This window comes from Conger conger, chromosome 2 (genome assembly GCF_963514075.1).
Source record: "Conger conger chromosome 2, fConCon1.1, whole genome shotgun sequence".
In the NCBI taxonomy this organism is placed as follows: domain Eukaryota; kingdom Metazoa; phylum Chordata; class Actinopteri; order Anguilliformes; family Congridae; genus Conger; species Conger conger.
The window spans coordinates 57,655,755-58,232,470 of NC_083761.1; the positions used below are offsets into that span (position 1 = coordinate 57,655,755).

General features: G+C 41.0%; 17 protein-coding genes across 27 annotated transcripts; 6 read left to right on the forward strand and 11 right to left on the reverse strand.

Annotated features, from left to right (window-relative positions):
- The first annotated feature begins 2,085 nt into the window (after positions 1 to 2,085).
- On the forward strand, positions 2,086 to 6,182 carry LOC133114977 (actin, cytoplasmic 1-like). Its single transcript, XM_061224685.1, has 6 exons — positions 2,086 to 2,242; positions 3,711 to 3,840; positions 3,948 to 4,187; positions 4,551 to 4,989; positions 5,171 to 5,352; positions 5,440 to 6,182. Exons 2-6 carry the CDS (start codon positions 3,718 to 3,720, stop codon positions 5,581 to 5,583), a joined length of 1,128 nt encoding a protein of 375 aa, XP_061080669.1. The 5' UTR covers positions 2,086 to 2,242; positions 3,711 to 3,717; the 3' UTR covers positions 5,584 to 6,182.
- A 1,761-nt stretch (positions 6,183 to 7,943) lies between these two features.
- Positions 7,944 to 28,741, forward strand: fbxl18 (F-box and leucine-rich repeat protein 18). The gene is made up of 5 exons (XM_061231478.1): positions 7,944 to 8,128; positions 9,327 to 9,524; positions 10,222 to 11,729; positions 13,702 to 13,920; positions 26,565 to 28,741. The coding sequence occupies exons 1-5, from the start codon at positions 8,072 to 8,074 to the stop codon at positions 26,719 to 26,721; spliced, it is 2,139 nt and encodes a 712-aa protein (XP_061087462.1). The 5' UTR covers positions 7,944 to 8,071; the 3' UTR covers positions 26,722 to 28,741.
- Positions 28,742 to 42,206: 13,465 nt separating this feature from the next.
- On the reverse strand, positions 42,207 to 115,037 carry tnrc18 (trinucleotide repeat containing 18). The gene is made up of 30 exons (XM_061231023.1): positions 114,711 to 115,037; positions 112,824 to 113,153; positions 92,061 to 92,222; positions 82,375 to 82,503; positions 79,396 to 81,270; positions 77,231 to 77,333; positions 74,683 to 74,888; positions 73,684 to 73,830; positions 73,390 to 73,577; positions 72,435 to 72,846; positions 70,834 to 71,844; positions 70,101 to 70,252; positions 69,105 to 69,241; positions 68,438 to 68,560; positions 68,168 to 68,345; positions 67,610 to 67,988; positions 66,670 to 66,942; positions 62,386 to 62,604; positions 60,486 to 60,910; positions 59,829 to 59,975; positions 59,007 to 59,148; positions 58,233 to 58,350; positions 53,001 to 53,076; positions 52,542 to 52,650; positions 51,082 to 51,198; positions 50,235 to 50,384; positions 47,915 to 49,206; positions 47,466 to 47,702; positions 47,146 to 47,220; positions 42,207 to 47,060 (listed from the first exon to the last, which is right to left on the reverse strand). Exons 2-30 carry the CDS (start codon positions 113,032 to 113,034, stop codon positions 46,854 to 46,856), a joined length of 9,000 nt encoding a protein of 2,999 aa, XP_061087007.1. The 5' UTR covers positions 113,035 to 113,153; positions 114,711 to 115,037; the 3' UTR covers positions 42,207 to 46,853.
- On the reverse strand, positions 91,663 to 211,073 carry bud31 (BUD31 homolog). Of its 2 annotated transcripts, XM_061231030.1 has the most exons (5): positions 210,881 to 211,073; positions 210,587 to 210,709; positions 210,315 to 210,481; positions 209,775 to 209,843; positions 91,663 to 91,677 (listed from the first exon to the last, which is right to left on the reverse strand). In XM_061231030.1, the coding sequence occupies exons 1-4, from the start codon at positions 210,972 to 210,974 to the stop codon at positions 209,793 to 209,795; spliced, it is 435 nt and encodes a 144-aa protein (XP_061087014.1). In that variant the 5' UTR covers positions 210,975 to 211,073; the 3' UTR covers positions 91,663 to 91,677; positions 209,775 to 209,792. The 2 variants fall into 2 exon arrangements, with proteins under 2 accessions (XP_061087014.1, XP_061087013.1); XM_061231029.1 differs by lacking the exon at positions 91,663 to 91,677 and having other exon boundaries at positions 209,444 to 209,843.
- LOC133121665 (equilibrative nucleoside transporter 4-like) lies at positions 169,218 to 185,644 on the reverse strand. Of its 3 annotated transcripts, none has more exons than XM_061231026.1 (11): positions 185,529 to 185,644; positions 180,016 to 180,253; positions 179,407 to 179,538; positions 178,809 to 178,922; positions 177,656 to 177,784; positions 177,335 to 177,409; positions 176,014 to 176,276; positions 172,844 to 172,970; positions 171,185 to 171,372; positions 170,610 to 170,850; positions 169,218 to 170,026 (listed from the first exon to the last, which is right to left on the reverse strand). In XM_061231026.1, exons 2-11 carry the CDS (start codon positions 180,176 to 180,178, stop codon positions 169,896 to 169,898), a joined length of 1,563 nt encoding a protein of 520 aa, XP_061087010.1. In that variant the 5' UTR covers positions 180,179 to 180,253; positions 185,529 to 185,644; the 3' UTR covers positions 169,218 to 169,895. The 3 variants fall into 3 exon arrangements, with proteins under 3 accessions (XP_061087010.1, XP_061087011.1, XP_061087009.1); XM_061231027.1 differs by having other exon boundaries at positions 176,023 to 176,276; positions 185,433 to 185,632; XM_061231025.1 differs by having other exon boundaries at positions 185,433 to 185,632.
- On the forward strand, positions 197,125 to 199,532 carry atp5mf (ATP synthase membrane subunit f). The gene is made up of 4 exons (XM_061231031.1): positions 197,125 to 197,198; positions 198,312 to 198,419; positions 198,527 to 198,643; positions 198,764 to 199,532. The coding sequence occupies exons 1-4, from the start codon at positions 197,183 to 197,185 to the stop codon at positions 198,790 to 198,792; spliced, it is 270 nt and encodes an 89-aa protein (XP_061087015.1). The 5' UTR covers positions 197,125 to 197,182; the 3' UTR covers positions 198,793 to 199,532.
- Positions 199,291 to 204,880, reverse strand: cpsf4 (cleavage and polyadenylation specific factor 4). The gene is made up of 8 exons (XM_061231028.1): positions 204,621 to 204,880; positions 204,427 to 204,477; positions 203,991 to 204,143; positions 203,789 to 203,884; positions 203,565 to 203,658; positions 203,299 to 203,371; positions 201,398 to 201,583; positions 199,291 to 200,648 (listed from the first exon to the last, which is right to left on the reverse strand). The coding sequence occupies exons 1-8, from the start codon at positions 204,721 to 204,723 to the stop codon at positions 200,580 to 200,582; spliced, it is 825 nt and encodes a 274-aa protein (XP_061087012.1). The 5' UTR covers positions 204,724 to 204,880; the 3' UTR covers positions 199,291 to 200,579.
- Positions 205,136 to 209,069, forward strand: ptcd1 (pentatricopeptide repeat domain 1). The gene is made up of 8 exons (XM_061231024.1): positions 205,136 to 205,942; positions 206,021 to 206,161; positions 206,630 to 206,848; positions 206,940 to 207,041; positions 207,304 to 208,044; positions 208,175 to 208,291; positions 208,398 to 208,580; positions 208,733 to 209,069. The coding sequence occupies exons 1-8, from the start codon at positions 205,463 to 205,465 to the stop codon at positions 208,886 to 208,888; spliced, it is 2,139 nt and encodes a 712-aa protein (XP_061087008.1). The 5' UTR covers positions 205,136 to 205,462; the 3' UTR covers positions 208,889 to 209,069.
- A 3,187-nt stretch (positions 211,074 to 214,260) lies between the features above and the next one.
- On the forward strand, positions 214,261 to 224,782 carry zgc:112980 (uncharacterized protein LOC503706 homolog). Of its 3 annotated transcripts, none has more exons than XM_061231219.1 (20): positions 214,261 to 214,309; positions 215,682 to 215,817; positions 216,073 to 216,196; positions 217,282 to 217,375; positions 217,580 to 217,730; positions 217,826 to 218,003; positions 218,084 to 218,209; positions 218,369 to 218,428; positions 219,535 to 219,657; positions 219,768 to 219,923; positions 220,169 to 220,222; positions 220,335 to 220,552; positions 220,653 to 220,732; positions 220,911 to 221,018; positions 221,132 to 221,203; positions 221,297 to 221,401; positions 222,033 to 222,154; positions 222,567 to 222,695; positions 222,928 to 222,976; positions 223,130 to 224,782. In XM_061231219.1, the coding sequence occupies exons 2-20, from the start codon at positions 215,706 to 215,708 to the stop codon at positions 223,229 to 223,231; spliced, it is 2,163 nt and encodes a 720-aa protein (XP_061087203.1). In that variant the 5' UTR covers positions 214,261 to 214,309; positions 215,682 to 215,705; the 3' UTR covers positions 223,232 to 224,782. The 3 variants fall into 3 exon arrangements, with proteins under 3 accessions (XP_061087203.1, XP_061087202.1, XP_061087204.1); XM_061231218.1 differs by lacking the exon at positions 214,261 to 214,309 and adding an exon at positions 214,562 to 214,959; XM_061231220.1 differs by lacking the exon at positions 214,261 to 214,309 and adding an exon at positions 215,076 to 215,167.
- Positions 223,937 to 231,870, reverse strand: LOC133121767 (guanine nucleotide exchange protein smcr8a-like). Its single transcript, XM_061231217.1, has 2 exons — positions 228,849 to 231,870; positions 223,937 to 227,076 (listed from the first exon to the last, which is right to left on the reverse strand). Exons 1-2 carry the CDS (start codon positions 231,179 to 231,181, stop codon positions 226,620 to 226,622), a joined length of 2,790 nt encoding a protein of 929 aa, XP_061087201.1. The 5' UTR covers positions 231,182 to 231,870; the 3' UTR covers positions 223,937 to 226,619.
- Positions 231,871 to 233,816: 1,946 nt separating this feature from the next.
- Positions 233,817 to 242,611, reverse strand: mief2 (mitochondrial elongation factor 2). Of its 5 annotated transcripts, none has more exons than XM_061232071.1 (4): positions 242,421 to 242,611; positions 236,149 to 236,309; positions 235,820 to 235,985; positions 233,817 to 235,522 (listed from the first exon to the last, which is right to left on the reverse strand). In XM_061232071.1, the coding sequence occupies exons 2-4, from the start codon at positions 236,281 to 236,283 to the stop codon at positions 234,459 to 234,461; spliced, it is 1,365 nt and encodes a 454-aa protein (XP_061088055.1). In that variant the 5' UTR covers positions 236,284 to 236,309; positions 242,421 to 242,611; the 3' UTR covers positions 233,817 to 234,458. The 5 variants fall into 5 exon arrangements, with proteins under 5 accessions (XP_061088055.1, XP_061088056.1, XP_061088057.1 ...); XM_061232072.1 differs by lacking the exon at positions 242,421 to 242,611 and adding an exon at positions 242,040 to 242,349; XM_061232073.1 differs by lacking the exon at positions 242,421 to 242,611 and adding an exon at positions 239,703 to 239,789.
- A 5,907-nt stretch (positions 242,612 to 248,518) lies between these two features.
- llgl1 (LLGL scribble cell polarity complex component 1) lies at positions 248,519 to 308,063 on the reverse strand. Of its 2 annotated transcripts, XM_061232626.1 has the most exons (23): positions 307,876 to 308,063; positions 306,428 to 306,525; positions 287,578 to 287,659; positions 284,823 to 284,953; positions 284,553 to 284,699; positions 278,641 to 278,803; positions 277,683 to 277,818; positions 276,608 to 276,662; positions 275,951 to 276,105; positions 275,602 to 275,819; positions 274,484 to 274,551; positions 274,001 to 274,154; positions 271,360 to 271,464; positions 270,753 to 271,045; positions 267,869 to 268,022; positions 265,763 to 265,916; positions 263,355 to 263,638; positions 262,206 to 262,470; positions 261,405 to 261,519; positions 259,701 to 259,783; positions 254,658 to 254,781; positions 252,708 to 252,790; positions 248,519 to 250,778 (listed from the first exon to the last, which is right to left on the reverse strand). In XM_061232626.1, exons 1-22 carry the CDS (start codon positions 307,954 to 307,956, stop codon positions 252,712 to 252,714), a joined length of 3,144 nt encoding a protein of 1,047 aa, XP_061088610.1. In that variant the 5' UTR covers positions 307,957 to 308,063; the 3' UTR covers positions 248,519 to 250,778; positions 252,708 to 252,711. The 2 variants fall into 2 exon arrangements, with proteins under 2 accessions (XP_061088610.1, XP_061088611.1); XM_061232627.1 differs by lacking the exons at positions 248,519 to 250,778; positions 252,708 to 252,790; positions 254,658 to 254,781; ... (4 more) ...; positions 265,763 to 265,916; positions 267,869 to 268,022 and having other exon boundaries at positions 270,878 to 271,073.
- A 1,663-nt stretch (positions 308,064 to 309,726) lies between these two features.
- Positions 309,727 to 317,057, reverse strand: alkbh5 (alkB homolog 5, RNA demethylase). Its single transcript, XM_061233052.1, has 4 exons — positions 315,527 to 317,057; positions 314,945 to 315,025; positions 313,561 to 313,695; positions 309,727 to 312,724 (listed from the first exon to the last, which is right to left on the reverse strand). The coding sequence occupies exons 1-4, from the start codon at positions 316,216 to 316,218 to the stop codon at positions 312,541 to 312,543; spliced, it is 1,092 nt and encodes a 363-aa protein (XP_061089036.1). The 5' UTR covers positions 316,219 to 317,057; the 3' UTR covers positions 309,727 to 312,540.
- A 1,195-nt stretch (positions 317,058 to 318,252) lies between these two features.
- myo15ab (myosin XVAb) lies at positions 318,253 to 351,338 on the reverse strand. Its single transcript, XM_061230473.1, has 64 exons — positions 351,256 to 351,338; positions 350,949 to 351,012; positions 349,754 to 349,863; positions 349,378 to 349,452; positions 348,810 to 348,900; positions 348,104 to 348,207; positions 345,250 to 345,313; positions 344,196 to 344,309; positions 343,354 to 343,515; positions 342,837 to 342,950; positions 341,035 to 341,093; positions 340,759 to 340,882; positions 340,526 to 340,621; positions 340,276 to 340,407; positions 340,064 to 340,189; positions 339,797 to 339,874; positions 339,555 to 339,709; positions 339,035 to 339,080; positions 338,796 to 338,920; positions 338,086 to 338,203; positions 337,318 to 337,493; positions 337,133 to 337,217; positions 336,963 to 337,016; positions 336,785 to 336,866; positions 336,176 to 336,306; positions 335,964 to 336,059; positions 335,631 to 335,866; positions 335,345 to 335,523; positions 334,548 to 334,620; positions 333,301 to 333,492; positions 332,718 to 332,833; positions 332,535 to 332,629; positions 331,577 to 331,700; positions 330,772 to 330,864; positions 330,518 to 330,582; positions 330,021 to 330,224; positions 328,940 to 329,009; positions 328,629 to 328,782; positions 327,602 to 327,695; positions 327,172 to 327,286; positions 326,607 to 326,722; positions 326,378 to 326,437; positions 326,206 to 326,281; positions 326,005 to 326,120; positions 325,628 to 325,746; positions 325,274 to 325,415; positions 325,081 to 325,192; positions 324,856 to 324,930; positions 324,185 to 324,390; positions 323,806 to 323,957; positions 323,659 to 323,731; positions 323,434 to 323,506; positions 323,117 to 323,190; positions 322,847 to 322,929; positions 322,598 to 322,728; positions 322,181 to 322,275; positions 322,018 to 322,095; positions 321,798 to 321,894; positions 321,408 to 321,568; positions 320,983 to 321,116; positions 320,554 to 320,687; positions 320,159 to 320,292; positions 319,663 to 319,803; positions 318,253 to 318,867 (listed from the first exon to the last, which is right to left on the reverse strand). The coding sequence occupies exons 1-64, from the start codon at positions 351,336 to 351,338 to the stop codon at positions 318,766 to 318,768; spliced, it is 7,158 nt and encodes a 2,385-aa protein (XP_061086457.1). The 3' UTR covers positions 318,253 to 318,765.
- Positions 351,339 to 377,126: 25,788 nt separating this feature from the next.
- On the forward strand, positions 377,127 to 394,860 carry LOC133111588 (synaptogyrin-3-like). Its single transcript, XM_061222058.1, has 4 exons — positions 377,127 to 377,498; positions 387,826 to 388,060; positions 389,277 to 389,422; positions 391,731 to 394,860. The coding sequence occupies exons 1-4, from the start codon at positions 377,397 to 377,399 to the stop codon at positions 391,926 to 391,928; spliced, it is 681 nt and encodes a 226-aa protein (XP_061078042.1). The 5' UTR covers positions 377,127 to 377,396; the 3' UTR covers positions 391,929 to 394,860.
- Positions 394,861 to 397,588: 2,728 nt separating this feature from the next.
- Positions 397,589 to 406,627, reverse strand: znf598 (zinc finger protein 598). Its single transcript, XM_061232359.1, has 12 exons — positions 406,291 to 406,627; positions 404,068 to 404,180; positions 403,844 to 403,973; positions 403,392 to 403,603; positions 402,999 to 403,216; positions 402,733 to 402,847; positions 402,386 to 402,594; positions 402,165 to 402,270; positions 400,977 to 401,773; positions 400,663 to 400,816; positions 399,723 to 399,867; positions 397,589 to 399,513 (listed from the first exon to the last, which is right to left on the reverse strand). Exons 1-12 carry the CDS (start codon positions 406,462 to 406,464, stop codon positions 399,157 to 399,159), a joined length of 2,730 nt encoding a protein of 909 aa, XP_061088343.1. The 5' UTR covers positions 406,465 to 406,627; the 3' UTR covers positions 397,589 to 399,156.
- A 7,855-nt stretch (positions 406,628 to 414,482) lies between these two features.
- Positions 414,483 to 466,934, reverse strand: LOC133113563 (voltage-dependent T-type calcium channel subunit alpha-1H-like). The gene is made up of 33 exons (XM_061222967.1): positions 466,827 to 466,934; positions 465,758 to 465,891; positions 463,259 to 463,356; positions 457,141 to 457,300; positions 454,299 to 454,614; positions 450,322 to 450,414; positions 449,119 to 449,917; positions 447,095 to 447,477; positions 438,131 to 438,282; positions 437,379 to 437,564; positions 436,780 to 436,897; positions 434,602 to 434,757; positions 433,859 to 433,946; positions 433,207 to 433,415; positions 432,642 to 432,986; positions 431,870 to 431,970; positions 431,628 to 431,751; positions 431,295 to 431,363; positions 429,703 to 429,887; positions 429,069 to 429,195; positions 427,783 to 427,908; positions 427,555 to 427,644; positions 426,308 to 426,521; positions 424,005 to 424,156; positions 423,043 to 423,152; positions 422,139 to 422,272; positions 421,680 to 421,750; positions 421,153 to 421,231; positions 418,592 to 418,713; positions 418,208 to 418,507; positions 416,360 to 416,528; positions 416,043 to 416,215; positions 414,483 to 415,856 (listed from the first exon to the last, which is right to left on the reverse strand). Exons 1-33 carry the CDS (start codon positions 466,917 to 466,919, stop codon positions 414,639 to 414,641), a joined length of 6,894 nt encoding a protein of 2,297 aa, XP_061078951.1. The 5' UTR covers positions 466,920 to 466,934; the 3' UTR covers positions 414,483 to 414,638.
- Positions 466,935 to 576,716: the final 109,782 nt, after the last annotated feature.

A 576,716-nucleotide genomic window follows, 5' to 3' on the forward strand; every position in this document is an offset into this window, starting at 1 on the left:
CAGTAAGTTTCATTCACATAATTACTTAGACAATGCAGTGAAAAAGTATTTGCTTTTTGATTTACGCTATAATTGCACTGAATGGATTCAGATCTTTTGACAAAATGTCATTAGAGATATTAGGAGTCAAAAGATTTTGAACAATATAGGTCCCATTATGTCTGTCGTAAAGCAAATACAGCATTTCACAGTAAGAACAGCCTACCAAAAGTCAAACACGGTGGTGGCAGTGTGATGGCGTGGGGAAGCTTTGCTGCCTCGGGACATGGACAACTTGCCATTATTGAATGAACCATGAATTCTGCTCTGTACCAAAAAATTATTAAGGAGAATGTCTGGTCATCTGTCGATGAGCTGAAGCGGAAGCATAATTGGGTTTCGTAGCGTAGAAAACACAAAAGCAAGTCCACATCTGATTGACTGGTTATAATCAAAATAAAAGTTTTGGAGTGGTCTAGTACTGACTTGAATCAAATAGGGCTGCTGTGGTAGGACCTGAAAAGAGCAGTTTTGGTTTGAAAACCTACCTACCATCTTTATTAAAGCAGTGGGGTTTTTTTGTTTTGTTTACTCAATTTCCCTTTCACTAATATTACACTAATATTACTGAAACCATCAATTGTGGCACATATCTAATAGTAGAGGAAATCAGGAAGGGGGCAAATACTTTTTCATGGCACTGCACCTGTTAATGCCATCAGAAAACTACAATCAGCCTGCGATTCGAAATTGCCATGACAACACACAGTGCTCATTTTGGTAACAGTCTGAACTTAATAACACTGTGGTGCACTGTCCTGCTCAAATGTCTTTCTCAAATTGAGTAATACAGTCCGCTATGCACACTTCAGTCGCTAGCTGGCTAGCTGCTTAGGTCTGCCAGTGTTACTGCATTCGACAACGTCGTAGCCTAACGTTAGCGGAAATATTCAATAGACTGTCTGTCCCTGAATTAGCTAGCTACCGTTATGCTATTTATGGGAGAAAAGACTTCTGAAATAGGGCATAATCGCCTTATTGCCCTGGATTCTCCTGTACGCATGGTCACCAAGCTCCGTCTTGGGGATGGGTGTACAACAACTCTGATCCTGAAGGGTTGGTCTGCATGCTGGTTTTCCATCCAATTCACGTTAGCTGCCTTGGTTTGTTTTCTGACAGCTCCATAAACTAGGCTGGTTCACTTAATACTCAAGTACAGTAAAATGTTTATAATGCACTGGAGACAACGTATACGTATAACTTACAGTTAATACACTTATACAAATCAAGATATAATTGAGCCAATTAATTCAGAGCAGAAGCTGGCACAAAATCCTGAAACGCATCGGATTCGGCCCCTGTTGTGCATAACTGGCCTATGGAATAATAGTCGTAGCTAGGCTTCCACGGTTTCTAAATGAGTCGCTAACTAGGGATGGAGGTCTTGTTTACGTTAAGATGCACATATCCGACATATTTTGCACATATTGACATTTGTAACCGAGTTGCATGCATTAGGCTTTACCTAGCTATGCTGGACGTCAATAATAATACATTTCGTTTCCCAGGCACATCCTTGACGCAATTACTCAAGTTTTCCTGAATAACCCAAATTGCATTGGAAAGCGTGACATCAACTAAATTAAATGACAATACAGTTGTGTTGCTAGCAAGCTAGTTAGCCTTCAACTATAATCTTTTACGACACGTGAGCAATATCCTGTTTTTTCATCTAGACCCTAGCAAGCGATCTTTTTATCCGTAACATTAAGTATTGAGCCATCCATTCGGCTAAATTACACAAAGTAAGTTAAAGTTAACAAGTTACTAGTTAGATAGCAATAGCCAAGTTTCTGGCTGACTGGATAGTATGTCAGATGTTGTTTAAACCCTAAGCGCTACTGCGAGGTGGAGAAAACTTCCAAAGTTTAACCAAAAATAATAAAGTTCTGTTGCCCACGGTGCACAATATAAATCCGTGCACCCCAATTTAATTGTATTTTCCCTTTTTCATTCTCTCTCTTGTTGCCACAAACCCTGAGTGCAGCAACGTGTACGCGACACACAGAGTGTGTGACGGCAGACCAATCAGATTGAGCAGATCCCAAAGTTTACCTTTTATGGCTACAGCCGGGCATCTGACAGAGGATAAAACAGCGCACCCAGATCCAATCGTCTCACTCTGAGCTCCTCCAAGCAGAGCAAGTGCAGGATATCGTGTGTGTAATTTTCTCTTAAGCCGCTAACCCCCCCCACACTCAAGGTAAGCATAAAAATGATTTTTATTGATCGCTGTTAATAACAAATTGGCCATTGAGACGTATTATTATTTTTCTGGGTTTGTCTTGTTTTTATTAATCATTTATTAAAACTGAGCATTCTGTGGTAACTTGATGTCATGACTGAGTTTTCATATCAAAGTAGCTAGTTTGCTAACCGTTAACCGAATCTAACGATATATGGCTACGTTGAAACTTTGGTGGCTAATGTTAGCGAATTGGCTATTAGCTAGCTAGTGTCAAATGTCTGTTGGGGAGATGAATCCGCATATAACGGTAATCACTCGTTGGCTAGACATTGCTTTCTAGCTAGCGTCGGTAATCTTCCTTGGTAAGCATGTATGACAACTGAGCGACGTTTGGTTATTCGCTAAAACCGTGCAGTTGGCAGTGAAACGGATGTTTGCTGGCTAACGTTATGCAGGATGGAACGTTAACCTTTGTATTCTAGACTAGCCAGCTCACAAGTTTGCTAACGGTACATTTAATGGCGGGATTCCATCTTTGCTGGTGGCGGGGCGTGACCTAGCTAGTTATGAACGACTCGCGAGTGGCTTTGATTTGTCTGGGACTGGCTCTTAATTGACTGTCCTATTAAACTTCTAGGCGTGGTTTGATTGACGATTACTGATGTTGGTGGTAAGCTAGCAACTCCGTTCCCCCTCAGTCACTTGTAAAGGTTAAAGAATTGGGACTGGGCGCGGCTGCTGATTAGACCATTTCATCTTTGCTGTCTCGATGACGTAACTTGGCTAGCTATGCGCTGCAGTTTCAGTTAACGTTCTGTTAAACCCCAACGTTGACATCCGCAAACTAACGCTAGTATCTGAATGGGGCGGTTTCTCTGCTTGCAAGCAAAGTTGAATATTGTCATCTAACGTTAGCAGACTGGCCAGATTTTCAGCACCCCACCCCCTGATTGCTGTGAGATTTGCTTGTTCTGACAGTCTATGGGAATGCCTGGTTCAACTTCCCATAACTGTTAACGTTACTAATGTTGTGTTTGCAAAATCAATGGAGCAGACTTGGTCCTTGGTCTTGCGTTCAGCATCTTTAAGTGGTGTAACTTTGAACGTGAAGGAATTTTCAACATTAATTAATTTGGGGAGTGTCGTATTAGTCTTCTCAATTTTGTAATTTTTTTTATTTTGATTTTTTATACTAACCGTAGCATTTATTGTCTGGCAGAAGGCCACGCCACCCGGCAGCCGCAAAGCCATTCAAACCATTGCCTTTTATGGTAATGGAATGAAGCGGGTCTTCCTTTGTCTGAAATCTCTCGTTTTGAGCTCGGCGCTAGAGCTCCACCTAGTGGCTGCAAATCTGACTTGGTTTTTAAACAGGAAATGGATTGTTCACGTGGTAACGTAGGTGTGCAGTAGGGAGGCTGGGTTGCAGACGTTTTAACAAATCTCTCTTTCTCCCCCCCCCCCCCCCCCCTCGCCACTGCAGTTCAGCCATGGAAGAGGAAATCGCTGCACTGGTTGTTGATAACGGTTCTGGTATGTGCAAAGCTGGATTTGCAGGAGATGATGCTCCCCGTGCTGTATTCCCATCCATTGTGGGTCGCCCGAGACATCAGGTAAAGATGCAATTAATTTGCTTTAGTTTACATTTAAAGCGGTGTTGGCAAGTTGTGCTTTTGTCTGGATTGAAGACCACCATTTGAAAGGCTACCTCTCTTGCCAGGGTGTGATGGTCGGTATGGGTCAGAAAGACAGCTACGTTGGTGATGAAGCTCAGAGCAAGAGGGGTATCCTGACCCTGAAGTACCCAATTGAGCACGGCATTGTTACCAACTGGGACGACATGGAGAAGATCTGGCATCATACCTTCTACAACGAGCTGCGTGTTGCCCCAGAGGAGCACCCCGTCCTGCTCACAGAGGCCCCCCTGAACCCCAAAGCTAACAGGGAAAAGATGACGCAGGTCAGTTCAGTGACGCTGTAAAACTGGGATACTGCGTCTGCCCCCTCATCCCCTTCAACGGTCACCTCCTAGGCTGTCACTATTTTCTGTTAATTTCTTTATTTTCTTTCAAATCTTTCAGGATTCTCTCCAGACCTGATTTTCTTCCCCCTTTACTGGAAGCTACAGGTGTTCTGCCTTGCAATCTGTTTGCGGTTTCTTTCTGCACTGTGTTGGACTAACGAATGTTTTGGCATTGCACAATCTGAATTGTTAATGTAACCAGTAAGTGCACTCCATTGCATGACCAGTGTGAGGCTTTTCCCTGATGTACACTTGTCTTATAATTCTTCCTTTTTTTTTTTTTCTTTTTTTTTTTTGCAGATCATGTTTGAGACCTTCAACACCCCAGCCATGTATGTTGCCATTCAGGCTGTGCTGTCACTGTATGCCTCTGGTCGTACCACTGGTATTGTGATGGACTCTGGCGATGGTGTGACCCACACTGTGCCCATCTATGAAGGCTACGCCCTGCCCCACGCCATCCTCCGTCTGGACTTGGCTGGGCGTGACCTGACAGACTACCTCATGAAGATCCTGACCGAGAGGGGCTACAGCTTCACCACCACGGCCGAGAGGGAAATCGTGCGTGACATCAAGGAGAAGCTGTGCTACGTGGCCCTGGACTTCGAGCAGGAAATGGGCACTGCTGCTTCCTCCTCCTCTCTGGAGAAGAGCTACGAGCTGCCTGACGGGCAGGTCATCACCATCGGCAACGAGAGGTTCAGATGCCCCGAGGCCCTGTTCCAGCCCTCTTTCCTAGGTGAGTGCCTTTTCAAACTCTTTCATGCATTCATCTTCACTTTGTGACTTGCTGTCTTCAAAAGCACCCATGAGCCATTGCTTCCGAGTGTAATTGGTAGTTCTGCACAATACAGGAATTGTGGAAGAATGGGAGTTTCTATTGGTTTGCTGTCAAATTGACCTACCTACTTGTTCATTAGGAATGGAATCCTGTGGTATCCACGAGACCACCTTCAACTCCATCATGAAGTGTGACGTCGACATCCGTAAGGACCTGTACGCCAACACCGTGCTGTCCGGTGGCACCACCATGTACCCTGGCATTGCCGACAGAATGCAGAAAGAGATCACATCCCTGGCCCCTAGCACAATGAAAATCAAGGTGGGTAATGTGGCGGTCTTAAACTGTGCATGCATAACGTAACATGCGTCGTGGTATTGTGTGTTAAATTTCTTTCGCTGATTTCAGATTATCGCCCCACCCGAGCGCAAATACTCGGTCTGGATCGGAGGCTCCATCCTGGCCTCCCTGTCCACCTTCCAGCAGATGTGGATCAGCAAGCAGGAGTACGACGAGTCCGGCCCGTCCATCGTGCACCGCAAATGCTTCTAAACAGACTGTTACCACTCCACACGCCGACTTACTGCGCAGAGAACACCAGAAACGACAAATTGGCATGGCTTTTGTTATTTTTGGCGCTTGACTCAGGATTTAAAAACTGGAACATGAAGGTGACGGCAATGTTTTTGGCAAATAAGCATCCCCGACGGTCTACAATGCACCTGGACTTAAAATGTACTTTTCTTTCTTTTTTTTTTTTTTCTTTTTTTTCTTTTTTCTAGTCATTCCAAATGTTTAATGTTAAATGCATTGTTCACAACTTATTTGCCTCTATGAAGGCTGCCCAGTACGTGGGAGCACATACTTAAAAAAAAAAAAAAAAAAAACCTTGTAGTATTGCTTGTGTAAGTTATGTAACCGAAAACAATGTCTGGTTTTTGTACTTTCAGCCTTAAATTCTTGGTCTGGTTCTTTTTCTTTTTGTTATGCAAAAGCTTTACCTTTATACAAACCCAAAAGGTTTACATTCCCCCCCCCCCCCAGGCATACAAAAAGCCGTATGGAAAGTGGCAGTGCCAGACGTATGGTGGGGCCTACCTGTACACTGACTAATACAAATCAATAAAGTGCACATGTTTAAAATGTTCTAATCCTGTTTCCGATGCTCCTCATTTTTATTTAACTCCTCTAGAAGGCTCCAAAAGGGCTGCTGGAAAGCAAGTTGTTTCTCTGCCAGAGTGTACTTTGTACTTGATACACTGCCATATTACATGACCTCAGTAAACTTGTAAATGCATGGGCAGTAGTGGCATCTGGAATATGATTCCATGGGAATTGGTTTGAGGGGAATATGCCTAGAAGTGGAAGGTCTAGAGTTGAAGTAATGAAACATCCCTTGGCAGGGACAAAATGAATTTCAAAGGGCATTCCATTGTCTATATGAAAGTTCTGCGACCTAATTCAATTTCTCCAGCCACATTTTATTAACTGGTTATTAGGAAATCAATGGATTTAAGATTGCTTTGTTTTAAGATGAGTCCTGTTGCTAGTATTTAAGTTAACCTTTTGACAAGTTTTATATGCAGTGGTGTACATTTAGGAAATTAAACTCTCACACTTAAGTGTAACAATTGACAGTGAAAATGGTAATGTATCACAGGGGGGATTAAATTGAGCTGCAGCATGGAAGGTAATGTATTAATATGTGGACAGAATGCAGGACCTAACTGCAGCTACCTGTGGTCCTGAGGTTAATATATTCATTTTCTAATGCCACAAGCCATTCATTTGATTTAAACATAGGCATAGTGCATTTGCTCACCTCATTATAGCTGAAGATTTTTGAGGCTCCTGTTATTTCCATTGAAGATTCCCACCCAGGCTAAAACTGCTCTCTCTGAATACCATTTTTACTACTACTATAAATCCTACACTTGGAGCAATAAAAACAGGTTACTTGGGTCTAGAATGGATGTATTTGTTTCTCCCTCTCTTTATATGTGCAGGATGTAAATGGATGTAAAGTGTCAGGTGCCTCCTTTTGCTAGTCATCTTTTAATCTCATTGAATATAATGTAAGTGTAAGGATACTGGAAACTTAAAACCACATTTTCAGAGGTTGTATTAAATCATTAATCATTTCTTTGTCCCAAATATAAGACATGGAAGTGGGTATTAAGTTTAAAGTGTGAAAGTTGGCGGTAAGGCATTAAAGAATATTAGAAGCAGAATGAATAAGCTTAATATTCTAAAGAAATCTGTATGATGAGAACAGGAGTAGTTGGAACCCAAAGTTTTAAAGGTTAAACTGGAAGAACTAGATATGAAATTTGCAAAAAGGAGTCTTCGTACAATCCAGGGCAAATTGGATAGAGTAGGGCGAAAGGAATAAATAATATAAAAATAAAAATATGGTGAAAGAAATACCTAGTTAATGATAAAATGGAATATTTTAGAAAAAACTTCATTCGACAGTGATGTATAGAAATTGGGGAATTGGTGCCATCTTTGAAACAAGGTTTAGTTTCCTTGATTCCCAAACCTGATAAAGATGCATCTTTAATTGACCATTAGCATCCTAGGAACTTTGAATTTTGATTACAAACTGATTGCATTTCTGTATGTCAGTAGATTTAAAAGGGGATTTGATACAATTCATTTGGGGGGATTTGACAAGGATCCCAGACTGGCTTTGTTAAATCCATATTTATGTTCTGAATCTTATTTATTTATTCACAGCTTTTTTATTATTGTATTCTGTAGTCAGAATGTGTTGTATTTCTCCGTCAATATAGAAGTGTTATGTCTACTTTGTATGTAGACTTAGGCTACATATTCATTTAAAAAAACAAAAACGGACAAATTGCAATGCCCAGAGAACATGTCTGCGGCTGCCTGCGGGTTCCTCTCTGATGTGCACGCTGTAGCCCGGAAGTGCGTTCACAATTTTGTTCCGGTGCATTACAGCGTCTGACGGAATGGAGCACAAACACAAATCCATTATGTTCGAAAACGGCCCAGTAGCACAAACGAAACAGATATGTACATTTGCAGAAAGAGAGCATCAGAAGTAAAAATGGATAATCAAAACACGGAGGTAAGGTCGATAGAAAAGCCATAGAAAACCGCTGCCAAGGATCGATAATGTTGCCTAGGTGCGACAGAAAATGTTGTCCCTTCCCCATTAATTTTATTGTAGCTTTAATAGTCATGCAAATAAAATTACAGCGTGCTAACTGCTTACATTACAGCTAATATCAATATCAATAGCCGTAAATGTTTGAACCATTTCCTATATTGAAGTGTTACCGTTAGCTAACTTAATTTTAACAACATATGCTGTATAGGTACTCATCCAAGTTGGATCACTAGCAATACTTTAGCTTCGCTCTCTGTTTTAAGTTAAGTGTTGAGCGACAACATGTTAGTTAACACAGGCATAATAAACTTTCGGTCGATTCATTTGCGCTAGGTAATGCTTGGTAATTTACCTTGCTGACTATCTTAGCTAGTGTTATGTCCGTTATTTAGCGACTTGGCCAGCATCTGCATAGTTAGCTAAGGCTAAAAGATATCAAACAAGATCAAGTAGCTAGCTACTATAAAATGCAAACTGACCTGATAAACTCACCACTATCTTCAATCGGAACAAATGATTCGGAATTAAGACATATTCGGATAGATTAAAATTCAAGATTCTTCATTTTTCATTTTTATTCACACAAATCACACTTCTTCACACACTATTCTTACATGAGAAGTAGATAATATGGCTATTGTGACGACCTACTTTGCTAGCTTTATATGATTTCCAAGTGAGTGGAAAAAATAAAAGCTATGTTGCGTGCGGACGTCTTGAGTGTGGTATACTCAAGAGGGTAAAGACTTTTCACAGTGTATGAGGACTGGGCATAGAGTTACTACTACTACTTTTTTCAGAAAGCTGTTTAATCAAACAGCAGCTTCAAAGGGTCTGAATCATATGTATTTATTTATAGCAATTGAATTATTGTATTACAAAGAAGTCTTAATATTGTTGCAGATATGATGCAAGATTGAACTCTCATCCTAAAATTCTATTACCAAGATCTGTCAATTAGAGAAGTTTGAATAGTCAGTCTTGCCTTCAGACTTTTTTAAATCGACCAGTAATGTTATATGACGTTAATTTCAACATTAAAATAGTTTTCATAATGTGACATCGTCATCGTTTTCTTAGCAGTGTTATTCTCTTGTAGCTGTAGTTATAGACTGCAGTATTCATGCAATTTCTCCCCTGTGTTTTCCCTAATTAGGAAAGGTTCAGTCTGGACTGTATGGAACAAAGTGGAGTCAGTATTTCAGGGTTCTCAGATGAGATCTTACTGAATATCCTGACGCATGTTCCCAGTCATGACCTGGTACTCAGTGTGGGGCGAGTCTGCAGAAAACTGAAGACTTTAAGCCTGGATAAGAGCCTCACCAACCATGTCAGACTCTCTAAAGAATATCTAGTAAGAAAATTTTTTTTTTTTTTTGATGCCCCGTTACTACACTTTTTTTTTTTAGTTTAGTCTCATCCTTAAAGGATGAGGTTACATTTCTAATTTATTTTTTTTCGGGGCCAATCAAAATCATACACTAAAGCTGAATTAATGATTACAGGCTACATAAATGAAATTGTCCGTTTAAGTCAGTGGTTTTCAAACTCAGTCCTGGGGACCCATGTATATGCTTTTTTTTTGTTGTTCAAACCACAACTGCATTCTAGTAGTAATTAACTGTTGTTAATTTGTCTTAATTACACTTTTCCTGCTTTGAGGGATTATTTACCCACTTTAGCCAGAACTTGTCAGAAATAGCAATGCCTGCCATGAAGAATAAAAGTCCCATATTCACATTGTGTTAGATTGTGAAGGATTACACAAAGATAATTAATAATGTTTTCTAAACCACTCCAAATAACTTTGCAAATGATAAAGAGCCAAACCTGCATTCTTACACAATGACAGTACAGCCTCAGAAAAGGAAAAGTGAAATTAAAGAAATGTAACTGCTTATTAACACTGGGCTTGCATTTGTAGTTGGAACAAAAACCAGTATACACAGGGGTTCTCAGGGCCGAGTTTGAAATTCACTGCTTCAAGTCAGTATACACTATGAGAATGTTCAATACATTATTCTTTATGACTGTTTGGTGATCTTTCTCAGGCAAGTGATGATGCAGTTAAGCAAGTGACGAAAGAGCTGGCGAGTGAAATTCAGACCCTCAGCATGAGTGGCTGCTACTGGCTTTCCGGCAGTACCATTGACCAGCTGATCAGGTGCAAGGGCCTGGTCAAGCTGGACCTCACAGGCTGTCGACTGACGTCAGTGCGCCTGTCCAAGATACTGTCCTCCCTCCGAGCCCTGCGCTCCCTGGCCATCGACATTAACACTGGTTTTGACTCCAACCAGCTAAGTACTGAGAGCAAGGCTACCCTGAGCCAGGTCAGTGAGCTCAAGCAAACCCTTTATACCCCATCATATGGGGTGGTACCCTGTTGCACCAACCTGGAGAGGCTGCTGTTGTATTTTGAAATCTACGATGTTACCAGGGAAGGGGCCAGCGTTTGCTGTCAGCTGATGGTGGGACAGAGCAGTATCCTGCATTATCAGAGCCTACAGGTGTTTTACGCCAGGCTGGCCCCTGGCGACGTCAATCAGACACTCATGAACCTGTACCTGGCCGTCTTTAGTGTACGGGTTCCAGAGCACCTGCGTGTTTTCGTCATATCGGTCCCCGGGAATAGCAGCTGGCCGGCAGCGAAAAACTTCCTGGAGGCTATGGCAACGACCGGGGTTCTGGAGGCCCTGCAGCTGCCCAAGACATGGGTGGACAAGTCGGCCCTCCAGCACGTTCTCAGACACAGCGTGCCGTCCCACCTCAACTTCAGCCGCTGCCCGAGCTTTGGTAACCAGGTGGTCCACAGCGTGCTGGACCGTGTGAAGGACCCCCGGCACTTGGTCAACCTGAATCTGAGGGGCAGCTTTCAGGAGGACATAGACTGCCACATGGTGGAGGCGTTAGTGAGGGCCTGTCCTAACCTCAAACGCTTGAACCTCTCCGCAGCACACTACCACGGCACCCCGGGCTCCGACGAGCACCTCTGCACCGTCCTGGCCCAGCTGAAGAGGCTGCGGTCGCTGGCGCTGCCCGTGTGCGCCGCTTCGGACGGGATAAAAAACGCAGAGCGCTCGGCGGGGGACGTTCCGGCACTTTCCAGCCCGCTCATGCTGGGCCTGAAGAAGAGCGCCCGTGTGGGCCTGCAGACCTACAAGGCGGAGTCCGAGCCGAGGGACAGCGAGTGCAGCCGCAGCTTGAGGGCGCTGCTCCAGGGAAACCCCTTCCTGGAGGAGCTGGAGCTGACGGGGTCCAACTTCTCCTCCGCCATGCCCCGCAACGAGCCGGCCAACCGCAAGGAGCAGGCGGCCTGCAGTTGGGCCGGCCAGATCGGGGACTCGGAGGTGGCGGAGCTCGGGGGCCTGGCCTTCCTGCGCAGGCTGACCTTGGCGCAGCTGCCTGGGGTCCTCAAGGGAACGGGACTGCTGCAGGTGGCCATGAAGTGCAGAGACCTGCAGGTGCTCTCTCTAGCTAACCTGGGGACACTGAAGAATATGACCTACATGCCGGCCCTTATTGAAGCACTGCCTCACTGTAAGCAGCTTAAAGACCTCAGGTAAGCAGTGACTGCTTCATCATACCGTTCTCTTCCTGAATGTATGTGTCATAAAATGTGGCCCTTAATATTGCCTATTTGAAAAGGCAAGCCTAATTGACGTCCAGCGGAGTGCACTGTGCATATGTTGAATAAATTAAATGACCTGTATCCGATTTTATTTTTTGGTAGTAATCAAATAGTCAGACATGTCAGTCCAATCATTGTGTTGTAAATACTAGCAGTCCCACACTAACCACACTATTAATTCATAATTGAAATACATTATAGCTGTCACTAGAGCAACAGACAGATGCTTCTGTGGGACCCAGAAATGAATGGAAGCCAATAGAATACAATTCCGAAATCAACTTAAAAGCCATTTTCCAGTAAATATTTAGCAGGGAACATAATTTCATTGTCAGCTAATGTAGAATAAGTGATAATGTAATACTTGACAGGCCTTTTTTCAGGATTTCTCAGAGAAAACATGCTAGCGCTGTGGCTAGCCAATGCTGAATGTCTGCTTAAGGCCATGAATAATGTATGAATATATTTCAACAGAGCTTCTACAACAGCTTACTCATCAGAATCAAACAATTCATTTTTGGTCTTAAAAACCCAATGGCTATCTTATCATTGATATTATGTCTGTGCTACCAGCATTACTGATTATTTGATTCTTGCAAACTGAATAACCGTCAGAAAATACAAGCTTCAATCTTTATTGACCAAGCCACACTTTATAAAAAACTATTGAAAGTATTTTAAGGTTAGCCTGTATCTCCTACCTAGGGTAAGTATTAGAAAATAAGTCCTTTCATCTCATTGCTTGTTAGACTCTACATGTGCATGTTTTGGGAAGAGCTCCATTGAATCCCATTTATTGTGTACTTTTCCCTACCTGCCCTTTAGCAGTGAAACTACAAGGCCGTGAAGTGATTGTTTTTTTCTTATTAAATATTCTTTGTATCTCTCTGGCTGTGTGCATATGTGGTCTCATTTGTAGCTATAAGTCATTTTATAAGTTAATTACTACAGTATCTGTGAGTGAGTAAGCTGAGATTATTATTTTCCTAGGTTGGCTAGGAAAGGTGCAGCATAGGAAACAGCATAATAATGACTTGAAATTAACTAAAACATGGGAAGAATTAAGAGTCAAAAGCAAGCCAGGGATGGTGTGTATTATTGTATGCAATAAATGAATGTTCGCTTTTCATCATGCTCCTTCATAACTGGCTAACTTGATGAACCCAACACATAGATATAGGGTGAGATGTATATTTACATTTTTTAATTGGAAAGTGACGCTTGTTTCCATTTACTGCTCTCCACATATGTTATTTTCTGTAGTAAAGTGATTTATATGACTACAGACAGATGAAAATGAGAAAATCGTTTGAGTATCATCGGTCAACTTTGGGGAAAAATATAATCTGTATATGTCACATTGTCCATGTGTTCTGGTCCGGAAACCCTGCATGCATATGCCATATAGGATATCTATGGTATTTAATGTAAAATGGCTTGCAGCTGTCACATGCAATTCATATGGTTCTCCACCAGAGGGCATAATGTTTCTACTGTTAAACTGATAAGCACAAAGATGTACTGAGTCAAGAAGTAATATGGAAGTTCATACATAATTCATAGGAAGGTTTACTCACAACATAGATTTCTAAACAAACCAATTCAATAGCCACAATGGAGGCCTAATAGTAATAAAATAAATACTGTTGGTGTTTTGCATATTCAGGAAAGGTTTACAATTCTCTTTTTGTTGTTCTTTGTGGACTTAGTAATAATATTTTGAAATGCATGGTACTCTTCCAATTGCATACTCCTATTTTAATTCAAGAAATCAAGACATCTCAGTAAATGAAAGTCTGTATTTCTTGTTTCAGTTTTCGACCCATCGTTGCCATTTGTGATCTTCATTAAGGATAAAATAGTTTATTTTACTAATTTGTTCTGTCTCTACCTTACCCCCCAGACTGGAACAGCCATATTTCAACGCCAACTCGCGGTTCTTCCAAGCTCTGAGTCAGTGTCGCGCCCTGCGCCGGTTCTGTATCGTATCTCGCAACGGAACCTTCCAGTCAGATGCAGTGATGTCATTCATGGAGAGCTGTCTTGATGTCATCATGTGCCACATGTTCATGGCCGGGAGCCTGGTGGTGTGCAGGGCCCTTCAGAAAGCCCTGCAGGACAGGTGAGCCTCTTCTTTACATTACATTAATGGCACACATACATCTATTATCCAGAGCGACGTACAACAAAGTGTAAAGTGCACACCCATAACCAGGGATAAGTGTGCTGAAAGATCCTATAGGGAAGTATGATTTGAACTGCTGACAGTACGACAAAGATAAGGACTAGGGCATATTTAAATATTTTTTTTAAAAAATCTCTGCTAATCATTGCTCTGATACTGTATGTGTGACATGCGCAATTTAAAATAACTGCAAACTATAGAATGTCCTACAAAAAGGAACTGTCTGTACTGGAATGAGTAAGAATTATTTTAACAAAATTAACTGCTGTAGCGATAATGGCCTGGGTTGTAGACATGTCAGACATGACCATAAACTCCAGCTATTAAACTAGGTTATATGTATGTAAATGAGCAAGAGTTTGATTGAACTGAATTTATCAGAAACCGTAAGCACCCATCAGATTTTTATGTCTTTTTTTGCTCATTATTGAACCGCTTTAAAGACAAATGAAGGCCCTGATGAAAATATTAAAAATAGTAGGTACAGTATAAGCAAAGAGAAATAGTAAGCTTATGTGCTACAGATTTGCCCCCATGTCATTTTTTCAGCGTCCGTTGGTTCAAAAAGGTGGGTCTTGGCAACTGTTTCTTTGTGGAACTGGGTTCAGTATCTGCGATTTCGTGTAAAGGGGCAATCGGCTGATTAAATGGCAATGGACAGGTCAGCGTGTCCTGCCCACAACGGTTCAACCCCTGCTCATGAGTCACGAGGCACCCCAGCGTATAAAACATTATTGGTCCACCAGGATAGCGCATGTTCAAAGATGTACGGCTTGGTTATTCATGTTGTTGTACGGCTGTAATGCAGCGGTGTTGAAGCGCGGCTTCAAAAGCACGCGCGGCCGCTGTTGCCTGTTTATGGCTATCACTTTACTCTAGAGACGCAGCCAATGACCCAATTTGTAGCGGGAAGCGAGTGACTCACGGCCGGTTCCCAATACTTCATCCACATTCTTAGATATAACGGTGCCCTCCGCTCGAGGGGGAGGGACTGTAATGCCGTTAGACGGGGGACCGCGAAAGCCTCCGTTATTACACCGACTGCGTTACCAAGGACAAGCAGAGCTCCCGCGTGGTTTGAAGGCTGTGCTCTGATTTATCAACTTTCATCACAGAAGAGCAAACATCAGTCAGCCTGTCGTCGTATTTTTTGCTGGTTTATTTCGAGACTGCATTGGATATTTGTTCCAGAAGGCAGTGTTTATCCTTTGTGCAGATGCCTATTGATCAATGCAGACAGAATAGAACGGCCCTCGTATTGGATAAAGACGCTTTTTTGATTTTTAAACCATCCATCCATCCATCCATCCATTATCTGAACCCGCTTATCCTGATCAGGGTTGCAGGGGGGCTGGAGCCTATCCCAGCAGGGATAGGCAGGAATACACCCTGGACAGGTCGCCAGTCTATCTCAGGGCACACACACCATTCACTCACACACTCATACCTACGGGCAATTTAGACTCTCCAATCAGCCTAACGTGCATGTCTTTGGACTGTGGGAGGAAACCGGAGTACCCGGAGGAAACCCACGCAGACACGGGGAGAACATGCAAACTCCGCACAGAGAGGCCCCGGCCGACGGGGATTCAAACCCAGGACCTCCTTGCTGTGAGGCGGCAGTGCTACCCACTGCACCATCCGTGCCGCCTGATTTTTAAACCCAGGATTTAAATTCAGTGCTAGGGCACCTCATTTATTTTGTCAGCCTTATATAGAGTTGACGTTGTACGGCAGAAGTCAGGACCGTTAATGTTGAACAGCCAAGTAAATCGTGAGCGTTATATGCTATTTTTCCCTTCGTTTGTTCCAAAGCAAGCTTTCATTTAAATTCACAGTTCATGCTTAGCCTCTGCATCAGAGTACGTTTGATAGTGTGTTCAATAGTTTGTCGGCCAAACAGCCTGCCTCGCATATGGGTTATGTTTTTGAACACGTAAGCCTAGCTCTCAGGAGATTCATGGTGCAAGTGGATGAAATATTAGCCATCCACCGTTGTTACCCTCAGTAGAGGCTACAAAATGACCATCAGGTCGTCTTGCATATGTCTACCATTTGTCAGTGGCAAGGCAAAGCCACTCAAAAGCTACAGAGACGCTTTTTACAAATGTGAAACCGTGACCATCTATAATGTTTCCTCCCTGTGTAGGAATGTATTGTTTGCATTTTTCTTGTAAGGACATCATTTGTTTTGACCATGTGACAGGAAAGAGGCCAATCCAACTGTGCTTTTGTTGTCCATCATAAAAAGCATTTTTAGGATATAAACACAGAGAATACACTGCAGCTGAATAGTCAATCAGTCAGTGGAACTTTATTCTGTCAGTTTTATTCATTCTAACATGTTCTAACACATAACTAGTTGTTGTTTCAAATAAAATATATGGCTGTTCTGTCAGCATATTTAAGTGTTAAATTCATTGTTTTAAATCAATTTCCTTGAATGTCATATCTCCTTGGATGGCTGCAGCCAGCTTTGAATGGCTGCCTTTTACAATTAAATATTTTGTTATTGGTGTTGTTGGTTATTGGCTGGCAGGACCTGCTAAACTAAACTACTGAGTAAATGATAGCATGGAATTTAAACACTTGGAACTAGTTTGGAATCACCTTGTCTTTTTCTGCCTTAATATTTTCTGTTCTGTGTTTGTGTCAAAGCACAGACCAAAGCACAGACTCAGAGCTTTTATTAAAAGGCTTTTTGTAAATATATTTTGGTTTAACCATGTAGCAATTACAACACTTTTAAAATATATTTCAATGTTTGAGACTCTTTTTCTGATTTAAATATTAAAGCATAAAAAGCAGAAAAAGACAGGGTGATTCCAAACTAGTAGTGTATCATGGATATTTGAAGTGTTTAAATTCCATGCTATCATTTACTCAGTAGTTTAGTTTAGCAGGTCCTGCCCATTGCATTCTGATGGGAAAAGAACACGCATGGAATGGTGTAGTAATAATAATTCAGAAGCTGTTGTCTTGCGTTGAGATGAGCGAGCTCTGACTCCGGGTAAGATGGCTTAATGATGTTAAGTCATTTCGGTGCTATTGACGCTAAACATACAGTGAGCTCTGAGATGGAGGATCAAGGCAGTGGTACCTTACCTTTCCCTGTAGTTAGACATAAAAAGCAGCAGATGGCACTAGTGTTCATTGTTTGATTCATTCTGTCTTTATGGCTACTACCGACAGGGACTGCATGGAAGTTGGAACTGTCAGCGCTACCTCCGACAGTCATCTCCTTAGTTCTGGATCACACCCAACTTCTTGTCCATAGCCAAAACTATAAAAGAATTCAACTTTCGCCACAACTGTAGAAAACAACATATGCAGTCGACTCACCCAATCACCCGGAAATCAAAATGCCCCCCTGTAGCTCTATTGAGCTTCTTGCTTTCCACGTTCTGTGGAAAGCTTTGTGAAGGGAGCATCTCTTGGGCTCCTGATGCTGCAGGAGAGATTGGTGCCCCAGTTGCATATGATTTAGTGTGTACCTCAGTACGGGCTGACAGTGCCTGATGAAATATGATCAAGTTACAGCTGGGCCTCCCTGACTGTTTCTCTTTATCAGCTTCAGGCGTTGTGTTCAGTCAGAAGAAAGCTTTAAAGTCGAGTTAATTACACCTTCCCTCAAAGGGACGGCATTGCACAGATAACACTCTCCTGTCCTTTAGAGTTATTGTTGTTGTTATTGCTATTGCCGTTGCTGTTGTTTTAATTTCTGACAACAATCGCTATCGATTTGTAATTCTTGACTACTCAAACGCCTGCGCTGCAGTGTGATAGCGCATCACCTGTGTCGCCTTTATTGCTACGGCGGAAAAACCACGAGACGAATATGACGGGTAATTTATCGCGAAATTAGTCGAGAAAGGGTGTTTCCTGGTATCGCTGAAATGATGAGTGTGTCGTCATTTAATTTCCTGGAACATGAGTGAGCCTGCCTGAAAAACAAAGGAGATTTAAATGTCTTGTTCGTTAAAGTGTCCAATACATAATGTATTTTTATTCATTAAAATGCATGAAGTGTGCCGCAACCTTTCAGCCCCCCCCCCCGTACCCGGGGGAATTCTCCTTAAGCAAACGTTTGGGCTGTCTGACTGGCGAGCTGCGTACAAAGCCTCCCATGCAGAAAATACAGACACTCATTAACACGCCATTATACCGCAGAAATATATTGCAGCCAAAATAAAAGCGCAATGTTTGCTCCCGTCTAATATTAGAAGGGCCTCTTTTTTTAGGAGTTCACTTCAAAAGCTTCTGTGCTTTAGGATTGCGATTTCAATTCGTCGAGGTCATCGTCACACAAGGCTGTCAGACCTGCGGTACGTTTTGGTGCCCGTATTGCCATTTTGATCGTTTTGATTCAGATGGCTTTTGGTTCTTGAAAGCGATGGCCAGGGGTTTCACGCCAGTCACTTCCTCCTTCCTTTTTTCTGAAACGTCCTCATAAGCTTCCATGGAAGCCATAGCACCATACGCAGCAAAACGCTTATGTAAAGAACTCCAGGAGGGTAATCCCCTTAAAAAAGGAGAGGGATTGTTTGGGGGTGAGGGGGTAGTTGGATGGATGTTTTCTTTTTAAATCAAAAGGACAAATGGATTTTATTCTCCAAGCCGAGGCCGCTGTGACATTAAGTCCGTTGTATCAAAGGAATTCTTCTGGGCCCTGCTGAAATGAGCTCTGGAGGTCTCTGCGCAATTTTGAATGGTCTCCTATCAATTTGACAAGGGAAGCAAAGTGTCCTCTCTCTCTGTGTCTGGCTTGGTTCAGCAGCCACGGCTCCAGCTTAACCCTTTCAGGACCGACATCTCCAGATGCTGGGGTCTAACTGCGCGCCTTGCATCTAGAGCAGTTCCCTGGCCAAGTTTGCATGAAACTTAACCACTTTTGCAAATCACCTCGTGGTGGACGGAGGGAAGGCATCCATCTTATTTGGACAGTCTGACCCCCAGCAGGATCTAAGCTCTGCAACCACGTGCGGCCCAGGGATATTTCTGCTTCTTTCTGGAAAGATTCCCTTCACATTTCAATTATGAGTGTAATACCTGTATTATACCTGGTTTGAGAATAAATCCTTTCACGTGGGAGCAACATTTCAGGCATTCGGTGGAGGATGACAAATGACTTAATGCCCCAGCAATTAAAGAGAATTCACCGTCTTTGTGAGCCGGCCCTTTTTAATTACGTGAGGAAGGCTTAGCCAGTGAAATGGAATACTGTATTCAGTCACCGTAAGACCTGCCTATTGGTGTGAATTATTCTCTCCATTCCAGGGTTTACAAAGGCTGATTATTGGCCAATCCAATGAGAGAAATCATTTTCTCACCCATCTCATGGTTTAATTTGAGCAGCGTGGGCATCGGAGGGGTGCGGTGAACAAGGCTGAAAGGTTTTGCGTGATATCATTGATGGTTTCACAATTCCTCTCTGACCTGACCTGTGTTTTTATAGGCAACTCACACGCGCTTTATTAACCATTGCAGGTCTGGCCTGGCTTCAGCTGGTTCCTGGAGAGATTTCTAGGCTAGTCAGTAGTGCGTTACATTGATACAGCTTGCTGTAAAAAGGTTCTGCAGAGATAACAAATCCCTCTCTTTTTGGCCCACACATCCACAATATACCCTCAGTATAGTCGGAGAGAGCTTCCCTTTGGCTGAGCCGGACAGAAGGAGCAGGTTCTGACATGCAAGATGGAGTCGATAGGCTGGCTTGCTGCGCCTCATTTGTACACGAGCGGTGATGCCAATTCCGTCTTCTTCTCCCTCAGAACTCATTAAGCCCCTTTGTGTGTGCGTGTGTCTGCGCGTACGTACGTGCGTTTGTGACCGTGTGTGCCTGTCTATACATGTATTAGTGTGTTTTTAGGAGAGGTTCGAAGCTCATTAGTTCTGGGAAAGGCTCTGCACAGACAGCCATTTCCGTTCGCAACTCCTACTTCTCCCTCCCTGCTGTGTTCTGCAGGCCTGGAGACACTCCCACACAGTGTGTTAATATGGTGCTGTGCTGCTGACTCCTTTTTATTCTTTTTCTCTCTGCATCAATCAATGCTGCCTGTTTTGATTGATGTTGAACAATCAAAGTTACATTAAGTTGCCAGTACTTTAACTTAATAATGTGCAAACACTTTTTAAACCAGGAAAAACACTGTTGGTGTAATTTAAGTATAATGACGGCTGTTGTCAAACATACACTCACTGAGCACTTTGTTAGGAACACTATACTAATACTGAGTAGGGCCTTCCTTGGCTCTCAAAACAACCTCAATTCTTCATGGCATGGCTTCCACAAGATGTTGAAAACATTCCTTTGAGATTCTGTTTCATGTTGCCATGATTGCATCATGCTTTTCTGCAGATTTGTCAGCTGCACATTCATGCTGTGAATCTCCTGTTCTACCACATCCCAAAGGTGTTCTATTGGATTCAGATCCGGTGACTGGGAAGGCCACTGAAGAACATTGAACCAGTTTGGGACAACTTTTGCTTTGTGACATGGTGCATTATCATGCTGGAAGTAGCCATTAGAAGATGGGTATATTGTGGTCATGAAATGATGCACATGGTCAGCAACAATCCTGAAATAGGCTGTGGCATTCAAGCAATGATTTTTTGGTATTAACGGGCCCAAAGTGTGCCAAGAAAACATTCCCCACACCATTACACCACCGCCACCAGCCTGGACCATGCTGTTGGCGCCAAATTCTGACCCTACCATCTGTATGCCTCAGCAGAAATCGAGATTCATCAGACCAGGCTACGTTCTTACAGTCTTCAACTGCTGACGTGGTCTTCTGCTGTTGTAGCCCATCCGCCTCAAGGTTCGATGTGTTGTGAATTCTGAGATGCTTTCTGCTCTCCACAATTGTACAGAGTGGTTATCTGAGTTACAATCAGCTTGAACCTGTCTGGCCATTCTCCGTTGACCCCTCTGATCAACAAGGCGCTTCTGTCTGTAGAACTGCCACTCACTGGATTTGTTTTGAGTTTTTTACCATTCTGAGTAAACTCTAGAGACTGAGGTCAGCAGTTACAGAAATACTCAAACCAGCCCGTCTGGCACCAACACTGATATCACATTTTTTACCCATTGTGATGGTTGATGTGAACATTGACTAAAGCTCATGATTCTATGCATTGCACTGCTGCCACAGGATTGGCTGATTAAATAATTGCATTAATAAGTAGGTGTACAGGAACAATGACTCAGTGACTGTATATTCCATCATTTTATTGCTGAGAGGGAATTTTTGTAGACCAGTCAAATATACAGTGAGCTCTAGAATTATTGGCACCCTTGACAAATAATTCAGCACAAAAAATACTGTAATCTTAAAAATAATAAAATGAACTTATGTATGCCTTATTTCCCAACATTTTCCAACATTTCCAATATAAAGTAGTGTGCTTTCAATGGAATTAACCAAAGATTTAAGTTTTTCTAATAAATACATTTCCCCAAAAAACTGGTTTCACGATTATTGGCACCCCTGGTTTAATTCTTTGTACAAACACCCCTGGCAAAGATGACGTGTTGTGCATTCCCATTACCAGACTTGTGACGGTCAATTATCTCTTCTGAATTGACAGTTATTTGGCTTTTCCCATGGTGATGTATGACGAAGGGATATTGCATGCTTGTTATCTCATTTTTATACTAGTGAAACAGTAAGCAATGGAATGACACAATATAGTTCCTTTAGGCTGAGATTAACTAAATGAAGTAAAATTTTATTGAAAGTTTCTCCTAGATTTGTTTTTATTTTTTATTTACAATAATTGTTAGAGGTGCCGATAAATTTGACAACTACGGTTTTCAGAAAGAAATGAGATTACTTAAGAAAAAACATTGACACTTGAGAGTAAATGCATTCAAATGAAAGGTGTATATATAGTTTTTCTAATGTTTGAACATAACATATAGATTATTATCTGTATTATATGCAGCCTTTTTTCTTCATTTTTATTAACATTGCCAATAATTCTGGAGCCCACTGTACATAATTTATCTGTTTGTATTGTATTCAGTATATTGTCAGTGTAATGTTATTTTACTGGAAACGCAAAAGCATATATACAGAATACATTATGCCGCTACAGTGTGTCGATGTCTCAAGGTCATCCCGTGGTACACGTATAGACGCTCCTACATTGTCAGATACAGCGCTCTCCTTATGAAAGTCCTCCTTTTATTTGATCCTAGTAACAATTACATTTTTGAAAGTAGAACATTTTATGTGGCTTAGTGTTTGTCTGAAAGATTTTGATAAACGATAATCTGCAATGCTAATAAATAGTGTGCCCTCCTCAACTGTTCCTGCCGGCCTCTGCAGCAGTCTCTGTGTTGGCGCTCTTGGCTCTGTGGAGTCGCCTGTGTTCAGGGGGAGTCGCAGGCAGTGCACGGCAGACTGGCCTGTAGAGAAACTGCGCCGTGCTGCAGTGCTGTGTGCCCCGTGAAACGGGTAGCGGACCAGAGCCTTCGTCCGTCTGCAGAGGAGGAGACTGCAGCAAACACCTACTCGCAATTTCAGCACACACTCGATGAAGGCGAGAGCCTCAGTCGCGCTTTTTAAGAGCTCCTTCAGTCTGCACGGATTTGGGGTCGAACTGCGCCTCTGTGTAGAACTGGAATATAGTTTTCAGTCTGTCACCTTACTGCTGGCTCCTTACTGCTCACTCTTGGTCATATGTATCGATATTGGAAAACACCAGCGCTATACCCTACACCTTGGGCAGGATCTCTCCTGCTGCTTGTAATTGCCACCAAGGCATTTTTATGTTCGAATGCATAATTGCAGTGTGTGAACATGTAGCGGAGAGACCTTATCGCCCATCGCCTGTTTGTGCTACAGCACTGTTCATTTTCACAAAAGTTTATTGCTATCTCAATGAACACACACAACTTGTAAAAATCTAATTTAAAATAAAATAAAAAGTAATGCATAAAATGCAGTTTCAGAAGTTTGAATGGTGCTTGTGCAAGTCTTGACGCATCATGGGTTTGAATTTGCAGCAAGACTCTTCTCACTTTCTTCATTGCCGTAGTTAAATGGAGAGCACGGGCAAATGTCTTTCCCGCTTTACCGTTAGGTGGATACTAGCAACAATACCAATACCTGAGCTTAATTGGGCAGACCAAACTGCCGTCGCCGTCATTTGTCGCGCAGGCCGAAACGCTAACCGCCCGCGCCCCTGCATCACATCTCAGCGGCCCAATGACCCATCCGTTTCCATTTCCTCCACATGTTGTGTTTAACTGCTGGGGAACGGCGCTCTCAGCCTGCCCTGTAATGCACACACAAATGAACTGAATCACCGCCGCGCCGTGTTTGCACTGTCTGTCAGGGGAACGATTTTCCGTGCCCGGGCTCCGTAGACACACACCGCCGCCCCCTTCCCTTTCCTCTGTAGTCAAATATTTATTTATTTCCCAGCGAATGCCTTTGTGCTGGTGCGGCGGGGGTCATCGCCTGTGGAGGTGGAGCAGTGGGAAATGAAGTGTGAGGTACACACCGCGGTCTCCGCGGAGACCGTTCTGACGTTGGGCGAGCGTTGCCATTCGCCCGGGCGTTTTAGGCGCGCTTCTGAGGCCCGGAAAGATCACTCTAAATCACAACTAATCATCCATTACTACAACAGCTAATTAGAGGCTGCGAAAATAAAATTGCAGGCGGGTGAATGGCCGGCTTCGTAGCTGCGTGTGGAGATGAGATTTACAGGCAGGCTCGTAAACGAAGAGCGCGCACCACGCGAGGACTGTTATTTTCCGGAGTGGGGGGCTGGCGCGGGGGGGCATGGCCCTCTGATTTAAGACACACATTTGCATACCTTTAATTCCTCTTTTTCCAGTGGAGGGAAAAGTACTGATTTGGACTCTATCGCTCGCTGCTCGACAGCTGTAGAGAGGACGACAAGACGGAAGCCATCAAGCAAGTAATCCCCTTTTTGTTGGAGCAGCGAGCGTCACAGCTAACTAACTCATCAACAGCAGAGCGAAGGGCTGGGCGTAGCCAGGCAGAACACTGCAGCTCACGGCAGTGAGCTGCAGCCCCCCCCCCCCCCCCCAGTGCCACGCGTAGCGCTCCCAGCTGGGGACACGGAGAGAGGGAACACGTTCGGCGCGAAACGGGGACAGGGAACGCGAGCGGGAGCGCTTGGCCTTTGCGTGGTGTAAGCTCCAGGGCTTTTTTTCCCTTTTCCTCTACACACAGCTGATGCATGGCCCCTGCCTTCCCAGAGCAGTGCACCGCACTGGGACTGCACGCCTCTGTTTTTTAAAAATGTGTTGTTTTAGAGCCAATGGTGCTGTTTGTCAGTGGAGTCCGTTTGTCCTTTACTTGTTTTTGTCTTTTTCTTTTAGTTTCTGAATGGGGAATTGAGTGCAGTGGTGGTTCAGGGAAGGGCAAGGGGTACAGTGCAGCCTCCAGGAGAACTGAAAGAATAAATAATATTCACAAACTGGAGCAACTCCTTCAGGCAAAGCCCCTGTGTTTGTGCAGATGCGCAAGCCCTGCACTGTCAGGTCAGCATTCTCAGTGTTGGCTGCCACATCTTCCCCCGTTCTCCCGTTCTCGCTGGAAGACTCGGTCACCATTGAAGGTTTTTGGACATTTTGGGATTGACGATATGCCTGGTGGCGAAGTCTTTTGTTATTCATTTTACTTTCATTAAAGCGAGCCGGCAGACAGGCGGTTGGTAGCTATCTAATGAGAGGCAGGGGGAGCGCAGACCAATCTGCAGCTCCGCCGCTTCAAACACACCATTTGTTTTTCCTGCGATAGACAGCGAATCAATCCCGAGACTGCTGGGAAATGGAAGCGGAGAGGCCCTGTGGATAATGAGCTGAGGAGGGCCGCATTCCCCTCCCGCTCGCTCGGCTTCTGTCCTGTGAAGCTCCGCCATTGATCCGCCCGGGCCTCTGCATTATCACTGCAATTACTGACATTATCAAAGTTATGATGAATGGAAACTCCTCTTTAATGCGTATTATCCGCTCTCTATCAAAAATGAGCAGTTAGGTCTCTCAGTCGCCAACTTATGAGAAACCCATTACCGCTATAGCGCGAAGAAGAACGACCTAGAGGTAGACGGCTGCGAATTCGTCTTTGTTTGCGCACGTCAAATATTTAATACGTGCGAGCGTACGTGGGGAAAGGCCCACCTACTGGTGCTTCTGGCTGAGCACCTATAAACGGGTGAGGAGTCGTTTATCTAGAACGTTCCGGAATGAAGGGCGAATAATTTGGCATTAGTGTTGCCAGAAGCAGACCTGTCGCCTCCTGCCTGCAGTCTCCTCTCGGTTCTTGGTGACGCCTGCGTCGACCGTAGCGTCTGGCGCACAAAAGGGCGAGTCTCACGGCTGCTGACAGGTCCTTCAGCAGCGCCGGGGGGATTAATAAGCGTCGGCTCAGCGGTAGTCCCGCGGTGGACAGTGGGGCCCCCCCCCACAGCCCCGTCTGTGGGCTATTTTCAGTTTAGCGCACCTGGCCAGGTGTGTGCAGGGGCCTGGGCAGGCTCTGTACCCTGTCATCCCCGTCACCCGGGATCAAAGACTCGGCTAGCCGCCGGCGCGGGGAGGGCCGCATTAGCGCTAGCGCGTTCGGCGCATGGAATTAGTCATGAGCGGGGCCCCTTGTTCTTGATTAGAGGAGCTGGGTGTCTCAGAAGCTCGTGTCTGCTCTTTCATTTGCAAATGTATTCATTCACTCAGTCAAGCTGAAAGTTTTGCATTAGCCGCTTGCTGAAATTGACAAGCTTTTCATCCCTCCCTCCTCCCCCCAGTAGTATTTTCTCTGCAGGGAACCGGAATATCAATCTTAAAGAACAAAACACACGACAGCTTTATAATCAGGGGCTTTAGAATGGAAGCAAAGTGTGTCTTAAATTGTTTGCTTTTTTTAATAGTGCTAAAATGATCAGAAGCTCTGGTCTACTGTAATGCTGTGTTCAGACATTTTGTGCTGTATAGACTGACAAAGCTTTGCATCGTATAGAGGCATCGTATAAAATCCGCTTCAAGGCGTTAGTGTTGCCATTCCAGACTGCCCCACTGTACATCCAGACTTTAATTGCACCCCAGCAAGACTACTCCGGTCTGCCAGCTCTGGTCGCCTTGTGGTCCCATCATTATGAGCACCAGGTGGTCGAGCTGCGCGTTCACGTCTGTTCTCTGTTCTTGTTCCTCAGTGGTGGAATGACTTGCCTACCACTGTCAGAACAGCAGAACCACTACCCATATTTCGACACAGACTGAAAACACACCTTTTCAGACTGTACAATAGTCCTCCTGCTTTACCCCCCCCAATATCCCTCTTGTATACTGCTCCACATGCGTGTTTATTTATGGATTTGATGCTTTTCACTTGTTGAGAAATGTATACACCTGTAAATCACTTTGGATTAAATGCAACTGCTCAATGACTAAAATGTACAGTAAATCTGTACAGACGGGAATGTAAGGCACCTGAACATTTCAATCCGTGACTCATTTTGAACCTGTACATTTAGCGTCTCCAGGCTCACTGTGATCATTAGCGGCGGTGGCAGGCAGCCTGTAACCCCCTCCGCCTCTCTCTGCGCAGGTTTGCGTCCCAGCGGCCGGCCCTGAACGTGGTGATCTACCCGCTCCTGCACGAAGACCTGGCCCTGGTCATCAGAGACATGCCCCTGCTGCACCTGGAGGAGATCACCCTCTTCAAGAGCCGGGTGGCAGAAGACCCGCCGGGTCTGTGGTGGTAACGGACGCCCGGGGCCTTCAGAACCGCAGCCCGACCGCCCCCGTCGTTCCGCGCGCGTGACGTACGGCTGGGGCGTTCGGGGGAGGCCGGGGCGCGCCCAGCCAGGTGGAAAACCCCTGCCGCTTACGGTGTGTGGGGGAGGAGTGGGGGACCTGGGCCTATTGGAGGGTCAGTGCTTATCTGCGGTATACGCTCTTCAGCAAGGGCACTTCTGCTGAATTGCCCCATAAATAACCCGTCTGTGTAAGTGAGTTGTAGAATATGTTTAAGATGTGGTAATATAAACGCTGCGAGATATGTCCGTCTCCCTCCTGTCTCCTCGAACCCCCCCCCCTCCCCCCCTCAGAGGACCATCTTTCCCAGGCGTTCCGCTGCCTTTTCGACGCGTCTCCGCTGTTGTCGCTTCGTTTACTGTACCGCGGAGCCTGAATGGCGCTTAAATGACCCACTTCCAGGAGTGTTTCCCCTCAGTGTATATCGTCCGGTGGAAATGGAGAGCTCCTGCTGGTGCTGAATTTGCCGCGCTCTCGGGGTCTCTGCAGAGGTGAGCTATTACCGTCTGATTACTTTTCAACCTCCGGCTCCACCGCCTCGCAGACTCCGGGAGCACCGGGGGCAGGGGAACGGGAGGATCTGTTATTAGCCCCGCCGCCTGTCACCTCTCAGTAGCCGGCCGCTGCCGACGCGCCTGATTGCTAATTCCGTATTGAGCGACAGTAATTTGTTAACAGCGACCTAATTGTGAAGGAGTGGCGGGCGGGTTAGCTAAAAAGCAATACACCTGGCGATAGTTCCATTTTCTCCCTTTCCCCCCCTCTCTCAGCCGGGGCACTTTTGCAATCACGGGGCGGAGAGGTTGCCTTCAAAGCGCTCCTTCTCGAGAACATAATGGCCCGCCGATGGAGCCTCTGAAATCACCCGTCTCCGTGTTTCCGGGAGTGGCTTCCAGCTCCCGGGCCCTGGCTGCGCGGCGGTGGGCCTGGTGAGGAGCCGTGCCGGGGCCCTTTGGAGTCCGCTGCGGTGCGTTTCCCTACTTTGTTCGGCGATGAAAACACGCCCGCGCCGTAGCCTGGCAAACGGGCCCTGAGAAATGAGCGGCGCGCGAGATTTATCAGACGGCGCGCTGCGGAGATCGGACAGGAGAAGGGCGTTTGGACACGGCCGACAGTGTTGTTCACAGTTGAGGCAGGGGGAGAGCAGATGCTGTTTTTATGACGGTGCTTCGCCGCGCTTTATTACTCTCCGCGTTTGGCCAAATAGGAAAGTTGGCGGCCGTAGATTGTTTTTGGTCTTCGCGCTCTGTGCTAAAAGGCATGCTGTTAAAGTAAACCTATCTGTCTCTTGGAGAGCTCGGCTTGTGGGAGTAGGAAGGAAAACTGCAATGAAATCCAGCCTAATCCCACAAGGCTGCATCTACCACGCAGCAAAGTGCATTAAGTGCTCCGGTGATGAAATCAGGGTCTTCAACCTTGCATCACAGAAATGTACTTTGTTTTTACTGAGAACATCGCTAGTTTGAGTGCCAGGGTTGTGTAGACAAAGCTACCGTTAATAGTTCTCCATTACTGACCGTTTCTGACCACTTCATCCCAAAGGAAATTGGGATGGGAAAGGGATTGGGAAATCTTGCCTTCCAGTGTATACTGTTCCATGGTAAATTATATTTCATACTGTATGTGTGCCTGTTGAATTTGGCAATGCTCAATGGTAAGAAAGGGGAATGACTTTGAGAACAATAAAAAGAATATTGTGTTTTTGTGGCTTACAGCTGTACCTGCAGCACTTTGTTTTCATAAAATACCAATTCAGTGGTTGGAAGCTTGATGTATATTGAATGTTTGCATTTGTATTGTTTTTTGTCTTTTGAGGGGGCTTTGAGAAAGAAACACTTTTTATGTGGTTTCCAGTGATAATATTCTGGTTTTATTTTCATCTACGCATTTCACTACAAAGAATAAATAAAAAGAAAGGAACTCTCTTATGGTTACATTTTAAGGAAATTGGATTCCCCTTCAAATGCATACATTGAATTCCTATGTCTGTTTTATTTTTTATAATGCTATATCCCTTTGAAAAATGTTTTGGAATAATCTTTCCTAAATGGAACACATGAGCAGCGGAGCTGGGAACTTTAATTTATGTGACTTCTTTGTTTTTTGTTCCAGAAATGAGATTATTGATATTACATACATCATATTTATAGAACTTTATAACTTTAAGGCAGCACTCAATATAGCCTGTAAGGCTTTCACTGTTTAATGAAAACACTAAGGCTACCAGATCTAATGTTCCATTTAACACGTGCCACGTCTGAGCTGTAGGTAACAATGCACATCCTGAATTCTGCTCATAACAGTAAAAAATATAATAGGATGACATTTGAATCTCATGTATAGTGTCATCCTTGGATGCCAAGTTGACCTCTCAAATGGGGTATCATGATGTGGGATGCAGATCTTACTGTTCATATCTTAATATCTTACATTCAAAGGTGGTGTTTGAAATGTGTGACGAGGCCAGAATAATGTATGTGTGTCTGGAGGAGAGGGACAGCTGGAACAATGGGGTGAAATAAAACTCACATCTGCACTCACACTGACATGTACACAGCTGTCATACACTCAAACACTGTACTCTCCTCAGTCACCTGGTAAACGCTGGTAGTCAACTGCGCATGTAAAAACAGTCTATTTGGAGGAAGAAGAAAAGCTTTGCTTTGGAAAATGAGGACATTTTCGTCTACACGATGCTGAAGCAAAACCCCTCCTCTGCTGCCACAATGCAAACAAACAACATGAAGCCCACTGACTGATATGCAGTTCCAGTGGAGCTATGGGTGCCTGGACCCTCTCTTATATGGGCAGGGGGTCCATCAGGGTACTGCTGGGGGAGGCCCTGTTTGAGGTGGTGGGGAGGGGTATGGAGCAGTGAAGATGTGGTGAGACACTAGTGAATTCCTTACATAAACTTTTCTGGTTGAGAGCAATTTCAAGTTCTGTCTGCCTTGAACATTTACTATAATAACATTTGACTGGAGAAAAACATAAAAGTAGTTTTGTTCTGGTACTGGCTTCCAAAGCCCTCTAAACCCCTGAAAAGGCATTGTTTGGCAAACTCAAGATAACATGTTAACAAAAAGGGTACAAATCAAAGGCAATGTTGTGCTTTGTCTCTATGGTAACCAGTATTTATGCTTTCAGAATAAGTGCCTAAGAGTGAAGCCCGTTTCTGAATTGAATGCAAACGCATTCAGTCGCCGAGAACACAAAATGGAGCTTGACTACCTGCAGTTATGTTGGAGTGAAATGTCGATACCGTGCGTCTTTAGAGAGGCAGAGATATGTCAGATTCTCCAGAGGAGGGCATACCAATATACCCTTTTTGCATTTTTTTTTATTGTTTCATATGTAGCATTTCATTGTCATTTATTTCCCGTTGTCCGTGCAACCCCAGCCCCCAGTGTGACATGACATTTGTTCGCCTATGCTGTCTGCAAGCTCGGTTCAATTTCGGTATGGCTGGGTGAATTTGACTATTCAATTATAGAATTCCATCACTACTCATGGACTGACTCACAGTAGTTTGCACTGCATGATTTTGGTATGCGCGTACAATGAGAATCACAGGTGTCCAGTCTGTCCGCTGTTGCGAGCCAACATGCACGACGGTCGGAAAAAAGAGTTATTTTCCACAGTCAAGCTTGAACTAGTCTGGTGGCTTATTTCAGGTTTTGTTTGTGTTCATTCCATTATGTTTTTGTCACGTTTACCTGTGTTCGCTCGGTTCAGTTTAGTTATACTTACAAAGCGGGAGATCTGTCAAGTTGCCAATTTATATCAACATCAGTTCTAAAACAGGACTTTAATCATTAAAAACAGAATAATAATCATCATCATCAACAACATCATTTGTAAAGCACCTTCCATACAGCAACGCAGCTCAAAGTGCTTGACAGAGTATACCAAATGATACGATACAATTCACAACACTGTGGCGGGACTGATGACGCCGCCACTTGGTAGGGTTGTGCTATTGGATGAAGTGCTGCAAATTTGAGGGAAAATATGTAGTAAACTAGGAGTCCAGCTAGGAGTCCAGCAGCAAGGGTGGATTTTATTTACTAGAACGGGCCGCTGAACCACACAAAGAATAAAATAAAAAAAACTAACAAAACATGACACAAAATGTGCACTGAATACTGCACAATGTCTGTATCTAGTTCCAGCCTCACAGCTGACCGTCGTCCAGGCAAGAGCAAAAGCAAACTGATATGTGTCAACGGCATACCTGGTTAGAGTGCAATAAACAGTTTCCATCTGAATAGCATACCAAACATTCAGAATACACAAAAGGCAAATAAATCAGCATAGCCCGAAATTAACACATTAAAATCATATCAGTGCACACGCATTCCCCACACCCCTCCACAATAATAGTTTCCAGAATCACATTCTAAATAGAAAGGCGCACGCTTCTGCCCCAGCCTCCGACCAGAATGCAAAACCTGGAAATTTCCCATGCCACAAGTAATGTAAAGAAACAACGCTAATATTGTACACAACAGGCCTACACGTATAAAAATGTGAACCGCATTGTTAACCTCATAAGATGTTAGAAATGAAAATCATGTATAATAATTGCATTGTTGCTTATGGACAATGCAATTAAACCAGGGGAAATAGAATGGGCAAAATGAAACGCCACATGCTGGTGCTTATAACGCTACGTTTCTTCTTCATACGAGGAGACAGGGGAGTGAAAAAGCAGAGACGCTCTTTTTCACACATTCTGTAACAAGAATAAAAAGACGGTAAAGCAATAATATATTAATTTTGTCATAAAAAGCGGGTGAACCTGTTAAAGTTGACACGTAGAAAATACATTGCAACTCGGTAAAATAAGACTACGCAATAATTATAATTAAGCGGAGTAGTAAAAGTGCAAAATATCCAACTAAAACAGAGGTCAATTAGTTATTACTAATTGAAAGCAACAGTGAAAAGGGAGGTTTTAACTTTTTTGAGGACAAAGTCTAGGCAGCCGTCTCACACTGGGCCGATGCTACTGTTCCGTACAATGTCATCTGACACATGTGGTGGCAGGACATGCTGTGCTGAGCTTTTCGTTGAACTGATTCAGCCTGCTTTGGCTCCAGCTCTGCAATGGAACGGTGGTATACTGGTGTGTGTCTGTACAGAGCAGGACTGAATTACGGTGTGCTCCACCGTGTTTCTAATAACGTCTTTCTCTAAATGACTGAAAGATATTTTTTATTTATTTATTTATTTATTATGACAGAATATATAATCAGCTGTCTTTCTTCCTCTTTTCCTAAATTTGGTTCTCAGTGTAGTGTCTTTTTCAAGCAATGTATACACTTCCCTCATTGGGGGTAGCTAGGGGCTGAGTATGGTGGTAAGTGAATTTACTGGAGGGATTAATTGCTTTAAAATGAGCCCTGACTGTTTAGGCCTGGCTCTCTCTTGACCCCCTGCTGCTATGCCCAAACACATTTTTTTGTCTTTTAATCTATATTAATGTAGTACCTCGCGCCTACATGTCCGTCTGGCTGGGTTTTACTGTGTGGGTGCTCAGGAAGACCAGTGAAACATGTATCTGTGGCTTGCTGCCTTTAAAACGTGATTTGGGAGCTATGGGCAAAATCAAATTCTCCGACATGAAAGTCAAGTACAAAAAGCATTAAAAGAAGAACCAAACAGATACATTACAGCAACAAGAAATCATAGCATTCTAGTATATTTTTAGGTAGGAATGCAGTTTCCTTTCAAATTCCTGTTTCATTTTTCAAGATACTCCCATTAAAACAAGGACAATATTTGTAATGTACAGATTAGGCTATTTTATGTGTAACAAAAAACTGCTTCTGCAGTAATATTCTGTACCATGGTGCTCTGTGCAAAGCATTGAAATTGAAAGGATTCCCTTTTCTTTGAAGATGGTTTGCTGTTTGAAGTTCTGCTCACACATAAATGCTGAACCGAATGTCAGTGGATATTAGGAAAAACACTTTCACAAGGCTGCTGCCACGATGAATGCTCTGCACTTAGGCGCTGAGCCGATGATTTTGTTTGTCTCATTATGCTACAATGCCATGCTGAAAACCCAACAGTACAACAAGGGCAGCTTTAATTTGCATTATCAAGAGTGGTTTTAGGCTCAAGCAGGGAGCAGAAACAGTAAGCAGCTCCTCAGACATTTTATAATTGTGCTGTCTTGCTACTATATATTCACATTGGTACAAAAGCACAAAATGGGCCCTAGAGTAATTTGATAAATCAGTGAAAATTGTGTTTAAATACTGTCATGCTAAACAAGGAAGATGTGCAAACTATTAAAGTGAAGAAATGCTAATTCTATTATCATAGCGGAGACAAAAGAGGAACAATGCAAGGACAAAATAACTAATTGCCAACAGGGCAATGAGTAGTATCAAAACAAAATCGGAAACTGTGTTTGTATTCAATGTGTTTGTAAACTGTGAGATGTTCTGATGCAGTACATAATTTCTCTGTAAACTCTAAAGAGACTGTTCCCAGGAGATTAGCCGTTTCTCTCAACCCACCCTGTCTGGCACCAACAATCATTCCACGGTCAAATTCACTTGAATCACAATTCTTCCTCACGTTGATGTTTGGTCTGAACAACAATCAAACCTCTTTACCATGCCTGCATGCTTTTATGCATCAAGTTGCATGATTGGCTGATTTGATAGTTGTATTAACATGCTGGTGTACACATCTACCTAATAAAGTGGTCGCTGGGTGTACAATAAAGAACCATGTTGAAGATAATGGAAAAATTGAGGTTATTTATACAGTTCTAATAATTAGCCTAAAAAAGGTTGGTGCACTCCCAGCTGGCTAGAATCCCTTCAAGCACTTGCCATCAGGGGTAGGGCGTATTTAAGTCTGCCATGGGTCTTCAGCTTACTGCTGCATTAGCTCCTGCCAACACTGTGCCAGGTGCCAGCAATCTGTGAGTCAGGGAGAAATGCACCTATTCTCCATCAGAGAGAGCTGTCCCGTGTGATATACGGCCTGTAGCATGTGCTTCCTGCATGTGTGCAGGTGCTACTGGGATGACTTGAGAGGAGTGATTAGTGATCCCTAGAAGGAGGAGGAATATGTGCAAAGAAAAGCCAATGAGGCTCTGCCCACAGGAATTGACTGCACCACATTACCTTTCATTCTGTCACAGAGTGCAACACCATAAACCACATATGCAACTTTAATGTAAATGATCTCCCAGAACATGGTCTCCCACCCCAAAACGAAGCATACTGTACATTTTGTTACAGGACTGATTATGCATCTGCATAGTTTGATGGGGTATTATGAACATTACCCAGCCATCTTTATGAAACCCTACATACAAGAGTATGTGTTTTATCTGTAAGGACCATCGGCTCCCCCTATGAGTCTGGTTCTTCCCAAGAGTTCTTCTTATCTGTTTTTCTTTGCCACCACATTGCCATAGGTTTACTCTTGAGGGGGTTTTAGGTCAGAGTCTACTGTAAAGCAATGTTTGTAAAAAATTGCTATATAAATACATTTGATTTGGTATCTCACAATCCACCAGCCATATTTCAATTTGTACAGTTTTTAAATTGCAATCCAGTTGTGTGAAATGGCAATGTGATTTAAAGCCTAATTTATTCACACATTGCTAAAGACAATGCTGCCTTGTCACATGTACTGTATTGAAAGGAAAATGAAATATAAAGATATGTTATAATGCAAAAGAAAATCTTATTTAAAGGCTTCAGTTTTGTTGCTAGAGATGGCAAGGTTTATGAGTCATTAGTTCTAATAGTGACAGCTGGTACTAAACTGTCAAAAGAAAACAATTTTCTTGAGTATCCATTTCATCGTATGTGAGATAGGCTACTGGTTTTAATTTAGAATAGTACTGTGTAACATTTGCGGACCAATTTGGACACATTTAAGCAGCAGTCTTATAGCAGCACGGGCATAATGGGATATCTTTTCTAAGAGAAGCGCTTTAGAGCTGAGTGGAATAGTGCTGCTGGGTGAATTAAGTTGTGTACACATTCATATGGCAAAACAAACTCGTTTTCCTACTTTTACAGAGAGGTCATTGATTTATGGTTCAGGGGTAATTTATGCATGGCCCTCACTGCAAACACAATTCCTGCGGTGAGCTTAATCTCAGAGAAAACAAAAATGTTCCCCTGTTAATAGCAACCTCATTCATACAGTATGAAAGCTTTGGGTACATATTCAGAAGTTAATTCCTCAGAAAGACATGCGAGTTACTGTGGCTGTTTGGATGCATATTCCGCCATCATTTGGACACAAACAAATGTATAATTCCAGACTGATATGGCGTCTGGTTATCAATAACTTCTATGAATCTATAACTATCTCCATTAGCTTTGATGAGTTGTGTATTAATATTATAAACATTGCATTTTAATTAAAACAATGATAAATCTTAAATGGAAATAGACAAATGCACATTCATAAATTGTTTTTATGTGCATACGAATATAAATCTTTCAATAGTTCCATATTTTGCACACTGAATTTGAATACATGAGTTTTGGTATAATTTTCACAAATTCATCATTCATAACTGACCATGATGCACTCAAGCAACTTTGCTGCTATATAAACACTACATTCTGCCCACTTGTCAAAGGGGTGATAAGCCATACAGTAGTTGGTGAGAGGATTTAATCTATTCATCGTCAAACCTGATGAAGATCAAGAGAAACGTACAAAAGGCCACCAATATGCCTTGCTCGTTAAGGAGACAGCACCTTCATGCCATTTGCATTTTGGAGGCTAAATTAGGTCCTTGCCCTGTCATTCACTCTCTGGAATGTTCTCAGGCTAGTAAAGCATTACAGCCACAGTCCCTCAGGGATTGGCTAATCTGGGATGATCTGGGAGAAAGTGTAGCATGAAAATCTCAAAACAAGTGAACAGCTCAACAAATGGGTCTGAAGGTTACATTTTAATATTCTGTGTGGCCAACATTGGAAGAAATATAGGCTGCAGAAATGCAGTGAAAGCTTTTCTCAAGGTTCCAGATGCCATCTCTAACGCAGCTGGAACAAGCCAAGCCCTGTGCTATGCGTCTTTTCATCCTGCCCAGGTTTACCAGAGCTGTCTGAAAAGAGCAGGACAAATTCATGTCTGTCCATTTTACATTATATAATTACTTTCTAAATATGTATAAACTTTGAATGCATGCAGCCGGACAGAGATAGTCATTGATAGATTATGGTGTGTTGTTGATGATGAGGTCCTTGAGGTGAAATCCACTGTAAGAACTTTAGCTATATAAGGCAGTGGTGTATCTATTCATTCCTCTTTGCTCACTGCAAGCAATTATGGCCAAGTGTCAAGAGGAGGCATATTATAAGGAGATGAGCAGGCAACTAAATTCTCCATGGTCTCATCAACACTTCATGCGGTCTGCTTGCATAGGTGTGGTTACCCATCACACAGGAGGTAAGAATTGTATATACGGTTACCCCCGGCAAACATGCACACACGTGTATGAAAGGAAAATGAATTCTCAAGAAAGGGGAGCACCATGGCATTACTTATCATTCAAGCAATGCAAGCAAAACACAACTCTATCATACATTATCATTCACTGCTCAACTGAACAGATTCCATCTCCACTGCCATTTCACTGTTCATGGCCCATTGATTAATTTGCCATCACAAGTGTATTATAACATGGGGAAAATGAACGAAACTAAATACAAATTGAATTTTGTATCAAGTTAATTTGCAGCACCAAAAACTATTATGTTCCTTTGTATGTGGTTTGCGAGCAATTTATTTTGTGTCACATCAGCAATAAGCTACAATACAAATAATCCAACACCAGCCCTGAGGAATATATAAGGTAGAAAACAAAAACAAAGGAAAAGTGCATTTTAACCTCACTACAAGATTAATTTACTGTTGTAGTAATGGACCCAGGATTCAGTCACGACTGCATCAGCCTGGTTTAATTGAAACTGGGTTTGTCAGGTTCAAGAAGAGTATAACTGAATATGATGTACTTTTGTACCTCATCAGTAGCCTTCAGCATGGACCATTCATCACCCACATTGAAAACCTTTTATATATTATTATAGTCGTTATAGGTATGACAGTATAGAAAAGGGGGAGTAATGATGGCATGTCTGTACTGAAGCTTGTGACTGAACTTACGATGAGGCCTAAACAGCCCTTTGTGAGGAGATGCAGCTGTAGTGTGCCCTCTGCAGTGCATTTTCCCTAAGTTATAGATATCACAAACCATGTGACCTTGACTTGCTATGTTGGAGGACAAGCTGCCCATTTTTCCACCAGGGAGAAGAAAAGTAAAGGTTGTCAACAAAAAGAAGAGCAAGGTGGATTTACAGTTAAAGTAGGCTGCCAGTTATGCAGGAGCGAATTGTTTCTCCTGAATATTTTTTCCATTGAGTTCAACAAGAAAAACAATTCTAATGAATAATACTCTTATTGATATAGTCAAAAACCGGAGAATGAAATTGAAAAAACGTGAGCCATCTAGCTAGTAATAGCTGTAGCTAAAGTAGCGCGATAAATGCTGCTCCTGTCACAGTCATAAGCTAGACAAATCATGCAACATGACAAACTACTTAGACATTGTACCTCTAGCTATCTATCTAAACAGTTGTTAGTAACCTAACAGTATTCCTCTCAGGTTTATGTTAGTAAGGAGGGGGAAATGGAGCTTGAATGTAGACCATAGTGTGTGCCCGTGAACTTTTACTTCAGAGCAGTGGTGATAAAAATAGCTAGTGAGTTGTTCAGCTTCATCGTTATACTTTCTGAATTTCTAGCCAACAGTCCTAAAGCCTACATCTACAATCACACGGACACATCATGGCATTTTGCAACTCGGTTATCAAGTCGAGGTTTCATTTACGGATTTGATATTCCAGTAGCAAACTAGCTACGATGCCAAGTGGAAGTTTTCATCGTTGATTATCCACTCGTCTTCGGAATGACTTTACGTCCAAAAGAGTTATGATATAACCAGTTAGATAGGATATATGAGTAGTCATTAGGGTTGCCACATTTGATTTGTGAAAACCCGGGACATTTGACGCGTTGATATGCATTGATATGCACGTTGTATATCGTTTATTTTTATTTTTTTGCTGCTGGTTGCTTGTCTGATTTTGCTCTCCCGTCCTCCTCGTCCGTCTCTCCCTCATTTTATAAAACCGACAAAATAAAAAATCACAAGTATTAGACGATTACCTCTAGGCTAGTAGCTAGCTGAACTTTCCTACGGTGGGGTCGTTGAAGTGAATGCACGGGCCAGACTGACAGCCCGTGCAGCAGTTACTAGATAATAAGGTAAACTTTCGTATTTCTGCTACCAATTAAAAAGAAGTATAAGCATATGCCAATCGTCGCTGTTTTACTCATTTTTACCTGTTTACAGACACGGGATTGGATGTCTAAACGTAAAGAGGAAAAAACTGAATAGCAGTAGAAGAATCCGGTTTCATTTGGAACTCTTGACATTTAGAAGTACAAAAAACCGGGACAATTCGTGTCCCGGGAATAATCATTTTCCGGGGCAGTCGCTCAAAAAAGAGAACAATCCCGGAAAACCAGAACGTGTGGCAACCCTAGTAGTCATGGTTCCACAACATTTATTACAGTTGTGTCAAAAAGTGTTTGCCCCCTTCCTGATTTCTTATTTTTTTGCATGTTTGTCACACTTAAATGTTTCAGATCATCAAACAAATTTAAATATTAGTCAAAGACAACACAAGTAAACACAAAATGCAGTTTTTAAATGAAGGTTTTTATTATTAAGGGAGGAAAAAAATCCAAACCTACATGGCCCTGTGTGAGAAAGTGATTGCCCCCCCCTGTTAAAACAAAACTTAACTGTGGTTTATCAAACCTGAGTTCAATTTCTCTAGCCACACCCAGGCCTGATTACTGCCACACCTGTTCTCAATCAAGAAATCACTTAAATAGGACCTGCCTGATAAAGTGAAGTAGGCCAAATGATCCTCAAAAGCTAGACATCATGCCGAGAGCTAAAGAAATTCAGGAACAAATGAGAAAGAAAGTAATTGAGATCTATCAGTCTGGAAAAGGTTATAAAGCCATTTCTAAAGCTTTGGGACTCCAGCGAACCACAGTGAGAGCCATTATCCACAAATGGCGAAAACATGGAACAGTGGTGAACCTTCCCAAGAGTGGCCGGCCGACCAAAATTACCCCAAGAGCGCAGCGACGACTCATCCAAGAGGTAACAAAAGACCCCACAACAACATCCAAAGAACTGCAGGCCTCACTTGCCTCAGTTATGGTCAGTGTTCATGACTCCACCATAAGAAAGAGACTGGGCAAAAATGGCCTGCATGGCAGAGTTCCAAGATGAAAACCACTGCTGAGCAAAAAGAACATTAAGGCTTGTCTCAATTTTGCCAGAAAACATCTTGATGATCCCCAAGACTTTTGGGAAAATACTCTGTGGTCTGATGAGACAAAAGTTGAACTTTTTGGAAGGTGTGTGTCCCATTACATCTGGCGTAAAAGTAACACCGCATTTCAGAAAAAGAACATCATACCAACAGTAAAATATGGTGGTGGTAGTGTGATGGTCTGGGGCTGTTTTGCTGCTTCAGGACCTGGAAAACTTGCTGTGATAAATGGAACCAGGAATTCTGCTGTCTACCATAAAATCCTGAAGGAGAATGTCCGGCCATCTGTTCGTGACCTCAACCTGAAACGAACTTGGGTTCTGCAGCAGGACAATGATCCGAAACACACCAGCAAGCCCACCTCTGAATGCCTGAAGAAAAACAAAATGAAGACTTTGGAGTGGCCTAGACAAAGTCCTGACCTGAATCGTATTGAGATGCTGTGGTATGACCTTAAAAAGGCTGTTCATGCTCGAAAACCCTCCAATGTGGCTGAATTACAACAATTCTGCAAAGATGAGTGGGCCAAAATTCCTCCACAGCGCTGTAAGAGACTCATTGAAAGTTATCGCAAACGCTTGATTGCAGTTGTTGCTGCTAAGGGTGGCCCAACCAGTTATTAGGTTTAGGGGGCAATCACTTTTTCCACACAGGGCCATGTAGGTTTGGATTTTTTCCTCCCTTAATAAAAACCTTCATTTAAAAACTGCATTTTGTGTTTACTTGTGTTGTCTTTGACTAATATTTAAATTTGTTTGATCTGAAACATTTAAGTGTGACAAACATGCAAAAAAAAAAAATATTTATCAGGAAGGGGGCAAACACTTTCACACCACTGTAGGTGATTTTGTTGTAAAGTACCTTATTGCTCGCTAGTTTGGACTTTCAACTTGGTCCTTGGGATGTTTCAGCTTACTAGTTAGCTTAAATCTGAGGAGAATAGAAAGCATTAAATGTAAGCTTACCAGTGATCCAAACAAACCATTTTTCCCGTAAGGTAGCTACAGGTAATATATTTAAGTTACATGCTTCGATGGAATCCCTTGCATTATTTTTGGACCAAGTCACAGTAGCCTTAAGTGATATCTGCTATGAATCCCAATGTTTTTAGAGAATTTAGCAGAAGAAGAAACAATGACGAGAAGTCAGAAGAACGATCTGAGAACAAAATAAGCCTATATATTACTTTTTCTTGAAAGGTCATGAAGGCTGATTTAGGCATACATGTAACGGCCAGGGATTAAAATTAAAAAATTATTCCTATCTATAATCTAGCAACTTCCACTTTACGTTTAAAATTTCACCTTGTGTGTGTTTTTATAGGCCTGTGACTGGCTTGCTAAATCATTGCTAGGCTCCAAGGGTCTGGTGTGCTCCTCCCATTGAACTGTGTGTATATTACTGCTACACCCATCACAACTTGCTAGCTAATAGGGTGTGGCATGTAACATGTAAACTGTAATATGCACTACTGTAAATCCCTTCAGCAAATAGCGTCTACCAAATCACCATATTATAAATTGGATCTCTTGTTTGGTAAAAATGGGAAGAAATTCGGCCAAGAATTGGAAAGACAAGTGGCTGTCTAGAGCTCAAGTGTTGCTTTGATTGCCTGTGATAGCCTTTGCCATCATCCACTTTTATTTAAAAAAAGAACAATAATGATAAGCTTATTTGGTTTCCAGTACTGGTGAAAAGAGCGTTTCACAAGCCGCTTGCTCTTGAGGTGGAAATGGCGTTGAGCGGGAGAGCAGGCGTCCAGGCCGGGGTTCCTGCATTTTAATTGGCTGTAATCATCCCAGCCTCAGGCCTCAGGGAGTAAGGAGGAGTCGTGTGTGGAGCAGGAGGAGAGAAATAAGGTAGCACATTTTAACATGCATGCTAAGGTTAGAAAGAAAATGAAATGTTTTACATATTTTCATAAAACTACAAATGTTGATAGGTGTGGTGAATACAGAGAATAGGTAGGGCTTCAGAACTTCCCTGTGTCTTTCTCTTCATCCCCTTTACCTGGGACACACCGATTGCTTGTTCTCATTATGTATTCTTATGTTTGTAGGATACTAAGGAGGAGTCAGCCAGGGACCTGGCAGAGAAGACCCTGCAGGTGAAGGAAGAGGAGAGTTTGAGGGAAACGGTCGAAAGCATCCTGCAGAGGATGGAGAGGGTGGAGAGCAGGATGGACAGGATGGAGGAATGGCTGCAAGAACACGCCTCCATCCTGCAAGAAGTCAGGAACATGGTGGCCATGATTTATGGAGGGGCGGAGGGGGACTCAACAGGGTCTCAGTGTGTGATCCAGGTAAAGGGCAAAAGGTACAGGGAAAGACGGGGCTGAATAGAATGGAGAGGAGGCAGAAACTGATCAGAAGATGGAGAAAGTAGAGAAAGGGATGGGGATGAAGAGGATGGGGCAATGAAGGAGAATGAGAAAGTAGCAATGGAGTTTAAGGGGGTAGAGAAAGGGACAGAGGGAAAGGGAAACGTGAGGAATGAATTGGAGCCTTTGGAAATACAAGCACTGGTATAGATTTTCAGTGCTGCAAGACAAAATTCTAAATTAAATCATCAATCATTTTTGAACATACACTATAAAACAAATACAAAGTTTACTTGATTGTAGGGAAATGATTGCCTTGAAATGTAAATGGAATTCTAGAACACAATACATGACGATGTTGTACACAAAGATGTTATACACTCTATTAATAAGCTATGATCCTTTCTAAAATTATCTAGCTATGTTAAATTGAAGCCCAAGTTTGATTGCTAGCTACATAGCTACAATCTCCTATAGCTAGCTTGTGTTTTACTTGTGAACATTAAGTTGTATGGTCAAGCCATACTTAAATGAAAAGTAGTATGGTGAAGGCTGTACTGGCCATACTGAGCATAATGCTCTTTGCGAAACGTATTGGAAAGTATTATTATAAATACGGATCTTGACTATTGTATCATAAATGTAACGCAATACCCTTTTTTGAACATAAAGCAAAAGCTTAAAAAAAAAAACACTTCAGTGAGGATTTTCTTTCAGTTTATTGATGGATAAACTATAAAATCTTGAGTTACTAAAATGCTTTAAAAGGAACACATTGTAAAACTGTAGTATCCATTAAAAAAAGTTCCACTTACATGAATTTTACACATGAGCCACACAGCCCTGTAATTTTTTTCTTTCATTTTTTTCCAATTTTTTTTCAATTTTCTTTTTTTTACATGATTAACAGTTTATACAAAGATATTCATAGCACATATCACCCTCCCCCGAAATAAGATCATTTACAAAACACTGATGCTCTTAAAATTCCAAAATATGCTTCTTTTGTAATAATTTGTAACAGCTCGTAACACAGGACCTTATCGATGGTGAAGGAACGATGGAGCAAAGACCAGCGAGGGACCAGCCTCCAGTCTGCACTCATTTACACATTCTTCTTTCTCCTCTATCTCCATGCATTGCATCCCCACTAGCAGCTACCTCAGAGGACTCCATCAGCAGTATTGCACAATAATCAGAGTGGGACTGTTACATTACAGTTAGGGGGGGAAATGGGTACCAAAATTAAAATGAATATAAGACCGCGTACTAACTTAAAATACACTTCCAAAAATCCAAATACATCCAGTCATACAGACAGTATGCACAAAATACACATTTCAAGCTTTCTGTGATACTGTATGGTAGTATGGACATGATAAGTAGTGAATAAACCTCCACAGTACATCACAAATAAAATATTTGGAGTCACAAAGTTATACTGGTAGAATGTAAGCCACAGACTGTCATACATATCTGCATTTCAAGTATTTTTCTAAGACTCACATATGGACAACTAAAATATTTTTTGTGAGTTTATCAACCTGAAGATGCTTGTTTGGCCAATATGGTGACCCTGGTCTCTTCTGGTCTTTTCCACCCTCGTGAAGATAATTATGTGGCCTACAGTACAATCATTTCAGCTCTCGTGGTCATTTAAAATGAGTGGCTAGTCGGGTCCTCCACAAAAAACTGTATTAAACGTACAGCAAGACTCTACACGGTGAGCGGCTGCAGTGAGATTCTGAGGCGAGCATTAAGGGAGAGAAGCTTTGGATACATCCACATTCAGTCGTGCGTCTTATTGTACAACCAAGCTCAAGGAGACAAGGTGATGGAGAAACAGGAAAATTAGCTACAGTAACTAGGTATTAAAACACATTCCTTAAACACAAGAAACGTGGAGCTCAGTCTGCAGTCATACCGTTAATCTGTAGCATAATTGTATGCCTAATTAAACCACACCCAATATACTAGGGAGTTACATTTATCAAGTTGTGAATAAATATAATTTTAGGGGCACTTACATATCAATTAAAATATAAGGCTTTGAACTTGGACAATGTTACAAGAAAAATATGTTGGAAAATATGCCGACTGATATATTTAGAGTTGGACACTAACACTTAAATAATATTTATATAAAATTGTATTTTATCCATATTTTAGAGACACATCAGCTCAAATGAAAAAGAATGTGCCTGAATGCACATATTCCTATAGGATGGCCTCATGAATCAAAAGACAAAGGCAAGGTGAATCATAAGGGGCCAAAAACATGTCTAAACCGTAACTGTTTTAAAAAATAAACATTTAAATAAAGCAATGTAAACAGCATTAGGATTAATACCATAACTGTCAGTCTGATGAGTTTCAAATAGGAGAGAGGCAAATTTATAAATAGCATTAATCAAAATGTGAAATGGTCCTTCTAGAGAAAATGTACTAAATACAAATGTCTGGCATTTTAGAAATTCATCTAAAAAAAAAAAATCTGAGTTTATGACATATTTAACTTGATGCAAATGACATTTACTAATGCTGATGCAAGTATTGTCCTAATTTGTCATGTCACTTTAATAATCTCACATATTAAGTTTGCAAAATTGACCTGCCAGTTCAAATTCTTGATTACTGGGATGGCAATTATAATTATTTTTGTCAGAGTTCACATTTTATATTTCTATGCCTACATTTCTTTTCACTAACTAAATAGCCTCGATAAAAGTCATTCAAAATTGTTTATAAAAAATAAATCTATTGACTATTATTACAATGGTATAATGAAATAAACATACATGCATTAGGTAATATCAGGCACATATAAAGCAAAGCACATTAATTAAAACTCTATACATCATGGTGGCAAAGAAAAACAAACCAAAAAATAGTTTGGAGTTAAGGGCATTTGATTGGTCTTGATTGGAAGTGCAGCAACAAAAGAAACTGGCTCCCAGCAGTAGTATAGAAATGACAAGAGGCTCTGGGGATGAATGGTGCTTTCTTTGGATTACAATACATTAGGTAAAGGGCCATATTTACAATGAGCTACATCAAAGTGGACTTTCACAGAAAGACACAAGATCAGTCTTTCAAATTAGAGAATACTTTCTAAGCATGAAATAAAGGCTTTAACATAGGCATATGTTATAATTACCATAAGTAATATGGAAAATCTAGGAAATCCCTATAAGTGCTATACAATATGCGCAGGTAGAAAGGCAGCTAAACATTACATTGTAATATGATGGGACACTTCAGTCCCTCTCAATTTCATGCATCAAAGTTTCCGACCTTTCATTCTGGTAATTTATTTTGTTCTTGGGCTGTTTTTTATGAAAGTGCTTTTTTCCCCACAAGAGAATAAAATGTTTGGCTGCATGTCTCTGGTTGTCTAATGGGGAAGGAAACAATCTGTGTATGACCGAAGCAGAACAAGGTGCCGCAGAGTTAAAAGTCACAAAAGTGTCTCACCCCTGCAGTGGCGTGAACCATACATGGTAGTGAATACAGGAAAGATGGCACTTTAAATGTGAATACCATCCTACTCATACCTGCTTTGACAAAGTAAAAGGTAAAATACCTGCAAATCACATCCTTGCTCTAGATTGTCTTAACAGTTTTAAGAATTGTCTTCTACTCAAGGCCTTGGGCAGTGGATAAGTGCTTTCTGTTGTACATTCTTGTCTCTCAAAGTAGCTGCTAAATACTGTTAAGTAATAGAACACATTTCCCCTGTATTCTGTCCTGTAATACAATTATTTATACATATTGTGTGCTGTCGAGTTAAGATCCAGCAACAAGATTAAGCAACATCCTCATCTTTAGGTTTCCTGATTTTTTTTCTTCAGATATTATTCACAGTTTTATAAAGCTTTTCTTTTTAAAAAGTTTTTGTAACAATATAGTACATGAAATTAAAACAATACAATGTATATCTTTATATGTAGTATATACAAAATATTAGGATCCCTTCAACTCCAGTTCAACCTGACTCACAAAAGGTCATGTTCCTCTTATGTCTTAAGGAATATAAATCATAATGAATATGCTGGCAAGTTTATTTCCTTCCTTTTTCTGGGGTTTGCACAGTTGAAAGCATGTGCTAACCTTTCCAAGGAAACAAACTGAAGAAACCAAGCAGACCAATCTCTTGCAGAGTTCAAAAACATTTGGCCTGCTCCAGTGTTCATGTGTGATAGAAGTGGTTCCTTTCAAAGTGCTTGAATTGAGTCTCTGGCTGTCCTCAAATCTCAAGATTAGTGTCATTGATAGGCATTGCTGATGCTATTGTCTGGTCAGTGGCAGAGGATCAGTGAATTATGACAGGGGCACATCTGTCGTTTTTGTCAAAAGACTTCTTTCTTTAAAACACCATGAATTTATTTGCAGAAGGTAAAATGATGACAATGATGATGTTAAAGATGATGATTTCTCAGTTTAACATGCATTGTCATGTCTGGTAAATCGTTCCATAGGTTGGATGCTAGGCTCCAAAAAGCCAGAGGATCATTATGAGGTAACCTCTGGCCTCCAAGATGTGCAAATCCTCCTAAGAGGCGTCATCTCTGATTTAGGTTTAGGTTGCTGGTGGTGGTGTCTAGGGTGGGCGCTGCGCTACATCTCTCAGACAAAACAGGGCCTCAGCTGTATAGATGTGCTTTGCCTCACAGATGTTTGTGACACTTTTCCCCCACTGCTTCAACTTTCACACGCCACTGCCACAATCCCAGCATGCCCAGGGAATGAAGGAATGAGGATGGCATCTCTCCTCCCACGCTTCCTTAGAGCTGGATACTAATGATCAAAGTCTTATTCACTCCATGAACTGGTTAAAATGTCCTCCTTGACAAGTCCACTGATTTACCTTTCCAAAGGCTGCAATTTGTCATCAACATGTCGTCATCATGCCTCCAAGGACACACAGTTCTATATATATTCATATATAGACACACATGCACACATACATACATACTGTGAGCTGCTTTTGACTTCACTTTCACTCAGTCAAATAATTTCTAAATATCTGGGTGATGTGGGGACTAACAGTTCTAGAGACACCTTAAAATGTCATCCAGTCCAAAGCAGCCAAGGATTCACTTTCTGTGAAGGAGCCTTATGCAGCACTTCCACTCCACATCCATAATGATATTCCCTTTCACTGCATTGGCCAACAAGCCTTAGCAAGGCTTCAAAGTCAGTTGTGTCCTTGAGCAGAAATCGCATTGTTACTTGACAAGGCTCATCTCTTCCCTGCAGCCAACACTACACTCCTACTCCTGACGATAGACAGTCTATCAGCTGTGGTGAAGATTGGAGCTGGGGCATTCAGGGTGACGGGGCATATTCAGCAGATGATGGGAACTCCGTCTGTGTTGAAGATCATCCCAGTGGTTGGCTCATAGGTCCCAGCAAGGTAGTACAGATCCTCGCTGTCCTGGTACTTCTTGGTTTTAATCATTTGTTCATACTGTTCCAGACTGACCACCAGACACTTGTGAGAGACTGTCTGTACGTCGTTTTCGTCAATGTGAGAGGACTGGTATAGGGCACGCTGCAAGGAGCAAAAAATAAAGTTTAGACAAAAGTTTCATACACGCTTATCTATATCACAACGTGGTGGCTGACAGACTTCTCACCTCCATAAAATCCTTCCTCTGATTTGAGAGCTGTAGAGCGGCTGGGAGCCCCCTTGCAGATTTCTGGTCCCAGACCTGTCCAATGCAAATCAGCAGAAGATTCATTTTAATGTTAAGACATGGTGAAAGTAATGGAACAATATAGTAGTAACAGCTCATAGTGATACACAGAAAGCATATATGATCGCTAATACCTCTCCTACTGCTACATGTTTAACATATTGGGTGTGATAAATGGCCTTATCTCATCAAATATTGTCATGTTAATATCATTAAAATCCAAATTTAGTCAATGACAGTTAATAAGAGACATGGCAAACCTTTCCATCATGAAGCTTCTTCCCTGGGTTGGTTTCCTCAGGGTGGTAGAACCACTTCACCCTGACCACCATGTTGTTTCCCCAGGACTCCCACATGCTCTGGATGCGGCCAATGTATGGCAGGTTGGGTCGGCCGGCAGAGAGGAACACAGCACAGTCTCCAATGCGGATCATCTCCTTCCCACGCATAATGGCTTTGTAGAAAAGCTTCTTAGCCTTTCCTTTCATTCCCCGCCTCTGCAATATGAAAGCCAGGCTCTCCAATAAATATCTTTAAATGTGCAGCCTGGCACTGTTCATTTCACGTGTTGGAAGCCAATGGAAAATACTTCACTATCAATCGGTGCAATAATTTTCAATATGATCATTTAGTTTGACTAAAGATTATATAGTATATATAGTACATAGTAGTCAGGTTAATTCATGTTAAATAACTGAAAAGTGTTCACCTGTGTGGGTTTTCCAAACCATTTCCAAAGCTGCCTTGCTGGGAGAAAGGCAGCGATCTTGGGCCTGTTCTCCACCGAGGGTAGCCTCTGCCGCTTAGCCAGCTCCTTGGTGGTGGGCAGGTGGATGCCCTCTCGTTTCTTCGGCCGGTTCTTGCCCTGCTGCTGTTTCTGTTGTTTCTGCTGTTGCTGTGGAAGCTTCTGGCTCTTGGCTGGGGACAGCGGGGGGTCCTGGGCCGCTGACTGGCTGGACTGCGGCTCCTCTGCCTGGGGCGGAGTCTGGGGGGCTGTGGGAGACGACTGGGCAGCAATAGAGGCCTCCTCGTCCGAACTGCAGGATGAGTCTTCGTCTGTTGTGGTGGAGGAAGAAGAGGAGGATGACGAGGAAGAGCTGGAGCCAGAGGATGAGGAAGATGAGGATGATGAAGAGCTGCTGGTAGAGGAGCTGGAGGAGTTGGAAGAGACTGGACTGGAGGTCCTGGAGCTGGTGGATGGATCTCCCTCTTGTTTCTCCTTCTCCTGCACCTGCTCTTCTTCCTCTCCATCGGACTCTGAGGTGCAGCTACTGCTGGTGCAGTTGGACTCCTCTTCCTCATTCGCCTTAGGCTCCTTAACCTTCACTATCCCATCCCCACTGCTGCCCAGTATTCCGATGCTGTAGGTGGACACTGCACCAGCCTTAGAACTTTCCTCCTTCTTCTCTGAAGCTTTGGCCTTGGGTGCCTTCGGTTTAGGTTCAGCTGGTAGTACAGGGGCATACGCCATGCCCAGCACTGGCTTGCTTTCCCGTTTGGAAAGGCTCTGGTCCTCCATCATCATCAGGGCTTTTGTTTTCTTGGTCTTAGGGGACATCACACCCTCATGGTCCAGCTTGATGAGCATCTCAGACTCAGGTTGCTTCCTCTGCATCTTTGTGATGGACCCCTTTGCCTCCTGGTGCTCCTCGCTCTTCCTTCCCTTCTTGACCAACTTGACTTTTCCTTGGCTACTACTGTCACTAGGCAGAAATGAGCCCAGGGGAAATGACAGGTCCTTGTAGAGATCCACTGACAGGACTTTTCCATAAAGGGCAGATGTGTAGGGTGCCTGTAGCTGGGAGCTCACTTTGGCTGGAGCCTTGGCAGCTTTCTTCTGCAGTTCATTAGACACTGGGACAGAAGAGCTGGCTGTGCTAGCCTGCTGGCATTTTCTGCCGGGCCTGGTTCCTGGTCCCCTGGAGGACAGAGGCCTGTCTGTGGTCTCGGGAAAGACAGACACTTCCACCTGCTTGTGATCTTCTGGGACAGATTCAGGCACTGTGAGGGGGCAAGAGGCCATTAGTACTCAATGCGGACTGCCATTAACTCCTGCTGTGCTAAATTACCTTTCCTATTCTGCTAAAATGGCCTCTATTCCCATACCTAATTTCTTTAAAATGAAATATGTTAGCTAGTAAAGCTGCTTTACTTATAAACTACAGTATTTATTCCCCTGGACCCAGTCCACAGCTCAGTAACATAACATAAGGTAATAGCGAGAATGGGCCATTCAGCCCAGAAATGCTCTCCTTTTCCTACCCCAACGTGTACCAACTGCTTAGTTTGCCTAAAAGCTAAATAGAATCTAGCATCGTATCAAGCTGGGTCTTCAAAACCCCCAGTGTTTCTGCCTCCACTACATGTCCTGGCAAGCTATTCCACACATTGACCACTCCCTGTGTGAAAAAACACTTCCTGATATCTGTATGGAATTTTTGCCAAAATCCATTTGTGCCCTCTCGTTCTGCTAACCGAACTTACCCTGAAGAATGGCCTATAATTCACTTAATCCCTTTAATGAATTTAAAAGCCTCAATCAAATCAAGCCCCAAGTCTCCTTTTACTAAGTTTAAAGAGATTAACATCTTAAGTCTATTCATATAGCTCTTAACTTTTATACATGGAATCAATCTGGTTGCCCTTCTCTGAACCTTTTCCAGCATCCTCTATATCTTTCTTATAGTGTGGTCCCTAGAACTGCACACAGTACTCCAAATGTGGTCTAACTAGAGTATTGTATTAGTTGAGTATAACTTCCTTAGACTTATACTCAATACTCCTTGCTATGTATCCTAGCATCCTGTAGGCCTTTTTTTACTGCTACTGTACATTGACTAGAACCTGAAAGGCTTTGGTCAACTATTACCCCCAAGTCTCTTTCAACTTGAACACTTTCCAGTTTTGTACCCCCCATAAAGTAATCCTGCCTCATATTTTTATTTCCTATGTGTACAAACTTTACAAATTTCATTTGCTAGTAACTGGAGTCTGGAATCTTATATTATATTACCACAGGATTGTCTTACCTGGTTTAGGCTTGGGTTTTCTTCCCCTTTTTTGAACGGGTTGTTTTGGGGTCTGGGTGCACACCTCCTTGTTATTAGCAACATCCTTACTGGGTCTCCTACCACGTTTCTTTGTGCTGGGTACAAGAAGAGCTGGAGAGGGTTCAGCACCTGCACAAATGCACCCATCCCGGGAGTTCAAGATCCCTTCAGACAATATGCAGAATGCATGTACACTTTTAAAAAATAATCACTGTTTGCTTTTGCATTTACAGTGGTCTTTACTAAATTAATGTATTGTTTATTCAGAAGATTCTAAGATTAAGTTGACTAATCTTAATTTCTAGACATACAGACAGCATTAAAAATAAATGAATACTTTTCTTATCAAATATTATGCAAGGGGACTACAAAGTACGCAGCAAATGTTTTTCTTTGAGAACTGAAACAGATTTTCCCACCAGAACAATTAAGCATTAACATGTGCAATGCATGACTATGTTCACAGCAGGTCTATTGATGCTAATGTTTTCTCTAATCAGTCATTAGTTGAAAAAACGCCACTATACGGGGGAGAATGTTTAATCGTATGCATTAGACATGTGACAAGCTGATAAATTATAGTAAATGCCATCAAAGGTACTTCACTGCCAGATTTAGAAAAACATATTTTGTTTGCAGTATTCATCATCAAGCTTCAAAAGCCAAACCAAACAGACCAGTAGTTGAACTAAATCCAAACCAAACACTTGTGTGTATGCTGCGTTTACATTGCTTAAACATTATTTGAATATTTCAGTGAAGTTAAATGAATTTTGCATGTTTTTCTCTCAAATATTTGCCTGAGCCAACGTTATGAAATACCTACACTGGATCTTGTAGTCGGGAGGGAGCAGTCGAATGTGTGACAGGGGAATTCTGCCCGTGTCTCCATCGTCAAACTCCACTGCTATTAAGTCATCGTCCATGTCTACATCAGGATTTCCTGTAATCACAGGGAGGGGGAAGCTTTTGAAAGGTGGAAATTACACTTTATTACACTTTCCTTGAATGGCTCATTGGCCATTTTAACCTCTCCTGCCATGTGTGGTTTCTAACAACATTCCCGTGAAACCGCAACTTGAACGCCCATGATTAAATGTAGCGTGATGCATAATCACTGTGTCAACAAACACCCCAGATGAAATGAGCCAGTGTGCCTGTGGGGTCTTTGGGGTGACGAAAAGCTGTGATCTTGAAAAGTGAACAGGAAAGAAAAAAGAACACAAATGTGAATGTATGTGGTTTGAGTACCCAACCTCCCCAAGATCATACAAGTATATGTGGAGGCATGGGACCAAGGAAATCTCCACAAAGGCTGGCCTGTGTTACAGCCACCTCAGAGGAAAAATGACCCCACCTTATTCAAATATGAAGAGCCTTTCTGCCTCCCGGCTCTCCCTTTCTCAAGGTATGCGTGTATGTGTAAATGTGTGCAATCAAGCCTTTAGTGCAGGCTCTGTATTCCTGCTCCCGGTACACTGCAATGAATGGATTCTCTCTGTGTGCTACAATCTCTGCCTCCCTCCCTCTCCCACAGGTACGGAACACACACAGCCACAAAGTGAAATACAGCAGCCACTGTATTATGAGAGGAGCTAAATGAGCCTTATTTTTCTCAGCATCCTGACATATTACCATCCACGGCCCCCAGTCTAAGAGGTTTTTTGACCGTTTTCCAAATAACTATCTCCTTACGTGGAATAACGGGGAGAGGCCCACACTGAGCTAGCCACCTCATCCCTCACCCCCATGTCACCACACCCCAGACTCACTGGGCTTCTAATCAGCCCATTAATGTAACTCTCTCCCCAAAACTGGTTGAGAGACTTGGTGGTAGTGAAAGGCTTGCATTTGGCTACTGTGTATAGTGCAATGACCCATTCTGCATGCATAATCTCACTTACTAACTGGACATGTGGCAATACAAACATACAGTGTTTAAAACACAGTTTAAAACTGGATGGGACCTTTCTTTTATTTTCATAATACCCTCTAACACTGCTCCCAAATTTGAGTATTAAAATATAATTTTATTTTATTCATATGAACAATCAGGTTTATACCAAAAGAAGAAGATATGCTGGAGACATTGTACACTGTATTGTGATACAGCAAGGGTTGTGGCAGTCCTTGAAGCACTGAACTGCAGGCCTGAGGTTTAGGCATCTGAATAACATAACATCCTTGAGGAAATCCATAAATAATATAATGAAACGTAATGTGCTGAACTGATGAAGGCACAGTGCTGCATGTGACATGGTAACTGGGAGAGAGGGAGGTCTTTACCTCTGACCACAGTCCCTGGATACAGGCACCGGTACTGCTGGCTCCAGTAGGCTGCGATCCTGGTGCCTTCTGGGAGGTACCTGACCGAAGGAGGCTTCACGTCGATAATCTGGGGGGAGGAAACAGCATTGCCAGCATGAAATAACCACAGGTGCACAGGCTAAGGGACTTAAATATGTAGAAGTAAATCACTTGTAAAGGACGCAGAACAATGAACGTACACTGCCCAAGAAAAGCTTTGACAAAAGACTAAAGATTAGTGGAGGTTGGCTTTATCTTTATAAAACATGCACAGTGAGCTCAGCGGGAGCTCACTGCATGTTGGCTTAGAGGAAAACAACTTCATAAATCTGTCCCAGAGTGCCCAGTGTAGCCTTGGTAGATTCTGGCAGCGGAAAGACCCTCCCCTCCCCTTCTCCCTGCCCTCGCTGGTTCACCTCGACAGAACGGGGTACTCACAGCTTCCTGCAGCAGCTGCTCCAGGCAGTAGATGTGAGGCCTGTTTCCTCGCTCCCCCTCCACCAGCACTCTGTATCTGCAAGGCACGACCCACACTCGTCAGAGCGCACCACCCCACGCTACAGGGCAGGGGGTGCATCTCCACGCGGAGCAGCTCCCCTTCCGCACACAAGTTCACATCCCTGTTCAAGTGCAGGCTTCAACTCCCGGCTGCGAGTCGAGAAGCAGTGGCAGGAAAAGGTCATAATTGAACTTTTTTTTTTTTTTCGTAGGAGGTACACTTTCATTTTATTAGATTTTATCGATGGAAATGGTGAACCTGGGAGAATTTAAATAAGCTAAGAGCTCAAGCAGATTTTTATGTTAAGTCAGGACTCCTCGGAGGAACAAACATTTCTTTGAGCAGAGTCTTTGAAACTGTAAACCCACAAGCATCTGACTTCTGCTGGTAGCCTTGCTCATGGGTCCTTGGAGAACTGGGACTTACAAGGGTAAGACAAGGGAGCTTTAGGGTGATTCACAAAAAAACTGGGTTGCCTGATAAAGATCTCTCTGCATACATTTTTTTTGTTTTCCAATAGAATGTAGGAATAAACAGAAAATGAAAACTCCCTATACATCATCTCGTGGCAAAACATATTTCAGTGGGTGTCAGAGATTCCATAAATTAAATCTAGAGAGCTCTGGTAACACAACAATGAATATTTTTCACGGTAAAACAGCTTTCTCTTGAGACTTAAATGAAGTTGGAATCATCAGGGTTAGAGGTCACAGACCCCAAGAGAATTCTCGGTTAACGGTTTTTAAATTCACCATTACAGGCTTGATGCAGAAAAAATTTTGCATCACCTGCTCTCTGTATAATTCATATGTTCTGTATATGTTCATCCCACTTGGATAATGCGTATGTTGTGACTTTCGTTTATTGTCGTCTTAATTTATAGGCTACCGAGTGGATACCAATCACCAAGTAAATCTTGATTCCTTTTCAAAAGCTTTAACATTTTAGGATTCTTATATGCTTAGCTAAAATGGTCTTCGGATTTGGCATTGTAACCTAACAAAGCCCCATCCAGTGTTTTACCAAAATTCAGCATCATAGATAAATAATTTGAAATTAACTATGGGTGCTGGAAGCAAGTGAAACAGAGAAATGGCTACATACACTCACTCATACGGATATGTTGAGGTGCACAATTAACAGAAGGCAAAACTTTATATATATGATTTCAAAATTGCAATTACAAGCTGAAAAAAGCATGAATGGCAGTGTACACATTTCTTAAATTAAAATGGAGTAGAGTTCTTCCTATGTGCTTTCTTACAGAGCAGAGTTCTTCCAATGTGCTATCTTACAGAGTAGAGTTCTTCCTATGTGCTATCTTACAGAGCAGAGTTCTTCCTATGTGCTATCTTACTGAGCAGTGTTCTTCCTATGTGCTATCTTACTGAGCACAGTTCTTCCTATGTGCTACCTTACAGAGTAGAGTTCTTCCTATGTGCTATCTTACTGAGCGGAGTTCTTTCTATGTGCTATCTTACAGAGCAGAGTTCTTCCTATGTGCTATCTTACAGAGTAGAGTTCTTCCTATGTGCTATCTTACAGAGTAGAGGTCTTCCTATGTGCTATCTTACCGAGCAGGCCATTGCAGGCCAGGCATCTGTATGCTGCAAACTGAATTTTTTGGGTGAAATTTTCCTAAAACAACAAACATTGCCAAAGACTATTTAAATTTGTTGCCACGTATGGGGGAAAAAAAACTGATAGTATTGCTTTGAGAAATCAATTTCAGTACAGTTTCAGAACTCTTTTCTGGAATAGTTGGACTGTTGACTGTGTTTCGGCCTTCGTAGCATGTTTCAGAAGAGATATGGGTATGAGTACCAACTGGTGAGGACTTGTCACAGAGCCCATATGCCACTCACAGCAGAGCTGCTGCTCTGCGTTGCTCTATCCCCTCCCTAAAACCCCTGCAGCAGTCTGCCGACTCTCCAGCCAACTGGTACGGGGGCTGGAGGAGTCTGTGGGGGATGGAGTGCTGCATATGTCTGCAGGCTCTCCATCAATTCAGAGTCCTCAGCCACCGTCGGACCAGACTACCTGCCGCTCTGTCGATCTCTAGGGCCGTGGCCTCTGAGTGAGGAGAGGCGAGGTCAGCCTGCTCTGCGGCTAATCAGGGGCAGGAGAATACCCAGCCGAGTTACCGTGGTGTTACCGCAGGCCTCCCTGCTCCAAACGCACCGGCACGGTGTAACACACTTTCCTGGAGACGCCGATGCACCCCACTCGATCCAAATCAGGTCCCCGGAGTTTTTACCGCTAGACATTTGATAAAGCCGTCTACCCGTTCATTCCTCAGAGAGAGACTGATGAGGCCCGGGAGGTTCATTTTAAGCTGCCTTTTAAAGTAGATATTTTATTTCTTGAGAGAAAAACAAGCTATTGCATCAGTGTGCTGGATGCCTGGCTTATCCACAATGTGTCAGTGTGTGGGCTACCCTTTTATCTCTGTGGCATTCAGCTCGGCACTCGCATGGCAACTTCATTTGCTGAATTTTATCATGCTTTAAATGAGACGGAGAACAGCTCTATAAACACAGGCTCTGGGATTACTTTGTGCAAGGCGCAGTTTAAATGGAACATACTGTTCCCCTTACATGCGTTGCTTTGACTGATTATGTCCACAGCCCAAGACATGGCCAATGTCTTAACCATCAGTCAATTTGGAACCACAGGGGGGACAGGAGGAATTTTGTTAAGCAGCTCACAGACAAACATTTCCACAGTAGTTTGCAACTATACGCACATATAACTTGCTGAAATTGGAAGCCGTCAAGGTCAGTTTGTTGTTGATTACAACAATCCACTGACCTTGCCGCAAATTGAGAAAACAATGCAGAAGGTGTGAAGAATACTCAGGAGGAGTTACTTCTGGGGGCACGCTTAGTCAAATTTAGCTCAAGGGCAACAGCAAAGAATGAAAGGGGAAAAATATTTTAAAAGAAATTCTCCACAGACTAGCATATCTTTAGACATTTAAATGGCAGCAGGGAAGACTTCAGATGAAATGGAATCAGAGAGCTACAGAAAGGCACAACTGAGATGATTATGAATGCACACAGGTCTTCCATACTGTGGGGAAGTAGGCCACTGTGACCTTCAGTCACGTCATACAAGATACTATAGCACAGAATTATGCATAATAGCAGCAAAAGGAGGTCCTTCAGACAATCAGAAAGGCACTGTACCAGCAACCCAACAGGGATTAGCCAGCACCTTACATTTCACAAAACTCAGTACCTAGCAGATTTAAAAAGACTTAAAAATTACAAACTGTGTCAAAATATCTGCAAGTGTAGTATACATGCGCCAGCTATTTTAATGTGATACCAAAATGTATGTTCGAACTGGAACACAGCTACAATGTATAAAATATATACATTTAAAGGGCAGATTCACTAATCATTTCAGGAAATGCTATGTATGGAAAAAAATGATAGGAGCTCAATGAAGGGGAGAAAGTCCTTAACTCCCCATTAACCATAAATAATGGTGCAGCACAGTTTGCACACCCTTCATGTAGCGCCACAAGGGCTTACTCATGAACCTGAAATGCAGCATTCATGGAGAGACTCAAAAAAGATAAGGATGTGCTCTAGCCCCCTGGAGTTTAAATTCACGTTTGATATTTTTAATGCTGGCTCATTACGAACTCCAAAAGGGAACAACACTTTGTAGACATTTACTTTTTGATGCTTGCAGGCTTCTTTCCCAGAGGGTGGATAATTCATGCATCCACAGCGGAAAGCATTCACTAATGTAGACCAGCACACGCATATGCAGCAGTATCATAATATTCAGAGGACATGAGGGTGCCACTAGTAGGGACTAGGGTGCCACTGGTAAGGACTAGGGTGCTGCTAGTCAGAGGATCAGAATGCGCTGCAGAAAAATAGGTGATCCAATCTTTTCTCCTTTCATTAGAGATCAGACTAGCATTCGTCTAGCCGCAGCAGGGCACTTTAATCTTTTCACAACTGGTCACTGTCACAGTAAACCTTCCACCCTAAAAGGGTTAGGAGCTGAGAATCAAGTAGCCTCACACATTGGGGATATTTATGCTGTAATAAAGAGAAGTAGTGTTGTTCAAGACAGCAAAAAATTAAGAACGGAGCATGTGGTTCGTTCATGTGTCCAAATAACCAGAATTAATAAAATAAACTATGTATATTCTGTATGTATGTACACTATATTTATGTATACTGCATCTATATATATATATATGTATATATAATTCATAAAATTACAATATATATACAATTTATATAAAAAAAATTTCATGAGCATTCATGAGCATTGAGCTCTAAAAATGATCCACTTATTTTTTCAGTTTGAACAGTGGACTATGAAATTTATGTCAATAATGTGTAAAAGAAAAATAGCACAGGTTCCATTTACTGTCAACAGTTCAATAGAATATATTGACCATACAGCAGTGTATTTTCTGCCTTCAAACAGATCTCAGATTTCTATCAGAAAAATGAGTACCAGCACAGATTCAGTAGCTCGAGGATGTTAAAGCCATCCCAAACTCACTTGGACACGTTTTAAGACTGTTCACATGTTTCCGTTTAATAGGCGCTTCAGCTGAAGCCAAGGCAGGCTCTCCAAATGTTCATTATAACAACAGCTTCTCCAACACAAGCCAAGGGGAGAGCAGAAAAGCAGGCAGAAAGCCACCGGAGATGCGTTTTAAACAGAGCTGCCTGGAGGACAGTGCAAACGGTTCATAAGGAGGACGTGGTGTTTCAGAGAGGGCAGCAGATGTGTCCGAGAGGACGGCAGAGAAGATGTACTCAGCAGACACATTCCATAGCTTTTTTCAAGAAAACCGATGAAACCTCTTGGAAAATAGGTGCATGCAGACCTGATGAACAAAAATTAATAGCAAAAAATAGACTACCCATTTCCCCATGATATGGGAACAAGCTAATTTTCTGGTCATAACAACAATCATTGAAAGAAAACAGATTGCATTTCCCCATCAGAATAGTAAATTAACAAAGAGTCCCTTTAGCCTTCCATGGAAACGCATCAGAGAGCAGACATTTTTTCAGCCCATAACACCTGAACTGAGTGCCATTTCAGCGTTGCCTTCACCGCGTGAAGCAGCCATGGAATAATGGACACGCTATCAGACAGACATTTGAAGCGGTTTGGAGGACCCTTACATGTCTGGGGAGTGGACGGTGTTGACGTGGCCAGCGTACAGCAGTTTGTCATCCATGGGAATGAGGACCCGCAGGCCATCCTTCAGCTCATCCTTGTCGATCACACAGTTCCGTGGGGCTGCGGCAGGAAAACACGTCCATAAAAACCAGCAAAAGGCACAGGAAGTCTTCCCCAAGCCTGTTAGGCTGACTGCACCATTAAATTACAGGCTACTACAGGAATGTACATTTCAATTTTAGCATTTCACATCCCGGAGAGGAGAATCATTGACAAAGTTGCTTCAGAACAAGGCGTTTTCTCAGGTAATTTTCTTCATCACATTTGTGGGGCATTTTCACACATGGTTGTTATGCATACAAAGTAGTACCAATTCTTAACAACCATTCTTGCAATTGCATATCTACCCCTGTATTAACATAAACTCAACATGAACAATGGAGTTAATCTGGCTATAGCACTGTACAAAATTGCCTCAAAATTGCGTTTTGTGTTGTTCAACAATGACTTGTTTTAGAATGCTGCCTGAGACAATGGTGGCTGATTAGGTGTACGGTATGCATGACGGGCCACCTCAGCCGAAAGGCAGCTAATGAACGCTCAGGTTTTTATGGTCCTGTTTACATTAGCACCTCATAGCTTGGGAACGATACGGTAAGGAATTTGCAGAGTACAGATGAAAGAAAGGCTAATCTGTCCGAGCTGTAAGCAGTCCTTTTGTTGAGAGCGGCGCGAGAGTGAAGGATAAGGATGGCGCTGAGTGGGTCTGAGCTCACCGGGCGTGCAGGGCCGGTCAGGCGGGGTACTCAGTGGGATGCTCTCGTCCTCAGAGAAGCTGCTGTCCTGGCTGGGCTCAAAGTCCTCATCAGCAGCCATGCTCTCCATGAGCTTACTGACCGCCCCTCCCTTCCCGCGAACCTGCGGGGTAACACACCAAAACGAGGAATTAATTCAGGCAAACATGTCCAGACATGTAGTGAAATCTTCCCCACATCCCCATTTTAGCAATGAATTACAAAGCTTAAAACTGCATTTACTCTGCTTCCTCCAGTTCTCCATAAAAACCTGTGACCGTACAGCAAATGTAATATGACATTTTCAGATAGGAATCACTGTATGTTTACAAAAGCGTAATTGATAGTGGACAGCATGGATGCAGAAATCACATTTTCTTTTTAATCAAGCCTATTCCAAAGTGCTGTCTGCGGACTAATTAGCATTCTCCGGCAGCTCCCGTCTCCAGTTAAAGAGCTGCTGGTATTCAGCACCAGGGCCACTCTCAGGAAGGAGACTCCTGATGGACAGGTCATTTAAATGCATTGCTTTTCCCAATGGGGGATGGGAAGGGCTTCTGGACTACCAGGTGAAACCAGCGTGAACTCCCAGCTACACTCTCACAAAATCCCCCTCAATCTGACAAGTGTGCTGTGAATATCTCCAGACTGCTTGCTAGTTTCCGAAATGGCTATTCCAGCGAGAAATGCTGAAAAGTGGCCATCAGCTCACGATGTGAGAGAAACAGAGAGAGAGACATACATAGAGAAAGAGAGAGCGAGAGAAAGAGAAAGAGAGTTTGTGTTTTAAGCGTGTATGCATACCTCTTTTTTCACTTCTCTAGGTTTGGCCTTGGCCTTGATCCTGCGTGCTGGGCCGAGTGGGGAACAGGACAGAGCCACGCAGCTCTCTGAGGGGCTGGAGAGCAGGGGGGAAGGCAGACTCAGGGGGCTCTCTTTACTCTTCTTCTTCTGAAAGACACCAGCAGAGCAAATGCCAACGAGTCAACAGACACGCTACCAAAGAGCAGTTGGTAGATAAAGCTGGGCCCTCCAAGGAGTGGAATCTTGCATATTACCAGGCACAGTTCAAACTGAAAATAAACAAGACTGTTGTTTTCATTTGATTCAATTTCGCGTCGACAACAGCCAGGTGTAACAGGATGCTCTCTGTTGCAGCTTGACACAGCGAGCGGATCTCTAATTCTGTCACACAGGCTGGAGAACGAATACACACAGATCACCGGTAACTGCAGGCAGGGCCGTGCTAGCCATCCATTAGCGTCTCACGACATGGCACACTCAGCAGGAGGCTTGCTTGTACTACAAATGTTCCTGGACACCTGCTGTGAGATACCCGCTCCTAAGCTGACGCTGAGCACTGGGATGGAGGAGGTGTTGGGGAGCGGGAAGATCTGTGAACCGAGGTGAACACCACGCAGCAAACAGGGCTTTGTTATCGCAAATAAGACACAAACGCACCTTGCCGATGTCTTTCACCTCCTTGGCTTTGGCGACCTCCTTCTTGGGGGCGTGCAGCGGGGCCTTGGGGCAGCGGATGGGTTTGGGCGCGAGGTCGGGGGGGCTCTTGGGCGGAGGGGAGGCGGGCGTGGCGGCGGTGGCGGCGTCGTGGAGGAAGATGCGCTCGCTCCTCCTGCGTGTCCAGCGCTCCTCGTCGCTGGGCTCCAGCCCCACGTCGAAGCTGAACTCCCGGGGCGACCGCGCCTTCCTGGGCCTCCGCCCGCGCTCGCTCGTCTTGGGCCGGCCGGGGCTGGAGTCCTCCCGGAGGACGCTCACCGGGGGCAGCAGGGGGAGCTCCGGAGCGGACCGCTTCCCATGGAGCAACGACGGGAACTTCTTCCTGAACTTGACGTCGCTCTCCGAGTCCGTGAACTCAAACTCTGCACCTGAGAGAGAAAGGCACAAGGACGGGACAGATAGTCAGGTGTGCCAGAGAAGAGGCGGTTATATACAGCTGTACCACCCAACAACTGACAGAATACATCATTGAGGGTGGCCGGCAGCTGGCAGCTGGCCGAAAATGAAAAGGAGAGGAAAGCCCCTGCAGTAATGAGTGATCCTCACAAGCATGCAGGCACACACACAAACATTTGAGAAATCCCCCTCTCTCCCAACAGAATCAGGTTTCACTGGCTGTTCACTAACTGAAGTTCCAACGGGCACCAAAGAGGAGCAGATAAATCGCATATTACATCACCGAGGGCCACAACTGCACGTACAAACAGAAACATAATTTACTGAATTTCACCGAGTATAAAATAACACTATGAATAGGACCGGAATGGATTAATTCATTGTTGCAGCCATAATGCTCTCCAAGCTGTGTCTGTTCCTCATTTTTGTTGTAGTTTCTTGCCTACATCTCACTATTCCTCATGCTGACCCCAAAAGGAAGTTAGTCAGCTTACTTTGTGACAATGACAAGTACATCCCAAAACGGATTAGCCATCCACCACTGAAAGCATGTACAGGACAGAAAACAGAACAGGCACAGCAACAGTCTGCGTTGCTTGGAATTTCTCAGACTAATCAGTCTTCTGGAGTAAATCTGTTTTACACACTCTTCACTGAGGGCCCATCTGTGGAAAGGTTGCGTCTTAGTGGCCCCAACATTCTGTTCCCAGACCAAGGACATATCCACCCACTCTCTCCCTCCATCTCTCTCCTCCTCTCTTCAGCCTGTCAACTCTTCAGTTCCCCCCCCCCTTCCTCAGCCAGATGTGTGCTACAGCTCGGGCTATCCCCCTGCCTCACGTATTCCAACAACAACAGCTACCCTGCCTGTATGGAATAAGACCTCACTACCAAAACCAGATGCGAGGGGGAACAAGCTCCGTGTGTGCACTTATAAACACCGTCTGGGGTATTAATTAGGCAGGCTGCATTTCACGTCTCTCAGGTTTGATCCACCGTTTGTCAGGATCAGATGTGGCTTGCAGAACCTTGTCAAAGAGGCGCGTTTCAACAGACGTACCGAGCAGAAAATTAAATGGGAGTCTCCAGGAAGCAGGGAATTGACACTTGTCTGTTTTTATTTATTTATTTATTTACTTATTTGCACAGCAGAAGCAGAGCTATCATTTTATGTGCAGCACACTTGTTTAGACTGCTGTACAGACTCATTCCACTCTGGTTGCACACTGGGAGGGCACAGATGCGAGCTGTATATTCATACGAGACAGCATGACAAGTAACGCCATCGCCTATGTTTGATTATTCATTCGATGTGTGGCGATGGACGGAAATGGCCTATTCCAGTCGGAATACAGATTCAAACGGAAACGGTCACACAGTGTAGGTAACGTTTATAAAACAGAGTGACATGAGCATCTCATACAGAAGGCAAGGAGCATGGCCCTACCCAGAAAGCTTTGCCTTTCATCCTTTTTCTTGGCTTTCTGTTGGCTGATGGAGAGAGGAGGGGAGACCATAGGACTGGGCATTGCACTGGCTGCAAACCGTGCCAGGAGACCCAATCCACTCTCTTCCAGGCAGGGCCCATCGCTGGCATACAGCTCACAGTCATACTCCTCCTCATAGTCATCATCATCATCATCATCGTCGTCGTCCGTTGAGAAATCTATAGAAGGGGAACGAGAAAGGTGTTAATTGAAGGCACCCAGACAGGAGCCCATAGAAAAGGAGAAATTGAGTCATTCCAAGCAAACAAAGGTAGCAATTTCTATAACCCGCGGCACTCAATCAGGCCAAATCCTAATGTAAATGCTGGACCTTTCAGCAAATTTCATTGGTTGCAATATATGCATGGCTTGTCATTCACAGTAATCACAAACTGGTACATTTAAATGGATAAATGTTTACGACAAAGTCGGTTTGAATTACTTTCGGTAGCAGGTTATAACTGAGGTTGGTTGATGTTAATACAATTTGCTGGGAGGCTTTGCAACATTTATTTTAAGTGTAACCTTTAGGAAAAAACATGCAAGTCTGCAGTCATGCATAACAAATGTACACCAAAATACTGTCACCTACACTAAACCCAGACATGCATTTTCTATCATACTACCATTTACATTTTTTAATGGAACTATATGCACGTGTCAAAGTGGTACTCGGAAAACTTTAATATAGCAGGGATAAAAATGTTCCTGAATTTATAGAGGAGGCTGCTCGCCATTACAGAAGACGGTGAAAGAACGGGAACTACTCTTGATTTAATGTGGGAACGGGGACAAGTGAGGTGGGAAGCATCTCGTAGATACCACAGAATTACGGAGAATTAAAGGCGGATTGTAAGCGACATGTTATTTTACAACCCTCCTGAAAGCGCGGGGCCAGGGACGCAAGGCCGCGGATACAGCCCGCCTAACGAACGGCTGGCAGCGGTCCCTCGCCGATACAGCTGAGCGAGCACAATAATGGAAAAAAAAAAAACATCTGCTGCAAGCAGAAATCCTGACTAAAGAAGACATAAATTATTAACAGTTAATTCTGAGAGGAGCTTGTCAAAAAAGGAGAGGGGGGGGGGGGGGGGGTATATTGGCAAGCACCTTCCAGGACTGACTGCAAAAAAATAAATACAAAAAACAAAACAAATAAAAACAGTAGGTACCCACTCTCCCTCAACCCCTCATTTACCTTCATCAGAAGATGAGGGACGTGTTAACAGACAAAGACAGGTACATCTTTAAGAAAATGACACAGGAGAAGATACCACGGCCCAGTGCAGTTAAAAATGCGGAAGCGGGGAGTGTGCTGGTTAATGTGTGAGCAGAGTGCAAGGCTGATTAGTGGACAAGGACATTCTGTGCACATACAGTTGAGTTGAGACGGCACAGGCTCAACCATAGAGCGTGTTAATCTGCAACATTCAACAAAAGCAACCAAAAGAGATGCAGAGGGAACACGAACAAGGTCAGAAGCAGCAAAGCAGGCCGCAAGAGCAGATCTGCACAGCCCTTAAGGGTCTCGGGCGCTCCGTCCCAGAAGCACACAAGGTCCGGATGGGCTTTTGAAGGATTTAGCCTCTTCAGCCATGGTTCAATCTTTAATCTAATCCTGCTCCTTATTTCAGACTCTCTTACTCTCCCCCTCTAACATGATTTAGAATCCTAATGTTGTAGCAAAGATTAGACTTTCTACTAGACCACAGGACAAGACATCATGCATTTCTAAAATCAACCTTGAAAACAGCAGACACTGCTTATTTTACATAAATTTCCAACACAACAAGCAGTTTATTTGAACCAATTGATTCACACCGTGGCATTTTGACAGGCAATTCACTACTAAATATAAAGAACTCAATGCAAAAAAAAATCCCATTTTAGTACACCTACAATTTGCGTTTTATAAAGCTTTTCACATAAATGGCCTGTCTGCAGACATTAGCGTAGGCAGAAGTAAAAATGTTTTTTTCTAAATATAAGCTTGTTTCATGGGCATAACGGGATCAAATGTATGAGGCAACCTAGTACTTTCAGACCATGAAGGATATATTACTCAACATAATGCTTGCAGCATCACATTTGCCCCTGACGTTGCACTGAAATGTGGCAGACTTTCAACATTTATTCAAACCGAATGCAACTTTCATTTCCTTACAGTGTTTTCACATCCCCTCTAAGAACCAAACAACATTCTCTCACTGGAATTTGGACAGACCAGCTGTTGAATCAGAATAACCTGGCTACAACAGAAAGAAAGGAAATAGGAGAGGCTATACTGGTTTAAAAACAATGTAAACTGTTATAAAATAATGAAGTGAATGTGCTTAAAATATATTGAAAACTGTAATAAAATACAGATTGAAGCATATTATGGGCTGATGCGTCAATAGATTTAAAGAAGTAACCATGGCTTTGGGCACAAATATTAGCAAAATTAATGAAATATGAAACATTCAAGGTCTCTGTGTGTCGCTAATCGCTTTGTTTTGTAGGTTCTACGAGGACAATTGACATTAGTAGAAACGTTAAGAAATGGTACATGAAGAAGGGGGGTAGTCCTACCTACAGAACAATGTTCATGGCTCAGGTGACATGGAAAGTGACCTTGTGCTGCGCAGCTGTCTGCCCTACTCCCAGCCAATCACTTTGCTTCTTTTTTTGCAGCAGGATGAGCGAATGCATAGACCGTACAGACATTCAAAAGCGTCATGGGTAGGAGGAGGGGGTCAGAGGTGGAAGGGGAGCCAAGCAGCTGCAGGGAGAAAGCGAGCAATCTAGAAAAGCAGGTTATTCATCGTTTAGTAAATAGGGGAAGCCATCAGGTGCCCTATTGTCCAAATATCCCTTAAGGATAACCAAGCACTGGCATGTTCAATATTTAAAAAATGATAAATAAAAATGATAAATAAAAAGTACAAGTAAAACTTCATCTGGAGAAAGAGTTTCATGGCAAAGATCACATTTATGTCGAACCAGCCATGGCTATGAAACTCGTTTGTGTCAGTAGCAGAAAAATCTCCCTGCCATTGTAAGAGCACTCTTGGTTGCACCTGGCTCTAAATCCATCTGCATTATTTATCATGCTCATTTCATGGACCTGACTTCTTGCTGGGACCTCACTTCTTGCAATGACATGATAATATCCTCTTAAAATTGGCTGACATTACAAGGTCTGCAGAGCTGAATTATTCTCCTTTCAAAAGGTTCCAATGTTAATGTTCAGTTTTTTTAAAATCCATTATGTTCAATTTAGTTATGCTCCAATTAGAGGACCTCTATACACTGAAATGGTTTACCTTACAATTATCATTGCACATTCATACCTCACTGGGCCTTGATATGAACTGTGTATTTCTAGCCAGAATGCATTTGAAAATGTGTTTTTATTTTTACTTAGAACAGCAGTAGGCGTCTTTAAAGGTCTCATACACTTTCTTCATATGATTATATAAAATCTGTAATATTAGCATAGAGCACAACCTATTGCCAAAATGGTTTCAGGAAGAAAAGAAAAAAAAAAAAAACTTCCTGCAATATCCTGATGACTAACTACCTTACCTGACACTCATCATTGCCATGAACTTCCAGTGAAAAGATGCCTTAACACCCCTAGTATGTATTCAGAATGAACAGGAAAGTGCCAGCTTTTTAATTGAACATAAACATTTTTGGTTTGCCCAATATAAAAAAAATCAATTACAGGTGTTATCCTTCATTTCAAAGCTTAATAGGAGTGACCAGAAAAAGGGATATTTGAATAACAGAGCAGTGGACTGCATCTGGGAATGAAGTGAAGCAACCTTAAAACATAACAGGAGACACAGCAAGAGAGACAAAGCACACTGTTGTTTTTAGTGAAAAATGAAATCAACACGTTTAATAAAGCTTGGGTACCAAACTGCAATACAAATAACAAGCGTTCCAAACACCCACATGTTTTCTCATTTACAATTCCACTGACGCCTCTCAAAGGCAAAAAAAATATATAAAAGGTAACAAAGTAAAAAGGGACTCTGAAAAGAGCCAATAATATAGTACACAATCAGACAAATGGAGAGCGGTGGCAGGCTACGCTGCCGGAATCAAAGATGGCCGCTTCAGAGTGAGTGCAGCCATCAGTGATGGTGACCATCATCTTTATTTTGGGAGGGTGTCTGGGGGATGAAGGGGGGGAGCAACCATCCTTCATGAATCTTTAATTAACTCTGTACATAATGAGGTTTTGGTCTAGTAACCTTGATGGAATGAGTCCTCAGAGGAGTCACTGAAGGACGAGCGGGCCTCTGCCTCCTGCAGCAGTAAGGCAAAGTGCTTGTGTTTGGTCTTGACGAGTGCCTGTTTGGAGACCAGCGTTCCGGACGCCGCGCCCCTCTTCGGCGACGGGCGGCCCTTCTTCGACGCCGCGCTGCACAGGCTGGGCCCCCGCACCCGCAACCCCGCCCTGCCCAGCATCGAGCGTGGGGGCCAGCCGTCTTTCATCAACGCGTCCTCCTCCTCCGAGTCCGTATCTGTTTTCAGACGAGGGGGCCAGGCCCATATGTTAGAGCTACACAGCATTTCACAGTATCCCCTCTGGAACAATACGACAATGTGACTCAGGGGAGAGGGAGCCCGCCCTACACAACAGCCCTCCCCACCTTCGTCCCCCTTCATTTCATCTGGTGATGAATTACAACAACGGACAATGTAAATTAATTTGTCTATAGCATGCTGCTGCAAAACAGAAAGCAGTCTGTACTACGTGAAAACAACAAACCTATACGATTAAAACACCCAGCAATATACAGGGCTCTCCACAAAATGTCTGGCTATGCAGGATCAGCAGGAATATGCAACGCCTCACAGCACAAACATTGGATTTGCCACATTAACCGTTCGGCCTTTTCAATTAAGGTTTCACTCATTCAGCAAACACACTTGCGTTAATACCTTGCATTTCAGAACTCATTTTAATCTTGGTCTGTAACTGAAGCCTGACTGATTGAAGCAAGGATATTTGAATATGTAAAGCAATTTTCATCCTCCCTTCATAATTTATTATTATTAAAATTTGATGCTAATGAATCATAAAAATGTGACCGTATTCTTGATCAACTAAAAAAGCTAAAAGCTTAAAAGAAAAACCTGACCCCTTTAAACTTCAATCCAGCAGGAGTGGGTAAAGATCATACTTACTGTAGGAGTAGCTGCTCAATTCAGACCGTGCAGGGGAGTATGATGGCTTCAGCTGACCTTTCACCTTTAGACAGGGCTCCATGTTCTTTGTTTTAGCTGCCATTTTGTTTTTACCTCCTGTGGAAGGCTTCTGGAAGAGGCTGAGGCCTTTGGTGTGGCTCTTTGTGCCTTCCTTGCCTTTCATCCCCACTTCGTGGAGCATGAGCAGCTTGCTGCAGCTCCCGGAGCTGGCTTTGGATTTCCCTGAGGGTTCATCTGCAAACTTAAAAGGGGGCTTGTGGAGTTTACCCAGTTTGGTGAGAGACAAGGCCTTGTCCAGCTTGCTCGCCAACTGCTCTTGTTCACTCACTTTTTTCCTTTTGGGGTTTTTCATCTGCATCTGTCAGAAAATAGGTGAAGTGGAACAATTACACAGAGATCTTTCAAATCATGAAATCCCAGAAAATGTGTTTGCAATGCAGATAGCAGTTTGTGCCATGGAATATTATATATTTACACCATTAAAGATCTCCCCTATAATAGCTAAGATGGTGAAATGCATTGGAAAAGCGCACTCACTTGTGGAAGATAACTTGAGGATGCCTCATTCTCATTCCAGCCCTTGCTTTTTCTCTTTACTTTCACAAGTCCATCCCTGTCCATCTCATCATCGTCGTCAGGATTGGGTCCCCGAAAACGCTTCCTCGCCCCTTCACCAGTCTCAGAGTCTTCGGACAGGAGCCCACTCCTGCCAAACCTAAGAGAACAGGTAGTCATTTAGGCGTTTCCCGTTTCCCCACAGCACATTGTATTGGTTTGTGCAACAACCAGCTTTAATAGCACACTCACTTTCCACACTTAGGGTCCAGTTTTCCAACAGGTGGTGAAAAAATGCAAACGCTGTGTTTCCTCTTCCTGGGCCTTCCTGGACCTCTGCGAGATAAACTCCTATTCTTCTCCTCCAGCTTCTCCCTGCATAACACACCAGACCAGGGCCTTTTAACATCAGCAGATAGAGACCATTAAAGCTTGCCTGAGGAAACTCTGTGTATGTCAGCAGGGCTGTGTCTAGTTCAATCGGGTTTTTCATGCTCAAGTTTGTATTCTCAGTAGAAAACCCTTTCTTCCCTTTATATGCTATGAATGAATATCCCTGTGTGAGGTCTGAGTTGAAATCCACTGGTAAAGATGAGGGTATAATGTGCATACATCAGTAGTTACCAGCAAGGACAAACTATGCTTGAAAACAAAACCGTGGTGAATATGAAAAGCCACATACTAAGGACTGTGATACAACACGCATACAAAACCATGAATCTTATGAGGTGGCACTGTGTGTGACATACAGGCGAGGTATGTTAGATCAGTGGTGCAGCTCAGATCAGGGGCAGTGGGACCAGGCAGGTATGTTAGATCAGTGGTGCAGCTCAGATCAGGGGCAGGGGGACCAGGCAGGTATGTTAGATCAGTGGTGCAGCTCAGATCAGGGGCAGGGGGACCAGGCAGGTCGACTCACTCAGACTCCCGCCTTCTCTGGAGTTTCCCCAGCTCCCTCTGCTTGTCCTTGTACCTCCTCTGCAACTCAGCCAGCCTCATGCGGTAGTCCACCTCCATGGTGTTCATCCTGTCCATGGACGACTTCATGGAGAACAGCTGCAGACATGATAGTGGGAGAGAAGCTGTGACCGGGGCAGACCAAAACGGCGACAAATCGCACCCTAAACGTGTGTACGTCCACAACACCTTTCTCTGCTCTTTCTGGTCAGCTCAAGGAACCCTAAAAACATGACTACCTTTATCTCCTGAGAACAAAATGTAAAAAAAGATGACATTTATCTGCAGTCTGAAATATATAAACATTGTGGTTTTACTTCCACCCTCTTCATTTGTAAAAGTTCTAAGGATATTCCTTAAGAAGCTATGGGTCTCAGAGACACACTGAAATTTCTAATCAGAACATCAAACACACTGTTAAGCCAGCCTAGGAATGAGGATTCAGTATACCCACAATAATGCAAACACTGTTGTCAGGAGAAATACAGCAACCTCTAACCTGCCACTTTTGGTTAACCAATAGAAATGTGTTACGTATCACCTGGTAAACATTAATTAACATATCCATGGGCATTTTATCTCTCTAATTAGAAGTCAGAGGAGTAACATTTCAGTTCTAGTGCACTGTGGCTAACCCTCTGGAGGATATTTTTTTATTGAGCCAATTAAATGGAGAAAACAATGGCATTACAGTAACAAAATACACAACACATTCTGCGAGGGGAGGGGCTGCGTGTGGGTGGGAGGGGGGGTACTGAAGGGGAGGGGGTGTTTTGACACCAGCTAAAAGTGCTTTTACATTCTTTCGGTAGGAACAGTGTCTGCAAAACCACCAGAGGCAATAGCCTGTTCCAGCAGCTCCAGCCCATTTATATGTGAAAAGGCCAAATGAATAAATATGAATGAAGGGACTGCCCAGTAAGTGGCATATGCTGGAGCACATCTTCACTCTGCTTACCGAGTCGTCCTTCTTCTGCATCCAGCTGTACTTCTTGTTGGGGTCGAGTTCTCGTGGGAGACGGATGGTGACGGCTGGTGCGCTGTCTATCGCCTCCAACAGCACCTGCCTGCCAGCCAGCAGCAGGCTCTCCAGCCCGCAGTGTGCTGCCCCTGCACAAACACAAGCACACCACTCACCAGTCTGCAACAGCATGGAAGAACCAACAATCCTTGTGTATACCTTCCACCATGCACTGCGTTGTACAGCAAAAATAATCAAATCAATTACTAAAATTCACATTGTTAAAGGTACAATAGGCATGATTTTTGTGTTAAAACATTGTTACAAGACCATTGTAAATCCCTTCCCTGACATGTTGACTCCCCCTCTGCCTGTGTTTATAGTCCTTACATTTGGGTTTCAAAATATACAGTTCCCGGCCTGACACTCTTTACCAAAACATTGTATGACTGTACAATAATTGGTTGAAAATTGGTTCTAATTGCCACAGCAAACGGCGTTTCAAAGTCAGCATGTTTCAGAGAAGGGGGGGGATAAACAGTGTTATGGTTTGAAGGTGTTTGTTGCTGCTATTCCTCTCTTGACCGTTAGCAGTCCAAAATTACCTGCAGTACCTTTAACTGTAAATTGGACCATGTAAAAATAAACTGGACTACTCCTGTGAACCTTGAAGTTACTGTAAAATGTTTAGGACTGCTGGTGTGCCAGCGACCTTCTCGGAGAAACATACACTGCATCTCATCGTGGCGCCTCTGCAGTTCCAGCTCAGCGATTTCACTCAGCAGGGCGATCCCCTCGAGGGCAGCCGTCTCCAGGGGGAAGAAGCTGGTGGAGCAGTGCGGGGCCGTACCAAGGGCTCCTGGTGGGAGGGCCAGCAGCGAGCAGGCCTGGGGCAGCTCGCTGGCCGTCACCAGAGCCATCATGCCGGCCATGGGGTCCTCAGGCTGGATGTCTATTGGGCCCAGGGGAGGCAGGCTGCCCAGAGCGAGGGGAGCGAAGGGCTGAGTCTCGCAGAGCGGCTCGGTCACGTCTGAGCGCTCCACCACCAGCTCCGACGCCTCGCGCTCCGGATCAGCTTCACTGGGTGGAGACGGGGTCTCTTCTGGCTGCAGCATGCTGAGAACTTGAACTTGGGGTTCGCTGTAGTGTGTGGGGGTGTCAACGACCCCGTCTGAGGTGCAGGGCGTGCCTTCCCCAGCCTCCTCCTCCGGCAACATCTCCGAGACCGATTCAGACACTCGCTGCGAAGCTTGGCAGGTTTGGACGGACAGTTCTTCTAGTTTCACCTTCCCTCCATCTTCCTTTCCCTGCTCCTCCTCCTCCTCCTCTGCCTGTGCGTCTGTGTGCAGAATCTCACCGGTGGAGTGGTTCTCTGGTTCAGCTATCACATGGTGGCCCTGGCTAATGATTGGTGGCAGAGCCATGGCAGGGTGCAGAGGCCCCAGGCTGGGCTGGCTGAGGACCTGCTTGCTGTCCTTCAGGCCCGGTTCCTCCTTGAGCACAGCTCTGTCCTCCACCAGCCGCTCGGCCCCGGGGGTCTGGGGAAGCTGGGCCACGGCGGGGGAGAGCAGGCGCACCGCTTTGACGTCCGCCGGGTCCGAGAGCTCCGAGGCCTCAGCGGGCAGCGGCACGGCGGGCGCCAGGCCGTCGGCATCAGCCGCCGCCGCCGGCTGGAGGAGGTACGGGTAGTGACTGCCGAACGGAGCTGTTATCGATTGGTAGGGGTAGCCAGGAGGAATGTCTGCCAAAAAAAAGGAGGAGAGAGAACATTTGAGAGGCTTGGAGCATTTACGCATGAAGCAGAGGGGTTTGAATGGGCTAAATCTCCCTGTGACAGAGTGACAAAACGATTAATCACGGGCTTACACTTCAGAAACAGGGCTCTATGAAAGTTTCATGAGCCAAACAGCTCCGGAGCAGAGCTGCAAAGTACTCCCACGTATGCACACACAAGCACATTACCGCAAGCATGAAATCATGTTTATATTAAACATCCAACATATCAAAATGTGCTTTTCTTCCCCTCTCAGATCTTCCCTCTGAATTAATCAGAAATGTCAGAAGATCCATGCAAAACGCAGCACATATTGCTCTGGTGGGGCAGCTGGCGCTAAATGAAAGGCCTTTCTGCAGGATTATTCAAAAACTATTCATTAAGACTCTTCTTCTGTGGTAAATCTGGACATTACACATGCTGTTTATCCCTCAATAAATGCCCTGTAGGAATTCTTCCATTCCCACTCTGAATGCGTCACCATTTACTCTGGAAATAGAGCAAAGGAATTAAACGTGACCAAAACGAGGGAACGGTATGTAAACCAGGATATAAACCTCGGAAGGGTGCGGGAGCCTGGTTTTGTATATCCAGCTTCTTCTCCATGTCTTCCACAGACTCCTCTTTGGGAGGCATGGGTGGGGGCGGTGGGGGCAAGGCGGACGCGGGGCTGGGGGCATGTGGAGGAGGGGTGGAGGAGTGGGAGTAGGACGGCCGGGCCATCAGAGACTCCGCCTTCTGCTGGCTCTCCAACTTGAGGGTGGTGCCCGGCGAGGGTTGAGGTGTGATAGGCAGTGGTGTCAGGGCCTTGGCGTAGGAAGTGGAGGGCGTAGGGGACCGGGAGGGCGGTTTTTGGGAATGCAAGGCTGCAGCAGGGGTGGCCAGGAGACTGTGCTTGGCACCTTCACTGCTTCTCTTGGCAGGTTTGTCTTCCAGCTCTGCTCTCTGTTCATTCACCTTTAACCGCTCCTGTGGGCGAATGGCAGGACACATCATCAGGACTCATACCTTTGTGAGCACTCAACATGAAAATGGAGCTTTAAATATACAAAAGGAGCCTGGTGAAGCTCAACATGGTGGTCTGCCTAGATTTTAATAACACTCGCATAAACCTGAGATACTAAAACTTTAGCACCTTTCGAGAGCAACACAGATGGTGAACATCTATCTTTAGGTTTCTATTATTAAGTAACTTCTCAAAACCTCAATGTCATTTTTAACCGTGACTGTGTGTGCCTACAATAATACACATCAAACACGAAACATATGTTAACATACGTTGTTTACATTAATGGCAGCATTAAATTGATAAGAGTCCTAGGAAGCTGAATCTTTCGATGTTCCCCATCTGTGAATGGTTTCCTATGGGCAGCTGCCAGCAAGAAGGAGCAAGACGGGCACAAGCTTTTCATCAATCAAGCTGCGAGTGCCAGCCACGTCAAGTCATCAGCTCCTGTCCACGAAAACATCTCCCCGGAAGCATACGGAATAACGCAGAGCTCCGAGACTCACCACCAGCTGGGCGCTCCTCTGCAGCTCCATGACCTGGGCAGCCTGCTGCTGGATCATATAGAGCTCCTGTTGGCGCAGCAGCTGCTGGTGAGAGAGGATCTGCAGCTGGTGGGCATGCTGCAGGGAGCTGCCTGCCGGAGGGTACATCGCCGGCCACATCGGGGGCCCGCGGTCCATCAGGTCGGCCGCTGCGTGCAGGGGAGACCCAAAGACATCAGCATCGCATCCATAATGGACCTACACGGCCACAATGTGGCCTTCATGGAAGGAATGTAAATTAAAAGGACTAGCTACCAAAATGCGGGAGGTGCTCTGTAGGAATGACCAGCAGCTGTCCTGACTGGGGGTCCCGGGCGAAGTGGTAAGGTGTTGGGATGGAGCCGGGGATGGGAGGGGGGTACCCTGGGGGCAGGCCTTGATGGAGGGAGGAGTGACTGAGCCCTGTTGAAAAAGCAGACGTACATCCACATTAAGAGCATCTCCAGCCACGCCGCCGTCAACATAATCATCCATGTCCCCTGCCATTTCAGTGGCTTCTTGCTCACAGTGGACCAACCCAAAAGCCCTGCCACCGCTGCATAACATTGTGCCTATTTACCCTTGCTCTGGAGTTACAACATAATACGAGTCAGGAATGTGCGCCTTCTTTTCATCTGGAGCACAAGTATTTCTGTGCTGTTTTGTTTTCTGTCTAGACAGAAATTAGAACATGCAGGAATTATGCGACTGTTTGGTTTGCTGTTATTTTTGCCTGGGGAATATGCACATGCTGTGGAACGACAAATCGTGAATGTTTCCTAATATGTCTCTTCTGCCTTCCCAGACAGACGAGCACTGGAAAGCAGCAGGCCAAGAGAAAACCTTGACTGAAAGAATCAATCAGGTGAATCTGGCTATTAATGCAGCCCGTCACCACAAGAACTCTTATTCCATCGTCTGCATTGCAGTAGGAGCAGCCATGCAGGAAATAAATCTGATCATTTATAGACAAACATCCCTAAAATATTGCCTTCGACTAATTCTGTTTAATTGGTAGCCGTAAACCTTCCTGCACCAAAAAGATTGCACTTTCTCTGTGATGCCCAGATTCAATATCCTAATGGCTACAACAGACTGAGATGGTTATGCTTTCATGCAAAGAGAACTGGCAACTGAGGGATCACTGAAGTACCAAAGCATTCCATGACCAAACATGGCCACCATGGGGCAGAAAAACATATCCTCAACATGTCTTCGTCTTGGTGATGACGAGCCTGCGGTAAAACGGTAGCACAGAGGTGCTCTGAGGCTCACCGTAGGGGGAACCGGGGAGCCACATGGACGGGTTGCCTGCGCGGGGCATCCAGTGGTGCGGGGGCAGCTGGGGTGGGTGGTCAGTGGGCCATCGCCCAGAGGCCGTGAGGACGGGCCCACCGGTCACCATCAGATTAGGGTTCAGACCACTGGAGGGCCCCATGGGCGGGTGCATCTGAGTCAGGTCCGCCAACTCCTTATTCTCCCTGCAAGTACCATTTATAACAGGATTCAGGGGCTTGCTATAGTCACAGCAGACAAAGGCACTCAGAAAATACAGTGTGAATAGGTCTCCCAGGACCGAATTAATGAACCAAATTAATGTAAACAATGCTGACAACCAAAGCATAATCAACATTGTTATCGTAGCTTATGTGCAAATGGCTTTCAACAGAAATTCACTATACAAACTGAAAATGACAATAGTAAACAAAAAGGAAAACAACATTTATTTCAGCAAAAATGTAAGCATGAAATCAAGGTAATCTGCGTGAATGGGGTGTGCTGAAGAATGCTGCATTGAATAGGAAAGTGACTTTTGAATAAAAACCAGTTGGCCTCTGCTGTCTGGAAAAATATAAAGTAGGGAACATGGCAAAAGTCTCTCACCAATGAACTGCCTGTTGATGAATGTAACTACACGAGGGAGTTGAGTAAAACTACACCTTGTAGGCTTCCAAATCATTTGAATTGTGCACTGGAAGCAGACTTCTGAATATTATTATTACTGAATATTGAAATTTTGCAACATGCCTTCATACTAGTGTCCTAAATATACACTCAAGCAATATGTGGTTCCTTCCTCCAGTACCCTGAGAAAAGAGCGCTATGAGTTCACCTATCTTCGGTGTGTAACCTGGCTCCTCTGAGCAGCACAGCAGCGAGACTGGAGTGAATGGGTTGCCTATTCACACACACGTGCACGTACGCACACACGCACAAAAGAATGCAGTGCATTGACAAAGTATCATCCTAATTAACTGGGAACCAACAATACGTGTTTGCTTCTTTCTGAATTTTCCCTAGCAGTATACTCGGCAAGCAACGTTAAAGGCAGGTCCCTGCTGAGAGAGAACCAGTCCTTTTATTAGATGCCAATTTCCACAGTAGGGGAGTTTGGGGTTTTCTGCCACTTTCAATGAGTGCAATGCTTTGGAAAAGGGCTTCATGAGAACTTGGGAAATACTTATAAATCCATCTGCACATAAGAGACGTATACATAAAGACAAATAATGAAATGTGCTACATGGTTAGGACGGCATTTACAACCAAGATTCCCTCAAAGGTGTTTCCAACTTCCATAATGGGATCCAATTCATTAACCAGTTTTCCCATTGCAATTCTAGTCACTTCTTCCCTCCCTCATTTGAGATGCAAGGCCTGTTTCTTTCTGGCAAGCCTTGATATTCCCTTCCAAGCATCTCACAATAGCCAGCCATTTCTGAGGCACGTCTCACCACAGGCATTTTGGGATTTGTTTATACTCTGTGAAGGTCCGCCTACACTGAAGCAAGCCTGCGTTACTTATGGGAACTGAGAGATCTTCTAACGAGTAACCTTCAAAGGACAAACATTCCTACCCTTTATCAGCCCTTATCTCCAGTCTCCACACAACGGAAGGAAAAATAAATCTCTCAATGGAGTCATAGTCCTACACCTCTCGGGGAAAATTGGGAATAGAATTTTTGTTCTGGATTCATTGTTCTTCCAGCTCGTGTGAGCTGGAACACAGATTCAAGGGCCAAAGGCCACAAAATCAAACCCTCCAGGCGTCACTGTTTACATACACAAAGGCAGTCCTTTAATCCTCAAAATATGAAAAGGCAGAAACACGGGAGCAACTGCGCAACATAACACCAAAATAACTTTTACTAGCCCTCCGAGTCAGTCCAGGCATCTCTTCTTCCCTTATAGAAGATTCTACAGATCAAAGGGAACCGATTACTAACATACATTATATCACAGAAACAAGAAGGTACGGCAGGCAAGAATAATTCACTATATCTTATCCTTTGTTCTTTCATTTTTGCCTTGTAGGTCTGTGCTTTTACTTGTGTCTGGTAAACAATATTGATGCATACCATTCCATCATCAAGGCCAATGTGATTTCCAACCCACAGTACGGAGAAAAACAAGATACATTTGCACAGATTATTCAATCTACGGTTTATTCAGCAAAAATGAAGGCTGAAATGTCACAGAAATAAACAGCAGTTGTGTCCTTGATCAGCTGTACAAAAAATATATCATTAGTACGGCAGGCCCTTGGGGTGGTCATATTTAGCACCAACAAGGCCTTGGAGCAGTCACATTCCCCAGAGCCTTCATCACGAGACACTTGCATGATGTTAGTGTGTGGAAAGAGAAAGAACCATGTGCGTTCAGGGCAAGAAAAGAACCGTCTAACTGGTCTCGCACATATTGGGCTGGTGAGTGTTGCCGCCGTCGGCTGGCCAGCGCGCGAGCACATCATTATGCGAGAGACTCATCTGGCTGTGGACAGAACGGCAGTAGCTAACAGCAGGTAGCGCCTCCCTGCTCCCCTTACCGCAGAAGCTTCTCCTGCTCGCGCTCCAGACGGCCCGGCAGCAGACGGTCCTCCCGGTGGTGGCTGCGGTCGTCCCTGCGGTCCTCCTCCGAGCGGCCCGGGCCTGGAGAGGAAGACAGGGATGAGCGGGCGGTGAAGGCAGACATTCACTGGCGGCCATCTTAGCGTGGGGAAAACATGGTTTAGTTTCAATATTACAGCATCGTATCATCAGTCCACAACCACTGAATGGAATGACTGACACAGCTCTCTCTCTCTCATTCCATCACCATTCTATTTGGCTACATTATGGAGGAAAAGACTGCACTAATGAAGCATGCATTATCCCAACAAGAGTGCCTCTCTGGAATATGATCCATTAGTCCATTCCACAAAAAGGCATGGAAAATCTGGATTTTTGGCAACTCAGCCCCATCTTGCCGTTATAGTCTATGGCAACAGAACTCGATGATTGACACCATCTCTGAATATAACCTCTGTATACCCATAGTCACAACCGCCCAGATGAACGTTGTGGGTTTATTTACAGACTACTTTTATTGGTGGTCATACTGATAAACAGGCATGCGCTCTACTCCTCATTCAAGCCTTTATGTATGCACGTTGGTTAGTCACTCTGGATAGAAGCCTCTGCCAAATGCCTAAATGAAATGTTAATGCCAATGTAAACTGTCACTCCATCATTTTTGTAATTACATGTTAAAACAATATTGCCAAACACTCAAGAGTGTCTGTAAAAACAACATAAAAATCAGGTGTGAAATAGCCTGTTCCCATGTCCACAACTGTTCTGCTTATCTGTTATTGGGCTGTGAGCCGAGTCAAGGTGCAGATTACTGCAGTGCAATGGGACTACCAGCAGGCATGCACACTGTTAACCCACAATGCCCTGGCATCCCACATGATTGTAATCGTTCAACTTGCCTCAGAGAAAGTTTAGTTATTGGGTTTTGAAAATCAAGGCAGTGTCACCATTGACATTAATAATGGCATTCTCTGAGGAGATGATTCAATTCTTTGTAAGTCATGACCCTGGATTCCTTTGCAATAGTCGGTTCCTCATTTGTTCAGCGGTGGAAAGGGAACATAAAAGTAGGAACAAGGTTGACATGCTCTAAAGCATATTGCACTTATTCACTATGTGCGAGCCTCACCTTCAAAACCCCAAAACTGACTGTAGTACAGGTAATATGGGGATTGTTGTTGTTGTTTTTTACAAGTATATTAACCATTTCAACTTTGGCAAACATGGCAATTTGTGTTTTCTTGGTGAAGAGATTTAGTTTCTTTTTACTCGAGTAGGAGCCAGCGGAACATACAGATCTCAATCATCAATGCTAAGAGGGAAGGTTTCAGTCCTGTTTCCTAGGTTACCAAAACCCACTGCTAAATACCAGCCTTTTACTCCACAAACACTACAGATTAGTCATCTAAAGCTTGCTTTCTATTTTTTAAATACTCTGTAAATGTAAACATTCCCTTCTCTGTGCAGGCGGGCTAATGTTATTACTACAATCCCCTGGCACACAGGAGGAAATAAATGAATACTTTTCTCACTCTCATCCTAGGCTGATTCTATTGCTTAGCAACAAACCCAAAGGCCTATTAGAATTCTGTCCTTGTTTTGCAGCTTTTAGTTCTGCTCAGTAAATTACATTTAATGCAGGCAGGCAGTGTCTTAGTCGGTGAAAGGCTTAACAAACTGTTCCTCTACACTGGCAGGGACAACGGTGGACCAGGGAGGCCTTAGCAACAGCTAACTTTCACAGACAAAGGTTTGGGACCGTGTGTAGCACATGAAGTCTGGGCTGATGAATGACTGCACAGCTGCTTGAAGGGAAGAAAAGGAATGCGTTTCCATTTTCCACTCTCATGGCGTTGCCAATCAACCTTTTTTTGGCAAAGCAAAAGGCATGCCTAGTGGGAAACTAGAGCAGTCACATGATTTGGATCTAAAAAAAAGAAAACGGCACTTTGCAAAGTATTGTAATGCCCTCAAAGGACTTATGTGGTTTGACAATACAATATGAGAACAGCAAGCCCCAGTAGTGTCTCACAACCTTCCATAAAGTAGCTTCAAACTTTCAGAGATGACAATAAATGCCATTCCAAACGTATTTAAAATAACCCAGGGGCCAGTGTGGAGAATAATGGAGTCAGCTCACCTTTGATGCTTCCCAGGGGGAGGGGTCTGTCCCTGTCGCTGAGGCTGGAGCTGGGCTTACTGCCGCTGTCCCTCTGACGCGCCACGGCGACGGCGATCCCAACCGGCGGATGTCGGACCTCCACCTCCCCTTGGGGGCCGATGCTCTCCCGGCCGAAAGACTTGGTGCTCTCTGGGCGCTCAGGGTCCCTCTTCAGTTGTTTCCCAGGCTGCTGGGGTGGAAGGTGCTGCACTTTGGGCGCCCCGGGCTGACCGCCGTCGAGCTTCATGTTACCCAGGCCGCCGAAGGGGCTCCGGACACCCGAGCTGTGCTTGGAGGACGACTCCTTGGTGAAGTTTCCGCTGTACTTTATGAGGCTCTGCATGGCGGAGACCTCCCCGTGGGCCCCCGAGTGAAGACCCTCGCTGCCGCCCCTGGAGGGTCCCCCACCTGCCGGCCTGTGGAGACCGGAGGAGTCCAGAAACAGGCCCTTCCCGTCCTCCTCGGCCCTGCCTCCGGGGCCGCGCTGAGCCACCAGAGCTGCCATGTGGCTGGTGGCATAGTTACCCATTTGGAAAGGCTTCCATTTGGGCTCAGCGGGAGGGGCAGAGCACTTCAGCGGGTGCTGCTCCATGTGGATCCTGGCAGGGTCCACCCCGTTGTACATTCTGCAGGCGTCCCTCGCAGAAGCTCTCTGAATCCGGTCTTGTTCCTGGCCGCGGGATTCAGCCTCCAGCCCCATTTTTATCATTTCTTTGGACGTGTTGCTGCTTAAGAGAAAGTCTCTGGAGTCAGGGCTGTGGCCCGATTTGCTGACGTACATTTCGGGGGGCGGAGCTCGCTTCATGGCCAAAGAGTTTGACCTGATAACGGAGCCCTCTTCCCTGAACAGGTCTGCTCTCTTCAGGTCCCCGTGGGACGGAGACTCGTGCACGTGAGGCGGCCACGCATGGTCCAACAGAGTCCTCTCGCTCCCAACCTGCAGCCCGCCTGACCGGTGACCGTCTTTTTCCCTGTTTTTGTCATCTCGAGCCTGCGAAGCGATCTGTATCGGCCCATTTCTCTCGTCATAAACTTCAACAGAAGGCACAAATGTGGGCGCGATCACTTTGTGTTCCTTCCCAGGCTCCTTCGCCGCGGAGTAGACGGGGTACAAGCTGGATGGCAAGTGGTGAGAAGGATTGTACGCGCCGGAGGAGACCAGTCTGGGGGGGAGCTGCGAGGAGCAACTGTGTGGGGAGGTGCAGCTACAGGAGACATGTAAAGTGCCGACTGACGTCACAACAGAGTCACATTTTTTCAACTTGTCCGTGTGTATGTGGGTCCCTGGCCGAATGTTTTCATCGTGGTGACCAAAGTCTCTGGCATACCTCTCCTGCTCCGTGCCCTCGTACCTCAGTGAGGGCCCGCCGCCGCCGCCACTGATGCAGTTGCTGAGTGAGGAGGTCTGCAGAGGGTTCTTGGACTTTGGTTCTGCGCCCGCCGGGCTGGGCGAATGCTCGCGGTGGAATGGCGCCGTGTGCTCCCTGCTCTTGAAGAGCCGGTCTGAGCCGGCCTGCTTCCGCTCGCCCTCCACCTTCACCTCGTGCGTGAGGTCCACCACACTGTGGGGCCGGGGTTCCTCTTTAGGCCGGTCTCTGTCCCCGTATCGGTCCCTGTCTCGGTCTCTCTCTCTGTCCCTGTCCCTGTCCCTGCGAGAGACGGGGTGGGCATGTTCACTCTTGTACGGTTTGTCCCTGCTGGTTTCCCTGGAGGAATCCTTGGGTGCCCTGGAATGGGGTGGGGTCTCCTTTTCCCTGGAGAGGACGCTGGGCACGTGGGCAGTGGGGGTCCTGGGGAGGTGGGTCTGGGAGTGCAAGGCCGACTGAGCAGCAGGGCCCGGGAGGTAAAAACCTTCTGCAAAACACAGCCCGAGTGAGGAACATGAAGAACAAAGTGGGTTACTGCTGCGAGGCTCTGTGGAGAAGACACGTGCAGAGGAATACTGCACGCATCTCACATTCATCTCTTTAGCCTCATTCCCAAGCATCTACTCTCAAAGGGCCCTGCTCACTGCATTAGTACACTATACAGGTCCATCTGATAACGGCCAATACCCATGAGCTTCAAGCACAGTACATGGTTGCCTTTTTCATTTGGATGAACTAAAGTATCTTTAGTAATAACTTTCAGCAAAAATTCTTTGTACTTTGCAAAAAAATACTCTTACTTTGGCCCTAGGCATAGTTATTGAAAAATCATTCTGTGAAAATGTAGTTTGCAGTCCCAATAAAACCAAATAAACTCACCAAGCATGTAATATTACATGAGACAGACTGACGCAGACAGACAGCACGCGCACGCGCACGCACACACACACACACACACACACACCACCTTTCTCTCTCCTGTCTGGTCTTAAGGTATAAGCCTAATAAAAAAAGCCAAGTAATTAAACTGAGAGGCTGGACAGGAAAATCAATACAATGATGATAATCAAAAAGATAGCTGCGGACATCCATCTGTTCTGTTGTCTGATTAAAGCATATATTTGAGCAGCATCACATGCTCCAGTTATTTTCATTGAGTACTTTTCCTCAGTCCCTCTCCCCCTGACTGGCTAAGCTGTGTCCACACACCATATGCACTCTTCACTCAGAACCAGAGGATCAACCGTGCGTCACTCCCAATGGGCCGCTACCACAGGCAGTCAGTCTCACCAGTGTAGTAATTAAAAGGTCATTTGTCAAGGCAGAAATACACACAAATATTGGGACAGCTGGAAACATAAATGTTCTGACTTCTGAAAAATGCAGTCTAGTGTAACCCGGCGTGGTGAATTTCACATCTCCTGGCAAGTCGATGCATAGACCGACAGTAACGGTTCCTTGACCCACTTAGCGGGCGCTTCATAGCCTGTTCCCGACGGCTGGTGTGGAGGCGCTTTATGGTTTGGGATGGCCGTGTAAATGAAAAGCGGGGACGGTGGGGCATGCGGCAGCGTGAGAAGTGGGTGCTAACCTTTGTGGGAATCGAAGAGCGCGTGCTGGCTCAGCTGGGCCAGGAGGGGGCTTCCGCTGCTGGGGTGCTCCATGTGGGCCAGTGGAATGTAGGGGCTGGGGTACAGGCTGCTGGGCAGGTGGGGGTAACCTGGAGAACCAAGGAGAACCCATGTCAGACTCATTAAAAAACAGCTATCCAGCTACCCAACTGGACATGACATGAACAAACAACATGCAACCTGAAATCTGAAGTCTGCAGAAAAGAGTTCCGTGCTTATAGTGAGAAAAGCTATTACAGATGCTTACTATTCTGAAGCCCTGGCCTAATGCCGTATAAACATTCAAGGAGCGTACTTTTTGAAAAGATGATGTCTCTTTCATTTAACAACTTTGAGCAGAAGCAAATTCAGCTAAAGGAAACGGGGCTAAAAGGGTTTTTAATTTATTCATTTCCTCATTTCTGATGCATGATCTAATCAGGTTTACAATTTGCATTCATGCTGTTGGGAGTAGGTTTGACACTGTGTTTTTGCCATTTCTTTTTCTTTTCAATGGATATACAATATTAATTTACGGTTCGCTTTTTCGGGTTTGTAGATTTTGTAACAATTTCAGTTCTACACCATTCAAAATAAAAACATTCATAATGACAGACATCGGAGATGAAAATTCTCACTAAAACCTGCCAGTGACCAAGGCCAATCTGCTGGCAGAACTTTTGTTGTGAAAGTGAGTGACTAGGGTAGGAATACAACACAAAGAAAAGTCCATTGCTCTTCTGAATGAAGCTAAATGCATAAATTACTTAGACATGTTAAAAAAATAATAATAATACTTCATGTTTCAGGCTTTTGAAATAAAGAGAAGCTGCTTCATTTAAAGTTTTGAAAAAGAGGAACAGACATTATTTTTGTATTGTTAAGGCAGATGTAATGAAGACGGTATGATTTATACGAGGAGGAGAGACTGCCGCTTTGCAGAATAACTCCGAGCTAATGGTGAAGGCCATTGTGAGTCACAGACAGGGGATGAGGTGACCTGATGCAATTTAAGAGCAACCTGACAAAAGGGCAGCGCCATCCATCAGCCACACAGACACAAGGATCAAGTTTGAGCCTCCCATTACAGCAATGTGAAGACCGACACACGGAATATGTGCTCTCAAAGCCACCATACTCCGAAAGTGTAATAACACATCACATGTGTGTAAATCAGACAGGCGCAACAGATTAGAGAAGGTCACCGAGCTGTCATGACGGCTACTAAAACAACCGCATTAAAAGATGAGAGCGAGTGACCAACAGACACTGCAGAACAGGGGCACTGCGATCTCAATGTTATCAGGTATCTTAGTCTGGGAAATATGAACAAACGCAGGCTTTAACAAGGAAAGGTCAAGTGCTCATCACATCTGATTCCCTGTAAACATACCAGTCAGAGAAATTTCATGGCTTTCGAGTTAGAAAAACAAAAAGTCCAAACAAAAAACAGGATCTGACATTATCTGTCAAACGAGTGAACTACCAGCTAACACACAAAATCAAAAATGCCCGTTTTGTTAAATACATTAATATTTTCACAAATGTATTTTGCGCATGCACACTAACCCTCAGTATTGCCATGCTGAAGTCGCACTGCTTGAAGCTATTATGAGCATATCACGTAACGGTCGCCGTAATCATGAGCTGTAATTTAGCCATTTTATAGTCATGATGCAGACCGCTGGTACAGGGCGGAGATGCAATTCAGTCACAACACATCATAGCGCAACTTCATTACATAAATCACGTCATTTCCATTTGTTGCAATTGGCATTGTTGATTTGTAGTATTGAGCGCACTGCTGTTGTGGTAAACACGACTGAGCACATAAGCGTGTGACATAGTACGATATATAGTGCATGGCTCCTGTCCTCCTTAGCATTTTACTATAATGCTTCAATCACATTTATCAACTCAAAAACGGCTTTATATGTGTGGGTCTCCCTAGCAGCAACAAATTCTTTCAAAGTGCACAAGAATACAAAAAATATCCAAGCATAAATCTTAAGGACATGTCTACCACGAACACAAAACATGACAATTTCAATTGATATGGCAGAAAGAGAGGGTAAGGCCTGGTGGGGCCTTGGCAATTCAAAAGAGGGAAGGCCAATATTGCTTCCCACAAATGAAACTGTCTGCGCAGGGTCATGAGATAAGAGACAGCTCTACAAAGTGTTAGCAGGAAGGTCCTAGGCAGGCGAAAGGCTAGAGGTCAGAGCATCTTAATGAGTGTCACCGAAGGTCAGCGGGATAATTTACCAAAACAAAGAAGAAGAAAAGAAAACTATGACCACAAAGTGAGCACACATTCAGATGATTTGTAATGCATTGCCGCAGTCAGAAGCATTACAAAAAAAACAGTCCTTTTCTGTTCCGAGAATGTCCAGGACAAATTATTCAAAGAGGGCTATGCATATACCCCATCTAAAACCATGAAAAAAGGCATGGTGCTTTAAAAGGAACCAAATGGATAAGTGCTTTAACACTTTGAGTCCCAGGACAGCCATTTACACAGCCCTGCAAAATGGTCTTTATAGCACACATTGGCTACTATAACTTATGCAGCCTGGTCCAATATTTGTTTCCATCTCCCAATTTTGTTCTCATTAAGTTATACAATAAAATACAAGGGGCAATTTCTGCTTATTGGTTTTATGAAACAAAATGGATTCAGGAGACAGAATCTCCTCTGAAAACATCACCTCAATAACAATTATTTTAGAAAACAAAAAACACTTCATAGCCTGTGGAGGTCTTTGCTTGGTCTGCGGACGGACACAGATGTAGCATTAGAATTTCTGGACAGCTTGCCTTCAATTGCTCTCCAAAGAAATCCTTATGTTGTGCGGTATGGACACATGAAACGTGGCACTATTGACTGCACTATGACATTTGATTCCATGGAAGTCTCCATAACGGTTAGCAATCCCTCAGGACTCATCTCTCAGGAACAAGAGAAGGGCCCACAATATTCACCACACCCAGAGGTATTTATTTGGTCAGGAAGTCATTCAGCAGCTTCAACTATAAAGTTTTTTTCAGGGGACTGGAAGGAACAGATGCGGAGGTGTAAAAGTCTGAGGCCACACATAGATGTCAAATGCTTGGAGGACACATTTAATCAAAAAAATAAAAATAATACAAATAAAATTTCCTTCTGAGCTAGAATTATAAAAGAGCTCAATAACAGTATCAGACCTTGGCACTCAGCCGCGACACTGCATTTTCAGATTCTCAATAGGTATTAGGTAGTATCCCAAAAATATTATAACCACTTTAGACAGGAAAATATCATAGCAATGAATTTAAACCATGTACCGTTTATATAATTAATGGAACATTTACAAGCTGGAGGAACAGCATATTAATAAGAACTTTAATAACTTTTATGCCTACATAAGACAATAGACACCTCTTTACAACCTTACAAAAGTTAGCAGGTAAATGTGAAAAACAGCTAGTCAACTGCAATCAATCACTACTTGTATTCCAATAGTTACTTTTCTTCTGCAAAACACATATTCAAAAACTGTCTACCAAACTACAATTCAGTTACACCCTTGCACATACACAGCAATGATAACCCCTCTAAAGACAATCTGAAACCGCACAATAAATGCTGACAAAATACCTTGTTTCAATTTGCATGAAGGTACTGATCTGGCTGAGAATACCTATTATTTTGCTAGTCCCCTTAATAAGCGTTTATGTTAGCTTAATTAAGTTTGCCGTTATTTCATGCACACCTTGTTTCCAATTACTTCCAATGAAAGGCACTGCAGAACACCAAAATATGTTTGGCTGTGGATACTGGTTATTAGTTGTTGGTCTGACAGGATGTATGTAGGTATGTATATATTGACAGCAGCATAACAGTTTCTTCACATTGTCCCGGAGATCCATCGTCTACAATGTACTTGAAACACAGAAAGCCAAACAAATACATATGGAGATGATAGCAAACATAAATATTACTTTACTGAAAATATTCTGACAAATCTCAATTTATAAACTTGACTGACAAACACACAAAAACATTGCATCAAATTTTGATAGCACGCACAAATGACATCCGACACAGATTATCAGCACAACCATTTCGTCTTTGCTGGCAGTTGGGTCTTTTACGTTACTTTTAAGTGAACGCTGTTGCAACATTAAACAGAAGCTTACATAATTCAAACTACATGTACAAATGTGTATTTCACACTGCACTGTAGTCATGGATCCGTGGAGATGGAAACCTGTCTTCACAGGGAGCTCGGAGAGGAATATTTGTATGCAGGCAGAAGCTGCTTCCTAAATGAGAAGAACATCTCATCACAGCTAATCTCAGTTTCTCTTATGCAATAAAGTAAATGTCAACTTCAGCCATTTCTGGAGGATAATTACTTTTAGCTGCCCATTGACCTCTCCAGCCCTTTGAGATAGCCTCTATGAGCAGAAATGTTGAGGCCCATTCACCACACCTGATAAAGACCATCGCAAGACTATGATGGGGTGGAAAAAGAAGAGGGGGAAAAAAAAGAAAGAATATAATCCACCAAACAGATTAAGGGTTTAAGCCAGTGTGACTGTGAATTGTGCAGATATACAGGGCCTGCCTCTCAGTGCATACAAGAATGATTTAACCTACCAATTCTCCAGGGAGCCATTACCGAGGACAGGATAAGGTTACAGTAAAGTGATGCAGATAGTATAGAAATTTGTGCTTTGAAAAGGGTAATTTCACAGTTAACTTTTCAGAGTGGAACTATCGGAATGGGGCAATTAACATTCAAAGAGCAGGACGTTTGGAATATATTTTACGTAACATCACTGACTGCACTGGAAACGACAGGGAGCCGTGACTAATGTATGGAACCTCCCCTGTGACCCCCTCCACCAACGTGACTTCACCGTCTCCTTTTCCGAGCTCGGGGGCTTCAGAACTTTGACACGGGCAGAGGGGAATTCTTTGCCGTCTTTGTTGGGAAAGGTCACACGTGGGGGGGGGGGGGCTGGGGAGAACCCTGGCGAGGGGGGGGCAGGGCAGGGGGCTTGACATGTCACAGATCATTAGCTCTTGCCCTCACCGTGCCTTGTCAAATAATCATGGGAGGGAAGATGGCGCAACCCCCCAGAGATTGGCAGAGACCCATCTCATCTCACTTCCTTCACCATTCCAGTCTAAACACAGGACCCGGGGAGGCAGCGCCCAGCTGGCAGACCGCAGAAAAGGAACGCCTCGCATCAATCAACTCCCCTCGACTGGAGAAATACAGGATTCATTAAAGGCTCGCACTTCTATTTTTACCGTCATTTCTACAGTTACACCGAGGCGAATGAAGGCCGTCCTGTATTTTTACCCCTCCCCGCTTTTAACAACGCCCCCCGGCTGCATGCCTTGCGACCTATCAACAAAGCCTTTAAAACGTTGGGCTGAACTTTCCCCCCTGATTGGAAACACATGTGTAACAAGAGCAGTTGGCAGAGAAGCGTGCAGAAGTGTGGACGGTAACGTGCAAATCCACATCAATCACACGCCCAGGGGTGTGCAGGCAGCGGGAACATACGCCACTCACTGCCAAACTGCCAGGGCCAAAGGTGAGTGTCACAGGCCATTAATAGATCTGAATAAAGGACTTCCAACCCACCAATAGCTGCTTTTCACTCTATTCAGCGACTCTATACAAGTAACGATATAGGAAATGTGAACTCTCGTGGCAGAGTGGGGAGTCCTTTATATTCAAACAGAAATCTTTCTTGACTGATAGGCCCGGAAGAAAAGAAAAACTGACGAGGGCTTGTAGAGGAAAAAAACTCTTCATTAACAAGCACACAGAACATCGTTATTTCAAACCCAACTATTCCTGGAGGGTTACAGTTCCACAAAATCAAGAAAAACAGTGTTCTGACATTCACTCAAATCATTTGCAACTCATTGGAATGTAGGATTAACTCTAAAACAAAGGAATACTTGAATAACATCAGCACCCTATATTTTTCCCAACAACAAGACATCGGATGTTGATGTAGCTCTTTAAACTATGGATTCAATAGGTTTACACTCCTGTTAAAAATAGCAAGACCGCACACTGCGTTTTTCCCATTATATACATTTACTATCACCTTTTTTTATCAGAATCAGGTGCGTCCTTGAGAACAAACATACGTGTTCAAATATTATCACAGGCAACAGAGATTGAGTACAGCTCAATGGCAGGGATTCATTACGGCTCCGTACTGGTACAGCTGAAAAACAGCTTTGAAAACTATGACAGAGAAATCTGTCAGGAATTCACCTCCAATCACTCACTTGCACTGCAACAAAGGCCCTGTGTACACCAGCCCCCACCCCCCTCGAGCCAATATGATGAATAATACATTCATGTTGAGTTTGGCGCAAGAATATCATTTGGTTTTACACTCAAGCAATTTTGAGGTCTCTAATTGATACCGTACTGAACAAATTGCCTATATTCCTGTTTTTTTTTCTTCCTCTTTCTTTCCCCCTAAAAGACAGAGAATTTGGAGGCATGAAAGAGGCTGTTTGCAGCTAGAGCCGCACCCTGAGAGAGCTGCGGCCCTTGCAGTTGTCATCGCTGCCCCCACATCCCCCCCGGATCATCCGTCAGTGGGAGCGCAAGCCTCTTTACAAGTTGACGCCAAGAGACGTGCCGCTCTATAATTACAGCATTGCTGAGTTATACGGCAGGGAGGCAGCCAGCCATACGTAGGCCCCAGGAGCTATTAGCCCAATTGCTGTCGCTGACCACTGACTTTCACAACAGCCAAATGTGAAGGTTGGCCATAAAACCAATATGGATGTGCTACCATATTACTTAGCCATGAAAGCGTAGACTGCCAAGGCTGTGCCTCCTCCAGTGGGTTTCGCCTTCACGCAGGCAAGCGTGACTGGCCGATATGTTTTCCGGGAGAAACTATCAGATGCCCTTTTCCCACAAACTTTGAAGGAGATTAAACATGTGTTGCCCCTCTGTTCTGTGGCCCCAGTAATACAGCTGGCTATTGTTTACATAGGAAAACGTCTGAACTACAGAAGCCTGCTACTTTGTGATATGTACGCAAAGGTAGCACTGTTTTTTATTAATGCTATATTTATTGTACTGCATTTACCTCTGCATCAGCCCTATGCATCAACTTAAACAGAAAGTCAATATTATCTAATTACACAATCAAGATGAGCAAGTAATATACATTATTCAGCTGTATACATATGCTTGTGCAATACAGTAGTGGAATGCACACCACAGCAGTCATAAGCCACATTACAGCCGTACACTCTTCATTATTCCACCATAAAAATTCTAACCTCTCCATGTAATTGTTTAGGAATTAAGTACCATGGTAAAACAGCGGTTAAGCACCATGTTCTACTTACTAGACCTCTTTTTTTACCACCTAAAGGTTGGGATTCATAAAATGTCTAGTGACAAATATGTACTCCAAACTCATATGAATGGGGGAGGGGGAGAAAAAAGAAAAAGAAAAAAAACCGGAGAAACCAAAATAACATGCTTTTTTTTTAAAGATTTTTTTTATTCGATTTTTTTAGAATTAGTAACTTGCTACCAATTGTTGTTAGACAAGACAGCAAAAATGGCTAATTCCCTTCCAAATGCATCTTTACAGTGAAAACATTATTAAAAAAAAAAAAAAAAAAACGAACAACTGTGCCATCTACCCAAACACGTTGTCAACTGTTGACTGAGAAAATACAATAACCCACTACTTAAAATACACCAAGCCCTTTTCCCCATGAAAGTATAGAGATTAAACAAGTTTTCCAGCTCCAAAATCTATTCATAATATACAGTGATGTGAAAAAGTGTTTGCCCCCTTCCTGATTTCTTAATCAAAACCTACATGGCCCTGTGTGAAAAAGTGATTGTCCCCCCCCCCCCCCCCCCCCTGTTAAAACAACTTAACTGTGGTTTATCAAACCTGAGTTCAATTTCTCTAGCCACACCCAGGCCTGATTACTGCCACACCTGTTCTCAATCAAGAAATCACTTAAATAGGACCTGCCTGACAAAGTGAAGTAGACCAAATGATCCTCAAAAGCTAGACATCATGCCGAGATCTAAAGAAATTCAGGAACAAATGAGAAAGAAAGTAATTGAGCTCTATCAGTCTGGAAAAGGTTATAAAGCCATTTCTAAAGCTTTGGGACTCCAGCGAACCACAGTGAGAGCCATTATCCACAAATGTCGAAAACATGGAACAGTGGTGAACCTTCCCAGGAGTGGCCGACCGACCAAAATTACCCCAAGAGCGAGGGACGACTCATCCAAGAGGTCACAAAAGACCCCACAACAACATCCAAAGAACTGCAGGCCTCACTTGCCTCAGTTAAGGTCAGTGTTCATGACTCCACCATAAGAAAGAGACTGGGCAAAAATGGCCTGCATGGCAGAGTTCCAAGATGAAAACACTGCTGAGCAAAAAGAACATTAAGGCTTGTCTCAATTTTGCCAGAAAACATCTTGATGATCCCCAAGACTTTTGGGAAAATACTCTGTGGTCTGACGAGACAAAAGTTGAACTTTTTGGAAGGTGTGTGTCCCATTACATCTGGCGTAAAAGTAACACCGCATTTCAGAAAAAGAACATCATACCAACAGTAAAATATGGTGGTGGTAGTGTGATGGTCTGGGGCTGTTTTGCTGCTTCAGGACCTGGAAGACTTGCTGTGATAAATGGAACCATGAATTCTGCTGTCTACCAAAAAATCCTGAAGGAGAATGTCCGGCCATCTGTTCGTGACCTCACGCTGAAACGAACTTGGGTTCTGCAGCAGGACAATGATCCGAAACACACCAGCAAGTCCACCTCTGAATGGCGGAAGAAAAACAAAATGAAGACTTTGGAGTGCCCTAGTCAAAGTCCTGACCTGAATCCTATTGAGGTGCTGTGGCATGACCTAAAAAAGGCGGTTCATGCTCGAAAACCCTCCAATGTGGCTGAATTACAACAATTCTGCAAAGATGAGTGGGCCAAAATTCCTCCACAGCGCTGTAAGAGACTCATTGCAAGTTATCGCAAATGCTTGATTGCAGTTGTTGCTGCTAAGGGTGGCCCAACCAGTTATTAGGTTTAGGGGGCAATCACTTTTTTACACAGGGCCATGTAGGTTTGGATTTGTTTTCTCCCTTAATAATAAAAACCTTCATTTAAAAACTGCATTTTGTGTTTACTTGTGTTGTCTTTGACTAATATTTAAATTGGTTTGATCTGAAACATTTAAGTGTGACAAACATGCAAAAAAAAAAAAAAAAAAAAAAAAATCAGGAAGGGGGCAAACACTTTTTCACACCACTGTATATATTTTTTAAAACTGAATACATTTTCCCCCCGGATCCTTAATCTAATTCCTATTTATTCAAATCTTTGTCGGGAAACACCAATCCCCTTTTAATGACAAAAAGCTGGTATTAATTTCACCGCTCAAATCCAAACCAGGCTCACGCCTCACAAGCCACCACATCCTTCCTTTGTCTTGGCCGAATATTCTGCAAACAATAAACCTGACCGTTAAAATTCAACGTGTTCGAGCCAGCTTGCATCTGGGAGTGCTCGACTTTGTTTTGGACGGACATCTCGCCGGAGCTCGAAGCGCGGGGAGTGTGGAAGGAGATAAGGAGGTGCAGGACATTACCCTCGTGCGGATGGGATGCCCACAGCTGCGCCATCTGCAGGTTGGAGGGGGTGGGGGCTCTGAAGGAGGGGTCGGAGGTCAGGGGGGCTGGGCTGCTGTGAGGGGTGGCGGAGCTCACATAGCCGCTGAGAAACGGACTGGAGGCCCCTGGGAAGGCATCGCCTGCAGAAGACAGGAAGGGAAACCAATGACATTTACACAACCCTCGCACAAACAGGAGGGCTAACACTCACGCGTAAAGTGGACGTTTCTTTTCGAGAAAAAAAAACGATTACAATAAAATGCTTACTAGACGCACCAAAACTATTTGTTTTATGACTTCACCCACAACATCTGACCAGTTCAATGACACCCCCCCCTATTTTCTTCCAAGTAGAACATTTACTGAAAGGGCAAAAAGGCAGCGCATTCACATAGTCAGCACTGGTGCTTGTAAACAAATGTCATGAATCATTATTTCTCAGCCTAAACATTGTTAACCATTGTTAAAACAGCCACCAGATGTGCAGAGTTCAAGAGCAGAAATGTCTATAAACAACAGTCCTTGCACATACCAGCCTTGACATCCACAGGGAGAAAGAACGGAAGGCATGGCATGGAATTCCTCTCTATGGTTTCCAGATTGCCCTTGTAAAAGCAGCAGCAGTGCTATGCTACAGACATGGCCCACCATTGGGACATACTAGAATGACATTGGACTGGGAGGCAACTCTTTGGATGAACATTTCCTGGTTCCCCAGGCACATAGCCATGCACACATATTTCACCCGCAGAACAACCTGTGCATGAACTCTGCGAGGGACAACTAAATACTTTAAACAAAAAAACAAACATTATTTACTGTACTTTACTGGCATTGAGCAAACCCTCTTATCCACAGCAATTTACAATGCAAACACGAGTGTCACAATCCATCAGGCAGGCTGACCCCTTTGACCATTCCCAACATCCTGTGTACATGAGTACTTTCCCAGATAAATGCATTTCTCCCCATACAATCTGGCCTGCTGTCATGCCTCTAACTCCTGCAAATGGGGGAAAGCAGTCCTAATTATTTAGCTTTTCGCACTTCTCAGCCATATTTCCTGAGTGTTTGCAGCCGCTGTCTTAATCAATAGAGCCGTCTTTGCATATGCAAACACGGAATTAGCACAACAACAGGAGGAGCAACAACAAGGCATCTACAGAGCACTGGGCCTTTGTGTAGGAGGTTAACATATAGTTAAACCTAGCGGGGTGTGCCCATGTGAGGAACAACGGAGGGAGAGTCATTAAGGCTGAAGTTATGGATGGTGAACATTTAAGAATACTGGTCGCATCTAAGCATTGACACAAGAGCAGCTTCTGTCAGGGGCTAAAAGTGTAGCATAAGGCCAACATGTAAAAAAAAAAAAAAAAAAGTAACATTATGTAATATACTGAAAACAACTGCCTGGGGCCAGAAAGAGAAGATGCATACATCACAGTGAGATGCGAGGTGCACAATCACTGCATTGTTCACAGCACTGTATTTCGTCACCATTTTCTGTAGATTATAGGAACTGGCCCCCATACACACACTCACTTGCTGGAGCAGATGACCTAAGGCATTACACAAAGGGGGCTGGAACTCTCAGGCCTCATGTTTATGTGAGGCTAGAAATAACACCTTCAATGCAGGTACAAACGCCAATGTTTACACAAACAGGCCGACTCTGCTTAGGGCTGCCATTCCAGGACAGCCCTGTCCCACCTGCCCAGGGCACACCTCATTGGCATTTAGCAGATGCTCTTACGCACAGTGAATTACACAAGTTTTCCCAAACACACCACTCTCAAGCCCCTCTTCTCTGTGGAAAAACAAGAGCATGCATCGGTCCTAAGACCATGCTACATTGAGAAGCCGAGCCTTTCTTGTGTCACTGGGACGTGACCGTTTAATAATAGGCCCTTTAGGCCCGGTTAATGTAATAGTGTAGGTTGAATTGAACCAAGCAGTTGTTAAGCATACGTAAGCCAATGGGAATGTGAGGACATTTGGGGAAGAAATAATGAGTATTGGGTGGGGGTGGGGGGTATCCATTCACACTTCCACAATGACATGTTACACGTTCACTGCACCATATCCTTAGCCGAAAAAAGCACAAAGCCCTGAAAGATGAGAAAGAGGAATTGGCAGCTCTGACTGTGAAAACCCATTCTTACGCAATCAAACAGAAAAGTTATTTTAGCAGAATGGCAAGGCCCAATACTTGCTAAGAGAGAGAACAATGTGTTGAAATTAGCAGTATTTAAATGTGTCAATGTCTAACAGTCATTTTTATAAGCCATAGGTAGATATATATCTTCTTGAAAAATTATTGGTTTTCAAACATGTAGTTTCCCTGGCTTCATGAAAATTGTCCATGTACTTACTACGCTACTTTAACCAACTTCAGCATATTTCTTTACTAAAGTAAGTCAACTGACCTGATGCTCAGGTAACATCAGTGTTCCATAGTGATATTTTACACCTAAACCCTCAATCAGAAGTCTTCCGACTCAACCACAAAGAAGACACTGACATACAGCACGTCTGATGGCCCATTTCTATGTGACAAATGGTGGTGAGCAGTGTGCGCTAAGAAAAGCAGCAGATGGGTCATCTCATAGAAAACAAATAAGTTTCAACAGAAATGTGGCACAATTTATGAATAGAAACATCCTTGAATCCCCTGAACTGAAACTCTCAATAAATGTTCTCCTTAAAGGTACAATAGGTAAGATTTTTGTGTTAAAACATTGTTACACGACCATGGTGAATCCTTTCCTAACATTGACAAAGGCACACTGGCATGATGACTCAACCTCTGCCTGTGTTTATAGTCCTTAAATTCGGGTTTCAAAATATACAGTTCATGGCCCGACACTCTGTACCAAAAAATTGTATAACTGTACAATAATTCAAGCTCATTGGTTGAAAATTGGTTCTAATTGCCACAGCCAATGGCTTTTCAACATCAGCGCGTTTACAGAGAAGGGGAAGGGATCAACAGTGTTGTGGTTTGAATGTGTTTGTTGCTGCTATTCCTCTCTTGACCGTTAGCAGTCCAAAATTACCTATTGTACCCACAAATATCCAAATATCGCATTAGCAAATGGCCATGTAACTAGCTAACCGTTATAAATGCAAAGCCATAGAAAATTAGCAACTCTTAAGGAAATATGAATGTTTTCTGGCTTGCTAATTTAGCACGCACAGATTTCTCTGAAGCCAACATGTAAACTGTGGAGTTCAGCAGGTCAGGTACAGTTCGGTGCTGAACGTGCTCTTTCTCGAGGTTCCTTCCCACTCTGGTCACAGGTCACAATCACAGACAAACTGGATGGCAAGAAAGTAAAGAATTTCCTAATTGTTAACACCGCTCAGCTCAATGGCAATCCAGAGGCCCAGAATTGAGCTTTCCGAACACCCCCGTAATTAAACACAGACCACTACAGAACACACTTCAGCAAGAGCAGTTGTAAATTGGGGGGGGGGGGGGGGGCTGCAAATTAGAATTCAAGGCCTTCAACAAACCAAAGAAAAATGAGGCCATTAAAACACTCAAGGACCCTGTCTGCACCTATCCCACAAAAGCTCCCCTTCTGCACACCTAAATATAAAGATCCTCTTACATTTTCCTCTGAAAAAGACTGTATGTAATCTTTATTTAAGCACACATAACACAGTCCAGTTTCACTCAAAGCCATTAGCTATGCACATTTTGTGAGAATAAAAAGACTCTGGATAATACATAACAAGAGCCATTTACACATGCTCAGAAAGGGGTAGAATAAGGACCAAAAAAAACTGTTATGTGGAAAGTAGGCCTAAAATAAAAAGTGCACTGTGGCTTCAATTAAATTTGGCTACTAGACAAGGCTAGCTTGAGATGTTTTTCAAAGATGAGCTGCGTAAACTGGAAAATATGAAAAAGGGAAATAATTAAATCTGTAATTACATAATTAGACCAAATGCCTATGAAAACACATATGCTAAGAGAGAAATAAATAAGTCAATTTACAGGTTGCGGTAGACATCATCTATAGATTATGAATGCCACATGGTTAATGAGATTTCCATTGCATGAAGGACATCACAGGTATCAACAATTTAGAACTCCCCCAAGTTCCTCTTTAAAAACAAAAGACAATATTAAATGAGGCAGACATTTGCTGCAGCCCGGTAGGTGTCTGTTCATGTGAGATGTCCATTTTGGAGTTTTTATTTGCTTACTTAGGTAGTTGTCTTAACTGCACTACTGTGCTGTTGTGGCTGTTTATGTTTTTATCACCTCAAGATTACAACTTGCTGAAGGAGGACTCCTTCCATGTCCACATGACAATGGCAGGAAAGGACTGTGGGTAGGATGCTTGTTTGTGTAAGTAAGGTTGTGCAAAAAAAGAGAAAAAATCAACACCAGATGTTCCTGGAGTATAACCAGCACGGATGACCAGCAAATCTGCTTTTTGAAATAGGACACCGTTTCAGAGAATGAGGAAATTGCAGTAGTAACTATAGCTTAGTATTTATCAAAACATTTCCCTTGAGCATCCATTATGTTAGATTAGAACTGTGTGTCAATTCATTTAAAGGAAAAAAAAAAATCTCACAAGGTGTTAAGTTTATATTTAAAAGTAGTAATACTACAAAAAGGCCATTTGACATAGGAGGACAACACCTTTACTACAATGGGAGGTGTATACAATGGCCAAGCTGCTTGTTCTGACAAGTTGACGAGGATGTGCCTAAGAAGGCAGAATTCCTGCAAACTGCCAGCAGCACAGGGCTCAAAGCACGGAGGCACGAAGCTCACAAATCCTGTTTGTCCTTCAGTCATTTCCACAGGTGGAAGTAGCACAGTAATTGCAGAGTAAAGTACTGCATGTGGGTGTGACCTCTGCTTCAGAGATGTGCATCTACACACATCATTTACTTTTCAGCTCTGGGCCTTCTGCACTCTCACCCCGCCAAACATCTCCCCACGGCTGAAAACCAAATTCGACCAAAACCACCCTCACTGTGCAGTGGGACTGAGGAAGTTGGGACCAAAAGTAACAAAAAAATAAAATAAATAAAAGTTCTATGTAGATATTTCTGAGACATGCTGTAAAGATTTGAAAAGCTAAGGTTGATTCATCATCTTCAGTATATGACCACAAAGTGGCCAGGCCACCCTCTGTATTAGAATTATATTCAAATTTTGCTCTCAGGAGAAATGCACACATGCCTTGTCCACAAAAAAAAATGTGCCAGAAGGGGTGAAAGCGCAGGCAGAAAGGAGAAATGTGTTCACACATCTCTTCCTCACTCACTTTTCATCAACTCAGCCTTTTCTTAGCAAGGGCTTCATTGTTTTATTCTTGGATTTCATATTTTTAGCTCCACCCGACAGCTAGTTTGTTGCATAGGAAACAAAGGTGAGTGGGAGAAAGCGTGGGGGGAGTAAAAGGAGGGAAGAGAGAATGAGAGAGAGAGAGAGAGAGAGAGAGGGAGCGCTCACTTAAAAGGTCAAACACATCTGCGGACATCAGCATAAACCCCTCCTGCGAAGGCACAATGCCTCGGTGTACATTAAACAAGTAACATTTGTTACATGCCTTCGCCTTTCCAAATCCCGGCTGATGTATTTATGTTGGGCTGCTGTTTTACGGGCCGCCAAGCTCGGTTTAAATAATGCGACTGACCCACAGAGTGCAGAGGGGGCAGCACTGCAATTTTCTGAACTGGATTGCAATTACGTGACCAAGCCTAATGATGTGCGGCACAGGGCTCCGGAGAGAGCGCCCCCCACACACACACACACACACACACACACACACACACACACACACAGCACAAGGGGAAAGGAGGGGGAAGAGGGGGAGCGGAGCTGACTAGATTTATATGGCACAACAGTTTCATTATTAATGAATTCATTTCTATCGTGTAGACAAACATTTCTAGCACGAGCGGCAGGGCACGGAGCAAGGCCTACGCTGCCACTGCCACAGACACTCATGAAGCGCGTTTATGCTCGAGCTCAACTGCTCTTGTCACCACTATCACAGGCCAGCAGCAACGCACTCCACATCTGGGCCGTTTCTGTAGCCTCAGAGTCGGCAGGCTGAAGACGCTCTTCACCGCCGGATAATAAATAGCTTTACATGCAGCACCACACTGGTGCTGAAGGACACTTTAACATTAACGTTTTAATACCAAACAAATTTCCATCCACATGTCCGGATCAGGTGACTCACGGTTAAACACGGCCTACACCGTGTTTACTTAAAATGAAGTTTCATGGAAGCTTAGCAAAAACATGAATTATTCATGAGCACTTATGTCAAACCCAGAAGTTCAATCCAGACACCGAATGAAACTGCATAGGCGTAAACAACATTTCCTTCATTGGTTTCGGCAACGTGAGAACAGAATCAATGAATTCACATGACCACCAGTCACCAGGCAATATTGGGCCAATAGTATGATTCTTACAGGTTTACCTTCTTTCTTTCCAACGGCCATTTAAATATGCATTTCATCCAACATGCAATCATTTTTTTTCCTACTCATGTATTTTTCATGTGACTGATTGTGGCTAAATTTTGCTCCAGCATATAGTTAAGGAATTTCCATATGCATAAGCAGCATTATGAATATGGATTGTGAACCTGCAGTAATTTACATTTCAAGGCCAGGGCAATTGAGAAATGTTTTGTCTCCTGTCATATGGTTCTCCTTTTCTAAAGGGGAAACAATATGAAGCTGCTGGCCTCAAAACAGGACCTGCCCCTTTGATAAGGTGCAAGCGGAAGACGAGCGAAACAATAATGTCACGATGTGCTTTTCTTTCACAGGTCTGCCAAAGTGTGAGCACTGGCAGGAGCTCATAACGCCGAGCGGCTGAAATGTGCACACAATGAGCACATTCACTCTAATCCCAGTCTTTACGCATTCTGGAGCGGCTGGGGAAACCGTCCCCGCTTTTCCAATCTTAGGCAACATTGAGCAACTGCAAGGCTCTGCACAGCTCAGTGTAAGTTTCTAACAATACCGGCTAGCAGAGCGGATTCACCATTGTTTACTGTGGAGGACTGTAGTTGGTACCGTTTCGCACACAGACACGTTCCCGGTCAGGCACACCGATTTGTCCAGTAACATTTCAGGTAGTTGTGTGTCATGTCCTTGGCCAAGTCTTCCATTATTTATATACAGACGTTTACATCAGAGAGGGCAGTGAGAGACTCAAAGTGGCAGATGTTTACTAAATCTACTCCCTGGTTTCAACAGTCCCCTCCACAAAAAAAGGAAAAACAGACAAGGCTATATATTCATTGGTGGACAACCACATTTCTTCAGAGATGAAAAGTCCCTGAGAAGTGGCAAAGCGAAGAACACACGGCATTTTATAAGACGTGAAACAGAACTAGGCACATTTTCCAAAACTGTTCTTTACCGCCTAGTTCCAGATTTTGCACCCAGAACTGGCCCTTTAACACTACAGAGAACCTCACAATGCATGATTAGAAATTGATTAATCCTCACAGGGATTTCTCTCCATGATGTGCTTCTTCAAATTAATTTAATTGCAGCCCTCACAGCATAATTTTACATAAAACCATTATTTTCATAGGATGAGGTCAGTATGGAAGAAACACTGCAAAGGGTAAGCGGTAATTAGTAAAGACATCAGTAAATGGCTGTATGCTCAAGCAGACACAAACGCAAACCAACTAACTTGGAAAAAAAAAACATGGCATGATCATTATCTCCATCGGAACATGCAAATTACCACTAAAATTTGGGGAAATTAAGATGTTTCCCCTCCATCACTGAAATGGTTCCTGGTACAAAGTGTCTAGTGCAATGGAAAATGTAAAACAATGACAAACAAGAAAAATGGATTGAATAAAAAAACATGAGCTTTGTTTTTGGTTATTTAAACTCAAATGTGAATCACACTGCAATATTTCATCCAGTTTTTGAAGAAATTAAATGGAAACTAAAGCAAGCATGGAACCAAGGCTCCAACATTTGTTTCCATTGCAAATGTTATTTTCAGGTGTTTTAGAAGGCAGAATTTATCCAAACCTCCAATCTGTATGTACAAAACAAATAAAACTCATTCTCCCCCCATATCTCCCCATCTCTTACCCCACGCAATGAAAGCAGCCACATTTGGTTCCTCACTTGGCTTGGAGAGCCCTGAGTGTTTGTTGACAGGATTGTCTCACACCTTCCCTGTGCTGGCTGAAGAGGAACAATGGTGTGTGTGTGTATGTGTGTGTTGGGGGAGGGAGGGTGCAAGTTGCAGGACACAAATGACCTGTATCCAGATGAAGAGATTAACTGTTACTGTAATCCAATTCCTCTAATAAACAAACGGGGGCTGTTCTGTGAGAACATACAACCCAGGGATGTGTTTGGATGAGCAGGACAAACATTATAAATCTGCCTACTCTATGTATGCTGGGAAAATCCAACTAAACACTCCCACTAGGATTAATGTTCAGACATTTACAGTAGAAAATATAATTTAAAGTAATTTCCATATATTAAAATATAATTGCAAAGTAAATAATTATTTCCCCCTAAAAATAACCCAAGATTCCCTTCAAACCTAAAAATATACATTTGCACACTATGTGGTTTACAGGTGTGACTTCTCTTACACTGACATATACTAAAATCATGAAATGGATTCCCATGACGAAAAAACTAAATACACCCAGTCATTTCTAACCCCACTCCACCAGGGTTATGGGAGAGTGCCCAAATTCTCTGGAGCCCACCAACATTTTACAGAAAAATGATTACCATAGCCAGTACAAAAATTAAGACAAAATCAAATAGCATTATGAAAACGCAGACCCAATTTCTCTGGTTATAGAGAAACTGCCAGGTGAAATTAAGCAGCCGCTTGGTTCAGGTTCTTAGAGCCATGGAGCTATACAACGGAGAAACTTGATCTCATCTGCTTTCAAATCACTTATCACCAAATTACAATTTAATAAGCCTCTCCTACTGCCACTTCTACAGCAGATGTTAAATGGAGGATTTTTCCAATGTTGGTGCTTTTTCAATCTCCTCACAATTTCCAATGCATTGAGCATGATTCTGTCATATGACACAAACATAAAAAAATCACATATAACTGACAGAATAAAAACAACAATTGAAACTCATTCACCAGACAGAACGCTCCATTTCAGTGATGGGCATCTTTAACACTGAAAGAGCAAGGACATATAAATCTTTTGTTTTAGTTGTGACTGTTTAATATCCCAGAGTGTAGTTACAAAAAAAACCAATTACTCAAATCTTAACCAAAGTAACAAGTATTATCGAACTGCAGATTTTATTCCCCCTCTCCGTTATTGCTGTTTGTGAGGGCTAAAAAGGACCACTGCAGTAAACATAACTACGTAATTAAAAGTACATTAAATCAGACTGCTCTTCCACTGACATTGTGTTTGGACATATAATACATTTGCATGCATGGTGAGTGACTGGCTCACCATTTCATCCATCACAAAAAAAAGAACAAAAAACCAGCAAGCAGTCCAGAGGATGGTAAGAATGTGATTTGTGTGACGCTTTATGTATATTCAGGAGAGAAGTCAAAGACAATTTGGGTATGTATACAGCCCGCCCTCCTGCTAGCTTTGGATGCTCCATCAAAGCGGGGCCTGTGCTGTGTACCAGCGCTTCGTGGCTCACAGATACAATGGGGGCTCTCCGAGACATCTGCCTCTTTGCATCCCTCTTTTATCCGCGTCTTCGCACCCAGTCAGGGCGGATCACGGTGACAGACAGCTCTCACGCTCTGCAGCCTGTCCGGCCAGCAGGGCGGGCCCGGGGCGCGCCGCAGCGAGGGCCAGATCCGGGTTCAAAGGACCAGCATGCACTGGCATCTACTGCAGTGTTTTCACACCTTCCACTTTAGATTACAGCCCCAGCAACTGTTGGGCCCTTAATTCAAAGATTAAGATTCAAAGATTTCTAATCACCTCTTCACCTTGAGACGCGTAATACCGTGCTGTTTGCGCTGTAGAACTGTTAGCTGTAATAGCAGTGGGGAAAATTAAGATCTTTAAAAACAGTCGCAAAACGGGCACGCATGGACGGCGGACACGGTTAGCAATCCCTCAAGCCTTTTTGTGCGCATTTCACGCCTTTCTTCATTTCCCACAGTACATTCAATCCAGGCAAACTGTCGTTCTTCCGAGCGCCATCAAAGGCAGGCATAATAAAGGCAAATAAGAAAGGGAAAACCTCAAACATCAGCAATCCACCTTATCAAGCCCGCGTCCCTTTTATCAACACTGCTCTTCCACTACCAGCGCCCGGGGCTCATTAGTATTCACTGTAACGGCGGCCAGAGGAATATCTGCAGCTCATAATCTATGCTAATATGCACAGAGGAGCAGGCAAGTCCTGCTTCGAGGAGCCTTGGCGAGAATGGCGTGTGACTGAAGCGGCTGAGAGCAGCACTGTCCAGGTGTCACAGACTGGGTGTTTGGAGTCATTGGGAATTCAGAGCGCTTTGACGTTGGTCGCTCACTGCACAGGCTAGAGGCCCTTACTGTCCTGGGGTCTTTGTGGAGACCTGGGGAGGGGGGGGGGGGGGGGTGTATTGCATTGTGACTAGCAGGCAGGGCTCTCCTCCACTGTCCACATATCAGTGAGCCCTTTCAGAGGGAGAGGAGACTTCCTTTTCAGCACTGGCTGTCACCGCTAGCTTCGCCCTGTGCCGTGACCCAACCACCGCTGACACGCAACAAGCTGTCCCTTTGAACAGGGGCCGAGAAACAGCAGACAAATAGCCGCTACATAGCAAAAACCGTGAAAGCAAAAATCTTCTCAAAAAAGCAAGTTACAAGCAGTAAAATCAGAACAGTGATTTAGAGTAATAGTGAAATGGATTCAGTCGCGGTTAATGCATAAATAACCCATTCGGACCACACACAAAAAAAAGAGAGCTGGAGAATCGATAGTAGTCTCTTCATGAAACAGCAGAGAGAGGGCTCTCTGCAGACACGCCTCTCCTGCAGGCCAAACACCCGGGTCATTGCATTAAAAACAGCTAATACACCACCGACCGGGGCCAGGTCCACAGACCTTTGCTGCTCCCGATAAAGCCTGATCAATTGGACCCACCCACTGGGACTCTGCTTCAAACAGATAACCCAAGCCTGGATTAACATTTCCCAATATCACTTCATTTCCCCACTTGATTCAGAATGTGATTTAAAGTGAATGGCTTCTTTCCCACCTGTATTCAGCAGAGCACCAAATTCGGTTTTCTCCATCCCTAGCTACTCCTCCAGGAATGTAGCTAAAAGAGGCTAACTAAACCAATGATCTTGATAAACACACAATGCAATTAAGGAGGCATTCATTTTCACAAACAATAGAGACAAGCTGCACAACACAAGCAGGGACTGTGCAAACCTACTCAACCATGGGAAATGACCGTAGACTGAAAGAGCATTAACATTAGCATTAGCATTAAGTTCAGGCTAGCTGCGTTACTTTAATAATTTTCTCAGGGCAGAAAGCCATATGATCCCGCAGCAGATTAATGGACTTCATCAAAAATTGACAGTGTAAGCCACTATGCCCACAATGTGGAGAATGCCAAATGCTGAGAAACCTCACTTTTCTTTTTATGCCAACACCCCTGCATCTAGTAATGAAACACTGCTGATGGCCAATTCATTTTCAAAAGGTTTCTAAACTACTTCCAAACTGTGCATCCTTATCTTCTTAAGGTCCTCCCTGCCTACCAGCTCTAGCTCTCAAACACCTTCGACAAGGAAAACGGATGAAGATGAGCAAAGGGAAGAAAATGGAGTTCATGTCACAATCCTAAAATTCACTCCGCAATTGGGGGAGTCAAAGTGCAAACTAGAATTGTGAACTGGTATATACCGTTGGGAAGGAACAGGCAGCCTTCATAAACAATTTCATTATTACTCTTAAATTACAAGCTTAAAAGAAAAACTACTGAACAAAAAAAAAGACATTAATAACAACAGCATGTTTGTCTAGCTGCTCTGATTAACATCCTCATTTTGTATTTCACATACGTTTTTTTTTATCAGAAAACTGTGAGAAGAGAGATGAGAAGACACACACGCACACGCACACGCACACGCACACGCACACGCACACGCACACGCACACGCACACGCACACGCACACGCACACACACACACACACACACACACACACACAACCCCAAGTCTGGAGCCTGCAATTATTATGCTCTGTTGAACATTGGTAAAGGTTTGCAGGCCTTAAATGAAGTTAATAATCACTCATCAAAAATATTACTGTGGGTGGAAATTACCATTTTGGATTAACCTATAAATGTTTTATTCCAGCACCAGTTCCAGCACTTTGGGTTAAATTAGCAGTAACATCTGAAGTGGAAAACATCCACCACATTCTTTTAACACAAGAACATGGTGAAATGTAGTGGAAACTGCTGCTCTCATAGCTGAAGACATACATATTCATGTCTATAGTGTTTTAACAAAGACCACAACAAAATCAATATTAGCCCTGCCTGTACTGAACACCCTTATAACAAACAATATTATTTAACATACTGATGAAATATGGACGTCATTCTTTTCCATTCAAATAAGATCAAAGGGAGGTTCAGAACAACATGCAAATACATTTTAATAAAACAGAATCAAAATCAGACGTTTACAAGATTGCAATGATTTGCAAGAGTAAATGATTCAACAGCAGATACCATACAGAATTAAAATAAAAATTATTTAACAAATAGTGATAATTATTAGTGATCATTATAATGTTGCCACCTATGGGTAGGCTATATATACTTATCCCCTGGAATTAAATACCCTGTAAAACACAGGTACACTGGGCAGCAGAAGCACTTACCCCAGTACTGTTTAGTTCAAAAAATGTCATGCATCTATGAAATTTTGTGTGTTCCTCTTAAAGCATCACAATTGAAAAACACCTCAGCTCTTCTGTTATTAATACCTCCCTATTAATAGTCCCGTTTCAGCATGCTCCTCTTCCTCATCCAGAATACATTGCCATCTGTGATCATGGCTTAAGTCCTCAAACTACTGATCGAGCAAAAAAGGTTCTGTGGACAGCAGAGGATTTCTGATTTTCTCTTTACCCCAAACCCGATACATGAAAGGAATACTTTTCAAAGCGGCAACATTATTTAACTTGTAGAAATCTTGTTTTTCAAACATTTCTGCAGTCAATATCACAAAGGCTTTCAGAGTATAAAATGGGGCATATGGTCTCTCTCAGACCTCTGCACCTATTACCCTGAAAGAGAGAGGGAAGGGTTGAGCACAGGGCTTCTTGTTGTGATACTTGGTTTGTACGGAGATGAATGCACATAATCATTTTAAATGGTAACCGTTGGTTTAGCTTGGAGGTCAATCAGTGAAGGCCCTTTCGTCTATGACCGCTGTCAAACCAGACGTATGTTCACTACTCATTTCCATCAAAAAGGTTAAGCAGTTGACAAATATCCTGTACCCTCCCCCAATATTTCTCACTTACACACACACACACACACACACACATACGTACGCTTGCGTACGTGCACGCCGTACGCTTGGGAAAAACATATTAATCTGCTCAATATTTAAATAAGGCCCTCATCCATTATTGATGAGAGTGTGTCACTGCTGGTCAGAATATGGAAAGAAATTAGTGGGGCTTAAAGCAATATCAAAAAGGGGATTTAGGCAGAGAAACTCCCAGACCCTAATAAACCCATTGTCAGTTTACAATCTCTCTGCCTGTCATCGATTTATTTCTTTTTGAAAGAAGGAATAACCCCTTGCGACAGGGAGGCCTGCTTTCTTTACTCAACACTCCCAGTTTGCCTTTAAACAAGCCATGGTAATGTATTTTATTTCCGTGTAGTTATGAGATCACAGTTTAACGAATGCTGCACCTGGAAAATATGATACAAAGATCTGCCTGACTACAAACAAGAAGGCACTGAAGCAATTATTAATGTGCCTTCCACATACAGTGAATTTATTCACGGTTTATATATATATATATATATATATATATATATATATATATATATAAATAAATTACATTGCTGTGTACTTAATATCTTCTACACCATGGACGCTGTCGTTTTGTAGCACGGCTTTTCTACCCTTAGGATAGGTATCTCTTCAGTTGCCATACAGATTTACCAGTAGGCCTGTCTAATAATACAATGGCCTGTCAATTGTAGTGCATGAGCATAATGCAACAATCGCGGCTGTCAAAAGTGATATGTCGCAAGTGAACTTGGTTTGGATAATGTGGAAAAAGCAGAAGGGGCGAGAGCACTTTGTAGTCCAAGAGAAACATCTAGGCCTATGATCCATTTAGCATCTTTATGGGCCTATTTTTATGTGTACATTTACAATTCTCAAATAGTTTTCATGTATAACTTCAACTTCAAAAAGTAAAAACCTACCACACATGAAAGACAAATCCTGTTGCCAAGAAAAATCAAGACAAAACTGCAAACTGAACCCAAAATACAAATAAAAAATAGAAAACAGAGGGACCATGTTGCTCCAAAGTGCTTTTTCTTCTCTGCTCCTGGTATTAAAAGGAGGAACACTCATTGTTGGTGCCCGAATACAATTTTGCACTCAATAAAAAGGCAGGCAAACGCGGAATGCCAGAAGGCCAAATAGTGACAAACAGCTGCAGTGTGTTTCATCTCTGGCCGTGAAAAACCTGGCCCATGTGCTTTCCTCACACGCATTACAGTCCTCACAACATGTGCCAGGGTTCAAGTCCAGCATGGGTCAGTTATCATAGTTCAGTCCACCTGAACACGAACAGGCTCTGTCCGATCCTACAACGATATCATTCACAAAGCCCTGAATTTAAAACCACTGATCAATGTCAAACAGTGTTTCTGGCATTGAATTCTCTTAATAAACTAAACTAAACACCCCATTACTAATGCACAGAGAATTTTCCTTTGCGGTCACAAGACTTTCAAGACATTTCAGTCAATAAGCAAGCATACACGCACACGTAAAATGAAATCATGATTTATTTTATTAAACATTTGTTTATGAACTAATATGTGAAATGTGTAGTCTGCTCCATATATTCATAAACAAAGTGGATAAAAGCAGGGGGAAAGCTTGTAAATACTCAAATAAAAATGCTAATATTGATTGCTCTAAGAGTGTGCCATAAATGAAAAACTTTTTGGAGGATCATTATTTGGCCAGTGAATTTAAAGCAAAGACACAATGAAGACTAAGAAATCAACAGTTAGAGCCAGATTTCACTGTCTGAGAATAGAGAACATGTCATCAATCAACAATATCAAGACCACTACACAACCATAGTCTATAAGGGACGGTGATCATTACTAAAAAAATAAATAATAAACACCTACCTGCCAGAGGTTGGCTAGAAAGTCATCGAGCAACCAGGCTAAAACCACGGCTCTGGATTAACCTGCCTTTTCGCTTCACTCGACTTCGAGTGCAAGAGTAATGCAACAGTGAGAAACTAACAACTGCAGACTGCACCCACTTTCCTTCCCAACACAACAAGTAAAACCCACTGAGGCCCCAATTGTCATTTGTTTATTTTCTTTAACCAAATATATATTTTGTCAATGCCAGCTTTGGAGATGGAAGAGATAAAACCAAAAAAGACAATGGTAGGTTTACAATGACAACTGTGAAATGACAATCTGAATTTTACACCAATGTCAAAATGTCTTGCGTTTCAGTGTGCATATATTTCAATGAATGCTCTAGACAGAATGTTGCTGATGTTGATGGGAACGGATGAGTATCATCTTCATTCTAAAAAACAGGAGCAGATGTACTACTGCAGATGAAGTGATGTGCTCAAGAAGTTCTGAGCACTTCTGAGGATATAGGAGCACTTAAGTAGAAACACAGACCTATGGCATTTGAAAATACCTTGTTTTAGTCAGCATAGGTCTCCTTCAATTAGTCTCCTCAGACAGCAGCTTTCTGGATACAACAACCTGACACTGCTCTAACTGAGAAATCACCTCTTCAGCGTTGTTCCACATGTTGCAGTGAGATTCAAGTGCAGTACAGCAGTCATGAAAATGCAGAAAGTTAGCAGGCAGGGCATTTGTTCAAACAAACAGAAGTGAATGGATTGCTTGCCTCTCATATCTTCCGCAGTTAAACAAATGTGTCCTTTGCCAAAGGCTCACAATTACCTTGACAGCAGAAACTGAACACAAAATCATAGTCCCAAGCCACAGCCTTGGAACACAAACCATTTAGAATTGAGAAATGTTCTTTTAGTCTATCGAGCCTCAGGCTATAATGCACGTATATCAAATAAAAAAGAAAAATTACATATTTATTAATTCTGTAATAATCTACTGAGATGAAATCACTGTACTTTCATGCAGAACCCCCTTTCTGGCTGTGGCTGGAATATATTCTGTACTTCTGAGACTTGAATTAGGGGTTGTATTCTGATTTCACAGTACAGGGCAGTACAGGGCTGGTTGGGCATCCCAATTCAGAAACTCAAAGCAAAATAATGATTTGCACATTTAAATTGCGAGGTTGTTAGAATGTGCACTCCCAGGTAGGAGTCTTTACACGGAGCAAAATAAAATGCTATTTCCTAAGGACGATGAAGCTTATATAATTTTATCAGTGAATAATGTTGAATACAGAACCATGTTTATAGTGGCTTCACCTGAAGCACAGCCATTAATGACTGCAAGCTGAGGCACAAAATAAATGCAAATACAGAATGCACTCATCCAAATTATGTAAATATGCATTAGACCTTCCCTGCTTAACAAGAGAAAATCTTACGATAAATCATGTTCACTCCGATAACAATTACTGGCAACAGACCTACTTGAGGGCTGCAACTGCACTGCACAATGGCAATATTAGCATTTTAAACATCTTAAGACTTTCAGAAACAATTTTCTTAATTTTGCATGTCAAACTTTAACCATCTAAGAAGCACATGATTCATGGGTGTAAAAAAACAGAGATGTTGTCTGTATTACCACAAATATCATGCAGGTGGCTAATGTGGAAAGTAAAAAATGATGCTTCAGAGCAAACTGATTATGAAACACAGCTTAGAGCTCAGAAGTACATATATATTTTTACAACACTTCAAAATAAGAACATTCCAAGATGACAGCCATGAGGCAATCCAACTTTTCTTCCTTTTAAATTCACTTTGTGGGAAAAGGTCATTTGGATTTTTTTTTTAAAGTGAAACAAGCCTTCAACGTTACGCAAGCTCTTTTCATCATCGTTTTCAGTTTTCCTGCGGGACTGAAACCATTCTCTACATCAATTGACGAGCAAGCTTTTCTGTAAGGAGACAAACGCTCGGACCATTAAAGGGCACTCGTTTGTCCCAAGCCTCCTCTCTCCATTCTACTCTGCCAAATTGACCACAAGCTGCAAAGGACAGAACACAGTTTCCTCATTCTCTGCCTTCCTTTGCGGACCCTGGAGGGCGCGTTGAGTGGTTCCTCCTCTCAGCGCGCTCTGCGGCGTTTCTCACGCAGGTGGCCACAAAAAGAATGTCTCTGAAAGGTAAACAGCCACCACCCTCCCTCCATCAACTGGAGGAACAAGCAGACCACTGGAACAAGGTATTGCAACTAATTCAAGACATCACAAACAGGGAAACTAATGAGTGCCGCATGTCTGCCATTGTGCCAATGTACCCAATTCCGTATTCTTATGACAGGCTGGACAAGAGCCCTGGCCCCTCGGATCTGTTCTGCCAGTTAATATACAGCCAAATCTCAATTCCTGAGTGGTCCACAACCAATTGTACTGTGGCTGATGGAACTTACGACACATAGGTTCTATGTTAACATACAAACGATTTGCAGACAATTTCAAGATATTACTGTTCTTAGAGCAAGGAATGACACATAGTTCATCAAATTGGATTTGTAATAATCTGCTAATGAATGTCATTCATTAATTAATACACTTGGTTTTTAAGTTCATTTGGGTGCCCTAGGCCAATGGCAATTAAAATGAATTACTTCAGACATTGAGAGACTAGTTTGATATGCATTCAAAACAGTACATTTCAAGCATATACAATACCATGCTAAACAGCTATTTTATTGCAGACAAGGAAGACCATGACAAAATGGAAAGCCTATATGCCTATATGACAATATAATATGTTCCATATTGCCAACCATACTGAGCAGATCTGTGCCTTTCTGACTGAAAGCTAGTCTTGAAGAACATCAATTGAAAAATGTCTCCTGCACGAGGCACAAACCCCCTTCAGTTTATGAAAAACTTTCTTCAAAAATATATGAATAGCACACAGCAGACATGGCATGGTTCAGCGGGACCTCTAACTAAGCAGAATCTCTGTTGGATACTGCTCCTCCTGGGCTATAAATAGAGCTTTCTGGAATCACACAAGCCGGCAGAGGCATCTAAAATTCACAACGTACCGAGATCACACCGAACACACATATAAGGTACAGTACTTTTCTATACTGCAACACCTTTGCTGAGCTATGAAGACACTTCTATAACTGTAGCAGCCTCACTCTCTCACAAATTTAGCATTGTGAAAGCGAGACAGCAAAGTGATTTTCATAAGCTTGCGCAGACTTTTAGACTTTAGAAGTACATTTTTTAAGTTTACTCAAAGAGAAAAAAAAAATCTTGGGTCACTGGGAAGCTTATGGATTTGGCTTTATGACAACATGACTTTGTATGTGTTCAGTGACACAAATGGACTTTGCAATACACAGACGTGGTCTACCAAAGATAACAGTTGCTATAGGACTGGGAAAAGATGTTTTAAGGAGTGGCAAATTTAAGCGATCCACAAAGAAAAGATTTACAAACACATAACAATTCTGCTGGTCTGTAATATGCGACAAGTAATCCTGAATAATAAAAATCTAGCAATTACTCAAATTCAAAAGAAAAAATTTACAAGCACTGCACAAACCTATTCTTTGGGAAAGAACTTGATCACAGCAAGTTTTCCAAACTGTGGTGGATTCACTCCAATGTTTCAAAGCATAAAAATTATTTCACAGTGCTAACAAAACAACATCCAATTAATTCAATGCCAATTAATTGTATTTGAACCACAAGGGCTGATTAAGCAAGCCTTATTTTATTTAGAATAAGCCACTGACACTATTTGCTGATACTTTATGCATTCTAAAATGATCTAGCCTACATGCATGTGTGTAAAGCAAAAATGACCAATTAAACATTTTTTTGTGTAAAGATAAAGTGATACTAATTCATATAGGAGACCTCCACATCAAATATACCAGTCAGAAAGATGGATACAGTGCCAGCAGTGCATACGCACAAGTTCACATTACTAGGACCCTGGACAAACAATGCCACTGAATAAATTTGCAATCCAACCCTACTACATCAGACTGTGCAAGCTGTACAACACTTGCACCATACAAAGATAGTTTGAGCATTAATACTTCATACTGCGTTCAAAACTGGTGAGGAAAAAATGTGAAGGCACAAGATAAACAATTTTGCAGGGTAAATTCCTGCAGTAGTTGATGTCGGTAGGGTCCCTCTTCACACAATGTATAATAAAAAAGTAATTTCAAACATCCCAAAGCATAACGAGTAATTCCGTTTTTACAGGTCAATGCTGAGCTATATTCATTCATTGGGGGGGGGGGGGGGGGGGTATTTTGTTTTAAATATAGCTCTGTTTGCCGAGGGCATTTTCTTGATGCCGATGAAGTTGAACTTTATTTTTACCCAACCAAGTCTTTCCTGGATATATTATATTTGCACTCACTTTAGACTGCTTAAACCAAGGTCCATCAGAAGTCACATTTCATTTTTTTATTACATTTTTTAAAATGACCGTTCCCATACCAAATTTATAAGTCGTTTTTCTCCGTTCTACAGCAAACGGGTTGTTTACACTCAGTTTGACAGATCCCCGAAAATCAGGTAGGTGAACACAATTGAATCCACAGAAGAATGAACAGAATAACTCGGTCTAATATAGTGACTGTACAGACAGTTCACCAAACCTCAGTTTTTTTTTTCCTGATTCGAAAGCCTGTTCCGAAATTTTAAAAAAGCACATTACCAGGTTGGATAACTGATTAGTATTCCACTTGAGTTGAAGACTCAACGTTGTGGCACACATTTTAATTAGCTTGGTAGTATGAACTGAATGACTATAAATCGTATTGGTGCTACTGACTCTATTCTGAATTTAAAATAAGACGCAAGACTAAATTCAGAATTCTCTCCACACACATGTACCTATGATGACATTAACATGTTTTTGAGTGTCTTTTAAATGAACAGTTATTTATACAGACCTATACACACACGTGCGTGTGCGTCGCGCTTTATACAGCGGTTTGTGTCACATTCTGTTGTAGAAAATGGGTCCTGGGTAAACTATTCTTAGAGTTTGTTGTGGTTGGGTCCTCGATACAATACACGCCCAGGTAAATTCACTAAAACTCAAATGTTCACGCTCCATGCAGCATACAAGCCAACAAAATAAGCATAGGAAATAATAACGAGAAATCTGGTAGCTAGCCCAGTTATTTAACGTAGCCACTACAACCATAGTAATGTAATAGCTTATATGGGACTTTTCAAATCGTTGTAAGCAGGCATTACGACAGTAACTCTGATGCACATTGAAAACATTTCTAAATAACAACAATACAATTGTAAAAAAAAAATTTAATGAACACTCACCGTGATGAGAGTGGAGATTAATGGCCGGTGACAAATATTTTCCAGTATGGAGCGGTGGCGGGTGCCCCGTACCCAAATGGCCTGGGGATGGAGGTATTCTCCCGGCAGCAGCGGCTGCTCCGAGTCGGTGTGACTCCATAGCCAGCCCCGACAGCAAAGGCGAGGGTACATGAACGGATCTGGGGGGACCGAAATCTCGGCCATCCATCATCCAAAACGGATAAAACTGGTATAAGAAACTGTCCAACCAGAAATTCCAAGATAGCCAGGCTGTTATACAGTCCTTATTTTTCCGTGAAAATCTTCATCCTTATCAGGCATTCTGCTGACCTATAAATGGAAAAGAAAAACTTTTTTGAGGGCTCAATTTTTACCACGATTACATAACTATTTTTTCAGTTTATAAATGCCAATGTGTAGCCTATTAATAGCCCCAACCATGTATTCTCCAACTGGTACACTGGTAAAATTATCTTTGACGTTGCTTTTGCCCAAATCGGCCTTTAATAGTAGGCTAGTATGTGTATGTTCACGTCTTGCACTCGGGTAAAAACATTGCAAAGGTTTTGTGAGATATAGCCTACATCCGTAACAGCGGACTATATGCGTTTAAATCTGTTGTTTGTTTTGTTTTAAATGGTTATTAAATGAGAATACGGAATACCAAATAGTTATCAGTTTCAGTACATTTCGAGTTTAATCTCGTCTGTTAGCTTTTACGCACAACGTGCACATTCGCTCGTCGGTCGATTCTGAGATGAGTTTATACAAAAACACTTGCTTTGAGTCCATTTACAAATATCTCGAAAATATTGACATGAAAATTAAATCTAGATCTGGTAATTATACCTATATTACCATTCAACTATAACCTATCTTTGACCCAAATAGTCTATCATTAAAAATTGTAAATTCATAGTCCGTATTAATTACTTAAGGATCATGTTACACATAACTAACGTACTGTTTACAAACTGTTTTCGAGCCGAAAACATCTCGAAAGAAAGCAATCCAGTCCTTTACTGATGTCTTAGGAACGTTAGTGAAATTCCGTGCGGGTGAGAAGGAAAACACGAAAGGAATACTGATTGTACCTAGCAAGAGATGCAGTGTACGACGCACCGCTTCTTAAATAATGTACTTTATGTAACATGTAGGCTATTCAACTCACTTTAATCCTGTTTAGCAGACTCAGTATTCGGACTCTAATTGTGGAAGTGCCATAAGAAATATACTACACCCGGATAAAAGATTATTCTTTCGGTAAGGTTTGCCTACTTGCAATATAAATGCAGCCACGTTTCAGAAATGTTTGTTCATGGGCTACAGGCTGAACATCTTTATATCATAGATAAAAGTCGTTCGATAAAAATGTTTTTTAAAAGAGTAGGCCTAAAGGCCTCGTTAACTGTTTCAATATGATTAGTACACACTTCAGGCTTTCAGTGTTTTTCGTTAGAGTACAGGACATGTTTGAATGTGGTCTGTTATGCTTCATCGTTCCGCATAGCTTTGAGATTTTCCACAAATTCCTATACAATTATACCCTATTAAAACGGCATCGATAACTACACAATCACAAAAAACTGGGTACTAAATTATTTACACATAAATATTTCTAAATTGTAGCTCATTATAAAGAGGCTGTAGCCTAATCACACAAGACTACAAGAGATTGATTTTACTTCGTTATTCTTATAGCAGATTTTAGTAGGCTACAGCATATCGAGAAAGAAAGACGGGCCAGTTTAATCTCAATAACGACAGTAGCCCACAGCAAGGGGACAAAAATAAGCGTTGCTAAGATTATAAAGACTATCGTTTCTTAAAAGCGTCATCTGGCACGACTGGATTCAAACTTTTCTTACAGCACTTAGAGAAACTTACAATGCTTTGTACAATCTTCGGATGGTAAGAATGCTGGATTTGGGGTTTAGGAAACCCGCTTCTGAAATTCCGTTTTACACAGCATGACTTCTGCCTGAGAAACTTTCTGAACTAGGCTTAGAAATATAGATTGCTGCTCAATTGTTCATATGTAATCCTTTACAAATGAACTCCCCTACTAAAAACAGAGTCCTTACTGGCGATGGAGTCCCACTTAAAAAAAATCCATTAATCCAGAAGTTTGCAGAAACATTTCAAATACTCCATAATATACAGACCATCCGTAGATGCACTGTAAACTAACCTTGGGGGGGGAAGTCCCTAGTAAGTCCTTCTCTGTAGATCTCAGAAAACTAGCAATGAAACAAGCATTGTTTTACAAACCCCGCCCCCTTCAACTCATCCAGCAGAATTTTACAGCAATGTCTGCAATTGGTTGATTCAAATGTCGATCACTTCAGTGTAAACACTTTGGCTCTTCGCCAGTCCTATAAAACCAATTATGAACCTAGGAGGTTGTGCGGTTTCTAGGCCCCCTTCCTTCAAGACTGAGCGATCAAAACAAGCAGTGTGAATTTTTAGGAGAGCCGTTTCAAGGCAGCTCTTCTACTCCGCCTTCAGTAGCCTAATCAAAATAGTGGAATCGGACCTGGTATGCTCGTGGACGAGGTTCAATTCATTCTCAATATTTTTAAAAAAAATACTGCTTACTTCAGATTATATCCACTAGCAGCAATGGGATTTTTAGTTATATATTAAGCGATTTCCGTCCGTCTTGTTTTGGTTTCCAGAGCAGGTTATGAAGCCAATTCGAACAGCATGCGGCACAAAAAGTCAACCGTTGAATCCACAAATTCTATAACCTAAACCTTTTTGCAAAGACTAGCGATGTACCTGTGCATATGGGTGTATGGAAGTATAGACTTATAGGCGTAAATCGTAAACCTACCTTGGTTTATAAACAAGAAGAAATTATAGCGTCATTTCTTTTCAAAGTCACTTCGGCTACGTTAAAACGAATAGTGATGGCTTATTTGTGGAAGCATTGATCTACTCAGAATAGGCATATCCTGTGTTTAAAGTGATGGGCCTGTAGGCTATACTGTATGCGCCCTAACAGATTATTAGGCTATATGGTAGAAATATACGTGAAAGCCATTTATAAAAATATGTTTCCTGAAAACGTGGATATGTAGTTAGATCTAAATTATATGAATAACCATTTCGCTTTGCTATTGTCCCACCAATAATTAGGCTACAACATTAATTTATATTGCTGTCCGAGTTACACTAACCAGGATAGCAATCCAACAGTAGATTCGAGTAAAACACACGCTAAAACATGAAACTAACACATTGAAATTAAATTTCACTTTAGGTGAAATAGTTGTTCGCAGAGTTGTTTTGAGATGTAGCCTGCTGAAGATATGGTGTCAATTAGCAAAATAAACGTATTTTAAAGGACTGGGTCGTATATACTTTTCTATAGCCTATAGCCTTATTTCGAGTTATATTTAACGCATCTAGTCCATTCATTTTATAAACGCGCGGCATTTTTAGGGTGAGTAGCTATAGATGTATTTTCCGTCGAGCATGGGTTAAATGGAATTAACATTTTTATGTCCCGCCAAAGCAGAAATGTTTCTCCCTAAACTTAACAAAAATACATAACTATATGCTTGCGTGCGCGTGTGGATGTGGATATAGGAGCGTTCGCGTCATAGCATTACATTTTGGATGTTGCACAAAACAGTTAATAAAAGAGTCTATGGGCGGTTTCAAAATACCCCCTTTGCCAAGCCCTGACGTTGCGGTTTCAAGGCTCCCCCATTTTGGAAAGTAGAGGGGGGAAAACACTAAAATAGTAATGAGTCAAGGGGAAAAGCAATGCCTGAACGTTATAGCAAAGGGAGATCTCATTTAAATATCACCCCGACACCATTTCAACCCCAATGAAAGGAAAGCAACTTTTGGAGGACTCAACACTGGATTGCTCCCAAATTGGCCAAAGGATCAGCAGGAAGAAAGGGGGAAATTAGAGAATGGGGGAGGGTTGTTATGGCGAGGAAAATTAATGCAACAACGAAGCTTATTGTTGCCCGGACAGAATGCTGAGAGATTTTGAATTATCAATGGAGTCGCAGTGAATGACAACCTCTCTCGAAGTGTAGCCTATTTTCTTCTGTAGTCTGTTTTCCCAACGTTTGACCGCGTTCATTTTCGTTTTATTGTAAATACAATCGGCTGTGATTCGACGTTTTCCATTTCCTATAGCCACCTGAACTAAATGAGATGTCAGAGTGGGATTGAGATTTTTTTTGCATTTCCGAAAACATAACTACTGCGTGCAATTGTCATCTAAAGCGGTATTATTTCTGGATGACACGAGAACCCGAATATTAAGATGGGTATGTATTGAATGCAGTACCGATTTCGCTACTAATAAATGACCAAACATCAAACAAGGCCTACATTTTCTTTGTTGAAATTTACTGGAGATATTGACCAAAACATGTAGGCTAGGCTATTTAGATAGATGGCCTACTCAAGACGAACAGCCAATAGGCTATAGTTACTAAACGTTACACAGATTAGGCTACTAGTTTAGGCTACTCTTTGTCTACGACGAGTAGCTAGAAGTGTTTCTCCTGTACAATTGTAGACTAGCGGCATAAACCCGTTGGAATTATTTGCCCGTTTGGATGAATCACTTTTTGACGATTATCCATGGCTAATTTTTTTCTTGGAGCGCAATTCTAGAGTTTATCCATTCTTATAGCTAACTATGCTATATACATTGACATTTCAAAATTCTATTATATTTGGAAATTATTTCAAAACCGCTCAAATGTAGGCTGCTGTACCAGTTTGAGACCACTGTAGTTTCTCAAAAACTGATTTGTAACGGATTTAATTCGGAAGTCGATCGGTAGCCTATAGCTATACGGTTAAAAGGATCGTTATGTGTGAAATTAAACAAAATTGACCTGGGGCCATTTTGAAGTGTGGTGAGAAAAGGACAAGTCGGAGCATTAATATTTATACACTTGTTTAGCCTGTCTCAATTTAACCTATCTACGTTACATTGTTAGCAGATTACTTTGAAACTATATCCAAGATTATGGCTACTACCCTATTGCTTCCTTATAGGAAAGCCTATTTCGCAAATAAACGCGGACACATCATAGGCTACACCAAGTCATTAGGTTAAAAAATGTTCCAAAAGTAGGCCTAACTAGCTTACACGTCCGATAGCGCTCAGCTCATGCAAAGGAAGAAAGCCATACATGGTTTGATGTCTAAATGTAGCTCAATATTATGTTTTAATAGAGGTAATTACGTTAATTATATATAATTAAAATTCCTTATTTCCCTGGAATCATGCTCTATTCAACGGCACATGTGATATGCGAAAATCTTGTGATAGGTCATAAACTTGTCACCATTTCACTAGGCTATGTATCTTATTTCGGTCTTTCAACCGGACGATAGGCGTGTGACTGAATAGTTCTAACTGATCATAAACTTAGAAAAATTAACTTTACACATAGGTCAATAGGTGGTAATCCAAAAAGCGTAGCGCCTCTCATGTCTAATAAAGAAGTTGGATATATTTCTTATGAACTTGATCAACACAAAGGAACATAAGTCACCCCAAAAACGCATTACTGTTATGTTTCTGTTTCCAGGCATACCACTAAAATGCATTGAAATGTTTTTGAGCCGAAAGGTCTTCTGTTAATGTCTACCAGCAGACCCAATCATCACCCTCACAACTATCATAATTGCATAATTACATGTCTATAAAATACAGGATTGGGCTTATAATTTGGATAGTCAATTTATGAAAATCTGCCCAATTGAGTGGTCCTCTCGTATTGTTTTACAAATAATTTTACAAAAAAAATATAGCTCTTCAGCAAAGTATCATTTCAGTTTCCTACCATAGCGATCCATTTCACCTGAAAACGTGTAACTTGTTTCGCAAGATTTAAATAACCTAACAACATTTTCCAGAGTTCAGTGTACATTAAAATGCTCCTTTCATCGTCTTTAAATTCCTAAACGTTCAGTGAATACATTTTTAAACTAGCCTACATGTAGACCTACACGTTCTTACAATCCATTGCATTTAGTTTGCTTAACGCAGATAGCTACTTTAACGTGTGTGTAGTGTGTAGTAGTACGTACAGTCCGTGACTATTTTGAAATGTCTCTTCAGATGGTGGAAACCACCGACTTGCAAATATACAAATTAACTTGAAGCTCACTCTCGCTACAAGTATCGAGTCAGTCTCCCCGAAACAACATATAGGTTATCCTAAGCCTCCAAGTTGTATATAAAAATTACTGCAACTGAAAAACCACTGCATTACAATCATGAATTTCCAGCATGATTATTATCTCAGGATGAGGCATGTCTGTTCTAATATGTATACAATAAAATTATATCTGCTATTGTTCAAGACTGTTTAAATAAACAAAAATCAGTATAAGTGAAGTTCTGTTATATGGAGGAAATAGCTTTAATGTAGTGTTTGGTTTAAAGGAATAGATTAGTCTAATGAAGCGAATAATAGGCTATAGGTTCGGTATTCGGGCTATTGTATTTCGAAAGAAACAATGACGTGAGTTATGACCACGCAGTGAACTTCAAACAAAGTCTGTCATGTCCACATGAGTGTGTTGATGGTGTGGAATACATTTACTAATTCAAGTTGATATATTTACCTCGTGCATGATCGATCTGTTAAATTAGCGTGCAGACCATAAGACTTCATCTTCAAAAATGAACGCTTGATTTTAAGATCTCCAGGAAAAAGTTTTTGTACATTCTCATGTGATCATCCCGCGATGATTATGCTTCAGTTTGTTTTTCTGTTTTTTATTTATTTAGAAAAGTAGCTTCCAAAAAATAGGTGAAAACAGCCTGAGTGATAAAATGCCTGACGTTTTACATAGAATCTGAATAAATAACCTTTATATAAATCTCATATCCATTTTCTTAACAGACACACATGTCCAAAAATCTCTCTCATAGTTTAAATATTAAAATGTCAATTCCATTTGGTCCAAGCCCACTTATTGTGAGAATGTTCTAATATTTTGTGAATATAGGCTGTACCATATAATTTACTAATTTACTGTGAAATCATCGTTTCTTAATGGTATATTTGTCATCGTCGTGAGGTTGCTTGCACTTGTTTAGGGAGTTCCTGAAATAATACTAGTTTATCCCCATACTCCACGCAAATAATCTATCAGTTGTCATCACACGTCTTTAAAGGTCTCATCATCATTTTCTATCTTTTTGTTTGCAATAGTGCTCTCTGATCAAAGCCTGGAATAGTAATGTGTTTGTTAGGACCGGTAACCTGTTGTTACACGATTTCGTTGTCGGGTAGGGTTGCAAATATCAAAATACTACCCTACGAACTGTGTGTTGCTTGTTTCAATCATAAAAACACTACAAACACGGGAGACTGCCGGCAGAATGCCCAGTATTAAGATTGTCTTTTCTAAAAAAAAATATTGGTTCTTCTAATTTGGTGCCATGGGCCACGCATTACATTTCAAATGCTCTATCATTTGAATCTTTTGTGTTACCCAGCCTTATCGATTCTGGGCGATCTATGTAGCAGCACTGAAAACAAGCTACTTCCAGATTGGATTGTTCACCTTCTCACGTTTAAACTGATGCGAACAGTGGATGCCTATCCGGAATACAAAACCCAAATGAACACATCGTAAAGATGCCTGTAGATTTGTCATTTATTTCAAATAGCTATAACTCAAAATGTAAGGCTCTATTTTAATAGAGAAACATGGGAAACTAAGAAAATACACACATCTCGATCAGACAGAAACAGGCAAATGAACATCCACATTGTTTGCTCTTCAGTGCAATTAATGTATTGCCACCAAACATAAGCGACGCCACACTGAACAGAAACAAGACAATATCCCCATATCTAAACTTGCTTTCTGTTGAAATCACGTGACTTCCCCGGGTCAGTGGTTAGTTTAATTAACAATCACCTGTCGCAAATTTACATATTTTACAACACCGGGGATATAAGACAGTTGCAAAGATATTTAACGTTCATTAATGCAGGCCGACAGCAGGAATAACCTTTCTTTTTATTAAAGTCGTCCTTAGCTGCTTCAATAACATCACTAAGCATTTGATGTAGATAAATAAAGTAGTAAATACACTTCCTATAAATGTCTCATTTACATGTATGTGATAGGGCGTCCTTTAACTGCTGTAGTGTTGCTGAAAGCCAACAGTATTATTATTATTATTATTATTATTATTATTATCTGTCTTGTTGAATTTCTGACCATACATACGATGATGTATTCCTGTGTTTACTGTGTATTTAACCAATGGTAATTTATCGAATGGGCGATGTCCAGAACTCAATGATTGTCCACTCAATTATGCAAATACGACTGATAACCAAAATAAGCTAAAATAATTCCACCAGAAGAGTAAGACAAACGTAAGAGCCCCTTACTTTTACCCCTAAATTTTCAGGACTTTCATACAACCCCAATTTAATAAACTTCTCATGGGAAGCTGACACCAAGGCCTGACATCACCACAGTTGAAAACCCATCTCCTCTGGCCATGAAGTGCCTTGTCAATTAACAGACAGCTTGTTGCAGGAGAAGGAACGGAGAGCAGCGCACCCTTCCCCTTGGGGGCAGAGGGGGAGAATCAAGTTTCCATTGATAGATCCAGACATGCGGTGTAAAATTCAGGCTGGAGGGGGGGAAAAAGATTTTGGATAGGAGAAAGCAACCGCCATCACTCAAGTCACAGCTATTTCTTTTCTAAATTACTGTATCACTGATAAATCAGTGCGGTATTCAGTACCATTGATGTCCACTGCTCGACATGTTGTGGCTGTGATGTTTTATGCTGTGTGTAGTTCACATCTTTCATTTATTTCCTTGTGCTGTGTGCATGTCTGCAGTCACTTTGGTGTAACTTGTGGAAAGTACCAACAGGGTTTTTGTCAATATCTATTTTCAAGACACATTTACTCAAATCTGAGCCACATTCAAGCCTGGTGTCACACTACATTCCAGCTTGGGAGTCACAGCTGCTGCAGATGAAGCTCAGTATAATGTTTCACTAGGGATAATCCAGATTTTTGGGAAATTTGGGAACATTTCTTACCCATAGTTAGATAATATGGATACCAATTTAATCCCTCTAGTACAAAAATATTAGACAATATTTATTGCATGCTAACTGATCTACTTCTATGAATGGCTGCAGACAAAAGCAGTTAGCTGATGGAAATACAAATGTAATTTAGGGGTTGCCAGGTATCAATGTCAATGACTGAATGTCAATGCTCCCACTGCCACTTCCACTGCAGCCATACAGTACTGAATACCTGGCAACCAGAGGTGGCAAGTCCAGGGGTCAGAAAAGTGAGTCCTGCCACATGTTTCTTCCACCGATAAACTCACTTAGCTGATTTCACAAATGATTTCTACCTCCTAATTATCAAAACCAGGTGATTGGAACAAAATACTGGAGTGGATTTTACATTTCCACCTTTTCTGGCAAAACATTTCAAGTGTCACTGCACAACTAATAATTACTATCCAGTGGATGGATGCATGGTTATTTGTCAATTACAGTAATGCATTTACCTGCCAACTAGATATTGCTTTTCTGTTTTTATTTCTAAGGGTCAATGACGTTTTGTCTATTTTAATGTCTGAAACACATTTATACATATAAAAAAACATATAAAAAAGGACATGGAAACGCAATACTATCCTGCATGAGTTAAATTCTAAGAAAACATATTGAGAGTATTAGAAATGTAAGGAACTATTCACTTCAAATTGGCAAAATGTCATACGGTATAACTGTCCACACCAACATGCTGAATGAAAAAATGCTATAAAAATTACATCTCTCCCTTTGGTATAATTATATGGGTCTTTCTATCAACATACTGTAATACAAAAATGATCCTACTCTGGATTTTTAGGCTTCAAAGCTCTTTGTCCTAACATGTGAATTTCAACCAATGTCATCCTGGCTAACAGACAGTCTGGGGAATAGTCATAAAGCATTTTATTTTGTAAGTCATTAAACTGGAAATTACATTGTACAGAAGCTTCAGAAGGACCGCCAAACTGTGGTAAAAGGTTAGTAAGTTAAATTGTTTATTTACCCTTTTTACTCAGTGCTTCACTATGTCATAAAATCCTGAGTCATACTGGATAACAAATAAAATAATGTATGTTCTTTTCATGCAGAGATCAGTTTATTTGATGTGAAATTACATATTTAATAGTTGCTGGTCAAGGTCATACATTTCTATAGGTAGCCCAAATAATTGACTGATTAAAGTTCAAACTCATTTGTCATACGGGGTAACTTTTATTTTGTGTTACCTCAAAGTATCATTTGTTATCTGGAATTACTTTTTTATATAATGTATATTGTCAATGCGTTTTAAAACATAATTAACATATAAGTTTACATGTTTTTAAAGAAAATTGTATCTGAATTTATGTACATAATAAGACGAGAATGCAACACATTCATAGCTTTTTTGTAAATATAATTATGTTATTATTTACCATTTGGAATTAATACATGTTTCATATTTTAAGTAAATTCTGTTATAGATGCCCCTTTCCTGAAAAGGTGGAGCAACCAAATTCAGGGCCGCAGGAATGCTGACCCGTCAGCATCAGAGTTTCTTCCAAAAACATGCAAGAAATTAATAAGGAGCAGCTAAGTAAAAAGTGCATTAATTTAAAAGAAAATAGGAGCTATGATACAATGCATTTTATCACACTGTAAATTATACTATATAGGCATATTTTGTCAGAGTAATTGGTAGGCCGTTATTTATAATGACATAGTTGCATTAGCTATCCAATGGAAAAGCTAACAAGTGCAGTTGAAGAGAAAACCTTGTATCATACCAGAGGTCTTTTATTGTGAAACTAATCAGTAGGTCATTGTTTATAAAGCCTGTCTTGCTGTGTAAACATTCCAGTCAAGCTGAGTAACACAGATTGCTTGTAGTAAAAATGCATCATTTAAATTGATTGAGTGTGATGTCATGTACTAGAAAGCGTTTTCAGATATTTTCCAGATTTGATCACTCCTCAGCAGAAGTTTTGTGTGAGAACACATTGACCCAACATTAATCTACAGCAAGTGTAATTTTTATAAAATAAATAGTAGTAAACGTTTTATTTCCTGAGCACTATATACTTGTTGAGGTCTCACCTTTAATATTTACTAGTTATTAGGTGGTAATAAAAGTTAAAAAATCTATGTTATCCTGTATGACATTTGTGACCTGTCATTGTATCATTCTAAATTAAAATATAATTGTAATGCAGGTAAAAAAACCTTTTTTAAACCTTATTTGTCATACCCATAAACATACGATGCAATAACTCTGGTGTCACACTATATTCCATCTTGGGAGTCACAGCTGCTGCAGATGAAACTCAGTATAATGTTTCACAAGGGATAATCCAGGTTTTTGGGAAATTTGGGAACATTTGTTACCCATAGTTAGGTATTATGGATACCGATTTCACCCCTGTGTGTCTAGTACAGAAATATTTGTGATTATGGGGTTGGTAGGTATGAATGTTAATGACTGTAAACGTGTGCTCTCACTGCCACTCCCGCTGCAGCCAATAGTACTGAATGCCAGATGCAAGCCACCATGTTATAATGGACCTCTCTGGGCCACAGTTTACATTCGAAAAACAGCAGCACCTCTTTCCTAATGTAATGCCGCAGTTACTCATGAACATCAGCAGAGCTGAAAAATGAACATTTTAATCCAGAACTATTCTATTGCTGGGATTCACCAACTGCATGCGCAGGAAGAAGTTTTAGCTGAAGCACACCAGTTTTCTGGGTCAAAGTGTAAGTTGTTTTGGCCAGGCCATCACTGTCTTAGCCAGGTGTTTGCTGCGCTTGGCTTGCATATCGAAACATCAAAGCTTATATTATCCAGCTGTGAAGTTTAGTTGGCAAAATTGTGCCAAGACAATACAGGAACTCCTGTAGGTCCTGCTCCAAGTTGTCATTCTAAAAGATTTGGATCCCAATGAGCTCACCTTGGAAAGGATGTTCTGTTGTTCAGGATTTTCTTTGTGAATTTGAGTTTACAGCATGGAATTCTAATGTGATTCAGATAAGGACAGTATTAGATTATTTGTGGTCTTCTGGCCCTTTCTCTACCCAGTCAAATGAAAGATGACATACAGAAATGCAGTCTGTAATTTTTCATTTGCCTCAGAGTTATGGATTCAGAAAGAATACCACTGTTTATATTTGTAATCTAAATGTCACACTTGGAAAGTCCTACTGGATGAACAATCTCTAACATTTCCTTGTTTTTTTTTCTGCACCAATACATTTGCATTAATGATGCAAGCACACTGAATGGATTCACAATCCACAATGAACACAGGGTGCCCCTCAGCTTACATTACAGTATGAGAGGAGAAAACACATCAGAGTAAATGTCTTATTAACCACCTTTGAAAAAATACAATTTTCATGTTGACATGGTAAAATGCCCCCCCCCCCCCCCCCCCCCCCCCCGCCTGTCAGAGAAAAGCCATGAACCTACAGAATAAACTGGTGAATGAGTTATATCTAGCCCAAACCTTTTTCAAAACATTAATACTGAACTTTGTGACCTCTATCTAGTAGCCATCTTTTATTTAGGCAGTTTTATAACCAGAGAGCATACATGTTGGGGATTGTGTGTGAATGGAAGAACAACTCAGATATGAAAGCCCTGTTAGTAATTCTGTTTTAGAGATCCATGTAGGTTTGTTTTTTGTTTAGATGGATGAGTAAGTGTTTTGTCTGGTGAAGCAAATGCATACATTCAGTAAAGGTGCTTTATGATGCCACATGCAATATTTGTACCCTGTAAATACGTATTGGTTCTGTAGAGACTTATTCTGACATATCATTGGAAAGCATATTGACCACATAATCACGATACACACTCAAAATCTCCCATTTTCATTTTTTTTTCTGAAACACAAAACCATCATCTTCATCCTCATGATTGCTGCAAACAACCCAAGACAGCAGTATAAATATAGGCTGTCTATTCCATTGCTTTTTGCAGTTTTTCAATGTGCCAATATCCTTACAGCCTACATAATTCTGAGATTCAATAAAAACAATTTACAACAAGGTTTGAAGTAAGTGTGATATAAAACGGCATATACAGATACTGTGTTTGGTCATATAGAGATGTATACATCTCTACATGTGGAAATAACTGCTCACTGTTTGCACCGTTTGTGCTGCAATTGTCTTGACAGGAACAGGACTGGAACTGAAGTATAACTTTGGCTTGGTAATTAGCGCTGATTTGAAACCTAGGACAGGTGCATGATATGTGATTGACACTAGACTGGTGAAAAACATCTATTTCTGCTGGTTTCTCACACTTATTACTAAAAGAAGAGATTAAATATTAATGCAACCACTGATGTAACCAGTTAGCAACCATATAAATGCTTGACAAGTACAAACTGAGAAGCATCAGGAGAAGTCCAGGCCTAAATACCAGCATGATATTGTCGGTCCGATAGGATGAAACATCTGGTCACTTCCGTCCATCCTGGCTACTCCATAATAATCCACTACACACTTGTATTAACTGTAAACAACTCAGGATATGAGCCTTTATATGGTATCTCTTGAGTATCAGAGTTTAAAACATTTTCTATGTCCTAATCCATCATTTCAATTCCAGTTCAAAATAAACATTTGCTCTACTTTGGGCATATACTGCAGATATAATCTATTAGACTATTTTATAATGTCTTCAGACCAACAGAAACATAATTTATGGAAGACTATTCATTTTATTAATGGAGTAGGCATCCAGGCGATTGCCTAAAGCAGTCATTTCCGCTGATTATATGTAATAATCGAGTTGGAATGCACAATTATGTGTCATTTCAATTTAAATTAATGGTTTTCATTTTAGTCTTCATTTTATTACAAAACATGAAATCTACATGACATGAAAAATTAGTCCTCTAATTTCAGTTCCTGAATGTGCTCAATAGCTTTTAATGTTCAGAGGGAATCCACTCACACAAACATGTGCGCATGCACATTCATATGTGCACACACCCACACAGAGTCACAATAGCAAGATAACACAATAGTATATGACTCAATCATACTGAATCCTACATATGGAGAAATTATAAATTATGATTTTAACTTTTTAATGCCTTACCTCCCCCTTCTTGTCCCTGAATTCCCAATCATATCAGCCACTGTCATGTTACAGCTATCACAGCTGATACGGGAGAGCACAGGTGAGCATGCACTGTCCTCCAATGTACATCAAGTCAGCTGCTGCTTATTGCACACTGTTGATCACTGGCTAGGCTGGCATAGACATACAGTAGTAGAAGACACTTCATGTGCAGCTTTGAAAGCAGACCACAGGCGCCCCATTGACCAGTGATGATAGCTACAGAGTGATGAGATGATGCTCCAGGCTGATTGAACCCTCCATAACCCTGGCAATGGAGCCGCTAATTATGCGTGGTCCGGTAATACTACCTTCCACAGTCAGCACCGGCATGATGTAGATGCGGTCCGTACATTTGAACTGCGACTTAACAGGATGAGCCATTCAGCAGCGCTTTAATTCAATTTGAGCTTTCAGTTGCATGACATAACATATGTGAAAATAAAAAAAGCACATTTCAAGTTTAAAGTCAAAAATTAAATGCAGAATCAGACATAATGAATAAATAATTAAACAAAGCACATTAATAGAATGCATCTTTTAGTTTATGAGAATGGATATAGTTCCTTAATGCCTCATTACATTTTCTTTTAAAATGCTTGCCTCAATTTTATCATCGCTTGAAGCAAAATGATGGTTTGCAACTAAGTGGAAAAAAATTAAAATGAGAACAATGAAATATATTAAGCAGGATTTCTTTCTGATATGCTGGATCGTGCTCCAAATCACTGTACACTTAATTTATGCCATAACTATTTGGAATGCCATTATTAGAATGGGAACATGGGCAGAATTCAAAATACCAAATACTATTCAGGAAAATCTTTACTAAAAAGACTTTCTTGCCTTTTCCACTGTCAGCCAGTTAATGTCTGATTTTAAAGCACTCTTTGCTTAAGAAGAAATAACAAAGGAAGGATTCAAACATCCTCATTACAGACACTAGTGCATTTCTTTCGCTCTTTTTTTTGGCATGGCATTTTATGTTTGCCTCCATGTCAGCTGTTTCTCTGCATAACAGATGCTCTTAATCCAGAATATCTTACTCTACTGACATTTTAACTATTGTTGAATTAAACAGCTGGATTCTACTGAAGCGGTTCAAGTAAAATATCCTGTTTGTGTAACTGTTGGTCTTCAAGGTCAGTTATTTAACTACAACACCATATGCTACTCAAACAATGTCACCAGTCCTACACAGCTGTACCATAAAATCCACATTACACAGATACTACACCAAACAGCCACACTTACACCGGTACTATACAACACTACCACTTAAGCTACAACTCATACTATGCCACATTGTCACTACTACACCACAATGCCATTAATTCTGTATCACACAGCAGTAGTCCACCACACCACCATTGATATCAATATCAATTCTGTAGGTTTGTTGATTTGTTTTGTCACACAGTCAAAAGATACATTCACTAATGAATGGATTCTGATCATGTTGTAGATTCAAATATAGCCATTTTACAAGCTAAAGTTTTTCATGTTGAAGCAAAGACTGGTTTATGGTCTGAATACCACAAATGGCATTTAGCAAAGTGCAATGGTATGACAAACTAACCATTAGTCTTGTCATGATCAAACTGAATTCTCCTGCCGAACAAATGTGGTATAATGTATTAAATGGAAAATAAAGCATACTACAAATACAACAAACTACAAATACAAATGACGACATGAATTGCTGGGCAGGTTATGGCAATGTTATACTGCAGCAATTGTGACAGCTTTAACTGTCAGAACAGATGCCTAAAAGCCTCTAAGTGCAATCATTATATGACAAATATTTATAGATGGCATCAGATTGGCAGCCTTTTTTTCGACATTGCCTTAATTATGAATTCCTGCTTCTGAAATCTGGTACTCAAGCACTATATGATTGAAATATGACTGGCCTATGAGGGTGTGGCTGCCTGACCTGTCCTCTAAGCTTGCAAGAAGCAGAAACAGAAATTATTCTCCATGAAAACACCAGACTTAGAAAGTAGCAGGCAGATATCTAGATTTGGTGTCAGGCTAGCAGGTCTCAGCACAACATCTCCTTTCATCACAAATGTTCAACTGCAATTCCTCCTTAATCACGCATATGTCATATGGTAACATTCTGATTCCTGCAGTGTTATGGAGCTTGAACAGGACACCAGTCTATGCCACGTACTACTATGTGTGATAAGTGCTGCATTGTATATGTAGTATATGTGTGTAGCATTAGTGTATCGTTGTCTTCCTTACTGGCTCGTCTATAAACATCACCAGTCTCCATTCTATGCTTGTTGTTCATCACTTTGATGCATTAAAACTGACTCAGTGATAACTATACATTAATTCTAATATGTATTACATTTGTAGTTGAAGACTATGAAGACAAAAGAGCAGGGTTTAAACTGGAAAAAGGGTTTAAACTGAAGAAGCATCAACTATTTCATTTGAGAAATGTCTCATGTACAATATTTAGCCTTATTAGCCTTATTAACAAATGAGTGAAAAAAAAACACTGATCTAATTATTTTATCACAAGCATGCAGATTATTTTTCTGGTGACACTTATTTTCAGATTGGTGAGGTCTAAATCACGGACTGGGAGCAGTACAGCATGTTTCTGAAGTGAGTCTGGCCCTTCTTCTTACACAGCCTGCAGGGTAAAACCAGTATAGATCAACCCCCGCAACTTGTGTCTCTTATCCTCTGATTACCTCTTTGAATAGTGTCCCACTGAAGGGACATCTGGCATTGGTACAGATTTATGGGTCACAGTTGTCTGTCTATGTTGAAATACATAGAATGACCACTTTACCATTCCCAACAGTTGCCTGTTGTCCATCTATTAAGCCCAGATGATGTTACATTCCATTGCAATGATTTACAGAGGTAGAATATGGTAATATGTAAGCTGTGATTATTTCAAGAGGTCCTTCATCAAGAGAAGAGATACTCATAATACAATTGTGATTCTAGAAAAATAATAAAATGGTGACCCTGAATGAGCTTGCAAGGGAATGAGTGCAATCAAAATGGCACAATGGTTAGAGAAGATTGTATTAAGTAATAAGTGATTTATTTATAATGATACTACACCAAGCCCATTCCTTCACACTCGAACAGGACAAAACATATTTATTTATAGGTGGAAAATGATGTTGCTCTTAAGTGAAATTGTCACCACAGGAAAAAATAAAATAAAAACAGGAATAAAGTTTATAAACAACAAATAAATCAATTGACTATAAAGCACAGTTCAAAGAATGCAGGATCTTAGAAGCTCACACAGCAAACAAGCACTACAGCCATGCATAGCAGCAATAAACCTTCCTGCGAGGCACAATCCTGAGAGCACCAATGTATTTATAGACAACTGACAGCTTGTTTCTCTACGTGATGTAAAGCACATTTAGAGTTTCCCAATGGCCAAACACTGTCACACTGTACCTCCCTTTGCCTCTGGAGGTGGCTACACAAAAAACTATCAACTGGGTGCTAGCTGTTTTGTAAATTTCTAAATGTGTGCAAAATGAACACTAGTTATTGCCAAAGTCACTGTTGTTATGTTGTAATTTATCTGGATGAATTTCCTCTGAGGAGATACCAGTGCCATGAGAGGTTTCAAAATATGTTTTTTTGATGACCAGCATCCCTTTTTTCCTCTGCAATTGTATTGCACCACTGGGAGTCTTATACATCTGCAATACAGTGACAATGGCTTTGAAGACAAGTGGAGATGTGTTTTTCAGTTCAATCTTTTACGATGGTGTGATGATTGCCTAACAATTTAGACATAATTAGTTAACCCTATAGAACTGTGTTCCACAGGAAGCCAACAGTGATATTAAACGTGTTTATTTTATGAGTTAAATGACCTAAATTATGCTTGCCAAAAAGATTTTATGCAGAGAAAAAATAAAAAATAAAAAAGGAAACACATTGGTGCCTCAGCCATTCATCACATATGTTTCCATATTTTTAATAGAAAGCAGAACACTGACCATCTGCTACCAAAGCATGAGTCTCCTCCTTTAATTTGTTCCCCCCGTCACTAAAACATAAAAATATGTATGCATAGATGCAATAACGGCACAATATGTATAATACAGCTGAAATATGTTCTTATCAATCCAGTTACATGTGACCTGTGACCATATAAGTAATTTAAAGGTATACATGTATACATTTATGTTATGTACATATTAATGTTTGTGTTGGCTGATTGTTGTAATAAAAACCAAGATGGTGGTCAGCTGGGTTTTCCTCTGAGCTAACAGTTTCTTGGCAACCCCTGGAAGCCAGTGCTGGACAGGATTGACCACCGACACAGCTCTGGCCGAGCTGGGAGCTTAAAATGGAAATGGAAGAAAATGGGCAAAAAACTCGAATACATGCATACAGTGTGCTCCAGAATTATTGGCACCCTTAATGAAAATGAAGAAAAAAGATTTTAAAGTATTTTAAATAAAATCAAGGGAGTGAAATTGGCAATACAATTTTACTTTCATTTAGTTAATCTCAGTCTAGAGAAAATATATTGTGTCAGGAATAGAATGTAAGTGCATATTATACCCACAGACAGCAAGGAACATAGTGAGGGAGGCCATAGGTAGCGAAGGGTTGCAGTTTAACGAACGGTTGTGACTTGGGGTCACCAAGTCTAAAACAAAACATTAAATGGCTCCTCTAAACCAACAAACTCTTTGGAAGGGTGGCACAAAGGCAACCCTTATTGAGCACAATTGCCAAAACTGGAATTATGACTGGCCTCACAGTAAGGAGGTACTGGGTTCGAATCCCCGTCGGCCGGGGCCTCTCTGTGCGGAGTTTGCATGTTCTCCCCGTGTTTGCGTGGGTTTCCTCCGGGTACTCCGGTTTCCTCCCACAGTCCAAAGACATGCAGGTTAGGCTGATTGGAGAGTCTAAATTGCCCATAGGTATGAGTGTGTGAGTGTGTGAGTGAATGGTGTGTGTGCCCTGCGATGGACTGGCGACCTGTCCAGGGTGTATTCCTGCCTTTCGCCCAATGTATGCTGGGATAGGCTCCAGCCCCCCTGCGACCCTGTTCAGGATAAGCGGGTTAAGATAATGGATGGATGGATGGATGGAATTATGACTGGAAGAGAATGCTATGGTCAGATGAGACCAAAACAAACGTTTTGGCCATACACACCATCGACATGTTTGGTGGCAAAATGGAATGCATACCTACAGTCAAATATCACGGTAGGTAATATAATAATAATGAGGTATTCAGCTTAATCCTTGACTTGTGACTTACAGTGACTTACAGTTGTTTAGACTAAGCAGGAGAGAATCCCCCTGAAAGAATGTGGGATTCAAACGCGATAAGATCAGCTGTGCAGGAAACACCCAAATAAAGGGGATCAGTTGCAGACAATGTTTTGCTATTCCATAAACAATTTCATATACAGTATTTTCATTGTCTTATGTAGCCTATGTAAACCTTTCATAGCAATCCTAACGGCAATTACATTTCTGTTTCACATTATAAGAGTGGTATTATTTCACCCCGAGTTGGTATCCTTTCACAACTGGTATGGCCCTCACGCTTTAGATATATCTACGTTTGAAGGAAAAATGCCAAAGTTCTTTGACTCAAATTATGATAATGTTTTCCTGAATGTTATCTGCTTTGACTGGGCAGGCTTGAGCTTTTAGAAAGATTGAAACATCTTGCATCATGTAATCCGCTTCTGTGCTCCTGTTTGGACTGATATGTGTCTTATGTTGTGTCATACTTCTTTTTGTTGAAAATACTAAGCTTTTTTTGGGTTCACTAATAGTTTTTTCAAGCTACTGTCAATGCCAAAGTCTTTCTCATCTCTGTGTAGGTATTTTATTCCACTCTTTGCAGAAATATTTCATTTTGTCTAAAGACCCAAAACCATTCATTGTGACCAATATGCAGTAACAGAATCTAATTTCTGAGGTTCTGCTGAAGAGCTATTGCCTGAACTATTTCATTTTCATATCTTGAGAATCCACATATTTTAGTCCATTATCGTAAATAACATTACAACAATGTATTCCATTTATCACATTTTGCCTCTGGAAGTTTGAAATGTTCGCTTTTTACATTAAACATGGAGCTAGGTGTTGTTCCTCACCAGATCTCATACTTTTACTCTACAGTTTGGGTTATGAATGATTCTGGAAAGCCATCTGCTCTAAAAAAAGCTCTCAGGTTCACCATGTGAAATGGTTTATGGGTAAATAGTGACACAACAGCAAAAAACAGCCATACATTTCAGCACCAGTCGATACCGCTATTCTGCAGATCTTCATATGAGAGAAAAATCAGGGGAACTTTACGTTATTAATCTATTTTTTAAATAGTGTATAAAGACAAGAAATATGTGCTTCAACCAAGCACACAGGAAGTGGAATATAGTGTAATGAAAAATGTCATACCCCCACAGTTTTTATTTCTCAAAACATACTTCAGCTTTTCATTGTGGTAGCAATAGAAAATACTGGGGTGACATCAGATAGCTTTTTACAATGTTTTTGTTGTTTATATTGTTTTTATTGTTTATCGGTAATTGACAAAAAAAAGGAGCAAATAACATACCTATGTAGGTCAACACAAAAACAAAATACCAAGAAAAATAAGCACATGTAATGATTGATAAATAAATAAAAAGATAAAAATGAGATCACCTCACCCACGAAAGGGGAAATTATAAGGACATCTTGATAAGGATAAGAATATTCAGATAGCGGTCTTACTGGTGTGGTAGAGGTAGTAGAAGTGGTACTGAATACTGAATACATTTTTATGAATATGACATTAATAACAGGCCTTTGTGTAGTAAAAATAGATAATGGGGGGAGGGGGTGTAAAAGAGTTTGCATGAAACCCTTCTAATCTCCTGATGGCCATGACTGTACAGGTACTTCTTAAGAACTACTTGACTAACAACAGGGAAATAAAATTTGAAGTAGAAGAAACATTTATATATAATGTATTACAAGTATGAATTATACTGTTGTATACTTTAGGAATCGCCGTTGTTCTACAAGAAGGAAATACAAAATAATCTTTAAACTCAAAAGATTACACACCAGTTACAACTGTTAGTCTTAGAAGCACTATTGCTGAAGACAATAGGGAAATGAACGTTGTTTGATATAAAGATCCTATAAATGGTCAGAACAAAATCAAACCACTGGCACATGAAGCCAAATACAGTCAATCACTGAAAAGGAATTGTATAATTTGAAAAAAAAAAAAATTGATCCTGATTAGGGATAGCTTCATTATTGGTTAATTTAAGCAACGCTTTACAGCTACAACACAAAATAGCCTATTGTACAAAATGAGGTGATATTAATGAAAGTAACAATTGAAATCAATAAAAGATTTAAATTCTTGAAATTTGTGCATGCTATGTGTGTCATAACAAGCATTTCAAACAAACTCCATTCCTGATACATTCATATTGAACCATTATATATTATATTTTTTTATACACTTTATTAGGTATTTATTAGACCTATTTTTTAGACCTCTACTGCTGTAGCCTATCCACTTAGAGTTACGATGCGTTGTGTGTTATATAGTGGTTTGACTGTATATAGTTAAGCAAACCCTAAAATATAAGTTAATTACCACAGGCTGCTCCACAAAGGGAGGGGATCTCTTGTCCACCATCCTGACTGATTCAAGGTGCAATATTAATGGAAACATAGAGGTCTCTGCAAAACCAAAGCCTGGTTCTAAAACAGCAGACACGGTTGCGTTACAGACTGAGAATATTGCTCGCTAAGCCCAGACAGCGCACTAAACACACTTCATCTTTCTCCTGATGATGAAGACGGAGCTCTGTTTGTCGGTTTCGCTTTTGAGTGCCTCTCGGGAGCCGAGGACAGCGCAGTGAGTGCTGCAGCAGAGGCAGGGTTTCTGCAATAAAGGTATTAATCCAGGAGACGCCGTCCGAGCTGTCACATCACAAGTCTTGACCTGAGAGTGACCTGAGCTATAAGACATCGAATTGCTGTCTTAGATGTTCTGGAATTGCCTTACGGATGGCACAGGCACCTATAAGACCCATCTTGAAGGTAAAATGCCTCCTTCAGTAATATCAGATGACTTCTACATTTGGACAATGTTTTGGAAAAGGATCATGTTGTATTATGTTTCATAGTAGGTAAGGTAATGATAACATAATAATTAAATCATATCTTGAAATCAAGGCTTTCAAGAACATAACGACTTTATATAAGTTTTGAAAATTACTGTATGTCAGATATTAGTATGGGTAAATTGTCAACTTTTCTAGAGGGAAGTTAACAGTCAACAGTTGCCAGAATGTTTGTTTAGTCATGCCAGAAGATACCAATTCACATCACCCCATGATCACAGTTGTCTACAAGATCTACTGAGACATTCCAGCAAAGATGTTTTGGCTGAAGAGAGTTTTCCTGTTCCAAAGATGTGGAGAGTGGATCCAAATCCGGGTAAAAATGGCTTTACAGACAACAATGAAATGGCTGTTGTGCTTCCAAATAGAATGAAGAGGATGAGGCATCGCATCTGTAACTGATTAAATTTCAGATCATTCTCAAAAATGTGTCACACTGTGACAAATGCATTATACATACTGGCTGTGTATAAAATCCTACATATGGGAAAATCTGTACAAAGATAAATAATGAAAATGGCAAACACAGGTGGAGCAGTTCACTGTCTCACATCATGGCCATTTAATAAATTCTCTTTAAGGGACTATCTAACCAGCATCGTAGGTACCCAGGCAAAAATGACAATGCATCTACTGTCACCGAGCACTTTATTAGGAACATTTTTACTTTAGTACACCTACTTATTCATGTGATTATTTAATCGGCCAATTGTGTGGCAGCAGTGCAATGCATACAATCATGTAGATATGGGTCAGGAGCATCAGTTAATGTTCATATCAACCATCAGAATGGGGAAAAAATGTGATCTAAGTGACTTTGACTGTGGAATGATTGTTGGTGGCAGACTGGGTGGTTTGAGTATCTCAGAATCTGCTGATCTCCTGGGATTTTCATGCACTCTAGTCTCTAGAGTTTGTAAAGACTGGTGCAAAAAACAAAAACAAAATCCAGTGAGCAGCGGTTCTGCAGACAGAAACTCCATGTTAATGAGAGACGTCAGAGGAGAAGGGCCACACTGGTCAAAGCTGACAGAAAGGTGACAGTAACACAAATAACCATACATTACAACTGTGGTATGCAGAAGAGCATGTCTGAACACCCAACACATCATAACTAAAAGTGGATTGGCTACAGTAGAGTCGTAGTGCAGTAGAAGTCTAAAAAATAAGTCTAATAAATACCTGATAAAGTGCTCACTGAGTGTATAATATATAATGCCGAATCAGTAATATTAATGGTTGTAGCCATCCATTCAATGCAGATAATATTCCACACTAACATTTTAAATGAATGTATATTGCTTTGACTTACAGTTCCGGGAAGTTATCTTCACTGGTAAAAGGCAGTTTTTTGGTAATAAAACAATACAATTATACATTAAAGCTTTATTTATAGTCTCTTGAAGTTTTACCACAGTAATGGCGTCTTGGCATTGATTAATGACACTGTTTGTAGATGTTGGGCTTTCCAAACATTTGGATAAAGATTTATCTGAAGGAAACAGGGCTGCCTGACGGGTAAGAGAAGCTCCAGATGGCTTCACATGAAACAAAGGAAAGGGGTGCCAAGGATTATGAAGGAGAGACGTGTTCTTGTGGTAAAGGATGTGAGGTGAACAGGAACTTTGAGTTAAGGCTGTGAAACCACAGGAAGAAATGTGCTGGGTCTAAACCCTCAGTCACAGCCGCGCACAGAGCTGCGGTAATTGGCTGCTCAACAGATTCCCATGGAAAGCCTGTCATAGTTGGAATTCTTTTATACGGGGGTCTTGTGCTATTAGGCATAAAGAAGCTTGGAGCAAAAGCGGGCTGCCTGCTGTGATAGTTCATCATCCCTGGCTATTAAAGGAATATACGAGGCTCAGGGCTAGCTTGTAGAGTGTGAAACACTAGGCCACACTGATTGACTGGCATTTGCAGCTAATGACTATCAGGGCCTATGAGGAAGGGCTTCAAGTCCACACATACCTCTTTTCCTCTGACATGACTGCTGAGAATTATGCCCCATTGGAGCCAATGACAAGGCTTCATTGGGTTTTGATAGCAATATTTTGGTAGCAAAAGTTAGCACACTTTTGAATAAAAGGATTCATGTTGTAGATACATAGACAGGAGATTGGAATACACACTCAGTGACTTTATTATGCATTTATTAGACTTATTTTTTTGACTTACTGATCTATCTACTTTGATGTGCTTTGAGGCATTGTGTGTTCAGAGATGCTCTTCTTATACCACTGTTGTAATGTGTGGTTATTTGCATTGTCACCTTCCTGTCAGCTTTGTCTCTCTCATTAACAAGGCGTTTTTGCCTGCAGAACTGCTGCTCACTTGATATTTTTTGTTTTTCCATGATTCCCTGCAAACTCTAGAGACTGTTGTGCATGAATATCACAGGAGATCAGCACATGTTGAGATACTCAAACCATTCTGTCTGGCACCAACAGTCAGAGTCACTAAGATTATCTTTCTTCCCCATTCTGATATTTGGTCAGAAAAACAGCTTAACCTCTTGACCACATCTGAACTCTTTCATGCATTTAGTTGCTGCCATATGATTGGTTGACTAAATATTTGCATTTGCAAGCTGGCGTACAGGTCTACCTAATAAATTGCTCACTGAGTGTATAATATACTGTAGCTCAAGATTTCCACCCAGCTAACAAATAAAACAAGAATAAAAACAATGAACTCAATTCATATTTTTAGAATGAATTCTGTAGTGCATAGATTCCAATGGTCAAAGGTTACAGCTATTGACACAGTAACCACTGCTGTCCCATATCAGTAATTCTAAATTAAAAATATACATATGTACTATCAAGTCATTTTACTATTGTCTTTCGATAGCTACAATGCAAGCTGCAATAAGCTGAATATTGGCCTAAGCCCCCTGTGACATCTTTCCCTTCCTTTTAACTTTGGCACTGACTGATGGAATGCAATTTGCAAACCTGCCCTCGGCCAGTTTGCACTCAGACAGACACCAGATAGGTTATGAAGGCAGAATTTCACAGTTGTTTCTCATCTGGCTCAACAGAAATGCTTAATGGGGAATTGTGAAGCTTGGGAAATGATCTGCAAGTCTTTATCCTGTGACTTTATCTTCCATGGAAAAAGCTGTACCGGTACCTGGCTAATTGGCTTAAACTGTGGTGACACTCTTTGGAATTACCATATCTATTCCCAAAATGTGGTTGACCCCTAGTAGACTATGTTACATCATAATAAGAAATAATAACCTGTAGACAAAATTAATAAGACAAAATTATCACTATGTACATTTCCTAGGTTCATATTCACTCCCTGTTTCGAGAGTGTGCGTATGTTTGCACACACCCATGCCAATATCTATGTATAGTAGGGACTGTATGTGCCTTTCCAGTTAAGGGATCAACCCCCTTTGCATTGACAGATATGTGGTAAATAGAATTTATAATAGGAAGATTTCTTGGATTGTTTTAGTTATGTTCAAAATAAATAACAGTCTATTTCTAACTGATATAATTGCTCCCTGTAATCTTGCAAGGTGTTCAGCTTTTGACTTATTTTTAAAAAGCGACAAATAATTTTAACACAAAATTAATGGAAGGCAATGCTGACTGTAGCCACAAACAACCTCAACAGAAATGCTTTCCTATAATATTTCTTCTCCTTGACACTAATTAATTTCAAAATAGAAATTAATGAAATTATTTGTCCTCTCCTCGCAGTATGTTGTTTATCCAGCGTGAGACATAACTGGGTTACGGCCTGGTTATTTGACACTGTGACTGAAGACAGCACTCAGAGGTTACTTGAAAGTACATGCACAATGCCCCTTTTGAATTCTTAAATCAAATATCCCTACTCAATGCAACTGTTTTTTGCTGGCTCGACAGTAAAACAATATTATAAAAAGGCCTTCTCAGCAAAAATACCCCTGAAATGCTAGTGTAATGTATATATTTCCAATACTAATAATGCTTTATTTGAATTGATCTCTCTAAGGCCTTGCTCTTCCATTTATTTAAATACAATGAGTTAGCGGATATTCGGTATAAGCCAAATGCATTTAGGAGAGCCGTAGATATCCCTGGGTAGCTGGCGCAACAGGGCCTGCTGAGGAAGCAGACCATATTTCAGTGGTGACTCAAAGGCCAAAGAAAACACACAAGAAAGGCTTCTGTTTATTTATGCTTTTGACCTGCATCTGTTAGCACAGCAAAAAGCCATTATAAACAAAAAATCTTTCCCATTCTCTGAGAGTGAAGGATCATGCTCGATCCAACAATGTCCCTCCAAATGTAATAGAAACATTTTGTTTTAAAAGCCTCTCTACTTTTCCTGTTATTTCAATTACACGAATGCTCTAAACCAATCCCTGGGGCCAGATATAATCTGCTTTACAACTCCTTCTGCGGTTTATGGAGATACAACAGTATTTTTTTTCCAAGTAAAGAAAAAAAAACTTTAGTACATCTGAAGCTGAATTACATTTTTAAGAGCCCCTTTGAAGCGAGGCTCTATTCTTTTCTCGCTTTTCAAAATGGAGGACAAATCATCTTTGCTTCTAAACGCTTACCACCTTTTATCTGAGGCACTTAAGTGAAGTAGCAGAGGTGGGATACAAAATTTATTGAACTTTTTGCTCCCCCCATCAGTGAAGGGCTGAAATCCCAGAGGAATCTGACACAGTGCCCTCCCCGCCTTCAGTCTTATGGAGCCTGACAGCTCGGCACTTGACGGGCGGGCGAGCGGGCCGCCATGCAGCACAGAGGCCCTCCCAGGAGGACGCGACCCGCAGAGGGTTTAATCTCGGTATGGAGGCCCGTTTTCATGACAGACTTTAATTCTCTTTCGGCGCAATTCATCATGTATTGTCTGTCAAGACCCTTAATCAAATGAACTGTGGGATATTCACATCCTGCCAAATGAATCCAGCCCACTTTACACCCCTCAAATTCACTCGCTGTGTATCCACTTGGTTTTGTTTTTGTTTAATTTTCCTTGTGTTGTGGGATATGTTTTTCTGGCTTTATATGTCTCTGGTGGGAGCTATCATAAATGATGCTCTCCTGCAGTCTGCAATGGTTGGATGGAAATAAGACATAAAACAAAAACATACTTTTTAGTGTGATTACCCATCACTACTACAGCCAAGACCTCAATCCGTGGACATATTTCTTTAATAGAAAATATTATATGATATTTGAATAAAATGATGTCATGCTTCTCAACTCTTGGATGAATTATTGTATTCTGTATACCCATGACTATAATTTCAGGCATCACGCCATCTTGTGTATTGAAGTCCAGTGCCATTCTCACACCAGACAGAAGTGCTTATATAAAAATGGAGAGAACAGTTTGTGTAAACATGATTTTGAATGTGAACTACAATTTCTCCTTTGCAAGGATGGTATGGAAAAATTACATTCATTCTGGTTTTCATGCAAGATTGATAGTAAAAAGTCTGCTCAAGACAATATTTCTTAGTTGCACATCAAAGCAAGGTAAAAAATGGCTATCGAGTAAACTCGGCAAGTACCATAATGTAGCTAGCTAACATTAGCTTGCTAGATGAGTTACCTAGCATTAAGTCACGCTAGGTAGATATCCAAGTTGATATGAACAGTACCAGATACAGTAGTTCTTCTCTCTTTGGTAGTACCCACAAGCTGGTTAATTTAGCTCATAACAACTAGGTATTGTAGACTAATTCAGACTGGCTAGCTTACTAACTTAACCAGCTAGTGCTGCTAGCTAAAATGTCAAGTGCTTAAATTAGCAACCAACTGGTGGGATTAGCACCCAACCCACCAAATTCGCTACCAACCCATTAAAACTGGTGAGCATCAGTGATGCTGAAATCCGAAAAGTTGGGTACGTTATGCAAATGTAGATCCAATACAACAAGTGCTTAATCTGTAATTGTTTCATGTAACAATTAATCTCATGAAATCATTTAGTATTCATATGCAAATGATCCTGTTTTGTTGAGTTATGTTAGTTATATTTATGAGCATAAATATATACTTCAAACAATGCAGGTTAAGTACCTTGCTCAAGGGGACCATGACAATAACCCAGCTGGGAATTGAACCAATAACCCTTGAGCTTTTAACCTGCCAGCAGGTGCAACTGTTGCAGCCTTGTGATGAGCCGGAATTGCTTCAGTAAAATATCTGGCTCTAAAAGCTTTGTATGTTTCTCTGGATAGGAGTGTCTGGTAAATGGCAATAAATAAATAAAGGTTGAAAGAAATGTTTGTCCCCTGGGATGAATCATCTTGTTTTCAATGTGTAAATATATGTGTAAATACATTTGTTATTATTTTGCTACACGTAAAAATATATATTTTTAAATCTTTATTTAAAAGATCAATTGATGCATATTATCCATTAAGGTCTTAAGCCCATCTACGTGACCTATTTTCACGTGTAACCAATTTCTGATATCTGCAAAACACTGGAAAGTCCCTTCATTATAATTGTACCTAGATTTTGTCAAATATAAAAAACATATATTCTAATGAATATTTATACATTATCAAATAATCAAATATCCTGCCTAAATTTGTCTATTCTGTCAACAAAAACAGAATGTTTCTTGAACAAACTTGTATTATTATTATTATTATTATTATTATTATTATTATTATTATTATTATTATTATTAAATTGTTATGGCCTTTCCACAATTGGTTGGCAAAGCAAGTGTTAAGTTTCTTGCAATTTAAGATGAGATTTTTAGTATTTAATGGAGGCAAAATGTACACACAAATTTTATTTTTGAGTGGATTGCATTCACACTGGAATTTAGAGAAATGGTCCTTAAGAACATATACATGGAAGTGCTATATTTATTTAATGTGCACTAATACTACAGTTTAATTGTCTTATTTCCACTGTGTATTGGCACATATAAATAGGTATTCAAGAGTACCTATCAATGACAGTACATGCACAGTATCATGCATACCAAGGTTTGTTTAGATTAGCACACCAGTGATAAGATATTTATGAAATAATTGAAAAAAGAGAATTTTGAATGTTGTAACCTACATACAGTAATGGTTTTTGCATATTTGAAAAAAATACATTTCTACAGAAATATAAAATAATCTTCATGGTCTGTCCAATATAAAGTCAGGAATTATATAATTATATAATTATACTTCTTAGCCCCATAATGGTTGCCTTGACCATCGTTGGCACAGCTCTGGCCCTTGACAAATGCTAATAACAGACTTCAAAGGCAAGCAAAAGCCTAGAATCAAGACTTGATACTGAAAGCGTTATACCTGCACAAAGGAAGCATTTATTTCTCTGTGTTGCATGTCCAACTAAAAAAAAACTCACTCACGCAAAACATTTTCCCATTTGCAAAATTCAAAGCTACATTCATGGTATGGCCACATTTCTATCCACAATGTAATAGGATTTCTGTTGAATGTTTCTCCTAGATGCACACATGCATACATGGACCCACAACAGAGATCATGTCATCATAGTGCAGGGTCAGCCACAGTGCATCGCCGCTGGAGCAGGTGTAGGGTTCAGTGCTTTGCTCAAGGGCACTTAGGCAGTGTTGGTGGGTGCTGTAAATAACACCAGCCATCCTGCCGATGCTAGCCCACAATAGGGGAATGCCCTTCTGATCATGCCATTCACACCAGGAATGGAATAACCAACCTTCCAGTTATGAGTGAACCGCTCTACCTGCAAGCTACCCACCACCTCATTGCACAACAGAGGCTGGATGAAATATTTACTGTATTATTTACTGAAATATTTACAAATATTTACTGTGATTCTGGAGACAACTCTGTGGTTGGCTGAGGATCAGTGGAATACTGTATCTTCCACTTAAGTACACAGCCCTTCAGTTCCAACAGTATTTAATGTATCAGACTCAATGAAATATAAATATTTTGTTTACAGGTTTTGGTTAGTGGTGAAGCAAGAGATTGTTTTGCATCAATGCATATTACATATCATTTGCAAATACTGTATCTTTATTTGCCAGGGCAGGAGCAATAAAAATTAAATAACTGATAGTGTTCATATCCTTTAAAATTGATATTTGTATTATACATGAAGTTAAACAGCCAAGTGGATCATCAATACACTAGAAATATACCTTTTCCAGAAGGTCTTCAGATCACTCAGGTTTAGCTTGTAAATTGTGCTGCTTACTGTACTCGTGGTACAGAAAACTGTGTAAAATGAAAGTAAATAGACAGGCAGTCTGCTTTTTTCAAAGATCAAAAATCATATCATTCATCAGAAAATAACATGCTTAATGGCTACTTTTCTGAAGAAAGAAATCGTCCAGCCACTCTGTGTACAGACACAGAGCTTTCATGAAGAAGGGAGGAGGACATTTTGAATGAATACAGGTGACAGTTCAGTACCCTGACCATAAACTGGGACAGCTATGATATGACATTACCATGCATTTTAAAGTAGCTCATATCTTTTCCCACGTCTGAAAGTCCCGTGTTCTTTAACCAGTGCAAACCAGTGTAAAAATGCTTTCATCCCCAAGAGCCTTTCAGTGCACAGCTCTTTGTCAGGAGAATTAAATTCTGTGCTCGTAGACAGCCTACCTGGCTTTATTTAACAATCGATTCAGACTCAATAAATGTTTGGGTTTCCCATATTTTTACTCTCGGCCAGAGGGCATTGCATGTATTTGTCTGTCCGTATTAAAGGGTGGCAGTAAAAATGTTTTACCACAAGAGGCTGAGGTCGAATTAAAGGGTCAACAATCTACAATCTCGATTGCACTTATCTGTTGTTCTTATTATTCGTGTAATTATAGTTAGAATTCTCCTCGCGTGATTTACCTCTAGGCTACATCACAACTCCCAGTAGAGCCAATGTGAGAATGTACAAGTGATCTTTATGGCATTATTTAATAATAATTAATGACTCCAAAACGTATTGTTTTCCATTTTAAAACATATTTAAATTAGACTTTTATTTCTAAATACTGCTTATGCTAAAATACTTTTTATGCTATAGTTCATTATGTATTTAATGCCGGATAAGGTCTTTTTCTCTTCTCCAGTCAATTTCTTACGTTCCTATGTTTCCTATGTAATGTTTTACCACAGTGAGTACAGATTGTTGTTTTGTAATACATGCCTTGATTTGAAAATCATGTGGCTAAAGTTTCCATTTTCCTTAAATCTGACCTTTGGCTTTTGACTGTCACTGTTCCCATATATACCATACTACAATTAGAGGGCTCAAACAATGTTCATCTTAGTATAGGATTATGCTATTTGATCTTCTCATAAACAACATTGTCCATTCATCATAATCCAAGTCTTAGCTGTCACGGCATATTGCCAGTGTTGGTTTGGGAAACACAGTGAAAGAATGACATTGAGCATTCAGAAGTGACCTTATTCTACAGGGGGCAAGTCACCATGGAAACTGACCACAAGGAAGATCTCTTTGAAGTCCACATTGTAATATGTGTGATAACAACGTCTGAACCTGATGTTACCAACAATTACACCATTGAAATTGTTCTTTGTAAACACATCTGAACTGGGTTTTCCACACAAAATGCTAAATCATACAGGTTTTTAAAACAATGTGGAAACGTGAGCAAGTTAACTGTCCTTAGATTTACTGTAAGGGCTATTGCAGTAGAACAGACCTACTTCATGCACAGTTATTTTCTATTGATACATATTTCATGTAAATTCCTGTGAACTCTTATTTAAACATGCATATGCACTTCACCAGATTGTACAGAGGTGAAAACAATCACACTCATGAGTAAACATATACAGTGGGCACACACACATACATACAGTACAGTACTCAAGTTCTGCCTACCAACACCAGCAGCAGTTGGTGAGTTGCAGACAGCATACAGCAGGAGAGGGCACTTTATTTGACAACTATCTTGCAATTGTTTATGGTGGTGTTGCATGATTAACAACAAGCCTGCCCATTTTAAACAATCAACCATCAACTGACTCCTTTTCATCTGATTGCATTTGAGCATTATCTCTGTGCACTTCACATGAAATCATTTAATTTACAACGTAAAACTAAGTTAAAGTTAAACTGATTTTGTTATTTTATACTCAAAACCCAGTCGCTTTGTCATAATTACAATAATTGTTTGTGAAGTGTGTAATGGTGACGTAATGTTACAATGTAGTTCAGTAAAATGGAATCAGTAGAATCCTTGGATAAAATCGTAAACTTGTTAATTATGAAAAACAATCTAAACAGGCAGAGGAAAATCATGCATATGATATTACAGATCAGTTATCTGCCTCCTCATTCACTGCTCACAGGCTACATCACAAACACACGTAGATGCACACACACACACACACACACACATTAACACATACACATGCAGTCCATAATGTTTGGGAGGTTTTTTTTCTTGATTTGGCTTTTTGTAATCTTTTATTTAAGCTTTCTACTTTGGTCACAGCGGCACGGATGGTGCAGTGCCGCCTCACAGCAAGGAGGTCCTGGGTTTGAATCCCCGTCGGCCGGGGCCTCTCTGTGCGGAGTTTGCATGCTCTCCCCGTGTCTGCGTGGGTTTCCTCCGGGTACTCCAGTTTCCTCCCACAGTCCAAAGACATGCATGTTAGGCTGATTGGAGAGTCTAAATTTCCCATAGATATGAGTGTGTGAGTGAATGGTGTGTGCGATGGACTGGCGACCTGTCCAGGGTGTATTCCTGCCTTTCGCCCAATGTATGCTGGGATAGGCTCCAGTCCCCCTGCGACCCTGTTCAGGATAAGCGGGTTAGGATAATGAATGAATGAATACTTTGGTCACAACGTGTAGAAATCAAAACACTTTATATACATATGTAGCCTCCCATTTCAAGGGTCCATAATGTTTGGTACATATTAATGTTACTGTATGTAAATAAAAGTAATTTTTAGTGCTTTTGGATGTTCCTTTTGACTCAACATTTTGCTCTTGCCATCACTCTGATACAAGTGAATCTAGGTGTCACCCATAGGCACTGTATGTTATAGGTTTGGGGAGGCTAAGCCTTCCCTAATGTCTTTATTTAATGAATTAATAAATTCATTAAATAAATCATAATCGGCAAAGTACTCACTGACAAACATGCAGACACACACACACACACACACACACACACACACACACACTTCTGCATTACTGGGCTGTGCCTGAATAAGCTTAAATCATTCTTCAGACTCAGGAACATAATAACATCGCTAATGTCAGCAGTCTCTGTGTGACAAGACAGCGCTTTTGAAAAATAATAGTAGCTACTGTCATTAGGATGGCAGAGACACAAACGCCTCAACTGCCCATTAATCCAAAAGGCAGCATATTCTTGTGTACATTATGGGTATAACATATTTCATTATGTGATGTCTGAAGTACATCATTCTTCAGTCCCTCAATGACATCTGCTGTCTCTTTAGAAACTGAGTTGGCCTGGCAGTAATGATATGCTATGACTGCTGAGAGATGCTGGGTTTCTACAGTGGGACTCTAATTCTCACATCTAATATTTTATTTATACCATGCTCCAGAGCTCTGTATTTTTTGATAGTGCTTCCTCCAGCTTTTAGAACTCTGTTTGAGCTCTGTTTGAGCTAGCTACTTTAGGCATTTTAAATGCATAACACACCCATATTTACCCCCTCCCCCCACACACACAAGCAGGCACACTGAGACTCTCTCTCTCTCTCTCTCTCTCTCTCTCTCTCTCGCTCTCAACTGCTCCTACTAGAGTGAGTTATCATTCCTTATAACAGATTCTCAATTGCAGTCTCATTGCCTTCATGCCTATCTGTGCTGTAACCATTTAATGCAGGACTGGAGAATCGTCAAAGCACTCCTGTAAACACACTAGAATGGTGCTAAGATAGAGATGTAGATTTGTGAAGAAGGCATTGTAAAATATTTTTGAGCCGTTGGTCAAATGGTATGATATATTCTAGATATCTAGCTATTAGTTAACTTTATACAGTCAGCTCCAGAATTAGTGGCTCAATAAAAATGAAGAAAAAAAGGCTGCATATAACAAACAACACAGGTAATACTCTATATGTTACGTTCAAACGTATCGTACTTCCAGCAGGATCCCGTGTCATGTGAGAAAGCTTGCCTCAAGTGGTGGATCAGGAGATTTGAAGCATTAATGTGCAGCCAACAAATCTGCAGCACTGTGTGATGCTATTACATCAACATGGAGCAGAATGTCTCAGGAATGTTTCTACCACCTGGTCAAATTCATAATAAAGTACCTAGTAAAGTATTTTTGGGAGCAGACTTTTTTGGAAGTAAAGCATACTTTTTAGGAAGACCCACCGAGAGGAAGAGGTGCAGGTATCACTGTCCTACGCGTATTTATTGGCAACAGTGGATTTGCCTATTTTATAAATGCCATTTTAAATTTCAATGAGCTTGATTGTGAGATTCATGGTGAGTTGCAGGTCTCTTCTTCTGAACAGGGTCATCTCTGCTATGTGACCTCATGAAAAGAACAGCTGATTAAGATTCAGCTGAATGTGTGACATTTGTATATAAGCACTGTGAAGCAGAAAGAGTATTTCAGAAGGTAAATGCCACAAGGCTCTGAGCTCAGAATGTCTTATTATGGGAAAAGTAAATGATCCACTCTGTGTAATCCTTAAGAAGGGTTTTCAGACTTTTCAAGACCCATGTATTTTAATGCATACATAATAGACTGATGAAAGCCAGGTTTGTAATAGGTCACATCCAACACTGTGCCAGTGTTTCAGTTTTCAGTGTTTTTTTTATGTTTTAGTTACTGTTAAATAACCTTTAAAGTGGGCTAATAGAGTTAATGTAAAACATATGGCTGAAAGTAAGTTTAAAGGGGGTTTTGCGAGTCAGAATACACTTCGCTGTTACATTGTGGTGTGTTTGGAATCCTGGCTTCATTATGAAACGGGAAGCTGGTGAAGTTTGCCTGAGGGTGCATCAGACTGAAAATTGTACCATCCAGAGTTATTTTGTCAAAAGCGTGAACACTTGAAAACACGCCATCAGCACGCTGAGGATTTACCTTGAGTGAGACACTCCGGAAAGTCCTCGCAGAGATTAGAGCGGAAAAACCCGAGAGACGGCACAGACAGGCCACAGGAGCTCAGCTGCAACTGCTCCCTTCAGCACAAATGCAGCCAAACATGCTGTTAGGGCTGAGCCGCCAAAACCAATGAGTTTTCCTGGCCTGATAGAGACCACTGCGGGCTCGCTTCGGGAGAGTTTCATAATGCCCGTGCACGTCTTTGAGCAGAGTCAGCTCCTCCTTCTCCTTCATGTCTTGACTTAGGTCTGTCTGGCTTTTAGATCAAATTGACACAGTAGCCTTTCCAAAGAAAACTGTGAGCGAATATAAATGGGCAGTGTTTTTAAGGGTGATGCCTGCACAAGGATCCCATTGTTCTCAGGATAAGGAATGACCAATGAATGACTGTCATGTGAAGATGACATCACTGAGCGTCCAAGGCTGGTCCAGTCTAAGCAGGGCTGTTTAGTCTCACTGAGAACAGAGCAGCAGGCTATGAGCAGTGCAGTGTCAAAGACTAAAAACAGCCCTTTGCCAAAACACTTTTCAGAGATCATCAAGCTTAAAACAACAGAAAATATCTGGCTTTTTTGCAATGTGTCATGGCAGCCAGTAAATTATCCATCTCCAAGAGAAAATGTTCGATCCCCCAGGTCTGTGTGCACACATGTGCTGTGTCCTGGTGGAAATGGAACTCACCAGTTGTAAATATACAGTACTTTGGATTACATACAGGTTTACAATGCCTTTGTTGGCTGAGCCAAAGCTTCTGCCTCATGGAGAATATAGAGGAAAAGACATCAACAGTACTTTTCTTGGAATCAGTTTTGCCACTCATGCAAGAGAGATCTTGGCTGGGTGGGGGGGGGGGGGGGGGGGGCTGTATACACACTGGTGGACCATCAAACTAAATTGAACAAGTGTAAATGTTATAATTAAATCTGATTGTGTTTATTAATAAAATAAGTTCATAAATAGACAATTTTATAGGAAAATTGGTGCATGGCCAGGTGATTCCTGCCATTCCAGCCCCTTGAGGGCTAGCAATGATCTGACTGCTAGACTCTGCACTTTAATTTCATATTGGATTCTCACAACGCATAAGCCAATCGTATTTTGATGTGTAGTGATTAGAAAATTCCCAGGTCATCCACGCAATCCAGGGCTAGCGTGACCACTGGGGGGTTGTTAGCGTGTTGTTGAAGGCCCTGTCTCTGACTCCACGGTCTGCTACTGCATATAGCATTCATATCCTACAATGCACCATGGCCATTAAGAAGTTTATCAAGATATGAGTAAACAGCATATCTTCTTTAATGCTGTTTACCCATATTACTGCATATAATTTATTTGCAGGCACACTTGCATCACATAAACATTCAGGGCAGTCTGGTATTATTTGAAAAAGGGAGGGTATCCTCCATGCTACTAGGTCCATTTAGCTCTCATTGTTAGATTGAACCAACTTAGTTAATTGGCCCTTGTGCGGCATATTATGCCCTGGGCGATCAGTCATTACATACAGGAGAGCAGGCTTTGTTGTGTGGGTAGAAGGCTAGCTAAGCTCACAGCTCTAAAATAGCCTCTGTGGGTCTGCTATGGATCCATGCTTCTTTGTAATACTGTAATACAGAAAGTATCTGTGCTGCCCTCCCCCACACACAACAAAACCTTACTGTAGGCCAGTGACACCAATAATCACAGAGTCTCTCACAGGGCAATTGATTGCATCGTTTCCCTCACAAGCACATAACTATAATGAGCAGGAAAAACTTTATTACTGATTGCTATCAAGCCCAGTTTTCTGATACTTGTAAGCGGAGCTCCCTTCCTGAACACACTGTGCGAGTGTGTCCTCAGGCTTCAGGTTGATAACAGAACTGGCTTCATGTGTTGGATTGCCTGGGGTTTCAGATATGTTTAGTTTTATATTTCAAAAAATCACAAAATATGTTTTTGTAACTGTCTGGGCAACTGGTCAGATGGCGTAGCGATACCGTGTGTCAGGGTTCAGAACAACAAACCCAATTGCGACACCACAGAAGTTAAAGCTAAAGTCGAAAAACGCTAAGGCAGTCCAAACAGGCAGATAAACAGAATATCAAAAACACAAACCGGTAAACCAAAGTCCAGAGACAAATAAACAGTAATAGAGAAAATCTGAAAGGGGTCAAATACTTCTTCATGGCACTGTAATTTAAACTATATATTGTGTCTACTTAATTGTTATTTTCATGAAGTATGAATGTAAGTGTAGTTATATAAATATCTTTATTTGATGCTGGATTTCTCCTGTCTGTGAAGGTAACACACAGGGGCCCCATAACTTGTGCAGTACTGCTTCTTCACAGTACAATCACAGTTCATATTGGATTATAATTAATCTGCCCAGTAGAGGACCATTTATTGATAGGAGGACAAGTTGTCCAGCTGAACCAGAAGTCTGTTAGACAAGTGCTTCCTATATTCGCTTTGTTGATTACCAGAGCGCACAGAGCATTTGGTTTCATCAGCATTTAAGTCTGAACTTGATTCTCAGTGCACCATTTGATTTATCATTTACATCAGCCCATAGTTTATCCTGTGACTCCAAAACTGTGGAGTTAGCCATTGGTTGGCTGGAGTCATCACATTTACAAACAAGACTGATTTGTTGTAGTTGTTGGTTTTTTCAGACAATTATTTATGTAGAGGACGGAATCACATCTTATCTCCCTATACTTTTAGCATGTCAGCACAGAATGTCAGCACTTTCTGAAGATGCCTTCTGCTACATATTTTAGTAATCAATGCACAATTTAAAAATGCTGTACATTATTTATACAGAATGTGACACTATTTTGGAAATACATTACCATATGAATGCACAGTCCAGTAAATTAAAAATGAACGTCTTTATGCATACACAATTAGTGATACAAACAATAGCTGATTTTAGCACATATGCAAATAATGCTATAAATATATGTTTTATTTGTATATTACTGTCACCAGCAGTAGAATTTATTTTCTTGTCAATAATTTATGTACCATAATATGCACATACCATAGCCTATAATGGTGTGACTGCAAATCTTTTAGCCTCTGAATCTTCAATACCATGGCCATATATATATATATATATATATATAGACATACACAGGGTTTCTAATTCTTTCATCATGCTATATTGAATAAGCCACCATTTCGATTACTTTAAAAAAATAATTTGGATGTCTTCCCAAGTTCAAACTACATAGTCCATCTGAAACAAGTATACAGTGTGGTGTTCTCATACAGTTTCAGAGAGAACACACTCCAGCCATTCTTCTGCTGTAGCATGGACACCATTGCTGTACATGAAAATCAAGGGGAGGCATTACATGCAAAAGACACAAGGTTGCTCTCATGCAGTGCAGCGAATGAATGCCACTGTATCTATTATATTCTGTCAAATGAAAGGGAGAAATCTCTAACATGAGCATGGTGCTGTTCCCTGGGAATGTCTCTTCACACGTGCATCCATCTGTTGGGCTACACCCTGCCGCCGCCCTAGGCGTGCACAAGGCATGGTCCGAGAGTGACCTCGCAGGGTCAGATCACCATGTCACACACACGCACGTGACAGGGATTCCCAGCCCCAAGACCCCCTGCAGCACAGCTCCTCAATCAAACACGTAGAGATCCTGTACATGACTAACTCATAAATATAGTGTGGGAAAACATTCACCTCCATCACCCCAATCCGGTGGCCTCTGTCTTCCTCTATTTATGTAATGTGAGGTGACATCATCCTACCTGAGTGAGATTTGCAGTTACATAACCAAGATGCAAATTAACCTGCATTAAACCACAATTGTTTAATGCAGCACTGACCCACCCCCCCTGAAATCCTCACATTCGTAACCCCAACCTCCCCCCCACAACCGCAAACCACCACAACCCCCATAGCCAGTGAACATCTTAATTCCACTCAGGTTTCTACCCCACGACCCTGAATGGTTTTGGTTCATTAAACTCAGATGTTTCTTTCTGCACCACTAACTCTGACAAGCCAGTAAAAAAATCAAGAGAAAGGGAAGAAAAAAATCCAAAGGGGCCAAAGTTTATTTAATCATTAAGGCCCCAACTCAGGAATTAAAATGCCATGTCTTGCGTTCATATTTGCTTTCTGGAGTCCTGTTACAGAGGTCATAGAATTCCTTAAGATGTACCAATGGTTGTTGATCAAAACAAGCTATTGTTCATCCGTGACATACTCTACCTCTGCGCAGGCACCCTCCTTCTAAAAGAGAATGCAGAAACATCAATAAAAATGTCTATAGAAATAAATATGGATGCTGTGTGGGAAGGCATGGGGCATGGTTGTAGACTGCGGTATACAATGTGATGTGCTTCACCTCCAAGCCATTATCTCAAAGACACCTCTGCAGTGAAGGTCATATGACCTTTTGTGGATTAAATAATGTGACTTTGCTTTGAATAAATTTGGTATTCTTTCTTTGTCACATGGAGGGCAATGGCTTTCCCAAAAGATGGAGTGCTACCCAGAGGTACAGCCATGACCCACAAAGCTGCAGATTTATCTCATGCGTATTGTTTAGTTGTAAAAAAAGAGAAAGAAATCCTGTGACAGTAGGAGGCAACGGGTTTTCTCAAAAATAATACGCTGACATTTAACCCTTATGCAGAAAGTGTCCTTTGGTTCGACTGATATATGGAATGGAATGGAAACATAGGGCATTTTGGCACTGAAGGAATATTAAAGCTCGTAGAAACTGTGGATTCTTGAGGCCCAGTAACCCAATGACATGGCATTTTGAAAATGCGTTGCAAAGCAGGTGCTTTGGTGTGCAGTTGCTGTTGGCAAAACATTAAACTTAAGGATAGCATTTGAGTTAGAGCTCGTCCTCTGCATCAATCCTATTTTTGTAGTGACAGTTTTACCAAAGGTGCTTGGTCTTCAATTGAGAAATCCCTAAGAGCTGGCATGCCAGCCTCCTATAGCAAGAAACACTAGATGTCTCTGAGTGACCATGCAATGTAGGCAACATATCACTGTACAGCTTAGAATGTGAGGTCATCACTAGATGACGGCATTGATTCAGGTATGCCATCTGCCATTTTGTTTTTAACATTCTTTTAACCATTATTGGATATAAACTCATAGCGGCCTCTGGCTCAATGCTGTTGCTGGATCACAGATAACCTTGTCTTCTGTTTGCGCCCCATTCTTCCTCTTTTGTTATGCTGCAAACAGATGCATAAATAAAAATGAATGGATATAGCTTTGGTTCTCTCCTTCTCCTTGTCATTGCATATAAATTCCTGCCATTAACAGAAAAAGGGGAGATTTCCCATCACCCTTTCACATGCACAGGCCATTAGGCACCAACGAGTCCACAGTAAGAATAGTATCGCACTGTGGTTTGATCAATGTGATTTTGTTACCAAATGATGTCTTCAAATGCCATGCATAACCCTGTGGTGGGATTTTGAAGGACTTCCTTTTTTGTTGCCGGGGCACATTAATCACCCCACACCCAATGGTTCTTCACCGCATTCAACTGTCATACATTATTCAGACATTCCAGTCCTCGTTTAGTTACAAGTCCCTGCCTAAATAAAGGCCTGATAATTAACATTCTCCCCAGCATGATTTTACAAAGACCTCACAGCTTTTTAGCTGGGCTCCGCTTTTAATGCAAGCAGCACAGTATCTAATTGCGGCTCCCGTATCCTCAGGGATTAGCTGTCGTGCATAATAAAACTGTACCTAAATACTGCTTGTCAACTCTGAATGTTGCCTGTAGTCCTTTTTTCTCACCAAGAAATCAAGTAACTAAATAGGTACTGCCATGTGCTGTTGGAAGTCTTCATTACCCTCGTGTTGTTACACAATTTTATTTTCCAGCCCAGGGCAAACCCAAAGCCGTATGCTTTCACTTTCAACTTTCACCACATTTCTATCTATTCACTGTATCTCTGCATCCTTAATGGGGTTGTATTAGCTTGCTTTCTCCCATGACGTAAGCCCAACGTACCCAGGAGGTAAGCTTGAGCTTGTGCTTATTTTCTACCTCATATTTTTGTACTGTACATTCTTCTTCTCTGTCTTCTTCTTCTAGTATTATTGTTATTATTATTAATTAATTTTTTGTAGTAGTAGCAGTAATACTGTTGGTATTATTTATAGATGGTAAGTAAAGGCTGGGATCCAACAGACTGAGGCCACTCTACAGGGCTGATGAAGGGAAGAAACAAACAAATGTCGGGCCGTTACTATAAGCAGCCGTGAAGAGGACACTAGGGCAGTCTTGCTGCATTTTTATAATTCTGCACCGGTAGAGATATTCACATGAAACCATAATAACTTACCATAAGTCTGACTCTTGGATGAGACTATAGGCCTCTTGGTTCTCATAACAGTGACATCTGTGTGTGATTTGCGGTACAGAAGTTTTCTCCGTGTGCTCCTATTCTTTCAGAGCTGCAGGACATTGCAACCTGGAATTTGGGCTTCTCTTCTATCCTCTGGGTTCCATAAACAGACGGCTGCAATGAAAAATAAATTTACAGACATTAGGAGGATTTTTGTGAAAACCCTCTTAAACATTCTTCATATATATTATTCTTCCCGTAGATAGCATCTTGGTTTTTAAAACGGCAGCCTGTTATTTACAGCACTTTCTGCAGCAAGCCCAAACGAAGATGATTGTACATGGCGGAAGTGTGTCTCGTCCTGTCTGATGTTGTGAGTAGTGGATGTATTTCATAATGACTATTTAATGACTGTTATTCTGAATATTGTCAAACTGTTTGACCTGTTTGTGTAATATTTTTGTCTTCTTCCCAGCAGTCCTGAGGAGATTTTTTATGGTGACAGTAAATGTACCGTGGTTTTTGGAACTAAGCCTCCCTGACACTTTACAGGATTGTGTGCTTGGTGGATTTGTGGCTTGTAGATGTGTAATGTAAAGTGGAGCGTTATGAGTATGACAAAGACAAACAGTGCTGGGAAAATGGCTGCGGAAATTTCAAAGGAAACGCTCTCTGCTCTGGGGAACTAACCCACAGGAATTCTGGGTACACCAGGCATAAGCTAATTCACCAGGGATGGGAACTATCTACACAGCCGCAAATTGAAGAGACTCGAAGGACAAACATGACAAGCTGACATTGGCTCAGGGTTTTATAATTAGATGTTGTTTAAAATGATTTATAAGTTGGTCGTAAAACACACAAACCCATGAACACGTGCCAGACTGAGTGATATTTTTATAAGAGATATCTTTGTACTGCTGGTATTTGCACAGGTGTTACTGTATAGAAATAGACTTGTTTTCTGTGATAGTACATATATGCACAAACCTTCGTCCAGTTGATCTGCAAGGCTGGTTAAAGGAACATCCTCAATGTCATTTGAAGTGTTGAAAGGACTGAACTATTGTTGTGAATTTTTGGTGGATATACTGGTTGTCATTCAGATTCAGTATTACAATGCTATTACTGCACTTATAGAAGGGATACAAGGGAATTAAATTTAGTTAGCTTAATTACAATTCATTGAGATTTGTGCTCAGTCGTAAGATAGTCAAACACAGGGGTCGTCAGGAGTCCCAAAATGTTAGGGAAGAGATTACAGACTGGTGTTTCCAATAAGGACAACTGCTTCCACAAATAGTCAGAATAATTTTTCTTCTGTAGTATTCCCTTGATCCACAGATAAAACGAAATGGAATTTCATACATACTTACAAACATACATATCATCTGATAATGTACACAATATAGGTAATATACTGTATTACTAAGCGCAAGAATGTTATTGAATATTTTAGAATCCTGTTTTCACATGACTCAGAACTGGCCACTTTAAGCAATTGCTGGAGGATGGAATATAAATGTGTGCATTGGATAGAGGTCTTATTGACAGGAGGGTTGCAGGTAATGGGGAAAACTGAACAGGTTTATAGGTTAATAAAACCCACATTAGCTCCATGGCGAAGCCTGACCCGAGAGGAATTACAGCACCACTTTGATTCATAAAAGTCTTCCACTGAAAGCTGACTTACTAGAAGTGACGTCAGCAGGTTTATGGTTCCAATAAAGCAGACCCATCTCCCTTCCTGCACAGTACCCTTGCAGTCCCGGGAGCCATCTGCACTGAAGTTCTCAGACAGCACAGCTGTAAACGTGGAGGCCTCTGAGTGAGGATGGCAGGGAGCAGAGAAGCTGGTTCCAGAAGTGCCGGAGGGTTCCGATGCAGAAAGACTACCGCACTCACACGGCATCTTCACTGTGTCCTAATGGAAGTCCTGCCGTTTCAATGCATCATTAAATTCCTTTATAATCCAACATTCAGCGGGGGCATTTTAGTGTATGTGTTCATATGAGAGCTTTCAGAGACGACACATTATACCTGTTATAAGATAACATAACATAATGGCGAACAGGCCATTAAGCCCAGCAATGCAAGTGTTTTCCTACAACTAAAGTGTATCTACTGCATAGTTTGCCTAAAAGTTAAATTATATCTAGCACTGCATCAAGCCTGGTCTTGAAAACCTCCAGTGTTTCTGCCTCCACTACATGATATTTAACACAGTGACCACTCTCTGTGTGAAAAAGGGTCATTCCATTAAAAATCTACAGGGGTGTGGGAGTAGACCACTCCAAGTGACGCTGATGCAGGAAGCCATCAAAATATGTGAATTAAGCTTCTCTTTGAAATGATCAAAACATGTCAAGACATAGCATTTCTGTTTTTGTCTAAGTTGTTAGCATATCCGTTCCTTGTTACCCTCTGTGACCACCGTAGTCTGTTTCCTGCTCCATTCACCTTCATGTATTTGTTTCAGCTGTGTCCCATTTCGTGTCCTTGATGCAGCCCTATGTTTACATACAAAAACTAATGTCTACACCCTCATTCTCAATCCTGCCCACCAACACCCCCAAGATGATTTTGGAATTTGCAGACTATGGTGTGATAGCAATGAGCTAAGAAAACTGTGGTCTAATATGATTTGTAAAACATCTTCTTTAGTAATCACTTTCCACACAGGCCATTTTGATTGCTTTTCAACTGACGTTTGTATTTAGCTAGATGTTGTTCGTGATGATACTAGCCACTGCTAACACTAGTGGATTTAAGTCTGCCTCTATCTTGCCTCTATCCTATCCGGAGATGTAATAAGTTCACAAACTCACAAAAATAGAAGCAGTAGTACCTTGCAGTGGGACCCAGCTATCATGGCTAGCCAGCTGATGTACGAAACTGAATTTAGTTAGCTAATAACGGCAGCTACCTTCTGTAATGTTACAGAACATTAGCCAACCACTTGATTAATGGTTAGCCACCAAGGCTAATCTCTCACAAACCCAGCTCACCACTGTAGTAGCCAATCCATACACATCTCCTCTTGCCCTCCTTACATTGGATCATAGCACATATGAGTTCAGTGTATTGGACACGTGCTTTTCAGATACAGCACAGAAATAAAAAGGCCCACGCCCAGAAGCGACCTGAGGAGTTACAAAATACAAATAGACAAGCAAGGTATTGGACTAAGTGAACACAGACACAAGTTGTCAGTATATCATTGTAATGACTGAGTATGTTTGTTTTATAATATTTTCAAGGTGAAAATCCTGCATAGCATGCCTTTAAATCTAAGTTTTTCGCCACAAATGTGTTGTTTCATATCTAAAATAAATATATTCACTGATCTGTGAAATCAAATGCTTAGTGATGGCATGATTTTGTAAACTATATCTCTTTAAAGATAGAAACTGGATATCAGCAACCGGCAGTGTCCTGCTACATGTACTAAGCAGAAATATTTAATAGATCTGCAAATTGGCTACAGAAAGCTACAGATAAAAGCTACAGAACATTAGATTGACCTATCAAGCAATTTATAATGAATTGGGAGCACTGTGGAATCCCATGCTGAAAAATACAGTTTGAGATGTTTTTCACAATGCACACTGCAGAGAGGATTTGAACTGTATGCATTGCATTTGGTGCAATGTGATTGCTGAAGAGCCATATAAAGTGGGTGGTTTAACTATTTATCACATCTTAAATTTGCTGGAGCAGTAGTAATTAAAACAAAATCTGAGAAAGGAGGAAGGAGGCTAATTTATTTTACTCATCAAATTACATTTGGGTGACTGCCACACTAGTTATCTCTGTCTGAAAGATTATTTCCCTCAAAACAAGTTTGCTTCTAAAAGAAGAGAATTTGCAATTTCATTGTTCAGAATACTGAAATAATAATAATGACAACATACAGCACATGCTGTATTATTTATGGTCACCGTATACATCATTCTCTGGCCGTGCAAAAAAATAAGTCTGGCTAATACTGCATGTATTCAGTGGATTTACTGTCTGCGAAAGCAGTTTGCACAAAGAGAGTGCTGATGCATTAAACATAATAAAAAGACTTTCAACCACTGGGCATTACTCTCTGTCATTGTCAATCTTCTCTTCTATACTTCCCCTCCATCTAAAAAAAGACATTGACAGCACTCTAGAACATTACCCGCAGTCCAAGTGAGCAGGAATCCAATCTGCTATCTAAAGAAATTCGACACTTTGGTTAAAAACAGGGGTTACATTAATCTCTACCTCAGTCTCCTTCTGTGAAACTATAATCCAAATCCTTAACCTGCCTTCAGCAAAAGCATAAACCTAATTATTCACCAAAGCCCATATCCTTAAGGAATACATGCTCTAAAATTGCATATTTAAAAAAGGAGGAAAGAGATAAAATCATTCAACAACTAGGTTTGCAGTTTAAATTCTTATCTTTTTTTTTATTCTTGACAACCAGCGTTATTTATATTCATTGCAAAACAACCCCCCCAAAAAAAAAACAACAACAACAAACAAACAAACAAAAAAACATCCAGCTAACTTCCTTTCAAGTCTCTACATAGTTTTTCTTTGTTTGCAGATTTGTATCTTCTTTTAACTGAAAAGTGACAGTTATGAGGATGTGCGTGTATTCTTCTGTTTAGTTCTGTCTTCCCGTCAAGCCAGTATCTCCTACATTTAAATTGGTTGTCACTGTGAATGAAAGTCCACCAAAGGAATATGTTTGTAAAAGCACCTCTAATCTAGCACCTTAAAACATAGCGCAGATGATGTGAACATTATTGTTTTTTCATCTCAATCACTTATCATAGCCTCCAGAAGAGAGCGAGAGAGAGAGAGAGAGAGAGAGAGAGAATAGTTTCTCCCTAAATCTCTTTCCAGCAGCAGTTCACTCTGACAGCTGTCAGTTTGAGACCAGAGAAGCTGTCACACTGCCAGTCCAGCTCTTCTGTCTGGAGAACAGAGGCTGGCTTCATATAGGCGATGAGTAGCCGTACCAGGGGCCACTGTGCCAGCTTTCACGAAAACCATCAATTGGAGGAAAAAACAGAAATGTTCTCTTTCCCGGTGGGCGGCACATGGAAATTGAACGTGCAGCGCTGAACAAAAGCAGCCGTGCGTTCCCCGTGAATGTTGTAGACGACATATAGGAGTACCAGAAACCCTCTCTCGCATTGTGCGCCGCTTGGGAGTCGCGAGGTTACTCACGTGAATAAGCCTCGGGCCCTGACCTCAACTGAAATGTGTCATCCTATACTTGATCTTTGCCTCGCCCTAGAGCCGACGTGTATGTGATCACACTTGCAGTTCGGATGAATGTGGCCAAGGCGTTCAGGCATGCGTCGCATCTGAAGTGAGGACACATTTCTGCACTTGACTTTTTTTTTTTTTTGCGAGCTCCACTCTCCCCTCTCCCCGCCCCGCACCCACGGACACATTAACGTGCTCTCACCCCGTCTCATTACATCTGCTTAGCACTGACTGGACTCTCTCTGTTCTCTTCATGCCTGTCCGATCGACTATTCATTCCTATTAAAATATCTACCCTATTAAGAGTACTGATGTGGCACCACAATCACATAATAACGGACTCCCCACCACGCCTCACACAAAGCGATCATTAACTTTTCCGTCATTATTTCCACCAAAACAGTCTCCCTCTCTCTATGCGCACTTCTCCCTTTTTCTCCGCCCACCTCACTTATCACAGTTCACTGGTCAGTTTACCAAATAGCAGCATGACAAGGTCTGTGAAGGTTGCTGCATGATATTAAATCGACTACCTAAAAAGTTCTAATACATTTCAATGCGAATCTATTCATTCACACATTCAGAAAAATACAAATGGATATCTTTTAGTCTGCTCTTTACCCCATCGGTTGTCCTACTGTTGTTTGATTCAATTGAAAGTGCAATGACTGGGGTTTCAATTGCCTCCTAATACAAACTGAGAGCCCCACCTGCTGGCCATAACACGCATCCTTCTTACAGACGATTTGAGTAAATACGCGTGTATTCAGTTGTGCAGGTTGAAATTGGCAACAGCTTGACATGACTCGTATAATCTCAAAATTCTTCGCAGGGTATAAGCCACTAATGCAGTTTTGTCATGTCCTTCTTCACTGTCATAGCTGCACTCGTGAATACCCGAGGCTTGCGATATATGTCATCTGCACTCATTCTATATCATCGCCCGTGATCTTAATCCCCAGTCAGGTATGACGATAATTCATCCTTATCCCTAACAGCCGTCAGGTTCCCCCGTAGCTGAGACCGGGGAGGAGTAACACAGGCTTCCTGCTTGCAGCTCCCCTCCTCCACTCTGCTTGTTAGAGGGTGGTCTGCATCCTGGTGCAGTTTTTGGGGGATTAGGTCTCAGCTGGCCTCTGAAGCCAAGCTCAAATAAAAGAGAATGACTAATATCAAAGACAAGGAGCAACATAACTCCGTGATCTTATTCGGGTTGAGACACGAGTGGTTGTGGCTGAACCATGAAACCTTCAGAATGGCTAAAAATAGGGTTTAAAACAGATGGAGAATTTTAAATCTTTCAGTACTCTGAGGTCATGGTATTTGCACTCTGGGAACTGGGGCATCACATGAAACATTTAACACAGGCTAGATAACAGAGGACTACGGTAGCGCTAACTACAATAATAGAGGGAATATTTTCATATTGACCCATGCGTTAAATAGTTCTATTCCAACTGTATGAGCTGAGATGGATGAGAACTGTATGGCAGAGAAAATAGAGAATCTGATAAGGTTTCACATATTATATTTGGCCTCTCTATAACAATTGTGACATTTTTGGACACTGCTGAGGTTATGGAAATGTTTACATATATTGTTTTGAAGACATCATAACAATACAGATATCAAGGATTCTGAACCTGTAATTTAAACTCCACATTGTTCTATTTGGTCTAAGATAAAATAATGTGTAATATTGTTTGGGAAAAGTTAACAAGTAAATTTACAGCAGGTATTTTACAGCAGTTCAATTGCAATACTTAAAGACAATTCACCTTTATGAAAACCAGGGGGTAAGAACACACATTCCAAATGAAATGCAGCAGCAAGAATAATTGAATGACATAGCATGCCCTGTGGCAGTCCCTGTCAGTATGCCATAGATTTATGAATGTACAGTGTATGAAGTGGTTGCAAAGATGTAATGAAGCACTTACAGTACTAGTTACATTCTTCTGGAGGACCCTTGAGGATCAAATACACTCAGTAAATCAAACATTTTTGGTTTTTGATGGGATGAATCAAAGACTGAAGGGATGTTCGTGAATAACATGCAATCACCATCATGTAACATGCTCAGAGTGCAATCAGAAACAAGGCCAGTGCTATCCTACTGAAGAAGGGCTACATGGAGCAATGATATCGCAGTAAAACAGTGAACTTTGAGAATTCTTTCAGAAAAATTTACGACATTACCTAATAAATAACACCCCTACAGTAATGCTTTACAGTAGACCCAGATGCAGGAGTTCAAAAAGGTATTTACTTGAAGGGCAATGCAAGAGAAGAATCCACAGAAGAGGTAATCAGGTCAAGACACATAGGTAAACAATTTAGGTAAAGGTTCAGAACAAACAATACTTCACAAAGAGACAATGTCCCCAGAGTCTTTTAAGTAGTCCCAAGTTAATTGAATAATAGTCCGCAGGTGTCAATACTCAGGAGAGCCTGGGCGTGGCCATGAGGGCTGGTCGCACTGGATGCCCTGATTGGACGTTACACCTACTCCTTATGCAGGCGGCTCTTCGTGCCCTTTACTTGAAAACCTGGGCACCTTTTAACCACCAGGGCACTTAAGAAAGGAAGCAGCTCTTGACATAATCCCTTGCAAATGTAGACAGTACCTGACCAATTCAAATCAACTGGTAGGATATATAGCAGAATGCAAAATTGGTCAAGGACGGTCTGACAAAAAGGTATTCTCAGACAGTGAAAGATATGAACACACAGAAAACCTTTCTTCATGCCAAAACATGTGTAGGATGCTCTGTAAAGGTTTTTGAAATAGTTTTTTTTTTTCTGTGTGGTTTTGTATCATTGCCAGTATTTTCTTTTCTTATTCCACGTGGATGAGGAAAGATTGATACTGAGTGAAAAATACAAGACCATTATAAGAGGGAACAGACCTCTGTAAGCGGGAACAAAAGTAAGCTCTCTTCTCCCATGCTTTGTATAACTGATAAATATCTAATATTGCAGAACATGCTCGAAAGCCTTCCATGTATTGAAACATTTCACATCTTCGTCTCAATAAAAACAGTAATAACATGTCCTTGCACATTTATGGGCGCACATAAACATGGATGGCACTGCGGTCCACCTCGTTGCCTGTGTGTGAAACAGCCCGGGCCCCAGCTCCGACCTCAGGTCTGTCCTTGACACCGCCGTACGGCGTGAGATACAGTATGCAGCCCAGGAGTGGATGTGCCCAGGAGGGAAAACTCGGGAGAAAGCCCTGTCACCGCTTCTGAGCGCGCTGGAAGATTCATATTCAGACGCGGCCTCCCCAGAGAGGGCTCTAGTGCGCTACACCACTTGGGGAGTGGATTTACAACACCTCGGAGTTTTGCCATCGGGCTCTTGGCCGCTATGAAATAAATAAGTAAATAAGTGGTGAGATGGTGCCTTGCATTTCAGAGCGAGCAAGCGACCGACCAGTGCTGCTTCTGCAGAGGAGCTGAAGGGTGATGGACAGCCAGCTGAGGATGCCTCCTCTACGGTGACAGGCTTCTCAGCCCAGGAAGCCCGCAGTTAAGTCCCAGGCTTCTCCCATCAGGCCCTGTAAACATGCCCATTAGTCTCCCACCGCTCCCTCTCCCAGACAAAAGGCTGTTCCCAAATACACAGACAAACCCACCTTCTTAACACCAGGAATTACTCACAATACTGACCAGCTGTTTGAAGTGCGACAACCAGGTATAAAGTAGTTATCAGAGGACGGGAAATAGAGATTTCTGGGATAATTTTAGCAGGCGGAGAGCGAGCGGTGGTGATTAATTGGGAGATAGCTTGTTACATTGCCGCTAGTTCTAGCTTCGCTGGCCTGATTCATCAGCTGCAGAGTGCCAGCACCATACTGCCTCTAAACTAGTACAGGATGAAAAATGATCAGCAACAACGAAGCAAGACACAAGGGACTGTCCCGCAGCAGCGCCGGCACATAGGAACACAACAATCCTGCTCTACTTTACTTTTTATACTCCTCACTGGCTGTTTTGCACAATACTAATTAGCCTGCCTTTGCACTTTTTGCAGGTTTGGAAATAATAGCTCCCAAGCCCATCTCCGCAAGCATGTTAATCTGAGCTTCACAGACAGCCACTTAATCATCCCACATCGCATCAAAATATCAATCTAAATAGACCCGAGGATGCTGAAACACCTTTTCCAGTTACACAGCTGGAAAGCGCTGGGAAGCGGAGCAATATTCAGGCTACATACATTTGAGATATTTCCAGCCATATCTTCGCTTTTCAATCCAAGGATTAATTTACAACATTAATAGGCACTTTATATGAAAGATGGAAATGTCCACGAGTTACTACTTTTTTGACAGAACAATGCAACAGCACTGGCAAATGTGAATAGTGCAATACAGCAGAGGAAAGATATTTTCTATTTCTGTGTGCAAATTGGTTTTTGTAAATGCATGATTTACAACCGTCTTGTCTCATCAATAAAAACCTACTTCATTACCAATGAGGACAAATCATATTTGACAATATATTTTACATCGGAATTATTACAGAAACACTCCGCAGGTAAAAGCATGTGCAATTCTCAAAGCCATTAAAGCAATTCAATTTTGAGAAATGTTTATTTTTTTTCCTTTTGCCAATGCTGAACTAAACATGAAGCTGACAAATAATGGCCACGACAGGTTTAAATTAATCAATGAAAAGAACATTCTGCAAAGTGACTGAGAGAGGAGCAGGCATCAAGGAAACTGATCCAGTGAATCCATTCCAAACACAGGTAAACAATGGTAGAACAGAGAGAGCTTTTACAGTGGTGAAGCTGGAGGTCAGCTCAATACAAAAACAACAGAACACATTGTTAAAGGTACATTGGTCCAGAAGACTGTAGGATTACATGTTATTAATGTCCAAATAAGGCAGCATATTCTTCAATGTGACAGAATCTATCAAATACACTGTATATCAAGCTGTGAAAATGCGTGAATAAAATATAATACATTTCGCTCAACATCCCTGTCAACTCATCTGTGGGCATGCATTTTTTTGGATTTTCTCTTAAATCCAAATACAAGAGAGGTTGTAGTGCTGCAGGTACTAGTGCATTATTAAAATTCTCACTCTTATTAATGCATATTCAGAACCGACAGCATGCTTACAGCCCACTGAATGCACATTGCTTCTCACAGATATGCCCTTTCAGGATGTCTATGAAGCCGCACCACACTGAAGCCATCTTTGATTTCTTTTTATGTAATCCCCAGTCCGTGGTAATTCACAGCTCTGTGGGACCACATTTGAACGGAACACTGTTATCAAACAATAACACACAGATATACTTTCAAGAGAATAATTCATTCGGATGGGAGCCTACGGTGAATTCCATGTTTTAAGTATAAATCATCCATGAGATTAATTAGGGGACAACCCAGGGAGGATTCCCCCAGGCATTGGCAGTCATGTTTGAGAAATGGTTTTTTTAGGGAAAATAAAATATTAATACCAGCTCTTTACATGTACTTGCTGCGATTTGCTTTAGTTTCTTTTCTTTCATTTCTCACATATTTTACTCTCGTTGTCCATTCCAGTTGAGTGCCTCCTGAGGTCTAAACTGAATAATATTTTGTGACTGCTGCATGATTGGCATTTAGACCTAGATGTTCAGGTGATCTACTTTCACTGAGAATGTAGATGTAGTCTTAAACATCTAGGAGATCATGAGTTACATTGTTATCATTTCTGTCAGCAGCTCCTGTTAGATTGGATTGCTACAGTATTATTGAAAAAACTGTATTTAATTTCAATATAGCTAATTTTATATTTCCATTGGTGAAAACAAAATTGAATTCAACCTGTTACATAAAACAAGGAGGTAGCAATCATATTATGATATTAAATGTGAGGCCCAGTTTGATTTTTCCCCCAAAAAAGATTTACCATAGCTTTAACTCTGTAAGATATGTTTATAATGAGCTCAAAGAATGTTTACTGAGTGTGGCATTCTCAGTTCCAAGCATTGGCCAAATAATATCAACCATGTACCCTATCTTAAAAACAGTTATTAAAATAATTTTACTTTGGTGACTGTTCGAGTGATTTCACACAAAGAGGCAGTAGTAAACAGTAGTAAAATTAGAAACTTTAACTCTTGTAACATGATGATATTCCTTGTTGTGCATAGAAAAGCAATACTATTTTTGTAATGGTCGGATAGTGTGTGTGTGTGGGTGTGTGTACGCATGTGTGTGTATGCAATGCTCTGCTCAAAGTTGGATCTCTTGCTATTTTATCAGTATGAAAAATATCTGATAGGTCAGGACTGCTTTTTCCAAAACATAAGTTTATCCTTTTTTCTTAATCAGGGTACATTTCAGTTGAGGAGAGTATGTGACCAATATTTCTTAATGCTTTCCTGTTGAAATAAGGTGTAATTGCTAGATTTATCTTTACTAATGCAATGTATTAGCATATAAATTCATTTATTCATGAGATGGCACAATGAATTTGGTCATTACTCCTTATTAATGTACAGTTCAATATTTTGTATTGACTGTGCAGGGCTATAATGCAACGAATGAGTTATATGATCAGATACATGGTGGAGAGGCTGTTCTTGGCTTTATTCAGCCAGACACATTTCTCAGTAAAATAATCAATCTGCCTTTGAGCTCACCTCAAAATTACGTCATTCCTGCTGGCTGGCTTTCAAGTGGAGCTGCAGCAAATATAAAGTGTTTATGAACATTTTTGTGCCATTCTGACACCGTTTAAACCTTCAAAATATACTTGGTATATTAACAAAAACTAATGGGAATCTCTGAAACTACTTATTACCCCTTAATAAGGCAATGCATTCTTTTTACAGAGAAACAGAGGAGAGATGCCTACATACAAAACCATCGGAAGCTGATGAGCAAGTCATATTTCTCACCCACAGAGATTCTAAACAAAGTATGGCCACATGATCATACTACGGTAATCTAAGAAATACTGAATTATTTTGCAGATTTTCAGTACTTTCAGTAGCCTTATGGACTACCTGAAATCACACTTTTGAAACATGTAGTGAATTCCAATCTTCCAAACCAAAATGGTACTTGGTTGAAACATGTACACACATTTAGCTTGAGTGTCAACTTGAAGTTGATATGCAGATGATTTGAAAGAATATTCAGACATCACATCATCACAGATATAATCCATACAGTAATTGGAACAGATATGAAATTAAATCTAAAAAGTTAAAACGTTAAATCAATATTATAATGCAAAAAACAAATATGGTACTGTTACAAGCTACAGTAAACCAGAACAGCATTCCAGATGGTAAACTAAAGAAGACTTGTAACTGCACTTCTCCTGGGATGTCAGAGGTTACTCTAGCAATCCTTCCATTGAATCAACTTGACTATGAGAGGAAATGCAATGAGTATTGAAGTCTGTTTATTATGTATTTCAATAGCTGCCACATTTCAAGTAAAGACAATTCAATTTCCCTTCCACAGAAAGATGCAAATGACCTTGGGGAAATGCACTTCAATCAACACTTGTATGCATGCAAGCACAAACGCGTGCACTCACACACCGAATTAGATTTAACACTTCTGTGGAGCCCTCTTATTTGTTTGAGGTCTCCAAGGAATGCTTTGGGCTACATTATTTGTTTTCCTTTTAAAATAGTGTCATTTTCACCCTGGAATGATTGCATGTTTGCAACAGTATACATTACCTCATAAAGTGACAATACATACTGTATCTTGATACCAGCATTAATGAACATTTCACTTGATATGATGTTTTATGATTTGTTGTGTTTCAATGTGCTAGTATATATTTGCACTAAACTCTTATACAATAGCACCACCTACTGTATAAAAGCATAAATCCGGGCTCATTTTCTTATACAAAATTGTAGCCAGCTTCTTACTTTGTATGTACACAGTGCGTAACATAATGTAAATTCTAAGTTAAATTCTAAGTTTTTCATGCAGTGACCATATGGGAGTCTTCCAGGGATATGTTGGAGCAGTCAGCAGGAACAACTGGAACAGACCCAGATTGTGTCTCCATGTTTCCACAGACACTCGTAAACTAAACGGAGGGTAAAAAGGCTTAGTCCCCCACATCAACAGTGCTGGTCAATCAGGAGGAAGGTAATGCAATTGGTACACAAACATTTCAATGACCTCAGCAATTTTGCAATAGATGGATAATCAATATCCTTCCTTGATAGCTGAATAATCTGTGTCACCCACAGCATTCAAAAGCAAATTTAGGGAGTGAGGATTTTGAGAAGTATTAGTGTCCCCTGAGTGTTGCTCAATACCTTCTGAAGAAAACAAGAATAGCTCAGTACTTCTGTGTTTCAAACGGTATGGACATGCATGTATCTATTAGTGAGTTTCTCTTGTTTCATGTACCATGTTATCTATGTTATTAGACTATAAACCTTTTCCATCAGATATTTGCAGCAGCCAAGTAATTTACATGTACACGGAAGATCCCTGGAGGTCTTTTTCATATCTGATTTGCATAATGGAATATACAGCCTTGTGTTCTCATTGACACAGGTTTTTTCAAATTTCAAGTAATAAAAGATTAATAAAATATTCTTGAACTCTGTCTCAGCGGATCAGAGAGCAGCCCTGCTAATCTAGGCCAATCTTTGAACAAACAGCCTTGCACTGTCACAGCAGGCTTTTCCAATTAACCCTGTACTGCAAACAGTAACTTCTATGCGTCTATGCTTAGACAGACAATGAGAGGTTTTCATACGTGGTAATATAAGTAATGAGTCAAAGCCATATTAAAGTATGAGACCAGACTGATAAAACTGGATCTATATACATGCACACACACAGACGCACACACAGAAACATATGCGCCCACACACACACGCACACACACAGGCACACACCCCCATAATGACAGATATGCCCTTGTGCTGTAGACATAAGTGTGTGTGAGTGTGAGTCAATATCTGCATACATTTTTGCACTGCTTGTGTGACTGTATGCTATACTGAATACTGAACCTTCAGTAATAAATATGTACCAGAATGCAATTATCTTAAGAGAGAACTACAGTATGAGCTCTTCTGGAACAGAAATGCCAAAGTTTGCCCCTAGAGGGCCAACATGCAGCATTCCCTCAATGCTCCATAATCACCCATTTGGACATATATGTGTCTTATTTTATTAGCCAATCATGTGGCAGCAACTAAATGCATACTGTAAAAGTATACAGACATGGTCAAGACGTTCAACTGTTGTTCAGACCAAATGTCAGAATGGGGAATAAATTTGATCAGAGTGACTTTAACTATGAACTGATTGTTGGTGCCAGACACATTCATTCATAATGACATAATGAGTCATACAGCATAAGAATAGAAAAGATTATTATTTTTTTTATTCACAGACAGCAACATTCAGTTTGTATTAGGGAGGGGACTTGAGGAGAATTTTCATTCTGAAGCACCCTGGCAATTAACTTGAGTCCCCTCAGTACGACAAGATTAAAGTCCCTTCAGAAAAACTGTTGATTGACTGGGTGCATTTCCGGAAAATGCACCTAGCCAATCATAATATTTGACATTTTGGTGTGTTTCTCAATATTCAGATATGAGAAAATAACATAATAGCATGGGTGAAAGGAAAATCGTCCACCTCTGTGCAAAAGAACCCCTTAAAAACAGAGATATGAATAAATAACAAGGCAACGTGGAATGAGGGTGTAAGTGAGTTTGACACAGGATGCCACACATAGCAGAGGGAGACTGAGCTTCTGAAAGGCAGCATGAGATGGAGGATGGGGTCATAAGACAGGCAGCACAATGCTGGAGGCATAACTGCCCACTTCTTTTTATAAATGTCTACATCCTAACATTTGGATGTTAACCAAGATGAAGAGAGAGAGCTTCAGTGAGTTCCAAATAAGGTCAAGCTTTGCTGGCTATCAAAGTCATTACCTTATAGCTGCTGAAACGCGGCCACCATAAAATATGAATAAAGTATTTCAGTGGTGTGGTACTACAGGGTGCTGGCTGGTCGGCCGCCTTGTTGACTACCCTGAGGTAGAGTTGTGCAGTGCTTCTGCGTGGGGGTTGGATCCGTTGGCGATGATGCCGTAGGCAAAGTAGGCGACTGCAGATCCCAACATCAGACCTGTCATGTAGGACACAGTCATTGTGTTGCCTGTGGGAAGAGAGAGAATAGCCCGGGTGGCATTATGACATACATGTTCTCTCTGAAAGCAGTATTTCTCTCTCCTATTTGGAGAAAAAACCTACACGGCATACTGCATACACCTTTCACAATACAGTCAACTGAAATACTGTTACTGGATTGACAGCAATGAAATAGCTGTACAATCTGAACCATTTGCATGTTCGTTGCTGATGCAATGAAGAAAATAATACAGAGAGCACTGTGCAGTCAAAATTCTTGGTTCTGAACGGAAATGAAAAAAAGGAAACTATAAAGGGAATATTTTAACATTCATGAGATACTCTAGGGCAGGGGTATCGAACTCCAGTCCTGGAGAGCCGCAGTGTCTGCTGGTTTTTGGTGTGTTTCAGCACGAGAGATACATTTCTAAGTCTTTTATTGGCTAAAGAGTCCACACACCTTGTTCTCAAGGCCTTAATTGGCTGCTGATTGAAAGGAAACCACAAACACCTGTAGACACTGCGGCCCTCCAGGACTGGAGTTTGACACCCCTGCTCTTGGTAGAAGGAAAGGGAGCACAGGCGCACTGATGGACCCTGGGATCTCCCACCTGCCAGCTCCCTCTGCTCCGGCACAACCTTCCCCGCTGCCAGGATCATGGGCACGCTGCCGAAGTAGCCGTTACTGATGCCCAGGAGGAGGGAGAAGACGCAGGGCCAGGCGGGGTGGCTGAGCGCGGGGCTGCCCACGGGGTACACGCACATGACGAAGAGCGGGATGAACACTACGCGCACGCAGGAGAGCAGCAGGAGCCGGCTGCCCTTCCAGTCGTACGGCAGGGCCGCCAGGATCTGTGACAGGAGGGAGGCGCAGTCACTGTAGGATCTGGTCTCCTGCACTCCTGAGAACACCTCCCCATATTCAATCAAACACACCCTGGTGTAAAATCCAGCTATGACCAGCTTGAAATTACCAGCTATCATCGGTTTCAAAACATAGCTCGAGCTGGTCAAACCCTGCTGAGTTATGGAGATGGTCTGAGCTGGTCAACCAGCTACCAGCTGTTTTAACACCCAGCTTGAGCTGTTTTCTGCAGCAGGGCAGTTGTCACAATGAAAATGGGCTATCTGGAGGGCCCCACTGCTGATGCAGATGACCAGTGGAGGCCTCTGCACGTTGACTCACTTTGCCAACAAAGTCGGCCATGTTGAAGATGGCCATGATGAGGATTGGCAGCCAGTCCCCCAGCGCGGCATTGTGGATCTCTGACTCCAGTCCCGGAAACAGGCAGAGGGTGATGAAGTAGGTGACAGCGATGGACAGCATGTAGGTCCAGATCACACGTGACACCACATACCGATGCAGGATCATGTCTTAAAGAGAGCCAAGAATACGAGTCATTGTCCGAACGTTTGTCTGTGTGTTAGTGCTGCTTTTGTTTTACAATTACAGCCCTTTGTTCACGAGGACATCCACTGCATTCTATTATTACTTTATCAAGCAAAAACTACAATATAACAGATCAGAATTCAATTAGATATACACTCCCTGAGCACTTTATTAGGAACTACTTATTCATGCAATTATCTAATCAGTCAATCACGTGGCAGCAGTGCAATTCATAATGTTTAATTTTATTTTATGCATTTCACAGAAAATTATGTTTTTTGAGGTAGTAAGTGACTTTGTGGAAGAATAATGCATATTTAATCAATATTTAACTGCTCTAGCAGTTAGTTTCACTACATGACATTATAGTTAAATATGTCATTACTTGCAATGATTCTCTTACAATATGTTGAATTAGAATAAATCAAAACACATCAAAACACATCAAAAGCTGAAGAACCAATTATTAGTTATGTTATAAATCATGGGCTATTAGATGAGAAATTATGGTTTATTTAGTCAGAGAATTAAGCAAATAAAGGGCATTAAAATAATAAATTGTACAGACATTAGAGGGTGAGGGAAAGAGAAATGCTGTGTTTCAGAAATGTTAATCATCCACCGTAAAGCTGTCATTTTTAAAGGTCCACAAATAGCTATGAAAAATCGGCAGAAACTATAAGATTGAAATATAGCTGATAATAAAAATACCATTCCATAAAATACTCTCACAGATACTTTTATCAGCAGTCAAGTGACGAGCGCAAGGAAGAATTGCATTGTATAGAACACAAACACAGAAATCAAAGATACAATTCAGTTGGAAATCAAATGAGAGGTACGGTCAAGGAGTTCAGCAGAAGTTCAGAGTTTTTAGAGAGGAATATAAATAAGGGATCAAATACTCTGAGTGGGTCTATTACAGCAAACAGAGAGTGGACATAAATGGACAAGGGATGAAATATCATGATAAAAGGCCTCCATTTTGCTCAGATGAAGTATTATAGCAGTATTCTTGTACAGCAGAAGTTAAAGGACAGGCAAAAGGAAGCACAGAGGTAATGAAAGAGAAATCTTCAGCAAACAAACAAACAATCACTCTGTGGTTTCAGCGTTCATTTGAAGGTTTTTACACCCGTATTGGGTGAACCATGTAGGAATTGCAGCCCTTTTTATACATTGTTTGTTGTTTGCTGGCGTATAGAGCAAAAACAACAAAAAATCTGTCACTGTCCAAATACTTACTGATTGCACTGTATACAGTATATTATTATAAAATTAAAGTGTTCACCCACCCAACTAATTCTTAATTAAGTTAGGAAAGCTGAGCAAAGGGAGATACAAAGATGTAAAATTAAAGGGGGACATTAATTTGTGAAGACTACTAGTGTATATGAAACCCCCATATTTTTTTAAAGAGTCACTCCCCTCTTCTATAACACCTGTTTAACTTGCCTTTTATGCTGGGCCAGCTCTTCTTTATTTTCGGCTTAGGGACATCAAATCTCATGTAAGTGCCACCGCCAGCTATTTCAATTTCATTCCCAAATTCAGAAGGAGAAGCACCCGCTGCGCCATTGTCCTAGGGAAAGAACAGATGTGGCCCTCCTGAAACCATTACTGGAAAAGAGGAATTTGTACTTTGCTTTGTCAATACAAACAGCTCACTGTTAATGACACAATTACATACTGTAAATATGTATCTTTTTTTCTTCATTCTGTCATACTTCCAAACAAATATCCCAAGTCTAAGTGGGTTAGTGTGACAGCATGTTTAAGACTCAGCTGTTTTGACAGGTTACTTCACTGAAGATTTTGGAGTGACATCACAGAATGGGATGGATGAAGAAGACATTTCAGTTCAATTTCAAATTGTCATGCACAGACACTAATGCATTTGCCGTATTCTGTAGAAGGCTGCTCATTAATTGAATCGTCTTACAATTGCTTTAAATACTCTCACTTCAATGGGGAGGGATTAGAGAGAGCGGTTTGTGAGTCATATCAAAAGGCATCAGGGACAGAGAAGAAAGCAGTAAATCAGTCAGGACAAATTACAAGGTTGCAGCACTCTTGGACCTGTTCGCTGAAATACAGCACTGAAGGAAAAAATAACCCTGATGTCATATGATATGATATACTGTTTGAGCATACATGTGGGACAATATAAGCAAATCCCCTGGGTTTTCACATTTTATTTTGCTTTCGGATAATGCAAGGCATATTACGATTATCTAAAGATACAGTAGTACTGTAACAGACTCCAGTACTACTGTAGAATGGTTAAAGTTACTTTTTTGGGTACCAGGTTTCAGTGGCAGAATTTAACTGTAAAGTTAACAGTTATTAGTGCGTGAAACATCTTTGTCCTTGAAACTGCATCATTTCACATGCTTGAAACAAGTGTATTTGTTTGTACTTGGGTGGGTAATTGAAGAGTGAAAACTCAACCAAACCTTGAAATTTATGCTGAGAGTTTTCCTTTATCACATATATCCTCAAATGGTTTACTTCATTGCCACTTAAAACAGACACTACTCTCATGGAAGACTTTATTTTCCCCTCTGCTGAGTTGTGAAGGCTAACTGCTGGAGCACTTCTGTAGGAGAATTCTTTGGGGAGCAGCTCGATAAGACATGCATGTTTATGTGTGAATAAACATGTAATGAGCTTGAATGTCATATTGGACTGAAGATGTTGACATCAGCAGTTTATTTGAGAAATCTGTGCCTTGGACACCAGTGTTCACTGTTCTGTCTGTAAGACTGGATAAATAAACATTATCTCACCCATAGTTTCATTTATTATTTAAGGGGTACTACATAGGGTTGCTAAATTAGCTGCTAAATCATGTTTATTTATTTATGTTCGCATAAGGCATTGTTACTGTACAGTACATGGCCCAGTCAAGTGCTCCAACTGTACAGAATATGCAGAAAAAAGTCACAAGCATTATCACTTCTTTCCCATACTGTACCAGACATATAGTTTTGTTATATCATAAAGTGCCCTGAATACAGTATGCTTAGGTCTCCCTAGCACAGCACAAACTTTTGGAAGATTTTTGGAATTACAAAATCAATTAAGAATGATTAAACACTTGCAGAGATAATTACAGAATTGTATTTTCAGGACTCAGCACTGCCCATGCTACTAGTTCCTCAAACATATCCTCCCCATGCTGGGTTCTGTGCCCAGGGTTTGTGTAAAATTAGGCTTCACGATTAATTTCATTGCAGGTTAACCACTTGGTCATGGTTGGTATTTGGTCATATGGTTGGTCACAAACATGGCACTGAACTAATTGCTCATTTTTTCAAGCACTGTTGGGGCCAGTTTCACAGATACAGATTAAGCCTAGTCCAAGACTAATGAATTAAATTCAAATTTGATGTCCATGAAACTGACCCTTGGTGTCCCAAACTATACTGCACTATGAATATTTATTATTTGCTTATACATTATTTGCTTTTGTACATTTTATTTATTTTATTAACAGGTTTAGAGGCTGATCAAATAGGTGCAATATGTCATCTTAGCTTTCAATTTCAGCTTAATGGAGATTGCTGTAAACTTAGTCCTGGACTAAACTGAGCTTTGTATGGACATTCTCCATTATAAAGTAGCTGGTAAAATTGCTTGGTAAAATTATCAGCTTACCATAAATCTAAATCACAAGTGGACATGTACTGGATAATAAATGATACACACAGACATTTTTCTTGCTGATGCTAGTTTTTGGCCATAAATTATACATTATTATATAAATGTCAAAATCTGTGTTGATGTTACAAACCTGCCCAACTGTGAAATATTCACTACCCGAGTATTTGCTTGCAAAGGCAATGTTAAGTAATGGCATTTTGAGAAAATGTATCATGTTTTGAGCCGAGAGCACGGCAATGCTGACTGCTCCACCATGACTGTAAATAACCTGCGTTTGCTGAGCCAGCGCTGCATCAATACAGCCAAATGCTGTGCTGTGAGAGTGAGAATGAAAACAGATGAACAGGGGTGCAAGTGATGGAGGAGAAGAACAGAGTCAGCCAACAGCTGGCAGATAACCTTTAAGCTAACTCTGGGCCATTCAGTCATTACTGTGCTTCAGGAAGAAAACATTTGGCTGGAGATCCAAAGCAGGTGCACTCTCCAGTGTGCCTAATTAAATGAGAAATGGCCCTCTCTCTGCCCGGATCCACCTGAACACAGCCTGTGTCTCAGGGCAAGGAGGGCTGCTCTACTGCTGTGGGTTTATGAGCAGTGAGTGAACATCCTTTTCTCTTCTCCTTTTCTCTTCACTGTCATTTCCTCTCTTTTCTCTCCACCCTTCTCTCTACACCTACAGACAGGACACTCTGCTACACCAAACTGGGAATCTGCCCATTATTACTCTTTATCATATGGTATGGACACATTTAAATGCATTTTCACGTCTTAAAACTGTCATTTAAATTGGTGCAGTAGCATTAATCAAATGTAAAACTGACAAATAATTTCTTACAATAATGATACCACAACCTATTTCATTAGTGATTCCTTGGTCATAGTTCCTAATAGATCCTGACACAGCCTATTCTATCATGGCTTCTGACATGGCTTCTACTCTACAGAGAGACAAAACTTACGAGTCTTACTTCCTCTGTAATGGCGTCATGGTGGACCCTGTATCCAGTGCCCGGGTTGTCATGGCCCTTGACAGAGAGGCCGTGGTGGGAGTGTTTGGTGTAGTACTGCACGAAGCGCGTCCGGCGAACCAGCAGGTGAAGCATGAAGCACATGAGCTCCATGCTGATGGAGAAGAAGAAGAAGATGATGGTGTTCTTCTTCTCGTTTTTAATCAGCAGCTTGGTGAAAATGCGGCTCAGGGAAATGATCACGCCCGCTGTGCCTGTATGGACACAGAAGAAGAAGAAGAGAAAATTTGAAAAGAAATAAACATGCAATAATTTGTAAAGCTCGTTGTGCAATTCAAAAATAAAATTGCATCACTGTCTGTGTCTGACACTATTATGCAGACTTAAGTGAACTGTTCTAATAAAGTCAGTGTCCATCTGTAATTTTTCAGTTTTGATGATCTGTGGTCACTGGTGATCACAAAAGCTCATTTTCATATTCCAAAAAGCCTTTGAAACACAAAGATATTTTCCAGGACCAAGTGCTTTTTTCTCAAGATAACCCAGGGGTATCATATTTGGAGAAAGAAACCTTCCTAGAGCTAACTCTAGATGAACCTCAGGGAACCTATAGCTTGTGTAGCTTGTTACAAATCATATAATTTGAATATGTGACAGGAAAACAATATATAGAGGGGCCATTTAAGAAAGCAAACACATTCAATCGATATTGCGACAAAAATGTAATTGTGAGAAGGTATCATATGTTACTCGTTAATATAAAAAAGTTACAGATTGAAGTCTAAAGATGAAATAAAAGATAGTAACTTTGACCAAGTATCAAAGTATGAAGACAGTGGTAAAAAGACACACTGAGAAAATAGTCCCAGAGAAAGTATAATTTATTTTCAGAGCAAGCTCCTCAACTGGTCGAGTCTGCAGTGTGCCTCTACTAATACTGCCAGACATAACCAGCATGAATGGGCATGAGACCATGACATCAGTATCAATACAATGTGACTCACTCCTGCTAACCTGCCTAATTTATCACATTGAAAACATTTGCTAATTCCCACAAATAGCCTGGGTGTAATATCTGTAATTATGAATGAGAAATGAACATAAACAATGAAAGCAGCACAGAAATAAATGTTACAGAAGAATGACAATTTATGTAATTCATTGCATCTCTTCCTGATGCATCAATCATCCTTTGAGCTTGTTTTCATATGAGCCGTCTGCATCCATATTTTATTGCTTTGCACATCTTCGACAATTACCATGATCAAAAATACTAAATATATATTAAATATATCAAAGTAAAGCATCTTACTCTCTCCAGTCATCACTCCTTGCGTGTACCTCTTTGGAAGCATTCCAGTGTAACCATAGAAACTGGACTGCTGAACTGTAAAAAGTAGGGAAAGTCAAGGGAAAAGGTGTTAGCACAGACATGGCAGGTTTGCTCAATAAGCCTAGATGTTTTGCACCATACTGGGGTGAAACAGTCATCGTTACTCACCTCTAGGGCAGAAAAAGCTCTTAGATACAGAGTAAATTATTAAAGAGCCCTTCATGGCCACACTGTTTGCAAGAAGATGGTGGAAAGGTGGAAAGTTCCTCTGTGTGGTGGTTATGCACATAAGATACACACCTGTACATCCAAATGCCACCACGCCCACAGCCACCAGGTTGACGACATAGGCCTGCTTGTTGGTAAACTGCTCCAGCCAGACATCACAGATGCTCACAAAGAGCAGGGGCCCCAGAGCAAACAGGTACCCTGCACAATAATAATGTGTTATTTAGCTGATGCTTTTTTCCAAAGTGACTTACAGTTGATTAGACTAAGCAGGGGACAATCACCTGGAGCAATGTGGGGTTAAGGGCCTTGCTCAATGACCAAACAGCCGTGCAGATCTTATCGTGGCTACACCGGGGCTTGAACTTCCAGGTCCCAGTCATGTACCTTAACAACTATGCTACAGGCTGCCCCTGCATGCTAGCCACAAGCACGTTAGTCAGCACTTAGTTCTCGGGTTCATAATTTTTTCTAAATCTGTGCTCAAGAAACTTTCAGCAGAGATGTGCAGTTCATATCAGTTCACATCAGACACTGGCAACCTGTATTTCCACTGAATGCTCCCAATCTGATAGGGATATTTTACTTGTTTTAGCATGCTTACATGTTCCTTTTGATTCAATGATAATTCACTATGGAGTGCATCTGGTTACCTTTTCAGAAGCATTATCTAATGCATTATCCTCTAAAGCTTTTTCCTGAAATGCTCAAACTAAGCTTCTAATACTCCTGTAATTGGTCTTTTTATTTTTTTTTCTTTGGGGGGGAGGGGGGTAATCATTTTACTGAGCTCTTAACAAGGCACCACTGCATTTTCTCTGTCACTAAGAATCAGAGCCACATTTAGTGTAATTACACTAAGAATACATGTGAAGCCAAACTGTTATGGCAGATATACTGTGGCAGGTGGGAGGGCCAGTATTTTTGCTGCCATGAGAAAAAGGCATTTTCAGGTAATGGATGCTTCAACCAGGGCGAGTACTGTGCGAGACAGATATGAGATAACCTGAGCCCTCAATCTACAGCGGCTCCCAGTGACACATCACATTGGAGAGAATGAGCACAGGCAGAATCCATGAATGCTACAATAGTCTCTTTTGGCTCCTTCATTTGGGATTTTAAGTGACTCAGTTTGCCTGTTGAGGACATCCGTCCATGTTCTGTGGATGGATGAGCGATATGTCTCCTGCAGTAAATGTCACCTGTCATACTCCCGCTCACTCACCCACAGTGATCCTGGTGTGCAAGCTAAGCATCTCCACCAGGGCATTGTTCAGGATCACAGCAACCAGGGCCACGAGGATGTACGTCAGGCTCATATCAAACACGATGGACGTCCCTGCAAGACCCAGCTCCATGTCAGTTTCACAATCATTCCACAAATTTCACTGTCCCATTCAAAAACTTCACTAATTCATTCATTCATCCATTCATTCATTATCCTAACCCGCTTATCCTGAACAGGGTCGCAGGGGGGCTGGAGCCTATCCCAGCATACATTGGGCGAAAGGCAGGAATACACCCTGGACAGGTCGCCAGTCCATCACAGGGCACATACACCATTCACTCACACCTACGGGCAATTTAGACTCTCCAATCAGCCTAACATGCATGTCTTTGGACTGTGGGAGGAAACCGGAATACCCGGAGAAAACACACGGGGAGAGCATGCAAACTCCACTCAGAGAGGCCCTGGCCGACCGGGATTCGAACCCAGGACCTATATACAAAGGTTTAAAAGAATAATGAACAACAGTCAACTTATTTTGCAAATATACATATAAACAAGTGACACTAAATTAGCTGGTCTGAAGTAAGTGTACCTCGGAATTTCCAGTGTAGGTAGTCCACATCAGTGATGAAGCTATTGTAAGGCAGCAGGAATCCAACTCCAGCAAGCAGCATAGCAAAGTATATCCCATGATAGCGGTCATCGGGCATAGGCTCTTCAAAGGCTTCACAGGGACAACAGGAAAAGGACTGAGTCAGCATACTGAGTGAGTCCAGCTGCAGCCTGAGGCCAGTTTCAGAGTATGATGGACCCACCTATAAAACCTTCAGAGGTCACTGAGGAGAAATGTTCTTCTAGCATGCGCAATATTTTAGAGAGGTGGTGAAGATGAACTCTTTTAACAGTACCAGTGTCGTGATGGGTGAGTGCAGCATGATACTGAAGAGCAACACATTAATAATGCAATGTTATAGCAAATCCACATGTTGTATGTAGAACACTGATAAATTCAGTTTTGGACAGCTATGTTTATTAACATGTGAACACATGCAAGTGGTATAATGGCTAGCAGCCAACTCTGCGGTTAAAGTAGAAAGCCAGGGGGCCAGGCCTCCATGTAAACCTTCCTTTGGAAACCAGGTTTTGAGCTGAAAGCCCAAGCGCCAGGTGTCCTGTGTAGGCGGACACACGAGCCACTCACCCGGCTCGGTGAAGGTCAAGACCCCTTTGTCGGGTATGTCCTTGGCCTGGCAGTCCTCTTCCTCCAGCTGGTAGCTCTCGAAGCTGAAGCTCATGACCACATTCCCCTCCGGGGTCAGGACGGGGGTGGCCTGCCTGCGCCTCTCCGCCCCCACAGAGCCCATCCTGGGACTCGGGGTCTCGCAGCGGTTAACTCAGGCGCACCGTGAGTTCAGCCTCGTTAATGCGTTGGGCTGATTCTGTAGAGAGCAAAGAGAGACAGAGAAGAGCACAATCGTCACACATACTCAAACACCTATTACCCCACTCCACAGAAGTGCACGCCAGCATCATATATTAACCGTATTGCACCACACAACAGACCAGATAGCATCACAGAAATACCCACAACCGTCTCCACAGCTAGATCCCTCAGTGTACCACTACAGTGGATCTTCAGAACTGGCCACCAGGGTCAACAAAACAAACAGTTGTCATTAGCAATATACACTCTCCATTAGGTATTTATTATACTTATTTTTTAGACATCTGCTGCTTTAGCCTATCCACTCAGAGGTTTGGCAAGTTGTTTGTTCAGGGACGCTCGTCTGCATACCACTGCTGTAATGTGTGGTTATTTGCGTTGCTGTCACCTTCCTGTCAGCTTTGACCAGTTTGACCCTGCTCCTCTGACCTCTCTCATTAATAACTTGTTTCTGCCTGCAGAACTGCTGCTCAATGGATGTTTTGTTTTACGCAACATTCTCTGCAAACTCTAGAGACTGTTGTGTGTGAAAATCACAGGAGATCTGAAGTTTTATAAGATACTCAAACTACCCTGTCTGGCACCAACAGTCATGTCAAAGTCACGGTCAAAGTCACTTAGAACACATTCCTTCCCTATTCTGACATTTGGTCTGAACAACAGCTGAATCTCTTGACCATGTCTGCATTTAGTTGCTGCCACATGACTGGCTGATTAAATATTTGCATTAACAAGCTGGTGCATAGATCTACCTAATAAATCACTCACTGATTGTATATGCTTTATTTATATAAGCTCTGCTGCATTATGGATTTGCTAATTAGCATAATTCTTCAACCATGAGGTAGACGTTTTTTTTATTTCTGACCTATGGATTTTACACCACTGGAGTATAATAGTCATTAGCTTGTAGCTTGTGTGGGCACAGCATGCTGATAGAGATATAATATATAACCTCCAAAATCTACATTCTATGAAATTATAATCAAAACACTATCATCATTTAAATATTTAATCAGCAGCCAGTCTGCAAATGAATGAGAAAGGCCCCCTTGCCAAGGGCAAATAAACAAATGTGTGTTTGAAGACCAAGCTTATGAGTCATGGAGCCTGCAGCAACAATTTCACACTAAAATGCTTTTCTTCACCTGGCTGGCTTTCAGAATGATTGGCCTACTGTAGGTTATCATTCATCTCTGAACATGGAAATAAGGAATGCTATGTTGCTTGTTGTGATCCAAATATTAATTGCATTACTATAAAAACAGTAATCTTGTTTTTTATTTTAAGTATTATTAATAATATTCATAACTTTCTGATCATCCAAATAGGTGTGGCTCTGTTGTCTTGTCAGAATAAAATCACACCTGAATGGTTGGAAGGAAACAAAATTTAACTTTTGGAGTGGCCTAGGCAAAGTCCTGACTTGGATCCAACAGAGATGCTGAAATGAGCATGGTAGGAAAACCTACCAATGTGTTTTATTTAAAGAAGTTCTGCAAAGAAGAGTGGGCTAAAATTGTGATGTGAGCACTTGGTTGCAGATATTGCAGGTGAAGGTGGTGCAACCAGTAGGCAATTACTTTTTCATGGGTGATGGGTGTTTGATAACTTTTTTCATTAAATAAATGAAATTTAATTGAATTGAAATGTTTTAGAAATGTTTTTGTCTTTTCTCAGGTTGGTCTGTTTGGTTTCAAGGTCTGGCCTTTTGTTCCGGCCTTTGGTTTCAATGGCCCAAAGCTATATTGAATGGTCTTTCAGATTTGTAGCAATTGATCATTACAAAATCTGAAAACATGTTTAAGATTGTTTTAAGTTGGTATATTTATTCTGTGTGATGGATTTAGAAAACACAAATATATATTAATTTTATAGTTTACATATTTATATTATTTTCTTTTAGCATTTGTATGTTTTACTTTTCTCTGATTGTGTACCTTTCCATCAGTGTGTTGTTTCTGTTTTTACTTCTATTTTGCTTTTTAAAATGTATTGCAATGTGTAAAGCATACCATGTTATTATATAAGGTGATTGATGCTGTTTAAGACTCATTCCGCTTTCAACACCTGTTTAAATTAACTGGGTATGAAAATAATAATATATTGCTGTCAAAAGCAGCTATTATGCAAGACTGAATGCCATAATGATTGAGTGCCAAATGAGTAAATGCAAAAGTAGAGATACATCATACTGTAGACTGTAATCAGAATGATGTGTAACAGTATTCACTTAATGGTGAATTCACCAGGCATATTATCACCCGTAAAACCTTACAGCACATACTAAGAACCTAATCATATTGAATGGACAAATGAAATGGTTTTAAATGAGATATTCCAATAGCTGGATTGAATTTGCTATACATTTAAGGGGACAGAGAAGGGGATTGTTGTACATTTCAAATGAAAATTAGGTGCTATATTGATTTTCTTTAGTTACCTTTGAGAGAAATCAGATTGCTTTGTTTGTACAAGTTTTTAATTGCATATTTTATATTTGTATTTCTTGTGTCTGATTCATTTACACCACCCAAGGAAGGCATAATCCACAACACATTCCTGTGCCTGCATTAATGCACTATGCATCCCATGAAAATGAAAAGAGTTTTTGGAAAATTTACATGAGTACCTGGACATGGAATATTGCTTTGTATGTTGTTTTGTGGATATATGAGCAGATTTAACCCAAAAAAGGATGCAAATATACATACAGTGGGCTCCAGAATGATTGGCAACCTCAATAGAAATGAAGAAAAAAGGCAGTACTTGGTAAACAACACATCTAATACTCTATCTTGAAGATATTATCTAAGTTATGTTGTTGGCACTCCTAACACATGTTAATTGAAACAATTGATTAATTTTGAAACATATGTTAAAGATTTTGAGTGAGGCACGTGCTTTTGGTGAATGTTTTGCTGTATACGTAAAATGTTTTGGCAAATGCTCCTGTAGTTAAGAGAACATTAAAAATGTTGAGGGAAATGGGCCAAAGCGATTGAGATTTTGTCACATGAAACTTGGGGGTGAAATATGTTTACTCTATCAGAGGGGCACCAGAGGGGCACTTCCACGGCACCTTATGGGGAAAAAATGAAGCATGGGGATGTCCATTCAGGTTAGAAGAGTGGTGGACACTTGTGCTACTGGTGTGTCCCAATGGTAGAAAAAAAACAAGCTTCATTTTTCACACCAAAGGGGCATTTGAGCGGCAGATGACATGCAGATTAAATCAGCTGGTAGCCTGTAGGCAACTTGCAACTTCGTTAGTTAGCCAGAGATATCATCCCAGGCTCAGTCATGCAATTACTTGTCTATAGGACAGCATCCTTAGATACTTTCAATGACTGTAGACCAGTAGACCATTTCTTAACTTCACTAAGTTTCACATGTTTAGGAAATACTTTTTGAAACGTGAGAACTGGCTGCGTCATTAGAATTCACCAGAAGGGCTCAGGCTTCACTCAGGCATAACTTTAATAATCTTATAATTGAGAACCATTCTTATGCTTGTCATTTTATTTTTTTGCATTCATGCATTTCTTCAAACTGTGCCAGCAACCACCAACGTGAACTTTGATGGCATTTGTTGCTCAGGACTTTTCTGTTCAATGATATAGCAACTTATGCCATCTATTATAGTAAAATAGTAAAATTTGCAATCAGAAACTAAAATTCACAGAAGACAAATACAGTACATGACTTCATCAGCACATGGTAGTACAAGCATATAAAAAAAACAAAGCCTTTGTTAAAGGTAGGGAGGGGAGTCATAATTTCCATTTTTTATATCGCCATCCCTGTACATAAAGCCTTTATCCACAACTGCTAATACTTGCATCTTACTCCATTTCAGGAGGCAGAATGACATATTCTTAAGCTTTATTTCCTAACAGCTGCACAGAAGGTCATTTTGAAAAGCTCATGCTGCACAACAAATACCGGGAGCGTGATAGCAGGACCCTAGCTTCAGACCACCTAAAATGGGCCAGTTCAAAAGACCAACACACATGCGTGAACAAAACAGAGCTCCTTAGCTTTGCTGCAAAGTCCCACATCAGCATTAAACAAAACGGTGACACTGTAGTATTGTTCACATTAACATCTAGTGTTTACATTGATGTAGAGAAAGTAGATGCTTTCTTCAGCATTTTGTCTACTTACTTGCAAAAATAGCATCATTTCAAAAAGACACCCTTTGACCATACACCAGATTTGTCAAGGCCAATGTATATGTATATCTCCCAGCCCATTTCTGAGGTCATTATAGGTAGCTATACAGTACACAAGACATTAAAAATGGCATACCCTGTAGTCAGCACACAAATCAAAGAAAAGCTAAGTTCCTGCATATTTTTTGAAAGTCATGTTACATGTTTAACAGATCAGTGTATGCCAATATGCAAACAGATTGCATGTAAATACAAAAAATATAGATAAGTAAAAGTCACTGAACTAAAACAAAAAGACTCATCTCACCTCAACATTTTCAATAGCTTATCAAGTAATTTGAATAATCAGCGCTGCTAAAGGGTGTGTGTGTGTGTGTGTGTGTGTCGGGGGTGGGGGGTGGGGGGGGGGGGGGGGGGTCTGGTGGACTGCATTTTAATTTTCTTTGTTCTCGACAGAGGGTGGCGCTCATCTTGTCTCTCAAAAACTAAATATTTGATGTAAAATTAAAATAACATATTTAAAAAGAAAAAAGTAACCAAACATTAAAAATGCAGAGATAATAGAAACTAGCCAAAACACTAACTGCAGTTAGATGAAATACAGATGTTCCATTGTACACAAGGCAGTGTTTTCACGTTTGCACCGTTAGAATAAACCTGAAAGCCGGATGTTTATGTGCAGTTAACGTTAACAAATGCATTAATACGATGCACAAGCATACACACTCTTTAAAAAACGTTTACGAACTATATAAACAATATAACATCATACATTTTTAAATTAGAGTAAGTTGCATTTACCTGAAATTCAAAGCAAGGACATGCTTAATATGTTTTTAATCTCGTATTCTCGTATATATGTAGATGTAGACTTTCCGTCTATCAAACGCTGGGCAATTGAGATATTTTCTCCCTTAGCACTATGTCCAACACGTATTTTGTAAACCCTTTTCACAAACAACTGTTTCTCATCTCATCGCACAACAGGTTATCTCTTACCTTGTGTAGATAATTTCTGTGGTAATTCCTTGTTTTGTTTTGTTTTTTGAGGATTTTACGCCATTAAAAGAATAACCACAAATGTATCGCATTTACCATCTCTGATTCGTTGAATTAGTTCCATCCATCAGAAAGGTCTCCGGCGGCGACGTCCCCTTTCCAGGCAAGGTGTACAACAAGAGGAAGCTGCTCGCGCTTCCTTCCTCCCTCCCACTCAACAAAACGTTTTCACAATTTCATCGTAACCAAACTCGACAATCTGTAGGGTACCACTAGTGGATACTAGTGTTTCAGTACATTTAAAGGGAAATGGGAATCTCAACAGCAAAATGCTACTCAGATAAACGAACCAGTGTTCAGCTTTTATACATAGGTTGTAATATAATATAATATGTTTATTTTCAGTATTTCAAAGCACGATTTTATTGCCCAACTGCAAAAAAAGGGAAAGACACACCAGTGATTGGTTCTCTTTTGCTCCACCGTTGGAATCAGTCCCCAGCAGATACAGTAATGAAGGAATCGTCTGAAAAGTGTATAATTGCTGTCATAGAGTCATTATACCTACATTATTTGTAGCTAACATAATGCTATAAACTAGACTAATTGGCTCCTCCAGAGGGTAGGGGAGACTGGGGCACACAGACATGTTGAAACATGGGGATTTTGCATTTTGTGCATTTGCGCAAGAATGATCGGTTTGCTTTCACATCATTTGTTTCCACTATATTATAGCAACCCGCTTCTCATGTGTGAGTGACAGGACGATTTGAAAACTTCAAAAGTTGTTAATAAATCTATGTTTTAGCACCATGAAAGTAATGTTTTTTCTCCAAAGTGCTTTTTCATTAACTGATGATGTGTGCCGGCTATAAGGCAGTATAGTTTCGAGACTGTGAACCTTGCAGGAGTACAACTAGCACAGCCAGGGAATGTTGGAACACTGTGTTCCAACATTCCCCCATCTATTATAAATGCATCAGCAACAATAATCTTTAATGTAACTTTGTATATTCTCATGATTATTATACAATAATACCTTCTCTAATAATACAACATAATTTGGTAAACAGTATGACTCAAGCAAGGTGACAGCCATTATCTGTACTTATATCAGCAGGAGGCAGCAATGACAGCTTTGTATAAGTTGTTATTACTTGTATATTTCAGAAAAGGAGAGGTACAGTAAATCATTTTCATCCGAGGGACCGGATTTTCCAGAAACGGTGATAATGAGTGCAGAGATAAAATACACTTGCTCTTTTTTCACATATTTTAAAAATAATTTCCTGAAATACAAACAGAAAATATTTATTTCATGACTTACTGAATGTCTGATGTCAGGCATTAAAGAATGAAAGAATTTTCTCATTAATAGGAATTTGTCCCAAGTTTTTAACAGTTTTAAAGCTCATTAAATTAAGAAAATTACAGGTACACAGATAAGAAGGAAAGAAGTATGAAATGTTTATAGCTGCCTTTATAGAAGTATACACCGTTGAGACATGTTGCAAATGTTTTCCTTTGTCTATAAGCAAAGACATGGTAAGAAATCAATACAGCCAACTAAACATGGACAACAATTAAGAACAACAGTACACTAGCTGTTGGACTGTGGGAAGAAACCGGAGTACCCGGAGGAAACCCACGCAGACATGGGGAGAACATGCAAACTCCACACAGAGAGGCCCCGGCCAAAGGGGATTTGAACCCAGGACCTCCTTGCTGTGAGGCGGCAGTGCTACCCACTGTGCCATCCGTGTCACCCCAAATGCAAACAGATACATGGAAATCTATGTTTTAATAAAATTTTATATAAATATTTAATAATAGTATTCAAAATATGAATATAATGGTAGATTAATTGAAAGCACCATAACTAAAGTGTGCACCTTGCAGTCTGTGAAAGAGGCATCTAAACATAAGCAGTAATCCACACCATGCACCTCAGTTGAATGTCTGTCACAGTTTCTCCGCTTCTTCCCAGAGAATAACTTCACACATTGATTATTGTCCTCTTCTCTGTTTTTCCCTTGACTGTGCATCTCAAGTGTGTGTTAATATGTCCTCTAATTCACCTATAGCAAAGCCCATCAGTCTGTTTCCATGAATAACTTACCCCCAACATGACCAAGACATAGGGGTCATAGAGCCATAGAGGCCAATTTATTTAATTATTATTTATTATTTAAATAAAAGCACTGTGGCCTGACAAGTCTAACTTTTGTAATATCAACTAACTGTGCTCGTCCCTGTTTACAGCATGCAAGTAAACATAGCAGAATATTAATATAACACCAAGGTCATACCAATCAAAACATACACATTTTTGCTCAGAAACTAAACACACAATGTTGTTTTTCTGTTTCTGTGTTCATGACAAACTAGTGTGAACTGGTTGTCCTGACAAGCTCTAGACCAGGAGCCACCCAAGTGGAAAATGAGGATTCTGTTCCCTCATCAGCTCATTTTGGATTCTGTTCCCTCATCAGCTCATTTTGGATATGTGGCGTTTAGCCCCGAATGATATTTGCTACAGTACCTGCTGTTCCTACATCAGCTATATTATATAATATATAATATATTTATTTGTAAATATTAGATCTGTTCTGAGAACTATTCATTTGAACTATTCAATTTGAATTCAGTCGCTTGGCACAACACAATAACAGCTGGTTTAAATGAGCATCATTCATCTGATGGCCTAAAACCATCAGTTGAATGTTTTGTTGTAATTATTGCTCAGCTGTGTCGTAATTTCTATTCAGCTGGTGTCATCCCACCATTAGATTTACCCTGCTCTCTCATTCACTATGAAATCCAATTGCTGGGATGGCTGATAATTTTACCATTCCATCTATCTTATTTTATGTGCTGCTCTGTACAAAGCACTCTATTGCAATGTTGTCTTCAATGTTGTCAAATGTAATTGTCTTCTCTTTGTCGGCTTAGTCACTTTAATTTAAATGAATGCTCAATAGGTTTGATGAGCTGAGATTAGACAAAGGAAAGAGTAAGATCACATGGACAGCAGTATTGGAAGACCTTTCGTAAACCTCACCTGTAACCACACAACAAAATACAGTGGTACCTTTTGCTTGTTACATGTACAGCTGAATCCTATCCCTGACAGAGTGTCTGCACCCCTCATTTGCTCCCCAAATACCAGAGGTTAGAGTTGTGTACACTGATTTATCGATCTATGAATCTCAGAATAAGGCTGAGTCGAGCTCGAGAAGTATGGCTGACACCTGGCAGAAACACAAAATGAACTTACAAATCTATAATCTGCCAAGTGCATTCTATTTTCAGGTCCAGTTTTTCTATAGTTTAGAGGGCTGTGGCATTTACAATAAAAACAAAAATATACTTCAGGAGGTGAAATATTAGACCAGATTGAATTTATTTGAAAGTACTGTTTGATAGCCATGAATATGAAGCAATAAGAAAGTACTAAGTGAGTGTTGAGAGGCAGGACGATGAGGCTTGAGTACAAACTGTCTTTCCAGAAAATGATCATACAGAAAATGTTAATCAATCAGAATGACAGTTCAATTTTGTCAAGTGCTATGCACTGACAAACTGAGAATAATTACTCTTTCAGGAGCATGCACCCCAAACTTTAATCATGATAACTACTTAAATGCTCTTTAAAAGCTGGACATCTTTGTCAGCTTACACGTATACCATGTTTCAACTGTTGCAGGTAGAGGAGTTAACATGAATCCTGATTGATCGAAATCTGCTGCACCTGTTGGGTTCTGTGCCTGTTTTCAAGTTTCAAACTCATTTTCATGGAAAATACCATTGCCTGTTTTCATAGCTAGACAATGAGACTTGGAATTCTGCTTTACTGAAATGCAGTCTTGCATTTACCAACTGAATACAAAGGCTCTATTCCTAGGTCACTTAAGCTGAGGTACACAGGCATGTTTCCTTTGACAATCTGCAGAACATTAATGCCATTTTGTTGATACCATTTCAAGTTGAATATACAGTATATTATGATATTCATTGATTTAAAACATTTTTGATTTATTACATCAAGAGTATTAGTGCAGATTGTAATCAAGTGATTAATATGTAATATGTAATGTAATTAATATTAATATTATCTCACAGATTTTTGTAATAAGCGATAAAATACATTCTGTATGAGAAATATCACATTGCATTTTGTTCTAAAATATATTATATAAAATAGCTGGCATCATTCAAGATATGCTTCCAACATCCAAAGTGGTTTCAGTGGAGGATGGGCATCCCCCTATGGCCAGATTCCTCTGAAGAGTTATTCCCACTGGGGAGTTTTTTGTTGCCACTGTTTGAGGGTTTTTCTCCTACTAGGGAGTCATTTAACTCATATGCTATTTGGGGGCTTAGGGCCGATATTTCCCATGTTTCTTCCCTTATGTAAAGCGTCTTTGTGACAGACTACTGTGAAAAGCACTATACAAATAAAACTGAACAAAAGTGAATGTAATATCACCAATCTGAGCATCCGCCATGTCCGTCAGTCGATCCTGTTTGTTTTTATGAAGGTAGCTCTGTCCACAATCGTCCATATCTCCACGAAGCAGCCCCAGGCTCAAGTTAATGCACTCGCAGCTTTCAAAAAAATGGCTTCAGAGCAGGTTTATTCTGGGAACAGAATGGTTCTTCAGAAAGGGGGCTGGGAATTCATGTCTGAAGGAATATTTGAGGATCAGCACAAGCCGAGCGTGAACCTCTTTACTCAAGCCGAGTCACTCACCCATGCACCTGCTGCTGCTTCTCTGTTATTTCATCAGCTGAACAGGAATGAAATTATCTATAAGTCAAGGACATGCAAGAACAGCTAACCTGCAAGGGAGCCTTTGGACTTTAATCATAGCAATGGGCAGAGATTAGAGTTCTAGTTATTGGTTATTGTATTTTTACGAGTGGAGGAACTGCACACAGCCTGTCTGCTTGTGCAGGTTATGTAACAGGACTTTGATGCTGCACTGTGTTCAGCTATAATAAAGGCTAGGGTATTATAAACCTCTGAGGCCCAGCACTGGTGCTCTGTACTACTGAACAAGGAAAACCACAACGCATCCAGTCTTTTGGATAAGATCCCTCTCCCAACATAATACTTTAAGAAAAAATAAACAAAAAAATAAAACAGTTGCACAACATGCAGGACAACTCAAAGAACAAACTCTATATGAGTTAAGAGGAAACTCAATATTAACTTAATAATATTATTCACGATTCTTGTTCACAAAGATTTCATCACAATCTATTTGAACACAGTGAGAATATTTAGCAAATCAGCTTGAATGAACCTGAGAGAAATCAATAATATCATAAAGGACTCAGGAGAGAATGTCATTCAGAATCCATAAACGTTCATCTTATTTTTGTAAAAACCATAGCCAAAATAAAGGATAATCTTTTATATAATTTACAGAGTAAGGCTAATGTACACTCAATGTAGCATTAGGCTGCGTTAATCTGTCCACACTCAGCCCAAATTGACTTGAGAGAACCACTCAGCCCTGTGATTTGGGAGACATGAAAGACATGCAACATTTATTAAGGTCACAATCTACATTGAACTAAATGTAATATAATTGTTCCTCAAAGTATAAGGTAACGTTGGGCTGAGATAGCACTGGAGCAAAAAAAACATGTTCAGAATAGTAATGTGGTGAAGACACCTTTTGAACTCAGCTTTAATAATTTTGCTTTAACATGAGATAGTTTCAGAATTTAAAGTTTACATGAACAGTGTTCATGAGCGGGTAATTGTGCAAAGTGCATATTGTGCTAATTTTACTGCTCAGTCCCCTACCATTGTAAATTAAGCCACAAGGAATACTGCAGCTCATACAATATCAATTTGGATCAGTGAGGAATCTCAGCACTACACTGTGACTATTAAAACTAAATCATATTTACAACCCATATTTGATGAGAACCTCACAAAAATAGCTTTCTCTTTTATTATAAACAATAATCCAAGTGACATTTACTAAGGCTCCTGTGCCTTAATATCTGCTAAAGTAATAACTGTAAAGAAAAAAAAAACATAAATGCAGGATTCTAGTGACAGCATTACACATTTTCAAGGAGATTATTTTATCTCCAATATTGCTTTAATCAAACTGAGGGAGCCTTCCATGTCTGCAGGTTCATGTGGGAAAAATGAAAGGTATTTAGAGGTTATAATTAACTTACAACAAAAATATCACCAAAGTTCAGAAAGAGAATAGAAATGTTGATTTATAGATCCTGACTCCCTGCCAAGCAGGCTGTGAAGAATCACTCTCCTGAGAGCCATGAAGTGCTTAGCAATAGTCAAAGCTAAATGGCTGGCAGAGACCTGTGTCACTTATTAGATTGGCTCTGCCAAAGAGGTTTTTTAGATGATTAGGTATACTGCACTTACGGTAACATGACTGTTGTAATGAAAAGTGGTACTGACAAAGAAAGCTGAGGAATATCTGCACTATATTGCAGGAAATCAGAGTGATCTGAATGAATATATCTAGGAAACTAAGATATGAATAGCGAGAGGACAGAAAATTAGAACGACTAAGAGAAAGAGAGATAATAGTCAGCAAGAGTTGCCATATCAATTGTTACACACATTCTCCCTCACTAACTCTCTCTCTCTCTTTTCACTTTTTTCAACTGGTTCTAAGTACTATGTCACTATGGCAACCCATTAGGACATCAAGGTTCCATGTCTAAGTCTGTCTCGAGAGGCGCTTTCAAAAGAGGTCCATCTATTCAGTCTCTGTCAACTCTCTATAGCAAGGAGTGGATGTACCTAGGCTTGGTCATGTTTCAGGATGAAATAATGGTACATAAAATTACTGAATATTATTTACAGCATGTATACAAGCATAGTGTTCTACAAAGAGCATCATCTTTGCCATTGACTGACATGGACTGATACATATTAAAGGGGCTATTCAACTTGGGTTAATAATCAAATTCAATTTTTTTTTTTTTTTTTTGCAAGCACAAATTTTAAATCTTTGGCTTCTCTATCCATCGAACATTATCCCAAAAGGATTGAGGACAATCCTTTTTTGCAAATATGATACAAGCTTTGCTATTTCTCTTGGTTATCAATGGTTTCTGCCTTGCTACTCTCCCATTAACCTTTTGTCTCTTTCTTATTGTGATGTCATGAGCACTGGCTTTAGCTGAGGGTAGCAAGACCGGCAGTTTGGATGTTCTTCTGGGATCTTTAGTGACTTTCTTGGATGAATTGTTGCTGTGTTCTTGCTTGGAGAAATTTGGGAAGGCAGGCCGCTGCTGGGAAGATTCATCACAAAGTGTTCTCCATCTGGAGATAATGACTCCCACTCTTGTTCAGTGGAGTCCGAGAGCTTCTAGAAATGGCTTAGGAGTGGCCGGGGTTGCAATTTTGGTTTCAATTACCTGGACTTGGGGATCAACATGTTAACCTGTCATCCCTGTACATATGCGTGCACACCATGAGCCTCATTACACATATGACAGATGAAAAGGGGACCAGCTTGGTCCCCTACCCTCCGTCAACAATAAAGAGATTGGGTTGATTCTGAACATCTGACATGCTGTAAAAATATTATCTGCAATAATCTTCTGAACCAATGCAATGTGAATTATGAAGAATGTAGAGATGAGGACAGAAAAGGGGTTGGATACCCAGAGGTGCTGTGTAGTTATTGATTGGTGATGTAAATCAATCTGTCCTAAGTGTCTGTGATATATGGAAAATGTCCTCTTTAAAATGCTGCCCTAAAGTGGAATATATTTGATGATATTCATCGGTTTAAAACATTTTTGATTTATTACATCAAGAGAACCCCCTGCTGTGTATCAGTGCAGACTGTAATTTATTTCAGCTTTGATAATTAGGTAATATTGTGTAAAATAGATAACAAAAATTGATACCATTTGGCTGATCTAGTCATGCTTAACAAAGTCATAAGTAAAGTTCTGGTGGATGTTTTAAAGTAACTGGGGGTGCATACTGGGCATAATCATAAAAGTTCTAGATTACTAAACTTTTCACTTGCTCCAAAATTACAATGTTATAGTATATTGGATATTTAACACACACCTGAAACACCTTCCACGAGTCAAATTCTACACTATATACACTATTAACTGTTCTATCTTACAGTAATTGTCTTTTTAACACCTAAATGTTGCCAAAGCTTCTTACAGTTGAGTGCAATTACAAAATTATCTTTAGTTATTGAACCCATGTCTTGTGCATTTAGTCCATACATTTTGTAAATGTCTGGCCCTGTAATACATTTTAATAAGGTTAATTAATTCACCAAGCTGCTCCCTTTACTTCACATTACTACAGAGAATACTAATTAAATAGGCAGTCTGTTCTGCAAGCCACAGTAAAATAGCCTTAAAGTTATGACTATGAAATATCAAAGGAACCACACACACTAAATGTATCTACAATGCAGATACAGGGTTGGGGAAAATGTAAAAGACATTTAAAATATTATTTCCTAAAATTGCAATGCAATTTGTAATTTTGACAGAAAACACAAAAGCAGTGTGACTCACTAGACATTACTGAACACTGCTCTTCATACTGTACATACACTCAATAGAACGTTATTGGTTTTAAAATAAAGAAACCCTTGACAATAATTTTAAAAGCACTGCTGGTTTTTTGGATGACAGCCAACTGCTGGACCTTGGCCATCACTTAGTATGCATGATATTGATTCTCTAATGGGATTAGATAGCGTATTCAAAAATGCCTTGCTGTTTTGCATTCACCAAAGCCCTTATAGGACAGTGACACTAAAACAACACGTTTGATATTGATAAATGATATACTTTGCTATCACAGTGGTCATGAATACCACATGCATATTTCTATGAAATGGAAATAGGTGATGTGAAATTTGTAATGCATACAATGACACGTATTTAATAACTGGCACTATAATCTGAATAATCATACCATGAAATTAAAAATGTGTGTGCTTTGCTCACTCAACAATGGCATTCGAAAATAGTTCAGAAAGCAATTCAGTGACTTTCTCCAGCCTGATGAAATTATGCAGAAGAGTTATCCTTAATGCGGGGCAAAAATGGAGTCACTGACCATCACTTCACATTGCTGTTGGACAGTCAGTGACCTAGCTTCTTTGAATCAGCCATCAGCTCACATACATACTGTAAATATGACAGTACATAAGAATATTACATTACATGTAATTTGGCTGACGATCCAAAGCGACTTACAGTTGATTAGACTAAGCAGGAGGCAATCCCCACTGGAGCAATGCACCAAGGGACCAGCGGCTGTGCAGATCTTATTGCGGCTACAATGGGGATCGAACCACCGACCTTGCGGATCCCAGTCATATAACTTAAACAAACCTCGGGGGCAATACCTAACTGTTAATAAAGAAATTGAAGGTTATAACATTGATTATTTACAGAAGTGTAATTTTTATTACAAGTAATGGTGATATGAAAATAATTCATGATAAAGTTACAGCAGCGTTTTTTATTTGAACCGTCCACTTTATATTTGGTGCAGACACAGAAGTTTTTCAGGCCTATTGTGTCTGCACCAAATATTAAGTGGATGGTTCAAACACAAAAAGTAGCTGTAACTTGATAATGAATTATTTTCATATCACCTGATTTGTTTTTCAGGCCTATTGTGCTACATCCTAATGCTATTTATTATCACCAGCATGATCCTCATGTTCTTCATTTAACTTGAAGAGGAATGTCTTTTGTGAATTTATTTATCGCTGCAAAAGAGAATCACATTTTCACAAACAAGTACGTTGAAATAATGACTTGCAGCACTGCCAGACCATGATTCATCTCTGTACTAACAAACTATAACACCCCTCCCAAAATCTAATAGACTTAATGCCATTAGACTTAATAAGATTCTCTTGGATCTGGATTGTTCTCTTTCAGCTGCCAGACATTGGCCAATCAGGAAGCAGTTGTCATGAAAAGATCTCCATCTTTAAACAAGAAAAAGGAAACTATAACAGAACATTTTTTTCTAATGACAAGGAAACTTATTATTAAAATGCATGATTGTGAATATTGTGATTGTTAGTATGATTTTGGAATATTATTGTAATGACATTTTTAAAAAACTTTTGAGCAGTGTGGTTCTGCATCAGTGGTAGTATTTTTCCCATTTTGGCATAATTTCAAAAACAGAACCACATGTCCTTTACAATGCAACTAATCCAAACAGTAATTCACTTATAAGGTTGAACTATAAAGATTATGATTAACCACCAATAGACTGTATGTGACAACATAATTTAAATCAATAATTTTTTTTAGATATTAGTTTCATCAGTCATAAATATAAACCCTAACACTGTATTCTGTTTGTCTCATTTATGCTGCAATTGATTTCATGCTAGTATCAGATACAATTAAATGTTCACTTCCACAAATGTAAATGAGCGAAACAAACTCTTGTCCAAAGTGCCATCTGGTCCCTGAAATTCAAGCTCTGACATGCAGGGCACTATACAATGATATGGTTCATTGGGTCAATAAGAACAATTAGACTACTGTCACTTTGGAGATGGAGCCATTTATATTCACACCCTGATGATGTATTACTCAACACCAAAGCACTGGCTTCAATGACAGAATTGATGGACAAACACCAACCTAAACCACCCTACATCCAAAACTTTAAAATGTACAGATAAGGTAGTACTACATACTGTATATCTGCAGCTAAAATACATTTAGACAATAACTGTGCCATTTTAATTCAAGAAGATACACATAAGAGGGCTAGAGCAGTGCTTTAAATAATGATATTTTTAACAATATAAAACACATTTTGTTTCTCGTATACCTCCTCTTCATAATATAGGTGATTTGTTCAAATTGTCCTTTCGGGTAATAAGGGGTAATTATTATCAAGCATTGTGCTTTCAAAACAGACAAACCAGTATTGATGAGCACAACTGTGCCAGTAAATTTAATAAGGATTTCACTGTTTACTATCTGTGGGCTAATCAACAAAAGCTCACAATATCTCAATATGTAAAACCCAGACAATCTAAATTCTCCAATTTCCTTTCATAATAGTCAAAGTCACAAATTGATTTATGATAGTCTAATTCACTTGTGTGCTGCAGGAGGATCACGGATTAGTCATTGTTTTAACTTTCTACATTATTTAGCATAAAGAAGGAATTAATGCTTGTACTTAAAGAATACTTCTAAATCTCACATCTGAATCTACACTATATAAAATATTATAATAAGGGGAAGTAAGGGAAATACTAGAGCTAAACTCGAATGATCAATATTGTAAAATATTGTATTGGTTGTAAAATGATAAAGCTATTTGAGGACCAGTAGAATTATTTTTTTTTTTAAACCGATTCGTGGTCATTATCTACACACAATGTGAAGCCTGGAAAAACAACATGCTCCGGTTTTTTTTTTTCATCTCCCTCTAGTGGAAGAACTCTCTTAAAACACCCCAAAAACAACAGGAAACCTTACAGAAATCGCAAATGATTCGACACAAATAACCTACGGTCCAACCCGTGTTATACCTTTCGGATCGATACATATATGGGGGGAGGGGAAAGGAGGGAGTATAACCCTCATGATTTACCTCGTATCACTCTTGTAAACATGAATAAAAAAAAACCTTTGGCTTTCGTACATCTGTTCGCACGTGACAGTACGGTGTTCGCAATGGTCCAATCTTTGCGAATAGTTTGGTGTGCAAGATGGCCGACAGACAAGGCAAGTTGTTCTGTTCGACAATGTGTTGCCATTACTTACCATCGTTTAATTTGCTTTCTGGTTCAATCTACGTGTGGGCGTGCATTTTGTCAGACAGTAGCTGATTAGTTGGCTAGCAATTCTTATAGCTACTGTATGTTGGTATCGGGAGTTCCAGTGGAGGTTGCACCGTCGTAACGTCGTTATGCCTTTTCCCTTTCAAGTCAAGGACTTTGCTGTCACCCATGCCTTGCTAAGCTGCTAGCTAGTTAGCTTACGGGGAGCAATAACGGTTCAAAGTGAATTATCTATTCTGAACTTTTCTTCTATCACTACCAGGCATGCATGGAATGTTGTGGAAGGTTTTTGCAATAGGACATGCCTCATTTCCCGATGTAGCCGAATTGTTAGCTAGCTATATGTTTCTAAATTTCCGCACTTCATCAACTACAGTTCCCTCTATAACGTTTGGGACAAACACCCATTATGGCTTGATTTGCCTCTGATTTTCCATTTTTAGATTTTGAATCACACAATTAACATTGTGCACATTCTCTGATTTTATTTTATAAAGGGTACATTTTGGATTCACCGTGTAGGAATTACACTCAGCAGTGTTTATACATAACAATGAGCTTATCTGAACCAAGCAGGTAAAATAATTTGTGAAATCAGGTGGTGTAGCGGACGGTAGGAGCAAATACCTGCAGACACTGCGGCTGCTTTAGCCTTTCGATCACCTTTGAAAACTTTGACGAACGAAGTTGTGCCAATGAAAGTCAAAGGAGCCATTATGAGACTGAGAAACATTTGCGTAGAATACTACACTTGACTACTTTCATTTACGTAGATGCGGGGGGACTATGTATTAGTCCCCCCGCATGCCCTTTATTAAAATCTGACAATGTGCACTTTAACCACATTACAAATCTCAAATTGTGGAGTACAGAGCCAAATACATAATTGATGGGTCTTTGTCCCAAGCATTGTGGAGGGCACTGTATCTAGCTCTAGCTAGGAGGTGGTTATTCTTTTTAATCATACATTTATCAATTTCTTTCTAAATCTGTGGTGTATCCGTCTATTGTAGTTCTATTTGCATTTAGTATTGTGGTAATGTAATTTCCTTTGCAGTGACCATGGCTGAAAAGAGGCTGATGGATGTTAAATTGGGAGAGGTTATGTCCTGGGTAAGCACTAAGGACTTGTCTCCCAACGGAATCATCGCGGCTGTTCGCAGGGGTGAGTGTTGCATCGGACTGCTCGTAGAGATAAAATATTTGCTGAGCATATATGTGAATGTGATATACATGCCTCCTCATTATTGTGGGGTTCTTTCTAATCTGCAGGACATGACAGATACTACAACAAGTACATCAATGTGAAGAAGGGTGGAATTGGTGGGATTGCTATGCTCCTGACAGGTTATGTCATCCTAAGCTACGTGTGGGAATATGATCACATCAGTGAGTTCTAATTAATTAATGGAGATGATTATATTATAAAATACCACCAGGTTTCCTATATTTTCAAACATTATATTAAGCATTATGTTCAAACAGTACATTTTCTTTTTTGTTTCCTAGAACATGACCGGTGGAGGAAGTACCACTGAAGATTCTTGAGCTGGTGTGTCACTATTCAGTCAAGTGACGAACACATCTGCACCCATTCCGTACCTGCACTAAGTGATATGTGACCAAAATAAAAATGTAATGTGTTGTGGGCCTGTTTGAATTGTGATTAGATAATGGTCCAAACCATTTGACTTGTGAAGCGTATGCAGAAATGACATGAAGCTTTATACTGACCGAAGTGCAGGACCCATCCCAATTCCATTTTGATGCTAGATGTAGGAAAGTGTATAAGCTCGAAAAAATTATTTATTTTTTATTTCTCTGTTGACACTTTTTTAAAGTCTGATATTATCCCACGGGAATAATATTGAAATTACTCAAATAGCTTGGAGGAGGTCGACATCTGTTTGTTTCCCACCACACCCGTTGCAGCAGATCTGTTGATTAGACCCCTGTAATGTGATCATAACCACATCTGGCAGAGATCGAGTCAGGCATGGGTTCAGATTATGGCTGGAAGAAAACCAAATCCGCAATTTGCAAAAACAAATATTTATTCATATACTCATATGAATTAATGTATTCATTGTACAAAAAAGTATATACAAATATAGAAAAATTGTTAACTGGATACATTTTCCTTACTGTCACAACTGTTTCCAAATTATGCCAAAACATAGCCAAATTATCCATACCAGTCTTACACATCCACCACACTTTATCATTTTAAAGATGACAGGATCATATTACACTTAATAAAAATGCAGATGTTTACCTACCTGTTGTACTCGTAGATCTGTTCAACAAAACATGCTAAATACTGGATGTCCAGAAAATTCAGTTCAGTGTCGCAAACTGAATTATGGGGAGCCTGTACTTAACTTGTTACACTGACAGTTTGTTTCTGCAGATAGTTTGTTTCAGTAGCCAGCAGTTAAATATCCAGCAAAATATAGTTTCAAATTGGAGTCTGCAAATATATTAAAGCAATGGTTCCCAAACGTTTTTCTGATACGAACCCAAATGAATGTTCAAAGACCCAATCCCAACACCCCACACCTCATGCTGTTAAGCCATTACTGTATACCATGACCTCTCGTGCTGCATTGCTTTATTATAGTTGGGTTGTTGTGATGTTCAACACATATTAGCCTACATTCACATATTTTAAAGAGACAAAAAAAAAAAATTCAACCGATTCAACTGGATAACAGAGTGATTGAAGAGTACAACAGCATAGTCAAGAATGATGAAGTGTTTTTCCCACCAATAACATGTTAGTCATGAGTGTTTTTTGTATTTGTTTAATTGTATTACTGGAGATGACCTACTGGTTTCTTCAATGTAGTCAAATTAGTGAAAATGGCTACATTTGTGGAAGTATAAAAAATAATAATCTAATAAAGTTAGGGAAAAATGTTATAGGGAATAGGTTGTTCATAAGATATTGAGAAGCATGTGGATTTATTACAGTTCCTTTTCCACTACCACAAAAAGAATTATAGGTAATGGCTACTCACTGAAATATTGATGGCACAGGACCAATCAAAAAAGGTATGATTTTTACATATATACACATATATACACACATTACTGTATATGCAAGCACACACTGGATTGGTCGTTTTTTATTCTTCTGTTCAACTCCATTGAAATGATTTGTGCAAGGCCTGTGACTTCAGCAAGAATGGTCTACCATCTGTGGCCACTGGAACAAATAGCTGAAGTCGACAGGAACTTACCCACTGTCAATTTGTCACAATTGCTCAGAAAATTTTCAGCATCCTCCCAGACTGAACTCTTCTCCATAGTTCATGGTACGTAGTTATTGTCCGCTTAGGAATGCCAGGTGTCCTTTTGTACATTTGTTGGCGTAGTGTCCCTTCTCACCACACTGACAAGATAAAAACATTTTACTTTAATGCTGCAAAATAGCGACACTAGTGCAAATTTAGTACACATAAGGCATGCATCACGGTTGGTATTTCTGTTTTAAGTACTGATCTTAAAGAGTGGAAAGAATGGGACTGGTCATCAGTCGGTCATCTTTGACTGGACTTCGAACACATACACATAAATAAATGAAAGGAGTCTTTACAAACACAACCATGCATTGGACTACAGGAGCACTTGATAGGAGGTAAATACATTATCATTGAATATGCTGCAGTGGCAATCACATAGACACTACTACAGTAACCATATCATATTGAAATACATCACAGGTAAATAAGTAATCATATTTGTTGTGAAATTGCTTCCATATTTGAGTAAATAAACAACACAGAATGATTCATGACCGAGCAGCAGTTGTGTCATTAGCAATTTACATTCCCTGGATATCAATTGTCAGATAAGTTGTCTGAATATTGCCTTTGAGAGGCAGAAAAAATATTGTAAAAACTCTCTCATTGTCCGTGTGTTTAATTCCACTACTCTCTCATTGTCCATGTGTTTAATTCCACTGCTCTCTCTTAAACCATGTTTATGGAATGTTATCTAGTTGTGATCTATCCTGTTCCCCCTATGCTGACAATTGTATTACTTTGGCTTGGGAGGAAGAGCAGCACACATCAGCCTGAACTACTGAGCAGTCTGTGGGTCTCTCCAGGCAGCTGTTATGAATATAGTGAAACTCATTACCTTGTAACAGGTGACCTGTTCCAGAGGGCGGGGACCTCTATGACCTGTCATGTTGTTGTGCATGTGCATTGGACCAATGACCTGTGGCATCCTCGGATGGTTCTGGTAATGGTTTGAGTTAACTTTAGGGTTAGTTAACTGGATCAGTGATGATGTCGACCTCATATTCATCGGTTGAAAGTTAAGCTGTAAGGCAAGATAAAAATTAATACATTATATATGTGCATATTTACACTGGCTTCAGAAAGTATTCACAGTTTCTGCTGTAGATTCATTTTTTTAAATTGATAAAATTGCCATTTTTGCTCAATATAGACAATAACCCATAATGAGCAAGTGAAAACATGTTTTTAGAAAATTTAGCAAATTTATTAAAAATCAAAAACTGAAATGTCTCATTTATAAAAGTATTCAGACCCTTAATTCAGTCGTTTGTAGAAGCCCCTTTAGCAGAAATTTCAGCTTCCAGTCTCAAATTTGGGCAGTTTATCCCATTCTACTTGGCAGATCCTCTCAAGCTCCATCAGATTGGATGGGAAGCACATGTGAAATGCCATCTTCAGGTCTCTCCACAGATGTTCTATGGGCTTTGGCTGGGCAAATCAAGGATAGACTTGTCCCAGAGCTGCTCCAGCATTGTCTTGGCTGTATGCTTTGGGTCATTGCCATGCTGAAAAGTGAACCATCGCCCCAGTCTGAGGTTGTGAGCAGGTTTTCTTCAAGGACCTCTGTATTTGGCTGCATTTTCCCTTCCCTTAATTCTGGCCAGTCACCCTGTTCCTGCCGCTAAGAAGCACCACCATAGCATGATGTTGTCACCACCATGCTTCAACGTAGGGATGGTATTAGCCAGGTGATGAGCAATGCCTGGTGTTCACCAGATATAGTGCTTGGAGTTCTGCCCAAAGAGTTCAATTTTGTCTCATCAGATCAGAGAATTTTTTCCTCACGCTCTCCTTAAAATGCTGTTTGGCAAACTCCAAGCGGGCTGTCATATGTCTTTTACTCAAGAGTGGCTTCTATCTAGCCACTCTACAATAAAGGCCTGCAGCTGAGATGGTTGTCGTTCTGACAGATCGTCCCATCTCTGTAGAGAAGCTCTGTTAGAGTGACCGTTGGGTTCTTGGTAACCCCCCTGACAAAGGTCTTTCTTGCCTGATTACTCAGTTTGGCTGGATGGCCAACTTTAGGAAGATATCTGGTGGTTCCAAACTTCATCCATTTCACAATTATAGAGACCACTGTGCTTCTGGGCACACTCAAAGCATTAGAATCTTATTTTTTTTATACCCTTGCCCTTATCCATGCCTCTGCACAATGTTATTACACAGGCCTGCAGGGTGTTCCTTAGACCTCCTGGCTTGCTTTTTGTCTTGCCATGCAGTGTGAATTATAGGACCTTATATACACAGGGGTGTGCCTTTCTAAACTATGTCCAATCAATTAAATTAGCCACAGATGGATTCAAGTTCCAGACACATCTCTAAGATAAATATAGCAAACAGGATGCACCTGCCCACAATTTGGAATGCTGTGGCAAAGGGTCTGAATACTTATGTAAATGAGAGATTTCAGTTTTTGATTCTTAATAAATTTTCTAAAACATGTTTTCACTTTTCCATTATGGGTTATTGAATGTAGATTGATGGGCAATAATGGCAGTGCAAAAGGGGCCTAAATATTTTCTGAAGCCACTGTATGTGTATGTGGTTCACCATGTCGCAAAAATGATGTATCGTCATTCTGCCCTAGATTAAGAGCACAATGATAACTCAACATTAGTGTGCTTTGTAAACTGGAAAATGAAGTAATGATGACTAAACAAAGCGATTGATAGATCCTAGTTATCCCATGTGATCAGTACAATAAAGACCTGAACTCATCTTCAAAGAAATTCATACCTTTTGCTGGGTCTGTATTTGCTGTTGAAGAGGAGGTTGGTCAGTTGCTCCCATAGGAAGATCAAACCGTGGACTGAAAAAAGGCAAGCGATTAAATTATCTCTTTAAACTGTTCTTAAGGAACGTTTTGACTTGCAAATCACGTTTTACTTAATAGGTATACATCCAGATTACCAGGTACCTCTTACAACTACCCTCAATTTCACCTGAATACCAGATACCACAAAGGAAAGGTGGCAAGGAATATTGTCTAAATCAAAACTTACTGCATGAATTTACAAGTCCTGCCATCTGGACAAAAGCCAACCAAATAGTTGATACAGATAACCCTTCGAGTATGCCTGTGCCTGCAATCTGGACCTAAAAAATACATGCAACAAAGAAAAGTTACTGCTAAAATACAATTACAAAATGCAACAGAAATAAATGAGATTTTTTCAAAAGTTTCCATCTTAAATATGAAAAACAAACAAGTTATTAGTATTCTCACCATGTTTACAGAAACCTCTGTCATACCAAGGACAATCTTTGATCTTTGACTCAGGGTCAATGTGTAAGAATGGACATTCTTTGTTACTGCACTCCCCTGCAAGGACATTAGTTTAATTTAGCTTATCTGCTGAAAAAATACACAAGTTCAATTAGATTTTTTTTTTTTCTTTTTTCTTAAGAACAGAATCACGTTCACTCACCAAATTTGGAGTAGAAATAGCACTCAGGCATCTTGGTCATGTCATATTCATGAAGAAACTCACACTGGTCCCCTTTCTTGCACAGTCCTCTGAGCCAATGTTTACAAACTACCGTTTTCTCCCCACTTATGTGACGGAAAGGACACATCCCACCTTCAGAAATGTAACAGAAAATGGCTTGATAAAGGTACGTTCTTCAGTTTCGTATAGACGTACATATTCCGAAGTGGCGTCATATTAATGAATGTGAATAACAGTACGTTAACGTTAGCTAGCTGTTTCACAAACATTGGTTGAATTCTAATTATACATTTGGATGAACCAACAGGTTTGAGTGTTCTGCAGCACGCTAAACAAATCTGATACCGTAGCAACTCCACGTTAACATTAAACTGCAGTAAAGTTAAGAGTTACAATTAAGAATGAAGATGCATACCTTTTAAACAAGCAGCTCTCAGGAAAAACTCACAGACAGCTGCCCCCGATTCTGTAACGTCACAGATATAACATAAAAGTATTAACTGTCTATAAGCTTGTAGATCATACATACATCTGCTTATGTTTCTCGAAATGTATATGATTTCGCTGGCATTCGTTGAATGTGTGACAAAATTATGTTTTTCCACTCACTATCCATTCCTGGGAAAGGCAGAGGCTGGGCTCCTAACTGCTGCTCAACTGCTATCTCCAGGTCAAATTTAATACGATCCACTGTAGCAATCAAGTCCTGCATGTTCACTTAATGGATGGTTCGGTCAAGGACAAGATAAAAATGAGTTCAACAACACTTTACACTTAAGAAACAAATACGCGTCAAATGGCTGTAGCTCTATATAACAGCAGCACGTCTGATTTTGATTCCCTCCCCGCCACAACAATACCCAGGCAGCTTCCCGATTTACTGAACTCTGAACTTTAAGGCAAATGTAATCGATGTATGAATGTTTAAACTATGTCAAATTCGTGGCGGTGGTTCTGAATTAATAGACAGAAGACTTAACAAATCAGAAAACAATTTACTGCGAATCTGATAATAACATGTTTCGCTTTTGTTGTTTCATTTTAAACAAGGTGGTTATCATAGCAAATCACACACTCTACCATCTACCAGCAGGTCTGATAAAATAATTTTTCAGAACGTTGTTCCCATGTGAGGAAGTGGGCCTCTACTTTGTGCTTCCAATGCAGATTATACTCGAAAACCTGATTCTTGAGAGATTATTTACAATTAGAAAGGTTTGTTTTCGTATTCTAGACGTTGTACAAATACCACACGTATATTGCTGTTAATTGGTTGTTACAGTAACAATTGGCTTGATATCCCAGCGATGCAGCTGAAATATTAGCTACTGATAACTTTTCTGTTAAATGTGGAATTATTTGTCGCATGTTTTTGTAGGGTAATGGTGGTATTGGTATGACACTTGGCCAGTAATTGTCTTTCTTCCTGCGCTATCGAGCTAAGCCCAGTAATGTCTAAATATCTGTCTTTCATTAAGTGTTTCATAAGCCGATCAAATGTGTTCGATTGCGGTGTGAAACACTTCATTGGACCCACATCCCTACATAGTTCAATTTGGAAGAATCCTTCGAGAATTCTGTGTCCTCTGATGTCGCTGCGTTCAAGGACAATAACAGACACACAATCTAGGAGATTTAGCATTTCAGTTGTATCGCTGACGCATCCACAAAACGGCGTATTAACGTCAGAAAATCCAAATGCAACTAGTAAGGATGACATTGACAATGAAACTGAGGAGGACTTTGGATCCCATTCCCGGAACTTTGCATCCAGGATAACTTTCCGAAAGACATCACCAGAATTGCACGCCCTAAATTACAGAGCAAGTGCTGATGAAGATGATACGGAAGAGTTGAAGCAAAGACCAGTCAGAAGGAACACATCTTACTGGTACTTCCTTCAGTGCAAGAAACTGATAAAGCAGGACAAGGTAGAGAGAACGTCATACAGTTGTAACCGTTGACGTGAAACAATGCCACTGTCTCTTCATGCAGTTTGTCCTCCACAGCTTGCTGAGGCACTAGATCTGTTTGAGACGCAAATGCTGCAGGGTGAGCGTCTGCAGCCAGAAGAATTCAACTACACTCTACTGATCGGAGGCTGTGGTCGTGTGGGTTTTCTCAAAAGGGCTTTCAAGCTGTATAATGATGTAAGTGTGTACATTTTATCAAATGCGTTCCAGATTTGGTTGGGGTCTGGGTTTTACTAAGTGCAGTTTATCCAGCTAACTCGATAATCCTGATTCATGATACAGTTGCTACTTAGTGATGTTGGTGACCCAGTATTGCACACTCCCCTGGTCTAAGAAAAACGCAATGGTATCATCATTAAAGATTCAATTATATTGATTGGAGTAAAGGTATTAAGCTTTCTATCCACATACATTTCCAAAACTAGTGGTCCCATTCTAGTCATCTAAACCTACACCCTGCAATTGAATAGTGATGCACTCACTTGATTCGCTTCTCTGGTAGTTTTGGTTAGAGAAAATAAGTCATTCGATTTTTAAAACGAGAAGATCAGTTTGATAACACTGCTTTTTATACCATTACACAAAATGTGAAATGTGCATTTAGCCAGAAGTGCTGTGATATCCCATTTTGTCTTCCATGAACAGATGAAGAAGCGTGGCCTACATCCTACAGATGCCACCTACACTGCTCTGTTCAATGCCTGCGCTGAGTCTCCTTGGAAGGACTCCGGTTTACAACAGGCTCTTAAATTGAAGCAGGAGTTGAATATGAAGAACATTCAACTCAACCTGATCACTTACCATGCCCTACTGAAGACCCATGCACTCTGCTCTGACCTTAGGACCTCTTTTCATGTGCTGCGGGTATGAATGGATTAGGTGATTGTTTCTGGCTTGGTTTCATTTTTATCATTCAATGAACTGAATTTGCTATAATTGTTTTATGTTGCTGTAGGAGATTCTGCAAAATGGTCACGCAGTCACGCAGGAAACATTCAACTTTCTGTTGATGTGCTGCATCAGAGACCAAGACCAAGGATTCAGGTTTTCCCTGCAGGTTAAAATTGCCTTATATAATGTTGTGCTGTCATCTTCTCACATAATATGAAGGCCTATGTTCAAGATATCTTGGAGTGGGTTACAGGCCATTTTGTCGAGGCAGTATTGCATGGATGTACCCCAGTCTGGTATCAAATTTGGACTGTGCTACTGAGACCTGCAGGGCAATTCACTATTGGGCCTAATGTAAATGGTTGGCATTTATAATGATTAATCTGTGAAATGTATTAGTGGTCCTCGTATTTTTGTTTTCATTTTAGGTTTGGCGTCAGATGTTGAAGATGGGGATAAGGCCGGATTCTCACAGTTATAACTTGTTGCTGCGTGCTGCCCGGGATTGTGGCATTGGAAATCCGGCTCTGGCCTCCTGTTTGCTCCTGAGGAATGAAGATGAATTTGCCAAAAATGTGTCAAAGAGAAGGAAAGGTCAGAAAGCAAAAGATGAAAAAGGGTCACAAGTGATGGACATAGATGTCTTTGAAAGCAGTCTTCTGGACAAGGGCACAGAACAAAACATAATTCCTTCATTGAATAAGGAAGAGGCAGACATGCTATCCAAGGAAACATACACCAAGCTTCATATAAAGCAGAATAACTTCAGTTCCAACGTTACTTCAGGATTACAATCCATGACCAATGAACAAATGGTTCCCACTGAATCTAACTATGTACAGTCTAAAGTGGCCAGAGCCAGCTTCCCCAACCTTCTTGACCGAAGGATAAATATGACTAATGTGGTCTCCCTTGGGTCTGTGACTAGTGCCTCTGATCGGCTGGCACTGATAGGGAACATGGAGGGATTGCTGAGCAAAATGGAGGCCGATGGTTTGAATCCCAACATCAAGACTCTGACTTTGTTAGCAGAAATTGTCTCACCTGGAGAGCAGTCAGAAATGAGCTTGCTCTTGCTTGCTAAACAACACAAACTAAAGCCAGACATCTTTTTCTTCAATACCCTTGTGCGCAAAATGGCTAGAGCAGGCGACTTTGAAGGAGCAAAGGTAAGAAATGTAAAATGTATGATTGTATAATGAATTATATTATCTGCATTGCTCATAAATAAGTTCTGTTCCGATTCACCTTGATTATGAGAATAACATGCATATTTACATTTTCAATGTTCATTTTTAGGCTCTTTTGCCAGTATTGGCAGAGAGGGGTATGGAACCTAATCTTCACACATACAGTTATTTGGCGGTTGCCTGCAGGAGAGAGGAAGACGGACTGCAACTACTTTCAGATATGAAGGTAAGGGCAGCTTCATCAGGTGGCAGTTATGGAATTCACCAATATGTTCTGCTTCATTAAAACTTGTTTGTTTAGTTGGCTCCCTTCTTTATCATGTTTGTTTCAGGTTTCAGGAATTACTCCCAATGCCTATGTGTATAGTGCTCTTATCAGCAGAGCTTCCAAACAGCTGGATTACAAATACTTGAGAGAGATTCTGAGAAGTATGAAGCGCAACCAGGTTCCTGCAACAGAGGTCATCATAAGGCAGCTGGAATTTGCCGCGCAGTACCCACCAAACTTTGATAAGGTCAGATTCTGAAGTAATTTAACCCACAATGCACTTAAGTCTGTCCGAAATCTGTACGAAGCAACACATCATTAACTTTCAGTAATACTATCAGTGTTCAGAAAGCAAGAATTATGCTTTTATCATTTAAATTCTTGTATACTCTTTTTCAGTACAAAGCCAGAAACAACTACCTGGAGAAGATTGATGGTTTCAGAGGTTATTACAATCACTGGCTGAAGTCAATGCCAGGACAGGGTACTCCACATCCTTGGGAAAAATATAAATCACCAAGAAAGGAACCCAAGATGTCTAAGGGCAGTGAATAAAGCAGTCTAACCAGAATCAAATCATGAATCTATGATAAAAATGTCAATTATACATGAAAGATGCATATGAACAAGAGAGATTCAGTTATTTTGTTCAGAGTGTACAAAGACATTGGTTAAAAATAAATGCTGTATCATACTGAAATACTTTATAATAAAGTGAATGTAATTTGCCAAACAATCTTTTTTTATCTTCAATACATCAGCTTATAATATTGAAACATTCCCTTAATTATAATAAACGCAATGATGTTCCTTGAGCAAGAAATTGCATAAAAATGCAATCAGTGTTCTTGTTCAAACTAGTCTTTTGATTTATAACGGTTGTTGAAAATGCATTCAAGTTGCATGCTTTTGTTCTGAAACAGATTAGTAATACATTTTCACTCTAGTATTTACCATTTCTAGGATATCAGAAAGACCATGAAAAAAATCACTCCAATTTGATGAAAATGAAGGAATTTTACTTTATTATTGAAGTCAATTACATTGTGTTGCCCAGTATTTAAAAAAAACGTGGATGAGAATTTTCACTGCAAATCCCCCCCCCCCCCCCCCCCCAAAAAAAAGAGATTACGTGGAAGAGGGTGATGAATACAGTGAATCAAAGATGTGTTCAAATAAACATTCCTTGGTCCAGAAATGCCGCAGTTCTTGCAGTCCGGCTAATAATGGCAATGAGCGTTCACAAAAACTCAACTATTAAAAACTTGAAATTACATTACTTTAGGAATATACATCATTTACACCTCCTGTTCGGTAATTTGATTTTGCAACAGTAAAACGGTCATTGGCCAGGAATATACATCGATATAAAGGTACAATATTAAGTTTAAGTTATTGCCATTTGTTGTTTACAAAATGGCCGCAGATTAGCTTGAGGTGCAAAAAAAAAGACCGCATTTCAGCCAGAGCAGCCTCTGCATCCGCAGTGAGTACATTCAACAATCCGACCCTATTAGAGAAGGAGAGGAAACACAATGGGAGGTCAAACGTTCAGCCAGCAATGTAATCACTTTCACACATAAAAAAAATAATTGACGTCTGGGCTCAGTTCAATACATAATTCAAGAAGGAAATGTATAAATTGAGAATTAAAACAATTGCATATCTAAAGTGCATTGACTGTTCATCAATATTGCTTTTGTTCTTTAGCACCAAAATCAATGTGGTCATTATAAAAAAATTATAATTTATACATTAATACACTTAGAAATACAAAAAAATGGAAATGTTTAAATGTGAAAGAAACGGTCAAAATAAAGTTTTGAAATTGCCTAAACGGGTTTGACTCATTAAAAGTGTTTTTTCCAGATTTTGACCGTTTGATTTACTCAACTTATAGAGAAGCTAGGGTTGGATGAAACGAGTGCTTTACTGCTACATAACATGCAGTAAGTTCCATGTAAAATAACAACAAACTCACCACTTCAAGTTTGCTTTTCGGCACTCTGCAAATGCAGTTTGTTCCGAAGTTTGTATCTCTGGTCTGGATGCAACGGAGGCAGCACAAATTTTCATAGCCCTGCTTCTTCCACTTTGCGATCAGGTTCTTGTCAGCATACCCTTCTTTAATGCAGTACTCATAGAGCTCTGTTAATGTATTTTAGCACAACATTGCGAGTCAATTCCCAGGATACTTCTGAGTATGTTCACTATATCAGACACCATCACATAAGAGGCCAGAGGCAGACGTACCTCTACTGATAGCCTTTCGTTTGTAGAAAAGATCGAAAATGTAGCGGCTCCGTTGATGATGCAGCCTGAAGATGGGCCACAGAGATTCCACTTTCCGCTTGCCTTCGTGTGGTTCAGTCTCGGCTATGATGAAAGTCAACAACATGACATAAGTGTACCATTCGACCAAATAAATTAGCGTACTTTGTTAGCCTGTAGCCTTTGTGACCAGCTAGCTAGTTAGCCTAGCCACCATCATGTCCACTACCGGTGCTGTAATGTTAGCAAGCAAAGTCGCGATTCTGTCTAACTCACCTTCCCTCATTTTTTGATCCAGCTCATCCAGCGTTGGTTCAATGAGCTCCCAGCCGTCTGGAGGTGGTTTTCTACTTCGTTTCACCTTCGGCATTGTTCAATTAATAAAAACACAGTAAATCGTCGCAAAAGCAAAGACTGTGCTGTTGGCTCTTCTTCCTTGAGGTCGTTGGTGGATTTATACCCAAGGTTAGGGTGCATACCGCCACCTATTGTACTGGGAGTGGTACTCCCTTTACGGCTTCCTTTTCTTCTTCTTCTTTTTGTTTTACAAAAAAAGGGTACTGTCCACTGGGCGGCAGCACGGGCCCTTCATGCAGGCATGGCCACCTTGTTATCAGGGCTACAAAAGAGGCCAAGGTTTTTCAATTCAGGAGAAGAATGATTTTAGGGTGTTTTAGTAGGTATCTTTAGATGAATTTGGTTGCCAGGTTGGCCTTTTGTTTATTTCTGAATTATGTCTGTGATTAAATGAGATTTTGTTTAATAAAAGGTGGTAAGGAACCCATTTCTCTTGCTTTCGTTTGTCTGTTCACCCGTAATCAGTGGCCACCAGCCCTGCATCCTACAGTATATATACATTCAGTGAGCAATTTAATAGGTACACCAGCTTGTTAATGCAAATATTTAATCAGTCAATCATGTGTGTATCATAAATGGATAAAAGCATGCAGATATGAGGTTCAGTTGTTGTTCAGACCAAAGAAATGTGATCTAAGTGACCCCAGACAGAATACAGGGGTGAACGCATGGGGTACAGGAGGCTAGAACCGGGGACAGGAAAACACAGGGACAGACTCAAGATACAGGGTATGACGAACTTCAGACAGGCACGGTGTCTCAGGGGGGCATGGAGGGTCTCAGGGGAGCTCAGGGTCTCAGGGGAGCGTGGCGGCCTGTAGCGTAGTGGTTAAGGTAAATGACTGGGACACGCAAGGTTGGTGGTTCTAATCCCAGTGTAGCCACAATAAGATCTGCACAGCCGTTGGGCCCTTGAGCAAAGCCCTTAACCCTGCATTGCTCCAGGGGAGGATTGTCTCCTGCTTAGTCTAATCAACTGTACGTCTTCTCTGGATAAGACTGCCTGCCAAATGCCATCAATGTAATGTAATGTAATGGGAGCACGGGCTTTCGGACGGACACGGGGTCTCAGGGGAGAACGGGCCTGACAACCCTCCATGTGCCCCCTGAGACACTGTGCCTGTCCAAAGGCCCGTGCTTCCCCTACCACTCTTTGTTTGCGCTCATTCCTTCCCCCAGGTCCTCCATCTCACTTTTCTCCTCCTCCCTCTTCCCTTCTTCCCCCTCCTCAGTCCGGCCAGCATTCTTCCACTGCCACTTCACCTTTATGCCTTTCCAAAGGCTCCACTTCTTTCTGTGGTCTTTCTCATGTTTCCCTTTCCCTCTGTATTTCTCTACCTCTTTAAACTCCACCTCTACTTTCTCATTCTCTTCCTTTGCCCCATCCTCTCCCCCATTAATTCCCTCTTCTTCAACTTTCTCCATCTTCTCTTTCCCTGTACCTTTCTCCTCTTCGCCCTTTACCTGGGTCACACACTGAGGCCCTGTTGAACCCCCCACTCCTCCATAAATCATGGCCACCATGTTCCTGACTTCTTGCAGGATGGAGGTGTGTTCAAGCTGCCTTTCCTCCATCCTGTCCATCCCGATCTCCACTCTCTCCATCCTCTGCAGGATGCTTTCTACCGTTTCCCTCATACTCTCCTCTTCCTTCACCTGCAGGGTCTTCTCTGCCTCCTTAGTATCCTACAAACATAAGAATACATAATGAGAACAAGCAATCAGTGTGTGACCCAGGTAAAGGGGATGAAGAGAAAGACACAGGGAAGTTCTACCTATCCTCTGTATTCACCACACCTATCACCTTTTGTAGTTTTATGAATTTTAAATAATAATTAGCACAAATATCCTTCTGATATTTTAGCATGCATGTTCTACCTTATTTCTCTCCACTTCCTCCTTCTCACTCCCTGAAGCCTGAGACGGGGATGATCGCAGCCAATGAAAGAACCCCGTCCTGCACACCTGCTCTTCTGCCTTACCGCTCAACGCCATTTCCACCTCAAGAGCAAGGGGCTTGTGAAATGCTCCTTTCACCAGTACTGGAAAAAAAGAGAAGCCTATCATTATTATTCTTTTTTTAAATAAAAGTGGATGATGGCAAAGGCAATCACAGGCGATCAAAGCAACACTTGAGCTCCAGACAGCCACTTGTCTTTCCCATTCTTGGCCGAATTTCTTCCCATTTTCACCAAACAAGGGATTCACAATTTGGTAATTTGGTAGATGCTTTTTGCAGAAGGGATTTACTATAGTACATATTACACAGTTTACATGGTAAGCATGAACTAAAAAGTGAAAAAGTGCCTCAAAAGTTACAAATGCAAGGGTACCTTTTACAATTGTACCGCTAGCCAACAATAAATCATTCATTTGTACCTTTTTTGCTTGTAAAAGTCTTATTTCGTTCTCAGTCCGTTCTTCTGATTTCTCGTTCTTGTTTCTTCTTGAGCCAAATGTGAAAGCGATCTGCTAAATTATCTAAAAACGCTGTCAAAATGATTTAATTTATAGCAGATATCACTTAATGCTACTGTGACGTGGTTCAAACATAACGTAAGGGATTTCATCAAAGCACGTAACTATGAATTATTTAACCTGTGGCTACCTTGCCTTTGTGACCATCACGTTAAACCATATTTGCAAATGTAACTATGTTGACAGTGGTACAATGTAGGATTCCCCATTGCCTCTCTTACCTCTATTTGTCCTGACGTAGATGCACTCTGTGGCAACCAGAGGGGGGATCAGGGAGATGTGCATATCATTTAGAGTGAGACACAAGACCGTTGCAGTTTTAAGCACTCAAGGGTTCTTTTATTCACGAAAAGGAGACAAACGAAAATAAAAAACATAGGTTCTTCCTCTCTTCTGGAGGTATTAAGGCACCTATGCGCAGTCACCAGCCCCACGGCGTTTCTCAGCTGACCCTGAACGGGTCTCCTTGGGTTGGCTTTATCCATTCAGAAAAGGGCTCTCTTTTTGCCCAGTCTGAGTTTGGTGCTGGTTGCTTGTGTGAGTTTGTTCTCTCGTCCTCCTCGTCCGTCTCTGACGACAAAAAAATAAAATAAAATAAAAAATAAATTCTGAAGTATTAGGCGATTACCTCTAGGCTAGTAGCTAGCTGAACTTTCCCACGGTGTGGTCGTTGAAGTGAATGCACGCGCCAGACTGACAGCAGTTGCTAGTCGATAAGGAAAACTTTCGTATTTCTGCTACCAATTAAAAATAAGTATAGATATATGACCAATCGTCGCTGTGTCCCGGGAAATAATAGTCATTTCCCGGGGCAATCGCTCAAAAAAGAGAACAATCCCGGGAAAACCAGAACGTGTGGCAACCCTAACTGTAAGTAAGAATAAGAATTAGAAAAAACATTACTGCCCCGGGCTTGGGAGAGCTTAGGTTTATGTTGGTTTATAAATAAATAAAAAAATAAAAAAATAAACGTTAAGGTTGGTCGGGTATTGCATAGTCCGCTCCGGATGCTAATGGTCTGAAAGCTTGGGTACAGCGAGCGAGTTTACATTTAGGCGGTGTCCGAGATGGCTCAATATTCACTAATTACTAATCCCTATCTAGTGAATGTCCATATAGTGCGCTATAGTTTACTAAATTAACAGTGCATTCAGACAGCAGACGTCGATTTTGCAATCGTTCATCATCATCACGTAGGTTACACGCTGCTGCATATAGCCACACAACCATCAACAAACATAGCATACAGCCGGTTCTTAACACCAGAAATATTAAAGTTCTGTCATTGACAGAACTTTAATATTAACACTTATTTGATTCGTACGTCTCCAGTACAGTAGATGGCGATATGTAGGCTACCCGTATTTCACTGATACTGACAAAGGAAAAAATAAGTCTGTTCATGACGTATAGCACTAGCAGTTGCGGCGCGTAAAATTAAAGGAAGATAATTTTGCTTGCTGAATTAAGCTGGTTTATGAGCTGGCGGTCTCACTCCTTCGCTTAATGATTGATGAAAGGTAAATGGCTTTCCTATCGGACACTAAAAATGTATAAAGGACAGTGGATTTTCTGAGTAAATAAGAAGTATTTATGAGTTAAAGTTTGCAGACTTGAAGAGTTTACCCAAAAGTGAAACTAGCTAATGGCACAGCTGACGATTTGGCTAACTGAATAGCCATACCGTTAGCAGCAGAAGAGTGGAAATACCAGCTTTGGGCTATTTATGTATGTTTTTACTGATCTTGCGTGATCGAGAGCGCGCCTGCATTTCTTGGCTAGGATTCTTCAGTGACATAAAAAGGTTATTGAGTAGAATAACACGCATTCGTGTTTCACTGGTTAATGGTAAATTGTTTTTAATGCAGCTAACAGTTAAGTTAAACTTAACTTAGACAAGCCAGTTTATGTGGCTTTTCTTTCATGTTGTCTGTAACGTTAACACAGTTTACTGAAGTTATGTGGTGGTTTTGACTTATTCGGAAAGTGATCTAAGTTAGCTCTACCGTTAACGCTACCGTTCTTAAGCACCAGCACAAAACACATTCGCTATTATTATTCTTAGCAACAGAGCTAGCCACCTACGTGTTAAGTACCTGATTTAACTTTGGTATCAAAATGAGCGACGGGAGACAAAAAACAAAACAAAAGCAAAAACTAAACTGAGGAAATCCACGAAGAACAATATTTAAAACTTTAACTGAATTTTAAGTTACTAACGGTTTTATTGTAACCCTCTTAGTTTGCCCTTTAGTGTCTAATAAAAATGGACCCAGAATGCATCATTATTCTCAGTGACGAGGAGGATGATGACTGTCCTACAGTGTTTTTGGACGAATCCTCTGTGTTAATCGTGGAGGAATTTGTCAAGAACGAAGGTAAAATTTAAATCTCTACATAGCAATATTTCCTCGTAGTGCCCGCGATATTAACGTTGAGCACTTAGATTATAGAGTAGTTGTTATGATATTTTAAACTGGCGACATTATTTCTGTAATTATTCCTGACAACCTAGTAAATAATTTGGTCTTGTGTAAAAGGCATAATCGATAGTATGGTTGGGTGCGGGCTTTATTCGGTCAGCATTATTTTTTTGGTCTTGAATGATGTGTAGTTTTGTTTTATTTTGCAAGATCATCAAACACCAGAAGTGAACAATACTAGTGAGATTGTGGATGAAGACTTGGCAGTAACTTTCTCCAAAAAGGGAGCTGTGATGCCACATGCCAGATATGACTGCAATATCTATCTTTTCAGGTGAGTTTAACTCAAGGGAGTGATTTTACATATTTTCAGACTTGTATATTTGTAAATCCAATCAAGCAACAAGGAGAAATGGATGTAGTCCACTGCATTCATGCTGTTGGCAGAATACTGATTAGTAAGGCAGCAGCAGAGCATAGTTGCATTTAACACATTGTCCCATTTGAGCTATTACAAACACTGACCTCAAAAAAACCCTAAAAACCATGGGGAATCTACTGTGCTGAATGGATGTTTGCACTGGCTATGATTTTTGCTATTATACATTTAGAAGCTCCTGTCTTTTTCCACATTGGCGAGGTCATTGATAAAACGTGTCTGGAGCAATGTGTAGATGAGAAGCACGGGCAGCCTCAATAGGTAGTTACTGTGAGCTATGAGATCACTTATTATGGTCACACTAGATAGTAGTAAGAACTAGTGAGAGAGGATGTTAAGCAGGATGCAATTCGTTTTTCATTGTTTTTTTTATTTATTTAAAAACATTTTTAAAATCGGATTTCTGTCCATATGCCCATCCCTACTATCCATACCCCAGAACTTTAAATAGTTTCTCCTTTGAATTCTGCAATGGCCTGCTTGAATTCCAATGGCTTGCTCACTTTGCTAGTATGAGGGCGTTCAGGGTTTGTTGACTAAACCAAGAAAATACTCATCATGTAACTTCAGAGCAGCTTTTATCTTATTATAATTTGGGCCCCATTGACCCCTATGGGTGCTCCTCACAAGGATATTGTGGTATGACATCAGCATTGCTGTACGTGTCCATGGAAGCTTCAGCCACTTGAGTACTGAGTAGGAAAGAAGTACTAGCACAATATAAAAACATATGTTGATAATTGTATATACATGCTATATAATTAACATGGTCATATGTGCATATATGTTTTCTTGATTTAAGCCAAGATCCTCCCAGAACCATGATTATAAAGTTGATTAGTTGTCAAAAATGTTATTCCTTAAACATCATACAAACTGTGCCAATAGTGAGCATTTTCTGACTGGTGGAAAAGCAGTGATTTACCTCTGTGTGTTTTCTGGTTGTTAATTATAATTGTTTCATTCTGTTTTCCTCAAAGTCCAATGGAAAACGACACCAGTAATCCAGTTAACAATAACAAAGCTTTCTGTGAGCAGTGTTTTTGTTACATCTGTGATAAATTGGCATCAGAGGTAAGAGCAAGTAAAACTGAGTTGCAAAGTTGAAATTGATTGAGCCACTGCAGTTTATTTACAGTGTACAGTATTGATTTGGCAAGTGTGTGCATAGTATGACATTTTCTGGGCTGTTTGCCTTTCAGTGGATAAGTTAAAATGTGTAGTTTGTCAGGTCTCTGTGGATTATGGAAATGGTCAATGACTGATTTTATTTTTTAGTGTATGTTTTGGAGCACCCCTGGAGTCTGCCATTGCAATGCTCATAAACGAAGTGCGTTCTGGAAGGACCAGAGAGACAAGGCTGTTCTTGGATACCTTCATATTTTTAACTTTGATCTTCTGGAAGTAGATGCAGAACTGAGACGTGCTGGTATGCTTCATCAGTTTGTTCCAAAAGTGTCATTATGTGGTGTAATGCAATGATTGAACTTCATAACATAGTCCTTTTCCCCCCCCTATATTCAGAGAGTCTCCTCCTGAGGTTTGAAGCCATTTTGAAAATGGAATATGGCACATTTCTTAAGGGTGTGGAGACAACGTTGTCGGATATTGTCAGCTGTGGCTGCTACTGTCATACAGCCAATGCGTTCACTGTTGGATGCAGAAAATGCAAATCCAGACATGTGGATGTGAAGCTCTATGAGTAAGCAAATAAATTCTGCTCCTTTGTTGATAGTGCCTCTAATCTGTAAGGTCAGTTCAGTAGAATATATTTTCCTTCAGCTACTCCAAAGTGTACAGTCTGGTGTTGGAGTTCCTGGATGAAGCTGACAAAGAGAAACCCAGAACAGCTGCGGTGATGTTGCTTGGAGCTGCCAAAAATTTTATTGTCCATACACAACCAACAGGGTATGTGCCTTCTCCTACTGCCTTTAAGATCATACATTTCTTTCATTTCTAGTCAAGGTGGCATATGGCTGTTTTACACTGGAAACTAATGCAGAGTGTAAAGTGTCGTTTTTATTATTTCTTAAATTAAAGCAAAGATTCTCACTTTTCTCTCCACAGCATCCCAAACGCAAATTCAAAAGCGTACGTTTCAGAAGCCATTCCTGTATTATTAACAAGGTAAAGTGGGGGGCGGGAGGTTTAAAAAAAATTTTTTTTTTGGGGGGTAAAGAAGCACTGAGCAGTTTTAAATGTGTATGTACTTTATCATGAATTTGCTCATTATTTCACAATAGTTTGTTGCTATTCTTTTCATGATGGAGATTTGTGCTGTATTAGTTTTTTTTTTTTTTTTACGGTTTAGTAAAATTGCAAAAAATAGATTAGAAACAAAAATAAACAATTGGTTGAAATGCACTGTGGCCATCTTGCATCAATGTGATCATCTGGGCCCTCTTAATGCACTACCTGGGGGGTATATATTACACCGCAGGATTGCTGAGTTAGCTGGATAAGTTCACTGAGTAAAACTGGAACTTGGACTGAAATATAAACATCTGTTCCAACTCTGAACTCTTAAGTAAATCGGTTCTCCATTGTCGCCTTCAAGAATTTGGGATGTGGGTGCAATTGGTTGCCTCAAACAAATCAGGAAGCCCATTTCTGATATAAAAGCCAGCAGTTGTCTCATCTCTTGGCTCAAAATGAATTCAGTGCAATGGTTTTTCATGCTTGCGGTCACATAAAATGTAATTGAAGCCAGGATTTGAATCATGGGTGGGACTTCAAAGGTCATCTCTCTTCCTTGTGTTATTCTTTCTCAAGATTTAAGCTCAAGGCTGTCTCTAATTTTCACCTGGATGTTATACTGAAGCTAGGTAATGAGCCAGTTCAGATATTTTTGTCCAGTAGAATACACTGTTTCATTACATTTGCTAGTTATTTTGGGTATTACTATTTACACTGGCTAGCTGTCTTGGAAATAGGACCTGACCAATGGGCATTGAGAATTAATGATAAGATACAGTATTTACTATATGTTAAAGTCTGGAGACTGTGGAAAGGTGAACTATCCCTTTAAACCAAACCTACATTATTTCCTGAAATTTCAGTGCTGGTTGTCAACATGTTTCCCTTATGATTTAACCATAAGTCCTTTGCATAGCTTTATTTTCACCCATCATAGAATAATAATATAAATTGTGACTACATTATTAAGTAACTACATTAATAATCGGAAAGGCGTGGCTGCCTTGTAATTTCATGAGTGAGCGTTTCTGTTATAGGGTGACGAATGCTCTGATGAAGTTGATGGTTGTTGGTGACTTCAGTGCTTCGTTCTCAAAGAAACTGCAAAGCTTCTTTCACTCACTCCCACTGCCTGCGAAAAGCAGGTGGCTGAGCTGTTGGTGGGTAACAGTTTGATGGCTCTGAGTTTACTCAAGTAAAATATTTTCAAAATAATGTTTCTGATGCTACCTGATGAAAATATGAATAGATTTATGGGCCTACGTTTCAGTCTGAACGTGCTCCACTGGGACGATCCTCTCCTGGTTGCTGTGTTAAAAGGGCAGAACATCACCGGAGAAAGAGTCCAACGAGGGAAGAGAGAAGTCCTGTTTGAACCTGTGGTCATTGTCCAGGCACGTGTGGAGAAACTTGAGGAGCAACAAAGGTAAACAAAAAAGTGTACTATTGCCATTGAAATGACAGAGAACATGTAAAACTAACTTATGTGACATTGGTTACTTAAGGCAAAAAGCAAACCTTTAATGTTATTTAATCTGTCGATTTAGTCATCTGGACTCCTTAGGCAAACTATTGATTTGTGACTTCAGCCACTTGATTGTGTTTCCGTAATGCATTAGTGTCCGCATCAAAAACAGTTGGGGCCCCATAAAAATAATTGATATTTCTCAGGTACAGGGAACTGGCAAGGTATCTGAAGGTTGTGAGGAGCGATCACAAAATGCTGTGAGTCGATTTAAACATTTTTTAAAATTTTATTCTGATTTTCTGACATAAGATGTACAAATGTAGTACTTTATTTGCATTGAATAATTCAGTTCCTCCTTTTTTGCCTCAGTTTACAGAGTATGACGGATTGCATCCCCTTTTTCTTGTGCAAGGCTGGACAGTACCATCTAGCACTGCAGGGATTTTTCATTCCAACATCGGAGGCATGCTGCAGCGCCTGTCGACTGTTTCCAAACCAGTTTGCTGTGTACTTGAAAGTCTTCACCACAGGAAAAATGCCAGTTGGAAAAGATCCTTTTCTGTCGACAGAGTGGGAGACTGTCAAAGGTTATATCCAAATGTTAACCGTTTATCCTGGCACTTTTCTGCTGAGTGGAAAGACTTCTTACACTTAAAAAAAAATATCTATATATTTTCGTTTTTACAGATGCCAATCTTCCAAAGAGTTCTGAGGTTATTAAGTTTGCTTTGAGGATTTTGAATTGCAACACAGCTGTGTTTATGGATGTAAGTATACAAAGTGGTCAGTCAGACTACTTTTAGGTTTGTGGGGGTCTCCGTTTAATCTGATACAATGCTGTAGCATTTGTGTCTACACCAGCGTCACTTGTTAAGCATTTGATTTAGTCCAAATGTAAGCTGTGTTGGATAATTGTCCCAGTTTGACATGAATTTGTGTGTGCAGTCGGAGCCGTGGGTGAATCTGATCAGTGCAGCATGCTGTCCACTGTTGGCAGAGGATTGTTCTCTTACATGTGCCTCCTTCTCTGCGCCTGACATTGAATTTCAGATGGTAATTCATTATTATTATTATTTTCTCATAAAATGAATGACATTTCATGAACTTTAAACAAGGTTGGTGCGGATGATGTCTTATCTTTTTTTATCTTTTTTTTATTTTTTTAGAAGACTAGGGACATGGCAGCAGCCATTCTCCTAGATGGATCACAAATCCAAATTCCAAAATCATTTCAAAATGTAAGTTTGGTAATCCTGTGTTTTTGCTCAATTCTTTTTGAGAGCTTACCAGTTTCACTATTTCATGCAATAACTTTTTTTTTCTTAATGCAGAATTATCCAGACCAGGCTCTTCTGTTGCTAGTCACACAGGCCCTTGTGCACAGGATTGTCCAAAGTGCTATGATCAATATCCTCAATGTTGTCATGGCTTTCAAAGTAAGACTGCTACTTGACTTATTAACTTCTGTTTTACTTTTGAAATCATTCTAGTACATGGTTTAATACATGTAAAACGGGCGATATTAAATGGGAATTATTCTGAATTGAAGCAAATTATCAAATTAATTTAACGGAATAGGAGAGCAAAAAATGTAAACAAAAATTGACCAAATGGCTGGACACATTCTAACTGGACAGTGCTCACATAGGCCTACTCTAATAGTTGATAAAGATTGGATGGAATTTGGTATTACAGTACATATTGTGTTAATGTGCTCAATGAATCTACATAGTCCGTATGTATTTGGACAATTTTGGTTCTTTTGGCACTAGTACTTGACTTGGATTTCAAATGAAACTATAATTGTGAGGGTAAAGTTCAGACTGTCCCCTTTAATTTGAGGGTATTTACATCCATACCCCCTCAGTATCTAGTCTTGATTCTAGGCCAGTAATCCTCACTCCTCACTGTCTAAACAAATTGCATCAGTTCTCCATTTGAAAGTTTCCTCCAATTTCTTTGCCTTATTCCTTTGTTTATTATATTCTTTTTTTGTTTTATTTGGCTTTCAAATCTACAATTGATGGGCTGGGCATGAATGTGTTACCTTGCTGTCTTTCTCTCTAGGCAAATGCATGGGCACTAAAGTTCTTCTTCCATGGCCTCAGTACCAGGCCTGACATCCTGCAGGAATTCATGAAAGCACTTCTGAAAGAACTGTACAGGGAAAAGCATGTACAGACCTACCGGTAACTAAACGTTCAATGTATTAAAGTCACAGTGAGAGCAACACTAGCTTCCGCAATCTGACGTATACGTCAGTGAAACTTACAGGGGGAAGTGCGAAGGAACAAGGAGTCTATTTGACTGGCTTCAAATGCATGCCACTGTGTGAAAGGACATTGATTAGAGAGGAACAGAAAACTGACAGACATTTGATCGACATGTATGCCTGGTACTCAATAAAAAAATTAAAAGTGGATGGAAAAAAGCTTGTGTATGAAAATACACAAGTATTTTATGTATTTCAATAAACCAGTGGTTATGAGGAATGTGAATATGAAAAAGTGAATGTTGATTTCAGCTCGTCCTTAATGTTCATACTATTGTCATACTATTGAATTTCAGCTGTCAATGAAATAACTGGAATTTCTTCCTTAGAAAAAGGGACATACCCTCGGAGCTCACCCTCATTGCAGACTTCCTCTTCTTCTGCCTGCTGGACAACAGTCCACATTTATTTTCAGTCCACCAACAAATCCTTGATGACCTTTTAAATAATTGGAATGAGTACGTCTTACATTTTACTCAATGAGATCCTTTTCTGTATGTAAAATATCATTTGGATGTATATAGTGTTACAGCAGTTGGAGGTATTGGCTGTTTATTAAAATTGTGCTTTTCTGGGGGATTCGATATTCGTATATGTAGCTAAACATTATCTGACAGCACAGAATAGATTCTTACGTTATCTATTTATATTGGCTGTTATCATGATCATTCCATTTTCATAAATGTCCAGGTTTGATTTCCCATGGCAATACTACCTCCGATGCCTCCTGCAGCAATATGTAAGTGTTAGTTCTTTTCATTTCCTCTTTAAAGTGGTAAGCAGCTGTTTCACAGAATTCCCCCCCATACTCATTAATGCATGACACTGAAGATTGTGGTATGTTTTGAAATCTAGTTCATTCCATTTCACTGTTGCTGTTTTTTCCCCATAGGAGATTCAACCTGATAAACGCAGGTTCCTTGATCTGATCAGGATGAAGAAGTCTAGATGCATGGCCCTCACAGATGCTGTAAAACGGATTCCATTGGAATAAAATGAAAAAAACTTTTTTTAAGCGCACAAATTCTTGCCTACATCAGAATTTTACCTTAACTTTGCCTAACAATTGAGTTTGCAGATGAGAAATAACATTATCAAGTTATCTTTATCAAACAAGTTTATCAAGAAAATGGGCAACATGCGTTTACTTATCAAAGTTAAGGATATGCAGTGCAGTCTGTGTATTTGATCAAATACTTATGGACTGCACTTGTATGCTTATTGTGTATGAGCCAAAATTGTTTTAATGTTTGCTTTTTTGCACCCTGCATTGAATACCCGCAACCATACCAATATTGTATTTTTACTGTTGTGATTTAAGTGTGTTGGAGCATTGAGTGTTTTCTGTTGTACAATATTTTCCTTGGATCATTAAGTTTTGGGAATTGCATTGTTTCAGGTTATTGCCTTTAACATTGCACTGAAATGAATTACTATTGGAATACATGTAAAACATAGAGCCATGGCAATAGTTCACTTTTGTGATTATACATTCTGTTTAAGCCTTTCTTTTTTGTAATGGTTGCACATTTGTTAATGCCAATTCTGGCATATTTTTGCACTTTGTGAAACTGATTACATTTATGCGACCAAAACCACAAGCAGATGTATACTGTCTTTGACAAAATAAAAATATTAAAGAAATGAAAGAATTCATTAATCACATGGGCAAGTAGCTAAATACAGTTGACAGGGTGGGTCAGATTAAACATTTTATTAAATATATTAAGTTCTGGTGTTTACAACTCTCAAAACATACAAAAGCAAATTGCAATTTAACAAAACATTCTGAATCATTCCAAACATTTCTGTGCAAAATATAATTCCGACATTGGCACATACAAGATGGGTACATACAGGTTTTTATCCCAGTTATACCCTAATTGATAAGATTTCTAGAGCAGGATACAGCCCATTACACCCTGCCCATGGGCATGCATACAAAGGCTTTGTGAATTCCCATACTAGGTTACCAATTGTACTGAAATGTGTAGAAATCAATATTCTGACCCAACAATTTATGTACTGCAACTGGATATGGGTAGGAAAAGGGTGTCTTAGCTGAATGACATTCAAACACAAATCCAATCCCATACATTCTACCCAAAGCTGAGACTGGGCTGTAGGTGGACCAGCAAGACAATGACCCAAAGCATACCGCAAAATCCATACAGAATCTCTTCTGTGACAAAATCTGTTCTGTAATGGCCATCTCAGCTGCCGGACTTCAATCCAATTGAAAAACCTGTGGGCTGAACTGAAGAGGGCAGCTGATTAGCGCAAACCCAAAAATTTGAAGGATCTTGTAAGGATCTGCATAGAAGAATGGTCCAAAATCCCTCCAAATGCGTTCCATAACTATGTCAAGCATTAGAGGAAAAGGACATGCTGTTATCCTTGTCATAGGTGGATGCACCAAGTACTAAACCTAGGGTGCCAATACTTATGAAACCTTGATTTTGGTGAAATCTGCTTTTATTAAATGAATGTTTGATTTTGGTTTGTTCTATTGGAATATTAATAAAATATGTATTTTTCAAGTTGCCATTTTGAGTTTCTCAATACAGTATTTGTGCATTGCCAGTAAGGGTTGCCAATAATTCTGGAGCCCAAACGTATATACAGATTGTTGAACAATCTTATTTCATTATATAGCAATTTTATGGAAATTTACCAGAGGAAGAACAAATATCCAGCAAACCTAGCAAGGAAACAAAAGGTCCCAGAATAAGATTGATCTACAAATGTCTAAATGTTTTACATGACACTTCATGGGATGCATAAATTAAACAAAATATGTACGTCAAGATTTAGCGAGTTCACATTTGTGCTGCAATTCAATTCAGAGGGCTCATAGTTCACGGTTACCTTCACAAGTTCAATAAACATAAAACAAAAACACTGGTCAAGATGTTTGATACACAGTTGTAAAGAAACTGGAACAGAATAGGCCAATAGGCCACTTTGGACGATTGATGATTCACTACTATTACCTGGATTTGGCAGACCATTCCTTTTATGCCATTCAACAGCTCATAAAGTTATGAATTATTGGAATGAACGGGATAATTTCTAGTTATTTAAACCAGTAACATATTACTTCTGCCATACTGACACCCATATTACATTCACATAGTTGCACATTTGGACAACAGTATCTAACTTATTTGCAAACTATCCACAAGACTTTCCATTTAGCATAAAGGTTGATGAATATGCAACAAATAATAGTCTGTGAAACATGCAAGAGCTTGTGCATCATTTTATACGCATTGTCCATGCATAATACTTGATGCAATTCAATTCCATCTAAATAAAGAGTTTTCAAAATGTAATTAATCAGTCAAGTATGATTCATTTTCTCCTTCAGTATGTTTAACCTGGGAGGGCACTAACATTTGTCTTCATTTCTAGGTTAGTGATGCTTGTTAACTTTAGTTTGTTGTCAGGAAGATAAAATTAACAATAAGATTAAACCTTTCCAAAATATAAACAACCTCAAACAGTTTGAAAGTTAGCACAAGACAGTTTGGATATTGGACACTTTTTTATACCACTTGAAACATTTAAGAAGCATAGAAAATTTGGGATTTAGTTTGTTAACTGATGCACTACCCGTACCATTGATCATGGTTTCATTTCACTTCATCTGCCATTTTCATTAACTTTTTTCTTAAAGGAAAAAAAGTGCACATTTACATTCTAAGAAAATGTTCTAGTTGAAATGCTTGAATGAAATCATTTCCGAGATCAATACCATTTACCAAACAGAATCAAAAAGCACTATAGCAGCCTGCACTTCTGAAAAAAAATGCACAAAAAGGAAAAATTAAAACCGCATTCATTTTTCTCATCACTTTACAGTGATAGAACTGGTCAGGGTACTTGACCATTTTCAGCTCTCAGCAAAACTGGTTTGGTAAAACAATTGTGATCTAATTACATAAGCTTTGCATTCAGTATGTTTTTTTACAAAACATGGATCAGTATGGCACCATAAGGTTAATTACTTGCAGGTACACATATTGTCTTCATCCATCATACTAGAAAGACATTGTGGTAAATAGGCCTTCAGCTGCAGTACCCCTCTGGGAGATATTAATTTCTGCTCAACAGTATATATGTCAATGGCTGTTTTCAATAATAAGGCTGAGCAATTACATAATAAATAGCACTTTAGAGATCAAAATTACATGAGTAAACCACATTCAACAGCAAATGCATCACTCAATCGACACTTATGACAGCACACTACAGTGAATCACTTGAGCAAAAATAAAAAGATTTAAATTCATTGTTTTCCTTCATCTCCTGTTCCTACCAGGGTAAGAATTGAAGGAAACCTTCAAATTGCTCAGGTGCCAGTATAACAACATTCACACCTAAATTTTGTACAAAAAGCTGGTGGTATAGTTAAAGCTGAAAACAGGCAGTGTGACCCCCTTGCTAGCACCATGCAGGTAATGGTGTTTGATTAGCTCAGACAGAAACTGCACAATTTTGCAGTCATCCTCACTGTAGCCCAAGTTGTGGTGCAGAAAGTTGGTCCTTCGTGACACCACATCATTTTGGTCTTCATCTGCACGTATGGGGAGGTGGAGATGATGGCAGAAGGTATAAAGGAAAGCCTTGGAGCTCAGCTGTGTTTGCATGCTCTGCACATGCATGAAGTAGGTGCTCCCACGTTTGATCAGAGTACGATGGTCAACCATTTGCCCAATCAAAGAGCCCTTGTATGGTGGACAACGCAGGGTCTTGTGGTCAATGTCCAGGATGCTGATGTAGCGACTATAACGGGTCAGGGAGTGCAGCATGCTTGAACCTGCTGGAGAGGCCGTCCTGACAAACCAAACAAAATGGAGGTGAGCTGAAATTCTGGATACCATTCAAGGTATGAGACAATTATGGCCTTTTCATACCATTCACAAGGGACAGGTAACAACTGGCCTGTAGTACCAGAGGTATTTGAGAATTTTGCTCTATCCAATAAACATAAGCAACTAACTGCTGAAGTTACTCAGTATGATCCTCAATGTCCATGGTCTGAATGTTGGAATACTGTAATTAATTGTGTGAGCAGAAATTCAGAACAAAAACCAGTAACATCTCCAGGATCTCCCTACCATTTTCATACATACAGTGCCGTGAAAGTATTTGCCCCCTTCATGATTTCGTCCACTGCTAACCAAGGGAAATAGCAATGCTCGTTTCGCACTTGGATGATCCTCAAACCATTTGGGATAATGTTCTATGGACAGTGGAGTCAACAACAAACACGGTGTCTGGCATAAAGCAAATTGCATTTCACAGGAAGATCATACCAGCAAATGTGGTGGTAATGTGATGGTGCAGGGATGTTTTTCTGCTTTTCGGGACCTAGACAACTTGCCATCAATGAAGAAACCAATGAATGTCCAGTCATCTGTGTCTGTTAGCTGAACCTGAAGTGCAACTGGGCTATGCAATAAGACAATGATCCAAAGCACAACATTTTTGGAGAGGTCTAGTCAAAGACCTGACTTGAACCCAATAGAGATGCTGTGGCAGGACCTGAAACAAGCAGTTAATTCTTGAAAACCTAAAGATGTGTCTAAAGCGGTTCTACACAGAATAGCAGGGTAAAAGTCCTCCGCAGAAATGTGAAAGACTTATATGAAATTATAGGAAGCGTTTGGTTGCAATTTATGCTGCTAAAGGTGGTGACATCCAATTCATTGTACACAGGGATGATATGGGTTTTTGATAGCTTTTTTCATTAAAATGTTTTTACCCGAGTTCCCTTATCTTAGTCCAATATTACAACATTTGTACATGTGTACTTTTTACAATATTACTCCCATTCAGTGTGATTACTATGCAATAATAGAGGACATCAGGAAGGGGGCAAATATGTTTTCACAGCACTAGATGAAATCGCTTTTCTCTCCTTCACCTTTGCTGAAACAACAGTGGTAACGATTATGTGAACACAGAAAGATTTGAGCCTTAATAGCCATGTACTGCATAATATCCATTCTTTTAAGAGGAGACAATAATATCTGTCAGAGTGGTGGTGATTAATGTTTCTTTGCACGATGAGTACAATTCATGAGACATTTCATATCCTCTGAGTAATAGCCATAGCACCCTACATTTGACAGTGTGGTGCTGCTGACATCACTCTCAGTGGGATGTTGGTTACTGCTGTGTCAAGTAAAATGAAAGGTCAACTCTGTGGAATAACTGCAGATGACTACAGAAGCCAAGCATTGTTTGCTCTGATCAGCAATATGAGAGGCTCTTACTCTAACTAATGCAGATCTGGGTCAAATACTAATTGGACAAAATAAATTGGACCAACTATATTCATAACAGTTCACCTCCTCCACAACATTAATTGACAGAAGAATGTTTAAAACAGTATCTGAGAATATGTTATGAGTTATTTCTATTACAAGCTGTGGTAGCAACTGAAAATAAGTGAAATTACATTTGACATTGAAGCCTGTGAAAATTAAAACCACAGACTGAGATTCATAACAACATAATTTTTTGTCATCATAAAAAATTAATTGAAATGCAGAAATTCAGTCTACAAGTTTACATAACATATTTTGCTATCAAAGTCTTACCTGTGAAGGCCAATGAGCTTCCAGTTCTGCAGGTCAGTCAGTTGGAATGGTGAAGACAGCCATTGCTTTACAGTTTCCCCATGCTTACCGAGTTTGGGCACATAAATGGTCAAAGCATTAACCAGCTTTCTCACCGTCCCTTCATCAGCTCCCAAAACCACAAGAGTCATGCCTCTCAGAAGGCAGAATATAGCTTGCTGGGCAAAAGGGTACTGTCTGATGAACCTCAAAGCACTCTGCCCAGCCTTCTTCTTGTGCTTCACAGTAATGGGAGTTCCATAAAGAAAGGGTGAATATGTTGTGTCAGAACTAGTGGAGGCACTCATGAAGCTGGTGCTGTCAGAGAGGTCATCAAAGTTAATTCTAGAGACATCACCTGAGAGATAGTTTGGGTTCAATTCACACAGAGGAAGCCCAGAAGGAGAGGCTTCAGAAAAGACTGCCTGATCAAGAGAGAACTCTCCCTGCAGAGTAGGATCCCCCTGATGGCCAGACTGTAGCTCCTGTATCACCACTCCATTAGCACAGCACTCCTGGGCCAGCTCAGGTGAGGAGCCCATATGAATGTGATCCTCTTTTCCAACACAGCACGTCTCTGCCTGCAGGTTCGTTTCTGGTTCATAAATGCACTCATCCAGCATGTCTGGGACTTCATTCAACAATGTCTGATTGTGTATAGGATCTGCACAGTTCTCGACAGGGAGTTCTTCTTCACAAATAGCACTTGGGTAGGATGCTCGCAGGTCCTCAGGTATAATGGATTCAGAAATGCTCAGGATGTCAATGCTGTCCTCACTGCAAGTCCTCCTGGTGACAATTTTCCTCCGGACTACTTCAGGATAAGGTGGCTGAAGGTTTGCCTCACTGTTTGCATCCACTGATGGTCCCTGAGTTTTAAATGACTTCTCAGTTCCCAGAACCTCAATGCTCTCACCACTACTTTGACTGCCTTTCATTTCAGCATCAATACCATCATCAGTATTGTCCTGCTTGAGGTCACAGGGTCTGGACACAGTCAGCTCTCCTTCCTGAATTCCATCTTCATTTGTTTCTGGCTCCAGTTTAATAGGCACAGTTTCAACACATGAGGTGTAGGCATCCAGAATCAATGGCTCAACTGACAAGATGGAAGCTGGAGGTAGGTTAAAATTCATAGTTTGTTTCCCATCACAGAATTGCTGCTCAGATTTCTCTTCCTCCCACTCACTATCCTCAAAAAGGAAGTTTGTGATTTTAAGTTTTTTCAACAAAGCTTGGTCGATCTGACCAGTGTAGATGTAGGACAGGTCACCACGGAAGGTCTTCTCAATTAACCTTAGCTGATCCATTGTCTGATGAAAAAAGTATAAATCACAGAGCTCTTCCAGTGTTTTCAAGCGCTTATCAAAACATTTAGCTGACTTTGCTTTAATGAGTTGAGGGGTGTAAGAGGGTCTCCGTTCAATACTGTGATCTTCTGACTGATTTTCAGAGTCAAATTCACTGAATGTGGCTTCCTGGCCTAGATCAGTTGAGTCAATAGGGTTGCCAGATTCATATGGCAGAAATTCAGGATCTTTCATTTTTCTATTTGGGTAGGATGTGATCTGCTTTAACAAATCTTTGTGCTCGTATATAGATTTTTCAACATTTGCCAACTCATTAGCTTTCTCTATAGCTTGAGTGGAAAAGCAGCCATTGCTCATTTCATGCAGCTCTGTCTCCTTGTGCAATACACTTCTGGTATATTCCAAGTCTTTTAGTTTATTTTCTAGCTCCTTAGCAAAAGCCTTACGGTTTCCAGTTTTCAAACACTCTGATGCCTTGGAGAACTCAGAGGACAGCTCTAGAAATTGCTGCATGATCTTTCTCTCATCTGCTGAAATATAAGCCATGCAGAATGGCCTAACAAAACCACGGGCCTCCAAGTCATAAAGAGTCAAGTGGTGGACATATGCAAAAGCACCTTCTTTTGAGTCCCCAAGTACAACTTTTGAGTCCTCCACAAAATTCAGCTTTGGATAGCCACAGCCAGGAGGATGGCCAACGAATGAAGCCTGATAATCCACAGACATGATCCGCAGGGAGAAATAGTTCAGATCGAAGGTGCCATAAACTTTAGACTCATCTGGGATGGTGAGTAAAGGTTGTGGGCCAACTTGCTCTGAAAACTCAGAAATGAGAATAAAATCCTTGGTAAATTTAGCATAAGATGTCTTTGTCCAAGGATTGCCATTTCCAGAATGAGGAAACAGAGGCACAGAAAACTCTTCTGGGATCACCCAGGGGTCTGCATACACCTCCCCAAAACCATCCTCTTTGGTAAAAGCAACCACATCAGGGGAACCAATCATCTTTCCAAACTATCGGACTAGAAAGGTGTTAAATAAATGTTATCGTCCAGTATTCTTGCAGTATGACTTCATGTCTCCCCACTTTACTGATCAGCTGTAATAAAATGCATCTGCATAACCTGCTAACTAACATTAGCTAACGTTACCGACTTTGTGTCTCAGCTTCCAGTATTGCTAACAGCAACACATATGGCACATTATTGCTTCATCAGCAGGCTAATCTTTACCGAATAAATATAACAATATCTAAACATTAACTTAAACGATTCGTCATTGTTCGCAGTGTTTCGGTCCACGTCCGTCTTCCATTCAATACCATTTCATGTACTATAAATTCTCCAAAATAAAGTTCTAAACTGACAGCAATCGAGCTTCTAATACATACACGAACGTCAACAATATTCGCTGGCAAGGTATCTCACAGAGATGCAAATGAAAAGACCGTTACAAAAATCACTTGCCAAAAGTAGATGGCGAGCTAGACAGCTGGCGCTGAATCCTGTTCTTTGTCTAGCTTAACGTTAAATCCTTCGATGCTCTCCGGTTCAAGTTCACTGTTCCGTTAGGTGTGGAAAACATCAGAGCAGGTGATTTTTATCTGGCACAAACAGTGCGTGTTGTGTCACGACTGAAGTCAGTAAACAAGACCAGCCATATTCTATCCGTGTGACTCACTGCACAGAACCACAAGGAAGTGTCCACTAAGCCTGTCCTTTTGCAACGGGTTTCTATGCGTGATTTTAACTTCCTGAGGGCTTCTCGTGCATTGCATTTTTTACGTCTGGTGACGAATACGTTTCGATTAATTTATGTTTAAACAAAACGCCAGTGCCACACGGGGAGTGTAGTTTTAGCTGAATAACTTTACGGCACATTTCGTTTGCGACATGGCGTAACTTTGCCCGCTGAATTTGTAGTTTATTTATAGTATTAAACAGAGGCAAATATTTTAGGTTTTTCCTCTCTCACAGGGGCCCAAGGATTCCACACGAAGTAAGTATTTTGTGCCACACGTATTGCTCTTTATTAAGCCCTTGATGCCAAAAAGCACATTTCTCCATTTAAATCCATTCAAGACTATAAATTGACCCTGGTGAAATTATACTATTTTAGACAGTACTTTTTTAAAATTCCTATTCATCCCTTCCCGTTTAGGTACCCGGTGTGCATGCTCTTGTACAGTGGGTCCCAAACTTAGTCCTGAGGCCTGTCTATGCTGGTTTTTTATTACCACCACAAATGCAATCCCTTAATTAGGTGTTTTTCATGTTTAGAAGGATTTTCACCCTTTTAATAAAATTATGCCAGAAATAGCTGTGCATGCTATATTGCAAATAATTACATAAAAAGAGGTGACATTTGTGAAATGAAAGACCAAGGTTAGTCAATAAGCTCCTATTTAGCTTCTTGAATATGTGTTATATTTCATTAATAATTAACACAATACTGGTTTGGCTCATCATTTTCTTTTCTGAATTCTTTCATTAGCTTTCCGATGGTTAGTTTTAGTGGCCAGGTGTCCACACTTTCACCAATTGGGAGCATATTGATGGATGTTTGATTAGATGTTTGTGTAAAAGCATACATACATCATTGGATGCAAGTCCTCCCAGAGGATATTACATTAGCATTAGCAATGCTCATTTTCAATGTGGTCCTCGGTCTTAACTCTTTTATGCACAACATGGGTCAAAAGTGACCCAACTGAGTTCTTATTTCCTATCTTTGCATAGCTTGTGCATCAAAGGGTTAAGACAAAAACATAAAATGATATACAAGTCAGGTAAAAAGACCCATACTGTTTACTTATGGGATCTCTTGCTATAATTATGCTGATTATAGACCATCTCAATATGGGATTTCAGATATAATGGGGCATGGCCATTTATAACATTTTTAGCAGCTTCAACTGGTCAAATCTAGTCTCTATGGTAACAAACGTGCTGGAATGCATGGGCTCCTACATGAGTCCTCAGTGGAGTATTTAATATGCATTGGATGATATTATTTAGCATCACTTGCATTCTGTACCAAGCTGCACATGCATAATCAAAATGACACTGAATAGGAGCTGAAACAGATTTGATGCCATTTCCATGTATGCATCTTGACAAGAAAATGGTAGGATTGCTTCAAATCTACATTTTCTGTCATAATTTAAAAAGGCATTATAATACAAGCAATATGAATATGCAACAATATACTGTGCAGTCCAGTTTTTGCTCAGTACTCCTGCATATTGGATTTGAAATTAAGATATGAATATGGGGTTAAAATGCAAACTGTCAGCTTTAATCTGCAGGTATTTACATCCATATCCAGTGAACCATATAGGAATTAGACTTTTATATAGATAGTCTTATCTATAGACTAATCTTTCAGTTTTCCTGATATGGGGAAATGTATTGTTGAATACAGGAAACCAGAAGCTTGATGCACAATTAGTTGATGAGCCAATAAGTCAAGTGGGGGTCAGTAGCTGGATTCAACCAGGCTAATAATAAAGCCATTTCTATGGCCAACATTTACAGTCACCCAATTGTAGTCAGTGCGAGTGAGATTAGCAGCAGTTAAGAAATTGCCACTGTATCCAATAAATGAAAATAAAAACAAATGCAAAAACATACAACGCATCTACAAATATAACTTTATTGAAGAATACAGTTCAACAACATGATCAAGGTTGATCAGATCCATCATGTCCTGCCATCACAGGGCTGAGAGCTTAGACTTTCCTGAGCACAGCAACCATATTATGCAGTGTACAAAGTCATGAGCATACAGGATTAAAATATTTTCTAGTCTTCAAAAAATTTACTATTTACAGAAAATACAAATTAATTCTACAGAGTTCTATGTACATGTACAAAAATATTTTACTACACTATTCTAATTTTCTTCTAAATCCATTTTATAGGTTACCACTTAATGATGCAGAAAACTGCCAACAGCCAGTATCTTCTAATGGCCTTTTTCCTTTGAATCAACCCCCTCTACTCTCCCAAAAAAGGAAAACATAAAACTGATTTGGATTATGTGCCCAGTCTATAATGGAAACAGAAGTGAAAAATGAAAGAAGCTGAAAGTCCCAATGCTGCTCTAATAATAATTATGTAAATTATGTTTCACGAGAGCCTCTGCATAGTTTTTTTCTGCTTATTTCTGAGATTTAGCTAGATATCTTAATTGCTTACACTTCACAGTATCAGTACCATACTGGTATATTTATCGTGGTATTGCTGTGATCATAATTACATATTTTGAAGAAAAGTTACATCTACATTTGCAACAGTATTTCTGGATCAGATACAGCACAGTACAGCATAAAACCAATTTCATCAATCTCTTCTTCAGTAAAATCGGATAGCAAATTTATTGTCTGCTTGAAGTAGCTGGGAAGACAACCTATTTCTAAATACCCAATCATCTCAGTGATGGCCTGCTGGAATCTATCAGCCAAAGCAGCCTCTGTCCAATCATATTCCTTCTCACTGAGATGCAAAATGACATTTGCTAGGTGTGCCCCGGTGAGCTTCTTCAATGAGGGGCAATTTTTGCACACTGCCTTGAGGATTTTTAAACAGAGTTTTCGGATACCATGGTCCTCTTCGTCCAATTGGGCAAGCTTGGTGGTTTCAGCAGTGTAAAGACTGTGGTACCAAACATTGTCAAAGTTCCCAGTGAACTCCATTTGGGCAGTCAGAACAGTCTCATTCAAGCGTATGGTAGGCAAGATGCTGATGAACAGCTGGCTGTGCCCATTCTTAATCTCAAGCTTCAGCTCCTGGGACCCCATCACTGGTCTGATCACACAATCAAGTGTGCTGCTGAGGGAGGGCCAGTTCATCGTCTCCATCACAGACTTGTTCAGGACCTCAACTATCGTCTTGGAAGAGAGGTAACCCCCTACCATGAACCTGTCCCAGAAACTACGGCCACGGGGAAAGTACTCCAGGTTTATCCGGCGGACCATCCAGAACTCTGGTCTACCTAGGATTGTTTCCTCACCTGGGATTAGCTTCCAAAGCACGTCCTCGATTTGCAAAGGCACAAGGAGACAGGCGTGGTCAGCAGACACAACCTGAAGATCATCCAGCAGGGAGCCACCAAGGTGCATTTCCCCAAGAGGCATGTCAGGATGCTTGCTGTGGAGGAAGCCTTGGATTTCTGTGCATATATCCAGAGCCTGTTGCTGAGCTCGACTCACTTCATCTGCAGATAGAGCTACATGAGACTCGTAGTACTGCTTCAGCCTCTCCTGAGGGCTAACACACAGCTGGAGCCTCTTCACTTCAACCTTGGGCTTCTCTGCAGTAGCACTGGAGGGCTTGGACAACTCGGCTGAAATATAATCAGATTGGATGCTTAAAGCACAATCCAAAAAATTTCACATTTACCTCAGTTTTGTTTCAGGGAATACTCAAAACTATGCATAATAACTTTCCATTTGTCTCAGTTTTTTGCAAGGAACTATTTTGTTTAAGCCTCATGATTAAATTTGTTTATTTGAACCTTGAAATGAGCTGACAAATGTTTGAAACTGTTGAAAAATCTAAAACGAATGTTTTTACTCACAAGCATAACATTACAATGCATGGTTATTCAAATTCAGTTCTTGACAACTCTATTTCCGAGTACCTTTCTGAGTTTTGGTAGCAGCAGCGATCTGCTTCATAACCACACCCTCAATGCCTTTCCTCAGGAGCTTTGGGGACGAACTGACCAGGCTCAGCTCCTCCCAGCCGTCGACGGTCTTCTGGTCTGGTTTCTCATCATCTGGGGCTCTGCCAGCACGCTCAATCAGCTGCAGCAGGACACAATGTAAAACATGTATATTCACATTTCCCAGGAAGCTCTAATGCCAGAGCACACCACTTTATGAGTTTGTAAACAGTGGTTCTTTCTTAAAGGCATTGAAATAAATGCTCTCATGCATAATGTAATTCCCAGGATTTAGGGCTGCTTACCCGCTTCACAGCCAGCGTGGCTATCCCCAGAATGGCTGCTCCCCCGACCCCGAGCACCAAGCGGGCATTTGCTAGAAGGAAGTCAATAACAGCAGCCAAGCCATCCTCCCCCCTTCTCTTCCCGCGACTGTCCATTGTCCTTATTGCCTTTGCGAGAGGCCCTAAAAACAGCACATGTATTTTCATTAACACGTACACACGAGTAAACAAGTCAAAAATCACACTGAATCTTTACCACCGAGTGTCTCAGCTTATAGTACATATCTCTTCTACCACATAGGTATTTTTTATATTGAGGAATAAACATGTGGCACCAACAGACAGGTTTTATGATGGTCCCTAGTTTCCCAAGGACAGCTTCTTGTAAAAACACTGATATCATTCTTCATACTGATATTATACCGACATCATACTGATATCGTCTTTCCTTTCAGTGAAAAACAAACTAAATGACACAGGCTTTGCTACTCAAGATCTTAAAAAGATACAGTATTATATAAAGTATGAGAAAATAAAGCTGTAAAGCCCATTTAATGAAATTATAAAATTAGCAAAATATGGACAATATTTACACAATTTATTATAGTCTAGTCTAGACTAATTAGACATCTTAGGTTGACAGGTTATTCCAGAGAATGCCTTGTTACAATGAAAGGCAAACAAGAAAAAATTAATAAAATGTTGAGCTATAGTGGGCCAATTTCAGTTTCCTTCCATGCAACCGAATCTACCAGATCAGACAAGCACCTATGGAAATGAAAATGCATGCAACTGACTTTTGTTTCAAGGTAGACCTAAGCCATATTTGTTTTCAAGCAAGCACCATTGCAGCTCAATTCCTCCGACTAAAACAACTTACTCCAATTTAGCCCGTGCACCTGGCACTGACATTTCACTGAAATAGATACAGCCATTCAAAGGATGCCAGTCAGGGGGCTGACTCCATACCGTCTTTGATATCTGTCAGTGTGGGGTTATTTTAAAGGGGCATGCGTGCAGGTCAGTTAATTTATTTCGGCCACCTTCTCTCTGACATGATGATTCGGGAAGTATGAAGGTTAGAGCTTTGGAGTATAACAGTCAAAGGACAAGGTGATGCAAGCATGGTTTCTTGAGATTTGCATTTTGATTCATTTACATTGCATTACTGGAATTTAATATTATAAACAAACCCCAGTTCTTTGTGTCCATTCCTACAAACTTCCAAGCAAGGAGATTAATATCATCAAAGAACTGCTATGCTAGGTTCTTGCAACACTAAGAAAGCAATTTAACCAAATTATAGGAAACAACCCAGAATATGCTAGCTTTTATGAGTTGAAAGCAGATGACATCTGCTAGCTAGGAGACAAGAAGCATCATGGGTTATGTAAATTTGGACTTGAGATCTGCATGTTTTTTATCAAGTTTCACCAGCTATTAACACAGCTGCTTACAGGAAAACGTGGAATAAAAGGTCAAACGCATGGGCAATCATATGGAGTTACAACTCCAAGGATGTTTTCCAAGTGGAGAACAATGGTTGTACAAGCAGTACTTGCAAAACCTTCCTATTTATATGGCATGCATGTTTAAATGTACATTTTCATTGTCACCACAAACATTTGACTTGAGAGCCAAATCGTGGACGCCATTTTGCAAACATTTACTAACCAGCAAGACAGACTTGAGACTTCTGTCACTCAAACTGCAAACATTGCACTGGAGGTAATTAAATATTTAATTGAATTATTTGCAGAAGAACCAGAATGTTCACTTTGCAAAAAATCATTGACATGGTCCAATTAATTCAGGCAGAAACCAGTGGGTTCAAACTGGATTTTGGCAAATGTTTGAATAATTCGGACAAACTTGGGAAAACATGTCAGAGCTGGAAGATTGAGAATAGCGCAGTAATATGAGGCCAGCTGGATGTCATGCGGCAGACAAGGGGCCCTGAAGTGGATCCTTTCACTTGGTAATGAGCACATTGAAAATGAACATGCATATCAGACCTACAGTCTGAATTACAAAAACACAGGAGCTCTCAGAACAGAAATGTCAAGATATGAAAAGCAATCATTTTTTGTCAGGAAGCGAGGACGGACAACCCTTTCCAGGACAACATGAAAGCCGACATTTTATGCTAATTTCAGTGCAGCCACAATGAAAGGCCTATGCAAACATCCAGATGGACTTTCAAGTGGCTAGCATACAGAGCTCTCATCTACTCCATGTCTGTCTTACAAAGGCAAACAGGATTTCACTACCTTATTTTCAGTTGGATCATAAATTATTCCATATGTATTGATCATGGGTCGTCGAATTGGGGTTGCCATAATTTCCTCACTTAAACTCCAGGATATTTTATTTTCTGGTCTCTCAAAAACAAAATGTGATATTCTCATTCTGTTATTAAAAGCACAATAAACAAAAGGGTGGGTTGTAAACATCCCAATACACCAATATCAGCAATAATTCTGGCTCCCACAGACCAGTTCGTTTTCCATTAAGAAGCACTCCTAATCTCAACTCATTACCCAAAACATCTGTGTCAACTCGTTACATCGTTATGTAGCTGTATAAAAGACACCTGTCCACACAATCAATCAGATTCCAAAGTTTCCACCATGGCCAAGACAAAGGAGCTGTCTAAGGACATCAAGGACAAAATTGGATCAAATACTTATTTCATGTGAAAATATGATATAAAATTTATAAAATTTATATGATGTTGTTATTGTGTCTCTCAATGTTAAAATGTACCTATGATTAAAATTCTACACAGTTCCATTCTTTGTAAGTGGGCAAACCTACAAAATCAGCAAGGGATCAAATAATTATTGCTCCCACTGTAAGTACACATAATAGCAAATGCAACTCGGATGGATTACTTCATTTTCAAGAATTTTGCCATCTATATGACATTTCAGGATTTACATTCTTCCTGTACTTCAGCGTTTCGTCCTCACAGGTCCCATGGTGTATGCATCTGGACACAGATCCCTTGATTGATTTGAGCATTACAGGGTTGCACAAACCAGTTCCTAGCGATCTACCATCATGTAGGTCAGGGATACTCAAAGGCCACATCTCAAATTGCAGACTTGTGGACAAGTGCATGAATGAAGTGCGGAAGCTAACGTTCATCTGATCAAGTGCGTCCAAAAGTCAAGTGCAAAAACTGGCACAGAATTCACCGGAAGTTCTCGTTCTACTTGGGAGGACTGAAAATTGAAGTCAGCTTCGAAGCAAACTTTCCGTTCCCAGTAGTGATTGGGTTTTCAGAGCTTGACAATCAAATATAACGGGACATAAGAAAATACAATGCAGCAGCTAATGAGGGCATAAAACTACATATTTTAACATCACTGACATCTTGACAAACTTTAGCCATGAATATTAACCTAACCTAAATTTTGCTAAGCATTTTTCAATTTTTACTATATAAATCAGAGAATACCAATACTAGTTCACCAAAAATTCTTATAAAAAATGTTTTGCCAGTCGGATACATATTACGATCAGAAGTCATGACGTTACAGTACAAGTGCGTCTTCACCGTTCAGGCTCACCGTTAATGTCCTTGCATTCTAACTAATTGACTTACTGCTGCACTTGTTAAACATATAAGATCGAGTGCACAAGTCCACATGTGCAATTTGAAGCACAGCCAATCTTACCCAGAAAGGGCTAGTGTGGGTGCAGGCTTTTGTTCCAATGAAGCAGTTTCACACCCGATTCTACTAATCAATCATTCGTTTCTTTGCTAAGCACCTTGATTAATGGAACCAGGTGTGGAACGGTTTAATTGGAACAAAAGCACCAACACCATCCCTTTCTGAGTAAGATCAAGTATCCTCGCTATAGGTTTTCATTTTAACCCTAATTTGGCCATCCTGATTCGACTAATTGGTAGCTGAACGAGATCTCTAGCTCTTGAATAAAGTGTGCTTTTTAAGGAAAACCTACAGGACAGTAAGATCTCAGTAAGGAACAGAGTTTGGCAGCCCTGGATCATTAGATGTACAGGAAGGGGACTGGAGTATTATATTCATACCTTCTGCATGCTACATCTACAATAAGTGTCTCAAAATTAAGTCATGGGAAACTGTCCAATGAGATACTGAACTGGGAGGCCATATTGGAAAACCTTTTTCATCCCAAATCCCTAATCACCAACTATGTCATGACAAATAGGGTATATTTCACACCATTTGCAAGATAACCAGTGGCAGCCAGTCAATGGGGTGCCCCATCAGCGATCTGATTTTTCATTCAAATATTTGTAACATTTAACATTGGCTTTTCAGTTCACTAAATTGCCAATTTGCCAGACATAATCATGTACATACATGAATGTAATATTCAGTCTTTTGTTCGTCTTACCTTTTGTGTTGCTAAACTATAAAGAGAAGCTGAATCTAAATCTATTTGTCCCTTTGTGTATAATAATATCCTCCATATCTTCCCTCTAAAGCCTCTCCCCATCTTGGGCAATTTTAATTAATTGATCTTTTACTTTGTCCAAGAAAATTCATGCTCCCGAGACCAACATCAGGCATCAAGTAGGCTAACAACATGTTTACTATTTTCTTGTTTTTCGCTATTCCATTAACCCAAGCCAATATTTATTCTAATATTGGCATTGCTTTGTCTGTCCTTTGTAATTATAGAGGTGAATACTGTATGTGTGTGCGGCGCCCCACCCAGGTAAATGGCCACCGGCCACCACTGATGATAACAAAACCCAAAGTACAAAGTCAAATTGAACTCCAGGCACATTTAAACACAGAGGTGTACTGGGGTGTACACATCCCATCAGGGTTATTGAGAACTGTTGGTTGCCTCCACACATTTCACAATCTAAAATGGTTACTGACCATTTAAGATGCTTCCATAATGTAACACTATATAGCTAGGATTAACAAAGCTAAGTTAGAGCAAAATAAGTGAAAGAAAATGGCTTTAGAAATAACAGAGTAACAGGGTAAATATTACGTTATGTTTGCAATGTTTTGATTAGGTAAAGTATCTGCTTTTTGCGATACTCCTTTGAATCTTGAGTTCTTTTGTAGGATTGTTGTGTATTGGTATGGCTCATCAGTACTGCAATTCTTGATTTTTGTATTTTTTGGGGGGAATTGCACTTTACTATAAATAAAACAACTGAAGTGCAACTGAAATGTTTGAACACTGAGTTTAGTGTTAGTGTGATTTGGTTTAAAAAAACTAACTTTTGTCATCCATAAGCAGTTTCTGTCAGATATTGGAGTATGCCAACTTGCACTTGTAAATTAAGAATGTTAATCATATCTCAATCCAGTGCAGGAAATTATTTACACGATGGGTTGTTAAGTTGCTGTATCATTAGTCATTAGGCTATATTACACAGGGTGACGTAAACGTCACAAGGTCTGTGCGCATATTGCTTAGGGCAGTGCATCCAGGGATTGCAATCATAATTTTTACAAGCAGTTTACATTTGAATGGCAATTTTTAACTGCTCAAAATAAAGACCGAGGTGTATCATTTTGGATCTTAAGTAGATTCCTGCAAACACACGTTTAATTTCTTTCATAATTATTTCCTTAAACGTTTTAACAAAATGCAGGTTTGGCTCGTTAGTTGCGTTGTCTTTGAATTCTTCATCATCTTCTACCAAATGGCTAGTTTTAGTGTCCATGTATCCGCACTTTCACCAATTAGGAACCTATTGATTTAACTCGGTTTAATTGTGTAAGTTAATTTAAAACCTTTATGACCGCTCTTTACGTAATTTTCTGCGATATAGCAATGTGAACATGGGACATGTATATGAATGTGTGCATATGAATGCAACTGAATGTGTAAAAACGGTTAACGAGAAGTTCTTACCGTAGCCTAACTATTCATTGAACCAGCAAACTTACCAGTCTTCCTTTATCAGCTAGTTTGTAGCAGTGGCCAATTCATATGGTCGCTAAATTCTGCGAAGCTGGTCAAGATTCTAAAAACAGTCTAAACACAGCTAGCTAGCTAGCTAAACTGGTTGTGACCTGGCGGGTTTGCTGAATCTGAATAGCATCTTCGACGTAATGTAACATTAACATTAGCAAACTAAAATACCGCAAGCTAGGTAGCTAATGTTACGTTAATGGGACTAACGTTAATGGTTAATGTATAAAGAGTTCTACTGCTTTACTACAGTCTCTAGCTATAGCTCGATCGCGCTAACAAAGCAGCAGCTAGGTAACCCGCCCCCTTTGTGGCAAGCTCGCCAGCTAAGTTCATATGTACCTACGTCAACTTACCTTGCTTGTTGCAATTTCACTGTGTCCAAATCATTTCGCGATCATATGTAATCTAACGTTTCTTTGCCTACTTGATTATTAACCCGCTATCTAGCCAGCTTCGTTAGCACTAATGTTATCGCAACCATGGTACAAACAGCAGACTACCCCGTACGTGCAGGTTTGTGACATTTCGTTGAACCAATCGGAGAGCTTCTTGGATTCGCTTGTATCAAAAATAGATCGACAGCTGATGAAGTCTTTTCAAGAAAGGAGGGCATGCAACTTGGCAATGACTTGTATTTCTGACTATTTTCTATTGTCTATAATTATTAGCCTCTGCTGTTAGTTATTGATTTGGGTATATATATATATATATAATTGTATAGGCTTAAAAAATATTGGCAGTAGCATCCATAAACTTATATCTCTGTAACAGCTGATCTCCCGAGATTTTCACGCACAACAATCTCTTTTTTAGATTGTTTACTCCGAATGGTGTGAAAAACAAAATGCATCCAGTGAGCGGCAGTTATATGGATGATAACATTTACATTTTACATTTTAGTCATTTGGCAGACGCTTTTAATCCAAAGCGACTTACTAGTGCATGATAACACCTTGTTGATGAGAGAGGTCAATGGAGAATGCACATCTCAGAATGCGTAACACGTCGAACCTTGAGGTGGATGGGCTACAACAGCCAAAGACCACGTTGGGTTCCACTTCCAAGAACAGAGGCTGCAGTGGGCACAGGCTCACCAAAACTGGACAGTTGAAGCCTGGTAAAATGTTGCCTGGTCTGATGAATCTCGATTTCTGCTGCGGCATACTGATGGTAGGGTTTGAATTTGACACCAACAGCATAAATCCATGGACCCAACCTGCGTTGTATCAACAGTCCAGGCTGGTGATCGTGGTGTAATGGTGTGGGGAATGTTTTCTTGGCACACTTTGGGCATGTTAATACCAATCAATTGTCGCTTGACTGCCACATCCGATTTGAGTATTGTTGCTGACCATGTACATCCCTTCATGGCCATAATGTAGACCTCTTTTAATGACGACTTCCAGCATGATAATGCACCATATCAAAAAGCAAAAGTAATCTCGGGGCGGCCTGTAGCATAGTGGTTAAGGTAAATGACTGGGAAACACAAGGTCAGTGGTTCTAATCCCGGTGTAGCCACAATAATATCTGCACAGCCGTTGGGCCCTTCAGCAAGGCCCTTAACCCTGCATTGCTCCAGGGGAGGATTGTCTCCTGCTTAGTCTAATCAACTGTACGTCGCTTTGGATAAGAGCGTCTGCCAAATGCCAATAATCTAATGTAATCTCAAACTGAATTCATGAACGTGACAATGAGTTCAATGCTCTTCAGTGGCCTTCCCAGTCACCGGATCTGAATCCAATAGAACACCTTTGGGATGTGGTAGAATGGGAGATTTGCAGCACGAATATGCAGCTGACAAATTGCATGATGCAATCATGTGAACATGGAACAGAAGGAATGTTTTCGACATCCTCTGGAATCCATGCCACGAACAATTGAGGCTGTTTTAAGAGCAAAGAGAGGCCCTACCCAGTATTAGTATAGTGTTCACAATAAAGTGCTCAGTGAGTGAACATTGTCTTTACATGTCATGGTTTTATTCTTGGACAGAAGGTATTCAACAGAAAAGGTATTTCATATTCACAACATTAACATTCGTGCCTCATGTCTACTGCAACCTTATAGAATTTTTGTTCCATCCATACCTATTTCAAATGAACCCCTGAAAATAACAATTCACATGAAACAGTCCAGAGACCTGTGTTACAGGAAGATAAGACTGAGGTAGAAATGTTCTGCTTAGGATTGTCAGACCAAGCTGGTGCTGAATGGCATGATGGATGTTGTCTGGTATTAGAATAAATCCATTGCCGTAAGCGATGGATTTATTCTAATACCAGACAACATCCATCATGCCATTCGTAGAGCTCTACAGTGCTGTGAAGGGCAAATGTATCATGTTGGTAATGTAAAGTGTTATGCATAGTCATGTTTTAGGGCACCAAATGTAATTGGACAGGTGTATCCAATCGCTTCCTAAGTGCAGGTATAAGGAAGCTTTCAGTATCGGATTCTTATTGGTGTTTGTCAATATGAGGACCAAAGTTGTGCCAATGACAGTCAAGGAAGCCATTATGAGGCTGAGAAATAATGGAAAAAACTGTCAGAGACATAGGCAAAAAAATCGCTTTACAGTGATGAGGGGGAAACCCGTCTCAACCACCACCAATGTGTAGCACCCACCTGGGTGATGCACCACTGTCATTTTGCACCATAACGCTCACCACCCACTAGCCGAGGTGGAAAGGAAGAGAAAATGTTTTTGCCTATTGAAAGAGCCAGGCTGGGAATTTATGGGATCTTCAATGGTGAGTATAGTGAGTCAGTACCTCGGTTTAACGTCTCATCTGAAAGACGAGCAATGTGACATAAAGACATAATAAATAAAATGCAAACATTTAAGAGTATTTTGGTATGTTTCAGAATGCAAGTCATCAATGTGAGTCACTTATTTGCTAAATAGGTCACAAGTCTCAGAGTCTACATTTATAATTGATTAAAAACAAAAACAATACCTGCAGATAGCCTACTGTGGCCCTTCAGGTGTGAGTGACTCCTTGTGTAGAAGACAAATAATTGTTCTGTCATCTTGACTGCATTGATAAAAACAACATAAAATGTATTTACTTTGTGTATGGCAAGAACAACTGAACATAGGCACCTTTCTTTCCTTAATTTTGTCTGTACATGTCACTTTTATGTTGATGCCTAAAGCACTGAAGTTATAAGACTGAAAATAAGACGGTTTACACACTGCATATTTCTTTCTTTCTTTCCTGTGTTCAGTATCACTTTTGAGGACAAGGAATATGATGTGGTTGAGGATGAGGATTTCTCACATGCCCTACTTCACGCTGGCTTTAACAAGCAGAACAAACCGAAAGCTCTCTTTAAAGACTAAAGTTTAATTAGCATGCCTCTTGCATATCCTGTTCTGTCTGTGGCATGAATGAGTGCTGTCACCAACTGCACTCAGGTATTCCTTATAGTCTGCAGAACTATTGCAGTGTCTTGACTTAACGGACTACCAACATCGTAATGCAATGCACTATACGTTCAACAGAGGGAGATATCGTACAGTGATATATCCATTACCATGCAAGTATATTGAAATTGTATGAAGTTTCAAATGTAGCTGTATGAAAATTCTAAATTATCCATCCTACTTCAATAGTTAAATCCATACTCAATTATATTCAAGATTAGCCTCTTAGTTATTGTCATAATAGTCATTATATTTCATACATCCAACACTACCATGTCAAATTAAAACAAATGAACAAGCTTAATGATTCAGACACAGATTAAGGCTATTCTGAGACTAAATGAAATTATGAATGGAGATTCTTCATGCGCAACTATTTTATTTAGTCAAATTTAGTCAATTAGTCCTGGAATAAGATTAATCTGTCTGTAAAACTGGCCCAATGTGTAGTAGGCTTGCATGCAGAAAAGCACACACTATGTTTATGTATAAAGCAAGTGGAGGATGCTCTGTTCTCCCCCACCATTTTACTTACTTTATTGATTGATGTGTGAAGCAATCCAGACTGTGCCAAGTGAAACGAATCATACTGATGTGATGCGACACTGTATGATACATACATTGCTTCCTCACCTCTCCATCCCATGCATCCATGAAGGAGTGTCAAAAATCTTGAATCAAAATGGCACGCAAATCTAAAAAAGCAGTAGCAAATGCAAAAGAGTCTTGACTCTCTTTGAGAGTCAGATCACATAATGCACTTTTAGACACTCCTGAACATGATTTTGGTATTTTGGTCAGATATAATTTCCTTACTTAAATTTTAAATGTCATAGGCAAACTATTGCTTTTAAGAAGAGCCTGGCCATTATGTATGGTATATGGTTATAGAGTACTATAAAGCCATCCTGTTTTATAGTCCACTGATGGAGGTACAATTCTATGGCTATGCATGTCAAATGCAGATGATGGAGGGTGGCTTACTTGTCTGGAGGTTTAGATCATGTTTTGGGTTTGGCACACAGAATGTTTGTGAAAGTTAGCCTCCCTGGCCAACACCGCAGAATGTACAGAAATGTTAATGTGCATTGACCTTAACAAATAAACCAATAAAATGGCATGAACAAAGTGTGGAGGCCAGAAGGAACTGGCCAAGATCCAATCTGTGAAACATGATGGTGGGGATGTTATGATTTGATCATGTATAGCTGCCACATGTTCTGGCTCACTTGTCTTCATTGATGACGTAACTGCTGATAGCAGCAGCATAATGCATTCTCAAGTGTACAGAAGCATCTTATCAGCTCAATTTCAAGCAAATGCTTCCAAATTCAACAGACAACGCTTCATACACAAGACAAAACATACCGCTAAAGCAACAAAGGAATTATTCAAAGCCAAAAACTGGAAAATTGAAGACTAGCCAAGTCATTCACCTGATTTGAATCCAATTGAACATGTGTTTCATATGCTTAAGAGATAACATAAGGCAACTCACACTCAAAACAAGCAGGGGCTGAAGATAGCTGCAGTACAGGTCTGGCAGAGCATCACCAGAGAAGATACTCAGCACTGTATAAAGCTCACTGTATAAAAGACATTTAACAAAATATTAACAAAAAAAAGGGTTTCTTTTATTCATATAATTCATCATTCATAAATTAATTGAACACTTGCATCCACACAAGAAATGAATGGAGTCAACTCCGATTGTTCAAAACACTTCCACATCAAGTTGTTTTGGATTCTTTCACTTTTGTATGCAGATGTGTGATTCTTTCCCTGCATAGCTCCATGCTGAAGATTAATTTATAGGCAAGCAAATTTTGAAGTAAACCACAAGAATGTGGCCAGCTGGTTCTTATTTCCTGGCTTTATCTGGTGAAGTGCAGGCGTATGCAACACACACTGGGCTCATTCCGATCGCTTATATTTCTGCTCCTTTTTCTATTCCTAGCTCCACTCTTCGGCAAGGTGGCAAGAAAACAAAATTAAGACTGGGAAGTCAAGAAAATGTGAGTGAGTCAAATGGAATGCCTTTGCTCCTTGATGGGTGGCAGATATGGAGAGGTGGACCCACAGCTCGATCATTTATACGTCAGGCTTTCCAAAAAAACATCTCCGCAAAGGATGCGCTGATGTCTTCTTGCTCAAAGAAAACATTGGGAGTTCCTAACTTCTACTTCTAGCTCCTAGAAGGAATATTTAGGGGGTTGGAATGTTTTTAAAGATGGCAGACCTTGATCAATTTATGAGTCAGGAGCAAGGAAAGGAAAAGTACAGAGAAAAATAAATGATTGGAATGAGCCCACTCTGTCCCAAGGGCAGATGCTGACATCATTAAAGGGAGGGGCTAATTTCCAGTTCCACAAGAGGTGATAACCCCTCGGACAGGCGTGCCTGGTGGTTAGAGCTGACCAAATGAATCAATCTGTAGCTTTCCTTAGAACAGCCACCAACGCCAGAGCCACATTAACTCCTGTTTATTTAAACAGAGGCGTGTTGAACATCCTTTTGCAAACTGTGGGTGGACTGACTGACAGTATGGTTTGCTTGTATGGCGTCTTGAGAAGGCATCCTCTGGCATAGGCCTACATCATTATTGATTTCAGGCTACACCTGACACACCACCAAACGGGAGCAAACATACCTCAAAGCCTGTTGAAAAACATTGCACACCGTTGGGAGAAAACGGTTCAACACAGAAACCGTAGCAAAACGTTTTCAGATTGAACATCCCCAAGATTTTTCTGGTCTCTGGTATCCGTTGGACAGACTCAAACATGTCAATGTAGGTGGGCAGTCAGTTCAGCAAGGTGGTTAAAAGCTTGCCAGTTGAGACTAAAAGAACTGTGGATTTGTGTGAAATTATGCCAGGAATTGCATCCATGCAAGTACTGCCCAAGTGGATGAATTATTTTAGTTTTGATGAATAGCCAATTGTAATGTTGTGCTCAGTGATTTACCAGAAAGCTGATACTGAAGAATATTTGCATTGCACAAAACGACAGTGGAACACTAGGCAGTAAATGCTTTATTTAACATCAAATCAAATGCTGAATTTTCAATTACTTACAATGCTAAACCATCAAGTAACAGGTACATTCTACATGAGAAGAAAGAAACCAAAAATTAAATGTAAACTAGTCTTAAAAGTTTCACAGGATAGGTGCCAACAATACAATATTTTAAGTCTTCATGTCTCCCTTTGATGGAAAACATACACAATACATATATAAAATAAAATGACAAAGCATTTGGGGTCCCTTTCAAAGTATAAAGTGGTTCTAAAGACAAGAAACCTAGATAGCCATCTGTATTCACACAGACTGTGTTCAAACCAAGGCATATGGAGAAGCGAAGAGTTTCCAGCAAGATGGTTGTCCATTGCGTTTGCATTGCCATTCCTGATGTTATACAAACATAATCCATAACTGCCATGTTTTCACAAGTAAAAGTTTTTGCTTTTATGAAATGCATTTACTGACATTGTCTGTGTATTATCATCACACAAGTGGCATCCAGAAAAAATTATCCAGGACTTGAACTTAATAAAATATATTGAGATGTTGAGGGCAAAATCTGGTATATTATTTTCCTCAGTTCAAGCATCTGCCTTCATAAGATCCTTATACTTCAAACGATAATAGTTTTTAATTCATGAAGACAAACACCTTTGGGAAAGCTGAACTTTTTTTACAGTCCAAATACAAACAACCCCTTAATTACCAAAGAGCCCCACTCTCTCAATCAACTCCCTGGACTTTAGCTTCGATGCCCATGGATCAGATTCACAACATAATCACCCAGCAAAACACAGTGTAAGAAAATCATTAGTGCTCTACCCACCAGTGCCTATAAAATATCCTTTCAATACAAAAATCATACACAATTAGTTTCTACATATTGTGTTAATACTGTGAACAGAATAAAAAAGATATTACACATACATTATCAAAAAAGATTACTGTCCTTTAAAGTGACTGTACCTTGCCCAGGTAACCAAAAACACTGTAGAGTCACCTGCTCACTTTTAAAAACAAAGATAAAAAGGTTCATTCTCTTCCAAAATAACTTTTGGTCAAACACCATGCTCTAAAGCTGCTGTGCTCACAGCCCTTAAGCAAAATCATTTTTACCACGGAGAACTCTTGTCATAGAAACCTGTCTGCAGATATTAAAGATGTGACTTGGCAGAAAAGATGGGGCAAAAACAAGTCATTTGAAAGAAGGAAAGTGATTTAAAAGGAAAACAATCCTGGCAACTGAGAAATATCCATCATATGTAACCACTCAATCTACAAACATTGTGGAAGAAAAATAGGCCTGCCGGCAAACCAGGACTGCTGTTATGAATCTGTTAGAAAACTCAACCACTGGATCAAACCCACAGGGTCCAAGGGATAACTGTTCAGTGGCCTGGATCTTCACAAACCATCACAGCATAAAAAAAAAAAAAAAAAACTCAATGGAGAAAAGTTAATAATTTAGGGAAAACTGAACTCCAGTCCACTGTCTAAACATACTGTATCACTTCTGCTGATTATATAATGGCGTGCCAGACAGTGTGACTCTGAGCACACTGCTACTGACACACAAACTGAACCCATACAGAGCCATTACTGAACCGAATGCTTGGGGGGGGAAGGCATCATATGGCCCAGGAAACGAATATGGAAAAAAAGATTCTACATAAAAGAAAGAATGCAACCTGTAATCATCGGTGACAAGGAAAAAAAACATTGACAATTTCGCTGCACTTTGGATTGGAGCGTGGCACCCGATTACGGCAGACGTTGACCTTGCGGATTCAGATTGGGCTGTAATGTGACAGGTGGTTTCGGGGAAAGGGAGAGGACATCCTCATCGCTTGGCACACAGCAGCACACTGGGACTGCACGCTCCCTCGGGCGGGCTCTGAAAAAGGATCCTGCTCCCGGTCAGATAAGCAGAACGTAAAAGGCCTAAGCCCTCAGTCGACGGCACATCCTCTTCTCCCCCCTCAAAGGCATTCCTTGTTTAACATGGATGTTAAGTCTCACAGGGTGGAGGGGGGTCGAGCAGACGTCCAGAAATAAGAACGAGGGTGGGGGGGGGAACCTGCTTTTTCTGTCTTTTGGCACAGAGGAAGAGTTCATGTCCTCACGTTGCTCGTCAAAATCCCATGGAGGGCGGTTTCTGGTCCGGCTTCATTATTGATATTAGTTTTATTCAGTCGAGTTCCGTTAGGCACAATCAAACCATCTCCAATGCACTCTGGGCCCTCCCCAGTTGTTAATCTCTGAAACAAAGACAAGATATATTAGTTTCAGATTAAACTAATACAGTGCCATACACAAGTTTAGAACTAGAACAGGGGTGTCAAACTCCAGTCCTGGAGAGCCGCAGTGTCGGCTGGTTTTTGGTGTGTTTCAGCACGAGAGATACATTTCTTTGTCTTTCATTGGCTAAAGAGTCCACACACCTTGTTCTCAAGGCCTTAATTGGCTGCTGATTGAAAGGAAACCACAAACACCAGCAGACACTGCGGCCCTCCAGGACTGGAGTTTGACACCCCTAAACTAGAACCAATACCCACTATTCCAACTTCAGTCTTCCTCTGCTGTATGCAATAGCACAAAAGGCCACAATGAGGCAGTGCAAAACATTTTTGGCTGTGTTTGAAAATTCACGAGGAAACCCAGAGGAACAAGAAAGGAAAAGGATATCTGCAGAGCTGTAATTACAGGGGGAGGGAAATCAGTGTCCTCCACAGATACAGACACAGTGCCAATTCGATGTTGTGGAAAAATATATATGCATTAGAAATACTAGAAATGACCTGAGCAGCACAGCTATATCCACACACTGTCGAGCAGGAAGGGATAGAGGGAAAGAAAAACAAGAAAAGGAAGGAGGACAAAGAGGGGAAGAGGAAGACGGGAACGGCAGAAGAATACGTGTCCCCCCATGTGTCTTCATGTGCGGTCCGGAATGCACAGCCCAGCAGTTTGTGTTTGGAGGAAATCCACGGGGTCGGCTCTCGTCCTGTTTGTGACTTATTTTCTTTCGGAGTTTAAATATAATCCGCTGTAGTTTTGTTTAAACAGTATAGAAAAAAATGCAGCAATAAACAAATAAACCAGCTCTTTGTTGGCCTCTCTGTGATGCACAAAGCAAAACAAGCTGGGATGTCTTTCTCCGGTCAGCATTTAAAGATGGCATTGCAAAGGGGTGCCATTGTCAGCGGTACCAGCTCAGTGCCTGGGTGAGGTTAGCATAAGCCCCGAACAGAAGTGCCAGTGTCTCTGGACCATTGTGCTCCCTGTGTTCAGTCCCCTGTGTCGTCTGCCAAGAGCTGCTCTTCAAGTGCCTCATTCATTAAAAATCTCCACTCCGTTGGGCATCTTCCTGTGCTACATGGATTCACAACAACAAACAGTCAGCCTGTAGGCCACCATTATGCAAGTGCTGGCACCTTCCTTCCCCTGACAACCAGGGATCAGTCCATGACCCTCTGGGCTCTCCAAATCATCCCGAAGCCCAACTCAATCCTCCTTCCTTTTTATTCTCCTTCCACAATTTCCAAGTCACATCCTCCTGCTCTGCACTCAAGCTCACTCCAGCACACAGTTTTAAAGCTTTATTTTACTCAAAGACCAACATGGCTCAGGCAGTAAGAGCAGTCGCCTGGCAGTCGGAGGGTTGCTGGTTCGATCCCCCGCCCGGGCTGTGTCGAAGTGTCCCTGAGCAAGACACCTAACCCCCAAAAATGCTGGTCGGCGCCTTGCATGGCAGCCAATTGCCGTCGGTGTGTGAGTGTGTGTATGAATGGGTGAATGAGAAGCATCAATTGTACAGCGCTTTGGATAAAGGGGCTATATAAATGCCAACCATTTACCATGTCTTATAATCCCCACCACCCCAATTTCTTTTTCACCCTCAAAAAAACAAGGAGGTGTAACCTCACAAATTCCTGGCTGATGGGGCATATGATATGTGGACACACTGAACATGAAACTGTACTAACAGAAAACTACAAAGAGAACAACATGACAGTTAGACATGTTCATGATCACATTTTTCGAGGAGCAAGGGTGAAGCTAAATTACACGCCTTCTGACCTTCTTACCCAACAGTCACAGAAGTTCAGGCTAGTTCCAGTAAATGTGGGCAGGTGACCCACGCTGGTGGCAGAGGGCAAATCAAAGGTCACTCTCCCTAAACTTACCACCTCAGTTGATGAGAATGCCTGGAGACCGCCCATCTTCCTCCGTGATATTCTTCAGATTCCTCTCCGCTTCATCTACAGACCTTCAGGAAAACATAGGTAAGAATCAGTCTCCTGTGGGCCCCTCACAGAGACAAATACAAAAACATCAGGGGCAAACACTGGTGACAAATGATTGTCCAATGCCACTGAATATAATGCTCCACACACCACTACATACAGAAGCTGCGTCCTGTATATGCCAAGTTTCTGTTTTTTGGAATACATTTTTAGGAGTTCCCTTCCCAATAGTAAAAAGGCTGCCTGATGGCTGCAGCATTGTCACAGAACACATATGGCCAGCAGTCCTACACTCCACCAGCTGAGATGTGCAGCCATTGAGCTACAAGACTGCTTCTGGTACAGCTGGCACAGGCAGACTGCAGATGCCGGACCTGTCAGAACAACTGCTGGTGTGAAATAAGGTGCGGAATACCATACTGAAATAAACCGGAGTGAAGTTGTAGCCAGTTACGTGCAGCTCTGTGGGGCTGCAAGGCACAGTGAAGTGGTCAAGATCCAATTACAGACCACAGGGAATATCACTCTAGTGTTAGCTGGCGACACGTCCAAACAAACCTCAACCAGGTATTTTGATGTGTAAAAACAGTTACCATAATGTCTTAAAATTTAAAAAATATATTTTTTAGACATTTCTGTTGTCATATTGTGCTGATATGCAGAGCTACTGTAAACAGCTCCACGTGAAAACGCACAGACGGTCATCTATATGAATGGCATTTTAGTGGATTGTGACCGTTCCAAAAGCTGCAAATACTGTGCAATTAAACAGAAGGCAATTAGTTGCTGCAAAAACAAAAATATCCACAACGCCAGCACTTCTACTGAATCTAATGAAGCCTTTGGACTTTATTAACAGTAGTGAGACAAAAGGGGAGGCTGCTTCTCTTTCAGAACGGCAGCACCAGTACAGTCCTGCTCTCGGATGCTAATTGAGATGACCCATTCTTCCCCCTCTTCCAGCTCTGCTGACCTAGATTACTGCACGAACAAAGACTGCAGGCTTTCTTCTGGGGCCCGAGCGAAATGGAAGTTTCCGGGAAGCCTTCTGGAGACTTAAAAAGAACGAAGGATGGAAAAAAACGGGGCTCGGAAATGGAGTCTTCCCTGTTGGGATCAGGGGAGCGGCCTATTCTCCATGTTTACACCGTTTAAGGCATAGTGCAAGCTCAAGAGGTGTCAACTCATTTAGCCAACATTGACCATCTGCTGGAATACAGCAGATCTCCTTAGATACTCACAGCTATTAGTCAGATATACTGGTCTGGTTATTTGATGTTTGAGACAGCAACAGAGCAGAGGGATTTTTAATGACACTGCACATTTATTGAAAAAACTTGGCTTTAGGATGTACATACTTTTTGCCATTGTTTCTAAATCCCTCCATTTTCCTCTGTTGTCCCTGGGTGTGGACCGTCTCCGCTCACTCTCCCTCCCTCCCTCCCTCCCTCTCCCTCTCTCCGTCTCTCCCTCCCCTCCACCCTCTCTCTCCCCACTCTAGCAGCAGGATTTATATCAGCTGTAGAGGCCAATGTGAGGGGGAGTCAGGAAAGTCTACAGCAAGAAATATGACTACAAACAGGGGCTCTAACAAACTACTCTTTGTAATGGGGTACTGCATAAACAACAGGCACTTCCTGCTGAATGAGAGCGCATCCCAACAGTTAATACAAAAATGAACATTGATGCTAGTTTACGTAATAGTTTATGGATTTATGTACAGGATTTTGACATAAAGACATAAAAATAAGTCAATTCACCACACAAAAAAGTGACAGATCAGAAATACACCTGCCCATTGTGACAGAATGAATAAGGACTGAGGAAAAAATAACCTCCCTAGAGATGCAATAGTTTCACAGTTTTCACCTCAGGCTACAGGAGACTCACGTTAAGAAGTCTTTGACGTCTTCGACGGTGATGTCGCCGGTGGTGTCGAGTGTGATGTCAGCACTGCTGTTGGGCGAGTCCAGGGCAGGGGAGGAGAGAGCAGCTTGGATCTCTTCTAAAACTCCTGTGGATGAGAGACGGTGTGAGCAGGACAGGGCAAACACTGCAAACAAATACAGCAAGACTACAGGGTAGGAACGGCCAGCAAGACCTAGTGGAGTGAAAAGTATTTAGACAATACTCAAGCGTTAGATATAAATATCAATGAAATTAGTCTGTTGGAAGGCTTTAAAGAAAACATTAGAATATGAACAACTGAACTGAAACCATTTTCATGCCCCGCCCCCCCTTTTCCCTTCTGTGACCATTGTTTACAATTATTCCTCAGATATTATATTATATTATACTTAAGTTGGGCAGGCTACTCTTAATCTTAGAATTATTAAATATGTGGCTGAACATGGAGCCTCCAATGAGATGTGCAATGGTGAAATCACTCAGACTGTAAAGCAGGGGTGTCCAATCTTATCCAGAAAGGGCCAGTGTGTGTGCAGGTTGTTGTTTTAGCACAGGACTAAGACAGCTGATTCTACTCATTAAAGTCTTGATTAAAAACCACAATTAGTTCATTAGTATAATCAGGTGTGCTACTGCTGGGTTAAAAGAAAAACCTGCACCCACGCTGGCCCTTTTAGGATAAGATTGGACAGCACTGCTGTAAAGAGTGGGCTAATGAGTATAGCCAGCCCCAGTCTCAGACAGGCTCAGCTGTGGATACATTCAATCACAACACTAAGAGTGACAGCAGTATTCCAGTCACACAGCTCCTTCCTGTCACCTAATGACAGGCAGGGGGAGAAAGATTTGGGACTTCTCACATTCACAGGCACCTGCTGAACCTTTCATCAATGTACTGTACAAAAGGAGTTTCTCATTATACAGGGAACATGGAGGTAAAAACAAATACAGATGTGAATACAGATGCTGTGCTTGGTGGCCTTAGAACCATAATAAAGCCATAGCCACAACACTGGACAAATCCCCTTTCAAATTAGATGACAATATCACCAAAGATTAGCATTCTGCATTGCTTTTTCAAAACTATATCTATATCTATATAAAACTCTATTTTCAAAGATATCCTTCACATCCCCATAGACATCACCTGAATATCGTCTCTGGGGATGCTCTGCTAGGACTGCACTGCAGCTCCTGCTTGTTTCTGGGGCTAGTTGCCTAAAGTTCTTTTCAACATTCGATACATACTCAATTGGATTCAAATCGGGTGAATGTTCCAGTTTTTGGCTATGAAAAAACTCATTTGCTGTTTTAGCAGTATGTTCGAGATCATCGCCTTGCTGTAGGATGAAGCGCTGAGTTTGGAAGCATTCGCTTGATCAGGAGCAGATCAGATGCTTCAGTACACTTCAGAACTAATTCTGCTGCTGCATCAGCAGTTGCATCAATGAAGACACGTGAGGCAGTACCTGAGGCAGTCATGCATGCCCAAAACGTAACACACCCACCAGCTTGTTTCACATGGGGGAGGGGGTCATTTTTTCCTTTGCAAGAGCAAAGTGTGGAGGAACAATCACTCAAAACTAGACTATACCAGATAAAATTGTGGAGTATCAAGCCAAACCACCAAAAAAACATATTGTCCCAAACATTATGGAGCTTACTGTAAAACAAGGTCAGTAATGCTTGTGTGTTAACGGGCCTGATGGAATAGATGGGCCCTGAGGTCTGGTATTAAATTCAACTGTGTCTAGCAGCTCCACAGGGCGAAGCACAAGTTGATTAGCATTCCTGAGGGAAAGGAGGGTTTCATTTGGCTGGCATGACAGCATCTCTTGGCACACTAGAGATCCCTACTGGATCACTGAAAGTCTGCCTGCTGAGCTTCACATGCATCTTCCTGCAAATCATTCCTGTGTGAGCCTGATTTACTGTGTGGCAAGAAGCAGGACTGATATCACATTTCTGATAGACATCACTATTACTGGTAGAGAGCGGTCACTTCAAATAACTGAATATTGATTGGCTGTACATAAACTCTATGAAAGACCAATGTGTTTCTCAACCTCAAAGTGCTTCACATTGAGTTTTATTTTGTATTTTTGTTGTTGTTGTTGCTAATTTCAGTTTTAGATCTAAAAGCATTCATTTGGTCCAGATACGTAGCTTTTGTTTGGGATGGTGGATTCTTTAGATATTTCGAGATGTATGTAGAGATGATATGTCCCAGAGGTTGTACATATGCATGTTACTTGATTATTCTTAAAAATATGCAAGAAAGTATTTTCCAATTAAGTCCATTTCCTGTGGCACAAATTCTGCAGAAGCAGGTTATAATGTGGTTTTTCTGTGGGCCAATAATAGTTTTAGATTGCTTCATAGAGCATTCTGGGGATGGAGGCAACAAGAGGGAAGAAAAAAATAAGTAAATTTCTATAATAATATCAGGGCTGAACGACTACCATCTGTAGATAATTTGAAGAGGGATTGCTATACAAATAAAGTGGTAATTAATTTGTTTATTCTTAACAGGGTACATCATCTATACACATCAGAGCATGAACAAATGTGCATTTAGATGTCACAATACAGCTGGTTTGCTGGTTCAGTGTCACACATCTAATATATCGTAAAGAACTAAAATATTTAATTTTATGGCTGGTAACGATGTAGTATTTGACCTTTGGGTTACTTTTTGAGATATTAAATCATATTTTGTGGCCAGATAAGATTACTGGTCCAACTCTCTCCTTAGCATACATTGGCAGGCTGCCTAATTTAAGCAACATTAAAAACATTAAAACCCCTTGATATCCGCAATTACGTTTGGCAGAAAAAGCAAGGTAATTGTGTAATTCATGTTATTTTTTAAATACTTTTCTGGTTTGAGATTCCAAAATGTAATGCAAATAGCACTTGTAAAAAGAAAATTAAAATAAAATTTGTACAGGATATGACACCACTGCAAATGCACATTTTTTAAAAAATAAAATAAAAAAATTGCTCAGAATAATTCACTCAAAACGCATAATTAATCAGACAAATGTAATGGGTTTGTCTAATTAAATTTGATACTGAAAAATAAAAAAGGTATCATGGAACGCATGGAGAGTTTAAAGAGCTCCACAGGTCAAGCAGATAAAAGTCCATTAGAACTGGCCAAGGTTTCAAATGAGATCGGTTTGGTCACTAGCCAAGTATGAAAGTTTATGGTGCAGGCTGTATACATGGTGCGCATTTCATTTGACAATGATATGCCCACTGGAAGACAGAGACCACAGAGAGTAGTCCGCAAATCTCATTAGCAGTCACTCCAGATATCACAACACAATGGCCATGAGTCATTGTGATGAGGGCGACAATGAGCCACAGAGCACACTGGGGAAAATGCAACACCGTCCATAAGCGAAACACAGCCTCCCGATGAAAGATTCAAAGGAGAAACCCCATTAGAAGAACTCAGCTGCACGCTCAGGAAACAATGCCCTTTCAGATCTCCGGACCGAATCAACTGAAAAGACACACAGAGCACTCTGGAAAGTGGGTGACTGCCACGGGTGGCAGGGATCGACAGGGCACCTCAAAAGCTGCACATCCACCCTCCAAGAAAATATTATTAAAATATATTACTTGAATGAAGGGGAAATACATAATGAGGTTTTAAAGCCCACACAGCTTTCATAGTTACTGAGGACTGAATATGATAAGATTTAGCCTTGTATCACCCTCAGAGGCCAGCGCTAATGCCCCTCACCCCCATAACATCACTCCATACAATATGGCTACCAGGGAGGATGAGTGCTTTGGCCTCAGAGTTTGAATACATACTACGGTCTGTCAGGAGCGTGTTTTACATTACCTTCCTCCTTGCCCTTCTGCCTGGAATAACAATCATTATGCACACAGTATACATGATAGGAGTGTCTGCCTGGCAGAGTGATATCCAGGTCATGATAGCACAGGCTAGTCTGTCAGGTGGGTAAAGTATGAAGGCATAATCCATATGTTAAGCATTTTACAATGGATTACAATAATAATTTAACAGGGCATTTGCAAACTACTCTCAACTGGCATGTTGTGTTTATTTTGGATCTAAATGGCTTGAAATTTCAATCAAAACAAGTGCACAAGGCTAAGAAAATCGAGAGCAGAGACTAGAACTTTGTTGCTCACTATAGGTCAGCTCCCACTTTTCTACGGGGAGTAAAAAGTTTTCACAAAGTGGAATTTTCCCTCATGAATCTTTAATGGAAGTTTTATTATTAGGGCTGACTGGGGAGAAGGTCTGAGGGGTGTTGCCATGGACACTCCTGAGAGACTCCTGGGCGATTCATCTTCCCTGATTAAAAGAGGAGCTGAGAAGTAACGGGAGCTGCTTAAATCCAGGAGGGGAAAAAAAGCTGAAAAATCAATATTCAAGCAGGACCCAGGAGACAGGGGTCTTAAACCTAACCCGGGATGTTTACCTCAGCTGCTGCAAGAGTTATAGGCGCAGGACCCAGCATTAGTTCAAACAACCCACCCTGTCATGTTGCTATGGGAATCCCGACCAAAACTGCCTGGAGTGGTGGGGAAACTTAAACAGTCAAACAACCGCTAGACAATTTGAACTAGTTTTCTACAGAGATGCACAGAGCCTGCTTCCTACAGAACAAAAAGCTCTGTAGCAGGATAGCACAGTAAGAGCTGTGCAGCGCATAGCATCCGCAAATTCATTAGCCGTTTACTGAATCACAGCTTCCCAGGAAAAAACATGCATTTTATTTGGAGCCTAAAACAGCTTTATTTTTGTATTGCAGGTTAACAGAAGACACAATGAAGCTTTAGAGAGCAACAGAAGGGCAAAAGTAACATGTTGTTGCTGTTAGAAATAACAGTCAAGTATAGCTTGCTTGGATGGTACGCATCATATTTGCTGATACACCTATTGTGGTCTAGGGAAATACAACAAAGCAGAATGTGTTTTTCTTCCAGTACATATGTACCATAACCTTCTCCTATGCATAGAAAAATGTAAATCCTTACCTTCTGCTTCCCCGAGGGAATGGCTCTCTCCGGTGGACTGTATTTTGTGCGTACCGTTGGCCTGAATTGATGTAGTCGTGTTGCTGCAGGATTAAACAGTGACAGAACGTTACACTACAGATTCATCCGCAAAGCAGTCAAAGTCATTCTAAGGGTTAAGTTGTTTTTGGCACAACAATGTGATTTGTTTGACAAACTTGGTTCTAGTACAGCAAGCATGTCAATCCCTGAAATAAAACGTCAACATGCACTCGGTCGATATCAGGCCTTTACACACGGTTACACTTTTCCACCGACCCCATACGCTGCCAAAAGCATCCACCTCCATCACAACCGATATCTGTACAAGGGAAATTAAATGCTGAAAGGAGTCTGGTCTCCTAAGTTACAACACCCCCCCCCCGAGAATACTTGACCCCAACTGTCACCCCATTCCTCTCCTCCTCCGTGGAGTGGAGTTTAAATATTTGAGATTCCCTCTGGTTGTAATCAGTGTGCTGGTGTAAAGTAGAGGGAACAGAACTCAGTCCTCAGTGGTGTGCAGTGTTGCTCAGAGCATTGTGTGCTATTCTCTCTGGAGCGTGCTCAGAATAATAAACCCGCATAAGTCCATGCGCACCAGGAGGCTGCCTGTGTATCGCATCTCCCAGTTGGTCAGTAGAATACAAAACGGGACCAGTATTTATGGGCCAATAAAAAAAGGCGTATGGAGCAGTCGCTTTTTGATTGGGAGAAGCTCAAGATAGATTTTTGCTTTCCAGGACAACCATTTATTTGGTTATATTGTGTTTTCAACAGTGAGGCATGTTTTCACACAGCCAGTACTTACAGCAGCTAAACAAGAAGCAAAATGAAATCAGAGTTTGTCCGTGTCAGCACGAAAACGCCCGCTGAAATGCAGGCCGCACATCATTGGGCCCATAAACCAGACTGTCATTTCTAAAGGCGACGGGGTAGAGAAACATTAAGGCGGTCTTTGTCTTGTTATTGCTGGTTTCAGATAAACAGGGAAAGATTACTTCAAGACTGCAGCGTTAATGGAATGTGCTGTTCACTCCCTCCCTCCTCCTCAGCACGGGAGTCATCTCACACCCAACGCAGAGGAGCTGTTAATAAGAATTTCCGCACTGCAGAGTAATAAAACCATCTCTGCCTACAGTGAACTCAAGTTCAAATGGAAGTCTTACTAAACCTGGTCAGCACCACTCAAAACAAACAAATTAAAAACCTTACATAGATAAGAAGAGCCTAAATGTTCCCAAAAGTCAAACCAAATCCTAAAAGGAATACACAAGGAATAGAATCATGTGGTTTTACAAATTATCAAGCTGCATGGTTTGTTTCTTTACAAAGTGCTGCAGTTTTGCTCAGCTTTTGACTGACAGAGCTGTACATTATTTACATTTCAGTCCCAAAGGATCTACTCTGAAGGATATAATGCTGACAAGATACCACTGACCACCTCTACAAGTGCCTTACAAGCAGCTATTGGGATTTCTTTCAAAAATATTGAGTTGTACGTCAAAACACATCAGGTTTTATTCTAGGACTTCCAGTTCAGTAACGGTTGATAGGTTTGCAATAGAGTATGTGTGACAATGATCACCGTGCTAAGATCACTGATACTGAGGGTACAGTATTGAATAGCGTAGAACCAAACGGATGAGTTTCTGCGGTCAGGTGCGGTCCCGTCAGCGCGGTTACCTGAGAGCTGTGTGGTTATGAGGCCGGTCCATGTCCACGGAGCACAGGGGCTCGGTGATGACCCGCGCTGACAGGGAGAAGCGTTCAAACTCCGAGGGGGAGATCAGGTAGAACCCTAATGGAGAGAACCAACACGACAATCCTGTAACTACCACACACATGCAGACAAACGCACACCCCGTTCATCTCATTCATAGTTATGAAGAAAGGTCACAGAGTGAGAAGCTCCAAACCTTATTTGTAGCCACTTTACAACACAATAGTCCTCTTTTGTACTTTCAGTTTTGCAATTCGGTAAAAACGTTTTAATTGCCGTTGCAATTTTAAGGATTCATACTCAGCAGTATGCCAATTATTACATAAACACTGCAAGTCTGCAGTCCAATATTACTGGATTTGTTTATAATTCAAATGTGATTGCTTGAGTACCAGAAACAAATCCTCCTTTTGGCACAACCCTCAGAGATCAGCGGAGCACAGAACTCTAAAGTATCTCTGACATTTTATTTTCACAGGACACTCTACATCAGGGGTTCTCAAACTCAGTCCCAGGGCACCCCAGAGTGTGCCGGATTTTGTTCCAACCACAACTGCAACTCCCAAGTTGTAAAAAGCTGTTAATTGTTCTCAGACCCTTTCAGTGTCAACCCAGGGATGATTTATCTTGCACTTTGCACTACTTGCAAAACCACACCGATGACTGGGGAAGGGGGAAGGAGGCAGGCCTCCCAAACGGGTGGAAAAAGGAGCCAGCATGAGAGGAGCCATTAGAGCTGGCTTTGAGAGGAGGTCCGTACTCACCCTGCCCAGTTTTGGTGAAGACGCAGGACGCGATGCCGCTGATGTCCTCCTTGCGGATGCAGTCATAGCGGACCTGCGGCCGGAGGGCCGGGACGCTGAACACGTGGATGTCGCCCAGGTTGGTGAGGCAGACCAGGCCGTTCTCGCTGTACTCCTCTGCCGACACGCTGCCGAAGCTCGCCAGCGCCACCTTGCGCACCCGGCAGCCCTCGTGGGCCGTCAGCTTGAACTTCGTCTTGGCACTGACTTTGGGTAGTGTGAACACCTGTGGGTGGGTCAGGGGGACACACGCTTATTTAGATGGATAGAGAGATATATTATTACATTCATATAGCTCTTTTGTAGACACTCAAAGCACTTACAATGATGAAGGGGAAACTGAACCCCTCAACCCCCACCAATGTGCAGCACCCACCTGGGTGATGCATGGCAGCCATTTTGCGTCAGAACACTCACTAAACACCAGTTGAAGTTGAGGGGGAGAGAACAATGTATTTTGGCCAATTGAATCAGGGGATGATTAAGTGGCAGGTTGAAAGAGCCAGGTTTGGAATTCAGGCAGCACACCAGGGAACCCCCAAACTCTTTGCGAAGAGTGTCATGGGATCGTTAATGACCACAGTGAGACAGGACCTCAGACCTTGGTCTCCTACAGCACAGAGTCCTCATTATCGTGCGGGGGCGTTGAGGGTAATTCCACCAGAGGGAAGTCCCCTACTGGCCCACCAACACCACTTCCAGCAGCAACTTGGCTTTCCCATCCAAGTACTAACCAAGCCCACAGTCGCTTAGCTTCAGCCATTTGACAGTAGCAGGGTGCATTGGTATGGCTGCGGGCTATTTGAAGTCTACAGCATGCTTTGCCTTTCATAGGAAACGTGGGGAATGTGAACTGGCGAAAAAATAAGTCAATCACAAATCTCAAGTATTTTAGGCTTATATTTAGACTTCAAATCTTACTGCTATTACGGTCTGGCTAAATACGACAAAACTATTGCCAATGACGTGAGACTCATTTTAGGACTTGCCAATGGGGTACAGTAAAACATTTATTGAGTCAAACAGTACCTTAAAACAAGGTAATATTTTCTACTCATTCTCATTACAAGAGTAAAACACTTTTTTTTGCAGGGTGCACGTGGCGGTCACCTTGAACTGCTCCTCGGAGGCGATGAGGACGGAATGGCTTCCCTGCATGTCGGGGGCTTTGGCCAGGTCTCGCGACACCTCGTAGGGCTCGGGCAGCGGGTTGCCCCGGCCGTCCAGCACGGCGATGGACACCACGGGCGCCCGGTGCATGAGCTGGATCTCCTTCCCCAGCACGGCCTCAGCGCTCTGCTCTGAGAACTTCTCCTGGGAGGGCACCTCCAGGGCGTACGCGTACACGGAGCCCGAGTTGGTGCCCGCCCACATGGTGGGCCCGTGGTGAGAGCCTGTGTGCAAGCATACGACACACCGCCTCAATGTTTACATCACCCCGAAGGTGCATACTGAGACCAGCCTGCCTCAACAGACCGACGAAAGGCCCACGCGCTTCAGCGTTCCCTTCCAGGTTCCAGAAAACGCCCACAAAACTTTGGTGAGGAGCAGTGACGTAGGTTTTCAGAAGTCCCAAATTCTGCCCCCAGAGCCTAATTCCCCCTCCCGCTATACCTCCTGTGGTCAGCGCTCTGTGTTAACATTTAGCAATCATAATTACGAGAAAACATTCCTCAAATTGTTTCACAAACAGCAGTTAGACCCTAAAATATGTATACTTCTACCAAAAATAGTTTTACTTGAATCAGTATGGAACACAAATTGAAAAGCTCCAGGATGATTTGAAAATCTCAAACACAAAAAATGTGTGGGGGCCTTTTACAATTGTTGTGTAAATCTCTACTGTATTGTACAATGCGTGTTGTTTGTATTTCGATTTGTTTGACTGCAAAACAAATTTCCCCATGAGGCATAATAAAGCCTTCTACTACTACAAAAGTTTTTTTAAATAAATCACCCACATACTTCAATCCTCATCTAGCAGCCATTTTACAATTACAGCTTACTCTTCTGTACCATGTTCTATGTTCCTCCATGAAACACTGAGTCCTCATTCTTGCAGCATGACATCGACAGAGCCAGTCTGCTTCTTGTTCAGTTACAGTGCAGTGGTCTCGCATCCTTTCATTATTATTCAATACATACCATGGCTGATGAAATGAAAAAGCAGTGCTTTCGTGATGCCATTGCATTCGAGGAGAAAGCCAATGTGAACAATCTTTGCTAAAATGATTTCTTACAGACTGGTGTATGTAGCTTGTAAAACTAGTGCAATAAACGCAGACACATTGCAGTGCAGTGCACCGCTAATACGATAGCATGCCGATCTGTGTGGCTAAGATGGAAAGACCCAATTCTGTATATTTGGGACTGAACTCTTGTGTACCTTGAGCTTGGCTTTCTACTGCATAGTGTACAATGTACAGTGCATCGAGTAGTGGTTTAAATGTACCTAATTTATTGTTATTCTTATACACAGTTTGAGGTCAGGCTCTAGTCAAAAACAAAGCCATCTAACTGTAACTGTTGTCCTTAGCGGAAAGCCAGATCTCATCTATATAATTATATTCTACAGTATTTATTCCCAGAATGTTACTCCCAGAAGTGCAAGAACTACCTGTAATGTGTAGCTCATCAAGTTTAAACAATACTTCATTCAAGACAGTGTTTTGCAATGAAGCCACAAAACGCTTTCCACATTACTTTTCCCATGGAACATGAAACTAGAGAGCACTGGAGAAAAACTAACTTCACAGGGAGATATAACCTCCCATTGATCCCAAAACACCAGAGCTTTAGGAGTGTGTTCTGTATACTGGCTCATCCAGTTTTTGCTAAATTGAATCATAAAAATAATTTTTTGGCTACACAATTGTACAGGCAGCAGTGTGAACTGCCCAGAATGCAGGCAGTTTTCACACCAAGGCCTGAGACCCTCCCACACAGTCGGCTAGTGAGCCAGGAATGAGAAAATACACAAGGCTTCCAAAACTGAATTATAATAACTACCACATTGTTTAAAATTAGCAGAGAAGAGAATATAGTGCAGTATGTTTAGTCTGCAGTGGTGGTCTGGGGTTTGATTCGTTCATTGGCCCTTAAGTCCACAGGAGTAAAGCAGAGAGAGAACCCCTGCCAATGCTCGAGTCCACAAAAGGAACGCTCTGTGCCACAGCAAGTGTGCGGAAAAATAACTGCACCATATTCAAGTTCCACAGGCCGATATGATCAAAATCAATCCCAGTACAAAGCAAACCAAGGGTATCCATTGACACATACCCATTGAAGCATTCTGCTTTGGGCCTAGTTTGAATATGATGTGCCGTGAGATTATTATGAAAAATTCAAGATAGGTAAAACATACAGTAAGGCAAAGGACTACAGCTCTCTTCTAACCTTTATGTACACAGAGCATATATTTAAGCATATCTTTTCAACATAAAAATTACCAGTAAGTAATTAGAACCCCGTCATACTGTGTAATCTAAAGGAGACTGGATGGCGATTCGTGGTCTTACCGTCTCTAAGGTACGTGTCGGCGAAGCATAGACAGCGCACCACTCCAGAGAGAGAGTCGTCAGCGGAGCGGGGCTCGATCCGCCTCTGCACTGGCGCCATCTCCACATCATGAGGACCCGCCTGCTCTGCCAGCTGGGCATTGGCCTCCTGCACCTGACAGAGAAGACCGGCATCACCCTCATACCCTGCCAAAACAGCTCTTCTTCAGCTCTCTGAAACCAAATACTTATCATACAAATACAGTGGGAGCAATAATTATTTGATCCCTTGCTGATTTTGCAGGATTGCCCACTTACAAAGAATGGAACTGTGTAGAATTTTAATCATAGGTACATTGAGAGACAGAATATCACAAAATAATCCACAATAACAACATCATATACATTTTATATCATATTTTCACATGAAATAAGTATTTGATCCATAGAACAATAGGACTTAATACTTGGTGGAGAAACCTTTGTTGGCAAGCACAGAGGTCAGACGTTTGTTGTAGTTCTTCACCAGGTTTGCACAGATCTTGGGAGGGATTTTGGTCCACTCCTCTTTGCAGATCCTCTCCAAATCCTTAAGGTTCCGAGGCTGTCGCTTGGCAACTCGAAGCTTCAGCTCCCTCCACAGATTTGATGGGATTTAGGTCTGGAGACTGGCTAGGACACTCCAGGACCCTAATATGCTTCTTTTTGAGCCACTCCTTTGTTGCCTTGGCCATATGTTTTGGGTCATTGTCATGTTGGAAGACCCATCCACGACCCATTTTCAGTGCTCTCACTGAGGGAAGGGGGTTGTCGCCCCAAATTTCCTGGTACATGGCCCCATTCATCCTCCCCTCGATACGGTGAAGTCGTCCTGTCCCCTTAGCTGAGAAACACCCCCAAAGCATAAGGTTTCCACCTCCATGCTTCACAGTGGGGATGGTGTTATTGGGGTTGTTCTCAGCATTTCTCTTCCTCCAAACACGGCGAGTTGAGTTGATGCCAAATAGCTCTATTTTGGTCTCATCTGACCACATCACCATTTACATTACATTACATTATTGGCATTTGGCAGACGCTCTTATCCAGAGCGACGTACAACAAAGTGCATACCCATAACCAGGGATAAGTTCGCTGAAAGACCCTAGAGGTAAGTACAATTTCAACTGCTACCTGTACAACAAAGATAAGGACAAGGGGCTCTTTTTTTTTCTTTTTTTTCTCCCATCTCCCAAGCCTCCTCTGGATCATCCAGGTGTTCTTTGGCAAACTTCAGACGGGCCTGTACATGTGCCTTTTTCAGCAGAGGAACCTTGTGCGCGCAGCAGGATTTTAATCCTTCACGGTGTAGTGTGTTACTGATGGTTCTCTTCGTGACTGTGGTCCCAACTGCCTTCAGGTCATTAACAAGCTCCTCCTGTGTAGTACTGGGCTGATCCCCTGACCTTTCTCATGATCATTGATATCCCACGAGGCGAGATCTTGTGTGGAGCCCCAGACCGAGGGAGATTGGCGGTGACTTTGTGTTTCTTCCATTTTCTAATAACTGCTCCAACAGTTGTTAACTTCTCACCAAGCTGCTTACTTATTTTCTTGTAGCCCATCCCAGCATTGTGCAGGTCTACAATTTTGTCCCTGATGTCCTTAGACAGCTCCTTTGTCTTGCCCATGGTGGAAACGTTGGAATCTGATTGATTGTGTGGACAGGCGTCTTTCATACAGCTACATAATGATGCAACGAGTTGACACAGGTTTTTTGGGTAATGAGTTGAGATTAGGAGTGCTTCTTAATGGAAAACTAACTGGTCTGTGGGAGCCAGAATTATTGCTGATTGGTAGGGGATCAAATACTTATTTCATGCAAAAATACGATAATAAATTTATAAAATTTATATGATGTTGTTATTGGGATTATTTTGTGATATTCTGTCTCTCAATGTTAAAATGTACCTATGATTAAAATTCTACACAGTTCCATTCTTTGTAAGTGGGCAAACCTGCAAAATCAGCAAGGGATCAAATAATTATTTTTTTGATACAAAGTTTTGATACAAAGAACTGTGCAAGTGTAAAATGGAAGGCTGTATTTGGCATCTAAATGGAACCCTTCCTACGGTACTGGAAACTCACTTTGCTGGTTGGACTGTTCACCACTACTCGCTTCTTGCCAGAAACTCTGCTCTTCCGGATTCTTCTGAAGGACTGGCGCAGAGACTTCTTCAATGACTTGACCCTTGACAGGGGCCCTTCCATGGCCAGCGAGTCATTGGGGTGCAGTGTGCATCTGGAACAAGTCAGCAAAGCACAACACAACACCCAGTCAGCCTAATACTGCCCTCAACCATACATTATAGTACTCACAACTTTGATACAGGTTGTAATGAGCTATACTGTGTGCTCAAAACGGGAAATGTATGTCTTTCTTTTTAACACCAATACAATTTGTCAGAGATAAATATTTTCACAAGTACTTCTTTCAAAAAACATATGATCCACATGAACCACAAATAATTATTTTTTAAAAAATCAACAAAACCATATGTACATGCTACTTTTTAAATTAACCTTCTTAGGGAACTAGCTTGGCTTCCTGTTTCACTGGGATGTAAAAATAGAGGACACTAATATGTCATGTTGAAACTCTCCACACCGGCCACAACACAAAACTTAAAATTAAAAGTTCAAGATCTATTTTGTAGGTAGTTCAATGGTTATCCCAAACAAAACAGGCCACCATATCTCAGCAAACATTTTAAAATAAATTACAGTGGGCGCAGCAACTGTTGGTTAGCTGGCGTCGGAAAAATTATATAAGAAATCACAGAACAAAGACAACACCGGGCGTTAGGATGGTGTCTGTGGCCCCTGAATTGCTGTATTTGTAACAGTCTCCTGACATTTGGAGGAACAGCCCTGTTTAAGGGCCACAGACACCATCTCTATGCTTACATACAAGGAAGGGTTTCCAAAAAAAAAAAAAACCTCTATTGAGGGCAATCAACAAAAATATGCATCAGGAGTTTGCCAAATGACACTGGAACCTCAATTGGAACCGGGCGTTATGATGAGGAGACAAATTTAGCTTTTTTGTCACACACCAGCTGTGGGTTTGGCTTCTGAAGGATTGCTGAAAAGAATGCCATACCTACTGTATTGTAAAATATAGCAGTGGATCGTTGATGTCCATTGTTTTTTTTAGTTTTTTTTTTTTACAACTACTAGTATAGGGCTCTTGTTAAAACTATATGGAATAATGAACCCCAGCAAGAGTATTTTGGCCAGAAACCTGGTTTCCTCCACCAGGAAGCTAAAACTTAAATGCAAATGGACCTTTCAAGCAAGACAATGATCCCCAGCATATCTAGAAAGCAAACCGTAAAATGGCTGGCTGACCACAAAATTGCGGTTTTGCAAAGGCCATAAAACCCTATAGAGGCCAATGCAGTAGTGATCCTTGCAAACAGAGAGTGTAGAAAGTTCAGTGAACTGTACATTTACTCAGTCAACACTTTATTAGGTAAACCTGTACACCAGCTTGTTAATGCAAAGATTTAATCACATATTACAACAGTGGAATGCAGAAGAGTGTCACTGAACACACAATGTGTCAAACCTCTAAGTGGATAGGCTACAACAGCAGAAGACCAAGACAAAAAAATATAAATTTATTTCCCACATATAGAATTTTATTTTAGTTGAATTTCATTTGCTAGGTTTCCACCAACTTCTGGATTCTGTTTAAATCTTCCTGGATTACTTTAGCAGATTCCAAACTGTAAGCTAAACCTCCAAGTTTTATATCATCTGCGAATTTAACTAAATTACTTTCAATGTCTCGGTCAAGGTCATTTATGTAAATGAGGAAGAGCAGTGGCCCCAGCACTCAACCCTGTGGGACTCCACTTCCCACAATACCCTGCTCAGATACTCTGTGTTCTATTACATTACATTATTGGCATTTGGCAGACGCTCTTATCCAGAGCGACGTACAGTTCATTAGACTAAGTAGGAGACAATCCTCCCCTGGAGCAATGCAGGGTTAAGGGCCTTGCTCAACGGCCCAACGGCTGTGCGGATCTTATTGTGGCTACACCGGGATTAGAACCACCGACCTTGCGTGTCCCAGTCATTTACCTTAACCACTACGCTACAGGCCACCCAGTTCCAAACCCACTCTGAAATGGCTCCTGTAATTCCTACTGACAAGAGTTTGTCATGCGGTACCTTATCAAATGCTTTTGGAGATCTAAATATAGAATATCATAAGCGCTGCTAACATCAAACACTTGGTAGTGTCCTCAAAGAATGCCAAAGGATTTGTCAGGCATGACCTACCCTTATGAAAACCATGTTGACTATCCCTTAGAAAGTTATTATGTGCAATAAATAATTCCAGTTTGTCTTTAATGATAGATTCCATTACTTTACATGTGATGCAATGTAAAGACTGACAGGCCTGTAGTTTACTAGATCAGTATGGTCCCAAATCTTATGTATTGGTATTATACTACCTTATTGCCAGTCATCCGATATTTCTCCAGTTTTTAAAGACCGTCTGTGGTTTAAAAATTCTCACTTAACTTAAATGAGAGTACCATTGGAAATATGCCATTGGGGCCTGCTGCCTTATTTGTCTTTAGTTTATGTAATTTATCAAGTATCAGCCTACAAATTCCAATAAATTTGATTGCATCTTTTTATATTATATATTGTGTCGTCCTTTTTGCTGATCTTAATCAACGTTGTAAATAATTTATGGGCACTGTAAAAATGCATGTGTTTTTACAGTGTGAGAAAGAATCCCTGACATCACGGTCATGTCAAAGAAGTTAAATAATTGCATCTGAGAGCAGAATAAATCGAAGTAGAACCAACACTGCAAACCATTTTACAATGGTTTCCATATGCAAGATTCCCCAAGACTCCCTTCTCTCCAGCTAGTGAACAGACCTTGCAGGGAGATTGTATGAGAGTGCAGGGCTGGGGGAGACAGTCCCTGAATGCAAGGGGTTACCTTGCCAGGACAGGGCTGCGGCGGTGGTAGTCGAACAGGCCAAAGCCGTGGCTGGTGCCAAACGCGATGAGATTCCACTCGGCGTGCAGGGTTACTGCGGTGACCGCTGCCGGTGGCATACACTGCACCAGGATGACAGGGTGGAAGCCAGGCGCAAAGCTTATTGGTCCGTTTTTAGGGGCCAGGCGGTCGTGACCCTTCCAGGTAAAGCCCTCCCTGTCTTGTAGGAGGTCCAGAGTGGCCACATTGATGGTGTGCTCTGACTTGTCCTCACTCAGGTCCATCACCAGGACCTGCAGAGGGAGCAGAGAGGATTCCCATCTGAGAGCAAAGAGACATCTTACTACTAAGTACAGACCTAAGATTGAATTGTTAATTATTCGTCAGAAATGCTTGGGGGTACTGGACTAATATACTGTAGATACTGCAGTATGCCATAACCTTAATAACAAAGTTCTGCTGTGTAAGCCATGCCATGAGCTGTGTGAACTGTAGATTGGTCAAAGTGAAAACTGCATTGAATAGTATAGCCTGTTCAGTTTTTCTATGATGGGATAACTACTTGGTGCTTGGCTTCAGCAAGACAACAATTACCTCAGTATCTTACCTGGCCTGCAGTTCCTGCAACCACCAACTTCCCACTGTATTTGCACAAAGAAATCTTCTGTATTCCCAGCCTGGGATCATCGCTGTATGGGTCAAAACACCCCACCTAGGAAAATAAAGGGGTGTAACGCATTGGGCAGCCAGCTGGGGGAATAATAAAATTCGGAATCTCACCAGGCTCAGACACACGATATCAGCTGCATCCAATTTCCATATCAAAACGGCACTGAGCAGAGGAAGATTGCACTTAAATATTTAACATTTCCCGTCTCTCTTTCTCTCTCTCACAGTCAGTATATAATCATCTTCTGATAAGTGCCTTTGTGCTCAGGACAGCTACAATATTATTTACTTAACTAGAGTACTACACACACACAAATGTAACAGAATTAAGTTAAGTCAATGGACTTAAAGGCATACTAGGCAGGATTTTCTTGAAAATATTATAAAACAGACATGCTCAGTCATTATTATGATACACGGGCAACCTATGTCTGTGTTCACTTCTGCCCAATACCTTTGCTTGTCTACTTGTATTGTTATTCTCAAAACTCCTCTGGCTTTTTCTGGACGTGGCCATTTGTATTTCTGTGCTGACTATCTGAAAAGCATGTGAACACTACTTACACTGAACATATGCTCTATGATCCAACAGAAGGAGGAGTGGGGCAAGAGGCGATGATTGGCTGCTACAGTGGTGAGCTAGGTTTGCGAGATTGGTGGCTAACCATTGAAATGGGTAGCCAGCTTTCGGTAATATTACACAGCTAGCTAATAACGCGGCAGCTAACTAAATTCAGTGTGGCTGGCCATGATAGCTGGGTCCCACTGCACAGAACTAACGTTATATTTAACTGCTAAATAACTGCTTATATTTGCGGGAGATTCTAGTGGCTTATTTCCACTCCCGGGCAGGGAGCTCATGCCTAAATCCAAAAGACTCCAAGACTTTCAGAAGACTTGAGATGTCTGAAAAATAAAAGTGACAATTAATTTCTGCGTTCGTGAGTATGTGTGTTTATGTTACGGAATTGTGCCGGCAGGCTAGAGAGCCGACTGAAATCCACTGGTGTTAGCACTGGCATCAGTGGCTATCGTCACCACCAGCCAACGTTTAGCTAAAGTTAGCCAACACATACACAACGAGTAACGTAGGTAAATAGCTAGCTAACTATCCTGTGTGGAAAGCGACTACTAAAGCCGATGTTTTACGAATATCAGAGCGGTTTCTTTTTCTTAGCTCATTGCTACAGTATCACGGCACATGGTCGTCTGCAACGGAGAGGCGGGGTTGAGAACGGACCTTAAGGCCCGGACACACCGAACCGACGGTCGGCCGTCGGACGTCGGTGGCGCCCTGTCGGCCAAGTCTTTCCGGTGTGTCCCGCACGCGTTTGGAGGGCTGGAGGGCCGGAGCCGTCGATGAGAGAGAGCTCTCTGATTGGCTGTCCAGCTAGCGAATCAGTGCACGAGAAGAGAAACGGAAGCGACGAAAGCAAGCCATTCCAAAGTTACTATCACTACCAGACATAATTTTCAATTAGTATTACTAAATAGAGAGAGAACAAGGAAATTGCTGCAAACTGTTTGTTGTGAGCGAGACAATGGCTGCTTCTAGGTCCAACGCAATGCAAACGCATTCCCCGGTCTTCCTGTTTCCATTTTTTGAAAGACAAATACAGACTATCGTCACCTGCTGGTGTGGAGAGTTATTACCTCTCACGCAGGCGCAGAACGTACGTGCAACTCGGCCGTCGGCGGACCGTCGTTGCGGTGTGTTCGGCACAGCCAACATTAACGACGCGTATCGATGCGAGGCGATCTTTGTCGGCGCTCCGTGGCCGACCGTCAGTTTGGTGTGTCCGGGCCTTTACACGTTCCGTCTCAAACACAGGATCGAGAAATCCTGCATAGTATGCGTTTAGAAACAGCACCATCTGTCTTACAATGCAATACAATGAAGCATTCAATTATTCCCATATGCAATTATAGATGCACAATATGTATTAATCAGGTAGCCTAATATTGTTCCACCCGTTGCCCCCTTCTGAACTTCCTGTTACTTATTTGGAAAGATGGCTGAAAACAATAGAAAGGAATGCATTTTAACCCCATGTAATAAAATGGTGGAATGTGCAGGAAGGCGATCCACAGCAGGACAGCGTTTCATCTTCTGCAGATGCAAACAGAGCGTCTCATTCAACAGACAGACGGTCTGCTTTTAATTAGAGAGGAAAACAGGGCGAATATTCTAGCGAGAATCCCATATGTTTGAGAGCACTGTGCCAAAACATAGTCTGGTTTCTTTTAAGGAGGTAGGCATGAGCAGTGGTGGGAAGAAAAGTAGGAAAGAGAAAAGGGATACAATAGGACCCTAAGGCCTGTAACAGGACTTGCACCTGTCAAGACTTCTAGAATCATATTCTGGAATATGAACCAAGCAAGTGTGACAGAAGGCTTGTAAACGGATTTGTGTTGGAAGAACAGTAGCTTTATGAGCCAAATAATACAAATGAATACCTTTTAAATGGCCAATGAGTGAATGCAGCCATTTAGTTAATGACACAATTTGAAGTCGTTCACAGCATTTCTTAATCCAGTGCATGGTTGTCACAATAATTCCACGGCTGGCTGGTTCTCACCTTCCTGAAGGGAGGCCACTCCTCCTCTCCTGCTTGTCCGAGGCTGTCATTATGGTCACAGTCTGTCTGGAAGATGTTGGCGGTGCTCAATTTGTACAGAGGTTTGAGGGAGACCCCAGACGCATCCCAGAAGCGTACAGTGCCATCCTCATGTCTGAATGGATAAGGAAAACAAACCACAGTGTTGATCTCACCCCAGGGCAGAACTAATTATTTTGGCATGCTTTGTTAGGAGAGGAATCAGTCCATCTATGGATTTCAGTCATGTTTTTTGGCCAAAACACCCTCCTTTGCTCTATTTAAAGAGAAGCCCAATAACTTCCATTTAAGAAATGTTTCCTGCAGTCTTCGAAAAGGCAAAACCATACAATAGTGAACTACTGTTCTTTCAGTCGTATCAGCAATGAGGCGAGTTTTTCTTCCATTAGAACAGCTTCTCAGCTCCCAATTCACCACATCACACTGCATGTCACACATCCTTACCCAGTTAGCAGCAGTCCTTTCTGTTTAGGATCCGGGGCCAGATTCTTCCCCCCATTAATTGGCCACTTCTAAAATATGAAGGGAAGAGTGACATCAAATATTGACTACATTCATTATTATTTTACTTTTATCTACAAGCTCTCAAGCCATGTAGATAGGAAAACACACACTACACTGTAAAAACACTGACTTGATAGCTGAAACACTTTGTCTTTGCATCTCGACTTCACAGAATGGTACAGACACAAGCTCATATTAAGAAACCTTTCTTTATGTTATCGGGTCTCAGAAATATTTCTTTTTGTCAAATAACGACAGTAGCTCATGTGTAGAAATGTATTCAACTCAAACTAATAATACCTGCCTGGTGCTGTAATCATATTATAGCTATGTGTGGAGACATCATGGGACCTAGAAATGTGTTTCTTAATATTTGTGCAATAAAGCCATGAACCAGGAAGAGTACACATTAAGCCTACACTGCAGTTACTCCAGGCACCCTTTTTAGCGGTCACCTAACATGGTTTGGGCTTGGACATTTACATTATTTATGTAGTCGATGATTTTATCCAGTGATTCACACGATGGTGTGTATAATATGGTTAGATAAATAAAAACATTGAGTATAAAGCAATCAATGGCAAGCAACATTACAGGAAGTGTTGTAATATAGAAATTGTACAAACTGTATAAATCCACACAAGCGTCACACTGAGAGGGAAACATTAATGGATGTAGCATTTGATGTAGCCTGTAGATAAGGCGTAGCTGCCTCTGTTGACACTTCATACTCAGAACCAATATTAGCAAACCACAACTGGTTGCCAGTGAAAGGAGACAGAGTAGGACATGCATAGCAAATATTTTGTTAGTCTGCATACAAGTTGAACAGAAGTACTTTAGAAAAGCAAGAAGCCAAGAGGCACAGACAGGAAGATCTGGTAGAAGAGAGTTATTGACCAGATTGGAGCAAACAGGGTAGCTCTATCAGTAAACTTGGGCCACTGAGTGGCAGCTTGTGGTCTGGAGTCCCACTAAAGTTTTTGGCAGAGTGAGAAGTAGATCAATTTCAGCTTTCAAATCACAGGGTCATAATTGCCTTGACTAAGAATTCGTACCATGTGGGTCTGTGGTTGGTTCTGGTGCTGCCCAGCGCTTATCACCCTGTCCCACAGCTTGGGTGGCACATTGGAAATGTGACAAGAGCAGGTGATGGCAGAGGAGTGCAGTGGAGCGAGGTATGGAGATGGGATGGTGGGCCATCCAGTGGTCAGGAGGTCAATCACAACAAGCTCTTCTTCCAACAGGACCACCAAGGCAGTGGGGTTGTCAAACTCTGAGAAGACAATTCACAGGTGTCCAAAAATAACCACTAAACACCTCTACACCAACCTAGTGCCAAACCACCAGCTTTAGTCCAACAGGAAGATGTTCCTGTACTGGACAATAATATGAAAGCTCACTCACCCTCTTCGCTGTCTGTGCAGTGGATGGTGAAGAAGTCAATAACACGAGACGTGAAGTCCAGAGTGACTTGAGTCTTCTCCTGCAGCACGGTCACACAGTGTCTGTCCCCATAGCTGGCCCTGGGCATGCCTCCGCTGAACAGTACGAAGGGAGCTCTGGAATGGTCAAGAAGAGTTCAGCCCAACACCCTACACTCAACACTGAACAGTATGCATGGGGCTCCGGAATAATCAAGAAGAGTTCAGCCCAACACCCTGCACTCAACACTGAACAGTATGAAGGGAGCTCTGAAACAGTCAAGAGGACAGAGTCTGCATTCAACCCTTGTGTCCTTCAATGTCCAGGTCAAACAGTGAAACTGAGTTTGATGTTGCCCAGCTGGTCTGTGCACATGTATCCTATGAATGTGTAACCCCATTACGTTTTTTAAAAACTTTGAAATTAAATATATATTTGGTTTTGGGTGACTACTGAGGTTTGTGTTATTTGTTTTTAGGCAGATGGACAATATAACATTTCCAGCACCATTATGGTTAACATTGTATGAATTAAGCGGAGCTTTATATGATCACAAAGAGAAAACGAAGAAAGAGATCTTTCAACAAAACGGTCCACTTTAGTAATTTTCTGTCTGGTATTACGCAAACTGATACTTACCCTAATTCTGTCGTCCTCCACAGGATCTTGTTAATTGCTTTGCAGGGGAAAGGGCCTGAGAAAAAGAAAGGGGAATTTTCAGGCAGATGCTCAAACAGGCCAATTTCCTGGCCAGCCCAGGGACACTGGCACACTATTCTGCTGTTAAGTAAGTGTTGTCACAAATTCAAACAGACAGGAAAAGCGTGCCATTACTACAACACCTAGTTGTGAAAACACTTAACTTTTATTTATATTCTTAAGGAACCGAGGATGAGATTTAACACGACGTTCTTTCAAATGATACGCAAGTGCATAAACAGCATGAACAGATAATTACATGTTATATACAATTTAAGACAAATGAATGAGAATTTAAGCTCCCTAAGAAGGTCATCCATTTACTTATGTTTGCTTGTCAGTTTTTGAGGGACATTTTAGAGGTTTAAAAATGTTATAACTCAATTTCATAGTCTGTGCCATCTTCTACACAATCCCTGCTGTTGCATTTGACTCTTTTCCTTCCAAATGACCCTGGCTTTGCCCCCCCCCCCCCATCATAAATCCATTCAGTCTGCTTCATGGAACAACTAATGGACTTCCCCTAAATCACATGAACTATGACTCATGTAGAATCTGCCTGTTCACATGCATCAGTTTTGTCATAGGACTCATAAATTGTCAGAGGAAAACTACAATTCTTACTGAAAATATCCTACCCTCTGGAAACTCAAATGTCTATACCCATGACCATGGAACAACTTTCAATTTGAGAATAATTTCTATGCTCTGAAAATCACCATGAAGCATAAAAACATGTGTAGTGAATTGAACCTCAGTAAATCTTCAGCAGTTTCAGAAGGCGAAACCCCATTTAGAAAAAAATGCTCTAAGCCATGTTTGTACAAATACAGAATGATGTACTGCATAACAAATTTAGTAAGCTTCATAAATAATCTACATCATACGAAGTTGTGACCATCTTTCTTATTGCTCTGCAACAGACATGTAGTCACATTTGCGTGCTGTAGTCCATCGCTAGAATGTTCTGTATCTCAGCGGTTATGCACTGAGCACAGCTGGTGCAGGTGCTCACCGTACGGTATGATGGACGTGATTGGCTGCGGAGTGCGGGGGTTGCTGCTGTTAACTGCCCACGCCATGTATCCCCCGTCACTGTGGGAGCTGACGAAAGTCTTGCCACTGCGCTCCCATGACAGGCTTTCCAACTGCTGAAAGCCCAAATGCACAAGGCAATAACGCACATACACAGCATGTCAGAATTGGCTGCGTCTAGACCAAAAAAAGATAAGAAACTATGCTAAAAGACAAATACAACATTTACTGTCTTTCACATTTACTAATTATCACATTAGACTGCAAACTTAAATGCATTAACTGATTATATGAATCCATTTGTAATGCTTTACTTAAATTTAAATGCATGTCTTTACTTAACCTCTAAAGTAACCCTTGAATTTAAAGATTTCCATTGCTTGCTTAATTTCTTTAACATTTACAGATTTTATTCGAAGCTCTATGCCTATATGCTTTGGCCAAGGGTCGCACCCACCCCTGCTTGAGAAGACAAGTCCTCAGTACTGAGTATACCAGAAAAAAAAATATATATAATCTGATATAATATGAAGCATTTCTAATCAACATAACTTGTATCGACTAAAATGAAACGCTCTTCATAAAAACAGCATAATAAGGCATAAATAGTACTCCATTTCTCAGCATCTGCCCGTCTGCCACCCCCTGAGACAGCAGAACAGCATGAAAGTTGACAGCCATTGTAAAAAATAAAAATGCTACAGAAAAAGCTGTGGTAAACACTTCAGTCAAATTCTGTACAGCGTGCTCAGGAGCAGACTGGAGGGAAACCTTGTCATTCAAGCAGCATGTCGCTCATGATGTAACCGACCAACTACAACTGCAGCAGCTGCACTGTTTGGTCCCCACTTAACCTGTGTGTGTACCTGTGTAGCGCGCGCACACACACACACACACACAATGCATGGAGAATGCAGGGATGCAGCAAGACCACACACCTGATTCCCCAAAAAGAGGCTGAGCACCTGCCGGGTGCTCCGGTCCCATAGGACCACCAAGCCTCGGCTGTAGCCAATGAGAACTTTGTCAGGACACCGCGGGTGTTCCTGTAGTGACTCCACGGGTCCCAGAGATTTCCCACACTTGTAGTCCTCTGGCAGGCTGAAAGGATAGAGAAGCAGAGAAGGATAAATTTTTCCCCCCATTTATTAATTTATTTATTTAAAAGTAGGGACAGGTCACATTAATAAACACAATGTGAAATGTGCCAGATTCAGCTATTAGGGCTAATTCACAGCTGTTGTCCCTGGGCAGGTGGAGGGGAAAACATGAGGGACTCGTGACTCATGGGTCATGAGTCATGATATAAACGCATACATAGCAACAAATAGGCATACACATATAGCATCGATATGCATCAAGCAACACATATAGCACACACAACTCCGCACATAGCATATAGCATCTCGTACATTATATTTAACAAGCATGGAACATGGACAACGCAACATCCCAACTAGCAAATACATTGCAAAAAGGATATTTTATCTGTAGGTGGGACACACCTTGTGTGACACCTTTACACAAGTAAAGGCTGCCATTACACTAAAAGGGCGGAGCAGTTAAACCATTGGGAAAGTGACTGTATGGATGCACTTCACAGCACTCAGTACATATTAACTCAGTACATATTAACAGTGTAAAAATCATCCACTGATGCTTGGTATAGCAAACCATTGGCATTTCCCCTTTTTATTCACTTGGTTCCAACACAAAATTAAGCACTTTGCCATGGGACTTTGAATAGCCTGAACCAATTAAATATAAGATGCAGAACAAAAAATAAAGCAAGGATGATTGACAATTTGATGAACAATTTAACAGAGACACTGAAGGTGTACAAAAAAAAAAAAAGAGAATATTTTCCTTTCATAGTCTGAATAATTGTCAATGCCGGACCTGTCGATCCAGACCGCCCTTCCAAATAGCAACCATCTCTCAGAAGAGCGATGCCAAATTGCGACAAAAGTGTGACAAATACCATCCGTAAACATCCTCCCATGAATAATCCAAAAGTTGAGTGCAGTGCAGTTTGAATGCACCCTTGTCCAGAACGCTGAAGCCCAGGCATCAGAGATAATGGCTCAGACTGAGCATAGGGATGCTTTGAGATCACTTCCTGGCCAGATGCACGCAGTAGAGTGTGTACTCAGCTGTTTGGCAAAGCCCACCAGAATACAAATTATAATCATTACTCTGCATTGAGTCGAGTCCCCTGGTTCTGAGGGGGGCGTACCGAGCCCACAATCACAAAGGTCACATTCAGGAAAGGATACGGGCGGACGAGAGTTTGCGTGTCCAAATTGATTCTGGCCCAGCACTACGCAGCTTGCTCTTGAGAGAGACATTCATCAGAACCAGATATGAACTTCAGCTCGAAAGCAACGACATGTAGCGTCGGAAAGGAATTCGGCACTAGCGCGAAATTGAATTGCATATGAGGCGGCGGTGCCAAGCACCATATCCTGCGGAAGAATGTGGGGGCACATCGGAGCGTGGCGGAGGGTAATCTGGAGCCGTGGAGCGTTTCCAAAGGCTGGAATGCGCTGCGCGTTTATCGCGCAGGGATGAGGTGCGCCCATGTGGGGGCAGGGGGAAGCACAAAGCAGGAGGAATGCGATGGGGTTTCAGTGACTGGTCTCCAGGTGAGGTGCAACTAGCCGTGAGCGGCAAAAATTCTACATGGGGGGGGGGATTCAAACTACCAATATCACAGCTCATTTCACCTCACTTTAAATGGGGGAAAACCATTTTGGTTAAATTTAGCCATTTCAATCCTTTCCTTATTGTTGACAGCTGATATCCCATGGCATACAGCTTAATAAGAAACATTCCTTTTCCATAGACCTGCTGACAAAACAGAGCAGCATGTAACATTTCAGAAATGTAGAATAAATAAATAAAGTATATAATTATGCTGACATTCAGAAAGCATTACAACTGCTTTCTGACCGTATGTACTGTTGATTCAACTTATATTATTCCCTTTTAAGAGTGCTTGAATGGATACCGCCATCCTGCAAATATCCAGAACCGAGCCAGTAAACCACGTACTATTATGCCCAAGTGCTTCTTTTAGCCGCACTTAGCAGAGCAGGGACTTTGACAGCTGGTACAAAAGCTTTTTGGTTAATATAGGTTTTCAGCTGACACGCGCTTATTAACAGGCTCACTCTCCTGAGCAAGGTCATTTAATGAGCAGTGTACGGGTTCGTCACAACGGCAAGAGAAACCTGCCATTACAGACAGCCACGCTACGCCAGTGTCACGGCATGGTAAAAGCTGTAATTTGCCGCCTTTAACAGACCCTTTAAATGGGGGCTACAGGCTAAGCAGTCAGTTTAATTGGTGCTGTAACAACCATGGCAATAACTGCAAAGTCCGGAAAACTTAATAGCAGTATTTTTTCTACCCACATATACAGCAAATACTCATCTGCCATACAAAGTGTATAATTACTGCAGTACTGTAGTATCAAACAGCAGATACAGTTGTATGGATCAAAAGCTTAAGTATCTCCAATAGTTCAAAACCTGACCAATGTCTCATGTTACCATGGGACTACCAGGAGACCCAAGCAGTCTGAGCAGAAATGTTATTCCACACAGCGGTCCACAGCAAGTTGGAAATTAGTCTAAAAGTGAGTGTCCCAGCTGAGTATATACACTGTATTAGCTAAACCTGCACACTAGCCTGTTAATGAAAATATTGAATTAGCCAATCATGTGGCAGCCACTAAATGCATAAAAGCAAGCAGATATGGTCAAAAGGTTCAGACCAAATGTCAGAATGGGGAAGAAATGTGAACTAAGTGACTTACACATGACATGTCAAACCTCTAAGTGGATAGGCTACAGCAGGAGAAGACCAATAGGTCTAACAAATACCTAAAGCGCTCACTGAGTGTAAAGGGAGAGATAAACAGTGTATGTGCCCGAGTGGTGCTGACAAAGCACCAGTGATCATTGACAGGAAACCGATGAATTCACTTATTCCTGTGCCTCCTTAAACGAGGTCAGGTAGAGAATGCCTTTTACAACGGACAGCATACACAATTCAGCACTTACGAGGATGTACGCCAAAGCGAACAAGACAAACCCCAAAAACACTGATAGTAACCTTTCCCCCAATAAAGTGTGAACTGCGTGACTCGGTGGGACAGAAGGCCCTCCTGGGGGAGGGACAGACGCAGCTGGAGGTGTGAGAGGGACAGAGGCCACAGCGCGTGAGGACGTTTGATCCCCCGAGATCAAAGCGGGCTGAGGCCACTGTGAGACACGCTCCGCCCACAACACACCCCGACACGGAGAGAGCGGGGGCGAGAGCGGGGGCGAGAGCGGGGGCAGGAGCGGAGAGTATTAAGAGCTTCTCGCCGGCTTCATTAACCTGAACATAAAGAACCCGTATAGCAAAGGAGCTCGTCGCAAAATAAGCATTACCGCTGGGAGCCCCGACTCAAATCCATCCACTTCAGTCTCCCTGTTCATTACATTACATTACATTAATGGCATTTGGCAGACGCTCTTATTCAGAGCGACGTACAGTTGATTAGGCTAAGCAGGAGACTATCCTCTCCTGGAGCAATGCAGGGTTAAGGGCCTTGCTCAAGGGCCCAACGGCTGTGCAGATCTTATTGTGGCTACACCAGGGATCAAACCTTGTGCGTCCCAGCCCTGTACCTTAACCACCACGCTACAGGCCGCCCTGTTCGGATGGTTGCTTAAGAAGCCGATCAGGGCAAGGTGGAAGACGTGACAAACCCGGTGAAGGATTACTGTCCCTCTCCTGGGACTGCAGACACTCTCCACATCTCCTGTGGATATATATGGATCATGTGCTAGTCACCGTCTGTCTGCAGAGATCAGGGAAGTAATGACACCAGTGCGCTGCTCATATCCACTCCAATGTCACCGCTGGGAAAAGCAGCCGGGGGAGGAGGCTGCTTGCCTGGTCATTTGTCTTCTGTGAATCTGAGCTGTCAAGCTGACAGAGAAAGGCAGCAGCAACTAGGGAAGATAATAATAATAATAATAAACGTATCCCAAAATCCATATACATTTTACACATCCCTTCAGAATGTGCTTGTGGCTCTTTTAGACAGTCATGGGCATCATTGCCTGCAAACACACGTGATATCTAGGCTATCGGGCGCCTGAATTATTTGACCCAACATGACACATCCGTGCAATATAAATTTGACCTGTACAGAGAGCAACACAAACTTTAAAGAAATGACAAGCAATGCATTTTTATAACTGCTTCCTTCCTCGTCCGAAAGCTTCAGAAGTAGAAAAGCGACTTCCTGTAGGGCTGCAATGCGCACCGGAAATCATTCAGATAAAGCAAAGCAAAGGAAAGAGACTCATTCAGCAAAAAACGTTTTCTTTGCAGTCGCAGTGGTATAATCCTTGGGTATCCTCCCACAGGTCTCATCCTTCCATCGCTCTCCCTGTCTGGACGGGCTCCAGTCTGTACAGAAATGGCTTTCCTGCACTAATCTCCTCCTCCACATGCAGGCCCCCACACTTTAGGGTAAAGCTCAGCTAAAAGTGGCAAAAAGAAAATTCCTCTCATTTTAACAAACTAAGCCCACAAATTCCAAATTAAGCATTTTTCTTGCTTTAGGTTATTTTGAGCAGCCAAAATCCTCCATGCAAAGAGAGAGAAACACAGGGCCTTTCACGGTTGGCCTACTCTTGTAGCACTGGAGAAATCAAAATAAAACTGCTTGAAACAGAGCTGAAAAGCAACATGCTGAAAGCATCCACAAACAGCTCGAAGCACCAATGCTCTTTGCATCTCAGAATTTTCCACTGCATGAGAAATCTGATGTAGGAAACTTTTAGAGTTGCGTGGCTAATTTTTTAAAGAAACCACAACAGTGCTCTCTACAGCTAGCCGCTATCATCAAAGTCCATCTGAATATTGTTATGCCAACTAGTGACATGCTGAGCAATGAAATCATAGCTGATAAAATAATAGGAATTTATGCCGCTTTATTATGAGAGCGGCAAGCTGTCCTTTCTGGGAGCCTGTCAATGACGCGGCTCTGCTCTAGAGACCCGCGGCACACACAAGTGCACCTGCATAGACAAATCTGACATCCTGAACCCTGCAGGATGTGACGCTCTGGGATTCAGTACACATCAGTGCCAGGCTGTGAGGACACCAGCCAGCAGCAAGGACAGGCATCTCAATACAGAGCCGGGCTCACTGTCTCCCGTTTAGAGACTCCGCTAAAATTCGCTATGCCTACATTACAGTGCTCCTTTTGTCACCTGATTGCACTGAAATCTTCTCTCAATACCTTCATGGAAAACAATGCATCTAGAACAAACATTTTGGTGAATAAGACCCAAGTCAAAGCTATAAGCTTTCCACAAGCGTGTCAATGGATGCACAATTGGGCCGAATTGAGTTGAAAGGCTCATAGTTAAGTTGAAATCTTAATCAATTATCATAGTGAAAAGAGGTTCTATATACTGTTTATAATCTTGAAAGGAAAACCAAAACAAAAAAGTTCAAAGGCCTTGCAGATTTTCCAACAATACGTTTTGGTTTCTGCAATAATAGAATGTATACCTGACACTGCATTCAAGTTTAAGAAGCCTCAACCGATGAAAGCAATCTTTTATGAATATGAATAACAGCAAACATTTTGTCATTCCACTGTGTAAACAAATGCGGTTTCTTTGTATTGTCAAAGTCACAAAGTGAAATAAAATCCTCCCCTTTGCCCACAAGCAGAGTTTTGCAAGGCAGCCAAGAATCCATAATATTGGCTGTGTGACAATTCAGCTCCACTGAGACCAGCAGGTCAATACAGCGACATGGCACCTCCAACACTCACCTCTGAATGATCTCATCCTGCAGTAGAGATTTGGTCTCCATCAGGGTCAGGCTGGGCAGCTCCAGGAAGTGGATACCCCCTCCCTCTGTGCCCAGGCACAACAGGTCACAGCCCATCTTCAGGAGAAGTACAGTCACCCGGGTGGCACTGTGAAAGATGAACACCGCGCTCAAAACCAGGCCAACCCGATGCGGGGAAGATGCGGGGAAGATGCGGAAGCCCTGGGCCCAGGGGGTGGACAGGGCAGGGCAGGTCGGTAGGAGGGCTCACCTGGCGCTCTCGATGCCTGGCCGCCCAGGCAGGGTGAAGCTGCAGAGCTCCTCCAGGTGTGAGCTGCCCTCTTTGGGGCTCATCTCCCATAAGTGCAGAGTGTTATCATCCAGCAGGGAGAGCAAGCGGCCCTGCGAGCGAACACACACACACACACACACACACACACACACACACACACACACACACACACACACACACACACACACACACACACACACACACAATCAGTGTCCTACAGTACCATCACTGCCCCTCTCATCAGCTACATAGCTGCCCATTCCATTCCCACACTAAGCTGTCCGACACCTTTTTAATGGGGTCCCAACAAGAGGAGATTGAATATGATCTGTTATTTTCAATGATGCGGTCCCTGCATACCAGATACCAGTGCATAAAATAAAAAGTGACAATACACCCCTGGCAATGAAGCCAATCAAATAAATATTGACCTACTCTGAAGAGTTCCTTTTTGCAAATTGTTAAATTAATTACTCTCTCGTCAAATGAACTACAGCTGACATGAACCGATCTGAATTGTATGCAAGCACACATGGCCAAATAGAAGTTGTCAACGTAAACAAAGAAAAGCAACAGACAGGGCAGAACAAAAAGCTTACAGCCAATTACAAATTTTAATATCTCACAGCAGTAGCATCAACATTTGGTGCCTTTAACAAAGTCGTCATTATAATTGCAAATTGTTTTCAAATTACCACAGTGTTCGTGACTTCAGTGAAGAACTCACTGTATAATTTACAGAGTTTAATACTATGATCTGTTAAAGCAAAATACAAGTTTTATCTAAAAACGTAAAAGCCACTGCTATCCAAGGCTTCACATTGCCAATGTAGTATAACGACCACAGAGCCAAAACACATGTTCTTATGCTATCAAATAAAATACAGGCATTTGGCTCCATATACAGCGCCTTCAAAAAGTATTCACTCCATGCTTTGTCCTCTTATCCCTTAAAACCGTAATGCATTAAAATACCACCTGCAAGCCCCAACCCCTGTCCTTACCAAAAAATAAAAAATAAACCCTACACCTGATATATTTTTATTCCAAAATTACCCATTACTCCATGACATTAACTCTCCGAAGTTAGAAAGAGCAGCATGACTGAAATTGAGGTATTATGACAGATATTAAAAGATTTACGGGGCTTTGGCTGGGCCATTAGAGGATACAGATACACATGCCTAGTGGACTGAAACAGGCTCTGTATATCTCAATCTGTCCTTTGACAGAAACAAGATTCCCAGTCCCTCCTGCTGAAAGGCAGGCCCATACCATGACACTGCCGTCATCATGCAGGGTTGGCGTTACCTGGGTGAGACCACAACTTTGGGTCATGCTTTCAGGCTAGAAATCAGCGTTAGACTCATCACAGCACTAAACCTTCTCCCAGATGGTCTCAGGGTGTGCCACATGGCTTCTGGCAAATTCCAGATATGACATAGAATTGGCCTTTTTCAGAGCCAAATGTGAGAAGTGTTGGCCAAATTGCTGATCTCTGGACAGTTTCTCTCTTCTGAGCCCAATGTTGTAACTGTTCACCGCTCTGACAATTGTCCTTCTTCTCTGGATGCTCAGTTTTGAAGGCCAGCCATCTTGGTAGTATCAGTATTGTGCAATATTTATACCCCAGCTTTGTTCCTCCTAACAACGTCATCTCAAAATTACAGGCACCGTGGTCTTCATTAGTGCAAGACTGATCTGATCTGTGGTTTCAATTGTAAAGCTTCACTGAAGTTGATTATATTAATTCAGCAATCATGCAAATTAACATAGGTGGACCTCATTAACATATTGAAAGTGAACTCAATAAAATGGAATACACATGGCCCCGCTATGGCTGTTAATAGAAAGGGTGAATACGTATTGAAATATTTTTAAGATTTTAAAATTTGAATACGATTCTGAATATTTAAACACTTTGTTTAATTTAACTGTGTAACACAGCAAAACTTAAAAAAAAGATTGTGGTGGAAACTGTCTGAAGGCACTGTAGTAGGTGCACCGTATCAACACTGTGGATATGTGGCCCATAAATTATTGAACACATATTAGCATTTAAATGCAATTTTGCTGAGCAGCCCAGTTGGTTAGAACCCACCCCTGAGGTACTCCATGTCAGGTGTAGACAACTGTTATGTGAGGCCAAAAGCGGGCATTAATGTAAATTGCATTTACTAATACATTAAAAACGATTATAACAACAATTGTTTCTGTGCTGCAAGTGATAAAGGTTATTAAGGTAAAAGATAGCATTTAAATCTTTCCATTTTAATGAGCTTTATGCTTTGCTTCTGGTCTGATATACCATAGCGTAACAGCCAATCGCCTACATTCACCATGTGAACTAGATATAATGTGCATGGCAGTAGACAGAGACTTTATGCAAATCGTACCTAATCCAATCTGTGTTCTGTAGTACTATGACCCATGGTATGCACTTAACGTACGTCATTTTGGATAAAAGAGTCTGCAAATAAATGTAATGCAATGTACTATACTACAAAGTAACAATTGCAACAAGCTAAGCAAAACAAAAACAAAAAACAAGTTCTGGAAGTTCAGCTATTCAACGGGAAATTCAATCGGAAAAGTTTGTTCTAATAACAAAACTGAAAATCCTTGAGAAACTTTTGTTGTAATAGCGGTTAGATCCTCATATGCTGAAGACCATCAACCAACCCTGTAATTCCAGAGGAAACCATTCCATTGTTGAAGCAAGAAGCGCCCTTACCTGCCCTGGCAGGAAGTGGATCTGTGTGACAGTGGCTGTGTCTTTGTGCAGACCTGTGAATTCAACACCAGGGGCCCCATATCTGAGGAAGCATGGTCAAGGAAACGGACAGAAAGCGGAGGATGTGGACAGTAAAAGACATTCAGCATCACCATCACTTCACTGTGTTCACAGACCCTTCCTTACCTGGCAGACCAGCAGTGTCCACCATCCCACTACCTACACAAGCAACACAACAGCAGGAGATGCATCACTGCGTGCTTGGGTGGGAGGGTAGGGAATCCCACATTAACAATATTTTTTTGGCAGGCACGTTGTGAAGACCAATTTAACGTTCGTTTTATTGCCTGCTCAACATTCCTATAGACGATCATTGGGAAAGACTCAAGCAGCTTGAAGGAAATGGGCAATATTATGGTAAGTATTGTTAGTCACTTTGAAACCAAAGCTAGATTCGATCCCACATGTTGTTTAGGAAGGTGTAACTTCCATTAGCGTGTTATCAAGCAAGCAGAGCAGTACAAAAGGACACTTCCGTAACTGTTCTTCAGAGGGACGCAAGCTTCTTTAGGGGATTACATAAAATGGTTTCATAACAAAACTGAAATAAGTAGATAATTGCAGTGTAGAGAAGATATTCATCTTAAACACAAAGTACTTACATACAAAGTGTCTATATACTCCAAACTGTTGCAACAAGCCATTATATCCATTTTCATCATATAATGGGTTGATTATGGACTTCACACATTCTTGCTTTCCATTTTAGGAGATTTTTCCTTTAAAGCCTTTTAACACAAACAACTGCAAACTGCACTGTGGTTTGAAATTACAGATGTGTTTTCCTGCAAAGCGATAACCTTTTAATCCTCCGCCATAAAAGACAGATTTCCCTTGATGCACCACGTTCAAGATTTATGGTACAAACTGCAAAAACAAGGCTTTGAAGCCCAGACTATTTCACAGTGAAAATAAAGATTCAGTTCTTAAATTTGCTCCTTTTGTGTCCTACAGACTAATGCAGACAACAGTACCTTTCGGAATCCATACTGTGAAGGAAATGAACAGAACCATGAATAAGAGGATGAAGTGTTTCTAATTACATTTATAATCACTGCCACCAACACACAGCTGAACACGTTCTGAATTATAATGAAAACACCTAATTTACTACGGTAAAGAAATTCTACAATTACAAATCGACCTGTGGTGCATATTAACATCTTTCAGCGCTCAGCCTCTTGCCAAAGGCAATACTGCAACCACAGAAATGGATTGCTGTCGGCAGTTGTTAACAAGGTAGCATACAACCTTGTATTACCACCACCATTCTCTGCAATTAGCTGTCACGCAAGTACAAGGCTGAACGGTTCAAATGATGTTGAGCAATCATTTTGCTGGTTTGTCTGCATTCTGTTTACTGGATAAGGACATGCACAATGAGCACATAAGGTCAAGAACATACCAGTTAGATCATTGCAACATGATTAGTGTAACTGTACATTTTTCCAGACTAAATAAAGCACGCTGCCTGTAAAGACATACCACATACTAGTAAGTATTATATTTCTGCCACAGCTAATAATGATGTGATAACAAAAATAGCCTGTCTTATTAAACTTAACAGCTTAAAGAGTGCAAAATAGTTCAGCCAAGTCAAAGACAGTGTCATTACAGAAAACACATTTGTGTTACATTAATTGGTATACTGAATAATATTCATGTGGGCTTGTCCAATTATCCAAAATATGGTTGGTTTAAATGTTATGTACATCTAGTTATAATAGATATGCATTTATTGTATAATCCTCAGTGGTTATAGTGGGTGCATATTTGTACAATTACTGTGGGGAAAGAACTGCCAGAAATGTCCATATTAGAAGCAGTAGAATAAAGAGGATTCAACTCCTCTTGGTTGGTTGAGCATGAATAAACTTTCATTCAAAATGTTGATCTTAGCAAAATCATAAACCAAAGAATGTGGCTAAATCGGACAAGGCACCTCGCATACATAAGATCCGCACAGCTGTTGGGCCCTTGAGCAAGGCCCTTAACCCTGCATTGCTCCAGGGGAGGATTGTCTCCTGCTTAGTCTAATCAACTGTAAGTCGCTTTGGATAAAAGCGTCAGCCAAATGACATGTAATGTAATGAAATGTAATTTTCAAGTGCCCAGCCGGTGCTGGGTCCGTGCTCCAGCAGTGTCACTGCCCAGTAGCACGTTTCAGTGAAGGAATAACTGGGCTTGAGTCTAACAGAGTATAACCCTTGCAGAGGCAAATCCACTCTGTTACAGACATGCAGCATAATGAGTCTGCAAACAGATATCAGCTCACCGTGACAGGCTTCTTGAGCTTAGCATGAAAGAACCGTTGCCATTTCTCTGCCAAACTACCACATAACGGTGTGGCCAAGAGCTACACTGGCCCCTTCTGCTACTTCTGCCTCTTTATTTAAACCTATTTCGAGAGAGAACAAGCAGAAAAAAAAACACAAACTCAAACACAGGCAGTACCAGCAGGAAAGAAACCTCAACATTAAATGTAGTAGAGGGACCTTCTCCAGGGCCAGTCCCCAGCAGATGGAGTTTAACACTAATTGGTTCAGCTTTTCTGGATGCAAACAAAAGCAGCCAGCAGCCAGGTTCTGCGTGCCTGATCTGAGCACAAACTTTCCCATGGTTCCCCTCCCACTACGCTGGGCAAGAGAAGGCCGACTGCTGGGGCCTTTGTGTCCCCCAGGCTGCCTAATAACCCCCTCAATATATCACCCTCTCAATGCCGCACTGAGGACTGAAAAATGTCCTTCCAGACACCTACACACCATTCGCTTGCTCTGTATTCTTTCGAGCTGTTACTCTCAGTGTGAGTCCAGATGAATTCAAGTTTTGGAGGGAGAATTGATCCGCACTAGTGTTCATTCGCATATTCACAGCGTTCCACTGCACAGACACTGCATAGTATAGACCCACTATAATGAGCGCTACACTGCAAGGAAAACTTTTCAGATTCAGACTGCTAGTTTTTATCCAGCCAGTCAAACACTGCGGTCCAGTACAAGGATGGGAGAGAAAAACTGCAGACTGAACTGGAGGTGAAGTGGAGGGCATGTCATCGGAGCAGAGCTGTCAGATGTGTGGCCAAAAGAGAGAGGGCGCATCCTTGTGTACCTCCTGCTCTCTCGCTCAGTCAGTCAGAGCAGTGAGGACTGGGTGCTGCTGCAGCCCAGCAGAAAAGCCTCACATAACCTCCCGCCCCATATCACTGGAGCACTTCAATAAATACACAAGGAGTACAGCTGTCCTGAAGACAGCCCGGAAAAACGGTAACCTCCAGTGAACTCCCTCGACATTAGCGACGTGAACCGTTGCCCCAGGCTAAACGAGAGATGATGGATGCGAGTCATACAAGAGCGCAACCTTTCAATTCAATTCCGTTCTGCAACACAAAACAAAAGAGGGACAGATGCGTTCCTCGATTTGACAGTACACAAATAAAACATTTTCGGCCTCTGCTCTTTATTTCGGCTCCTTCCCAGATCCCCCTCCCGCGCTGGTAATGTAATCATGTGTGATATCAGGCCCGGTGTTTCGCCATGTGTGACAGGGCATCCCCACCAGACAGGGAGCCCGTGATGAGCGCTAGTCTGCCCTGCCCCTGATCTCTGCGCATTGTTCTGTGGAGAGGAATGCTGAGGGGGTACAATGCTGCGGGCTGAAGCAGGATCTGCTCTAATCCCGGGCGGAAGGGCTCCTCCAAACACAGGGCTCCCGCGCCGGAGCTCCACCAGCACAGCGCTCCCTCCATAACGACCCCTCTCACACCCGCAGGGGGGTGTGTGCTAAAACACGCATGCTAACACACACACACGCATGCTCACACACACACACACACACACACACACACACGGCTCGTATGCCGGAGCTCCACCAGCACGGCACTGCAGACGGGCGACTCTCCCCTCCATAACGACCCCTCTCACACCTGCAGGTGGTTGGGTGCTAAAACACGCATGCAAGCGTACACGTACACACACGCACACACAAAACATTTACAGTGGGCTCCAGCATTATTGGCACCTTCATAAAAATGGAAAAAAGGCTGCATATAATAAACATGGATAATGATCTACATTTACTGCCTTGTTTCACTACAGTAGTGTTTTTCGGAAAACCACAGGTGCCAAACAATAACACCCGTAACAATTATTGTAAAATCTAATAAAATTGTATTGCCAATTTCACTTTACTTTCATTTAGGTAATCTCACTCTAAAACTATATTGTGTCATTCCATTACTTTTTGTTTCACTAGAGTATAAAAATGAGGTTACAAGGATACAAAATCCTTTTGTCATCCATCAGCATGGGAAAAGCCAAAGAACTGTCATTTCAGAAGACACAGATGTTAATTAATCATCACAAGTTAGGTAATGGGTACAAAAAAAACACCAAAAAAACAAAACATGGCACTTAACACTGGAAGCATATGTAATGATTGCAAACTTGCCAGGAAGAGGACGCAAGTGCAGATTATCCCCACGGACGGTAAGGACGATGGTGAGGGAGGCCATAAGTAACCCAAGGATTACAGTTTAAGTATTGCAGAGATTGATTGAGTCTTGGGGTCACCAAAAAAAAAAAAAAACATTAAAAAAGGCAACTCCATACCAACAATCACTTTGGAAGGGTGGCAAAAAGACAGCCTTTACTGAGAACAATAAACAAAACCAAGCATCATGAATTTGCCAAATCTCATTGGAATTGTGACTGGGAGAGAGCGTTTTGGTCAGGTGACTTTAGCCATACACACCATTGACAGCAAAACTGACTGCATACAAGGAGAAGGACCTCATACTGTACCTATGGTCAAATATGATGGCGGGTGATTGAGGTTATGCTGCCAGTGGTCCAGGGGCACTATTTAAGATCAATGGCACAATGAATTTAACAAAGGACTGGGAAATCTTGGCAGAAAAAATGGTTGCCTCTGCAAGGAAGCGGAAACTTGGTTGTAGGTAGATTGTCCAGCAGGACAATGACTCCAAACATGCATCAAAATCCACACAGAAATGGTTAAGTAAAAACAACATCCATGTCCTGCAATGGCCAACTCAGTATCCAGACTTAAATCCCATCAAAAACATGTGTTCTGAACTGAAGAGGGGGGTATCCCAAGGATATCAATGATTCTGCATGGAGGAATGATCAAACATCTCTCCAAATGTGTTCTCTAAACTTATTGCTTTGCTAGGGGCAAACCAGGGGTGCCAATAATTTTGGAAACTGTATTTTGGGGAAATAAATGTTTTATTTGGTTGACAGCATTACATGTGCATATTTATCAAGGATGCCAATAATTCTGGAGCCCACTGTACGTGCATACACACATGCACACAGGTATGTGCATACCCACACACACGCACACGCAAGCTTCACTGCATTGAGACAGGGCACAGAAAGCAGGAGCAGATGGCACTTCACACAGGTCCATCACAGCTCTGTCAGAGGTAAGAACTCTGAAGAGCCCTCACTGCAGTCTATAGGGACTCTTCTACGGCAAGTAATCAGCAAACCTTTCCTCCAAGAACCGCATGTTTTTCTGGCAGTGGGAAAAAAATCAGTTTCTCAGCAACAGCACTATAGCACCACTGTTATTACTGGACTGGACCTATGCATCTCATTGTACGAGGCCTGACTCTCCTCAGGCATGCAGATTAGTGGTTTCAGTTTGCTACACTGAGGAGGGGATTTCAGTGCATTATAAGAAGTGATTTCCAAGGGACGTTTGTGTAATGACACCCAAGCCAATACTATCCACCAAATACAACTTAAAATGTCAGGCTACATTATTTATGAATTTCAGAAATACATTTGACACTGGAGAAGCCATAAATCAAGCCAACAGATTTAGAAAAATGTGTCATTCACATTAAGAACCCCCCCCCCCCCAGCACACACATACTCTTGAATGACTGTATAAGGCTCCTGTACATACAAACATGATAAAATAAGCTGACAAATATACTGGAAACAGAGACCACAGTTTTCTCCAACTAATGGGTTGAACACGACAGGGACCTAGTGACTCAAAACAAACAGAGCAGCCGTTTGTTTCAGACGGATAGTCGCATCCCTTTGTATTCCTCCAGCTTTTGTTGCGGGTGGCACAGCGCAAGCATTTACATTCCCTTTGCAAATGCCTCTTCTTTAGAAAGGAACGGCAGGTTTGAGAGAAGCTGTGCTTTTCCTGCCCGTTCCCGATTCAGTACGGATTAGCGGCGTTTCGCCTTCAGCCGATCTACAGAAAGAGGAAACGGAGGGGGTTCCGGTGCAGAAGACGGATCCTTCCCTGCAGGAATGTGCTGGTGCGGATTAGCGAAGCAGCGTTGAGAGAAAACAGCTGGCTCATGCGAACGACTCGCAGCCCAGCCCCGATTACTCCGCGGGTCATCGGTTATTAAACCTGTGGGATTTAACGTCTAGAAGTAGGCGATTCCCTCCTCAAATATTCCCCTCAATAGCACCAGCATGGAATGCATTAAATTCTACTTCACAAGTTTTCCTTTCCACATCTGCGTCTCCTCCCTGATCCTAGCATTCTGAAGATGGAGAAGAAGAAAATAATATTCAGATGAGGTTTGGTTAAGAAGTATTTTCTGTTACAACTACAACAGTAAGAGCATGCACCAACTACGGCAGCAAAGTTCTCTCAAGATCCCAGTCCATGAATATCTATCCATATCTGTGCTTATGGATATCAAATTTCTTCCAGCCAGCAGCAGGTTTAACATGAGGGCTGAGGACAGTAAAGGGGGGGAGATTTCCTCCTCTTGCAGGAGTTTTAACGCACTGTTCCCTGAGCCTGCCATCTCTGCTTCACTGTGGCCTCATCGGCCCATCATGCACTGCTGCTCAGGGAGCAGCTTACTGAACACACCACGGACACCCCAGAAGTGCCCTCAGGGACACACCCACTTGGCTCTAAGTGGACGGAGGTCCGAGGCTCTCTCCAATTAGGGTCAGGCGTAGATTCAGCTCTGAGAGTCTTCAGATGGAAGAAAACTCATTACAATGATAAAAGACAGATATTGAAAGTCCTCACACTTCCACAGCCGAGGAGCTTAGCTGGAAAAAGATTAATAGTAGCGCCTAAAAGCACAAGGCAGCACATGTCGGTCCAAAAACAATACATGCAGTAAACCACACAGTATGTAATACAATCGCTCAGATCCATCTGCATTTCCAACATGTATCTGGTACTGATTAAGGCAACACTTTTGTACCATGGACACAGAATTTCCTTTGGAAAATAAATTGGATAATAAAATGTGCAATTTGGAAACCCAGAATACTGTGAAAAATACGCAAGGTACATTTCCAAATACGACTACCAATATGGACCCATTTCTCCCCATTACAGGACGAAAGAACAGTGGTCCTTTCACTTGTTTTCACGCAAGCCATCACCAAACACACATTGTCTCCATGATGACCTACTTTCACGAGCTCACGTCAATCTACATTCATCACACAAATCAACAGATGCAATATCAGCCATGCCAAAGCGAAATCCTGAGACTGCAGAAAAAACACATTGTTCCAGACAATGGCGATACATCACGTACGGATAACACTGAACTTTACCATTCATGTTAGATATTAGGTCCTTTCAAAAAGATGACAAGGGACATAAAGAAGCTGGCTGAATCCAAAACTACTCCATTGTCTGTTCTTTAGCTCCACAATTATTGTGTATTTTCCAAAAACAAAAACTCTCCTTTAATGATGCCTTGCTCTATTAGTTCAAGGCAGTAATGCACAATATTCCCATGGTAGCTGCCTGAAGACAACTACCTAATGATGCAATCATTTTCCTCTTTTCAGTGCTTCTGAAGAGGTGATAAAGGGAATTTCAAAGTCAAGCTGCAGGTACCAGGGTCTCCCCCGGACCCTGGGCCTGAAAGCTGGGCCACAATGGGGTGGCTGTCCAGTCAAATATGCAGCCTACAGGCATGGGAATCAGTCCCCACCAGACAAACAATGCGGACAATTACACACCCAAGCAGTTACATCAAGTTAGAGAAAGATAATGCAATTTTCTGGTCTGATAGAGACACCCAGCAGAGGCAGTGCGGAAGCTCAGCTGCCGTTTTACACGGTTAGACCTGCCTGTGCCTCTTTAATGCAACTGCAGGAGGAGCGTTAGTGGATTATGACGTCTCGGTAAATTGTCACATCAAATAAAAACATCTGAAAGGTCTCCCTTGCGTGCGGCCACATAGTTATTGCCTCTTAAGCAGAGTGAGCACACGCAAGAACCTCAGTCTGCCATCACACCGCCTTCAGGCTACATTTTACTCATCCGGCCATTTTAAAACGTGTGGTCAGTTCCTTTTTTCCCCCCCCAATTATTTCTACTTCTTTAAAGATTCAACATAAGATGTTATGGTTTTAAGATTAACATTTACAATTTCTTACCATTCTGCAAAGTAAAATCATGTGTTGGCTTAAAATGCAGATGAAAGATATTCATAAAAGTTAAGCAGTCTAGTTTTGCAAAACCTAGAGTCGAAACTTCTGGCCAGGAAAAGCTAGATGTGTTCAAAACACACTTTATAAGTGGAATCCTAATAACTAGAATTCGTTTTAAATGACTTCACTTAACTTGAAATTTGATGCAGCAGCAGTTGCCAGTTGCTTAACCTAGCCTCGCTGTTTAAAGTGAAAAGGGACAATACAGCCAGGAAAAATGTCAAAGACCAAAAAACATTTACTTGATTACCTCTGAATGGACATGTCTCCAAGGGAACACATCACACTCAGGATTCTCAATTATGTACTCTTCTTGTACGATATCAAATAAAATTAAAAATGCAGGCAGCAACTAAAGTGTAAAAATTATGTTTATACTGCGGCAGTGCAGAAACTATCCTGGCGATCATTCTTAAAGAAGAAAAACAGCCACAATTCTCAAAATTGGTTGAGAGTTCATCCATATGAAGAGGAGACTTTATGTACTGTGCAGCTAAGACTATTCTGCACCCAAGATTTAAAGGCCCAAGTCAGCCAACTTCCCCCTTTACTGTTGTTTTTCACAATGGCACAGCACTCCAGAGCTTATTTTTAATTAAAGGGAGGGGATGATTTGGCAACCACGAATATGAAGAAGAAGGAAAAAAATCAATCAGGATTCCTTCACTGAGAAAGGACTGTTCTTATCCTCATTGACTTTCCATAGAGCCAAGTGGCCTGCTGGGCCATAGTGAATTCAGGGGACTGCTTTAAAGCCCCCCGAGTGTTTATGTGGCATGTATCAGAATACTAATGGGCTGTGACTGATGCTCCCACTGAGATCTCGCTGAAGTACAGAGCCAAAGAAGTGGGCCAAACTTTCCACCGGCACGGACAGTGGAGGATTTCTGAAGAGCCCTGAAACGGCGCGGGCTAAAACAAACAACACCGAGGACGAGGAAACGCGAGATATGATGAACAAACCGGTGCAGCGCACTGCCTGTTTCCTCAGCTGCCTTCAATTTGAGAGACATAGCGGGGGCCTGGATTAGCCGGTGGCCACAGGACCGTCGGGGGGGGGGGAGGCTGAGCAGTGTGAGGACAGGGTACTGGGGAAAGAAGAAGGGGAAAAGCAGTCCTCTGCAGACGCGGCGTTAAAGTCGCGACTGAGCGGCGAGCAACGCTGCCGAACGCTACAGTAAGACGGGCTGGTTGCGCGTCTCAGAAGAACAGTAAAAGTGCAGGGGCTGTAAATCAGCCCACGGCGCTGTGGGCCCGGGCAGACTGCAGTGCCTGCAGAGAGCGGGCGGGGCCGAGGCAGGGAGGCAGGGCAGTCGATTAAAAGCAGATGGTCGGCGCGCTGAGGGAAGACGCTGTAAACACAGATCAATTAATACAGCGGCACCGAACCCCGGCGCAGACAGAGCGGGGGCAGCTCGCTCAAATTAAGGAAACGGTCAGAGTGCCCGGTCTGTGAATGTCGTCCGTCTCCACAGTTTCTACGGTTGAGTCAGAGCCGGGAGAGCGAAGCGGAGACCGTCACTCCTCGGCAAAAACATTACCGCCGCGCTGAGATTTGTTTGGGACTGCGGTTCCGTGCTCTCGCTCTGCTTCTGACACCACTCAGAGGGCTTGGGAATTCACAGACTGAGTGATATTTAACTGCCATCTTGAACAAATGTTTCCCAGATCAGAGACAGATTTCAAACCGTCCAAATGAAACAGTACAGAATAAGGGAGTTGTAAAAAAAAACACCAACATTACTACAGCCAGTGAAATGTTGTAAGGCACACCCACATGACATACTAAATTATTTCAGTATTAGCACATGCAAAGAGAAGGACCAAGAAGAGAGAGAGGTTGGAACAGACGTCAGTAAAAACAACAACAAAAAACTATGGTCTCATTGTTTAGCGTCAATGAATCTTTGTGGCCTGAGGCTGGTTTTATGGCTTTGTCCCAGAATCCTCAGCTCTGCCCTTGTGTAACGGGTCAGAACACAAAGCCCTGAATGGGTGGCACTGCTCTGAGAGGGCACAAGCACTACCAGGCATGCACGGCTCTCCGTGGCAACAGTGGTCAGAGCCACAGCCTGTGCATCTCCAAACAAATCTCTCGCTCTCAGGCAACATGGGTGGGTTTCATCTGATAAATAAAGATATTCAGATTAAATTCCATCGACAAGGAGAGGAAAAGAGCCGTAAACAAATGCTCCCAGAGCTGACCACATAATCACTGGAGCCAGACAGAACACAACAGTACACCTTTTGCTACAAAATAATGTGTTAACATGGCCTATTCACAGTTAATGCACCAGACAGGAAGTAGGCCTGCATACAAACTGTTCTGAAGCATGAGGTGAAAGATGGCTGTAGATACTGTACATTATAAGCAAGGTTTCTCTTGAATACTTCAAAGCTTTCCTCTCAAATCAATCATTACCATTAGAAAGACTATACTTCTAAAGATCAAAGTGAGACAAGGCTAGTAACACCAGTGTTTAGAGCCCGGTCAGAGAACTTAGTCACGCTGGGAGAGAGAGACCTTTGTTCATATAGTTCTAAGTTCGGTGTTACCTTACAAGGGCATGTCGGGTATCTTGTGGCAATGCCTTAAAATTAAAGGAAAGAAAGAGACTGGAATTCAATCTCTGAGAAGAATCCAATTCCTTTAGGATACTGCCTCTATGAAAGATGTGTGTATCGAGAGGAATGCCAAAAACCCAACCAATTCCTTCCCGAAGCCCAGGTGGCTAGTGATGTATTGAGCTTTTCCACTGAATTCACATGCCACCCATCCTTCTGGATCTCTCTGCTATCTTTCCCCACTGTCAATCCCTGAGCTCCTCCTCACCACCACTGCTCTCTGGCTCGTTGAACCCACTCCTTCCCATCAAACAGGTTGTTCCTACCAGCGGTCATGAAGAGGATCCACCTCTGCATCGTGAAGATTCACCACTGCTGTCCCTCAGGGCTCAGTTTTAGGTCCCCTGGTTCTCAGTATACATCAGATCACTGATGACTATCCTCATATAGCCTCTCCTCTCATATAGCCTCTCCTCTCATATGTATTCTGGTAACACTCAGCTTATCTTTTTCCTATCAGACACACAGGTAGAGTAACAGATTTAGGCATGCCTTGTAGACAACACCATCAAACGAGGAGTTTTCAACCCCATGAATTTAATCCAAACCACTGTTGCAATTCCTGAATTTTAAAAGGCCGTCTCATTAACAAGGTGTTCTGTTTGCAGAACTGCTGCTCACTAGATTTTAAAAATGTTTTTATCTCCCTTGCACCATTCTCTGCAAACTCCAGAGATGTGTGTGAAAATCCCATGATTTCATTTCTTTTCCATTCTGACAATTGGTCTGAAAAACAGCTGAACCTCTTGACCAGGTCTGCATGCTTTTATGCATTTAGTTGCTGCCACATGATTGGCTGATTACATATCTTCATTAACAAGCAAATATACAGGTCTACAAGAGCTCAGTGAGTGTATAATTCCCATATTCACATTATGTTATAATGAAAATTATTTTTTTATTAAGTTTTTTTTTCCTACTAAAACAATTGCTGATATATTTTTAATGGATCAAATTAAACACTGTTTAAGTGAATCAGTAGGCCAATTATTGCTTTGCTAATGATACGGAATCAAACCTGCATTGGGTTAAGTTAACATTTCACTACATTGTGAAAAATTAACAGCTTAACATAGTTACAATTCCAGGAATGCAGTTGTGCTTTGAATAAAAACCAGAATACACAGGGGTCCCCCAGAACTGAATTTGAAAACCAAAGACTTAGACAAGACATGGCTATTCCTCATACATGGGAAGGCCTGTCCAAAGACCTCTCAATCCCAAAATACACCACAATTTCACCACAATTTCAAAACCTTTGAGGACACAGTAATCATGGCAAATATCATTGCTGTAACCTTCCAATATTATGAATAGGAAAAACACTAGATTTGAAAATGAACATTCAGAAACACAGTGCAGCGCAGTACTTGGACAGTGACACAATTTTTATTGTTTTGGATCAGCACATAGAATTTGAAATAGAACTGTGAATTTGTTAAATTGCAGACTGTCAGGTTTAATTTTAGGGCATTTACATCCATATTGGGTGAACCGTATGGGAATTACAGTACTTTTCCATCCCCTCATTTTGGGGGAGCAAACGAAATCAGGCAATTGGCTGTTCAGCTGTTTTTTGGTCAGCTGTGCGTCGTTGCATCATTAGTTCATGCACAAGAAAGCTAACAAAAGTTCTGATTTTGTTGATTCAAGGTGTGGAATTGGAGTCGGTGTTCCATCAACATGAGGACCAAATAAGTGACAATGCCAGTAAACCAGGTCATTATGAGGCTGAGAAAAACAGAATAAATCAGAGACATTGCCAAAACGTGTGTCAAAAGCAACAGTTTCATACATTGTTAGAAAGCAAGAACGCACTAGCGCGCTCAGCAATAGCAAGCGATTTGGTAGACCACAGAAGAAAACTGTAGACCGTGGAATACTGTCAACTGTAACGAAAAATCCCCTTTTAACTGTCAAACGGATCAAGAAAACTCTCCAGGATGTACAAAGAGATTACCATAAAAAAAAACTGTACAGCTCTAGAACAAAGTCTTATGAACAGATGAGACGAGTATTAACTTGTATCGAAGTGAAAGAAGAAAATGTCAAGAAAGAAGGAAGCTGCTCATGGGCTGCCACTGGAACTGGCTCACTTGTCTTCACTGATGTGACTGCTGATATCAACAATAGGATGAGGTCTACATCTGCTTAGATATAACAATACAATTAAAATAAAAGAAAAAAAGGAAAAAGAAAAGCCTCAAAGGTCAGTGGAAGGTGCTTCACCTTGCAGCTGGACAATAACCCTAATCACACCGCTGAAGCAACAAATTCATTTTTCAGGGCCAAAAAGTGTAATGTTCTTGACTGGCCAAGTCAATCACCTATCCCGAATCCAACTGAACATGAGTGTCACTTGTTGAAGACCGAAAGCAACATGTTCCAGATGCAAAGAGGAACTGAAGATGGCTACAGTACAGGCCTGGCTGAGCACACCCAAATTCTGATGAGGTCTCCGAGTTGCAGTCTTCAGACAGTCATTGAATTAAAAAGATTTGCCAGCAAGTATTAAATATGATGACTTTATTCCGGGGGGGTGGGGTGGGGGGAGATGACAACTATGTATGAAAAGTGCTGTGATATACAGATCCTCCAATATGGATATACACACACCCTCCAATTAAAGCTGACAGTCTGCATTCCTTTCTAACCTATCGCCTAAGTGGTGAAACGGCCTTTCCACTGCGGCCAGATCAGCAGTCACTTCCCATCGCTCCCAGCAGACAGAACAACCATCTCTCCAGAGCACTTGCCCAAAGCACTGACCTACAGTACACTACACTTCCTCAAAATCAAGTGTCCTTAACCCCTACTTACCTCCCTAAACCTTTCCTGACATTTAAGAAGCAACTTGGCACCAATTGTGTGGACAACAGAGGGTCATTTACAAGCCAAATATCCCAAACTATTTTGTTACACGCAAGTTACTTTTCCCAATTGTGCCTCCCAAATAATGTAAATGTCTGGAAAAAATGCAGACCTAAGAGAGCAAGCATAAATTCCAAGAGATAATGTGTGGACATAAACTGAGCCTTCATCCAGCCACAGAGCCCACACAACAACTGCCCCAGTTTCGAGTGTCATGTTACAGTGACTAGAGGGTACATCAAATTGATCCTCAGACCATTCACTAACCAGTAAATCAGTGTTCCTAGGACTTACTACATCAGGATAATTAAAGCCCTAAACAAACAAGCTTACACCGCCTGACAACGCAGGCAAATCACACAGTGACAGCTGTGGCAGAGGAAGGCCACTGAAATGCCACCAAGATGACTCTGTGAAGTCTGCAGTAAATTGCGGTTTTCAGTGGGAGTGAAACCGTAAAGCCGAGCTCTCTCTCGTTCCCTCCCTCCTCCGGGCCTCACAGGTGATTAGCTCCTATACAGAGAGCCCTAGCACCCTGTGCACACATCACATCTGTGAGAGCCGTCCAGTGTGAGATGAAAGACAACGGGGCCTGAAGGCAGACACGAAGGCCATTACAGCGGTGTGACACAGAGCAGCTCTCCCAGCAGTGGCATCATTGCCAGGCTCAGAGGTTCTTGAGGACACTTCTGGCCATCGGGGAACGGTCTCCGCGGGCAACCTGAGCCGTCCTCTGTCATGGACATCTCCTCCTCCAGGGCCTCCCACACAGAAACAGGCCTCCCAGGCTCTTCCATTAAGGATCCAGTGAAAACTGGCTGGTACAAGTCAAGCTATTCATCATGCTAAACGCTCAAAATGCCGTACTGAAGCTTGGATTCAGCCCCTCTTGGATTCAGTGTCTCTGGGCTTCTCGGCATTTCCATAACTGCACAATGGATAGAGACTGAAAAGGCCTGTGCACCATTTTTATTATAAAAAATATAATGCATTCCTTTGGTTTCAGATTTATCGGCCAACAGTGCATGAGCCATAAACACGCTCACCTGCTTAATTGCCAAGTCACCAAACAGAACAAACGCAGGATCACGCTGGCTCTAAAGCAGATAGTTTCAAAGGCACATTTGTTTAACTGATGCAGAGGCTCGCACTCCAGTCAGTGGTATTACCAGTCATTAGCAGGTCTGATAATGCAATACATTTTTTTGTAGGCTCAGTGTACTGGGCAAGTAATTTACTTGGAGAGCCATTAACAGAAATTAAGCAATGTCCCCAACGAAAAAAACAAAAGCATGCTTTAAAGTAGCCCGACATGGAGGTTCAAATGCCATTCAGCAAATGCTGACCTTAAAACAAGATATTCTAATGAAGTAAATGTGAGACTTGCATGGCAAACTGAAAAAAGGGAATTTCATTTGAAAAAGACACAAATGGCAAGAAAGCAAATACAGCTCCTGAAAAACTATCCGTCAAGCCAAAGTTATGTTTCCGACAGCCGTGATGTAAACAACACAGGCACAGCGTGCATCTCAGCGCCTCCCTCAACACGCCGCATCCTGGTTATCTAGCCGCTACAGCGGTTGCCGTGGAAACCATTTCAAAGATGTCTTTATTGAGACCAGGCCCTGCCAGAAAGCTTCCCAGGAATTTCCTCTCATTACAGAGGGTGAAGTCAGAGCAGAACAATATACATTCCTTAGGGGTGCAGGCAGTGAAGGGAGCGCGCACTCCGAGCGTTCACTTCGTCACCACTCCGCGGCTTCTCATACTTTTCTTGCTTTTGACATTTTGTCTCCCCCACCGCTGTAATTTGAGGTTACAGTCATAAGTTGTTTTTACAGTCAAGCTCAACTTTCACATACACAAACCAAAAAAAAAAAAAAAAAAAAAAGACTGTACGAAAATTAAAAACTGTTCATCTCATTTTCCCCAGTTTATAGGTTTGAGAAAACGGCTGCCGATGCCTTTTTCCAGGATGCCACTGGTCTACCTAGAGTACCTGGGTAAGGCAGGAAAACAGGTTTCCTGAAATGCAGGCCATAGTGTGTCTACTGCAATAGAGCCCAGATGCTTTTATGCATTACGACATCCCTGTGCCATTTCAACCTCCTTTCATTTCGTACAAAAGACCATAAAAACACTATAACATGTTGTGTATTACTTCACAATAATGACTATGACAATGACATTACATTTAAACCCGCTCAACATTCTCTCATATGACAACAGAATGTGAGATGGTTGGCAAGTTAACATGAGCCTGGGCCAGTAGGAATCAGACCCACAGACCCCATGCTAAGCGCAGTTCCTCCAACATTCAAACTTGCTCTTCAGTAATCCCCAACACAGACACCAATGACAACAAACAAATGAGCACAGATAAAATCCGTGGTGGCATTTTGTTTTAATCAGACACATTAATGAGACTCACAAGCAGGCGAGACAAGGTGAGGCAGATAGAAACAGACCCTGGTTACACCCTCCAGCCATTTAAATATTCAGCATACGGGACCAAATAGAAGAAATAGTCATAGTCTGTCTATAAAGGCAAACGCATATCTTATCTGACACTCTCAGTGAGACAGATACTAAGTTTGCAATATTGCACTTTTCTTCAGCAGGACAAACCAGCGCCTCTTGGGCTCACACACTTGGAGCCACGCCAACATCCAGACTACAGCAATCTCCCTGGGATGAGCCCGACTGTGTGTGTGTGTGTGTGTGTGTGTGGGCACCACAGCATTCAAATCCCCAACTCTAACCGAACCTGTGCTGTACTGCTCCCTCCATGTATTGATAAAGCTCCAGAGCATGTCCACCGTTTTTTTTTCTGAGTCTGTTACTTTGTCACTAATGTAAAGCACATGCAAATATTTTGAGGGCATTTAGTGCTCTCAGGATATTCATGCTTTCACCCAGTCTTAAACCAGAAAGCCAAGCCAATGCGTTTTTAAGTGGGGAGCATTCCTGGAGGGTTCTCTTGAGGAAATGCACACAGGCCTTGCTCTGGAACTTGTCAAAGCTCAAGGCACGTAAATGCAGCTGTATACATTTGCCCTCCCTCTGGGCGAAAAGGCGGAAAAAGAAAACAGAGCAGTGGAGTGCTGTAGGAAAATCATTACATTAATAGAAATAATGAAAAATGAAACAAAGTGCAAATGCTGCAGTGCGAATAGCGGGGACAGCTGAACTTTAACAGCCTCTCCAGGGGTTCTGTCTAAAAGCAGAGTGATGGCAGAGGTCCAGCAGACCCACACCGCTGCTCTGCATTCTGTACGGATGCAGATGCTCAACAATGTACTGGCACATGGAGGACTGAGGGCCTCTGCACAGGTACAAGACCACGGGGAGAAACAGAGTGTGCCCAGCGGGTACAGTCTGACAGCTGTCCTCACCCCGCATCTCTCCCACTCCTTTTCACTTTCTTGCTCGCTCCCTCCACCTCCTCTTCCCTCTCTCTCTTTTTCACTTTCTCTCCCTGCCTCCACCACATCTTCCATCCTTCTCCTTTTCACTTTCTCTCTCCCTGCCTCCACCACATCTTCCATCCTGGTCCTTTTCACTTTCCCTCTCCCTCCCTCCACCACATCTTCCATCCTGGTCCTTTTCACTTTCCCTCTCCCTCCCTCCACCACATCTTCCATCCTGGTCCTTTTCACTTTCCCTCTCCCTCCCTCCACCACATCTTCCCTCCTTCTCTTTTTCACTTTATCTCTCCCGGGCTCCACCTAGCATCTCTCCCTCTTTTTCACTTTCTTTCTCTCTCTCTCTCCCTCCCTCCCTCCACACACATGGATGAGTCACACAGTGCAACCACCCGGCACCAAAAGTAAAGCACGTCTCCTGAGCATTAAGCCCTGAGCCACTTGTAGTTCATTTCAGCCTCGAACAGGAAACTCCAATCAAAGTGGTCTATTCCACCCTCTCTCCAATTTCCAGTGATGCTTAGACAGTGCAGTTCTGGGTCAGTGCAGTACATTGCACTGTGTTGAAGGGCACATGCACAGTGGAGCGGCTAGACATGGAATTTCACATTACACACGTCATTTCTTTCCTGTGCACGATTTTATCTTGCACTTGCGAAAACAGCCTTACCGTCTTACTGGGTGTGCTTTATTTATTTTACCTAGAGCATTGTTTGAATGGAAATTAATGTGAATTAATAAAATGGCAAAACTGTAGTTCATAAGAATCGCTCAATACCTTCTAACATGAACCCATAAACAGTTCAGCCCGTCATCAGATAGAGATTATGAACTAAATCGATTCTTGAGGACTCCCTGGTGCTACAGAAACATTGCGCAAATACTACTTAGTCAAGCACCACCAAGCTGCAAACTGCTACCATGTAGAAAGAACAAAAACAAGAACAGGCACAGCAGGAATTTTTCACTCTGCCCAATCCAGTTTCTATGGTAATGTCAAATCTGTGGCAACAGCTTTGCAGGACAACTCTGGGGAGACATTGCTAACCTCCTGCTACTTATCAGTGAATGCCCATAAGCATTCAAACATTCACTGCAATCACGGGCCATTCCAACCACAAGTGATTTAAGACAACGGATTCAAATGTGAGAGACAGCTACATATTTTCTCATGTCCAACAAAATAGGCTCACGAGCATAGCAGGGAAACATCCTTTTTTAATGGCAGTGCCATCAACCATCATTGTAGGAAGACACAACGTCATCTCAGGGAAAGTAAAAACTGAGATTGCTCTACACAGTACAAATACCTTGTCCTTGTACCACTCGTTCTGCAAATTAGCGATAGTCTTACCTTTCGTGGCAGCATGTCAATGGGCTATAATGAAAAAAGGATACATTTTCACTGCTCCAGACTTGGTGCCAATGGCCATAAGTCGCAGTTTGGGGTCATAAGCAAAGGCACTGGGCTGATTGGGAAATCCATGTTCAACAGTCTGGAAAAAAGGATATAGATTTTAAAAGACCCATTTTCATTACCACGACACTTGCTATATTGTAGCGCAGCATGTGGGGGGACAAGGTATCAGACGACTCTGAGGCATTTCAGCCTCCTGACCTCACCCGAGTTGGCTATGGGTGAAGATGCAGGGAGTCATACCAAGCACCTCCAGGACACCTCCCATGTACTGCACAAAGGCAGATAAAGATAAAGTGTGTAAAGCTACTACACGGTTGTCAGCATTAAACAATGCATGAGGAAACCTCTTCCTTCACCTGTCATTTAATTACAGCTAAATTAAATTGAATTTTAATTGCAATGCTGTAATGAAAACATTTCAACCTTTTTGTTTGAACTTCGGTCTACAGTTGGTAATTCTACCTGGCAATAGTAACCTAAGCAAATGGAGAAGTTACGTGCCGTTTTCAAAAGCCAGAGTTGTGCACAAGCAAATGAAAACAAGCTTACCTAGTGAACCATATGGGAAGTGAGAAACAGAGTACAAAGATGCCCTCTCCCCGATCTCCTACAAACAATATTTTTTTCAATAAACGAATGCTATAACGTCCACATAGGCTATATGTTCCTCGACCGAACCCAATGGTATAAAAAGCCATCTGTAGCTACATTTAAATAGTTATAGGCTACCGGCGATACATTTCTAAATGTAAACGAACGAGTTCACATCAGTCATCATAATTCCACGTAGACATAAACAACTATATAAACAACTGAAATGAACTAAAATTAACTAAAATACACGAATGAAAATATAACGGGCAGCATTTACAAGCAATATAACTCCCATTTAAGATCATGTTTACACCAGAGCGACAACACCACATTTTCTGAAATCAACACATTTAAATGAAAATGTGATAGCAACGGCAGAGATGAAGATAAAACAAATGCCTAGGGGTTTCATTGACAGAAACTTCTTAAAATGGGTATTAGGCTATAGTTCACCTGACTATACACAATGCCAATATTTTGAACATCAATACATTAAATCATACTTTTTCATGTGTAATAGGGCTGCCTATCGCGGACTACAGTAAAACCCTGGCTAAGGCTAGAAGTAGCCTAATTGATTGTCCGCTACGCGGGACCGTTAGTCAAGACGGTTCGTTTTGCAAGTTCCACGCCACACTAGTGCATGTCCTTTAAATGCGTCAAATGCTGACAAACTATGACAAAAGCAGTACAATGCGCACCCCGGTGTAGTTCGCAAAAAAGACTTGTTAAATGCTATACATTCACCATTCAATTCTATTGATGCGACACGAGACAACACGCTTGCTTTCAGCATAAAATGGGTGTCTCATCTGCCGATGTTTTAGCATACCTTATTAAATGCAAAAAGGTCCTGCTTGAGTTTCTCCCTCTGTGGGTCATTCCCCTGCCTTCGGAACCTAAACTTCATCATCCTGAAGCCGGTTGAAAAGTATCGACGACAGAAAAGTACAAGTTTTCAGATCCTTCGGGTTTGTATCAACGTAAGACAATGAGATCCATGCAAGCTCTCGATTCTTTGTATCCAGTTCTCAAAAGCTGTAGCTAGATGCCAGAGAAATGAATACATTCGATTGAGACTGACAGTCACTCGAACCAATCAGATGAACGCTGATTCCCACCCTCCAACCACAGACAAGACGTGAAGAGGGAAGGGCATGAGTAAGGTTTTGGGTCAGTCGACGTTAAACGTGGAATATGGGAATTGTAGTTCTTGTCTTACTAAAACTACTTTTCAGTTTATTTGCTTCCAAATGTAGGTCACGCATTCAGAAATAGCTTTTGGAATACAAAAAGGAACAGTCACAAAGCAGTGATGATATTCACATTCACTCTTTTGCAGATAGAGAGAGAGAGAGGTGATTTACACTACTGCTATATGAATGACAAAATAATCACAATATTATGTCTGTCTCTCTGAAATTAATCACGTTCTTACTGTTGAACATAGCCAAAGCCTGCTGTCACAGTGCCATTCGACCTTGTCCAGTTCTTTAAAAATGTATTCATCAATTCAATCATTCATTCATCTGAATCTTCTGGAAGACATGAAAATTATAAAATAAAATATTTATTATTAAATAAAATATAGAAAATAATGGAAATAGATAAAGTAAGGAAATGCTTATTCACTGCACAATCCAATAAAGAACATTGCATTCTGTCAACAGGCATAACTGTGTCATTATAGATGATAAAATGCATCTTTATTAAAAATCCACCATTGAAAATGTTATAATAAAAAAACAAGTATGCCAGAGTACTGTCAAACATGACACACACACGTTGGACACACAAAAATACAGTATATTCCTCAAAAAAGTAATCGTCTGCCCCCTTGTGGTCAGATTTGTTAAACAATATGGATTTATAACTTTGGATGTAATACCGTGCAACACTCTGTATTAGCAATGCTATTGATAATAGCATTAATCCCAAAGGATTTTCTTACAAGCTGTATTGTCATCTGCAAGGGGACGTCTGTTCAAAGGCATGGATGGAGAGAATGTGTGAAAAGAAAATGCATAACGGGCGTGCAGGCATTTGCACAGATAAACACAAACATACAGTGAAACATATTCCCCCTACCCTGAGACAGCAAATTTGGTCTTATGCAATTTATGCAGCCATTTTTAAAGATGGCATTTGCCCTACCCCACCTCAATCTCATATCGGGCAGCACAAAGGCTACAGCCCGGACTCGTATACGATTTTCTGCATATGAGCTCCAATGTCTATGCATGGCCCTCCAGGCTTGTATTTTTTTACAAACCTGTACACAAAGCTGTTGTCATCAACAGTTAATTTGACTCAGGTCACAAACCACAAAGCTGCATAGGATACATTTCTGCACTTGCAGTCTCTTGACAGTGTACTTCCCCCTCTAGGGGATTACTGCACTGAAATGCCCCTTAAATCTTAACACTATGATTCACTCTGGAGAAGACCGTCTGATAAACGGCAGAAAATCTGCACCTGCACAGAAAAATTAAATAAATAAGACCTCAAATGTTTTAAAAGAAGTAACAAATATTATATTGTCAGGTATATTACTTACTATACCTTACTTGATTGATACAAAACAGTGGAATAACACTTCATTTTAAAACCACTAATCCTTTCTTCAATTATGGCAATATCATAAAATGTCACAAATGGATCACAAAAATAATCTCAAAAACAGTTTTGAAAGGGTATTCTTTTTTTCCTTTAATCAAATGCAATATATTACAGTATACATGTCAAATTAAATATGAAAGTCAGCAACCAGACTGTTGAGATACTCAAAGTAAATGCATTCTGTCTCCTGGATTGCTCCAACCGCGTGCCAGTAAAATCTTTAGCTATCAATACAGAAGTTGATTATATCTGGCAGAACACTTCAGATATGACGTAGCAGGAAATAAAAAATGTACTGCAGGCAAACTGATTTGACTAACAAGAGGACAGCCGACCTAATCTTAATACATTGTTTTCATTAAATAAATACTGCCGTTTTTTTGAAATGACACAATAACTAAAGCTATATATAAATGGGTTACGAAATATTCAATCATTTAAAATCTATGCTTTAATAGAAAAGCATTAAACCGTTTCTTTGACATGAGCAGAACTAATAGGGGAAAGGCAAAAAAATTTATTTGGGCTGAAAATGGCCTGCAATTAAATCTAATAAGAACAGATCCCTTTAAACTAGCAAAGTACCATGCCTTCTGCTTTACTGTTGAATGAGAGCAGCAGGGCACCTGTGCACTCAGGCTTTTAAACAGTCCAGTAGGAAAAAAATAAAGTCAGAACAATCCAAGAAAAGCAAACCTATCAAGTTTCTCTAGGCACAGCGCCATAAAAATAAAACTTGAATACAAATAAGCCAATACAATAAATGAATTAAAAGATTTTGTACATACATTTTTTTCACTTTATACAATTCCTTCTTTAATTCAACTTTTAGACCTGTACATCTTTGTTACAAGTAGGTGTGTGATTTCTTTGAACAGCTGTTATTTCCTATCTGCAATAGAAAAAAAACTTTGACACTTGTTTTGTAGTCAAATCACTGATGGGGCCAGACTGTTAACTGTACCAAAGAAATGAAAACTCATCATGAAGGCATGAGAGCAAGGTAAGAGGAGTTTCAATGCAGTCCTTATTAGACTCGGTTTAATGCCAAATAAAGCCCAAAGTCTATAGGAGATGGAGTAAACGATGTTACCAAATTTGTCCCTTTTTAGATCTTCTCTGAAAAAAAAAAACCCCAATAAAAACAAAAAAATCTATTCCTTTACACACAACCTTCGAAATGAACAAAAGTATTAGAGTGGCAATACTATGAACTTGACTGAGCAGTCAATACACAATTCATAACATAGGAGGGTTTGGAAAGAAGACTGGATATAACCGTCAACTCCAGACCATTACCTTTCAGCAGCCTGCCCAATCTATAGGGTGATATAGTCAGTTCTCAATTCAGCAAAAAGACCATGCATGTATCTTAGGACAGTTGCAGACAAGCAACTCTTCCCAAAAAAAAAAAAAAAAAAAATAACCAAAAATAACTAAAACCCTCCAGGCACCTTTGCATTTGCATATTTTGAATGGAAACATCCATTTGTCAGGGTTTTATGCAGGTGTTCTTTCCAGAGTCAGCACACACATACATTGATGTTGTTACTTCATGTCTTATTTGAAACCATTTTAAATATCCAGAATAACAATAAACACATCAACAAAAATCCTATTTACAAGGAAAATCCATCAATTTAAAACTACTCTCTTAAGCCACGAGTATACCAAGCCAATGACTCCAGACAAGACAGTTGTAGGGACCCATACTGTAATAGAGAAACTGTAAGGAAATGGAACTTAATGGGACCCATCCTCAAAGAATAAGCCATTTCATCACAAATCCATAAATAACTGGACATGCAAAGTTCCCGCAGGGTACCAATGACATTGATATGTGACTGGAAGAACCAGTGTCCCTTCAGCACTGAAATAGAAAAATATACAAGCACAAAACACAAAAGTGCTTTTGTATTCACTTCAAGAGATTAGCTGACTGTTCTAAGGGGGAAAACAAAACATCCAAATAAATCACCAATTTACCAATAGTGTTTATTGTCTTTTAGTGTCTTTTTTCTCAACCAATTAAAAAATGAATGGACAGACTTGAAAAACATACATTTAATCACCCTTGAGTGATAATGCCTCCTTTTATAGGCTTAGTGAGAGGGCCCCAGATTGCGTGGGTATACACAGTTCGTCAACCATGAACAATATAAAAATGTCGATTCATGTTGCCAAACAGGCAGTCTTGAGTCTTGAGTTCATTAGATGTTCAACCAGCCTTGAATACGCCCCAAACATTAGCTTTGTTCTCCCGCAACTGACAATGTATCAGACAGAACTGTATTACTCATGTTATTCCTAATGTGCAAAATCTGTTTAAACTAAACCAGGGAACAAAAGCAAAAGGCTTTTACTGGAAAATATAATCCTATTCCAAGATGACAGGTTATTCCATTTTGAAATATTGCCACTTCATTATTAGATGAACCGTATGACTTTTAAATCAGACAAAATAAAACAACATGCAGAACTCTAATGACATCATTAAGAGAAAAAAGGCTCCTGGTACAAGCAGAGGGACATCACCTATGGTTCAAATTCACAAATGTGTGCATTAAAAATTGCACAACATGGTCACATAAGTGAGTGGTCACATCAATCTCCCATTTTTGGATTCACACTGTTCTGAATTTCAAAGTCATATACTGACCACTGTAACATAGCTAAATAAATGCTGCTTTAATCACATTCCTCATATCCTCATTTACCCTCTACCACCCCAAAACCACGTCCAACAAAATCAAACTGGTGGCCTGCTTAACAGCCCGACACATGACCTTCATGACTATTTCTAGGCCTGCATGCAAGTTGAGGATTTTATTAACATGTCTCCATGCGGGCCTCAGACACCCTGGACGGACAACACCCCTCAATGGCGTCTCATTTTGACTTTTCGAGCAGAGTTGGGGCTATCGTCGGAGTGGTTGTAGCTCCTTGTGGACTCGTGGGATCTCCTCCAGAAGTTCTCAGAGCTGGAGTCGCTCCTCCGGCGATGTCGTGGAGGAAGGACAGAGCGACGGTTCTCCTCCTTGTCCATTTCCAGCACACGCGGCCTGCAGAGAGAGGGCACGTCACTTCAGCATTTCACACTGCACGGCATGTTACCCAGTAACCTGCCAGGAGCCGTTATAGACTTTTTGCAAAGTAGTATTGCATCCCAAACTTTGTGACGTGAGCACAGCAAAATAAAATGCTTATTTTACGGTTTACATGTAAAAAGTCTAAATTAAACGGTTATATTTAATCTACTCATTAACTCGCCAGGAGCCATTATATACTTTTTTTTCCCCACACAGAAGCATTGCATCAAGCACAACAAAATAAAATGCACCTCTATGTAAGTGCAACACGGTTACATTTAATCCACACATTTCCTAAAAAGGACTGAATGAAAACACGCATGTTAAAAAGCAGGAAATTGTTTCAGAAAATTGTTACCCATTTCAAGTGCAAACCAAATTTATTTCAATTGATTCCTACATTAATATTCCCATTATCACATTAAATCAAAGATGCACCCCAAGACAAACGAGCATTATTAATCAATTACAGCTTTTTCAAACATTCCATCACAGAAAATGAGTATTTTTGCACTATTTGCACTACAAAATACTATCAGTTTATGATAATTACATTACAATGTAAAGAAAATAATTTTAACCCATTCATGAAATGAAAGTATGACTGTTGCAAAGCACATGGTTCTCCATCTCCCACTTATTCCCAAAAGGTTTGAACCTTTTAACAACAGTTGCCATATGTATATGGCATGAATGTGAAAACTTGCAAAATACATATGAAGACAAAATGTCAAGTAAATAAATTAAAAGAACGTTTTAAAAGAAAAATGTAAATGGTGAGTCAAAGAATATTGTATTTAAACTCATACCTATGAGCAGCATCAGGATCTGCCTTCCGATGAGAGCGCTTTGCTTTCAGTATCTGGGGTCTTTCAGGAAGGGAAACGGGGAGGGTGGTGTTACTGGGTGAATTCACCTCCAGCCGCGGTGCGTCAGATCTTGTTCTTGAAAACGGGAATAGGAGATATCACACATTATTTACAAATCCAGTCCAATATGCACCATAATGTTTGTTCACCTGTACCCAAGCTTTATACTTCAGCAATACTGACTGAAAACAAAGTGCTTATAGTCTAGTATGTGTGTAGAAGTATGCAGGGTAAATGTGTTGGACTGATGGGTTTATATATTAGTTTAGAGAGACTGCCTGTACTGAGCAAGTGATCCTATGAACCACCTACTGACTGTCAAAGCACCTTTGCTTTCTTATTAACAATGTTCTGGTTTTCAATGTAATATGTCACATACAGCACAACCATTGTCACAAACTTGGCATTCATATTGCGGGGCAAAAATAAAACATTATTTGGTTATATGGTCATTTGCATGGGTACAAAAACACAGATCACATTTTATTTGCATTATTCCATCACAAAACAGGCTAGCATTTGCACAAGTGAAGCTGCACACTGCTGAAACAGCTGACTGATACGGAGACCTGAGAGAGAATGATTTCTGCCACTAACAGCAGACTCAGTGACTGGGTTACTACGGAACCAACATAAACAAACCCTCGCTTACCCCCCGCTTAACTCCCTTTCTAGTTGGCAAACAAACTCAAAACATTTTCCAGGCATCTTCACTAACCTTAGCCAAACATGCAGTGAAGCCAGAAGAGAAATACGAGACCTCAAGCCTTTCAAAAAGCAACCATGATATCAAATCCACAAATAAACAAAAACTGTTTAGCATAAACCTGACCTGAGCCTGACTTTCTCAGCCTTCCCCATCTTAACCGTGATGAATACATTTAGCAGCTAATGTTGGTAGTCTTGAACATGCAGTAACCCTCAAGAACACACTTTAAAATGCCTTGCGCTGACCATGTTAAAAGTAATTGGCTAGCTAGCAACCATGGTAGACATTAATAAAAAGCGCAACTACTTTAAAGACAGGCAACAATTTTGTCAGTTCACTTGAGCCAATGAATTTGCTGATATTTGCAAATTAGGTTAAGCCAACCAGATTTGATCAAAGTAATGTTGACAATGGGTAGTTAGGACTGGGTTCTTTCAAAAATTCACTTGACCATATTATTACTGGATGCATGTCTGATGGAGGTAAGAAGAGTTTAATCACTCAACCTTGACTGAAATTATTTTTCATAATGTGGCATCGCATTGATATTAATGTGAACATGTTTTAACAATCACAAACACTATTTTTCGATGAGATATTTTACAAGCTACTCACTTTCTTAGTATGATAACAGCTCTTCTTTGCTTGATATCCTGTGGTCGAATACAGTGGGTAATTTCATCTGCAGCATAACCACTGCAACGAAAAAACACAGGACACGCACTCCTATGATACAAGTCCCTTTTCTGAAACCACTTAATCTGTGGTGAAGGAGTGATTTATATGAGCAGACATTATTTGTTAAAATAAACTGAAAAAACACTTTTATGCTGTTAATTTCAGTCAATGTAATGAATTACCAAACTAATCTGGAAGTAAATAATTAAAGGATTTTGAAAAGTAAAAAAAAAAACTGACAATAACCAGAATTTACAATCAGGGCATTGTCAAGTAACGATGTAGTCTGCAGATGACAAACGTTTAATACTAAAACAAAGTGAAAAAACTAAGCTGAAAATAAAATAATTTTACTGTAGTTTTCAGGAAAACAAGCCAAGAGCGTACTGTTATTGTCCGTAAACCACAGTATATGCATGGTGGCATGGATGAAAAACATGTTACCGTTAAAACCATTTCATATTGCATTCTTAAAAGAAATGTCCATAACAGTCCGCCGGCGCGGTTACGTAATCTTACCTGAGAACAGTGACACTCCCGCGAAGAACGGGGAGGAACAATACCGGCTCCGACACTCGGATGGGCTTGAACTGAAACTTGCAGCCGAAACACAGCGCTGAATCACTGAAGAACGAAACCGACACGATGGGTCTCTCGAAAATGTGAATGGGGTCCACGTGAGAGACAATGCATCCTCCAGGCTGGTAGTCGTTAATGACTGCGCTGTTCACAAAGTCTTCAGGTACGACTCCACTTGCAACCAGTTTTTTGATGACCAACTCTTGTACCCAATTTGGTATGTCATCCACCTCCCCTTTTGAGTACAGTCGCTCTTGTCCCGGCCCCCGCTTCTCCAACTGAGAACCGTAGGTGTAACCCTCCCCAAAGAAATACTTATTTCTAAGGGGTGCCCTGTCCACAGTGTGCTCTCTGTATAGACCCTTCTCTCCCTTTGAAACAACCTCATCAATTTTCGCTTCAATGGCAGAGCATTCCTCTGGGCTGAAAATGCTCACTTGTTTGATGCCACTCTTGACTTTCCGGGCCTCCACCTCCCGCTGTTCTTCAGGGTCACTGAAGTCTTCCTCGGAGTCGTGGAATTTACGTTTGCGTCCATTGCTGTGGTCTGAAATTTTGTTTTTGTAATTGTCTCTGTGTGGAGTCATGGACTTCAATTTGTCCCTTAGATCCGTATATCCACTTGCTGCCATGTTTTATTAAATTGGGAGCTCATAAAAACGACACGTTATTCTCATCTTTCAGTTTTAGATAATTTTGTAAAGACATAAATCCTCTAACGCATTTTTTGCGTGGGGGTTGAATACACTCAGCAGCTAAGGTTAGCCAACTCGCTGGATATTAGCCACTTAGCCTAGATAGCTAACGCTAGGTGGGTCGTTTCACGGTTCACTGCAAGTGCTGTGTATTCCCGTTCTGATGTCTATCACGATAGGGAATCTGACAATAAAGACTATACACTGTCAAGAAGATCTTAAGAAATTCTCATGACAGCCATCTAGTTAACAGTTATCAGGCTACAGCTATTAACGACGTGGGCTACATTAGCTAGCTAGCTGTACTGATGCATGAATTTGTTGATAACATTGGCTACTGTGTAGATTGTTAATGCAGTAGGTCTTGATAATGTTGTTAACGCACGTAATTAATGTAAATTCGTCTACAAACAAGACACTATACCCTTGTTGGCTATTCTGACCTACTTCATTAGCACTTAGCTAGCTAGCCACATAAAAAAACAAGCAAGGAAAAATAAACTCGTGTAACCCAGTAAGAACACGCATGCTCGTGTTTCCGCGCGTGCTCAATTCACCCAAAGCGTTTTATCTCCAAAGCAATCTACTTCTCAACAACTGAAGGAAACGTACATATTCTATTAAAAGTAATGGCAAATTTCTCACGTGGTGTATTCTGTCCTTTTCTTGCATTAATGTACTTAAATGCTACAGGTTACCATCGTTTCCTGCGTATATAAGACCACATCCAAATTCGCTCGTTTTACAATGCCGAAATAGAATATCCTCGAGACAGATCATACGAACTTTCAAGATGTGCCCTCCCCCTAATAGATCTGATTGGAAAACCACAACAAAAAAACAGGGGTCATACTGCTTTAAGAATTTTGATTGGTTGTAACGAACAGCAGTCAAATGCAAGTAACTAATTTAAGAGCAGATCCTATCAAGTGCGTTGGAGAAATGAAGTCATGGCTTGTGATGTAGCTGCCTTATTTTGTGCCTACGTAAATGTCACCCTTCGTAGCGACTAGCGATATACTCATACTCATACATACTTTTATTTTATGACACGAATATCAAACAAGTGGCTCTCCACTTTACATTATACATTATAGTAGTTAGTCGTCAAAAGATGACTTCATTAGTTTATGTATTGAGTGGAATAGTGTTATATATTTTTCTGCAAAAGAAAATTTAAGTAATTTCCACACTTTATGGATTTATGTCTTAGGTTGTTACATCATCTTTTTCCAGTCATAGCATGGAATGTCATGGAGATTATATTGACTGTCAGCGGCAATACTAACTTCCAAAAAGGAGCACCTTCATTTATATGCATATATTTATGCATGTATACGCATGTTCTGTGGATCAAAGTGCTAGTATTATACAAATGGCCGATTCCAGTCCGGTATAATTATTTGCTTCTATGGCTTTTCAGATCTTAAATAGTAAGGACATGGGGTAACTTCTGAACTAGCACCAATTTGTGCTACATTGTTATGGTTTTGTCATTTAGGTCACTGACCAATTTTTATTTATTTTTTGATCTGCATTTGTCATCCTAATGAAAGTAGTAGATGCACTTAAATATTAGAAGAAATGACCTTGTTGTTTTTCCGAGTAATTATACAGCTTCTTTACACACAAACATGAATGAAGCAGTTAAATGGTCTTCAGTGTGCTGCATCTGGAGGATTTCCTCTTCAGCCCCTACACATGAGAGAAGCATGCAGCAGAAGAGCAGGGACTGACTGCACAGCTGCTGTGTATTTCTATCCCACTCCTCCTTTGGACACTCATCCTGCTGAGTCAATACCAAGTGTCCCCTCATTCTGACCTAGTTATTCATATGACTGCCGGGAAGTTCCAGTTCAGCTAAAGTGAGTCACGCGTCTGTAGGTCTGTTAAGAGAGCAACTATTTTGCAAAAGTAACAAATGGATATACAACACTTATAGATATTTCTATAGAAATATTTAATGTTTTACAAAAATATTGCTTTGAATTTTGTTTTGTTGTCCTTCATGCACAACAATATCCACACAGGTAGGCAATACATATTTATGCATGTATTACAGTGGAGTACAAATCAACATACATCAGTAAGCAAACCTATCATTGGATCTTTCCATAATTACAACATTGGGTTTTTGGGGAAAGATGGCTTTCGTAGCTGTTATGTCTTGCATAGCTGTAATTTGCTTCCTTGAATTAAAACCAAAAAAATGCATTTTCACAAGAAATTTAGCGATATTTTCTCAAGGCTTTTAAAAGATTAATCTTACCACCAACTGAAATCATAGTTTACAAGCACATTGATTGAAGAAAATCCTTTAACTGTGTTTGGAGAGGAAAACAAGAACTCTAAGCAAACGGAAAATGTTGACAAAACTTGCTGCCATCAAGAGGTAGTTGAAGTTTAAGATATGATGAGTTGCCTTTCACTGAGTCGTTTTTGGAGCTGTTCGGGTGGCGCAACACCTCACTGGAGGAGGCCATTTTAAAGCAGAGTGATTTCGCTAGGGGGCAGAGTCAATCTTTTTTCCCGAACTGAGAGCAGGTTATCCATGTGCATGGCAATAACACGACACAGTTCCAGGCCCTGCAGGGACACATCAATACATCCCTGTCATCAGCAACACATACGTACTCACTCAAGTATTAACCCATCCCCAGCCTACAGTCACAGAAAGACTACATGCAAATATATAGACACTTATGGATTGCTTCAACAATGACATTCTTATAGAAATGTTCTGTACATAAGAATCTATTCATGTTTTTTATTCTGCATTTATGATTCTGAAATATCAATTCTGCATACGTTATCATAACATTCTTTCACTACTGTTTGTCACCATATTATATATAATATTATGATCCATTTGGTTTAGTTTAACTGAGAAAAAGAATATCAATCTACAGTAGACTGCATTGATAAAACTGTCCAGTAAAATTACCATTGCATTTTAAAAAAGGATAACCATTTTAATAGACAACAAAACTCGACAAGAAAAAATGCGTTAACCCTTATGGAACTGGAATAGGTTGCAAAATATACTGAAATGCATATATTATCTATAAAATCCATAAAATATATTTAACATTCTATTTTCCACATAGGTCCACTGTTTGGAGTATATTACAGCATATTTCATTTCCATAACAATAAACTGGACCACATTTTATCTTCAGGTGGTAACAGCAGAAAATAGGATTTGCAGATAAAAGGAGGAAAGTCAGTAGAAAGTGTTTTGTGTTATGAGTTATGTGATAGAACATCCTTTGTGAGTTAGTGTACAGTCACTATTTGCCTTCCCTTTTCAGAGTTCATGGTGTCCAAAGGAGGATATGGAAAGACAGACAGAGGGTTAGTCTGGCCCCATTCATACTGTACCTGCTCTAGCTGGATCTGTGTTACGTGCTGAGAAGTCAGGTCCCCCAGCGTGATCTCAACATATGGAAAGCTAGACCCAGCCGATGGTCTCTGCGTTCGTGTGGACTGCACTTCCTTCAGAGGGAACTTCACCATCAGCTCCTAAGGAATACGGTGGAGGTATGACAAACATTAACACCCTTCAACAAACTTTGTGCGTTAGTAAGGAAGCAGACTTCAGTACCTTTGCTTTTGTTGTGACTTGAGGTGATAAAACTACAGATATTGATGTCGGATAAGGATATAGTTAACAGCACAGATTTAGATGCATTTGAAATTGTAGGAATTGTATGGAACTCTATATAATTATACACTTCAGTTCAGAAAGTACATTAAATAATTGAGTCATAGTCTCTGAAGGGCTTTGACTTCTTAGAAAAATGATTACTTTCTTTCAGTTTTCTTTTCTACTAGATTTTCATAGACTGCCAGTCAGCAGCCAACGCGTTTGACTCACATGTGTGTCTTTATCCAGGAAATTCAGTCCATTCTGATTGACAGCCAGAACACAAGGAGCCACAATGGAGCTGTTGCTGCTGCTCTGGATGTAGAAGAAGGCTGAGCCAAACATAGGAAAGGCACTGACCAGTCCTGAGTAATACAGGTAATTACAGACACACGTGTTAGACAATCCCTGCTCCTAACTCCTAAACTGGGACTATTATGCACAAAGCAACGGCTATGAAAAAATAAATTATCCATAGAGAGATATCACATGCTTCGGAAACCACTTTATACTGTGCGGACTGGAATACCTTTTTCCATTTCATCATCAGCGTTTGAATTTTAAAACAAAGAGAATGGACCATGTACAGTATCCGTTCATAGTAAGGAGGTAATGTGGTACTTTACCCAGGAATTGTGCTCGGGCCTGGTGAGGGCTCAGGGCCTGAACCTGCTGCATGTGCTGGGTCACCATGCCCACCCACTGCTGGGGCCGCTGCCGCACATACAGCTGAGGAGGGATGCATTCCTGGGCCTCGTGCCTGAGACACACACAGAGGACATAGTACCGCCTGCAGGAGACTGGCTCCATTCACATCCAATGAGGAACTTCCGTAAGCTTTAAGCGTTGAACAAAGCAACGTCAAACAGTCATGATTGTGATGTTTCAAACAATGCAATAAGATGAATTCAGTGGGTTTCATGTTGTGTTCACTTGCTAAAGCTTATAACTGATGTTGAACTCGAAACGCAAGTCTTTTCAAATACCTAATAAGTAGACCTATGGGCACTGATTGACTGAATGATGTAAAGAGCAGAATGGCTCTGTTGACGTACGTGGTGGGGACATAGATGCTGTCCTTGGCGCGGTGCTGTAAGGCAGCCAGCTTGGCAACCTGCTGTAAGAGCTGCTCGCTGACCTTCCCCTGGGGTAGAACATTGAGCAGGGCCTTCAGGTAGTCTGGAAGCACCTGTAGAGGGCATAAATATCGATATTGCACTCACAGAAGCTCACATTGACCCTCAGTCAGCTAGGCAAGACACTAGCTTAATAAGATGGAAGGGACTGTTCATAGACACTTCAATGGTGTACTTTAATGGTGCTTAAGCTAAGTCACTACACAGGGCTATATGACCACACCCTCAATCGATATACACACGTTCTTTTAAGATATATTTCCCCAAGATATTAGGTTGTAATTAAGCACAATCTACATTTTTGTGAGCTACTGCTGCTTCATAGCGCCTGTGAATGACTGTACCTGATTGTAATGCACGGTGACGCAGAGCTCATTGTCAAACTTTAGTGGCTGGGACCAGATCACTCTTCTGAACCAGAAGCTGTAGTTACTGTCGATTTGCTCAGCCTCTGTGGCAATATCCAGGATGTACTCCCTCTTGTTTAGAGGGCGGACATTCTGACCTTGAGAAATAAAGAAAGGTGATCTACAGGTTATATACAGGTTAATTCCAACATTTATTGGCAAGAATGAAGTTGCTTGTTTAGTTTTCCTTTTCCCCTTTCCTCAGCCTAAAAGCCAGGATAATGGCTTATTCTTTAGAATTACTCTCAGCTTGTGTCTCTTTACAGAGGGATTTAGCTGGAAATACATTAATCCATTATTGACCTGCAATCCCACAGTGCTGCTTACCTGTATTTATGACCACAAAAACAGCGTACTCATCTATGGCTTCGTGGCTTTGCAGAGCCATCTCGTAACACAGCTCCTCAATAACATCCAGAGCAATCTGAACACAAACATCAGAAGCTCATTACATACCCCAACATGAAAGGTTAACCGGTTCTTTAAACAATAATTTCTTATGCAGCACCATGCACTGCGTGTTGAGCGGAGAGCTTAGGGAACTCACTGAACATGTTTTGATTTTAAGGTGACGCTCAATTCCACCCGGGAGAAGAAAAAGCTGCCGCTTGGAGCTTCGGCCAGCCTAAGAGAAACAGGAGCCACAGCTTAGCCACAGTACACTGGGCAGTACAGGACCAGGGACTCAGTGAGCCTCAGAATACACTGACCATCATGGCTTTCAGCTCCATGCTGTTGGGGAATTCACTCCGTCCACCGTACTGAAAGGTCTTCCTCAGGTTCTGTTCGCAGGCTTTAGCAATCCCTGTCAATCATCCATGGGTCATTAAAACAGAACCTAGAACTCATCTATGAAAATCATATACTTTCTTATTATAGTTTAAAGTGTATAACTAATTTGAAAAAAGACAATAATGAATATATCAACTACATAAAGGTAGATGGCCATTGCAAGGGATTCTATGAATGCTTGATATGCCCAACTGAGTAATCCTGGTTTTTGTTTCTCAAGGTGCCGTTGTTCATATCATTTAAGACCTTATATTTGCTGTGTGTGTATACCTGCTATGTTGCAATCGATTTATTATGCATCAGATAGTAAACACGTCCACAGTTGAACCATCTACCTTGGAAGAGTACTCCCGGGCTCTTGCAGACGTCCTGCAGATACTTGAACACGTGGGGCTTCAGCACCTCAGAGCAGCGGTAATATGCCGTGAGAATATACAGCAGCCTCCAGCCCCTCTGGCAGCTGTCTCTGTAACAATGGAAACCGGAAAAAAATCATCAGGGAAGCAAAACCTTCTGGAGCCCCTCAAGGATTTGGCAGTTCATGAGTCATGAATCTCAGTGAGATGTACTGTATCCCATCTTACGCTTTCGAGCTGGTGTTGGCGGTGATCTGTTTTAAGACCTGGCAGTAACCCTCATCCTTCATCAGTCCATATTCTCCAATGAGCTGTGGAAAAGGAATTGGTATCGTCAATGAAATAATACATTACAGCATAATTGTCCTCTAAAATGAGCTATACAACATATTTACAGACCAGAGTATGACATTGTGTAATGTTCATTCAAATACTCAAATTTCAAAAGACATTTTAGTGGTCTGTACTGCCCTTATCAGAGACAAGATTAGTTTGTACCTTCAGAAATGAGCTGACGACATCTTGCTCTGTCTGGCCTTTGAGAGGAGCGTCTCCCATGAACCTCATCACAGCTGTAATGGAGCAGAGACTGAGAGACAGGCACCATGACATACACATCACTGCCCTTCTGTAAACACCAAGATTAGGAAGGACAATCTTGACGGCAAGCAAGACTTTAATTTCAACTGTGTTTAGACTACCAAGAGGAAATTAGCGTCTCTAAGCCCTGATCCCAAACGTTGTTATGGTTTCTTCACGTTGACTAATTGCGCACTCTCCAATGTTAAACTTGCAACATTATGCTGCCCACTCACCTAGGAAAATGTCTGCTGCCACTTTGTTCATGTTATCATCAGTGAAGTCTATCAAAGACTCGTGGATTGGAGACTGTAGAAAAATCATGTCAGGAAGTAACAGCTATGCTTAGTGACATATTGCATTGCACCAGTTGCTCTAAGTATTATATTACAAGCTGCACAATTCATGTTTTGAATGTATAAAATGTAAAAATATGTTTATGTTGCTTGCTTTAAAATTACCTTGGTGTATTTCACCATGTCAGATGGCTCTGTGGAATCCTTGCCTTTCTTTGACTTCTGTTTATATGAATCACTGCAAACATTCACAAAGTTCATCACTCTTTTGGTTCCCTCTCCACAGTATTTGAAAATGTACTCAAATGTAACGCTCCGTACAAAATTACTGACCTGTTCTTCCTCTGCGCTGCTCTGAAGTATTTCTTGGCAAACTCTACTAGATTGTACTGGCTGTCTTGCAGCATCCTGTCATCTATGTCCATGTTACTGTCATTGCCAAATTCATTGCCAGTGGGTGCCACCTAGAGGAACATTGTGGTATTGCATCATAATATAAAAAATAAAATCCGGTCACACCGAAGGCACAACAAAGATGCTACATTTTTTAATTTAAAATATATATTTATATTTAAGAGCTAACATTCTATGACTGAGCAACAGCTTTCAGGTTTACTAAAGACAGTTGGTGCAGCTGAATAAAGTGATTGACATGTGCATTGACATCAGGCAGAGTGGTGTTAGAGAGTACCTCGATGGTTCGGTCTAGCTCGTGGGCCGCCATGGCTGAACCCACAGCCACAGCCACGGCTGCGCTCGCAGCCACCCTGCCCTGCTTGTTCTTGGGCTCTTCCTTCCTGTCCACGGGCAAGCTGATGAAGTCTGGAGCAGCTACGCGCTGGACAAGCTCCGCAGGAAAGATCCCTGAGCGGCCATGCATTGCTCCAAACTTCCAGCCTTCGTGTATCAAACAACAAAATCATTTCAACGTCAATGGCAATGAGTGTCCGTATAACTAATTCAACAGAGGTGTATCAGGCGGGAATGTATAACCATGCTTTTATATGGAGAATTACCCTGCTGTAAAATCCAGCTATGCCAGCTTGGCCATCTTGAAAATTGGGCTGTTCAAGCTGGTCATAAACTGGTTTAGCTGGGTATGAGCTAGTCAACCATCTATCAGCTGTTTCAAAGCCTAGCTTGAGTTGGGTTTTTTTCAGCAGGGTAGTCATTCAAACAGCAAACCATTACCACTGCAAGCTGTAAAATGCACACTCTGAAACACTGAAAACTATATTGCTTTTAACTTAACTTAATTTAACATTGTACACACAATTTATGGTGTTGGAATACAGTATATCTCAATACATGCAAAATAGATTGAAGTCAACCAGTCCATGCTAACAACCCACACAGACCCACCAAAGTCGGGCGTGTCTTTTTTTAACTCCTCCAGGGGGGTCACCTTCTTTCTTACAACGCAACCATAATAGTGGCCTGTAAAGCAGCCACAGGGTTAGAGCACCTGACCTTGATGTTACATATTGAGGGTGAGATTAATGGGCACCACACTCACTGGTCCACTTAATCTGAGGCATCAACATTCATTTTCAGGGGACAAAATGTTTACAAACCAGTGGATCTCACCTTGTTTTAGGCCCTCCATAGCCTGCAGTTTGATGACATCACCCTTATGGAAGCTCAGAAGGGTCCTGTCCTCCGTGATGTGATTCCGCACCGCGACCACATAGTCGGAATCCTACGGCAGGAGACAGGATCGTTTTCTGACCATCCACAGAAAACTATAAACGCAAAAATTCTCACTAAGACCGTGACTCACCTTTTTTAAGTCTGTGATGAAGAAGTCGACCATATTTTTGACATTTGGAGCTTTAGCAGAAAACAGAATGAGCTTCTCATTGGTCAGATTGAACTCCAGCATGTTCTTGGAAGGTATCGTGACAAACATGATATCCGTGTAGCTGAAAACAGATCCAAAGCATCGACTGAGCTGCTAAAGAGGTGCTACAGTACATACACATCTAAACAAAAATAAATAAATAAATGAACGTTCTCATTTTATTACTATTTTACATGCCAATATCAGCTGGTAGGGATGTGAAGTGCAGTCAGTGTATCTGCAGAATGAATGCATTACCCAGTGGCAGCCCGACCCCTCATACAGGTACTGTACCTGTAAGGCCGCAAGACTCTGAAGTAATCTGGGGCGGCAGCACTACTCTTCACCATCTTCAGAAGTTTGATCCCGCTGTGTGAAACGGCTAGGACCTGGACCCCTGTACCCACACTCCCCTACAAAACACACACACCCAGACACATATGCACACACGCATGCACACACACACGCATGCATGCACACACACACACACACACGGATACACACATATGCATGCACATGCACACACGCGCACACACACATACACACACATACACACACGCGCGCACACAAACACAGGCACACACACACACGAGTTATAGATTCTGCTCTGAGGATGGAGTGGCTTAATGAATAACACAGTGTAGAGGCGTAGAGAGTGACGCGATGCTCACAGATGCTGGGAACAGTCGTGAGAAGTAAATCTCCCAGGAATCCCTGGCGGCAGCGACAATCTTCTTCTTCACGGTCTCATCATGGCCGGCTGAGCTCGGCTCGATTTTATGCTCCGCTGTCACAAAGGCAATTTCGTTTGTCACGAAAGCAATTTTATTTTGCAGTGAGTGAAATGTCCTTTAATTATGCACTCGACTTACCAAACAGAGATTTCATTTTCAGCCTTTCCTCTTTGGTGATGCGTATGCATGCCTCTGAAAAAGTGTCATTGACTATCTGGAAATACGAAAAAAACAAAAGAAGAAAACAAAAGCAATTAGTTTATGTAAATAATACCACAGTTATGTATTGGCCATGGGGATCTAGATATACCTGCTTGAATATGAGATCCAAAACTAGTGGGTTGTTAAAGCTGTCCTTTGGGTAGAAAACCTACAAGCAAAAAAACAAAATCTCTTCAGCAACACAAAATGACTACCCTGAAAATACGGTCTGGATAGTTTGTGGACAGTGGAGAAAATAGTGTTTGTGTTGAGATCACTGGGAAAGCTAGTCATGGAAGGCAAAGTATTCCCAGGAGAAAGGGAAATGTGGGCTTCACCTCCTTCCTGAGAAACATCTTCCAGGGCACATTTGAGTAGGTGTAGTGCTCCTCACTGCTCCTCCTGTGCAGCTGGGTCTGGATGGTCTCATCCTCCACCGGGAGCTCCCGGGACACTGCACAGTACAATACAGTTATTTAGTTGACGCCAGAGCAACTTACAATTGATAAGACTAAGCAGGGGCCAATCCCCCCATGATCAATATGGGGTTAAGGGCCTTGCTCATGGGCCCAACAGCTGCAATGATCTTATTGTCAGGCTACAGTAAGACTTGAACCACCAACCTTCTGGGTCCCAGTCAAGCACCTTAGCCACTAGGCTATAGGCTGCCCCCCATAAGTACAGTAAATGGGGTACAGTGCGTGTGTAGTGTTAGTTCAACTCTATCACAATTAGAGTGACCATAGTGGACTCAAATAAAATCTGTAAGAGTTGAGTTAACAGAATATTTTTACTGTGTGAGTTTGCACACAGAAGCACCCATGGCACCATGCTGTCTCCTAAGCTACATCAGCACACAGGGTCTCTTCTCAGAACACAGGGTCTCTCACACACCAGGCCTACCCGGTGGGGGTGGAGGGCCGGGGCCCCTCCGGAGGCCCACTGGTGTTGGGGCCTGAGATTTTTTGACCAGGCTGCTCCGGGCTGGTCGAACCCCTCCAGCAGCCTGCTTCTCTGCCTTCGCTGGAGCTGCGGCAGGGGCAGGGGTACGGGTGTGGGTGTGGGTGTAGGTAGGGGCAGGGGCAGTGGTGTGGGTGTAGGTAGGGGCAGGGGTCTTTTTCTGCTCGTAAAGAAAAAACCATAAAGAAGGGAAGGGAACATTATCAAAACTACATAAAGACCCTGGACAAAAGCTTTTTTTAAATAGCAGTGCAAGCCATATCTGTCTCTGACACCTTCATTTCATTGGCTGAGAACTTGATTTAAAATTCAGTTTAAGTATTCAGTCTACATTTTTGTCAAAGTGAATAATCCCCTGGAGTGCTTCCTATACCTTAGGGGGTGGCTGAGCATTCATCTGTCCTTTTAAGATCATCATGGCTTCATCATGGGGGTCCATCTTCTTCACAAACACCTTCCCCTCCTTTCTGTGATGCACAACAGGGACAGTAATGCAAAAAACTCAAGACACATACAGTATATGTCCTAAAATGGATATTGATTCAAGACTTTACTGAAAAGATTTAAGCAAGAATTGCCATATATGTCAACAGAACCCTGCTCCCGCAATGGTGTATGCTGTGTATTTGAAAAAAATGTATTGGGCCAGCCAGGAGAAAACTGGCCCCTCTGAGCTCTTGTGGCCTACTGGTTGACCAGCTACCAGTGCAGACAAGCTACTAGCACTAGCTAGTTGACAAGCTCATACCCAGGTAGACCAGCTTCATGACCACACTGGCCATGCTGGTTGACCTGCTCATACCCAGCTAGACCAGTTTATGACTAGCTTGGCCATGTTGGTTGACCAGTTCATACCCATCTGAACCAGCTTCATGACCACATTGACCATGCTGGTTGACCAGCTCATACCCAGCTAGACCAGCTTGGCCAGCTAATTTTTCAGGCTGGCATAGCCGGATTGTTCAGCAGGGTAGTGTTCTGGTATTTAATTGTAGCTATGCAGCATTGGGATGTGAGGGAAAACAGATTGGCTTGTTGGGCTAATTAAAGTGGCAACATGCCTTAAAGTCAGTGTACACCTAAAAGGGAAACAATGGCATGAAAAGTCACAGCAGGAGTATCAGAGAGAGAAAAACCAAAACAGGAACTCTACTTCATTGGACTCAATTAGAGTAGCCACACTCTGCAGTGAACTCGATATATACACCAAGCCATGTAAGCATAATATTGCCTTGTAAATTAAATGACTTATTTGTGTTTTAATGGTAAGGCCCACTGGCCCAGAATCATCCACAGTTACGGAACGTAATGGCAGTGCACAGAAACACAACAGCAGCAGCTCGTGTGAATCTGTTACAGACAGCTGAGGGCAGTAGAGTGTGAAAGCCTCGACAGCCTACCTTTTTCTCTCTGGGGGTAGGGTAGGGGGAGGTGATTGGTACTGTTTGATGATGTCCTTGATGTTATGGCTTGGCACTATGTGCTCTGAGTTGGTGGTGGAGGATCTCACCACGTCCTCGGGGGGCACCGTGCGAACTGGGCCCGGGGACACGACTGAAAAGCAGAGTAACCGCACAGTGCGTATAGCACACGTCAAACCAGATGTACATGAATGCTAAGGTACAGGGTTTCTGCTACATGCTTCTCTGGTAAGTAATAGTCAAAGGCACGTTGCCTCCAGAAGGGGGCATAATAAGCCAGGCTTTCGTACCAGTTTTGTATTGGGAGGGTGGAGCCGGGGCCTGCTTGCGGGAGAGACTGCCTTTTGCTGATGTTTTGGTCTGCAGTAATAAAAAAACATTAAGGTTATTACTGTAGCGATGCTAAGGCATGACACAATCACAAAGATGTGTTTGCATTTCTCTCAATGCAGAAAAAAGGCCTGAGACAGGCAATAGCACTGATATATGCTGTACATTACATGCATTTAGCAGCTCTTATCCAGAGTAACTCACATTTTAACATAGTATCCATTCATACAGGTGGACATACTGAAGCAATTCAGGTTCTGTACCTTGCTCAAGGGTACTATAACAACAGTGCACTCTCAGAAATATAGATACAAATACATGTCACTCGGACAGTACATAAAATTGTATCCCAATATATCCATCCATCCATCCATTATCTGAACCCACTTATCCTGAACAGGGTCGCAGGGGGGCTGGAGCCTATCCCAGCATACATTGGGCAAAAGGCAGGAATACACCCTGGACAGGTCGCCAGTCCATCGCAGGGCACACACACCATTGACTCACACACTCATACCTATGGGCAATTTAGATTCTCCAATCAGCCTAACCTGCAGCATGTCTTTGGACTGTGGGAGGAAACCGGAGTACCCAGAGGAAACCCACGCAGACACGGGGAGAACATGCAAACTCCGCACAGAGAGGCCCCGGCCGACGGGGATTCGAACCCAGGACCTCCTTGCTCCTTGCTACTCACTGCACCATCCGTGCCGCCTCCCAATATATCATTACTTTGTAAATTTTTTGCTTGAAAAACATAATCATTTATACCTAAAAAGAACATTACTGTATTTTCAGGGTACATTTTGGAAATTTGATCCTTGAAGAACAAAAATGTACCTTCACTGTCACTATTTCTGAGAATGTCATCTTCCTAGGAATCAAATCTGCAGCATATACTGTAGGTTAAAAGCCCAGTTCCCTAACCATTATACTACACTGCCACCTACATAAATGCATCAAAGTAAACCATGTTCAAATGCTCATAAAATTAAAAGCATGTAATACGGCTGTGAGCATTAACAGCCGGGCAGGACTCACCGGTGTGGCTGTGTTGGCTCGAGGCAGAGGGGTCAAGCTCTTGGGAGGGTTGTGCTGAACCTGGGGGCTGGTGGGGTGGCTGGTGTAGGGGCTGGCAGGGTAGCTGGCATACGGGCTCACCAGTGGGCTGGTGGGCGGACTGGTGAGCGGGCTTGTCATGGGACTGCTGACCATGGCCATGGCCTGCATGGTCATCTGCTGGGCCTGAGGAGCACAAGCATGCAGCTTTATGGTATGCCCACAGCACTGCTCTGCTCTCTGCTGCTATTCATAGCTATAATAACAACACAGCTCTGTATGTTTGGATATAATAGCAAAGCTCTACTGCATACTCATGCATACAAAAGCCGCACAGCTCTATATTTAGTTCTGTAAAATAGCACAGGTAAAAAAAACAGCTGCATCTCTCAAAATAAAATAAAAACATTCAAAGGTGCTATTAACTCAACCTCATATGATTACATTCATTCACACATGATGGTTACTGGGATACACACCATAATTATTGCTTGTTGGTTGATAATGGCTTGCTGCTGTTGTGTCAGTACGGTCTGTTCTGCGCCTGTTGAAAGAAACAAGGCTGTTGTAAACAAAGCTAAAACATTAATAAAAAGTGTCCTCCCCATCTGGTTCTGTATAAATGCTACATATGTCCCCTTGGATTAATTTTATGGTGCCTGAGGTTGTATACAGAAAACACTGTGTTCAGTGTGCACATGAGTACTTTGTGTCATTTCTACACTTTATATACCTGGCACATTGGGCATCACTGGCATAACAGGCACTGCTGGCATTGATGGTGTTCCTGGTGTGACTCCTCTTACCATGGGCAGCACTTGGACTGCTGGCCACACAGTACACAAGACACAACGTCAACAGGGACACTACTAACATTACTGTCCTGAGGAACGCATTCAACGATGCAGAAATATTACTCAGAATGTAAAACAGAGAACGGACAGTGGAATTTTCCAGCCGGTAATATGTCATTGAACTTTACACCATGTCATATGAGTAGATTGCTTGTTTTATTCCTTGGAGCCTTTGGTTAGTGAGTTCATTGTAAAAGCATGTTCCCACTGGAAAAATAAATGCAAATACATTTTCCGTTTACAGCTTCGAAGAGTGTATAGATTACAGTGTGGAAGGTCGGGAAAGTGACCTACATCCATTGTAGTGAAGCAGAGAGAACTTCTCATATGATGTTACATAGCACAGCTATCAATTATCAATGAGGGAAGGTGAGTCATTATTCTGTTTAATAACAACTTCACATTGTAATCTTGTGTCCTGGGATTATCCGTGCCTCAGACAGACAAAGACAATACAGTAAAACACAGTTATTTTTACTGTGACTGTCACTCACTTTGCATGCCTGTATCCGCTTGACGTCTGAATTAATTATTATCATCCATGTTATTTTGGATACCTATACCTTAAATGTTTTTTGTTGCTAGCAGAGAAGGAGAGCACAGAGAAAACTGTGCTTAAACATGGCAGCTGACCCGGCTGCACACAGGCTGGGAGCAGGGAAAGAACAGGGCCTGCTGACTTACCACCAGACTGCCACCCTGCGGAGTGAGGTCCGCTGGCACCTGGCTCTGTTCTATCACTGTCGCCTCTTCCAATCCCTCCACCCCCCTTCATCCTGTTGGACATGCTGGCTGGTCTGTCCAGATCCTTTTAGAGAGAGGCACAGCACTGAAGGGTAAGCATTAGCCCAGCTTAGACCCCTCAGCGCTGGACAGAGATGAAATGACTCCTGGCAGAACCTTAAACGCCCTCAGAACGCCCTGCTTCTTACAACAGCACCCTGACTAAGCACGGACCCCACCCTCAGCTCTTGTGTACATGACGATTATCAAGGGTCACTAATTCCTGATTCAGCACCCCAGACCATTTGACTGGATTTCCTTTCTGTCCATCTCAAATATCTCAGCATCCCCAGTGCCTGTAATCCTGGAAACGTCACAGAATATAGGACATACCTCATTAAAAAATAACCCACTCATTTGCTAAGTGTCATATCCTCAGGCAATGAAATTTGACCCCATTTCAAAAATAGGCCCATGCACAACCATTACAGAATCAGAAGATCTGGGTGTTGTCAGAATTACGGTAATTCAGTAACTTAATCACTCCTTTGCTGGTGGGGTTCAGTTGCTGATGGAACACATCTGATACATGCAAATTCTTACACACGCAGGATCGAATACCCTACACACAATACATGGTGTGACCACTCACTTTACCTGAATAACACCATTACCAATTGCAGATAGAGAGTAAAAAAAAGAGTTAGTTTTGTCATTCATCTAACAATGGTTGATGCAAATGTAAATGTTTACTGTAAATTTAAATGTGGATCCAGCATGGGGAGTCCTAGAAACCTAGCAGTGTTCAAATAAAATAAAGGAAACTAACAAATTCAGTAGTTTCATCAATAACAATAACAGGTAGGTGTCAGAAGGTAACCTTTACACTTTTAAAAACATGAAGAAATCATGACTTTACCCCATTGCCGTATGACAGCACTGGGTCAAAGAGGCTGTCCAGGTAACGGTCCATGCCCTTCTGTGTAGGACCTTCACTGAGGCTGTCTGCCTCCACTGGGAATGGGAAGATAGACTGTGTTAATGAAACGGTCATATTCAGATATGTCATGAAATGATAAGATGTGGGGAGGCCGTGGCTTACTGTGGCTGTAGTACCCATCCGAATCAGGAAGGCTGGAGCTAGGCATGGCTGGGCGCCTCATGGCATGGGCAAGGGGGCTGTCTTCATCTGACTCAAACCCACTCCCAAAGAGACTACTGTGGATGACATAACACACAATAATGCTCATTCTACTATCATAAGAAAACACAACCAGTTTCTGAAGCTGTTATTAGTATGGCTTTGTGGGTGAAGAAATTACAATTTACAGACCCCCACTTCCCCTGCCCCAATATTGCAAATGAAAAGAAAATAGAAAAAAATGAGAAGGTGGCAAAAATATCAATAATTATAGGGACCCCAAAAGGGTGGGGGGGCTGGAAGGAAGTTAAACATTTTGAAGTTCAAGAAATGCAAGTTCAACAAACTGTATATAATCTGGACCCGTAATTAATTATGTTCCTCTTATGAAATCACAGGTCTTGTGGTCCGAGTACTTATCATGAAATATCCAACCCTTACTTTCTGGCTGTGCACATTGTTCTGATTGTTTACCACCAGTAATTTGCTACAATCCATAAAACAATGAGTTCATGATGTAGCTTTCAGCGGTGTCGATGCTTACATGGTGGCATTGGGTCGGGTCCTGCTGGGGTCCTCAGAGGAGATGATGAAGTAGGATTTCTGCTTGGGGAAGTCGCTTGTCAGCTCCATGTCAGAGATGAGGTCCATGACATAGTCATGTCCCTCCAGCTCCACCCATTGTCCATGTTCCTTCATGAGGATGGACCATCCTCTCCATCCCTCTGTCACCCCCCTGCAGGAACACAGCTCTCGTACACTCACTGGGTCTACCAGCTCACTCAGTTTATAACACCATCTGGGTGATTAGTAAGGACTCATTACACATATTTATTTAGGGATTAGTTACTCTGCCATTGGGCTGGCAATGAACAAAGATGGAGCTGAACTGTCTCACAGATCAGAACTGCTCAACATGCATTTTGTTGTTCAAATTGTAACTATTACTTTGCAGGTAAGTATCTATCAAATCAATGAGCACTGGTGCAGGAGCAGGAGCAGTGATGACAGAAACACAGGCCTGATTGAACAATTAATTGATCAGTAAACCACAGGTATCCATCAGTGGCGAATGCTGAACTGAAACTGAGGAGGCAGAAAACATCCCCTTAAACTAATTATTGGTCTAGGTCTTATTCAATCATTTCCCTTGATTAATGTGTTTGCCAATGATCTGAATAATCAGTTGGAAGGTAAACACACAGTTTCTTCCCTTATTTCCTGTCATGTTTGGGAGATTAAATAATACATTCATTTTAGAAAAAGATGTTTTATTCACTACCCAGTAAGCACACTTCATTGCGTCTGCATGATGACATTGAGACTATGTTGTATTTACAGTATACACGAAAAAAGATAAACTATTCAGTTAACTACCATGTTACAAAAAGGCTATCTAATCTGCACTTCAAGTTTGCTGATTGCAGATCTTCGCCATGAATATTTTCTGACTGCAAATGCAGAAATCAAAGAGTGGCAAGATGTATCCACAATTTTAAATAACATTGAATGAAATGTGTATAATTTTGTGCGCAAATAAAAATATTGTTTTCTCATCTTACCTAATTGAGGAGAATGGGCTACACCAGATGGTATTGTGTACTTTGTAACTTAATCCTATTTTTCATTATTTAAACATGATTTTTAGAAGAAAATTATTTATTTTAAAAGAAAATTATTTATTTTAAAAGAAAATTATTTAAAAGCAACCATCAGTTTTCTGCCTCCACGGTTTTATTTTTCAGCTCAGCAGCCGTCACTGGTGTTCACATACTTATGACTGGGCTTTACCTGTGCTGCAGTATGTGCCCAGCCAATTCTTCCCCACAGGTCCATGAGTGAACAGGACATAGGAACGATGCCCCTATTGAACAGAACGACAGTGAGAAGCAACCAGATTCACCAGAGGATGAAGCTGAAAGAAAATACCTCTGGGGTTTTGCTATCTCTACAGTGCGGGACACATCCCCACAGATCAGATGACCGCTAATCCGCTCTAACATTTCCAGAGAGGCCAGGGTAACCTACTGCCAAGGTTGACTTGAGGAAATGAAAGAAAACAAGAGCAGCTTGTCTGGCAAGGAGAGCTGGCCTGCGTGAACCTTCTTGGTAACAGTACCAGCTACACCTGGTCCAACATAAACTATCAACCTCCCTGGTCTGCCATTCTACTGGTGTGCATTTTCAGCTAAGAGGTCCTGAAAATTAAAAAGACTTGATTGTATGTAAGGTGTTTCTTGCCTTTTGGTGTTTTTTTGGTGTCTTTTTCGTATTAGGCCATGAAAAATGCTTAACTAAGGCTAACTAATAACTTATTAATAACTCAGTAAATTAAGAAATCAGTAAATTCACCTTGTGCGGTTTAAGCCCAATAAATGTATTTCTTTCGCACTGAAGGTGTTTCCCTATTTCTTGTTAATCATCAAGCTCAAATCAGTTCCTTTACGAAGTCAAATAAATGCCCGTTGAAGTCTGAAGACCACACTGGGTACAGATACTATTACATCAGCTTATGGATTTTTTTCATGCAGTTCATTGTCAATGGTTTATAAGCCCTGAGAAATCATCTGGGCCACAGCCAGGCTCACCATCAAAGCAGAGTACTTGCAGCACCATGTTTGCTCTCTTCCTGTTGGCAGTCCACTCCAGCAGAGACAGTGGATATGTCCTAGCTGTTTCCAGCCCACATTTGGACTTCTGCATGGCCTGGATGAGCCTGTGTTGGCACACAGCTTTGTAGCCATTGTAGGCATAGTCTGAGACATACCTGCAGGAAGGAGGCAGACACCATCAGTCTACGGATATGGTTGTGAAAAGGTTAGAATCTCAAGAATTTCAAAGAGAATATATTATCATTGACATAGAGCTTCTCACTTTAGAAGACACTTGTCCATTTTCTCTGATGGGGCAAACGCACTCAGACAGGCTGATATGAGCAACCAGCCTCTCTCTGCGTTGACTTGGTTATTGTTTCTGCAGACTTGATTGGCAATTTGAGACAGGATCTCATCCCGCAGGCCCGGTGAGGACAGCCCCTTCTGGATGATGTAATTTCCGAACATGTTCTCCTGAGCTCCATTGAGATGAGGGTCGCCCATGAACCTCAAGACCTTAAAGTAACAAAAAGTTAAAAAGGTAAAAATACAATAACTCTTAAGCACATGGTAAGGCAGTTAGATGCACAGGTAAAGGGTATTGGCATCTCACCATTATGAAGATGCTGAGGGCCTCCTGAATTAGATCCTCATCCACATGCGTGAGAGACATTTCTAATGGGGCAGTCAACATTCCAAACTTTGGCTCCTACCCACAAAGACAAGATTTGTGATACATAAACAAATACTAGGCATCCATAGCAAAACACTTTATTTTTCTTACATGATAAACCATAAATCAGAGATTGTCCCAGAAAGGCTTACCCTGAACTGAGCCTGGATGTACTTGGACATGGGGTAATTGTTGATGTCAAGAGGCAGTGTAAGCTCAGACTCAACCTGTATCTTTGGAGCCTGAACCAAAGCAAGGCAGTCTGAGTGTAGCTCTCTGCCCGCTGAGACCAGATAAAACAGGAGAATGAGGGACTGTGTGTTAGTGACATGCAGCAGACAATTATTCAGATTTCACTTTCATGCTTTCCAACACTAAGAAAATTGTCTGTGCCACTTGCTTCCGACTAATAAGATAGATCCAGATTGAAGCTTTATATGATGCCTGTATTCAACATTTGTCCTTAAATGTCATAATACGTACAAGTAAAAGCTCTTCACAAACTCAGTTTGGCAGGTTAGTTTTAGTGATTGCCAAACTTGCATGTGTTTATGGAAGAAAGTCTTTAAAAAAATGTGTTTGTCAAAGTTGAGGACAAATATTGATTAAATCCCAACTGATATCTATTGAAATTTCAGCACATCTATAGCAGTTATACAGTAGGTTCTGGCAGAGTATATATAGTTTCTGGTAAGTCAAGTGGTGCACATTAAAATGGTGAAAATATAAAAAGGTAAAGAAGGAATCAGGTGTTCAGTAACCTGCTGCTGTTTGTAATAACCCTCCAAGCTCTGCAGGAATGGCCAAGTGAGTAACATTGACCACTTCTCTTCTCGTCAGCTCCTGTGGATTCAAGATTCAAGCAGCAGTTAATATATCAGAACAAGTCCAGATTTAAAAATGAAAAGGTAAAGAAATTGGACTCGGAAACATATTTACTTCTTCAATTCGCAGCCTTTCTTCTTCTGCCTGTCTCATAGCCTCCAGCTTTGTCTGAAAAGTATTAATCACAACTAAAATGAGACAAAGACTTTGCTGTATATATTATCTGCATCATAGTGAGTACAGTTGATTCATTTAAGCCTGTTTTGGCACGGGTGGACTCATACCTCAACGTATCTCTTGCGATTGACGTACAAGAGGACTAAAGAGCGGAACTTTACCAAGCTCTTTCTCATCTTCAAGCAGCGTTTTCTGCACACAGGGAGGGAAGGAAGGAGAGAGAGTTGAGTCATGAATGGGAGAGGGACGGGGATATACAACAGTGGCAGTGTGACGTTAGTTTGTACCGCACCTGGTAAGGAAACCACGACAGTGGGCCTCAAATCTGATGATCCTCATGCGGAACAGCAGAAAGCTCCTTCGGGCGAAGAACATGCGAGCATAGCGCTGGAGCATGATGGCCGCCACATGCCTCACACGGTCTCTCTTGCTCTCCAGAAGCTGGTGGAGCTCCTCTTTCATAAAGAGCTAACACAAACACATATGCACAAAATACTACTATACAAATAATAAAATATACCTATACAGTAAGAATTTATATTGTGTCAAAAGAGCAATATACTTGCTACTGAATGTAGTTGGCCTTACTATCATTACGACGCTTCCTCCCTCCCTTTTCCCCCCCATCCAAATATATTTACAAGTTTGGCACACACACACGCACACACACACACACACATGAATAGGAGGAAGACATTTAATGTGCAGTGTAACATGTGGACTTGAAAGTGCCCAATAAACCAGTGGAGGTTGCTGGTTTGCATTGAGAAGCTATCATCCCAGCCTACTGAAAACATTGCATCCCTGGGTGACGCTAAAGCCAAATCACCCTGCAAGGTGCCAGCCACAGTTGGCTGTGGCGCAGACTGTGGGGCCAATCCATGCAATAAAATAATGTCTTAACTGGGATTATATAGTCTAGAAAGAGTTAAATAACATATTTGTTTGGCTCTTAATATGTTGTATGTCATCTCTACTTGTCGTCATATGTAATAAATGAAAATTTTATTGAACAAAGCAATTTTACATGGAGAGAAAAAGTTATGTTCCCCATACTCACCTTGGTGACTCCCACCTGATAAGCCTCCTTCTTAACCGGGCATAACTTCTTCAGCATGATGATGCAGTTCTCTCCATCAGCTGGAGGGGTTTGTTGCAGACCCAGCAGGGCCTTATACCTGACAGCCAGACAACAGTCACATCCAGCTGTTCCACACACTTCCATTACAAAAGAGCAATCTCTCATTTCTCCCTGTTAAACATATACTTATCAAATTTGTAGTATTCTTGTCTCTATGACTACATATGACCTCACCATCTGTAGAGTATTTGTTTGTAAAATGCATTATGAATGCAATCAGAAACAGGCAGTGTACTTAATAACTGATCAGAACAAGCAAAATATAAATGAAATATCCTGTCTTTGGTTTACTGTATATACTGTATATCAAAGATTAGTGTTTTAGGTTTAGAAGAGTTTGAAACTATACTTCATCAAACAATGTTTTTGGGAGCTTGAAATGCAGTACATGAATGGACATATACTTTATCTTTCATGATATTAGAAGTAAAGGTGTCTTTTATGTCATCTTTGCCAGAATAATAACTATTAAAAAATGACAAGCAATATGCATGAGTGAATTATATACAATTATTAAAATGAGATTATTTTAAATGTAGAATTTTAATTCCATCTAATGCCTCATTGGTCCTAGTTGAAGCACCCTAATGAATATTTTCCTGCTTTAGAATGAGATGTTTCTACTGTACCTGTTGAGGAAGGTGAAAAAGGGCACTCTGACAGGGTAACCTTCCTTCCTGATGCGAATGGTTTCCAAGATTCCAGAGTAGCGTAACTGGGTGCTGACCAACTCCATGTCAAACATATCAGGATCCTACAGCAACAGACATGTTTCACATATCACAAATCAGTTCGGACAAATACTTATTGGTCATGAATACTTGAATACTGAATAGTCTCAAATTGTTTATAAAAACAAGTGAAATACCTTGTTATTATTTGGCTTTATGCAACGCACAAAAAATGGGTTGCACCTAGATAAGAAACAAAAGAACCACAGTTATCAAATCAGGATCGGGTAGAGAGCAGTGGTGTCCACTGCACCATGGAAAGAGATCCACTTTGGCGGATCACAGTTAATCTTGAACCACTCATGATTCCAAACTTCAGATTGCAATTCTGTCAGGCAGCTGAATACAAACAGTAAAAACAATGATGCTTATTATTATAAATAATAAAACAATGAAACTAAAAGCATTATTAAAATATAGGATATCATTTGGATTATAAATACTTCCATAGGCATAATAATTTCAGGTAAAGACGAATGCCTATAATGCAACTGTTTTAAAGTCCATACAACATTTTCTAAAAATAATCTCATAATAGATGCAGTGAGCACCACTGCACAACAATACACAACTGATTTGGAGATGAGTTCAAGGACTAAGTTCCATGGTGTTTTTTAATCAAATGCACAAGTAACTTTGCACATATTTACCACCCACCTGTCCATCTTCTCCACCAGCTCCAGGAGGGACTGTTGAAACTTGGCAGCCACCGTCGAGGCCTGATAACGCCGAGTGACTGTGCTGTTCTTCCTCAGGTGCGACTTCTGCTGGCCCAGGAGATCAGCATGGTTCCTGAAGAGGTTTGCCACCATCTAGACAAGGAGACATGTTATGTGCTTTTTTAAACTCACAAATAATGTCACATGGCAGCTTGGCTTATACAATGGTTCTCTGCTCACCCTATTTTTGCTTTGAATAAAGAGATCAAGAACATCCTGGCGCAGCAGATCATAATTTTTATCCAGGAACTTGTGAACCTGTAGTGAGGCAAGTGAGTTTGTGAAGTTTGGTATCATGATCTGTAGACAGATACGAATCTGATATCATGATCTATAAATAGATAATACTTTAGTAAAATGTATGGTACATAAATAAACTACAGGTTGCTTTATATTCACATTTGTAGAAACATCTGACTGAAATGAAAGGTTTTTATTCAGTCATACCTGGTAAGTGACTTTTCCTGCATAGTGCTTTATGGAGAACTCCGGCAGGGGCATCTTTGGCTTTTCATAGAGAAGATTACTGCCATGATGATAGTGACACTTCTGAAGAAAGGTGTGGTCCGTGGCCTAGCAGCAGGTATTACACGAGTAAGGCAAAACTTGCATAGGAACAAAATTAAGAAAGAGACATAAACAGACACAATAACACATACCTGTGGGAAACAGCTCTGATCATCTAAGATTCTAAGTATCCCATGGGGCTTTGAGGCAATGAGATCCATACACGGCTGGTTGTCACTGAACGTCACTTCGTTCCAGCTGACCTGCTCTCTGCTGTATTCATCCTGAAAATAAACAGGACATGGTTTTATTTATACAGACAGCTATGCTCACAAATTACCACATACAAGGTATGAATAACTATTCTATGCATTGTTTCAGCTGATACTTTAAATGACTTACCTGCTCCTCCTTGAACACAATCTTATTGAAAAAGAACTGAAGGTACTCATTTGCATAATTGATACAGAGCTGCTCAAAGCTGTTGAATGTAAGGTCCTGTAAACATAAGACAGAAAATTGCATGAAAATTGTGAACATCTCCATGTTGTAAGAGATATTAAAAATACAACAGCAATAGAACAATACACATCATTCTTTGTAAAATATTTTGGTTTAAAAAGTACATGCATCACCTCAAATCCATAAATATCAAGAATGGAGATAGATAGGGCTTCATTTCTTGGGTAAACAACCCCATTTATCTTTTCTGTGAGCCAGTTGAACAGAAGGGAGTACAAGATCTTGGCAACAGCATCTCTAAGATTTGAAAAGAGATATACTATTATTAATTCATTACTTTTTGGCGGAAATGCTTCTAGACACATAACAAATCAATAATTCAAATGACATAACTGTATTTCCTTTTAATACATTGATGGTGTTTTAGAAAAAACAACATTCTTATTTACCTGGCATCGACTGCACTTTCTACTGTCAGATGAGTGTATATCTTCTCTCTCATTGTTTCCTTAAAAAAGTACAAATGCATAGCCACATTACATTTACACATATACATTTAACAGACATTTATTGAGTGTATACAGCCAAGCTAGATAAACACCTGCATCTATTTGCTCGTAGTACCATTAACATGTGTGTAAATATGCAGCACCGTGTTATAATGAATATGAATCTCAAAAGTGCCAACGTGAAGGGTATGAATAAAATTAAATTGACATAAAAATTTTAAAAGACAATAAAACCAAACATATAAAATCACATTGCAATATTTATGTGGCATCAGCAAAGGTAAATTTTCCATGAGTCTTCCACATGCAACTGCTGGGAATGCTATGGCAGAAAAATGCAGATATTAGATTAGAGATCGCTGAGGCACACTATCAACAGGACAGTGCAACTGATATAGTCCTCGGTGACAGCTGATCCACAGTGTCTCTGTTTGGAGGTGTAAACACAACCCCGGACATTAGTGATCGTGCTTGTTTATTTATTAAATGAGCAAGATGCTCAACAAGCCCGTTTCATGTGTCAAGTGACATTGCATGGTACATGCAGAATAATTGAAAATCACAATTAAGAACACAACATAGAACACACATGCATATACAACAAAGCAACCAGGTAATGTTGCTTTTTGACATTAATGAAACCCACAAATTGTATTTGGTACAGCAGCTTATGAGCTTATGCAAAAATATGTAAGGGTTTAAATAATACCTTAGAAGATCTGCATGAATCACCAGATAATTTTGGTAATAGAAAGCTACCCAGGAAAGTTTTATGTATTTTGGATTATCATTGCATAATATTGATTCGTAGTGATGAAGCTTAAATACATTGGGATCTCTGATGAAAAAATCAGGGAATTACATTTTTCAAAAGATGTACATGGACAAGATGGACATTGTGAAGAGGATTTGTGTGAAATCTAATAGGCACATAAAATGATTAGTCTTCTTCAGTTATGTAAGGGATACATATTTAACCAAGCAGAAGTGGCTGTCACATGGTTGAGTAGGGGATTAGGCTGCAATTCATCCGAGATCAGCATGGTCTTTATCTGAGAGAAGGTTACTGCTCCCACAGGCTTCATGGTCAAAGAGGGGAACTGGCTGACATCTGAGCGTGTGCAGCATTGGACAGGGTGTCCTTGTGATGTAATGATAACGGTCTCTGGCTCAGCTTTGGTTGTTAATGTTGCAAGGGCCTAGGATTGCCCCCTATTGGATTTCAGTCGTTTCCATAGCGCCACTACCAACTATAATTAACTTTGCTTGTTATTCAGCCTGTAGACTAGCTTATATGCATCATTTGAGATATTGTTTGGTGTCATTGTCCCTGTTGTTCAGAGACAAATTGAAATGCATTTGTTCCATGCTTCAAAAAGTCAGCTCAGAAATTAACATGGTCTTGACTACCCATGCTGGCAATGCCTGTGCTGGAACCAGAACAGTAAGTTTCCACTGGCATCTAACTAATATTTTCTGGTTCGGAACCATTGGTAATATACAGTACTGGACAGTAATACCAAAAGGGTTAACAGTAACATTGCAAATGGAAAATATATATAAGTAACAATGAAAAAATGGAAAGATGGCCATACAAATATATAACCCCATTTGGTTGCTTTCCTTAAACACTATGCTATTCAATAAAGAGTGTGTTGGTCTTCAGTTCTCCTGAAGCTATACCCCAAAAGAAAGCACTGGTTTGCATCAATGTGACTCTGTTCAGGTCCCACCAGTCTTACCGTTACTTTGAAGGTAATAGATTTCTGCAGTGCTTCTGGTGAAATCTGGAGCAATTCAGCCACCACACGAATTTCCTGAGCACTCACTACTGATGCTACCTCCTGGGAATCAGTCTGGAGGAAAACATTAAAGAGGCATATTCGTCACCCCAAAGAAGTCCACATTCTTCACCCCAAAAAATCTACATTAATCACTCCACTCAGATCTGTCATATCCTCCAAGCAGCTGGTCAATCAAGGAAGTGTCCTATCTTTTAAAAACTGGATTGAAAGACAGTGTCTGTAGTTATTTTGGTGTTTCCCTTGCCCTTAGGTCTTGTAATGCATTGTAATGTCTATCAGATGTTGAAACACTAGGAAGTATGGCAAAATTGTAAAAATATTGATTTCAACATACAAAAAAGCTGTATGTTGCCAGTGCAGTGCAGTAAACATTTTAAACCTGAGCTGTTTCAAAGAAGATGCTGACAGGAGGTCTTCAAACATAAGTCTGCAGTCATATCACAAGTCATATCACCTCATATCTCTCGAAGAACACATTCCCAAGGTGCAGAACAGAGGACAGGACCCTGAAGATGCTGTTCTGGTCTTCAGCGCTGAAGCTGAGGATCTCCATGGCATTGAGCAGCCTGTGGAAGTCCTCCGCATCATTCTTCCCTGGAATCACACAGTCACCACCCTGTGGGACCGCAGGAAGAGTTCAGGAAGACCGCAGGGAGAGTTTAGGAAGACCACAGGGAGAGTTCAGGAAAACCGCAAGAAGCGTTCAGGAAGACCACAGGGAGAGTTCAGGAAGACCACAGGAAGAGTTCAGGAAGACAGGACCAACAGACACCCCCAAGAGGGAAGCAACACATGCTGTGTGTCCTCCACAAAATATATCTGTTTTGATTGATACAATATACACTCAGTGAGCACTTTAGTAGGTATTTATTAGACTTATTTACTTCTGTTGCAGTAGCCTATCCACTTAGAGGTTTGACACATTGTGGGTTCAGAGATGTTCTTCTGCATACCACTGTTGTAATGCGTGGTTATTTGCGTTTCTGTCACCTTCTGGTCAGCTTCGACCAGTCTGGCCCTTCTCCTCTTACGTGTCTCATTAACAATGCATTTCTGTATGCAGAACTGCTGCTCCCTGGATGTTTTTTTTTTGCACCATTCTCTGCAAACTCTAGGGACTGTAGTTGCTGCCACATTATTGGCTGATTAAATATTTGCCTTAACAAGCTGGTGTACAGGTCTACCTAATAAAGTGATCACCGAGTGTATATACAATAAGGCTTAGCTGTTTAATCACTGCTGTGTTCCCAGTTGTGATATTTTAAGACAGAAAATGGTCCATGTTGCATAGTTCACCTGGTTGAGATAATAGTATGTTTCTGCCTCCTGAAGGTAGAATGACTGCCTCTGCGGGGAGGGAAGGCCTGCAAGCATCTCATAGAAAATGTGATAATTTCTTTCATGTTTGGCCTGGGGAAAAAAAAAAAAAAAAAAACATTTAACATTGATTTTTATAGAGCCCCCTTAATGGAGTCCCTAGTACGGAGCCCCAGGTAAAAAGGAAATCCGTACTCTGGGTGCAAACCTTGCGCTTGCTTTGCTAGTCCATACCCTCAGTTTTGCAATTTGTGTGTTCGGTCTGCCTTGGGTACAGATTGGCAAACCATGCGCATGCTTTATAAAACTGAGGGTATGGATTGGCAAACCGAGAGTTCGGACAGTACGGGTAGCAGAAGTGAAATGACATCTCACGGCTTGTCAATTAAGCCTACACCTGGTTGTCAGATGGCCTCAAAACTTAAAGCCAAAACTAAAATAATCTAATGAAAGAAAAACCTTGAAAGAAAAACATTAAACTACAGCGAATAGGAGTAAAGTAGCCTATTTTAATTGTTTCATGGACTATTTCGATAAAATTTAGGATTATTTTCAGTTAAACGATTAAAAGATAAATGTGTGCCATTTCTAGAAACAAAAGCTGACATTTACAGGCAGTTAACAAACCAATACTCTACAGAAGCAGGAGCTCTGATCCACAGCTATGCATTTCTGCATTGTATCCATTAATCCAGCTGGACATAGAGCAAACTGAGGCAGTCCAGGTTAAGTACCTTACTCAATGCTACAACGTTGGTGTCCTATTTGGGAATCTTTAGGTTACTTTAGGGTCAACACTTAAAGAATTAGGTCTAATGGTTACACTGTAATGAAATTGCATTCTGTTCTTGCCCAGGAGTACTGTATATGTACCTATGAAATATATTACTCTTGCTCTTAGCAGTGGTGTCCACAAATGTTAGTATGCACAAATGTCATACCCAATGCTAGCAAAATGTAACTGGAATTTGTGTTACACTGATCTTTGTAGGCTCTAAGACGTACAAGATCTAGGTTGCGATGTCATGCCTACCTGAAATACAATCCTGGACTTCTCAAGTAGATACTGTGAGGTTATGGCACCGCTGATCACACCCCTGTGTTAAATAATGCAGGTGATTGTATGTACAATGGACGCGTAAGTGTCCCATCATTACCACACTTCAATCACAGTGAGTTAAGTAACAACCAGGCCATGGCACACATCTTGAACAGAATTGTGGTTTGACAGTATCTTCATTTTATGTATTACACACAGACACACACACACCCAATTAAAATGTTCAGCTATTCAGTTATTTTCTCTTATTGGGTTACAATTTAGAAAAGGTAGGTTACTGTGGTCTGCGGTAACTATAGTGGGCTCCAGAATTATTTGCATGCTTAATTGAAATTAAGAAAAATGGCTGCACATAATAAACAGAGATAATCTTCTTCAATCTACACTCATTGAGCACTTTATGAGGTATTTATTTGACTTCTTTTTTAGACTTATTGGTTTTTTGCTGCTGTAGCCTATCCATTTTGAGGTTTGACTCGTTGTGTGTTCAGAGATGCTCTGCTGCATACCACTGTTGTAATGCGTGGTTATTACTTCCTGTCAGCTTCAACTAGTCTGGCCCTTCTCCTCTGACCTCTCTCATTAACAACACAACAACAAAATTTTTTTCCCCCCCGCACCATTCTCTGCAAACTCTAAAGACAGTTGTGCATGAAAATCCCAGGATATGAGTAACTGAGATACTCAAACCACTTTGTCTGGTACCAACAATCATTCCACAAGTCAATTAGATCACATTTATTCCCCATTTTGATATTTGGTCTGAAAAACAGCTGAACCTCTTGACCATATCTGCATGCTTTTATGCATTTAGTTGCTGCCACATGATTGACTGATTAAATATTTGCATTAACATGCTGGTGTAGAGGTCTACCTAATAAATTGATCACTGAGTGTATATGTTATGTTGAAACATATGGGGAAACTATATATATTTTTCTGAAAACCGTAGATGTCAAATTTACAGTTGCAATCAAAATAATTCAACCCCCATTGCACATTAGGTTTATTGGCAAAATATACAACTTCTCAGCTGTTTGCAATAAGCAAATTACACAAGAACTGTTTAAGTAGTTCAATGAAACATAATATTACAAAATATTACAAGGGTTTTTATCCACATTCAACACAAAATGCTACTTTTAATCACTACTGCAGTCTCAAAATTATTCAACCCCCTGTCTCAAAATTATTCTACCCCCGTCTCAAGCACACCTGATGCAACTAATCAAAATTACCCAACCCCCTGTTTCAAGCACACCTGGTGCAACTAATTAGTTCAGGTGTGCTTGAGATAAAACACATAAATATCTGGACTGGCTAGGGGTTTGTTGAGAGTGATGTTTGATTGCATGTTAGAAATATGGCTACGTCAAAAGAATTCAGAATCCAAAAAGTTCAGAGAAGAGATCATTGCCTTGCACAAACAAGGAAAAGGATACAAAAAGATAGCAAAAGCACTGAATGTTCCTAGAGATACAGTTGGAAGCATAATTAGCAAGTTTAAAGTTAAAGGAACAGTGGCTACACTACCTGGACGTGGCAGAAAGAGGAAGCTATCAGCGGCTGCCACCAGATTCCTGAGGAGGCAAGTGGTCAAAAACCCTAGAGTGACTGCAAAACACCTGCAGCAAGACTTGGTGGCAGCAGGCACTGAGGTTTCAGTTTGCACAGTAAGGCGCAAACTGAACACTGAAGGGCTCCATGCCCGGACTCCAAGACGTACACCACTACTGACCCAAAAGCACAAGAAAAGTTGGATCCAATATGCTCAAAACCATCTAAATAAGCCACAGAAGTTTTGGAATTCTGTTCTGTGGAGCGATGAAACAAAACTGGAACTTTTCGGGCCTATGGATCAGCAGTATGTCTGGAGGAAGAAGAATGAAGCATATGCTGAAAAGAACACACTGCCTACAGTGAAGCATGGTGGTGGCTCAGTGATGCTCTGGGGCTGCTTTGGGGCTGCTTTGCTGCCTCTGGCACTGGAAACATGCAGTGTGTGGAGGGCACGATGGATTCAGTCAAATATCAGGAAATCAGGGAAAAACCTCATGCCGTGTCCACCAAGGCTTGGTTTCAGAAGAAGAAATGGAAGATTCTAGAGTGGCCGTCACAGTCGCCTGACTTGAACCCTATAGAAAATCTCTGGTGGGATTTGAAGAAGGCGGTTGCCAAACGCACACCCAAGAATATTACTGAACTGCAGGCCATTGCCCATGAGGAATGGGCTAAGATTCCTCAGGAACGCTGTCAGAAGCTGGTGTCTGGCTATGCATCGCATTTGCAGCAGGTCATAACAGCAAAAGGGTGCTCTACTAAGTACTGAAGATGCTTGTCATGAAGGGGTTGAATAATTTTGAGACTGCAGTAGTGATTAAAAGTAGCATTTTGTGTTGAATGTGGATAAAAACCCTTGTAATATTTTGTAATATTATGTTTCATTGAACTACTTAAACAGTTCTTGTGTAATTTGTTTATTGCAAACAGCTGAAATTGTATATTTTGCCAATAAACCTAATGTGCAATGGGGGTTGAATAATTTTGATTGCAACTGTATGGGCACCCCTGACAATTATTGGAAATAAAATCAGTCAAAGTGAATTTGTCTGTAAATTTTTACTTAATTTAGTTAATCTCAGTCTAAAGGAACTATGTTGTGTGATTCCATCACTTCCTGTTTAGGGAAGAAGCCATTGATTTTATTGTTTTTGAGTTGCTGGATTGATGTTTCACTCTATATACTCTATATCTATCTGACAATAGTTAAATCAGCCCTGGCCATGGTTCTGTAAACGGTGAAATTTTGAAAAGAAATACTACTTACTCCTCCAAGAAAATCTCCACGTATTTCCCAAACCGACTTGAGTTATCATTGCGGACAGTTTTGGCATTTCCAAATGATTCTAAGAGGGGAGTTGCTTCAAGAATCTGTATAAAAATGACAATGGAGAGCAAGTTCTCAGATACTAAAAAGTAACTTTTTCATCCAAGCTTTTACCTTCAAAGCCTGGCGGAAATAAAGGCTGTTCCTTCATAGGAAAATGAAGGATAAGAAAACCTTTTTTCAAAATCATGTCAAAGTCTTGCAGTTTGTTTAATAAGTAGAGCTCTGCATGGAACATTGAACACTACTCCACAAATTGGATTATTAATCCATGTTATGTTACTTGTATATTTAAATGCAATACAAAAAAGGATATGTACTGGATACGCAACAGTAACAAATTTGTATCACTGTATTACATGATGCTATAAAGCTTGAGAACATACTGAACATACTTCACACTGAAACTTAATTTAAACTAGACACATTAGCTTTTGAAAAATACTAACATTTAGTACATGCTTTCTTATGGATATAATTGAGTATGCACACCACCACACAGAAACTCAGGATTAGAGTACAATACCTCAATCTGCGTCAGTGCATTTAAGGACAAAACACAAAAAGAAAATATGTTAAGCAACATGGTGGAAGTCTAACAACTTTAATAAATATAAATGTGTTGATCTCTTGATCTTGTACACACCTGTTGTGTGATATTTCGCTTGTGATGTATTGCTGTTAAATATCGCAGAACAAGTTTTGTAGCTTCTGTCTTGCCTGAGCCACTTTCCCCACTGAAACAAAAATGCTGATATTGTAATCTGAGTTGAAAAAACATTATTTTCTTATGTTGTTAAACACCCATTTATGTAATATAAAACACATACAGTACATCCTTCTATCGGTAACAATTAGGAATTCTACTAGTCTTGACCTTTTGGCACATAAACAGTATTCTATTCAAGAGCAGGAATAAACACAAATGTCCATTCTTCCCCCAGGTTTTGGGGATCTCTGCACTGTGCTTGTGAAAAGAATGCATTTTAGTTTTGTTCAAGGTTCAGATAAAAACTTTCAAGTAAGATTCAGTTCAGGTGGCACGAGCAGGTGATCTGTTTTCTGAGTATTTCTTGTAATAATACACATTTATTAATCTAAAGGCAAAAAATTTAGCAATGAATTGCAAATAGATTTAAATAGATTTACTTGTTGCCTTTCTTACAAAAGCCATTCTGTAAAAATGATTTCATTTGAAGACATAGTGGCCTCACCTGATAATAATGCACTGGTTCTGTTTGGCATCCATCATCGTTGTGTAAGAAATATTTCCAATAGCAAAAAGATGCCTAAAAAACACACAGAAAAGCTGAGGCTTGTAAATACCCTGACACTGATAGCCAAACACAATACTTTGCAAGACTATATGATCACTATATCTACAAACTATATTTACAAACTATATTCTCATGTTACCCTGTATGTAATGTAGTCCTGATTTTGGTCCTGCTCAAGGATGTTGATGGAAATTGTTATACAGTGCTGTCTCAGAAAGGTATGTAAACTCAGGAACAGCTTAATCTTGCATAAACTGGCATTTCACAATATCTTGGTATAGTAAGAATAAAAACTGGCCACAGCCACACTCACGGAGGGTTCTCTCCCAGTGAGTGTCCCTCATACTGCAGCACCTTGTCTGTTCCATAGATGTTAAACATCTTGTACGGGTTTACAGCCACCAGGATACTGCCTATGTACGTCTTCAAATGAACAGAGAGGGTTTTACAAGGTTATTCGATTTTAAAGTCTGAAGCCCTTATACAATTGTCCATACACTGTATGTACATTAGTGTAGTTGATTTTGTAGTTTTTGTAGAATCTGTAGTACTTTATACTTTTGGGATTGGACTCATGATCATATGATCTGTGTTGTGTAGTGCTTAATGGGGCAGTTCACCCAATAATGAAAATAAAGGATGTTTCCACTTACCTATATATCCATCCAGATTATTTTTCTGGAGATGCAATGAATTTTTAAGATTTGATTACCTTTTTAAATGTAGTTCACCGCTATTGGACCTCTATCAATGGATCACTTGTTTTCTGGTAATCAATGAGGGAAAAATGGACATTTGAAAAACTTGACAGCAGCGGGTCTTTCCATATATAATGCCACAGTTTATATACAAATATATGAACACAGCTGAAAAATGCACACTTTAATCCAGAACTAATTATCGTTTTGCTGGAACTCACCATCCGTGTCCGCGCAAGCAGTTTCCGCCAAAGCACACCAGTATTCTGGGGCAAAGTGTCAACTATATTTAGCAGTGTTTTAGTCAGCTGTTTGATGTGCTTGCATATTGAAACATCAAAGTGTACAAAGTAACCGGCTGTGAATTTTGATGAACAAACTTTAGTTAATTCTGCTTGCGCGGACACAATTGGCGAGTTTCAGCAGTAGAAGAAGTAGTTCTCGGGTTAAAATGAGCATTTTTCAGCTCTGTTAATGTTCTGTGGCATTATTTTTGGAAAGAGACATATAAATGTAAATTTTAGAATAGTACATTTCCATTTTTGCCGTGTTAATTACCAGAAAATGAGTGGTCAAGAGACGTCCATTATATCACGGTGAACGACACCCAAAAAAGTAGCAAAATCTAGAAAATCCATTACATCTCAGCGAGACTATCTAGATGGATAGATAGTACTGTGGGTAAGTGGAAACATATTTCCCAGGTAGTGCTAATTTACTCTCTAGTGAGGTACTGAACCTTATTACAACAAAATAATCTAGATTTGGTGATCTAGTGAACATAAAACCTACTTTATGTGCCAGACTTACATAAATCAGCTCCTGGTCAAACCTTTTCTTCAAGTTTAACAACACGCCAGCTTCACTGAGCTCTCTTTAAAAAAACAATAAAAATCATCACTCAATTTCAAGAAATGCTGAAGAAATACTAAAAGTATTACACCTTTCTGGGTAAAAACCAATTTTCTTATTTTGGTGTATTTATATAACCATCATCAATTATAATACCAACTAAAAAATATGATTAAAATTCTATTTTCAACAAAGAAATTTTGATTATCAGTCATTATCAGTTAAGGTCTTAACTTTACATGTCATTATGGTCATAGACACTTACTCCAGCTGTGTCATGTCCTCAATCCCATCTTTCTCAGCCAGCTCCCTGTATCGCATTGTTGGCAGACTTCGGATGGTGTACATCTACATAACAAATCGCATCTAAATATTTCCATGTCAAGCATACAATCCTGAGACATAGACCAAATAATAGTTGGTTCGGTACAGCTTACTTACTTGGTGTGATCCCTCGGTGTGCATCCCTTCTTTTATCTCAATATATGTACTTCACCATGAGTAAGTGAAGATTATTGTATTGTTATGTCTTAAAACAACCTAACTGGCTATCAAGACGAGAGAATTATATTTTAATTTATACAGCCACAATATCAACCCAAATGTGCTGGACAGGTGCACATGATCCACCTGTCTGCAGACCATACTAGAATTTGCAATTTGAATGCACTATATGATTACTCACCATAGCTTGATAGTATTTAGTCATTATTTATCATATTTATTATTATATTATCTTTGACTTAATGAATGCGGTAATTAAATCAATTACCAGCAGAACTGAACCTGTGCCAGTATTTTCTTTTGAACTGCACCAATCACAATTTAGGGCTATGATTAAATATATGTTAGTGGTCTGTGAAGTTTTATTTTTGTAGAAGGCATTAATTCTTGCTCACAGCACTAAAATATCAAGCTGATTTCTAGCACTGGAGGATATTTTGGTATCACAAATGGTTCCAAACAAAGGAGGCATCATATTCAGGTTTTTTAATCCTCATGCAAGCACTAACATGTATGTAGTCCATTTCCTACAGCTCTAGGAATGTTTCAGGGATCGGTTTATCAAAATCACTTGTCAACTCAATTCATTCAATTGAATTCAATTTTTACAGAGACATTGTCACAAAGATGATGGCACACTATGGCAATATATAGTGTCGCTACAGTATTTGAATATTACAAAATATGGCAGAACTTTAACTATCAACCAATGTGCATGTTCTTGAAATGGGCCTCGTTTATCAATATTTTCATAAAACTGTGTGAAAGTATATGTGTAATCATAATCGGAAATGAACTAACAAATTCTGTCGGATTTATAGGTATATGTTCATAAATACCAAACAATCCGAAATTAAAAGTTAATTCACATTCCATTGCAGGCAGTTTATTTTTTTATTTACTTATCTGAAGCGGAGATTGGAGTGCTGTTAATGGAAGTATAAGCCAAAAAAATTTTTATTCAGTAATATAAGCAATACATTTTCCCTGTCCTTGCAGAGCCAGAAGGAGAAAGAGAAGGAAATTGATTCAGTCAAAGAAAGAGGTGTCTGGGCAGTCTGAACCGAATCACGAGCCTCAAAGTACCAGTTGTCGTTTTTTATATGATATGAACAATTATAACAGTCAATTTACTGATTTACTAATTGAAATCATTTTGCCACTCTTTTTTTAATCAAAATCAAATAGGGATTAATGGAATAATAAAGCTGAAAACAAGCTTTACAACCATTTGTTTTCAGTTCTGCACACAATACAAAACAGCTGGGAGCACTCGACAAACTGAAAAACTATTAAAAATAAAAAAAGGTTATATCCATAAATCCAATATTGTTTGTGTAAATGCACTTATGGAAGATTTCTGATCAAATTACTACATGTTTCATAAATTAGTGTGCAGTGTGGACTGGGCAGAAAGCTGCTTTGTATTCATGATAGTCATAACCATCATTTTTTGATAAGTAAACTAAGGTAATTCATAAGTCTGTCATATACTTAAGGACTCATATGCATGCATACTGTGCATCCTGAAAATGATGGCTCAAAGACCCTGCTGCCCATGTTGGTAGGAAAGTAAATATAACTGGGAGGGCTTTTGGAGATTCCTAATAAAGTCATATCCTGTCTATTCTAGCAGTATGATATTACTAATGATGCATACATAACACACATATTTGAAAATTAAAGGTTACCTTATCATACCACTGCCCTTTAGGTTCACCTTCCCTGTCTGGTGCCCACTCAGGTTCAGGAACTTGTGCATCATGGTCAGAAGAAAGAGGAGTAAGAGGGCCCATTAAGTTTTCATCCCTGTACATTGACCATTTAGTGAGATTTTGCACTGTTTGATGAGGAAGGATTCTCTCTGATGACCATACATCTTCATCTTCCTGAGCCTCTATAGTATGGCCTTGAGCCCAATGTTTCTGAAGGTGCTCTGTTCCCATCTGAGGCATACCTGCATATCTTGGATCATCAGGGTGTATCATTCCTGATGGAAGCTTGTAGGAAGAACTGCGTAGGTGAGGGTTCTGCAGAGCATCAGCCAAAAAAGGAGATTTGTCATTGCTTCTAATTAAGATGGACCCATCCGGCAGTCTGTAAGAAGCACCGCGAAGTTGAGGGTTCTTTAATGCTTCTGACAAAAGTGGGGATGAGACTTTATGTTTTGGGATTAGGATCGACCCATCAGCAAGTCTATATGAAGCACTGCGTAGTTGTGGGTTCTGGAGGGCATTTTCTAATAATGGGGAAGTAATTTTCTTTCTGGAAAAGACTGATCCATCTGGAAGTACATAGGAAGCATTCCGAAGCTGTTCATTCTGAAGAACATCTTTCAAAAGTGGAGATGATGGTTGAAACTTCTTTGATAGGACTGATCCATCTGGTAGCCTGTATGAAGCAGCGCGAACTTGTGAGTTCTGAATGGCATTTGACAAAAGTGGAGTGGTTGGTTGACGCTGTCTTTGTAAAACTGAGTCATCAGGTAGCTTATATGAAGCATTACGAACCTGAGGATTCTGCAAAGCATTTGACAAATTTGGGGAAGATGGTTGGTCAGGGTTTTGAACCACAAGAGTCCCATCAGGTAGCCTATAGGATGCATTGCGAACCTGACGATTCTGCAAAGCATTTGACAAATTTGGGGAAGAAATTTGGTCAGGGCTTTGAAATACAATAGTCCCATCAGGTAGCCTATAGGAAGCACTACGGACCTGAGTATTCTGCAAAGCACTTGACAAATTTGGAGAAGACATTTGGTTAGGGTTTTGCATTACAATAGTCCCATCAGGTAGCCTATAGGAAGCATTGCGAACCTGGCGATTCTGCAAAGCATTCGACAAATTTGGGGAAGAAATTTGGTCAGGGCTTTGAAATACAATAGTCCCATCAGGTAGCCTATAGGAAGCACTACGGACCTGAGTATTCCGCAAAGCATTTGACAAATTTGGAGAAGACATTTGGTTAGGGTTTTGCATTACAATAGTCCCATCAGGTAGCCTATAGGAAGCATTGCGAAGGTGAGGATTTTGCAAAGCATTTGATACAAGAGGGGAGGAAGGATCTACCATCATTGGATCATAGGGAGATCTCCGTCCTTGTAAAGGTGATAAGTAGGAAGCTTGGCGGATTTGCGGATTCTGCAAAGCACTTGACAGAATAGGAGATTGACCCTGTTCTATTATAGGATCAAACTGTGGGCCATAGGGAGACATGCCTCTTTGTAATGGTGTTCTATAAGAAGCATTGCGAATATTAGGATTCTGTAATGCATTTGATAAAAGTGGTGAATTAGCCTGCCCTGCTAGATGATCGTACTGCGACATCCTTCGAGAATGCTGAGAAGGTCTTCTCTGTAATGGTGCCCTGTATGTAGCATTGCGAATGTTAGGATTCTGTAATGCATTTGACAAAAGTGGTGAATTAGCCTGCCCTGCTAGATGATCGTACTGTGACATCCTTCGAGAATGCTGAGAAGGTCTTCTCTGTAATGGTGCCCTGTATGTAGCATTGCGAATATTAGGATTCTGCAATGCGTTTGACAAAAGTGGTGAAGGAGCCTGCCCTGCTAGCTGATCATACTCAGATATTATTGGAGAGTGGTGAGAGGGTCTTCTCTGCAATGGTGTTCTATAGGAAGCATTGCGAATATTCTGATTCTGCATTGCATTTGACAACAGTGGAGAATAAGCCTGCTCTGCCAGCTGGTCATGCTCTGCTATCATAGGCGAATATGGAGACATGCTTTGTTGTAATGGTGATATATAGGAAGCATTGCGAATATTCTGATTCTGCATTGCATTTGACAACAGTGGAGAATAAGCCTGCTCTGTCAGCTGGTCTTGCTCTGCTATCATAGGCGAATATGGAGACATGCTTTGTTGTAATGGTGATATATAGGAAGCATTGCGAATATTCTGATTCTGTATTGCATTTGTTAGTATTGGGGAGGGCCCTTGCCCACTTGTCTGGTCTAATTGTGTAATGACAGGCACAGGAGAGGCGGTTCTCTGCAAAGGATGCTGAAAAGATGCATTGCGGAGATTAGGATTCTGCAGAGCGTTTTCCAGGAGTGGGGAATCAACTTGTCCAACTGGTTGGTAATATTCTGTCTTTACTGGAGAATAGGGATCAAAGCCAGGAATGGGTGATCTGTAGCTAGCATTGAGAATGTTGGGGTTCTGTATAGCATTTGTCAGAAGTGGAGATGGACCTGGCTCTATTGTCTGGTCAAACTCTGTAATGATAGGAGAATATGGATCATATCCTTGAAGCGGTGATATAAAATTAGCATTTTGAATATTATGGTTTTGCAAAGCATCTGTCAGAAATGGAGGTGATAGGTCTCTAGGTGATGGTGATCGTGCTGGTAGTGGCGATCCACGTTTTAATGAAGCTTGAGGTGAGGCCGGTCGGCTTGAGAGGTGTCTTATTGAAGGCTGTGGTGATGGAGGCCCCATTCGTTTCAGTGAAGGTTGAGGAGATAGTGGTCTTTGGGTCTCTATATTTACTGGGGGACCCATCCTTCTAATAGACTGCCGAGGAGAAGGTGGGTTTCGAGGGATCCCTACCACAGGACGGCCTCTGCCAACAGGTCTTTGAGAGCTTCTCAGAGGCTTAGGGGTCCCTGGATGAATCCCATGCCTTGCTGATAGCTGAGGAGTAGAAAGTGGGGATTGAGCCCCAGGTCCTGCAAGACCTGGCCTTCTTATTGATGACCTAAATGGGGGAACATTTTGTATCATTCGGCCACCAGGGTGGCTCATTCTTTGCATGTATGGATTTCCTGTGGATGGTTTAACAGCTCTCATCGGTACATTGTTACGTCCTCTAAATCTGAGTGGTGGAGTTCCAGTAGGAACTTCTTGAACTTCATTTAAATGTCTGTTGGATATTCTTGAAGGTGATGGCGATGGCGGCCTCCGACGTCCAGTTAATTGAGGTGACATAGGCTGTTGAAACTCATACTGTGTGGCATGACTTTGTCTTGAAGGAGTTGGAGATCCTCTCTGCATTGGAAAAGGGGATGGGGGTCTCTCAGCTTCTCTGTGCTGAATACTGCCAGCACGCCTCATATTCAGTTGAGGAGATGGAGGTGGGTTCATTTTTCTTAAGGATGGTTGAGGAGAGGGATGCATTTGTTTTCTCCTGCCAAAAGGCGATCGTGGTGGAGGAGAGGCTGGCTCTTGTCTGAGGGATAGCTGAGGGGAGATGGGGGGACCTCGCCTTTTAAATGAACTCCTGGGAGAGGGAGGTGGACTTCTTCTCCTGACTGATCCACGTGGTGAGGGAGGAGGACTTCCTCTAACAGAGGGCCGTGGTGATGGTACTCTCACAGGCTCTCTAGCGAATCCATCAGGTTGTTGTCTGTTAAGCCCAAAACCTCCTCTCTGAGGTTGAGGAGATGGAGACCGTTGTCTTAATGAGGGCTGAGGAGATGGCACCCTTCTTGAAGGCTGTGGAGAAGACGGAGGGCTGAATTTTCTTCTTAATAATGGAGATGGGGGCCTTTGAGCATTATTATTAAGAGACGGCTGACTAATTAGCCTCCTTGGTTGCCTAGGGGTGTGTAAGGGTTCCATATCTTGTAGATCAACATCAAATCTCCTTATAGATGGTTGAGGGGATGGGGGGTGGGGGGATGGGCTTCTTCTTCCTGGAGGCATATTTACCTGCCTTGTGGAAAGCTGTGGAGAGGGATGAGGACTTAACCTTCTCAAAGGTTGTGGGGAGTACCCACTTTCAACAGGTTGATGAAAACCTGCCAAATTTGCTTCTCCAAACCTTCTTGCTGTGGCCTGAGGAGAGTGTGGTCTGGAGAGCTGTGGGGATCCCATGATCCCCAAAGAATGTCTGCTTGGAGATGGTGAAACTGGCCTTTGTGGGGAAAATGATCTTGTTTGGAGCACTGGGGTAGATGGCATTTGTGGTGAACTGGTTGGAACAGGACTGCCGAATCGTCTTGTGCTTAATGTTGGGGAATTTGCTTGTTTTATAAGCATAGCTGTAGGTGTTGGGTATAAGGGTCTTTGAAAATGAATGTCCTCTTGTTGAATCACTTCAGGAAACCCTGCTGCAGGAGGATAAAATGGTGGATATTCATATTGTACATCTGACATTTCTTCAAAATCATTCAGATTTTGCATTTGGGGTGATGGTGGAAGTTGAACGTCAAGTCTTTCTTTTCCAAACAATTTGACCTGTGGTCTGGGGAGTCTGAATTGCATTGAATTATCCATTTCTATGTTGTCTGTAGTAAAGTTACCATATTCATCACCATATACCTCCTCAACCTCCTCTAGTTCCATTATATCGTCCATTATGAAAGGATATAGCTGATGCGTATTGTATGCAGATTCAAGGTATGGTACTCCACCATTTTCACTGTAATTAAACTGATGATAATATGGATCATCATACCCAGAGTACTCCATGCTAAGATCTGATTGTACAACTTCTCCATTGGGTGCCACAAAATAATCTTGTTGGTCATCATAATAATCATATTGCTGAGGGGGATAACCAGGGTCATAGTTTGCCATGTCATGTCCATAGTATCCATACTCATCCTCCATTGGATCTTGCATTTCATCATAATATTCCATGCCATCACCATAATATGCTTGTGCGTCCTCTGCCTGCTGTTCATAATCATAATAGTTCATTTCATCCGCATAATAGCCATACTGATCTGGTGTCTGGTATTGCTCATAATAGTCCATACCTTCATCCTCATACTCATAACCATCATGGTATGTTTCTGGATAACCATAATAGTTACCTACTTGTTCATGATATCCATGATCTTGAGGCTGGTCATCATAATAATGTGAATTATTCTCATAATGGTCATGCTGGGCTGCAAATCTGCCCGATCGTCCAGGAGCAGGATGATGGTGTTCCACATAATTATTGTGATTCTTATACAATGACTGTCTTTGGGAAGAGTGTCTTTCATACCTGCCTCTGCTATAATCATCTTCCTCATAGCCATATTCATCATCATCATCATCATCATCATGCTCATACCCATCATTATGGTATCCACCCAATCTTCCCATGCTTGAGTAGTGTTCCTGACCGTCATATCTCGATGAGCGGGGAGCTCTTTTTGATCCACTCCTAGATGCCCAGCGGTCATTACCAGCTCTCTCAGAGCTTTGCCTCCCCTTCAGGGAAAGGAACCTCTTGGTGAGCCAGTTAGTTGCTCCTGCTATCTTACCTAAAACCAATCCCCGACTTTTAAAGGGTTCAGGGTTATTTTTGCTAAACAGGCCTTTGAAAAATCCAGTTTTTTTCTCACCAGATTTGTCATTGCCCCCTAGTCGGATTAGTAAAAACGAGGTCTTTCTAGTTGTTGCATTTTCATTTGCTTTAGCTTTTTCTGCTTTCTCTTTCTTCTTCTTGCTGGCTCGAAAACGCATCATAAATCTGGATGTGTTCTTCAAGACTGATTTTCTCCTCTTTTTTTTCTTTTTTTTTAACAACTTGTTTTTATGTTTCCCAAGTCCCAGAAACAGTCTGGAGGCACTGTTTAATTTCTTCTTTGAGTTTCTCCTCCTACGAAATCCTGAAAAACGCATGAAAAGCCTGGAGGTGTTTTTTAATCCACCTTTTTTCATTTTTGGAGGCTCTGGAGGTGGAGAAACTGCTTTTCCGGGTCTATCATCTTTTCTCCCTTTTTTCTTTTTTCCTTCAGCGTCCTCTTTGCCTTTTGATGCACCTTTTTGATGCTTGTCCTTGTGCTTGTCCTTTTTCTTTCCCCTTCTATCATCTTCGTCATCTTGACTTTCTTCATCTTCTTCATCTTCCTCATCTTCATCTTCCTCATCTTCATCTTCATCCTCTTCATCGTCTTCATATCTTGATTTGGACTTGCCCTTTGCTGTTTTGGAAGTCCCTTTTGCAGGAGCTTTACCTTTTCCTTTCCTCCGTTTGTGATCTTCGTAGTCACTTTCCTCATCCTCTTCACTCCCTTCAGAATCTTCATTCTTCAGCAACTCAGCCTCAGAGCCCTCCTCTGACTCACTCGCCACTGCCTTCTTACCCTTTCCTTTGTCCTTTCCTTTCTTGCCATCATCTTTGTCTTTTCCTTTAGGTGGCTCTTCTTTCTTCCCTGTTTTCTTGTCATCTTTCTTTGCCTTCTTGTCCTCCTTGGCATCTTTTTCAGGTTTTTTGTCACCCTTTCCTTTTTTTGGATCCTCTTTCTCCTTGCTCTTCTCTTCCTTTCCCCCTTTCTTGCCTGCTTTTGAGTCACCTTTCTTGGCTGGCATGTTGTCTTTTTGCAAAAAACATGCTAATCTGGGTCACTTTGTTACAAGTTACCGGATGTTAATGTTGACGTTGACAATGCCATCATTTTTCATCATCTGTTTTAGCATATCACTACAGCAAAGTCCAGTAAAACAGTATAAATAGGACAGTAAAATAAAAAGAACTGTGAAGAAACTCTGTACAGTCATTTCCAACACAAACATAGTGTTTTGAAAGGCAATGAATTGTTTTGACAAATGATTTTCAAAAAATGTTCAGAAGTCCTTTCACAACTTTCTTTACCTTACAATGACTTGTATTCCCATCTTTGCACAGTTCTCCGAGATTTATTGTCCACTGAGAATACACGGTAACTTTCCCATGGCTTATACTATCAGGAAGTTTGGCAGGAAATTTTGCATTGAAAATCCGACAGGATAAGTAGCATCTTCTTGTTTGTCACTGCAGTCAGAGGTATCCACTGCTTTCAGCATCCCTTTGTTCACTTTTGAAGAGGTTCAACAATGGCCTTTACAGGTATAGCAATCCAACTCCGATGATTTTCCTCTGATGGTTTTAGGTACAGTCCCTGTAAGACTCAGAAAGCATGTGTCTGGGAATGCGTTTCTGCTTCCCGTTGCAGTTGTAGAAGGAGCCTTAATTTGTCAGCTATACCGCCTAAGTGTAACATTACCTCTTTGGCTCATTCCTGTATGAATTATGCAGGTGGGCTGAGCTGTTACTACACAGGGTCTGCGAAACATATCCAAAGAAGAACAAAATATATCTGGACAACAGACTTCACAAGAGAGAGGTCCGAAGTTTGTCACACTGTGGGTAAGTTATTTAGCTCACACATCACTACAGGAATACTAATAGCCTGTCGATAGACATATTGTGCAAGTGGGTGCATGCATTGTGTAGATTTGTGTAGGCTATGCATGCATGTGTGTATGTCTATGCATGAAATTCATGAATCTGTGTATATATATACAATGTTTGTGTATATACAGTGAAAGCATACATGAGCATACAGTACACTAAGTATAGATATTAAATAAAAACAGGGTGGAAACAGAAACAAGTACACCTTAAAACTCCTTATTGGCTCATTGTTTCATCTTATACTATTTTACCCTGAATAATATTTAATTTCTGTGAATAATTCTTATGATGAAACGTATGGAAGCATATTGCAGCAAAAATTCAAATGAAAATGAAATATGTAGAATGGCAATGTAATTCTATATTTGAATTTATATTTCCCACTCATATTTGCACATTTTGTGACAAAATAAAAATTCAATCATGCCATTTGAATTTGCCATTTCATGTACTAGTATTGACATCTTATTTAAACAGGGATTTCCACGGTATAAAGGTAGCAAAATTCTAATGGTCATCCAAATGTAAAAAAGGAAACAGTGACTCCAATCTTTGCATTAAAGACATTCACACACTATGCAAAAAAGGTGTAAAAATTCTAATTAAAATGCAAACAAAAATCCCATCAAGACAGGGCGACATCACTGAACGGAAGTTGCGGAAACTAACATGGAATCTCTCAAGCCAAATTAAGGGGTTCATATTTTGTAATTATACCAATAATACATATACAAATAAGAATTAATGCATGTGACTATTGTGACTATTTATGAACATCGATTTTCTTCTTGTCTGTCAGTCCAGTCTTCAGATTTTTCTGATCTTGTAAACAGAACAAGCTTAAGTTATTGTTATATCATAGCACTGACATTTACTCTGAAACCTACAAAGATAAGGTTACCTTAATAGGTCACTAGGTCTGTGGTATCAATTTCTACCTCCTCAGAGCAAAATGAAACTGGAGGCGCATTATAACACATTTCTTATAGAATGCTAAAAATATCACTTCTGTATTTTTAGAGGGGCCATAGACTTTCTAAAATAACAACTCAATTGGCACATTTTAAATGTAAAGTTCACTATGGCCTTTTTGGATATTATTTCAAATTTAGTGTATGTTTTCCATTGGCACAAAACATTCTAATATGTAATTAAGGTCATTTTATTTATTTTTTTGAAAACCAGCCTTTCTGCTATAGGGTCATTTAGGCATTTATGGTCGAAAACTATAAAATATAATTCAAGTAACTTTCAAGGTTTCCAGAGGGTGTGCATATGAACAGATTAGTTCTATAGAATTTACTGACAATATTACTGTATGTATAGCTATATCAGTGTTTTGTTATGCTGGTAGTCCTTTGCTTTGATGCCGTTTTAGACTGCATACACCAAAGGAAATCATTCCAACTGAAAATGTAATCAGACCTGGGGTGACCTCTCTCAGGAGCTCTTCTCCCCTAAAACATTCAAGATTCCACCTCCCTTCCCACATTCAAAAAGGTACTCTAAACACATCTTTTCAAACATGCTTTTAATGTATGACCTCTATTTATCTGATGTTTGATGTTTTTTTTTTATTATTTGTATTATTATTATAATTTTTTTTGCTTTTTTCTCCTTGCTCCTTATCTTTCATTATTTGTTTGATTATGTATTTTTATGATGCAAAGTATCTTTGTGTTCACTGAAAAGTGCTATATAAATTAAAGGTATTATTATTATTATTATTATTATTATTATTATTATTATTATTATTATTATTGCTGCACAAGCTGCTATAGAGTTACTTGAAATGTATTTTCATGCTTCAGACAGCAAACCCCTACTGTGAATGTCCCTCTCTAAGGCCAGACAGTCATTAGAAACATTCATAAATATCAAAAATATCCTTCACTTCACCCAAAAACATTTGCATTTGTGGACTGCTTTCAATTTCAACCACAATTTTAAAAAATCAATTTCAATTATGAAAACTGAAGTCATTATTGAATAGACATTTTGTGGTCTGTAGATAGTTTATTGGTTGCATTTGGGGTATGCTTGGATTGGGATCACTGTTTTGCTGAAAGGTCCATTTGCATTTATGTTTGAGAAATGTACTGAACCTTGATTTATTTATTTTGCCCCCCAAATCGTCTGCCGTATTCTGCAAGGGTTTTTTTTTTCAAGATTACTTCCTCAACCAGACAGGGAGGTTTAACACTGTCCCAGCATTTATAACCTTTTAAATAAATGACCTAGCAGGGAGAAAGTGATACTTTTATTTGTCCGTAACCAACTAAAAATTGTTTTTCAAATACAAAAATTACAAATTATTCACTGACGAAGTCAGACACCTACTGAAGAGAGAACTTAAGACACTTATCCCAAATGAACAAATCAGAGCTGAAGAGGGCTGCAGTACAGGTCAGGCATAGCATCACCAGGGATACTCAGAACCTGGTGATGTCTATGGGTCACAAAAGTATAAAACACCCTTAAGTAAAAGCTAAGAATACCGGGGACCTTAAACATACTTGTATGTGAATTATAGTATAGAGCCAAATCAAGAGAAAATATTTATTTCAACATGACGCCCACCGTATACAGTATTTTGGATAAAATTTTTCATTATTAGGGCTGTGAATAATTGTGATATATAGGGAATCAACAAATAGCTGTTAATACGTAGTCTATCTGTCCAGAGAACTATGAAAGATAATAAAGGACAGACACAAATACACAAATCTCAGATTTTAAGTTTGGACCAATATGAAGTGACAGCGAAATCAAATATCTATTTCTGTCCATGTATAGTAGTTCAAACATTCTGCACCATGGGCCTTTAGTGAGATCACTGGGGTCCAGTGGACTTAGGGTATCTGATACCTTATTCCTCATCTCGTCATGCTGCCATGTAAGCCTATCTGGGCATTAACATGCATGGACACAAGTCAAAGAGGAGATATCAAGCTGTTGCTATGTACATGGCTGGGGTTATGTTTGCTCCTAATCACGGAAAAAACCTTCCCTCTGTGCAGCTGATAACACTGTGTTCAGCGAAGGCAATGGAGCGCTTGGTTCTACATCCCAGTGATTGAGAGCACTGACAGTGATGTCAAGATAATTAAAGTGGCAGTGAAACTCAACCCCACATTTTAAAAAATCCACATCTTTCAATGCAAGCTGAACAATTGTATATATATGCAGGGACTGGTTTTCAAAGGAAACTAAATGTTTGATCCTTTTAATATACAAATATTATACTCAATATTATACTCATATTATGATCAATATGATCATTATGATCTGATATTGGCTTATTGGTTTATCTATGAATAACACAGAATAAGGAAGAACAAACTAATCAATTCAGAACAAGATCCTCTTACATGGGAATATAATTATGCATCCCTTTCATACAATGGCCTTAGGATCCTTTCTTTCCTATTCATTTTTCCATACCTAATTAAACTATTTTTGAACATAATATAATGATGACATTATTGGCAGTCTGTTCCTTTTGTTAAGATGTTTGAGACCATGTCCAGTTTATGTTGATGAATAATGCAGCCCGTTCTGCCCTTGTGACACAGAGCCTGACAGGTTAATGCAACTCGTTGAAAAACTCGAGTTGCAACTCCTGTGACACAGAGGCTATCGCGACTTCCATATCTGCGGAGTCATCATTACAGGCTATCGCGACTTCTTTATCTGCAGTGTCATCGTCACAGGCTATCGTGACTTCCTTATCTGTGGTGTCATCGTCACAGGGTATCGTGACTTCTTTATCTGCGGTGTCATCATTACAGGCTATCGCAACGTTTTTATCTGCTTTGTCATCATAACAGGCTATCGTGACTTCCTTATCTGCGGTCAAGCAACTAAGCTTCTTCCTACTTGCAAATGCAAATGTGCAATTTCAAGCCTCACTACACAAAAAAGTTTCTTGGAATATGGGTGATTATTATATTTGTATATACGGTATTTGTATATATATATTTACATTTGTATGTATTTTTATACTGCATTTACAATAATAATTATACATGATGTATTATTTTTACAATACATTTTATTTAAATACATTTTCATATTTCTTGAGAATTCTATTTCTCATTTTATTGTTATTTACAATTTATTTTGTAAGCACTTCTCAGGAGTGGCATACTTAATCTCGTTGTCCTGCTGTGCACTACCAATAAAGGTATCCTATTCTATTCTATTCTATTCCATTCTATTCTACAGAGTGCTCAGATCCCTTAAGTTCAACACTCATTGCTTTATTACAGGGCCGCTTGACTGCTCCTGGAGATATACCATGCTTTAGGCTTTTTTCCCTCGGCAGCCCTGTTGTGTTAAGTAAGGGTGACCTTAAGGGTGAAATTGCTGTACTGGTGAGCCATCTAGTGGTTCAGAAGGCTCATTCATTTTTAAAAGCAGGCTCAATCTAATGTCATGGTTTCATGACAGAATTAGGTGTAGCACATTTTAATGTTATAAATGTAAGTAAATAAATTAATGCATTTTCAAAAATGTAGTTTACTTATTGTTCCTGGTTTTTACTATGAACTGGCCAATTGTAGTTGATGGTTTGTGTCATTGTTGTAATACCCTATGTCAATTCAGAAGAGTGCAGAAAAGCACAAGTGTGTTTTTATACTGAGAACTGAGAAAAATGGAAGAATTTATTTTTATTTGTTTTTGATTAGTTAAATGAATGAATGTAGTCCATTTTGTGCCCTTGAGTGCTTGAAGTAAAAAAAAATCAACCGGCAGTAACCAGGTGTATGCTTAGCACAAAGAGTCTAGGAATATAATACATTGATAGGCTGGTGCTTTTAACAGCTTAATTTAGTCCATCACCAAGAGAAAGAGTAGGTTGTTTGCCTTAAATTAAACAGAATGTTTCATTAAATACCCATTGTTTTACTCTGTTTTCCCAGCGTTTGGCAATATTGCTAAAATGCATATGCTTATACAAATAACAGTGCAGGCCACATTAAGGTTGAGTTATCATCTAAAAGTGCAGAGAAATCACAGAAATCACCAAAAATTGAGGAAAAGACAGGACTGGCAAAAACTTGGGAAAGTCACAGAGGGTCGCCAGAAAAAAAAGCTAAAATTACGGAATCCCTGACACCAGTATCCCTGTGATAAACTCCCAGCCTCAGTCATCATACAGTACTATCATATTATAACAGGACTCCCACAAAGTACCCCCAAAATTCACAGAACAAAGTAAATATCAATAACAGTCTTAAGCTTGCTATGATATGATAATTATGATAATTGATATGACTTGTGAATGTGGGATGAAGTTTTTTTTTAGACTACAGAATCTGAAATCGATCAGAAAGGTTAAAAAAATCAGTGTAACAGAAGATAATACATTTCAGTATGGAAAGAACAATAGAATAGAAATCCAAAGACACACCAAACCCTCACAAATCTCTTTATAAAGAAACAGCTGGTATAAGAATTTTGATTTAATCCCAATTTTGTGTGATACTATTTATAGGCTTGGTTTCAGAGACACATATTAAGCCCAGCCCTACATTTGAATGGAGATAACTCATTTAATGTAGGACTTGCACTATTCCAATAGCAAATCATAATGAATTGGAAGCACTTCTAAATTAAATTTCACGTTTCAAAGTCATTGTTTTATAGTAAAACTACCAGATGCAGATGTGTACAGTGTATATTTAGTAGAATGTATATTTAGTAGAATGTAGTAGAGAGCATATTTTACAATATTAATTGGGGAATAGCTTTGAATTACAAATACCTGGTATACAATGTTGATAGAATTACACAGCAATGCCTATTTTCATCCAACTATTTGTCTACAATTTAAAGACAAGAATTTCATGAAAGAATTATGAATAACTATTGTCAAATATTTATAAGCCACTATGTTTCAAAAATCTCAAGAAAATGTTCATGCATGGGCCATGGCAAGCATAAAGTACAGACACCCAGCTATACCTTCATAACTGCTAAATTTACCCACCACTGCAAACGCACAATTCCTCAATATACTTTTTTTTTCAGGTGACCCATATACAATTATATTTACATTACTAAAGTCTAGTTTTCAATCAAAATGTCTAATTTTACATTCAGAAAATTGTGGAAATCCATTAATATTGCACCGTCCATGTTCTAATGCACCAGTAGAGTTTTTATTATTAAAATCGGCCATTGTGTGCACTACAACAATATCTAATGTTTTATTCGTCATTTCATGCAAATCTTCAACTCCAGCTGCGTTTTGCTTTTCAAAGCTTACCTTGTTTAAATCTCAGGAATTCCGTGAAGCAAAGCAATTTAAAAGCACTCAGTGGCCCAATAAGGGAGGATATCCAGAGAAGAAACAATCTGAAATCTCAGCCCCACATGTCTCTGCCGCCATCCACAGTGTGCTGTCGGGGATGAGATGCTGCTGCCCTCTGAGCAAACTGGCGGGACTCATGTGGGCTCCCGCTCAGCCTTGGACATCAAATAATCCTTGTGTAAATATGACCACCACCCAAAGCCAGGTCAGGCCAGGGTATAGATTGTCATTTTACATTCAGTGTCCAGCTAAAACAATTAAACAATGTATTTTAAACAATAAAACAATGTCTGCTTTTCATAAACAGTGCCCACCGCCTTGCCAACAGATGACAAGCACCACTTTTAACAAGCCAAAGCAACTGATGGTGACTGCAGAGGGTTGCTTGGTTGAGATATCCAGGGTACTGTTCTCTTGAATGCTGGTCTTAAATTGACCTGTTTGAACAATACAGAATATCCACCTGCCCACCAGTCCTCTGTTTTCTTAATTATTATCGTCATGGCTCACAAAGGGCCACTATTGTTTGACATGTCCCTTTTCTTTTGATTTGTTTGACATGCATGCGAAGAGCCATTGTGAATTTCCACTGTCACATCAACAGGCTCTTTCTATGTGCATGTCAGAAGGATTACCAGAAACAGGAACATGCAGATACCTGGGTATTTGTATTGATCCCCTTTGATTAGTGAAACCATTAACTTGTTGATAACATGACGTGAACATTGGAAAGCCCATTTGCTTTCACTGTTTCACTGACCTGCACAGAACTGAAACAAATCTTGCCGTTGGTATGTTGGTAGCTCATAGATCATTTTTACTTGAGTAAATACTTGCAAAATACACATCTTCAGTATTACAGTGCCCTCCATAATGTTTGGGACAAAGACCCATCATTTATTTATTTGCCTTTGTACTCTACAATTTGAGATTTGTAATAAAAAAATATCACATGTGGTTAAAGTGCACATTGTCAGATTTTAATAAAAGGCATTTCCAGGCAATTCTGAAGTGCACAATTACAGGATTTGGAATTGCTATAGATGTAAAACTGTAATTGTACTGGCTAATGGGGCGAGTGGAGCTCTGGTTAACCTCATTTTAAAATGAAGTTCAATTTCAAATGTTTTTTTAGAAAGCGTTAGGTTGAGTAATCCTTTTTGGACTTTGGGCATGCTTTATAAAAACATACTCTCATATATGTGAATAAAACATGAAGCTTAATTTTCTTTAGATGAATCTTCATAGCATGCTGCTTTTTAAGCTCATATCAGTCTAAGGGAACTGTAATATCATTTCCCATGGCTTCTATTTTCACAGGGGTATAAAATTCAGGTAATCATGTAAAATCCTTGTGTCATCCATCAGTATAGAGAAAGGCAAAGGATTGTTTGTTGTTGTAGCTTTTGCAATCATCACCTATTATACATTAACACTTCCTATATCATTTTTTTACTGTCAAAATGTGAATGGCACATAACAGTGGCACCTGGCAGAAGGCAAAAGTGCATTTTGCCCCCCACACTGTCAGGCAGATGGTTTGAGAGCTGAAGAACAATTCAAGGGTCGCCTTTGGTGACCTACTGTACAAAACTAGCCATCACATCACTTGGATCCCTATCATACACTTTGCCTTTTTCTGAGTCTGTTTTCATCCGACTCAATCTCTCTGCTGCAATTGATACAGCTCCACTGGCCATGAGGTTCCTTTGTCAATTCTGACTGAAATGGGATCTCACTCAAGGGATCTCTGACTGAATCTCAGACAGTGCCCCCAAATGGTTCCTCATTCCTTTCTGACCACTCTTATAAGGTAGCCTGGCAGGGCTCTTGCTTGAATTCTCTCTGTTCTATCACCGTAGTCCCCAAGCGATCGACTCTTGATCCTATCCTGTTTTCTGCAATTACCTAATCCACTGGATCAATAACAACGTCCAATGGCTTCAGCCACCATTGCTATGCTGACAATACATAGCTGTTTCTCTCTTTTCCACCCACATAAGCACATAGGGTAGATGTACTAAGCCTTTTGCAACGATTTTCAGGTGCACATATGACACATTCTGCCAAGGAAACATGCGTCTTATGTATGAAACTGGTGCACAGGGCGGGAACCGCAATATGCGTGTCATCTAGGTGAGTCATCGCAAAGTGCACATCTCTCCTTAATGCATATGCATTTCAGGGTGGATTGCGCAAATAAAGGGCGGAGATATTATAAGTGTGGCTCATTATGTATTCCATTGAATTTACTAAAGTTCATGCACTTAACGAGGGTCAATTTGTGTGTGAAATTCCTCCACTTCCACAACTCGATTCCACAAATGGAGTGCCATATAGCCATTGTAACTCTACAAAAATTTTCTTCATTGAATCTAAAAAAAATTACCATTCATGAATGTGTTTAACCATCTCAGCTAATAATATACAATTTAAAATAATAATTTTAATTAATATACAAGTTTCCTTACTGATGATTTTCTCAACCCTGTTTCCAAAACTCAAAAAATATTTTTTTGAAGGCATGTTAATTAAATCCTTTATTTTTCCCTCAATAAAATGTTAAATAAAATGTAAAAGGCTAACAGGGTTAAAAGTATCAGGATTGAGTTTTTAGCATAGCATAAGCAAATATACAAAATGGTATTTAGTGTCCATTCCATTCTTATGGCATAAGGACAATGAAGACATTATAATAATTTATCTAAATTGTATTTAAATGAAATGACTTTCAAGGTATACTTTTGATAACACTGTTTGTACTTTGAGAGTAACTTCCTCAGTCAATATTACAATATCTGTTAAAATGCAGAAAAAAATTAGCTAACTTTTTCCCATGACCTACAGGTGACCTAGATGAGGCAACTTCCTGTTGAAGACTTCTTCTTTTTTATGTACATTTTTACAATTATAATGAATTACTTATGAATAGGGCACTTTACTCGAGTGTCAAAGGTATTTTCCTTTACTTCCTTTACTTCCTTTACAAATACACATGCATATTTGTAAATTTAATACATTTAAATATAATTTAGTGGGACACAAATGGCATTTGCTGCCTTAATGATATGTTATGGTGAATTATCAGACAGCATCTCAGACTCTACCAACCAGCTCTCTTGAATGCAGGTCTTAAATTTACCTCTGTGAACAATACCTGTGAGCCACCTGCCCATCAGTGTTCTCTTTGCTTTAATTATTATCGTCATGGCTCATAAAGGGTCAGTATTGCGTGACGTCCCTTTTCTTTTGATTTGTTTGTCATGCATGTAAAGAAGAGTGGTCTTATAGGATTACCAGAGTTTTAAACAAACAGATACCTAGGTACCTATAGTGAAACCAATAACATTACCTTGACGCTGGCATTGGAAATCCCATTTATTTTCACTGTTGAAATACATAGACACTCACAAGCCAGAGACAAATCAAACTATTTAAATGTTAGTAACATTTTAATTATGTGTTGCTTATTCCAGCTAAAACCAGCCAAAAGTTGTCAAGCTGACACTATAAGCACCAGCCTATATAGTCAGCTAGTCCATCAGTTTGACCACCAGCTTACTCTATCAGTTTAACCAGCTTTGTTCAGTTAGAGACCAGTATGTCCTACCACAGACCAACTATGACCAGCTAGAAGTGTCAGAAACCCAGCTTTAAACCATCTTACACCAGCTTAGAATTCCAACTGGTCTTAGCTGGAATTTTCAGCGGGGAATTGACAGGGGAGTCAGTGCCAAGTCATTCTACTGGCTGATGACAAAATACAGTGCCAACATAGATACTCTTACCCAAAGGTTTCAGATGGCATGTATTACACAACAAATAAAACATTAATCAACATATCACAAAGGCTTTCAAATTCTAGTTTCCAATATTTTCCTTCAACATGGTACTCCACTTCCAAGAGCCACACCCAAAGCCCCTGAACAAAGAGGTGTTCTTCCTACCAGCTACACCCCCACCCACCTCAAGGATCTGTCCATCAATGTTGGTACAGTACGACTATGCTGCCTGCATCCCTGACAGCCAAAATCTTGGTGTGGGGCTGAATAACAAACAGCTTTAGCTGAAAATATAGTGACAGCTACATGCTGTGATTTAGTGAGGAATTCACTTCAGGGGAGGAAGGGTCAGCTGAGCACAACTGGCCCCCTATCCCCAACTGCCCATCACAAAATGCCCCCATCCCCATCTGCCAGGGTATTACATTCAAATAAAATTATTACAAAATGACATTTACTGCATGATTAGAATAATAGTTTCTGGTATGGTTGCACACTGTATCAAATTTTTATCATTATTGCGACGTGAACTTGCATGAATTATTAAAATTATTAAAACACTATTTTTTAATTACTTTGGAACAAGTGTAAAATGATAGTTACATATCTTTCCACTGTAGTGGACAGCATGCATTAACGGTATAAAAATGGGTTTCTTGGAACTTTGCATAGAACAGCATAAAAAGTATTTTTTTTTAAACATTAGACTGCAATAAATGAATTAATAAATAAATGAATTAATAAATAAACAAATCAGATCCTAAAACATTTTTAAAAATTGGTGAAATATTGCATCGGGTAGCCCTTTACAGTACAATGACATTCTTGCAGTGTATTAGCTTTGTAAATACCATATATAATTGTTATGCAATATAATACATTTTTAATGTATTCACATTTACTTTATTTACTTAATTTAGGTATACATTGTTGCTGTGTATTAACCATGGTTTTGCACAGTTAATAGACTGGAAAAACGATAATGTCTAGCTTTTGTGGTATTTACTTAAAGTAACCCTACGATCTTTATGTCTAGCCTAGTATTAAAGCACATATTTAATGTATTAATTGGGGGGAAGGGGAACCTGAAAATGCCTCCTTAGCTAGGTCATTTTCTTACATCCACAAAATATGTTGTCCTTTCCTCACTACATACTGTACCCTTGTGCTGTTCCATCTAACTAGCAGCTGCCCTTTCTCGACCCTCCAGCTCATTCAGACGGCTGCTTCATCACATCTCTTTGACCCCCAGTGGTGGAGTGAGCTCCTCACTATAATCAGGACAGTCAACTCACTGCTTACACCACAGACACCAATTATAAACTGCACCCTGGCTCACCTAATGTTGAACTCTTTCAGCTCTTTGCATGCTGAATCTAAAACTCTATCCCTAGGTCCAATTTCTTCTTAATAATACTATTATCTAACTTCCTGTTGTACCTACAATGGCATCTAATTTAATGGTGTAAGATTAAGGATTATGGATTATTACTATTGGTTGTGACCCTGATGACTGTGTTCATTGTCTAACCTCATATGTATGCACATAAGCACGTCTGCTAATTGCCTAAATGTAAAATGTAAATATACCAACAGATGCTACATCCATACCAATAAGCCTAGGAAGGACCACCAGACAAAAGCCTGTATTGTGGAAAATAAATCCAGATAAGCACCTACAGTTTGCTAAACGGCATTGAATCTTGATGGGAATAATGTGTAGTATGGTCCTATACAGTATGTATATTATTGAAAAAACATCAGTAAATATGGTTGTGTTCTGATTTTATGGGATTGCTTAGCATCCACTGCCCCACTTCATTCCTTTTCAGGTCAATGAAATCAAGAACTCCAGCAAGGACCAAGACATTTTGGCTGAAAGCCTGGCTGAAAACTAAAAATGAATTATTTGGCACAACAATGACCCCAAAATCAACAAAAAAAGTTAACTGACCTCCAAATTATTGTTGGCTAATCGGCATCTGAGTCTTCAGTCAAAAGATTGTGAATTGAAGATGGCAATCCACATGCAGAGTCTTTATCAAGGGTGTGAATAATCTTGTAAAAACTGTCAATTCTATGTAATACTACTTTTTCACTGTTTTTAAATATCCGCCTATTCAGTTTCCTCAATATTTATTTGGCATTGTTCATTGTGGTAAGTTTGTACAGTATCATTTAATAAAGTAAAAATTAATTGTATAACTTTAACTGCATATACTAGTATTATTATGGATTAGTTTAATATACTTTTCTCAAAGTTGCACCTGCTAAATGACTAAATGTAAATAGTTCTCTTTATCCACCGTGTATTATCTCGATTAGGTACTGTATGTGGAAGGGATTACAATGCTTTATGACAAAATGCAGTTCCAGGGAAGGGAAACCCTTTAACCCACTCTCAGGATACATGTAATGTATTTGCACTGCTCTCCACTGGACAATGCAGATGATGGTACATGGCCTGACCTTTATCATAAGATTATAGGTATAAAAGATGGCAGGTGGTCAGGCTATGATTCTTCTCTGACAGTGTCCCCCCTTTTCTTAACACATGCTTGAAAATTATAATAATTATAATAATTATAATAATATTGCTATTATGTGGTGTAAAACGTTTCATGAAATGCTACGAAAAAAGTGTTTTCACTGCCTGCCTGCCTGTCACCCTCCCTCTAAACCTAAATTTTGCTCTCCCTTCTGGCAGAAGCAGCAGAATAAGTATAATAATATCATCCTGTACACTAATATATTAATTGAGGTCCATCGATTTAAGTTTTCTGTCAAATACTCAGTCCCCATCAAAATATCCCACAATTTCACATGCCATGTAATATTCAGAAGCAGGAATGCTCCTTATTTATAAGCATACTGAATAATAATAATTGCCCGATGCGACTTAACTGCAAAACACTCATTTAATTATTTTATGCATTACCTTCAAAGTAGTGTATGTGTGTATGTACATTTGTTGCATACAGTGCAGTTGGAATAAATTAAACCAAAGATATTGGGATAATGGACAAGTTAGTTCTGAACTTGTTTTGTATTCTAGGAGAAACATTATTAACAATTATCAAACAATGGAAGACTAAGGATTAGAAAAATTGGACAGATAAGCATGACTACAACACATTACTCTAGGGTACTCCAGGTTATTTGGTGTATTTCAGTCTTTCAAGAAAATACACAAATAAATACTTTGGCATAGTAACCGCAACATTAATCTCACCCTACAGAACCATAATACAACTTCCAATGAATTGCATAACACCAACAAAGCTCAAACATACAAGCAATGACCTAGATGTATACAGTAAAATAAAAAGAAAATTCATCATAACAGTTGGTAACTCTTTTATTTTTGAAGGTCAGTATTGTTGAAACAATAGGTTTATTAAATACAGCCCTGCTGTCTCTTCAGCTTATACACAGAAGTGTACACTGCCATCTGGACCTGGCATCAAGTATCATTCCAATATTTATAGTAGACCTGTGCCCCAGCCTTCCCCTTCTTACCTTTTCTCCCCGTCACTTGTGTAAAGTCCATCGTCTTAGCATTCTCCATGCCGCTGCTCCCCCACAGCAATGTTCCTCCATGCTGTTCATCAGTATAATGTCAGTCCAAGCTTCAGAAATGGAAGATAATATCCCGCAGAGGAAATAAAGGCAAAAATAGTAAACAGTTTCACTCTGCAATTCCCTAAGCTCCACACTTGTCCGCTCTGTCGTAGCGCCTGGCGCCTCTGCATATTTAATGAGGACTATTATTCTAGTTTTCACTCCTGAATGAAGGCTCATGCTCTAAGCTTTCAAGTGAGTATATATTTGCAAATGAACAAGGGCCAAGGCAGCTGTAGTTAGGGCCTTGAGTAGACAAAAAGGAAAGTGGAGGGCATTGACAACTGACAACTCTCCGTCTCTTTCACAGTAATGTTTAAGTAACAACTGCATCAGCCCGTAGCCTATATGTTATTCTCTTCTTTAAAAATCCTCCAACGATCAAAACAAATCCGATCTTTGCTTCCTTATTTTAGTCTGAGCCAAGGTTGAAGGTTCCGGGGAGTATTCCAAGAAACTGGATTGCTGAGTTAGCTGGATAACAGAGTAAACCCCGGCTGTAGTCATGTTTAATCATACAGACATTGTGCTAGTGACTCGCTACAGCTAGCAATTCTCTGCCTTCTTCCATATTAGAGCTGCATCACTTCCTGTGCTGTGTCGGTGCCAAACACCAGCCAAGTCCAGAGGCTGAAAATAGCTAAAGCACAGATATCTATGAGGAAGTTATATGTTTATTTGGTATTGCCAAAAAGGAGCCAATGATAAAAGGTATCAAAAACTGTTTCTTTATATTAAAAGATTGCATATCAACCCCTTAAGACTGTGGAGGGTAGGGTCATGGTGACATGTGGAGAGTACAATGAAAAGGCTCCAAGAAAATTCATTAATCGGCCAGTGGTCATTTTATTCCCCCTTTTACAGGTGCAGGAAACACACAAACACTCTCCCTCACACACATAAACACACACAAATAAATAAAATAATAAATGAGCTGAAAAATGTTATTGTAGCGTAGACAAAAAAGCTATATCCTATTCAGGAAATTAAATTTTATTTATATAGCATACAATCAAATGCAATACAAAATGCATCTCATAATAAGGCACAAGATCAACAGAAACACACAAACAAGCAGAGTCAAAACTGGAGTGAGGAAACACTTGAGATTCTTCGGAGAGACCAATGCACAGATTAAAGCATATCACAAATAATTCTTCATATTTTAGAAGAATAGTAAAATAAGAGAGGAAATAATCAAGCCTAGAAATGAGAAGAAAATAAAAACACCATAAACTTCAATTAACATTTAAATTTCAGTTAAAAGCTGGGCTAAAAGGTTTTATGTTTACATTTAAAAGTGTCAACATTCTCCACTACTCTGGGATCATTCGGGAGACTGTTCCAGTGCCGCTCATCCGTGGGTTTCTGTCCTAGTTTTAGGAACCAGAGGACCCCTCCCAGAACACCTGATGGATCTAGTACTGTAGGTTCAGTTTATATTCAAAATATTGATTCCAAGTTCATCCATAGTATGATTCAGCACTGCAAAACATTACACTTGTTGCATAATTGAAAGAAATGAATCTTTAATCTGTTCCTTTTACTGAAGGTGATGCTGGGAATTATAATTTTGATGAAGATGTCCTATTCTTCATGTTTAAAACAGATAGATGACAGAAGCAAACAGTCTTTCTCAGCGGATGTGTCATTTCAATAATGAACGTCAGTGATAAGGCAAAGGTGTAGTAGACTGTACAAAATGGATTTAGGTAGATGATTGGAAAAATGAGTAATGCGATTAATATTATTAAGTTATTGGCTGCATAAATTGTTATCTCCTGTTGTTTCAAGCTTACTGGAAGTATCAGTCACTGCAGTTGCAGCTCAACATGGTAGCTCCAGAATTAATGTGTACCCTGTAATTTATAAATTGGCTCTCAATTACATTAACATAGACACCCCTGATCTTAAGAGGCCAAATACAATTAGAATTTGGCCTCTTAAGATAATAATATATACCGTTTTCAAAAAGGAAAATAATATTGTATTTATAATATTATATTGCATAATATTGTAAACAAATATTGTAATGTAATATTGTAAACAGTTCATCCGATATTGATGAAAATACCCTCAAATTAAACAGTCTGCTCACTCATTGTCATTGTATCCTTTCAAATTCAAGTGCTAGAATACAGAACCAGAATAGAAAATAATATGTCAATGCCCTAGTATACAATCCAGCTATGACCAACCAGCTACCAGCTGTTTCAAAACATAGCTTGAGTTGGTTACACTATGTTGGGTATGGAGTTGGTCTAACTGGTCAACCAGTGTGTTCAATTAATTATGGTGCTCACTGTATGTACATTCTGGTGGTGGTCACATTTAACTGGGATAAAGGAAACGTTACCAACAACCAACATGTGCAGAGAGAAACTGGCAAGGAAACTAGCAAGTTATAAGGGATAGAGCATGATTAATAGCTACTAAGGAAGGTAGGGCGAATACACTTGAATTGGAATGCACATGGATAGTTCGATAAAAAACTGAAGACATTCATCCATGTCTACTTCATATTTATATCTGCGCATCTATTAGGCCAACTCAATGTGCTGACTGACGCGCTGTGCGGTTCGATACTGCTGCTATGTCCGTGAGCAGTATGTTGACGTAACCAGAATACATCCCACTGTCAAATTCAGTAAACAGCTCACCGCAGCCATCGATTATATGGATGTTGGTTTGCAACTATTGCGCATGGGTAATGTACTCGCTTCCTGATGTAACGCTTCGAAAAGTAGTCGTAGATACAATTCCATGCCAGGAACAGAGACTTGTCATCATGGCTATCTTCTGACCGGGTCCCAAGGGAGAATGGGAGAATGTTCATTTTTTATCCATGAAGCACTGTTAGGTTGCAATCTACCCCTGTATTCAGAGGAGTCTACGAGTAGCTCCAACGCCGCGCGCGGAATCGCTAAGCTTGTGCACGCCACTGGTAAGCAGTGGGTGTGTACATGACAGCTCCTACCTATTAGTGTAAACGCCGAGCCCGGAGCCTGTGTACCATAAGGCTGAAGTGCAGAAAGAATAAAGATGGAAGGAGCGGGGTCCTTTGGAGCTGGCAGAGCTGGAGGGGCTTTCGACCCTGTCGCCTTTGTTAAACAGCCACAGACTATCCTTAGAATATTGTCGTGGGTAAGAAATCATTTCTAACGTATTTATCTTACAGGTATTTACATTAGATTTTTTAAACGACTGCCAATTTAAAAGTCTACTGGTGGTTTTTGGAAATGTATCGTCCAACCTGTTTTCTGTCGGCTACATAGCTTACATGTTTTGTATAAATATAGGAGATTCAAAAGATACAAGTATTACCTTTTTCTTACGAAAACGACGAAACATATTTTTTAGTCGGTTCACCTCACCCGTTTAACCCTTTCCCGAACAGTAGCAATGGCTTATTGTAGGCTACATGGTGTCAAAACGTTAAGCCTAAATATTAATATTAATATATTTTTTAATAGTTGTATTGTGTTTGCCATTTCCCGTTACCCAAAGAAAGGTGTATCAGCTATCCAGGAAATGTAGTAAGCTAGTGTACACACACAAGTCATGTGTTGCTACCCCAAATACATGATTTAAGTCGCCTGTGCTGTTTCGTATTTGGCAATTGTATGTCTCTCAGCAATGAAGAACAGACGCCGAATGCTAGTTTTCATCTTCGATTAGGGTCATTCGTGGGGCATTTAATCACGAAGGCTGGGGTACTCTTATAGCTACATCGTGATCATGGTGTTAGAACTGCAAACCTTTAAAATGAAAGTTAAGATTAAATTAAGCGGATTAATAGGCCTATCAAATGCAAAAACTTAGGCTACATTTACAACACTTTCACTTCCATCATGACTGGATGCGTTCAGGAATAACATTTTAATCTTGTTGATGTTGGTAAGGTTTTTGGTCATGGGGAGCAAATTCCAACACATGTTGATTTGCGTACCTGTGTGTAGTTATCCCTTGTCTCGGATGATTAGCACCAATTGAAAACATATAATTTTGCGTGATTTATACATAGGTTATGGTGTTGATCCGTGTGACTGACCACTGAAAACAAGTCACGAATTAAATAGCCCGGTCCTGTACTGTACATTGTTACATTGCATGTGGCTTGCACAGTTTGTTCTCTATAGCCTATTGCACTTGTTGAAACAAAGGGAACCTAATACTTCCAAGTAAGGCTATTCGAAGAGCTCTTGGCTAGGATTTGAGCATTGATAATAGCTGAATCGAGTATGAGCAGACATTTTATTTATACGCAGAATTATTTTAAGACTGGATAACAAGTTTGTTATTTGTAATTTGTAATTAGGAATGGGATTGTAATGATCTCTGTAGGCTATGTTTCCGTCTGAGGCAGTTGGCTATTTGTATCCAATAAGAAATCAGTTACCACTGATCACATTATTTAGGGGTGGTTTCTAATTCTTTTAATCCAGGAAGCCTGTGTGCTTGAGTGTCTGAACTGGGCAAAAACAGTGGCCTTCAGAATGTCTTTTCATTTCCATTTTGTTTTACAAGGAGTAGGCCTCCTTTGAAACCCAAACGCTTCGCTTGTTAGAAATGATTGCTTCTTGGAGTGTGTTATCTATGACCCAAATGAAAAGAGGGAGAATACTGTCAGAATGATGAAAAAGAACAGAGCTTAATCCAAACAAATTTCTTTTTTACATTGAGGCATACAGTGCAGTCAGAGAATGCTCAGAGCCACTCTTCCTGCTTAATGGGAAGTGAAGTCATTGTGAATCAACAGGCAGGGACAGATGCCTTTCTCATACCAGATATGCCCATGGGCAACTTTACTGGCAGTAGAGCTCTTTGCTGAGCACATCTGGACCAATAGTGAATGGAGCTGCAGAGCTCATATACTGTGATGTGTATCTATTTATTCTGCACTCTGAATAAACATACACTCCTCCATGATGGGTAGGATGAGATAATATAGCACTTCTCTGTGGTTCACTTGTCTCCAGAGCGTGATATGCCTTTCAACCTGCCAGCATTATTTAGGGACTATGCAAGCCAGACGGACAGTAATGTACAGGCCAGAAACTCTACATTTCTACCCATAGCAGATTCAGTGGGAAAGACAATGATATTATCAGTTGTCAACATTTGATTAGTTAAATAATTATTGCCCTTCCTCGCTCAATCAATTTTCACAGATGATTTACCTCAATGGATAAAATAATTATATTATAGCCCTAAATAGTATTCATGGGTATTCCATATGCTCACAATATGTCAATTGCCATATATTTAAGTATGCTAACAAGACTAAGGGAATGCTGACCTGCACATAACTGAAATTCCTCACATGGGTATGAAATACTTTGTCAGATGAGTGTCAATCCAGTCACCCATGCACCCACTTAGTTAAGTTGGTGAAATCCAGTTGAGAAGCCAGTTATTAGCAGTCACAACACTATAAAACTACAGAATTGCCCATGTCCAAACACAACATATTTTATGCTTTGTTTAAATTATTATTATTATTTTTTTAAACTATTCAGCAATTCCTCACAGGTATTGGGTGGCTAAATGTGCAAACTTTTTACTGAGGCAAAGTTATTCTGTGGAAAACCTCATATATCTTCTGCATATCCCCTGTTGTCAAACATGAGCAGTTAATGTACTTTTTTATTTTGTTATTTCAAATTTTGCAAAGGAGCATTCATGTTGCAGCTTGTCTGCTACAATGCTATTTTTATTTCTGTTATGTTTGCATGGAATGGTACTGATGAGGCTGACATGAAACAGAAATATGAAGGCAGTCTTGTACTTTAAGTTACTGTAGCAAAGTTTATCAACGGTAGCTATGTCTGAGGCCACAGCGACTTTAGTTTTCTATTAATCTAAACATAAATATAGCTTTGATAAGCCTCCACTTCTTAGAAAAGGTTTTGATTGCATTCAGTCTGCTGCTCTTTAAGCACGTGGTGATGGTATTGATCTGTGGTGCTCACGCCCAGGCTTTCCGGACCACTGCTGTCAGGGATACAGTGGGACCCTTGGGATCAGATTTCTCATTCCAGTAACATGGAAACCCGGAGGTTTATTCCGCTTTTCCCTGCGAGACCCTTGCTGCACATGCTGTGAGGACAAAGCTTGAGCAAACAGGACACAGCACTAAGCAGCAGTGTCCCATCATGCAACTCAGGCTCCCTAGGAATACCTGGAGATAGCCTGACATGGACCTCCACGGAGGATTCCAGAAGTGGTAGTTCTCACTCTATTATTTATATGCTAGGGTGGCATTTACCAAATGTAAGTGAGATGCATATTGATGTGCTATGATGTCACTTCCAGTCACATGTTATGTGCAGTTAATGTAGTAAAACATGGAAAAGGATATAATTATTTATTCCAGTTCAAGACCTGTTCAACACAAGCTGTATTTTATGATTTAAGAAACTTCAGCAAATTTATTCGTAGTTTGTATTATACTATCAGTATATCCTGGGACTGCTGTCAGGTGTTGAGCATGGCTGTAGAATAAATGCACATGTTGCACTTATCTGCATCTCTAATGACCAGGTGCATGCATCATAATATTCTGTAATTAGTATATTTCTGAATGTGTAAATATAATACATATGAACTGATCCCTTCAAGTAAAATATTAGGAATACTGCCATAATCTGAATGTGAATATTAAAAAAAATATTAAAGATGTGGACAATTCTGTTGACATTCCTTCTTAAATTATAAGTTTAATCATGCCATCAAGCTTGTTCTCAAGCAAGGTGCTATCTTATAATTACATTGCTGTGTCAGAATGAATACAATATGTAATACGTACTGAAATTAGAATGTATTTAAAATGTTCTATGTCTAAAATATTCATATGTTAATAAATAAGCATGTATTTTCAAAGAGATATTGGTTTTGTGTGTGTATCATACTAGTGATATAGGCTTCAAATTTTAGCTCTAAAATGGACTTATTTCACTCCAGTCTGAGTAATATTTCAGTAAAAAGTTTCATACATCACAGTCCATTTTAAGATTGTAATTCTAATGGTCTCGCTAATATATTTTACCTTGGTAGGATCTCATTGTTGGATAACCGGATCTATGGTTGAATGTTAACTTGCGCAATTGTGCTCATCTTTTTACTTCAATGCGAACTTGTGCTGCCCTGTCATGCATTGAATGGCGTGACATATTTTAGAGTATCATTGATCTGCGCTCGCTGTCTTGCCTGCAGGAAATCATTCTGATGGTTGGATAGCTGCTGTTTCCATGGCTACGGAGAAGTCTCTTTCACGTCATTTTACGGAGTTCCACAGCTAAAAATAGCTCATTACTCATCTGATGCTTAGATAGTATCACCACCTCTCCTATAATCACTCACGGAGCACTTTATTAGGTATTTATATATAGACTTATTTCCTTATTTATTTTAATTTATTTTTCCTCAATGGCACCTCACAGGCCATTGAGATGGTTCTCTCTTTTACAAGGGAGCCCAGGCCAAGGGAGGAGCAAGCAGATAATACAACATGAAATTCAATACAATACAAAAGCAAAACACAAATTACACATTTATACAATCTCAAGTAAAACAGCTGCAGAGCTCTTATAGCTGAAGACCAATAAGAAGACTTATTGGTCTTCTGCTGCTGTAGCCTATTCAGTTTGTTTGGAGGTTTGACGTGTTTGGAGGTTTGACATGCTCAGAGATGCTCTTCTGCATACCGCTGTTGTGATGCGTGGTTATTTGTGTGACTGTCACCTTCCTGTCAACTTTGACCATTAACAACTCGTTTTTGAACTGCTGCTTACCGGATGTTTTTTGTTTTTCACACCATTCTCTGCAAACTCTAGAGACTAGTGTGCATGAAAATCTCAGGAGATCAGCAGTTTCTGAGATGCACAAATTTCCCTGCCTGCCACCAATAATCATTCCACAGTCAAAGTCACTTAGATCACATTTCTTCCCCATTCTGACATTTGGTCTAAAAAACAGCTGAACCTCTTGACCATGCTTTTATGCTGTCACACTGGTTGATTAAATATTTGCATTAACAAGCTGGTGTACAGGTCTGCCTAATAAAGTGCTCACTGAGTGTATATACACATATACAGACAGATAGATGGATAGATAGATATACTGACAGATAAAAGCAGTTATCATGAGATATACATGTTTGTACAAATCGTTGAATTGTATGAACAGTCTCACACAATTATTAGACATAGATGCCTTTCATATTAGTATTTAGCCATTTATACATTTATTGACATGGACATGACAAAGGAACAGAACACACACTCATTAAGTAAATAGGAGAGGGAATGGTATGTGGTGAAACACTTGAGTGTTGCATGTCTTCTCTCTCACTCACTGGCTATGCAAACTCACTGGCATGTGGGTGTGACATGTAACCAAGAGCAACTAAATATGGAGCAGATGCTGTACATGATGACCTTTAAGTGAATATATCCGTTATAAAGCCCTGTTGCAGCTCAATTGCACGCTTCTGAAAAATACATATGCAATTTGATGATGCTCAAATATGCAGTTCTGTGAAAGTCTTAAACACGTGTGAAGATGCTTTCAGAAATTATGAAATTAACAGTATCAAATATAGAGAAATGTACTATAAAGAGCAGTGAAAATTTAAAAATGAAATAAAAAAATCTGTTGTGACTCCTTTCGCCTTTAAAACTGCATTAATTATCATAGGTACAGGTCCTGCAGTTTTATAATGAAATCAGCTGATAGGTTGTACTAAACGTATTGGAGAACTTGCCACAATTCTACTGAAGTTTTTGGCTGTCTCATTTGCTTCTGCCTATCTAGGTAAAAAAGTTTTTATCTGATAGCCAATGCTATCCTGCAGTTCTATAAGACAATCAGCAGGGAGGTTGTTCCAAGCATGTTGGAGAACTAGCCACAGTTCTTCTGCAGACCTTGGTTGGCTCCTTGCTTCTGATCTCAGACAGCTTTGATCAAGTTTTTGTGTAAAAAGTAGTCAATTACTTCCAGTAATATGTTACTTTTAAAAATTAAATACAAAAATCTTTTGGAAAATGAATTCTTGGAAATCTCTTTTATGCTAACACACACAAAAAACCTCTGCACAGTACTATGTATATATATATATATCAATATATAAAGCATATATATGCATATTGTATATACGGTATATACAGTACTCTTCACACAGTACTGTATTTAAAATTCATCATGCCTGTAATTTTGTATTACTTTCTGAAGGTCCATTGGAAAGCACCCACCAAAACAACTAGATCAATTTAAGACTAGCGATACGCTGGCTTTCTTTGCCTTTCTTTAAAAGCCATAATATACACACGTAATCCTTTATATCATTGGCTTTATATTTCCCCACACAGTTGAACAGTGCAAACAATGCCATTATTTGTTTCTGTAATATGTGGCATTGCACTATTAAGCTGCCAATAGAAACAGTTGTTTTTACTGCGCAGAAAGCTTGCTGGTGCAGCGCTAACTCATGGTGTGACACTGGGGCTCTAAAGGCCTGTGTTCATGCCCTGGTGTAAATTAAAACATTTTCAAGTCTCCGTGCTAATAGGCTAATGTGGTTGTCACTAGGCAGCATCTGAAAGGGGAAAGCCCCTGGCCTTTCCGTGTTGCAGTCAGTGTGTAAATAATATGACCTTATTCTGCCAGTGTGCATTAGTCATCTGAACAGTGACTTAATGAATATGCACAGGTTCCAGTGAACGTCACGGAAAGGTGTAGGGGTGCACTTACAGATTCCCTAGATTTGTTAAGCCAATAAAAAATGAGAATATGCTCTTTACTCATAGGGTGGAAAGCGATGATGTGTCATGTGATGTGCCCATTTGCTTAAATGAGGTGACCAATACAAACAGAAACTACAGGTATTAATATAAAGTATTCATATAAATAATGATCATAGCCTTTGAAGTGAATAGAAAAATAATAAAGTATGTATGTATTTCTGAACAGGGTATTGGAGATCAGATCCATCCATACCTTATATTGTCAGATCATAATCATGGATAATCATAGATTTGTACCTATGCCAATGTGAGAACCCCCCAAATACACCAAAAGGTGGAAGGAAATGCGTGTAGTCTGACTAATGCTACTGGAACAGGGTTAATTTAATTTTGTTCTTGTTCATCTGACTCCAAAAGATAAGTTCAACTGCTCCTCTGTTCTAACAGTTCAACAAAAGGGACTGCAAATGTCCGCCACTAGTGCAGCTCTATACAATCGGCACTGGTGTATAGGCGAGTGACTAAGGGGTGCAGGTATCCTAGGTTGTCTATGACTGTTAGGACTCTAAACTGCTAAGTGCGCAGTGGTGCGAGTCAAGAGAATGCAGGTTCAAATTAATACAATTTATTAAACAATGTGCATTGCAGAAATAGAATGAGTGAGTCTCCTCGAACCATTCCACGTTTCCCTCTATATACCGTTTACAGGAAAAACAACAAATCATCAAATAAAGAGTCACAAGACGGCAGTAACAACAATGGCTCTGCTGGTCTTATCTCGGTATGTCTAACAAATCTGGTTAACCTTTGTAGCACAGCTGGATGCTGACTCACAGGTAACTTGCATTACCTGTGGTTTATTCCTACAAGATCTTTATTCAGCAACCAGTGTACCACACCATCAATGATACCAAACTATTTCCCACAACACGAGCTATCTAAAGACACTAAACACTGCATGTGGAAAACCCATGATCTATACAGTACTATTTCACCTCAACAGTTCTGGGAGCATTCCACTGAGGTGGCAGAATTGCGCCGAGAATTGCGCCGATTACTTTGTGTATCGGTATTTTTAGTTGGCTAGGTAAGCAGTGTTTGGATAGTTAAGTTTGATCACTTTTGCTTTGTTGTTTGTTTGTTTGTTAATCTGTTTGTTAAAAAAAATAAAATTAAAATAAATTAAAATAGGCCCTGGTCCTTATCTTTGTTGTACAGGTAGCAGTTGAAATTGTACTTCCCTCTAGGGTCTTTCAGCGCACTTATCCCTGGTTATGGGTATGCACTTTGTTGTACGTTGCTCTGGATAAGAGCGTCTGCCAAATGCCATTAATGTAATGTAATGTAACAATGATGGGAGCAATAGTCGAGTTGTTATTGACGAGTAGTCTTTTCATCAAGCCTTGCTAACCCTGTGTCAACATGGTCAACACAATCTGTTTCCTTTTGGGGGTCTGCAGATTTTTACTTTTTAAATGCCGTACACCAATTATTAAAGTTACATGCTATTTTGATTGGGATCTTTATGTGCTACTCAGTTCTAATGTGTGGAATAAATTCATCGTTTCAAATAAGGAAAATGTACTGTGTGGTTAAATCCATTGCTTAGGGCTATTTACAAATGCAACCTATATAGGACAAGCACCAGTACATCAGAGTGCTCCCCAAGCGCCGGCTGATGGCTAAATGGCCGGGTACTCTATAAAACATAATTCTAGCTTTAAATATATATAATGGTACCTGTAATTATAAAATCAGTAGCCTGATAATATTGTCTGCTGCCAACTGCATTGTCAAACGCGCTAGCTTCATGTATGTTAATGTATGTGCTCTCTTGGGAGAGAGGAAAGCGCCTACTGGTGCTCTCTGCGCTGACAGCTCATTTTCTCTGCGAACACGCTGTAACTTAGTCTCCTAATCAGCTGTGAGTATGTTTTATTTTCTGCAGGCCATTTCACATATTAGTTAGCTAGTTAACACATTAAGTTCTACCAGCGTTTTCCCAGTTAGCAAACTACCCTCAACAGTAAAATAGTTGTAACGTTAGAACAATAAAGTAAACCGCATTATAGGCTACACAATCCCTAAGATTCGTTAGTAGGCCTACTATCCTATATCGTGATCCATTTCATAGCCTGTTGGCTAGCTAACTTTACAGTTGGCTACTCTGACACATTCTTGAACAGTTTGCTGACTTTGGGTAATGTGATCTTAATTAACATTTATATTAATAAGAATATAGCCTACCGTTTGCAACAAAACGTCAATTTCACAATTTCCCACACAGGCTTACAGTGGGCAGCAACTTCCTAAAAAGGAAGGCAGATCCCGGAACCGGACAGCAGACAATAACGGGCTTTGCAAAGAACAATTACAGATAACTTACCTACCGTTAAGTGTAAGATATTAAGAATTCAATTAATGAACTCTTAAGATCCAATTTTCTGCACTCAGAAATCTGTCGATAACATATGAGACTTCAGGGGCTGAGCATTAGTCATACCGTTAGTGATTCCATATTTGTCTAGCATAGACAGGTGCAGTTAGGCAATTGTAAAATAGAGGAGTTAACATCTTACCAATGTTACCAATGTAAGAAATTACAAACTGAATTGCTTGACGAAAGTAAAAGCAAAGGCGATCAACGTTGTAAAGGCACTTCGCTTTTTAGGCTATAACAAGCAAACAAGATAAACCACTGTATCCACTGTTTGACCAATAGGGTATTTTATTATTAAGAAAGACCTGAGTGATTCCATTTGTGTCCTAAATTAATGTGAAGAATATGAATGATGAAATATTATATTGGAATGGTTTTTGGTTTTGGAGAGGGGGATCAGTCAGCCTCCACACCAGAGCCAGTCAGGCCCCAGTCCGCCCCAATACCAGCCTCACAGAGAGCCTCCATGCAGTGCAGAGATAGAGGCGGAAGAAGCCCATGCCCTAAAAAGAAGCTCCAAGAGAGAAGCTTAGCAGAACATTGGTGTCTCTTGACATGGACTGGGAAGAGTGCAGGGGCTTTGATTTTGATTTTGACATTGGTAGGGATACAAATTGGGGAGGTTCGCAGGGGATGTAACCCCCACTGGAAACTGAGGCGTTTTGCATTTATGATAGACTTCTGGGATTAATTATTGTGACTGGTGGGATTAATTATTGTGACTAATACAAAATCGAACGACTAATTTCTACTCAAGATGCAGTAGTGTCATGTTCAAGTTTATTCTCCTTCGCTTGTTGCTGGCGACTACAAATACACCTTTACCGGTCTCTCAATGCTTAAGAATAAATCAATTTAAACATATTAAAATGCTTGCACCAGAAGCCTCCAAATTGCATCAGAAAAAAAGGCCAGGGGACATCATCTGAACCCCCCTGGTCGGCTACTTTTTCTCTTTGGCCTACTACTTACATTTTTGGGGAACACTCTGGTACATATTCTTGTCAGCATCATTATGGCTTCTGCTCAAAGGCTAATTCCAGTGTATGTACTTCATTTTCCTTGCTTTCTTTAATATCTTTGTAACCACTTCAGTGAAAAGCATCTTTGATAGGCATTCTACACTATACGCCACCAACTGTATTGTCTATGTAAAGGGGCTGACAGTACATAGAACTCAATACTACAGTTTACAATGCAGACTTATCAGCCTTCTGTTAGGCGTCCTGTAAACCTTCAGACAATGTGTCCACCATGCTTACTCCCACATTCTTCTCTTTCATTGCAGATCTTCTCCATGGTGGTGTTCGGCTCCATAGTCAATGAAGGCTACATTAACAGTGGGAGTGAAAGACTACACTGCATTTTCAACAAGAACAACGATGCCTGCAACTATGGGATTACCATTGGAGTCATTGCATTTCTCGCTACCGTATTGTTCTTTGCCTTGGACATTTACTTCCCACAGATAAGCAGCGTTAAAGACAGGAAGAAGGCTGTCCTGTTGGAGATGGGCTTTTCAGGTAACAGTAATAGCCGTTTGCTCTGTACTGTGAGCCTGTGGAAATTATGCAGGGGCCACTTCAATTCCACTAATGAACAAAGACAGGATTTTGTACATTGACTCTTCAGATGCACCCTGTCATGTTATTCCAGGATAAAAAGAGCAATCATGACTTTAGAAAGGCTTTGTTTTCAAAGACTGGGCACATTATAGGCATTGCGTCTCTGCATAGGCAACACCATTATCATCGATCAGAACACCTTGAGGCATGCAGCTGGGAACCAAAAGGGAGCAGAAATCAATGTGTACATTTTAAATTAACCTCACCAAAGACACAGGTTCTACATCAAGTAGAGCACCAGCCAGAATCTAATGTTTTACGGGACACCACTATCCAGGTGACTCATGGGTACAATGATGGTGTTCTCACAATGACGGTGTTTCTCTGAAAATTACATTTCAGCATTCTGGCAAGTCAAGTGGCCTACTCAGTATGGCACACTGCCGCTCCATTAGAGTGAGCTGTTTCACTATCTCCCATGACCACCAATGTCCAGTGTCCTATCAGTGCTCAGTGGGTACTGCAGAAACCCTCACCATTGTGTTTCCAGGAAGCAGCACTCCATTAGGACTGACTCATTTACAATGTGGGTGTGAAGAGCAGGCACAGAACTTTCATTAAAGGCTTTAACTGGAATTGTCTTTTTCCGTAGCAGTACTGGAAGGCAAATACAGAATGATTGTTCTTACCTGTGCATGCAAACAAATGTTCAGCTTCAGAGATTATTTAATGCACTCAATACTCAGTCCAATAGTACAGCTTTTACTTACTGTGCCCAGGGGATGGATACATTATTATTTTCAATTATATATAAACATAGAAGATGGAAGTGTAAGTAATTTTTGGTGATTCTGGAAGGTCTATTTCCATCACTTCACTTAGCAAAGTTAACGTTGCTTCCGCCTAGAGCATTCATCCTGGAGATATTGTCTAATATTTTTCTACTGTTTCAGAGGGATGATGTTGGTATTCATCTTATCATCTAACTACTGTATGAGTAAGATAAATAGAAGGAAACTATCAGACTATTCCTTTATAAGCTAAAAAAGCAAATGGAAGAACTGAGTTTACACATGAAATGCATTACACTCAAATAGTGATCATCAAAGCAGTGGGTAGGAGTTCTCTAGGGCTTTTTCTACCTGCTGTGAGAGGGTCTTCCTTTCCATTACAGGTTTCTGGACATTCCTGTGGTTTGTTGGATTCTGCTTCCTGGCCAATCAGTGGCAGCGCACCTCCCCCAGAGAGCTGCCCCTGAATCAGGGTGCAGACGCTGCCAGGGCCGCTATAGCGTTCTCATTTTTCTCCATCATCACCTGGGTGAGTGGCTGCCCCACCTGTTCCACTTGTGAAGCCAGCTTATGGAGACCATAAGAGCAGCATATGGACCCCATTGGGTTTCCTTTCATAAACATTCCTCATTGACAGAAAACTAAACACCTTACTTGTGAATGTGGTCCGGTGTGAAGGTAAAAGCAGGTTGAGGTAAATAGGTGATTTACTTGCTGTGACGCTGTCCAGATGCTGGGATTACCCATGATGACCACATTTGGTTCCCACCTTATCAGACCTAGCAGGCCTGGGGCACAGCTTGTATTTACAGGGGTCTAAACAACTTTGTGTATGTTCCACAGTGGTGAGCCGACCCATTGATCAAAGTGCAGACAGAGCTGCCATCAGGCTCAGGAAGTCCTGATGCCCTAGCATGTCTGAGCTACAGTCATTGTCACAGTGTAATAAAGAACCAGACAGCTGGAGATGATTTATTCAGTTGAGGGGTCTAGTGCCTGCCCATTGCAATCCTGTGGGTTACCATCATGGGTGTTAATGTGATGGAGTCATATCATGAACCTGCCTGTTAGTAAACTTGGTCATAGTTAGCCAGGCTGCACTTACTAACATGGAGTGTTTTCTGTTGACTTCTGGCATTGTTGTTTTAATGGCAGCTGTCTGTTTTGTATTTCAGGGGTATCTCTGCCTCTTAACCTTAGGCAGATTTAGAAACATTGCCTTTGTGGAGGACACACAGAGGCTGATCTCTAAACAACCACCCACTTCCTCTGTGGTGTAGCCAGCACTAATTATGCGAATAGGAAATCTTATAGACTCTTCCCCACAACTAACTGCCAACCTAATGCCTCTGTAATGCAATGACTGCAAATTATTATCACAGATTTTTAACCAAATTGAGTCAAAAGTAACAACCATCATTCCACGTCTCGTATTCTTTTTGGTGCAGTCAAAACTGAAGTTCAAATCTTCTCCACTGCAGAATTTGTATATCATATAAGCTTAATGTTCTGCCCTGTAAAAGTGACACTTGCACTGCATGAGCAAGAACCACTGTCTTGGATCAAAACCAACCTGTGGCAGTGCCGACTGTAGCTGGCAGTCTCGCAGGGCTTGACTCAAGGGATATGCGGGGGAGATTTTGTCAGCGAGGATCTCAGTGTTAATTGCTTTAGCTACTCCTGTGGGCCATCTGAGCACCTGTGGCTTGCTCTCTGAACACACATATGATTGGGTCTCCTCTGCCCCTGCTCCTCACATGTGCAGCTTGTGGCTATTGTGTGAGAAGAAGCAGCTGGCTAAAACCATGTGTTTCATCTTCTCTCTCCCAAGCCTGCAGAAAATTAGCACGCTTGTACAAAGCTTGCAAATTGGACATTCCAAATTTGTGCTGGGCTGGAGATGCTAAAATTTTTAAATGGAATGGAGAGTAATGTAATGGCATATAGTTTCTTGTAGATATTCTCCCTAAATCACCTATTTAACTGCTTCCATGTAACAGTTCTCAAGGTAAAAGACCTCATTCCAGGAGGTAGACTATGCCCTGGTTAAAAATAACCTTGGATGACGTGTCAGCTGAGTCTGTGTACATCTTTACTCATTTTTCACATTGTATGACACTCAGCTGACATTCAAGACACATCCTTCAACAGCTTTTTGGTACTGTGATGCAATGGATTATTCTGCAGAACACAGTGATACATTTTATGTACAGATTGTCCCTGTTACAGTGCTTCAAAATGTATTTGATGTGTACTTTCACTACTCTAGAATTAACTGGGTATCTGGGACTGCATGCTGTACAATGTACAAAACTGACACTACTAATTTTCACTTTCTGGAATTATTCACCAAAAAATATTATATTTAAACTGAAGATAATTTAGCTTGTCAGCTGCCTGACCTGTTGTTGATCAGCTGACTTTCATGTGTGCTCTTTCTGTCAAGGGGCTCTGTCACTTGTCTAATGGAGTAGTGGCTGAAAGTCCCATATTTAAGACCTGATCCCTAAATTTTCCATCTGCTCTTTGCAGTGAAGAACCGGAAAGTGACCAGAGAAACCTTACTAAACCCATTTACCACTGCTTAACAGCTGGTGGTAAAATGCATTCACCAACATTAAGATCTATCAAAAAGCACATTGCCCCTACACTCCCTTCACAAGAACAGCATATCATAGGGATACAGATGTATGCACTGGGCACAATTCAATTCAGGCTAGGTAATTACTGCCCACATACGCATGGGCAGGCTAGCATGACTCAACATCTCTGACTAATCAGTCAGCTCTAGTCTGACGCACATCGCTGACAGCACTAACACATTAATCCTGTCGAAGGCTGCGCTGACTGTGAGGGCTGTGCAGAAGTACCTGCTGGGCACAGACATGACCCTTTTCACCACGGACCACCTCGACGGAAACCCCACCATCCAGCCCTATCCCACCGGCACGGAGACCACCGAAACCTACCAGAGCCCACCTTTCACCGAGAACCTCCAGACCAGCCCCAAGGGCTACCAGGTGCCAACTTACTAGATTGGTGCTGATTGAGCAAGTGTGTCGTTATCAGAAAAGAAAACAAAAAAGAGAATAATGCATCTGATCTATGTGCGGTACAGTGCTGTTTCACTGGCTGGATGTCTACAGTTGACCCCATGAAGTCAGTTTCTTTATGTAGCTTCCGACTGACCTCGGACAGCGTACTAGTGTTCATAGGTAGTTGTGCTGTGACCTTCTGTACAGGAGCAGTCTGTTGGTTCTACTTTCATGTATGTCCTGATAGGTGGGTAGCTAGGGAGGCCCTAGCTATGTCTTAAGTAGTGGTAAAACACAATCAAACGTGTTTCTGCTATAGAAACAGTGAGTGGTCAGATATGGTTCCATATACATTTATGTTTTCCTGAGGCTCCTCCCTGTGTTATTTCTGTCAGACTTTCCTCCTTTTCCTTTGGTTTATACAGGGAATTGGAGCATCATGTGTTCATATTTAATATCATATGTTCAGTTTGATTTAATTCCATTCAAGTGCATTGATAGTGTCCCTGATAGTGAGCTTCATTTGAAAAGAGAAAAGAAGAGTAAAAAGTAATCAAGCAATTACTTTACAGTATTACATTTATTAAAACACTGAGAAATAAAAATGTATTTTTGTTATTTCAAGGGGCCAAACAAAAACATTGCATTGTTTGCATTGGGAATGGATTATATTACAAGTTCCAGTATTAAAAATGAATACTGTGCCATAAATTACGGATAATGATTTGAAAGTACTTGATTCCTTTATGCTGTAAATTCAAACACTTGCAAATGAAAAAATGCAAATGAACCATAAAACAGCTAAAAGATCAACAGAAAGTTACTATATAATGAGTGTTCTAATTAAATATCTTTTCTTATTATAAGCTGTCAAACTTTGTATTGCAGTCATTTTTGTCAAGCCAAGTGTTGTCTTCGGGTACATTTTGAACTTGTCTTCAGTAAGAGCACTGCGTAAAAATGTAATGCAGCTTAAAGATGCCCCATTGTAGATAGCTCTGTTCAGTGTTTTAATGATGATTCATATACTCCTTGTGATACAAGCCAATGGCCTGTCTGGTTTGTAAAAGTTTATGTATTACTGTAGGTATTCTAGGTCTGTATAAAAGAAAAAAGATTATCAAGAGCAAGTGGTACCCCTTTCTACTGTAAGTAGACGTAGGATCTTGGTAGAATGCAGTATATTAAAGGTTGTCACATTCAATGGTGTTACAAAGTGAAAACTTTACCTGTGTGAGTGTAAGCACACAATGCCTACATTGTATTGCATACCACTTTTTAACCAATGGTACTCTTTAGAGATCCTCCCGATCTTCAGGATCATCAGCCTTGGAAACCCTCAAGGGAAAAATCCATGGCAGTGGTCCCAACCTTCTGCATCAAATATAAGATTAGAAGCAGCATACTGCACTGATTGCATCCGATATTGAAATTGAAAGCTAATTAGTTATGAACAGTACTGTACATGACTAATAACACTTTTTAAAATATCACATTTGTTTTTACTTTTCTGGTAGCATTTAATCTCAAACTGGTGATATATGTACATTCCATGGAAACACCTAGCAATATCATTAACTCGTCATATTTCAGTTTGTCATTTTATACTGTAAATCATAAATTCAAGTATTGTTTTATGCCTCAAAATGATGTCAAAATAAGATTATTTTATATTTGGTCCTTGTGAATGTATCATGGTTCCAAAGCTACTGTTTGTATTATCAAATCAAAGCTATACACTTTAAGATATGTCATGGTCTTTAACTATCTCTTTATTTAATTTTTTTATTACAACTGTATATCTGACCTTGCAAGCTGCTGGTTGGGTACCACTGGTTAAATGTAAATGTGATTGATGAATAATGGATCGCAGTGTGTAATAACTTTCATTCGAACAGAACAGAAAACAATGCAATGGAAAAATAAACAGAAAATTGAGAATAACAATGGAAATTGAGAAGTATTGTGACATTACAATATACTGTATGCTCAGTTAGACTCAGTTATAACTGATTTTGCAATCCAAAGGACTGTTTGTCCAAAGCAGGTGGGGTGCTGCTTTTGTACACCTGTGTGTGTCCTCTGCCTTGTTTCAGAAAATGTCTTAAATGTAACTTGCTGTATACATGAAAATGGAAGATAATGAGATAAAATAATCATGGATAAAATGTGGACCTCCCAAGCAATGAATCCAGCTAAAGCTCATCTTTGATTCATTTTTTTAATCAAATCATCACCGTGCTGTGGAGCAGTGCACAATTGGCTAAAGAGCAACACAGGGTTTTCCTAACCTTTTCCCACAATAGTAGCTCTTCAGGTACCTCGAGTCTGCCTGTGTCATCTGCACAGGAGTGCTGTATCTGTGCATATGATTGACCGCAGTGAAAAGGCGTTGGCTGGCAGTAAGTTCTTTCAACCTACTGCCGCAATGCTTGGCAAGGCCCAAAACTGCTGTATTATTAAAAAGCTAACTGTATTCCAGAAGTTCTAGGTGCCAATGTGAGTAAAACCTACTTTAAAAGAGTTTATTCTTTATACAGTATGATTTGTATTTGAGTGTGGGGAAATGAGCAAGATGTTCTTTTTGTTCTTCAGATAAAATATAAATCAGTTAACCTATGACTGAATTTAGCTTTAGCAAATTAAATTAATGATTACAAAAATAAAACACTAATGTGAAATGTCTGAGCTGTGAACTTTTTCACTACCTTATAACTTTTGAGATAATCCTTGATTGGCAGGGAGTGACAGTTCCTCTTAACAGTTCATAGTGTAATCTGTGGTAGCACATCCCTAATGTATCTGTACGCTGTGAAATAGGGTAATGTACACAGTGATATTGATTGTAATTCAGTATATCTTAATGGACTCTGTTGTCTTGTGTTTCCTGTACTGATAATGCACTCTCATTAAAATACTTGGACCAATTTTACAGCATGGGTTATTTGAATTTTTCCATGAAGTTTAACGGCCAATTTTTTTCTGTAAAAGGTAGAGCTAGTCAGCACCACCCCGTGTCACATTTGTTTGGATTGCACTTATCTTTCTTTAATGCTATGAAAATAAAACAAACACGTTTTTAAGCACTGATGCATTTCAGTGATGTAAGACTATTTGAATAAGACTAAAAAATTGTCAGTAATTATGTAGCATTACAATATGCATGCCTATTTCAAGATCTGTGGCAGTTGTACAATGATCAGACTTATGACCATATCAATAATTTTTTTTAAATAAAATATTATACATATAAATAAATACGTTTTAGACCAGTAAAAGTCATTGACAGTTTGTTGAGAGACAGAGAAACATCATGGCTGACACACATCTATAATAGTTACAATAATTTGTTATTTAGCTGACACTTTTATCCAAGGCAACTTACGCTTGATGGTTGATTAGACTATGCAGGGGACAATCCCCCTGGAGCCATGCAGGGTTGAGTCCTTGCTCAAGGGCCCGACAGCTGTGCAGATATTATTGTGGCTACACCGGGGCTTGAACCACCAACCTCCCAGTCATGCACCTTAGCCACTACTTAGATGAAAACCTGCGTGAGACACAGAAATGGCTGACACACAGATTCAGCTGTAAATATCTGTGAGACACAGAAACATCATGTCTGCCATGCCATCAGCAACATCATCAATGAACACAAGTGAGCCCGTTCCAGTGGCAGGCATACAGGCCTACCTCCACCATGTTTGAAAGATGAGGTGGTATAGGTTGAATCTTTAACTTGGCCATTCTATGTTTGAGGTTTACATCTTGAGGTGAACCCTCTGAAGTTATGCTGGTGTAGTTTGCTCTTGATGGTTGCCTTTGACACAGCTACGTGTACATCCTGGAGAGTGTTTTTGATCTGTTCAAGTTACAATGGGGTTTTTCTTCACCATTTAAAGGATTCTTCTGTCATCCACTAAACTGGTCTTCCTTGGTCTACCAGGTAATTTACCAATGCGCACCAATGCATTCTTGCTTCTTAACAATGTTAATGTAGCTTTTGGTCCCATAGGGGACCTACAGTGGCATCAGACAGGATTCAGACCCCTTCACTTTTGGCACACTTTATTGTGTTGTAGATTACATTTTAAATGGATAAAATTTCAATTTTTGTCCAATGTACACTCAATAACCCAGAATGACATAAGGAAAACATGTTTTTAGAAAGTTGTGCTAATTTATTAAAAATCTAAAAGTTAAGTATTCAGACCCTGAAGTACTCAGACCCTTAATTCAGTACTTTGGCAGCAATTACGGCTTTGAGTCTTCTTGGGTAAGTCTCTAAGCTTTGCACACCCGGATTTGGGCAGTTTAGTCAGATTGATGGGAAACATATGTAAACGGCCATCTTCAGGTCTCTCCACAGAGGTTCTATGGGATCTAAGTCTGGGCTTTGGCTGGGTCACGCAAGGACAGTCAGAGACTTGTCCTGAAGCTACTCCAGCTTGGCTTGGCTGTATGTTTTGGGTTATTGTCCCTAAGGCCCTTCTTCTTCCAACTCCTTCCATTTCACAATTATTCCTCTGGGAACACTCAAAGTTTTAGCTACCAGCTAAAGCAAAATGGTTGTAAGGATTTTTCCAACTCCAAAACTTCAGTTTGCTGGAGCAAACAACAACAATAATAATTAATAAAGTGTTGAGTAATATACGTGCAGTTGGTCTATCCATGTAGAGATCTCTAAAGAAGCAAAATCTTTAAAAAAGAACTTTTTATTTTTTTTTTACATTCACATTCAAGTGAGCGCACTTTGTGCCGGATGTAGCTCTACCTTCAGAAGGTTTGCGGAACACTGCGCTTAACCAGTGGACGACGGAAGGATACATGTGTGTTCAGCGGTCATAGTTCCAACTTCCCCAAAAAACAATGTGTCTCATTTTAAAACATTTTTCCCACACGTGCATTTCAAATACACGATACCTTGTGTAAATAAGACAGCTTCAGAGTTGCTGTAAGCGTATTTGTTCACTTTGACGGAGGTAGGCTACTGACTCCAATAGCCTTCAGGCCTTTATGCTAAGCTAACACGTTATGCCAATATGGAAACCAAGCCAGTCAATGCACAAAGATGAAAATTAATTTGAACATCTCGTTAAGTCTGGAAAAAGATATTTCCCAAAATGTTGGTTTAAAGCTAAAGTGTGCATTTTGACTTCATAGTCATGAGTTTAAATTCAATGTGCTGGAGTACAGAGCCAAAACAAAATAAATGTGTCGCTGTAAAAATACTTCTGCACCGACTGCACAGTACATGACCATGTTCCCCCATTCAATTCCATACCTTCTGTGGCCTTTGGAAGTTGTGAAAGCTAATATTTGACCTCCTTAAGTTTTTCCTTTCATATTTGAGCGGAAGCCAATATGTGTCATTAAGATAATCAAACGCATTGCTTTAAAAGTAATTGAGCAAGTATTGCTCGCATTATATTAATATAGACAAAAAGGAAAGAAGATTTCTACCTGCATTCAGATAGGCCTGTGGCTGTTACTAAATGGCAGAGACTCATTTAAAACCCATTTAGAGGAAATGTATTAAGTAAAAAAATATAGGTAGTGGCATTATGATTAAAAAGTCATGATGGGTTCTACATAATGAAGATCACTAAATTGGCAAAACGTAAATTATGGGGGAAGAGAATTAAAACTAGTGAACTCAGTTAATGATGCAACCACTTTTTATTGGCACTCCTCTTTACAAAATACAAATGGTTGGTTTTGCTTTACCTAAGCAGTTTCAGTGGAAATCATGAGAATGAACCTGAAAACATTTCTGAAAATGGGGGAAATGTGTGTGAAAAGCAGCAAACCTCTGCATCATGAACTCAAATAAACAGATTTGAATACTTTACAAGGAAAAAACTTGATTACGGAATTAACTTTTTCTTCCACCCCAATTGGATCTAATAACTGATTTTACGGTTAGCTAAATCATCAGTTTATGGAATGATGCCACATAAGAGACCTCACAATCCACTGATTCAGTCAATATAAAGTTACAACTTACAGTTCTGGGTCAACATGGCTGAAATGCTACACAAAGAGTTGAATGTAACTGGGTAAGATGAACAGGGACTTCTGGCTATCATATTTGATTATTTGCAGTTATACACACATTTCTCAAATCATTCTCAGTAAAGAGCATCACTGCCAGTAGTTTTGCTTTAAAGCCATACAGATTTTTCTAAAAGAAACACAAAAAAGTCAAAAAGCCTAATGCTGAGCGATTTGCTGCTTCATAATAACACTAATAACGGTTATAGTTATGACTTTTCACCATAGATTAGGCTTTGAGGCAATAAGGACAATAATATTCTCTGGAAAGAAAGATTTCAAAAACAGGACTGACAGTTTCCCATATGGTATAAGAATGACTTGAGTCTGGCTTTTACGTTGCTTAGGTCCATTCATTTAGCAGAAATCAGTTTGCAGACCCAGTCTAGGATGCATACATACCCAGTTTCAAAATGGGTAAGTTAGAAAACGGAAAAGGTAAACTGCAACATATATTTTCAAATCACTGACCTCTAATCTCCCTAATTTGAATTACGTTCCATATGTTTACTCTAACATCTTTCTAATACTGAAAATTGTATGCAACATTACAGAATTGTGTCATCTACCCGCATTGTAAAGAACAGTTGTAAGAAATAACCAATCATCGGAAAATTAAATATTGGAAAACAGGGGAACTTAATGAGTGGATTATTGATTCCTAAAAGCCTAGCTTTGAGCATTAAATCATATTTGTTGCACCAGACTTGCAATGAGTATTAAATATGAAAAGAGATTCAATACCAATTTCCTTTTTACAAGCAAATTTACAGGATTTAGGTTCTAGGTCAAATATGCAAAGATGTTCAGGCTTCAACAGGGGAGTGGAAATAAAAATAATAATTTGACAACTAAAAACACCTTCAAGTAAATGACTGCTTTTAAAACCTGAACCCTTTTAGCTCTCCTTAAACCATTTACTAGAACATTCTTGAAGCAGCAGAACATACCGCTGCAGTCAGGTTTGTTTGCATTGTTATTCTTGAATTGATCAGCCACATTTCAAAAACAGCTACTTCTGCCCAGGGCGCCTCTCACAGCACATACTCCTTCACTTTCAGAAGCACTCTTTACCACTAATTCCACAGATCCTGGCACCATTTACCCTGGAAAAGTGCTTGTTCTTATCCCATAGACAGACCTGGCCCCTGGCAGGAATCAGTGTGGCCAGGGGCTAGCTGATAATTTTGCTGATAGACTGCAAGGAGGGGAAGTCATCATCACCCATGTGCAAGGTCTTATGGGCACTGAAGTCCTTCTGGGCCACCACCTGCCTACAGGTGGGACAGACCTGGCAGTCCAGCTCCAGGTTGCTGTTGGTGGAGCCTGTTTGCCAGGCATTCTTTTTGTTCTTCTTGGGCTTGCTACCGCTCTGCTTCTCCAGGACCCTGCAGTCACCGTGCGCTGCCAGGAGCTCTTGCTGCTTGTCGGTGTCGGGGAGGAGCACGAGCAGCTCATTAAAGACCTTCCTGAAGTTCTCTCCCAGCAACTCCCTGCAGCTCCTGTGGTACTGGGCTGCTGAGATCACACCCTGCGGAAGCAAGATTAGTCAGAAAATTCTCTGTACTGTGCAATCGGCTTACATTAGCCCACCGTATGAAAATTATGAAGGAAAAAAACCCTGAATAAATATTATGAGTGACAAAGGCTTCAATTTTCACAATAGTTTCTGCTAATGAAGAAGAGATCACACATATGCTATCTGCATTCCATTCCCTACCACTGGGAAAAATTAATCACCTGTCTAAATTGGCCTGAATAGGTTTTGAACTCGTTGAACTTGGACTCATCATTTTGAAGGAAGTTTTTTATGGACTGTATAAGTTCCATATTCCTCTGCTGGAAGTTGTCAGGTATGAGGTAGGTCCCAGGTGAGTTTGTCGGCCTGTAAAATAAAAAATACATTCAAACATTTTTCTTTCACATTATTAAATATGAATGAATGTGATGAATAGGCCTCACAGTCATCACCACTTTGGTTTGAATGCAATTTACCTTTACAACACACAACATGAGTATTTTGGGAAATTGGCTGACTACTGCCCCCTGTGGACACTTCTATACGTAAAATATTACCCCTTTCACACCGAAGCAACGATCTGGGAAAAGCCTGCATTTGCATCGGTCAGTGTTCTCTGACCCGCTCTGTCACACTATGCCCACAATATGGGCTTTGTGTGGGTTCAGCATGGCTCAGCTTTGGTGTGAAAGGGGGGGACACGGACTCCACTATGCGGATTTTAGATGAAGGAACCACACTTGTTACGATTGGAGGCATACATGTTTGTCACCTTCCCGAGGATCACTATAATAGCCACTGAGTACAAAGCGATATTCCTCCGTAGATATTGACTGTGACTTCTCAGCCATAAACCCCACTCCTCTCGATTGCAAAGAAGCTTGAACATGACTACAGACCACAAGTAGTTACATTAAGCATTGTAGAAATTAAAGAAACGTGTGCTTTTAATGAGGTTGAAACGAGATGACCCTGTTAGCAGTGATGTGTAAGGAAGTAAACCGGGTCTTGTGTGAATAGTGAGAAGCCAGTACTTCAACTTACCCGAGAACACAGTGTGGTGTAAGTGGGTCAAATGTGGGTCGAACCGGTCTTCACTATCCCTTTTCAACCCAGGGTTTGGAGTGTGAAAGGGGATTATCACAAAGCATATTCACTTACTCACTGACTGCTGGAATGGCAGGTTCCACCACATTGGCATTCAGTGGGATGCCAGTGAATCCTGGAGGAGGTTTGTTGAAAGGGGCTGCTAACCCTGGTGGAGGGCAGGGTACACTGCTCTGCGAACTCTTCATTGGAAATGCACTTTTGAATCCTGTAATCCCAAATATATATTTGGCAGACAGTTAAAGCAGTGTCAGGTGTCAAACATTAAGATCTTGAGACTAATTAAAAGGCTTCAGTCAGATAAAGTGTACTTCTCCAAAATATACAGACATCAATGGATAGAATTTGAAAACTTCCTAAGAGTTTACCTGGAGGTGGTTTTTTGGGTATCAAGGCTGGAAACTCATCCTCTTCCGGAAGTGGGCACACAGAGGCTGATTGCTTTTCCAGTCCAGGGGGCTCTTTGGGAAGAGTAGGGGTATTGTTCTCTGACGGCTTATCTACATGTCCATTCACAAACAGATTTGTTTTGGGGGTGGCAGCAGGTTTGGGAATGTTGGCAGGGAGCTGCTTAGTCTCTGGAACGTTCTCTTTTTGGGCCACGCTGGACACCATTTCCCCAGTGAGGGTGGGGGTAACTGCAGGTGTGGAGGAGGTGGGCTGTTTCTTTCTCTTTCCAGACTTCGGTCCTGGCTGTGTCGAGCTCTTCCCCAACAGCAGGGATGAGATATCCAGCATGGTGGGAACGTTGCGGATTTCCTGAGTGGTCTTCCCAATCTGGGGGTCATCCTCTTCGGATGACGAGGTGGACCTGATTTTGGGAGGGGGCTTTCTGCCACCCCCTACAGCAGACTTCTTCCTGGGCTGGGAAGCGGCAGGAGAGGGTAGAGGGGGGTTAGCGGACACAAAGGAGGGCGGGGCAGGGACAACTTTGGGTGCTTGGGACGTATTTTTGTTGCTGCCCTGGGACCAGGCAGAGCTGGAGTTTCCGAGAGGTTTCTGAGGTCTGATTTTGGAGACCAGTGCTGGGAAATCCTCATCCTGGAAGGACGAGGGCTTTCGGGATTGTGCGGTGTAGGCTGGAGTCATGGGTGAGGACACTGCTGCACTGGACAAACTGGGGAAATCGTCCTCTTTCAGTTTGACAGGAGCTGGTTTGATCATGCTGCACAGAGAAGCACACAAAAGAAAATCAGATACGTCACATTAAATTATATGTAGAAGTTATACAAAAAAAACAGCATAATCCTTCAGATGCATAATTACCTCAAACCTTGACAAGTGTAATTAAAGCCAGAAATGTATTGCTTGGTGCTTACCTGAGAACCTACTACTACTCACACTTGTGTGCCACATTGAGGACCTCATAATACTGTTAACTGTCATGTAGTTAAACTGTTTACTGCAATTGCTTTCATCAATTGATGGGAGGGAGTATTTCTCAAACCAATAATGGGTAGAGCAACAATAATCCAACAGTAGCTTATAGTACATGGGAGCTCTGCCCATTTAATGACACCTCACTCTGCCATCACAACAAAGTGAAAGTGATATACCTTGCAATGGGTGGTGGTGGTGCAGCTGCTGTCGCTCCTAAAGCTGGGAAATGCTCTTTCTGCAGTGGCCCAACAGTAGCGTGGGATCTGAGAGCTTCCTTGGGACCTGAAACATAAACAATGCTGGGATTTATCAAAGAACAGTTCTTTATCAAATGTGCATGTTTGGTACAAGTTAAGACATTTGAAAAATTTGTATTTGTGTGCTCTATTCACATTACCTGTGGAAACTTGGGAGTCGTTTCTCCTACCTAGACCTTCACTCAGAGGCTTAGGGACACTCCTGTGGTTTCGGCCTTCATCGGTGTCCATGCTCTCCTCTTTACGGGGCTTTTGGCTCTCTCGCTCCTGGAGTTGCCTCTTTTCCTCCTGCCTGCGGGCAGCTACTGAAGCTCTCACTGCAGCGGCTATCTCGCGGTCTTCTTCCTCCCTGTGCACAACTCATTCCGTCAGTTATGTCGATCGACCACAATCATCACAGCTATGCAGCAGTGCATTGTCTCACTTCTCAACAGCAATGCAGTAACTACTACAGCAGCATTTCCCATGGACTGCTGAGAGGCTATACCTGCTGTATCTCCAGCTTCCTCTGCTGTTCTGCTGAGTGCCCCTGGGCCCTCCTCTTCCCGTCCTCCCTTGTCTGTTGTAGCGATCCACTTCTTCGTAGTCATCTCCCCCAATACCTGAGGGCATGCAATCAGCAATGGATACCAAACATTCCTCACTGTATGTAATCATTGGCATTTACGGTCAGTCAGTCAGTCAGTCACGACTGGTTCACGTTCTCTCAAACAAGACCACAGAGGATGAGACAGTAAGCACTCATTTACTTACCGTCATTCCTTCTTTGGTGTCGGGGTGCATAGCTGAACTGCAGGTCTATGTGCCGGTTCTGTCGGGCTTCAGCCCGGCTCTTGCTGTGGGCGGAAGCCTTGTGGGCCTTGTAGTCAATCTCAGTCCGAAAGGCATGGGTGAACTGCTCAGTGCTGCAGCTGCCCTCTTCACACAGATAATGGCTTTCTCGGAAATGTTCACGAAGGTAATGATAATCGCTGAAAATAAGAATAAAAAACAGGTTTGGATACTTTGACTGTGGTAAAGAACCACTTCGGTCATTCAACTGAATAGTAGGCCTGATGCTGATGTTAATGTAATCTAGGCTCACAACACCTCAAACATTTACATCAAAAAAACAAACATAAATCACACCCCAGGCTAGGAGAATACCTGTAGTATTCCTGAGCTCCATCAGAGTCACAGAAATGGCAGAAATAGTGATCTCTTCGCAGGTGTTTCAGAAGCTCGTCATTGTCCAAGTAACGGTCATCGCAGAATTTACAGAGGGGATGTCCACGGTGAGAAGTGTCATCTGGGTCCCCTTGCGTTCGATGCCGGGCCAAATCTTTCCGGTTGTACCATTTTCGCTCATGGGTAAATATCTGTCATGTGGAACATAGAGGCATTAGTGCTGTGCCAAAATTCACCCAATAGCAAAAATTTTTGTATACCAAAATATATTTCAACAAATACAAACAGATGTATATTAGACATGAGTTACGAAGTACCACCAAAATAGTGGTGGTATGCAACCTGGTCTGTATATGGTGAAACAAGAATAATACTGGTTATATATGGTGCTAGCCTTCATGCAATAAAATGTATTAAATATAAATAATTACCCTCAGATGTTTTGCACACAATTTGCAGCAAAAAAGCTCATGCTGCTTCCTCATATGTTGTTCCAACTCCTCAAATTTAGCAAAAACTCTTGGCTCAAGACACTGTGGACATTCAGACTGCAGAATCCTCCTATATTTAGAGGAAAATTACAATGATAACTAGATCATGTAACATTTACATTTTATTTCATTTTTGTAAGCCAAAACTCTTTAGCTGTTCATACCTGAATTGGGCATAGATCTTGCCATCACTAAAATAAATATCATGCTTCTTTTCACACTGAAACTGCTGGAATGCTATCATCGCAAATGGTTCCAGTTTCTTGACAAATATCACCTGAACAAAAAAACAAAACGAAATTTTTTTTAATGCAAGAGACATACATTATGGACATAACTGAGAAAGGAATAGCAACAGGCTGTGAAGAGATTGACCCTGCAATGAGACAAAAAGCAAAAAAGAATGCAACAAAGTTGTTGAAACATTGAATAAATAAATAAATAAATAAATAAATAAATAAATAAATAAATATAGATGCATATTTTTCCATGTGCATATCTACAGAATATATTATGGATGAGGCCAATTTGGTAAATATTGAACCATTATAAAAATGATGACCTGTAACCCCTCATCAGAATGCATACAGGCGAACCTGCATGACAAAGCATTTATTTGATATTCTTTTTTTCCCTCATGCGTCAAGCCAATGCTTGACGCCTGACTTGGAATCAGGACCAAACAACTGGTAAGAATGGATAGAGAGAGAACACAAAGAACTGGAGCTTCAGTTGCATTAGACTCCAATATGACATATTGAGTCACAGACTATTAAGATAGAAAAAAATATACATCCCCAAATACAAAGAGACTACAATATGTCTATAGGCATTATGATAACATTAAGCCATGGCTCAAACAACTTAAATGAGACATCAATAATGGTAGCTAAGTCCTCTAAAAATATGGTATTTACAAATATATGTATATGTATAAGTATTTCTCAAATCTAGAACACGGGATTTAAGGGAGAGAGCACTGATGCAAAAAGCATAAGGCGTTCTTCCCTCAGTGGTTGTCATTTGATCAGAAAGCAAATACTAGTCAAAGCACACAGGTTTATTTACATTTACATTAAATCACAAGGTCACCTGACAATTCATATTTATACATGTTACACATCCTCAAGACTGGTAAATTACTATCGATGCAGCATGGCAGTATTTTTTTATGTTAGCAATGTGAATTTTTTCGTATAAAGTAGATTAACCAGTTCCGGGTTCTGACTGGATAAGAAAACGGTTTCCAAAATTACCGTGGTTGTGATCACACCACAAAACGCAGCTAGCAAAGCAGCTAGAACTACAATCTCAAATTGGCAACATGGTTAATAATATCATAGGTTAATTACATAACAGCAATTGAGCAGATGCATTATGTGCTAATAATTAATCGTGTGTCGCTTTACGCTTCCCCGACAACCAGCAAAAAGAAACCAGGTAGTTTTCTGAATTGCTGACGTATTGCCATCGCAATACAATCCTATTGCCAAGTCGTTGAATGACATCCCTAAGTAACATGTGCAGCTAGCGAACATACTTTATTATATAGCATACGGCGAACTGGCCCACTAGGTAGCTAGTGGCAAATTAACACGGTAAGCTAGCTATCATTCAAGATCGTTACAAGGCCAGCATTGATTCGAAGTTAGTTGGTTTCTCATTTACCAGATAGTATACCCATAGTTAGCTAGCTAGGCTAGTTAATTGGAAATTTGGGTCATCCAGTTTATTTATCCCAACCGCTGTTAGTTAACTTAGATCATAGCTAACAGTTAGCAAGCCATTTAAACCTGATTCAAGCGATTTCATTCAAATAAGTTAGCTAGCTAATGCTAACTGTTAATATCAACGCTAGCTAGCTAAAGGCCTAGCTAAAAGAATCCGTTGTTACCTACCTATTCGCTAACGTAACTTCGTGTTAGCTATAGGAAATGTATAAGTTTGTTATTCTTAAACTAAGATCCACAAAAAAAATTGTTAGCTAGGCCAGCCAATTCAGCAATATAACTTATCGTTAGAACGAATGCTAGCTGATTAACGTCACGATAGCCATCTTACAAACAGGCCAATTGTACAGTGTATGGTGAATCGTTCTAAGTCACATAGCCTAGCTTGCTAACTTGGCTAGATAGCCAGCTATCCGTACATTATAGCAACATATAGTTGATATTCTCTAATATCCTGTTACAGCTAACGTTTGCTACCTAATTGGTTAGCCAAGCGGCGATCTATTCTTGCTACCTAGTTGACAAGTTTTCAAGAAGTAACTTGAATAGCTAATCTCCAATAAATAATCTCTAGATTAGCTTTATAGCTGGAAAACGAAGTCAGGCCTATTCTGTCATGCTTTCACGCCACGCTTTAGTACAAGGGAGTGAGCGCACCTTGTCGAGCTCCTCCCGGCAGACGGCGCAGTACTTCTGCTCGCAGAGGACCCTCATCTTGGTGGAGCAGCGGTAACAAACCGGGTGATCGCATTTCCCCAGTGCGAAAATATCGAGGTCCTGGCAGCAAAGAACACAGCTTCGCTCGGTATCCTTGATAGATTTTGATTCCATGGCACCGTTTATGAACAAATTATTGGGCTTTAGCTCTCCTTGTCCAGGCAATTAATGAGCGGTTAAAGCTCTAACTTCCACCGTCTAGCTGTTTCGTTTACGTAATAACGCACACCAGAAAGAGTTGGCCCGACTGCGTGCGTCGTTGAACTCATTTTGTAAGTGAAAGCGCCCCGTGCGGCACTGTACATTTACTCATCACACCGGAATTTAAAACCTCAATATAATAAGAAATAATAACCGAAACTAAACTGATCGTATAGTAGCGGACATATTTTTTATTACACCCGCACTATCCTATACCCATCAGAAATATGTTCTTCCCCTTGAGCAAAACAGTGTAGACACTAGGCTACAAACGTGTAGTCTATATTTTATTATAAGTCGGCGTTATTACAAGCATTTAACAGACTCACTCTCTTCATTCAAGAAACAGCTTAAGACCTACGTATCCAGAATAGCGTACATATAAGACATTATTCAGCCATATACTAATGCACACACACACACACACACACACACACACACACACACACACACACACACACACACACACACACACACACACACGCGCATAATTTTACTTTTTCTTCTTTTTTAAACATAATACATGTGCATATAGAATAGATCTTTGAATTATTTTAATGTTCTGTACATTTTTTCATTTTATTTTCCCCTCTGTACTGTGTCTAGTTTGCTATGATTTGGATCCCTGTAGTGACCTTTAGTGAAAGGCGCTTTATAAATAAAATGTATTATTATTATTATTATTTTTAAATTTTTTCTTTGGATGTACACTACCATTCAAACATTTGGGGGTACCTTGTCTGTTTCTGATTTAATATTTTCTTTTCTCTGTAATCAAGCAATTCATATGTGGTTAAAGCGCAGACTCAGAGCTTTTATCAAATGCTATTTTTATACATTTTGGTTTCAGAGTGTAGTAATTACATCACTTTTTGAATGTAATCCCCTATTTAAATGCTTGAAACAAATTAACATCATGTGAAATAAAAGAGTCCTGTTTTGTATTTGGTTGCATAACCTTTGCATGCCATGACTTTCTGATGTCCGTGACCCATCAACATCATCTGGTGTCTGGATATCTTATTTTCAGGTTGTCCTACAAGCGATACTAAAACTCTTTGCATTTGTGTCAAATGAGCCTCAAACCACTATGCGGTCAGATATGCAGTAGATATTACAAAAATTGATTCTCCTAAATATTTTTTCCATTGAGTTGAACAAGAAAATTTCTCAGAAGAAACTATTCTTGTAGTACAGTATCTACTGCATATCTGACAGCAGTACAGTTGTTTGAGGCTCAATTGATTCCTTGGACAGACTGCACTGTGTGTCTTAAGGTTTGTTTCCCCTAATAGTACTCATATGTTCCGTATTTGAACTTGGCCTACATGTAAACATTTCTATGGAGCATTTGTAAAATATCCTTACTTGAAATGTCTGAAGTAGACATTTTAATTCTTAAACTTAAGCACTGACTGCATATCAAAATAATAAAAAATTCCTGTTTTTTACAATTATCATCTTTGTCTATCATCACTTGTCTCTGTATTGTCATGCTGGCTGGATCTTGATTAGCCTTTTTATAGCTAGAGTTGTTCAATTCAATCAACCCCCTGCCCAACCACAGAATGTTCCAGGTGGCACACAGCACTCACAAATGTTTGAATAATAATTTTATTAATGTTCTTACACTGTATTTTGGGGGTTTATATGTTACAGTAATAAATAAGTGCCTGGTCCTGAATCTTAGTTTCAGAAAATAGGCCTAACTGCATGGTAGAATAAATAAAAAAACAGGCAAAAAGGATCGAGTAAAAACAGTGCCCCAAACTCCCTCTTTCAGCTCTTAAATTTGTGGCTTCTTGCTTTCTCATTTGTAGAAAGAATGCATCTTTATTATAATCCAAATTGCTAATCTGCAAAAAATATAGGAAAGCCTGTGTGCTGTTCTCAAATCAAAGAATGTATTGCTCATCAACAGATTTACTCTAAAGATCTAAAGGTAAATTCTGTTTTTCAGCCATTTTCAAAATAAGGCTAAATTAAATATTATGTTAATGCAAAGAAATGTTACATGTAAATTACCTCATGTTGTGAACATTATTATTTAACTGCTGCAGTGTTTTTGCCCCATGACCACTAGATGTTGCTGGTAATGCATCTCAGACACTACAGTAGGCTGTTTCCAGTGGAGAGCAACTGTGCGTTTCATACTGATGCTATAAGGTAAGTCGCTCTGGATACTGTAAGTGTCAACTAAGTGAATATAATGCAATGTTATGAAACAGAAGATCCCACATCCAGATTACCCATGTTGATATCCATAAATGTAATAAAATGCCAAGCAATTTGATTTTGTACAAAATATTGTGATCTTTAATATAAACAATTTTAGTGTAAATTGTCATGGTGAGGCTGAGGCCTGACTTTGAACCAGGGCCATAGAGTAACTGTTTACAAGAATGGTTGAAGACAGAAGAGGAGGGAGCAGAGCAACTGCAAGTTGAAGTCAACAAGAAAGAGAAGGACATAGTATTGTTGCGCTGAATCGCGAGAACTATTGCGCAAGATAGCCTACACAGCATAGCCTGCAAAGGCAGGAAGAGAAAGAAACCGAGAGATAGTGTCTTTTGTAACAGGCACTAATTGCAGAACCCTGATTTCCAAACAATTTCACAGTGGCACCTTTCAAACTGCATGCTTTTGGAACCATGCCAATTTGCCCAGAAAGGGGCCCAGAAACTGTACGCCAAAAATGAGGAGAGGTTAGGAGAGGTTTATCTGGCATGATTAAATGAAAATGTAGCCATTGAACCCCCTTTTGAGTCTGCAGTTCATTAATCCTTTAAAAAAGTGCCACAAAAGTTTGGTGCCCAACGTGAGGTTTGTGTACAGTTTACTGGACTGGAGGCTCAAGTAGAACCTTGAGTAGGTTTTACTACCTGAGTAAAAGTGTAACAGAAAGTTTTGAGGGCAAGGGTCCAGAGACCACTACACAAAGTAGAAGCTAAGCAATTCTGAAGGTAATCCCATCATGTAACAGCTACTAGTGCAGCCTTTTTTGAGGTCAGAGTCCCAATGTGTATCAGCTGTAAAATATATTTCAGTGTACACATGAGAGAATCCTGGAAATATCTAAAGGAGGCATAAGACCTGTACAACCTTAGTACCCAGATACATGACCTTGAATGACTTTACACTGAGGCTTCACTAAGGTTGGCAACAGGAGGAGCAGGTACCAACCTATCTGCATTTAGAAGTGTATCAGGGACGGATGGAGGTGTTAAATAATGATCCTACCTCTAATGGGAGAGGGCTGTATTTTCTTGATTTGTGCAATAAAAACTAAACGGCACTGGGGAGTATTTTCAGCAACCAGGACCAGTCTCATTTAGCCATTGAGCCAGATGATGCCCAGTCAGGCTCAGGAAGAAACCCACCAAGAGATAACACCTACAGCCCCGGCAGCAAATCCAGGCTTTTTCCACACCCGAGGAAACTCCACACACTCATAGAAACCTGGGGGTGCCCAATCTAATCGAAAAGGGCCGACATGGGTGCAGGATTTTTGTTTTAGCCCAATGCTACCATACCTGATTCAAGTAATTCATCTTGTTCTTCAAAACAAAAACAAAAACCTGCACCCATGCCAGGCCTAAAATGTTGGATATTAAACTATATCAAGTAAAATTCAGTTGGTATAAAGAAGTGAGAATAGAATAAGAATCACTGCAACAGGTAGAAAGTAGTACAGTGAAGGATAAAGGAGGGTTAATTGAAATACTAGGACAGGGAGAATATGGCAGGTTCAGAAACCATTGTGGAATCATTCAAATGGAACCATATGAGATTGAGGGAGAAATAAAATGATACCAGAAGCAGTATGAAATAAATGAGAAAACAATCAAAGTGTTAGAGGAAAAGAGAACTAGACGAGCAAGGAGTCATAACCAGTTATAAACCCAGTTACAAATTCACCATTATAAGCTGTAGCTAACCCAAATGGAACCTCGAAAATAGTGATCAATTTGCAGCATTGAATAGAGTAACTCAGCCTGATGGAACACAACTGATAAATCCAACTGCCACATCTGAAAATGTAGCAGGCAAAAAAAAAAATCTATTTTTAAATGATATGGATAAATACAGTCAATATATATTTTCATATACTGTACATGCATGCCTTTTATACAATGGTAATTCTATTTGTTCCTTTGATGTCTAATAAGGCACATGCTTGGTTAACCATGGTACAATGCACCTCTACTGGAACTGTAAATTGAAATATAGGTATAGTTACGTTCTTTATCTCTCACCATCATCATATAATAAAGAGCATTACTTTACTATATTTCATTCAAAAAGTTTACCTAATAGCTACTAGCAGATCTCTTCCAAAAGGCTGAAGCCATTATTTTTGTGTTTTGTATGTAAGGAGCAAAGGATATGTTGAATGTATGTATGATGTGTAGATAGTAGTTGTGTAGATAGTAACTTCTAGATCACAAAAATAACAACATTGTACATTTTTCTTTTAATAATGCAGACTCATTGAGTTCCTGTACACATTAAAGCAATCATTTAAATAATTAATAACAGTAATAAAATATGTTTGGTATTATCTGGTTATCAACAAGAAACCAAAATTTAGTACAGAAAGAGACAAGCATTTCAAATTTAAGTTACAGGAAAAATTTGACTTCCGTTTAACTGCACCGTCAGACTAGGACAGAGGTGTCAAACTGAGCTAGATACATTATGACATGCACGGTCTAGCTTTTCCTGTAATCCTCCAGTAACGGTATTAATATTTTGATGAACCAGGGTTTAGAATCAGAGACATTAATGTCAGTCCCACAAAGTTGCAAGATCTGCTGCTGAGTCACAATATTTAAATATAGTACTGCAATTGTACTTCATAAAGTAGTTAACTTGAAATAGAATGTGATACCTGGCCAATATTTGCATGAAATTGTTGTTACCTTGCTACCTCAAGTTTAGGTACCAGGGAAATCAGACAAACAAATCAAACCTTGAGAAACATTCATCAATTTAATTTGTAAGGTTAATTAGGCCTAATTTTCTAAATTGATGAGCAATATATTATTGAGCAATATATAGCAGCAGATAAAATAATGGTTTGTAAATGCAATTCAGTGATTTTGATACTGATTTTATATAATGATTTTAAGATGAATGGTAAAGACCTGAGTGGTTTTATACTGACAACTTACATTTCCAACAGATAATACAACACATGGGGCTCTTGAAGCCATTTTCAATTACAGTGAGCCATCAAGATCAAATATGGGTATACTTTATTAAAATAGAAGTTAAAATTAGTTTTGGATGGGCAAAGAAAGCCTAAATGTTCTGAAATCTTACTATACTGAGCTTTACAGGGGCCTCGTTTATTAATGTTCTTGGATTTAAACTTAGATGACTTAAGATCATTTCCCAAGTTGTGCTTGTGCTTGATTTAAACATAACAGATCGAAAAAAGTTGCTTATGTTGGAGTATCTGTCTCTTTTGATGGTTAAATTTGAAATTAGCTTCAATTTGAACTCCAACAATGCATTAGTGCAATCATGACTAATGTAGCACACTATTCATAAGACATCTTATCCTTTCTTAAATAAAACACACCTGGGATTGATCATGATTCTTGCACTCTTCATGCCTAATATGTATTATCAGTTAAATGTTATTCTTAAAGCGTGCACACAGACCACTTTGGGTATTTGCGTGCAGTCCTTGAACATGCAGTACCTCCATATAACCAGCAGGTAATTAAGTTACATGTAGTGCAAACGTTACATAGAGATACAATCACATCCACATCAAAGTGGGATTTATAAAATAAATAGTCATGCTTTTCCGTGTAAGCCACTATTTAAGATACAACTGGATCACAAGAGCATGTATAAACGAGCCCCCTGAGCTCTAAGCTATCTGTTGGGTTCTTTTTTATCTGCACCCTCATCGACAAAACAAAACTGGCCTAATATTTCTCATCACTTACAAATATTATTTTATAGACTGAACTGTTGTAACTACTCTACTGTAGGCAGAGCATAGTGACTGTGTTGATTTTATATGTTTGGAGGAGTTTTAATTAAAATAAATATGAAAGATCACATAAGCTATGATGAGACAGTTGGTAAAATAACATATTGCTCATGCATGTGGCCTGTTTCAAAATAAAATATATAACTTCTGGCACTATCAAATTCATGCAGAGTTCTCACTTGGTGTGTATTTCAAGTCCCCATGTGGACTTTTTTTGACAAAACAGGTTGGACAACTGTGCTCTGAAACAAACCACTTTATCTTCAGAACACAGTGAACATTACTTAGAACACATCTTAAATTGTTACCTAATAATAAGTAATAATTTAAATGTAAAAATACAATTTTTAATGCAACTTCAAAAATCCCCCTTCACTTCCCATTCAGTATATTTGTGAAATTATTGCAGAGTCACCTGATCATTACACAAGAATCATTATTATCTTTTCTATTTAACACTAAGTAAGGTATGGGTTTAGTAAAGGTTGCTACACAATAAATAGAAATAGTCAGTTTTTGTGGAAAAGGCTGGTTCCCATAAGTATACGATTCTCTAAACACCAATGTGTTTACAAATGTCTTTCATTCGTTTGACCTTCAGTCTTTGACGAGAAACGTCCGACCTCAAAACACATAGGATATAAGACAAAGAAGGTTGTTATCTTGAATACCATAGTCATGCAGCAGCTTCATTACATATAATAAATATAGTCCACAAATCCTGTGTGACTAGTTCCAAACAACTGTCGTACACGAGCCATCATGTTTTATATAAACCCACAATAATTACTTTGAATGAGAGATCAAGACACTTTTATATCCTGGTCATAACGGAGCCAAATAATAATCATATTGTAAATATATCAGCCACTGAATCTTGCCACAACCTGATAATATTACATAAGTAGAATCAAAAGGCACCATAACAAGGCTGACAATTCTGGTTAGGAGGGGAGTCCATGGAACCATGTTTCCTTAAAAACAACTGTTTTTGGGTTTAGTTACACTAACTCTCCTTCTGGGGATAAATCAAGACATCTTTCAATATCATTATATAATAATTATATATCATAAAGCCCTTTAAACATTCATTCTCTTCAGTTCAAAGAGTCTCACTCTTCCATCTGAGATAAGACAATAAAAGGATGCCTTGCTCTTCTGTCCATAAAACTAGAAACACTAGAGAGAGGTGAGGGACCTGACCACAAGTGATTCATTAAAGTCTAAAAGCAAGTTGAGCTCATTTGAACGATATACAACTACTTTCAAAATACACAATGATGATGACACTGAACATATTATTCAAGAACACTTTCTCAGCAACATTAGTTCTCATATGTTGGTCATTATTCCAATAACTGCAATCATTATGGTACAGTAATGTCAAGGTGTCTTCTTGACACAATTTTTTTTTGTAAATCCAACTCTGAACCTCATTTATTGCACACAGGCTACAGTTAATTTGTAGTTTGGTTCTTATTGGATTACCTCAATAGACAAGCTCCATGCCAACCCCCCCAGTAAAAAAATAAAAAATAAGTTTCACTACATATCAGTAGGTTGTGTAGACAGGCTACAATTGAACGAGCTGCTGTTAAAACAAAAACTGTACATTCACAAGAAGACAATAAAACACCAGCCAACTTGTAATTTAAATTGATGTGTGCAAAACATTACAGATCTCTATAAAAATATGTGCATATGAATACAGCTATTATTTTAACTAATACAATATTTCCCACTATTTACACTACAAGATATACATCAAATGTACAGTTGTTATCTATTGATGCACCTTACCATACTGCGCTTTCACACAATACAGTGCCACTAAGAAAGTGGATGTCAAACAAACAAATCCATTTTATTAAATACAATAAACATCCAAAACCCAAATCAATGTGATTGAGCTAGGGGCATAAAATGCAGTGTTCAATTTGAAAGACTGAAATTGCATATCCCATGTAGAAAACCTGACTCCTGGGGGTTTTTATGAAAGAAGCTTCAGGGTCCAGTGATCTGCTGTGGCCAAGAGATTACTCAACAGGAGGCCATGTTTTTGCCCCAAACGCTTTGGCTATACAGCTGAATCCTCAACATCCTCCTCCCTTGTGCTTGCCATGCGAATCAGCCCCCTCTTCCTCAAGGGGCTCCTGGAGACACTGAGCATGGTGGGATTGCTGCCCTCCAGACCCTCACTGGGCTGAATCTGTAGGTGGTGGTCTAGTTTACTCAGCTCTGTGCTAGCTATGCCCTCCATTTTGGTGTCGAAGGAGGAGTGATTAGATTGGTCACTGTCTGACAGGATGTCCGACATACTGCTCAGAGAGCTCAAGTCTGACTGGTCAAATGAGAACTGAGGAATCGACAGGTGTTCGTTGCGGCACAAGGGGCGTCTCTCCACTTTTGTCGGCGGCTCGGCGAGGGCTGGAGGGGGCGGTGGGGGCTCCAGCAAGTCCATGGAGTCACGCTGCACGGTGATCTCGCAGGAGGGCGTCCTTCTACGCAGTAGCATGCTGCTCTCGGAGATTTTGGTGAGGGACGTCACGGGAGCCGAGAGCTCTGCCTCCAGGGGTGGCTCTATGGCGATGCAGGGGGGGCTCATCTTCTTCTTCCTGTGCGTGGGCAGGTGTCCAGGGGACACGGATGCTCCATGCAGGGAGGGCCTCCTCTGCTCCTCCGCCGGCAGCTCGAAGGCCGCCTCGTCGTCGATGGAAGGGCAGATCTCGATGGAGTGCCGGCGGGGGTCGTTGGCCCAGGAGGGCTTGGCCAAGAAGCCCTCGGTGTCCACACTGTAGAACTTCTTCAGGTCCTTCTCCTTCAGGCCAGGGCCCAGGAGGCTGGTGGTACTGCTGCAGTTCTTCAGAGGGACGAGAGGCTGGTCGCTGGGCGATGCGTAGGGGGAGAGGGAGTGGCTGCGTGCCTCGTGCTGGTCTCCGGCCCAGTCTTTGGCAGAGCTGTTGATGTGGCGAACCTCCTCGTCTGCCGGGTCCATGGAGTCGAACATGGAGGTGCCCGGGCTGGGGCTATTGCTGTTGCTGCTGGCCTGGCTCGAGGGACGGCTGGAGATGCTGTGCTGGCTGTACACCTGCTGGTGCGTGTGCACACTGGAGGAGCGACTGCGGGGCAGCAGCGGGGAGGCCTGGGGGCTGCTGGGGGCTGAGATTCTCGGCACAGGCAGGATGAGGCTACCCGGTATGGGCACTTTTAAGTGCAAGCTGTCACTGGATTGCCTTTCGAGGGTGTCTTTGGAGTCACAACTCTGCATATCGACAGAGTCATTCTTGATCGCCTCCTGAAACAAAAAAGCTGAGTCTGAGAATGAGGAGGTAGTGCCTTTAGGCTTACAGAAATAAGCATTCCCTTAATACACATAGTATAGTGTTCACAAAAATCTAGAACAACATGCAATTACAAATACAAAGAGTAAGTTCTAGATTCAGTCGACTGTACTAATTTGACATAGTGCTGAGTGTTGTACCTGTCTGCGGAGTGGCTTGCTGATGCTGTGGGCAGGGCTAAGACGAGGTGGAGGGATTTTGGGTAAGCTGCTGTTCTCATACACAGAAGCGGGGCTGGTGCGATAAGACACCCCTGGAACTCGCAGCAGGGAGCCTCCCTCACAGGGCTGGGAATTCACTGAAGTGACAGATCCTGGACAGGAAGAGGCCGCATATTTTTATGCAGGACTGTTTCGAAAACCTGGTACAATTTATGATGTGTGCACATTTTCCAGAACAAAACCTGTTTAAATGATATATGGTACATGTTGGGTCATGCAGGTTTTGTACAAAGTACCTAAATGCAGGTTGCCTTCAATAGAGTCCACTTCTGGCAGGGGGCAGGGGGAATTTGCAGGCTTCAGTGGGCGGAACATGTAGCTGTCATTTGGCAAAGAGTGCATTCGGGACACAGATGTTTTCCGCACCGACAGCAAATTCTCTTGAGCACCAAACAATGCTTCATCCTAGAAGCAGACAGAGCCATATTTTCTTAGATACAAGTAGGCAGAACCATATACACCTTATTCTGCAGTATGAATTCAAACCTTAAATATAAAGTGGTTTTCTACTTAAATAGATTGTAATGTGTGTACACGATGTGAGATGCAATAGATAGATAGATTTGTTTTAAAATACTAAAATATCCCACATAATATACTTTTAGAAACATATTTGAATGCAATGCCTTGTTAATATCTGAATTTAATAAATGTATTCTTATTTTTTAATTGACCTTTATTTATACAGGGTATGTTGACTGAGCACACGTGCTGTTAACACCTTGTTAATTCCCTCCCCCGAGTAGCCTAAAGTGCATGTCTTTGAATTAGCCAGGTAATGGATGACATGCCATTAGAATTATATCTGAACATTTATCTAAATAACCTCTTCATTGTGAGATCCATTCATTAATTAGTGCTTTGACTGCACCTCTTTTCACAGAAATGCAAATTGGAGACAAATCCTGCACCTAACCCTCAGACTGAATTAAAATCACAAAAATCTAATGGGTTCATGATAGGAAGACTCAGTGCCAACATAGATAAGTAATATGTTTTGCCAAAGAACAATTTTTGAAAGAGGCTACTAAACGATTAATAAGCCCCTTAATGATTAATAAGATTAAAGCGTATCGAGGACTGGGATGAGCTTCTCTCTTCTGCACCAGCTCTCTTGACAGAGGAAATGAAGCCAGAGATAAAGCAGATCTTCTTTCCCCTGACTACAGCACAAACAGACTCAGAGCGCTGGACCTGCTGGAGATGATAAACCGCAATGTGACTTCTACAACAAACTTAAACAGAGGCTGCGGCTTACTTTCCTAGACTCCTAGACCACTTCCTCAACAGACTCAGAGGCTTATCTCCTGGCTCTCGCTCTCCCTCCATTGTACACACACGCATCAGGCTCAATCTGTACAAATTCGTATCAGTCTGGAGTCCAGACACATTTCACACCAGCAGGCCAGCAATTTTGGCCGAAGCTGAATTGTGAATTTATATGGCAGTGCACTGGTGATACTTAGAACTGACCGCTTCCTGCTGTTGAGTGGTTTTTTTTGCACTGATATAGATGGCAGACTTGAGCGAGTGGGGCCAGCATTTTTGCTATGAATTATATCTAGGGGCGACATGGCTCAGGCAGTAAGAGCAGTCGTCTGGCAGTCGGAGGGTTGCTGGTTCGATCCCCCGCCCGGGCTGTGCCAAAGTGTCCCCGAGCTAGACACCTGATCCCTAAATGCTCCTGATGAGCTGGTCGGGGCCTTGCATGGCAGCCAGTTGCTGTTGGCGTGTGAGTGTATGTATGAATGGGTGAATGAGAAGCATCCATTGTACAGCGCTTTGGATAAAAGCGCTATATAATTTCCAACCATTTACCATTTATCTGAATAATTTCAACATTCAACATTTCTGAATAATTCTGAATAATAACACTTCCCTCATCACAAGAGTGTTTGCTCTGAGGGTGATATTATCTCCTGTAGGCTCTTTTCCAATTTGCAGTTTGGACTGTCCAGTCATACCGCTTCACAGATCAATTCTTTTTAGTTGCATTCCACATTTATATTGCATCAACTGAATAAGTTTCCTCTGAAAAGGGCCTTGCCTCTGGAGTATTGTCATACTCCCGGGCTGCTCCTTACCTGTCCAGGCGAGTCGGGGCGTGGCCCCATGTAAGTGGCCTTGCTCTCGAGCCCCAGGTTCATCCCCCCGGAGGTGGTGCTCAGGCGGCGGGTCATCTCCAGCTCGATCTCGGCGTCCATCTCGGCGTCCTCCTTGGCCTCCTTGTTGCTCTCTTCCAAGTGCTTCATCAGCACGGCCACCACCACGTTGACCAGCACGAACTGGGCGACCAGCACGAAGGTGACGAAATAGATGGGCGAGATCAGGGGCAGGTAGCTCAGGCAGTGCTTGTCCTCACTCCTGCACTCCCGCAGGGTGTCCTGAGGAGAGCCGAGAGACTGTGAGCACCCCGAATCCATGCTCCCCGCCCTGTTCGGCCCTTAATGAGTGAGCTCAACACTCACCTTCATGATGCCGTTCCAGTTGTCTCCTGTGGACACCCTGAACAGAGTCAGGAAGGCCATCCCGAAGTTCTCGAATGTGGCATGTCTGCTCAGCCCTTCACAGGGGTTGTCTTCATTACACTCTACAGACAAAACCACAACCAGGGGAACATGAGCCAAGAAATGAAGACACATTTAGCCATATGGCATTTTATTGGGATGGGACAGGTTTAACCTTGACTTTTGGAATGCCAAAGAGTAAAAACTATCAGAGAACCACATCCTTCCATTGCCCAATGGATCACTGGATTTTAATCCCTTCTGAATGACTGTCTGAATGTCTTGATCAGTATTTTGATGCAGCACATGAATGTAAAATTAGAAAATTAGTCTTCATTGCATAAACTTTATCTTAAAGCTATGAACCAATGAAAAGTGATTGCTTCTGAAACTGCAGCTGTTAGTGCTAGTGCCACTGACTTGCTATTCTAATGAGGATTTACATTTTCCAATTGACATTTGTTTTGTGTTTGTGTAAATACTTTGTCCTCTGCTATGCCATGAAAAATAAGTATATCAGTTGTTTCTACAGAAAGTATTGATGCAGAATGTTTAGACATATAGTGGAGTCCAAAAGTCTGAGACTACATTGAAAATCTGGGTTTTTTTTGTGTAATCCCGGAAATAAACAAAAACAGCTTTAGAAGACACTTCAATGCTTTAAAGAACTACTCGAGACCAAAGAAGAACAAGAAGTGCTGGACAATCCACAATCAGCTGACCTCAACCCCATTGTAGGGAATTTTACAAAAGTGTGCCTCTCTGCAGACCCCCAAAAGGAAACAGACTCTGTTGACCATGTTGACACAGGGTCAGCAAGGCTTGATGAAAAGACAGTGCTCGTCAATACAGGACTATTGCTCCCATCATTGCACTGGCACCTCAGTGGAATGCCTCCAGAACTGTTTTAAGTTGAAATAGTACCGTATAGATCATGGGTTTTCCACATACAGTGTTTGGTATCTTTAGATAGCTAATGTTGTGGGAAATAGTTTGGCATCATTGGTGGTGTAGTACAATGGTTGCTGAATAAAGATCTTGAAATACCATTTAGAAATAAACCACAGGTAATGCAAGCTACCTGTGAGTCAGCATCCAGCTGTGCTACAAAGGTTAATCAGGTTTGTTAGAAGTACAGAGATAACATCAGCAAGACCATTGTTGTTACTGCGGTCTTGTGACTCTTTATTTGATCATTTGTTGCTTTCCTGTAAACCCTGGATAGAGGGAAACATTGAATGGTTCGAGGAGACCTCCTGCGTGCCATTCGTGTATAGCCATTCATAATACATCTTTCTACATTGCCATTCTATTTCTGCATTGCACATTGTTAAATATTGTATTCATTTTAACCTTATCCATTTTAACCTTTATCCTTATTGACCTTATTGAGTTCTAACCGACATTGATAACATAGGATACCTGCATCCCATAGTCACTCACCTCCACACTAGTGTTGTCATAGGATACATAATTGTATCATTGTAGGCTATGCAGGCCAGAGGCACATCCACGTCTACACAGATAGATAGCGATCATATTGAGCCACACTATTGATGGACATTTGCAGTGCCTTTTATTGAACTGTCAGAACAAAGGAGCAGTTAAACTTATCTTTTGGAGTCAGAGAAACCAATGAACCCTGTTCCAGTAGCGCCTGCAAAGACTACACACGTTTCCTTTGCCTCTCAAATACTTTGGCTTTTTGGTGTATTTGAGGGGTTCCTATAGTTGTCAGACCTGTGTCATTTGTGGGGACTACACCATTGAATATTTATGGGGACAATTGAAGAGTGACAAAAGCCAAACATTCAGTAACATCACAAGATACTCTTTGGAACATTGTCAAATAATGCTAGAATAACATGAATCATCAGGTTTTGCACAAATTTGTGGAGTCCATGCCAGCTTGAGTGCATGTTGCCATTAAAGCAAAAGATTGACATACCAAATACAAAAATTCAGAAATTAATGTGATTTCTTTAAAAGATTAAACTAAAATTGTTATGATGACAATATAATTACTTATGAAAGGTTCTATTAAATTAGAAAATAATGCAAAATAGAAGCATTTCCATTCGTGGTTTTTGACCCCACTTCCTCAATGATACTAGCCAGCTTAACAAATATGAAGAAGTCATGCAGCTTAAAGAACCTACAGATCCATTCTCTCATTTGTCACTACTATTTGATACTACTGTATTTATTAATGTCTTTATCCACTTTTATGAATAAAACTTCCAAACTCAATGAGAATTGAGGAATTAATTTGTGTTACGGAGTTGACAGGACTACAGCGGGTGATCATGATATCTATATTCAGCAGAAACTTCTATTTTCAGCCACAGGTTATCTCTATGACCAGGCCTCAGGACATTCAGGGAAGTCAAGATAAGGTAAATGAGTATAGGACAACCACAAAAACTAAAATGACCTAGATAGGCCTCTAAAATTACCAGCACGGTATTAGACTGCTGCAAATCTTTAACACAGTATAAAATGCTCAGGAATGAAGCACTGACCAAGTTTCCCAAAAAGCTCGACCCCCAGGGCGGCATAGATGAAGAAAAGAAGCATGAAGAGCAGGCCGAGGTTTCCCACCTGGTGACAGAGGGATGCACATAGCAGGTTACACACACGCACAAACACACAGCGGGATATCGGGAAAGTCACAACAGCCATAGGTTAGTTATTCATCTAAAGTACAAGACTGGGACCCGCATGACTGGGTCAGTGGTTCGATCCCCGATGTAGCCATGATAAGATCCGCACAGCTGTTGGGCCCTTGAGCAAGGCCCTTAACCCCGCATTGCTCCAGGGGGGATTGTCTCCTACTTAGTCTAATCAATTGTGAGTCGCTTTAGATAAAAGCGCAGCTAAAATAACAATGTAATATTCAGCAATTTACATTCACACAGCATGTTGAGCATATGCCACAAACACACACCAAACACATAAAAATGCATGATTTAATGGGCCTGCAGGCTGTCTGAATATCATTTGTTTATATGTAAATCCCTTGTCAGATCCTATGAGGCTGTGCTGTTACCTGTGGCAAGGCTTGTACCACTGTGTCCAGCAGAGCTCTCATACCTGTCGCCATCTTCAAAAGCTTTAGCACTGAAAGGACATAAAAACAACTCAGGGAAGCAAATGATAACATTCAGCTAAGTCTGTACATAGGTCAAGTTAATATGATAACTGCACAAATTAACTAGTGTGGGAATTACCTATTGTAAAAAAAATGCCATGCGAGGATTATTTGTGGCTCCACACAAAGCATGGCATTTCTATAACAGAAGTAATGAATGCAAGAGTGAGGTTTTTCTGAGCGCAGGCGGCCTCTGCATCCCAATTACAGAACAGCCCAGGGGGGCTCTGTTCACTTCAGGATGATCTGTGAACTCGCCGTTTTCAAAGCTCAGCAGTCAAAACGTGCATTCCTTACTAATAGGACACAACAAACTTCTCCGTCTTTTAAAATATCACACCGAACGTCCAGTTCTACCTCTGGCTATCCTCAGCACCCTCATGATGCGGATGATGGTGGGGTTTATGGGTAGAGAAGCATTGATTTCGATTTCCTCTAGCGTGATCCCCATGATGGAGAGTAGAACAATGGCCAGATCCAGCTGGTTCCATCTGGACAACAGAGAACATGGTGTTTATGTGTGCTTCACCTCCCGGGAACAGTATATTATGTATGCATATACAGTACATAACAGCGTATACCCTGGTACATGCACATGGACAAACACACACACTTTTAAAGTGTTAGGGGAAATGATTAATTTAACGGAGTAAGTAGTTTATACTTGCTGAGAGACACTCTCCTCTCTGCAGGCGTAAATTAATTCAACTGGGGATTTGGAGACATTACACGCTCTGTGAAAAGTACCCCATTCACTTAGCAATAAATAACTCATACCCATACCAAAGGAAGCATTTGGTTATGAGAGCATACAATGGATGAGGATACACTGTCTTTGAGAACGCTGTCTTGGACACAGCGCCCTGAAGAACAGATTCCCTAAAGGGCAGCAGAAATGTGACTTTGTTCATTCTAGGCACTGCGGCTGACAAGGATATCTCAGCCCCCCTGGGTGTGCGGCTCTGTTTCTGTCACGGTCGGAAAAGGCTTGTCACTTCACTTGAATGCAGTTGAGTGAGTTTAACAGTGACTCATCCAAATAACACTTAACGTGACACTGTTTGGATGAGCAAGCAAACATCCTCTACTGCTTATAGGGGTGTGACCACTGTGAAGGATGTGAACAAGGAAGTTTCAGCACAACAGATGAATCCTCACAACATTGTTACTAATAAATGTTTCCCTAAAGCTGAGATATGTATCACTGTAACATGGACTAACTGTCAGCAAGACCCATGCTACTAAGCCAGATGGACTATACCTCTCTTTGAAGAATCTTCGGAAGCCAAAAGCGATGAGCTTGAGCAGGGACTCAAAGACGAAGACAATGGTGAAGCAGTAGTTGCAGTATTTTAGCGCCTCCTCAAGGTACTGTGGATCACAAAAATACCATTTTACTGAATGCCCCAGTGCAATGTACACTGCAGAAAACTAAAAATTAGTTTCAATCTCAAATTCTTGTGTCATATATATAGACTTACAGGGTTTCATAGATACAGATTAAGCTTTGTCCTGGACTAAACTGAGTTTCGTTTGGAGAATCTCCATTCCAAATTCAATTGAGTCTAGGACTAGGCTTAATCTGTGTCTGCAAAACTGGCCAATCTTATACATCATTTTTTTTTTTTTGCTAAATAAGACAAAATGCCAATGAGGTAGTACAGTTGGACTCCTTTCAAAATTTGCTAATGGGGTACGAAAATGTCACTTGTCAAGCAGTAACTGTAAAAACAAGCTAGTATCATTTCTTTTTGTTACTATTTCCCAATGCTGTAATGCGTACCACAGGTTTTAATATTGTAATTTGTTTGCAGTACCATCAAGGTAATTAATTTGTCGAGAGCTGTTAAAATGGTCCCTTTTTTTCTTGACCTAAGTTCACCGAATGTAATTACATTTGCTTACAGATTTGTATGGATGTGCTGTTTAAATGGCTCTGCGGAAGTCATTTGAAATGGGTAGAGACACGACTATTCACTTTTTAATTGCAACAGCTGAAGTTTTCAGTCAATGGAGATGTGAAGCTTTACTACGAATCAAAATAGCTGTAGCCGTGAGGTGACTTTGACTTATGCTATCCGTTGCCTGAAATAACGTCCAAATTAAAGTCGATGCATTATTCCATAGGAATGCGAGGTGACAGTTGAAGAAGTGGAATGATTCTTTGCCCAGTTCACATTAAACCTGGCTTAAATGTTTTGAGGCATTGCATACATCAGATACCTTGGGCTGATTGTAATGCTCCATGGACATTGTGACCACGTTGATCCCAATGATGCAGGTGATGAAGAGGTCCAAGTAGTGGTTGGTGCACAGTGTGTGGATGTAGAGGCGGGCAGGGGAGTAGTCTGCGTAGTAGGGTCGCTGCTGGGCTTCTGAACACAACAACCACACAACAGAAATCCATGAGCGCACCTAAAAATTACACTTTTTTTGTGTACCTTACTGCCATTACAAAGCAACTCTTGCATCACATATTACATACTGTATGCAAAATGGTAAAGCATGAGCAGTTTACAACTTGCTATAAGATAATGATGAACTGTAAATCCTGGAAACATTTGCTGAAAAACACTATGCATACGCAAGAATGAGCCACAATGGTTGCCTTCCTCTCACATCCAGATTTTCAGTAATTTTACTTCCATTTAACTGACACTCTTATGCAGAGCAATGGTATAACTCAAGGATAATGGATACTGAATCAATGTGATTACCTGGCTGAATGTTTAGCTTGGAATAATTGGTGGGTTTGGCGTTGCCATATAATGAGGAAACTTCAGTACTGAATGAACAATAGCTGACATGGAAACAAACCAACCAAGGAGAACCATGGCTTATCTGTCAATTAATAAAGCCACACATAATACTTTATATATTTATATTTATATTTGATGAATAGTCCAACCAGGTGTCTTATTTATTCCTAAACAATACAGACAAAGAGTAGAAACCTTTAGACATTCTTATTCTTCTACTCATGCGGCTGCTTCATGCTTTTACTGCCGTAAGACATGCAATAACTCCATATCATGCCCTTGCAAACATGGCCATACGTAGCTGAAACAACCAATTATACTATATTTGAATTCAGGGGTGGTTATGGATCTCACTGATCAATTTAAACCTTCATTGTGAGCTTGTTCAATATAATTGAGTCAATATAACTGAAAACTGCAATGACAGATTAGTGCAATGATCATGAATACTGAATATGATAGTTAATAAAAAAGATAAATTAATATCTACAAAAAAGGTATCTGATGTTTTACAAATTAAAAAAGACACATTTACAAATTTGCATGTTTTTGTAGAGTAACCTTTCTGAGTCTGCCGTTTAAAAACATGTTTACCAGTAGTAACCACATAAGGAGAGAAATACATTTTTGACCATGAATGAAACCTGTCTTTAGCAAGAGATTTAATTGCCCTTCAAATTACCTTTCAATTACACAACATGATTAAATAAAGAAATAATATTCACAAATATTATGTGAAAATCGAATGAGTAGTGGCCTTTACGACTGCACACTTGCAGACAGATTTAGCTGTGCAGTGAAACATACGACAGAACACAATATATTTTCCTGTTATCGGTTAACATATTGTCCTTGGATTTTTAAAACATTGTTCTGCAATGAAAAAATTATTGATTTAGCTGTCAGTCACTCTATCTGAGGGACCAGAGACTCACTTCACAGAGGTAAGGCTGCCCTCCTGACAATAACAAACCACTCATTACTCCCCTCCTCTCCTGGGCCTCTCTAAAAAGTTTAAACAAAGACGAGAACATCAGAACTGCCCAAAAACCTTTTTTGTCATTAGCTGTTCTCGAGGGCTGCAGTGAAAAGCTGATAAAATCTGAGGACAGGAATAAGATACAGCGGTGAACACACTGACCTACTTTTACAGTTCAACAATAAAAATGCTAACACTGCATCACCGATATGAATAAGTCACTGCCCGAATGATCAGAGAATGGATTACTCTCAATTTTGTGCATAGATAGAACTGTCAAGTTGTATGTTATGCATCGTCAGTCAAGTGGGTTGCCACTTCAAGGTGGAAGTGTTTGTGCAGAATGAATGCTTTCCACCCTCAAATAATTTCATTGTGTGAGAGTTTCAAGAGTTCAGCGAAAACATAAACAGTGATTACACTAGAATTAGATTTTGATGTGTCTACATTTCTGTGCTGCACTGAACTGTCTGGTAAAGGCACTGGACATGGCTAGGAATAGTATGCATGTAAACAATGCGCTGAGGGTGCTGGTAGGTCTACCGACCCCCTCTGTTGACTGATGTTTCGAGCCATTGCCTGCCAAGCAGACTCCTCATGCCCTCATGCAGCGTTTGGAGGAGGCATGCATCCGGCATGCTGTGGACTAACGCAACCAAAGACACTTGTCATTTTGCTGCTTTCTCTGGTTGCGTGGCGCATGGACTTTTCTTTCTTTTGCTCTCTCTTGCTATCTCTCTCGGTCAGACTCCGGAAGCAGGCAGGGCTCAGAAAGATAGACTACCGACCGGACCCGTTTTTCTCCTTACTCCTGCGCCTTTTCTCCAGCCTCCTCAGCCGCTTCTCCTCCCGGATGCGCGCCTCCTCCTCCTCCTGGTGCTGCCGGCACTTGTGGAAGTTCTCCACCACCACGCCCACGAACATGTTGAGCACGAAGAAGCTGACGATCAGCAGGAAGGAGATGAAGAACAGCAGCATCCAGGGGTTGTGGTTCCGAATCGGCTGGGGAGGGGAGTGGGGGAGGTTGGGTGAGAGGTGAGGAGAGAGTACAGGAATGTCCCAGTGAGAAGATGAGGCTGCCAGCCAGCCTTATATCTATTTAAGGCAGCAGTTACATGTTTTACATCTATCACATAAAACCTCTTCCTCAGCATTTCTAAAATTTGCATAATGCACCAGCAAAGAGCCGTTATTTTAGACAAGGAATCCTCGCTCATCACCACAAAAGTGAATCTCTACTGCGAGCCTCTGGAGGCCTTCTGTCCCAGTTCACTACAGTATGTCGGCATGTTTTCTGCAAAATGAACGCACAACTGCAGAGGTAAACACGGTAAGAGAGCACTTTGGAGCGGTTTTGTCTTGGAATGTAGGTTAACCTCCAGAGGGAGACTTGCGGGGAATGGCCTTCATATTTTAAAAATGTATTTATATATGAAATGTAAAATTAAATTGAATGTCTATCTGTCAGCTAAAATAAAATGTGTGCAGTTTTATAAAGAATGGAACTATCAGTGAAAGTAGGCCAACTAATTAACCACCTGGGGACTACACGTTGCTGGAAAGGGTTATGTAATGGATTGATCTCAACAGGGAGCCTACAAGGAGGTCCACGGTTGTGACCAACTCTTCATTTGAAGTAGCTGGAAATATCTTGTCAGTAGAGATGGGCAAAACAGTAAAAACACGTGGGGTGCACTACAAGCGTCTGATGGAGGGGTCCACCATACTGAATTAGCAATGCGATCTCTTCGTCAGACTATTCAGTTCTCCTGATACTGAAGAAGGGGTGAAGATTGCGCATCGACTCAAAACAGTTTGGGAGGAGTGCTGAACAAAAAAAAAAACACATTCACACAGTTATATTTACACCTCTTTTTGCAAAAATTAAAAATAATGTAACGCTAACGCATTTCGGTTAGGACAGCCTTCATCAGAGCATATGATAGCATATGATTGATATGTATAAAATCTATTGTAAATATGAGTGCCAATGTGAACGTATTCAGTTCCCCTGCCATAGCACTGAGGGTCATACCTGCTGGTCCACAGCCACAGCGTCCAGACCGTCATACATAATATTAACCCAGCCGTCCTTGGAAGACAGAACAAACAGCGACATGAGGGCCTGGGAACACAAGGACAAGAGGAAGGTGTCAAGCCACAAGCCCTTACCACTTCATGGGATCTCTGAAAACTGCCAAAAGGTTAACCGAATTACATCACATGTGAGACAGAGTGGTGTCCTCCACCAAGTATCTCTCACCTGTCCAAGATTGTCAAAGTTGTATTTTCTCCTTATCCACCGGTAGTTGGCTTGCAGGCAGTCAGACTTGTTGGTGATGTTCCTTGTGTCGAATCCCTCGCAGTGGTAGAACTTCCCCTTGAAAAGCTGCAATTTACAGAATAGTAAGGGCTTGTTTGATGAGCTCTCTGGGGAGCAATATGCATTAACTTCACGGAAACCCCCAGCGCGTGAATCCTAAGCCGCTACACTGTCTTTGCTCGGAAGAATAAATCAGCATCCCGAGCAAGCAAAACACACCCAGTGGCTTTCAACTCCTCTTTTTATATTACTACTGCTGACACAATTGTTCCCAGAATGACTCCTGGTCCTCTGTCCATATGGCGAAAGCCCCTCATTTCGCTCTATGGCCTAATCCTCTTTACCGTCGACTGAAGTGGTGATGATGGATGGGGGGCTGAGAAAGTGGTCTCAGACCTGTGTGTGCGATGTCTCAGCACCCACATATGAATGCGCTCTCACTGCAAAAGTCCCCTAGGGGGATGGCTGCACGAAAGTGGGTCGAGGCGCCCGTCACGGTCCCTAAAATCCACAGTGGCCATTCCGGGGAGCTTGGTTAACTGTGACTTGCAAATGGGTTTGGGGTGGAAGGAAGCTATTAGGATTCATCAAGTTTACTGTGTGCAGGACTCCTATGCTTGCACAGGAAGAAACCACAGTGTATTAGAGAAGGCACAAACAATAACTCTCGGATTTAGGAAACAAAATATCTTGCGGGGATGCGGATGTAAGTGACCTCAATTAGCTGCTCATGAATGATCTATTAGGCCGGTAAACTCTTTAAGTACACAGATTTTCCTGAACATTAGCCTGGAGCCTGCTCTTTCATCCTCTGCCAGCCAGATAAAAGAAGGAGAAACAACAACAGTGCCAAGAAGCGAAGCTGCTGCTTGTCTGAAGCACAGGCAGAATCCAAGACAACAGCCTGGCTGGACCAGCTCCAGCTCTTCCCATTGTTGCACTCTAATGTCATTCTTTATCCTCCAAACCTTTTAATTTTTACTGCCCATTTGTTTAGAACGACGGCATTTGGACGCTCGCCTCCCGCAGCCAATTTCCGGGGCTTTCTCTAATGCGGACTATTTCATAACATCACTCCTCGGCGCGGCGGCGTTTCTCTGCAGTCAGGGGCTCCTCGGGAGGGGAGCCTGCCTGAACACGCTGCAGTGCTGGGCGCTCCGCGGTCACCGCGGCGTTCTGACAGGTGCAGCGGCAGGCCCTGCCGCGGGGCCGCGCAGAGACTGTACCTGCACTCCCAGAATGCCGAAGACGATGAAGAACGCGCAGCAGATGAGCACGATGTTGCCGATGGGGCGGAGGGACGTGATCAACGTCTCCACCACCAGCTTCAGGCCTGGCGCGCGGCTGATGACCCTGCAAACGCACACAAACGTGAAGCTGTCACACCGGCCTTAGCTGGAAGACGGGCTCTGGTCGCGACGCGAGTCTGTGCCTCTTCAGAGCTCCCACGCAGAGTAAATGTTCACCTTATATTATATGCAACAGCCATTAGAAAGGCAGCACATAATATAAGGTTGGGCAAATGTTAGAGAAAAATAAGAACCGTGAATATGATACTCCTTTGTAATGTGCACAGCTAAAACAATAGCCATTAGCAATAGCCCTCGGCATAATGATCTAGGACAAGGATAAGCAACTCAGGGTCCTTGAGAACTGAGAACTGCTGGTTTTCCACCCTCCCTTTATCTGGGAGTCAGGAATGAAGACAGTCTGGCCTATTGATAGCACTAATCACCCAGGAGAAAATAAAACCAGGCTGGGTTTGGATTTGAGGTCCAGAGTTGATGATCCCTGATCTAGGATCAGTTTTTCGTCAGTCAGTGTGGCACTAACGGCCTCCTCGGTGAACCTGTGGCTGACCTCAGGGGCCGTAGTGTCCTCAGGAGACGCAGTACTCTCAGGATGCCCAGGATCCTGTTCCCTCCGGCAGACGCCAGGGACACGATGATGTCCACGATGGAGACAAACACCAGCATCCCATCCAGGACATTCCAGCTGCTCTGTAGGTAGTTGTTGTTCCCATAACAGAAGCCCAGAGCAACCACCTGTAATAATGCAGGATATAACTGAGAGAGTCACCACCTCTGACAGTGCACCACAGACTGTCATTAAATCAAACTCATATTGCAAATTAGTGCACACTCAACCCTCCTATTATCTATGTATAAGATTGTATGACCATTTTTATGTGCCTAATTGAGCCCAACAGTTTAAATAAACAAACAGTTATTGTAATAGAAATATGTTGACACTTTAGTTGTCGCCTTTTATCCATAAATATGAAAAATCTGTGAGAAATGTCTAATTTTAGAGACTGAGGTACAGTAAGTGAAGGTTTGGCACCTGTGTGGGAAAGTGCCACCAGAATCATCTGCAAGAATTCTGAGATAAAAATAAAAATGTTTCTATATTTTCTTACATTTTATACAGTTACAGAGGGTAAAAAAACCCCCACACAACACATTTGTATGCAAAGTTGGTACAGGACTTATGTTAACATACATTAAAAGTATGTTTAATGCATGTTTATCATTTAAATAATTTAAAACACTAAATGGGGTCAAATTGACCCCAAACATAATAGGAGGGTTAAGCATTAGGGTGCTGACTTGAGTTCACACACAGATAAATATGACTGAGTATACACTTTCTCTGCAGTACTCTGACGAGTGCACACTCACACTACAGCCCTAACTGACTGTTCCTCTAGATCTCAAAGCTCTCATTCACTTGATATGTTTAATCGTGAGTGCACACTCACACAACAGCCCTAACTGACTGTTCCTCTAGATCTCAAAGCTCTCATTCACTTGATATGTTTAATCGTGCAGAAAATGGTGCACTGCACAAAACAAACCAGTGTACAAAAAATAGACACAATGATATTACCCAGGGGAAGTGAGATACTTTTCATTTCTTTCATGTCCAAGTCATAATTATTTCAGAACCAAATCGTATTAAAACACAGGCAATTTCTGTAAGGTAATGGTAATGAACTAGAGACTAGGAAAATATCACTTTGAAACCAACATAATTAGCCACTTCATTGTTTGGTAACCACAGTGCACATGTCATATGACAGCCAAACCACATTTAATCAAATATTTATAAACACAGATTAAATATCTATAACCAGTAGGTCATAGAGCCTGAGAGATGAGAAAACTGAATATGATTATACAAGGGGTAGATATGCTCATACTCCCCATTGTATCATATCTAAGATTTCTAATACTCACTAGGTGATGGCAAAAAAAAACAATTTACTCTCCAGTGTATTACCATGAGACAAACAAAAGTAGCCATGCTCTGAAATACATATCATAAACTGGTACATAAATTGTGTCGAAAGAAAGAATCATTTTAATTTCAATCATATTTATTTCTGCCATAATCCCAGTTGCTACCCATTAGCTACGTAAATGACACACCCCATAAAAGCAGGTTGTTACCTTCACAGTCATTTCAGCAACAAAGATCACAGTGAAAATGTAGTTGGAGACACTGAGAAACACACGCTCCTGAAACAACAACAAAAATGAACAACTTCCACATGTAACAATTTGCATAAACATTTGGCTAACATCTCTAAAGTGGAAACTCTGGGCATCGCTGAACATCGAAAACCACACACAGGTGCGGCGTGCTGCACTGCAGTGCTACGTTGTGCCGAGAGCTAGCACGACACACACTTTCTTCCCCATTAATCCCAGTTACACTGAGTAATGAGGGACATTCAGCGGGGCCCTCCTCAGATGGCCTTATGCTGCAGCTGCAGGGCTTACTGTGCTGTGAGGCATGATATCTGGTCTCTCCAGCGCTATGGTGATGCAGTTTAGGAAGATAAACACCAGGACCACGTGGTCAAACATCTTGTGGGCAATTATTTTCTGACACATCATGCGAAACCTGCCAGAGAGAAAGAGAGTGAGAGAGGGAGAAAGAGAGAGTGTCAGGGAAGTTCACCAGGTTATTTTTGATGGTGTGAACATCCAAAATAAAGTAATGACGCGGGTCAGGTACTCACTTGTTCTGGGGTGAGAACAGATACAGGGACCAGTCCTCGTGATCTCTGCACCACTGGGGCTTATAGGGCTCCAGCACCTTCTTGATGCGGAAACAGTAGCTCTGAAAGTCAGCACAGTAAGCACTGTGAGCAGGCTCTCCTTTCACAGTGAAGGCAGACGGCCGTGCCAGAAATAAGGACTTCAATCATGGGCAGTGCTTCACACAAAGCCAAAATTATGCGGAACCATCCGCTCCCTGATCATTTCTCCGGCTAATTAAAATTAAAAGCCTAAAATGTACTGGCAGCATACGTGGCAAGCTGCCAGAATTTCCCCCTTTGCTTTCCCACCACAAATGACGGTTTTGTAATCAAGCGTACACCCAGCACGCACGTGGCTATGTTCCCTCAAACCATGAGCCAGTAGCTCTGTGTCTGTCTAATCCTGCACACAGCGAACAGCCAGACGCTGACTCCAGTCCCAGTCATCTGAAAGACGTAGCCCATTGTTTCTGACAGGGCGTCTTCCTAATGCGCAGCTCCTAAATTTGACGGCGGGTGCAAAATTTCCCGAGTGATCCAGTCACTTTCCGCCCGGAAAGAAAACACTCGCTGCCACTGAAGCATTGTGCTGAATCAATTATGCCAGAAAAATCTGTCTCATCAGGGCAAACAGGAACATAAAAACATTTTAACATTTAAACACTATTTTGCCTGATGACAGACACAAGGCTATGGAATTTAATGGAGTGTGTAAAGCAATGTTCTGTCCCCCTAACTGCTCCCTGCTCACCTCTTCTATGTCCTCCTCCAAGTCGGGGTCGTTTTTGTGCAGGTAGTCGGGGGGCAGGTGGAAGCTCTTGCCATTGCAGTCGTGGTGCTCCCCTGGCGGGCGCAGTACTGGCACCTGGAGGAACTCCGGGAGGTCCAAGGACTCGGGCCGGAACTGCAGGGAGGCCCTGCTGCCCGTGCCGCCATCAGAGTCCTCCTCCTCAGAGCTGCCCCGGCCCTCGCCCGACAGCAGGGACTCGCGCTCCCCGGACTGGCTCTTCCGCTTCAGGCTGGAGGCCCGTCCCAGGCTGTTCCAGCTGGACCGGCGGCTGCCCCAGGGCTGGCAGGGGGAGTTCCGCAGGCTGGCCTGCGCAGCCAGATCAATACAGCCATTACACCGCTGTCAATCTGAGCAATGCCCACATCCACTCTCTCTCCAGACTGACCTGACACACCGTCCGTTATCACGGGACCGGCTTACAGTGTAGAAGGAGGGGAGTTCCCTCGGATGGATAAATGAAAGGGAAACACGCTCCGCTCCATCACTGGTTTGGATCACTGAACGGAGAGGGGCGGTCTGCACTCACCAGGGACCTCTGGTCATAGGCGTTGGGGTCGATGGAGGCGCTGCTCCCCCGGCGGGAGTCGCTGTACGTGTGCACCGGGTCCATGTACGGGGAGGTTTTGGGCGTGGGCATGGGCGTGGCGGCCGTGCGCATGATGATGGGCGGGGGCATGCTGGCCCGGGGGTCCATGTAACCGTTGGGCTGGAGGGTCAGGGTCTGCATCTTCAGCTCTGTGGGGCGATGGAGGCAGCTCAGCTTCACCTCTCTGACCATGACTGCTCTTTAGCACTCCACAGGAGGGAGGGGACGTCTGGGGCACTACGCCTCATAAACAGACGTTTCACTCGGCTACATGCTCAGCGCCATTTATGATGTGCAATAAAAATGAGTAGTGAGGGCTACTGTCAGTAATTTAGTGCTGTGTAAAAGTGGTAAGAGGGGCATTTGTTTGGGGCCCTTAATGTCTCTTTTATGGATAATCATCACAAAGTGGTCAGAACAGGTGGCCGGTCGTCCCCTCTGGAGCATGTGCTGGACACTGATGCTCGGGAAACCATGTGTCCACAAGACATCTACGGGCAATGAACATTCAGATGGGGAAGCATCTGAATACCTCCTGTGCCAACGCTGTGCTAATGCAGCAGATGTAGGTCCTGAGATAATCAATAATCACCTGAGGTATGCAAGTCCCTCATTTTCTCCTCTTCTTCCAAATTTATCGACATTCTCTCGTCATCCGAGTCTGACCTGTTTGCGTCCCCCTGCAAAGCACAACAGCCATTTGGAGAAAGCCGAAGAACAAGAGCGCAATAAGAGAGAGCCATTGTGAGAGACAGCCGGTGGCATTTCAATAACCACAAAGGAATATTCATTACAGTGCAGCTGCAAGTGATATAATCCACTCAAGTGGGGGGAGGGGGCAGAACAGATGAAATGCCCAGGCTGTGAACACGAAACCTGGGGCCTCGGATCTATTCGCCATTATGCCGTCAGGCGTCAACAGGAAAACAAGCCTGCGCCCAACAATGCGATGCATGCAAATGGACCCACACAGTCCCCTGGAGGACCCTCATTCTGCGGCCGGCGCACTGGATTCACCAAACAGGCCGGGTCCTGTCCCTGGTGCACTCACTCAGAAATGACACGGCTGCACTCTGACAAAGTGGAACGAGATCAAAGGCTTGAGAGGCTTGAGTGTGCATCACAATGACAGTACATAGGACAGAAATGCCTGGGCTTTCAGCACCAATGATGATTGGTGCAGGCAACCTGCGCAGTGGTCCAAGAGCCAATCACTCTCTCTCCTTCTCACTCATTCCTACAAGACAGGATAGTTTCTGACAGCAGTCATTGCCTGCATTACCAGCTGCCAGCAAGCCATCATTTATTCAGTCAGAAATCACGAAGACTTCTTACCTCTGCTTGAAATCCCTCCACCAGAATAGCCACCAGCAAGTTGAAGAGAACGTAATTTCCAAAAGTCATCAAGGCCACGAAGTAGAGTGCGGCTAAGGGGGAGGTGGAAGCCATGCCGTTGTACAGAACCACATTCCAGTCCTCCTGTGTTAGGATCTGCAAAGTCAACAGTCACAGTGAATGTGCCCTTCAGCTTCTATCCATCTGGATAAGACTGTGCCAGTCCATACTTGCCCTGTCGGCAATGAGCTAACGGCCCTACATTTTATCTACAATGCAGACTGAACCCCCCCCCCCCCCAACACAATACTTTTGAATCATGCACAACGGCCTCATGCTATAGATGTTGTATAGCCCTGTCCTCAAAATGTAAGGAACCTATAAATAATGCAGTGGCACTTATTGATCATAAAGAAAATTAAAGTGGAAATCGCTGAACTCTCTGGTCTCCAAGAGCCTCAGGAATGTGAGCCACAAATTAGAGCCTAGAATCGTATGAAGAGAACAATGCTTCAGTGCATTTACTGCAGATGAGCAATATGATGAACAACTTCCCCTGTGCTGTTCAGTTGCAAAGAATACCTCACTAAACTTTGGAATGACTCAAGAGGGCAATCAGAAATACAGCTACCAAACTTAATCTAATAACACATTTTCCCCATGCAGTATATACACTCAGTGACCACTTTATTAGGCAGACCTGTACGCCAGCTCATTAATATATCATTAAATATCTAATCAGCCAATCATTTGGCAGCAATTCAATGTATAAAAGCATGCATACATGGTCAAGAGGTTCAGTTGTTGCTCAGACCAAACACCAGAATGGGGAAGAAATGTGATCTAAGTGACTTTGACCATGGAATGATTATCGATGCCATATTATCTCAGAAGCTGCTGATCTCCTGGGATTTTCACATACAACAGTCTCTAGGGTTTGCAGAGAATTGCACGAAAAACAAAAAAACATCCAGTGAGCGGGGGTTCTGTGGCTGAAAATGCCTTGTTAATGAGAGAGGTTAGAGGAGGAGGGCCAGACTGGTTAAAGCTGACAGGAAGGCGACAGTTACTCATATAACAGATCAGAAGAGCATCTCTGAACACACAACATGTCGAATCTTGAAGTGTATGGGCTACCAATAAGGACCAATAAGTCCTTAAGAAGTCTACTACTACTAAAAGGTCACTGAGTGTATATATGAGTTTATACTGGATCTATACATATTATCTGACAACAACTAATCCACATTTTTAAAGATTAAGCTCGATTGCACATAACTAACCACATGGCGTTCCAGGCTGTGAGATTATGTGTTTCCACAAGAAGGGTTTGGCAGTGCAGGCTGTGGGATTATATGTTGCGATGGGAAGGGTTTGGTGTTCCTGGGATTATGTGTTTCTATGGGAGGAGCTTTGTGTCTGGAGGAGAAATTTAGTGCTTCATAGTGAGTTTATCGAGTTGGAGGGAGCATTGTCATTAATGTTTTAATTAAATTAATTTTTTTAATTAACATTTTACATTAGACCAGAATCAGATTTTTAAATGTATTATACAAGAAGACACACAGATCAGATAAGTACTTTATATTAAACTTTACATATTAAATTTAAGAAGATAGATGCCTTGCTTTTGAATATTGTCTGATAAATTACACACAGAGATTGAGAATCACGAGAAATCCTAGCCTACATGACCTCCATCTTATTATCACCTCCAGAGTGAAGAGAAATGATTTCAGAACACAAAAACCCTCCCATGACCTCATCATGTTAATAATATTGAGTGACAGGACGAGATGGCCTCAGAACTTTTTTGGAACCCTATTATTCGGCAATAGTAGAGGAGTAAACAGGACTTAAGGTTATCATTGGATTTCGGCTGTCTGGAAAGGAACGAGACAGGCTGCTTACCTGCAGCTTCCATCTCCCTGAACCAACCAGCTTGTCTACATCACACTGTTGCTATGGAGACTGCCAGCTAGAGCTAACAAGCGTTTTTCACATACTAGAGCTGGTGAGAAGGATGACAGCGGTCATCACCATCTGCTCTCTCGGGACAAGGGAGGTGATAATCTTTGCTGAGGCCCGCACCTCTAGGAAGTGTGGCTGCAAGCACTATAGCAACCTCTCACTCCCCACCCACACCAGATCAGGCACATTTACACCCACGGTTCTGACCTGGAAGACTGTGACGATGGCCCAGAGCAACGAGTCAAAGTTCTTCCTGTCGGGGATGGTGTCTCCATTCTCCATTCTCAGGCTGAACTTGCATCCGAACAGGTGCATTCCCAAAATACTAGGAGCAACACAGAAACATGATTTTAGATTACTGTCAGTCAGGAACCAAGATCAAGCATGCCATTGTGTGAATGCATTCACGTCACAAGAAATTTGTCTGCTTCCACTAAGTATGTTACTCGTGTTCAGCGTCACCAATATACATGATCAATTTTCCTTCTATCCATGTGTAATTATTTCAGTACTCTGTCCACGTCAATTAGCCTTCAACTTGTTACCTTGGAATTATAAGGTTATATCTGCATTCTAAGTTTAAAAAGATACAAAAGTGAATGGGAACCAAGCAGATACAACCTTTAAAATGTTTTACTTTTTAACAGTATTTTGCTGTAAAACTGCACACATATTCACTTCACTGCAAGCACATTAGTGCCCTATAAACAACATATTTAAGGCACTAACTCAAAATGTCAGTTAGATCCATATACAGAATTATAATGTCTGTTGTGGTGGTGTGGCCCTGAGCTCACGGCTCAGACCTGAAGATGAAGATGAAGAGCATGAGCAGCATGCAGAAGGTGGCCACATTGTCCATGGTCTTCATCAGAACCACCAGCTGCCTCCTGAGGGCGGGCAGGAAGCGCACCAGCTTCAGCACCCGCAGGAGCCGGAATGTCCGCAGCACTGACAGACCCCCGTCCGACTGGCCTATGATTTCCCACACACTGCAGGGAAAGGGACACCGCGGTCAGCTCCAGGCGGCCGAAACCTTTCACACATCTTACGCAACTTTAACTGGCACTGGAAACAATTATGAATGTGCCTCCTCAATCATCAAGGTATCTTATTCCGTCAGGTGCAAATGATAATAGCCTGAAAATACCAGCAAATGAAGAAAGGCCCTGTGTAAACACAGACAAGTGAAACAGAAAAAGACAATTATCCTAATGACAATTATCCTAATGAATTACGTGTCACTCAGTTTCCAATTAATCCTTGTGTAAATGTTAGAATATCAGGCACCAGCTGCATCCCTAAATAGTCATACAGAAAGTTTTTGGCCAGAGAAGATTGCTTCCTTTCGAGTGCTATTTTCCTGGAGAAATCAAATGCCTTTGTTTGGCTAGTAGCTCGTGGTTAGAGGCCCCGGTGGACTAGTCTCATTAAGCCCTCAGATTGGCCAGAGAAAAGAGAGAAAGCAGAGAGGGAGAGAGAAAACAATAGCTTTAGAGAGGATAAGGAGCGGGGAGAGAATGAAGACCAAGGCAAAAAATATAACAAGGAAGAGAACCTGATGACAACAATGATTCCGTCGAAAATGTTGTAGGGGTTCTTGATGTAGCCGAAGAGGCCGAAGGCGAGAATCTTCAGCAGCATCTCCAAGGCAAACATGCTGGTGAAGACGATGTTGCTGATCTCCAGGACATCGGTCAGCTCCTCGGGCTGTTGTGGGGGAGAACAGCGGACACTGAGCACAGCCCTCATCAATCACTACACATCTATCCACCGCTCCACTGAGACCCCTCTAACGAACGAGGCCGACCGTCATTATCAACTCCTCTGAGAGCTTATTGGAGAAATCAAAACGAATGTCACTGCACATTCTAAGGCTACCCATGGACCTAATAATGCTGATGTCCAGGATCCTGTTTCCATAAACAGTCTAAACGATACTCTAACTTCATCAGCTCCCTGTGAGAAGACGTCTAACAGCACACAGCTGTCTGTATTGCATAAAGGCCTCAGCATTACCGCTGGTGGTGCTTTGGTGCTCTGGGACAGTCAGTGCTGCTTTACATCCCTGAAGAATATGCAGCAGTATTGCTGCAATCAATTTATCAAGTCTTGGCAGCTCCTCTCCTTTGCCCAAAATTGAAAATCTTTGTCCATGTCCGACTCAATCCACTAAAAACCTCAACAACGCAATGAACACAACCAGGACTTATTACACATAACTACTCTTGTAAAAATCTAAATAAACAGATTTCGTGGATTTCCAAAAACCCCACACCAACATACTTCTCAGATTGATTTGAAGTTAACATAAACTGACTGGATTGTGAAAATGGATATTTAAACATTGTCACTGCACAGAGCTAATGTGTTATGCTCAAGCTTTTTTCAATCGTTTTAAGAATATAATGAAGCAAGTAAAATCTGTGTCTCCATTAATGATAATGAAAAACATATTTGTACCATATGAAAAATTAATTGAAAATGATTACAAGATGGGTTCTATTACTGTACATGACATAATTTAAATTAGATTTTTAATGTTAGGCAAGGCACAACAGCATTGCCAAATAGCAGCAGAATGTTGAAATGTATAGAACGTATATACGTACAGTAGCTTACAGTTAACAACAGAGAAGTTGTTTAGGAACATACAGGTACAATATTTGTTCCCTTTTCAGTCCTGTACACATAACTATGTACACCACCAAACTGAAATAAAATAAAGAATGTGTGTATTACCACATCACCACCAGGGGGCTCTGTGTCTTTATTTAACCACTGGACACAAGCAAACACATCACTGGTGGGCCACTGTTGGTTTTCTTCCCTGATCAATGTCAGCCAATACACCATGACGCTGCATCACTGCAGTAAAAAACCACACCATGCAATACAGTACGTACAATATGTAAACGCATTCCACAATATCTGCACTTCATCTGGGAGCAGATCGGGGCTTATCATGGAAAAGAGATATTCTCTGGTTATTCTGCCCCTTTAGACAACTTTGTGATGACCCTACCAACACAGACCTGGGTTGAGTATTAGAATGTCCAGTGCTGAGACACCAACACTCACAGAAACTGCTGCTCAGGAGGTAAGTGAAGAGCTCCCCTATCCTACTGGCTAGACCTGGGTCAAATACGTAATTGTTTTGGATTCAAATACTTTTCTGTGTTCTATTGATTTTGTCAGGTGCAATAGAGCCAAGCAAGAGGACCAGAAGGTAGGGTCTGCACTTTTTGATAGAATTTCATAGGTTCCTACACACCAAGGTCCATAGGTTCCAATACCCAAGCTCAATAAAGTGTAGAAAAGTATTTGAATCCAAAACACTTATGTATTTGACCCAGGTCTGGTATGGGCTGTGGCAGGGATACTCAAATGTGGCCCTCAAACCAATATTACTGTTGGTTTTCACTCCTCCCCTTTAATCAGGGACTGATTTAAACCTGATGCACAGTGTAAGTGTAATCTCTGGCTGATCAGTGAAGTTATTAGACTATGGACTATCAGGCAACCAGGAGCGTTACTGACCTTGAGGGCCAGATTTGAGTATCCATGGCTTTGTATCAGCTTTCCCAAAGGCCCTAGACAATCCTCTGGGTGAAAACTGAAGGGAGTGACTGTGACTGTGAGTAATGAGCTGAGGGACTGAGCTCATATGATAGAGATATGCACACGGCACACTTCGGCCCTATCCTCGGTGAAGGGGACTACTTACACAACACCACAGGCATAGTAACTCTGGCCTAGCAGCAAAGTGACTGCCACAAAGAAATAGGACCCAGACGATCTGCCAGGACACTGGCTAGCAGAGCTACAATCACACACAGGGAACAGGCAGGTTCCCACTCTAGAAGCTTTGTCATGAGTCATGGCTTTCTGACAAAAGCCACAGATATAATCAGGCACAGAAATCTCTCAAGGCTTGATGGAACCAGACATTAAGCCATCATTACTATTTTCAACAAAAACTAACCAAAATCATTTTTTATTTGGGTTCTTTATACAATGCTCACAATTTCCCTATTCCCTATTACCTGGCACTTGGATCCAGCCTACTCATATTACCCAAATCATATTATAAGCCGCATTAAAAGCCCACGCAAATGGTCCATGTTTTACGGTACAAAGCTGGTGCTACAGTTACTGACTGATGTGCCATATCTACAATATTATTAACCTATCTACAGCACCGGATGGGGATGATTTGTGGAAATTCACAAGGTATAAAAGTGGTTAAAGGCTTGGATTGTGATTGATGGCGCCATGCTGAATAGGCAAGGGGCACTGTGTCTGCCGCAAAGCTGCAGTGCTGAGGGAGGAGAGCTCTATAAATCCCTGCATACAACTTCATTCTATTCACCAGCTGTGGACAGCCAGCCATAAAGTTTTGTGTGCCTTTAGATCACGTTTGATGGATTATTTTATGCCAACACTCACGTATTTATCTAATACAGTTCACAAATCATTGCGGGTGTTAAAATTCAATTTACTGCGCGATATGTTTATATTGGCTAATGATCTTATTTTGCTTTTTCGTACCAAAAGTACGGTGTTAAATATATTCCTTGCTGGTGGATAAGGCAGAGCAGAGCTGGGTTTATTAAAACTTTGCCTTCCGGTGCATACACACACTTGCAGACACGCATATGTACACACACACACGCGCACACATACACACACGCAGACACACACAGACAAAGGCAATCTTTGGCAAGGACACGGTATGTGGAATATTCTTTATATACCGGAGGCAAGGTCATCTCTGAGCAGCTTTAATAACTTTACAGAGGAAGGAAGGCAGCAAGGGAGAGCGTTTTTCAACAGTGAAAGACATTTCCTTCAGTTAACCCCCCCCCCCCAAAAAAAAGGAAGAATAAAAAGAAACAAAGGGAGACATGAATGAGAGATGAGCTGGTGGAGCAGAGGGAGAAGCGCCCCCTGGGTGCCTGGGTCCATGTAGCCAGCCCACCCCCCGGCTCTCAGTCCCTATTCACCAAAGCCAGGACCACTGTTCCTGTGCCAGAGGTCAGTTATCTGCATTTCAGATCCTCAGACACCACACAGACCCGATAACAAGATGGAAACATTGAGGTGAAACGAGCCTAGCGCAGGGCCATGTACCACTGACGCAGTAACAATGCGTGGGCATATCATAATTCAAAATCAATCTGAGTCTCACAGCCCGTCTTAGGCCCTTAACTGATATAGCATTGTTTACAGAAACAGGATCAATGCCATGTCTACAGACTTTCACTGACACTTGGTTAATCGGATCATCTTACAGATCGACAGATCTACTATAGTAGAGTGGTGAATATTGTTGTAGCCAACAAACCTCATGTTTGAGGCTTACAGAACACAAATCAATAGTGAGAGTCCACTTCATTTAGCATATGCCCTCTTGCCAGGTACTTACCATTCTCACCACCACTGCTCTGCAGTGATGTTCATAAATCTCAATGTGCTACAGGTTATTACTGTACAACTACCTTAAGTAACTACTTTAATGTGTTCAACTTGTTTGGGGTAGTGCATTCAGTATCAAATTTAAAATGACAACTGTACGTTGAGATACATATCTGTATTTATGTATCTGTAAGTATATCTGAATGATTGCCAGCACTATGCCTGTATGTTCTATGGCATATTATATACGTATGTAAAAAAGTGTTCAATTCTTTCTCTTGAACATGTCAGTTAAGTACTGACAGTTACTGTATGTAATGTGTGTTAATGCTTATTTGCACAAAAGTGAATAGGTTATTTTATGTATTAAATACATTAAGTAAATAAATTAAATTAGTAAACACTTCAACTTATTAAGTCATGGCAAATTTAGGAAATAGTCAAAGATTTATCATCAATACAACACAATGTGGGAATATTGGAGCGGCATTGGCTCAGGCAGTACGAGCAGTCTGGCAGTTGGAGGGTTGCCAGTTCAATTCCGCCCTGGGTGTGTCGAAGTGTCCCTGAGCAAGACACCTAACCCCTAAATGCTCCTGACGAGCTGATTGGTGCCTTGCATGTCAGCCAATCGCTGTTGGTGTGTGAACGGGTGCATCAATTGTACAGCACTTTGGAGAAGGGTGCGATATAAATGCCAACCATTTACCATGATAATTTTCTTTAAGTGGGACTAAACACATGCAGTAACACTATATTAGCAAATACGTGGCATTTAGTTGAACTTTATTTGAACTGCTGTAGCATGTGCAACCTGGTGTTCAATAAAGGTTGTCACTTTCCAGTTATTGTTTTTTTCTTTTTCCTTTTATTGACCCTTTTATCAAAATGGATAACGCACACAAGCAGGGGACAGTGTCAACAGTACTAAACATAGTGCACTTGCCTGATGTGCAATGCACTTTGCCCTGAGCTCAGTGCTGTGATCTGTATATACACGTACTCTAATAATAACACTCTTGTAATACGTTCCCAAAGCAGTGGAGAAGGTCGCAATCTCTTGCCCAATTGTTGCAAAGTATTCTCAGGAGAGCTCTGTCTGCACTATGGTGAGATGCAGAGAGTGGAGAAAACCTCACATCAGGTTATCTCTCTCAGAACCAAACAGGAGGGAGCACAGCCAGCTCCCCACAGAGGAAAGTGTGCTGATAAGATAAGTGAATAAGGCAATGCTAGCCCTGCACTGACAATACAGTCGCAGGGAAAACAATCTGTAACAAGCTGATAAATATGTATGCATTGGCAATACACCATACTTTGAAAATACCTCGAAAATGAACCCTGCAGTCCTAAATAAATACATTCAGTATCAGGAAAAAACAATACTTTAGTAATACTGGATTTCACATCATGGTGCCCAGATGTGTCACAGTGGGGGGGATAGTAGAGCTGAATACCCAGGGCCCCAACACGGGGAAGGGGACGCAAAAAATCCTGAACTAAAAACTCAGCTTTGGTCTTCAATTTTAAACGAGCTACAGAGACTGAATTTGCACAGGGAGCCAGACTCTCACGCCATAACCCTAATTGTACCATCAGGATTGTATCGTCAGCACGGCTTAACGAGTTTCACTTTGATTCTTATATTTCTTCCAAATTGTATTCAGCATGAGGTTTTATGCAAAATTAAATGGGGGAATCACATACAATTACAGCCAATTTCAGAGAATGCTCACTGCAGCCTGGAATGAATCTCTGGCCGCATTTGGAAGCACTGCAGTTTCTATGGCAAGACTGTCTGCTGCAGTGTGCGAATCCTAGGGCCTTTCTTCTTCTTCTGTATTGAACCCCCGGGCCGAGCGGGGTTCAAGTGAGAACAAGCTGCTCAGCGTGGATCTTTCCTCTGTTCACTGTGCATGTTCTCAGGAAAAATACCAGCCTTGTGATCGTAGTCACAGTACCTGGAGCTACTGAAAGAACAGGCACAAAATGAAGTAAGCAGATGATGATAGGTAAATAACAAAGGTAAAAGGTAAGCCCCGACAACGAGAAACCAATTAGCAAGAGATATATAACCACTGTAGAGAGATATAATATATCTTATACATACAGTATAATCATATTTTATACTGTATGTGTTTTTTACAGCATATATTTAAAACTACTTGCATGTAGTGCTGAAGAGAGGGAAACACAGACAGAGAGAGAGAAAGAGAGAGAGAGACATAGAGAGAGAGAGAGAGACCTCTGGGTTCTTTGGGTATACAGTATAATCATTTATGAGGCTCTTCTCCCTCCCTTGGATAGGCAGTTTCATTCTCACCTCGTGCCTCATGTTGACATGTGCAACTGTCACATGACAGATCCCAACACAACTGCATCTGTTCTGACTAGTGGGGTGTTGATTAAAATCTGTGAAGCACAGGAATCTGCCGCATCCGAATGAGGACCTGGTATGTCACAGCTCAGCTTTTTTAATTAACTTTAATCTTGCACCAAAATGATTCCATTTAGGACATACAACCTTGTGATTAAAAAAGGGAAGGATGGAGAGGTCAGATGACTACCAAGCCAACACTTGTCACCTAAACCTCGATACACAGAAAATGGTCCTAGATACTGTATGTTCTACTTCAGCACTGCATATGCACTATCACTGCAGGTATGTTCAAGTGTGTGTGTGTTATCCATTTTGAAAAAAGTCCTTTACACCTCAGCGGGTCATTGTGTAACTACTTTCTCACTTTAATGAAAATGTTTATCAACTAACAGTCATGTCTTTATGATATATTCAAATTAAGAAGTAATCTGAACTATGTGAATAACGAATATTTGAGTGAATATTCGTTACATGCAACTACAGTAACCTCACTCACCATGGATTTTATGCTCACCTGGCAGGTGGTATTTATTTAAACAGTGGATGTTTAATAAGAAAAAACTATAGAAAATGATCAGTAAGCAAATATAAGGTCCTAGTGAATATGTTCATGCCCCTATACTGACAAAGACTTAGTATTTCGCAGAAGGAAACGGGCAGATTGGAAACAAATGTGGATAGGCGGCTAACACAACACTAATACAATATTCACGGTTGATAAATGAGGCCCCTGGAGAGTTTAATTACAAGTCTGGAGGATTGCTGGTACTCCCCGGTATTCTTACTTGCTTTCACAATATCTTTGGATTCGTATTTGTTTTAAGTTGAGTATTTGTATAGTATTTATAGCTGAGTGCTAAAAACTGATAACGGAGCATCTTGGGGAAGCTATATACACTTTTGTTCTATAAGTTGAATTCCATTACGTAACAAACTGCTTAGCGGATGTGCCTATGCAAAAAAAGGAAAAGTGAATAGATTTTCTAAACATATTTTTAACGGTGGCACACAATTTCAAATGAATATATTTAAATACCATTTTACCCTCAGCAGTCATAAATATTATATTCAGGACATGGTGCTGAACATCAGATTTTCTGGACTGTGACCCCATTGACTTTTGAGCAAATCAATATAGAAACATAAAAGGCAGCTCTCGCGCATTAATGCACACTCATGCATGCACAGATTCACAGGCGCAGTTGGGCTTAGGTGGAACTTTCATCTGCCTCGGCCTACATCCTGTGACAAAAGAGAAAGGACCAGCAGTTTTACCTCTAAGAGCCTGACATATTGTGATATAAGGCCATGCATGGAACACTGATCTTTCTGGGGGCAAGAGGGGGCAGCAACAGTGTGTAAGGGCAGTACTTTAAAGTTGAATGATGTGTGCCAGTGGTTATTAGCATTTCCTGTTGCAGGCTTCATTAGCTCCATTATAATATGTACAAGCCTCATTACTGTTTGTCTGCCACGATTTCATCACAAAGACCACCATGCCCCACTCTAGTCTATCCCAACTTACACACACACAATTTGAAATACTTTACTCAGAAACCCCTTCTGAATACATGCTTGACTTATTAAAAAATGCACAATGAATTATTGTCCTAATGATCATAACAGCCGCCCAAGTTTTTGTAATGTTTGAGCTGAGTACGTGATGTCTACAATAACAAAAGCAGAAACCTCCTCCACTTCCAGAAGTCACTGACATCACATCTGGTAAACGTCAAGCAACCACACATATACTGTAAAGTCACCCAAGAGCATCTGTAACAGATACAAAGTCTAGTGGAGATGCGGTCCTGTCCAACAAGGCACTGGGTATGCCCAATAAGGCAATGTTGTATTATTAGGACCATAAGATGTATTAATAGGGTCTTGAGATTTATTACTAGGATCATGGCTTCTCTCCTAGCCTGTAGTTACATTTTCAAACACTGAGAGGTCAATACAGGACTTCCTGGAGAAGTTCAATTATCAACATTTTGTGGCACCCTAATCACCTTATCAGGCTGCCACAGGGATGTCCAACCTTCTAAAAAGGGCTTGTGTGGGTGTGAGATTTTGTTCTAGGCCATCTCTACGACACCCCATCTAACTAATTAAGTGTTTTTGTTCTGGGCTTTTTTGGATAACATTGGACACCCCTGGCTTCGAAACTTACACCCTGGCACCAACAAGAACTTCAGTTGATCCTTAATTGTATAATGTGTCATGTTTCTTTGGCTGCTTACCACTGATTACTGCAATTAGGGTGCCTACGGTGACATCTTGAGGACTGAAATTTAGGTAAAATGTTTTCTAGTTCACATGTTCAGGAAAAAATGTTGAGGCCATGACTCTTAAACCACTAATAACTAAAAAAAATACATGGAATTTTCAGTCGGTAAGTGACAATTGCTTTGTGCCAGATTTTCCATATTGAGTGGAAAATGCCTATTACAGAAGTGCAATATCTGTTTTTCATTCTTTACCCAGAAAATCTACTCATGGATATGCTGGTTCACAAAAATCCTGGTCTTAAGGTAACAATAACACAAAATCTGCTGTATTCACACAACTACAACTTGGCAATGAAGCAGAGTGAATAACTGTACTAATCATCGCTCCTTCCTTTAACTGAAAGGGGAATGCCAATGTCCTGTTGCAGCAACAACACTTCAAGACAGGCAATCTGATCATGCAACCTTCATGCCAACCAAAAGCAGCGACCCTCACCTGTTCGTGGTACTCAATGCCCATGCTCAAGGTGTTGATCAGAATGGCGATCATAATTCCACGGTTGAAGTATTTGCTGTCCACTATCCGTTTCAGTTTGTCTCTGAAGTCCTCGCAGCACTGCACCAGCCGGTTTTTCTTTTTGGGTTTCCTGTGGCGCCGTGATTGGCTGGACCTGCCCTCGGCTCCGGGCCGCAGGTCCCGGGTCAGCTCGTGCACGCCGTCGGCCTCCGAGCCGCCGCTGTCCGAGTCGCTGAGCTCCAGGTCGGGGTTCTCCAGGGCCCTGACGCAGTACGGGCAGTTCATCAGCTCGCAGGACAGACGGCCGGGCACCGCCCCTGCCCTCGGGAAGGGCAGGCTGACGCCAGAGATGCGACCTGAACCTGGACACAGTCCTAGAACAGAAGAACACAAGAACATGATGATGTGTACCGGGGATTCAGCCCATCCAGGCCTGTCATAAGTAAAGTTTTGGGTAAGGGTGTAAAAGATAAAGGTACAGTCTGAAATAAGGGTGTAGAATGGGATAGAGCTACAGGCTGAAATAAATGGTAAAATGGTAAATGGCAAGCATTTATATAGTGCCTTTATCCAAAGCGCTGTACAATTGATGCTTCTCCATTCACCCATTCATACACACACTCACAAACCGATGGCGATTGGCTGCCATGCAAGGCCCGACCAGCTCGTCAGGAGCATTTGGGGGTTAGGTGTCTTGCTCAGGGACACTTCGACACAGCCCGGGCGAGGGATCGAACCGGCAACCCTCCGACTGCCAGACGACTGCTCTTACTGCCTGAGCCATGTCGCTCAGGCAGTAAGGGTGTAGAATGAGCTAGAGGTACAGTCTGAAATAAGGGTGTAGAATGGGATAAAGGTACAGGCTGACATAAGGGTGTAGAATGGGATAGAGGTACAGGCTGACATAAGGGTGTAGAATGGGACAGAGGTACAGGTTGAGAAGAAACTGCAGAGTGGCATATAGGTACAACAAAGAGGTACAGATAAAAGTATACAGTAGGTTGGGGTAAGATACGGGTGCCGGTGCACTGTGGAGGTAAACCGGCAGATTGTAATCCAATAGACAATTCTATCGCAGTCATTCCTCTTTTTCTCATCTACACTGCATGCCTGTTTGGACCCATTCCAGGGGCCTCAATGCGAATCGATAAAGAGGAATGCAGTTTTACCGCCATCGCTCAGTTTATGTGTTTCCCCCTGCCTGTGCGCGTAATGCATTTCATCCCGGCACCTTGTTCTATCGAGCCAATGCGAGCAGCTGTCCACTTCTTCATTTAACGTGCCTCCTAGAGTGAATCATGTCCTGAGTCTGCATCACCATCTTGTAATAAGTTCAAGTGTAGGAGATCCCAGTCAAAACAAAACTGCTCTCCTGGCCCAGAGCTACAAAACTGGCACAGACTGGATGTTAGCTGAATAAAGCAGGCTCTCTCTATAATCCTTCCCATGCCACAGGAATTAAGGTTTTTTCGTTGGATGTACAAATGCTGAAATATTACTACACCGGTTGGGAGATGAAAGAGAATTGGCCTACTGAAATGCAAATTAAGATTATTACAGTGAAAAGAGATATAACAGAGGTTTCTGGCCAAGTACTGTATTTACTGATATCCATGGAATTAATTAATCTTGAAAGGATTTCCTAGACCCAGAAAAAAAGTATGTTCCAATCCTTTGGTGCTCAGTTCTAACTATTGAAATATAGCAGGGCCATACCTTTGGAAGCCAACTCACACAATAACATTCTCATTTTAATGAAATGTATTTTTAACCTCTGTGAATCAGCAAAGTAGGAATGAAATGTTGTGCAAAACACTTGTAGTGCTGGGACTGTATTTGTTTTGCTCAGAAAGGTCTCGGAAGTAATTTAGAATTACTCGTGGAATGACTGCTGGTAGGACTCTGTTGGGATACAGAAGCCATGACTCACAGAACACAGCCAGGCTCTGATCTACTTTATCCTGGCAACAGTGCAAACCCAGATGAAGGTGGGCCAGGCTTACCATGCTCCCCCACAAACTGGTGCAGCTTGCTGTAGGGGTCTGGGACACCGAAGCCTCCAGAGGATCGATTGAGCTTCATGGAGTGGCCGCTCGCCCTCTTGCCTTTCCCCCTGGCGGCGGTGGTGTTAGCGCGGCTACACACGACAGAGGGCACGATGGTGGGGTAGTTCATCCCGCCGTTGAGCCCGGCCAGCAGCCGCAGGCTCCCAGTCACGCCGGAAGACTTGTGGCGGACCTGGGGGCCCTTACAGTGGCAGTCGGCGTGGTAGACACTGTGAACCGACTTCGTCCCGCCCGGCGGGCTGGACAGCGGAGAAGTCAGCATGAGCTGGGCCCCAGGCTTCACGGTCTTCATCTCCACCGAGTCGCAGATCTCCCCCGGCCCAGAGCAGGGGCTGCCGTTGCTGATGTGGTAGTGGTGGTGGTGGTGATGGTGGTGGTGGATGAGGTGGTGGGTCCGCTTGCTGCTCCACCGTCGCCCGCGGCCGTTCACGCCGCCGCTGCTCCCGCTCCCGCCGCTGCCTCCGGCGCCGTTGGGGTTCACCTTCTTCCTGCGCTTGTTCTGCCAGCTGCTGTAGACGCGCGACGCCCGGCGTTTCACCTTGCGGTACAGGTGACTGATGTACTTCAGCAGCTCCTCGTAGCAGCTGCCCGGCTCCGAGAAGCTGGCCAGCGTGCTGTCGTTGGAGAGGTAGCGTGCTCGCTGCTCCTGCATCAGCTGGTTCTCGCGCTGCTTGGTCTCGGAGAACTGCGTCGCAATCACAACTAGGCACAGATTGATCATGAAGAAGGACCCCACCTGTGGAACACAGGAGCGAGCCCTATGTTACCCACTTTAATAAATCTACACCCACTCGCACATTTTCACATGGCGCTGGTTTGGTAACATCTTTAAAGCCTACTGAACCACGAGACAGCCTTCTGAGGCACTGCATCGATCCGCCTCTACAGCACTGGACATTTTATCATTCTAAATTGCAAAGGTTTCTTGTTTATGGGATTTGTGCAAGGCCTCCATGGCATGCACCTCATTATAGTCAGTCTTTATAAAAGGTTACACAGTGGGAGAGCAGAGTGCATCACTCAACGCTGTACCAGGATTACACCGACGAGAGGAAACAACGCAGAATAAGGGCTTAATAACACCTACACAGTACTATCAAAAGCCTGACTGGAAATTGGGAGAAAACAGAGCATACTTACTATAATGAGAAATATAAAATATATAAAATTGTAAAAGGAATGTGCATCCATGACATAATACATAATATCCACCCATCCCTCCAGAGTGATCACCTGCAAAACAGAGAAGAAGAACGGCAGAATGAGAACTGGTTGAGACAGGTCCCCGTATTCCTCCAGGTACAGCAGTAATTACTGCAGCCCTGCTGAGGAATGACACTGATCCCCACCTGAGCACAGTTCTATTAGAGTGAGCTTAAGGTAGGCCTACGAGCAGATACAGAGCCTACCCTTTCACAAACACTCATCTCTCCCTGTGTGCTCTGCAGACATCTGGCAGCTTCAATGCCGCATCCAACTTAAAAAAAAAACTATAAAGTCTCAGCAGTCCTTTCATGTTGTTACTTTTTTTTTCTGTAGTCAATGTGATTGGCAAATATCAAAGTAATAACCAAGAGTTGAAGAGCGGTAACCTTGGATGAAATTCCTTCAATTATATTTGTGAGTCATATAAATTCACAGTAAAAAGGGAAGGCAGCATTGCAACTGTCCTGAATGTCCATTGAAACAAAAATGTTTTAATACTTTTTTTGTCACAATAAAGACACAAACAAGGTGTAGGGCGAGGGTGAGACAGGATCCATTTCTATGTTGAAATTCACTGGATTCATTTGAGGCATTGGATCACATAGAAAATGCTATTGGTTCTTTATGAAGCCTGAATCAAGCATGATTCATTTTTAGCAGGGCCTGTGTTGTACTGGGGAAATTACCAGAGGAGCATTCAATTACAGTGATGGGCAACTTCCCCTGGGGGACTGTGCAACTGGCATATTGCTGTCCCATGCCCCAGCACCTGAGAAGCACCAAGTTCCCACTTTCTAAAAGGTAGGACTGTACTCCAAACTTGCTCAGGTAGCAAGCCTGCATTCTGAAAGATTCATAAGACCCAAAGATGTTGTTTCTTTTCCTAAAGATTGAATCTGTGATGTGTGTGCTCTGTATTATTATTAATTCAGGGAGTTTACCCAGCACTGTTTGTCAAAGGGGAATAGCTAAAGCCCACTAAGTTATTCTTTAGCTGTGCTAATTTAGCTATTTAAAAAATAGCTGTTCAGCCACATTGCTTTGGGCAACAGAAGTGTGCTTCATTGTAGATTTAGTCACCGCAAAAAGTGTCCTAGGTTGGAACTCAATAAAGACATCACTGTTGTTAAGTGCTACTTCAGACAATGTCACAAGTTGAGTCACCATTGGCGTAACCTAATCAAAAGGCACTCCAATATGATAACCGGGAAGACACAAAGCTATTACATACAGTCATCTCAATAGCCACATCAGATCTCATTACATAAGTGCATGATTAATCACACTCCCAAAGACAGATGCATTTGTCATCAGTGAAACAAGATTCTCTTGTGCCTACAGCACTGACAATCCTACTTTTGAAAGTAGAGCAGTCAGTCTGTCATCCAGATGTATTTTATCTCTTTATTCAGACAGGGTGTAAGCAGAGATGGTTACAGACTTGAAATGGGATCACAGTCCAGAATGGCAGGGAATCTAACCACCAGTATATGGTTTCAGTGTCACTTTGTGTATGGACCTCACCACATGGACTAGTGGTGCATTTTGAGTAGATCATTTTGGGGAAGCTCTAGCCCTCCTAGAGCCTATTCAGCCCCTCTAGAAAATATAGCCAAAGTGATTTTTTTTGTTGGTTCCCCAAATTGTAGGCATTATAACACTAGAATATGTGTAATTTCCACAGGGGACACATCCCCCCAATATCTGAGAAAGCCTTATTCATCCCCTACAATCTTTATGTCCCTATATTAAAACTGGCCAGATGCACAGCACCCTGCCACTTCTCCCCCAAAATACAGAAATAGTAAAGGCAAAATAGTCACTTACACTTCCTGACAATCAACTGCGACCATGGCACGAGAAAATTAAGAATTCAATATCCAAGTCCTTACCGGTGAGCAGCATGTAGGCTATTATATACCGAAAATTCCACAATCCTTTCTACTTCATGGGTACTGACTGTCAAATGTGTGCATAGAATGTATTGCAGAAACTATTAATCTAATTATCTGTGGTGCAACTTTTGATATGCAAAGACTGCTGGGAAATATGCCTGTGTAGGCTATGCTGTTGTCCAGTGTAAGTGTACATTATATATAATGTGAATGACGCAGAATGCAGTTTTGGCAGTGAGTTTTGAACATCAGCTAGTTAGGGAGGAAGATAGATGGATCTTAAAGAAACAAAAGTGGATTCTGCCAGCAGAATGGTAGCCAAAGTTGTCAAAGTCAAATGGCGTTCTTATGAAGCAGTCGCAACCCGCGAGTCCGCCATGATAAAACATCTGCGTGCACTAACTTAGCAAGGATGCCCTTTAAATGAGTGAGTAGACAAAGTGCTTTTCAGGGGATCGATGTGGTCACTATGCCAGCCTGTAAAGCCTTCTGAGCAGGGCCCACTGTCATTGTGGGTATCAATGTGTTTTTGCTTTGTGTAGCAAAACCTTCAAGCTAAACTGCAATTTTGATTGCAATGTTTACATCTAAGAAATGACTACAGTGCTGTTGCATGAAAAACTCATACAATCGCTGATATGACCCCGCCCCCCCCAAAAAAATAAAAATAAATTAAATCAATAAAAATCATATCTCAGTTGTTGGCTTAACCTCCCAAAATCTCAAATCGTAGCTATGCCCCTGCTGGCAATCCTATTGATTTGACAGAAAAATATAAATTCAAAGTAAAATCTGTGGATGAGTAAATTTTCCGAAATACATATATTTGACAGTCATCAAACTGTTATAGCTGTAACTAACTGTAGCAGCAACAGAATTCATTACTCTGTAATGGATACCACAGAATGCCACACTAAATTTGCCATTCCCAATGTGTATGAACCAGGTGGCATTAATAATTCCCTCAATCAGTTGATTGCATATGGCAGATTGATTTAATCCAGAGTCTAAATCACTTAGCTCCAATCACATTGCTGCCTGTTTAATGGGCACCTGTGGGCAAAGCGTCATGGCCCTGCCCCCTGTGTTATTGAGCATGCTGCCCTGTCATTAGTGAGAGGAGATAAGGGCTGGCCTGCCCCACTCCCCATGATAACAGTGACCTCCGTGGGCCGAGGACCTGGCGTACTGAGAGGCTAATTCAGTCTCCTCACTTATTCAATCGGCTGCCCTTTCGCATGGAGCCCCCGCTCATCACCGTCTCTCTTCCGAGACGGCCCGTGCATATTAAATGACTTTAAACAGAGTTCTGGGCAGCCTCTCACGTCCTCAGCGATGCAGAGACGGCCCGGACGCAATCAATCGGAAAGAGTAATAAAGGGATCTGAAGACCTCGCCTAAGAAAAACAGTTCCATTTTAATCATCTCCAGTCTGGCCATTACAAGAAATCTAATCTCTCCAGAGCACACAGCAGAAGGTGGGGCTGAAGTTACTAAGGCAATAAATGTTTTCTCTAAGACAAGTTCCTCACTCGCTTGTTGTGGAGAGGGAGGTCCAAACTCTGATGTGTGCAAATGAGGCTGTCAAATATTCTGACTCTAGTTCATTTGGGTTAAGCGACTGAGATTGTGATGAGGGCGATACTTTGGAACAGTTGATTTATGATAGGTAGAGATGCACTAGTGGCCATAGAAATCCATCTTTGATTCTTTCTGGTGACATTATCACAGACGGCAAAAGCACTGGGCAACCTTCTTAAATAGCCGACAGCAGACCGATGTCTCTGATAGACACAGTGTAGCCTATAGCCTAGTGGCTAAGTTGCTTAACTTGACTGGGACCCGGAAGGTTCAGGCCCCAGCTGTAGCAGCACAGTGTAGCCACAGCTGTTGGACACTTGAGCAAGGCCCCCACATTACTCCCCACATTGGCCCCTGCTCAGTCTAATCAACTGTAAGTCACTTTGGATAAAAGCGCTAGCTAAATAACTGTAATGTAACGTAAAAAGAACCTACCTGGAAAATAGCAATCCAGGCGTAGCCAATATTATCAAAATTAATAGCCCCTTTGTGTGGGTTGAGTTCCCCGGCCTTGCATACATTATAATATTGGTTCCAGTTAACACAGCCGTTCTTGCTGGCCCCCTCTAAGCCATAATGGATGTGGCTGAAATTCTCCACGCTGAGCTGGCACTCTGCCCCGCTCACTCTGAGCCGGGGAACGTCTGGGCAGCGTAGCATGCCGTTGTCCCGGTTGGCCGAGCAGATGAAGGGGTTGTCCTCTGCCTCGTCGTGTTTGTAGTAAGGACTCAAGAAGGACAGGTTGTATACACTGCTGGGAGGAGATAGAGAAGACACAAATCACTCATCATCAAAATGTTACCGTGTCACTGCACTAAACTGAGACGTAGTAGGCGAATGCAAAAATATCTGCCGAACACAGAATTCAGGCATGTTAGAAACGTTTCACAAGACATGTTAATTTGCCACTGTTCTCTGAAGTGAACAGAACATATGTCAAATTGCAAACTTATAGTCTCTTGCCAGCCTTAACTATGGCCAATATAGTAACTGTAAATGTTATTTTATATGTAAACTGTATATATTTTTTATATATTTACATGTTTTATACAGTCTATACAGTATATTTACAGTTTGTGACATAACTATACTACAGTAGAAACAATATAATTACACAGCACTCAGGCTAACAGTAAATAGGTAGTGAGTTTATCGCTCCATGAGGAAAAGTAAAAACATGTAGAAGGGTGTTCATGTTCACTATCACTTCTCGAGAAAACTGGCTACAGTGGCTCCAGGGTGAATCGCTCTCAACCTATCAGTATTGTGCCTTGAAATTATGCATGGTATCATTAAAAATCTTCAGGCTAATATCAGCAAGTACATGAAATATATGAAATATCAGCAAGTTTAGCTGCCTTTGTCACTGAAGAACCTACCAAACACGCACCAGCAATCACTCCTCTTTGAAAGTCACCAAGGTCTCCACTTGAAACTATTAACAGTAGCTAGAATTATGGGCAACCAGGCCTGTCCAGCATTTTAATCCATGACCATACTCTATGCCTGATGGAATGCTATTTGCTTAATGAATGGAAGAGCTCTCTCTGTGATGTACAGTAACCCTTGCTTTGCACATACTTACTCAGTAGTATTTATTAGGTATTTATTAGACTTTTTTTTTATAGATGTGTTAAGTCTTCTGATGCCGTAGCCCATCCACGTCAAGGTTATAATGTGTGGTTATTTGCATTACGGTCACCTTCCTGTCAGCTTTGACCAGTCTGGCCCTTCTCCTCTGACCTCTCTCATTAACAAGGAGTTTCTGGCACCAACAATCATTCCACAGACAAAGTAACTTTTTTCCCCATACTGATGGTTGATGTGAACATTAACTGAAGCTCCTGACCCGTATCTGCAAGATTTTATGCATTGCACTGCTGCGACACGATTGGCTGATTAGATAATTGCATTAACAACTAGGTGCATAAAGTGCTTAGTAAGTGTATTTCTGTTTGTCCCTCATTTACACAAGTAACTACAAATCCTACCTACCTATTTACAGTATGGCTATACACACATGCATACAATCATACACACAGACACACTAGCCTACATAATAGTGTGTCTTTCTGAACCGTATACAAACTCCCCGTAATCATGCCCATTTTCTAGGCAGGATCAATATGTGACCTGTTTTAGAGTATTCCATCAAAGTGCGATCAAAACAAGGAAAGACATGATTTGAGAAATACAAAAAATACAAGATATGGCATGAAAAACGTTTTCGTAACCAAAACTGACAAATTGTCTCTTGCGACTGTGCTGAATGCTTCATGTTAATGGGACTGACAGGATTGACCCGTTACGTTTTCAGTCACGGAAAAATTGCTGCTCTCTCGATAAAGTAATACAGTACTTGACAGATGTGAATGCATTTCTTTCATTATTTCAGATGTCTGTGAGAGTGACAAAAAGGAAGACGAAAAAAGTTAATTGCCAAGGAAATTGCCTTTTTTCTTTTCTTTTTTTGTTTCTATCTCTATTTAAGAGGCAAGGATTTGTTCAAAGCATTAGCTTCAAAGATTGAAAGGCTACATGCTTCTTCTTTAATGGGACATTCATTTGGATGCTGCTAATAACTCAGGGTGAAGACAACTGCATTTCAGTGGATGAAGATGAACAGGCTTTGATTAAGAGTCGGGAAGGAACAGCAGAAAACTGTGAATCCTGTAATATAGCAATTCATCAAGCGATGACAGCCATCAGCTGCACAAAGCAGATGTTGATAATCTGAATGTGGAACGCAAAGAGAGAACAAACATTGTGTCACACAATCAGTCGGTGAGTGCTTCAAGTGATCTCATATATGCTAATATCCCACTAGCCGTAGCTGACATTCTCAGATAAGCTGTGGCTACATAAATTGTACTACATTTTCCATTATATTTATTTACCAGAACTCCATTTTGACGCCGTCTGTTTTAACGACTTGGCCTGTACAACATCACATTCAGACAGATCGATAAAACAAGTGATTGGGGATATGGTTGAAGTATCCTTCAATATACTACTAGCATTTCTTGCGGAAAAATGAACTCACTCATAACATCTGCAGGACTATTGCTTATGACGTGCGCGCGTGCATGCGTGTCAGTGTGCAGTTCTGGAGGGCAGAGCAGCGTTGTTCTGCCCGAATGAGGTGTCCAGGTTACAAAATTTCCAGGATACACAATGTCACTGCTGCCAGACACAGTTGGCTGCCACTTTGCTTTGCATCCTTTCCGGCAGCTGTATTCCAGAGATAGATGCGACTAGAGCAGGGCCGAATACTTACGTTTTGAAATTGTCCTCCAAGAAACACCTGTTCCTCAGAAGACCTGCCCAGAGCTGGACTCCAACGATTCCAAATATAAAGAAGACAAAAAAACACAGGAGCAGGACATTGCCTAACATAGGCAGAGTATCCAGCAGCAGAGTCACCAGTATCCTCATACCTGCAGAGAAAAAGATTTAGGCATATTTAAACAGACTGCCTATTTAAGCACACATATCTCAGATCGTTTATCCCAGCTAAAACGTTTCACTTTCACTTTCTACTTTTAATATTTTCCACTCTGAAAGTATGCTGTGGATTAATTAAAAATGAATGCTATGTGTATTGAGGGATTTAGCACCATAAAAATAGACTAAGAGAATAGTAGAAGAGTAGAGAATCGTGGTTTCCACCAATACTATAAAATGAAGTTAATGGCAACTGGCATTGTAAACGAGGGTGTGTAAAACCAGGTTGGTTTTTGGTTTTATTTTATTATTAATATTATTAATATTAATATTATTTAATATTATAGTTTTAAGGGGATTGTTCACATTTCTGTACAAGCTGCTTTGATGGTCTTGCTTTTAACCACAAACCTCTGAATGCCCTACACCTGCCTTTGTAAATTGGTCTTTTTTTCATTCTATTACATTTTCATTTCATGTATCATATATTTATACAGGAAAAAAAGGAACTGCAAGGTGTTTCAAAGCACACCATGTAAAACTAGGCCTAACTCAGTTTAAATTAGAAACCTCTCTGAATATTTCAAATATCAGTCATCCACAAAACCTGGGCTGGTCAAAAGCATATATCAAAAAACTTGTACCCTGTATAAGAAACTACACAAAGTGAACTATCCCTGGGAAAGAATATAATTCTGAAATATCATACTAGTAACAGAATGGCTGCTAATTCCTTTGCATGTTTCCCTGTTCTGATAAACCTGAATCTTCTGTGCACCATTATGATTTTGCTTGGGTTGTTTTTCCCTGCATTTCAGCATTTCTAAAGTCTCACAAATATTAATCAGACCTTAAATCACTAGTAATGAAGGGCAACTGAATATGAATACCGTATCGAAGTGAACAGATAATGTGATGCATACAGACCTCACAAGTCTCAGAACCGCAACAATCATATTTAATATCACATTAAAACAGTGCATATGAATGCTTGAGAAAGCATGAGAAATTCTATTTTTATGCTTAACAAACCAGACTTCATTTAGACCACAGGGCCTGTCTGATTGTTACCCTAGCTGACAGCCAAACCAATCCAAACAAAAAACCGCATAGTTAAACTTGGTTGGCATCATATACAGCTGCAGGCAACTCAATACACTGATCACAGTAACATTAGTCTATTTTGTTTATTTCTAAGACTAAAGCAGGGACTTGAAATAGCACAAGCGATGCCTCAGCTATGATTATTAAGTCACACAGATGTAGCAATCCAACATACTGTCAGCTTCACGCTCTATTTGTGCACTGTTCACTGCTCTCTATTAACATCCATAATGTTCAGAATTACACAATTAATAATGGCCAAAGACTAACGCTTGATTTGATTTTAATTTCTGCTAGCTGGAAATACTTTCAGAAGAAAGCAATTACTTTGATACAATGAAAAGTCAATGAGGCTGCTCTGCTGAACAGATATATAAAGTCTTGCTGCTCGAGTGACTTTCGAATCCACCACTAAATTAAACGGCAAAAATGCACACCTTACAATTATTGAAGTCTGAGGCAAATGTTCTACCTTCTTAGGAAGCTGATATACAGATGCCTTAATGTTGGGATCATAAAAACAGTACACTGGAATCACTCAAATCATGGCAAATGTCTAAAGCCCTGTGTCAGCACATTTGAATACAGCTAGAGCAGTAAATGGCAATTGTGCAAGAAGAATCGCTTGCATTAAACTTTTCTGAGAAACTTTCATGAACTGAGCATAGTCTGTTTTCTTCCAACATAACTTTCTATTCTCCTAGCAGCTGTAAGTACTGTACATCTGCTTTATGGTTAGAGTCATAGCATAAGTCTTTATATAATAGTCATTACACATAACACTTGTCATATATCACTGCACATTTCCCAGCAATGGAAACATTTAGACAGGAGATAGTTGGGTTAAATGGACATGCTGAGAGAGCAGCCTTGTATGCTTAATTACCATGGCAACTCAGGCCTGTCTGAGTTGCCCTCCAGGCAGCAGGGCTTCTTGCACAAAAATCAATTTAATAATCAAGAAGACAGGCCCAGCACATGGTCCTCCCCTCCTCTAGGTGCTAACCCCCAACCCCATGCAATTGAAACCCAGGAGACTAAACAATACAAAAAAGCAGTATGTTATTTCATAGGAAAGACCTAGAGATTACACACAAAAAAGATAAAAGGTAAGCCAAACCTTGGTTTTTCTGTGTATGACTGTATTATAGAGTATAACAAGGTTGTGGCTAGCAAGGGCGAATTGAGATGTTGGCTGGACCTATTTAATGATTTCTGAATTTAATGAGTTGCATTTTATTCACTGATTCACTTAAGATAATGGGAAGCACATTGTAAAGTTTTCTCATACAGAGTGAAGTATACCCTCTCTCTCTCTCTCTCTCTCTCTCTCTCTCTCTCTCTCTCTCTCTCTCTCTCTCTCTCTCTCTCTCTCTCTCTCTCTCTCTCTCTCTCTCTCTCTCTCTCTCTCTCTCTCTCTCTCTCTCTCTCTCTCTCTCTCTCTCTCTCTCTCTCTCTCTCTCTCTCTCTCTCTCTGCTTTAAGTGTTTCTTAATCCATAAATACAATGTGACATATATCAAGGCATTTGAAGCCTGGAGAGAATAATGGCGAGCAAACAGGTCGAACTGAGGAAAAAAGACCATGGACTTTTTTGCATCACACTGCAGTGTGGTTTCACTCCCAATTCTTGCTTCTGGTCTGTCACTACCTGTTACATATCAAGGCAGTTGGTGTGAGCTGTTGTAGATGGGTTTTTTTTGCTTTTTCTTGTGCGAATTCAGATCAGATTATTCCTGGGTTGATTAGTATCGATCTACCCTCAGTAGAATGTCACATTCCATTTCTGTCAACATCCTAAACGTTGTAACTTCTGTTGGACTCCAAAAATGTGCTCCTTATCTTTTTTCTTTTGCCAAATTAATTTAAGCTCATCGTTGTAATATTGCTATTTCGACTTCTAAGCCTGAGAGCGAATGCTTAAATGGCTAAAAGAAAGCTTTTAATCTGATTTCATTTGAAAAGGCAATTATTTTGACAATGCATTATTTCCATCTACAGGTTATGGATCGCACCACTGCTTTTGGAAAATATTGATGCTCGATTCTGTTAAAGAGAGTGGGTGACACTCCTCTCTCTCTCGATTGTCTAAACAAAGCTGACTGCAATTAGTCACTAGCAGTGGCATGTCCTGGTTTACTAAACTCTGATACCACAAACTATGGATTTCAGTGCAACAATTGTGACTGTCACTATAACTCTTTGTGGGAGTACACACCTGTGTGGGTGTGGATGGCACAGTGGGTTACCCAGGCAGTGATGTCATTACTCATTACATTGCCTGAGAGAGCACAACACTGAAGAACATCTGTACTGTGAGGGACAGTCAGTCACTTTGTCATAGGAAATATTCACATGTGTAACTCCTTAAAGACCCCGTTCAATGTGTTCATTAATACATAAATATAATACTGTATGTATACAAGCCTTTTTATATACATAATTCAATATTCTTTGATGTAAACTAAAATATTTCCGAAGAGCTAGATGGCTGAGGATGCATGTTCCTTCTGTAATGAATATTCACAAGTGAACTAACAGCCAACTGAAAATACTCACACTATCATTTAGCAAGCCAGCTTGTAGAACGTGAAGATGAAGGGAAAAGATGTCAATCTTGACACGGATGGTGCTGAAAGCAGCCAAATCAGTGCTTGGATCTGATCAATTTAGCCGTAGCCTATATATACTATATGTTTTTTTGACGTATTGGTCTTCTGCTGCTGTAGCCTATCCACTTGAGAGGTTTGACGTGCTGTGTGTTCAGAGATGATCTTCTGCATACCACTGTTGTAATGCGTGATTATTCTATCTTATCTTATCGTATCTTATTCGCATTGCTGTCACCTTCCTGTCAGTTTCGACCAGTCTGGCCCTTCTCCACTGACCTGTCTCATTAACAAGGCGTTTTTGCCTGCAGAATTGCTGTTCCCCGGATGTTTTTTTTTTTGTTTTTCTGCACCATTCTCTGCCAATTCTAAAGACTGTTGTGAAAATCCCAGGAGAGCAGCAAACCACCCTGTCTGGCACCAACAATCACGGTCATAATCACTTAGATCACATTTCTTCCCCATTCTGACATTTGGTCTGACAAACAGCTGAACCTCTTGGCCATGTCTGCATGCTTTTATGCATTTAGCTGCGGTACAGGTCTACCTAATAAAGTGTATATGAGCTACAGTAATACTGGTCAGTGATAAAACAACGATAGGCTACTATTACCTTCATCACCAGAGTGAGATCTGAAGCTGACAGCCAGCCCAATTGGGCAAACAATCGCATCTGGGCCATGCTGAAAACCTCCTGAAACCGTTCTGAATCACTATGGGCCAGAGCAAGAAACGAGCATCCCAGTTCCCCAGCCCACTTCAACCCCTCCCTAAAGACAACTAATGGAAACGAGACCTGATGCGTTTCCACGTGTCCCCATAAACCTCCCATCATGGGACTGCGATACACTGATGGAAAATAACTGTCATGTGTATGAGTTAGCGAATGATGTAGAGGCCTGGTCATTTCAAACCAGCAATGATCCCATACACTGGAGCTCAATACGCCGGCAGATAATTCACATCTTCACCACTCCCCCCCGCCCCCCCCCCCCATCCGCCTCACAGCAGAGCCATTACAGCACATGCTGAGGGGGAGAGAACACTAATTGCTAAATCTCCACCACATTCAAGCCCGGTGAACAGAAAACAGAGCGGATCGAGGCTAAGCTGCAGCTCAAACAATGAGCAGTGTCAGGACCCAGTCACTCTTACGCTAAAACCCACATAAATTTGCCATCATCTTGTTTCTTCCACCACTTCAAATGGCATGATACATTATAATACTAGGCAGCTATTAAGACATGGGGTTTGTTCAGGCAGTGCATGCTATATAACTGGGCTGGCTGTTTGAAGGTGGCAGCCCTTTAAAGCATAAAATTGCCTTGCATTCATTGAAATACATGAACATCAAGTGCTGGAGTTTCAGAAAACCCCAAAGCCTGGTTTCTTTGTAAGGTTCTCATTACTCAAATGACATGGAACTCATCTTATTTCTGTTGTTGTTTCTTTTCCCCCATAATAATCCATACATAATCATCCGTTCAAAATGTACTGTTTCGGAAATGGAGACATCAGCGATGATCATGCAAGCCAGCACTGAGAAGTGAGAGATGTTTCAAACAAACTCATTGCTTATTCTGCTCACTCCATTCTCACGCACTCCCTCGCTTCTGTTTCTCTCTCGACTGCGACAAAGGCTGCACACTGTTTACTCAAACACTTAAGGTCAGAAATCAGGCATATAAGAGCACATTCCGTCTCGCCTGGGTTCTTCACAAACACCATCCCTGCAGCCTGCGGTATTTCTTCGCCTGAGACTCACACTCGCCTTCTTATTTACGACAGCGCGTGCGGTTGGGACAGAGGCAGAAACACACTTCGGTCTCCATGTTTTTGGAATTTTGGACGCACGTAACCCAGACACACCAGAGCATGCCTAAAGACTGCCAGCTCTAAACACAGCATTTATTTTGAACACTTTCAGCGCAATGTATACAGTGGAATCCTGCGACGTTCCCACAGCTTTAGAGTAATATAAATACAGATCATCTGCATGACCGTTCACGCAGTGGCCGCTCAATAAACAAGACCGATAAAGCGACCTCCATTTTGTGCCTGATGTTCTATGGCAGATTCATTTTCTTCTGTCTCAGTGGTCAGATGCATAATGTGATGGGTTTGATGTGTCCATGCGTGTGTATGCGACTCTCTGTGAGCATGTCAGGCAGATCCCTCATCCCTGACATGCTCACAGAGAGTCCCCGCAGTGGAGGCCCGCGGGACGTGGCGCACTCACTGGGCACTCTGTTGATGGCGCGGAGGGGCCTGAGCACACGCACAGTGCGGATAGCGGAGAGGCTGACGTTGTGGCCATCCAGTGAGTATTCCATCATCCTGGGAAAAGAGCAGGCAGGGAGAAGGGCTCGGTGTTAGTGGCACGAACACCATCAGGACAGCGAAGCTGACATTTCAGCTTGAACTCACATGACATTATACTGTAGGTGCAGACCACAATTCATACCTTGTTCAACAGAGCATAGTGATAGAAAATATACCAGATCCATCTTTCCAAACCAATCTATTTAAATAAATGACATTTCATCTAAATTGAAATAGTTAGATAAAAAACACCTCTAGAATTGGAAAAATAATAAAACCCAGGTAAATGTTTGGTTGTTTGTACAAGCATCTATAATCTGCTTTGTAAGGACCATTTACATTTTGTACTGTACAGTCAGGTTTCCATTTTTACACTTTCCCTATAAGTTAAATGTGCAAGACTTATTGACATATTGGTGGTGTTGTAAAAGCTTGCATGGTGTGGTATAAGCCGTTGGACTTGCAAAGTAGTATTTTCATCATAGATTTTGACCTGCCTCTGCCATTTGGCCATTTTGTGACTTGCTGTGTGCCAAAATGGGAGGAGAGTGTGTCAGTCACCATCAAGCACACACTGCAATTTTGGTGCAATTCATTGCAATTTTGGTGTCAGCCTAGTCTACGATTCACACCCTCCCTGCTCGCCTGCTCAGACCACGTCTAAGGTGTGAGACACATATGGTGTATTGCTAATTTTGGGGCTTTCCCATGAAATGTGTGCATGATCATAGCCTATTCAGAAGCCAAGCAATGGTTTTCATGTAATATATACTGTCCAATTACACTTTGATGAAATTCCCACCACAAGCTGGAAAAATGCATACACTACGTATGTATTATGTATTGTTAATTGCCTTTTTTAAATATAATTTTTATTCCTGTATTTATTTATATTTTCAGTTGTTTATGGCTGTTCTTATCCTAAACTGTAGTCCTGGGGTACTGTATTCCATTTTTCCTCTGCCCATCCATAATGAGAAGAATGACAATAAACACGATTTGAACATGAATAATCTTTTCATTTTAATTATGACTGAAGTTAAAATGAATGTGTTTACTATGCCGTGCAGTGCTGCAGGATGTCTGAGGGATAGGTGCAGGTGATAAGGAGGGAAGCACATCAGTGCATCCAGTTGTGCTCAAAGTAACAGCAGCATACCATCAACCTGGTGCTGCATGAGCAGAATGTGTCAGCTCGGCTTTTCATGCAGTTTGTTCAAATCTAGTCAAAGAGTACACTGATTTACCATCATCACCAGATCTAAGAACAATTTCTGAGCAAATATGGATTTCCCTTGGTTTTGGGTGCCATTGGTTGCACATTAAATCCAGCAGCAACACACCCACTGATCAGCATAATCCAGCCCATTTGCCACCTGTGCTACATGCTTTGAGCTGTGCACTAACAGCCTCTGGTCATGAAAACACCAACATTCAATAGCCACATCCCAGTGCACCCACACACTGTTCCATTGACTGTGCCCGTGTGCTGTTTGACATTGATTCTGGAAAAGAGCCCATTGATTTTAGTCTCCAATCACACTTGTGATGTCGTTCTCATTGTACAGAACATACTATATATATGGTGTATTAGTGCGTTATGCAAGTATCATATTATTTACATCGATTCTATATAATTATGAGCCTACATAGAAACAAGGAAGGATGCTGCTGGTGGCCTGAAATAAAGCGATGTGGTTGATATAATTCTTGGGGGTAGATTGGCATTCCTATGCTGTGTGGTGAGATGATAACATGACATTAACAGTGACATTAAACATGAAGCTAGCCATCTGAGACTAGACTGGAGGTGACAAGGCTGAACCTCTCTCCAGAGCACAGCATGGACACCACCACCTCCTCATCTACTGAAACCCTCCATACAGTCTGAAGGGACATCCGCTCACAATGTCCTCATTGTTATTCACATTAAACCTCTGTTTACTGATGGAGATGCAATGCAAGATGGAGATTTAGTGAATCTCCTTTGGACCTGTTGTCAATGTAAAGCACAAAGTGTTCAAGTGAAATGCATAATAGCTGATTTCTGTTCGGAAAGTGATAGAACAATTTCACGAATAACTCAAGGTTCGTAATGATGTCTAGTTGACATTTTGCAGGCGACTGCCACGTCTTCCTGCTCATTAGCGAATGCCAAGATCCGCTTCTCAATGCATGTATTTCCTCTCAGCTCTGACAACAGTATGAAATATTATACAGACGTTGCACACAACATCTATTAAAAATACAATTTACCAAGGGACATAGTTATCTACAGCTTGCAAACTATGTCTAATGGAAATGCAGGTGCACAATGTGTCTTTTCTTTCGGTATGCATTCTGCTGAGGTGAGTATTTAGCCAAGGGAAATGTGTGAGGAAGGTGTGGAGGTGTTGTGTAAGTGACGGACACTGACCCTGCCATGACTATGAAGAAGTCCAGACGGTTCCACGTGTCGCCAAGGTAACACTTCTGTCCGAAAATCCCCAGAGCTATCATCTTGATAACCATCTCCACAGCAAAGAAGGCGAAAATGAAGTCATCAAATGCCTGCAGACAAACAAAGAAAATGTAGACATGATAGCTTTCTGACAGAACACTACCACAGTGAGCCTCTGCTGTTTCTGTAATGGCAGCTTCAGTGAGGGTTGTGCCTGCACCACAAGAAAACAAATCAAACAAGTCGATGGCGATTATGGCTTTGTGACTGCAGAGAATGACATGAAAAGCCAGTGTTTTTTTTGTTGTTTTTTTTATAAACCAAGGCAGTCTAAAATAGATGCCCTTTTGCAGGTGTGCTGCCATAAAATTGAGACCAAGTAAAACCATACCGTTGGGAAGCTGCACATTTTTTCCTCTTTCCTCTACCCTTTTCCCACCACAGATGCCTCTGACCTTCTCCTAAACCCCCCCTGACCCTGCTGGCACTGCCTCCCAGACCAGACTGCTTTTCCCACAGTCGCAGCTGCTGGCCCAGAAACAGCCTTGTGGGGATGGAGAGGGGACCATCAGTGAGCTGCCAACAGCTACACAAACATCTGCTTTCTGAAAAGTAGGACCAGTTGATGGTCTCCATTACCTGTACTCTGCACTGGAATGACAGTTACGGGGTAAGAGATGCACAATGCTCTGAGGCTGTACTCAAGAAAAACTTTAATGTCATACATTCATTTAAGAGCACAAGCTAGGGAAAACAGGTCTGCACAGGTTTAGTCTGTGTAGACCCCATGGGTCAAGGACTTCAATGTTCTACATCTGTAAGGGCATTTTTACATTATAGTAATTTAGCAGACACTCTTATCCAGAGCAACGTACTATAAAGTGCAAATCATAACCAGGGACAAGTGCGCTGAAAACCCTAGAGGGAAGTATGGGTCCATGTGCTAGAGTAATCACATAGGTAAGCTTGAACACTTGTAGAATAATCAGATAACTGTCCAAGTAGCAATACCACAGTTAACTTAGCACTTAACTCTGTAACTCACCTGCAGGATGATACACCAGTCTGACTGGCAATTGACGTCTTCACAAGGCTGGAACATGCCCAGGGTGACACAGTTCAGGAGAATGACCAGCATGCTCACATGCTCGAACCAAGTACGTGTGAGTCAAGGAAAGTGAGGCAAGAGACAGTGACAGTCAAAACAGCAGCTATCACACTGAGCATTGTTGCATGTTTGAGTCCCTGTCCTGTCTGGTCAAAGCTGGACAGCATTTTCAGGACTCCTGAAGACACCCCAAGACTCCCCAAGTGAGGGATGTTGAGCAATAACAAAATAGATCACCATGATATCCCCAGCATCCTTTTCCAAAAGAAAAACAGACTAATAATTAACAGTCTTTTTGATGTGTCGAGAATGCGGGTGCTAATGAACTCAAGACAGATAAACAACCAATTGATATTCCCCAGTCATTGTCAATTTTAATTAGAAAGTTCTAACAGATTATTGAAAATTGGAAAAAATGATTTTATACAAGGGTTTACATAGGCATTTATTTTTATTTCTGTATTTGCCAATTGGATTAGTGTAGCCTATAATTCCTGCATATCTGATTGAACCAATATGGTATTGTCAATCAGGTTTGGTATTGTGAAAAAATGGCAAGCTACCAAAGCCAAATACATTGAACATGGAACAATATACTAGATATATATTTGTTACATTATTCAGCTGCTAAGCATGATTGCACCTATAGGCAAAACCCACAGACTGCCTGCTTGTCCGTTCCTAATAGGATTTAGGACTTTTTCTCCTTTGCTAATATGCATGAATAATAAACAATATACTCTGAAAATAGACAGTTATTATACTTTACTGTTATGATTTTGTACTCATCAAAGCTGATTCAATTATAATTTGCATGAATTGTTGTTGAGAATTTAACACAGATGCACACACACAAATAAAAAACCCATACACACAGCAGCAGGCAAAATTATCTGCCTCATTCTTTGGTTCATCACCAAGGCCAGGGTGGGGGTATTTCTATTGCCCAGTTTTGCCTTCAATGACTCAGTTACTATTACAGGGAGTATATTACTGATATACAATTTATTTTATAGATGATGAGATTCATGGACTGTTATTCATGTAGTAGTATGGTGCTTGTGAGTATTCACGTACAAACTGGTTCCTCTCTAGCTTCCACTGAAACTGTAACTGTGGCATCGGCTGTGCATACAAAGATAATTATTTACATGCACAGTAGTATAAACATGGCCTGGATGCACATAATGTACAGTATGTGTCTCCCATACATTATGAGCAGCAAGGCCAATTCAATTCTATAAGTTGAAGCATGCTGTTTGAGCTGTACTGGTGTATGGAGAGACTGCCTGACCACCTCAGCCACCTGCAGACAGGCTGGTGCATGTGACTGTTTCCTGTTTCTGGAATGAGTGGTAATCCTGCTGGGAATGTCGCCTGTGACTATGAAATGGAGCAGATAGCCCACTGAGCCGGCAATGGACTTTCTCCCCTCTTTGAGTCCCATCCCTAAATCCACAACTGCTGCCGTGCTTTGAGCTGCGCAGTAGCACCAGCATCACTGATTGTCAGCATTACAGACAGAAATGCACACAAACAATCCAGCCCCCTTCTTATAAAACGAGCACAGAGTGACACAATATGACAGAGAGAGTAATGGATGTGATGACCTTTCTCATTAAAAAGGCCTGGAACCAAACTAGCATATTGGTATTTTATGCTAATCCAGCTCTTCTGCTGTGGCCAGTTGGCAGAGACAGCTTACGTCGACTGTGGATTTAGGTATGTTTATTGGCAGAACAGCAAATATGCTTTAAAAAATCTCATCAACAGCTTTCTCTGTGAAGTGCATCTCATTGCGATACACATTCTATGTATTTGTTTCACTGAACTTCGCCATTACACCACTGCAGCACTTCTTTCTCAGCCTTCATGTACCATACGTTCATTCGATGGTTCTGCACTGCAGAGCAGCAGAATACAAGACAGGCTGAGGGCTCCTGTCAAGAAAGGCAGCTGACAGTGCTGACTGTGTAAGAAGTCACTTGGTTGGTTTTGGCAAGGAGGCCAGAGATGTTGGTGACACGTGATGCTTCGCCACGATAGTAGGAGGTCACAGTTGCTGGCATGCACTCGACACATGTCCCACTGTCCCAGCGCCTGGCCCAACACCACATCCCACCACGACCCTGCACTGAGATCGCTCCTGTCAAGACAATCAGTCCTGTTCCCTGAGCCTGAACTGAGGTGCCCCATCACACAGCCAATCAGAGAGAGACCGTCAGCATCCATTATTTCACATCACTCTCCAGTGAGCTTTGAAGCGTTGACACTCAGTCCTCCACGGGGGACACACAAGCTTTCTCAAGGCAAAAAGAGCAAGCTTGCATGGAGTGAGAGAGGAACCAAGTGCACATGTTTTATACATGGCCCACTTTGTTAAGAACTGCACATCATAATGCACATTGTGCGCCATCCACAGACACAAATTTGAGTGGAGTGGCAGAGACTATTTGTGTAAGGCATCACAGAGAGAAATGATTAGATGTTTTCACACTGTGCCCCTTTTCACCTAATTCAGACAGTTCCTTTCTGAGCTCATCGTGAACAAAATGAGGTATGGACGTTTTTAGGTCATGTCATGCGTGATCCTTATGAGAATGTCAGAGAGGAAAAAGAGAACACTTTGAAAATAAGCATTAGAGGCAAAGAAAGAAAGTTCATTCTACAAGCGTTCATTCAGATCCACGTGACTGCAGTGTTACGGCTTCACCTACAGGGCTGGTTCACAACCTGCCGCTTGTAGAGAACAACATGGACGATCTGTCACAATGGTGCTGATAAAATGGTCTAGCTGGCTGTAATCCATAGGTTGATGTTATACTAAGCACCCAGAGGGTTTCCAAAGCTTGGTAGCTTCATACAGGCCAAAAGTCCCTACGCATTGAACAATGAGCTAGAGGAGACTTTCTTTGTTAAATTATGACACAGGCTACAGAACGTGAGAGAAATACAGTACACAGCTCATGAATGGGGTGAGAAGCAAGAGAAAACCTTGAGCGACATAAGTCACATAGGAGCTTTCAAATTCTGAACCGCGTCCAGAAAATACATTTATTTTCCCTTCAGCCTTTTGCACCCTCACAGCTTAAGCTGTCCCTGGGCTAGCATGCCTACCCCCCTTTCATTCCCATTAATCTTCTGTACCACTCTCCATGCCATGCAGATGCAGGGGTGGTTTTGGACCTCAGGCCTCAGGCAGAATAATTGACACAGGAGAGTGTAACAGTGACACCATTTTCTCTAAAACAGCTTTCTCTAAAAATGAGTTTTATATGGGATACAATTTAAAAGGAACTTGTGGCCTTTTGGGAGAACAAGAGTGGGATTATGCAAACTAGTAATGCCAAACTGTGCCCACTAATGGTGTGTTCATGGTACATTACATCCAGTTAAACACTAGGGGCTATTTTTCTTAAAGTGGCTGTAAAGGTAAATCCAGTTGAGTAATCAATTGCACTGCAATATCGACAGTGGCTTCAGAGAGTATTCAGACCCCTTCCTTTTTTGCACAGTAAATGGATAAAATCGGGTCATTGTTGTGCTGAAAGGGGAACCGTCACTCCAGTCTGACGTTGCATGCACTCTGGAGCAGGTTTCCTTCAAGGACCTCTCGGTATTTAGCTACATTCACCCTTCCCTCAATTCTGACCAGTCTCACTGTCCCTGCCACTGAGAAGCACCCCCATAGCATGATGCTGCCACCACCATGCTTCACCATAGGGATGGTATTGGCCAGGTAATGAGCAGTGTCTGGTGTTCGCCAGACATCATGCTTGGAGTTACATTTTTGTCAGACCAGATAATTTTTTTCCTCATGCTCTCAGAGCCCTTTAAATGTCGTTTGGCAAACTCCAAGCGGGATGTCATTTGCCTTTTACTCAAGAGTTGCTTCTAGCCACTCTACCATGATTTATGGAGAGCCGCTGAGATGGTTGTCTTTCCGGCAGGTTCTCCCATCTCTGGACTTCCGAAGCTCTGTTAGAGTGACTGCTGGGTTCTTGGTCACCTCCCTGCCCAAGGTTCTTCTGACTCAGTTACTCAGTTTGGCCGGGTGGCCAACTCTAGGAAGAGTCCTGGTGGTTCCAAACCAGTGTCTGTGCTCCTAGAAACAGTCTTTAAAATTTAGCAAATTTAGCAATTGTTTTATTCCCTTGCCCTGGTTTATGCCTCGTCACAATTGACTCACCTTTGACTTCACGGCTTGGTTTTTATCCTGACATGCAATGTGAATTGTGGGACCATATATACGCAGGTGTGGCCTTTCTGTGTCCAATCAATTCCATTTGCCACAGCTGAAATCCAATCAAGTTCTACACATCACAATGATAATTACAGCAACCAGGATGCACCTGACCACAATTTGGAGTGCCACAGCAAAAGGTCTAAATACTGACATAAATTAGAGATTTCAGTTTATTTTGTGCAAAAATGTCTAAAACTGGTTTTCACTTCGACCATTTATCCATTTTAAATTAAATCTATAACACAATAAGGTGTGCAAAAAGTGAAGGGGTCTGAATACTTGAAGTCTGAAGTCACTGTATATAAGTCAAAACATTCCCATCTATTAATGGGGGGGCGACATGGCTCAGGCAGTAAGAGCAGTCGTCTGGCAGTCGGAGGGTTGCCGGTTCGACCCCCCGACCAGGCTGTGTCGAAGTGTCCCCGAGTAAGACACCTAACCCCCAAATGCTCCTGATGAGCTGGTCGGGGTCTTGCATGGCAGCCAATCGCCGTTGGTGTGTGAGTGTGTGTATGAATGGGTGAATGGAGAAGCATCAATTGTACAGCGCTTTGGATAAAGGCGCTATATAAATGCCTGCCATTTACCATTTTTAATGGCCAATACATGTTTTAGAGTCATTGCGTAACTCATGTTTCATGAGATTTGTATATATTTTCTTTTATAGAGGCCTGTGCTATGTGGTGGCATGGTAGTGCAGTGGATAACACCTTCACAACCTCAAAACAAAAATGTCCTAGGTTTCAAATCCTGACCTTAATATGTGGAGTCTGCATTTTGCTACTCTTCAGCTCTTAATCCCTCTACCAGCTGTATCCCGATCCCAGTCTCCCCCTTCTCCAATACAATTGAGGGTGGTACACTTTGGGAGTTGTGGAGGGAGGTGGGGAGGCAAGGTGGCCCAGACCACACCCAAGCAAGCCTGATGATCTTATGTCAGACTTGAAATGTGAGTTATTATAGTTATTGACATTACTTTGAATAGATATTTGGTTGGATGGATACATCCCTCTGTGATAATTTATGGTTATTTCAACTATTTCCAGCCCCTTTACAGTCACCTTGAAGATTTACAGACTTTAAGCAGAGTATCAATCTCCACTTGGACACACACGTTAAATCATACCTGTAAGATAAACTTCTTTTCAGCAAGCATTTTCAGGTTCTCCACAAAGATGACTGTTTTTCCTTTTAAATTAATCCCTCTTTTCACTTTTCTCAAAGGCAGTAATTTTCTTTTCAACCATCGACAATCGACAATTATGAATGTTTTGCTTATCCAGCTTGCTGATGCGTGACCATTTTGTTTTGTCTGGGAATGATCTTCATGTGGATGCTCCGCCTCTGCCATGCAGTGGGAGGAGTGGGAGAATAAGCACTCTAACATTCCTGTGGACTTACAGGACGTTCAATATTCCACTGCCATTGTCTGAAATGTATTTATTTGCAAAATAAGCCCCTTGAAAAAAAACACATCTTGTTTTCCAGGGGGTCGTATTAGCTGCTGAAGTATGGACAATCGCTACCTTGTCTGCAAAAAGCTGCATTGAATGAAAAATAATATTTGCACTGTAAAGAGTTTCTTATCTTTTTCAGAAGCATCAGAGATTGCAGAGGTACAAATAACTTGCTTTTTGATAAGATAAGTCAGCATTATATCACTGCGCACTAAAATTAGTTTCTTTTTTCTGAGGACAAATATGACTGATTTTGATGTTTGTTTATGATGTATGCATATCCAGACTGATCGAGATAAAGGAAACTGTGGTGAATTCTGGAAAGACGGCTTAATTATCTCTGGGTGGTAATTAAAAAGGCTGGAGCTCAGGGCTGAGAGAGTGGGAGGAGAGAGGGTGGAAGGCCCCAGGGATATTCAGGAGGTCACCATTACATGTACCACACCACGGGGACAGAACACTTATGAAACCTTCCTCGGATGCCAGTAACCTTTCTACAAGTTTCCCAATCTTGCAGTGCTCCTTGACATGTCATGTTTTGTTAAAATCTATCCGTTATGTCTTAAACATGAGTGCAGATGAGTGCTGTTTTTTAAACTTCTACCAAAATGCATTTCAACTGTGCAGCAGAGATGAAGGTCTCATTAGGAATGCAACTTTTTTTCTGGAAGGAATAAATTTCCATTCTTTAAGAAAATAGGTCTGACCTCACCGGCAACATGAAGCTGGTGAGTGGCTGAGAAGTAGGACAAACCCGTACACTTTGAGAATAACATGGTTAAATTACCCTCGTCTCTGGTGACTCTTGTGGCACAACCTGCTTCTTTTAGTGGGGATGTTCCCCCAGTTTGTAAAAGGACAGGAACGTATCCTCTAACTGCCTGATTTATAATTAAAGAGTGAACGTGTGACTCACAGCACTACGTCCGGGATGTTGACATAACTCTGTCACAGTAGTCCGTGCACTGTTACTTCTCATAGGAACACTGCAATGGTCAGACAATCTTAACGTGTTATTGTATACAAAATAGCCTGTGTCAATAAGAATGACACAGAAATTCAGTAATATAACAGCCAGGCTTAGATGTAATAAATACATGGAGGGTAACTGCTTGCCAATATACTCGACTGCATTAGGCACAGATTTCCATATCAGCTGCATATTAATGCCTGGCTTAAGCATATCTGCATTACCCACATTTGTAAGAGCAACACAGTGTGTATCTGAGAAACAGAGAAACTGAACAGATGAATATGTGGTTAGATAACGATGCCCCTTCAGTGGCCTTGTCGAATGCTTGCAAACTGAAAACTGGAAAATGAATCTTGTTTCAGTCTTGTTTCTCTTCAAAAGAGACACTGCCAAGTGTTGTTCCCTAACACACTATCCACAGGAAAGCTAAAGTGCATTGAAGAAAATATTTCAATAGAGCTATGTTTAAAAAGATGGGACTATACAGTTGGTCACATCTCCCTGTTCTTCCACAGTGCTCTTCCTATGCAGGTACATCAGTGTGTTGTTTGCAGTTCACTTTTGCCACGGGTCTTTGGTTGCTCTGGGCTGTCGCTAAGGTGATTCATTGAGATTGTGCCAGTGAAGCGACACTCCACTGTCTGCATCTGTGACGTTCACAGAGAGGAAGGCACCAAATTCCCTATCTCCTTTCATGCTTTACCGGGTCATATTTAAATAGTAAAAAAATGTATATTTGCACTGGGGGCTCTATCTGCTTATTGCCATCATAATACTGCATCATTTGTTGGCTTTACTGCCTAGCAGAACCCAGCCTTTAATATCTAATGAATATCCAAATGTACATAAGCTACCAGAGATGGGTTATTGCTTTTCTGTTATTCAAGCCTCCTGTTTGTATTTGGCAGCCCTTTGCTGCGTAAATTTAATGATGGCGTCATAATGCCAAATTACTCCTTTCAGTTTGCATCACTAGTGCACAAAAGACATCACAGGCAATGTCAGGAGAGACTGAGTCAGATACATAGTCCACTGAAACCAATACTCTGTTGATAGTTTTTCATATTGCTATTTTTCTGACTGTTATTCCTGTGACCTATTTCTTATATGCTTCATATATACATACTAAAAACTTCAGAATAACTGGCATGTAGTAACAATCCTAACCTTAAACACCAGTCATCAAGTCAACATTAGATGTGATTTCTTTCTGTACATTTGAATGCATTATCATTTTATTTATTTCTTTACCATTACAATACACTTATGATAATGACAGTTGTGACAACCATAATTAGTAAAATGGTTAAACAACTATAGAAACATTGCCGAGGTCAACCAAATCAAATGAGTGCCTAAATATTGGATTGGATAATAGTCCAATCACTTCTTCACAGTAACATATTCTAAACCAGAATGTATTGCATTGTACAGCGTACATTTTAATAATATCTGGCTTCATCTCAACATCAGTTATTAGATTATACTGAAATATCCTTGAATGTCACCCTCAATGAATATAACCAGCATTCAGCCCTCTACTCAAAAGGCATCTCATAAAACAGACACAAATCTCACAGCTGTCAGCACAAGACTCACTTTCTTGGCAGATCTCAAAGACATCACAAGGCTCCTCGGTGCTGATGCTCAGTGCAAAGAATTGGATTAATTGTCTAGCACCTGCCTGGAAAAAATGGATTAATGAAGCCATCTCATTGATTAAATTAGGGTGACTGTCATAGCCTGCCACCTAGACAAATGCACCTCCCTGACATAGGGTGACTAGATCAGAAACGCTTTATCATCAGGAAACCCATCGGACCAAATCCCCACACACTTTTAATATGATTTGTTCCTATCCCCTCAACAAAGAAGGTAAATTCCTGAGATTTGAATGTTTCCTGGCTTGGGCTCTCACAAAAAGGGGGCAGGTGCCTAATCCCACTTTAGAAAAATGACAATTCATCTTCATCTCAGGCATTTTCGTTAAGCATAGTCAAGTGTGAAGTGTGTCATGCCAGGACCCAGCTATTTTACAAGGCTTCAGGCTTTTACACAAGACATTGTGATGCTGTCATTACTGAGTCACACAATCTGCGGTACTAAACATAAAAAGCTTTTCCTTATTACGGTAGTTTGGTTGGCAGCTATTTTTCATGTGTCAGCACACTCATGTATTTCTACCATAACAATAACCATGTGTTCACTGAAATGCAAGAGGCGTCTATGACTCTTCTGGGAAAAAGGCAAAACAGGAGAAGTGTTTGGCTAAACGTTGCATAACAAGTATGTAACGTTACAGTTTCAATTTGTTTTGCGTCGGCCAGTTCATTAAACCACATATGGCATATATCACAAAGCAGTTTTACTGGGTTACATTGCAATACTTATGCAATTGTTCCTTCAAAAATGCACAAAGTTCCAACATACAGAATGATTTAATAATAATGTGTGAAAACTGACCTGAACCCTTGAGCACTTAAAATAAATTATACAGCCAGTCTTATTTCATTTCAAGTGGAGTATACTGGCTGGTATTAATGAGAATTTCTGAGGAGAAGCAAGTCTTCCAACTACCTACTGTGTAGATTGGCAGGTGGTTTAAGTGACTTACACTAACGTGTTCATGAGCCACTGCTCCTCCATTTTACTGTGCAGTGCTGTCACTGAGTCTACACTCCACTGCTCCCCCATTTTACTGTGCAGTGCTGTCTCTGACTCTACACTCCACTGCTCCCCCATTTTACTGTGCACTGCTGTCACTGACTCTACACTCCACTGCTCCCCCATTTTACTGTGCAGCGCTGTCACTGAGTCTACACTCCACTGCTCCCCCATTTTACTGTGCAGTGCTGTCTCTGACTCTACACTCCACTGCTCCCCCATTTTACTGTGCACTGCTGTCACTGACTCTACACTCCACTGCTCCCCCATTTTACTGTGCAGCGCTGTCACTGAGTCTACACTCCACTGCTCCCCCATTTTACTGTGCAGTGCTGTCTCTGACTCTACACTCCACTGCTCCCCCATTTTACTGTGCAGCGCTGTCACTGAGTCTACACTCCACTGCTCCCCCATTTTACTGTGCAGTGCTGTCTCTGACTCTACACTCCACTGCTCCCCCATTTTACTGTGCAGTGCTGTCTCTGACTCTACACTCCACTGCTCCCCCATTTTACTGTGCAGTGCTGTCACTGAGTCTACACTCCACTGCTCCCCCATTTTACTGTGCAGCGCTGTCACTGAGTCTACACTCCACTGCCCCCCCATTTTACTGTGCAGTGCTGTCACTGAGTCTACACTCCACTGCTCCCCCATTTTACTGTGCAGTGCTGTCTCTGACTCTACACTCCACTGCTCCCCCATTTTACTGTGCAGTGCTGTCTCTGACTCTACACTCCACTGCTCCCCCATTTTACTGTGCAGCGCTGTCACTGAGTCTACACTCCACTGCTCCCCCATTTTACTGTGCAGTGCTGTCACTGAGTCTACACTCCACTGCTCCCCCATTTTACTGTGCAGTGCTGTCACTGCTCCCGCACATCTGTTCTCCCCGAAACCATGCTGATTATGTTAAAACCATTATTATCTCTTGTTAATCAAGACAATATGTAATACCTTACTCAATTAACATTCAGCCAAGGAAACCTTGGAGCAAAAACAGCTACAGTGCAGAAATGAGAGCAGTGCTAACCTGATTTAAAAGTCTTTAATCGCTCATGTATCGCCCCCTTTTGTTAACACAAACTTGAAAATGTTTTGAGTATATGCATAATCCTGGTTTCTTCCAAACGATAACCCAATGAAGATAAGTAATTCCAAGAGTCAGAATTACTCTAAATATTACTGAATCAAAGTTACAGAAGCTGTAGAAGTGTTTTTTGAGTTGATACAGATGTTTGTAGCTGTGCTTGGTGAGTGGAGAAACACAAATCACTGGCCAAATCCCCAATATTGCCATCACAAATCCCAAATATTTAATGACAATACCATCAAAAATAAGCATTCTACTGTAAGCCTTTTCTAAGCTATGTCTGAAGAATGTAATGGTCTCAGGGTGCCTAATGGAAAGCGTATGGTGTGGTTATGCAAGCAAAACAATGTGTGTTGTTTTACACACACTTAACAAACTATACACTGTTGGAAATGTCATTTCATTAGCTAAAATGCTACTCAGTCTTCATTTTATTACCATAACAATAGCCGGTTTTATGCTGAGCAGAACTTATCCTGTAGTTGCTTGCATACGGAGAGAGGAATTCTGGTCAGAGAGCCTTGTAGATGGACTGATCGTGTTCCAGAGAGCCTATGCAAAACCTAGACAATAGCATTCCAATGTTCAAGTAGCAAGCAACAAGCAACTCCGAAAAGGACAAAAATGATAATTCCACTGGGGAAATACAAAGTAAACAATGGGCATTTTATCAATGTTATTGCTAATTAGCACATTTTTCGAAACTACTACGGATTTGGTTAGCTGACTTTAGCCTGATTCATTTCATCTGTGGATTTCCCAAATCCAGAGAGAATGAGGCCTCCCCACACAATAATGAGCCATTGTCGGTAAAACAATGACATCGCTAAATGGTTACAGATAGAACCATCGGTTTTAACACTTATAAGCGGTATATTGTGTGACCACATTGATTGAAAATTTCACAGTGGAATTAATACAAATAAACCCACTTATGACTTATGGGGTTAGTGTCTCCAGAATTAATATGAAGAATTCATAATTTATATGAAGAAAAAAAAAGACAATGACTGCCATATATTTCACAAAACAGCTGAAGGGGTCAACAGGGCAGGACTGATGGGGACTGGCTTGCTTTTTGAATCTGGGAGGCATCTGAAAACCATGCCATTAATAACTTGCTCTCTCACATTAAAAGTTACATTTAATTCTAAGCAGTCAACATGCTGAATTTAATGGCTCCCTCTGGTAGAGTGAACCCCAGATTTATCCTGTTGGATTCTCTCACAGATTGACACTGCCAATATAATATCAACTGCTCGCCAAAAATCGGTAGAGCTGGAGTTGGCAGGGAATCAACATTACAGTATACCTCAATGACTTTGGAAATGGCAAATAATTCCTTTTATATCATACATTGGGTGCATCAACACAAAGACTCTATACTGATTTTCTATACTATACTGATAACACTAATATTTAATATTGCAAAAATTAAAGTATGGCTAATAACGAATGATAACATACTGTATATACAGTACTGTACAGTAACTAAAAGCACCCACCTGACAGCATTTTGTTAAACAAATGTGTAAAGTGGCTATCCATATTATCCATTCATTTTTAAGTTTTGGTGAATATGGCAACATCCGTGGTTGCGGGTGGTCAAAAAGGCTTGCAGAATGCAAACACACTGAATCGACAAATATGCCAGCGTGCAAAGGTATCACCTAGGCTTTTTTTTTATATGAAAATTTGCTATGCTAAATATGACTTTTAATACCTTCAGTAATTAATTTGATGCAGAAAATTCTTAGTGATAAGAAATGGATTTGAAAAGAAGAAAACATTTATACGGTTAAAACTTTTCACTGTACTGACGGTGTATTAGTGGAATTCTGCAGAACAGGGATGGATGGCAGGTGCAACGGTGTCCCTTGCGGGGTTGAGCTGGCCTGAACATCCAAGATCCAATTAATCCAACTGGTTCCACTTCAGAGGGAATATGAAATTCCATTCTCACTGTTCTGTAATTAAATTTGTCTGCTAAACAAAGCAGCAAACAAAGGTACTGCTTCTAAAATACTGTTTGCTCTCCTCATGCTATCTTTTCCAAGGCCCATCTGTTTAATTTTCCTCATTTCTAACACGACTGCAATGAAAAGGAACATAACATAACATAATCATGCCCGATTTATCCCTTAAGTAGCCCATATACACATTGTCCAGGCTCTGGGAAAGTATGTGAGAATCCGCAGACTCAACTCTTGAGTGCCCTGAAGTGCCCGAGAACGGGGTGGCATCTGGAGGCATTGGCTGCCTCAGCTGGCTGGAGTCCGACATGGTCGTCATCTCTAATGCACTGCAGGGTTTACTCAAGTCACAGTAAATGCAAGGAGACACGTCCCAAGTGAAACCCGTCTGCTGCGCCCTTGAACTTAGTTCTGTCCTTTAGCTAGACCGCTGCAATAAAACCTAACCATGAAAGTAGACATTGAGAGGAAATACAAATGTGAAAAAAAGAAACCGAAATATGTCCCGCCATAAAGCAAGACGACGGTAACAATGCAATATAGATAGGACAGGAGTATAACAAAGAAAGTGGTATCCCAAATGTAATAATCCTGTCCCAAACATGAATTTTATAACATTTATATAGAAATCGCTACAAGTTTCCAGTCACATTAATAATGGGCTGTGAATTGCATGGCTAAAATCTAGCATCAGATAAGCCACGACTGCTGTACACTTCTGCCTGTAGAGGATAAAATGACATTATATTAAGGAATTTGGGAATGCCAGTCAGGTGACTGCGCAGGGTGGCATTTGTAAGAAATCTCTCACTCTCTAACCCCACTAGATTTTTTGCACATTTAAGATCGCTTTTTTACATTTAGTGAGAATTTTGTCATAAACAAAGTCATTTTCCATGCTATGGACTACATTAAAATTTTAAAATGACAGTATATATTATATACTCAGTGAGCCCTTCATTAGGTATATTAGACTTCTGTTGCTGTAGCCTATCCACTTAGAGGTTTGACGTGTTGTGTGTTCAAAGATGCTCTTCTGCATACCACTGTCATGTGTGGCTGTCACCTTTCTGTCAGCTTCGACCAGTCTGGCCCTTCTCCTCTGATCTATCTTATTAACAAAGTTATGGCCTCATAACTGCTGCTCACTGGATGTTTTTTGCACCATTCTTTGGAAACTGTAGAGACTGTTGTGCGTGAAAATCCCAGGAGATCAGCAGTTTCTGAGATACTCAAACCACCTTGTCTGGCACCAACAATCATTCCACAGCCAAAGTCAATTAGATCACATTTCTTCCTCATTCTGACATATGGTCTGAACAACAGCTGAATCTCTTGACCACATCTGCATACTTTTATGGATTTAGTTGTTGCCACATGAATGGCTCATTCAATATTTGCATTAATAATCTGGTGTACAGGTCTAATGAATTGCTCACTGAATGTATATACATGTTGTATACAAATGTTAAATATAAATGTAAATGGTAAATGTAAATATGAAATGGAGAAACTACATTTTTGGAACATATGCTAATAAGTGATGGCCATTATGCGTATCGTCACACCCACACAAACACTGTTAGCAGCAACCGAATCGACTGCCTCAAGATTGCAAGTCCAGGCCAATTAGCTGAAGCCATTAAAGTAGTGTTTGCAGCTAGGGTAAGAGCTGCAACCAGGTATAAAATAAAAAAATTGGGTCCTTGTTATTTGGCAGTTTGTCAGTAAACTGAAGTCCACCTCTTTTCCTGTAGCCTAATGCCAGTCTCTAATTACAGAGGAGCCCACTGGGAATAGTGGTATGTCATAACCTGTGTTATGCGAAAATGTAACTTGGGCTCACACTAGAGGTAAAACCCATTTCAAAAACCATTTTTCTCCTTAAAGCTGTCAAATCCACACTATTTGGGGTTTCAAAAAACTTTTAGTTTAGTTAAGGATCAAAAATGCTTTGAAAACCCTTAACTGGTTTTTAGCTGTCATAGGGTACCGGATCAGTTTTCAGAAACTACCCATTATTTTTCTTGCATCAGAAATACACAATGTATTAAAATGGCATACGTAATTCCATTGGTGGTAGTCCCGAGTTCCATTGGAATTTCAAAGATAACATTTCTATTTATTTTACTATAATACTCTAATATTTAAACTCTATATAATGGCTGCTGATCGCAGTTGCACTTGAACAGAGGAACTTGTGACGCATGCCACAACACTGGGAAAGCGACAAATCGATCCATGTTGTTTATTTTTAAACTGTAAACGTCATTGTGGCAAAATATAAAATCTGCTGTGAAGGAAACTTGCTGTGCGGACTGCATTCTAGGTTTCGAAAACCACAGAACGCATTGTACACCAGCTCAGCCCAGCTCAACCAGGCTAGTACAGCAGCTCAGCCCAGCTCAACCAGGCGAGTACAAGAGCCTGGAATAGTTCAACCAGGCTGGTACACCAGCTGAAACCCGCTCAACCAGCTACTGTGTATCTCGAAGCTGGTCTTAAAATGTTCTTAGCTGGAATTTCACCAGTGGTTATAGTTAGTCGGTTGTTATTGTCATTTTTCAGGTATTCAGATTCAGGGTGCAGTAAACCGTTTGTTAAGTGCAGCTTCCCTGTCAAAGTCTTCTGCAGTCTCGGGAAATACAAAAAATCATCTCTCTTCTTAAAGAGGACATTTTGATGATGTTTCAGGGCTTATTCTCTCAAAGGTGGATGATTTCAGCAACCCCTGCAAAAAGTGTCTGATATGGTCTGTCAGCAGGCTTCCAAAAACTATTCACTTTCCCGGCACCTTATATAAAGCATTTGGAAAGGCGGGCCTTGTGCAAGACCATTTAAAAATATTCCTTCTTAGTCTGTAACAAGGTCACATATTTCCTGCATTTACAATTCTCACAAACCAAAGCAATTGCAATGGCTGGATTCAGTTTTGCAACTTATCAAATTGAACCAATCAGAAAACAACTTTGAAGTCAACACTGATTAGTGTAATGTACATTTGCTGACATAGTCAAATGGCTGTCACCATAAACGTAGAAACAGCTTTATTAAGCAGTAGCAATCTTCTGTAATCACATAAAGCTTGATCAACCATACAGTATGATCCTATGGCTTAACAGTTCGATGCTTGATTAATTTATTGTTCACCAGCAATACACTCACAGCATGATAGCTCGAAATTAGTATTGATGCTTGTAATGAAATGGAATCGAGGAACACACACACATTCACTTTAATTATGCTGTTCTCTGGAGAGCTGAGTGACAAGCCAAAAGCAGAGGAGGATCTGGGAGGAGTGGCAGATGTCAGGCACATGAATTATCACTGGTCACCATGTGCAAGAAAGAGCAACAGGACTTGCCCCTTACTCCCCCTCCAATACTGTCAAAGTGCATGTCTTCGGAAACTGTCAATTAACTTCCGAGATTAATTGGAATAAAAAAGAATTAGTATCCATGGGTGGATTGATGTTTAAATTGAATTCCTGTACCAAATGAAAACCAAGCTCATTAACTCGCTAACAAAAAATGGAAATGCAAGGGACACTCCTGTTGACAAACAAACCGGATAATGCCAGTGTGCTCTTGTTAGTGAAACTGCTCATAAAATATCACTTGCGTCTGACATCATTATGCAGTTTCCTGGTTGCTAAGTAACAGCCGGGCAGTTTTTCAGAGTCCAACGGGCTGCCTGCAGACCCAAGCAAGCCGAATGATTAATGCGGAGCAAAGTGTGGAGAAACACAGAGTGACACTCAATTACTGCCTTTCTGAATAACTACCTGGGATCTGGCTGACAGAGATAACACTCAACAACTAGCCATCACAGCCTGATAGTCCTTTTATGGAGTTGTCTAAAGACGGGTTACGGCTTTCTTTAATCCACTCACTGATCAGAAAGTCATGTTGCTCGCAGGAAGTATGCACCAGGGACGGGAACAGACTGTGTTGTAATTAGAAGACAAATAAATCTGATTTCCGCACTCAAGTAAGAAATGCATACTGAAGTAAGTACCAATGAGGAAAAAGCTTTGCAAAATGAAATAGTGTCTCTACAGAAAGGAGTGTCTCTGAGGACATTCACAGACATTCCGTTCTTTCTGTCTTGATTACAAGATTACCAGATTAGATCTGAATTTTAATGTCCTTTATTTCAACACTACTAAACCCAAATGTTGTCTATTGACAAAAAAGCACACTAGCCATTCTTCTAGCTATTAAGCCATGTATAAACCCAACCTTTGTCTGGTCAACACCATAGATTTGTAAAACAACTGATAAATGATTTATCTTTTAAATGCAGCCATTATACATCTACTACACTTAATTAAACTATACCTGCTTACCACACTTTTAAAACTCACGTTGATGACAGAAGGCTTAACGAACTCTCATTAATCAAAGGGGATAGATATTAAAGTCTCCCTAGGAAAGGGATTATTAAAAATCCTCTTCTTGCTCATAGTGGCCAACCACATTTAGCACATATATTGAAGCTCTTCTTGCTGCTGAATGTTCCTCTCTGTATACGGGATGGGTTTTTCTTTTTCTAAAAAGACAGACAGATTGTGCTGAAGATGCACAACAGTGTAACCTCTCGACAGACACTTCCAGCCCATCATTTTTTCATTTATATTCTAATCCAAGACCTGCTCAACAAAGACTGTATAGTTAGCTCTGAGCACATAGTGATCCTCATAACCACGGCCCGGAGTGAACAGGGGGATTAATTAGGGCTCCCGTAAATGCATGGATTTCGTTTAATTACTCATACATTGGTGGTGGAATTGGGACGGATAAGCAGCAAAAACAGTGGCGTCTGGGGCATTGGAACAGGGAAAGAGAAACAATCTCATTCTCCAGCCTTTCAGCAGTGGGACAATAAGAGCGTCCCTTTATTGTCTTTTCCTGCTATCGCAGCCAGTGTGAATTAGAACCTGCGCAACTCAGCAAACACATCGTATGCAAGTGTAAATGATCAAACCCAGTGAGAGAGAGAGAGAGAGAGAGAGAGAGAAAAGCAATTAAATTCACTTCCGTTTCCTCTGTCTCCATAGGAACCCCGTCTCTCTGAGGGAAGATGATAGCCTTGGTCTGCAGTGCTCAGCGGAGCCCCTTCCACCTGCCGACATGCCTCAGCTGCGTCCGACGCATTTCATATGCGCAAGTAGTTATGCTCGCACTGGACTGAGATGAGGACCTTGAGGCAGATACTTCAAAGACGAGAATTGAATATGTCTAAAGGAAAAAAATGTTGTTTTTTTCCCCCTCATGAATAGAGAAGCATATGTTTATTAGAAAAAATGGTCAAAAGGAGATTTTTCGAATGCATGTCGTGTATTTCTCAGCTTCACATATTCTGCCTGTCTTTGTACCAGCATTCGCGGAGATATGGCAGTGTGCTTCATCTCAGCACACCTTCCTGAGCGAATGATTGTGTAGCAGAGTTCCTCAGCATTCACAGGGATGCGAGATGCTTATGAGATGTCTCTGACATGGAGCTGATATCAGACCAAGGACCAATAAAAGAGATATGAGTAATGCCTTACTTACTCATCGACCAAAGATCAACAAACTCTGCAATTGCTTAATCTACAATGCACGGTCCCACGTAAAATCCCTATGAAATCAGCATCACGGTGTCATAGTAACAGACATGTTGCTATGAAGAAAATGAGCATATGTGGACGTGATAAGAGATCTGGCCCAGAAGAGTCCGGAGTGGAAGACCCTTGATGCCCTATGCGCCAGTGAAATGGAGCTGCGTGAGTGATATATGGACCACGGAAAGAAAACACGCATACAAACAAACATATTATTCATCAATTAACACATGCAGTGCAGTCCATAAGTATTTGGACAGTGGTACAATCTCAGTTAATTTGGCTCTGTACACTCCAGCACATTGGATCTGAAATGAATATGCAGTTAAACTTCAGATTGTCAGCTTTAATTTGAGGGTATTCACTTCCATATCAGGGGATTCGTGTAGGAATTACAGCTTTTTATACATAATCCCCCCATTTCAGGGTGCCATAATATTTGAAGCCTATTGTTTGGCCTGCTGTATGTCTCTGACTGCTTTTTTCTTATTTCTCAGCCTCATAATGGCTTCCTTGACTCTTAGTGGCACAACTCTGGTCCTCATGTTCACAAAAGGCAATACAGTAACAGACTCCAAAGGCAATCAAAAGCCTAGGAACAAGAAATGATACTGGAAGCTTTCTTATACCTGCACTAAGGAAGCGATTGAACACATTAAGTAGAAACACCTGTGAAGCCATTTGTTCCAAATATTTTGACAACCTGAAAACTATGTATAAAAAGGGCTGTAATTCCTACAGGCATCATCCAGTGTGGATGTAAATACTTTCAAATTAAAGGTGACTTTAACCTCATATTCGTTGTTTTATTCAAAATCCAGTGTACTGCAATCCCATTAATAAATAAAAAAATCTTTTTACTTATTTTGAAATTGAAATATATTTGTCTGGGCAAACATTGCTTTCACCTTACCCTGTGCTATGTTTCAGCTGAAAGTATTTTTCATAATTGGAACACATTGGTCACACTTCCCAGCAGTGTACATCCAGCATTCAGAATTATTATTGTACAACAATGAAGCAGTATGCAGTGGTGGATTATTACATAAGCACATGGGATCATATGCAAACATCTCAGCTGGCATTCCGCACAGGCTATAATTTTAAATAACGGATATGTAATCTTCTGCGTTACATGTACCGTCCCTTTGTCATGGCGTGGTTATTGTTCAATGTGCTGCTTTTTGAAAATAGATATAATACATTAGCCCTGATAAAGGACAATGAAAACACAGACACAAAGGAGCTCCACAACTGCACTTAAAAAAAACATCATTCATTATTTACAGTAGAGGAACAGATGGTCATCTATTGTAAGTTGCAGCTCGGCATCATTCAAACTGCAAGCAAAAACACATCTGCGAAAGCAGCAAGCCACAAACATAATGCTTGGAAACAGGCAGTAAAAGAAATGTGTCCTGCGCATAATTCAGTTCTCGTCTCGCAACAGATTTCTTCCACGTTGCCCTTATCTAATGGCTGCCAGAACAAAAACTATGACAGAACACTTTGGGGGAGGGGACATATTTTCAAGCTAAATCATATTTATGCCATGAAAATTAATAAACCACCAACTGCAATGCAGTCTCGTTGTCTTCGCCTCATCTACATTATGCTAATTTTGTTGCTGTTTCAAAGACAACATTTTCCTAGCAAATGGACGGAGATTATATATTCCAAACGTCACAAAAACATGCGCCGTGTACCGACCTAAATCCAAATTTCACATGACAATGAGCATTTAGTGGAACAAAGCCTTTCAAAAGAACGGAAGGTATATTTGGAGTAAAATTTAAGGAACTCTCCACCTTGATTTGACAGGATATACAGAGGAGCTTTTGAGCTGAGAGACCTCCAGTTTGCCGGTGAGACCCATGCGTTAGAGTAGAAAGGGAGGGTACATGCAGGTGGGCCGCTACCCTCCCCCTTCCTCACTCAGCAGGGTGGGAACGCAGTGGGTCAAGGCCGGCGAACAGCAGCTGATGAATGAGACAGAGGCGTTGGCCAGGGAAGTGCCATCACTCATCGACGTGCCTTCCGCGCGCGTGCTGGAAACCCCCTCACAGCGAGCGTGGCGCGGTGCCCGCTCAGGGACTGTCCTCCCACGTGCCTTTCCGCCCTTGAAGTACCGCTCCAGCTTCCTCAGCTCCGTGCGAAAGCCGAGCCACCGCCGCCCCCGCCCGCCTTGAGCTCAAACACTTCCCCCATGAATAATGCAGCAGCGAGAACCCGCTCTGCGGAAGAGGGAACTGGAGAACGGGAGCGACACCGCTAAAGAAGGGACGCTAATTTGGTCAATTGGTGTCACCGGGTTCAACGAGCGGTTGGGCCGTCAACGTGGTGTAAGGAAGGCCGACAAATTGTGAATACTGCACAGCAAGGCACGTTAACGTTGACCCCACCAGCTGCTTTGGCTCAGGTAACCAGCTCCACTTCCAACTTCACCTCCTTCCCAGTGCTGTAGAAAATGCTAACCAAGCTCTACGCTTCAGTAAGCCCTAACAGAGCTGAGGGAAAAGAGGGGGATGCAACCAGTGTAGCTCCCAAGCAGCCATGTTGCTCCAATGAGTGCAGTTCAGCAGATCATGCCCACAGCTTCTTCCTGAGGCTGGAAATGCCCCCTGGCTTCTCCTCCACCCTTGTTGCTGGCTGCTCAGCTGTGCAGAGTCACTGACCACTGGCCTGGCCCTCTCTTCTCCACTGTAGTCTGGCCACATCGTTCACGCTCCATTTGTGGCCTCGTCTTATGCCTGCGGCATGTGCTGTTTCCATATGGGGCTGCATCTTAGAGGCAGACTGGAGACGGATACATTTTCTGTAGCATGTGCTCATTTATCAGCCAGTGGCACCCAAACAGACAGCTGTTTACAGGGGAAAGGAGGGATACCAACAGAACATGCAAATTCCAAAGATAGGTACTCCCAAGTCACTACGTAGTTCAGCACCCTGTTTTGCTTTTCTGTGAATTATTATCCTTTAGATTGCTTTCAATAATGGCCTTTCAAAGTATAAGAGGGATAAACACAAAGCCCAGTGAATTATGACTCACAGGATTTAAAATCAAGGAGCAGTATGTCCTCCTAATGCCTTGGGGAAACACAAGGCAAGACTTTGGCCTTCAAAGCAATGATTTCTGCCAGCAGTTCTTTCTCGCACTGTAATTCACAAAGACAATACCTTCAAGTGATTCCATTACACTGAGCACTGCTGTGACCCCTTACTTAGCATTGCTACAATATATCTACCGTGGCTGCAGACAAGTCTGTCTCCCACGAGTGATCCCTCTTAGTCCATCTACTGCAGTTCAGCCCATTCCTACAGCTCCACCCTTCCCCTGTATACATTTCCAAACAAAAACGTCAGCCATTTTACTTTTCTTTTTTTTTTTAAAGTGACCATTCTGTAAACACCAATGGTCAGGGAGGAAGAAGAAGAAGGTTAAAATGGCAGGCCGGGGCACTGGAGAGACACTCCCTGCATTGGTGTTACAGGCAGCAGTTCACGGCTGCATTTTCATGCCTGTCAGGATAAATGTGCTTCCGCGGTGGCCCCCAGAGAGCTAGCACACGGCAGTGTGTGGGGCTCCCAACCGGCAGCATGGAAAGCACAGCTCCCTGTTGCATGGAAACAGTGGCTGCTACAGCACGACCCCTAGCCACGTCACATTCACGCTTTGTTTCGGGTGGATCTGGGACAAGACAAAGACTGCCTTTGTTTTAAGCCGTGACAAAGACACATTCGCGTCCAAACGCAAGCAGAGCACCATTTTCCATTCTTTCCAACACCTCCGCTTATTGAACCTGAGCAGCTATTCGCTGTGCGGTGCTCACGGAGCAGACAATGAGAGCAGGAGAGCATTGTGCTGGCGGGGCGATCTCGACTCCATCACCAGCACATCCACTCCATCCTTAGACCCCTAGCCCTTCTTAATCAATCACAGTACAGGCAGGGTCTCTGGGAGGAGCTCATTAATTGCAACGTGCTAACGTGCTAACGCACAGCATGTAGCACTTCCACAGGATGACATGTGAAAGCGCTGTTTTACATCACATATTTCACACTTTTCGATCCAAATACAGTCTGCTTATACCACCGATACATTAATGCACTGTGAAAACAGCCTGGAATACATCCCCTGTATTATGAATGAGGCCAAAGGCTCTTTATTTCATTTTAACCCTCTCTTGCAACACAATGACTCCATCCTGCCTCTCATACCTTTTTCAATAACATAATTCAATTCAATTCAATTCAAGAGCTGTTCAATCACAAAGAGGGCCTGGGTTTGTTCAATTACTTTGCGATATGAAATCAATTACCAATTAATAGAAGCAAAGTACGGAAACACTCACATCAAAATTGCCTCTCTGAGGGCACTGTGGCAAGACACATTAAATTGTCCATCGAAAGATGAACATGCAAATAAACTGCCCGCCCACGCACAAAAGCCAGGGAATAAATCTGCCCAGAGAAAGAGATGCACGTTGAACTCTTTGTCCCCTCGAGAATGCAGCCTCGAGGTTCCCTGTTGTCTAGCACCCACTTGTCATCCATCTCTCACCCATACATGACAGGAGGCTGACAGGGGCCATCATATTCCCAGTGACAAGCCTCACGGAACCACTCAGGGTGTATTATCACTGACATCGTACTCTCCAGCACGCAGCGCTACGTCGCAGATGGCTCTGCGCTTCGGCGAAATCCCGCGCGCACTCAGATCTCAGAGACGCGACGCGGCGGGAGGCGATGTAGGAAACGCGAAGGGGAGAGAGGAAGCCGCAGAGGGAGTCCTTTATTTAAGCCCACGTCGTGTGCGTGATGCTGCCTGGCAGAGAAGAGCCCCCGTGACGTCACCAGCACAGGGGAACCAGACTTGCTTGCGTCTGCCAGGGACTTCGCCCGGACGCCAGAGCCCAGGCACGGCGTAGTGGGAACGTTCGGTGGGGGGGGAGGAGGGGGGGATTTACTGATCGGCTGGTCGTGGGCTGGCCCATCTGGTCCACCGAGGGTGGGAGGACTCGCTCACCAAACAGCGCGCAGAGGGACATGGCTTCGAACAAGGGAGCAGCTTGAGGAAGGATGCATCGGGCCTGCCGTTTGTTTGTTTGTGTTTGTTTATCGCTCAGCGCTAATCTGCAAACACGCCGATGAAATATCCAGCGCTACAGGCCTACCTTTGGCCACTGAGAAATCATATTTGGACAAATTTGGTCATCTAACACAGTCAGGTCCCTGCAAACATTCACACGTCGCCTTCCTACACTGTAGGAGTGAGCTTTACACTGATTCTGAGTCTCCCCCTCAACTGCAGCAATGGGGCTTGCCCCCAACAGACAAATTGATTAAAAGCCTTTGTTGCGAAACATAGGACATCTGTCATGTTGGAGTGCAATATGCCAAAGGTTATTTCCCATGCTGAGTAGCGATGATAATAACTTCTAGATCCCACAAGACACATTTATAATTTAATCCTGTCGGATTTCCCATTCTTTAACTTTGTTCAAAGTTTAATCCGTATGGGAATTAGACAAGATATGTCCTAATTATGAAACCTTTTGGAAATCAAAAAAGTTAATTAAAAACTGCACCTAAATGTCATGCAATATTAATGTGGAGCAGCTGGAGTTATAGTACACAAGATCGCAGTCCCATGCAGTGGAGCTGTCGATTGCGTAGGTAGCGAGGATGGGGAACGCACGGGCAAGGAAATGGAAATCCTCTAGGGTCGGGATATTAATGCGCTCAAGTGACATGGTGTTCCCAGGGAGGAAAAGGAGAGGAGCGCTGTGTTTTTGCTCTAATTCTGTTTCAGCACGACACATCGCAGTGTTGTGTACATTCAGAAGGCTGCCTGGTTAAAGGAAAACACAAACATTTTGGGAAATATACCTTTTTTTCGACTTACTCAGAAATCTTACTTACATCAATTTTTTTTGTGCACATGTATTTCAAATACACATGATACCTTGCGTAAATAAGACAGATTTGGAGTTGCTGTAAGGTGTATTTCTTCACTTCACAGGAGGTAGGCTACTGAATTCTGATAGGCTTCAAATCGTTATGCTAAGCTAACATGTTTTGCTAACAAATTGAGTCAGTGAATGCACAAAAATAAAAATGAAATCGAACATCTCGTCTCAGTCTGGGTAAGTCGGAAATAACGGTATGTTTCCCAAAATGTTGGTGTTTTCCTTTAGAGATTGTCCATTGGAAAATCTTGTTTCTTCTGTGGACAGGTGCGGGTTGACCTTCATCATAGAGATTCCACTGGCACAACCGCAAAGTAGAGAGAAGATGTGATATGATGGAAGAAGGTGCCAGTAAATGGTTTTTCAATAGAGTCAACAATAAAAGAACAGACGGAGGGTGCAGAGGAACATTCCTGTTTGGGAACAGACGGAGGGCACAGCGGAACGTTCCTGTTTGGGAACAGACGGACTGTGCAGAGGAACATTCCTGTTTGGGAACAGACAGAGGGTGCAGCAGAACGTTCCTGTTTGGGAACAGGTGGAGGGAACAGGCGGAGGGTCCAGAGGAACGTTCCTGTTTGGGAACAGACGGAGGGCACAGCGGAACGTTCCTGTTTGGGAACAGACGGACTGTGCAGAGGAACATTCCTGTTTGGGAACAGACAGAGGGTGCAGCAGAACGTTCCTGTTTGGGAACAGGTGGAGGGAACAGGCGGAGGGTCCAGAGGAACGTTCCTGTTTGGGAACAGACGGAGGGCACAGCGGAACGTTCCGGTTTGGGAACAGACAGAGGGTGCGGCAGAACGTTCCTGTTTGGGAACAGGTGGAGGGAACAGGCAGAGGGTCCAGAGGAACGTTCCTGTTTGGGAACAGACGGAGGGTGCAGCGGAACGTTCCGGTTTGGGAACAGACAGAGGGTGCAGCGGAACGTTCCTGTTTGGGAACGGAGGGTCCAGAGGAGCGTTCCTGTTTGGGAACAGACGGAGGGTCCAGAGGAACATTCCTGTTTGGGAACAGACAGAGGGTCCAGAGGAACGTTCCTGTTTGGGAACAGACAGAGGGTCCAGAGGAACGTTCCTGTTTGGGAACGGAGGGTCCAGAGGAACATTCCTGTTTGGGAACAGACAGAGGGTCCAGAGGAACGTTCCTGTTTGGGAACAGACGGAGGGTCCAGAGGAACGTTCCTGTTTGGGAACAGACGGAGGGCACAGCGGAATGTTCCGGTTTGGGAACAGACGGAGGGTGCTGTACCACGAGGGTGGCGAAGAGGCGCTCTGAGCATCTGCGGCACTATGCTGCACAGGGGAGTCCTGATTGTTCCACCCCAGTGAATCATGGGTACCAGTGCATACGCAAGAGGCTCACTGGCACAGAAGGTCGGATTACAGCTGAATCTGAAGCTAAGCCTCTGCAGATGCCTGGACACAGCATTTATGTGGGATCAGCCAGCAAGCAGAGGGAGAGATCAGTCCAGATCACTTGATTCTATTAGCATCTTCCCCTGTATGATCCCAGTTCCCCATCTCCCTTACCATCTCACTCGCTCTGTCTATGCTGCACTTCTGAAGGGAAAAAACAAAACATCAACGCAAAGGTCAATCCAGCTCATTTTACAGAAACAAATGCGTAGAACCAAGATAAATCCCTATCTTGGTTCTATGCGGTTCTAGGTGGCATAAATGCAAGTAGTTGCCAATCAACACACAATGCTCAAAATGGTACAATCTATAGTCACCTACCTAAGTGATTGGCAATTCAAATACCAAAATCACAAACCCAATACCAATTTTACAGGAAAATGGCTAGAGACAGCTTTGAAAAACCCAGTGAAATGGTAGAACAGCATCCTTTAGTTACAACACATTTTCTAAGGATACACATGCTAGGACTAAAAAGGATGAATTAAATATTTGACACTGTACAGGTTAGAGCACTGTTAGATGTGTGGCAGGCGAGAATAATCACTGAGTAATCTAACTGTAAAGCGTTTCATGGCGTGGGAGGAGTGGAGTAAGAGCAGTGTCGTGGTATTTCAGTAACAGTGCATATAGCGCACATACACCAAGGCTTTGAGTGCATCATGGAGAGTTTCCCTGTAAGGCTTCTGATATCTGTTATATTTAACCTCATTCCCTGCCTTACTGTAAAACATAAACCAGCAGAGAAATGGGCCTTTAGGACTTTATGCAATGGAATCAATCTGCTGTACGAGGAAAAACGCCACCGGGGCATACTCTCTTAGAATGAACGGATAAAAACAACCTTAAATCATATTCATTTTTCGAAAGGTGTCACTGAAAGCCTACCGGTGGTTTATTTGAAATTCCGAGGGCATTTAAGCAGTTGAAAAGCCAGCAGCCGCCTGCATCTTTTCTCTCGGGGAGGAGTAAATTGTGTTCCTCATCTGAGCGGAGGCTGAGATTTGGCACCATGTGTTATCATGAGTTTAACTAGATTTGGGGGCTTCCCTTTGCCCACAATCACATGAAAATACAAGATACTGCTGGGAACCTGGTGGAAAGCTTTACTGAAATACAAGGTGTACCCAGGACAATATGGCATTAATGTTTTGGCCCGGCTAATTCAGTGATAATCCATTACTCGTTTTAATAATTTCATTTGCTTACACTGCATATTAAGTCCAAAGATTCTTCTGTATAGTGCTGTAAATCTCAACCACGTAAAAAAGCAGATTCCTTTGTCTAAGTATTTAAACATGTACTACACAGACTGAAACATTCATTTTCAGTCGAAAGCCGCAGACAATCTTTAATGCAGTAATCAGAATGATTATGAGCCTGCTAAAACAAATGTACCTAATGTGAATACAGGACAAAGAAACATTAACCAATAATATTTCACACATTTTCTTTTCCAAATAGGCCTTGCTATGTTTGAAACCGAAATCATGTTTACTGTGTCAGACAATAAAACAACAGCTCTAATGAAACACACCCATCACAAGAAAAAGCACAGAACCACAGATTCTTTGTGCGGCGCTTTGTGCTGGTAATTGAAACAATCATTTTCACTTGTCAGCTCTTGATGGAGGTACTTTTGTGCTTTTGTCGAATATACGACGACCGTAAATGTATAATGCACAAAGAGCAAATTGGGCACCACAGCCCTGGGGTATAAAACACTTGAGGCAGCATCATAAAAGTGAAATATATCAGCCCGTGTGGAGAATCACCACCAAACGAGATACACAAGTGTCGGAAATCGAAGGGAAACCCAGGCGATTCTGCAAAACTGACAGTATGGCAGCTGAAATAAAACCAATGAATCAAAATACACAGCCATGACATTTTTTTTTAGCGGAATCAGCTTAGGATGGGGGCACAGATGTGGCCGAAATCTCTTTGCTTAGAGGCACTTTAAGATCATAGTCCAGTCTTCCACCTTGTCAACTCACAACAGCAATGCAAAGATGATGACATTTCTCAGCAGGTCTCACAATGCCATCATGCACAGTGGTGGGACAGGCTTCCTGCCGTTTGGGAAGGTCCGCCATCTTGGTGAAGCTTTTTTGAGTGCCTAGCGGATCCTCGTCTGATCCCTTGACCCCCTGCAGTGGGGTCTCTCTAATCTCCCCTCAGCTCACCTTCACAGACAAAGGTTATTAAACAAGACGAGCTCACGCAAATCTGTCCTTATTCGATCACTCCATTCTCCTATGTCTCATGAAATCTCGTGGGAAAATGTGACGCAGTAACTGTTAGGAACAGGATGATACAGCCAAGAGATAATTTGAAAACTGTAATAACGTGAATGACAGTTTCAAGAATGTGAATGAGTTCAGAATTCAGAATCATTCTATGCAAGCTAAGGAGCTCCCAACAGTGTATGTGCCAGTGGCGGTATAGTTTCCATGGTCACTGCTAGACTGTCAAGACCCAGAGCAATTTAATTTTTATTCCCATTTTTTTGTGGTAACGACTTTGGTCAGGTGGTAAGAACAGTCGTCTGGCAGTCAGATGGTTGCCGGTTCTATCTATGGGTGGGTGTATGAGAGGCATCAATTGTAAAGCACTTTGGATAAAAGTGCTATATAAATGCAGAGCGTTTACCATTTACTGATAAGTGATAACATCATCCAGGCTTGATTCCTTAATTCTATTGTTCTAGCATGATCAACTGACTCATTTTATCTGATTTATTGAAACTAGCAGGTAGCACAAATGACTGGACTGTGATCACTTAAACCTAGCCACAGGGTCATGCAAAATGTCTTGAAGTGGAAGGTTACAATGAATACAATGTTGTAGAGATGTTGTAGAGGTTGAGGACTGATGAGTACATGCTAAAAACCTGTCTCAGTTTGGGCTGCTGTAACACACGCACACACAGACATACACAAACGTACATGCAGACATGAAATGTGTGAATCTTTTCATTATAATCAGCCAAGTTTAACTTGGGTGGACGGTACCGTGGCTATGAACCCACTGACAGACGGAGCAACTGTGCACAGCGCTAATCGTTTGAACCCCAGCCTTTTTGGGCTGCTGTTGCCTAGGGTCCAATTAAGATTGTTTCCTCTGTGATTTCCAGGGAGCAGAGAATCCCCTGTCACAATTAGAGTCAGTCGTGTTCCAGGGCTTGACAGTGCTGTCGGTGTGGAACAAACAAGAGCACTGAAGCATAGCGCAGCCACACGAAGCCTTCAGAGAGTGGGTCTGCACGTGGTGAAAAGGCTTACAAGAATCGCTCTATAAACAAATCTTTCATATTTGTATTGTCGTTAAAATATTTCACGGCTATACGAGCTCTTTAACCCAGACACTGGTAACATTCATTGCTGCTCAGGGCTACAGCTAAGTTTGTGTGTGTGTGCGTGTGTGTGTGTGTGTGTGTGTGTGTGTGAGAGAGAGAGAGAGAGAGAGAGAGAGAGAGAGAGAGAGAGAGAGAGAGAGAGAGAGAGAGAGAGAGAGAGAGACAGAGAGAGAGAGAGAGAGAGAGAGAGAGAATATATAGCTATGTGCTGTGTGCCAAAACTTTTTTTCTTCTGGGACCCCATATATAACTCTTTTTTCTGCTTTATACATTCATTTTAACTTTGTACTTGACTGTTTTCTGGAGAACCCTATTATTTCATCAAAGTGCAGAGCTGGATATCTGCCTTTGACTGAGCCATCGGGGAACTGAAGGATCTGAGAGATTTCTCTGTAATTGCCTCAGAGTAAGAGAGAATAGCAAATGTCAGGAATGGGTTCCTCCTACTTGCATTCTGACCTGAATGACCCTTAATATATTTCCTCTATATTCATTCCACTCCATTTCCAAAAAACAGGATATTCACCTTACTGGTAATAACACTATTTCTATGTGTGAATTCTATTTGTTTCTGCTCAATACTGAGAGTTTGGGGCTGGGCCTCAACTTGCTGATACTGTACATAGCAAGTTGTACTATTAACCCTAATTTACACAGTTAATTAAGGTTAATCACAATTCATCAAATAACTTCAATCCAATTTCCTTGATTCAAATTTTTTGCATGAAAGCTTTGTTCGATTCATCATGCCAGTGCAGGCACAGAGTTCTGAGGACACAGTACCGGTAAGAAAGAAGACAAATAATTTCACACTCAAAGTTGTAGTTGTCTACCTCTACTGTAAAGCTGAGCTTTTTTCCACAAAAGCACAACATCAATGCTGCAACATCTAGGCTAATGAGAACGCATGAATTCACAGAGGTAACAGATAACAGGAGGTCAGTTGAGTTTTCTGTTAGCCCACTAGCATTAGCTAACAACTGAAGTAGGAAAAGTGAAATGTGAAAGGAATACCTACACTGACTTTCCGAAAGATTCACCCTTGAACAACTTACCAGTCATGTGACAAGAACACAGACATTAAAACACTTTGTGCTTCCCCAGTAGATCGCTCAAATTGGCATCATAAAGCACTAATTTTAATCTCAGAAGTTAACTCATGTCATGGTCATTTTTTGTTATGTGAAGACTTGCGACTCTTAAATACTGTATGATGAATTGACCATGAAAGCCATGGCAACATTTTGCTAAATGTCAGCCATTTTGTCTCCAGAGCAGTTGTGCTTGCTGATAACATATACAAAGCACTGGAGGGGTAATATTTCAGGAACATGCTTCTGAAAAAAACGGTAGGCTACGAGAGGCACTTCAAGCTGTACTTCATTCTTTCCAGGTATATACATGCAGGACTTGTTGTTTTTAATGTTTGTGTAATAAAATACAAACTTCACTTCTACAGTATTTATATATTCAACTACTATATTTACTATTATAACTATTGGAATATACACTCACCAAGCGTTTTATTAGGAACTTACTTTATTACACCTACTTATTCATGCAATTATAGAATCAGCCATTTGTGTGCAGCAGTGCAATGCATACAATCATGTAGATACGGGTCAGGAGCTTCAGTTAATCAACTATCAACCATCAGAATTGGAAAAAATGTGATCATGGAATGAGTGTTGGTGGCAGACAGGGTGCTTTGAGTAGTTCAGGAACTGCTGCTCTCGGGGTTGAAGAGAATGGTGCAAAAAACATGTTGTTATTGAGAGAGGTCAGAGGAGAAGGGCCAGACTGGTCAAAGCTAACACAGACTGGTCAAACTAGCAGGAAAGTGACAGTAATGCATATAACCACACATTACAACAATGGTATGCAGAAGAGCATCTCTGAACACACAACGTGTCAAACCTCTAAGTGGATAGGCTACAGCAGCATAAAAATTCAAATAAAAACCTAATAAAGTGCTCAGTGTGTGTATATCTGTCTAAGGCAATACATTTTTTATCCATAAATCCACTAATAGCACAGATTTATCGCCAAGGACAGTATATCAGACATATCAATTCATCTTTGAATGTTTTATGATCTGGTCAACAATGTATAATCCCTATATTTTGATTATATATTAAGTGTTTAAAGTAGAAGGTAATTAAACAAATGACTGCAGAACATTCATGAAAAAGGAGCAGTGAATTTCCTTGATTGCCATAGTTCATCATTTAAAACACAGTTTTATTTAATTATTTAATACAATATTGTAATGCTTCTTAGACCTCCAGCTAAATGAAATGAGCACATACTTAATTTTTTTTGTACTGTATGACAACTCTGATATTACAATCAGCATTTTGTAACACTGGGATCCTACACTTTCACATTAGTGAAAAATTACAGTAATATCGGAGTTCATCTGCCGATATTCTTATTTAGCCAGGCCTCACAATAATTGCATAGCAGCTTTGCTGAAACAGGAAGGAATGACTCTGTGTCAGCACACAACAGGCAATATGCATATCATAACGGATATTTCTAATTCAATCCACTTAGTCCATCAACACCTTTCCGGATCTATATTGTCATTGGCAACTATTTATTTGATGACATTGGGAGAGTGTTTGACGTCATTAGGTATGATGCAATTGCTCCTTTCATCCTCAGATGAAAGCAAACCAAGGTATGAGTGTTTTACAGTATCTTGGTGTTAAATATGTCAAGGCTATTGGGAAGCAGTGTGGCAGCTAATTAGGAAAGTGGGTAAAGGCAGCTTGGAGAGAACATTGATGCTGGCCAACCCAATTCTCTGCCTGGCAGAAAACAGCCCCTCCTTCACATCCCAGCCAATACTGCCCAGAGCTAACCCAGAGACTGAGTCTGATATTCTCAAAAAAGGGCGATAGACTACTACAGCATGCAACTCATTTTCTTCATATGTTTTCTTCAATATATTCGATTTGTGTTTATTTGCATTCCACATTGTTATCATAACTGATATTTCACTTTCATTCTTCTACTCAGCCACAAACTCTAATATGGCTGTATTCCTCTGAAGAGATTCTGCATTTTAAAGAGTGCTATCTTTGTATTTACATTGCAATTACTTTGTATTTTGTATAACACATTCTTAAATGTAACTTCCACTGCAAGTTATCCATAATAGGTGCTCAGTAATATGCCATCACATTACATTACATTACATTACATTACATGTCATTTGGCTGATGCTTTTTATCCAAAGTGACTTACAGTTGATTAGACTACGGAGGAAACAATCCTCCCCTGGATCAATGCAAGGTTAAGGGCCTTGCTCAAGGGCCCAACGGCCATGCGGATCTTATTGCGGGGATCGAACTACCGCCCTTGCAGGTCCCAGTCATGTACCTTAACCACTAAGCTACAGGCCGCCTATTCCCGTGATATTCCTTGTGTACAAACAAAACACACCCTATTTCACCCTTGTCTGGTTCCACAGTAGCACAGACTAATCTGCCTCTCCCCAAAGCACAAGGCTCCTTTAAGGAGCAGCTGATTGATTTCCCCCCATTAGACACTTCCTGTTCCTTCATTAGTTGCAGTCACACCATATCAACTTGGACATTACATCAAATTAAGACTCTTCATTATCAAACATATCACTGCGTGTCTGCTGTTTTACAATCTCCTTTTCAGCCCTTTTGCTGTTATGTAATTACACCCCTCCTATTGACAGTGGCACATTCAAGCAGCAATAGCCCTCCAAACACACGTCAAAACAATTGTTAAAATAATAAAGAATTATTCATTCAAATTATTTGTTTGCTTTACAGATACAGATTGATTTATCTAGGGTTGCTTACAATGTGTGCAGTGTATATGTTTTATATGCCTGTATACTGATGAATATGTACAGTACCCAAGCTATTCAAGTTACTTCAAAATACTTTACCCCATTAGGAAAGAAATTCTAACCATGAAGCCGTAATGCAAAGCACAGCAGAGCTTACACAAACACAATAACAGTAGAGGACACACAGACACAGAGCGATAGAACGCAACCAGACAAAGCACAGCTCGGGAGCCAAAGACAGTGCTGCTTGCTGTACAGTAGCACAGCACAGTCTGGTGCACCACTAATGAGAAGAGCATAAGGTTACAGATGCCCTGAGGCAGAAGAATGAGGGCACGTCCATTAGCACAGCCTGCCCTGAAAACCACTTGCAAAGTTTCCCTAGCAAATGTTTAAATAGTCGTTTTCATTCTGTATAAAAAAGTTTAATCTCCCACCCTCACAATGACGCAGGACTTGGTGCTGCTCTCTTCAGGGTAGGAGGGTTCTCAAACTATCATTTTTCATCAGTTTTAGCCTGCAAAATGTCTATTCATAGTCAATACGTCTCTGACTGCTGTTCATCACCCAAGACAGTGGATTTAAGAAACCACAAATTCCACAAACTGTCCGAAAAGGGGCATTTGCCCATTAGTGTGATTAGGTGACCTCGCAATGAGGGCAAAGGCTTACATCCATCTCAATTGTTAAGAGCAGATCAAGTAACACTGAGGCTTTGGCTGATGTGAGCAATATGCTAGTCAGAACCTAGATTTTCAGTGTTTCATGTTGAATTGATTTCAGGGATATGGGCTGGAACGAATGAGCTCAAAGCAGAGTGCACACGAATGGCCTGATGTTTCTGTGTGAACTATGTACTAATGTACCATCTGTGGCACTGGTTACACTATGGCTATGGTCTATGGTCTCTTGTATTTTATTTTAAATGTGAGTGGTACTCTGGCTGCCAAAGTACTTCTTAATATGAAGAAGGAGGGTACTTGAGCTACTGTAAAATGTGCCTATTTATGAAAGTAAGTGATATACTGTATGCACTTCCGGCCTATAATTTTAAAAGGTTTTAAAAAACCTTCAGTGTGTAACATATGGTGTGATGAGCAGTATAATGGAAGCTTTTTAATAGAATGATAATAAATATCCATCACACAAAGGAAGAAGGGTATTGCATTAGCATTCCACTGTCACCTTGACAACGATGAATGCGATGATCTGTTTCAGAATTTAAATAGTGCTTAAGAAAAACATTGTAGAATCACTGACCCAGGCAATTAAGCCTACTATTATCTGTGATTACAACTCTCAAGAATCACTGCCATGCACAGTATTTGACAAAAGCATTCAGTGATTATATATACAGTATAATGTGTTAATTGATTTCTAAAAGGTGGAGAATAATCTCTGCCAAACTAGTGTACGCAAATGTGCCAAGAGAGCACAGCTATTCTTATTGTCAGGATACTGTGGCCTTTGCCTGCCATAACTGAGATCAGGAAAAGCCATCACAGCAGACGGAATCAAAATACACACTCACTGAGCACTTTATTAGGAACACCTACACCTACTTATTCATGCGATTATCAGTTTGTCCGTAACTGCTGATCTCCTGGGATTTTCATGCACAGTCTTTCGAGTTTACTCAGAATGGTGCGAAAAACAAAAAACATCCAGCGAGCAGCAGTTCTGCGGACAGAAATGCCTTGTTGATGGGAGAGGTCAACGGAGAAAGGCTGACAGAAAGGCTATGGTAACTCAGATAACCATTCTGTACAACTGTGGTGAGCAGAAAAGCATCTCAGAATGCACAACTCTTTGAACCTTGAGGTGAACAGGCTACAACAGCAGAAGACCACGTCAGATGGCAGGGTCAGAATTTGGCACCAACAGCATGAATCCATGGACTCAACCTGCCTTGTGTCAACAGTCCAGGCTGGTAGCGATAGTGCAATGGTGTGGGGAATGTTTTCTTGGCACAGCTGAATATTCCTAATAAAGGGCTCAATGAGTGTATGTAGTTAGATGCAGAAGTATTGGGTCCCTGTACTCAATCACACAGTTTAAGTTCCCTTTAATTTGGGTGTCTCGGTGGCGCAGCCTGTAGAGCACTGACCGCATGCTCTTTGTGAGCCGCGATGTCGGCGGTTCGAATCCGACCATCCGACATTTGTTGCCTGTCTTCCCCTCTCTCTCGCTCCCATTCTTCCTGTCTCTCTATACTATATACTGTCCAATAAAGCTGAAAAAGGCCTAAAAAATATCTTAAAAAAAAAAAAAGTTCACTTTAATTTGAGGGTATTTCCGTCCAGATCGGGTGATTTGTGTAGGAATTACCGACAAATAGTCAGACACTGGTGATCTCAGCAATAGCAAACAACCAACCCCAATTCTAGACTGCTCTGACTGCGGGAGGCACTCACAGATTTTAGGGGACCAACTTTTTATTCAGGGCACAGTGGGTTTAGTCTCTCCATTTGTACTCCAGCAAGTTTGATTATCCAAGCAGATACAACTTTTTAAATAGTTAATTTTTGCATATTTTTAAACTGTATTTTTGTGTAAAACTTCACACATACACTACCGTTCAAGAAGTACAAAAACAGATTCTGAAACGATCTTCATGTTGAAGACAGCTCTATACAGTACATATGAAGACTTTCATCGCAAAATAGGACATACACCAAATCTGAAAAAAATGAGACAACAGTGCCAAAACATCTACAATTGATGGAGCTACAGTATCAGGCTCCTAATATATATATATATATATATATATATATATATATATATATATATATATATATATATATATATATATATATATATTATATCAAATGTAAAATTGACATGTACTGTGATAAACGCCACTTCTGTTTCCTTGCATTTTGCGATATATCTGTTCAGCCACACTAGCGTTCTAGCAAATAATTAACAATTATGACAGTTTGGAGGATAGGGTAGTGTTGTCACCACTCCCAAGAAAGCAACGAAGGTTGGTAGAGTACCAAGAAAAGTGGACGAAATTGCAGTATTTGGGGGGAGAAAAGATGCCAGCTATTGGCTATGCAGTGTACACACACTGTGAGTGACAACGGCCACACTGATGCTGACGCTGATTTGGCTATTAGTCATAACACGTTTTATGAAAACCCCAACAGGCTTGTTCAGGATCAGTTTATTTTGAGTCTGCTTGATGTGAGTCCACCCAAACCACATCAAATTCCTGTCAAAGATGAAGCAGAGAGGAAGAACAGAAAATTCCATGTGAAGTCTTCAGTATTGACAGAAAATTCACCTGGTGAAAGTATGAAATGCAACCTTCATCAAGGTTCTTGGCAACAGATTTTTTATCCAGAGATTTTGAAACATCTAACTTAAAACCCCCTATTTTCTTAAAACCTATCATTTTTACTTTACCAGAGCCACTATACGGTGAGCAGAGGGGCAAATCAAAGGCACAGTCAGGGTGGGTGAACAGGGTTGAGTATGAGTGAGGCACTGGGGCAAACAGATCAAAAAAGGCTGGGCAGGAATCAGAGTCGTAAGGGATGCAAGGGTCAAAATCCAATCAACAAACAAATAAAAATGGGCTAGGCGAGAGACATAAGTCGAATACAAATATGGTCATACATCAGCGAAGCAATCAATAATCCACAGTCACACACACAAAGGTTCGCAGAGCTAGTCAACCCAGATCAGTAGGACTGGTAGCCTTTTCAAAGAAACGAACCGGTAGCGGAAATTGCCAATCTGTGGCAAACCAGAAAGTAAAACAAAGATATTTGCGTGTCCAAGAAAGATGCAAAAGCGCACTATAAAAAAGTTTTTTTTAGTTTTTTTTTTATGCAACAAAATAGATTTTATTGCAAACTGGCCCATTATTTGAAATAGTTCAATACAATCTACATTGATGAAATGTAGCGTTTTAGCTCCATTTGTTAGTAACAAAATTTGGCCTTTTTCTCAAAACACCAATAATATATATATAGTAGCGTTTATGATGAAACTATGAACGGCTATGCTCAGATTCCGACTGTTATTATTGTAATGATTCCACAATGAAGGCTTATGATTTCACTCTTTGATTTCAGACTCTATAAGATTCCAGAATTTGGAGACAACTTCTGGTTTTCCACTCAAATCCATAGAAACCCAATGGATCGTCCAGTTCTCATAGCTCATTAACTGTCTTCATGTCCCACATAGCTGATGCCAAAGCTCTGGAATCTGACTTGGCATCTAAAACACATTCCAAGACAAAGACATGCTAAGTCACATCACTAGATCAATCTGGAGGATGACAAAATTGTATTAAAAGCAGTTCATCAAGGTTACACCACACCTCAATCCCCTTTGCCCCACAAACACATTATTCATGAATAATGAATTGTATTGACTTGGCAAAAGCATGCTTGGAAGATAAGTGCTTTTTACTCTCCAGTGAAAAGTGAGGGGTTTTCACAAGTCTGTTGCCTAGCAACCAGGTGGTTCCTTGTAAGTGCTTTTCCTCAGAGAAATCCCCTCACTCTTTAATTTACAACAAGAATCTGTGACTACCGACCGGATTTCCACATGTCTGAACGCTGGATTTCACCCTTCTTAACGTTGACCAGCAGCTCTGTGCAAACTGTGAGCTGAGCACACAAAAAATGGAAACCTTACTCAGTATGTATATGAATAAATTCACATAAATTCATTATGGTTACAGTCGTGAAGGGTGACCAGGTTCCTGGTGTGCCAAATGCCAACCAGTGCAACCTCTGCAATGCTACAATGCTTCAACTCTCCCCCATATTTTCCTTGAATGTGAAGATGGGCAGTTACTGCCTGCAAATGTACGGCTGTTGTGCAAAGCTGCAGCAGCTACAGTTTTGAACGGAGCCAATGTTGACATTACCGTGACAGCCTCCGCTTCTAGCTGACAAAAAAGGGCAGAAGTCCTTTCCTCACGCAGTGTCTTATTTATTCAGTAACATATGTATTCATTATGAGGCGTAGTGCTTCTTACACGCCGGGCTGGGGGAGGGGCCCCGTGTGCTCCACTTTACATTGTGACTGGAGAACAAAGCAGAGACCCCAGCAGAGGTGGGCCTGCCTTGGAAAGTTACCCCGTGAGAGGCAGTCGTCGTGAGCGCATGACACGGGGGGCTCTGTTACACAACAAGATGAATATTGCATTTTGTGCATCGTGTGGCCCATTAAAGTTACAGTGATTAGAGCTTCAGTCATTTTTAATACAATTGGCTTTGACCTTTTTTTCACATAGAAGAATTTCATATTTATAGTTGCGTAACTCATATTGGCAAATCAACCATGCTTGTTTTCACTCGAAAGTGCTTATCTTATTCGGCCACGTTTGGATGCATCATGAACATGATTTTCAGGCTGCGGCCATTTGTATCCTTGTGTTGATTATTAGTGTAGATGGTGACCTCACCCTGTCAGTGTGTTCGATTATTTTCAAACTTCCATTAGATGCTCACAAAAATTATTCAGTGTAAAAGGTACACTCTTTGTTTAAAAAGAATTGTGAATAACACCGAAAATGATCTGTGGGGGCCCACACATGAGGAAAGTAGTCACTTTCATGCAAACAAACGAGACCCGACACCCAGGATACACATCAGGCTGACAGAAGACCAGCCATGATTACAAACTGCAAAGAGCTGCTATCATCAAAGCTTTGTCTCAGCCTTTACTCTGGCACCCTGTTATTAACTCTTATCACCTGATCTGAAACAAAATACTCCTGCTCATTTGTGACGTGAGTGAATCTGCATGGCTTGTATCACCACCTGGATCAACACTGCAGCAGCGCTGCTCTCAGAAAGGGCCTCTGTGAAGCAGCACACGCATTACGGCATGAAGCCTGGCACACACAGTCGTCACGAGAGATGTGCTTTCTATCATGTAAGGCGTTTTAGACAGTCTGCAGACGCTGTGTTCTGCTTGTATTTTTCCAATTTTTCCAATTTTTTCCTGTTGGCTCATCACAATTCTTGGTTTTAGAATATTTTGAATAAATAAACTTCTATTCTAGTTTCGGAACATAGATGTCTACATCACGACATTTGCAAAAAATAATTTTGTGGTTCAAAAATGAGTAAAAAGTTAAAAAAAGTGTACAAAAATAAATGTGGGTCTTCCACTGACACCAAATTAATATATGACCCCTGTCACAACAACAAATATTTTGGAAATGTATTACTCCTTGTATTACCCTTACACATCCCAGTGGAGAACTCTCAGGATATCATGTAGCTCCATGGGTCTGTTGGATGACTAGTAAGCTACTAGCTTCATGCATTAAGGTGGAATGGCTCTAAAGCTCTGCCCTCCATAACAGTCAGCATTAATTGGGTTATATAATATAATTTCCTTCTGGGAAAATGTATTCCTGCCTGTGAGGATGCTGCTTGATGAAATATGTTTTCAGAAACCATAATTCTCTCTTTGCTGCGAAGAGTAGCATCAACAGCATTATGTGCTACAGCGCAAATAGTTGATGGTCACATCTGAGTCACAGGAGAGTCCTGGAGCGCTTTGTTCTGTGTACGCGGCAGTTCTGCAGGCTAAAATGCTCTGTAAACTTGCAGCACTAAACATGATCTCATGCACTGCACAATCTGAGTCCTTGACAAACATTGAAAGACATCAGAGTCGGCTGACATTTTTACACATTCTTTTCTTCACATAATTGTATCTCTAATACATGGTTTTATTATTTGGAAAAAAAGCATGTGAAAACAAGAAAGAGATAATGCAGTGCATCTTCCTTTTGTACAAACAACCAAAATCATATTTATGAAATCCATCTTCCATAATTCACTTATCAAAAAATTTGATGCAAAGAGCTGGACGGCCAGAGAAACAACCTTCGCTGACATCAGTCATTACAAAAATGATATTATTAAAGGCCTCTGCCATAATAGTTTAGCAGAATTCAGAATTCAAGTACTCAGCACATTACAGTAAATGTTTGTGTAAAGAGTTTCTACACTGCTGTTGCTATGTCATCCCACTTACTCAACACTGTAACTAGCGTGAGTCCTGGTGCTGGCTACCAGTATAATTGGTACATACTCTAGATCAACATTTTGGACACAGCAAGATATGGGGGACAATACCAGCACAATTTGACATAATGTTACTTAGTTTGAAAAAGCAAACACATTTCCTGATTATTCTAATATTGCCATTGTTCAACTCCTTGACATAAATCTTTATTGAAAAGGTCAAAGTAAAGATACTAAGACAGTTGCCATGTAACAGAACAAAATTAATTGTTGCGTTTTGACCGTGAATCTCATCATAATTCATGCGGAGAAAGTACAAATATGTACATAATTTCATGTCAAGAAATAAATTTGAGCAAAACCAGGACATGATACTAAAAGGATACAGAGCCGTTTTTTCCGTAACTTATACACCATATACATCACAGTAATGTGTATAGATATATTCAGGTCAGATATTTCCTTTATACTTCTTAGAGGAGAACAATTGAATGTATTAGTAGGTTGCCTAAGCCCATACAGTTAGAAATAAGGCAGTTTTACAGGAAATCAATGAGAATTATGTAAATGATTTGAAAAATCAATTTTGTATCCATGGCAATAACACAATAGATACCCCCAGTTATATACAAATAATGTATGAGTGATTTTTAGGACATGATTGTTTTTATAAGTTGTTTCACATCCACAAATAGAATAACAATGCAGTGATGCTCACTGGAGGCAAAATAAACTAGTGTTTTGATAGTAAATCACGTTTAGACATCGAGTAGTGTAAAAACATATTTTCCCTTCTATTGGATCTCACTGAGTATAGTATATCCCCTCTCAGAAATAGATTTGTGATTTCAAATCACAAAAAAAAGGGACAGTACTTTTACAGAAAACAATAGAACTTTATTAAAGCATTGTTATTAACATTTAATTTTGAGTTTCGTAAGCATGGAATAAATTCCTCCCTGGCTTGGATGCAGGTAACACTAGCTGGCTAGCATACACAACAACGACTGGCCTCATGCATGTTTTTGGATAGCTGGATAGCTATGAAGAAGGAAGAGCTATGAAAGCACATTTAAATGACATAATTATGAGGCTATAATGTGACTAGCTATTGTGTACTGTATGTCAGCTCTTGATCTCTCATATACAGACAACTGGCAGTCTGTACAGAAGTTGAGATACTCCAGCAAACTTTCAATTCACATAAAATATTGAATTTGGTTATTGACTGCTTCATTTAATTTCAGTAGTTCTTGCCATGGCAGTGTCCGTTTAATTGGCACTGGTTCTTATTGATGCATGGCATGCAGTTATATCTCTTATTAACAACTGGCAATGCTTATAATTATTATGAATTATAGCCTACCATCCCTGCTATTCCACTATATCACAACCTTTGAAGATATGCATTGCAGAGAACCCCATTTACTGATTTCATCATATTGGTTTGAGGACCTGATTAAAGTTGCCAGCCAGCATTGTTTGGCCTGGGGAGCTATGCATGGACAGCCCTGTCCTAATCTGCTAGTCATGCATGAATCACTGTATCCTCCCCATATTATAGATTTATAGATGTATTAACACATTACTGTATGTGAGTGCCAATTCAATCCACTGCTATCAGTGTCAGCCACTTACTAATACACATATTTTCTAAATAAATTGAAAGGAATGTAAGGATGAATTAATTCACAAGCTTCTCTCGAAACCCTTCCCTGTTATTTCCGATGTCACGCCAGGACCAAACAGAAGCCCTAAAACAATTATCAAAGGCTGAGCGGGGCTTATCATTGTGGAGAAGAAACAAGGTTAAAGCGCTCCACTCGCTCTCAAACGCTGTCCTCCTGTAGCTTCCTCCTAGACCTCAGAGCATTCCCCGCACAGCTCCTTCCCCATATCTCCCCTGCTCAGCTGGGACACCCTGCCGCACACTGGGGGAAGTCTCTCCCAAGTGCCTGCAGCCTCCACCCCCACCCCCGTCCTGCTGAGAATGGAAATGCCATCCTTTGTACCAAGACCTCCCTGGGGAACTTCATAGAGCCCAGCTACAGAACATTATCATAAGCGGGTTAAATGGGGGGGGGGGGGGGGATACAGATGCCAGTACATGTGATGCCCATATCTTTTTTCAGTATAGTTTGTATCTACTATGTATTTCTGTATGTCAATGGCAGCCAAGCAAAGAAAATCAGTTTTACCACACAGAACATGGGCCAATTAATACATACTACGACTGAAATTAGCCTGTGAGTTTCTGCAATGAGCATGGCGTAAATACATCACTTCACAGCAGGCAAATTTCAAATATTTAATTTCCTCCAAAAACAATTATCGTGATCCAGACAGCCAAGCTCATAAGACCACACCAAGTCTATAAGACGCTCTGAAGAATGAATATGTCAGATGGAAATGAAAAACTACTTTGAGTTTAATGAGGAACAAAAATATGAACAAAAGATAAATCAGGCAAATTGCTCAAGCATTAATAGCTTCAAACACCTGATGTCTGAAGTGATTACGCATTTTAATGGGCAATTGTTTGAACTTCACTGCTTTCATATCCAAGTCAGCATAAATCACTACAGCTCAATTCAGCTTTTGCACTCTCAAAAGAGCACCCCTTCCTCAATGCAAAAATGGGCCCTTTTGTTTGACTGGCCTTCAAGAACCATTTCTCTCAAAATCATCCAAACAGGACTTGATTAAAATATAGAGCTCATCCAGCAATAAGCCTTGGAAGTCTGACGTAACCCAGAGCAAAACTGTTGCCCATATACGGCTTTCCGGATCAAAGCACAATTTCTCTATGGGAAAAATGAATGGCCTTTTCACATATCCGTTTCTGTCACAGTCTGTAATTTAAGATGCTGTTTAATATTCGGACGTTTTTATCTGGGCTCATTTCTCTCTCAAGCGCCACTGGGTCCACTGAATTCCGATGCCGCTTTCCAACCAAAATATCCATTTTGTTGCCAAATGCTAAGACAAGAAAATCCACATACTACAAGAAATAAGGTAATGTCAGTATCCTTTTCAAGTGTCCAGCGGACCAATTGCAAATCCAGAAATATTGATAGAATTTCTCTGGAGCAATTATCATTGTTGTCTGTTTCGCCATCGTATACTTCTGCAAAAGTACTTGTACATAGAAATGCTATTATCTACATCTTGTATAGGCTCTCTCAAACACGATGAGCCCAAGTACAACCATCTCTGATCAGAATTTGTAACGTAGTTGGAGAGTATATGTGTCACCCTATCCGTGTGTAAAACAATTCTGTAAAACTTAAGCTGATCAAAGAACTGATTAAGGGGATTGTTATAGTGAAGACTAAGTGCGATGCCTAAGTCTAAATAGAGGACTTCCTTTGGAGGAGTTTCAAGGAATCTCTCGTCTGAGTGAATATTTCTGAGGAAGACAGTGACAACACCGTTGATAACACAAGAGAGGGCATCTTCAGTGATGTGACCCCATTTTATATTGGTGAGCATCTAACTACATTCTCAAAATCATTTATTATTGTTCAGTATTCTTATAAAATATATGCTTTTGAATAATAATTGGCATGTGAAATTACGGAATGTGTTTGACTTGTTGTTGGGGGTTTGGTATTTGACAAAAAAGACCTAAATGAATATATTATTATATAAGGAGTTATTATGGCGATTACTGTACTTATTTTTTATGATCTTCTCGACCTGTTGCTGTCTGAAGATAGCTGGAGAGGGAGTTTAGGACAGAGAGCCAGGAGAGGGTAACAAACGAGGGAAAGCGTAAACACTTTTTTTTCAGGTTTAGAAGGTGGATAGAAGTTTAGTAAGCAAAATGCAGTATTTCCTCGAAATGTCCTTTTTGGAAAACTGCCTGGACTTAGATTAGGAAAAATAATGCAGAATGCTGGTTGTAAGGTCGTATCTCGTCATCAAAATCGAAAAGCTCGTCCTCTAACTCGGTGAAGCCAGAACTGTCCATCATACTGTATCTCTCAGGCCAGCCAAATTAGGTTACGAGATGTTTGTATGCTAATGTTACTGTAATTTTGTGGGAGTGTCACGTGATCACTTGGATGGATGGCCGTCCATAAACCAGTCTCCCCCCCCCCCCCCCCCCCCCACATTTAGGGAACGGCTACACTGATAGTGATTTTAAAAAGGCCTACACGCATAATTTAAGCATTTAATCCTAATAATCTCAACTGCAACAAGAGTACAGTGTTTTTTTTACTTAAGGGGTTAAGTAAAAAAAACATAATTTATTACACAAACAAGTAATAGCCATCAGCAAAGTGCGTGAATGGTAACAGCCATACAGTCTATGGATACAGCATTGTGCATGATATTGTTATTATGTGATGAGTTGCTAAGAACTTAGCCTTACCAATTTGCTTTAAAGGATTTTTGTCAGATTTTTTGATCCGGTAGTCTAGAAAATGCCAGCAAACCATAGCTGTTTCCAAAGTGAATGATGACACGACATCTGAGGTCTATGTAGAGACCTATGCAGAGAAAAATCTTTGAGCTCAAAGACAGAAACAGCCCTCTGCATTACAAAAACATTAATCCCAGCTGCCAGGGGAAAATGCTTAGTGATCTGTTTTACCCCCAAACACAAATGGAAACAAAGGATTCAAGTGCAGGGAAATCAGAGAGACAGCCTACAGTATTAACAAAGCATTTCTGTTAATGAGGTTTAATGGCTCCAAACAAGGTAATTTGTCTTCAATTAGAGACACATTCCCAGACATGTGTCAATATCAGAGAGTCTGGTCAGCTCCCTGACTTCTGACATGGACCCAGCGGCACTGTCAAGACAGCAAAGGAAATGATTACATAATCAGGCACACTATGTATTGTATGTACTTTAAACTGTCATTATAAGCAGACGAACAGCACATGTGGTCAAGGCAAGGGACAGGTGAGGGTATTGAGACAGAAATAAACTAATGTTCCTGTATTAAAACATACAATATAATTTATTTAAAATACATCATTGATCTGAACAATTAATCCTGAGCATTCTGAAAACTGTATGTGTGTGCACACTTGCCCGCAGTCTGCTGTCATGAAAGTTAATATTTACAGTTCCTATCTGTCATTATGGTTGCATTAAAATGTGAAGCTTGCTGCTAGAGAACTGAGCACAAGCACTATTTACAGAGCACAAGCAGCACCCGATCCTTGTGCTCCAATGAGCAGCTTCATTCTGTAATTACGGGTAACGTGAATCTAGCAGACCCACAGTCAAAAGTAACTGACGGCAAGGTACAGCTGAGAGTCCTCTGTCTTTAATCAGCGATCGTCACTCACTCTGATAAACGAAGAAGTGTGGCTAATGAGGAACTACACCAGAGGTTACGTGGGTGCAGCCTGCCTGGGTATTAGTGACTCTTGTTGCCAAGGCAACTGCTGCCGGTACCCGGAGATGCTGCAATGACAAGCAACAGTAACCCTGGAGATTCATTAGTGACAGTAGCTACGGCCATCATTTTTTTACTCCCTTATTTCGCAAAATCGGGTGACCAGGAGCAAGGTGCGGGGCATCTGTGTGTGTGACAGGAGGAGGGGGGTGGAGAAGGCCTCAGTAGAATCTTTACAGAGTAACAGCATGAGTTCTGTCTCATCTTCATACGAAAGGAGACTGGAGTTAAATACCAGAGAGGATGAGACGGCACACCTGACGAAGGGGGAAATGAAGATACAATCTGTCAAATACTAGACAGCTCCTTTGTGTCTCTCTAACCTGTGGGCCTAAAACTTAAAGAAATAATCCACTAAGGATGAAATCAATCAGCATTGTCTTTCTGAAAAGTGCGCATATAAATGAGCATAGCTCCCTTGGCCAATCATCTGTTCCCCACACTGTTTGAGCTAAGAATTCCCTCAATAAATATCACACAGCCACCCACTAAAGCAGAGGAGGAGTTGGGTATTCCACAAAGTGAGGCTCCTTCCCCTCCCCCCCCTGCCTGGCGGGAATTTGAGCCAGGAGTGCGAATATGAAACTCAGAGCAGACTCCTCCACCTAAACGCACCACAGTCTCCTTCTGCGTGGGCGACCCAAGGGGATCACTGTTTAATTGGGGAGTCAGAGTCACGTGACTCACAAGGTCCACTGCAGCAGTTCCATATGTCACAAGCACAGAGTTATGCACTCACGCCAAGGCCCTCTTTTTCTGCTCATGCAGCATGCAGGCTAAGAGAGGAATGCATTTGCAGATTACAGATTCACAGAGAGATCACTCGCCACTTATTTTAATGTGCTTTTACAAGTGATTCCCCTTGATCGACCATTTACTCAGTAATTGCAGAATCGTTGCAAAACAAAGGAGATTATGGTGTATGCCAAACTAATGAATTTATATAATGGATGGTAATACTTTGCCCACTCATTTAGAATGTGCTTGTCAGGCTACATTATTTTGAGAATGCATTATAGTGGTATAGCTTTACAGAGGAGCTTATGATGCAGTAATGGCAGAATGAGAATATACTTAACACAAAATGCAACTACATGTGTTTTAGACTGACGTTCTTAATCATGTTTAATGAACTGCTACATCTTTGTGGTTGAAATGTTTGAACATACTTTTGCTCATGTTTCACATTCAAGCAGTTATACATATAGCAAAATATTTTTTCTGAAATTGGAGAATATTCTGCAAACATATACTTCATATGTGTTTAGACTTTGAAACTAAGAACATTTCATGAGTACATGTACATGATCTTTTGACATCAAAACATGACCTGGATACATAATTTTCTCAATCAAAGATAAGAATGAATGAAATAAAATGAATGTCCTGTTCCAAGTCATGTTAAAACCTGGGGAAGATCAATCTAACATTTCTGGAACATATAAATTATACTGTAGGAAGAATATGCAATCATGCATTTAGTGAAATATTGACATTCTAACAAATAATTTTAAATCTTGCACCAATCTTTGTGGTTTGACTGCAAAGAAAGCATGCTAAATGTACTGACTCACTGAAACAGTGGAATATTCTAATTACCATGGAAACAATACATTAAACACACACACACACACACACACACACACACACACACACACACACACACACACACACACACACATGTGAAATGGTAATTCTAATAAAAAATAGAAATGATCATTTTATTCAATAAAAACCTCCCAGTGAACATTTAGTGTTCTGTTTATGAATTTACGAATCAGTGAAATTGTTAGCCTGGATATATATACCAGGATATTTCTGCCATTTTAAAGTAATGTATGTACATTTTTATCAATTCCATTGATAAAATGGAATATATATGAGCAATATATATGGTTTATGACTTTAATTTAGGCTACCACTTATAGACCATATTTGCCAATAAAAGTGTTTATTTTTTATGATAAAGATGTGATTTACATAAAGAAGGCATGGGCGGGGCACAAACCGTGTTAAAAACATACCTCACACTATCATTGTATCTCAATCCCAAGCCTGACACAAACAATTATAACGTATGCAATTACATTAGCCTAATTTAAACGAACAAAGCACATACCGCTACATACTGTACAGTAATATAACTGCAGTGTGAATACATCGCTACAATAAAACCAGTGTGATTTTAAGAATAAGTGAATCCCAATTACTTGTGACTGTTTATCTACTTTCAAGGCCAATACTGAACATTGAATTTAAAATACGTTACATTATATTCCATTAATATTACATAGATTTTCTTAACAATCTGAAGCAAACATGTATTGGTGAACTATGCTGGGTCTCCACAGTTAAAGAAACAGCTGAAAAGCACTTGCTTTATTTCAAATACAGTATGTATTTACTATAATAAAGGTAAGTAACTGTATTGTAGACAGAATTATCAAAGGGTTCATCAGGCAATACATGGTGAAATGAAAACAATCTAAATCTAAATATTTATTATTTCATCAATTCAAATATCAATAAAATCAATATCATCTAAAGGTAATACCCTTACAATTAAGAAGAATATTTAGTATCTTCATTTAAGAACATATAGCTCCACCTATAATGGGATGTATCAAGCCTACAAACCTACAAAATATGTTGTGAAGGAAAATATAAGGGTATCTTTATGAAATAATCACTAAGCTGATAAACATATCACTCAAAGAAATGACTTCTGCCATATATAGTGCCATAAATATTGATTTATGAAAAATACATTAAAATGAAGAAGAGAATAGCTCTTATGACACAGTAGACTGTGCAAACAGTTATAGGCCTCTAATTAACAACCATAATCCATTGAGATATCCACTAAAGGCAAACCAATACAAATAACTTTATATCAAAGAATATGCATTGACCTGAAGCGCTTGATATCAATGTTGTTTAATGCACAAGATGTGAGTTTAGTAGAGGAAACATACATTTTTGTTGTTTTGGAACTGGATACTTTTTTTAAGGGTACCAATCCCAAATCCCACATGTTCACACGCATCTTGGAAATACATCCGCAATTTTACTAATAAAAATTCTACTCTTGGGTATTGTTGGCAGGAAACAGGTCCTTTTACTGAACATGAGAGCATTCTCCTGACCAAAACTATAGTAAAATGAGGCAATATCTTACTGCACAGCAGAACAAACCGCATAAAATGTCAGAAACATTCTATTAAAATTTGGAAAGATACATGAGCCTTGCATTGATTACCTCCTTTCAATAAATACTTTGCAGTAGCCTATTTGGGAGGTGTAAAGGTTAGTCTGCGAGAACATTATTTAAAATGGGAATGAGGTTACTCCTTTTTGCAGGGTCAACCAGAGTTAACTTGTATTTTGTTTCTATATGTAAAATTGAATTGGACTTTGGGTTTCTGTCATTATTCTATGGATTATTTTTTCCAAAAATATAGGTGATTCAAAAGTTCCCAAAGAGATAAAATGACTGAAATCTGACCTTTGTACGTAATGACATACAGCATGGAAATATGGGACTCCTTACCCAGACAACTTCACAGGGACTAGTCAGAAAACAGTATGCACATGACAAGATCCTACAATCTCCATGCCCCTGCATCAGGCTCATTTTACAGAGTTACAATCGCTCAGATCAGAAACAATCTCATCTGCACAGCGCTGCAATTGGTTAACTAATCCAACACAAAATCAGAAATATACAATGGCAGATCATTTAGTGCACACAAACTTCCTTTTCCTTTAAAATGAAGTGCGAATATCACAGCCTCAGAGAAAAGCATCACAGCTGCACAGAATGAGCCCAGGACACAGTGGAGCAGTCCCACATGAGAACCCTGCAGCAGCTGAAGGCTGTTGTCTCCATCTGCTTTACGGGGAAATGCTGTAATTGGCACTGATGAAAACTGCACACGTGAGAACCAGGAGGGGGTTGGGGTTGTTACGTCACACTGAGAAATACAGTCCTTTCAGCGGCTATGCAAACACAGGCCCAGCCTTGCCTGGACCAGTGAGAAGGTACCTTTGTGAGGCAGTATTTGAACACAGATCTACCCAGCCTGCCAAAACCTTTGTGACATTATACTGCTTCGCTGGTCGTTTATCCTAATAACAACAATCTCACCAAATCACCACCAAGCTTAGAGCCATATTATGCAGGATTTTTAACTTGAAAATATTGTAATATACAATGCAGTCAGTAAGTATTTTTCAAGCCCCAATGTAGCTACAATAAGATCAGCACAGCTGTTGGGTCCTTGAGCAAGGCCCTTAACCACGCATTGCTCCAGGGGGATTGTCCCCTGCTTTGTCTAATGAACTGTAAGTCACTTTGGATAAAAGTGTCAGCTAAATAACACATTATTGTTATTATTTCTGTTTGTTTGCCTCTGTACTCTAGCACATTGGATATGAAATGGACAGTCGGCATCTCAGCTGTTTCTGATTAGTCAGGTGTATAGATTTTCTTAGTGCTGGTTCAAGAAGGATTTCAGTATCTAGTCTTGATTCTGGGCTTTTGGTTGCATTTGGGGTTATTTGTATTTGTCAACATGAGGACCAGAGTTGTGCCAATTTAAGTCAAGGAAGCTATTACAGGCTGAGAAATAAGAGAAAACAGTAACAGACTTGGCCAAACAGTAAGCTTACTGATAAAAGCTGTTACATCTGAATACATACAGCTGAATATCATTAAGAAGAAAGAGGGTGCTGGTGTATGTTTGGGATCATTGCTTTGCTGTGGGTTGAAGCACCGTCCAATGAGTTTTGAGGCATTCAATTGAAGAATTCATTCTGTTGCTATCAGCAGTTACATTATCAATGAAGGCAAGTGAGCCACCAGTGGCAGCCATGCGTGCCAAAACTATGACCAAAGAACCCCCACCACCATGTTTTACAGATGAGAAGGGTGCTTTGGTTCTTGGGCACTTCCTTTTAGCCTCCACACTTTGGTCTTGCTATCACTCTGATACAAGTCAATCTTGGTCTCATCTGTCCACAGGACATTTTTCCGAACCGGCTTTTTTAGGTACTACTTACTAATGGCAAACTGTAACCTGGCCATCCTGTTTTTGCAGCTACCTAATGGTTTACATGTTGCAGTATAACCTCTGTAGATCTGTTTGTGGAGTCTTCTGCAGAGAGTTATCACTGACACATCCATGCATGCCTCCTGAATCCTGAATCCTCCTGATCTGTCACACAGGTGTTTGTGGGTTTGTCTTTATTACGGCAAGAATTATACAGTCATCAACTGTAGATGTCTTCTTAACCTACCAGTCTCTTTGCATTACTGAGCTCATCAGTGCTCTTAATGAACTCTTTTCCCAAATAATTGATTTTGGTAAGCCTATTGCTTGGCCTATGTCTGCTTTCCTGGCCTATGTCTGCTGTTTTTTCTTATTTTACAGCCTCATAATGACTGCCTTGACTGTCATTGGCACAACTCATGTTAACAAGTGCCAATAACAGACACTAAAGGCAATCAAAAGCCTAGAACGAAGACTAGATACTGAGAGCTGCACTAAGGGTGAATATACCAGACTAATGAACATTTGTCTTCTCAGAAGCAGCAGAGAAGCCGACTGTCCAATTACTTCTGGTCTGCTAAAATGCGGGGACTATGCATAAATAGAGACGTAATTGCTCCAAAGATCTGCCAAATACCCTCAAATTAAAGATGACAGCCTGCACTTTAATCTCATATTCATTGTGTAACTTCCAATGTGCTGGAGTACAGAGCCAAAAGAACAGAAGTTGTACCATTGTCCAAATACTTACAGACTGCACTGTACATATTATATATTAGAAAATAGCCATGCTTAGCCATAGGCACTGGAGGGCACTGTATATATACAGGAGCATACTATTCAGGAAGTAAACAAATTATTTGGTCCCTTGAATAAATTTGACGTCACATTCCATCAGCAAACACACACAGATGGCTGCAGGAAATTTAAGTACCAGTGATGGCGATTAAATGCATGTGGCTTGTTTACTTCTTATGGTGCATTGTTAAAACCTCATACTGTTTACAGAATATATTGGAAAGGCTTATTGTCACCCTGACTGAATCTGAATGTAAACTACACAGGAGCGGGATGATTTATGACACTCCCAGATTATGGTTAGAATAGTATGGTGGTATTTTCTGCATACTGCCCATAGCATTCTAAATAGTATGCAAAAGCGGGTCACAAGTTGACAGGCCCACAAACACACCCTGTGCTGACAGGCACACAAACATACCCAGGGCTGACAGGCACAAAAACACGCCCTGTGCTGACAGGCACACAAACATACCCAGTGCTGACAGGCACACAAACACACCCTTTGCTGACAGGCACACAAACACACCATGTGCTGTCAGGTCCACAAACACACCCAGTGCTGACAGGCACACAAACATACCCAGTGCTGACAGGCACACAAACATACCCAGTGCTGACAGGCACACAAACACACCCTTTGCTGACAGGCACACAAACACACCTGGGGCTGACAGACACACAAACAAACCCTGTGCTGACAGGCCCACAAACACACCCTGTGCTGTCAGGTCCACAAACACACCCAGTGCTGACAGGCACACAAACATACCCAGTGCTGACAGGCACACAAACATACCCAGTGCTGACAGGCACACAAACACACCCTTTGCGGACAGGCACACAAACCCACCCGGTGCTGTCAGGTTCACAAACACACCCAGTGCTGACAGGCACACAAACATACCCAGTGCTGACAGGCAACAAACATACCCAGTGCTGACAGGCCCACAAACATACCCGGTGCTGCAGGCCCACAAACACACCCTGTGCTCACCGGCCCACAAACACACCCTGTGCTGACAAGCCCACAAACACACCCAGTGCTGACAAGCCCACAAACACACCCCGTGCTGACAGGCCCACAAACACACCCCGTGCTGACAGGCACACACACACACCCTGTGCTGACAGGCATACAAACACACCCAGTGCTGACAGGCACACACACACACCCTGTGCTGACAAGCCCACAAACACACCCCGCGCTGACAGGTTGAATTCCATCTGCCGCTCCCGCAGTCACAGACCACACCATGCCCACGCCAACTACTGATGCAGAGCGAGCACCACTGGTGAGGGGCATGCTCAGCCTCTCTGTCTATTAATTCCCATCCGTTTTGTTTCCTATAACACCTCCAGCCACACTGTCCTTGGGGTTTCATACGGAGAGTGACAGCTCCCACTCAGGAGTCAGGACAAATAGTGGATATTTGCCACAGTGATAAGGCAGAAAAACTGCAGGTTTTGATGCGCAACTCATAAAATTACAGTTCAGCGGTATCAGCAGCTCAAGAGGATATGGTCTTCAACAAGGCAGCAAAATACTGTGATAATTTTGACCAGACCTTACAGTGTTTTTCTAGTCTGAATAAGGCTGGACATGGCTCAATGCCTGATTCATCCTGTGCAGGGAAAAGTCCTATTTGTATAGAGCCATTTGACGGCAGCATTTTAACAGGTCTCTCAGCCGTGATAAAGATCACAATCTCAGAAAGAAATTGTCACAATAACGCCATGCAAGCTATTCTGAACCGATTTGTCCTCTTGATTCCACAAAATAGCCTTATCAGGTCTCAGTTGAGAGCTTCCCTCAGGATATGTGGAAACAACATGCTATCAATTACAGAGAGTAATTTCTTATTCAGTGAGAAAATATCCTCAAAATGACTAAAGGCTGCTTAATCAGCATGCCCAATCTCTGGAAAATGAAGAAAAAATCCTGCAAACTGCACAGATAATAATCTATGTTGTATTCAAACATATGGGAAAATGATATATTTTAATTTCAATACATTCACTCTCATGTTTCAATGTTTTTTATTAAGTAATCTTTTATTTCAGAAAACTATATGTGTCAAAATGATTGGCACGCCTAACAATTAGTGTAAATAAGATTAAACAAAGTGAAACTGCCAATATAATTTTACTAAATGTAATTGATCTCAGTCTAAAGGAACTATATTGCGTCATTCTGTCACTGCCTATTTAATACATTTAATAAATGAGGAATGTTTGGTCGCATCTTGGGGTCACCAAGTCTCATAAAAAACCATAAAATGGCACCTCCATTCCAACAAAGGAGGCACAAAGACAGCTGAGCACAATAAACAAAAGCGGGCATCTGGAGTTTACCAAACATCATGGAATTATGACTAGAAGAGAGTGCTATGGTCAGATGAGACCAACAATGCAACGTTTTGGCCATACACACTATTGACATTTGGCAAAAAAGGAATGCACAAGGAGAAGCACCAAAACATTTAACCAGGACTGATTAACCAATAATAGTGAAACCTGTTTTATGGGGAAATTATTTTTTTTATTTGAAAAATATAAGACTTTGTAAGATTCAACTGAATCATTAATAAAGCACACTACTTTACACAAGCTGGAAAATAATACTTGTGTCAATAACATACATATACAGTATACTATATAAAATATTCCATCACAGATATAGTAATTACTATATCTAATGGAATTAAATTCATCTGAACACTTGCAGTACTGTTTGCTTGCAAGGGCAAGAACACAAGGCCAGCTTCTTTTACAGCAGATCCTTAATGAGATGGGGAACCCTTTCAGCCTTTCCATTTTCTGGTTTCAGATCCAAAGAGGATCTCCTCTTAATGCTGTTTAAAGATAAACATCATTGTGAAGCACTACTTACACAAGATACACTCACTGAGGTATTTATTAGACTTTTTAGTTTTTACTTATTACTTCTTTTTATTATTATTACTTCTGCTGCTGTAGCCTATCCACATGTTGTGTGTTCAGAGATGCTCTTCTGCATACCACTGTTGTAATGTGTGGTTATCTGCATTACTGTCCCCTTCCTGTCAGCTCTGACCAGTCTGGCCCTTCTCCTCTGACCCTCATTAACAATGCAGTTTTTATAAAATCCCAGGAGATCAGCAGTTTCTGAGATATGCAATCCACCATTCCACAGTCAATCATTCAACAATGATTCCACAGTCAAAGTCACACAAACATTTTTTCCCCTTTTTGCCATTTGGACTGAAAAACAGCTGAGCGCGCTGGTGTACAGGTCTGCCAAATAAAGTAATAGAGTGTATATTGTCATTAATTAGTGCCGTATAATGATTATTTCATGACTCCCATGAAAGTGGGAAACTGATCAATGTGTGGTTGAAAATGTGCAATATGTACGTATATCATATTTTCTGCAGCATTTCCTCTGAAGTATGCATGTTATAGTGGACTGAAATTCATAAAATAAGGTTATTATCACTAGCTGCGGCGGCACGGATGGTGCAGTGGGTAGCACTGCCGCCTCACAGCAAGGAGGTCCTGGGTTCGAATCCCCGTCGGCCGGGGCCTCTCTGTGCGGAGTTTGCATGTTCTCCCCGTGTCTGCGTGGGTTTCCTCCGGGTACTCCGGTTTCCTCCCACAGTCCAAAGACATGCACGTTAGGCTGATTGGAGAGTCTAAATTGCCCGTAGGTATGAGTGTGTGAGTGAGTGAATGGTGTGTGTGCATGGTGTGTGTGCCCTGAGATAGACTGGCGACCTGTCCAGGGTGTATTCCTGCCTTTCGCCCAATGTATGCTGGGATAGGCTCCAGCCCCCCTGCGACCCTGATCAGGATAAGCAGGTTCAGATAATGGATGGATGGATGGATCACTAGCTGCCTCCAAGTAAACTCAAAGCAAATGGCATATAAAATGGTAAACATTACTAATGTACTAATTTTCTGAAATATATGAGCAGAAATGTTAGTTGGGTGTTAGGGGATGTGTTTCATTTCTCATCTCAGTATCACTGCTGTCAAAGAAAAAACCGAGGGCAACCCTGATGCTTCAGCCAAGATACATGGGTTTGTACAGAAATGCAAATTAGCTCAAATCAGTTATCAAGACATCCTACAAAATAGCTGCAATTACAGGGAGTTTGAAAATTACACCAATCATTAGTGCATTCTAGACTGAGTCCATGATATTATAATGATGAGCTATATTCTTCTTAACACAGTCCCTGCTTGGCTAATGTACTGATCAGCAAGTACACCATTACCAGTTTGTTTACGCATCTAGCAACAATGCTTGTATATCTGTTTACCATTTACTGAGATAAGTAGTTATTGTGATTATAAGGGCATCATTTCAATTATCAATGCAAATATATGGTGGATATATTTAAACATTGAAAATGGTGGACTAGATGCACAGAATCTATTTATTTTCATGATAAACATTTATAGAGGGATGTCTGTTCAGTATACCTGCATGTGGAGGCACATTTGAGCCACACACAAAAATATACACATTTAATCCATGCCTTTAGAGAATGGGTCTGGGAGAACCACATGGAGAGAGGCAGAGATCACCCGGAGGATAAGCCATGGAATACCTCAGATTCCCTTAACGTGTACGGTGTAATTCAGACAATGCATCCATCTGTTGATCCTCACAGAAAGAGTGTTCTCTCTAGAATAACTGTGACTGGTAATAATCATGTTTTATCCGGTTAAATAGGAGGCAGTAACTGGTGGACCTAGTCAGATAAGCATCCCTACCCTAAACAAGCAGTGAGTGATCTAAATGTACCATTGGTAAAAGAGGACCTTCACACACAATGAAAAACATCTGAACAATTCAGTTACTGAGAAGATGTACTTTTGCATACAAAGTTAAGGCAACATGTACCCATCGGATTCAGAGGAAGATCCATCTTACTATTCAGAAAGCAAAGGCAAGAGAGCTGGAACTTGACAGCTTGAATATGACTCCATGAGTAGAGTAAATGTGATGTTAATGAGAGAATACTAAAACTAGTGCTACTATCAACTGCTACTACGGCCACTCCTTTCAATGGCACTGCCATTGGTGGAAGATATATACCTCATTCCCAAAGTATGCATACAAATACAAGAAGGTACAGCTATTTTAAACAGAACTAAATTTACACAACACCAAATATTTATTCAGACCACCAACAGTGGAGTAAAAGCATTTTTTGTGTCATTATAATAGCCAGTCAGTAAACATTACTAAAAAGCACAAATTTAGTGGTGCACCCTAATACAGACATGGGGGAATCCAAAATTATTCATCCATTCTTTAACCCCAAGTGCAAATGGGCACCTGAATTACCTTTTTATTATGATTAAATCAAAACTACATATACTATTCCAAATTTTCATAAGTACTGCAACGAAAACCAATCATGTTAAGTACTGCAATGAAAACCAATTCTGTTCTTTTAAGCAATGCGTCCATTTTGTGAAAATGAAACTGATGAAATAGCACCCCTTCTACTTGCTTCATAGAGAAAAGGCATTAAAGTTCAATGGCATTAACATTACATGAAACAAAATCTCAACAACAACAAAACCAACATTTGTGGCAAAAATGTACTGATTTAAACAATAAAACCACTCAACTGAAAATTATACAGTTGCAATTCAAGCAAACCTGGCAACTCCTATAGCTGCAAGTATAAAGGATTCAGCACACATCCGCAGTTGCCCAAATATCAAATTATTTATAAACTACTTCAATTTCAACCTTAGCTTGAGGCAGAAAAACATAATCTCCAGGACATGAATTGAAATAGAAAAAGTGGGCAGGGAGAGTTGGTAAGGACAGCCAAATGTGTGACATGATTTGTCAGGGTTCAACTGAAACGTTTGTCTGAGGTGGGTTGCTCTATTTTTTCCTCGATTCATTTCTCCATTTCCCCCCAAAAAAGGTAACTACGTATAAAGGAACTATTTAAAAACTTTGTGACTTATCCGCGTCGTTCATGTATCGCAAGAATATTACGAAGTGATGTAGGCCTAGGTTTCAGTACACAAATGGTTGCAGCATCTAGATTATTCTTAATAAGTCATTTCTGATTTCCAGTGTTCGCCTTTAAAATCACCCCCAGCACTGAGAGCAAACTAACATCAAGCAACATGGAAATATAATTTCACGTGTTTTAACAATATTGTATAAACCAAACAAAAAATAGGGGATGGGTGTTTTAGAGGACTGCGCAAAGGATATGGGTTACAAACCAGCCTGAGACACCAGTTACGAGGACGAGTCGTCTGCTTGAGGCAGAAAAAGACCACGGGCGCTAGAGCCGCGTACGGAGGCTGTTCCTCGTCATCTGAGGCCAGGTCCGGAGCTGGATCACGGCTACTTGAGTCCCGTGATCCAGTACTCCCCTGAGTTGGGTTAACGGTGCTACCTCCCTCATCCTCATCTCCGGGGTCCTCGCCCTCTCCCGAAATCGGTACCCTCACCTCCTCGCTCTCCGGGCAGTGAAAGTGCTCTCTTCCCTCGCCATCAGTCATGATAGCGCGACTGGCAACGGGACCCTGCGGGGAGCAGCAAAAGTGAGGCTAACTTTAGATGAAACCCGGCTCTGAGCGAGGCAAAAAACGAGTGGAGAAAACATTGTTTAACTGTAGAGTTGTATACAATTAAGCCATATTTTACGGGCTTGTCAAAAACGTCGGTACTTGGTTTTTGCTGTGAACCAGAAACACGTTTAATGTAGGCTAACTACATTTTGATGAACACAAAGAAATCATTTAAACATGGCAATATAGCCTACACAAGAGGTTCGCAAGTATCAACTAGCCCATATATGTTCATTCTGTGAATTAATAATCATTCACTCAGTCGCGTATAATGGATTGTAAAACAGAGAAAAAATATAAATATTACAATACCTTATAGTTACGGAATTAGCTCCCATAAGCATCGTCTCTACTTCCAATGTGCAGAAGGCAAATTCTTCATAGAGCTAAAAAATATTTTATTCCAATCCATCAGCGTAGCTACTCCCAGTAAAATTATCTTTACAAATCCAGCAGTATTGTCTATGAACTTATTCAGTCGGGGAAAAACTCTAAATATAAAGTGATTATTTCCATACAAGTGTCATGGGACTTCTTCAAAATATGAACATTAATATCAATACAAACAGCCGGTAGCAACAGAAAAGCGCCTGCTTTGGTCGAGGATCTGTGTAGTTCTGAAACGCCAAACTTCTGGTTTACCGGGAGCTCTGTAACACGTGATGCTAAGTCTGAGACCTAGAAGACGCTTGGAGTTCCCGCATCAGCACCGAAAGCTTTGTGTAACTGGATCGCTTCGCGGCGCTGGGTAGGTTACAGCGCTTCTTTTCACAAAAATATTTAAATTGCTTTTAATTTAAGCAAAACCTATTTATTTCGACAAGTCGGCGAATAACATAAGTTTCACTGAATAACAGCGCACAAGAGGAAACTGCATCCGAAGCATAGGCTAATTTGGTCCACTCTGACTACAGTAGCCGAGTAGACCCCTGAAGTAAGCTCATGGTCGAGGTTTGTAATACATTGGTGAGTTATTTTTCCGCTTAGCGGTCTTCGAGTTGAAAGAATGGAGGAAAAAAACATAATTTCATGTATCCGAATCTCTCTGGCACTTTTATTTGCTACTTTCTGAAAAGCGCTCAAATAAACGCTAGGCTACCTGTGAAATATACACATATTATCCTTAGGGCTATATCGCACAAAGCTAAGCAAGCAATCAACTTATTTCATAAGATGAGAACATTGTAATTACTAAGGGGGAGCATGATTAAATAGTTAATCTTCGTTTATTTAATATTTAATTTCTAAAATATAGGCTATACGTGCATATAATTATACGTATTATATACAGTTTATATACAGATATGTGTAGGTTTTAAAAATAGCATTTAATGTTGTCATTTTTCACGAATTATTTCCAGTAATATCCACTAGCTAGTGAATGTTGTATGTTTGCGGTGCACCGCGGTTCCAGCCCTCGGACTTACAGTCCAGCTCTGCACTGGCACAGAGTTTCAATTCAGTTTCGAGGCGGCTGTGCATTAAGGGGCGAGAGATGCAGAACGGCTAAAATAAACAGTAGGCTATGATTTAATTTTCTCTCTGGGCATAAAGGAAATAACAATTTGGCTGACAGGGCACTGTGCGATGCATTTTGAAGAATGTTCTAGCTTTGCCACTGAGACTCGCTGGATTTCCTCCCTCTGGACTGCATACGCCCCCGGTTCTGGAGACGAAGCCAGGTTGCAGCAGCAAGCTCGTATTGACATCAACAGCGAATTAGGCACGCTTATGTGGGAACAAAAGTTGATTAATATTTAATTACCGAGGCAGCGTGTAAAATCCAGTCACTTTTTCCAAAGCATTTTTCCTGTTATTATTTTTTTTTCTTTTAAAGCTTTAGTTAAGTCTTAATTGACATTTATGTATAAAATATACAGCGATATTATAATGTGAGGAAATGGCAGTCTTATTTAATGTACTGTTGCATACTTTTCTTTGGTCTATGATAAACCCATTATGCTGCAGCACACGCATTATTAGGTAGGTTATTTGCTTCTTTTAATGTAACTTTTTTATGTTACTATAATTTAAAAACTTGCATTTTCTAAACATTCAATCATACATATTCACAATAGGCTAAATAATTGCATCTATGTTCAAAAGATGTGGTAATTTGCTAATTGTAGGTTGTTTGCCATTAGGCCTACTGTAATCACCCACTGAAACCCTGTCTCCCCAGTCACAGTCACCTATTTCACATCTTTCTGGAAAGCTTTATTTTTGGTTTCATGTTGGACACATGGATATATTTTGTGTGGAAAGGTCTTCCTGCCCATATATTCCATGTTACAAATGGCAAGTGACATGAAAGTTAGTGGACCATGTTTGACATTTGACCTCTCCCACAGATCTTGTCGGTGACAGTGCAGCTCTCATCACCTCTCATGTGTGTTGTCATGCTCTTTCAAGGGTCAGCAGGACGCATCCTTCTGCCATGTGTCACAGAATGTTATTGACAGCGCTCTTCAATGGCCTGACTCTCCATAATATGCAGTAAATAGATTACATAATATGAAACAGCAAATGTGCCATCCTGATGCAGGACACTGAACACAAATGGGAAATACACTCAGAATTATTCATGCTCTACATGACAAATTCATGCAAGTTTAAAGTGAAAACTGTAGTTGTAGCAGCCATGACATCATTCCTGTTTTCAAGAGATTAGGCTACCAAGTCAAAAGTATTTGAGCCTGTGATCAAACCACTCAAAATAAATCAGTAGTTTGTGTCCATTCACAATCTGTAGAAATCCACTGGCATAGATTTTTGATAAAGGTGTGGGCAAGATAAAAAACCTAGATTCGTCTAGGGTTTTCCCAGATTAAGGCAGTAAACCATTCATGCAGCATACAATGGTGTTGAAATATGAATAACCTAATCTATTATAGAGGTTACAGAGGGGGTGGGCACATATTATCCTCTACGCAATGGAACTATTTTAACATGACTGTGAATAATATTAAGAAAAAAACATCCAAGAAATATCACAATGCAAGTAATTATACTGTCTTTGAGATCCGGTGAGCATGTAATATTTAGAACAAAGATTACGTACAATCTGAAAAGATATTTCAAGTACAACCCAAAACATGCTTTGAAATAATAAATGGTGAATAAAATTAACAAAAATGATATGGGATTGGCATCTATTACAATATGTTTTTAATAAAGCTGAATTATATATTATCATTGTTTTGAGTGCTGGCCCATAGGATCAAAAGCTTGCTACAGCCATAGTCTCATATTTAAAAAAAAACCTGAAAGGAGATTAATTATCTATTCATATAATCAGTTTGTGCTATGATAGGGCCTAAATTTATGATATGATTATAGATTGAAAAATATACCTAGCGATTACTCTTTACTGCTTGGGAGACCGAAGGCTATGGATAAATGACTTGTGCACACAATTTCAGTATTTTAAACCATTATGTGATCCTAAAGACTTTATTTTCCATTCCATTAGAAACCTTATCCAAACCCCAGATGCCTTCCTTTTCATGTACACTTTAGCACATTGAATAATGAATTTCAATTCTGCCAGCAAATGAATATCTCAGCATCTGACATTTTGGGAAGAAACAGGAGAAACAAACTTCCCTGCTGCCTTTTTCATGTTTCTGGGCTGTGTTTGGTTTTCCTTGAGTTAAAATATGTAAAACATACACTGTGTATTTTCATCATGATAAAAAAAAAGCAAGACCAAAAAACTGGAATAATTGCATATTAGATCGGGGGGACAACATAATTGTATAAGGGTGAAATAATTAATGCTGGGAATTATTAGTTGTGCCATGAAGACACGGCATTTTTGTCAAAAGCATAGCAGAAAATATCACGGACTGTGTTCTATAAACAAAGACATGCAAATTTCAGCAGGCATCACAGACAGCTTGTCAGCCATAGTCCTCTGCCCTGGTTCTCACATACCCTCGGTCTGCCAAACTCTCTGTTCTCCTCCTCTCTGTGCGCTTCCTCTGCAGTCTTTCCTAAATTATTTAAATTACTTTCCTCTATCAAACAACGTGGTATATGTGCAATAAAAAGATGTAGCAAAGAGCAATCTTGCTAAATAGTAATAAACAAAGAACTAATAACCCTGCTGGGGAACTTTAAGGATCCTTAATATCTGCAGAACTGCTGCAGTACAGCACACTGTTCCATTGGAACAAGTACATCAAAATTCCTCATGATCTTAGATCATCATCAACCTTTTGTGTCAAGATTTTTTTATCTAGCAGAGGCTTTATATTTCAGTACAGATATGGATTATTTAAATATTGAAGTCTTTTCTCTATAATTACATTATTAGACTACATTTATTTATCTGCTAAACAAAGTGGAACAATCTTGTTTTCTATAAACCGGCTTACAAAGCATGGTTGACATTTCTAAAAGAACTCTACTTGTCATTTAAGTGGAGGAGTATTTTTCAAAAGCCAGTGGCCTTTTTGGGATCGAAAGCAAAAAGAAAATCATGTTTGAGATTTTACAGTGCCCTACACAAATACCAGCAACCTTATACTGCAAAATAACAATCTTTATATTATTGTAGTCAGACATACTTTGCCTGAAACAAATGTGCAAACATCTGACTACGGTACCTTTCTGGATTGCGGTGCCTCTTCCAGCTGATATTGCCAAGCCTTATGCAAGCTAGCAATAGGGCATCTTGCCTGATGGTCAGCAGCTGGGGTCTACTTGGTGCCCTGTCCATGCCATTGTGGAAGGCAGTCCTCTTGTGCAAAGCATGGATATATTTGAACATGCAGATTCACCCACGGTATACGGTTCAGCGGTGTAGCAATTTATTGCTGGGAAACAGAGCATAGAGTTCTGTCATTGGCTGGTACAAGTTGTTTTAAGTTGGAAAAAGAACATACGATATTACTTGCACCGCATACAGAAAGAAAGAAGTAAACCTGGATGTTAGGTCAAGATAATGAAATGACAACGGCAGAAGGCTGTTTGGTGATGTTCCATATCAGGTCTGGAAAGGCTTAGACTCTGCTCTTTAAAAAGGTATACAGACATGGCCTTGTGTTGAAGGATTATGCAAAGACTTTCAGAAAAGCAATGGCCCCTTTACAATGAACATACCATTGATACACATTCACTTAAATCCCACACTCTCGCTTAGCAGTGCTGGAAAAAATCTCTCTGCACCTTGCCAGAAAACGTGATTGATTTGTGTCTATTAAAGCTCTTTATGAAACCAAATCCAAGGCTTCATGTTCTTCTTCACCCATGGGGCGACATGGCTCAGGCAGTAAGAGCAGTTGTCGGGCAGTCGGAGGGTTGCCGGTTCGATCCCCCGCCCGGGCTGTGTCGAAGTGTCCCTGAGCGAGACACCTAACCCCTAAATGCTCCTGACGAGCAGGTTGGTGCCTTGCATGGCAGCCAATCACCGTTGGTGTGTGAGTGTGTGTATGAATGGGTGAATTAGAAGCATCAATTGTACAGCACTTTCGATAAAGGCGCTATATAAATGCCAACCATTTATTAGGACGGCACTCTGCAGTTTGGTGATCGCAGTACATATCTTCATTGTAGGCTGCCTCGATATTTCTTGTGTTTTTGCGAGAGGAACGTTCTGCACTCTGGTTGTCTTGAGAATCCAAAGGAATGGTTTCCTGTGATGTGCTGAGACTGATATGTGGAAGCTCTGCTGCGGAAATGTAATGGATCAGTGCTCTGCTAAATGCATGATCCACTGCTGGCCTCTGTCCATTCCTCAGCCTGCCAGGGTAACCATTTCGGATGAGGGTGGGGGTAGTGGGTCATTTTCTATATTACAGGAGCTCTGCAATAACCTTCTGAACATACTATCCTCCAAATGATGTTAAAATATATAAAACTAATATACAAGCTGCCTATACTGTGTGTGGTCTTTTTTAATAAACACACTTCATTAGTATGACTTCACAACAGATTTTATTAGCCTCTTGAGAAAGCAGCATTATCCACTAAATTTCTGAAGCTGCAAGATCTTGGGCATCAGACTATTGTTTTATTCATGAGCTGTGGAAAAACTAGGCTATCTACATTATTTTATCCATGAATGATGCACTGCCTAGAGTGAGTTGCCATAGCGACCAATTAAAGCACATAATCTATGAGAAAGCATTTTATTAGGTCTCCAACCAAACAAGCAAATTGAAAAGGGGAATCCCTGCCAAAGTAATCTGAAGAGTAGAGGGGAGGGCAGGAGAACCTTCAGCGTTGTCCTAAGGCCTCCCAGGGGGATAGAGTGACAGGGCGACTGTTTCCCCCCTGCCTACTGTGTAACTCCATTATTCCTCACATGAAGTGGTCAGGCCACTGCACACAAATACATTCTGCCAAATGATAATGGAGATTATGATTTTTTGGCTGACAGAAAGATTATGAGCAATGTAACTTTGCCTCCACACTGGTCTGCTTAATTTACTTACCCTGAAAAAACACAGACACACACGCAAAGTACAGACTCACATGAAAACACGCATACACATACACCCACACACACACACACTGCTCATTCACTTTGTGCATGTTATACAGCAGAGGGGTATTTTCTCATGCGGTATGTAACCTAGAAATAAGATGTACATAATGTTGAAAATTCACAATATTGTGAAAAGTATCTCCCATTTTTATTGTCAGTGTAACAGTGTTGTGACTTTTAATTTGTCATTGAAAACTCAGTTTCAATGTTGGGTACTTTTTACCTTTTGTTGTACATTTAACCTTTTCTCCCTCTACATATCTTTCACAGCTTGGCATGAGGTTATTTACACAATCAATCCCATTAAAATGCAAGTTGAAAGGGCACAGCAAGCCACCCATATAGATTAGGACATGCTGAGATCTTTACTTAAAACACATGCACACACACACACACACACACATGTGTGCAATTTATTAAGTAGTAAATGCAAATATTTAATCAGCCAATCATGTGGCACCAATTAAATGCATAAACGCCTGCGGAAGTGGTCAAGAGGTTCAGCTGTTGTGCAGACCAAATGTCAGAACGGGGAAGAAATGTGGTCTCTCTTGACTTTGACCGTGGAATGATAGTTTGCAGAGAATGGTGCGAAAAACAAAAACAGTGAGCAGCAGTTCTGCAGGCAAAAAACGTGTTGTTAATGAGAGAGGTAAGAGGAGAAGGGCCAGACTGGTCGAAGCTGAGAGGAAAGTGAGATTAACACAAGTAACCACACATTACAACAGTGGTAGGCAGAAGAGCATCTCTGAACACACAATGCGTCAAAGTGGATAGGCCACAGAAGCAGAAGACCGATAAGTCTTAATACATACATAATTAAGTGTTCACTGAATGTATCTTATCTACATACTTTTAGATTTATAATCAAACAATTCAGATGTCATTAAAGTGCACATTTTCAGATTTAAATAAAGAGTATTTGTATACATATTGGTTTCACCATGAGAAAATGGCAGCACTTTTTATACATAGTATACCATAATATTTGGGACAAATGGTTTCACAGGTGTTTCTGATTAGTCATGTGCGATCAATAACGGTGAGAGTTTTCAGTATCTTGTCTTGATCTTGTTTTGGTGCTGGGGTCATTGGGACTCATGCAAGGTCTCGTACAGACAGATTTGTTCTTAAATCGCTTATACGAGGGGTGATTTAGGAGAACACGGCACATTTTCTTGTATTTAGGTAGAAACTAAATGTATGAGTGGTCCCAACCTGTGGTATGAATCATGTAAACAATGCATTCCATTAATTTCCTATAAAGAGGCTTGCAGTGCATGATGAGTGCTGTCCAGAGAGTGCTGTGGTATGTCATGTACAGTGGGCTCCAGAATTATTGGCACCCTTGATAAATATGCACCAGAAGTATTGTAACTAAAAAATAATACAGTTATTGACATATGCTTTGTTTTCCAACCTGTGTAATGTAGTGTTCTTCAAATGATTAAATGGAATCAACCAAATGTATTCCCCAAAAAACAGGTTCCAAAATTATTGGCACCCCTGGTTTAATACTTTGTGCAAACACCTGTGGCAATGATGATTCTTCTCCTATAATTTGTGGTAAGGTTAGAGAACACATTTGGAGGGATTTCACATGACAGGTTAAATCATCTGGGTTTTAATAGCTTAAATGGTAAATGGACTGCATTTATATAGAGCTTTTATCCAAAGCACTTTACAATTGATGCCTCTCATTCACCCATTCATAGACACACTCACACACCAACAGCAACTGGCTACCATGCAAGGCAGCAACCAGCTCATTGGGTGTCTTGCCCAGGAACACTTTGACATGGCCAGGGTAGGAGATAAAACTTGCAACGCTCTGTCTGCCAGATAATCACTCTTACCTACTGAGTTAATGTGGTTTCATATTATACATTCATATTAGCAATTTGCCAAGGGGCAAACACAGGTGGTTTTAAAATAAATTGAATTTCTGATTTGACATTCTAATTGGTTTATTGCATGTTACGCCCAGGACAGACCTATTAGTTAATTAAGCTACAGAGTCCAGCCCTTTCAAACCTTTTGTCTTATGTTGAGCTTGAACTACGTGAGGAATGTAGCTTGAACCAAGAAGATAGAGCCTTCAGTTTAACACAGGTGTTTTTTTTTTCGAAAAATAAAGGTTATATGGATATAAAGTTTCTTTCTTTGGTATTCTCTAAATGCTGTTATCAAACTGAACTGTATAAAATGCCACCATTCTATGACAGTCATTCTGAAACCAGTTACCTGGAAATATTCCCTTGAGCAAAATTCACAGCTCCTGCCACACATGGTAATGTCACATTAGAGATGACCTCATATGGATCACATATAAAGCAGAGGTCAAACACAGGTCAGACCTGGTTCTTTTTGTCAGGAGAACAGGACAGGGCCATGTCCCATTACTGCTGCAGAACTGTAATTAAAGCACAGCCACTTTCATTGCGCCAGTAGATGCAGCTCATGAGGAAACATGAAAAATGGTTTGAGGGCTGCAGAGTGAGACCCCCAGGAGATTAGTGCTGGACAGAGGTGGAGGATGGAGAAGAGCATGTGGTCCACTGGAGCAGAAGTGTCATGGGTTGCAGAGGGGCTATACATGGGGCACAGATGGGCTATAACTGCATTGGGGTACAGAAGGGCTGTAAGTGTATTGGGGCACAGATGGGCTATAAGTGCATTGGGGTACAGAAGGGCTATAAGTGCATTGGGATACAGATGGGCTATAAGTGTATTGGGGCCCAGATGGGCTATAAGTGCATTGGGGTACAGAAGGGCTGTACGTATATTGGGGTACAGATGGGCTATAAGTGTATTGGGGCACAGATGGGCTATAAACATTGAGAGGCACAGTACTATAAGTGGTCATATGAACAAGCATTGGCATCTACTCAGGGTCCACCCCTTTATATCATGGTGGTACCAACTCAGCCATGTGTAACTTGTAATCTGGGTTATCAAGCCACATTCAAGCATATACAAGTAGCCAAATGTGAGGTAGGCAATCTTAATAGGTAGGGTATAGCTAGAGCGTGGCTTGTGTATGTCTAGCCATAAAATGTGGCCATTAGGCTGTTACGACTAGGCTGAAGGGTTAACCCTTTTTGCCCCTAGAGGGCAATTTCCACCTATTTTGTAATAGTCCTATAAAAGTGTCAATATCTCAAAAACTATTTACTGTTCACACATGGTTGAAGACCTAAATTAAAGAAGAGGCTTGTACCATTATCTTACTGTCCATAGTTGTTTGCCACTTATAAGAATGGCCCTTCAACACCTGAACACAGCAGGTCTTTCTGCCGGTGAATGATTTGCAGCAGCAGTGTGCATGGCAGCACTGAGTGATATTGCAATTTCTTCACATGAGTCTGTCAGAGGTCAGTGTGATGAGACACTACAACAAAACACATCCCTTTAAATCCTTTTGGAGTCAATTACTTGTGTTCCAGGTCTTCATATCGTAACAGAGAAACTGGCTAATTATCTTTTCAGTTCCAGAGCTGAATGCATAACGCATCACAGCTTCTTTACATCCACACAATAACGAGAGACCTAGCAGTCAACTGAGAGAAGCTATGGTCAGCTCGTGTGTGTGTGTGTGGATGTGTGCATACATGCGTCTGTGTATGTGTGTGTAGAGGGGAGGAGCGGGTGTGAACATTTGTGCACACGTGCATGCACTAAATTCAGCACTCCTGAGACCTTTTCGTAATGCTTTTCATTGTGCCCCAGTTTTTCCATTAGAATTATGGATGCACTTTTGAACATGAATATAATGAATAGTAAATGATTTGCAATTAACAGTGCTTGAAATCAGATATACTTCATACATCATAAAATTGAAGGAGAATGGTACTTGTAAGGCATATGTACTGCATGTATAGTAGGACCCCTTTAATCCAAACCTCCCTTAACCAAACAGGCTTTCTACCAGTTACTGTTGCTATGCAAATGTAATGTGTACTGTCTAGTCTAGAAATGGTGGTGGAAAGCAAAAACAATATGCCTCACCTTGGAGGCAAAACCTCAAATTTTGGAGCAAGATGCCTTGTTTACACATGTAATTAAAATTCATATTAAAAACTTTATAGCTCCCTGTTAATGCACCTGTCATAGACTATGACATAGACCTGACATGTAATCTAATCTTATAGATTACTTTAGATAGGCCCTAGGTCTACTATCGGATGTTCAAATATTAGTTATGACAAAGTTTATAGACAATTAATGTTATGTTTATGGATGTGGGTTAGTAGTGCCAGATATGTTTTTTCACTCCCTGAAAAACTGTATTTACAGGGCAGGCACAATTAAGCTCATAAACACACTACAGCCTATCTGGCCATCTGCAGATGTGTGTCAATGTCAGGAAAGGACAGAATCTTGTACACGGTTCACAGAGGTGTTCTTGTCCACTGTCACTTAGCATATATTACCAGGCATGGCTGTCCACCTCCAATGGCATCTTCAGGACACGCTGTGGAATTTCCATGAATCACGAGCCCATGAATTAATCAGGAATGTCTGAGTGCAGAATTTTCTGATCTCCTGGAGAATGCAGAAGTTTCTGGAAATACACAAGCTGACATGGGAAACTACCACTTACAAGCTGGACACAGGGATATATGAAAATTCCAGATTGCACTGCCATTTTTATTTGTTCACAAGAGCAGGGAGTCTTTGCCTGTCCCCCTTATAGGTTCTGGGCAAAAATAAGAAACAAAAATAAGAAAGGCACCAACATTTTTTTTCAATAAAGCGCCAAACAAAGCTTTTCAGCTCTGCCTTCATGAACACAGCTCTCTCTTTCGTACAGTGACAGTGTTTCCCTGGCCTCAGCCGCCTACTGTGGAAAGAAGGACACATTTCAAAAGCCTGGACTGATTCGCAATATAGCCCAGGTGTGTGCCTACTTAACCAGTAGGTGTGGTCCTCGGATTGCCCTGCTTCTTTCCCGCAAACCACACCGTTGCCACACACCTCCACCATCAGAATACAACCAGGGGTTTGACTGACCCCCCCACCCCCCCTTCCCGGGAGGGGAAATCAGCACAAGCGTTTACAGTCCCTGCCCCGATGGATTACCCAGAAGTGGAAGAGGGCAAGATACCGTCAGGTAATCCTCCCCTTGGTGTCCTTCATCCGGTGGAGCCAATGGAGCGGGGCATGATCCGAATAGAGGACAAAGTGTTTTCCCAGGAGGCAGTAACTGAGAGTCAGTACCGCCCATTTTATGGCAAGATATTTCTTCTTGGTGGCACTGTACTGGGCTGAGCTTTTGGCTGATGTAGAGGACCAGTCGCTCCTCCCCCTCCACCTCCTGGGACAACACCATCCCCAGTCTCTATCCAAGCCATCAGTCTGCAGGAGAAAAGGTTTAGAGAAGTCAGGCCTAATCAAGAGAGGACTGCCACATAAGCACGCTTTAACCCTCAGAAATGCCACTTGGCACAGCTCTGTCAACTGAACTGGATCTCAGGCTCCCTTTTGAGTGAGGTCAGTCAAGGGACTAGCAAGATTAGAAAAATCCAGGATAAACCGGTGAGAGTAATTTGCTAGCCCCAGGAATTACCTGTTTTTTGGGCTTGGGTTGGGGACACGCCGAAATAGCTACAGTTTTCTAACTGTCGTGCCCGGGGGAGTATGTATGTGGTTTTCTTTAAGGTTGGTTCTTCCTGGTAGGGGGAGAATACAGCAACAAAGTCTTGAGTCAGATGGCTGCAAAGTGGGACTGGATGAGTTCTGTTCAGATTCGGAATTTTCAGAATCAGAGTTTCAGCCAATGCATCTGCCTCAGGTATTGTGACTGGGGTTTAACCGCTGCACAATTTTGGTTGAGATACCACCTTTGCCGGATTTTGAGCCAGGAAAAAACTTGCTTTTTGTCAGGATTGGTCTGAGGATTTAGACAGGCAGATTCATATTCTGTTTGGTTAACTAATAGCCAGACCACTCCCCACACCATGTCCAATATGAACCCTGTGAAACCACGTACGGGGATAGATCTACCACCCTAGTGGCATAACTATAGCAGATGGGGCTCATGCTTTTACCCATTATGCCTTTACACTCCGCCAGACATTTACATTTATCATGAAGATACGGCAGGAAAGTGATGTAGAGAGGTGAAGTGGTCATCTCTCTCAGTACTTTACACGGGGAAAAGGGTAAAACATTTGTCATATGTGCACATTCTTCACTCCCCCTTAAAAGTTAATGGAATGAAAGACCAAAAAGCATGGCAGCCTGATAAATTGTGTGATTTTGTTGAAAGTGCAATTATGAGAACCTCCTGTGGCTTGATTATGTTTTATACATCTATTCGCCGACACTTCAGGAGTTCAGGAACACTAATGTAATATTGTCTACATGTCCCACATGGCCACTCAGCAGTGGGACAATGCTCTGAATATAGGCTTAATTTGTTTCGCTTGTGAGAGTTAAACATAACCTAACATGAGTGACATTACAAATTACTGGAAACCTGTGTAATTATACAGTAACGTAGCACGCATTTTAGAATTGGTGTATTATTGGCTTTCAATTCACACCAGCCGCGTGTCCTGAGGAGCACATACCTCCTCTTCGATCTGCGCTAGAGTCTTGAGACTGAGTGAATTATTTCTAATGAGGAACTTAGGAAATTAAGGAACTATTGAAGGACTTCTCCATCTCTCAAACAGGAGCACCCTCAGCTGTGCTACTCCAGAACCTGTTACACTACCCGTCTCCAGCCCTCCCCTCCCCCAAGCGCTCAGGCTCACATTTGTCTCTGTGCCATCAGAGATGCTCCATTACACTGTAACGAGACTGGAAATTCTGACACCTACATCCCATTGTTTCTAAATGAGGCCAGCGCAGGTTCACGCTCTCATCCTGCTCCATCAGTGCTTAAGAAGTAGGTCACACATACAGTCAATCAATCCACTGCCCTAGGCTTCTGCTTCAGACTATATTAAATGGTATATTCCGATGCCACCTATGAATCATGTGTGAAAAAGATATGAAATAGTAATAACTTTGGTTAACCATCTCGGATTAGGCTGAACCATTAGTCTTATAAAGGTAGCAATAAAACAGGGAAGCCTTCTGGCTTGAGCTGTAGCAGAGAGCGGCTTTTCATTTTCCATCTGAGAGAGACCATGTGTCTCTTTTAAACCCCCATGAAAGCATGGCCATTTGTCACTGCACTAATTTTCTCCTGATGAGTGCATTTACACTGCCTTACCGTCAACCAGCGCCCTCTCTGAAGCATTCTGTTTCCTGTCAGACCTCTCTCTTAACCTGAAGTTTATGTTGTGAGGAAATAACAGATGTTCCCTTCCCTCAGACAAGAGCATCACTGATGAAACTAGGTTAGCAAATGCCTGAAAGAAGGCAAAGAGATATACATTATACACTTTTCATAAAATAAGCAAGTGCAGTGCATTATGCCATGAATTAGAGGCTGGGTTCAATTTGTAAAGGCAGAGAGTGGGGGACACTGCCATCTCAGCACCTTAACCCTTCCATGTTTATTTTCTATATTTCTCACAGCTAGGGCTCGACTTCGATTTTGTAGCCTGGAGTTAAGAAGAAATTAATTGTATGTGTATTCCCGCCATAGTTGACTTCATAACAGGATTACGGTTTGTGATAAACCATGATTAATTACATTTAGAGACTAATCAATTTGGTTACAGTCCAACAAAGGATTGTGTTATACTGAATGTCATTTAACAACAGTTAGGAAGATGAAACATCTAGTTGTCCTATCAGAAGTGTGCAAAAACATGTTTTGTCCTCCTGGTGCATCTGTTTTTAGGCGACAGTTGAGGGATGTGGTGCGTTAATTAAAAAATAATTAAATTTCATGGAAGAATTACGCTCTTTACACCATTTTGTGATAGCACAGCACATGTCCAGCCCAGTTTCTCTTTAAATGTGGTTTTTGCATTTTCGGTGCAGTGAATGGTGAAAAGTTATTTTTTTTGCAGAAATGAATTCATAGTGGCACTTCTCAAGAGAAATCTTGTTATGCACTAGTACTACAATATTTGAGTATTTGTAATTGTATCACTTAATCTGTCATGCAGCTCCATAAAAATTAACTGCAAAGATTTGCTGGAAGGAAAAAAAAGTAGCGCAATAATAGTGCCCAGGGGGGCATGCCAGGTATTGAACTCAGACACAATTCATGACTAATTACAAGCACAGCATACTATTCAGACCATTGTCATCAAAGTTAGAATCTTTATTAATAATCATAAAAGGCTATATAGTCATGATTGGCAGTGTGGCTCTGTACTAGAAGCCCACAGATGTTGCAGCAACCACAGATGGGTACACACAGAACAGACCCACCAGCAAGAAGGGTATTATTAACCTTCATTTAAACAGTACCTGGAGTACCCAGGGGAAACCATGCCACCCATCAAGGATAGCCTAAAAAAAACACGTAACGGAGGTCATTTAAAAAGACTGCCCTGTAATGTGAATGGACTGTGATAGGTGAACATCACCACTCAATCGAGCCATCAGCTAATTCAGTCAGAGCTGGGCATGACTCCCGTGGCCTACCTGAACTAATGCAACGGTCAATGAAATTATCGTTAATTTGTCTGCAGTTACAAGAGATGGATGTTTTTTCCTGACATGTATATACTCTCTATATGGTCTCAGCCACAAGCTAGCCTCCTTTGATGTGCACACGCTGATATATGATGTCCATATTACTGTATGCTACTGGACTTACTTTTAAGCCCATGCACTTCAAATATGACTTTATTTAAAATTGTGATTGCAGTGAAAACATTTATATGATATTAATTCAATTGCAATGTGCGAACCTTGGGAGTAATAATAAATAATATAATTATACACTTTATTTTCAAACAAGGAAAAAACAACTCAAAGTGCTTAGTTTCCGCTGGCATAAAAAGACTGCACAAAAAATATTGGTACACAGAAAGGGACATTTAATACATTTAATACATAATGCAAATGGGCCATAACAGGCTTTAAAAACGAGTAAAATATCTTCAACTTAAATAAAATACATTCTATAATCCATCAGCCAGTGAGCTGTGATTTCATTTTTTGAGAAATACGTGATCTGCCTTTCATATGCATTCTTGTCGTTGAATTCTGTACAGCAAAGTTGCAGGTGTTTTGTTAAATTCTTTGGAAGACCAGAGCCAAAGCATTGCTATAGTAACTGGCTAGTGATAAACGCATTAACAATACAACAGGGTGATAAGGCACAACGGCCAAAGGGGCAGCATGTAATTTAAATGTAATGTACCCAGCATGGCTGTTTTTATTGCTGAAAGCATGCGTGTAGATTGGCTATGTGGCAGGCAATGGGAGAGAGAGAGGGAAAACAGAAATACTGGCTGTATGAGAGACTGTCTGACTGCCAGAATGCAGTGAGAAGTTCAGCAGGGGCAGGCTCCCAAAGGGTGTGTCATCTTGGCAGAAATGTAATGAAAAACAGCAGCTACTGTTGTGCTCTCTCATATTAGTCAGCTGTGAGTAAAAGCCACAGAAACACAGTCTATGGAAGGGATTTAAAATGCTTACATCAATACAGCTTGTGGCAATGATAAGCCACTCAGTATTTTGCTTGATACATGGGTTGGGTGTCTTCTAGTAGACAGCCTTGGATCGACCATACTTGCAACACAGCCATTGCCTCCTACGAAATGGCCTTCTGTGGGATATCTGAGCCTGAAACATACACCCAGGGTATACTGTAGCAGCTCCTATATCAGCAAATGCTCTCAAATGGCACATTTCTCATCCTGCACTTTATTACGTTATATTTCAAATCTCATTTACACTAGATCCCCCTTGTTTTACATCCAGCAAATAAAACATGTCGTTTGGCTCACACAATTGCTGAAAGCTGTGAAGGGGATGGTTGGCATCTGATATAAATTTGTGTGGTGCAGAGTAATGATGATGCATGATCCCTTGTGCTTTCTGTGTTATCTTACTAAAAAGAGCTGGGTTGCAGTCTTGCATTTATCTTAATCTCTCCTGAGCTGCGACAAGTTTAGGGACAGATACAGCTGTGAGAGGAGCCAACACACCTGCTTACACTCCAGCTATTGAGATGTAACATGACAGGTAATACTGACCCTATGCGCCTCCATTTTGTGGGTACTGTAGTTCTTCAGAGCGCACTATTGAGTTTCCAGAAAGCACAAACATCGTATCACTCAGAGTACATGAGATAAAAGAGAGTGCTTGGTTATTTTCAGGATGACTTAACACACAGCACCTTTGACATCAGCCATTGCTGCACTTGATATGCTGGTGTCGCAGTTTTACCAGTGCAAGTTTTACCAGTGGCAAACAGGCATGTAAAAGGGAGGACCATTACCTGCGGGGCCTCACTGTTTACCATTCACAATTTAAAGGTACAACAGGTCATTTTGGTCATCTAACGGTCAAGAGAGGAATAGCAGCAACAAACACCTTCAAACCATAACATTGTTTATCCCTCCCCTTTCTCTGCAAACACGCTGACATTGAAACGTCATTGGCTGTGGCAATTAGAACCAATTTTCAACCAATGAGCTTGAATTATTGTACAGTTATACAAAGTTTTGGTGCAGAGTGTCGGGCCTTCAACTGTTTATTTTGAAACCAGAATTTAAGGACTATATACACAGGCAGATAGTGACTTGTCCATGAGCCTTTTTCAATGATAGGAAGGGATTGACAATAGTCTTGTAACAATGTTTTAACACAGAAATCTTACCGATTGTACCTTTAAGGTAATCATCCCAATTCTGGCTTGAAGTGCAAACACTGTTTTACTTCCTTTCCCCCTGGATTACTCCTTTTCCTCTTGGCCAGCCACTACTGCATACATTTAATTACATCATTTTAGTCTCTGAACCAGAAACCACATATCGAGCTGGAGTGGTGCCATTGTGCCATGGTGGCACCGTTAACCTCACGATTGACATTTATTGATGCAGTGCATATGCATTCGCTCCCCTTTCTTACACATTTCCTATCTTTAATGGCAATGCAAGCTCCCCTCATTTTCATGGAAATATTATGCACTCACCTTCCATCTCTGTACAAGTCACACAGGCTACTCACAAAAATGTGTTGGCAGTGATTCAAAATAGCTAATGCAAGTCATAAATAATGTTCCTGACATGAAAGAGGCCTTTCGGATGTTCACCTTGTCCCAAATACAACGGTGGTTCAAGGCCAGCTGGTGGCTTGCTAAAAGAAAAGAATCACAATCAGCAGATACAATGAACAAAAGCAATAGTAGGAAAATAATCCCTAGTTTGCGCTACAGATTAATTGAGAGGGGTGACCAAACAAGACCACTGTTCATACAAGCTTCTAAATACATGGCTGGAGGGATAATCACATCCTGCCAATCCCGTGGGGAGCCAGGCATTTCTGTCTGATCAGAACAGAGAACATCGAGATTCAACCGCGAATCCTACTGCTGTTGACTCATGAATGCAGAGGTTAGAGCTATTAGCCTTTCCATGTGCTGGAGTCATCTTTCATCCTTCCATATAGGGCAAAATGGCCCTTTCCCCCTGAATTCTCATCCCCTTGAGATTGTTCTTGAATATATTTTTGAACTTTCAGGAAGAAATAGCAAATAGCAGCTGGGGCAGCTGCCAGGTTACTGTAGTGGGTGCAGACTCCAGACACAAGATTCTGCTCAAGGAAAAAAAAAAGTCTCTCTGTACCCTGATTAAATTCAGTCCTGCTGTATAACAGGCTTGAGTATGTAAAAAAAGTAGTTTTAATGTGGACAGTCACCTTGAAGGTGAACTGAAAAATGGGGAGTGTTGGGCAGGTGTCGGAAATGGCTCTCGATTTTCCAGAAGACGTGCAGGTCCTCATCTGAAGCCTATGAAATGCTCTGGCTCACCCTCAGAGACTCTAGGAAGGAGGATGGTAAGTGTCTGAACGTGCTGTTTTAAAGTTAAGGCATACTTAATACTCTTTAGCAAAGTCACCCATCAAATCATGCTCGAGTCAGATATGACAGCAAGACCAAACAACTGAGTAGTGGCTTTAGAGGCAGGGGGTGGGAGTTCACAGGACTGGGGGTGGAGCATCTGGGCAACATTTAATATGAAGATGTAAACACGGAATTCCTGCAACCCCCACAGCCCGTGAGCCTCCCGCTCCTGAGTCAGTCCAGCTGAAGAATGTTTACAGTTATCCTCAGGCTTCTCTCAGACAGAAAGGGGAGGACATTCTGTAGGGAAGCAGCTGTCACACACGGCCATTTTAAATCACAGCCAATTTAACATCACTGCCCATGTGATAAAAATACAGGGCACCTGATGCAAGAAGAAGGCCTCAACTATCATGAACTGTGATATTGTCACATATATATAAATGATTGATATAGTTTTACATATCATTCAGCACAATAAATGCTATCGTCCAACAGTCACAAAAAAATGAATATTACATCGAATTGCAAATATCAGACCAGTGAAGCAATGCCAATGAAACAGCGTAATGCAATATTATGAGCAGCGGAATAGTAAACAAACTATTTTATACTAAATGTGTAAAATGTATCAGACTTATACTAAATGTCTGATAGATTTTACAGTCTTCAAAATAAAATAAATTGATTCAATCTGATTGATTCGAACTGAGATTTTTTCATGTTTTTACATGGTATATTTGGGTGGACTAATGGACTAATATAAATTTGAGAAGTAGGCACAAGTAAATCATGGTAAACTGTGCCCATGAGACTTTACTAAAGGTACTTTTGTAAAACATGCTGTACATTGTTTATGCCTGCCCTCATGACAGCACCAGTTCCTTAACAGCCACCGCCAAAGATAAACACATATATACACACACATATGCGCACACTGGACATGCACGCATGCACACACACACACACACACACACACCTGCACATACACATACACACACACACACACCTGCACATGCACACACACACACACACACACACACACCTCCAGCCGCTCTTTAGGTAATAAAGCTTGTCAGAAGTGACCCAAGGTCAGGTGCACATCATGCTAAAAGGAGATGCTTATTACCCCTGAAGTAATGACAAGAGACTGGAATAGGGAGGCGGTGTTAGTATCAAGAAAACTAGGCTACCTGTCAGTTAACCTTGACAGTTCATATTACCTAATGGGAGGGGACATCAGACACACTGTGGCTGAGAGCCCTGAATATTTACCTTATTAGCCTTATTTACCATATTCAGGCCTACAGATGACCTATTTGAATGTCTCTCACTTAATGCAGTGCATTACTCCTTCACATAACTGCCACTTGAAAGCCTGTCCTTTTAAAATATTTTTATAAAATATTCATACTGTATGGACATGAAAGAAGTGTTTCAGTTCAATGGGTATCGACTACTCGAGCATTAGTTGTTCACTAAATTGTGTTTAATGTCATGGACCATACGTTCTTAACTGGCTCCTTAAATAGCCTCCTGCCCAATAATTATGTGGGACACTGATGTATACAGCATTTATATTTCTCTGTGAAAATACATGAATAAAACTTTATAGCTAAGACCATAAAAGGGATGAAGCTATCCAGTTTATCCCAACCTCTTTGGCAGCATGCAGTACATCAATTTGCCTCAGCTACCTTGCCTCTACACTGCAGTATCCTGTACACTGCAGAACTCTTTTTTTGTTTCACAGGAGACTACACAGCAAATCAGAATGTGTTCAATTCTCAAACTGTAAATATGTTAGATTTCTGGTGTTCTGGACTTCAATGGGTAAATTAAGGCAACTAAAGTTAAGACATTGAGATGATAAGAGCAAGAATAATTTCAGAAGAGCTTTGTGATTTCTAATTAGGGGTCCAAGCAGCGTGGCATTAGTGAAAGACTTTTAACTCTTCAAATAGTGAAATTAACACTTTATGTCTCACTCCTTCAGTGGTAACCCCCACCTCCCAGAGCTGCTTTGCCATTTATCAGATGCATGACTGTCGAAAGATTGTCATTACAGGTGCTACATCATATATTAAATAGCTTACACACAACCGCATGTGCTTATATTTTTACAGTCATTAGTATGCAAACAATGCCTGAGTTGCCGTGTGAAACAAAAGAGGGAAGATTTTCATGGCGACCTGATCTGCATTGTAATGTCTCCATTAAAATGGGAAGTCACGCATTCGCAGTGTTAAAGAGTCTCAGCTCCTTGGGTCAGGTGTTACTGTGTGACAGTGAGTAATGCTCAACGCTAATGCTTATTCATTAGTTCTCAGCAACAAGGACAGTTCTGAAGTTTGAACAAAGACTAATGCAGCATAAGGGACTGTTTAATCTCTCATAAACTGTTGAGAGTAAGTCTGGGAAAGCAAGTGTGATATTTGCTCGGAAAGTGGAGAGAAAGAGCATGGACTGAGCCACGTGGACGTTTGGAAAATGGGACGAACCGTTCCTGCCAAAACATTTTATCTTTGTGAACGTCCTACAAAAATGTAACACATTTCTTTTTTCAGAGGCGCTGGCCTGAAACCACTTGGAATTGCACAATAATTCAAATTTTTTAATTGTATTTATATAACATTAGTAGTGTGCTAGTAGAGATATGCAGTTAAATTGGAGACCGTTGTTGCTTTAGCATAGGATTTTCAGAGGTTGCTGTCTTCAGAAATTCACCAGTGTGTCAATGCACCAATTTAATTTAGCCCTTCCTTGTGGAGAAACTCCAAGGGGAGGCAAGATAAATTGCATCAATATTTACTTGACAGGGATTATTTGCCAACAAAAGGCCCTGTGAGTGTATTGCAAAGCTTATGATGAAACACTCTCCCTGGGAAGTGCCCGACAGGGGGATGCTCACTGAAACAGTTGGCCCCAGCCCTGCGGGGAAACCCCCCCACCAGCAGCAATAGTGCAGGACGCAGCCTGCCTGCTCCAGTCATAGACCTCAATGAGGCTGAGGCCCACGGTTATGCCTAAGTCACACATAGCTGGAGAGCTGTCATCTTTCAACATGACGAGTCACGTTTGGCAGCAGTCAGGAAAGACTGTCTAATGGTATAGCAGCAAGCAAAATGTATTGTCGAATATGTTCTCATGGCTCATCCAGGACTGATGCATTGTGGAGAGACAGTGTTACATTAGGGTGAGGGGTTTGGGGGAACCAGCATCTCCTGGGGATGATTCTGCCCTGGTTCTCCCCAATATTCTATTCTCTACCTGGATTAAAAAGTAATTTCAATTTCTTCATTTAACAGTAAATGTAATGTTGTAATAGGCATCTTAATGCAAATACTTAGACATTGCTAATCCTTCATGCTGTAATGCTGTGGCTCCATTTATCTACATGGGTAACATGACTATTTTACTACACTTTATTTACTACTATTTTACACATTGCTTCTTTAAAAGCCATTTCTGCTCACCAGTAAGCGTGCAGAAACTCATCTTGATAATAATATTGGTCCATGAATTATGCGTCTGCTGACCACTATTCCTGTAATCTAATCTCTGTATGCTATAAGCTTGCCATGCCATGAACTGCCATGACAGCAAAGAGAGAAGGGTCATTGATAGCAGAGAATCTAACACATCAACTGTCAATGTACTGGCGCAGATGAATGGAACCTACGATGCAGATAATCTGACTCCAGTTACTAACTACGATCATTACTACCAAACAAAGATGTATTCTAATTACAGCAAACCAACAGATAAGGCATGAGAAATAATCAATGGCATTAATTAGTATTGCTTTCAATTAAGGAGCTCAGAGCTGCATATGCATGCACGTATTCATGTTGAGATGACCTGCTGGCCTCCCTGACTGAACAGACAATCAGGAGAACCATCACTGCTGCTCATAATGTGTTCTCATACCATTTTCCTCCCAGCAGATTTCTCATAGCACTGCCTATTACACTCTAATAGACCTTTTTCTGCCCATCTCTTAAATGGTATAAAGATGGAACAAAAGGAATTGTTCAGGACAAAAGAAAAATAAAACAGCTGTAGAAAGACCATTAGATCTTATGTAAGGCTTAAATGAGTTTGTTATGTTCGCCTGTTCGCCTGTTTGACCCTCTCCCTTTAACTCATAGAGCATCAGCCTGGTCCAGCCGACTACAACATTTATGTTCCCTTTCAGAGAACCCACACTACCAGCAAAATCCCTCCTCTGCATCTCTCCCACAGGACAAGTCACTAATAGGTTCTTTTTAGCAACATAAGCAAAAAATCAAAAAGAGAAAGAAAAAATAAGAGAGAATGAAAATACGTACATGGCAGGTCCAGGGCAACCGTGTAAAGATTCTGCACTCATTTGCAGTTTAGGCTTGCACTCAACAGTACTCATCTTTTATTTAAAAAAACTGCCCAAATTGAATACATAATTGAAGCTGGTCTTCTCTGCTGATCCTAACAAACCGTTACTATGGGCAAAACAGGAGCCTCTCTGCCAAACCCCTGTTCATGCTTTACAGATCACCTTGATTGCGCATTGCTAATCAAACAATTCTGTTTTCTTTGTGGCTTTAGACCCTGGCTATATTTGCAGACTTCCTCTCGTGGGCTGACAAGGGAGAGATATCAGTGGGGATTTTATCATAACAAGGCAAGCCATCTCTCATCATATGTGACAAGGCAATGTGTAGGCGCGCTCGGGGCCAGAGCCTCACAAGCGTGGCTGCACTGGCAGGCTCCCCCCTACTCTTCCAGGCAGAGCATTTGCTTTGATGGATCTGGAATGAAAAGGCAAAAAGAGAAAAAAAAAGGTGCCAGTCGATTTCAAAGGACCCTCATTAAAATTCTCATACAAACAGCTTCGCGGGATCATTAACATGGCACCAAAACCTCCCGTCTTCCCTCTCATCCAAACGGGAAAAAAGCGAGGTGATTCCTCTTCCCTTCCCTTTCTGAATTCCTCCAAGCGCAGGGCGCAGCCTGCATGAGACTGCAGCATGGCTAATGAAGGAGGGAAGCGGCTCCACGCCGTCGTGATTCAGTCACACAGGAGCAGAGGTGGTTCCCTGGTTTAAAATACATTCCTGGGGGACAGGATTCGGAAACAAACACAGAGCTCGGAGAAGTGTCTATTTTAAAAAAGGGTGGAAGTTCAGACTGAGAGCTGGGGAAGACAACTCTGTATTTATTAAGTTCCATTTGAACGAATAAAAAATACACAACAGTAAACAGAGAGGAATTTTTAATAAATCCTTCTTGGCTGTCCTTTCGACAGCTAGATCCTATCATACTGTTCACTGGGACAATGTTCTGCTGATTCATTCTCACCACTTTAAGCAGGGGTTTTTGTTTGCTGTACTGTACATAGGAAAATGTGTTTATTGCGGAAAACACTGAATTAAAGAGCCTGCAGCACTAACTACACCCTCAATATTGCTCATCTGTGCTTTACCTCTGGTATTGATGCTTCACTCTATGCTTTCCCCCAAACAGCCACTATTGATTTGATTTAATATGACAATACAACTCAATAGTAGTTAAAAATATCCTACAGCTGGGAAGAGTCTATTATACTGTGGGGCAATTAAAGCCATGAAATGCCCTGTAAATCCAAACATGACAATTAGTGCTCTCTTTATTCATAATCCTCTGATGCGACTAGAACTTTGAAATTAAATACATTGCATATACTATGCATATTGAATAGACATTGCTACATAGATTCTTACTTTTATTTCAATACATTTACTCTCATGTTGCAATGTTTATTATTTACCTTTAACAATTATTGTGAATAAAATCAAGTGAAATTTGGCAATACAACTGTACTTTAATTTAGCTCATCTCAGTCTAAAGGAACTATATTGTGTCATTCCATCACTTCCTGTTTCACTAGAGTACAAAAATGGGATAACAAGCATCCTTTGTCAACCATAAGCTTGGGAAAAAAACTGTCAATTCAAAAGACACGGATGGTAATTGACCATCACACAGGGTAATGGGTACAAAAAGTGTTAAGCATACCCTTAGCACTGTAAGGGCAATAATATTTTTTTGTTTATAGCACTTTTTGTGCATATTTATCAAGGGTGCCAATAATTCTGGAGCCAACTGTACGTCAAACAATTGGCTTACCAAAATAAAATTATGAAAAAAGAGTATGTTTGGGACCATTGTCTTGCTGTGGGATGAAGCACCGTCCAATGAGTTTGGAGGCATTCGGTTAAACTTGACTTCAGAATTCAGTCTGCAGCTGCTATCAGCAGTAATTCTCGGTAAATCTGGCACAGGTCCTGTAACTCTGGTCCTTGTGATGACAAACACTACTGATTGACACCAAAGCCAATCAAAAGCCTTGAATCAAGACTAGATACTGAAAGCTCTCATATACCTGCACCAAGGAAGTGATTTAAACAGAAATATGGTTACATGTTTTGTATGTAGAAACAATGTTTTTAATGTTTAATAAGAATTCAAAACAGATGTTTTTTATGGCGCAGTCATTTTTCAAGTCTTCTCTGTGCATGCAATCTCCAATCCATGGAGATTCCCCTATGCACATTATGTGACGGAGAGGACAGGGTGTACAGAAAATGAGATCAGCCTACCCAGATAATGTGCAGCAATACAGCTGCATGAATACTGCACAGATTAGATCTCAATAGCGCAAACTCACTTTCCTTGACATTTCTCTTCTGGGTTTAATTTCTTATGGTGATCAACAACAAAGAGGAAAATTAAGACAATTGTTTGAAGGCTGTCAGAATAAAATATGAATGTAATTTTGGTAGATGTGTTTACTTTGACTGGCTTGTATCCACAGGATGCTGTGGCCTGGTGCGGCAGCTGTGAAGGCTGTAGGGCCTTGCTGTCTACTGGCCTGCAAAGGCCTGAAAATAGCTACCTAGCATGGTTATCCTGAACAGCATGTTCCAGTGCATGTTGAGCAGCTGCACTGAACAGCTCGCCAGGCTCCTCTGAGAGGTCACGAAGAGTTACGCTACATGTTTTTGACAGGAGAGACAGTGCCAGGGTCCAGACCAGGGTTGACATCAGTCATCTAAGCTTTCTTGGCATGACAGCAAAAGCCTGCAGTAAAGCATCGCTGAAAGGATGGTGGTAGGGGTGGCAGGGAAGCCAAACTTGCATCAATCATGGGTTTGGTTGGTCCTGGTCTAGATGGAAATGGAGTCTGAAGAATTGGAGTAGGATCCTGGGGCCTGGGATGTCTATTCTTCTTCCTCCATATCACTCTTTGGCAGCTTTCACTGCACGTGATGCTGTATGAAGTTACAATTCACACAGGGGTCCTCTGAAATGTCTTTCCTCAGATGTTCAATGCTTAGACAAGAAGGGCAGAGATTGTGTCCATTACTATAACTGATTGATGTTGCGCTATGTTGGCATTACATGTGAGTACTTAGCATAATGACTCTGAGTGTCTAAAGAAAGAGAAAGAATGGCAGAGCCACAATATAACAAATAGCTTGAGTGGACTCTTGCTAGACTGAGGAGGACGTGATGTGAGGATGGACTGATGAGAGTGAAAAGAAAGCACTCTGGTCTCCAGCATAATTTTGAGCATTTTTTTAAAGAGAGACATGCTCCAGTTAGCTAAAAACATAGCAATGGAAAGCGAAAATACAATTCCACTGCTTGGCAATATTGCATAACTGAGGTCCAAATGTACTAGGGACAACTGAACGATAATCTTTTCCAATTCAATCTCACTAACAACATGAAACATCACATGCACAGAACAGTTTCTTGGACAGGGTTACTTTCTATAGCCTATGTCATCCTAGGTCATGCCTTTGTTGGTATAAGTTATAAGTTATTGACCTGTAGTAATGCTAGACTTATGATGTTCAGTAAGGACTGGTTCTGATTGCCTGGAAAAAAGAAATTGGACACTTTGTGAATTTAGGTGTATGAATAATGTATGAATATACATTTTAGCAATGTGAGAGATCACTCTAAAAAAAGTTTGCAATATGCTTAATCGATTCAGAGAAATTAGTGCACAGGAAATGATGTATTTCTTAGCATGTATTTCTCAACTGGGTGGCTACAGTGAGAAATGCTAAGAGGAATGATTTAAGAGATTATTTTTATTTTTTATTTTCTTTGTTTTACTAGTAGTTTTATGGCTTGGAACAGTAATTGCTTGAAAAATAAAAACTGGTACGTCATTAACCCCTGCGAGGACCTTGCTTTTCCTAAGGACAAACTACTGTTCCATTGCTGATTCTAAGATGTGACCTTTGTGGTTTTACCTAGGGCTACCCATTTTAAATCTGTTATTCATGCTTCATAGTATAAAATGGCTACCCATTTCCTGGTATGACTGGTCATTTTTTAAATGGTCCCCCATTCTGGGCTAACAAGCTGGCTTAGGATGATTCCGTCACTGGCTCTAGGTATCTTCCGATGAGTGGGCTCTGGACTGTGAACAAATGGAGCAGATGAGCAGTATCAGACTGTGTCCTTGGGAACTGGCAGTAAAGCGCACACACATACATGTCACAGAGGATCTATAGTGGCATATTTCATAATGTAAAGAAAACCTCCCTCCTAACAGCATTCTGTCCTCCCCAGCCTAAATACTCCACACATAAACACATACACACATACACATAAACATACACACACGCACAATCAAACTCAGACATTTCACCCTTCCTTTACAAACAGCAGCTTGCAGCATGAGAGAACTTGACTATTAGCAAAAGACCATAACTAACTAATAGTGTTTCAGTGTTAATTATTAAATTAATTAAAAAATTACCCAGCTCATACTACAAAACAAATATAAATATTCTGAACAATATATATAAAATATAAATACAATTAAAACGCAGACCATGCATTTCTATGAGGGAGGGAGTATAGTGTATGCTTATGAGAAGCTAATGTGCTGGTTACCCGAGCTAATCATACCATCCTCATCACCCCCACCCTTCACCCACCAACACACACACTTTCCTCAACCCCCATGACCAGCCCAATTCTTGCACCCCTTTTGCCTTTAAGGTAACACAGTTACCTATTTTATTAGAGCAGATAAATAAATACTACAACAATAACTTTGTAAAAGTGGGCAAAAATGTGTATTGTGCACTTGTATTATTGATCTCTTTACCACACCTGAACATAAATAAGCACTTTAAAGAAACGCATTTCAGAGATTATAGGCTCAAAAAACACAGAGTATTTGCAGTACTTTTTCTTAGAATAACGGCAAACAAATCTGGGGCATTTATCAAGGCTGTGTTTGAAGTGTGCTTTGGTGCAGTCGCAAAAAAAAAAAGAAACAGCTGTTGCAAAGTCAAAATGACTATTTCAGAGGTTATGAAATTGAATGCCATTCAATTTGTTCTCCTTAAATTCATCTTGATTTGTTGTAGTTCAAACAGTATGTGCAAGGCTGGGAGGTGGGGGGCAGTGCAATAAGTTAGTTGCTATGCAACCAGGCAGGGCTGTTGGGAAGCATTAACATCTTCCATGTTCTATAATCTGCCAGAATAAAAGCTCACAGTATATAACACTGAGATAACCATCCTATGTGGAAAACATAGCTTGTTATCAATTAAAAATAATTTAAAACAGAACATTATTCATGAAAGGAATAGTGACTTCTTCACTTGACCCCTGTGATGAGAAACAGTACTGATTTGATTTGAACTGACATAGGCCTTTCCCCCATACAGAATGTACTTCATGTGATCAATATACTAATTTCCAGGTCAGTGGTGTCAAACGGAATAGAACAAGATGGACCCTCTGGGTGAACCCATAACATAATTACATGGCTGACCAACCAGTATCATTCATAGTTATACCTAATGATCTTAGAATCACTGTTGAGACTGTGCAAATATAGCTACTGTATTTATCCACACTTTTGCATTTCACATGAATGCAGGGTCAAATATTTTTTGCAAAATGTTCTTAGAAAGATTCAATAAAAGTTTTCAACATCACATTTATTTAAAACACATCTTAAACGGTAGTGACATGTAAGACGTTCCACTGCAATCACCCCAAACCCCCCATTACAAATCTAGCAACATGTCTAGGAATGTTACCTTAGTGCCATATCCTGTCAATTCACTGATTCAAATGAAGCCTGCATACAGTAATTACAATCATATTTCATATACACTTCATATGCATCTCTTAGTGAAACGGCCAATTTATTGAGGAATCATCAACTTTCACACAGGGTAAGGATGCCAATTAGTCCTGTAGAAATCACAATACAGATTGTACAGGAAATAAATCACACCGTAGTTACATCACTCCCCCATCATTTTTCTTTTCTTTTTTACCTGAGCAATAGACTGTCACATTGTTGACCTCCAGCAGCCTGTCTGAAATGAACGTATTATGTAACTGTCCTACTTTCAGTCTCTGTTTGTAAGAATCATGTTCCTCACACATGCCTGTTTCCATTGTTCTACATTTTTTGTATTTGTATTTATTATTATTATTATTATTATTATTTTTTTTTTTTTTTTTTATTATTATTATTATTATTATTATTATTATTATTATTATTGTTTTCTGGTATTCTAGTATCACTTTGTTCGTAATCATAATGAGTTTTAGAAGAAAATATTGTGTAACATGATACATCCTTTTTGTTGTTATTCATGGCTCAAAAGTGCATTTTTGTTGAAATGTTATACATGTAATATATGCGTGTGTTGAGGGAAGAACAGATGTTGTGTATCTTTGTGTAGAGAGAGTTATATTGAGTGATTGGCACGGTGGGGGTTTTCTAGAGAGGTAATTGTCTTCTTATTTGGGAACCTTTTAAGGTTTTCTGTTTATTGAACCAGTGTGGAAATCAGCAAGTATGAGAAGAGAAGCGGAAACACTGATGCTGCTTCAGGGGAATATTCTCACCGAAGACAATCTTGCTGATTCCTTCACTATTAACAGAATAAACACACACCAGTGCCCAGAGCATGCAGACACACACACACACACACACACACACTCATATTAAAAAGCACACACATACACAAGCACACTGGCTCATGCATACACATGTAAAGAATCATCTTAGGCGTTTCTGTGCATTTAAAAAGCAGAATAACAGCCTTTTTCTTATTTGCTTTCATCATTTTTTCACAAGATAATTTCACCTTCAGAAAGGGAATCCTTCAGTCCCACCAGGCATTGGGTACCCACGCTGCCTCTTCAATATTTTATTGTTTACATTACAGAAACGTATCCAACAACACAAAAATGATATTTCACAGTACTATTGCTCCAAAGATTTCAGCAGGACTTTCCATTGTATGTTGTCCTCCCAGTTGTGTTTCCCATCTCCGTGTCTCTCTGCTGTGTGCTTCCTTCCACACAGCTGGCTCTCCCTGCCTCCCCCTCCTGCTCATCAGACAGATTAAAACTGTGGACCATGCAGCACCCCATGGCTCCCTCCATCTACACTGCATCCCTACACTGGCTAATTCCTTCATTTTTCATTCATTTCATTAGCTAGTCAAATCACAGGCATGGATTCATTTTATCATCCGCCCATCTCTCACTCTCTCTCTCTCTCTCACTCTATATATCTCTATCTCTCTCTCTTTCTCTCTCTTTCTCTTTCAAGCTCTAATTTTCAGCCTGTTTCTCTCTCTCTCTCTCTCTTTCCTTGTCTTGCTCCCTAATCTATCTGTCTCTCTCTCCCATTCTCCCTCTCAATGCACAATACCTTGGATACACAATCGATGTGACTGCATTTGTTGTTTGAAATTGGGATGGTATAACCCAAGGAGAACAAATGCACCAGGAGGAAAATAGCAGCTTTCATTACAGAGGAACAAATCCTGTATCCATAACTGTGCTACATATACTGCAGGGCACAGGGTGAGGAAAGATTTCAGAAAAAAAAAGGGCAATAGAAAAGAAGCAGAATGTCTCCATCACTACTGCCCTTTCAAAGGAGACCGCCCTTCCATCTTCAATGCACAGGCTTCAAAGAATGCAGACCACGTTCAGTGCATGTACTGCAGCTCTTGAAATATAGATTTTATTGCCTATGGGATGCTGCCTTCCGCATTTCATATTATGCAGTACCCCCGTAGTCACCTTGGTTGTTTCAGTTGTTCTGAAGCGATATATTTTTTTCTAATAAAGTTTATCCTCAGGCAGTCGCTGTCTTATGAACTTTTTTTATTGGCACACCTCCTACTGTACATTGCTGCTGTTTTTGGAGCAAAACCCGTGCTCACAGCTGGGACTCTGTCTCTCTGCCCGTGTGTGTCTGATAATAGGCACTGCAGATTAGATTTCTGCGAGGAGCTCTTCTACTAAAACTATCATCAAAGGCCTCGGTTCATGGGCTTCAAGGGAAACACATGTTCCTGGAAGAATGTGGTGTGACCTGGGGCTGGCTCTGCTGTTTTGGAAGTTTATTGCCTTATCTCATTTTCACATCTATAATATATTTAATCTATTCACTAATGAACAATGAGTTTTCAGAATCACGAATGTCTCTGTTTGGTATTACATCTTAAGAAAATCTTCACAGACATTATCAGGGACTGAATTCAGTATCTTACTGAAAATTGTGATAGCAGCTAAGGTAGTTTTAGTTTCTTTTGTAGTTTACTTAAAAACATTTTTTTTCCCAAAAAACAGATGTAATCTCAAAAATTGCTCAGTATTACAAGCTCAAGGCTTTCTTGGTAGCAATCATAAAAGCTTCACAGGATCATATATAAAAGATATCTGGTTGTAAGTCATTAAGTTTTATGAAAAATTCTTTAATGTAAAAACTACAGCCTTTAAACTACAGGAAAATGCAGTAGCAGAAAGAAACCATTATGCAGGAATGTGCCTTTGGTCTGTGTTTGATCTTGATCTGGATTACTACTACTGCACACACAATACTAAAGAACGTCTTTTTCACAGCAATTATATCCCTCCGTGGATCGATAACCAATGGTCCCATTTTCACAGGTCATCTCTCACTTCTTTTTCCATGAAGGTGCCTATAAGCCATTATCTAAAAATATGATGATGGAATGTGCCATCTATCACCTCTCTCTCTCTCTCTCTCTCTCTCACTGGGCTGTATTTTTATCTGAAATTAATTTAATTTCACGGTATGAAGAATAATGTCATTTTATCCGTGGCAGGATTTGACACATTGTTAAAACTTACAACATAACACATTTCAATCATTTGCAAAGTTTTCAACAAATGAGTGTTAAAGGGCAGTTACTGTATATAGCTTGGAATCTTCACAAATTACCGAACTAAATTACACATTTTAATTGGACAAAATTAAACTTTGCCACCTCTGACAAAAACTAAATTGAGAAGCCATTTGAGAAAAGAGCTGTGTTTTGGCCATATTATGGGGTCTTTGGTCTAGATACTAGTCAAATGTTATGGTGAAAAAGCAGGCTTGATAAGAACATCCATTGTAGTCATTATCAAAATATTATACGATAGTGGAAAGTGGAGTTCACTTCATTTAAACAAAACAGAAAAGGGATGAGCTGGCAGCAAAGCAATCATCAATAACAAGTTTTCTGACTGTAGTTAATGAGACGTTTAAAGCAGCCATGGGAGAATGGCTCTCTGACTGGCCTCTGTGGTTCCCGGGGCCCTCTTCCTGGGCCGGACAGCGGGCTGAGGTCTGTGTGATCAACTGTCATTGGTTCCTTTGCACTGTCCTTATAGGGCTGGCACAGCTAACATGTGGACTGACATTTCCAGTTACCAGAATAAAACCATCAATCATTATGAATTAACTTCACATCAAATATAATATTAATAGTACTGGGTAGGATGAACCCTTCATAATACATACACTAGACACTAATATAAGTAAGCCAATGGCTTAATAATGTATATATATATGTACTCTAGCAGTTTGTACTAATACTTCCGATATTAGCATTTTCTAGGTATTGATAGAACTTTGAAAATAATTTTCATTCATTAATTTGCTTCTTTAATGTCATGTAAATTGTGATGATGCAAAGCCAAACTGTGTGCACTGTGTGAATACATAATGGCCAAGAAACTTGATCTACAGTCTAAAAGCAGGTTTATATTAACATTGGTGTACCATTTAAAATCTATCTATGAGCACTACCTCTTGCTGACATGTGACATATAAAGCATCTCTAATGCATCCCATTCGCAGTCTCTTTCAAAATGGCACTTTTTGATGAATAAATCATATACTGTACAAAAGTGCCACTCATCCAAAAGCGGCAGATGCAGCTTCAAACAGAGGATGCTGGTGATGTACCTTTTTGATAATGATCAAATCAATCAATCATTCATTGAAGATGAAGTGAAATCTATAAGTACAAAAGGATCTTCAGAGATCAATTTAGAGATACTGACAAAAGAATTGCAGCAGATAATACCTGAGACATTTGTAGCAAAGGACCACTGGAGGGAAGGGTTTTTTCCAGTGTTTAATAGGCATGACTGCTGAAGTTGCAACAGTGGACGAATGCAAGAATAATGGTTTCACTTTTCTCTTACTTTGTGATAAACCTAAGCAATCTTGCTGAAACATGTTCGCTAATATAATCCAAGTCACCTTTTATTAACATTCCAGCCATTTTCTTGCACTAAGTTGTCCCTATAGGCTACTCAGCACACATTGTGTGGTTCCATACATAAATGCCATAGAGTGGCAGTTCAATGCTATTGAGTGGTAATTCAATCTTTGTTACACTTGTTACAAAGGACAGTTGTGGAACTATGTTACTGCAGCTCAATCCTCCAATCGATTCATGTTCTCAGCAGCAATGTTCTTTGTTGGACACTGACTGTTGGCATACTAGTTGTGAATTTGTAACCCCAGGGTTGAAAAATTATGAGATCCAATTCCAAACTGAAATGATTAATGTAAGACGAACCTTAATCTAAAATTTCATCTAATGATTTTACGGGAAGGTACCACAGGTAAATAGGAAAATAAAATCAAAATGACATTTTAAATTTGGCATGTGGACACAAATGCAAAAACGTTTTTGTATTAATTTTATTAATGTTTTATAAATCTTTTAGGAACATATATGCAAATTATCTCATGAATGATTTAAAAAGCACAAATTCTCATATTAGTAAAAAAACATGTCTCAGTGGATTAAGTCAGAGTTCAATTTTCAATTTCAATATTATGAATGACTCAACAGATGGGGAATTACAAATAAGTAAAAAAAAATTTTGATCACTTATTTAAAAAAACAATGTACTGTATATTCCAGAAAACTTCCAATGTTTTTGATATCTTTCCACATAATATACCCCATAAAATAGATATGGCAAAATATATCCAGAAATCACTCTGTAATTCTTGTAATTCCCCAGGCATTCATCACAGTGATATAGCTATTTTGATTAAGAAGCACCAAGTAAAATATATTTTAGTTCAAATGCTTCAGTTCAAAATGGGAAGTTACTTCAGTTGCTTCAGTTCAAAATAGAAGTTACATGGTACTGAAGTCTGGAATACAGCTTCACATTTCTATAAATTTTGTACTATTATTTTGTGAGCTAACGTGAGTTAAAAGCCTAATGTTTTATTTCCTTTCGGCAATGGTGAGCTTGTGAAGTTTTCTTTGGCAATGACGCAGTTCGCTTTTAGTTGCAGCAGGCAATGAAGGTTGCATGAATTATTTTTTTTCTTAGCAACAGGGACTATTTTTCCATTGCATTTCAATCATTTGTTTCTAAAAATAAATTGTCCACAGCTACATTACTTTGGCAATTAGCTGTCGAGAAATAAAGTATTATCCCATACATATCATATGACTTTCTTGCTCATCGTGCAGCCTACTGTACCTTGCCGTCCATTTGAAGGGCTGAATAGTTTTGATAGTTTGAGTGGTAGTTTAAATTTTCAACAGGTGGTGGCACTTGAGCTTTCAATTTTATAGGAGTTCTTGAAGCCAATTAATGGATTTCTGAAGAGGACACTGGCGCAGTGTATGTATTATGACTTTCTGGATAAAAATAAGCCAAATGACATTACATTAATGGCATTTGGCAGACACTCTTATCCAGAGCGATGCACAGTTGATTAAACTAAGCCTCCCCAGGAGCAATGCAGGGTTAAGGGCCTTGCTCAAGGGCCCAACGGCTGTGCGGATCTTATTGTGGCTACAACGGGGATCGAACCAACTACCTCACGGGTCACAGTTATGTACCTTAACCACTTCGCTACAGGTCACCCACTCTTGTTCTAAATTTCTATTTCTGTTGTTAAGGAATTAACAGCAACATTCCCTAATTTTAGCTAACCATCTCCCATCTTGCCAATTTGAACAAAGTAACCAGCTATTTAGCATCACCTGTGTGTGTCTGTGGGCAGGCAAGGACAGTCAAGAGAATGTAATTCTTTTCTAACTTTGGCTTCTTGTTTAAGCATTCTGATAGCAACTTTCTAGCTGTTTAAATTAGATAAATGATGTGACAAGGTAGCTAGCTAACCAATCATCACATTGATATAGTTTAGCTTGTTTGACTTCGCAATAACTCTGCTTTCACTGTACCTAACCATTATATATACTGTATTTATCATGCCATCAGTAACAGTTTTTAACAAGGTGTCAAGTGTCTCTGAGAACTAGCATGTAGCTAAGATAGCAAAATGTGACAAGCCATACATTCTCAAAGACTATGCATATGTCATATTTTGCTTCGGCAGGAAAATAATAGGAAAGAATTATACCAAACTGGCATGCAATTGGTACACATCTCCCAAAGATGGTCAAATAATAAATAATTCATTGCAACAGATGGAAGCCAGAAATACATACAGTTACCTATTTATTTATTTTTAATTCATTGAATAATATTATGACATGATGGCATCCCTTTTCATTTTCATACAAGCTAAATGTGCAGCTAGGGTATAAAACAAACACATTTGGGTCTAAAAGGAATTGGGATAGAATAATCAATTTAGAAAAAGGTTGGGGGCATTTGTGCTCAGTCGAGATATAATTCTTGTAAAGTTCATTTGATTGATTTCATTAGGCAAGCTCCAGGAGGACATAAGGACCTCCTGCGTCTGTGGACAGACACGCTGCTGCGCATTCATTTAAATTAGAGGCCCAGAAGCTGAACAGGCTGTTCATACCAACCCCCCTACCCCCTCAGTAATGCCTTTGAAGCCTGGACGTATTCACTGAATCCACCTCCCACTGACTCTGATAAGAAGGTGAGATGGCAGGAGACTCTTCTAAACAACTAAACACTGAGAATGCAGTACTGTACACTCTAAAAGGAACCCTGTGATTCCATAGATGAACCCTATCTAGTTATAGGGTCAAATGGTTCTTTGCATGGGAGTTTTCACACTTATACCTATGACAGAGGGTTCATAAAGAACTAAAACGGGTTCCCCCAATGGAATCAAGAACCGTATCAGAACCCTTTTTGTAGTCTAGGTGGCCATCCTTAAGTGACAAAAGGGGGGTTGCTCAAGACAAGAAACAAAGCTGTGAGCCAGTTGCTCAGTAATATGATTTCAGAAGATTTTAAAGCAGCATACAGTAAAAATTGTAAATGACAGTAAGCCAGCAGTCAAGTAATTCCCCCATAAACATATCAAACTATTTATGTCTACTTTTAAAAATTCTCTGAATTTCTGAATTTATAAATATGCACAGAAATGTATGGCGGAACGTTATCTGAATCATTTCTGATTCGAGAAATAAATAAATAAATAAATAAATAAATAATGCACCCAAAAGCACATGGGTGTTTACTGAACACCCAGAAGTGAAAATGTGACATTGATCTCAGTAATTTGGTTGAACTGATTAGACAATGCATACATTAACTAACACTCACTAGTAACCTAGGGCAATTTCCTCTTTGGATTGCCCATTGCAGTAGATTAAAACAGAGCTGACTTTTTCCATACAGGAAAATTCATCTGGGAGAAAGATATATGGGAACGTACCTTATTACATGACATTAAGCAGACTTTCTTACCCAGAGTAACTTAAATAAGTGTATTTAGAAAGGTTTAGTCTAATACCAAGTAATTGGGGCCAAAACCAATAGTAGCAGTTAATAAATAACTTAGCAGTAGTAAATACATAAACAGCAACTTTAAGTGCCATAGGAAGTGCAAGAGGAAGACAGAATGTAACGCTTCAAGTAGTGAATTGGTTTGAGGATATAATTTTAGAAGTAGCATACTGTACACAGGGCTAGTAAAGCCCCACCTATGCTACATAGTTAGCATTATATGAGCTAATTTGCAGTCTGTGGCAGAAGATAGATCTGCTGTCTCGATTGTAACTGAGGACCAGAATGGGGAAAAGTCACGACTGTGTGGAAGGACCTTTAGAGGAAGGGACACAAAGGTGAACAGCAAGTGCAGAGTGGGCTGATCTAACAAGATTTGTTAATTGATTGCTGGTAATGGATGATATTCCTCTTGCTACACCATAGGCTTGGACAAGAGCATTAGTTTTATTCTGGTTATGGCTGGTAGCTGGTTTTGCAGATCAGAGTTTCTTCTGTGACACAGAGGAGTCCTGTCCTTGTTGAATGGTTGGCTTTGAAGTACTGCAGGAAATCAGCATGGGCAACCATGGAAAATGTAGGGAAGATTGCCAGCCAGAGCAGTGGTTGTGCGACCATAAGCATATGCTGAGAGAAGAGGAGAAAGTTAGTAGCAAATACATTATATATACATTGTGTTACAGTCGCAGCCAGAAACCCAAACGCAGACCACAGTATTCCAAAAACGTTGTCTTTATTCAGTCCAAGGGTCAAAGCCAGGTTATCCAATAGACACAGTGCCAAATTGAGAAGTGAAAGTCACAAAAACAGACCACAGGTCAAAATCCTGGAGATCACAAAGGCAGAGGTACAGAGGAGTAGGCACAGGGAAAGTCGTAAACAAAGCAAAGATCAAAAACCAAAAATCACAAGCAACCAAAACAGAAGGGAATAAGCAAACTCGAAGTCATACAAAAGGGTGTCAGGAATCTCAATAATAACAGGCTTACACAAAATCGGCAATGAAATTATGATCAACGTTCTGACAAGGGTGAAGACTCAGACTGGGATTAAAGACAGAGGAATGAGACAAACTAGGCGGGGCATGGGCGTGAGGGCGATCTAACACATAGCCATTAGGTGAGACACACGACAGGGCAATCATTCAGTAACAAGGGAGGAACGAAGATGCGGGACTGGATTCACATTTACACACATGTAATACTAATGGCTCTGGATTAGGGAGTAGACAATTGCACAGATTTAGGAAATGCAGTGATAGTAGAGAACAGGTGCTTAGGCAGGCAATCAGAGATAGAACAGGGAGGTGGAGCTACAGAGCAGTGCAGAAATAGGGAGAATGTCAATATGTTAGTTACGTGATTAAACTATAAATACCAAAAACTAGTGAATGTTAGTTTGTTAATTAGACGAACATATTAGTGTGTTAATATAATTAGTACTCTCTATGTTAGTTGGGATTAGTAGATTAGTGCTATCTACAAACATGAATGGAGAGAAAGCGGGAAGTAAGTAAAGCGAGACTGAGGACTCGTGGGAAACCGGGAAATTCCTAAAACACCCAAATGGTAAATCCCGCAGACAGGGTAGTGACCTTGTATTAAAGTACGTTGTATTGGTGTCCTGTGAACAGCTAGACCTGTGTTTGCAGCTCTTTTTCAATGATGTGTGGGTTCTTCTGAGCATTTCTCACCAGTTCTTGGGCAATTCTATCTGAAATCCTTCTTGGTCCTTCCAGTTGTTGGACAACTGTTTAGAGCAGGGGTGTCAAACTGAATTCCCAGGGGGCCGCAGTGTCTGCGGGTTTTTGTGGTTTTGTTTCAATCAGCTGCCAATTAAGGCCAATTAAGGCCTTGAGAACAAGGCGTGTGGATACTTTAACCAATCAACGACTTGAATGAACCCAGAACACCCCAAAAACCAACAGACACTACGGCCCTCCAGGACTGGAGTTTGACACCTGTGGTTTAGAGGAACCCATTTTTGACAGAACAGCCACTGCAGTTGGATACTTTAGAAGTCATGGAGTTACTTCAGAATAAAAAGTTCAGCCCCGGAATTATACTCACCTGACTCACTGAAGCCCTAATGAATAAATTACCTGGACCTCAGTAATCCTCTTTTTACAAAGTAACAAAAAATAATCCAAAAGGGTTCTCTCTTCCTTTCTTTTCTTATAAGTTATTAAAAGTAAAAAAATGTAAATAAAAAGCAATCTTGCTTTAGAATTTTTGCAGAAAGGTCTCATGTTTAACCCGGTACCATTTAGAGTTCAGGTTTGCTTTTGATCACATACAGATTTATTGTAACAGACATTTATACTAGGGGTGCCCAGATTTTTGCATCCCACTGTATGTTAATGTTATTGGCGGAGAGTGAAATCCCCAGCCAGATAAAAACTTGGATTGGATACAGATTTGCAATGGGTGGTTAATCCCCCCCCAGCCCCTCCACTCTCCAACTTTGGTTTGTGCTTAACAAAGGGGATTTCTTTCTGATCAGGTAAGCACAAAGACATGAGCATTGTTAGTTTTAGACTGATGTGAAAGGTAAGGTTAAGAACCTCAGTCAGTTTCCATACTATTAAACCACTGAGCAAGTAGGAGTGATACAGTTTATTTTGTGTTTTTGTATTTTTCATATTCATGCCTGGTTTCTGTTTACATTCACTATTCATGGCACTCGTCTCCCCTGTGATGTCTGTGTCTTTATGTAGTTACACAACCTACATGAGAACCCTGAAGCCTATTGGAACAATGTGCTTTGGACTGACAAAACCAAAATGGAACTTTTTGGACACCACCAAAGAAGGTATGTTTAGAGAAAAAAGGGTGAAGCCTTTGTAGAGAAGAGCATCTTGCCAAGCATAGAGGTGGATTACGCTTTGGGGTTGTGTGGCAGCTAGGGGCACAGGAAATATTGTGTGAGCGGAAGTCTGAATGGATTCCACCAAATATCAAGAAATTATAGAGGCCAATGTTCAAAGGTCAGTCCAGACATTGAAGTTGAAGAGTTATTGGGAATTCCAGCAAGACAATGATCCAAAGCATACCTCGAAATCAACCATTTTTGGAATTCCCACCACAGTCCCCAGACTTGAATATTTCAAAGATCTGTGGAGAGAGATCTCAAACATGCCGTAAAGGTGGCTGAAGAATATTTTTGGGCTAGAGGTGTTCTGCCAGGAAGAATAGGGGAAAATTCCAAAAGAGAGAATTGAAAGACTAGCGGGCTAGGGAGGAAGGCAGGAAGCGTTTTGCACGAGGAGAAGTTACAAAGTACTAACTGACTGTCAGTTTGCTTCTGTTCACTTAAATATTAATTGTAAAAGGCTTTTTGACCAGGGGTGCCCACATTTCTGCACACTACTGTATATACAAAGATCATATAGATCATCTTTATTATACATCTAATGAATTTTCCTAATAAGAGCCTCATGAAGGGACATGGAAAACTACAGCTGCTAGAAGGTGTTTCATAGAGTGTGTATGCTCTACTGGCTACTGGCTCACACTGGAGATATTGCTGTACTTCATGATGGGCTATTACAGGTACACTCCTGCTTTCAATTTCTTGGAGCAATTTACAACCAAATTAGACCTAAACTTAATATGACAAATTACAGGTGTTATTCAATATTTCTTACCACAAACCCCATCTCTGCAAAGACCCATCTAGTGCTGCCAGAATGTAGAATGTGAAAGGACACGGGCTCTCGCTCACGACCATGCTGTCAACATCTTAGTGAGGCTGTGTTTTTCATTCCTTCTAGCACATTCCTTTCAGCTTTCATTCAAATAACAAGAACTCGATGTTTTGTGTTGTCCTGGTTGTCCTGTGCAAGAACCTTCTGCTTTAAATAAATAATGCAAACAATAACAGAAGTAAGTAGGGTAATTACAATACATAACCGCCAGAAATGTTCTTTGGCAGAAAGCTTTTTCAATGCTTGTAGAATATTGCAGCTTGTTGGACTAAAATGTTGTGATAATATTGCTGATAGGAAACAGTAGCTGTCACAGCTGAATTCATGTTTGTGAATCTTGTTACATTCTTACAGTATTTTGTTAGTGTTAATGCTTTTAATTGCTTAGGCCCTTGAATGTGTAGCTTCTCTCTCTCTCAGTCTTAGCTATCGATTACTACATTACCTGTTTAGTCTTCATTACATAGCCTTACCTGTCAACTTCCTCTGGATACAAGCACCTGTGAAATGAATTGGCAAGTTCAGTGATATTACATATTTGTGTTCCTTGTGTTACTTTGTGAACAGTATCGTCCTACAAAATAACTGTTTTTCCAGCATACTTGACCATGTAATTGCATTAGCACCTGAAATGATTTTAGCATAAAATAGCAATTTCAGAAAAAGTTGTGGCTTTCTAAATCTGGCCATCATCTTACAATTAATTAAATTTTCTGTTTTATTAGATTTTTGATGTGGTGCACATTTCAGAATATTTATCACACTGAGAAGTGAGTCTAGAATGCATATCAAACTCAAAAAAGAAAAAATTAAATTCTGCTTCAATTATTACATTTCTAATATGTGAAATATTTAGATAATGTCTTGTAGGGTTCCATCAAAAGCTTCTGATGGTGCCTCATGAAGACTAATGAAAAACACATTGAACACAGTGACAAACCACAGCATATAACCCGTTCCATGAGAACAATTAATGAGAGTTAATATGACACTTTGATCAGGTCATCTGTGTCATCTGCAGTAAACACAATCATCGCTGTGTGTCTGCAACACAGATGATAGAACTGTTAAATTATACACCACTTGCAACATGCTGAGTAGACCTTCATCATTAATGTCAGCATTGTTGTATTCAACACAGCGCCTTTGCTCCCTAAAGAGGTGTGATAAGAATTATTCAAACTTCTCCCCATTATTATGCATGTTTAAAGGGAGGAATCACCAATCAGCTTGCCGCAGGTAGGCAGAGAAATAAATGGGATTCATTTCAGCCTCATTAGTTTACCTTATAGCGGTTAAATAACAGCCTCCTTTGAATCCTCTGAGTGACAGGGCAGCTCTGGGTCTCCTGGGGTATGTAGTTGTGTGACAGCACAGGTGTGAGAGGAGGCTGAAACTGCCACAGCATCCCCAGATAAGACAGTGCACTTTTGGAGGACACCTTGAAGGTCAAATTCTCAGCCTGTAGTCAAACAATGCAGTGTGCCGTGTTTAAATATTCATGATTTAGTTGTGATTATTGCATAGTGGTTTGTGTATAATGAATATGAAGAATGAAACTATTTATTTCGTTTCAGAGACTCAGAATTCAGTTTTGAGTACATGACTTAAAACGGTACTGTGTTCAGGAAATATTGCCATGCCGTAGGGATGGTATCTTGGCTTAATGCTTCAGTGCCACTAATGAAGTAAAGTCCTCTGCACAAATGCATTCTTTCAATTTGGCTGAAAACTTCAGCCATTAGCAGTACTGACTGTAGCGGACCAATAAGGATTTGGTTTTGGCTATGCTGTTTGTCTAGGGACTGTGGACAGGGAGAGGATTGGCATGGGAAGGAGAGTAGGGAAGGGCCGGCGTCTGCAATAGACTGAGATAAGCACACAGGGCTTAAGACCTGCTTAATTACGTAGACACAGTATCACAGAAATGACATAGGCATATGACCAATGCATACGTTGTGCATTTAATGACATAAGTATATGGTACCCAGGAGCTCGATCTTGGTATTTGGCACCTACCTGATTAAACTGAATTGCTGCAGTACCGTCACCAGGAACATCCAAACAATTCCATTAAGATTTTAATAATTCCCTTTAAATAATTATCTTCTTTATTTTCTCATTAGGGCGGCACGGATGGTGCAGTGGTTAGCACTGCCGCCTCACAGCAAGGATGTCCTGGGTTCGAATCCCCATCAGCCGGGGCCTCTCTGTGTGGAGTTTGCATGTTCTCCCTGTGTTTGCGTGGGTTTCCTCCGGGTACTCCGGTTTCCTCCCACAGCCCAAAGACATGCAAGTTAGACTGATTGGAGAGTCTAAATTGCCCATAGGTGTGAATGTGTGAGTGAATGGTGTGTGTGCCCTGCGATGGACTGGCGACCTGTCCAGGGTGTATTCCTGCCTTTCCCCCAATGTATGCTGGGATAGGCTCCAGCACCCCAGCGACCCTGTTCAGGACAAGCAGGTTAGGATAATTAATTAATTACTTTTCTCATTACTTTATTTTCCTCAACACTCTTTTTTTTTGGTACTTTATTTTATTCCCCTCTGAAAATCTCAAAAGAAAAGAATCTTTTGTTCTAGAAAAGGTATAGCTTATAAAAACCTATTTCTGTATAATAAGAACCAATCATTTGAAGGTGAGTATTTTTTATTTTTTATCTTATTATCTTAGATGGCTTTTATTGAGCCTGAAATTTCAGACCAAGCCTCACTTGACCTTAAGTTATACAGTTTGAGTTGTTCTGTTACTTTACTGAATGTACAGTGCATCCGGAAAGTATTCACAGCGCTTCACTTTTTCCACATTTTGTTATGTTACAGCCTTATTCCCAAATGGAATAAATTCATTTTTTCCCTCAAAATTCTACACACAATACCCCATAATGACAACATGAAAGACGTTTTTTTGACATTTTTGCAAATTTATTGAAAAAAAAAAAAACTAAGAAATCACATGTACATAAGTATTCACAGCCTTTGCCATGAAGCTCAAAATTGAGCTCAGGTGCATCCTGTTTCCACTGATCAACCTTGAGATGTTTCTACAGCTTAATTGGAGTCCACCTGTGGTAAATTCAGTTGATTGGACATGATTTGGAAAGGCACACACCTGTCTATATAAGGTCCCACAGTTGACAGTGCATGTCGGAGCACAAAGCAAGCATGAAGTCAAAGGAATTGTCTGTAGGCACAAATCTGGGGAAGGGTACAGAAAGATTTCTGCTGCTTTGAAGGTCCCAATGAGCACAGTGGCCTCCATCATCTGTAAATGGAAGAAGTTCGGAACCACCAGGACTCTTCCTAGAGCTGGCCGCCCGTCTAAACTGAGCAATCGGGGGAGAAGGGCCTTTGTCAGAGGGGTGACCAAGAACCCGATGGTCACTCTGTCAGAGCTCCAGCGTTCCTCTGTGGAGAGTGGAGAACCTTCCAGAAGGACAACCATCTCTGCAGCAATCCACCAATCAGGCCTGTACGGTAGAGTGGCCAGACGGAAGCCACGCCTTAGTAAAAGGCACATGGCAGCCCGCCTAGAGTTTGCCAAAAGGCAGCCGAAGGACTCTCAGACCATGAGAAACAAAATTCTCTGGTCTGATGAGACAAAGATTGAACTCTTTGGCGTGAATGCCAGGCGTCATGTTAGGAGGAAAACAGGCACCACTCATCACCTGGCCAATACCATCCCTACAGTGAAGCATGGTGGTGGCAGCATCATGCTGTGGGGATGTTTTTCAGTGGCAGGAACTGGGAGACTAGTCAGGATTGAGGGAAAGATGAATGCAGCAATGTACAGAGACATCCTGGATGAAAACCTGCTCCAGAGCGCTCTTGACCTCAGACTGGGGTGACGGTTCATCTTTCAGCAGGACAACGACCCTAAGCACACAGCCAAGATATCAAAGGAGTGGCTTCAGGACAACTCTGTGAATGTCCTTGAGTGGCCCAGCCAGAGCCTAGACTTGAATCTGATTGAACATCTCTGGAGAAATCTGAAAATGGCTGTGCACCGACGCTCCCCATCCAACCGAGCTTGAGAGGTGCTGCAAAGAGGAATGGGCGAAACTGCCCAAAGATAGGTGTGCCAAGCTTGTGGCATCATATTCAAAAAGACTTGAGGCTGTAATTGCTACCAAAGGTGCATCAACAAAGTATTGCGCAAAGGCTGTGAATACTTATGTACATGCGATTACTTAGTTTTTTATTTTTAATAAATTTAAAAAATGTAATCAATTTCAAAAAAACTTCTTTCATGTTGTCATTATGGGGTGTTGTGTGTAGAATTTTGAGGGAAAAAAAAGAATTTATTCCATTTTGGAATAAGGCTGTAACATAACAAAATGTGGGAAAAGTGAAGCTCTGTGAATACTTTCCGGATGCACTGTATTGATACATTGACTCTTTATTTCTCACTCTGTGGTGTTCAATATACATACATTTCCTGCTTTGACAATGTTTCAGGTTTTAGCTGAGGCTTTTTAATAAAATACACTCAATTTTCTCAATACGAATGATCACATGGACTAATGCATCCATTAAATCAGAAGTTTCATTATGCTACCTCTCACTGCTCTCTTTGCTTTTTGACAAATGTTTCACGCTCACCTGGGTGTCTGTTTCAGTTTGGTGTCTTTGTGTCTGTTACATTGCGATCTTTGTCCAGTGGTCTCAAGACAAGTTGCAAGATGTGCAAAATACTTTAAATCTGCCATTACATAGTGTACCAGTAGGATATTGTTGAACTTCTTTGTGCACTTATCTGTAGCGGCCTGATTGTATTGTTTTGCACTGATAAGGGCCTCATGAAGAGTCCCTAATTGCATAATTAGTCACATGTCTTTGCTGACTGCCAAACTACTGCTGAACTCAGAACCTACTCAGTACCTACAAGGGCACCTGGAGGATAGCTGCTGAAATTCAGGCTGATAATCCAGATGGTCATGCGCTCAGTTATTTCTCTGGGCCCTAATTATGTTTTATGAATTAACATACCAATATTTTTACTATCCTAGAATAAATCACATAACTCATCATATTCTTCCCTCTCATCTAAATAAAGTCATAAATATGGTTTCATTTTACTGGGCATTATTGCTAAATTAAAAGAAAATACAAGGCTACTCTTGTGTGTTTATTGCATGTAGCTACATATGCCTAGAAAATGCAAATAATATAACACAGACATAATATAGACTAAACAAAGAGGTTATACAAAGCTGAGGGGATAGGAATATTACCCAAAGCAACACAGGCTTCCCTCTCACATATAACCAATAAGCGCCCGAGCATGAAAAATGGCACTGTACATAAATGAAATCATAAGCCTCTTCCCTGGAGGCAGAGCTCTAAGTGACAGCCAAACCTGTTTATGCCTAGAGCTGACCCCTAAAAAATAATGAGAGAAACGCAAGGGAGGAGCAAGCAGGCTGAGCTTCCATATCAGATGAAAGGGAAAGCTGCCCAAGCACTGCACCGAGTACACAGGGGGCAGCCACAGGCACATGACATATTCTTGACATTTATTCACGGAGAGGACAGTTGGTAAATGATCGAGAGATGTCTGTGGTAAATGTCAATAGATGTCAATGAGATGGCAAAAATGCGTAGGCTAACGATGCCACGGGTGGAGCATTCATTCAGCGAGCGCGCCACACAAGTACCAAAATAGAAAACAATTCCCAGAAACAATGACCAACGGAGATCAGAGACGGACACAACTGGAGCAGTCAAGATCTGAAAGGTATATGTTAAATCTCACGGAAGGCTTGGAAAGTAGTGCAGACAAGTTGACGACTATTAATAGAGGCTGAGTTGGAGACGCGGTCCAACGGAGGGACAAAAAGGCGCAAGTGGGACAGCTCAAACTGGGACGCTGTGACATCCTGTGAGGATGCTTCCTCTTCTATGACATTGAGGGACTTGGCCTCAAGAAAGGAGAAGGGGATCACTGCAATGAGTAATATGAATACGCTACACAAGGCTGGTTGCTCAGGATGCAATAACAAACTAGTCTTTACTTATTAAAGAGTGCATCTGTAGCCCCAATCTCCTTCCTCATCTCCTTTTAATTGCTGCGTTGTGTGTGTTTTCCTCGGTAGAGCTGGACTGATTACGTCGATGCAGTTGGTGGTCTCAGTGAAAGAGCTGTGTAGCTTTGTCTTCGGCCAGGCAATCCTATGGGAAAGCGAGGCAATACAGACATCAGTCTCCCTGTTGAAATTCCTTAGAGCAGTACTACTGTAATTCAGCTATCTTTGCTTTTTGTCTTGGCAAACATTTCAATATTGGCCTGGAATACTGGAAAGGCATGGAAAATAATTTAATTAATGAAATGAAACATTCATTGCATGTTTAGGGTAGGAGCTGGCTCATTCACAATATTCCATGTTACTATCAGCCTAATGTGTTGTGTGTGGGTGCGGTCAACACATTAGTGTGTGACTCATTGAGTGATAAAAGTAGTTCTGTGCATGTTGGGTATGAATATCTTCTGAAGAAAAACACTGCATTTCAGAAGTCATAAACTTGTGAAATATGTATTTGCATTCATTTTGAATTCATACAGAAAAGAGAGAATATTAAGTGGAATGGAAAGACAGATTTATGTATAGGATATGCTGCAGAATTGCAAGCGAAAATGGAGGTTCAGGAAATATTGACACAGCTCATCTAGTGATCTCATGAACATTACATAGCTGAGGCAGAAGAACACATTACTGGAACACATCCATTGGAAATTGGCTTTTGTCTCACACATAGTAGCATTCTCTGTGTTCATGCCAAAATGATCAAAGTGTGAGTTAGTAAAAGCTGTTTCATCGTCCTTAAGATAAATATATTGTCTTGAAGGGATACATCACCCTAATAAAAACAAAGCACTATCCTCTGATAGACACAGCTCTGCTTTTTTCCAGAGGAATTTGTTTTATTAAATTTACTGCCAGGAAAATATTTTTTTATTTTTAATATTTTAAGATTTCTACTTCAGTGTATTAGCAACTTATGAAAATAACTTCTGTTCTTCGCTTACAGTTGATTAGACTAAGCGGGGGACAATTCCCCCTATAACAATGTAGGGTTAAGGGCCTTGCTCAAGGGCTCAACAGCTGCATGAATCTTACTGAGCTTGAACCACCAACCTTCCGGGTCCCAGTCATGTACCTTAGCCACTAGGATACAAGCTGCCCCAGTGGCACAAAGTCATACAATACATGTGCAGTGTACATGAACCTTCACTGAACTAGTGCTATGTGGCCCCTAGTGCTCCCAAGAGATAAGGTGTTAAAGGGGAACCATAAAGAGGTCATATCTTGTGTCCTCAATGGATGTAATGTCCTCCATTGGTTGCATCTACTCAATTATGGTGTCATTTTGTATTTATTTCTTTCTTTTAATAAAGGTATTTTTAGATTGTCTTCTTTTTGGGTACATGACTGGGACCTGCATGGTCGGTGGTTCAATCCCCGGTCCAGCCACAATAAGATCCACACAGCTGTTGGGCCCTTGAGCAAGGCCCTTAACTCCTGCTTAGTCTAATCAACTGTATGTTGCTCTGGATAAGAGCATCTGCCAAATGCCATTAATGTAATTTAATGTAATGGAAAGGATCAGGAAATTAACCCCATAACTAAGCTTGAAGTCAGAGATAATGGATAATAGCATAAAAAAGACAGGGAATTCAACCCAAAACCATTTTTTAAAATGAAAACAGAATGGTCAGAAAACGGTAGACAAAGCCAATAAAGACAGGACATTCACAGGAGCACATTGCCCATTATGTTGACTTCGGCACTGACAACACACTAAGTATCTCATACCTTCACCATAGGCAGGCTGCTGAGGATTCAATCAAACATTCTCAACAACCAAATAGACTATTTTCCAAGGAACCCAGGATGTATTCTTGAGAATGTAAAAAACAATTAAATAAGTAATTAGCTGCAGTCTGCACTTAAAATGCACTAATTATGTGTCTTGTTGGCTTCTAGTAATTAATGTTCCATAAAAAAGGTAATCACTGCCAAATTACATAAGTACCCAGTCCATAGCTGAACTATTGTGTTATGTAAACACATTAGGAATATACCTCCCTCCAAAAAAGACATGTATGGCAACCCTCTAGCTTATAGTCATGGGCAACCCAAAAAGCTTGCATATTCAGAGCAATTTTGAGATGCGCTTTTATCACTGTTATGAAAGGCACAGAGATAATATGAAGCTTTTCAAAAGCCAAAGCTTTCTCAGTATCCTGAGTCAAAAAAACAAAACTACACAAGATTATGTGAAAGTTGGAATGAAGTCAAATTCAAAATGGTGAATTTCAGGGATGTCATTAACATGGTTTATGTAGGATACTATGTATTCCATGTATACAAGAATACAGGAATATCAGTGGCTATTCTTTTTCATGGTACAATAAACAGCTTATACAGAATACCATCATAAACAGAATATGGACCATTAATCACGATAATGTGTGCATGTAAACATAGCATACTTTTATATTCACACAATATTCTGGATAATGGTCCTTGTTCTGGTCACAGTAATATTTTAAATAAGCCATTTACATGCACCATAAAATGCTCACATCTGCATTATACTGTGTTTTTTTATTTTTATTTTTGAAAAATGGCTTATAGTGAATAGTGGTTCTCTTTCACCAGCAATAATAAGTGGCTGACCATGTAAAATGCAGGACTGAGGTTTAAAAGAACAAGTATGCTGGGAACCACTGCATCAGGCCATTGACAACCTGGATCATGGCTGTCTCAGTGCTGTGCACCTTTTGGAAAACCTGAACAAAATGGTTCATATAAGCAAGTTAGCCACCCACTGGTATGGGCTAAAACTGTATGTATTTGTGGTCCATGCCCACATGTATGAAGGACACCTAAATACCTAAATAATAGCACCATCTCAAACCCCAGTGAACCAAACGCCAGTGTTGCACCCAAATCTTTTCCCTTTTCCAAATCTATTTCTTCTCGGCTCATGTGCTTTCTTTGGTCACATGGATTAATGTACCCTCAGACACCCTTCATATCTCAACAATGAGTTTCCAGATAAGAGACTTTAAAATGATTTCAAATAGTCTACACAGATGAGCAGTCTGTTGGGAGAGATTCACACATTGTGAATAAACATCTGAAATGTGAACCCATTTCCCTGTGTTCAAAGTGTGATTGTGACTTTCCTATTTTAAGAGAGTGGGTGCACTCGTGGTAACTGTAATGACCATCTCCTCAAACATTGTATAAAATCTGTCTGTCTGGCAGTACCCTGGGGTAGATTATCAAGTCCCACATCTGGTTTTGTATAGCTTATAATAGTTTACCATGTCTACCACCTGCTTCATAAAAATATGCACAATGTTTTATCAGTTTTTATAATTAGCATATTGGTACAATATGCTCACTGCTCTCTTTTTCTTTCTGCTTTTTGCATGTTTTTGTGTCTTTAAGTGACAATCTATTGGATTTTTTTTTTCTAAGGAAAGTTGATAAATTCAATCCAACGGTATTCAATAAACCAGTAGAATATTACTTTACTTTGTCGTCTATGTTACTAGTGTTTAACTTCCTCCAACTTCATCCATTACAGCATATTTTTATATGTTGTTTTTCTTGAACATTTTATTATGTGTACTTAGTTCCTAATTGCACAATTAGTCACATATCTATGTTGATTCCCAAACCAGTAGCTGAATTTAAAAGACCTTCTGGGACACCTGGGACACCTAGAACATAATGGCCACTTTCCACCAGGCCCTTAAGTGGACTAGGATGCACCACATCATTTTTCAATTAGTGTACCTAATAAACCTAATGTACCCAAGAAAATAACGCTCCTTTTTAATACAAATTGTTTGCTTTTAGTGAAATATTTTTGATTGTACAGATTATTGGCACACCTCATCACAGTGATTTCAAGGAATAACTAAAGGGTCTTTCCAATGTCAAGTCTATATGTCAGCTTCTTGCTGCATCTTGCAAGCTAATGACAATGACCAGTACAGGGGCGACATGGCTCAGGCAGTAAGAGCAGTTGTCTGGCAGTCGGAGGGTTGCCGGTTCGATCCCCCGCCCGGGCTGTGTCGAAGTGTCCCTGAGCAAGACACCTAACCCCCAAATGCTCCTGACGAGCTGGTCGGCGCCTTGCATGGCAGCCAATTGCCGTCGGTGTGTGTGAGTGTGTGTATGAATGGGTGAATGAGAAGCATCAATTGTACAGCGCTTTGGATAAAGGTACAGCGCTTTGGATAAAGGTGCTATATAAATGCCAACCATTTAACCATTTATAGGTTAATCTGGAGCTGAATTCAAAAGTTCAAATTCAATAACGACTGCAGATAATGACAATAAGAATGGCTCTGTGGCATGGTTTTCTAAGATGACATGGTTGTTCCTTTACAGTTTGATTGGCTATTGTAAGTTAAACATACAGTGAGTATGTTATTATTATTATTATTATTATTATTATTATTATTATTATTATTATGCAAGATAGACATACATCGTAACATGGAATAGATTCCACCCTCTTTACAGCAAACAGGACTCTTGGGGCACATTCCATATTGAATTTCTCTAACAGGCTACACAATACTCACATTTTACATCCCCTGTGCTGTTTGAGCTACAAACCAACATGAGAATTGATTCCTTGTTCATACATTGTGTCAGGATTCTCAGAGGATCCAAGATTTTCAGAAGTGTTGCAGAGAGCTCTGTTGAAAGCCAGAATGCACCAAACTGCTCCATCATTAATTTCTCCCATCACATTCATGCTGTAGCCAAGTGTCCCTTCTCCAGAAGACAATGGAGGGTGTTACTGATACAACACAGCCTCTGAGAGGGGAGTCTGGCTATCTGCTTGCTTGGTAATATTCGGGACAGATGTGCACTCCTTACTTTGATGTACAAAGCATGTATCAGGGAGGACATCTGCCAGTGCATCGGGTAATAAAGAAGACTCAGCACTGATAGCCTGTGATCTGTGTACACAGCTAGTCATTGCCATTGTAGGATTGTACTTGCCCATGTACAATCTCTAAACATCTGAACATTCTTCACTGAGGTTTCTGTTTGTAACCCAGCAGCGAAGGAATCATTTTGGATCCTTGGAACAATTAGAGAAAATAAACTAATGTATATATAAGATACAACATGCATGCAATATATGCAATTTGTCTGGGATTATTTCTGCAAATAATAAATTGCTATATATTTCCTATTAGAATCCATTGTATATATTGGTTGTTTCATTCAAACTGAACACTTTGAAACTGTACTTTCTGCATTCATCAGTATGGATTTCACTAAAACGTTTCATCTGAAAAAGGTTTGTCTCACTAAAAGGTTTATCTGTTCCACAGCATCTGTCTGAACAGATGTGGAGGCTGGAATGCAAGAAGGGGTTGTAGAGGGTCATCAACTCTTCACGTGCTGAGGCATCCATTTGCACTGTTATGCTGAGTGCCTACTTTATTCACTGACTTTACTTTTTCCTAGAGTGCACTAGCAGCAAGCTGGCAATGGAGGAGTTTGTTTATGAATCCCTTCCTGCAGCTAATTAAGATAAAGCTCCACAAAACAACCTCCTGGCCTCCCCGTCTAGAGAAAACCTCGATAATTAGACACCAAGGATCTATGTAGGGGTGCAAAAAGAAGGGTAAACATTCCCATCAGCTCAGGTTGAGCTCCATTCCCACTGCCTGAAGCTCCAAATATACATTTTGGTACTCTCCACATCATTGCATGATGTAATGGCGGAGACCGTAACAACATTCAGTCTTTAGCAACTCACATGACGGCTTACCATTAACAACACAGCACACCTAAGTTAGACACACAAGCATCCGTTTCTAGTGTTGGCCCTCTCTTTATTGTGCGCCCAGGGTGGTACTAGCTCAGAGCTCTTCGTCACAGCAGGTCCATGTGACCATGCACTAGGTCTGAGGACCAGGCAGTGGCAAGACACCACAGAGCATACCCTTTCTATTCTCCTTCTGGCCTGCCTTCTGTAGTTCTCTGCAGTAAGCATCTGTCACACATTGTAGCCGCCTGTGCCTCCCTAGTCAACCCAATGCACTGTTCCCACAGGCAATGGTTGACACTAATCTGTGATATCGGGGCACAGGCTGGGCAGACACTTGACTCACAGCACCTCTGGGGTAGAAACCATTCATTTCTCCTCGATC

Excerpts from the sequence above, each read along its gene's own strand:
- LOC133114977 (XM_061224685.1), top strand. The coding sequence starts at position 3,718 with ATGGAAGAGGAAATCGCTGCACTGGTTGTTGATAACGGTTCTGGTATG. Across the intron at positions 4,990-5,170 it reads GTTCCAGCCCTCTTTCCTAG|GAATGGAATCCTGTGGTATC; the intron begins GTGAGTGCCTTT and ends CTTGTTCATTAG. Across the intron at positions 5,353-5,439 it reads CTAGCACAATGAAAATCAAG|ATTATCGCCCCACCCGAGCG; the intron begins GTGGGTAATGTG and ends CGCTGATTTCAG.
- fbxl18 (XM_061231478.1), top strand. The coding sequence starts at position 8,072 with ATGTACATTTGCAGAAAGAGAGCATCAGAAGTAAAAATGGATAATCAA. Across the intron at positions 8,129-9,326 it reads TGGATAATCAAAACACGGAG|GAAAGGTTCAGTCTGGACTG; the intron begins GTAAGGTCGATA and ends TTCCCTAATTAG. Across the intron at positions 9,525-10,221 it reads GACTCTCTAAAGAATATCTA|GCAAGTGATGATGCAGTTAA; the intron begins GTAAGAAAATTT and ends GATCTTTCTCAG.
- tnrc18 (XM_061231023.1), bottom strand. The coding sequence starts at position 113,034 with ATGATGGATGGCCGAGATTTCGGTCCCCCCAGATCCGTTCATGTACCC. Across the intron at positions 50,385-51,081 it reads TCCCGACTACAAGATCCAGT|GTGCTGAACCCTCTCCAGCT; the intron begins GTAGGTATTTCA and ends GCATTTGTGCAG. Across the intron at positions 47,703-47,914 it reads GGTTTGGAAAACCCACACAG|AGGCGGGGAATGAAAGGAAA; the intron begins GTGAACACTTTT and ends TTCATATTGCAG.
- LOC133121665 (XM_061231026.1), bottom strand. The coding sequence starts at position 180,178 with ATGGGCTCTGTGGGGGCGGAGAGGCGCAGGCAGGCCACCCCCGTCCTG. Across the intron at positions 178,923-179,406 it reads CCTACACTGGAAATTCCGAG|GGACGTCCATCGTGTTTGAT; the intron begins GTACACTTACTT and ends TGGGTCTTGCAG. Across the intron at positions 177,410-177,655 it reads GGTGGCATTTGGATGTACAG|TTCAGCAGTCCAGTTTCTAT; the intron begins GTGTGTATCTTA and ends TACTTTTTACAG.
- atp5mf (XM_061231031.1), top strand. Across the intron at positions 198,420-198,526 it reads CATCGCGGCTGTTCGCAGGG|GACATGACAGATACTACAAC; the intron begins GTGAGTGTTGCA and ends TCTAATCTGCAG. Across the intron at positions 198,644-198,763 it reads GTGGGAATATGATCACATCA|AACATGACCGGTGGAGGAAG; the intron begins GTGAGTTCTAAT and ends TTTGTTTCCTAG.
- cpsf4 (XM_061231028.1), bottom strand. The coding sequence starts at position 204,723 with ATGCAGGACTTGATTGCTACAGTGGATCGTATTAAATTTGACCTGGAG. Across the intron at positions 203,885-203,990 it reads CTATTTCTACTCCAAATTTG|GGGAGTGCAGTAACAAAGAA; the intron begins GTGAGTGAACGT and ends ATGTCCTTGCAG. Across the intron at positions 203,372-203,564 it reads AGGACTTGTAAATTCATGCA|TCCACGGTTTGATCTTCCTA; the intron begins GTAAGTTTTGAT and ends GCCTTTTTTCAG.
- ptcd1 (XM_061231024.1), top strand. The coding sequence starts at position 205,463 with ATGTCTAAATATCTGTCTTTCATTAAGTGTTTCATAAGCCGATCAAAT. Across the intron at positions 206,162-206,629 it reads CTTTCAAGCTGTATAATGAT|ATGAAGAAGCGTGGCCTACA; the intron begins GTAAGTGTGTAC and ends TTCCATGAACAG. Across the intron at positions 207,042-207,303 it reads GATTCAGGTTTTCCCTGCAG|GTTTGGCGTCAGATGTTGAA; the intron begins GTTAAAATTGCC and ends TTTTCATTTTAG.
- bud31 (XM_061231030.1), bottom strand. The coding sequence starts at position 210,974 with ATGCCGAAGGTGAAACGAAGTAGAAAACCACCTCCAGACGGCTGGGAG. Across the intron at positions 210,710-210,880 it reads GGATCAAAAAATGAGGGAAG|CCGAGACTGAACCACACGAA; the intron begins GTGAGTTAGACA and ends CTTTCATCATAG. Across the intron at positions 210,482-210,586 it reads ACGAAAGGCTATCAGTAGAG|AGCTCTATGAGTACTGCATT; the intron begins GTACGTCTGCCT and ends ATACATTAACAG.
- zgc:112980 (XM_061231219.1), top strand. The coding sequence starts at position 215,706 with ATGGACCCAGAATGCATCATTATTCTCAGTGACGAGGAGGATGATGAC. Across the intron at positions 219,658-219,767 it reads AGCAGGTGGCTGAGCTGTTG|TCTGAACGTGCTCCACTGGG; the intron begins GTGGGTAACAGT and ends CCTACGTTTCAG. Across the intron at positions 222,977-223,129 it reads GATGCCTCCTGCAGCAATAT|GAGATTCAACCTGATAAACG; the intron begins GTAAGTGTTAGT and ends TTTTCCCCATAG.
- LOC133121767 (XM_061231217.1), bottom strand. The coding sequence starts at position 231,181 with ATGATTGGTTCCCCTGATGTGGTTGCTTTTACCAAAGAGGATGGTTTT. Across the intron at positions 227,077-228,848 it reads AAGCTCATTGGCCTTCACAG|GACGGCCTCTCCAGCAGGTT; the intron begins GTAAGACTTTGA and ends TTGGTTTGTCAG.
- mief2 (XM_061232071.1), bottom strand. The coding sequence starts at position 236,283 with ATGGACAGTCGCGGGAAGAGAAGGGGGGAGGATGGCTTGGCTGCTGTT. Across the intron at positions 235,986-236,148 it reads CCACGCTGGCTGTGAAGCGG|CTGATTGAGCGTGCTGGCAG; the intron begins GTAAGCAGCCCT and ends GTCCTGCTGCAG. Across the intron at positions 235,523-235,819 it reads TGCTACCAAAACTCAGAAAG|CCGAGTTGTCCAAGCCCTCC; the intron begins GTACTCGGAAAT and ends ATTATATTTCAG.
- llgl1 (XM_061232626.1), bottom strand. The coding sequence starts at position 307,956 with ATGATGAAGTTTAGGTTCCGAAGGCAGGGGAATGACCCACAGAGGGAG. Across the intron at positions 271,046-271,359 it reads TTGCAGGAACTGCAGGCCAG|GTCCTGGTGATGGACCTGAG; the intron begins GTAAGATACTGA and ends CTCCCTCTGCAG. Across the intron at positions 252,791-254,657 it reads GACGTCAAAGACTTCTTAAC|GTCTGTAGATGAAGCGGAGA; the intron begins GTGAGTCTCCTG and ends GTTTTCCTGAAG.
- alkbh5 (XM_061233052.1), bottom strand. The coding sequence starts at position 316,218 with ATGGCAGCAAGTGGATATACGGATCTAAGGGACAAATTGAAGTCCATG. Across the intron at positions 315,026-315,526 it reads GGGAGTGTCACTGTTCTCAG|TGGTTATGCTGCAGATGAAA; the intron begins GTAAGATTACGT and ends TTTTCGTTGCAG. Across the intron at positions 313,696-314,944 it reads GCTGTTATCATACTAAGAAA|AACAAGATCTGACGCACCGC; the intron begins GTGAGTAGCTTG and ends CCCGTTTTCAAG.
- myo15ab (XM_061230473.1), bottom strand. The coding sequence starts at position 351,338 with ATGTACACCATCCGAAGTCTGCCAACAATGCGATACAGGGAGCTGGCT. Across the intron at positions 327,696-328,628 it reads CTACCCCCAGAGAGAAAAAG|AAAGGAGGGGAAGGTGTTTG; the intron begins GTAGGCTGTCGA and ends TGTGCATCACAG. Across the intron at positions 322,096-322,180 it reads TGGAGCTGAAAGCCATGATG|GCTGGCCGAAGCTCCAAGCG; the intron begins GTCAGTGTATTC and ends TGTTTCTCTTAG.
- LOC133111588 (XM_061222058.1), top strand. The coding sequence starts at position 377,397 with ATGGAAGGAGCGGGGTCCTTTGGAGCTGGCAGAGCTGGAGGGGCTTTC. Across the intron at positions 377,499-387,825 it reads TCCTTAGAATATTGTCGTGG|ATCTTCTCCATGGTGGTGTT; the intron begins GTAAGAAATCAT and ends CTTTCATTGCAG. Across the intron at positions 389,423-391,730 it reads TTTTCTCCATCATCACCTGG|GCTGCGCTGACTGTGAGGGC; the intron begins GTGAGTGGCTGC and ends ATCCTGTCGAAG.
- znf598 (XM_061232359.1), bottom strand. The coding sequence starts at position 406,464 with ATGGAATCAAAATCTATCAAGGATACCGAGCGAAGCTGTGTTCTTTGC. Across the intron at positions 403,604-403,843 it reads TGTGTGCAAAACATCTGAGG|ATATTTACCCATGAGCGAAA; the intron begins GTAATTATTTAT and ends TCCACATGACAG. Across the intron at positions 402,848-402,998 it reads ACACCAAAGAAGGAATGACG|GTATTGGGGGAGATGACTAC; the intron begins GTAAGTAAATGA and ends GCATGCCCTCAG.
- LOC133113563 (XM_061222967.1), bottom strand. The coding sequence starts at position 466,919 with ATGCTGGTCATTCTCCTGAACTGTGTCACCCTGGGCATGTTCCAGCCT. Across the intron at positions 423,153-424,004 it reads AGCATTACAATCAGCCCAAG|TACCTTGAGGAGGCGCTAAA; the intron begins GTATCTGATGTA and ends TGTGATCCACAG. Across the intron at positions 415,857-416,042 it reads GCAAGCCACTCCGCAGACAG|GAGGCGATCAAGAATGACTC; the intron begins GTACAACACTCA and ends TTTTTGTTTCAG.